General features: G+C 49.0%; 12 protein-coding genes and 1 long non-coding RNA gene across 35 annotated transcripts; 7 read left to right on the forward strand and 6 right to left on the reverse strand.

Annotated features, from left to right (window-relative positions):
- The first annotated feature begins 6860 nt into the window (after positions 1-6860).
- HSBP1 (heat shock factor binding protein 1) lies at positions 6861-11860 on the forward strand. Its single transcript, XM_055299717.2, has 4 exons — positions 6861-7015; positions 7574-7640; positions 8205-8325; positions 10292-11860. Exons 1-3 carry the CDS (start codon positions 6971-6973, stop codon positions 8321-8323), a joined length of 231 nt encoding a protein of 76 aa, XP_055155692.1. The 5' UTR covers positions 6861-6970; the 3' UTR covers positions 8324-8325; positions 10292-11860.
- An 83675-nt stretch (positions 11861-95535) lies between these two features.
- Positions 95536-97460, reverse strand: LOC129493066 (uncharacterized). Its single transcript, XR_008661022.2, has 2 exons — positions 97150-97460; positions 95536-96149 (listed from the first exon to the last, which is right to left on the reverse strand). It is a non-coding gene; the product is annotated as an uncharacterized lncRNA (long non-coding RNA).
- A 104-nt stretch (positions 97461-97564) lies between these two features.
- MLYCD (malonyl-CoA decarboxylase) lies at positions 97565-121043 on the forward strand. The gene is made up of 5 exons (XM_055299718.2): positions 97565-98166; positions 105758-105870; positions 106902-107058; positions 117108-117257; positions 119841-121043. The coding sequence occupies exons 1-5, from the start codon at positions 97639-97641 to the stop codon at positions 120372-120374; spliced, it is 1482 nt and encodes a 493-aa protein (XP_055155693.1). The 5' UTR covers positions 97565-97638; the 3' UTR covers positions 120375-121043.
- A 17348-nt stretch (positions 121044-138391) lies between these two features.
- Positions 138392-169823, forward strand: OSGIN1 (oxidative stress induced growth inhibitor 1). 3 transcript variants are annotated; one of them, XM_063613012.1, is made up of 6 exons: positions 138392-138832; positions 161166-161264; positions 162779-162915; positions 164095-164286; positions 164507-164598; positions 168552-169823. In XM_063613012.1, exons 2-6 carry the CDS (start codon positions 161198-161200, stop codon positions 169495-169497), a joined length of 1434 nt encoding a protein of 477 aa, XP_063469082.1. In that variant the 5' UTR covers positions 138392-138832; positions 161166-161197; the 3' UTR covers positions 169498-169823. The 3 variants fall into 3 exon arrangements, with proteins under 3 accessions (XP_063469082.1, XP_063469084.1, XP_055155694.1); XM_063613014.1 differs by lacking the exon at positions 138392-138832 and adding an exon at positions 152963-152986; XM_055299719.2 differs by lacking the exon at positions 138392-138832 and adding an exon at positions 156764-156894.
- A 1926-nt stretch (positions 169824-171749) lies between these two features.
- NECAB2 (N-terminal EF-hand calcium binding protein 2) lies at positions 171750-206085 on the forward strand. Of its 4 annotated transcripts, none has more exons than XM_055299732.2 (13): positions 171750-172354; positions 175648-175672; positions 181470-181578; positions 183850-183875; positions 184041-184138; positions 193771-193907; positions 197572-197690; positions 197880-197959; positions 200534-200587; positions 201539-201651; positions 204037-204114; positions 205133-205224; positions 205642-206085. In XM_055299732.2, the coding sequence occupies exons 1-13, from the start codon at positions 172154-172156 to the stop codon at positions 205668-205670; spliced, it is 1161 nt and encodes a 386-aa protein (XP_055155707.1). In that variant the 5' UTR covers positions 171750-172153; the 3' UTR covers positions 205671-206085. The 4 variants fall into 4 exon arrangements, with proteins under 4 accessions (XP_055155707.1, XP_055155708.1, XP_055155710.1 ...); XM_055299734.2 differs by lacking the exon at positions 171750-172354 and adding an exon at positions 175352-175384; XM_055299733.2 differs by lacking the exon at positions 200534-200587 and having other exon boundaries at positions 172059-172354.
- Positions 206086-212967: 6882 nt separating this feature from the next.
- Positions 212968-245689, reverse strand: SLC38A8 (solute carrier family 38 member 8). Its single transcript, XM_055299731.2, has 11 exons — positions 245445-245689; positions 244923-245113; positions 240145-240343; positions 236762-236903; positions 235411-235512; positions 232998-233055; positions 225983-226097; positions 220260-220407; positions 219639-219847; positions 216316-216367; positions 212968-213178 (listed from the first exon to the last, which is right to left on the reverse strand). The coding sequence occupies exons 2-11, from the start codon at positions 245109-245111 to the stop codon at positions 213085-213087; spliced, it is 1308 nt and encodes a 435-aa protein (XP_055155706.1). The 5' UTR covers positions 245112-245113; positions 245445-245689; the 3' UTR covers positions 212968-213084.
- A 9464-nt stretch (positions 245690-255153) lies between these two features.
- Positions 255154-321166, reverse strand: MBTPS1 (membrane bound transcription factor peptidase, site 1). The gene is made up of 23 exons (XM_055299720.2): positions 318735-321166; positions 303755-304241; positions 301215-301472; positions 297741-297944; positions 295888-295998; positions 295365-295474; positions 293910-294026; positions 293062-293129; positions 289551-289653; positions 287154-287305; positions 283910-284071; positions 276402-276546; positions 272986-273174; positions 272262-272434; positions 270699-270814; positions 270027-270183; positions 268526-268650; positions 267725-267802; positions 265333-265473; positions 262702-262833; positions 261334-261460; positions 257425-257555; positions 255154-256039 (listed from the first exon to the last, which is right to left on the reverse strand). The coding sequence occupies exons 2-23, from the start codon at positions 303915-303917 to the stop codon at positions 255843-255845; spliced, it is 3159 nt and encodes a 1052-aa protein (XP_055155695.1). The 5' UTR covers positions 303918-304241; positions 318735-321166; the 3' UTR covers positions 255154-255842.
- Positions 321167-324282: 3116 nt separating this feature from the next.
- On the reverse strand, positions 324283-346647 carry HSDL1 (hydroxysteroid dehydrogenase like 1). The gene is made up of 6 exons (XM_055299736.2): positions 346507-346647; positions 337140-337201; positions 332812-333037; positions 331698-332143; positions 331260-331487; positions 324283-326760 (listed from the first exon to the last, which is right to left on the reverse strand). Exons 3-6 carry the CDS (start codon positions 333029-333031, stop codon positions 326662-326664), a joined length of 993 nt encoding a protein of 330 aa, XP_055155711.1. The 5' UTR covers positions 333032-333037; positions 337140-337201; positions 346507-346647; the 3' UTR covers positions 324283-326661.
- An 81-nt stretch (positions 346648-346728) lies between these two features.
- Positions 346729-385308, forward strand: DNAAF1 (dynein axonemal assembly factor 1). 5 transcript variants are annotated; one of them, XR_010114351.1, is made up of 13 exons: positions 346729-346953; positions 356376-356511; positions 357629-357720; positions 361934-362155; positions 362918-363084; positions 367178-367299; positions 372965-373131; positions 377018-377749; positions 379643-379758; positions 382049-382108; positions 383311-383677; positions 383789-383940; positions 385107-385308. XR_010114351.1 is itself a non-coding variant. In XM_055299726.2 (13 exons), the coding sequence occupies exons 1-13, from the start codon at positions 346869-346871 to the stop codon at positions 385133-385135; spliced, it is 2094 nt and encodes a 697-aa protein (XP_055155701.1). In that variant the 5' UTR covers positions 346729-346868; the 3' UTR covers positions 385136-385308. The 5 variants fall into 5 exon arrangements, 3 of the variants coding, with proteins under 3 accessions (XP_055155701.1, XP_063468574.1, XP_055155699.1); XM_055299726.2 differs by lacking the exon at positions 383789-383940 and having other exon boundaries at positions 346729-346992; positions 377018-377244; positions 377479-377749; positions 382049-382102; XM_063612504.1 differs by having other exon boundaries at positions 383789-383879.
- A 448-nt stretch (positions 385309-385756) lies between these two features.
- TAF1C (TATA-box binding protein associated factor, RNA polymerase I subunit C) lies at positions 385757-394467 on the reverse strand. Of its 10 annotated transcripts, XM_063612497.1 has the most exons (16): positions 394302-394445; positions 392707-392986; positions 392253-392391; positions 391103-391184; positions 390816-390913; positions 390652-390741; positions 390484-390557; positions 389614-389852; positions 389349-389465; positions 389148-389265; positions 388994-389065; positions 388708-388843; positions 388423-388566; positions 387550-387724; positions 387326-387463; positions 385757-387229 (listed from the first exon to the last, which is right to left on the reverse strand). In XM_063612497.1, exons 3-16 carry the CDS (start codon positions 392388-392390, stop codon positions 386319-386321), a joined length of 2532 nt encoding a protein of 843 aa, XP_063468567.1. In that variant the 5' UTR covers position 392391; positions 392707-392986; positions 394302-394445; the 3' UTR covers positions 385757-386318. The 10 variants fall into 10 exon arrangements, with proteins under 10 accessions (XP_063468567.1, XP_063468568.1, XP_055155696.1 ...); XM_063612498.1 differs by lacking the exon at positions 392707-392986 and having other exon boundaries at positions 394302-394467; XM_055299721.1 differs by lacking the exon at positions 392707-392986 and having other exon boundaries at positions 392253-392462; positions 394302-394458.
- Positions 394468-398372: 3905 nt separating this feature from the next.
- ADAD2 (adenosine deaminase domain containing 2) lies at positions 398373-404333 on the forward strand. Of its 3 annotated transcripts, XM_055299727.2 has the most exons (11): positions 398383-398855; positions 401213-401455; positions 401650-401790; positions 402116-402163; positions 402252-402377; positions 402443-402623; positions 402706-402873; positions 402991-403220; positions 403301-403544; positions 403821-403941; positions 404036-404333. In XM_055299727.2, the coding sequence occupies exons 1-11, from the start codon at positions 398447-398449 to the stop codon at positions 404138-404140; spliced, it is 2016 nt and encodes a 671-aa protein (XP_055155702.1). In that variant the 5' UTR covers positions 398383-398446; the 3' UTR covers positions 404141-404333. The 3 variants fall into 3 exon arrangements, with proteins under 3 accessions (XP_055155704.1, XP_055155702.1, XP_055155703.1); XM_055299729.2 differs by lacking the exon at positions 401213-401455 and having other exon boundaries at positions 398373-398855; positions 402473-402623; XM_055299728.2 differs by lacking the exon at positions 401213-401455 and having other exon boundaries at positions 398386-398855; positions 402473-402623; positions 403800-403941.
- Positions 404334-425818: 21485 nt separating this feature from the next.
- On the reverse strand, positions 425819-445344 carry KCNG4 (potassium voltage-gated channel modifier subfamily G member 4). Its single transcript, XM_063612505.1, has 4 exons — positions 445010-445344; positions 442072-442867; positions 427295-428122; positions 425819-425850 (listed from the first exon to the last, which is right to left on the reverse strand). The coding sequence occupies exons 1-3, from the start codon at positions 445198-445200 to the stop codon at positions 427319-427321; spliced, it is 1791 nt and encodes a 596-aa protein (XP_063468575.1). The 5' UTR covers positions 445201-445344; the 3' UTR covers positions 425819-425850; positions 427295-427318.
- A 55477-nt stretch (positions 445345-500821) lies between these two features.
- On the forward strand, positions 500822-536327 carry WFDC1 (WAP four-disulfide core domain 1). Of its 3 annotated transcripts, none has more exons than XM_055232665.2 (7): positions 500836-501397; positions 519391-519583; positions 524764-524847; positions 525883-526020; positions 530883-530924; positions 533365-533438; positions 535804-536327. In XM_055232665.2, exons 1-6 carry the CDS (start codon positions 501254-501256, stop codon positions 533421-533423), a joined length of 660 nt encoding a protein of 219 aa, XP_055088640.1. In that variant the 5' UTR covers positions 500836-501253; the 3' UTR covers positions 533424-533438; positions 535804-536327. The 3 variants fall into 3 exon arrangements, with proteins under 3 accessions (XP_063468587.1, XP_055088640.1, XP_055088639.1); XM_055232664.2 differs by having other exon boundaries at positions 500841-501397; positions 525880-526020; XM_063612517.1 differs by lacking the exons at positions 533365-533438; positions 535804-536327 and adding an exon at positions 532940-533336 and having other exon boundaries at positions 500822-501397; positions 525880-526020.
- The last annotated feature ends 32301 nt before the right edge of the window (positions 536328-568628 follow it).

Consider the following 568628-nt stretch of genomic DNA (forward strand, 5'->3'; position numbering starts at 1 on the left):
AGAAGGAGAAGAATTTACCAATTTACCAAGACGGTTGTAGGTAAAGAAAGGCCTATTATTCAAGGGAAAGTACGTTGCAAGGAAGCAACAGGCAGCACAGCAGAGAAGGGGCTGCCTGGAAAGAAGCAGGGACTGGAAGGAAGTTTTATGGGGTCATGCTGGAGGATGTTACACTTGGAGTGAGGTAGTTGTGCCAGCGGCTTGTTTGTGATTAGCTGTCTCTTGGAACAGTTGTTCCCTACCTGGAACTCCCTTCCTCACTGTTGCTTACTTATCAGGACTCCACACCAGGTTAGTCTATGATGTTTAAAAACCAACACTAAAACCAAGTGCTTCCTGCTTCATAATTGGCTCTCTTCTGCTTCTTTCAGAAAAGTCAATCATTCTGATTTGGAAAAACATATATATAGATCATAGATGCAGAGATGGATAGATGATAGAGAGAGAGAGAGAGAGAGAGAGAAGATAGACAGCAAGAAGGTTAGTGAGATCATTTTGTAAAAAAAAGGAGGGGGCCAGATGCAGTGGCTCACGACTGTAATTACAGCAATTTGGGAGGCAGAGGTGGGCCGATCACCTGAGGTCAGGAGTTCAAGACCAGCCTGGCCAACATGGTGAAACCTCGTCTCTACCAAAAATATAAAACTAAGTCAAGTGTAGTGGTGGGCACCTGTAATCCCAGCTACTTAGGAGGCTGAGGCAGGAGAACCTCTTGAACCTGGGAGCGGGAGGTTGCAGTGAGCCAAGATAGTGCCACTGCACTCTAGCCTGGGCAACAGAGCAGGGCAAGACTCCATCTCAGAAAAAATTAAAAAAAAAAGAAAAAGGGAAGGGGGTGTTCGTAAGTGCTTCCTACGGGCCGGATACTTTACGTATCTATATAGATGTGTAATATACGTATTACCTTGTAGTTGTATGTGTAATTTATGTATAATACATAATTATATATCATATACATAATTTAGGTAATTCATGGGATATTGAAATAGACGTTAGCTCCATTCTATAGATGAAGAAACTGAGGTTCACAGAGTTAAAACTATCTCACAGTAGGTCTCACGACTACTAAGTGGTAGGCATGGCCCCACCCTGGCACTTTTCCTGCTATACGCTAAGGCAGCACCACCCCGTTTATCACCAGGAACAAACTGTGTCATCACAAACAATGCATGAAAGTGCTGAGGACTAAGCAAGTTGACAATGATGGGGGAGTGGAGCCGAGGAAACCCAAACTTGCAAATCTGGTCTGTAAGAAAACTTTCCTTCCCCCTAGGCAGTCTGTCTCCAGGAAACGGCTAGTTTGGGTAAATAAATAGCAAACGGATGCCTTGGCAGCCAGTCATAGAGACGCTAATTTGGAAATTTGCCTCAAAAGAACCTAAGAAACAGAAACTAATGCTTCAATCCAAAAGCAAGAGAATTTGAGATGTGTCAGAACAACCACCGATCACACCATTCTCCCCCAGGAAAGCAATTTTCTGGGTTTTTGTTTGTTTTTTGATTTTTTTGCAAACAAGGCCTCAAAGAGATCTCCTTGTGCTTTGGTAATGCAAGGCAAAATATCCACTCATTCTAGCCAGGGCACACCCTTGAGAGGGTAGCAACGCTGGATTTTTACATGGGAATCCAAGCCAAGAGGACTGGTACCAGGATGGTGGTATTTCTAGATTAAATCTGCCATTCTGTGTCTGCAACTAAGCCCTACCTTTGCTTGGATGATGACTGTCCTGCCCCAGCCCCTCCTCGTGCCAGCAGGACAGCATCGTCCTCCTGAGGCTTACTAGCACCTGAAGGATTGTTCTGTGAAAAACAGGGACCCAGCACCTGCCGACATTCCTCAGCATCCTCTCTGACTTTAACCCCAGGGAGAAGCAAGTCGATGTTATCCTGATGCAGTCATAGTTCCTGTGCTTCCCCTTATCAAATTATATAACCATGTTGTTTCACATCACACCCAATCTCTTCACCCTTTGGCTCCCTGCCTTCTTTCAAGGCAGGAGTTTCCAAACTTTAATCCCAAGAGAATATCGTCACTATTTAGCCATCTCCCTGTCTCATCTCTCAGCACCTTCACTAACTCTGCCACAGTGAAATGCCACCTGTACCATCAGCTACAACTCTAGTTTTAAACTATGTAATTTTACATTTATAATTTTGGCTTGAATTTATTTTAAAAGAAGCCGGTACATTGGCCGGGCATGGTAGCTCATACCTATCATCCCAGCATTTGGAGAGGCCAAGGCAGGTAGGTAGATGGTTTGAGCCCAAGAGTTCAAGACCAGCCTAGACAACATGGTGAAACTCCATGTCTACAAAAAATACAAAGATTAGACAAGCGTAATGGTGCGTGCCTGTCGCAGGAGGATTGCTGGAGTCTACGAGGTTGAGGTTACGGGGAGCCATGACTGTGCCACTGCACTCCAGCCCGGGTGACAGAGAGAGATCCTGTCTCAAAAAACAAAGAAAAAAGAAAAAGAAAACTCTATAACATGAATGAAAAACCAGTGTCACTTAGAATACACTAAAGCAGCAATAAAAATAAATACAATGAAAACAAACAAGCATAATTACCTTTTAGCTAGATACTATGTCTACTTAAGGTCTGCGTATGAAATTCTCTGTATTAAAACAAGAGATAAACAAGGATTAGAGAGGTCTCAAAGACACAGTAACATCCACCTGAGACCCTCTGCTTGTCAGGATCACTCAAGAGAAATGAAAATGGAATGAATGAATGTCCACCGTGTGAGTCACGCTTTTGTAGCACCTCTCCACACAGCACCTAGAATCATTTTAGTGGAAGCAAAACAAGCAAAGTTGCATGAACAGGAGGTAAGGAAGTGGATTCAGTAACTAAGACAATAAGTCTTTCCTTTCTAGAATCTCCCCTTACTAGCAGCAGCTAAACAAGGGCACACAGTCAGTGGAGGTTCACCCTGGTTGGACTGGTTTCCATTTTCTGTTTGTTTTTTGTGCAGCGGGGGTGGGGCAGGGTGTTGGTCACTTTTATGTGCTAAGAAGGAGGAATCATTGGAAAAAAGAAAATGAATGCAGGAAGCAACTTCCTGGAGTTGAGGAAGGAGAATGGGATCAGGGCCCAAGTCTCTCTGCCTTAGACAAACCCAGAGCCCTGTGCGTGAGGAAGGACACTTCTTCCTGAGACGGAAAGGATCATTAGCCAGTGACACCGGGGTTAATGTAGGAACTTATGAATGCAAGCAGGACGGGAGTTAAGGGGTTTTGATGGACAGTCTCTATTTTCTCCACAAAATAGGATATAAGGTCATCCTCTGAGGGTGAAGGGGATAAAGCCCTGGGTTTGGGGATACCGGAAAGGTTTGGAATGGCCACTGAAGGGCCGGGGCTAGGGCAGCCCAGGTCACTAGAAGGAAGGGGCGCCCTTCGCTGACCCTGCTGTGGCACCACCCATCAGGTGAGGGGAGCTCAGCCGCAGCATGAGGTAACCTGGGAAGAAAGCAAACCAGGGAAGCAGCTGCTGGGCCCCAGGGCTGGGCCTATAGAGCTGACACAGGTGCAACTAGGCAAAGAACATGTTCCAGTTCCTCCAAGTCCCCCCTAGGATCATTCCATCGCTGCTCACACAAGGCAAACGCACAAAGCACCTCATTGCATGTGGTCACATGGACAGACCAACACCTTCCATAGTATATTTTATTATTACTATTTTTTGAGACAGAGTCTCAATCTGTTGCCCAGGCTGGAGTGCAGTGGATCGATCTCGGCTCACTGTAACCTCTGCCTCCCCAGGTCAAGCGATTCTCCTGCATCAGCCTCTTGAATAGCTGGGATTACAGGTGTACGCCACCTAGCCCAGCTAATTTTTGTATTTTTAGTACAGACGGGGTTTTGCCATGTTGGCGAGGCTGGTCTTGAACTCCCGGTCTCAAGTGATCTGCCTGCCTCAGCCTCCCAAAGTGCTGGGATTACAGGCATACGCCACCATGCCCAGCCACCTATCACAGTATAGATCCAAGAAAGGAGGCATGTCAAAAGAATGGCCCAGAGAATCAAAAAGCAATTATACGAGTACCATAATAAGGGCACGAAAAACAAAACTGTCTTGAATGGAAAAAGGGAGTTACAACATGCAATTAACCTAGGAAGAGCTTTAAAAAATGCTAAGAGGAGGTAAGACAAATATGACACTTAAATAAAGGTTAAAAATTACAGTTGTTCAAAACCGAATTTTAAAGGTTAATTACTGGTGCCTTACACATAATACATTAGTTTTGTTAATGGGACAATATTCAGTTAGGTTCGGTGTGTCAGCCCCACAAGGTGAGTATGTCAGCCATGAGTATAAATTAGTGAAGCTTCCGTGAAAAGCAGCCCTTTAACAGACCTTGGTCTCCAAGCAGAGAAAGCATACTGCCTATCTGTTTAAGTGCAAAAAATAAAGGAACAAATAATGCCTCCACTAAAAGAGTATCAGGTTTGTTTGTTGTTTACATAAAGCAAATTTCCAATTGGGATTTGAAAAAAAAAAACCACAAGTGTCTTACGAGAAAACAAAAGGAAAAACTCCAGATTCTAGTGCTAATTCACGTTCTTGAGTTGCCCACAGCCATAAGACAGATCTGCTCAGAAATCCAGGATGCAGGCACCCAGCTTTCTTTGCTGAGTGTGGGAGCCCCAGGGATTGGGGTCTAAAGTCAGAAGCCTGAGGCCTTTCTTCACCTTGGCTATTCACTAGTTTTTAAGGAGTTCTGAAGTTTTATGAAAAGTCTTTTACGATTAGCTGGGCATGGTGGTGCGCACCTGTAATCCCAGCTACTCAGGAGGCTGAGACAGAATTGCTTGAACCGGGGAGGCGGAGGTTGCAGTGAGTTGACATCGTGCTACTGCACTCCAGCCTAGGCAACAGAGCAAGACTCTATCTCAAAAAAAAAAAAAAGTCTTTTAAGAAAACCGAGACACTGGCATCTATTAGGTAGAAGTCAGAGATGCTGCTCAACGTCCTACAATATACAGGGTGCCCCCTCCACCACCAACAATAAAGAATGACTTGACTCAAATGCCAGTGTTGCAGCTCTTCAGAAACTGCTCTAAGCTCAAAAAACTCACAGAATTCTAGAATGGTGAGAAAAAAGGAGAAGATGTAGAGTCAGGAAGTCCTGCATGTCTTACTTCCTTAATTTGATGACCTTGTTCCAGTTTCTTAACGCCTCTGCATCTGCTTTCTCAAAAATGTAAAATTATGATAATTATATCACAGGGTCTTCTGAGGATTAAGTTAAAACACTGAGATATGTTTATTTCAAGTAGTCGGGTAAAGCACTAGCCAAATACCAGCTGACAAGAGCCAATTGCAAAAAAGTTGTGCATCCTTACACAGAAAGGAAGATCTCTCTATAGGGAAGGATGAGGTGTGTAGGGTGAGGGGCAAAGGCGTGAGTGAGGGGGAAGGGGTGGTGAAGGGAGTTGAAGTCTCATGCCTCAAGGCCAACTGGATTCCAGGTTTGTTAGAGACACTGGTGGGTCTGGCAGAGGCGTTTGAACAAGAGCACCTCCATCTCGAATAGGAGCTGGGTAAACTGAGGCTGCGACCTACTGGGCTGCATTCCTAGACAGTTAAAGGATTCTAAGTCACAGGATGGGACAGGAGGTCAGCACAAGGTACAGGTCATAAAGACCTTGCTGATAAAACAGCTTGCAGTAAAGAAGCCGGCCAAAACCCACCAAAACCAAGACGGCAGTGAGGGTGAACCCTGCTTGTCCTCATTGCTACACTCCCATTGGCGCCATGACAGTTTACAAATGCCATAGCAACGTCAAGAAGTTACCCTGTACGGTCTAAAAAGGGGAGGCATGAATCGCCCACCCCTTGTTTAGCATATAATCAAGAAATAACTATAAAAATAAGCAACCAGCAGCCCTCAGGGCTCTGCCTATGGAGTAACCATTCTTTTATTCCTTCACTTTCTTAAACTTGCTTTCACTTTACAGACTCGCCCTGAATTCTTTCTTGCATGAGATCCAAGAACTCCCTCTCTTGGGGTCTGGATCAGGACTCTTTCCTGTAACAGGTCTAACCCCTTACAGCCTCTCCCCAGCTAAACTCAAAGTGGAGCTGACCCTCACATACCGCAGCCCTTAAATGAGATGTGTGAAAGTTTCCAGAACATGTCAGGCCCGCAGTCAAGGACTCTCATATCCCCTTGTCATGAGACCCAATCCTAAAGACCATCTGTGGGGTTGCAACTTAAGGTTCCAAATCAGCAGTGCCCACCTCCTTCAACATCCAAACCCACAGTCTAACCCTGACGCCGGAAGCCTTCCCCAGACCAACAGCAGGCATCGCGTGGAGTGAAAGAAGCCAGGCATGATGGACAGCTTCCTGTTTGAATCCCCTCATATGAACCTAACAGGCACAGTGAACCTACTGGGCTAAACTCCGGACGCTGGCCACCCTCATAGGGTGGAGATGACAGGACAGGACAGGGGCCATGGAGCTTCCGGCGGGGGGGGGGGCGGAGAGGGGGGTCATGTTCCGTGGCGTGGAGGCAGTTACAAGGGTACAGTGGGTCTTGTCGAAGGGTAAAAGTTCAGTAAGTTCGTCCTGATAGGCCAAAGAAACCCAGAGCCGTCTTTCGACTGACTACAGCCTGGAAGGGAGGCCGAGACCACCGCCTGCCTCTATCGCTCCATTTCTGAGTTGGTCTCACTTCCCACCCCACCGACGGCTCGCTGCGCGAGGGGCGGGGCATAGAAGGAGGGGAGGGGCTATGCAAAAGAGTGCGGGGAGAGTGGGATGGGGCCGCTCCTTGGAACGGAAGCCCGCGGCTTCCAGGCCCTTCCGGCGCTGGAGAAACTACTACTCCCATAATGCCCCGCGGTCCCGCGAGCAGCCAGTCTCGTCGCGAGAAACAGCCACCGGGGGCGTCTGAGCGGACAAACGGAAGTCTAGGTTACGGTCTGAGACATCACCGCCAAGCTGGGCATCGGGGAGATGGCCGAGACTGACCCCAAGACCGTGCAGGACCTCACCTCGGTGGTAAGGGACGGCTGTGAGGGCCCGAGGCTGCGGCATTCCCGGGCGGTGCCGGGTCAAGCTCTGCTGGACAGAGGCGCGCCCACCGCGGCTGCGCTTGGCGTCTGCCGAGGCCCCGTTTCTGGAAGCGTCTCTGGCCAAGGCTCCCGGCCACCTTGACCCCCTGGGCTCTCGGTGCGGGCCCGTCTCCCCGCAGGCGCCCCCAGGCCCGACCCCCTCCGGTAGCCCCATTCACCTGTCGCGAACGCCCCCCGGGTCCCTCCCGCCTACCTCTGACACCCTCCCCGCCCTTCAACTCCTCACACACCCCCGGGTGCCCCAACCCGGCAGAAACAACCCAAAGACCCTGAGCTTTGAGTCGCAGCGGCCTCCCCAGCCAACCAGTCTAATTGGACAGGTTGGAAAACGAAAGCCCATAGAAGGAAGATCCTTGTTGAAGGCCGCACAGCTGTCCAGAGGCAGAAATGGGGCTGGAACCCGGGACCAGGGCTCACGTCCTGATCCCAGGAAGGTGTCTCAGGATCAGTGTGGACCGTGTTTGTTTATTTCGGTTTTTCTTAGGTGCAGACACTCCTGCAGCAGATGCAAGATAAATTTCAGACCATGTCTGACCAGATCATTGGGAGAAATATCCTTTTTATCTGCAGTTGGCTTCCTGTGGGCCTTTGGAGCGTATTTGCCGGGCAGCGGTGGGGATAAATGAGTAGTTTTCTGGCCAGCTTCAGCCATTCGCTTGTAGAATTTGAGCGTGAATTGTACTGTGTTTCTGGGAAGGACTGCGCCGAGAGCTAGGGGTACCGCTGAGTTACACACATCCCTGGCTCAAGGAGCATACCTCTAGCAATCCTAAGAGCTGGTGTGGTGGACCATAGACTGTGAAGTCTGTGCTTTTGTGTGTGTCTTTCTTTTGATGCTCAGCATGACCTTATGAGTGGGTTGTAGTATTATCTTAGGGAATGAATAAATTGAGGTTTAGGGGTTCCATCACTATTAAGGGTCAGGGCTGGAATCCGATGCCGGGTAGCCATGCCCCAGAGTCCTATACTCTTGCCCACCAGCCTTTAACCGTGTCTAACGGAAATTGGAAGACCAGTTTCCCTAAAATCGTTGTGTTTAAGGCCGTAGTCTGCAGGGACGGGAGGAAAGGGCTCAGTGAGGAGATGTTGGCACTCGTTGTCTTTAACTTCACCACTTGATGATATGAGTAGTCGCATTGATGATCTGGAGAAGAACATCGCAGACCTCATGACACAGGCTGGGGTGGAAGAACTGGAAGGTGAAAACAAGATACCTGCCACGCAAAAGAGTTGAAGGTGAGGAAGGGGGCAATTTTTTTTCTTTTCTTTTCTTTTTTTTTTTTTTTTTTTTTTGGCGCAGAGTTTTGCTCTTGTTGCGCAGGCTGGAGTGCAATGGCACGATCTCGGCTCCCTGCAACCTTTGCCTCCTGGGTTCAAGCGATTCTCCTGCCTCAGCGGCGATTACAGGCTTGCGCCACCACACCCAGCTAATTTTGTATGTTTAGTAGAAATGGGGTTTCTCCATGCTGGTCATGCTGGTCTCAAATTCTGACCTCGAGTGATCTGCCCACTTCAGCCTCTCAAAGTGCTGGGATTACAGGTGTGAGCCACCGTGCCTGGTCTTTTTTTTTTTTTCTTAACAGAATAGAGAGAACCTGTAAGTATAATTTTTATGCAGTCAAACATTCTGTAGATCAGTTCCCAGCCATGATCCCAGCAAGCATCACTGTTGTTTACCCGCTGTGGACTTGATGTTTTGAAATTTTTCATGCCAAACTCATTCTTTACACCGAATTTATTTTCCCAGTTTTTATTAATTAGACTTCTGTCACTGTTAGTTAGGACCACGGCTAACAGATAACCACTGAGTTTTTATCCAGCTAATAAAGGTGTTTTTGTTGGCCTATAAAGCCTGTCACTGGAAGATTTTCCATTGCTTTTTTTTTTTTTTTTTTTAATGGAAATAACTGATAAGTCACCCATGTTACCACCTTCTTAAATGGCTTAAATTCTGGAGACTTTCTTGGTAACTTGACATAGGTGAACTAGATTGTGGCCACATTAAGCTTTTACTCTGGAGTTCATTTAAATTTCCACTGAATAGTTTCAGATGTCAGAGGAAAGCCTAATGATTAAAAATACCCACACAGTAAGATAGGTAAATGTACAGTATCACTCAGCACAGTGCATGGTAATCCTTTTCCTCTGTATGTGTGAAAAATACGTTTTAAACTCACTTTTCTCATGTTTCATTTATAACATTTTAATTCTCTATAAAAATGAATGTTGCTGAGGGAGGCGGAGGTTGCAGTCGTGGTGGCGCCACTGCACTCCAGCCTGGGCAACAGAGTGAGACTCTGTCTCAAAAGAAAAAAAAAGTTACTGGCACGTGGTGACTCATGCCTGTAATCCCAGCACTTTGGGAGGCAAAGGCGGGCAGATCAGTTGATGTGAGGAGCTCGAGACCAACCTGGCCAACATGATGAAGCCCCATCTGTACAAAAATTAGCTGGGCGTGGTGGTGCACGCCTGTAATCCCAGCTACTTGGCAGGCTGAGACAGAAGAATCATTTGAACCCGGGAGGCAGAGTTTGCAGTGAGCCGTGATGATGCCACTGCACTCCAGCCTGGGCGACAGAGCAAGACTCTGTCTCAAAAAAATAAAATGGTTCCTGAGTATTTTTAGATTCATAAGGTACTAAGCAGAATATACAGTAGAAGATGCCTAGTTTCCTATTTTCTGGTCTTGCTGTGGACCACATTTTAAGTTACTGTGAAATACAGATTTGGGACGTTGAAGACAGACTCTAAAACTTGCTTTTATCTTCACAATAGGTGGGGTTCATTCACTGTGAGTAAATCACATAATTGCTTTCTATGGGTTATGTCATCGTTATTCTTACCCGGAGATAATTCGGAAAAATGTCCTACCAGTCTCAGATGCTTCTGTGGATGTCTTTTTATATTATGTGGTAGTCAAAACTCCCATCAACCGACTGAGAATCTTACCACAAGAATTTCAGGGTTGTAGACTGGCTAGTGATGGGGGTCATTCAAAGAAAAGAATGGGAGTAGGAAACTGACTCCGAAATTTTTAAAAATATTTCCAGTTAAATCTATTTTTGCTAAAATATTGTCCAAAGAAAATAAGTTTAACTCAGTAGGAGAGTGGAAAGGGATTTTTAGTTGATAGGTGTATATGTCATTTTTACTTGTGCTCATGTAATGAAAAACATGTTGATGATTTTTCCTTCTTCAACAGGTTGCTAATAATTTATACTGGAATCTGGCATTTTTCCAAGCCAAGAGAAGATCCAATGGCTTTTTGCAGCTAACTTCTATGTGTAGACAGGTTTTATATTATAAAGTATGCATTCTTATCACATACTATATAGTTAGTTTGTAGAGTGATTTACCCCCCAATTTCTTGAACATGGTATCTTCACATCTTGGACCTTGGTCAGTTGTGCTATTCATTATTAAACACTAAAACTTTGGCGGTTCCTGCATAACATTGTCAGATTTTTTAGTGTATTTCTGTGAAGTCATATTCTTTTTCTTGTCATTCCTTTTGTAGTAGTTGCTGTTTGGATAAAATTTGCTGTGTGATTTTTTTATTAAACAAATAGTAAACCCTTCGATTATAGTAAGTCTTGGTGAAGTAAGATGTTTGTAAGACTTCAGAGTTCTTTAATTCTCAGCACAAAGTAACTGTTGAGCTAACACCAAATAGTGTGTTGGCAATACTTTTCGAATGGCTGAAAACACCTAAAAATTGTTTATTCGGAAATATCTGTCACTGCTGTGTTGCCAAAACTCAGAATAGAACTTAGACGTATGTCTAAGTCCCTGAGATCACATGCTAAAGTCGATGAAAAGTAACCACTGCCACTTTCTTGTGTTAGAACTTTTACAGTAGAGAAAATAACAGAATAGCCTTCTGTAGTGAGGCATTTGTTAGAGTTTTGCATGAGATTGTAATACTTCAGTAGGACCCTACGTGGTTCATCTACAATGGTTACCATAAAAAATCTGGCAGGATTTTAAAACTCAATTAATCTTTCCTTTGAGCTACTGACTGGAAAACAGAGAAGGAAAAGAGACCATATTAAGTCCATGCCAGTTGCTTGGCTAGAATATGATCAATGACTTGTAGTAGACTCAAGTTTTTAAGAAATACTATATTACTTAAACTGTTTCTTACCCAAATTCTTGCAGAGTAACAGTGTTATCGTTGATTATGGAAGACAGGGATAATACCTTTTAACTCTTGCCACTCAGGAATGCAGTGCCAGGAGTGCTAAACCTAGAGGCCAATACTGATGACCTGGAAGGTGATCCATATGATTGTCACCACAAAGTGCTTTTACACAAAAACTTGAAAATTTGAAAAACATAATTTTTTTAAGTTTCACCAGTCTTGGTGTTTATATTGCAAATCTATCATAGTAAGAAATAATTTGTCCTGTGTACAAATTACATGTCGAACATAAAGGAGTGAGATCCTTCTGTAATAAAATGAATTCACCACTTTGGTTACCCAACTACAGAACCTCCTTTGATCAGGTCAGTAGGTTGTGATGCAGGCTGGAGCCCCCGAATGCCCCACACACACTGCAGGCATTGACCAGTCCAGCCGAAACCTGCGTCCCTGCTCATGTTCTCAAGCCTCGTAAGTGGCAAATGGAAATGATATGGCCGGTTGCGGTTGTAGGAGAGTTGTGACTTAGGCAGGAGTCGACTTCCTCAAGTAATGGAACCATTTCAAAGGCAGGCTGCCCTGACCAAAAATATCTGCCATGAATAAAGGTGCCTGAAATCCTGCTATGAAGCTTCCTTTGTGTCAAAAATCTGTTTGGTTTTCATATTGGAATGCAGAAATCACATTAGAATATCAACTGAAACCTCTATAGACGGATTAAGTACAAGTAGCCCAAGGGAAAGCAGGAGAGGGGGTGTTGGGGGAGGCTGCCTGCTGGAAGGGGAAGCTGAGGAGGGGGAGGAGGGCTTGCCAGGACTGCCATTGCAGGAGGCTTGTCTCAGGTGTGTTCCCAGAACAGTTGCCCCTGGAGATGCTGCAGGAAAGAAGGGGTTATGGTCACTTGGGTTTAGACATGCTGTGAACCTCATGAAGAAATTAGCATATCAGAGGCTCTGAAAGTAGTGCAGAGAACTGAGCTTTAACCTGCTCACCTGCTGGTTTTCGAGGTCTCGCTCTATTACCCAGGCTGGAGTGCAGTGGCACAGTCATAGCTCTCTTGGAGCCTCAAGCTCCTGGGCTCAGGCAATCCTCCTGCCTCAGCCTCCCAAGTAGCCAGTATTTCAGGTTTGTGCCACCACACCTGGGTCTTGCTGTGTTGCCCAGGCTGGTCTAGAACTCCTAGGCTCAAGCAGTCCTGCCTCAGCCTCCCAAAGTGCTGGGATTACAGGCTCAAGCCACCATGCCTGTCCAAGGGTCTTTTTTATACTATATGAAGTATTCTTTCTCCAGCTATTCTTGTTCATTCACCAGCCAGTGAAGATTCTCTTGAGGGCTGACCAATACAGATGAGTATGGGGGCCCTTGCACCAAGGAAAACAGCCTTACATTTAATTAAGTGCCCTGTCTCAAACCCCAAGGCCCCACAGCTTCCTCATTTGGCCCCTAGTTCATCCTGCTTTCCTTTGAGCCACAGGATTTTAAAATATTTTAATCTTATTTTCATATCAATTTTTTTGTTTCATTACCAGTAAAGTACAGTCATTGTTTGACCCTATCAGGACTAACATACAATATTTCAGGTAACTGAGAGTTAATTTGCCCTTGTGAGTCCTTGGAATTGTAACCCCCCCCCCTTAGAGCACTGTTTCTATGGGAACATAGAGTCCTCCAAACAAAAGTGAACTTTTTCAACATGCTGTTTGTAAATGGAAGCCTTCCCAAGCAGACACTGTGTTCCTTTTTTATTTTGTATTTTGCAGATTTTATATTTTGATTAGATTAAAATAGAGGAATTTGCAGGATGTGTTGTCATATCTAGCCCTGAAAGTTAACTGGTTACAGTTAAACCAATTGTTCACAGCTAGCGCCATTGAAAGCATTGACTGTAAACCGCTGTACTGTGCTAAGCATTTTGTTTGCACTGTTTGGCTTAATCCTCACGACAACACTGAGAGGTTTTCATTTGATGAGTCCCTTTTAAAGAAAAGGACCCAAGACTGGGAGTCAGGGGCCCAAGGTCACAGCTGGTAATGATGACCCTGGAATGTCCTCACAGCTGCACACCTGCACCGCTCACGAACACAGCTGATCATCTGCCTCTTCGTGTGAGCCGAGCTCCAAATCTCAGCTGTCCAGGCTGTCTGGAAATCATCAGCCCCACTCGCTGGATCTCGAAATTTACGTTCAAAAGGCTGATGGAGTGTTTTCAATTAAACACGACCTAAAATTAAGTAATAAACACGCTGGATGTGAGTTTGTATTTGGAATTTAAACTATTCAGAGCTGGGAGAAAATGTGTGCTCCTGGATCAGTGCCGCTTTTCTCTTAAATCATTTGAGAACAACAGAAACAAATGACTTTCCTCAAACATTTGCCCAGAGCACAACCGCAGGGAATATGAACCACAGGTTTTCACATTGGTTTTCCATGCCTATACCCGTCCTGTCTCCCACGGAAATTACTGCTTGAGGCCCAACCCAGGGGATAAAAACACACCCCCCACCACCACCACTCCGTGACCTATTAGCTTACCATCCTACTGGATTTCACTGTATTTTTGTTTTTTTTTTTAAGGCAACGAAGACTTTTAAATGGACTCATGAAGCCATCACCTGGAATCTTAATCTTGTATTAATTTTAACTGTCTGATTTTAGCTGCAGCCACTTGAGAACTTTTCAATGAATGAAAATGAGGGAGGGGAGACGCGAGTCACTGCCCAAAAACAAAACCAGAGGAATTGTGATTGAACATTGCACTTATCAACCCTACAAATTAATACGGAAATAGGAAAAGGGTTTGTTTCAACAAGTCAGGATGACAGTATTTTAAAAAAGAAAAAAAGGCCAGCCTGGGCAATATAGTGAGACTCCATCTCTACAAAAAAATAGAAAAATTAGCCCGGAGTGTGGTGGCACACATCTGTGCTCCCAGCTACTCAGGAGGCTGAGGTGGGAGGATCATTTGAGCCCAGGAAGTCGAGGCTGCAGTGAGCTGTGATCAGACCACTCCACTCCAGCCGGGGTGACAGAGCAAGACTCTGTCTCAAAAAAAAAAAAGGGCGGATCCTAAGGCTTGGTCCTCACACCTGAGGCTCTCAGTAAGAGGTGCCTGGAAGCTCCTCAGACTGCTGCCTAGGGTTCGAGTGATCCTAAAAGCTGTACAACATCAGCCTCTGTGGGATCCCTGACAATGATGAAATGTAATGTGTGGCTGTCTCCTCAACAGAGCTTCATTTTACCAAAGCTTATGTAGACACCACATACATGAACTACATACCTATCATGTAGATGCTGCCCTGCCTCATAAGAACACTCTTGACTGTCCTGCTTCACAATAATAATCTTCGCAATAATTATCTAATAATGGTCAAATTCTGTGTCCCTACTGTAGAAAACAGAATTTGACCATTTAGTCACGTTGGTCTTGCAAAATGTCCACCTTCCAAAAGAGAACAGTATTGCTTCCCAATAATTAAGAATAGTCTGAATTCAGGATCCAGCAGCTTAGAAGCATTTAGCTACCAATAGCAGAAATCAGCCCTTTTAATAATGGTGGGATGTATTATTTCACATGGCAAGAAGTCCCAAGGGAGGGCAACTCTGGGGCCAGTAAATTCTGCACCTCAGTAAAACTAAGAGCAAGACCCGGCCGGGCACAGTGGCTCACGCCTGTAATCCCAGCACTTTGGGAGGCCAAGGTGGGTGGATCACCTGAGGTCAGGAGTTCTAGACCAGCCTGGCCAACATGGCAACGCCCCCGTCTCTACTAAAAATGCAAAAATTAGCCAGGCATGGTGGTGGGCGCTTGTAATCCCAGTTACTCGGGAGGCTGACGGAGGAGAGTCACTTAAACTCAGGAGGTGGAAGTTGCAGTGAGCTGAGATCGTGCCATTGCACTCCAGCCTGGGTAACAGAGCGAGACTCCATCTCAAAAAATAAAAAACAAAAAAAAAAATAAAAAATAAAAAGACCCAACCCCAGATTTATTCCACCTGGGTGCATCCAGCCAGAGAATGCCTTTCTCCTTTCCTTTTGTCTCCAAAGAGTGAAGAAAATGTTTCTTTGAAGGTGTTTCCACCCCACTGCCTGTGCCTAAAATGATCCTGGCACACAGGACCTGCATGATAGGTTGAGCCGTGTGGTTCTTATTTTTTTGTTGTCACAACTCAGCTTGGGGGTGTTACTGGCATCAAGCGGGTAGAAACCAGGGATGCTACTTCAACACCCTACCATGCACAGGACAACCCTCACCCCAAAGAATGGCACAGCCCCAAGTGTCAACAGTGCTAAGGTTGAGGAATCCCAGCTAACCCATTCATGAGACCACCTGGTGTGACGGTTCTGCTGATAGTTTCCGGACCGTCAGAAGTGGAGACATACAAGAACAATACCAGGGTTCCATCAGAAAGGAAATCATAACGGCTATTGGGTGGACAATCTACAATGTTTGCTGCAGACCTTCTAGATGCAGCTTCTAGATTATAAACACTGGTAACACTGGAGATGGTTAAATCAGAATTAGCTGGCTGTCAACCTTGGTGGCACATTAGAATCACCTGGGGAGCAGTTCAAAGGCCCAAGACTGGGCAGCACCACGGAACCCTCACATCAGAATCCCCACGGGTGGGCCCAGACAGCAGTGTTCATTTTAGACCAGTGTGCAGTCACGGTCGAAAACTGCTTTCAAGCAGGCCTGTCTACTGCCCACCGTCCGATGATGTAATTCACCAAGTTCCATGGGATTCCGCCACGCCTGTGTCAACCCAGCCGACACCTCCAACTTGGACAATCAGGGCTTTGGCCCCTGTTACCTGGCATTCAATTAATCCATGTGTCACACATGCCTCAATAATTTGATTGTGTCTCAACTGTTTGAATCAAAGGATTTCTGATTCCCTGACGGGTGATGACTCAGTAAGTGGATTCAGCTTCAGATCTGCCTGACATTTTCCCTACCCGTCCTGTGCCAGGTACGGCACTAGGTGCTTTCACCTGTATCATCTCAGTCACTTCTCAGGGGCTCTCGAAAGTTGTTGACATTATCAAAAATTTTTCCAGCTGGAATTCATCTCCCTCTAATCAGCCTTCAAAACCTCCATTTGTAAACCATTGCTGTAGTTTTATTACCTCTTACCTTGCTCTTTACAAGTTGCTGTCAAAACCCAGTAAGTGTTTCCAGAAAGAAACTTTAAATATTAAATATTTTAAAGGTCTTTTATGCAGAATATGCAGTTAATTTTGATGGGCTACGGATAATCATCAGAAGAGCCATTTCTGGAAATGTAAATAAAACGGCTGTTTCTTTTAACAGTGCATTCTCCTGAAAACATAAGACCATTTGACTGATTCTGCTGCAGAATCTTATTGAGGCAAAGGACTGGACCGAATTATTCATGGAACAGAAGCCTAGGACTGGTAAGTCCAGGAAATGCTGCAAAACAATGTCCTCAAAAGAAATCAGGCCCTCCCTTTGTTAGGTATCTCTCCTGTAAGCCAGGCTCACGTGCGCCTCAATTACAACCTGTGTTCACTGGGGCCATAATTAAGAATCTTAAAGGGAAAGAATCTTTTGAAAGCCATCTGTCAAAAGTATGCAGTCTTGCTTGTAGAATTTTAAAGAGGTTCATTGTTACTGTGGGTTGGCACTGGGTCTGTGAGCCCTTATCCCCGGGGCTCGGCTTCGTATCAGAATCCTTGTCTGGAAGGTTGATTGTATCAGATGTGCATTTTGCCAGCATCCTCAGAAGGAGAGACGAGGAAGATTCTTTTCCTGGGCCACTCTCATTTTCTCAAGCTTGCACAAGTCTTAACAATGATCTGTCACCCAACTTTGTCTTCCCCATAATGAAAAGCAGACCCCGTAGAAACTGTCTGGCACAAAATCTCTGGAATCACTGACCCAGAAATTGTTCCCTATCATCCACTCTGCCAGACATGTCTTGGATTTATTCAAACTGACTTGTATTCCAGAACAATTGTGGACAAGATTTGCTAGTAATGCTTCCAACAAGTTACTGTTTAGCAAGTTCAGAACTTAAAGAATCCCTTTTATCCTAACGCTGACTAATAAACTGGTGAGAATTGTTTGAAATACCCGTAACTGAAATGAATGTCCTAATTTGCTTTTATGCTGTATTAAACACCATTGAGATGTTAAGCTCTTTCTTGGGAACCACCGTGATGTTCTCTTCTGGACTCTTCATAACCCCTTGAGCAGACGACCCTATATCTGGTCTTGGTTCTGAAAGGGTTGCAGCAGCACCTAAATCACTGAAGCTCTGGCAGAATTCGTTCTTCTGCTCTCTACTGATACTTGTTTTCCATAACTGGTCTAAGAACAACGGATTTTTTCTTTTCTTGCCTGGGATTTCAACAAAACATACATGGAAAGAATATTTTCTTCCTTGCAGACATTTCCCAAAGGGCAGTGGTTCTTAAAATGCGTTCCTGAACCGGCAGCATCAGAATCCCCTGGGAACTTGCTGGAAATGTAGATCCCCAGGCCCTACCTAGCCCTACTGAATCAGAGACCCTGGGAGGGAGGTCCAGCAGCCTGTGTTTTAACACATTCTCCAGGTGATTCTAAGAGTGAGAGAGCCAGGGCCTTAGGGCATCAACCAGGGCCTTGGGGCAAGGGTGTTGGGTTTCCCAACACCCTTCAGTCTAATGGCTTTAGGGTCAAATATGTCTAAACCAAGAAGCCCCGTGGGGCACTGATTAACATGCAGGTCCCCAGGCCCCCTTTTTGTAGATCCTGATTCAGAATATCTGGCACAGGGGCAGGAGATTCATATTTTTAATAAATTCCATCATTTATTATTTTTGTATATTATTTCCCATTCACAAAAACACTGCGTAGAGAAATGGGAGTGTGGGCGATGCTCCCATGCCGGGAGTCTCAGGCCTGGGCTAGTCCTAAAATAATTGAAAAGGAATTGATTCTTAATTACCCAGAACTTCCACACTCTAGGACCAAGTGTGACCTCTTCCGCCTTCTGAACCAAGGAGTCCACCCCTAAGCCCGAGGAACTGAGCATGAAGAGCCCTCACGCCATGAAGACTTGAATCACTTTAAATCAATTTGCTTCTTATTAAAATGTACTTCAGTGAAAAATCATTTCAACTCTTCAGCCGCAAAAGGATATCCAATCATTTAAAGCTTCCTGAGTGTTTCAGTTGATTAAAAAGGTTTTAAATAGCATAGTAAATATTTTACCAGAAGGATAAGTTATTCAATACGGAGATTATTTATTAAAAACTAGTAATTTATTAGTTCATTTATCTTTATTTTCGTGTAAGTGCATTCTTTTAATCTGGGCACACTTTTTTTCTATTCCCTCAGCACGTTAAGCTGCCACTTGACAATTCTGTAACACATAAATGTATTTAAATAGAATTTAACTTGTGAAAATAACAAGATTTCACTAATCATGGGAAAGATAGCTATAAAACTACAGTTTAATTTGAACTTTCGGAGAGTTTTAAGCACAGTTTCATGCCCTTAAAAACGAATCACATTTGCTGTTTTGAAAAAAGAAGAAGATTCTCATTTATCACTTGGGTGATTGATCCTGAAGGAAATAACTAATGCATAACTTCTTTTTCTTATAGCTGGAAAGGAAAACATGTAATACATTAGCCCAAAATCGAAGTACTGGGCTCAAGTGCTTACGGTTACATATTTTATTTCTATGTTTTCAGCTGCAAGCAATGACTAAAAATGGTTTAAATCACAAGGATATTGAGGGATCTCACATATGAGATGTCCAGAGGCTGTGCCGTGGATAGGAGACTTGTCACCCCTTCTGTCCACCCACCCTGCTGGCTGCTCTGTGGGGCTTGTGGCTTTCTTCTCGGGGTGACACAGTATCTCCAAGCCCCACCTCTGTGGGCCACCCCAAAGCCCTTGCCCCAAACCTTTCCTCCCTGCCCACCTCAGCTGTGGGTGGAATGGTGTCCCACTAAAAGACTGGCGGAAGTCCTAACCCCTATACCTGTGAATGTGGCCTTATTTGGAAATAGGGAAAACCAGCCTGGGCAACATAGTGAGACTCCGTCTTGAAAACAAAAGTTGAAGGACACCTGCTCACCGACCGCTGCCCCTGTGGAAGGAAGGGAGGCCCTGCAATATGGGCTTGCTGCTTCCCTTGTTTAAATCATCCCAACTCGGATACACGTTTCACAGGCCCCATCCAAGGCAGGGAGGCAGAGCAGGGGCTTTGCATCATCTGTTCTCTCTCTTTCTCTCTCTTTTCTTTCCCTCTACCCTCCGTTCTTCTTTTCTTTCTTTCTCTCTCTTTCTCTGTGTGTATGTGTCTGTCTCTGTCTGTCTCTCCCCCAGGGGCACACTTTCCCGCAATCTTCCGACAGACCTGCCTGTCTATCTCTTTGGCCAGGTGCTGGTCACATGCCCACCTCACAGCCATCCCTGGCAAGGGGGTCCCGAATAACCTTGAGTGGCTAAGGGCCAGCTGGGGGACAGCCTCATCTTCTCTGAGCCCAGGACATAATTTCAAGAAGGGGAGGGAAGGCACCTGAGAAGCACCAGCTGCCCACCCACCCAAACAGGTCACCCAGGCTGGCCCGGCCCTGGTGACGTCACTGAGTTCCATGGCATGGCTCCTCCACTCCCTGGGCTGCAAAAGTCATTTTCAGTGAGAAATCAAAGTATGAAGGAGTGCTCTATGCTGGCCAGTCTACCCAGGTGGCTGAACTCCACTGAGAAAGCAGCTTGGTGCACGTGCTCCCAAAGCAAGCAGGACACACCTACCTCCCCAGCAGAGACCAGCCACTGCATGGACCCAACACCCCGAAGGCAGGAGGCAGAGTGCCCGTGGTTGCTCTCCAGCTGTCTTTGCATGAGGTCCCATGGCTGACCCACCTCCTCCTGGGTGCTTTTTGTTCTTTACTGATAATGTTGATACAGTCAGATTCCAGACTAAGCTGGGCTCCAGACCCCCCCTGTGTCTCTGGGCTGCCTGCAGAAGAGAAGACTAGAGGGCGAATGGACGGACCCAGTGCTCTGCTCTAAGATAAGGCATTGGTTGTTTAGGGTCAAGACACAGAAGCAACAAGCAAGGACTGTGGGTGTTGACACCAGTGGCAGACCAAGTTCATGCTGGGCCCTGCAGCAACAACTCTGCAGACCTCTCTGGGGCTCCACCATTACCCTGTGTGTGACTGTCCTGGGGCTGCCCTAACAAAGCTCCACACACCGGGGGCCTTAAAATGGCAGATACGTGTCCTCTCATGGTCTGGAGGCCAGGCATCCAACACCAAGGGGTGGGCAGGTCTGTGCTCCTTCTGGGGCTCCAGGGAGGGCTTCCCTTGCCTTTTCCAGGTCCTGGTGGCTCCTAATGGTTCCTGGTGACTCCTGATGGTTCCCGGCATCCCGTGGCTGGCAGCTGCATCACTCCCATCTCTGCTTCCATCATCACATGGCCTTCCTCCCTCCGCATGTCTGTGTGTTCTCACATTCTGTTCTCCTCTCCACGTGTCTGTGTCCAGGTAAACTTCTTCTTATAAGGACCCCAGTTGTTGGATTAAACCCCGCACAAATCCAGGATGACCGCATCTCATCTAGTTATATCTGCAAAGACCCTAGTTCCAAATAAGGTCACATTCACAGATCCCATGGGTGAGGATGTCAACATATCTTCTGGGGGGGGACGCAAGTCAAAGGACATCTCTGTGCCTGTTTTCCCAACCCCCATGCCTAGAACCACCAAGACACGTGTTAGATACAGAGAGAGGCTCCCACTGGCCTCATTCCCCCTTGCTCATCGGAGCAGCTTGCTCCCGTCTGTACCTCATCACAGGCACCATCCATGCTCTCCCTTTATTCTGGCGTGCCTGTCCCCTCCCGGGCTACCTTTGTGCATGAGTTTTGTCATTGTCCTGCAAACTCTGAACACCCCTTTTTTCCACAGTTTTCATGAACTCATTTGGACTATCTCATGCTGCCTGGCTTGGCATCTTATAGCCAGCTTTTTAAAAGCAATCATAGCTGGTACACCAAGGGTTGATTTGGTGTGATGAAATTAATCCTTTTTTTTTTTCATAAGCAAGTAAATTAAGAATTAAATTAGGTCCAAAATTCATCTGAGACTTCTGAGAACTTGTTTGCAGAAAGTAATTGCTCTGGGACTGGCAACTTTAGTAATCAAAGAGAAGCTAAAGAAAAACAAAATTGAAAAAACAAAAAGAAGGGGGAAATAAATTTGAACCAAGTTCATTTTTTCCAACATTTTATTTTGAAAAGTTTTAAACATTCAACAAAGCTAAAAGAATTTCTACAGTGAACACCTGCATACCACCTACAGTCAAATACTAACATGTGACTCTGCTTGATGTATGATGTCTTTGACTCTGCCATGGAACAGGTCACAAGAGACTGCCAGGAGAGGAAGGTTCCAGGCTCCCCCTGAGATGGGCCAATGTCTCAAAAGCAAACCGTCCTCACAGAACCTGTATTATCAACATTCAAAGCCCTTCAAGAGGCCAGCATTGCCATCAGATTCCTTGTGGAAATATCCATTTTTCCCTGGCAGTAACACCAGCAGCCAAAATTTGTTTTAAAAATTATTGCACCTGCTGGGTGCAGTGACTCATGCCTGTAATCCCAGCATTTTAGGAGGCAGGTGGATCACTTGAGGTCAGGATTCAAGACCAGCCTGGCCAACATGGGGAAATCCCATCTCTACCAAAAAATACAAAAATTAGCCAGGTGTGGTGGCACGTGCCTGCATAATCCCAGCTACTTGGGAGGCTGAGGTCGGAGAATCACTTGAAACCAGGAGGCGGAGGTTGCAGTGAGCCAAGATGGTGCCACTGCAACATAGTGAGACCTTACCTCAAAAAAAAAAAAAAATATTGCACATTCCTTTTTGTCAGTTTTGTCTGATGACTAGTGTGATAAAATTTGGCTACCTACTACGTATCTGTTTATTAAAGTGTGCGATAGGTTTAAATATTCTTACAACTGCTTACATAAAATAATAATTGAATAAATAGAATGCCTCCATACTCTGCAGCCCATGATTCTGAAAATCATCTAATGGGCTGCACTCGCTTCTCTGGGCTGACCCGGAAACATTGTCATCTTCACAAGTTCTGTACCATCACAGTGCCTGGCACAAAGTAGATGCTCAGTAAACATTTGATCATTGGATAGATGCATATCCTGGAAAGCTGTGGTTGGACAAAAATAAATAAATGAAAATTATTAAAAAAAAAAAAGGATCCTATAGAGTCAGGATCAAAGGTCTGCAGTTGCACTGATGGGGGTGAAGATCTCAGGGTCTCAGGATGCCATCTTGACTGAAGACAAGACTTTCACTCGGGTACCAGTGCCATTTGCTCCTTGAATGCATCTTCACTCCGGACTGAATATTCAGCTCCCTGCAAATCCCTGTAAGGTGATTCAGGAACCAAGGGACAGGAAATTCTGTTCAGGGTGTTCACATTCCTTATCGCTTGCTTTCAGCTGCAAGTGGCCAGTAATCTACCTCAAGGCACTGAAGCAAGAAAGGGCGTTTGTTGACACTTGGAAGCGGGGGTTTTGGGGTAAATTCAGACATTGCTGAATCCAGCCGCTCAAATTCATCGGGAATGGCTGCTGCCAGTCAACTCTACCATCCTGTATGATGCCTTGGCCACAATGTAAGATGGCCACAAGCAGTTCCAGCTGCATTCAAACCCCTCAGGCACCAACCCCTGGACAACAACAGTTTCTCTGGGCCAAAGTTCCCGCAAATGTCCCAAGGTTGCATCTCATTGGTCTGGTTTGGAGTATATGCGTATCTCTGAGCCAATCACAGAAGCCAGCCGAGAGGAATGGAATAATCTGATTGGCCAGGCCTGGGTCAGCATCCTACACTGAGACCAGGCATGTGATTAACCCACTCATCAAAGAACTGGAATTGAGGATGGGGGAGAAGAGCTACCTAAGTGGGATCAGGTGCTATTTCCAGGCTATATAAATTTAATGCTCACCAAGCTCCAAATATTCAGGAAGGTGCACCTAATTTCCAAGTCTTTCTCACTCTCCCTCTCCAGCCAGCCCCAGGTAGCTTCCCCCATTGCCTGGCAAACTCCGAGCTCCTAGTCTGACGCAAACATGAAACCCAAAGTTGAGTCTCTTCTTGTTCACGACTCAGTTTGATTGTCAGCATGAGCCCTCCAGTCAATTCATTGCTCTACAAGGTTGGAAAACATTTATTAAACACCCATTGAATGCCAGGAACTGTGCCAGGCCCTACACCAATGGTGCTGTAGTCTACCTACTCATTAGAATCACCTGGAAAACATTACACACAGCAATGCTAGGGCTCCACCTGCAGCATTCAACATGCCCAGATCATTAGTATTTTTCCAAAGTCCTCCCTCCCCTAGGTGTCCAGTCAAGGTGAGAATCCCTGCGTTAGGAAGTAAGACGCATTATCCCCTAGGTAATGGAGCGCCTTCTTGGGAGTTAAGCGTTGAGCTGCCAGGTGTGGCTTCTAGAAAGAGCCCTGGAGGAGACAGGAAAGCACTGCGGATGGAGTGAAGCAGGCCTGGTTGGAACCCACAGCTCTGACAGTGGAGCAGACACAAACTTGCCGGGCCCAGTGCAAAACGGAAATGCAGGGTCTTTTTATTTTTCTTTTTATTTTTTATATATTTTTTGAGACCGAGTCTCACTCTGTGGCCCAGGCTGGAGTGCAGTGGCGTGATCTTGGCCCACTGCAACCTCTGCCTCCCGGGTTCAAGCGATTCTCCTGGCTCAGCCTCCCGAGAAGCTGGGAATTACAGGCACCCACCACCATGCCCGGCTAATTTTTATAGTTTTAGTAGAGACGAGGGTTTCACCATGTTGGCCAGGCTGGTCTCGAACTCCTGACCTCAGGCGATCTGCCTGCCTCGGCCTCCCAAAGTGCTGGGATTACAGGCGTGAGCCACCGCGCCTGTCCAAGAAATGCAGCGTCTTGTGTTCAGAAACTGTTAGGAATCTCAAGACAACAACGGCAGAGCATTAAACCGAGCACAGGGCCCTGTGCGTAGGTCACAGACCCCTGAGGCCAGCCCTGTTTTCCAGCTTTATTGCTCACAATCTTGGGAAAGTCACCTGACCACCGCAAGCCTCCTGACTGTCATTTTGTGAAGGGGATAGCAATAACTAATTACCTCCAGGTTTTTGTGCGGATTGCAATAAGATTTTGAACGTGCCATGCTTAGGGCGGGGCTTAAGCATCCGTTCAGCGGGTGAAAGGAAGACGGGAGAAGAGAGGAAGGGAAGCAGATTGACTGTTCAGTGTGAGTGGAAGCCCCATCTCCACGCGAAAACAGAGCAAAACCCGGATGAAGTCTACCTACGTGGTACCGTGTTCTGCCCTGCTCAATAGCCGCGCCCAGACTTCCATCTGCGGCCAGCAGAGGGCAGCGTTGTGCAACTAAAGCCCCAGGATTCGGGAAGGCCCCAAACCCAGAGGAGAGCTTTGCTAGAAGGTCTGGCAGGGAGCCTGCATAATTTACTCCTAAGTCTCAAAACTAAAGCAAACAACGCCCCAGTAAATGATACCCAAGAGGCACATGACCTGCATGCAAATAAAGAGGCAGCATGAAGTAATCGCTTTCAGGGACGGCCTAATTTCCCACTCGCCCCCACCCTGCTCCCGGGATGAGAAGCTTCAGACTCCTGCGTGCTTTTCCCCAGGCTGGAAGGAAGCATGTTTGATAGGGACTTTTCTGTGTCGTGTTTCATTCGATTTTCCCGATAATCTGAAAGTTGGGCATTTTTATATATTCTTTTGTTTCTAAACAGAAGAGTAAATCATGCTCTGTAAGCTGTTTCTGGGACGTGCTGGCCTCCCTTCCACCCCAGGACCTTTGCTTGTGCTGTTGTTTTTGGCAGAAATCCCATCCTGCCACCGCACAGCTCCTTCACTTGGCGAACACCTCTATATACGTACGTCTCAGCTCAGACATCACATCCTCAGGGAGCTCTGCTCAAATCTTGCCCACCTGGCCTGGTGCTATGGTTTCTGCTTTCATACCAGCTTGTTCTTTTCAGAGCTTCTATCATGGTGGTATGTGTATCTGTGTGACTCTTTGTCTTTCTGCCTCGCTAGCCTGTAAGCACCAAGAAGGCAAGACCTGTTTTTGCCATCATTGACTCCCTAGTATCCTGGACATTGCCTGGTACACCCTACCAATATTTATTTGTTCAATGAATGAATGAACTTGCCCAAGGTAGCACAGCCGGTAAGAGGCGAGCTGGCATTCGACCTGGATCCTCTGACCCGGTAATCAGTCCACATCCCACTTTATCTTATTGCCAAATATGAGCAAACATTGAAAATTGGTTTGTTTTTTTTTTTTAGTCTTCCTGCCCAAGGGGGCCTGGGGGATTTATATACCAACACCTGTCAGTCATGGTTGGGGGCTGCTGGGGTGAAGAGGTGGGCACGCAGTGGTGCTAATTCCCTGGAACAGGTGGTAGTGTGAAATCCAGTGGCAACAGAAAGCTCTCAAGCAAAGAAGCACAGCCGCTGGTGGTCAGATGTCAGGCCAGAGTTTACAGAAGTGACAAAGGCAGGGGACATGGGAAGGTCACCATATAGATTGTGTCACCCCAAAAATGTGTGGAAGTCCTAACTCCCGCTGCCTGTCAATGTGATCTTATTTGGAAACAGGTTCTTTGCAGATGTAATCAAGTTGAGATTAGGTCATACTGAATTAGGGTGGGCCCTAAATCCAATGACTAGGGTCCTTCTAAGAAGGTAATTTTCACAGATAGGAAACACCCAGGGAGAAGGCCACGTGATGATGGAGGCAGAAACTGGAGTGACGCAGCTGGGAGCCAGGGAACATCAAGGATCACCAAGCATTGCCAGGAACCATCCGGAGCTGGAGGAGCGGGAAGGATCTTCCCGGGAGCATGGATTCGTAGACACCTTGACTTTGGACTTCTGCCCTCCAGAACCATGAAAGGGTAAGTGTCTTCTGTTGTAAGCCCCTCAGTTTGAGGTTGTAAGCCCCTCAGTTTGGGGCATTTTGTTGCAGTGGCCCTGGGAAATGAATACGGGCCCCTACAGTGCTGCGACGGTCAACGGGTAGTTTGTGCTAGTGACTGGGAGTATCACACAGTGCTTGCAGCTTCGAAAACTCCTAGTACAGGGTCACACAATTTGTAGTTGGTAGAGCCCAGATTTCTGCACTATGTTATCTGCTCCTCGAGGCTATGGAGTGAGTTTCTCTCCTCTTCTTCAATCAGCGATTCCCCCACCCCCAGCTTTGCAGTGCATCCCTTCTCATCTCCCAGGGCACTCCTATCGCATCCACACTATTAACAGAGGGTGTGCAGGCTGGGACCCATGTGAGGCAGACCCGGGATGGCGTTGCTGTCTCAGAAGCTGCGCAAATGTTTATTTCAGTTTTCCGCTGCTGTGAAGAGGCCACACGGGCCCAACAACAGGGTTCCAGTCTCTCCATGAGTGTCCCTGGACCCCTCACTCCCCCAGGTGTGTCTGTGCCCAGGAACACCTCACCATCTTGGCCCAGGAAGCTGCAGCCCTTCTCACCCTCCAACTCATGTCCAGATTCTACTTCTTGAAAGCACCCCTTAAAATGGTCAGTCCAAGCTAGATCCTCCTTGGAAGATAGGACAGCAGAGAAGCCAATGGCAGTGCCCTCCTCTTGCAGGGCAGAGGGTGAGTCGGAACAGGTCAAGGGCTCATCGTTTTCATGGCCCAGTCTCATTGATGCAGAGACCCTCAGAATACTTAGTCCTGGCTAAGACTAGAGAAGCGGGCTGAGACCTCCATCTTGAAGATAAGGGAGAGGTCAGAGGATCAGCTGGGTGTCAGAGCCACACTTTGAACAGCCTGTCCTCTGGGACTGGAGTGAAGGCGTCTGAGAACTGAACCATCCTACCTAGACCACCACCCTCCCTGCTCCTCAGTCCATGTGACTGTGTGAGGGCACAAGCCTAGGAAGGCACTTTGCACCTGCCTGTTATGAAATGATAGAGATGCACCAGCCCCTGGACAAGCACTGGGTCCCTTGACACCAGCAAGAATAAATAGGGGCTCATTCCTCACTAAATTGAGGCCCCACATAGCAAGCACAACCATCCCCTCTGACATGCAGCATCAAATTGCACGTCAGCATAAGGAATCCTGGTAGATTTTTATTTTTATTTATTTTATCTATCTATTTAGTTGAGACAGGGTTTTACTCTTGTCGCCCAGACTGGAGTGCAATAATGTGATATCACTGTAACCTCCACCTCCCAGGTTCAAGCGATTCTCTTGCCTCAGCCTCCCGAGTAGCTAGGATGACAGGCTTGCACCACCACACCCTACTGATTTTGTATTTTTAGTAGAGATGGGGTTTCACCACGTTGGCCACACTGCTCTTGAACTCATGACCGCAAGTGATCTGCCTCTTCATCCTCCCTAAGTGATGGGATTACAGGCCTGAGCCACTGCTCCTGACCCTCAGTAGATTTTTACAAACTTTCATGTCTGTGTGATTCCAGAAGCTCCAGGAGGCCAACAGCAGCCTGGGAAGCTGGAAAGCCGCCTCCTCCTAACTAGCCCACAGACAGAGGCTTTGGGACTCACTGGGGTGGCTGGGCCTGTATCCTAGAGGAATGCGCACAAGTGCACAGGGAGGCCGAGACACCGGCCAGGCCTGAGTGACCTGCTCCCTGGCCCCCTCCTGCCTCCTCCCTGCGTGCCCCTTCCTCTTTTGCTTGCAGTCCCATTTTTCAAGTAGAACGAAGGCGTGCAAGTAAATCAGCACTGAAGGATGACAACACAGCGTCTACCTACAGGGAGGCGGGGGAAAGGGTGATTTCATTTTATTCTGTACATTGCTTTACTGTTTGCATTTTTTAACAGGCACATACATTCATGCATAACCTCTATAATCAATTTTGTCTTCTGTTTTCTTAATTCCCCAACAGGCAGGACAGCCGTGTCCTCCGTTTCCCGCCATTTCCCCATGGTGATGGAGCTGCAGGGGTCCTGGGAGAGGGATGCTCACAAGGTCCCCGCACCACTTCCCAGGGGTTCCATAATGACACATTCGTATTCTAAAGGTGAGTCTGTCGATTGCATTTTGCCCTATGGCAGTCCGGCCAAGCGGATGGCACCGCAGAGCCAGGAGGGCAATGCCAGTTCACGATCACCAGGCTCAACCGCAGGCAACGGGCTGGTTGCATTCGTCGCATTCGTGTGCCAGGTCCTGGCTCCCCTGTTGTGTGGACAGAAGCGCGATGGGCGGAGCGTCGGCCACAAACTCTTGCCGGGGGCATGGCCACATGACTTGGTTGATCCAATGGGATAAGAGCGGGGATGACAGAGCCCGCCCCATCCTAGGTCCGTGCCTGAGGCGCTGGAGCTGAGCGTCCCAGCCACGTGCGCATGCTGGAGCGGAGGGGCTGTGCCTGGCCAGTGTTGCGTAGGGCGGGTGCCTTCGTTTCATGTCTGGTCAGTTTAGGGACACTGCATCATTGCAGCAAAAGCCTGACTCCATACCGCTGAGAAATCGCTGTGGCTAATGGAGAAGCTGAAGTAGGGCTGTCTTCCATGTGACTCTGGCAAAAAGTCATGTGAGTTATTCGGGTCACATGACAGCCCCCCCAACCCTGATCTGAAGGTGGCTACGTGGCTGAGGCAGGCCAAGCAGACTGCTTTTCCCAGCGTCGGTACCAAGGTGTGTTTCTTTCTCGAAATCACAACTGTAGGAGGCGGCAGCCTGGGCTCCCTGTTGCAGGGTGGAGTCTGTGGTGGGACATCCGAGACGGAGCCACTTTACTCATTAGGTGTAAATGGTCCAGCGCTGGGGCCTACGAACTTTTCAGGACCTGTACATTTATTAGAGACTTTTGTGGGGAAGGGGATGGTATTGATACCAAAGTGAAATTCCAAAGTCCGACACGGTTGAATCATTATTTACAAAAGATACCATTATACGAACCTCATTAACAGGTATATTTAGCATTCATAGAATTGTGTGTTGGTGAGTAAGTTGTAGGTGCCACAAAAATTCCCAAGTATGCAGGATAACTTCTGAGAAATCATAGCCAACAGTAGAGGCAGTAACTTGCTGTGGAATGCCTCGGGGAGGAAGGCTTCAGTAGCGGGTAGCACAGACCCGCTTGATGCTGGGTCAAACTAATAGGGAGGTGTTTTTCTCACAAAGCCAGAAGTCTGAAGGGGAGAGATCACTCACATATATTTAGCTGGAGATAGCCACTCATTCATTTCTGAACCAAATGCTGGTACAGACAATAAGACTGAGATTTTATTTAACAAAACGCTCTGTGGCCGGTATCATCCTAAGCACTTTACAGTATGAACTCAGTCCTCTTACAGCCCTATGAAATGTCTGTAATTATTATCCACACACTTTATAGCGGAGGAAACTATGGCCCAGAGAGGTGAGGTTACTTGCTCAAGATTGCACAGCATGTAAATAGAAAGGCTGAGATTTTAACCTAAGCTGTCTGACTCCAGAGTTGACAGCAGTACACACCACGCTCTTGTCTCTCGATGCCAGTGGAGGAGGCAGACGCATCCAGGAGCCAGGGGTTGGAGCAGCTTCTCCTGAGGGGTGGACTGCTTTGAGCACGGGGGAGATTCCAGAGTGAAACTGGAATTCCTTTAGGAAGAACAGGAATGGATGCTGAGCGGGTCCCAATGCTGCCCCTCCTCTCTCTACTCTTCCCTCCTCCCCTTCTGCTCTTATTCCTCTCCCTTTGCGGCCTCCCTGGGGAGGTGCTTGCATAAACTGGGAAACTTAAAATCCAATAACTGCTCCTCTCCCACCAGCGACCCTCATCGTCCGGTCTGCCCTTGACCTTCGCTTTCCACTTCTCAGACTTTGAGTGGCATAATAAAATGACTTTTGCAATGTCAGCCATAAATAGATTATGAGAAGAAAATCTTTTGTTTAAACAGAAATTCTAATTTTCTGAAAGGTGGTGAATAAACACTCTGGAATACATTAGAGATCAGCAAATCTCGTTTGCTTAAAATCATGCTTCAATTTCTTTAAATAAGCAGAAAATACTTGCTCTAACGTCCTTGCCAGAAGCTTCTTTGTATCAGAGTATTGGTCTCACTATTTCTATTTGAGTAGCTCAGAAGGTACTAAAAATCCCTGGCTAAGTGAGAGGATGCCTCTATAACAGAACCAGGTGAAACAAAGGCTTGCTCAGGGGTCCTGTGGCTCTTCTTTCTACTGCATTGCCCCAATCCCTTCCCAGAAAAGCATTTTTGAAGGTGAGAATGTATTATAAATTGCCTTTACCAAAGAGAAGAAATGCCCGTGGCCTGGATCCAGAAGGACTGAGCCCCGGGATTGGAAGAGCCCCCAGTGATTGCTTACTTTTTGCTGCCATCAAGGCAGAAGGTTCTTTTCAGCATTTCTCACCAGTGGCTCCAGTGTCTGCCTAATCCACAGGCCAAGGACGGTCTTCAGGAGGCTTGAGTAGGCATCACAGAAGCCACCACACCCAATCTAAGCAAAACAGGGGCATTTCCATGAAGGGACAGGCAGGTGTCATGGAAGCAAAGCGGTGTCCCAGTTGCCGGTGCTTTGTAACACAGCACCCAAAACTAGGCAGCATAAACGACCCTTTATCCCTCCAATGGGAGTGAGGACTCAACTCTTCAGGTAAGGCTGGGACACCAGACCAGCTAGACAGGGACTGGGTGGAAGCACCTTTTTATAAGACACACCTACCAGTGTTCCATGTCAGTTTACCGTAGCCATGGCAACACCCAGAAGTTACTGCCCCTTTCCATGGCAACAACCTGATGACATGGAAGTTACTACCGTTTTCCTTAAGATGTCTGCATAATCCTCCCTTTAATTTGCACATAATTAAAAGTGGGTGTATGAGTCCATTTTCATGCTGCTGATAAAGACATATGTGAGATTGGGCAATTTATAAGAGAAAGAGGTTTAATTGGACTTGTGTGGCTAGGGAAGCCTCACAATCATGGTGGAAGGCAAGGAGGAGCAAGTCACATCTTACATGGATGGCAGCAGGCAAAGAGAGCTTGTGCAGGGAAACTCCCTCTTATAATAACCATGACATCTAGTGAGTCTTACTAACATGAGAACAACATGGGAAAAACCTTCCCTCACGATTCAGTTACCTCCCAGTGAGTCCCTCCCACAACATATGGGAATTCAAGATGAGATTTGGGTGAGGACACAGCCAAACCATATCAGTGGGTATCAATATGACTGCAGACCTGTCCCTGAGCTGCTACTCTCAGCATACTGCCTATAGGGTAGCCCTGCTCTGGAGGACCAGCCGCAGAGCTGTAATACTGCTGCCTCAGTAAAGCTGTTTTCTTCCACCACCAGCTCGCTCTTAAATTATTTCCTGAGTGGAGCCAAGGAACCCTCACAGGCTAAGCCCCAATTTAGGACTGCCTGCCCTGCATCAGGAGACTTGTGTAGGGCAAAGCAGGAAGTGCATGCCCCTACTCCAAGGGACAAAGTGCATGTCCCTGCTCCAGGGCTGAAAGACTGCAGGCCCTGCCTCTCACTTGGCTGGTAGGTGATGCTAGTGGTTGGCTGGGACCTCAGCTGGGACTATCAATAGGATTGCTACATGCAGCTGCTGCCCACTGCCCAGGCCTCCATGAAAAAATGTCTTGCAGGCCTCTGACTGCAGGGAGGGTGACAGCCCCACAGCCCCAGCTGCTGAGTCCTGAAATCCATTGCCATGTTTGCAGCAAGGCCATGCTTGCCATAAGCTGCTCCCAGCCAGGGACTGAGCATGACAGAAACGTTGAGCCAGGCCCCTTCCTGGGGGATGCAGGACTCATCTGCTGGGGGACCCTGACTCAGACTCCCTGACAGCTCTGCCCAAGCTTCCTGACAACCGCACTGCGAGAGGAGCATAACTCCCTCCTGCTTAGATGTGGGCTGCATGCAGTGACTTCCTTCCAAAGAGGGGACAAAAAGTCACTTTATTTATTTATTTTTGAGACAGGGTCTTGCCCCATCACCCAGACTGGAGTGCACTGGCATGATCATGCCTCACTGTAGCCTCACCTCCCAGGCCCAAGTGGTCCTCCTGCCTCACCCTCCTGAGTAGCTAGGACTATAGATGCACACCACCAAGGCTGGTGTGCATCATTTTTATATTCGTAGAGTCAAGGTCTCACTATGTTGCCCAGGCTAGTCTCCAACTACTGGCCTCAAGCAGTCCTCCTGCTTTAGCCTCCAAATGTGCTGAGATTACAGGTGTGAGTCACCACTCAGGGCCTAAAAGGGTAACTTTAAAGTGGAATAACATGACAAACATGACCCTGGCCAGGTGACCAAGGTCAACATCAGCAATGACATTCCATTCATTGGAGGCACCCTTGATATAATGTGATGAGAAGGACACTTTACCTCTGCAAAGTCTTTGTCTCCAAATCTCACAACCCCAGTCTCATGAGGAAAATCATAAAACAAAGCCCAATAAAGAACATTCTACAAAATACCCAACCAATATGCCTCAAAACTACCAAGGTCATCAAAAACAAGGAAAGTCTGAGAAACTGTGGTAAGGTGGTATTGTTTGGGTCTGTGACCCCAAATGTCATCTAAAAATGTGATGACACGTGTTGAGGGGGGAACCTGGTGTCGAGGGGGGAACCTGGTAGGAGGTGATTGGATCATGGGGCCAGTTTCCCCCGTGCTGTTCTCCTTATAGTGAGGGAGTTCTCAGGAGATCTGATGGTTTAAAGGTGGCAGTTTCCCCCGGGCTCTCTGTCTGTCCTGCCACCATGTGAAGAAGGTACTTGTTTCCCCTTTGGCCATGGTTGTAAGTTTCCTGAGGCCTCCCCAGCCAAGAGGAACTGTCAATTAAATCTCTTACCTTTATAAATTACCCAGTCTCAGGCATTTCTTTATAGCAATGGGAAAACGGACTAATACATAAGAGGTATGAGAAAATATAGGGTGTTTTGAAAACCTATAAAAGGGAAGCTTCCCATGTCTCGAGGAAGGGAGCATAGGAAGATTTTACCAAGGAGCTGAAAAAGTTGTCTGAACAAAGAAAGTGGAAATAAGATTGAAGCAAAGTGACTGTTATTATTATCATTATTTTAACACTTGCTATAGTCTGGGGAACAAAGTGATCACTTTGTGTGCAGTCTCTTAGAACAAACACTTTCAGAGCTTCCAGCAACTCAGAGAAGACCTCTGTGCTGGAGGCCAGACAAGGGGAGGAGGCCTTAAGGAAAAGCTAGAGCACTTTGACAGATGACAAAGGACCTTATTAAGACTTTTATTCTAAAAGACTCAGGAAGCCATTGAGGGGTTTTTAAGCGGAGACGTAACGTAGTAAGATTTGTGGGTTTATAATCCACTCTGTAGTTCATTTGCTTGCTCCAAACCAGCCACTGTAAGGAAAATGGGGCTGCCCTAACTGGCTTAGAGTAATCAAAATCTGTCCCTGGGTTGGAAAAGGGGTCACTTTCCCTTGAGTCTTTGGGTGTTCTTATCTAGTAGGACTTGGGTGTTGGTTGCCGGACAGGTACCAAACCATGTCCACCCCAGAGCTAGAGGGGATTCCCAAAGACCCATGGGAAGCCTCTGCCGGTCTCCAGCCATGACATCGCTGACGTGCCTTGGACAGGCAGTAGACTTTGGGAGGACTGGATTAAGTGATGTGCATTCAAGAGGTAGAATCAATAGTTTTTGTTTGGTTGTTTGTTGTTTTGTTTTTGTTTTTTGTTTTTTGGTTTTTTTTTTTTTTTTTTATGGATTGGCTAGCTTGGTGCAAGAACTCAAGTTTTTATATGATAATACTACCCGATTGTTTTCCTAAATTCAGTTTCCTAGTAATCACATCCCAAAACCACCACAGGAAATACCGTTCTACTATAAATGTGAGTCTTCAAAGAGGGATGTCAGCATTCCCTGTTAGTAACATAATATGAAATTCCATAAGAAGAAGGACCTAATAATTTACCGAGGATATTTTCTATCCCCACCCGTGGCTTCACCAAATGTTCCAGTCCTGAGCACTTAGAAACATTTCTGCCCAATTTGGGTAATTTTTAATGGGAGAAAAACAAAAAGACATGTATTCATCAATTTTATGTGCAATAAAATTATGCCGCTTAAGACTTCAATGTGATTAAATTTAAAATACAAATGTCTAGATATAAAGTAAAACATAATGGCTTTTATTTAACCAGCTCCAGTCAAAAGCCCAGTTCAGATTTCCTGTGGCTTCTCGTCTGCGTTTCCTGCTGAGTCATTGTTTCCAAAAACAACTTCTGAAATGATAAAGCATACATTTGTCAACATGGATTTTGCCATCTTTTCTTGTAGAGAACATTATCACGTTTATTCCACCCAGAAGGAAAGGTGGCATGCCTATTTGTATTATTACCCCCAAAATAACTCTGTAATGAATAAGCCCTCGGCAAATCATGGATCCGCTGTTCATCTATGACAGGAGCCTTTTACGTTCTTTGAAATTGCTCTGAGCTGCTACTTTGATATCCTTTGGAGGCATACATTTTGCTATATACCTTAAACTTCATTTGCAGGCAATTTAACCCTCAATTTATCCACAAACTTAAACTGGGCAATTTCCTGAAGCAAAATATTCCTGAAATATGCATGGTGTGTCATAAATGTGGCCACTTGAAAACTGGTAAGGACTGCTCTGGAAATTAGGACAGTTCAAATTCAAACTAACTCAATAGTGACAAAATAGGTCTTTTGTTGTTGCCTTTGTTGTTGTGTTGTTGGTTTGTGGGGATTTTTTTTTTTTTTTGCCCTTTGGATTGTTAAAAATTTAATGATTGGCAAAGGGATGGGTACTCTCATAATATGCTGATAAGATGCAAATTAGTTCAGCCTTATTGGAAGGTGTCATAGCAATAGCTACTAAAATGTTTGGAATGCACATACCATTTGTTGCAATAATTTTGCTTCTAGATTATAGAAATACTTTATGTGCCAAGAAGCAATAACTGAGGTGCCCCTGGTTGCAGTGGTTGCAATGGGATAAAATTATAAACAACCTAAAATCCATTGAGATTTAAATGAGCAGTAGTGTATATCCATTCAAAAAGAATGAGCTAGACCTATGTGATGATTATTAAGATGTGTTATTGAGAGAAAAATGTGGTAAAAAGAGAATCAGCTTCAAACCCATGTTACAGAATACTCTCCTAGGTAATTTTCTATTGGGGAATATATTTAGGTAGGTGCTTGGAAAAGGATCCGGAACTGCAGAAACTCGTAGGTGCTCAGTAGTTGAACGAATACATGGTTGAACCAATATATGTTGTTAATAATTTTTCCCATTTGGTATCTGCCTATCTAATTTCATTCATGGAGTTTTAAGCAATAAACTTTATTTTCAAAATCTCTGAGTAATTGTCTTAGGATGGGGTAAATGCCCTTTTTCATTGTCCAGCTTGGCAACTTTCTTTACTTGCTCTTTATTTCACTCGACTGTAGACAGCGGCAGTTTTCAAACGAAATCTTACCTTTCAGTGACTTTTCCCATGGCACCCTTTTTCTTTTCCCCACCCTTCCCCTTTTCCCTTGATAGCTTTTTTATCCCTCAAGGGAGAGTTTGGACATTGCTTCCATGGAGAAGAGCCGCTAACAATCCTGGAATAAGGCAGGCCACTCGTGGCTCATACTGTGCTGTTATAAGGTTGTTGTGAGGATGAAATATCTTAATGCTTATAAATCATTTAGAACAGTGCCTGGCACACTGTATTATGGGTACTTTGCAAGTGTGAACTGTCATTACTAATTGTTGTTACTAGACTGCAAGCTACATGAGGGTAGGAACCCCATCCATCTCATTTGCTATGGTGAAATGCAAAACATGGCCACATTGCCCCAGATTCCTCTCATCCTGGTATACATGTCCCTCTGCGTTGTGACTTTGCCACTCCTCCCATCCAAAGGTGGAGTCCTAGTTCCTGCCATCTAAGGGAGCTAGTCTAACCTAACTCCCACCTGGTGGATAACTGAGGCACGCCACCAATAGCCAGCACCAACAGACTCATATACTAGTGAGCTACATTAAGACTTCCAGCCCAGTTGACCCTCTGGCCGGATACATCCACATGAGCAAGGTAGATGAGGCCAGCAGAAGAATTATCCAGCCAACCCACAGAATCATGAGTAAAGTAATATCATTGCCATTTCAAACTACGTTTAAATACTAAGTATTGGGGTTGCTTGTTAACCAGCACAGAATAACCAATACATTTACCGTTGTATCCTCTAGGATAGAGGATACAGGGATGGTGCTAGTAGATGCTCAATAAATACTTGTTGAATAAATGAATGAGTGCCTGATGCAGTGGGGGAGAGGGAGAAAGAAAAGAAAAAAATGAAGGAAGGAAAAGGAAAGAAAAAGAGGGAAAAGAGAGAGGGAGGGAAGAGAAAGAGGAGGGGAAGAAAAGAGAAAGGGAAAAAAGGAAGGAGGGAGGAAGGGGAGGGAGGGAGGAAGGACGGAAAGAAGAAAGGAAGGAGGGAGGGAGAAATAAAGGAAGAAAAGAGAAGGAGGAAGAAAGAGCTGCAACCCTCTTATTCCATTGGAAAGACTAATGCCACAGAGTAGGAGGATCGAATTACAACAACCATGATCTCTTTTTAATTACTGATTTCATAGACGATGTACTTAGAAAGGGAAATATGATCAGCCATTATCGTCTAATCACATTGGAACTACTTGGGGTGTCTTTTCTATGGAGAGTGAAAGAATGTCCAGATTTCAGATCCAGGTCCCCTGACTGCTTTAAAAATTAAAATGTCCATTAATACATTTCAGGAAACTACACTCATATTGGTTGTCTTTGTTATTAGTAAGGCTGATATTTCTCCTTCCCTCAAACGCAGATGAAAAATGCCATTTGGGAACACTGACAATAATTTGAACTCTATGGAATTCTTTAGTTTATCTTTATCATGTATAACCAAAATCTTGGCCAGGCATGGTAGCTCACGCCTGTAATTCCAGCACTTTGAGAGGCCGAGGTGGGCGGATCACCTGAGGTCGGGAGTTGGAGACCAGCCTGACCAACATGGAGAAACCCCATCTCTACAAAAAATACAAAATTAGCTGGGTGTGGTGGCACATGCATGTAATCCCAGCTACTCGGGAGGCTGAGGCAGGAGAATCACTTGAACTAGGGAGGAGGAGGTTGCGTTGAGCTGAGATCACGCCATTGCACTCCAGCCTGGGCAACAAGAGCAAAACTCCATCTCGAAAAAAATAAATAAAATAACAGAAATCTTAATTTTCCACTTGGATTAAGCTCTTCTTATTCCTGGACAGAACTAGAAGGCACAGAATCTTCAAAGCCACTGGACTGTGTTTGTGTCTTCTTAGATTTCAGCTTTAAAACAGAGTTGAGAAGGCAAAACAGAATAATTAATTCAAGTGTCACAACTGTAGTTATCTAATTTGCTTTATTCCCAGATTTTCAATATTTTAAATTCAGCCAATAGTTCTGAGGATTTATATGGCATAACATTTGTTAATCAACTGCCATAAAACCAAGTTTTTAAAAAAATAATTTCCTGGGGCTGATAGGGAGTGGAATATGAAGAAAAAATAAATGGGACACTTTTTTTTCATTGTTCATGCCAGAGAGTCAACAAATACCGTCCAAAGTTAAAACATGGAGTTTAAGAAAAAGCTAATGACTTCAGCCTCTATGATTTTTCTGAACATTTTTCTTAACTTTAAAGGAACAGAGAACTCATTTCTCTTGAGTGTGTGTGTATGCTGCTGTGTCCTTTGTGTATTTCTGTGTGTGTGTCTGTGTGGGTGTCTGTGTTTATCCAAAGGTCAGCAATTTCTTTAGTTTAACTTCAGATTCCTTTACTGTCAAATCTAAGTAAAATCAAATGTTTTCTCTTTAAAAGTAGCATCTACAGTAAAATTCCCCATTTGCAACTAATGTCTTTTTGTTTGTCTTTATATCCATGTAGCAGAGACCAAAGACTGATAATAATGGCTATTTCTGGGAACAGAAGATTGCGAGTATCTTTCCATTAGTATCATTATTCTTTGCTCTTTTATACGTTGTTCAATTTTTACAAATATCATATATAGTTTTATGAATACTATAAAGTTGTCAACAAAAAGTCAAACTGTGTAAAATATTTAAAGAGGTTTATTCTGAGCCCAACATGAGTGACCAGGGCCTGAGACACATTCTCAAGAGGTCGTAAGAACATACGCCCAAGGTAGTTGGGTGACAACTTGATTTTATACATTTTTAGGGGGACGGGAATTACAGGCAGACATCAATCAATACATGTATACATTGGTTCCATCCAGAAAGGTGGGACAGCTCAAAGAGCTGGAGGTCGGGGAGTGGGTTCCAGGTCATAGGGCGATTCAGAGATTTTCTGATTGGCAATTGGTTGAAAGAGTTATTAGCTAAAGACCTGAAATCAGTAGAAAAGAGTGTCTGGGTTAAGATAAGGGGTTGTGGAGACCAAGGTTCTTATTATGTAGAGGAAGGCTCCAGGTAGCAGCAGGCTTCAGAGAGAATCGATGTTAAATGGCTCTTATCAGAACTAAGAAAGTGCTAGCCTCTTAGTTAATCTCTTCTGAATCAGGAAAAGACCTGGAAAGGGAGGGGAATTCTCTAGAGAATGTAAAGACAACTTTACAGGGCCATTTCAGAATATCTCAAAAAATATATTTTGAGGTAAAATACTTCCGTTTCTTTCGGAGCCTGCCATCTGTCATGTGATGCTATACTAGAATCAGGTTGGAATTTGGTATCTTCTGGCTACAAAGAGTCTGTTTTATCAGTCTTACAATCTGTTTTAATGTTGATGCTGGTCTGTTGTACCTGAATTCCAAAGGAAGGAGAGCATAAAAAGGCATGTCCAACCCCCGCTTCCCATCATGGCCTGAACTATTTTTTCAGGTTTACTTTGGAATCCCCTTGGCTGAGAGGAGGGATCCATTCAGTCAGTCAGAGGGCTTAGAATTTTATTTTGGGGGCTGGGCACAGTGGTTCATGCCTGTAATCCTAGCACTTTGGGAGGCCAAGGCACGCAGATCACTTGAGGTCAGGACTTCGAGACCTGCCTGGCCAACATGGAGAAACCCTGTCTCTACTAAAAATACAAAATTAGCCAGGCATAGTGGCAGAAGCCTGCAATCCCAGCTACTTGGGAGGCTGAAGCAGGAGAATCGCTTGAACCTAGGAAAGAGACGGAGTTTGCAGTGAGCTGAGATCGCGCCATTGTACTCCAGCTTGGGCAACAAGAGTGAAAAAAAGAAAAAGATAAGGTTGTGGAGACCAAGCTTCTTATTATGCAGATGAAGCCCTCTGGTAGTAGGTTTCAGAGTCTCACTCTGTCATCCAGGCTTGAGTGCATGGTACAAATATAGCTCACTGCAGCCTCGACCTCCTGGGCTCAAGTGATCCTCCCACCTCGGCCTCCCGAGTAGCTGAGAACACAGACGTGCACCACTATCCCGGCTAATTTTATTTTATTTTATTTTAATTTTTTTGTAGAGACCAGATCTCACTATGCTGCCCAGGATGGTCCTAAACTCCCTGATTGAAGTGATCCTCCCACCTCAGCCTCCCAAAGTGCTGGGATTACAGGCAAGAGCCTCAGCTCCAGATGTAAATATTTCTCATCAGACTGAAAGCATCTGTTCTGTCTGTCTTAAGGTCTCTGTTGTAATGTTAGTGCTGGTCAGCTGTACCTGAATTCCAAGGGGACGAAGGTATCATGACGCATGTCCAACAACCCATTCCCATCATGCCCTGGACCAGTGTTTCAAGTTTACTTTGGAATGCCCTTGACCTGCAGGAAGGGTCCGTCCAGTTGATCGGGAGGCTTACAATTTTATTTTTGTTTGACAGAAGCCATAAAAGACAAGATTGATGTAAAAAAAAAGCTGTTTGGCCAGGCGCGGTGGCTCACACCTGTAATCCCAACACTTTGAGAGGCCCAGGTGGGTGGATTACTTGAGATCAGGAGTTTGAGACCAGCCTGACCAATATGGTGAAACCCTGTCTCTACCAAAAAAAAACAAAAATTAGCCAAGTGTGGTGGCGTGCACCTGTAGTCCCAGCTACTCAGTAGGCTGAGGCAGGAGAATCGCTTGAACCCAGGTGGGGGCAGAGGTTGCAGTGAGCTGAAATTGCACCACTGCACTCCAGCCTGGGCAACAGAGCAAGACTCTGTCTCAAAAAAAAAAAAAAAAAAGAAGCTGTTGTGCCCAGAAATATATCCCATAAACACAGTAACGTGACATACTGTGAAAAAGGCCTGATTTCTTTGATATGAAGAGTGCTCCCATGTATGAATTGATAAGGCTCAGGACACACCACCCCAAAATATGAATCAAGGAGACCGGCATAGGCCACCCAAATATGCCCCTTTGTCATAAGGATTATTTTGACCTGGTTATTTTGAGAAACTGCAGACATAGAAGATCTGAAAAATTATCCTTTGTAAGAGAAATTGGTATCTGTAAAGGAAATCTCCGTTTGAAAGGATGTCTCCCTCTAAGACTCTTAATCAACAGAGAAGGCTTCAGCTTAAATCTGTACACGCTTACTTTTGTTTTCCAGGGCTTTTCCTGGCCTTCTCACCTTAAAGGGGCCTTTCCCCACCCTCCTTGCTTTGTTTCAGCAAACAATGATATTTAAGCCTGAAGCTTATACTCTTTTTTTTAAGATCGACTCGTTTCTTTGAGTCATCTCCCATGTATACAGGAGGGATAAATGTTTTTAAATTTCTGTTTGTTTTTCTCCTGTGCATCTGTCTTTTGTTATAGGGAGTCCCAGCTAAGAATTATGAAGGACAGAGAGAAAATTATTTTTCCTCCCCTGCAGAATCAATAAGAAAGACTGACAACTGCGCAGAAAAATGAGCAGGGCGATCAACAGACAGTACCCACTAAACAAAAACAAACACTCACTACTCCTAAATAGATGAGAAGCTCAATCTCACTTGTGAAAAAATGAAACTTAAAATTATGCAAGAGCTTCCCTTTTCCATGTATCAGACTGTGGCAAGGGGAAGAGGCTTTAAGTGCCTGGATGAGGGGGCGTTTAGTGTTTATATTTACTGTGTACACTTAAGTCTTAGGGCCTTTTTGAATTTTATACCATGGACATATTTTGCCTTTTCAAAAATAAAGGTGTTTTAGTTGCAAGTATGCAGAAATCCTAAGCAAAAAGGTTTGAAATGGAGAAGTTGCAGATGTTACCTCTTCTCCCATGGGGCAGCTACTCATTCACTCCTGTCACTGACACTCTCTGAGCAACTGCAGTGCCTGGTGTTGTTCTGGGCCCTGGGAAACGGCAGTGAAAAAGGCAAAGTCCCCAGCCTGGTGGCCCTTGTGTTCTGGCAGCGTGAGACAGACAATAAAGAATCGAGTCCCTATATGGTCTGCAGGTGATGACAGGTGACATCGAGGACTGGTAGGGAGGGGAGGTGAGGAGCGCTGGGAGGGAGCTGGGTAGACTTTGCATGCTTTTTTTTAGCATAGGGTGCTCAAGAAAGTCCTGAGCAAGACAGTGACATTTCAGCCGAGTCCTCAAAGAGATGGGGGAGCCAGGCTGGGCGCGGTGGCTCACGCCTGTACTCCCAGCACTGTGGGAGGCTGAAGCAGGCGGATCACCTGAGGTCGGGAATTTGAGACCAGCCTAACCAACATGGAGAAACACCATCTCTACTAAAAATACAAAATTAGCTGGGCCTGGTGGTGCGTGCCTGTAATCCCAGCTAGTTGGAAGTCTGAGGCAGGAGAATCGCTTGAACCTGGGAGGCGGAGGTTGCAGTGAGCCAAGATCGCACCACTGCACTCCAGCCTGGGCAACGAGAGCGAAACTCCACCAAAAGAAGGAAAGGAAAGGAAGAAAGGAAAGGAAAGGAGGAAGGAGGGAGGAAGAAGAAGGGAGGAGGGAGGGGTAAGTCATGGAGGTATCTGACCAAGGGGAAGCTGTTCTAAAGAGAGGATCTTCACATGCACAGATGCAGCCCCAGAGGTGAAGCTGGTATGCACCAGGAGCAGCAGGAAGGCCTGCCATGCCGTGATGCATGAGTAGGAGGGAAAAGGGGAGGAGGAGACACCAAAGAGACAGTGCTGGGCCAAACAGAGTGGGATTTTGTACATCACTCCAGGGTCAGGGGGAAGCAGGGTGATGCCGTGGTGCGGTGCCCAGCACAGAACCATGCACCTCTCTGTACATGACTATTGGATTTGAATTTCAAATGCAACACATCATCGTGTTAAGGGAAAACTCCCTTTACTATTTTTCCACTATTTTATGAAAACAGAGTGTTGAATCATGTTTTAAAATTGTCTGTTTCAATTATTAAAGCCTTTAAATATTTTCTCTTATTCCATGATAAATTACCTGAAGAACAAAGCTTATTTGGCCTTGGTGACTTTCCTTTAATGAATTGTTTTATGCTGGTTGGTAAAATTTTATGAAGGACTTCTGCATCTATCATTACAAGTGCTACTGATCTGTAATATTTTTGAGAAATAGGATTTTTCATGGTTCTAGAATACTTCATTATAATAGGGTACTATAATCATCTAAGTTTCTGGGATTGAATATTAGAGAAGGGTTTGCCTTAATTGTCTGTCTGTCTGTCTCTCCCTTTCACTGTTTCACTGTCGCGTGTGCGTGCACACACATACACACACACACACACAAATGGGCTCAAAAAATACATATATTTAAGGCATAGATATATAGTGGGATTCAGATTTCTGTACCTGACCACTCACTCCCTCATATTCTGTAGAATTCATCTGGTCTCTCCCAAAGCCGCATCTCAGGGGTCATGGAACGAGCTGCTTTTTGCCAAGCTGCTGAATCAGGTCACAGTTGGCCGCTGGCCGTGCTCAGCCTCTCTCAGTTCCGTCTCTGCTTGCCCACCCCTCCCTGAGATGGAGTCTGGGTGTTTGGGAGACCAGGGGCCCCCATGGTATCCCTGACAGCAGGGGGAAGCACTTCTCAGGTCCAGGCAGTGACCATGATGCGGTGCCAGGAGCCCCGTGGGCCTTCAACATATGAACTGGCGGCTGGGGTAAGCTCCTGAGATGGGTTTGTTTGGGACCCAAGAGACCCCATGACTGCCTCAGTCTCACCTCAGCCCTCTCCAAACTGAAGTCTCTTGTGAGTCTCCACCACGTCCTGCATTTGCTTCCCTGTCCCAGACCAGCCTATACCCAGTCTCTGCCTAAGGGTCACCTTGCCCCTTTCTACCTGGGAACCAAGAGGAGCCCAGTGAAGCCAGGATCAGGTGCGCTGAGTCATCGGTGCCGCCTTCAGAGATGTGTCCTCCCCTGTCCCCGAGCCTGGTGCGCAGACACTTCTGCCTGTGGCTTCCAGTTGAGTTTGGCCAACGGTCAGCACCAGCTGAAGGCAAAAAGGAGGGAGAACAGGGCCTTGGGTTTTATCCTCATTTTCTGATTCTCCCACTGTTGGCTCCTCTCCCCAAGGCCCAGCACCTAGCGGGAGCCTGTCTGCCCAGCACCACCCGCCACTGTCAGGCCTGGGAGCAGCAGTGGCTCTTGCCTTTGCTGGCGCCAGGCCCTGTGGCCCCCTGCAGCCTTCTCTGTGCTCTGCCCACACATGGTCAAGTTCCCAGTTGATATGGGCTATGTGTTTCCTGCCAGAGGCCTGCTGGATATGCAAGGCCTCGCCTCCTATTCTCACTCCATTACTGACTTCTCCCTGATGCTGAAGCAGTGTCCTTGTCTGGGGTAATCCCTGAGGTTCCTTGCCTCATGCCAACAAAATTAAGGACATGGACACACACAAGGAGGTTTAGGCCGGGCACGGTAGCTCACAGCTGTAATCCCAGCACTTTGGGAGGCTGAGGTGGGCAGATCACTTGAGGTCAGGAGTTCGAGACCAGTCTGGCCAACATAGTGAAATCCCGTCTCTACTAAAAATACAAAAATTTGCCAGGTGTGGTGGTGCAGACCTGTAATCCCAGCTACTTGAGAGGCTGAGGCACAAGAATCGCTTGAACCCAGGAGGCAGAGGTTGCGGTGAAACCAGATGGCACCGCTGCACTCCAGCCTGGACGACAGAGCGAGACTCTGTCTCAACAACAACAGTAAGAAAAAAGAGTGGGGGTTTAATAGGCAAAAGAAAGAGAAAGGAGAACAGCTGTATCCCTTGCTAAAGAGAAGGGCGCCAGAATGGGACTTCCAGCCTGCAGCAGAATGCAGCAGATTTTATATACAGGCTTGAGGAGGGGGTGTCTGATTCACAGAGGGCCCACAGATTGGTTGGACCAGGTGTGATGTTTACACAGCATTCGCGGATGCTGACCATCCCACCCTAATCTTATTAAGCAAATTGCCTTCCACTTGGTGGGTGCCATGTTGTCTGCTCCTTACTGTACACGTGGCTGGCAAAGGGATGGGAAAATGGAGCCGCCATGTTGGACATGCATAGACCCAGGTAGCCCCTTTCCTACTGGCACAGCTGCCGGCATTCACCATGCCAGGTTCTAGCCTGCCTTTCTATGTGTGCAGCTCGATTTTATAGGTTGCTCTTGGTTAGAAAAGAAATGATTTGGGGGCTGCTGCTTTTAATTGAAAGGAAAACCTTACTAAGGACATCCTTACCCTTCCTTAGTATCTGCCTAAATAAATTTTTTTTTTCTTTTTTTTTTTGGTGGAATCTCACTCTGTCGCCCAGGCGTGATCTTAACTCACTGCAACTTCCACCTCCCCAGTTCAAGCAATTCTCCTGCCTCTGCCTCCCGAATAGCTGGGATTACGGGTGCCCAGCACCACATCCAGCTAAGTTCTGTATTTTTAGTAGAGACAGGGTTTCATTATGTTGACTGGGCTGGTCTCGAACTCCTGACCTCAAGTGATCCGCCCACCCCAGCCTCCCAAAATGCTGGGATTACGGGTATGAGCCACGGTGCCCAGCCAACAATTTCTTCATAAATTCTGTATCAATGCAGTTAGGATAGCAGAGAACTAAACAGGAACTGGAAGAGAAGCCCTCCCCTCAGGCTCCCTCCCAACTCCCTGCCAGGCATCTCCTCCAAGAGACCTAGCAGGACCCACACATCCAATCTTCCCCTCTGCTCCCTCCAGGTCTGTTCACCCCACAAGCTTTGGGAGCCATCAGCCATGAGCAGAGGGCTTCCCCAGGTTGCAGTTAGTCTATGTAGCATCTTGGTGCAATTTTGAAAGAGGCCCCTCCTTCCTCAGGACACTTTACTTCTATCTAGAAGAAAAATTGCTGTATTTATTTTGTATCTAGAAAACTGTCAGGACAAATCTATAAATCTACAGTGTGTCTGCCATGAATGAAAGTTGCCCCTTACATGAGATCTTTGCACAGTGCACAACCTGTACTCCCGGGCCCTGCCTTCCTGGCTTTTCTCTGTCTAATATGTTTGTGTTCCTCCCAGCCCTCCTCTCATGACTGAGAACTAAGCATTTCTGCATCTTGGGAGGATCTCTAAGGTCAAGTGGTGAAAAACAACATCTTCCTAGAGAGATCAAGTACCCACTCTGTCCCAAGGGTGATACCTTCCTGATTCAGCCTGAGAAGGTAGACTGCTTCATGGAGGACCTGTTAAAAAGGGGAAGTTAAAATGTGGCAACTTAAATATTGGCAAATATATTTTGTCTTTTACATATGCTAGAGACTTTACTCATCTCAATCCTCACATGCTTCATTCCGTTTTACAGATGTAGAAATTGAGCTACCCCATGGCTCAGCAGCTCCTCCTAATGTACCTTGTGAAATGCTATAGGATGAGGCTCTTCCCACCTCCAAATCCACTAACTGCTCAGTAAATGGGAAAACAAGAATTCGAAGAGCACAGGAGATCTATTAGGACACATTGTCCTCCACCCTGGTTTTTTTTTTTTTTTTTTTTTAATGTGGCTCTGAGGCATTTTTGGCCATCTGCATGTCTGGGCTTGCGAGCTTGGATGCCAGTTTTCACTTAAGGAAAATTTTTACACTGTAGTCAAAAGCCATTTAAGAAATAAACGCTGGGAAGATGATAATGGAAGGGCTGGTAACCTTTAATGACGGTGGTGCTTGCAAAACGTATAGTTCAGGAAGGGCTGATGCTTGATCCAAAAAGCTCTTGTTAAAATCCAATCTTCTTCAGCAATGAGCATTAGCAGGAAATGCTTGCGATGAACAAAAACGCAGGAAAGGTTAATGGCCTTCTTTGCTATAACAATTCAGGGTTTTATCTCACGTTCCAGCTCATCCTCGGATCATGCACAGGTTGAAGCATTTTTTTTTTCTTTTTGGTAATCAGGAGAGAAATTGATTACCAAAATTATAATTAAGAGCTGGGAAAATATGCAACAATTTGGCTGCTTCATTTAGCACATATTTCAGGTTAATTGCATGAATTTACTAATGAAGATATTTGCATGAATATTTTCAGTGGCTACATTCAACTTATTGTGTAACGAATACTCTGCTGAGCAGATGAGTTTACTTTTTGTCGGACTTAGAACAAAGGCCACAACCCTCAGTGAGATGTGCAAGGAGACTGTTCTAGGCTTATGTGTCAGCCTGTCAGTAATCTGGTATACCTCCCTGGTAGAATTTACCCTGTCCACTGTACAACCAGATCTTTTTCTAATTTTGAAAAAGACTGGAAGATTCCAAAGAAAGTGGAAAAACAACCTTTATCATCCCTTTTTTTTTAAAAAAAAAAAAAAAGTATGTTAAAGGCCAAGCACAGTGGCTCATGCCAGTAATCTCAGCATTTTGGGAGGCTGAGACAGAAGGCTCACTTGAGCCCAGGAGTTCAAAACCAGCCAGAAATGGGTAATGTAGACCCTATTTCAAAGAAAAGATAACCACTGTTAAGGTTTAGGGACATTCTATTCTAAATACTTCTTCTTTGGTAAGAAACTTCTTGTTTCTTACCAAAATGAATTATACTATACATACGGTTTTGTATTTAATCTACCTTTTTACTGAACAATATAAATTGTGAACACTCTCAATTAGTAAACATTTTTCTATCACTGTATAAAGGTACAAAGTTTTTCATTGTGTGGAGGGGTCACAATTTATTTAAGTGATCCCCTTTTATTGGACCTTTACGTTGAACTCTGCTACGATTATAAGTAGCAGACAGTGAACATTCGTGAAGCTCTTTGAACACATCTGGAATTATTTCCTAAAGATACATTTGTAGAGACTAGACGATTGGAAAGCCCTGATAGATACTGCCGAATCTGACCCCCTAGGAAGATGCACATTTGAAATCCCACCAGCAGGATGGGATAAGGCTTGTTTCCCTGCAGTCTCACCAACATTGGGAACCAATGCCATCCTTTCAAATGAGACCTGAAAAACTGATCTCTTTGTTGATTTCGTTTGCATTTCTTTAGTTCCTAGTGGAACGAGTGACTATTTATGGGCCATTTATGGTTCTTTGTAAACTGCTAGCTCAAGTGTTTTGCCCATTTTTTAAAATTGGGGTTAATTTTGTTTTTACTGCTTTGTAATTTTTGGGGGGCGTCTTAAGAATATGGCCATTAAACTGCTATATATGGTACAAATATTTTTCCATTAATTGTAATATTTTTGTATTTGTGCAACAGCCAGCTTAGCTGCAACCCCCTGCTGAGGCCAGAGCTCTTACCAACAGAGAGTTTGCACTTTGAGCAGCTGCATGTGGAGAAAGCCGGGCCTGAGAATCAGAAGGCCACGTGCCACCTCCCCCCAAATCACCATTAGTGTCCTGAGTGAGGCAGAGGCTCCCTGGGGTGCAGATGGAGAAGGGTGACTGGAGACTGGGGAGGACTCTGGGCTTGGGCGCCCCCAGCGTTGGTCCAAGCTAAGGTTGGGCTGGGAAAAGCTTTTGTTTCCAAGCAGAGACTTCACATGAGTTTAATCTGGAAAACATAAAGAAATCTCAAAAAAAAACACGAACTACTTTCCTTTAAAAAGATATTTAGACCAGGCACACTGGCTCAAGCCTGTAATCCCAGCACTTTGGGAAAATGGTTTGAGGCCAGGAGTTCAAGACGAGCCCGAACAGCATACATAGCAAGACCCCATCTCAGCAAAAAAGAAAAGATATTTAGTATGATTCTGAAATACAGTGAAGGATCCTAGATTGGAGCCTGAATTATAGAAAATGTTGTTAGATGGCCTAGTATTGAACAGTGGAGTGTAGATTATTTAGATAATAGTGTTGAATCAATATTGAGCTCCCTGAACTCAATCATCTGGTTGTGATTATAGAAGAAGATGCCTCGGTTCATAGGGGACACGTGCTGAAATAGTTAAGGATAAATATCACGCTCCCTGCAACTTACCGTGGGTGAGAGGCTTCCTGACAGGACCTTGGAAGACACTCGGTGAATGTGTGTGTTAACAAGGAAGGGACCTAGCAGAAGGGTCTGTGTGTGGCTGTTCGCTGTTCTGTTCCTGTGACTTTTCCATAGGTTTGCACGTGTTTTCAAGTTAAACATTTTTAAATGCTACTGAAATTCTAGGCGTGGCCAGGCATGGTGGCTCACACCTGTAATCCCAACACTTTGGGAGGCTGAGGCAGGAGGACCACTTGAGCCCAGGAGTTCCAGACCAGCCTGAGCAACATAGGGGGACCCCACCTCTATAAAAAAAAAAAAAAAAAAGCCAGGCACGGTGGCGCATGCCTGTAGTCCCAGCTACTTTCGAGGCTGAGATGGGAGGATCACCTGAGACTGAGAGGTTGAGGCTGCAGTGAGCCATGATGGCACCACTGTGCTCCAGCCTGGGTGACAGAGTGAGACCCTGTCTCAAAAACAGAACAAAACAAAAAAATCGAGGTGTAACAGCCAGGCTTGTTAAAGATGAACAGTTGTTGGCAGAACAAAGTCAGGATTCCTGAGTCCTCCATCTCAGAGGCAGCTTCCCAGGGGCCCAATCTCTGCCCCTGTGACCTGCCCCAGCTCTGCCCCTGTGACTTGCCCCACACACCCCTCAAGTCCTCTACCTCACCCCTATTGTTCCCCACACACATCACACAGGAAGGACATGTCTTTCTTGGAAACAGTGTTATTCACACTCTTTCAGACACACACAAAAAGAACAACGCAATGAACGCCCATGTTCCCCAGACAGCATTATCACATCTTAGCTGAATGTTGCATTTCCTCAAATCTCTCTGTTGTTTTTCTTTTTTTAAGGAATAAAGCATCATGGAATTGCTGGGGCCCGCATGTAGCCGCCTCTAAGCCCTGTGGTCCCCCTGTCCTGTGGTTCCTCTCTCTCGTCCACTGGGTGTTTCTCCTTCAACTGTTTGTTTTCAAACTTCCAATATATCCACAAGCAATATGTGGGTTTTTCCAGGTTTTAAAACTTTACATAAATATTATGCAGAGCACATCATTCCGCGACCTGCTTTTCTGGCTCTGTGTTGTTTGTGAAATGCATCCAAATGAATATACATGTGGTTCTAACCCCTGGAATTTAACCTGTGTTTCGTATTCCACCGAATTTGAATATCCCCTCATAGATTTTATGCTTTCCCCCATAGATGGATATGCATGTGGTATCCCCTTTTACAGGCAGTGCTACAATTCACCTCCTTAGCCACAGGTCCTTCAGCACCTGTGACAATGTCAAAGGTGTATTTACCTGTTAGGGAAATAAAGGGGAGAGGAACTGGTGGCGTTCAGCAGGAAGCCGCCATCTGAATCTCAGAGCACATGCTCAGAGTTTGGACTTTGCAACTCACTTCCCTGTTGTCCTTCCCTCCTCTGCTTCTTGCACCTTGTCCCCCAGAACCTGACACAGCTACAGTATCGGTCAGGGTTTTGCTGCACTAATGCCGTGTCATAAACAATCCCAGATTCCAGGGGCTTTCAAGTATGTATTGCTCGCTCGAGCATCAGGCTCAGCTCTGTGCCAGTTGTGGATTAGATTTGCTCTGTGGGTGTTTGATTCCTGAAGGGTCAGTGGTTTCCTGGGACATGCTCTTTTCCTGGTGAAAGTCCAAGGCAAACCATGAAAGCACAAAAGCACACGTAAAGCCTCTGTCCAATGCGGCGGATATGATATCTGCTCATATTCATTGGCCAACAAAAGTCACACGGCTAAGCCCGAAGTCAGCAAGAGGGGAATAGACTCCAACCACTGTGGTGCCTTGGGCAGGAGGGGAGGAAGAAGTATGTGGTAAATGAAGCCATCTACCCCAGGTACAGACCTTCTCTTCGTCTGTTCCTCCCACCACACACACACACACACACACACACACACACACACACACACACACATCAAAGGCGTTCAAACCAAAGCGACTCCATCTTGTATTGGGGTTGGTTAAAATAAGGCTGGGACCTGCTGAGCTGCATTCCCAGGAGGTTAAGGCATTCTTAGTCACAGGATGAGCTAGGAGGTCAGCAGAAGATACAAGTCACAAAGACCTTGCTGATAAAACAGCCTGAGGTAAAGAAGGTGGCCAAACTCACCAAAACCAAGATGGCGATGACAGTGACCTCTGGTCGTCCTCATTGCTCTTTATACACTAATTGTAATGCATTAGCATGCCAAAAGACACTCCCACCAGCACCATGACATTTACAAATGGCAACATCAGGAAGTCACCCTACGTGGGCTCAAAAGGGGAGAAACCCTGAGTTCTGGGGATTGCCCACCCCTTTCCCAGGAAACTCATGAATAATCCACCCTTTGTTTAACATATAATCAAGAAGTAATAATAAGTCTAAGCTGCTGGGCAGCCATGGTGCTGCTCTGCCCACAGGGTGGTCATTCTTTATTCCTTTACTTACCTAGTAAACTGGCCTTCACTTTATGGATTTGCCTCGAATTCTTTCTTGCTGGAGACCCAAGAACCCTCCCTTGCGATCTGGATTGGGACCCCTTTCCAGTAACGTGCACACACACACATGCATGCATGCACACACACAGACGCACAGATGCACACACCCACACACACGCGCACACATGCGCGCATGCACACGCACACAAATACTCACACTTGCAGACTCCTTCCCACCTCTCCTCCCCAGTTATCTACCGCCCACTCCTTGGTTCCTGCCAGTTGTTTCCGGGGCTGGATTGGGTTGGAGAGTGACAGCTAGGCAGGTGCCGGGTGCGCTGATCATAAGGGCAGCAAACGTGTCATGAGAAGGGTAACAAGATGAAGAAAAGAGAATCTGCCCACAAACCTCCCCAGGAGGCTAAAATCATCCACTGGAAATGATCATAGGATGAGCCTCCGGAGTGAAGAGAGGGCCCCATGGGGCAAGGTTAGCTCGCAAGCCAGGCTAGCAGCTGCCCTCCCAGAGGCAGGATGTGGCTCACTGCAAAGCCTTTACCCCTCATGCCCAGGCAGGTTTGGACCGCCAGGCAGAGCTGAGTTGCCAGGGACAAGAATGCTCAGCAGTACCAATGCAGTGACTCCTCGCAGCCCTCTCCACTCAGCGCTCAGTCTCTCCTTAAGTAAAAGTTGGCAAAATAGTTAAAGAACATGAGTTTGAGGGATTCCATGGAGAATTCTGCTAGGATCCGTATATATCCTTGTTGACCTTAATGGTAGATTTCGGATTTCGCGACCCTGATGCAACCAAATAACATATTTTTGTCATGAGAATTCTATTTTTCCAGGCTTAATCTTTTATTTTATTTTATTTTATTTATTTATTTTTTTCAGACACAGTTTCTCTGTTGTTGCCCAGGTTGGAGTGCAATAGGGCAATCTCAGATCACCACAACCTCTGCCTCCCCAGTTCAAAAGATTCTCGTTCCTCATTATGTAGCTGGGATTACAGGGATGCACCACCACGCCCAGCTAATTTTTATATTATTAGTAAAGACAGGGTTTCTTCATTCTCTGTATTCGTCAGGCTGGTCTCAAACTCCCGACCTCAGGTGATGGGCTAGCATCAGCCTCCCAAAGCTGGGATTACAGGTGTGAGCCCAAGACTGGTGCCCAGTCAATCTTTTAATTCTGTGAAGGAAAATCTCTTGAGGAAACCAGCAAGGGCTCTTAATCAAATGTTTGTTGTGGGTGTTTTTTGACTGCTTAACCAACACGCATGCGCTCCCTGCCCGTCTCCTCCAGGGCCCTGTGGGGAATTCACCCTTCCCCATCCTCAGCCATGTGGCTTGGTGAGACCGACCCTGCCCTCAGCAGGGGGTGCACCCCACGGACTTGAACCCAAGTCTTGTGGGTCTAGCGGTAGAACACAGGCTCAGGACGGAGGTTGCTGTGTGGCTGTCAGGAGTGGGCAGCCCCAGGGTAAAGCTGGTATCAGAAGAGGCAGAGCCCAACTTGAAGGTGTCTTTTGAACCCTGAAACGAGGCCCTGGGAAAGCAAGGCCCACGCGTGCTTCAGACGGACATGCTCACAGGTTAGCCAAGGAGCCGTCATTCAACACACCCTGGCCTCTTCATTCGGTTCTGCCTTGGAAAAACGGAGCCATCAGTGAGGCAGCATCATTCTTCTGGGGTAATACCCAAGGTTTATTGCCTCCTGCCAAGGAAATCAAAGACAGGGACACACGTGGAGTGAGGTTAAGAGTGGAGGTTTAATAGGCGAAAGAATGGAAAAGAGAATAGCTCTCTCTCCTGCAGAGACAGAAGGGTGCCTGAGTGGGTCTTCCGGTTTTGTGGTGAAATGTATGGGGTTTTATAGACGAGCTGGAGGAGGCGGTGTCTGATTTACATAACACCCCAGAGATTGGTCAGACCAGGTGTGACATTTGCATAGCGCCAGGAGAAGATGGTCACCCCACCCTAATCTTTTATTATGCAGATAGGGTCTCTGCCTGGCCAGAGCCATGCTGGCCAGCGCCGTATTGTCTGTTCCTTACTGTACATGTGGTCAAGAAAGAAAAGGGAAGATGGAGCCGCCATGTTGAACATGCCTGGCCCCCGGTAGCCTTCTCCTATTGTCACAGCGGCTGGCATTCACCTATGCAACCTTCCATCCTGTTGATGTTTGTAGCTCGATTTTACTGGCTGCTCTTTGTTAGAAAAGAAATGATTTGGGGGCTGCTTTTTGTTAAAAGGGAAGCCTTACCGAGGACTTCCTTACCCTCACTATCTGCCTAAATAATTTCTTTTTAACTGCTGTATCAATTAGCTGCATTACTCAGGGTGAGGAAATCGATAATGAGCCAATTATTGATAGGCATACACCGTGAAGCCGACGGAAAATATCACCTGAAGGCCTTAGGAGAATGATCGCTGTGTTTCTTAGAGCAATGACCACACAATTCCAGCTTTCAATTCCTGGTGCCACGCAGGCACTTTGCAGCAATGTAAGCTGATGTGTGCCCTTTGGCTCAAGCCGGCTGAAGGCCTCTCTATCGCTCCTGACATGCAGAGGCCAAAGCAACCCAACCCGGTGTCAAACCCAGGCTGACACTAGAGGAAAATCTCCAGGCCTGGAGGATCCACAGAGCCTCAGACCTCAAATGCTTGTCCCCACAGACCCACCACCCAGGCCAATATTCACTTTCCCCACTACACATGGGTTGGAGGACACTGCTCTCCATCCCAAGCTCCAAACCAGGGGAGGACACACACAATCTTCCCATAATTCCACCCAGCATCGTGGAAGAGTCCCACAAAGACCCCGAAGCGTGAAAGGGAACGTAGCAGAACCATGAAGTCCCATGGAGGAATTATGCTCTGCGGCCACCATCAGAAGGTCTGGATCAGGTTCCATCAAGGTTGCTGATGGATCTGAGGGCACTGCCAGGCATGGTGGCTCACGCCTGTAATCCCAGCATTTGGGGAGGCCAAGGTGGGAGAATCACTCAAATCGAAGAGCTTCATACCAGCCTGAGCAACATTTTGTAGAGATCCCATCTCTACAAAAAAAATGAAAAATTTAATTAGCGAGATGTGGTGGTGCATGCCTGTAGCCCCAACTACTCAGGAGGCTGAGATGGGAGGATTGTTTGAGTCCAGGAGGTGGAGGCTGCAGTAAGCCATGATCGTGCCACTGCACTGCAGCCAGGATGACAGAGCAAGGCCCCATCTCAAAAAATATATATACATTTTTGGGGGCAGCCTGAAGACTAGAAGGGGGCTAAGTTGGGGCAGAACGCTGAGAGGACTGAGCAACTGCAAAGACAGCACCCCAGTGTTTGCAGAGGATCACAGAGGCCAGGCTGCTGCCCCAGGAACAATCGCTTTGACTGCAAGGATCACAGTGGACAAGGCAGGGTCCATAGCCCAGTGCTGAATAACGGAAAACAGCACAGATGGCGAAGAACCCCATTCATCCTGAGCAGTGAAGACCTCCAAAAAATAAACCCACTTTGAGAAGTCCAGCCATCTCTTACACTGTTGGGAGAGAGACGCCAATGTCAGTTTTAAAGAGCAAGCTATCTTCTCTTCTGGTGGCAACAGAATAAAAATACCAGAGAGCATGTTCCCTTCAAGTATTTAGCATCACATAACAAATATTTATTGAACACCCAATATTTGCAGATACTCCTCTGGCCTGATAATATGGAAGAAGGGTTCTTTGCTAAGAATTTGAATGGGGTTCATCTTATACAAGAGGTGGATGCAAGCCGTAGATCCACCCTAAGTTGTCACGAAGCCACTGGCCCCCACACTCACAGAGCTGTGACAGGTGTGCGTGCACGACAGCTCCTAAGTCTTACGTTTAGCTTGTTAATAAGGATGAAGCTGGATGGCCGGAGCACACCCAGGGAGGGACTGTGGTTTGTTTAATTAAACAACAAGAGAATGGTACAAAAATCAATACTCAATTCCGTTCTCAAAGCCAAAGACACCCAAATTTTGCATAGGTCATGGGTGCTTCAGATGAACATGCTCCCAGATAACAAGCCAAGTGGCCATCCCTCAGTCTATCCTGGCCTCTTCATTTGGTTCTGGCTTGGAAAACTGGAGTCAATAGCTGCATTACTCAGGGTGAGGAAATCAATAACGAGCCAATTATTGATAGGCATATGCCGTTAAGCAGACTGAAAAAATTACCCAAGGGCTTTAGGAGAATGATTGCTGCGTTCCTTAGAGCAATGGCCACACAATTCCAGCTTTCAATTCCTGTTGCCATATTCACCAAGATTTTTGGGGCTTTTGTAATACCTAATTGGGATTGGTAACAATATCCAAGCCTCCACCCCATGCAATGTTTTAGGCATTTATCAAAGCCAGATGAACAGGAGGGAGGAAATAAAATCACACTCAATCCTAGAAATATAGGGAAGGGCGCTGGGGGCAATTGAAGGCCTGCCCTGCACTATATAGAAATTGTCTCCTTTAATCCTCACAATCCATGTATTGTTTCCCTCTGGAAGGTGGTGGAAATGAGGCTCAGAGAGGTGAACTTGACCAGTGTCACTCAGCTGAAGAGTGGTAGGATGGAGATTCGAAAGAACATCTCGTTTGAAAGGCCACACCCCTCCTACTGAACCTCATTCCAGATTTTCTAAAAGCCCCAATATTTTCTTTATGTCAATAAAATGCACATAGATTGGGCAGGGCAACAAGATAAGGAAGAAGGGGAAGGGGCTCAATAAGAGTATGATTTGCAGCTGGATGTGGTGGCTCACATGCCTGTAATCCCAGCACTTTGGGAGGCCGAGGCAGGCAGATCACAGGCCAGGAGTTCGAGACCAGCCTGGCCAACGTGGTGAAACCCTGTCTCTACTAAAAATACAAAAATTAGCTGGATGTGGTGGCACATGCCTATAATCCTAGCTACTCATGAGGCTGAGGCAGGAGAATTGCTTGAACCTGGGAGGCAGAGGTTGCAGTGAGCTGAGATCGCACCACTGCACTCTAGCCTGGGTGACAGAGCAAGACTCCCTCTCAGAAAAAAAAAAAAAAGTATGATTTGCAAGTCAGGTATGACACGTCAAGAGCAACTGCCTCTCCAACAGGACTATTCCCTCCCTTTATCTGGACCTAATACCTTACTTAATGTAACCATTCGTCACATTTACTTTATCGCCACCACATCCCATTGCTGGTCTGAAAGTGCCTAAACCTCCCACAGATATTCCGTAGGAATTTCTCTTAAGCTAGGTCTCCCCCATCCTATTTTTGTGGGGGTTGGGAGGTATTATGAGACTACTTCTTAGCATTCACACTCTTTTGATTTACTCCAGCAGGTCTCCAACTTGCCTTTCAACCTGCTAAGATTTTTTGAATCTTAATTCTGCCATCCAGAGTAAGGGCCCACTCTTTTTGTTCTATGTAATCTCCAGAACTGATAAATATGCTTCTGTTTCAACCAAGACAGGCAGATGGATGAGTGTGCACATGAAAATGAACCATCAAGAATATCTTCTGTGCAACATGCCAGCACTTAGCCAAGACAGGCAAATCCCTGCCAAAGTTACCTAACTCCTTCTTCCAGTGCATTCTAACCAGTAATCGTGCAAAGCTCCTGTCTGTCTAAGTATCCAAGACACTTTCTTTAGCCTGTTATAATCCTTGACTGCAAGCCCCCTGAAGGCAGGGGTTGTGTCAGGTTTTGCTCACCCCTGGGTCCCCAAAACCCAGCCTACACAAGTGTGCACACAGATAGGTGACGAATGAATGAAGGGATGAAGACATGATGCTGCACTGTCACCCCTCACTCTCCACCCACACTGTACATCCATCAGGGTGGTATGTTTGCATGTAGCCACTCCTGTTGGGTTTTTAGAGTGGTGGTTCTCGAATGGGAAAGTTGTCACCTACCCTGGGGGGACTTTGGAAGTTTGTGGGGAGTTTTCTGGTTGTCACAATGGCTGGCATGAACAGTGGCCTTCAGGGGGATGCTAGATATTCTGCAATGCACTGAACAGTCACAAAGAAGACAAAGTCAGCCCTGTCCTGCAAAAACCCTCTGTTATTTCAACAGGCATCCGTGAAAGTGGACAATTCTGTTTGCATGCAAACACATGGCGTCTTTTACACAGTTTTAATGTACATAGAATACACTAGTTTATACTTTAATGTGAATGAGTTCACAGGTGAGCAGGAAAGGTGTAGCAGAGACCTACAAAGGAACCTCCTTCTGGGTAAAAAAAAAAAAAATGGAATATGCAATGGGAATGGATAAGAGGAACTCAGAGCCCTCCAAGTGGACAGGGGAAGGGTGCCTTGAGGAAGTGATGCTGCAGCAGGGAAGGTTTAATGCAGAGTAGGTATTCATGAGGGGAGGGGGAAAGCAGAGTGAGTCAGGCAGAGGCAACAGCATGTGTACAGGCCTTACAGCAAGTGGGACAAGACATTTCAGACAGATTATTATTTTTTTCATTCTGCATTCTGTTGTTGCTAATTTATGTTCAGGTCTGATCCCAACATTGGATTGAAAGCTTCTTAAAGCCAAGACCGTATCTTACCCATCACTCTATCCTTCCCGGACCTTGCACAGTAACCAGAACCCAATACACACTCAAAGTATGTTAGTTGACATTGATGCGCAGTCGGGAGATACTCTAAAGACCAGTCCATACTGGGGGAGGGGTAGCAATCAAGGCTCCCAGGTCTCCTACTGCTTCCTTCTTTTGATAAATTGCAAGTGGGAGATCAGCTGATCAGGAAGACCTGCCTGTAGTGATCAATAGGACTTCGTTCCTTAGCATTACCTGAAACATGTGACATGTGACCCACGCGTGATCAAGGGTAAGCACAGGTCTGAATGACACTGATTTCAGTACAAATAAGGTAACTCGACCTCAGACACAGCATTGTATTTTGTTTTTGTTGCTCTGTTTGTTTGTTTTGAGACAAGGTCTTTCTGTGTCACCCACGCTGGAGTGCAGTGGCACAATCACGGCTCACTGCAGCCTCAATCTCCCGGGCTCAAGCGATCCTCTTGCCTCAGCCTCTTGAGTAGCTGGTACTATAAAAGCTCATATAATTTCATATATGCCCAGCTAATTTCTTATTTTTTTGTAGAGACGAGGTCTCACTGTGTTGCCCAGGCTGGCACCAAACTCCCGAGCTCAAGCAATCCTCCCACCTCGGCCTCCAAACATGCTGGGATGACTGGCACGAGGCACCATATCCAGCGCAGCCCTGTGTTTTGCAATGGAACTATTGAAGATGGAGAGAGGAGTGGAGAGAAGGGGTTACAACCAGGTGTCGAGGCCACTCTGCTCATGGTTGGCTTTGGGGCTTCAGAGGAGGAGGGGCTGGTCTTCATCGTCTGTTTCTTATTCCCTCTAAGGAAACTAACAGGCTTCTTCAGACAGAAAGAACTGCTGAGGGACCATGAAAATGTTCCAGGGCCTCTTGATGCCACCCCACAGGCTTTGAAATGCTCGCTGTTACCCAGTCATAAAGAAAATGCCATTTTGGAGATCTCTGTGTTAATTACCATCGTTGGAGAGATTTTATCTATATTTATATAATGGCTTCCCAGGTTTTCCTTGTTTTGAGTCAAGCTAACAAATTTATAGCTGTTACGGAACACAGATTGCTCTGGTATGTTTTAAATTCTGCAAACGGAAAACCTTGCCTGTTGAGAGAGGTGGCTAGACCCCAGAACAATTAGTGTCTAATAATTTGTTAATGTCGGAGATGCTCAAAGATACAGTTTTAAATGCCTACCTTAATGTCTTATGTGCAAAAAGAAAGGCATTTGAAGAAGCCATCATCGGGTTAGGCACATTAATATGATTATATACTTTTGTGAAATGTAAAAAGCTCCTGTTACATCTCTAAAAAGGGACAAATGAAGCCAGCATCCTTATTTTTATCACTTAATTTCCCTGCTTGAATACAAATGATTGGCTGATAATTGCTAATTGTGGAGGGAGGCAGGTGGAGGACCGCTGGATTGAGGGGAGAGGTCAAGGGTTGAAAGACCCCTAACTGGGAGTGCACGTGGCGAAGGCTGGTCACCAGGCCTGCCCAGGGCACCTGTGCTGGAGAAGTCACCATACTGCATGGTCTGAGCTCCTGCAAGCTCCAAGGTGTGAGCTTATCAAAACTTGGTGAGGACTCACTTCACTAGGGTCAGAGAAGCTAGCGCAATCATAGGGAATGATGTTTTCTGCCCAGTACCCTTCTCTTCCGATAGAGCAGCTCCCCTTCATCTAACGCAGTGGTTCTCTCACCCGATGGTGCATCAGGATCACCTGGAGGGCTTGTTAACCAGATGCTAATTCAGCGCCTCTGTGGTAACCCCCAAATGCCCCATCAAGTTCCCAGGTGATGCTGATGTTGCTGTCATGGGACCACACTGTGAGGATCATTGCGTTGGGGGAACTGATCCTTACGGAATCAATGTTAACCTTCAGAGAAGGTCATGTGACCTACGACGGGCTTTCCCGTTGATTTCTCTCAAATCTGAATAAAAGTTGCCTCTTCCTTACTCGTGGAAAAATGTGAATCTGGAAACTGGATCCAGCTCATGGACAAAGCCGACAGAGAGAATAAAGACAGTGTGCAAAGCAGGAAAGACAAGGGGAAGAGGAAGGATTTCTGGTTCCAGCCCTGATGCCTGCTCTTTCCAAGGTTTGACCTCAGCTAATGAGCTGCCCTTTTTGGGTAAGGTAGTTTAAAATGTATTTCTGTCAACTGTAACCAAGAGAATTCTGACTACTACAGAAAGACAAACAAGAATGCCAATTTATGAAGATACAATGAGGCTGTAACTGACAGCGGCCTCAGTGTCTGTAGAGTTTTTCTCTGAAAGAGGCCAGACACAGTGGCTGACGCCTGTAATCCCAGCACTTTGGGAGGCCAAGGCAGGAGGATCACTTGAGCCCAGGAGTTCGAGACCAGCCTGGGCAACAGGGAGATCCCTTCTCTACAAAAAAAAAAAAATTAGATGTGGTGGTGGGCACCTGTGGTCTCAGTTACTCAGAAGGCTGAGGTGGGAGGATCACTTGAGCCCAGGAGGTGGAGCCTGCAGTAAGCCATGCTTGTGCCACTGTACTCCAGCCTGGGCAACAGAGTGAGACCCTGTTTCAAAAATAATAATAATTTAAAAAATAAAAACAAAGTCTTTTGCTGAAGGAGTTTAATGGGATTACCAGATAAAATTCAGATAACAAATAATTTTTTAGGGTAAACTGTGTCCCAAATATTGCAAAAGACATACCCTAAAAAAAATATCATTTGTTGTTTTTCTGAAATTCAAATAACTGTACATCCTCTGTCTTTATTTGTTAAATCTGGCAACGTTAGCTTAGGAGCAAGGCAGACCTAGGTTTTCCTCTCAGCTTGATCACTGACCATGTGACTCCAGCCTGCATCTCCCAGGCTCCCGGGGCAAGCTGGTCCGGTCAGTGGAGAGGTCAGCAATGATTGAAGGGCAGGAGGAAGAGAAAAGCCACAGTGTTTCTGGGCCCATCTCTGATGGTGGCTGCTTTCCCTCTGGGACCCCAGCTTCAGCCGAACAGCCCACCATGGATCCTATTGGTACACGTATTGCTACATGTATCATACTGGTACATGTATCATAAAGGTACATATTTTTACATTTTTCACCCAAGATCAGTTCTGTTTGTCTGAGACTCCATTCCAATGAAATCATACACTATGCACTGTTGGGATCTGGCCTCTATCACTTGGCATAATGTTTCTGAGATTCATCCATGTCGATGCATTTATCAGCACTTCGTTTCTTTTCATTGCTGTGTGTATTCCGTTGTCTGAATACACCACCTTAAAAAAAATTCTTCTCCTGTTGGTGGAGACTTGATTAGTTTCCAACTTGAAACTATTATGAATAAAGCTATGAAGAACATTTGGATACATGTCTGTATAGACAACGTTTTCATTTCTCTTGGGTAAATACTAGGAATGGAATTGTTTGATTGTAGGGTAGGTGAATGTTTTGTTTTAAAAAGAAAACTTTCTCACCTTTTTCCAAAAAGTTTACCATGCAGCTACACATGAACATTGAATGTCTGTTATGACACGAATCTTAGGATGAGACAAATCAGAATGGCTGAGAGCCTTTCAAGTCTGGGGTTCTGTGCTTCTCTTGTAATGCTTGCGTTAGTGTTTTCTAACACAAAATTCCCCAGGTCATTAGGTATGCAGAAGGTGCCGAGTCAGCAAATCCTCCCCATTCCCAGAACTTCTGCAAAGACGAGGAATAAGAGGCAAATACACTCACTGCAATGTTATATTAATACATTTAATTGACACAGTTTGGGAAGTGGGTGTGAAGCTGCTAAGTTCCTGGTTGATGCCTGCTATGGTTTGGCTGTGTCCCCACCAAAATCTCATCTTGAATTGTAGCTCCCATAATTCCCACATGTGGGAGGGACCCTGTGGGAGGTAACTGAGTCATGGGGGCAGGTCTTTCCCATGTTTTTTCTCCTGATGGTGAATAAGTCTCATGAGATCTTTCTGTTTTATAAAGGGGAATCCCCCTACGCAAGCTCTCTGTTGCCTGCCGCCACGTAAGACATCCCTTGCTCTTCCACCATGATTGTAAGGCCTCCCCAGCGATGCAGAACTGAGTCTATTCTACCTCTTTCCTTTATAAATTACCCAGTCTTGAGTATGTCTTTATTAGCAGCGTGAGAACAGACTAATGTAATGCCCATCAGCTCTACCTAAGCTGTTAGACTATGGGAGGGGCCACGACGAAGCACACCAGTAATATATAATCCACAGGAAAGCCTTCGTGGTACAACCACCCCACCTGTGCCTTTGCTGAAGACCTTTAGAGAGAGGAAGCCAGCCTTGAGTCCAGGACAACGATCAGGATGCAGTGGCCCCCAGTTCCTTAAAAGATAAAGAGCAGGATGCAGTGGCCCCCAGATTCCTTGTAGTTTGGAAATAACCAAAAACAACCCTAACAGCCATCAATAAAAATAGGGGACATGGTTCCCATCATGGAGGACAGGCAAGGCTGAAGGAGGAACTCAGACGACACCGTCAGGCCTCCTGCCAGCTTGCTTTCCTCCTGTTGGCTATGTTTCTAAGCAGACTTCCTCTGGTGGTCCAAGTTTACATCCTCAGGTTTGGCAAGCTCCAGGCAAAGGGAGCATCTCTATAGTAATATTCCAACTAGTAGTATTCCAGTAGGGTCTCATTGGCCTGGCCTGGGTCACATGCCCATCCTTGAGCCAATCGGGGCCAGGAAGATGGAGTAGGCTGATTGGCTGGGCCTGTGTCATGTGACCCCCTTTTGTACTAGTGGCACAAAAATTCCATGTGCTGAGAGTGGGAGGATCCCCTGAGACCAGGAGTTCAAGACCAGCCTGGGCAATGTAGCAAGACCCCTTCTCTACCAAAAAAATGTTTTTGGAATTAGCTGGGCATGGTGGTAGCACCCTGTAGTCTCAGCTACTCAGGAGGCTGAGACCAGAGGATTGCTTGAGCCTAGGAGGTCAAAACTGCAGTGAGCCATGATGGTGTCACTGCACTCTAGCTTGGGCAACAGAGTCAGACCGTGTCTCAAAAAAAGAAAAAGAAAATTCCGGCCCAGCGCGGTGGCTCAAGCCTGTAATCCCAGCACTTTGGGAGGCCGAGGCGGGCGGATCACGAGGTCAGGAGATCGAGACCATCCTGGCTAACACGGTGAAACCCCGTCTCTACTAAAAATACAAAAAATTAGCCGGGCGTGGTGGTGGGCGCCTGTAGTCCCAGCTACTCGGAGAGGCTGAGGCAGGAGAATGGCGTCAACCTGGGAAGCGGAGCTTGCAATGAGCCGAGATCGCGCCACTGCACTCCAGCCTGGGCGACAGAGCAAGACTCCGTCTCAAAAAAAAAAAAAAAAAAAAAAAAAAAAAAGAAAATTCCATATGCTGAGAGTAAAAGGGAGGATGATTACACCAAATCAATGTGCTGGTAGTGGGATGAAGGAGTGAGCTGGGCCAGCAGAGCTTCCTACATCTGCCACATCCTTTGGTCAGCCTACCTAATCCTATGCCAGGAGATATTAGATAATGAGGGTTAAAGCTGTTGTGATTAGCAAGATCTTAGAGAGGTAAACACTCAGGACGTGAAGACAAAGCTGCCTCCATATTTTTCAGTAGTGTGTAAAATCAGTCAATACTCTGTCTGGTACTTTATAAAAGTCTACTGAATAGGATTATAAATATATGGAAGTCTCTTCTGAGATTACTTAGTAGAAGACAAAAGAGACATATGTCATTGGGGAAATGCTGCTTCTTTCCACTGCAGTAAAAAGTGGGTAAAATAATATAGAGTGAAATGCAAATACCAAAATGCATTTCTTTGTCAGCCTTGTCATTAGAAAAGGCATAGAAAACATGCAACATTTGAAGAAAGTAGGATTAAAAGAAATTATGCTGTGTGGAAGGTTTTTTATACAACTGGGTGAGAATACATATTTTTTTTTCTTTCAAAAAAACCAAGTCACACCTAATGGTATTTGCAAGATTTTGTTTCAATAAAGAAATACGCAAAAGGCCACTTTTTCGTGAGCCACTAAATAAAAGATGTACCAGGGAATACATATTCTTCAAAGTGTATTGCTTTTTAAATAGGAATACTGTCTTATGGAAAAGCCATAAAGTATAGGTTGTAATGGAATAAAATAGAGCTCAGGCTGTGTGTGTGTGTGTGTGTGTGTCTGTGTGTGTGTGTGTGTGTGTAAAAATTTAAAATATAGGCCGGGCGCACAATGGCTCAAACCTGTAATCCCAGTACTTTGGGAGGCCGAGGCAGGTAGATCACCTGAGTTCGGGAGTTCGAGACCAGCCTGAGCAACATGGAGAAACCCCATCTCTACTAAAAATACAAAATTAGCCAGGCGTGGTGGCACATGCCTGTAATCCCAGCTACTCAGGAGGCTGCGGCAGGAGAATCGCTGGAACCCAGGAGATGGAGGTTGCAGTGAGCCGAGATTGCACCACAGCACTCCAGCCTGGGTAACGAGTGAAACTCCGTCTCAAAAAAAAAAAAACAAAAACAAAAACAAAAAACAAAAGAAAATTTAAAGTATAATAAAGATAGCAGCGCAATAAACAGTAGATTGCTTAATAGATGGTATTAGGAAAACTGAGACAAGATTCCTGTGTAACATTTTACAGAAAACTGGCCTCCAGTGAATTAAGAGTTAAACATGAAAGATGAAAATATAAAGCCAATAGAAGAAACTTCGGAAAATGTCTTTCTGAGCAAAAACAGAAGAAGAAATTATCAAAAAAATTTTGAAGCATAAACCATAAGGCAAAAACAATCAATGAATTTGACTACATCAGAATTAAGGCTTATCAGCTTAATGTTATGGGGCTGAGACAATGGGATTTTCTAAATATAGAATCATGTCATCTGCAAACAGTGACAATTTTACTTCCTCTCTTCCTATTTAAATACCCATTATTTCTTTCTCTTGCCTGATTGCCCTAGCCAGAACTTCTAATACTGTGTTGAATAGGAGTGGTGAGAGAGGGCATCTTTGTCTTGTGCCAGTTTTCAAAGGGAATGCTTCCAGCTTTTGCCCATTCAGTATGATATTGGCTATGGGTTTTTCAAAAATAGCTCTTACTATTTTGAGATATGTTCCATCAATACCTAGTTTATTGAGAGTTTTTAACAAGAAGGGATGTTGAATTTTATTGAAGGACTGTCCTGCATCTATTGGATAATCGTGTGGTTTTTGTCGTTGGTTCTGTTTATGTGATGGATTATATTTATTGATTTGCATATGTTGAACCAGCCTTGCATCCCAGGGATGAAGTCTACTTGATTGCAGTGGATAAGCTTTCTGATGTGCTGCTGGATTCGGATTGCCAGTATTTTACTGAGGATTTTCACATCGATATTCATCAGGGATATTGGCCTGAAGTTTTCTTTTTTTGTTGTGTCTCTGCCAGGTTTTGGTGTGATGCTGGCCTCATGAAATGAGTTAGAGAGGTGTCCCTCTGTTTCAATTGTTTGGAATACTTTCAGAAGGAATGACACCAGCTCCTCTTTTACCTCTGGTAGAATTCGGCTCTGAATCCATCTGGTCCTGGGCTTTTTTTGGTTGCTAGGCTATTGTTGCCTCAATTTCAGAACTTGTTATTTGTCTATTCGGGGCTTTGACTTCTTCCTGGTTTATTCTTGGGAAGGTGTCCAGGAATTTATTCATTTCTTCCAAATTTTCTAGTTTATTTACATAGAGGTGTTTTATAGTATTCTGTGTTGGTAGTTGTATTTCTGTGGAGTCAGTGGTGATATCCCCTTTATCATGTTTTATTGTGTCTATTTGATTCTTCTTTCTTTTCTTCTTTATTAGTCTATCTAGTGGTCTATCTATTTTGTTAGTTTTTTCAAAAAACCAGTTCTTGGATACCTATTTTTTGGGGGGTTTTTTGTGTCTCTGTCTCCTCCAGTTGTGCTCTGATCTTAGTTATTTCTTGTTCTCTGCTAGCTTTTGGATTTGTTTGCTCTTGCTTCTCTGGCTCTTTTAAATGTGACGTTAGGGTGTCGATTTGAGACCTTTCTAGCTTTCTGATGTGGGCATTTAGTGCTATAAATTTCCCTCTTAACACTGCTTTAGCTGTGCATGCCAGAGATTCTGGTACATTGTCTCTTTTTTCTCATTAGTTTCAAGGAGCTTCTTGATTTCTGTCTTAATTTCGTTATTTACCCAGGAGTCATTCAGGAGCAGGTTGTTCAATTTCCATGTAGTTATATGGTTTTGAGTGAGTTTCTTTATCCTGAGTTCTGATTTAACTGCACTGTGGTCTGATAGACTGTTATGATTTCAGTTCTTTTGCATTTGCTGAGGAATGTTTTACTTCCAATTATGTGGCTGATTTTAGAATAAATGCCATGTGGCGTATATTCTGTTGATTTGGGGTCAAGAGTTCTGTAGACATCTATTATGTCCACTTGATCCGGAGCTGAGTTCAAGTCCGGAATATTCTTGTTAATTTTTCATCTCGTTGATCTAATATTGACAGTGGGGTGTTAAAATCTCCCACTATTATTGTGTGGGAGTCTAAGTCTCTTCATAGGTCTCTAAGAACTTGTTTTATGAATATGGGTGCTCCTGTATTGGGTGCATATATATTTAGGACAGTTAGCTCTTCTTGTTGCATTGATCCCCTTACCATTATGTACTGCCCTTTTTTGTCTTTTTTGATCTTTGTTGGTTTAAAGTCTTTTTTTGCTATTTTTGCTTTCCATTTGCTTGGTAAATTTTCCTCCATCCCTTTATTTTGAGCCGATGTGTGTCTTTGCACATGAGATGGGTCTCCTGGATCTAGCACACCAATGGGTGTTGTCTCTTTATCCAATTTGCCAGCCTGTGTCTTTTAATTGGATCACTTAGCCCATTTACATTTAAGGTTAATATTTTTACGTGTGAATTTGATCCTGTCATCATAACGCTAGCTAATTATTTTGCATACTAGATGATGCAGTTTCTTCATAGTGTCATTAGTCTTTATATTTTCGTGTGTTTTTTGCTAAGTCTCAGGATACAAAATCCATGTGCAAAACTCAGAAGCATTCCTATACACCAACAATAGACAAGCAGAGAGCCAAATCATGAATGGACCCCCATTCACAATTGCTACAAAAAGAATAAAATACCTAGGCATACAGCTTACAAGGGATGTTAACGACCTCTTCAAGGAGAACTACAAACCACTGCTCAAGGAAATAAGAGAGGACACAAACAAATGGAAAAACATTCCATCCTAATGGATAGGAAGATTCAATATTGTGAAAATGGCCATACTGCCCAAAATAATTTATAGATTCAATACTATTCCCATCAAACTACCATTGACATTCTTCACAGAATTAGAAAAAACTACTTTGAATTTCATATGGATCCAAAAAAGAGCTCGTATAGCCAAAACAGTCCTAAGCAAAAAGAACAAAGCTGGAGGCATCACACTACCTGACTTCAAACTATGCTACAAGGCTACAGTGACCAAAACAGCATGGTACTGATACCAAAACAGATATATAGACCAATGGAACAGAACAGAGTCCTCAGAAATAACACCACACATCTACAACCATCTAATGTTTGACAAACCTGACAAAAACAAGCAATGGGGAAAGGATTCTGTATTTAATAAATATTGCTGGGAAAACTGGCTAGCCATATGCAGAAAACCGAAACTGGACTCCTTCCTTACACCTTATACAAAAATTAACTCAAGATGAATTAAAGACTGAAATGTAAAACCCAAAACCATAAAAACCCTAGAAGAAAACCCAGGCAATACCATTTAGGACATAGGCATGGGCAAAGACTTCATGACAAAACACCAAAACCAAGTGGAACAAAGCCAAAATTGGCAAGTCGAATCTAGTTAAACTAAAGAGCTTCTGCACAGCAAAAGTAAGTAGCATCAGAGTGAACAGACAACATACAGAATGGGAGAAAATTTTTGCAATCTACCCATCCGACAAAGGTTTAATATCCAGAATCTACAAGGAACTTAAACAAATTTATAAGAAAAAAACAACCCCATCAAAAAGTGAGTAAAGGATATGAACAGACACTTCTCAAAAGAAGGCATTTATTTATTTTTTTATTTTATTTTATTTTATTTTATTTTTTCTTGAGATAAAGTTTTGTTCTTGTCGCCCAGGCTGCAGTGCAATGGCGTGATCTGGGCTCACTGCAAACTCTGCCTCCCAGGTTCAAGCAATTCTCCTGCCTCAGCCTCTTGAGTAGCTGGTATTACAGGTGCCCGCCACCATACCAAGCTAATTTTTGTATTTTTAGTAGAGATGGGTTGGCCAGGCTGGTCTTGAACTCCTGGCCTCACGTGATCTGCCTGCCTCAGTCCCCAAAAGTGCTGGGATTACAGGTGTGAGCCACTGTGCCCGGCCAAAAGAAGGCATTTACTATGCAAGCAACAAGCATATGAAAAAAAAGCTCATCATCACTGATCATTACAGAAATGCAAATGGAAACCACGATGAGATACCATCCCATGCCAGTCAGAATGGCGATTATTAAAAAGTCAAGAAACAATAGATGCTGGCAAGGATGTGGAGAAATAGGAATGCTTTTGCACTATTGTTGAGAATGTAGATTGGTCCATTACTGGGTATATACCCAAAGGAATATAAATCATTCGATATAAAGAGACATGCACACATATGTTTATTGCAGCACTATTTACAATAGCAAAGACATGGAACCAGCCCAAATGCCCATCAGTGATGGACTGGATAAAGAAAATGTGGTACAGATACACCGTGGAATACTATGCAGCCATAAAAAATGAGATCATGTCCTTTTCAGGGACATGGATGAAGCTGGAATCCATCATCCTCAGCAAACTAACACAGGAACAGAAAACCAAACACTAAATGTTCCCACTCATAAGTGGGAGTTGAACAATGAGAACACATGGACATGGGGAGGGGAACAAGACACACTGGGGCCTGTCGGGGGGTGGGGGGAGGGGGAGGGAGAGCATTAGGACAAAGAATTAATGCATGCAGGGCTTAAAACATAAATGACGGGTTGATAGGTACAGCAAACCCGTAAAGCACATGTATACTTATGTAACCTGCAAGTTCTGCACGTGTATCCCAGAACTTAAGTAAAGTAAAATAATAAAGTAAAATAGGTGACACTTGCCTAATAAAATAATTAAAGCTTCTGTGAAAATACAGGACACCATGAATAAAGTTAATAAAAGGGGACAGAAATTGGGAGAAGACATTGTAAAATGTCCAAAATGGACAAGACTTTAGTACCTAGCCCAGCACTTTTCATGAAAAGTGATATGTGAGCCACTTACATAATTTTAAATTTTCCAGTAGCCATATTTTAAAATGTGGTTAGTAGCCACCATACTGAACGGCACAATTGTAGAATGATTCACAGAGTTCCTGAAAGTCAATAAGTAAAAGAGGACAATCCCAATAGGAAAATGGACAAGGACATCAATCAGGCAACTTATTAAAAGAGGAAACCCAGAGGGCTCACGAGCATCTGAAAAGATGCTCAAACGCATTAGTCATCATGAAAATTAACATTGAAACAATGAGATAAGCACTTGACACCTATTAGACTGACAAAAATTAGAAATCGGCACAGTGTTGGCAAGGATGTGGATGCTTGGGGGTCCTCATGCATTCTGTATGGGGGTACAGAATGGCATAAATATGATATTTGGGTGGAGGGAGAAGACTAGCATTTACTCAAATAAAAGAAGCCACACGTACTCCAGGACCCTGCAATGCTGCTCTTGGGTCTATATTTCAAAAAGGTACCCAGATTGTTGTTTCAGCTTTATTGAGGTATCATTGAGAAATAAAAATTATATATACTTAAGGTTTACAACTTGATGTTTTCATATACATATACATTGTGAAATGATCACCACAACCAAGCTAGTTAACATTTCTTTCACCTCACATAGTGTGTGTGTGTGTGTGTGTGTGTGTGTGTGTGTGTGTGTGTGTGTGTGTTTAGAACACTTAAGGTCTACCCTCTTAGTAAATTTTAAGTATACAACAGAATATTGTTAACTATCATTACCATGCTGTGTGTTAGAGCTCCAGAACTTATTCATCTTGCACAACTGAAACTTTGTACCGTTCGACCGACACCTCCCCATTTCCCCCACCCATCCCTTAGCAACCACCATTGTACTCTCTGCTTCTGTAAGTTCAACTGTTTTAGATTCCACATGTAAGTGAGATCATGCAGTACTTATCTTTCTGTGTCTGGCTTATTTCACTTAGCACAATGTCTTCCTTCATCTATGTTGTTGAGAATGACAGGATTTCCTTCTTTTTATGGCTGAATAATATTCCATTGTATATGTACCACAACTTCTTTATCCATTCATCCACTAGTGAACATAGGTTATTTCCATATCCTGGCTATAGTGAATAGTACTGCAATGGACTTAGGAGCACTGACCTCTCTTTAACATACTGATTTTATTTGCATTTAAAAATATACCCAGAAGTGGGTTTGCGGAATCATATGGTAGTTCTATTTTTAATTTTTTAAAGAACCTCCATACTTTTTTCCATAATGGTTGTACTATTTTACATTTCCACCAACAATGTTCAAGAGTTCCCTTCCCTCTATGTCCTTGCTAACACTTAATTTTTTTGTCTTTTTGATAATAGCCTTTCTATTAGTTGTGTGAGGTGATACCTCATTGTGATTTTGATTGCTTTTCCCTTATGATTAGTGATGTGGAGCACTTTTTAATTTACCTGATAGCCATTTATGTCTTTTTTTAAGAAATGTCTTTTTTAGTCCTTTGCCCATTTTCTAATCAGACTATTTGTCTTTTTTGCTATTTAGTTGTATTAGTTCCTTATATGTTTTCAGTATTAACCCCTTATGAGATACTGGCTGAAAGATACTTTCTCGCATTTTGTAGATTGGCTTTTTACTTTGTTGATTCTTTCCTTTGCTGTTCAGAAGCTTTTTAGTTTGTTGCAGTCCTACTTCTTTATTTTTGCTTTTGCTGCCTATTTTTCAGTGTCATATCCAAGAAATCACTGCCAAGACCAGTGTCAAGGAGATGTTTCCCTATGTTTTCTTCTAATAGTTTTACAATTTCAAGTCTTATATTTACGTCTTTAATCCATTTTGAGTTGTTTTTTTCTTCTTTTTTTTTTCTTTTTTTTTTGAGATGGGGTCTCGCTCTGTTGCCCAGACTGGAGTGCAGTGGCGCCATCTCGGCTCACTGCAAGCTCTGCCTCCCGAGTTCACGCCATTCTCCTGTCTCGGCATCCCAAGTAGCTAGGACTATAGGCGCCCACCACCATGCCCAGCTAACTTTTTGTATTTTTAGTAGAGGCAGGGTTTTACCATGTTAGCCAAGATGGTCTTGATCTCCTCACCTCGTGATCCACCCGCCTCGGCCTCCCAAAGTGCTGGGATTACAAGCATGAGCCACTGCGCCCAGGCTTGAGTTGATTTTTTATGTGATGTGAGATAAGGATCCAATTTTATTCTTCTGTATGTGGATATACTGTTTTCCCAGCACCATTTGTTGAAGAGACTATCTTTTTCCCATTGTATGTTCTTGGTACCCTTGTCTAAGGTCAGTTGACCATACATGCATGGATTTATTTGTCTCCTCTAGTCTGTTCCACTGTTTCTGTCTGTTTTTACACTAATACCATACTGTTTTGATTACTGTAGCTTTGAAAATGAAAAAGTAGGATTCCTCCTGCTTTGCTTGTCTTGCTCAAAATTGCTTTGGCTATTCATGATCTTCTGTTGTTCCATTTGTATTTTAGGATTTTTCTGTTTTTGTGAAGAATGCCATTGGGATTTTGACAGGGATTACACTGAATCTGTAGATCTCTTTGGGTCATATGGACGTTTTAACAATATTAAGTCTTCCACTCCATGACATAGGATGTCTTTCCACTTACCTGTGTCTTTAAATTTCCTTCCTCAATGTTATATAATTTTCACTGTAGAAGACTTTCACCTCTTTGGTTAAGTTTATTCATAGATACTTAATTTTTTTATTGTTGGTATTATAAATGAGATTGTTTTCTAAACTGGTTTTTTTGGATAGTTTGTTGTTTGTGTATAGAAACATCACTGATTGTTATACATTGATTTCGTATGCTGTGACTTTACTGAGTTGTTCATTAGTCTTGACAGTTTTTTGTTAGGTCATCTTCAAATAGAGATAATTTTACTTATTTCTTTCCAATTTGGGTGACTTTTCTTTTTCTTATCTAATTGCTCTAGCTAGGACTTTAGTACCTTATTGAATAGAGTGGCAAGAGTGGGCATCCTTGCCTTGTACCAGATCTTAGAGGAGAAGCTTTCAGTTTTTCTCCATTGATTATGATGTTAGCTGTGGACTTTTCGTATATGGCCTTCATTGTGGAAAGGTAAGTTTCTCCTATACCTAGTTTGTTGAGAGTTTTCATCACGAATGGATACTGAATTTTGTCAAATATGTTTTCTGTATCTGTTACAAAGATTATGTGTGTTTTGTCTTTCATTCTGTTGATGTGGTATATCACATTATTGATTTGTGTATGTTGAATCATCATTGTTTCCCAGAGATAAATTCTACCCAGTACCCAGTCATGGTGTATAATCCTTTTAATGTGCTGTTGAATTCAGTTTGCTAGTATTTTATTGAAGATTTTTACATCTATATTCATTAGGGATATTGGCCTGTAATTTTCTTCTCTTGTGATGTATTTGTCTGGCTTTAGTAACAGGCTGATGCTGGCCTTATAAAATGACTTTGGAAGTGTTCCCCATTCTTCTGTTTCTATGGAAGAGTTTGAAAAGGATTGGTATTAATTCTCCATTGAATGTTTGCTAGAATTTATCCATGAAGCCATCTGGTCATGGGCTTTTGTCTGTTGAGAGTTTTCTTGTTAGTGAATTTATTTGCTACTTGCTATTGGTCTGTTCAGATTTTCTGTTTCTTCTTAATTCAATTTTCATAAGTTTGGTATGTTTTGTATGTTTCCGGAAATGTATATATTTCTTCTAGGTTACCCAATTTGTTGGCATATAATTGTTCATAATAGTCCCTTATGATCGTTTTAATTTCTGAGGTATCCATTGTAATGTTTCCTCTTCGGTTTATGATTTTATTTATTAGAATTTTCTCTCTTTTTTCCTTAGTCTCGCTACGGATTTGTCAATTTTATCCTTTAAAAAACCAACTCTTAGTGTTGTTCATTTCTTCCTATTGTTTTTCTATTCTCTATTTGATTTATTGCTGCTCTAATCTTTATTTCCTTCTTTATGTTAACTTTGGGCTTAATTTGTTCTTTTTCCTTAGAGTATAAAGTTAGGTTGTTTATTTGAGGTCTTTCTTCTTTTTTAATATAGGCACTTATCCCTGTAATTGTCTCTGTTAGTACTTCCTTTGCTGCATCTCATAAGTTTTGGCATGTTGTGTTTTCATTTTCATTCGTCTCAAAATGCTTTTGAAATTCCTTTGGATCCCTCTTTGACCCAATGACTGTTCAAAAGTGTGTTGTCTGGTTTCCATGTATATGTGATTCTCATTTTCCTACTGTTACTGACTTCTAGTTTCATTTCATTGTAGTTGGAAAAGATAGTTGGAATAATTTCAATCTTCCTCAGTCTCTTAAGACTTGTTTTGTGACCTAACGTGTGATCCATCCTGGAAAACATTCTGTGTGCACCTGAAAAGAATCTGTATTCCTCTGTCATTGGGTGGAACATGCTGTATATGTCTGTTGGCCCATTTGGTCCGTAGTGTTGCTCAAGTCAGCTATTTCTTTATAGATTTTCCCTCTGAATATTCTGTCTATCTGTGCAGGTGTACAAAAGGACAGATACAAGGATGTCCAGTATACTATGTTTTGTGTGGTGGCAAGTTGTCAGAAGCAAGCTGTAGGTCTAGCCTTAGGAGAAAAAGAAGTAAAACATGGGGTTGTACATCATGGCAGGGAGTTAGAAGGACCAGGCTAAATGAACACACAGCAATATGAATAGATTTTAAAACAGGGCTGGGCACTGTGGCTCATGCCTGTAATCCCAGCACTTTGGGAGGCCAAGACGGGCAGGTCACATGAGGTCAGGGGTTCGAGACTAGCCTGGCCAACTTGGTGAAACCCCATCTCTACTAAAAATACAAAAATTAGCTGGGCATGGTGGTAGGAATCTGTAATCCCAGCTACTCGGGAGGCTGAGGCAGGAGAATCACTTAAACCTGGGAGGCAGAGGTTGCAGTGAGCCGAGATCACACCATTGTACTCCAGCCTGGGGGACAAGAAAGAGACTTCATCTCAAAAAAAAAACAACAAACCAGAAGCGCAGTGAAAAATGTAGTGAGATATAATACCGTATATAAACTATACATCACACAAAACAACAATATTTATTTTGCAAGAACACATATTTTTAAAACACACGTTACACACATTAAAAGAGTTACCTGCTGCGCTAGAGAAATAACAATGATCTATGAGGAAAAAAGGGAGTCATTCTTTTTGAATGACAGACCTTGGGTAGACCAATGATGATGGTGTGTTATGAAGTGAGGAATATGTTTAACCCAACCATCTCTACACAAGGTCAAAGAAGGAGGAGGAGGAGGAAGAAGAGGGGGGAGAGGAAGAGGAAAGAAAAGAAGCTGGTAAAGTGAAAAGTACACCACTCGTGAGTGCTACTGGATGTCATTGATGCCGTCACCTTGTGAAATCCAGAGCTCATCGTTAGATGGGAAGACACCTCACAGGCACGTTGAATACCCACCTTCTGGCAAAGACCATAGAAGAGTTTGTGAACCTAAAAAAGTTACGCTTTTTAAAAAGCAAATGACAGTCATTCCAATTTCTGACCTGTTCTGTAATGACAAGGAGCTCTGAGGAATATATAACCCAGCAGATACTGTAATTTCAAAAGAATAAACGTAGCAATCCATCCCATAAAGATTCCATTTTTAATACAAACGAGAAAGTAATTGCTTTTCTAAAGAAACTCTTGCTATGGAGAGAGCATTTTTGAAAAGGTTTTTATTATTTTATCACCTGTTTACCCCCCCAAAAAAACATTTAAATGTATCATTTATAAAAGTGCTCAAAGCTGCATGCCTAAAATCTTGGAAATGAACTATTCTAACCATTTACAGTATCTTTCAAGTAAACGGTTTTAGTGGGTTTTGAACCCACTTGTTAAAAATATCAAAAGGAGCACCTTCTAATTAGTTTGTAAGAACAACATCAAGATTAGGAAACGTGGAAATTTAGCAACCAGATGTCGACAAAAATCTGTGCATAATTGGCAGTTGGGATTGAAAAATGAATATCATCAGCTGCTTCTGCACAGAGCCGCAAGTATTTGTGTGGAATATTTTCCAGTTATGATAGCCTTTCAAACCATGTATTCAGCTCTATGGAACCTGGCTGGGCACAGTGGCTCACGCCTGTAATCCCAGCACTTTGGGAGGCCAAGGACAGATCACTGGAGGTCAGGAGTTCGAGACTAGCCTGGCCATCATGACAAAACCTCATCTCTATTAAAAATATGAAAGCATTAGCCAGGTGTGGTGGTGCATGCCTGTAATCCCAGCTACCTCAGGCGGCTGAGGCACGAGAGTTGCTTAAACCCAGGAGGCAGAGGTTGCAATGAGCCAAGATGGTGCCACTGCACTCTAGCCTGGGCAACAGAGCAAGACTCCTTCTCAAAAAACAAACTATAGAACTTTAGAATCAGTTCCTTAAATTATAGTATCAAAAACTGTTAAAGAGTTTAAAATATAATGAAACAAGTTCAATTCTTCACTCTGATTAAATATTTATTGGCACTATTTATGCAAATAATTTTAGTGACAACCAGAAGGATTTTATACTGTTAGTACATTAATACATACAAAAATGCATTTCAAAACATTTGTTGTATCCTCTTTATCCTTTTCAATTTCTGTTTGTGTTTGCTCTCTAATATACATGATGAATCTGTGCCGTAGAAAATTTTTTGCTAATGAGTGAAAATGTTTTGCTGAGGGGTACAATCAAAAGTGTTTGGAGACTGTATCAGTTTCCCCTTTCTACTGTAACAAATTATTATGACCTTTGTATCTTTTTTTTTGTTTTTGAGAGGGAGTCTCACTCTATTGCCCAGGTTGGAGTGCTGTGGCGTGATCTCGGCTCCCTGCGACCGCTGACTCCCAGGTTCAAGCAGTTCTCCTGTCTCAGCCTCCTGAGTAGCTGAAATTACAGGCACGCGCCACCACACGCAGCTAATTTTTGTATTTTTAGTAGAGGTGGGGTTTCACCAAGTTGACCAAGATGGTCTCAATATCCTGGCCTCGTGATCTGCCCACCTCGGCCTCCCAAAGTGCTGGGATTACAGGCGTGAGCCACCATGCCCAGCCCCGATCTTTATATCTTAAAACAACAGAGTGATTATTTCACAGTTCTAGAGGTAGGAAGTCCAACATGGCTCCCAGTGGACTGAAATCGAAGGGTCAGCAGGGTTACACTCCTGGAGGCTGCAGGAGAGAATCACTTCCTTGCCTTTCCACCCACAGAAGCCACAGCATTCCTTGGCTCATGACGCCGCATCACTCTAATTTCTACTTACATCATCTCATCTCCTTCTCTAACTCCTGCCTTCCCCTTACAAGGGCTGCTGTGGTGGCCCACCCAGAGAATCCAGGGTCATCTCCCCATCTCAGGTCCTTAAGTCAGTCACATCTGCAAAGTCCCTTTTTCCACATCAGGTGTCATATTCACAGATTCTGGGGATTCAGATGTAGACATTGTTAGGAGGGGCATTGTACTGCCTGCTACAAAGACCTTGGGCAGGAAGAGCAAAACGGAGCCAAGGAAGAAAGTCATTGTGATCTTCAGGGTCACATTCAGTGTGTCAGCTCACCAGCAGGGCAGCCCCCACAGGCTCAGTCTCTGAGCTGTGCTTCGAGGGGCAACTGGGTCTTATCTTCAGCTAACGCACATGGTATTTCTTTGGTCACATTTCCGTCCTTTTGGCTAAAAGCGGTAGACCTTCTCTTGTTTAGGTGATAGGGTATCGAGATGGTTCTTTCTTTTTCTTTCTACTGAGTCAGCTGGACCAAGGTCCAGATCTTGATTTAGGCTCTTGCTACCCTGTATGATCTGGGCAAATTTCCTAAGTCCTCTGATCCTAAGTTACCCTCTGTCTAAAATAGAGGCATTAATCCAGGCTTTGCAGGGTGGCTGAGGATTAGAGGAGACAACATACAAGCTGCTCACACAAGGAGGCTGCTGAATAAATGTCCATTTCTTTCCGTCTTCAAGTTAAAATTTCCACCTCTTCAAGTCTGCATCCAGGGAACAAGCCTCGTCTGTAAAGATGCAGAAACATGAGCGTAAATTGAGTCTAAGAGTGAAGGCTCCTTGCAATAATTTCTCATTTCATCTGGGGATTAAGAAACATACAGCTTCATTCACGGCTTCTTCAAGAGTGCCAAGCCCAACAATGAAAGTGAACCAAGGTAGAACAAGAAGCATACTTGGGCCGGGCGCGGTGGCTCACGCCTGTAATCCCAGCACTTTGGGGGGCTGAGGCGGGCGGATCACGAGGTCAGGAGATCGAGACCATCCTGGCTAACACGGTGAAACCCCATCTCTACTAAAAATACAAAAAATTAGCCGGGTGTGGTGGTGGGCGCCTGTAGTCCCAGCTACTCGGGAGGCTGAGGCAGAAGAATGGCGTGAACCCGGGAGGCAGACCTTGCAGTGGGCCGGGATCGCGCCACTGGACTCCAGCCTGGGCAACAGAGCGAGACTCCGTCTCAAAAAAAAAAAAAAAGAAGTATACTTGGCCCACAATAGTTGTCAAAATAATTTCCCCCAAACCCCTTAAAGACAAAGATCATATTAATTTAACAATGTCGTGCTTTGACAGTTTCCCAAATTCTTGGAACATAAACACAGTCATCAGCCAGCGTTTGTTCTACAGACTGACTTGATCCTCATCTGAGGTCTCTAAGAGGGATGGGTGGTGGCAAAACCCTTTTACGGGTGGACATCTTTGTCTCAAAAGGAAGCGTCTTCATTTTCCAGTGTTGGAATTTGGGGCTTATCAAATTTGTTTCCTTCTAAAGATTTTTCCTCTCATGCAGTAACATCCCCCTCTGCTGGAACTTGTGGATTTTGCTACAGATATTTATTAAGAACTAGTAAAAATTAAATATGAGATGCATGTTGCATCTAAACTGGTGGTTCTTAAACTCTCTTATGTGTAAGAATCTTCCAGGATGCTGTGAAGGGGTCCAGCCCCTCCACACCTGTGGTATTTCTCGTCGGGTGGGACGGGAGACTGAGAAAAGAATGAAGACACAGGGACAAAGTATAGAGAAAGAACAGTGGGCCCAGGGGACTGGCGCTCAGCATCCGGAGGACCTGCACCGGCATCAGTCTCTGAGTTCCCTTAGTATTTATTGATTACTATTTTCACTATCTCAGCAAGGGGAATGCAGCAGGAGAACAGGGTGATAGTGGGGAGAAGGTCAGCAAGAAAACTTTTGAGCAAAGGAATCTGTGTCACAAATAAGTTCAAGGGAAGATACTTTGCCGGGATGCGCACGTAGACCAGATTTGTGCTTCTCTCCACCCAAACATCTCAGTGGAGTAAAGAGTAAAACAGCAGCATTGCTGCCAACATGTCTCGCCTCCCGCCATAGGACGGTTTTTCTCCTGTCTCAGAATTGAACAAATGTACAATCGGGTTTTATACCGAGACATTCACTTCCCAGGGACAGGCCTTCCTCTTATCTCAACTGCAGAGGCCTTCCTCTTTTACTAATCCTCCTCAGCACAGACCCTTCATGGGTGTCGGGCTGGGGGACGGTCAGGTCTTTCCCATCCCACGAGGCCATATCTCAGGCTATCACGTGGGGAGAAACCTTGACAATACCAGGCATTCCAGGGCAGAGGTCCCTGTGGCTTTCCACAGTGCATTGTGCCCCTGGTTTATCGAGAGTGGAGGATGGCAATGACTTTTACCAAGCATACTGCCTGTAAACATTTTATGAACAAGGCACACCCTGCACAGCCCTAGATCCCTTAAACCTTGATTCCATACAACACATGTTTCTGTGAGCTCAAGGTTGGGGCAAAGTTACAGATTAACAGCATCTCAGGGCAAAACAATTGCTCAGGGTACAGGTCAAAATGGAGTTTCTTATGTCTTCCTTTCCTACAATAGACACAGTAACAGTCTGATGGCTCTTTTTTTTCCCTACAAAGCTGTTTGTAAAAATATATATAAAAGGAGACTTTTGTACCCATGACCATCTTCTAAGGGGAGTTCACATCTACTTTTTTGTTGTTTTTGAGACAAAGTCTCGCCCCCATCACCCAGGCTGGAGAGCAGTGGTGCCGTTTCAGCTCACTGCAACCTTGAACCCTCCCAGGTTCAAGCGACTCTCCTCCCTCAGCCTCCCGAGTAAATGGAATTACAGGCTCCTGCCACCACGCATGCCTAATTTTTGTACTTCTAGTAGGGACGGGGTTTCACCATGTTGGCCAGGCTGGTCTCGAGCTCTTGAGTTCAGGTGATCTGCCTGCCTCAGCCTCCCAAAGTGCTGGGATTACAGGAGTGAGCTAATGTGCCCAGCTCTCACTTGCATTTTGAAAAACTTTAGGAGGATGAGAAGAAGACAGAGTGAAGCTAGAATTAGGGTACTCGGCATTGCATCCGAGTGGAGTGCCCGCTGGGTGGTACTAAGCATGGAGGACTGTCCATTCCTCTCTTAAACAGTTGAAACCATTGACCTGGAGAAAACGCCTTGTTCCTTACAAAGTTCATCATGCCAGGCCCCTCCCCCCGCAGCCCTCCGACTATAGTTCCTGGCAATATGGCAAAACCGCATCTCTACAAAAAAAAATACAAAAAATTTACTGCATGTGGTGGCACACACCTGTAGTCTCATCTGCTCAAGAGGCTGAGGCAGGAGGATTGCTTGAGCCTGGGAGTTCAAGGCTGCAGTGAGCTATGATCATTCCGCTGCACTCCAGCCTGGATGATAGAGCCAGACCCTGTCTCAAAAACAAAAAAAAAAAAGCAAGTGAGAGCGACATGGTTTGTTTCGGTTTGTTTATTTGAGATGGAGTCTTGCTCTGTTTCCCAAGCTGGAATGTAGTGGTGTGATCCCGGCTCACTGCAACCTCTGTCCCCGGGGTTCCAGCGATTCTCCTGCCTCAGCCTCCCAAGTAGCTGGGATTACAGCACCACGCCCAGCTAATTTTTGTATTTTTAGTAGAGACGGGGTTTCACCGTGTTGGCCAGGTTGGTCTCTAACTCCTGGCCTCAAGTGATCCACCTGCCTCGGTTTCTCAAAGCGCTGGGATTATAGATGTGAGCAATTGCAGCTGGCCAAGAATGATGTGGGGTTGTTTTGTTTTGTTTTGTTTTTGAGATGGAATCTTGCTCTGTTGCCCAGGTTGGAGTGCGGTGGCGTGATCTTGGCTCACTGCAAGCTCCACCTCCCGGGTTCACGCCATTCTCCTGCCTCAGCCTCCCGAGTAGCTGGTACTACAGGCACCCACCACCACGCCCAGCTAATTTTTTGTATTTTTAGTAGAGATGGGGTTTTGCCATGTTGGGCAGGTTGATCTCGAACTCCTGGCATCAAGTGATCCACCTGCCTTGGCTTCTCAAACCGCTGGGATTACAGGTGTGAGCCACTGCACCTGGCCGAGAGTGATGTGGTTATTAACGTGGATAACTTCAAACCTACTCTTTATGGAGCTATGGTGTCCAAATCTTAAGCGTATAATTCTATGGTTTTTACATAGATACACATCTGTGTAACCCACTCAGATAAAAATATGGAATTTTCCCAGCACCTCAGAAGGCTCCCTTCCCTGTAAATACACACACCTCCTACAGATGCAGTCACTGTTCTGATGTCGATCATCATAGATTAGTTTTCCCTCATCTTTCCTTTCATGTCAGTGGAACACACGGTGCACAGTCTGTCTGTCTGTTTTCCTTTACTCATCATCATGTTTATGAGATCCGTCCATGTCTTGTGTACTGGTCGCTTGTTCTTTTTTATTGCTGTGTAGTAGTCCATTCAATGAACATACCACAGTTTATCATTCTCCTGTTGATGGACATTGGCTGTTCACCATTTGTGCTAGTACCTAGAAATATTCTAACATTTGCCTTTCAGAAGTTCGCTCCAATTTAAAAAAAGTTTAAATCCCCTACAAACAGCCATGTGTTAACTTTTAACAGTAGCCAGTTATTTGGGATAAAACTCATAACTGGTTGAAACCCAAAATGCTGGAGCCACCAGCCACTGCTGACAGCCGAGAGCGAGAGAGTGTTGACAAGCTTTGAGCAGGAGAGTGATGCAGTGGTGCTGGATTTCACAAAGAGCATTCAGGCGGCGGCTGAACACCACCATTTCTGTGACTGAACTGATGCCCTTTTTGGGGGCAGCCATGTGCTTTGGCCATTGAAAACACAGAGGGTGTGATGGAGAAAAGAGAATGCCCACTGTTGTTAGTTTTGCTTTTCACTCCCGCCCTTTCTCATTCCAATGGGGAAAGCCTACAGCTGAAAGGAAACGTTCATCTCAAGGGGCAGATCTGTTTCTCCTTGTCCTGTCAGAAATGGTATCCATTCCGCAGTCTTATGTCCCTGTACCATGGTGAAAGCTCTTCCCTGCCAGCTTCAAAGCTGGGCACCAGGGAGAGCATAGGGCACTGAGTTCTTGCTGTGCACACCCTGTGCAGATGACCAGGGATCAGCCACCTGCTGCTGTCTCTGAAGAAGAGAAAACAGAGCAGTGTTGGTTTCATCAAACCCCCTGAAAGGGTGGGCAAAGCTGGCATTGGCTTGGCAGCTAACAAATGTGAAATGGGAAGTTTTGGGGGTTGTCACTGGAGCCTTTTTTTTCTTCTTTTTTTTTTCTGAGAAGGAGTCTCACTGTGTCGCCCAGGCCGGAGTACAGTGGTATGATCTCAGCTCGCTGCAAACTCCGCCTCCTGGGTTCAAGTGATTCTCCTGCCTAAGCCTCCTGAGTAGCTGGGATTACAGGCGCCTGCCACTATACCTGGCTAATTTTTGTATTTTTAGTAGAGACGGGATTTCACCATGTTGGCCAGGCTGACCTTGAACTCCTGACCTCAGGTGATCTCCCTGCTTCGGCCTCCCAAAATGCTTGGATTACAGGTGTGAGTCACCACGCACGGCCCATTGGAGCCATTTATATAGTGTATCAGCTCCCACTGCCTTTGGAAGGAACTGCCTCAGGCCACAGCCGATTGGATCAGAGCTACACACTTGGGTCTGAAGCCGGAAACAAGGTTCATAGCTGCTTCTCAGCCCCTGCTGGTTCTTCTCTCACGCACGAGGTGGGAGAGGGAGAGGGCCTTGAGCTGCCTCTCATCCAACAAGCAAGGTGTGCATGGTCCCAGTCACTAACTGCATCCCAAGTAACTACCGTCCTGACCCCTGACAGCAGAGGTTTTGACAATTATTGAACTTTATACCATGAGATCACACAGAATAGTCTCTCTTGTGTCTGGCCACCTTCACACCATCATCTGTTTGGAGATGCATCCCTATGGCTGCATGAGGTTGAGACTTCATTCTCACTGCCTTGGACTGCTCCACCGTGTGAACGTCCCATGCTTTATTTATGCATTTTGCCATTGATGGATGTGATAGGCAAACTTAAGGTAGTCCCCATGATACCCACCTCCTGGGGTTCATGAGCCTGTGTGAGCTCCTCTCCTGGAGAGCAGGCAGAGTGTGTGATGTGATTCTAACCAATAGAATACAGTAAGCATGATGGAATCCACTCGCAGTTACATTACACAGGACTGTGACCTCCGCCTTTCAAGAGCACTTTCCCCCTTGCAGGCCTTGTTAGAGCAAGTGGCATTTTGGGGAGGCCCCATGGCAAGGAACTGAGGGTGGCCTCCAGTTCACATCCAGAAAGAAACTGAGGCCGTCAGTTTTACAGCCACAAGGAACTGAATTCTGCCAACAACATGTGAACTTGGAAGTGGACCCTACACCTGTTGAACCTTGAAATGAGACCACCGCCTAGCAGACACCTTGCAATTGTTATTACAATAGGTTTCCAACATATGAAATCCTAACCTCCAAGGGGATGGTATTAGGAAATGGGATCTTTGGGAGGTGATGAGGTCATGAGGGTGGAGCCTTCATAAATGGATCAGTGTCCTTATAAAAGAGGCCCAAAAGAGACCCCTTATCTCTTTCACTATGTGAGGACACAGCTAGAAGTTGTCATCTATGAACCAGAAAGTGGGCCCTCATTAGACACCGAGTCTGCAGGTGCCTTGATATTGGATTCCCCAGCCTCCAGAACTGTGAGCAATAAATTTCTATTGTTTATAAGCCACGCAGTCTGTGGTATTGTGGTATTTCTATTGTTTATAAGCCACGCAGCCTGCATGGACTGCAGCTTTGTGAGATTCGGAAGCAGAGTCCACGACCTAACTCCTGATTCGCAGAAACCGTGAGGTCAAAAATATGTGTTGTTTTAATCTGTTAATTTTGTGGCAATTTGTTATGTAGCAATATAAAACTAACACAATGGTCATTTGGATAGTATCCAGATCTGGGCTTTTGAAACCTTGGGCTACCATGAACATTCTAGTACGTGTCTGTAGAAGCCAAAGTGACTCCATCTTGGATGCTAATCTACCATGTTGGCTTGTGATTAACCCCTGTTCTGGGAAGGCCTTTAGGATTTCCAGTTTATCTATGGTTCCTTGTGTGAGACCAGGTACTCGCCATGAATCCTGCCCTTAGGTCTGATGTTGTGGTACTTCAATTTTCCCACACAACCCTTCTGAACTACCCCTCCCCTATGGTATATAAGCCCTGGATCTCAGCAGCAGTAGCACAGGGATCCACCATCTTATCTCACTGCCACCCATGACACAGACATGTCTTCTGTTCCTAAGTGGCTATTAAATGTTTCTTACTAAGAAACTGGATTTGTCAGCCTTTTTCTTAGGCTTCTTGGCTTCCTTGCACTTTGGGGTAGGTTTGCACAGGCCTGCGCACCGCAAAACAGGTATTTTGGTGAATATACATATTTACTCATGTTTGGTATATACCTTGGAGGGAGGTGCTGGGTCATAGGAATGCATGTGTTCAGCTTCAGTGGATTCTGCCAGCAGTTTTACAAACCAAGTTACATTTACGTGGTTAACGATGGGATTCAAACCCACGTCTGCCCAGCTCGGAATCAATGTCATAGCCTGTGAAAAGATTTGGGATGGGCTAAGGAGATACAAGGATGACTTCTCTTTCCTTGGCACTGATTGCATATGTCTTTATACCTATGTTGAGACTGGCCAGGAGCCAGTATCTCATAGACACTCATTTCTGCTTATTTAATATGAGGGGTCTCATAATTTTGAGTTTCGTAGTCTCATAATTTTAATTCTAAACCTCAGAAGCACCCTCTGTTTGTCTTATCAACAAATATTGGGAGGGTGTCTTAGAATGGATTCTCATCACAATTTGATTAGAAAGGAAATGTTTAAATTGCTACACATGTATTTCCAGGCAGCTCAGAACTGGCCCATATCTGTAATCTCACTGAGCATACAAAACAGTAACAAATGTGCATGGAACACCTACTATGCTGAGCTCCCACAGAGTAGTAAAGTTGCAGAAGGATTATGAAAAATGACAGGCCCCATGCTGACATACCATGGCCCACATGGTACTTGTGCCAGCTATTTATTGTTCAGTAACAAATCAGCCCAAAACTTCGTGACTTAAAACAACAATATTTCGTATCTCAGGGTCTCAGTGGATCAGGAATTCAGGAAGAGTTAGGCTTAGGGTCTCTCGTGTGGTCTTAGTCCTGTGATGGCTGGAGGCAGAACCCCAAGGAATTGGAGTTGATGAGGGCTGATCAGTCTCTCTCAGGGCCTCTCCACATGGTCTCCTCATGTGGGCTACTTTGGGCTTCTTCACAGTGTGGCATCCTCAGGGGAGTTGAGCTTACTACTTATTAAGTGGTAGCTGAAAGCTTCAAGAGTGAGGATTCTAGCAAACAATGTGCAAGCTGCATTGCCTTTTATAGCTTTATCCTGGAAGTCACGCAGCATCACTCCTGCAACACTCTGTTGGTCACAAGCAAGCAAAAGGCTGTGTCAGATGGGTCCCCTGGGAAGCAGACATTGAGATGGGAGTTAGGAGTCAAGAAGTTGATTGGGGGTCATACCTGAGACAGAGAACGGGAGGAGGAAGCAGAAGGAGGCTGGAAAGGCCTTCAGGACACAGTGTGGCTCTGAGAGCTGTAAAGGGAAAGGAGGGGACACAGGATGGTGCAGGAGAGTCTCAGATGGCAGCATAGATCAGACAGGGTCTTGGCCAACCCACTTCATGCTCTGGTACAAAAAGCCTCATGGTGCACAGAAACAGCCAGGTCCTAGACCCCTGCCCCGCTCAGTCATTGATTGAGACTGTCCAGAAAGAGAGTGACCTTGGCTTGAAGGCGAAGACACACCCTGGTGGTGCTAACAGGTGCAGATCGCAGCTGAGCACTTTCCTTACAGCTGAAAAGTAACTTTTTTCTTGAAGGGAGATCTGAGCGGTGAAATCCTCAGCTACCAAACAAGCCCACCCAGATTCAGGGGAAGAGAATTAGGTTCCACCCCCTGATGGGGAATTGGCAAGATTGTAGAAGAAGACATGGGACAAGAAATGATTCTAGGAAAATTCCAAATTCTTTGGAACCTAAAATGTGCTCTAACACGCAAACATAGCTTGAGCATGGAACAGTGCATAGGTTGGAGATGAACGTCTTAGGCCTTGGAATCGGCCTGAAGTGGGTTCAAGTCTTCACATGTCCACTGACTAGCTGTGTGACCTTAGGCAAGTTACTTAACCTATCTGAGCCTTAGTTTTCTCATCTGTAAAACTGAGAAAACAGTAAAGCCCATCCTTCATAGGTTATTCTGAGAACAAAAAGTGATCATACATGTAAAAGTTTAGCACCTTGCCTAACATGTAGTCAGTGTTCAGGAGGGAGAGTACATCATTATTATTTACTGAGTAGCAAGAAAATCATAACAGTCCAAGACCACTTAGTCTAAGCAATAAGTGACCCACTGTGTCAACGCAGGAGCCCGCAGGAGCATGACAAAGTGCATCCCGTACAATACGGATTTATTCCCAACAGACAGTTTCACACTAACTCAGGTTTGGTGAGGACACTGAGTTATCAAGAAGATATTGACTTGTATTTATTATAGATATTAAATCAGAAACTGTGAGCTTTTATAAACACAGAACAGAAGTCATTGCTCGGCACTCTGAGCTCTCTAAAAGCAGGAATTGTGCTTTATTTGTTCTTGTAACACCAGGGCCAACAGCTGGCACGGAGTCAATGCTCCCCAAATGTTCATGGCATTGAATTGCATCTAATAAAGATAAAACTTGGCTTGCTGGAAGATGCATAGATTCATAACATCTTATGATGCTAGATAAATATAGATTCTTTTTCCTATCCAAAATGGAAATGGGAAAAAAATATGACTCGGTCTTATTATTAAAAGTCACGCATGCTCGTTGTAATTTAAAAAACCCAGGCAACTCAAAAATATATTTAAAAGACAGTTTTAAAAAACCCATCGCCCAGAAAAAACTTCTGTTCACACTTTGGTGAACCTTTTTTCAGAGTGCTTTTCAAAAAAAATAAAAATAGCATCATGGTATAATGTCTTGTAACTGGATATTTTTCACGTGGCAAAATACGGCCACCAGATGAGTGAAAGCTGACACAGACATCAGCCGGGAATTCACAAGGGGGCAGGAAGACAAAGACTGCGCTGCTGTTCTCTCGCCCTTTGCATGACCCCCATTGTGTGGGCTGCTGGCTGTCCTTGCAGGCTTAGCTGAGGCTGCAGCCGCCCACCCTCCATGCCTGGAGATGCCTGGATCTCTGACCCGGAAGCCCGTCCCTGTCCAGCTCAGCTCTCCCCTCTCTGTCCTATGAGCCATTGTCACCCGCAAGGTCTCTTATTGGTCATCCCTGACCACAGCATCACATACTCTTCTCCCCACCTCAGCTGAAGGGTGTTCGACTCCCTTCCCTTCCTCTCATCTCTGATAAGCAGGAGGACTAACACCACTGCGTCCCTGAGTCCCCAGCACTGTTTCAAGCAGTTTACAAAAAATATCCCAATTAATTTTCCACAACTGCTCTAAGGAAGTTAGAGGGAGATGCTGTCACCAGCATGCCCATTTTACAGATTAAGAAGTTGAGACTAGAGAGGTTAAGTACCTTGCCTGCTGTTACAGCAAGCAAGTGATGGATCTAGGAATGGACACAGAATGAACACAGGAAGGAAAGGAGACTCAGTGTCTCTCCCCTGACCACTTAACCACTGTCCTAAATTACAGAACCAGACAAGAGGTGGAAATACATTTAGTGAGTGCTTTCTTATGAAGCAGCCTCGTTGTCTGGGATAAGTATCAACGTTCTTGGTCTCACAGCCAAGGAGATCCAGGTTGCAGACACACACACAGAGAGAGTGAGTTCGGAGCAGTTTAACAGGCAAAAGGAAAGAACAGCTCTCCATCATGGAGAGGGGTCCCGAGCGGGTTGCCAGGTGGTAGTAAAAATGTCAGGGTTTTTATAAATGGGCTAGTGAGGAGGGGGCTAGTGAGAAGGGGATGTCTTGTACTCCTAGAGCCCGACGGTATAGTTGGTGTGCTATCTGTATAGACCAGAAATTTTTTATCAGCTCTCACCCCATTCGCTGACCACCTAGGCCAACTCTTAGTCTGTGTTTCTTATCTGGGAGGGAGAGTTTCTGTGTCTGTTCCCAGACAGCTTCTTGCAGCGGTAGACATCCCCCCCCAACCCCAATCCACTTTTAGCTCCATATCTTACTTAGTGTGCCTAAAGGAAAGGAATGTGCTATTAAGGCCCACTGTTTCAATGAGGCCCATTGTATGGGTGTGAAGTTTGGTGATTACCCAGGAGACTCCACCCCCTTCTATGCTTGAGCTGTCTTATCTGTGTTTTACAGCTTGATCATTCAGGCTGCCTGTTAGAAGAGAAGTGATTTATTTGAACTGCATGAGGTTAGAAACTGAGCTAATTTTTTTTTTTTTTTTGAGACTGAGTCTCACTCTATCACCCAGGCTGGAGTACAGTGGCACGATCTCGTCTCACTGCAACCTCTGCCCCCCTAGGTTCAAGCAATTCTTGTGCCTTAGCCTCCTGAGTAGCTGGAATTACAGGCACCCACCACCATGGCTAGCTAATTTTTGTATTTTTTGTAGAGATAGGGTTTCACCATGTTGACCAGGCTGGTCTCGAACTCCTGACCTCAAGTGATCCACCTGCCTCGGCCTCACAGAGTGCTGAGATTACAGGCGTGAGCCACTGCACCCAGCCCTTTTGTTCTTGTTGTTTTCTGAGACAGAGTCTTGCTTTGTCACCCAGGCTGGAGTGCCGTGGTGTGATTTTGGCTCACTGCAACCTCCACCTCCCGGGTTCAAGTGATCCACCTCCCTCAGCCTCCCAAGTAGCTGGGACTACAGGCACCTGCCATCACGCCCAGCTAATTTTTATGGGGTTTTTTTGTAGAGACAGGGTTTCATCATGTCGGCCAGGCTGGTCTTGAACTCCTGACCTCAGGTGATCCACTCACATCGGCTTCCCAAAGTGCTGGGATTACAGGCATGAGCCACTGCACCTGGCCTGAAAGGGAGCTATTTCTGAGTTGCTTTTTGTTAGAAGGAAAGTTTTCTGCCGGGGACTCTCTTTACGCTGTCTACCTAAATAATTTCTTTCTGTCTCCTATCACACTCATACTTTTCCTCACTGAAGTGCCAACCCTTGGAGGAAAAGTGTTTTGTTTTGTTTTGTTTTGTTTTGTTTTGTTTTGTTTTGTTTTGCTGAAGAGGAAACTTAAGCTCAGAGAGGTAAAGTAGATTGCTTGGAGTTTCACAGCTACTAAACCAACAAGCCAGGATTTTAACCCACACTGCCCGATGCAGAAGCTGACTTGCTCCACGGTAACAAGTGAGCTTCTGTGTCAATGCAAGAGTCCCCAGGAGCATGACAAAGTGCATCCCATACAACGTGGATTTATCTCCAATAATTTCACGCCACCTTGGATTTGGTGAGGACACTGAGTTATCAAGAAGAGACTGACTTGTATTTATTATAGTTATTTAGTCAGAAAATGTGACCTTGCTCTCCCAACGGATTTGCCCCCACAGTTTTGCTCTACCATGTCTAGAAGGACTGCATGTCTTACTTGAAAGAAACCAATATTTCAAGTCACCAAACACAAGCATGGCAGTGTGTTGCAGGGACGCTGCAGCCAGACTGCCTGGGCAGCCTCGAACAAGTTACACAACCTCTTTGTGCCTCAGTTACCCTATCAGTGAAAAATGTAGATAAAAATAGTCCCTACCTTACAGAGTTGCAAAAGTTCAGTGAATGGGTTCTGTGAAGCACTTAGGATGATGCGTAGTAGTTAGTAAGAGCAATACCAAGCATTAGTTATGATTACTATTCATAGAGTCCAGAGTTTGATACAAAGTATTACTTTCCTATTTTGCATTTCCTTTTGGAGCAAAGCCAGCCAGCCTTGAAAGATGTATGAGTTTCCTGTGGCTGCTGTAACAAATGACCGCAAGTTCAGTGGCTTCAAACAACACAGATTTATTTTGTTACAGTTCTGGAGGTCAGAAGTCTAACACAGATCTCACTGGGCTGAAATTTAGGTGTTAGCAGGGCTTCGTTCCTTCCGGAGGCTCTGAGGGAGCCTCTGTTTCCTTGCCTTTCCCAGCTTCTAGAGACAACCTGCAGTGGCTTCCAGCACCTACCCCACCCCCCACATCTTAGCAGCATATAATCCTCACATTTTTCCCTGAATCTGACTTTTCCACCTCCTTCTTACACCCAGTTCATCCAAGACAATCTCCCCATCTCCACATCAGCTGATTAGCAACCTTAATTCCATCTGCTGCCTTAATTCCCCTTTGCCATCTAACCTAACATATTCATAGATTGCAGGGATGGGGACATGGACATATCTGGGGGTATGTCTTTCTGCCAACCACAGACCAGTAACTAGGAGGCTTGTCAGTCTGATCCCCATTCCACCTCTCTTTACTCTGGCCTCCCCACCTCAACCCTGACTCCCTGTGGTCAAGGTTGGAGCCTCTGCCTCCTGGCACCCTCTTCAGACAGCGTAGAAGTCCCTCATGGCTGCTTACCATTCTCTAAGGCCTGGACTTCTGTCTTTCAGAGTTTAGAAAATGAAGCATCTACAAGTTCTCAAACTTGTTGATAGGTACCACCTTTCTCAGCTTGAGTCTGAGGTGTTATGTTAAAAGACTCCATCTTGGCTGGGCGTGATGGCTCACGCCTGTAATTCCAGTACTTTGGGAGGCCAAGGTGGGCAGATCACCTGACGTCATGAGTTTGAAACCAGCCTGGGCAACATGGAGAAACCCCTTCTCTACTAAAAATACAAAAATTAGCCAGGCGTGGTGGTGCATGCCTGTAATCCCAGCAGCTACTTGGGAGGCTGAGACAGGAGAATTGCTTGAACCTGGGAGGTAGAGGTTGCAGTGAGCCGAGATTGTACCATTGCACTCCAGCCCGGGAACAGAGCAAGAGTCTGTCTCAAAAAAAAAAAAAAAAAAAAAAAAAAGATTCCATCTCCATCACTGTTTATAATCCTGCTTCTCTCTTATTGGTTCCAACAACAAAAAAATATTATATGATGGCAGCAAAATGATAAGCTACTTCTAATCATTCAACAACAAATAGACATTAAGCAGCTACTATATACCAGCTACTTGGTTAGGCAGCAGGTATCTAAAGATAAGTGAGACACAGATCTTGTCTTTGGGGAGTTCAGTTTTGGGACATAAAGGGTGGAAGGCAGATGTGTGTTTTAAAAAAAAAAGTCCCTGGAAAGCAGCTTGTCATTACTTAGTAAGGCACAGGCCTGCAATTCAGCAATTCCGCTCATAGGCATTTGCCCCTGTGGTGTTAAACGTGACTCCACATTAGACTCACCTAAGGCTTCAATTTTTAAAATCTGAATGCGCCCCTCCAGACCAATTGAATGAGAACCTCTGGGTACCGGGCTCAAGCATCAGTTTTTTTAAAGCTGTCAGGTTATTCCATAGCACTGTGCTTCTAGGGATTTTGATTTAATTGGTCTGGGATACAGTCTTAGCATTAACATTTTTATTTTTTCAATTAATTTTTTTTTTGAGACGGAGTCTCACTCTGTTCCCAGGCTGGAGTGCAGGGGTGCCACCTCAACTCACTGCAACCTCTGCCTCCCAGATTCAAGCATTTCTTGTGCCTCAGCTTCCCAAGTAGCTAAGATTACGGGTGCCAGCCACCATACCTGGCTAATTTTTATATTTTTAGCAGAGACAGGGTTTCACCATGCTGGCCAGGTTGGCCTCAAATGATCCTGGTTTCAAGTGATCCACCCACCTCGGCCTCCCAAAGTGCTGGGATTACAAGTGTATGAGCCACCGTGCTGGGCCTAATTTTTTTTAATTTTCTTGAGACAGGGTCTAACTCTGTCACTCAGGCTGGAGTGCAGTGGCATAATCTCAGCTCGCTGCAGCCTCAACCTCCCTGGACTCAAGTGATTATTCCACCTCAGCCTCCCTAGGCATGCACCATCACACCTGGCTAATGTTTGTATTTTTTGTAGCTATGGGGTTTTGCTGTGTTGCCCAGGCTAGTGAATTTTTTTTTTAACTCCTCATGTGATTCTAAAGTGTAGCAAGGTTTGAAAAACCATTAGTCCAGAGCAGTGATTCTCAATAGCAGAAGAGGCATTAGTCCAGAGCAGCCATTCTCAATAGCAGGAAGACATGTTCGGTACATGTCTTCTTTCCAGGAACTCCTCCTGGGTTCTAGAGGGTCAAGATCAGAGGTGTTGCTGAACATCCACAATGCACAGACAGCCCCCATAACAAAGAAGGATCCAACCCCAAATATCTGTCACGTCAAGGTTGAGAAACTGGTCTAGAAAGACCCTTACACATGTGCCTCAGGACCGGGAGTCATGTCTATGGACGTTCATAGTAGCATTGTAACAGCACAGGCAAACCAAGCCAGATACCATGCCAATGAAAATATAAATCTACAGCAGCACATTCATAGTGCAGACAATGTCAGTGCACTGTCAGTGAGGGAAAGAGGCAGAAACAGCAGGGGTGAAAGAACAAGGGCTTCCCTGGTGGGAAGGGATCTCCTGGAATTGCAGCTGCATTCCCAACGATCCCCGGTGAATTTATGAGTCTCTCTTCTTTGTAGGCTACTTGGTTAGTTTGACATTTCATGGGAAATTTTATCCTATTTGGTCTTTTTAAGTAATGTGGGCAATTCAAGTAAAGAAAAAAATATCAGTATGCATGAAAGTATTTCCTACAGTGTGAGATGTATATATATATATATATATATATATATATATATATATATATATATAAAATAGCAAAAAATAATTATAAATTATGTAAATATCCAGAAATGGCAAAGTGATTACAACAATTACGTTACATACCTTCAATTGAATGTTATGCAGCCATTAAAAAGGATAATTATGAAGGTGGTTTAGAAACGTGGGAAGTGTTTGTGATATGATGGCAAGTGAAAAAAACCAAGATCAACAGCACAAACACAGTGATTACAACTCTAAAAAATATGTTGGCCTGTGGACAAATACTGAAAGTATTTGCAGAAATAAAAGCTGTAGTGATTAAGATGCTAGGATTATGGGTGATTATTTTTTTTTTTTTCCCAGATTTTCTTTAATTTTTTTTTTTTTTTTTTTTTTAGGCAGAGTTTCACTCTTGTTGTCCAGGCTGGAGTACAATGGTGCAATCTGGGCTTATTGCAGCCTCTGCCTCCCAGATTCAAGTGATTCTCCTGCCTCAGCCTCCCAAGTAGCTGGGATTACAGGCGCCCACCACCACGCCCGGCTAATTTTTTATATTTTTAGTAGAGATGGAGTTTCACCATGTTGGCCAGGCTGGTCTCGAACTCCTGACGTCAGGTGATCCACCCGTCTCAGTCTCCCAAAGTGCTGGGATTACAGACGTGAGCCACCACACCCAGCCTAATTTTTTTTTATACTTAAAGTAGACATCTTTTGGGACAACTGCCTAGCCCACACCCCTCTTGTCTGAACACTGTGTCCGCACCCAAAAGGCTAAATCCCTAACATCTCTGAGGGCTCCGTGTTACCCTGTATCCCAGTCTAGCTCTGATCCAAAGTGAAACAGATTCTCTCTACTGAGTCTTTGAAACGGGTAGAGAAATGCTAATGCCTCCGAGGTAGTTTCTTTGTTTGTTTTTTGTTTTCTTTTGAGATGGAGTCTCGCTCTGTAGCCCAGGCTGGAGTGCAGTGGCGCGATCTCAGCTCACTGCAACCTCCACCTCCCGGGTTCAAGTAATTCTCTGCCTCAGCCTCCTGAGTACCTGGGATTGCAGGCACCTGCCACTACGCCCGGCTAATTTTTGTATTTTTAGTAGAGATGGGGTTTCACCATCTTGGCCAGGCTGGTCTTCAACTCCTGACCTCGTGATCTACCCGCCTCGGCCTCCCAAAGTGCTGGGATCATAGGCGTGAGCCACCACGCCCAGCCAGTTTTGTTTTTTTTTTAAGACAAAACACCCATAACATAAAATTCACCATTTTAGCCGTTTTAAAGTGTGCAAAGCAGTGGTTTTTAGTATATTCAAAATGTTATGCAATCACCACCACTACCTAACTCCATGACATTTTCATCACCCCAGCAAGAAGCTTTGTGCTGATAAGCAGGCTTTTCCCCTCTCCCATCCCCGACCCCACACAGCCCCTGGCAACTGCAAATGGACTTTTTTTCTGTCTCTATGGATTTGCCTTTTCTGTACATGTCATATAAATGGAATCATAGAGCACATGGCCGTTTGTGACTGCCTTCTTTTTCCTCAGCACAGTGTTTTCAAGGTTCATCCATGCTGTAGCAGGGGCCAGGGCTTCATTTGTGTTTATGGCTAAATAATACTCTGTGGTATGGAGAGACCACCCTCGGTTTACCCCATTCATCCACTGATGAACACGTGGGTTCTTTCTACTTGTTGCTATTATAAGTTACGTACTAGGAAAATGTGTGCACAAGTTTTTGTGAGAATGTATGTTCACAATTCTCTTGGGAACCTAGGAGTGGAATTACTGGGCTCTGGCAACTCTCTTTTGACTTTTTGAGGCACTGCCAAACTGATTTCCACAGTGGCTGTATCGTTTAGCATTCACATCAGCAGAGTATGAGGGTTCTAATTTCTGTATATTCTCACCGGTTATTCTATTGTTATTATTATTGCCCTCCTAGTGGATGTGAAGTGGTAACTCGTTGCTTTGATTACATTTCCCTAACGACTAATGATGTTGAACACCTTTTTATGTATTTACTGGCCATACATATTTACATATACATATATATATATATATACACACATATATATATATACACATACACACATACATATAAATATATTCTTTGGAGAAATGTCTATTCTAATCCTTTGTCCATTTTTAATGGGGTTGTTTGTCTTTTTATTGTTGAGTGGTAGGAATTCTTTCTTTTTTTTTTTTTTTTTGAGACAGAGTCTCGCTCTGTTGCCCATGCTGGAGTGCAGTGGCATGATCTCGGCTTACTGCAAGCTCAGCCTCCCAGGTTCACGCCATTCTCATGCCTCAGCCTCCCGAGTAGCTAGGACTAAAGGCGCCCACCACCACATCCAGCTAATTTTTTGTATTTTTAGTGGAGACGGGGTTTCACCGTATTAGCCAGGATGGTCTTGATCTCCTGACCTCGTGATCCGCCTGCCTCGGCCTCCCAAAGTGCTGGGATTACAAGCGTGAGCCACCATGCCCGGTTGGAATTCTTTATATAATGCAGATACAGACCCTTATCAGATATATGATTTTCAAATATTTCTCCCACTCTGTGGCTCGTCTTTTTACTTGATTGATGGTGTCCTTCAACGCATGAAAGTTTCTCATTTTGATGAGGTCCAAGTTATTTATTTTTCTTTTGTTGTTTGCACTTGTGATGTCATATTTAAGAAATAACTGCTATTCCAAAGTCATGAAGATTTACACCTATTTTCCCTTCTAAGGATTTTATAGCCTTAGCTCTTACATTTGGGTCTTAGATCCATTTTGAGTTAATTCTTATATATGCTGTGAGGTAGGTAGGGGTCCACGTATGTTATTTTGCTTGTAGATGTCTAGTTGTCCCCCTCCCATTTGTTGAAAAGACCCTCTTTTATCCACTGAATGGTCTTAGAACCCTTGTCAAAAATGAATTGACCAGGCCGGGCACGGTGGTTCATGCCTGTAATCCCAGCACTTTGGGAGGCCAAGGGGGGCAGATCATGAGGTCAGGAGTTGGAGACCAGCCTGGCCAACATAGTGAAACCGTGTCTCTACGAAAAATACAAAAATTAGCTGGGTGTGGTGGCATGCACCTGTAGTCCCAGCTACTCAGGAGGCCGACGCAGGAGAATTACTTGAACCTGGGAGGTAGAGGTTGCAGTGAGTTGAGACCACGGCAGAGTGAGACTCAGTCTCAAAAAAAAAAAAAAAAAAAAAATCAATTGAGCACAGATGTATGGGTTTATTTCTGAATGTTCAATTTTATTCTGTTGATTTTTGTGTTTTATCTTTCTGCCAATACCACATTATTTTGATTACTGTGGCTTTGTAGTAAGTTTGTTCTTCTTTTCAAAGATTGTTTTGGCCACTCAGGGCCCCTAGCATTTCTATATAAATATAAAAATATGTTTTTCTATTTCTTCCAAAAAAAAAGGCAGTTGGAATTTTAATAGGGATTGTATTAGATCTGTAGGTTAATTTGGGGAGTATTGCCATTGTATTAGTCTGTTCTCACACTGCTATAAAGAAATACATGAGACCTGGTAATTCATAAAGAAAAGAGGTTTAATTGGATCATGGTTCCACAAGCTGTACAGAACACATAGTGGCTTCTGCTTCTGGGGAGGCCTCAGGAGGCTTCCATTCATGGCAGAAGGCAAAGGGGGAGTGAGGAGCATCACATAGCCAGAGCAGGAGAAAGAGAGGGGGTGGTGATGCACACTTTTAAACAACCGGATCTCCTGAGAACTCACTGTACGGTACCAAGGGGGGGGATGGTGCTAACCCATTTATGAGAACTCTGCCCCTATGATCCAGTCATTTCTTACCAGGCCCCACCTCCAACACTGGGGATTACAATTAGACATGAGATTTAGTTGGACACAGATCCAAACCATATTAGCTATATTAACAATATTACGTCTTCCAATCCATGAACCATGCACGGACCATTCCATTTGTTTAGGTCTTCTTTAACTTCCTTCAATACTGTTCTGTGGTTTTCCATCTACCAGTCTCACACCTCCTTGGTTAAACATGTTTCTTTTATCCTTTCAGATGTTGTTGTAAATAGAATTGTTTCCTTAATTTCATTTTTGGATTGGGGCAGTCTTTTGAAATAAGGACATGAGTGGGAAAAAGCAGAGGATGGCTGTTGACACCTGGAGAAAAACAAGAATAAACACAGAGAAAAAAAACCAAAAGCCAGAAATTATGTAAAAAGGAAGGCACTGGGAAAGTTGAGAAAGAAGAGGGTTGTGTGAGTACCACACTTAGCAAATGCTTAAGCAAAGTCAAGCTTTCAAGACAAGATTCCTAAAGCAAGGCAGGAGTATCCTAGGACAGACAAGAGCTCACTCGACAAGGAAAACAGACAAACACCAGAGTTTGGACCAGACCAACTCCCTCAGCCCGCTGGCAATATGGTTTCACCACTTCTTCGAAAACAGGAACGGAGATGTGTGCTCAAAAGCCACCACTAGGCCTTCAGAATGTTTTGTGTGTCTGTGTCTTGGCAGAATGAGCCAAACGTAGCTTCTTCGTGCCCCATGAGACACACCCAGCAAAGGCTGTCCTCATACAGAACTACCTCCAGGTGTCTTTTATACTGCAAGACCTGCACCAAAGGGTTCTACCTACAGAAATCCTAGCACCTAGACATAGTCAACCAAGTACATGGCTCCCTCAGCCTTCAACCAAAGATGCCCTATTTCCAAGTGGAACAAAATCCCACCGTGTTCCTAATGCCTCCTGCAATTTTGCATGTGGAGACATGGCTGGTATGTGACATTCTCTTCTACAAATTGTAATGGATTGGGGAAGGAAGGGGAACTAGAGTTCAGGCCTATCTTTCTAGAGGACAAAATAAATCTCTCTTGATAACTGCAATTATCTGAAAACTATTTCAAAGAAAACTGTCTCATTCTGGCATTTGCTCAAGGGTATGGCTTTCCATCAGTCTCTCTGTCTCTGTGTCTCTCTTACATACATATGCATGTGTATATGTGTGCGTGTGTGTACATACATGCATACATATAGACATATTCTCTCTCTCCAGACACACTCACACACCCCTCCAACCGCTGTGGCTCTGACGCAAATGGTGAGTGCCTAGGCAGGGGTCAAAGGCTAGCTACCATGCCAGAAGATTGCCACAAACACCTCTTAAGCAAGCAGACTCCTTGGCTCCTCCCAGACACACTGAATCTGAATCTCTAGGATTCTGATTTCGGAGCCCAGTAATCCTCGGGTGCAGGAGTTCCCAGGTGACTGATGCACCGGGAGGCTGGAGGCGCTCAGATCTAGAGAGGAGGCGGCACTCGTGCAGTGCAGTGCAGTCGGGAAAGAGAGGAGGGGCTGGGCCGGTGCCTTTAGGCGGCCAGGTGTTACGACCGGAGTACAAGCCGCCAGCCGAGCGGGAGCAGGCCCCGAGGTAGCCCAGCCGTGAGACGGTAACCTTTGACCACACTTGGCCTCCGGCCGCCGCCAGAGCCGCTCCGCCCCCGCCGCCTCGCCCCCACCGCCCCGCCCCCCGATTGGCCGCCTCCCCAGCCGGGCCCCAGGCCTCGGCCAATGGGGCCGGCGCGCGCCGGAAGCCGGAAGCGCGGCAGCGGCGGCGGAGCTCCCCCTCGGCAGCTGTTGTCCGGCACCATGCGAGGCCTCGGTCCAGGCTTGACGGCCAGGCGTCTCCTCCCGCTGCGGTTTACCCCGCGGCCGCCCGGGCCGCGGCTGGCGAGCGGGCAGTTGGCCGGCGCCCTGGAGCGGGCCATGGACGAGCTGCTGCGCCGCGCGGTACCGCCGACGCCGGCCTACGAGCTGCGCGAGAAGACACCGGCGCCCGCCGAGGGTCAGTGCGCGGACTTCGTGAGCTTCTACGGTGGGCTGGCCAAGACGGCCGAGCGGGCCGAGCTGCTGGGCCGCCTAGCGCGGGGCTTCGGCGTAGACCACGGCCAGGTGGCGGAGCAGAGCGCCAGTGTGCTCCATTTGCGCCAGCAGCAGCGGGAGGCGGCGGTGCTGCTGCAGGCCGAGGACCGGCTGCGCTACGCGCTGGTGCCGCGCTATCGCGGCCTCTTCCACCACATCAGCAAGCTGGACGGCGGCGTGCGCTTCCTGGTGCAGCTGCGGGCCGACCTGCTGGAGGCGCAGGCCCTCAAGCTGGTGGAGGGGCCGGACGTCCGGGTAAGGGGCCGCCCTCGACTCCCCGGCAGCGCGGGCTGGCCGCCTTCCTCGAGTAGTCCTCATTTGCCCCCTCCAAGTCCCACACACCCCGCCTTCGCTGCCTGATACGACGCTCACTCCGCCCGCAGTTACCGCCCGCCAACTGTGTCCCCTTCCCACGCTGTCTGAGTCCTGGCCTCGTCAGGGCACACCTCCGCCTCCCTCCAGTCTGTCCTTGAAGTCCTCACTTGTATAGTGTTTACTACTCAGCACTTGGTGGCCTTTAAGGTAGCTGTCACTTCTCGTACCTGATTTCTGTGTGCTCTACAGTCTCTTTTTAAATTACTGTAGCTGAGAAGCGTTTCATCTATATGGTATACCTGAACTAGAGTATCAGACTGAGCGTCAGGCAGCCTTCTGAGACCCTTGATGGTGTTTCAGAAATTCACTGGGCAACCGCTATGTGTGAGACATTGTCCTGAGAAGTCCTGTGAAATGCACAAAGGTAAATAGGACTCAAGGTCAGCACCACCACCCAGGAGTCTCCATGGCTTCTGGCCTTCTCTGTGCTCCGTGACTTTTGGGAGGGCGTTTAACTCCCTGAGTTCAGTGCTTAATGTGATGATTCTGAGTTGACTTGAGGTAATCAGGCATTGGCACAGTTCATTCATGTTAGATGCAGATACATACTTTGAGGTTTAAATGATTATGACCCGAAAGAAGGCCTAGAGCAACATATACTCTTCTTTTATACTGTTAGTATTAAATACGGCAAAAAAACTAACCTGCCGTTTTTTTATTTTTATTTTTGTTGCCCAGACTGGAGTACAGTGGTGTTATCACGGCTCACTGCAGCCTCGACTTCCCCAGGCTCAAGCATTCTTCCCACCTCAGCCTCCTGAGTAGCTGGGACTACAGGCGCAGACCACCATGCCCGGCTAATTTTTTTTTTTTTTTTGTAGAGAGGGCGTTTCACCATGTGGCCCAGGCTTAACCTGCCCTTTTAATGAACGAAAAATGATGTAAATGTTTCAGGAAGTTTTGGACATTCAGAAGTTTGTTATGTACAATTGGTGTTAAAAAAAAAAATCGAACACTTGAATGATTATGACTTGGCCCATTTAAGAACTCTAATACTGGTTTAATAGTTTTCATTTTCACTTCTTCAGTCTTACGTGGGTGATAACACGTATCCCTTTTACAGTAAAGGAGAACTTGCTGAGGTTGTGTGACTTGTCCTTAAATTCAGAGCAAAAAGCTCTTGCTGATCACCCACCCAAATCCAGGGTTATTTGCACTACGCTTTATATCACTGTCTTACTGTTAATCAGATGTTTATTAGAAACTTCCTTTTTTGGCTACTTAGATGCATAAAATTGGGCCTAATCAAGTATGGGATTAATGTCAAGAGTGACAACACTGGCCATGATTTGATTCCCCATGATAGCTGGTTAATTTACATTGCTAAGTGTTACTAAGGGCCAGGCATCTTTGGCCATAAGATTCTCAGACAGAAAGCCCACAGTTGCTAATTGCATGACACAAAATCAGTCTTGAATTCTTACTGTGTAGAATTATCATGTTCTGGGCTCAAGCCTAGTCTGAATAGCTGAGCTTTTCTGATCCACACTTGGACATAGTACTTGCAATATATCATCCCGCCAAGTAAATGATCAGCTCCTCGAAAACTGGGAAACTTGTCTTTAAATTTCTTGCATAGCAGAATGATGAATGAATCATTGCAGTAGATTCCTGGGTGCCCTGGCATGAGACACACTTGACACACTAATCATTCAGCATTTATGTGGAGGTGAGACTGCCCCACACACTGTCAGAGATTTTTGAGCCTGAGAGGAAGCCATAGAGGGCTTGAAAGTTTTCTGCCCAGCTCAGAGGGTCCTCGTATCAGACATTTGGACAGCTTTGTCCCTCATTGATTTCTCAAATCCCGTCCAATTCTGAATTCTCTGGTTCTGTGAGATGTTGTGGAATACATCCTTTTGTTCTTCCCCACTCAAGAAAACTCTTGGTTATCACATCATGGGGAAGGAACATGTTGCATGGCAACTGAACACACTCGCATCCAGACTTGACTGTTGAGAGAAAGGAGCTGACCCCTGGGAAATACAGAGGCTGCTTAGTCCTCAGACATTCACAAGTTTCCTTGCTTTTTGACCAAGGCTGTCTATATACATAAGGGAAAACAACATTGCATACTGTAATACTAGGCCAAAAGTCCTGTGGACCAGAGATATTTATCAAACAGAATGAATAACGGCAGCCTGATCTTTGCCTCTGCATATGGTTTGGACAAAATGGCTGCAGGAGCCTTTTTGTGGTTGCTTTATTGTGTCCCTTCCACTTCTTTACATAGAAATCCCAGCCTTATATTCAGTGCATATAACTGTTAGTAGCTGAACCTGTTAATTCCCTTCCCCTTCCCTTGTTCTACATAGTTAAATTTTGTCATGTATACACATATATATGTATGTGTATATATGTGTGTGTGTATATGTATATATGGGTTTTTGTTTTGTTTTTATGTTTATGGGTTTTTATGTTTTTTTTTTTGTTTATGTTTTTTCTTGTTATGTTTCCCAGGCTGGTCTTGAACTCCTGGCCTCAAGCAAGCAATCCACCAATCCCAAGTGCTGGGATTATAGATAGGTGTGAGGCCAGATGTAATTTTTTTTAAATCCCTGTCATTTAAATCAGTCTTAGAATAGAATTAGATTGTTCTGTATGTATAAACTATCAACTGGGATCTGATATTGTAACCTGTCACCAGAATCACTTATTGTGTTATGATCTGATCTATTTTTTTATCTGATCTTTTTTTTTGTTTTTTTGAGACAGAGTCTTGCTCTGTTGCGCAGGCTGGCGTGCAGCAGCACAATTCGCCTCCTGGGTTCAAGCCATTCTCCTACCTCAGCCTCCTGAGTAGCTGGGATTACAGGTGCTTGCCAACACGCCTGGCTAATTTTTGTATTTTTTAGTAGAGACGGGGTTTTGCTATCTTGGCTAGGCTGGTCTGGAACTCCTGACCTCAGATGATCCACCCTGCTTGGCCTTCCAAAGTGCTGGAATTATAGGTGTGAACCCCTGTGCCCGGCTGTGTTCTTACTTTTTAAAATGTTCTTTTCCTCTGGTCTGAGTGAGTTTGGAGGCTTGTTACTACCTGGATTTGTGGCCTCCTGAACGTCGAGGAGTTTGTAGGGAGGTATGTGTGTCCCCATGGTTGCATAGTAGGTGTGGGTATGAGGATGTGATGTGTCTGGGGGATGGTGGTTCATAGGCTTTTTGTTTTTCTCCAGAGGCCCAGTTGGTTGATGACTTCAGTTTCTTAGAGGTGAAATCCCAGTGAAACCGAGTCGAATCCCCAGTAGAGGGGAAGGTATGAGCGAGGTTCGTTGATTTGTGGGCACTCGAGGAAGGTTGGCCTTTAATTCGTGGAAAGGGTTCCTCATGGGCGGTTTGGGCCTCGCAGTTAGAGTGGAGTGAGAGGTGCTCGAACCTTAAAAGAGGCACAGAAACTAGAGAAGGGACCTGGTTCCCGCTGCCACAGCCACCCGGCCATGCTAGACAGCTGTGTACCCTCTGCCGTTTAGTTAATTGAGTACTCCTTGTTGGTTCTAGTAAATTCTGTGCTTACCTATGCTAAATCATACTTATTTTTAGATAGGAAAGTATACTCATAGTATAAAGTGTACACCTGCGGAGTGGCAGCTTATGTGAGTGGGAACTGTCCCCAAATATCTCAGCCTCTGCAGTGCTACCCTCATCCATGACTTTACACTCTCGTCCCCAGTGCAGGACTTCTGGGCAAGGGAAGGTAACTGTTCTTCACATACCAAAATAAGCAGATCTTGATAGAGCTTCAAAAGAGAGGGAACCAATTTCTCTTTTAAAAGGAAAAGTGGGCTGGTCTAAACAGTGTCATACAAGTTAGTGGAATTAACAATACAGAATACACAGAGCTGGGTGCAGTGGCACGTACCTGTAGTCCCTGCTACTTGGGAGGTTCAGCTGAGCCCAGAAGTTCAAGTCCAGCCTGGGCAACAGAGCAAGACCTGCCTCTGAAAAAAAAAATAAGAAGCACTCCAGCAGAATACACTGAAAACTGTCGCTGCCGTTAGCATCACCAGGATATTCCCCGCAGTTGTGTTTCTCAGTCTTGTATTGGTGATAAATGGTGGCTGAATTAATGCACATACAGTCGCAGAGGCCTCTTTCCCTGGTGTTGTTTGTATCCCGGCAACCTTGCCGCGTGCTGTGGCTCATCCCAGCCTCAACAGCTGCTGCCAGTGTTAGAACTGAGCAACGGAGACTTCTAACCTTTAGCCTAGATTCCCAGTTCTCGTGTACCAGTGTCACATTTTGTAGCTGTCAGGAGCCCAAAATAGAATGAAGAGATTTGTAGGGGAGGAGCTTTCATCAGCCAAACCATTTCTTTCATAATTAATATTGAATTGATAGCAAAACTAGGTATTTCCAGCTTTTTTCCTATCATGAATGTAAGAGAGATACCAGTACCTCTTACGCAGAGCTCAGCTCATCCGTTCCTAAACTGGGGTACAGAAGTCCTCCTGGCCCCTGGGATGGTCCATACATAAGTATCAGAGGATTCCATGAACCCCAGGAAAACTTATGAGCAATTTTATTAATGTATTTGCAATGTTCTGGGGGCAGGACCTGTCGTTTTTAGCACATACTCAAGAGTGTGGGAGGATCCCAGGAAGATTAAGAATTGCTGTAGTCAAATGCAGAAAGTACAGTTTTATAAAGGGCCATTCTGTGTCACCTAGCAAACGATCTCTGTCATCCTCCCCTCTTACTACTTCCTAATCACCATTCATTCCATTTTTCCATCTTTTTCATTTGATATCGATCTATCAGTGAATGCTTTGTGAACCATAAAAATGAATCAGAAGTAGACCCTGCCTTTATGGAGTTTACAACCAAGTAAAGGAGATTCAGTGATGGAACGTAGAGTTAAAAGAAATTGCAAAGATCATCTGGTCCAGCTGTCTATCCAATGCTTAAATCCGTTTTCAGACAGCTCCGCTGAGTTCTGTCCACCTGTGCTTGGTGACTTCCAGTGCTGAGGGTCACCGTCTCCCAGGATGACGTCTGTGGACAGCTCCAGCTTTTCAAAAGTTCCTCTTTACACTAAATTGAGTCCACGTGTGACTGCCCATGACTTCCACCAGGCAGTCCTAGATTTCCTTCCCCGGCCCCCATGGGGTCACACAGAACAAATTTGTGGCCCCTTTCGTGCCCTAGTGCTTAAACATGTAAAAGGAGACCTCTTCTTCCGAAAACTTCTCTGAGCCATCACCCCAAAACCTGCAACTCTTCCTCAGGCGACAGAGTTCTGAGTCCTTTCACCCTTTAACAGGGATTAAAATGTAAAATTGTTTTATAAAATTTGGAAGCTGAGACAGGAGGAGAATCGCTTGAACCCGGGGGGGGCAGAGGTTGCAGTGAGCCGAGATTGCACCACTGCACTCCAGCCTGGGTGACAGAGCAAGACTTCGTCTCTCAAAAAAAAAAAAAAAAAAAAAAAAAAAATTCTATCTGTTGTAAAGCCATTCTTTATAGGTGTTGCCCATTGTGTTGTTCATGACCCTTGTAGATAGACTCAGAAGGTCATTCTCGTATCAGATGTCCTGAGATGTTTACTGTTATTTAATAATAATGTTCAGTGGATCTGTTAATATGTAGTTTATGAGTAACAAAGACCCAGAATAACAGTGATTTGAATATGACAGAAGTTTGTCTGTCGTGGCTGGGCGCGGTGGCTCACGCTTGTAATCCCAGCACTTTGGGAGGCCGAGGCGGGCGGATCACGAGGTCAGGAGATCGAGACCATGATGAAACCCCGTCTCTGCTAAAAATACAAAAAAATTAGCCGGGCGCGGTGGTGGGCGCCTGTAGTCCCAGCTGCTCGGAGGGGCTGAGGCAGAAGAATGGCGTGAACCCGGGAGGCGGAGCTTGCAGTGAGCCGAGATGGCGCCACTGCACTCCAGCCTGGGCGACAGAGCGAGACTCTGTCTCAAAAAAAAAAAAAGAAGTTTGTCTGTCATGTGAAAGTCTAGAGGTGGGCGGCCCGGAGCTCATTCTGCTCCTTGTGCTCTTGGTGGATCCAGACTTGAATCATATTGCTCTGCCCAGAAAAACCTTCATCTCCAAAGCCACGTCGTGGCCCAGGATGGCTGCTCCAGTGCCAGCCATCACACCGCCTTCCAGCCTGCAGTGGAAAGGACAAAGAAAAAGATGGGCCAAGGGCCTGCTCCTGCTGTCTTTTCAAGTTCCCCAAAGTGGCTGCAGGAGACCTCTGCTTACCCCTCATTGACCAGAACTCTGTCACATGGCTGCCACCAGCCGCAGTGCAATCTTTCTTCTGGACAGCTGTGTCCCTAGCTGAAAAGTGAGGCTTCTGTTAATTTGAAAGAAAAGGGATACAGCCATTGGGGAACAACAAGCCATGGCTGTGCAGGTAGCACCAAGACGATGCTGCTCCTGCTTAGGGCCTTGTGTTCTGCTCTTGCTGGAAAAGCTTCAGTGCAGATATATCTTGGGTGGTCGCATGAATTCACATCATTTTTGGAAGTAGATACAATATAAATACGTGAAGCAAAATTAGGATAATTTCATCAACTCTGAAGTGCAGTGGTTGCCAGATACACTATTATTTTATGTCCCTCTAAGGTAGGTTAAAAATGCTGCAAGTTACGGCAGAGCACGGTGGCTGACGCCTGTAATCCCAGCACTTTGAGAGGCCAAGGCAGGCAGATTGCCTGAGCTCAGGAGCTCGAGACCAGCCTGGGCAACATGGCAAAACCCCATTTCTACAAAAAATACAAAAAAAAAGTATCCAGGCTTGGTGGCGCTCACCTGCAGTCCCAGCTGCTTCGGGGGCTGAGACAGGAGGACCACTTGAGCCCAGGAGGTCAAGGCTGCAGTGAGCCGTATTCATGCCATTGCACTCCAGCCTGGGTGACAGAGTGAGACCCTATCTCTTCAAAAAAAAATGCTGCCCATTAGACTGTGACTCGCCATCATTCGAAAGATGCATCCTGACTTGAGAGATGTTAAAATATGAAAATGTACATCTCTGAGTTGATGAAACAGGGTTCCTGAACCAAGTACTTGTTTTTCTTAGGAAATGTAGGCATAATGTTTCGACATATCAAAGAAGGTTCCCGAGAGGATGAGGACAGTGCTGTTGACACCGTTGCTGTCTTAGTGTTTCGCTTACAGTGCGTCTTTCATTGTTATGTTGATTTTATATGATTAGTATGCTCACTACGGTGAACGAATTGGAACATATTATTTGATTTGGGCAACTTAGTTCAAATTGAATTGTTTCTGTTCAGAGGTCTTAACAGACTGAAGTAGTTAAGTCTAAATAGAGCGTTGGATGAAAGCCTGACTTGGTTTGAGATGAGAGTCTGACAGAGGAATCTTGGGAAAAGCTGTTTGGAGAATCGTCTTGCACAGTTGTCTTCTGTATCGTGCTTGAGCGTTTTCATTCCGTGCTGACCACACCACAGACATGGGCTTCATCTGTTGCGCACTGATGGCCTGGGCTTTATCTTCTCCTTTTCAGGAAATGAATGGGGTGCTGAAGGGAATGCTCTCAGAATGGTTTTCCTCCGGGTTCCTGAACCTAGAACGGGTTACCTGGCATTCACCGTGTGAAGTGCTTCAGAAAGTCAGTGAGTAAGTATTAAGGTTTTCATTTTCTTTGTACATATATTTTTCATATATATTTATATATGTTTTATATTGGCTAAAAGCTAATCTGTCTCCATTCACATGTACAGTTTATTTCAAGTCTAATAAAATCCAAACACAGTATTTGCAAATGCTGCGGCTGTCACCACACATGATACTAAGATTATGGAGGAAGAGGAAAGGGCACCAAGAGAAACTGATGCGTCCGTCAGTGACTTGTGCATGAGGTCTTATTTGTGTCGTCTTATTTAAAGCAAACACACCCATTTTCTGTCGTCCCATGACCGCATGATCAGAGTTCTGGAAACTCACTGGACCAAGCATTTGCATTTGTAATCAAAACAGCATTTAGCCCACCTGGTGGTTAAGATTTCTCCCTGGGTTAAAATCTATAAACAAGCTATATCATGTGTTACATCCAGGACCTAGTATAACACAGGCTAGCATGTCATGGTGCCCTCACAACCTTTGCACGTAGGCATCTTCACATTACATGTTGTCCCATGGAATCCAAGGTTTGAAAAGTGTCCTGTTTGAAATGTAACCAATTAAATTCAAAGGGCTGACAGTGCCTGCTGCCATTTCACATGCTGAAAACAAAATAGCCATGGGGTGAGGTTGCTGGAAGACACCAGATGAGCCCCCTGATTGCAGCACTGACAGGGCTTCACAGAGATCCCGAGAAAAGAAAAGACACAGGGTTCAGCACCAAGTGTTTGATTAGGTTTCATGTGAAAATCTGCATGAATCCTTTGCCGGAGCCTCACAGACTCCTCTTAAAACTGGGATTAAAATTGGAGCACAATTTTTTGTGTAAAATGGTCATTCATTGTTGTTCCTCTCAATGGGTGCTGTTTCTCATGAAAATGACTTTCTTTGAATTTTCCGGAAGAGTCCATTAAAGCTCTGTTTAAAGAACTTGTTTGACTTAGACGAATAGTATGAATGAATAGGAGTCAGCAGCCGTTACTTGTGAATTATGCATTTGTCTTATCTCTTTATAAATTTCGCCCCAGGGCTGAGGCTGTGCATCCTGTTAAAAATTGGATGGACATGAAGCGCCGCGTTGGGCCCTACAGAAGGTGTTACTTCTTTTCTCACTGTTCGACCCCTGGGGAGCCCCTGGTCGTTATGCACGTGGCACTGACTGGTGACATCTCCAGCAACATCCAGGTACCTGCGATGATCAGTTCGGGACACGATAGGCACCCCACAGAGCGCCTTTTGTTTTTACTTGATTTTATTATCTTTTTTTTTTTTTTCAAATAAATGGTTTTGGGCTTTTAATTAGTTAAATAAAATCTCCAGATTTGTAGGTGTAGAGTGTAGAAGTGTAGCAGGCAGACAGTTATGGAGCAAGGAGAGCATTCATCTGGCTGTGTTGATCTTAGGTTGAGATACAGTTAAAGTCTATCACAGAACATGTTTGTGAGACAGAAAATAATTGTGAAGGACGAAGAGACAGATACCTGGTTCATACATGGTTCACCTTTACAATTTTTGTGAAGTGCCTGTGGGGAGTTTTGAAAGATACTTGATGAGAAAATTGAAAGAGACACTCCATACCTTATACGTGATGTGGGCCCAGGACACTCCTTGGTGAGTGGAGGTTATGGGACTTGTGGTTGATAGCCCCGTCCTGTGGCAAGCTGCTCTACTCCTGGATGAGTTTGGCACGAATGTCTGAAACACTCCTGCAGGCCCATGGGGACAGAAGAACCAGGGAGCACATTGCACGGTCTGGAAATAGGAGTGCTAAAGACAGGTGGCAGGGAGCGTGAGACCCCTGGGGCAGTGCAGGTTTGCTCAGACCAAGAGGACATGTGGGGCTGTTAGGAAGCTAAGTGGATGATGGCCCGTCACAAGGTGAGTGCCCTAAGCAGGTGTCCTGGTGAGAAGTTAGAGAAGCTGAGTAGGGCAAATGAGCAGACATTCCTGATCACCAAGGAGAAACACAATCCCTTACAATGTTTGTGTGTGAAGGAGTCACACTCCGACGCCCTCTTGGTGGGACTAGGGGCCATTCTGACTTTTCTGAGGGCAATTTGGCAACATGGATGAAAATTCAGAATGTGCATTCCTTCTGGCCTAACAATTCCGCTCTTAGGAACTTCTCCTGGGGAGATGCTCAGCCCTGCGAGTCAGATGGCTATTCCTGCAGCATTGCTGACAGTTCAAAAGGCTGCAGATGATAACCTAGGGCCCATCAGGAGAGAATGGGCTCCAGGAGGGCGGTGTAGACACATGGCGCGGCCTCGTGTACATCGGATATCTGTGCATGTATTTAAATATTGATGTAGGTTTATATTTTGACATGGAAAGCCAGCCTTGACTTATTGTTGAGTAGAAGTTCAGGTTTACACAGTACCATGTGTATGGCGTGGTCTTATGAATAATATTAATAATATCTGTTGAGTATGTGCCCTGTGCCTGTCAATCTGTGAAGCACATTTTGTGTGTTACTGCTCTGAGCACCCTAGGATTTAGGTGTTTTTTTGTTTTGTTTTTTTTTTTATTATTATACTTCAGGGTTTTAGGGTACATGTGCACAATGTGCAGGTTTGTTACATATGTATCCATGTGCCATGTTGATTTCCTGCACCCATTAACTCGTCATTTAGCATTAGGTGTATCTCCTAATGCTGTCCCTCCCCCCTCCCCCCACCCCACAACAGTCCCCGGAGTGTGATGTTCCCCTTCCTGTGTCCATGAGTTCTCATTGTTCAATTCCCACCTATGAGTAAGAACATGCGGTGTTTGGTTTTTTGTCCTTGCGATAGTTTACTGAGAATGATGTTTTCCAGTTTCATCCATGTCCCTACAAAGGACACGAACTCATCATTTTTTATGGCTGCATAGTATTCCATGGTGTATATGTGCCACATTTTCTTAATCCAGTCTATCGTTGTTGGACATTTGGGTTGGTTCCAACTCTTTGCTATTGTGAATAGTGCCGCAATAAACATACGTGTGCATGTGTCTTTATAGCAGCATGATTTATAGTCCTTTGGGTATATACCCAGTAATGGGATGGCTGGGTCAAATGGTATTTCTAGATCGAGATCCCCGAGGAATCGCCACACTGACTTCCACAGTGGTTGAACTAGTTTACAGTCCCACCAACAGTGTAAAAGTGTTCCTATTTCTCCACATCCTCTCCAGCACCTGTTGTTTCCTGCTTTTTTAATGATGGCCATTCTAACTGGTGTGAGATGGTATCTCACTGTGGTTTTGATTTGCATTTCTCTGATGGCCAGTGATGATGAGCATTTCTTCATGTGTTTTTTGGCTGCATAAATGTCTTCTTTTGAGAAGTGTCTGTTCATGTCCTTTGCCCACTTTTTGATGGGGTTGTTTGTTTTTTTCTTGTAAATTTGTTTGAGTTCATTGTAGATTCTGGATATTAGCCCTTTGTTAGATGAGTAGGTTGCAAAAATTTTCTCCCATTGTGTAGGTTGCCTGTTCACTCTGATGGTAGTTTCTTTTGCTGTGCAGAAGCTCTTTAGTTTAATGAGATCCCATTTGTCAATTTTGGCTTTTGTTGCCATTGCTTTTGGTGTTTTAGACATGAAGTCCTTGCCCACGCCTATGTCCTGAATGGTATTGCCTAGGTTTTCTTGTAGGATTTTAATGGTTTTAGGTCTAACATATAAGTCTTTAATCCATCTTGAATTAATTTTTGTATAAGGTGTAAGGAAGGGATCCAGTTTCATCTTTCTACATATGGCTAGCCAGTTTTCCCAGCACCATTTATTAAATAGGGAATCCTTTCCCCATTTCTTGTTTTTGTCAGGTTTGTCAAAGATCAGATAGTTGTAGATATGCGGCATCATTTCTGAGGGCTCTGTTCTGTTCCATTGATGTATGTCTCTGTTGTGGTACCAGTACCATGCTGTTTTGGTTACTGTAGCCTTGTAGTATAGTTTAAAGTCAGGTAGCTCGATGCCTCCAGCTTTGTTCTTTTGGCTTAGGATTGACTTGGCGATGTGGGCTCTTTTTTGGTTCCATATGAACTTTAAAGTAGTTTTTTCCAATTCTGTGAAGAAAGTCATTGGTAGCTTGATGGGGATGGCATTGAATCTATAAATTACCTTGGGCAGTATGGCCATTTTCACGATATTGATTCTTCCAACCCATGAGCATGGAATGTTCTTCCATTTGTTTGTATCCTCTTTTATTTCATTGAGCAGTGGTTTGTAGTTCTCCTTGAAGAGGTCCTTCCCATCCCTTGTAAGTTGGATTCCTAGGTATTTTATTCTCTTTGAAGCAATTGTGAATGGGAGTTCACTCATGATTTGGCTGTCTGTTTGTCTGTTATTGGTGTACAAGAATGCTTGTGATTTTTGTACATTAATTTTGTATCCTGAGACTTTGCTGAAGTTGCTAATCAGCTTAAGGAGATTTTGGGCTGAGACAATGGGGTTTTCTAGATATACAATCATGTCATCTGCAAACAGGGACAATTTGACTTCCTCTTTTCCTAATTGAATACCCTTTATTTCCTTCTCCTGCCTGATTGCTCTGGCCAGAACTTCCAGCACTATGTTGAATAGGAGCGGTGAGAGAGGGCATCCCTGTCTTGTGCCAGTTTTCAGAGGGAATGCTTCCAGTTTTTGCCCATTCAGTATGATATTGGCTGTGGGTTTGTCGTAGATAGCTCTTATTATTTTGAGATACGTCCCATCAATACCTAATTTATTGAGAGTTTTTAGCATGAAGGGTTGTTGAATTTTGTCAAAGGCCTTTTCTGCATCTATTGAGATAATCATGTGGTTTTTGTCTTTGGTTCTGTTTATATGCTGGATTACATTTATTGATTTGCGTATGTTGAACTAGCCTTGCATCCCAGGGATGAAGCCCACTTGATCATGGTGGATAAGCTTTTTGATGTGCTGCTGGATTCGGTTTGCCAGTATTTTATTGAGGATTTTTGCATCAATGTTCATCAAGGATATTGGTCTGAAATTCTCTTTTTTGGTTATGTCTCTGCCAGGCTTTGGTATCAGGACGATGCTGGCTTCGTAAAATGTGTTAGGGAGGATTCCCTCTTTTTCTGTTGATTGGAATAGTTTCAGAAGGAATGGTACCAGTTCCTCCTTGTACCTCTGGTAGAATTCAGCTGTGAATCCATCAGGTCCTGGACTCTTTTTGGTTGGTAAGCTATTGATTATTGCCACAATTTCAGAACCTGTTATTGGTCTATTCAGAGATTCAACTTCTTCCTGGTTTAGTCTTGGGAGGGTGTATTTGTCGAGGAATTTATCCATTTCTTCTAGATTTTCTAGTTTATTTGCATAGAGGTGTTTGTAGTATTCTCTGATGGTAGATTGTATTTCTGTGGGATCGGTGGTGATATCCCCTTTTTCGTTTTTTATTGCATCTATTTGATTCTTCTCTCTTTTCTTCTTTATTAGTCTTGCTAGCGGTCTATCAATTTTGTTGATCTTTTCAAAAAACCAGCTCCTGGATTCATTAATTTTTTGAAGGGTTTTTTGTGTCTCTATTTCCTTCAGTTCTGCTCTGATTTTAGTTATTTCTAGCCTTCTGCTAGCTTTTGAATGTGTTTGCTCTTGCTTTTCTAGTTCTTTTAATTGTGATGTTAGGGTGTCAATTTTGGATCTTTCCTGCTTTCTCTTGTGGGCATTTAGTGCTATAAATTTCCCTCTACACACTGCTTTGAACGTGTCCCAGAGATTCTGGTATGTTGTGTCTTTGTTCTCGTTGGTTTCAAAGAACATCTTTATTTCTGCCTTCATTTCGTTATGTACCCAATAGTCATTCAGGAGCAGGTTGTTCAGTTTCCATGTAGTTGAGCGGTTTTGAGTGAGTTTCTTAATCCTGAGTTCTAGTTTGATTGCACTGTGGTCTGAGAGACAGTTTGTTATACTTTCTGTTCTTTTACATTTGCTGAGGAGAGCTTTACTTCCAACTATGTGGTCAATTTTGGAATAGGTGTGGTGTGGTGCTGAAAAAAATGTATATTCTGTTGACTTGGGGTGGAGAGTTCTGTAGATGTCTATTAGGTCCACTTTATGTAGAGCTGAGTTCAATTCCTGGATATCCTTGTTAACTTTCTGTCTCGTTGATCTGTCTAATGTTGACAGTGGGGTGTTAAAATCTCCCATTATTATTGTGTGGGAGTTTAAGTCCCTTTGTAGGTCACTGAGGACTTGCTTTATGAATCTGGGTGCTCCTGTGTTGGGTGCATATATATTTAGGATAGTTAGCTCTTCTTGTTGAATTGATCCCTTTACCATTATGTAATGGCCTTCTTTGTCTCTTTTGATCTTTGTTGGTTTAAAGTCTATTTTATCAGAGACTAGGATTGCAACCCCTGCCTTTTTTTGTTTTCCAGTTGCTTGATAGATCTTCCTCCATCCCTTTATTTTGAGTCTATGTGTGTCTCTGCACGTGAGATGGGTTTCCTGAATACGGCACACTGATGGGTCCTGACTCCTTATCCAGTTTGCCAGTCTGTGTCTTTTGATTGGAGCATTTAGCCCATTTACATTTAACGTTAATATTGTTATGTGTGAATCTGATCCTGTCATTATGATGTTAGTTGCTATAGTTTCTTCCTAGCCTCGACGGTCTTTACAATTTGGCGTGTTTTTGCAGTGGCTGGTACCGGTTGTTCCTTTCCATGTTTAGTGCTTCCTTCAGGAGCTCTTTTAGGGCAGGCCTGGTGGTGACAAAATCACTCAGCGTTTGCTTGTCTGTAAAGTATTTTATTTCTCCTTCACTTATGAAGCTTAGTTTGGCGGGATAGGAAATTCTGGGTTGAAAATTCTTTTCTTTAAGAATGTTGAATATCGGCCCCCACTCTCTTCTGGCTTGTAGAGTTTCTGCTGAGAGATCAGCTGTGAGTCTGATGGGCTTCCCTTTGTGGGTAACCCGAACTTTCTCTCTGGCTGCCCTTAACATTATTTCCTTCATTTCAACTTTGGTGAATCTGACAATTATGTGTCTTGGAGTTGCTCTTCTCGAGGAGTATCTTTGTGGCGTTCTCTGTATTTCCTGAATCTGAATGCTGGCCTGCCTTGCTAGATTGGGGAAGTTCTCCTGGATAATATCTTGCAGAGTGTTTTTCAACTTGGTTCCATTCTCCCCATCATTTTCAGGTACACCAATCAGACGTAGGTTTGGTCTTTTCACATAGTCCCAAATTTCTTGGAGGCTTTGTTCATTTCTTTTTATTCTTTTTTCTGTAAACTTCCCTTCTCTCTTCATTTCATCTTCCATCAGCAATACCCTTTCTTCCAGTTGATCGCATCTGCTACTGAGGCTTCTGCAATCTTCGCGTAGTTCTCGAAACTTGGTTTTCAGCTCCATCAGCTCCTTGAAGCCCTTCTCTCCATTGGTTATTCTAGTTATCCATTCTTCTAATTTTTTTTCAAAGTTTTTAACTTCTTTGCTATTGTTTTGAATTTCCTCTCGTAGCTCAGAGTAGTTTGATCGTCTGAAGCCTTCTTCTCTCAACTCATCAAAGTCATCCTCCATCCAGCTTTGTTCCATTGCTGGTGAGGAACTGCGTTCCTTTGGAGGAGGAGAGGTGCTCTGTTTTTTAGAGTTTCCAGTTTTTTTGCTCTGTTTTTTCCCCATCTTTGTGGTTTTATCTACTTTTTGTCTTTGATGATGGTGATGCACAGATGGGTTTTTGGTGTGGATGTCCTTTCTGTTTGTTAGTTTTCCTTCTACCAGACAGGACCCTCAGCTGCAGGTCTATTGGAGTTTACTAGAGGTCCACTCCAGACCCTGTTTGGCTGGGTGTCAGCAGCAGTGGCTGCAGAACAGCGGATTTTCGTGAGACCACAAATTCAGCTGTCTGATAGTTCCTCTGAAAGTTTTGTCTCAGAGGAGTACCCGGCTGAATGAGGTGTCAGTCTGTCCCTACTGGGGGGGTGCCTCCCAGTTAGGCTGCTCAGGGGTGAGGGACCCACTTTAGGAGGCAGTCTGTCCGTTCTCAGATCTCCAGCTGCGTGCTGGGAGAACCACTACTCTCTTCAAAGCTGTCAGTCAGACAGGGACATTTAAGTCTGTGGAGGTTCTTGCTGAGTTTTTGTTTGTCTGTGCCCTGCCGCCAGAGGTGGAGCCTACAGAGGCAGGCAGGCCTCCTTGAGCTGTGGTGGGCTCCACCCAGTTCGAGCTTCCTGGCTGCTTTGTTGACCTAAGCAAGCCTGGGCAATGGCGGGCGCCCCTCCCCCAGCCTTGCTGCCGCCTTGCAGCGTGATCTCAGACTGCTGTGCTAGCAATCAGCAAGACTCTGGGCATAGGACCCTCCGAGCCAGGTGCGGGACACAATCTCCTAGTGAGCCGTTTTCCAGGCCCGTTGGAAAAGCGCAGTATTAGGATGGGACTGACCCGATATTCCAGGTGCCGTCTGTTTCCCCTTTCTTTGACTAGGAAAGGGAACTCCCTGACCCCTTGCGCTTCCCGAGTGAGGCAATGCCTTGCCCTGCTTCGGCTCGCGCACAGTGCGCTTCACCGACTGTCCTGCACCCACTGTTAGGCACTCCCTAGTGAGATGAAACCGGTACCTCAAGCAGAAATGCAGAAATCACCCGTTTTCTGTGTCGCTGGGGCTGGGAGCTGGAGACTGGAGCTGTTCCTATTCGGCCATCTTGGCTCCTCCCTCTTTTGTTTTTTTTAAATGGAGTTTAGCTCTTTTTGCCCAGGCTAGAGTGCATTGGTGCTGTCTCTGCTCACGCAACCTCTGCCTCCCGAGTACAAGCCATTCTCCTGCCTTAGCCTCCCTAGTAGCTGGGATTACAGGCATGTGCCACCATGCCCAGCTAATTTTTTTGTATTTTTAGCAGAGATGGGGTTTCGCCATGTTGGCCAGGCTGGTCTTGAACTGCTGACCTCAGGTGATCTGCCCGCCGTGGTTTCCCAAAGTGCTGGGACTAAAGGCTTGAGCCACCGCGCCCGGCTGATTTAGGTATTATTATGAGAAAACTGAGGCTTAGGGGAACATCTGCAACTTACCCATGATCGTCGAGCAAGTAGGGGTGGAAGTGGAATTCAGACCCAGCTCACATCCTTACTGTAAGGGCACATGAGAATGTGCGTGGGTACTCAGTCCTGTGTGCATTTGTGTGCATACCGAGAGCCTCTGAGACAGGCCTGGAAAGGTGTTCATCAAAAGGGCAGTAGCAACTGGCATGGAGATTAGATTTTGGAGTAATCGGTTATTTTTTTTTATGCATTTTTTTTTTTGCCTCTTTTTGTTTTATTCACTTTGTTTTATAAATTTTTTGCTTCTTTGACATTATACATACCTCACTTATATAACTGAAGAAAGTTTTGTTTTTATTTTGAAAACTTTAAAAAAAGATTGCTGGGATTTTTGCATAAGCAATCACAAGATAATTTGCAGACTTCTTAAAAAACAAAGGAGAGCGCGGCGCAGTGGCTCACGGCACATGCCTGGAATCCCAACACGCTGGGAGGCCGAGGCGGGTGGATTACCTGAGGTCAGGAGTTTGAGACCAGCCTGGCCGACATGGTGAAACCCCATCTCTACTAAAAATACAAAAATTAGCTGGGTGTGGTGGTGTGCGCCTGTAGCCCCAGCTACTTGGGAGTCTGAGGCACAAATGAGAATGGCTTGCCACTAGGCAGAGGTTGCAGTGAGTCAAGATTGTGCCACTGCAGTCCAGCCTGGGTGACAGAGCAAGTACTCCGTCTCAAAAAAAAAAAAAAAAAAGAAAGAACGGAGGTAAGCCTGGGATGGGAGTGATGTGAAGTGAGCTCTGTTCTGTGAACAACAGAGCTCTTCCATAGAGCACGGTGCAGGACAGTGGGCCCCTCTCAGGCCTCAGAGGAGATGTCCTTCGTGTCATGAGCTCTCCCCCTTTCCTCACAGCAGCATTTCTTCACTTTGTCGGAGTCACAGACCCTGTTAAGAATCTGGAGGGAAAGTGCTGAGGATGTTTTCTTCAGGGCAGATATGCATAGACTCACACATTCCATACACCATTTCTTTCTTTTTTTTTTTTTTTTTGAGACGGAGTCTCGCTGTGTGTCCAGGCTAGAGTGCAGTGGTGTGATCTCGGCTCCCTGCTACCTCCACCTCCCAGGTTCACACCATTCTCCTGCCTCAGCCTCTGTAGTAGCTGGGACTACAGGCGCCCGCCACCACGCCCGGATCATTTTTTTGTGTTTTTAGTAGAGTTGGGGTTTCACCGTGTTAGCCAGGATGATCTCCATCTCCTGACCTCGTGATCCGCCGGCCTCAGCCTCCCAAAGTGCTGGGATTACAGGCGTGAGCCACCACACCCGGCCTCCATACACAATTTCAGAAAGTTCATGGACTGACTACGAGACCTCATCTATGTGGTGTGAGCTAAACACTCCTACTTCCAGAATCGAAGGTAGCTGGTAGAAGTTAAAATAGTTTAAATGGGTTCTTCAAAAGTAAGCTGGTGTACCTGCTTCAAAGCAAATGAAAATGTATCCCCCTGCTATTCCACTGTTATCCAGTGAGCTTTGGAGTATTAAGGATTATGCTTCAGAGTATAAGGGATTAGAAAACGCTGCCGTCAGAATGCGAGGCAATAAACTCAGACTTCAGCTAAGCGACTTCCCAGTCTAGCTCGTTTCTTAGAATGCCTCGCAGGGATGTCTGCAAACGTGTTACCATTTAGGAAAAACAAAAATGGCACAAAACCCGAAAGGTACATGAAAAAGTCAAACAAAGGTATATTTCCTAAAAGAAAATTATGTAGGACTGCTTGTGGCCTCTTGAGAAATTTGAAAAACCTAGGGTTCAGAGAAAAGGAGGAAAAAGAGTTCAGTGGTGGGAAACATCAGTCCTTTAGGAGAAGCTGAAGGAACTGGAGCTGTTTGGTCTCAAGGATCCGCGTGTTATCGCTGAGTGTTGGCCGGAGAGTTTATGGAGGAAGTTTTTGTTTGCACAGAGGCCTAAAAGAGACAGATGGGGGCATACCTTGCTCTTCAACAAAGTTTGCATGAAAATTTCAAAATGGCAGAAATGATGCAGCGCTGAGGACCCCCAGGCACACTGTGGAGTCGCCTCCTCCAGACTGTTTTCAAAACAGAGCAGCTTTTAGGCTCTGTAGCCTGAACCCCAGTTGGGGAGCCAAGGTCTCTTCCCGCTCCTTCAGTGCTCTGAGAATTGTCTTCTGGTGCCAGCAACAGGCTTGCCGCGTGGGCTGCAGAGCAGCCAGGCCATCCTTAGAACCATCGTTGGTGTTTTCCAGGCAATCGTGAAGGAACATCCTCCATCAGAAACAGAAGAGAAGAACAAAATTGCTGCTGCGATCTTTTATTCCATCAGTTTGACCCAGCAGGGACTCCAAGGGGTGGAGTTGGGAACATTCCTCGTAAAGCGAGTCGTCAAGGAGTTGCAGGTAAGTGACACGCAGGGAGCCCCCCGGTCACACTTGGCTTACGTGTGGTCAGGTCAGCGAACCTCGTGGGGTGTCAGGTGCCATGAGGGACACAGATGAAGACAGAAGCTAAAGGGAGGGGCAGCGAGTAGAAAAGGTGCCGGAAGCCCCTTGGCAACTCCTAGGAGCCATGAGTGTCCCAGAGAGATGAGAATGATGCTGAGAGAGGCTTTCATCCCAGCCACCCAGTTGCCTGCAAGACACAGTTGTGTTCTGAGGTCATCAGCTCTCTCTAGGGCGACCTCATTCTGACATGCTCAGGACACTCTTGATTTCATGTGTCATCCTGGCGTAAGTGTCACTCTGAAATGTCCCAGCCAGATGGCACAGCTGGTGGTCATCCTGCCATGCCTGTCCTCCCCCTGCCCCTGCCCACACTCTCAGGGCCTGTGACACCTGACATGCCGTTAGCTTGGGTCTTCTCGTGGCCTGTGAGGAAGTGCTGAGGTGAGACCAGACAGCTCGAAGGTAAATGCATCAACTTAGTTTTGATCTAACTCTCCTCTCTTTGCTGCCCTGTAAAAAACATATTAACCATCCTTCATCAGAAATGTTGATGTTCACTCCAGGCCTAGGCTTTCAAAAACCACTAACTTCATCAGGGACTTGGATAAATTCCAACAAGTAGAATCTAATGATTAGGTGCGGTAGCTAGATGTTTGCTAATGACTGGCTCTGAGCAGGGTGTTCACTGCGTTGGGGGTTACACATGGCTGCAGCAGAGCCCTTCCTTTAAGGATGACATTGTGGAGTGGGGACTTTTACATGCTCCTCGTAAGTTCATAATCAATTTCAAATTGAAGCCCTCAGGATTCAGCTGAGCGTGGGCTTCATTACCACACCGCCACGTTTCCCCCGGGTAACAATAAGCAGTAGCTCATTCCCACAGTTTCCTCATTCCTCTGTCTTCGCTGAGGGTGGCAATGAGCAGGGTGGGGTGGGGAAATGTATCAGGGTAAGGAAGGCAGGAAGAGGAGGAGCAGATCCCGGGATTCGGGGGAGTAGGGCCTTAGCCCAGCAGCTGTCCTGAGGGTGCTGCTTAACTGCCCCTGGGCGGCCGGCCTAGAAGTCCTCAAAGGGAGTCTAGAAGGGAACGAACGGCCCCTCTGCATGGAAGCGCTCGTCAGGGTTTACAAAAGCAAAACACAGCTGGGCACAGTGGCTCACGCCTGTAATCCTGTCCGAGGCAGGCAGATCACCTGGGGTCAGGAGTTCGAGACTAGCCTGGCCAACGTGGTGGAACCCCGTCTCTACTAAAAATACAAAAATTAGGCATGGTGGCGCATGCCTGTAGTCCCAGCTACTGGGGAGGCTGAGGCAGGAGAATCACTTGAACCTAGGAGGCGGAGATTGCAGTGAGCCAAGACTGCACCATTGCAGTCCAGCCTGGGAGCAAGACTGTCTCAAAAAAAAAAAAAAAAAAAAAGACGGGGGGCAAAAAACCCAGGAGCTCCCACGAATGCCCAACGAGAGGAACATGGTGAGGAAAATCATAATGGTCTTCTCTTTTCATATTACTCTGGTTAAAATTCTCTGTTTTTGAATTTTAAATGATAATGAGAAAATGCTCACGATATAAATTCGTAATGCAAAATGTAAAGTAAGTGTCTTACCCATGCAAAAATCGCATCAAGAAACACCAGGAGTTTACTTGAGCAGACTGTCAAGAGTAGTTTTCTCAATGTAGTGGAGTATGATGGTTTTATTTTCTTCTGTCATTAATTTTTTTTTTAAATATCTATAGTGAGCATGTGTTACATTTATAATCAGAAAGTAGTAGATTGTTTGAAATGATCATGAGATCTCTATCTAGTTGGGACAGTCACGATTGAACCATGTCATGTGATATGCAGAGATACCCGCAGCGTCCCCCTCCTCCCCCTCCACCCCGTTCTGCACCCACTGTGGTGTGGCTGGGCAGCTGGTCGCTCACTCACCATTCCCTGGCCACTCGTGTGCCGAGCAGCAGAGCAGCTTCTGGGGCCTCACAGGTGGCCATGGGAAGAGCATGGTGTACGGGAAAGGCAAGGCCTTCAGTGAGTAGCTGCGGTGCACCGAGCCCCACTCCCCCGGCCAGCTGTCCGGTTTCAGGCAAGTTCCCCAACACTGTAGTCTCAGTTTTGCCGACATGAGGAGAGATGATGGGGACGGAGACGCCCTTCTTGGGGTGCCAGGATGCCTCTAGGGTCTGGCACATATCAGGTTCCTGATAAATATTTCCTGCCGGGCGTGGTGGCGCGTGCCTGTGGTCCCACCTACTCAGCAGGCCAAGGCAGGAGGATGGCTTGGAACCAGGAGATTGAGGCTGCAGTGAGCCATGATGACGCCACTGCACTGCAGCCAGGGCAATAGAGCAAGCCCCTGACTCTAAGAGGAAAAAAAAAAAGTTTCTTGAAAGAAGGTAAATAACATGTATCAGATGTCACTCTGACCGCCACACAGCAGCGTATGAGCCGTAGGTTAAGAGGTGCTCCTCTGTTGGTAACGTACCTGCTGAATTTGTGTTTTCTCCGCCTTCCTTTCCACCCCAACCATGCTTTACAGAGAGAGTTTCCTCACCTTGGGGTGTTTTCCAGTCTGTCACCTATACCTGGATTCACCAAATGGCTTCTGGGGCTTCTGAACTCGCAAACGAAGGAGCACGGGAGACATGAACTCTTTACAGATTCGGAATGTAAGGAAATCTCAGAGATCACAGGTGGCCCCATTAACGAGACCCTCAGGCTCCTCCTCAGCAGCAGCGAGTGGGTGCAGTCGGAGAAGCTGGTGCGGGCGCTGCATACTCCTCTGATGAGGCTGTGCGCATGGTACCTGTATGGAGAGAAGCACCGCGGCTACGCGCTGAACCCTGTGGCCAACTTCCACCTGCAGAACGGGGCGGTGCTGTGGCGCATCAACTGGATGGCAGATGTGAGCCTCAAAGGCATCACCGGCTCCTGCGGCCTGATGGCCAACTACCGCTACTTCCTGGAGGAGACGGGCCCCAACAGCACCTCCTACCTCGGCTCCAAGAACATCAAAGCCTCTGAGCAGGTCCTCAGCCTAGTGGCCCAGTTTCAGAAGAACAGCAAGCTCTGACAGTAAACCTCTCCTGAAGCACAGGGCCCCTGCTAAGAAAATGATCATTTTCAGGAGGGGCCGGGAGTTATGTATGTGAAGGAGCTTTCCAAGCAAATTCTTGTCCCGCAGCCGGGCCACGCTGTGAGGCCAGGCCTCAACTTCCCTTGCCCTGGGCGAGACATGCACCCAGTGCAAGACGGTTGTGGATGCGGGTGCACACAGGTGGGTGGGTTGCTGTGCTGTCTCCAGAAGATTCTGTCTTTGCCCTTGGCCTGGCTCCCTGCCTGGGGCTGGTGCTGTGGTACCTACATCTTCAGGAAGCTGTGCAGCCTCTGCCATTGTTGTCCCAGGGGGATCCGGCATCCTCCTAAGGACCAGGGAGAGTGGCCCAGATAAGAATAGGTGTTCCTTTGCGCTCGTAAAACAGAATGCGGCGATGGTTGCTTTAGCCATTTCTCACCATGCAATGCAGAGGGATAAAGGGCTGTGCTACACTTCCCAGTTAAATGCTGAAGCTCATAAATGTATGAAAAGATTTGTGATTTTGCACAAGGTGTGTGTAGTAAGTTAAATCGTTGAACACAAAAATGTTGCTGCTTGAGCCATAAGTTTGATAATAGGCTTTAAATGATCAGGGATTTAGGTTCATAATGAAATTCACAGTAAAGAACACATTTGTTCTGTAAAGCATTGAACGTCTGATTACGTAATGGTGGTTGTCTTTAAGATTAGAGACCTGGGAAGGCTGGAATCAGCCAGCCAGCCTGCGGGGAGTTTGGGATGAAGGAGCCTGGGGTGTGTGGGATGAGAACAAAGATGAGGAAAGGGGCAGTCACTGTGCTTGTGGGAGGAAGGCAGGTGTGTTTGTGTGTGTGTATGTGTGTATCAGTGCACGTCTGTGTGCATGTGCACAAGCGTCTCTGTGTTATCAGTGCACGTCTGTGCATGTGCACATCCGCATGTGCGTGTGCTCACATGTCTTCGGGTGTCTGTGTGTGCGTGTCTGCAGTTGCCCTGTCCTCGCTGTCCTCGCTTTGGCAGACAGGTCCCTCGCCTTCCTTGCCTTTTATCTCCTGTGACCCGTGCCAGGCCCCTTCTCTGTCTTCTGCGTACGTCATGTTGCCTCATGACAGTGTGATGGTGGAAGCTGTCTCATGCCTCTTGTTCTCTGGGCTGATTCCGAAAGAGTGCCTTGCAGGGCAATCACTGCAATCCTGGCAACCTGCCAGCCCTTCCTGCAGGCAGAGTTCTTTACTGTAAGTGTCCCCAGACCCTCAGGCCTGCAGAAACCCTGCTGGGCCTTAGCATCTTTGCTTAGCTTTTGGCCTAGACCTTAAAGACCAGCAGTCTTCTGTGCTTTATCCTGCTGCCTCCAGAATGCCATGGACGGATCACCCATTTTAGATCACTCCGGAAGCCTTTCGGATCTGGTGGCGCCCTTCCTGGCTGTGTCCTTCACCTGTGCTGTCTGGTTCTCTCTTGTGTGGACAGGGGATGATAGGAATTCCCGCCGCATAGGCCGCTGGGAGGACAGGCTCAGGTGACATCCGCAGAGGCTTTGGCTCACCAGAGGAGTTTGTAGATGACAGTCATCCCCAAGTCACTAAGAACGAGCACTCCTGAGGGGGGTCTCAGAATAGTGTTCAAATCCATGTCACTATTGCGGCCAAGGAGCCCTCCCTCCAGCAATGCCGCTCATCACATCACGTTACTCTTCAGGCCAAATGTGACCCCCTGGTTTTATTTATCACTAAGCCAGAGTTTCTTAACCTTTTGTGAGTTACAGATCACTGAAATTCTGATGAAAGCCAGGTGAGCCTTGCTACAGGAGAACACATACACGGTGCACAGGAGAACACACGCACAGTGCACAGGAGAACACACACACAGTGCACAGGAGAACACACAGTACACAGGAGAACACACAGTGCACAGGAGAACACACACACAGTGCACAGGAGAACACACGCACAGTGCACAGGAGAACACACACAGTGCACAGGAGAACACAGTGCACAGGAGAACACACACACAGTGCACAGGAGAACACGCACAGTGCACAGGAGAACACACGCACAGTGCACAGGAGAACACACACTGCACAGGAGAACACACACAGTGCACAGGAGAACACACAGTGCACAGGAGAACACACAATGCACAGAACACGCACACACAGTGCACAGGAGAATTCACGCACACTGCACAGGAGAATACATACAGTGCACAGGAGAACACACACTGCACAGGAGAACACACACAGTGCACAGGAGAACACAGTGCACAGAACACGCACACACAGTGCACAGGAGAATTCACGCACACTGCACAGGAGAATACACACAGTGCACAGGAGAACACACGGTGCACAGGAGAATACACAGTGCACAGGAGAACATGCACACAGTGCACAGGAGAACACGGTGCGCAGGAGAATACACTGCACAGAACACACACAGTGCACAGGAGAACACCCACACACAGTGCACAGAGAACACACAGTGCACAGGAGAACACAGTACACAGGAGAACACACACAGTGCACAGGAGAATACACAGTGCACAGGAGAACACACAGTACACAGAACACACACAGTGCACAGGAGAACACAGTGCACAGAAGAACAGTACACAGGAGAACACAGTGCACAGGAGAACACAATGCACAGGAGAACACACAGTGCACAGGAGAACACACACAGTGCACAACACACTGCACAGGAGAACACACACGGTGCACAAGAGAACACACAGTGCACAGAACGCAGTGTACAGGAGAACACACACAGTACACAGGAGAACACACAGTGCACAGGAGAACACAGTGCACATGAGAACACACAGTGCACCGGAGAACACATGGTGCACAGGACACAGTGCATAGGAGAACACCCACAGTGCACAGGAGAACAGTGCACAAGAGAACATGCAGTGCACGGGAGAACACCTGCAGTGCACAGGAGAACATGCAGTTCACGGGAGAACACAGTGCACAGAACACACACACTGCACAGAATATACATGCATGGTGCACAGGAGAACACAGTACACAACAGAACATACTCCATGCACAGGAGAACACACGGAGTACACTGGAGAACACACACAGTGCACAGAACAGAGTGCACAGGAGAACCCAGAGTGCACAGAACAGAGTCCACAGGAGAGTACACAGTACACAGCAGAACACACGCAGTGCACAGAACACCCGCAGTGCACAGGAGAACCTAGTGCACAGAACACCCACCCCATGCACAGTTTTGTTTTGTTTTGCTTTTGCAATTCCAGCGAGCTCCCTGGCCTCCCACAGCCATTCATAGAGCCCATTCTGTTTGGGATAAACACAGATCTCCTTCAGCTCACGTGGGGCTATGCAACGGTTCCTCAAAACCTTTTTGGGCAGCTAGCAGCTTTGACTAGCAGGTTATCTCACCAGGCTGAGGCCGCTGCCTGTGAACAGTTGACAGACCCAAAGGCAGCCAGAATGTTCTGTGTCAGAGAGCCTTGTCCAATGGGCAGAGCTGGGACACACACAGGAAGACCCCCAGCCCATGCCCATTCTCAGGCCTGAGGTTCATTCTCATTCTCTCCCTCTTCCCTTTCCCCTTCCTCCCTCCTGCTCTTGAATCTGCAAGGCCTCTCCGGGTGGCTGTGTTCTGCCAGGGCCTCCCAGCCTCTAGGATCACTGCCTTCAGGGAGCCCAGGAAGAGCTGCACGTCCGCTGCCTCTGTGTGGCAGGTGTGTCCAAGACTGCAACTCCTAGTTCCCACCTTTCACACGTCATCTCTTTAACCTCTTATGGAAAATTTCAAACATATGTAAAAGCAGGGAGAAATTGTATAACGAACCTACAGAACTATCACCCAGTTTCCACAGTCATCAGTGGTTTTCTGTTTTTATCAAACTTTATCTTTGTACTTCTTACAATGCTTCACATTTAGCAGGATGGATGGAAGGAAGGAAGATGGATGGATGGATGGATGGATGGATGGATGGATGGATGGATGGACAGATGGTGGAGGGTTAATGGAAGGAAGATGGATGGATGAGTGGAAGGAAGGAAGATGGGTGGATGGATGGATGGCGGAGGGTGGATAGAAGGAAGATGGATATATGAATAGATGGCTGGGTGGATGGAAGGAAGGAAGATGGATGGATGGATGGATGGATGGATGGAAGGAAGATGGGTGGATGGATGGATGGAAGGAAGATGGGTGGATGGATGGATGGTGGAGGGTAGAGTTTTAATGGAAGGAAGATGGGTGGATGAATGGATGGAAGGAAGATGAGTGGATGGAAGATGGATTGATGGATGGATGGTAGAAGGTGGATAGAAGGAGGGAAGATGGATGGATGAATAGATGGCTGGGTGCATGGAAGACGGGTGGGTGGATGGATGGATGGATGGTGTTAATGGAAGGAAGATGAATGGATGGATGGATGGAGGGTAGAGGGTAGATGGAAGGAAAGGATGGATGGATGGATGGAGGGTGGATGGAAGGAAGGAAGGAGGATGGATGGATGGATGGATGGATGAATGGTGGTGGGTATATGGAAGGAAGATGGATGGATGATGGAAGATGGATGGATGGGTGGATACATGAATTGATGGCAGAAGATGTTAGGATGGGTGGATGGGTGTATTAACATCCCTTCTCCATGCCTCAGTCCCCATCATAAGGAGAAAGAGCCTGTGTTCCCTCTATGATACTGCACTGACCCAAAATTCCCCTCACTTCATGGGTGTTACAGACCTCTCTCTTCATCTGTCTACTGTAGAACCTCTAGAAAGGCAGGTGGCTTCCAGCTCCTTGTTTTTCCTGAGGGATGATCTGACCACCCATTCTTACTTGTGTCATCTTTCACACAGTGACAGTGCAGAGCAGGAGACAAAAGCAGAACAAAAGCAGACAGCGGTCAGGTGTCAGGGTGATAAGAGGCTACTCACTAGGTCCTAGTGTTGTGAACTACACCCTACGGGAAAGTGCTACTCAGTGCCCAGGTGACATCATCACGAGAGGAACACAGTGGCTAAGAGGGCAGGGGCTCAGTCTCACTGACCTGGTTTCCATCCCACTTGCTCTCAGGAACCCTTGGCAACCACTCTGACCACAGTGTCTTCCTCTGGAAAGTGCTCAGCAGCGTTGGGCTCACAGAAGGTGCACAATAAATTGTCATGAGTACTTTCCACTGTGTCCCAAGTTCAAGGCTGAAGTCACGACCCCACCGCCGCCACAGAGCCTGCTCCCCTGAGCGTTCCCCATGTCAGTCTGAGGCCCCGACCTGTGCTTCTGGAGCCCGCGTCCTGTCCCATCTCAGGAGCCGCTCTGCCCCATTCCCCCCGTATCCCAGACCTAAGTTCCGGCTCTCCTTATCTCTTGAAGCCCTGTCATCTGTGGGTCAGATGCTCCCCAGCTCCCTCCATCCCCCCCACAGGGTTTCACAAGAGGCCCAGCCCTGCACCCTGCTGGGGTTCAGACTTGAGGGGTGCCACTGGAGTTGGGGTGCACCTGCTCTGATCTGTTCATGGGCTCCTTTTTCTTGAAATGCAGCGTGAGGCACCATGGAGGAAGCTGTAGACTTTGGCTCCGGCCAGTGCCCAATTGGAATCCTGGCCCCACCACTTCCAGCTGGGTGGCCCAGGGCAAGCCACCTACCCTTGCTTTGCCTCAGTTTCCTCATCTTTAAGTGACAGTAACCATAGTACCGACCCCACAGTCTGCTGAGAGCCTCAAAGGAGACAATGTATATAAAGCAGTGAGCTGATGCCTGCCCTGGGAAGCAGACCCGTCCCTGTCATGATAGGGGTCTCTACATCTGGACTTGGGCTCCACCCTCCTACTTGCCTCAATGCGGGTTCTGGGATCTTTCAGCCCTTTTTTGGATATTTGAATATTAGTTGGTTTTCTGGCTTCTACTCAATTTCTAAGAGATGACTAAGTGGATCATTCGTTCCCGGGAGAGGTGGGAATGGCTCCTGTGTACACTGCATTGCACAGGGGCTTGAGGGGACCTCCCGACCCCTGATGGCCGAGCACCCCTGTCATACTCCTCAGGGAGAGCCCAGGCCACCCAGCTAGCTCCAGACTGGCTCTGCAGGGCCTCAGAATCTGAACTCACTGTGGTCACTCTGAGGCCTCACTGTCTCTGTGTCTTTCTACCCCTCCATCCCTCCTTCCCTCCGAGGGCTTGACCTTCACTGACCTCCAGGACAAGAACAACCAAGAGTCACTCCCAAGAGGGCTTCCCTCCTCCTCGTTCTGTGTGGCCTCAGAAGTGGGGGAATCTCAGTGCTTTGTGCAGGCATTTGTAAATCTGAGCTCTGTTTGAAATTAAACATGAGGTGTACTGAAGATTTAAATCGAGCAAATACCTCTGTGATTTCCAATTGCATTCTGAGGCGCTTACTGAAATATGAAGTCCATTTTGATCTACTCTTAGAAACAGAAGCTGCCAGTGATTTCACCACAGAAAGTCTGCTTCATTTGCGGTTTGGCAGACTTGACAGAGGTGACCCGAGATCTCTTTCTCGCCTTTGTTTGGTTTATTTCCACATTGCATTTATGTTTCCCGCCTGGCTAGTTCTTGACCATTGCGGAAGGGAGAAAGAAACGAGATTCTCTGCTCTGGGCCAGGCATTCTCTGTACACGTCCCTGGTCCCAGCCTCCCTCCTTCCCTGGAGGATCACCACGTCCAACCCTGAAGCTGGAGCGAGCGTTCCTCACTTAGAGATGAGGCGGCGAGCTGGGAGAGGGTTAGGTGGCGAGCTGGGAGAGGGTTAGGCGGCGAGCTGGGAGAGGGTTAGGTGGCGAGCTGGGAGAGGGTTAGGCGGCGAGCTGGGAGATGGTTGAGCAGCTGCTGAGGGCAGAGCTGGGACTCAAACCCGGGCCCGACCACCACCCAGCTCTCCTTCCACCCCACTGGTCCACCTCCTGCCCATACGTAGGGAGACCCACGTGAAGGCCCAGAGAGGAGAAGGCCAGCAGTGGGTAGAACAGAGTGGGCCGCAGGTTTTGGCAAGCCTGGAGGGGAATAGGTCAGAAAGGTAGCCCGGCTGGGCTGAGAGACTGAGGACAGGGGGTGTTAGGGTGCTGACATTCTGGCAAGGGGGCGGGGGTCTGTGGAAGGCAACCCCAGGCTGGGGTGGCTTCTCTAAAACTCGAGCATGCACAGTGCTGGCCGTATCGGTCCGAGCCCTCGGCTGCCCGGGACAGAAGCTGAGCTCCCGCCAAAGCATAAAATCCAGGCCAGCTTGGGGCAGCCAGACCACGGGAAGACAGGAACCTGGACGTGGCTCTCATGCAGGAAGCAGGCAGCGCATAGCTCCACCGCCACAGAGACAGCCTCCTCTCATGACCCCACACTCAGCCCCGGCCGTGGTGGGAATGGTGGTTGGCCCGGTTTGGAGATGGGGGATCTGGCCCTGTGGTGAGGATGGGGGATCTGGCCCTGTCTCTCCGGAGCAGTTGCGTAGAACAACTGGTGTCCCCTCTTCATGTTGACGAGGGGAGATGAGTGGCCCAGGCAGTTCCTAGAACGGGGGAGGTGGAGTGGGCCGGATCCCACCCAGCAGGAGAGCTTGCTTCTGAGGCTCCCGTGCGTCTGTGACAGAGGCTTGAACCCCCGGCTTGTTCTCTCAAGTCTGTTGCCGTAAATCTGTCTGCATCGCCTGGCACAGAGGAGAGGCTCGGCAAATATTTTTGGTTCACTGAAGAAAGGCAGCCCTCACTCCTGCTGCTCGGACAGCACCCTCTGAATGTGAGTTACTGCCTCCTTGAGAGCTTTCACAGGAGGGAAGGAGACCAGAGAGCTGCCTTCGAAGATGCCAGAAGCTATGTTTATTTAAGCGGCGCTGCTCCAGAGACAACTGGCCATTTGCAGTCTCCACCCCATTGTGACTCACGATGCCACCTCTCCTTGCCAGCTCTCCCAGAGGCCCCCAGTGACCTCCTAGGGGGTACATCCAGCGAGCTTCCCCCTCAGCAATGGCCAGGGGTCGCCGTGGGCCACTCTGCACTTCCCAAATGCTCGCGGTGCTGGCGCAGATGCACAGCCTCTTGGCCGTCCCCACCTGTGCTCCGCCACTCTTGGTCAGCCATTCCTCTTGGCTTCCGGGAGTCCCCTCCTCCTCTAAGGATCTCACCCCCATCCATGTGTCTGCTGTCTCGTAACTACCAATAGCAAGTGCACCAGTGCCCCTGTTTGCCCGGGACAGGCCCTGTCTGGGGCCCTGTTGTGGCATTGTTAACAGAGCTGCTCTTCACTCTGAAGTGTTCAGTTAGGACAGTCACTTGCACAGTCCCCTCACTGGCGACACAGACACCCCATACCTGTGTGTTTCCCCTGGATAGCTCAGCAGCAGCTCAGGCTCAGCACAGCCAAGGCTGAATGCAGATGCCCTCCCTCCAAAACCTGGCCTCCTGCAGCTGTTCCTTCCTGGCAAGGCCACCTCCAGCCATCCAACTGTGTAACACAGAAGCCTGGGTGCCATCCCTGGGGCTCCCCTCACCCCCACCTCCCACCCCTCCCTGGGCCCCTGGATGGACCACTGGCCTTGTTCCCTTCATTCCCTGGCCCAGGTTACAAAGTCTCCTTCCTGATCATGTGTAATAACCTCGCAGGTGCTCTGCCCACCTGCCTATGCCAGACCCTTCCAGACCCTTCTCCACCCCAGCAGGCAGAGTTGTCATTGTGAAATGCAAATCAGGTTCCATCTCTCCTCTCCTTTCCTCCCTCCTGCCATCCCTGTCACCCTCCCTGTCACACACAGCCGCCTCCGTGGCCTCCCAAGCCTGCTGTGGCGTGACCCTCCCCTCTCTGCTTTTCCAGGCCCTCCTGGCACTGTCCTCCCTTAGTCTGGGACTCCCTGTCCTCCCTCCTTCCTGCCGGGCACATGCTCCTCTCTCTTTCTGAAACGCTCTCCCCTCCCTGCCTCCCAGGCAGTGCCCACTCTGCCTCCAAATTTCATCCATCATCCTCTGCTCAGGAAGCTTTCCCTGATGGCCTGACCAGGTCACATTCCCCCATTATTTGCTGTCCTCTCACTGGGGCCTCTCCTTCCTGGTAGCCTCTCAACAAGGCAGTTTCATGTGTGTATCTGCACTAGACTAGAAGCTCTCTGAGGGCAGGGACACTGCTTGGCTTCTGGCCCAAGGTGGCTGCAGGGTCTGCAAGATCATCAGGGCCCCCTCCAATCTGACACTTGCAGAGGGGACTCCTGGCCTTGGGCCACGCTGGTTACTTGGGTACACTCCTTGCCCAGGGTTCCACAGTCCCTTAAAGGCAGGGTCTTTCTGGCCACGCCTGGCCCTGGTTTGGCCTCCCCAAGGAACCCTGTCGCTGGGGGTGCTGTGTGGGAACAGGGCACAGGCCCTCCTTCCCAGAGCCCACGAGATCTCACTTTCTCCAAGCCCAGCTCCCCAAGGACTCAGACCCTAGCTGCCCTGCACTGAACGCTGGCTTGCCCTAGCTCACTTGGACCCCACCCTGCACTGGGAAGGAGCGTCCCTGTCCCCGTTTGACGGGTGAAGACACTGAGGCCCAGAGAGCTGAAGGGGCTGGCCGAGGGGACGGGCTTGGGCGCTTCTGTTCTCACACTGCTGCCGTGACACCTAATCCATCCGAGGAAGTTCCCTTTAAACCCAAAAGGGGACGGTGAAGCCACACGCGGCCGTCCTTCTCAGGAGCCCATTTCCACCTCTTGCGAGCTAGACAGCGTTCCCCAAGTTCCCCCCTCGAGCTGGGTGGGCTGCCCAGCTGTGAACACAAGGACACCTCCGATTCCATCCTGTGAATGTTGATATTAGTGGTCCCTTCCTTCAGGGGCTGTGGGGATCTCAAAAGATGAGGCGGGTCTGGAGTCCTGCGCGGTACCCGCCGCATGGCAAGCTCTTTACGGACAGCGCAGGGACGCGCTTTGATGCTGAAAATGAGTCTCTGGGACAGGCGGATCCCAGTCTGGGTCCTCACAGGCGCTGTGCATCCCGTCGCCGCGAGATGGCGGTGTTGCGCCCCTCCAGCCTCCTCTACTCTCCACTTGGGCGCTGAATGTTAAAATTCCTAACAGGTGAATCGCTTGAATCCGGGAGGCGGAGGTTGCAGTTAGCCGAGATGGCGCCACTCACTCCAGCCTGGCAACAGAGCGAGACTACGTCTCAAAAATAAAAATAAAAATAAAAAAATAAAATCCTAACAAGTAGCAAACCGAGCCAGGCGTTAAACCTGCACTCAGAACCTACACAGCCGCTCCCCACTCCCTCGCAGGGATTAGGTAACGATACTCAGAGCTAGTGCAGGCATTTGGGGCTGCCCAAACCAGCTGCTCTTCCTGCTTTCCGAAGCTTCCCGGGGGGCTCTTCTGGCTCCCAGTCCGAGCCGCCTGTGGTCAGCTCCTCCTTGCCCAGCCCGGTGGTCAGTCCTCCTTGCCCAGTCGTGGTTTGCAGTAGAGCAAGGGCGTGGTCATTTGCAAATGTCCCAGAAGGCCCCCTGCAGCCGCTTCACATCGGTCTCAACTTGGGCTGACTGAGGGCGTGACTTTCTGCCTCAGGCATGGAGCCCAGATCACAAATCCAAAGCCCGCTAAATCTAGAGGCCACAGGTCCCAAACACCAGTCATTTGCTGACCACTGTCGCAATTTTTTTATATCACTCCCATCAATAAAAGCTGGATTTTTTCATTAAGTAGAAGGTAAAAGTAATATAAAAACAAAACAGCATTAGATACAGTTGCTTTCTCTCTTCAAAAAAATCCCGGGGGAGGATTAAGAAATATTAAGGTTTTTTAAACATACATTAAGTACCAAACAGACTTTCTCTCTGAGGACTCAGAAAGTCCTCAAAAGACTTTTGAAGGAGCAAGAATTGGAAAAGGATTAAATGAGATTATTGCTTCGTCCAGGAGCCACCAGATTATCACACATCTCACACCCTGGGCAATCCTTTGAAGAATTTTGTCTCTAGACATACAAAGTGCACTTTGCCCTGGGTTTATCTAAGTCCTGTGCTGTTGCTCAGGCTGGAGTGCAATGGGGCCATCTTGGCTCACTTCAACCTCTGCCTCCCAGGTTCAAGCGATTCTCCTGCCTCAGCCTCCTGAGTAGCTGGGACTACAGGCACACGCCACCATGCCTGGCTAATTTTTTGTGTGTTTTTAATAGAGCCAGGGTTTCATCATGTTGCCCAGGCTGGTCTCGAACTCCTGACCTCAAGTGATCCACCCACCTTGACCTCCCAAAATGCTGGGATTACAGGTGTGAGCCACCACGCCCAACCCTTAGATGTGTTCTCGAAAACCCAGTGATAAGCACTGGGACCAGAAGGAGAAGCTACATGGAGGTAGAAGCCAGACCTTGGCATCCTGGGAGGAGGAGCTTCCCTGTGGGACCCCAGCAGAACCTGGCCTCTGCTTGGCATTAGTGGCGTTGGTGACCAGCCAAATCCTGCAGGCCTTCCAGAGCTCCAAAATACTTTACTTATTAAGCTTTCACTTAAAATCTCATTTGTAACTGCACTGGAAGTGGCCAGTTCACAAATGTGATGCATCAGAGATTGGCACATTGGAACCACCAACCTGTCACCTTGTGGTGTGAGGTCATCTCGACTTCGTAAGCCCTCAGCATACCCAGGCTTCTCCCAAAACCTGTGAGTTGGAGCACACACAGAGAGAACAATCTGAGACTCTTATAATTTGCAGCTTTTTATCTGTATGAATCAGAGTTCCTGCCCATTCCTGTGCAAGCACAGGCACAGGCTGGCTTAGAAACCAGCAGCGGACATAAACCTCTGCTGCCCAAGTGTTGCAATCCTCAAAGCAGCCTTGTGGTTGAAAGTGGAGATTTTTACCCACGACCTCAGGATCATGAAGGCAGCACCCTGCGGTAAAGCAGTCGATTGCCAAAGCTGTTCTGAAAGGAATGTGGGGCTTTCACAACAATAATCGGCACTGGCCTTACACCCAGGCCGGAGGGCACCTGCCACGGACCCCACGCTTGAGAGGCCCTTACGTGTCGCAGACCCACATGCAGAACGGGCTCCTGTGTCCCTGGGATACAGCACTCAGTGCTGGCCCGGACTTAGCGTCCACTCTCGCACAACCACCGCCCAAGCCTCGAAGAAATGCTGTCTGCGTCTCCCATTTGACAACCTCGAAACAAAAGGCCACTTCGTCTAAATGCTGTGAAGGCAGGTAGGTTGTGCATCACCAACAGAGAAAGACGTTGCACTGGAGTAGAGGCAAGGCCTGAGAGGTGGAAGAGCTGAGGTGAGACAAGAGGTGCAGTCACTGAATTGTCTGGTCCTTCCTGTCTGATAGCAGGAGTGCAGGAGCCTCTTGCCTGACAAAGTCCAGCTTGCCATGGAGCAGGTGTAATTTATGAATCTCACTCAACTGCATTCAGTTACTCATCCAGACGGTGCCTAGCCATACAATGCACAGTCATCTCTGGCATCTTGCTGACCCTTAGGCACATAAAAGCGTAGCTGTACCCAGTTTTTTTTCAGCTGTATTGTTAGACAGGACAGAGGCTAGAAAATACTTTATTAGAACCCAAAGATGGGTCCTGAGCCTGGCATCGTCACTTATGAGCTGTGTGGCCATTACTAAATTTACAATATGTAAATGTATCCGTTTTGGCTGGGCGTGCTGGCTCATCCCTTAATCCCAGCACTTTGGGAGGCCAAAGCAGGAGGATCGCTTGAGCCCAGGAGCTGGAGACCAGCCTGGGCAACGTAATGAGACCCCCATCTCTACAAAAATTAAAAATCATATTAGCCAGATGTGGCAGTGAGACCTGTAGTCCCAGCTACTTGGGAGGCTGAGGTGGGAGGTTTGCTTGGGTCCAGGTGGTCGAGGCTGCAATGAGCTATGATCACGCCACTGCACTCCAGCCTGAGTGAGACCCTGTCTCAAAAAAATAAGTAAATGTATCCATTTTAATGTATAAAAACAATTTAAACCAGTAAAATTAATTTTTTATGTAAAATTTTTCATATTGGCCTTCAAGTGAGGTGTTTGTTATTAAAATGCTTCTGTGGTCATTCGGTAAACAGAGTTTGAAACTTGAGCAAGACGATTAGCAGGCCCTGCCGAACTGCACTGCTGACACTGGAGGCTAAGCCGCCTCCTCCCTGGCCCTCAGGTTCATTCTCAGGTCGGCGTTGGTGGCTGCTTGCAGTGGTGACGATGCTGCTGGGTGCTGCTGGCTCCAGGCACCTCTTGGAATGAGCTGTGATTTTCGTGTCTCCTTTTGCAGCTCTGACTGGAAAGCCCACATCAACACAGAAGGACACATGCTCCATCTGATCTGCAAAGGCCACCTGTCAGAGAGGCCCAGGTGTCCACAGGCCTGGCCCCTCGGGCTGTTCCCACAGCTGGCACGGACGACCTTCTGAACATTTCTGATGTCATCTGCCTTATCTTCCTAGCATCTGTGCTGTCCTTAAGCAGCAGCGCTATTCACCCTGGGATCTGGGGCAAAGTGCTGGTGTCCACGTGAGGAGGGCAGGAGGTGTCCCTGGGGGTGGGGAAGCAGTGCTGGGTGGAGATGGCTGCCGAGGGGAAGCGGTGGAGAGATGGGCGTGCATTTCTCCTCCCTCGCAGCGGCTGCCCATGCAAGGGCAGCTCTTAGGAGAATAACTATGGGCAGACAACGAATTGTGGGCAGAAACTTGGTGGTGAGGGGGTCTCACCCCTCAAGAAGGGTCCCACCCAGAGCTCCCCCCAAGGCCAGCAGCCTCCTGAGCCTCATTCTCCTGGTGGAAGGCTCCAAGCTGACCAAGCCCTGGCCCGATTCTAAATGTGTCAACTGGTGGAGGAGTGTCAGTCCAGCAGGCGAGTGCCACGGAGAATTTCCTCCCTTACGGGAAATGGAATGAAGGCAGGACAAGTAGAAACCTCTATCCCCACAGCCAGCAGGGCTGCCTGGGAGAAGGCACAGGCAGGGCACCTAGGTTGGTAGAAACCTCCATCCCCAGGGCTCCCACACCCTCGCAGCCAGCAGGGCTGCCTGGGAGGAGGCACCGGTGGGCACCGAGTTTGGTCTGGGTTTCAGCCCTGTGCCAGCACCTGCGTGCATGTGACCGTGGGAAAGGCACGTCCTTCAGCAGTTGTTTACTGAGCACCTACTGTGTGCAGGGCCCTGTCTACCCATCATCACAGCAACCCATCCTGCCCCTTGCGCACACCTTGGCAAGATGTGCCCCTTTTCCAGGTGCCACCACCGAGGCTGCAGATGCTCTGGAGGAGCTGCAGCAGAGGACAGGAATGGGGCCGGCTGGGCCCTCAGGCAGAGCCACCCTGAGGCTGCCCACCACTGACCGGGCACCCCAGCAAGCCCAGGGCAGGACTTTGTGATGCCACAAATGGCCCAGCCTGGCCTCTTGTCCCCCAGCTCCCCTGTTACCACGTCGGGGGGTGTCCCCTGGGGGAGGGCCAGCCCCACTGTGTCCACTCCTACCCGCCAACTGGTCACCTCTGTCACCTCTGCCGCACCCGGCCCCTTCATTGTCAGGTAAGGAGGGCCTGGAGCAGGGAGGGGCAGGGGCTGCTCCAGGAAGGGGTGAGATGTGCTGCGGGGGCCTGGTAGGGCCATGCAGGAGGAGGGGCTCCCGGGCGGTGGCCCTGGAGTGAGGAAGCTCAGCTTGTGGACTCTGGGGCGCAGGTGGCCTGGGTGGGAACCTGGTGCCGTTGCTTGCCCATCATGTGATCTTGGGACAGTGCCATAACCTGTGAGCTGCCATAACCTGTGAGCTGCCGTCTCCCCAGCAGTAAAATGGTTCCTCGGGTCCCTTCCTCACAGGGGTCCTGGGAGGTGAAGTGAGCCCCTCCATGGGAGGCCTTGGCACTCGCCCCATGTGCAGAACGTGCTCAATACACATCAGCCTTTGTCATCAGGCCCCGGAACCAGCCGCCACTCATGCCTATCTCAGCCAGGCTTGGGCGCTGTCCTCTGGTCACCAGCCTGTCGTTGATTCCCCACCCAGTGCCATGCTGGGGCCTGGCCCCTTCATCCTGGTGGATGGGGGAGAGCGGACGGCAGGAGCAGGTCTCCCCACCGTGCCTCTTTGCGTTTACATCCTGTCATTCTCTCCCGGCTGTGGGTGGCACTCACCTGGAGGAAGGCTTGGGTCCCCGGCACAGGCCTAGCATTAGGTTTTCTGACCCTGAGTCTCATCTGTGAACGAGCTTGCCCAGGGGACTCTGTGTGCGCCACAGTGTGTGACTCAGAGAATAAACTACAGGCCCTCCAAGGACGCCCATAGCCACCCCCAGCCTCTCCCACCACAGAACGGCAGATGCTGCAGCCCCACTGGGCTTTTGGTTCCCAAGTGTTCAAGACCATCCCCTTCTCTGTCCAGCGAGCTCCATTCAGGGCTGAGCAAGAATGGCCTCCCGGATCCAACAAGGAAGGGCTGGGCTGCGGTTTGAACCCAGATCTCTCCAGACTGTTCCGCTACAACCCATGGCTGCCCATGAGAACCACCTGGGAAGCTTTGGACAACACTGAGACACAGTTCCCAACCCCAGACCACAAGTGGAGTCCCTGGTCAGGGGTCCCACCCAGCCCTGTGATCCCAGCTCCACCAGCAGAGGCAGCAGATCGGGGGTCCAGGGCCTCAGTGCACTCCCATCCCCGTCGGGGTGCTCCAGCCCTGCTCCTCAACCCCTCAGCCTTGACTCCCAGCACTCCAGACTCATACTTGGTTTTCGAGTCTTTGCCCAATAGTAACCCCCAAAGCTGTGCTGGTCCTTCCTACGGTGGCAGGCACTGAGGAACCCTCAGCTCTGAGTGTGGGAACCCACGCTGGGACCTTATCGGCATGGTAGGTCCAGCCAGGTTTGAAGTTGGACGGGCCCACTCCCTGGAGAGACACCTGGTCCCTTGCACACACAAAGGCCACGGAGCCTGTTGGGTGGAGGCTTCTGGGGCCTCAGTCGCTCTGACCTCACCTCAGGAGGCTCAGCCCCTCTGACCCCACCCCTTCCACTTCCTGGCAGGATGACCTTGGGAAGGCTGTTTTGCCTCAGTTTCCTCATCTGTAAAATGCCTAGAACAGTAGCTCCCTCATGAGGAGGCTGAGACACCCCATGGTGTAACGCAGGAACGATGCTGAGCTCTGCCGGTGGGCTGGGGGGTGATGAGTGCTCCAGAAATGGTCCCCACGCTCCACTCTATGCCAGAGCATCTGCACTTGGGCCACCGTTTCCTGCGCCTTCTGTAGGAGCAGCATGGGCTTGGCGCACGCTCACCCTGTGTGAGCACAGTGTCACTCTCCTCCTGTGCCGTCTCTTTCCCATTTTAAACATCTCCAAGGTTGACAGCAAAGGCTTCTGGGGCTCCAAGGTCACAGCCAAGGGCAGACGAGGTCAACTACAGCCACACTGCCCCCCTTGTTCCCTTCATTTTGTGAGACTTCGCCTCCGGCAAACACAAGGTCCAGAATGTTCCGCCAGGGCAGCCGCAGGTGCCCAGCTTGGGGAGGGAAGAGGCGCCGAGCGACCCCCCCCCCCAGCCCCTGCCCTGCGCCTGCCCCTTGTCTCCTTGATGCGCCTCCCCCACCCCTGCAGGGCCCACAGCTGTGCTGCAGCCCAGACCTGAAACTTGAAGGAAAGATGATCCTCCATAGACTCATCATCAATCCTTCTGTCAGGGTTTAATCCCCTGTAATTCCTCCTGAATGGGTTTCCTGTACCTGACGTCACCAGTGACCACACACTAAGTGGCTTAAAGCAACAGAAACGTACCCTCTCATCGTTCTGGAGCAGAAGTCAAAATTCAAGGCATCAGCAGGCCCCCTGCCCTCTGGAGCTTCCAGGGAAGGATCTTCATTGGCTCCTCCAGCTTCAGGGGGCTCCAGGCGTCCCTTGGTTCTAACCGCTGCCTCTGTGGTCTCGTGGCCTTCTTCCCTGGGTCCTCAGATCTCCCCCTTTCATATAAGGACACTTGTCGTTGGATATGGGGCCCACCCTAAATCCAGGATGATGTCATTCGAAGATCCCTAACTGAATGACTTCTGCAAAGACCCCTTTTCCAATCAAGGCCGCATTTACAGATTCTGGACAGGTCATTGGGAAGCCACCATTTGGTCCTCAACATCCCGTCTCCTCTCCCTCCAGATGCGACGGCATCTCAGCAGTGAGTTGGAGCCGTGCAGGATTTCTGTTGTGGTTGTTCACTTGGGTAAGCTTCCTGCTCTTAACGACAGTGGATGACACACTCCCCACTCCCACACCACTTCATGTTCCTTCAGGAGCAGAGGGGGTTGGAAGAATAAACACCCAGATCTTCAAGACGTACAGTCCCTTGGAAAGAACCCAGATTGGCCCCCTTATTTATGGATGAGAATCCTGAAGCCCAGCTTGTGGCTTTTGAACTAAGCTCGCAAATCCATCTGATTGTCTGCACCCTTGTCACCGCCCTCGCCTCTGGCCTGACCTTTGCAGCAACAGGCCCTTCTCCCAGCAGCCGATGGTGGCCTTTCTGCGACCCCCACGAGAGCCTGCTCCTGCCCTGCTCTTCCTCCCAGCCCCAGCCCCCTCAGGGCCACAGCAGCCTCCTTCTCTGCCCCGCACTCCTCAAAGCTCAGCCTTGGCGCTGAACCCCACAGAGCCCTGCCCCCTCCTGTCTCGGCCTCGGCTTCTTTCCCCGCTAGGGGGCATCTCTGGGCCCAGCTTTCCTGGCTAAGGTCTTTGGTCCTTAATCTTACTCCTGCAGAAAGTCTCTAAGCCCCCTAGACTGGGTTGGGGGAGCATCTTCTCAGCCCACCCAGCAGTGTGAGCCATGGGTGTGGCATTCGCCTCCCGCTTGCTCCCCTCCTCTGCCTGTGAGCGCCGTTTGACGGGTCCCAACATTTGCACCCCCAGAGTTAGCTCCGTGCCTGATGAACAAGTAACGTGTCCTGCGCCAATTCCCTGGCCAGAAAGAAGCCAGCTGTGGCCTGCTGGCCCTCAGTCCAGGGCTCGTTGTGGCCCCTGCAAAGAGAAAGCCAGCGGCCACTCCTGGTGAGCCAGGGGCTTAAAGGGTCCTGCAAGGGCTGACCCTTCTGGTGTTGTGTCTCCAGGGACAGAAAAGCCAGTCCCAGAGGGAGGAGACCGTGGCCCTGTTCATGTCTTGCTTAAGGAATGCATGTCGGCCCAATTCAGGCAAGGGTATGTAGGGAGCACCTACTATGTGCCAGGCAGTTGAGATACACCAGGGAAGAGAGCCGAGGACACCCTGCCCTCTGGGAACCTGCATCCCAAGGTGGGGACTCAGACAAACAAATGAACAAGGAAGTGTGTAGCCCCTACAGCGCCAGTGAGGCTGTGTAGAAAAATGCAGCTGCGTGAGGGGGAGGGAGTTCCGGTTTCATGCAGGAAGTGCTGGCCTGGCTGGGAACACGCTGGAGCACAGACCTGAACTCACTGAGGTAGTGTCGTGTGGGCGTCTGAGGGAACAGTGCTCCAGGCACAGGGAACAGCAAGTACAAAGGCCCTGGGGTAAGAGTGAATCAGGAGCCGGGAGGAGCCCAGGGGATGGAGACGGGGACAAGGGACCCAGCTCAGCAGTGACTTGTCGATATCCGGGGTGGTCAGCAGAGGGCTTTGTTCTGGTGTGGGTGTCCCTGCCACTGTGTGGAGGGTGCGGTGGGGACACTGTTCAGCTGGGAGGCTTTGCAGCAACCCAGGGTTACAGGGAGGGGCCCAGGGGTCAGAATCCGAATCTATTTGCAGGTGGAGCTGGTGGGTTCGCTAAGGGATTGGGGTGTGAACGAAAGAGGGGGCAAGGTTGACTCAGGGTTCAGCCTGAGCCACTGAAGCAAGACAGCGGGGCTGGGGAGGGAAGGAAGGAGGCATGGGCAGCGCCGGCTTTGGCACCCAGGCAGGGAGCAGTGTGAGTTCCCAGGGAGAGGAGGCAGCTGGGCACATCCTGCGCCGGGTTCACCCTTCACCCAGAAGCCCCTTTCTTCTGCTGAGCCCGCAGGCAGTGCCTCACCCACCCACCCAGGTGGGACCCAGCCCACCCGGCCCACCCAGAGCTGAGTGGCTCACACAGAGGGACACCGTGTCCCTAAGCGCCTGGGACGCAGCCCCACTCCCCTCACAGCCCAGCAAGACTCCCAGCCCCGTCATCGCTCCGCCCACTTCCCTGTTCCTTGCCACCCAAGAGCGGGAGGCAGCAGGCCTGCCAGGGCACCCAGCCTGCAGGGACGGGCAGGGCCCTGGAGCCCTCCTTCCAGGACGTGGAAGTGTCAGAGACACAGCTCCCAATTAAGGGCCTGGGCAGCACCCAGAAACCCTGGACCTCTGCCAGCTGCAGACTCTTCCTAATCAGGGGAAAAGACCCTGAACCCAGGCTGGCTGTCCCAGCATCCAGGCCCAGCTCTGTCTACCCAGCTCCTCCACTGCTAATAACAATAATAATAACAATGGCAGCCACCGCTGCTGCAGAGGTTAGTGTGCCAGGCACCATTCCCAGTGCCACCCGTCATTCTCAGTCCCGAGAGATGGCTGCTGTTTTCCTCTCCATTTTGCCCCGAGGAAACTGAGGCCCAGAGTGGTTAAGTCACTGGCCTGGGCCACACAGCCGGGAAGCAGCCCCTGAGGATGGTTCCTGACTCCACTGCCTCTCGGCCTTGTGCGATCAATCCTCTGTCCCCCTCTCCGCTATTGCCATCTTCGCCCCCAGAGCTCCCCACCCTTGGGTCGTACTGCTGACCTCAGACCCACAGGGCCCTGCCAGCCCCCAGGCCTCTGCCTCTGCTCTTCTTTCTGCCTGGAGTGCTCTTCCCGTGGCCGGCTCCCCACCCACTCCTCGGGCCTCAGTGGAAAAGCCCCCTCTTCACAAAGGTCAGCCCTGGTGGCCCATCTTCCCCTCACATCGGGACCCGGTCTTGCCTTCCTGCTCACTCATTCATTGAATGCAGCTGTACTGAGCATGCCCTGAGTGCCGTCTGGGCTAGGGATGAAACAGAGAATGAGGACAGCACGGTCCCAGCTTTGGCAGACCTGACCTCCAGCACAGGGTGTGCGTTCTTGGGTACAGCTACAAGCATGGCTGGCACTGTCATCTGACCTTCTCCTTTCCATCCTCCTTCTTGAATATTCATGAACTCATCGGATCGTGCCTGAGATTAGCTGGTCTTCCCGCATGACCCTGGAGAATCATTGATCATCATCATCACCCAAGTGAATCCTTGTTGCCCCGCCCCTAGGTCCCCCTCATCTTGGGCTCTCCCCACCCTGCATCTGCCATTTCCACCCTCAGGAAATCCCTCCTGCTCCTCAGTGGGAAGGCAGAAACACCAGAGTGGCTTCAAAGGTGAGCCCTCAACTGACAGAGCTTAGGGCCGGTGTAGCAGATGGCATGCCCTGACCTGGCTCCCATGCTTCCCAGAATAGCCGTTATCTGTGGAGTTCTGCAGAGGACAGGCCTAGTTTGAGTTCCTCGAGACCAAGTTTTGAGTCTCCTCACTGTACTGGTTTCTCTTTTCTGAACATTTTCCAACTTGGTGTTTCCATTAAGCTGTGGGGCTCAGAACATGGTATCATTGATCAATGACAAATCAAGCAGGATCATCACCTCCCACATTCTGTAGACTATGCCCTTGTTAATGTGACCCAAGATTGCAATACAGAAAGATCATCATCCTCTTGCCTCTCCCACTGATCCTAGCTCTAAGGCAGTGGTTCTCCCCAGCCTACACAATGCAATCATTTGAGAATTTAAAAAATCCAGGATTATCATCTCTGCAGATGGTCTCAGGTGATTACAGTGGGTAGCCAGAGCCAAAAGATGGAGGTGCTGGTGTCCCATGACCTCCTAGTCCTCTGAGCCCCAACCGCTATCCCTAACTCCTGAAGTCCCTGGTCTCCAGGCCTTTAAGGGTGACAGTCGGCATTTATGCCAGCTGCTAAGCATGGTTCCCAAAGTGTGTTCCAGGGAGCACTAGTGCTGCTGAGTGCAAAGCCGCACATCTCTTTCCAACTCCACTGTTCAGAAATATTACACTGGTAACGTGAAATTGATCATGGTGGGAGTGTTCACGCTACGGATATTGGCGCACTGCAAAACAGGGCTTTCCACAGTGCCCCCCAAGGCTGATTGTTTGTTGTTGTTGTTGTTGTTTTCTTGACATGGAGTCTCGCTCTGTCACCCAGGCTGGAGTGCAATAGCACAATCTCGGCTCACTGCAACCTCCACCTTTCGAGTTCAAGTGATTCTCCTGCCTCAGCCTCCTGAGTAGCTGGGATTACAGGTGCCTGTCACCACACCCGGCTAATTTTTGTATTTTTAGCAGAGACGGGGTTTCACCATGTTGACCAGGCTGGTCTCGAACTCCTAACCTCGTGATCCGCCCACCTCAGCCTCCCAAGGTTCTGGATTACAGGTGTCAGCCACCACACCCGGCCCCAAGACTGGTTGTTAAACATTTGCCAACACAACCCTGTCCTGGCCACCCGCTCCTCTCGCCCTCTGGACCGTGTCACAGCCATCCATTGATCAAACCCAACCAGAAGCCAGCTGGCCAAAGCACGTAAGGGTGCAGAGCCTGGGGCTTAGCCTCCTGGAGCTCAGAGCAGCACAGAGGAGGTAGAGAATGGATGGGGGAAGCCAGTGGAAAGTGATCAGCCTGCCCACACCTGCTCTCAGGGAGACGTGACGCCTGTGGTCACCATGTTCCTGTGCGTGAGGCAGACCCGCATGCCAGCACTGAGCCAGGCGACCACCTGGTAGCTGGGTGATCCATCAAGGAGGCTCTGTTGCCCTGCTTATGTAATAGACCATGTCAGCCCCATGTACTAGAACCTCTTTTTAATTTTTTGGAATAGCGATAACATCTACTCAAAGAAAGCGATGCTCCGTTTTGATTGATTCATCTCCGACATGTTCCTGAGCCAGGAGTCAGAAGCTCTCACACTTGAGCATATATCAGAACCCCTGGGTCGGGGGGAGGTTAAGAACATGATTGCAGCCGGGTGCGGTGGCTCAGGCCTGTAATCCCAGCACTTTGGGAGGCCGAGGCAGGCGGATCACCTGAGGTCGGGAGTTCGAGACCAGCTTGACCAACAGGGAGAAACCCCATCTCTACTAAAAGTACAAAATTAGCTGAGCGTGGTCATGCATGCCTGTAATCCCAGCTACTTGGGAGGCTGAGGCAGGAGAATCACTTGAACCCAGGAGGCAGAGGTTGCGGTGAGCCGAGATTGTGCCATTGTACTCCAGCCTGGGCAACAAGAGCAAAACTCTGTCTCAAAGAAAAAAAAAATCAAAAAAAAAAAAAACATGATTGCTGGGCCCCAGAGTCAGACCAGTGTTTCTGATTCTGTGAGTCGGGAGGATGAAGGGTGCCCACGAAGTTGGATTTCAAAATCCCCAGGTGCTGCTGGCCTGGCACCCCACTTTCAGAATTCACTGCTGTGTGTAGACTAAACTGTAATACTCCCCGCCTCTGACAAGTACAAAGTGGCTGGCTGTATTATCACACCAGCAGGCACGGAGGAGGGGCCAGGCCTCCTCCTCGTGGATCTAGGTGGCATGCATGGACCAGGGTTTGCAGTGAATGAAAGGCCAGGTGTTTGCAAAGAGGGCACCAGACAAGGGGAGCCCTGGGCAACCTGCCCGGGAATCCTCTGCGAGGTGCCGGGGCAGTACCACGGCCCGTGTATTTCAAGGATATTCAGATTCAAATGTCCTGAATGTCAAGGATAACTTGCCAAGAACAAGAAGAAGAGGACTTGTCTACTCAGAAACCAGGAACTTACAGACCAAGCCCCACCCCGGCAGAGGAAGGAAACAGGAAGTCGGAAGAGAAGTCTAGGGGGAGAAACAGTCACGTCCAGGCTAAGAAAGATGCCACATGTCAAGGCAGAGGAATTTGCCTCTCAAAGCAGGAGTGTGGCTGAATCTCGGAGACACATCAAAACAAGCCAGACGCGAGAGAGGACACTGTGTGATTCTATTTATGTCTAGTTCAGAACAGACAAAATTAATCTGTGGGGACAAAAAGCAGAAAGGGGTAAAAAAACTGAGCGTCCCAGGCCGGGTGTGGTGGTTCACGCCTGTGATCCCAGCACTTTGGGAGGCTGAGGCGGGTGGATCACGAGGTCAGGAGATTGAGACCATCCTGGCTAGCACACTGAAACCCCATCTCTACTAAAAATACAAAAAAAATAGCCGGGCGTGGTGGCGGGTGCCTGTAGTCCCAGCTACTTGGGAGGCTGAAGCAGGAGAATGGCATGAACCTGGGAGGCAGAGCTTGCAGTGAGCTGAGATCGCACCACTGCACTCCAGCCTGGGCAACAGAGCAAGACTCCATCTCAAAAAAAATAAAAAATAAAAAATAAAAAAATAAAAAAACCTGAGGGGCCCCAAGGAAGCCTTCCAGGAGTCTGGGCCTACTCCCCTTTTTGTCCTGGGTGATGTTCACAGGAACAGGCATCTGCAGACATTCACGCTGCTGCCCCCTTCAGCGTGGAACTCATCCCTCAGCTTGTGCCCACCCACACTCAGTTTCACGGATTGACTGCATGTTTACTGAGGCCTCCTTGTCCTGCTGGGCTCTGGGGACACAGCTGGGGAGGAAAAAGTCACCATCCCTGCCCTGACTGTACAGCATCCTCAGCAACAACAGAAACCCAGTGTGCTCAGACAGCCCAAAGCAAGGTGGCTTCCAGGAGGCAGGTGGAGGCCGCCAGAGGATGCCAGTCAGGACCTCGGAGGAGTTAGCAGGGTGAGAAGATGCTTTAGAGATCTTAGAAGAGAGAGAGGCTCTCCCCAGGAGGGTGAGGGAGGGACTTGTGCTCCAGGCAGAAAAGACAGTTTGTGCAGAAGGACAGAAATGGCATGTCCTCAGAGGACAGTGGGCTTTCAGTACGGCTGGAACATGAGGTCCAACGTGGGAACCAGTCAGAGGTCCAGCTGGGGAGACCCACAGGGCTGCGGGATAGGAGGTCTGTGGCTCAGCTGAGTCTAAAGTTTTCCTCTGAAGGCCAGGTAGTCATCAAAGTGCTGTAAGCAAGGGAGGGGCCCGGCCTGCCTTGCAGGTAGAAAGCCCACGTGGTAGCAGGGAGGAGGGGGCTGGATGCTGAAAGGCTGCTGGGGAAACCCTGGTGCAGTGGGGGCAGCCCTCTGGAAAAGTGGGTGCAGTTTCTAATACACATCACCCTCACCTTCCCTGTGGCCCAGTAGTGCCACTTCTCAGTCTTCACCCAAATGCCCAAGTGAAAACACATGGCACACAAAGACTCCCACGGGAACGGCCCCGGCAGCAGGCTGGTGACAGTGAGCCTCCATCCCCGGGAAACAGAGCTGCAGGTGTTCAGACAGGGGACCCGTTCGGCAGTGAGAAGGGGGAACCGCTGGTCTGCACATCAGTGTGGTGACCAACAGAGACGCGATGTCGAGCCACAGAAGCCAGGCACAAGAGAGAACGTCCTGTGCGGTTCCATCTATGCCAACATCAAGAACAGGCACAACTGATGTATGGGACGGAAGTCAGAAAAGGGGTTGACTGCTGAGCCGGGCCCGGTGGCTCACGCTTGTAATGCCAGCACGGGAGGCCGAAGCGGGATGATCACTTGAGCCCAGGAGTTTGAGATCAGCCTGGGCAACATGACATGGGGCACCCCGGCAGGAATGCCTTTTTTTTTTTTTTTCTTTGGGAGCTAGTCTCACTCTGTTGCCCAGGCTGGAGTGCAATGGCACGATGTCGGCTCACTGCAGCCTCCACCTCCGGGGATCAAGCGATTCTCCTACCTCAGCCTCCCGAGTAGCTGGGATTACAGGCACACGCCACTACGCCCAGCTAATTTTGTATGTTTAGTAGAGACGGGGTTTCACCATGTTGGTCAGGCTGGTCTCGAACTCCTGACGTCGTGATCCACCCGCCTCAGCCTCCCAAAGTGCTGGGATTATAGGCATGAGCCACCACACCCAGCTGGAATGCCTTTTTTTTTTTTTTTTTTCCCAAGACTGGGTCTCACCCAGCCTGGAGTGCAGTGGTGTGATCTCCGCCTCCTGAGTTCAAACTCTTCTCCTGCCTTGGCCTCCCAAGCAGCTAGGACCACAGGCACACACCACCATTTTTTGTATTTTTAGTAGAGATGGGGTTTCACCATGTTGGCCAGGCTGGTCTCCCAACTCCTGACCTCAAGTGATCTACCTGCCTTAGCCTCCCAGAGTGCTGGGACTACAGGTGTGACCCACTGCGCCCAGCCTGGAATCACTTTTTGGCTCGTCTGGTCTGGTTTTCAGAGCAGGAGCCTCAGAACCTCCTAGCCAGGAGTGCACTTACAAAGTTCCTGGTACAAGTCCCATCCACAGCAGGGCCACAGAGATGCAAGCTCCATTCCCGCCGCTTCTCTGGACAGTGGAAAACTAGAGACAAATCTAGAGAGGGTTGCCCAGACCAAGGTAAAGCAAAGAAGGGCCTCCAGGCAGAGCCGCGCAGTACAGGTGTAAGGAGGCGGCCACGGGCGGGCCCATGCCCTGGAAGGACAGAGCAGAGAAACCGGGTGGGGAGGTCCTCCCAGGTCAGTCCCTGCAGGGGCTTGTCAGTGCCGGGCCATCAGTCTGGGGTGGGCCTGGGGACAGGAGGAACCGCTGCCGGATGTTCAGTAGAGCAGGGCAGGATCTAATTTGTAGTATATCAGATTCTGGAGGTATCAGGGCCTTGGTAGAAAAGGACAGGACTCTGGAATGCTGCTTTGCCTAGTGACAGGAGCCTAAAGGCCAGGAAACTCCCCAGAATGCCAGGAGGCCTGGCACTATGGCTCCTCTGCAGAGAAAGGTGCAGAGTGGACCGGACATGGCAGCTCATGCCTATAATCCCAGCATTTTGGGAGGCCAAGGTGGGTGGATCACAAGGTCAGGAGTTCAAGACTAGCCTGGCCAACATGGTGAAACCCCGTGTCTACTAAAAATAAAAAAATTAGCCGGGTGTGGCACCTATAATCCCAGCTACTTGGAAGGCTGAGGCAGGAGACTCACTTGAACCCAGAATGCAGAGGTTGCAGTGAGCCAAGATTGTGCCATTGTACTGCAGCCCGGGTGACAGAGCAAGCCTCCATCTCAAAAATAAAAAAGAAAGGTGCAGAGTGCTCGCAGGCTGGGCTGGCCCTGTGTCTGGGGAGGGGCATGGCTCACATGACTGTCAGTTATGTCACTGACCCTACCTATGCCAGAAGTCAAGGCCTAGAATGTTTGTGGAGTCTGATAGGAGCAGCACACAGGGTTTGTTTTGTTTGGTTTGTTTTGTTTTAAAGCAGCTGTGGGAAAAAGAAAAAAAGGAAAGTGACGGTCCTTCCCCCTCCAGAGGGACAACGACCTCTCTGCTGAGGGCAAGGGACTCGTACTGGAGTGGTCACACACTTGTTAGGAAGGAATGGAAGTCTGGGCAAGGGACTGGAGTCTGCAGACCTCCTCATGCTGCAAAGTGACCTCCTGGTGTGCAGGGGACTTGCCATTAGAGCCACTGTCACTGCTGGGTCACAGGAAACCGGCAGGACCCTTAGGGGCAGGGACACGCAGGAGGGGCTCCAGTTTTCTGCAGAATGAGGGAGGCATGTGCAAGAACCCCAGCCGTGGGGACTGACAGCCCTTCCCGGCAGAATTCTAGCACATGCTTATGGGTTAGGATCCTGTAGGAATGGAGAAGCTGTCACCCAGAGGGTCTACCCTGGATTCCCCAGGAGGGACAGGCCACATGCCTGTCATTCTTGCTGTGCCTATGGACGGACTGGTCCCAAGGAGGGTATAGGCAGAGAGGCCCCTGGTGGAGTTTCTCATCCTGTCCTACGGTAGCGGCTGTCAAACTCAAGCAAGCATCAGGACCACCCAGAAGGCGCGTGAAAGCGCAGATGGCCGGGCCCACACCCAGAACTTCTGATCTACTGGGTCTCAGGTGGGCCTGAGAATCTGCGTTTCTGATGCGTTTCCAGGTGCTGCTGGTGCTGCTGATGCTGCTGCTCCAGGGACCCACACTTGGAGAGTGACTGCCCTGGAGGGCAGTTGTTGGGAAATGCAGGCTGCATGACAGGAAAGTCAGTGGCTGCAGAGAGCTGGATGATTAACGCCCACAGGGAAGGCCCAGGGTTTGGTGGACAGAGGTGGGGGGTACCCACCGTTTACGGAGGAGCTAGGACGTGTCAGGCAACAAGCCACCTTGGGGAACAGGTGTTACTATTCCTGTTGTGTAGATGAGGAGACTGAGGCTCAGAGAAGAGAAGCAACTTGCCCAAGAACACCCAGCTAGGAAGTTCCAGAGCTGAGACGCAATCCAGAGTTCCTGACTGCATGGACAGGACCCTTTGCACTCAGCCCTCTTCCAGTAACAGAGCTATTCCCACTGAAGACAGCATCTCTAATGGTGAACCACAGGGCTCTGCCTTCACCTTTGGCCAGTTCGAAATGATCATCAAACATGTAAACGTATTGACAGGCTCACTCCTGTAATCCCAGCGCTTTGGGAGGCCGAGGCAAGCAAATTACTTGAGTCCTGGGGTTTGAGACCACCAGCGTGAGGAACATGGTGAAACCCCATCTCTACTAAAAATACAAAACTGAGCCGGGCATGGTGACACATGCCTGTAATCCCAGCTACTCAAGAGGCTAAGGCACAAGAATAGCTTGAACTGAGGAGGCAGAGGTTTCAGTGAGCCAAGATTGCACCACTGCACTCCAGCCTGGGTGACGCAGTAAGACTGTCTCAAAAAAATAAAAAGTAAATTTGTGAAAGGCGTGTCAATCCATATGCATACAGTATAAAGCCAAGAGGAGCCATGCCTGCTGAAAAATGTTTTAAGAGTTGGCTGGGTGCGGTGGCTCACACCTGTAATCCCAGCACTTTGGGAGGCCGAGGTGGGCAGATCACCTGGGGTCAGGAGTTTGAGACCAGCTGGCCAACATGGTGAAACCCCACCTGTACTAAAAATACAAAAATTAGCCCGGCCTGGTGGGGCATGCCTGTAATCCCAGCTACTTGGGAGGTTGAGGCAGGAGAATCACTTGAACCTGGGAGGCAGCGGTTGCAGTGAGCAGAGACTGCACCACTGCATTCCAGCCTGGGTGACAGAGCGAGACTCCATCTCAAAAAAAAAAAAAAAAAAAAAGGGTCTATCAGCAAAGTCTGAAAGCAACAGGATTCATTCATTCATTCAATTAATATTTATGGAGCTACTGTTATGCCCTGGGCTCTGTGCTAGGCATCTGTGATACACCGAGTGAACTCAGCAAAACACAGAAGGTCCTTGTCCCACCGAATTGCTTTTCCTTAGGATTATTGTTCATTATACAAATATAATGGAAATTAGAATTTTAAAAACTCACATAAAATTCCTTGGCCCCAGCAATCAGTCTGGCTTCTTTCTTTCTTCCTGATCCCTTTCCAGCTCCTGCCCAGCGGCCTACACATCGGACGCGGCATCAGCCCGGTGTCATCACCTGCTTGTCTTATTGCCGCTCTGCCGCCTGGTTCTATAACTCCATTTCTTAAGGCTGCATCATATTCCTCTCTGGGCATTTGCCTGTGTTTGCTGAATGGTTCTCATAGTTGGACACGGAAGTTGCTCCCAGTTTTTCACTATTAATATTAATATTAGTATTAATGCTGCAGTTGATGCCTACTTGTCTGTTGTAACCATTTCTCTCTTGGGGGTTTTTCCCCTGGAACTTTTTCCTTTAAGATTGTAATTTGGGCCCAGCCTGGTGGCTTACACCTGTAATCCCAAAATTTTGGGAGGCTGAGGTGGGTGGAGCACTTGAGGTGAGGAGTTCCAGACCAGCCTGGCCAACATGGTGAAACCTCATATCTACTAAAAAAAAAAAAAAAAAAAAAAAAAAAAAGATTGTAATTTGGGGCTCAGAGTGTGGCCACGCTTAGGATGAATGACATGAAACGCCCAACGGGAAACGCCAAATTCAAAGTCCATTGAGTTCAAAGTCAGTGTTACGGGAACTGAGTTAAGGAAAGGGCTTATCCTGCACGTGGTGAATGAGCAAGGTGCCGACAGGGTTCTCTGTTCCAGGTGGCCGATTCAGTGGCCCTTTGGGCATCCCATGAGCCACACATCCCCCCCACCAGGGTCACCAGCAGGCCCCTGCCATCCTGCTGGCCTGGCTCCTCTGAAGATGAACTTTTCCTTCAGAACCTATGGCTTTTCCTTCAACGGGGCAATGAATGTATTTTACAAAACAGATGGGCTGCCGTGTGGAGGGAGGTGTGGTGTATGTGGCACCTCCACAGGCCGGGCAATTTCTAGGTTGCGTCTCAGCTCATTCTTCAACAGCCACAGGGACAGAGGCCCTCAGCCCAGACCATCACCGGGGACAAAACTCCCCATGTCCAGCCACACCCCAGCCCAGGGATGTCAGACCCCTCTGGGCCGGGGCCTGGGCGTCAGTGTATTTTAAAATCTCCCCAGCCGATCGCAATGTGCAGCGGAGACAGAGGCTCCGCCAGCAGACAGGTGCCACTATCCCCATCTCACACACGGAAATGGAAGTGCTGAGAGGTTCAGCCACAGGCCCGGAGTCACACAGCCGAAAGTGACGGAGCCCAGTCCCAGCTTGTCTGACACCAAAGTGGAGGGCTTTTACACAGCTGGGCCAGACCTCCTGACCCCCCAACTCTGTGGCAGGCACGTTCCCTCTCCTGCCGAGATTCTCCCTTGGGTTTTGGGAAAAAGAGGGAGGAATCAGGGAAGACAGGATGTGGCTGCCTGAAGACACGGGAGCCTCCCCAGCCTCACCCCTGTGCGGCCACCCTTTCCCACCCTCCTCCTATGGCTCCTCACTTCCCTCTACCCCGTTCCCTGGGCCCTGGGTCCCCAGCTGTGACACCATCTTCCCCAGGGTGCAATAGTGACCCTGCACCCCCACCCCCTGAGCTGGGTGATGCTCTCTTCCCTGAGCAGGGCGCTGACAGCTCACACCCATGCCCTCAGTGGCTTTGCCTCCAGGCAGACTGAAGTCTGAATCCCTTTACCCCACTTCATTTTCTATGGCCTTGGGAAGGCTCCTCCAGCTTTCTTCATCTGTAAACTAAAATCGGTATTGTAAATATCTGCCCACCTCTGTGGGTTCTGGGAGAATCGATAACAGAGTGTGGGTGAACAGGCTCTGTAAACCTTGTGGCACCAAACAAATATTAGTTGTTTCATGAGCTGGAATGGCCTAATCTCTTCATGCCACAGCTGGGGGCAGGATGGGCTGACAGCCCCAGCTCTGCCATTGACCATGACTTGGGCCACACCTTACACTCAGGGCCTCCGTTTCCTCAGCTGTAGTGTGAGGAAAATAATAGCACCATGCCCTCCTCGCTGGACTGTTGTGCAGGTCTAAAGCATGGGTCCAAGAAATGCAGCTACAGTGTGGGTGGCCGTGGGCATGGGCAGGCCCTTCAGGACCCGCAGGCCATGACGTGGTGAACCTGGCCATGTCTCTGGACTCGTGCCTTTGTACCTGAGGCAAGAAGGAGGCTTCCTTCTTTGTTTTGCTGTATGTCTTTTCCTGGAGGTGCCCAACTCTGCAGCTGGGTTCGAGCCTCAGCTCTGCCACTCACACTGTGTGGCCTCAAGCTTTAGATCGGCCTCTCTGAGCCTCAGCTGTGCCTAAAGAACCCTCTATTCACAGTGCCCAATGCCTGCAGGTGTCCAGCAATGGCAGAGCTGTGGGAGCCACTGGTTGAGGAAGAGGGAGGCAAGAAACAGAGGCAGGAAGGGATGAGGAGGAGTCAAGAGAGGCCCCTTTGAATAGCTCTGGGATTTCGTAGGCAGAGAGGGATGGTGGTTTTCCAACAGGGGCCCAGGGATCCATTTTGATACCAAGAACACCAGGGATGCAACTTGAGGCCACCCGTACCCGCTTCTCCCCTGACTTCTCAGCTCCTAGGCAGCCTGCAGGGGGGCCGAGGAAGGCCTGCGGAGGGGGCCTGCCATCCAGCACCAGGGCTGCTGTGTGTGAGCTCCCCCCCAGTGCCAGGCCCCTTCCTTCAGCCTGCACGGGTGAGCTGCCACCACCCCAACACTCCACATTGGCAGGAGCAGTACACAGATGGGGAAACTGAGGCTCAGAAGAAAAGCACCTCTACTGGCCACACTGCCCGCCTGGGCACTTGCGGCACTGCAGGGTGACCAACCGTCCTAGTTTACCCAGGCCTGGGGGTTCCTGGGACAGAGTGGGGCTTTCAGTGAGAAACCCTGGAATGTCCCAGCTCCTGTTAGCGACAGTGCCGAAGTCCACGCCAGCTCCAACAAAGACCCAAAGAGAGCCACGTGTGTGTCCTCCAATGTCCCAGTAGCAAAGTTAAAATAAAGAGATGGGTGAAATTAATTTTAATAATATATATATATATATTTTTTTTAAGATGTAGTCTCACCCGGTCACCCAGGCTGAAGTGCAGTGACTCAATCTTAGCTCACTGCAACCTCCACTTCCCAGGTTCAAGCAGTTCTCCTGCGTCAGACTCCTGAGTAGCTGGCATTACAGGTGACTGCCACCATGCCCGGCCAATTTTTATATTTTTAGTAGAGATGCGGTTTCACGACATTAGCCAGGCTGGTCTCAAACTCCTGACCTCAGGTGATCTGCCCACCTCAGCCTTCCAAAGTGCTGGGATTACAGGCGTGAGCTACCACGCTCGGCCTAATTTTAATAATGTATTCTGTCTATCCCAGCATGTCAGATATTTTCCTTATTTTCGTTGCAACATGTAATCCATATTAAAATTATGAATGAGATATTTTACCTTTTTGGTACTAATTCTTTGAATTCTGGTATGTATTTTACATTTACAACTAGAGTTGACAAAATACAGGCTGCCAGGGAAATTTGAATTTCAGATAAACAAGAAATAAACTTTTAGTGTTAAGTATGTCATGTGCAATATTGAAGATACACTAAAAGTTTATTTCTTATTTATCTGAAATTCAAATTTCCCTGGAACCTCTGTTTTCTTTTGCTGCCTCTGGAAACCCTTTTGTGAGCGGGCCTGAATTTCGAGGATCACGTCGCGAGCTCTCAATAGCCACTTGAACTCATGGCCTTAAAGAGCACAAGGCAGGTCCGGGGGAACCAGGGCTCCCACTGGCACCCAAGAGAGCCAGCCCCCTGAAGTCAGCCTACAAAGACCCACTTGGCTCCTCCCCTCTCCACGGCCCCTCTAACCACCGCCCTTTCGCCTGCCTTTAGCAGTGTCGGTCTTTGCCTTAGTCAAGCTTTCTAGGAGCAACTCAGCAATTCTGTTCCCAATAATCACCTGACAGGTAAACAAGATGGCAGGGAGGAAAGTCCACGTCTCGCCCCTAAGTTCTCCATATCAGCAAATCTTCGAATTCTAGAACAAGGTCAGGGTCAGCAGGGGCAGGGCAGGTTTGGAGGAAGGCCAGGCCAAGCCCAGGAGACGAGACAGCGTCCAGGGAAGCCCACCTCCTTCCTGGGTCTCCCCTCCAGACCCCCAGCCTCGGGCCTTCTCAAGCCCCAGCCTTAAGGAGTTGAGCACTCCAGGGTAGGGGGTCTCTGATCCTGGGTGCATGTCTCTCTCTGCCTCAGTTTACACATTCACAACGACTGGGAAGCTGCAGACCAGGCGTGGTGGGATGGGGAAGTGGAGACCAAGAGGCTGCTGCCAGGGAAATATGCAGTGCAGACAAGAGGTACGTCGGCCGCAGCTGCATCCCTCCTCGCCCTCATGTTCAAAACCCCTATCTAGGTCCTGGTGTGTTGGAGCTGCACATTCAGAGTGTCAGAGTGTTGGTCACAAGGCCACAGCTGGAACAGAAGCCCAGAGAGGGAGGCTTCCCACCCCAGGTCACACAACACACCTGTGGTGGGGCTAGACACTGGCCAGGAGCTGGGGCTCAGAGCAAGGGGCTTCCTGCTGCCCCTCCACCATGTGGGGCACTGCTACTGAGGGCCCATTTCCCCTGGGTAAAACTGAGACTGAGGGGACCATGCCTCGTCAAAGCCTACCCAGCCTGCCAGGGTTGAACCCACAGGCAGCTCCCACCTACCCAGCCTCATGCAGGGTGCAGCCCCAGGCTGGACGCATCATGTGATTTTGGGGGCCTAGTACTAAATGGAAATTCAGGACATTCATGTCAAAATTAACAATTTTAAGGCAGTGGCAGCAGAGCATTAAACCAAACTCCGGGCTCTTCTGATCACAGGGCCCTGAGCACAGGTCACCCAGGGAAGCAGAGGAGGGGAAGGAGAGCCCCAGCTCAGTCCTGGCTCCCTCCCCAGCCCTCCAGGCTCTCTGTGCACATGGCCCCAGCTGTGCCTAACCTCTTCCCTAATCCTTTTTCACCCCAGCTTCTCATTCTGCCCCCTAAACACTTACCCCCAGCCATCAGGCCCTCCCTTAGTGCCAGCACGGGCACACACGTACACACACACATGCATACATAAGCACACGTGCACACATGCACACACATACTGGCACACACGTACACACACGCACACATGAGCACATGTGCACACATGCACACACATTCTCATTCTCTCTCTCTCTCTCGCCCTCTGTAGGTTCCTGCTACTCTCACACCTCATCAGAGGTGTTTTCTACCAGGACCCAGCCCCAGCCCCTGCTGGCAGATGCTCTGGGGCCCTGGGCTGTGGCTTCCAGGCTGTGCATGACTCCAGGGCAGGGCTGTGGCCACCAGGGCCAGGATGAGGGTGAGGACGGTGAGGCATCACCTCAGGCACAAAATTTTAGGGGCACCAAAGCACCCCTATCACCAGAACACACACTGTGTCCATGCAGTGTTCTTACAAATCAAAATTCATGAAAAAAAATCCAGAAGGGAAAAAATTTCAAACTTTTATTATAAACACAGACAGCATCGGAAGTCCTGGTTCTCCTCTTTGCATCAGCCCCAACGCACTGCTCTGGAACCTGTCTGAGTTTATCCTAGCTTTTTTGGATTCATTTAGATTTTTTTTTATTGCCTCAAAATATTATTTTGTTTACTGGTTTTGGTTCCCTCTTAAAGTTTGCACTCAAAGATGCACCCCCATCCCCCACCCTTCCAGAGTGGCGACAGCAACATCAACACTGAAAACAACAGCGAATGGACACTGAGGTCACGTGTGCACCACAGCAGCTTCCTCCCTCCCTCCCTCCCTGCCTTCCTCCCTCCCTCCCTCCCTGCCTTCCTCCCTCCTTCCGCCCCTCCTCCCTCCTTCCGTCCCTCCCTGCCTTCCTCCCTCCTTCCGTCTATCCCTCCTCCCTCCCTCCCTCCCTCCTTCCCTCCCTCCCTCCTTCCCTCCCTCCCTCCTTCCCTCCCTGCCTTCCTCCCTCCTTCCCTCCCTGCCTTCCTCCCTCCTTCCCTCCCTCCTTCCCTCCTTCCCTCCCTCCCTCCCTCCTTCCCTCCCTGCCTTCCTCCCTCCTTCTCTCCCTCCTTCCCTCCTTCCCTCCCTCCCTCCTTCCCTCCCTGCCTTCCTCCCTCCTTCTCTCCCTCCCTCCCTCCTTCCCTCCCTCCCTCCTTCCCTCCCTCCCTCCTTCCCTCCCTGCCTTCCTCCCTCCTTCCCTCCCTCCTTCCCTCCTTCCCTCCCTCCCTCCCTCCTTCCCTCCCTGCCTTCCTCCCTCCTTCTCTCCCTGCCTTCCTCCCTCCTTCCCTCCCTGCCTTCCTCCCTCCTTTCCTCCCTCCTTCCCTCCCTGCCTTCCTCCCTCCTTTCCTCCCTCCTCCCTTCCTCCTTCCCTCCCTCCCTACTTCCCTCCCTCCTTGCCTTCCTCCCTCCTTCCTTCCCTCCCTCCCTGCCTCCCTCCCTGCCTCCCTCCTTCCCTCCTTCCCTCCTTCCCTCCTTCCCTCCCTCCCTGCCTCCCTCCCTGCCTCCCTCCTTCCCTCCTTCCCTCCTTCCCTCCCTTCCAGCCTCCCTCTCTGCCTCCCTCCTTCCCTCCCTCCCTGCCTCCCTCCCTCCCTGCCTCCCTCCCTGCCTCCCTCCTTCCCTCCCTCCCTGCCTCCCTCCCTCCCTGCCTCCCTCCTTCCTTACTTCCCTCCCTCCCTGCCTCCCTCCTTCCCTCCCTTCCTCCCTCCCTCCTTCCCTCCCTTCCTGCCTCCTTCCTTCCCATCCTCCTTGCCTTCTTCCCTCCCTCCCTGCCTTCCTCCCTCCTTCCCTCCCTCGCTGCCTTCCTCCCTCCCTCCCTGCCTTCCTCCTTCCTTCCCTTCCTCCTTGCCTTCGTCCCTCCCTCCCTGCCTTCCTCCTTCCTTCGCTCCCTCCCTACTTCCCTCTCCCCTCCCTCCCTCCCTACTTCCCTCCCTCCCTACTTCCCTCCCTCCCTGCCTCCATTCTGTTTAACCAGTATTGAGCGCCTATGTGTGCTAAGCGCTATTCTAGACACTGGGTAGAGCAGTCACAAATACACCTCCCTGCCCACACAGAGCTCACATTCTGGTTTGGGAAGAGAGACAATAAACTAATTCAGAAATAGGCTGGGTGTGGTGTCTCACGCCTGTAATCCCAGCACTTTGGAAGGCTGAGGCGGGCAGATCATCTGAGATCGGGAGTTCGAGACCAACCTTGCCAACGTGGTGAAACCCTATCTCTACTAAAAATACAAAATTAGCTGGGCGTGGTGGCACATGCCTGTAATCTTAGCTACTTAGGAGGCTGAGGCAGGGGAATCGCTTGAGCCTGGGAGGTGTAGATTGCAGTGAACCGAGATCACGCCATTGTACCCCAGCCTGGGAAACGAGCGAAACTCTGTCTCCAAATAATAACAATAATAATGAAGAAACAGCAAGGTGTGTGGTGTGCAGTGCTACCCACACAAAACAGGAGAGAAGAGCCGGGGAGCAGGCTTCAAGTTCTAAGCACGGCAGCCAAGAAGGATGTCATTTAAACCCCCACAGCCACTCTGGCAGAGACAATCTGTGACTTGGCCCCAGTTTTCAGATGAGGACACTGAGGTGCGGGCCCTAAGGCAGCTTGCCAGAGCCCTGCAGCCGGGAAACGGCAAAGCTGGATTCGCAGCCCAGGCAGGCTGGCGCCAGAGGGCTTCTGGGGGTTGGAGGGTGCAGTAGAATCCAGGTGGAATGCGGGAACTGGACGGGGTTTCGCCACTTAAAGGGACTGTTATTTTAACTGTGTGCAGGACAAAGCCATCTCCTCCTCCCTTATGGCAAAGGCCAGGCTGGCTCATTCAGAGGTCACTGGTTCCTCCTCCAGAGACTGAGCCCCAGGGATGGGGGTCTGGCTAGGGGGAGGTGGCTGGGAGGGAGCGCCACCCTAGGCCCCCTGGCAGGCCGCCCAGCAGGGGCCCTTTAAGGCTGGCCATGAGGCAGGCAGCGTGACACCCGCCCAGTGTGCGAGTTCATTCATCACGGGCCCCTGCTGACTCACGCTTATGAAAGTGATTTTCCTGGCCCCGCCCACTGCCTGCGCCGCCTCCTCCCTCCCCGTGAAATACCCTCGCTTCCTTCTGGCCTCTCAGAGCCTCTCGGATCCCCACCGGGTAATGGGTGTCCCGATCTCGCCGGGGACTCTGTGATCCGTGATCCCCTGGCCCTCTTAGTGCACAGCTTGGCCGGGCTCACCGGGCTCCTGCACCACTGCCTGTCAGGTGAGTGTCCGGGGCCAGGTTCCAGGGCAGGGAATCAGGCACATCCCAGGCACCAGTGGCAAGCCCAGCTGGACCCGAGGGTCTACAGAGCCCTGGCGCCAGGCAGGGATCCCGGGTGGTCCTGAGTGGAGGCCCTCCCCTGGGTTCTCTGGAGCCCAGCAGGATTCTCCCCTACCCCAGGTTCCTCCCAGATCCTCAGCTGTGTCCCTGTCCAGGTGCCTGGTACCCTCAGCCAAGCAGCTGAAGCGGCCACAGTCCCAGCGTACCCTGGCCCATGTGACCGCCGATGCTAGCAGGAAAGAGGGGTGTGGCCAGCCCGGGCTTGCTGCCCAGCTGTTCCAAGGCCACTGGGTCGGCAGCCAGGCTGGGTGCCCTCTGGGTTTCTGCTTCTCCTGCTCAGGAGGGACAGAGCCCGTGGGTGCCCATGAACAGCCCTCACCCCCGGAGGTCCCAGCGACTTAGCTTCTCTCAGGAGGCTCAAGACTGTGGCGGTTGGGAGGGCGGCCCCTGGGAGGCTGGGGAGCTGCGGGAGATCCTGGGCTCCAGGTGTGCGGCACAGGGGTGAGGGCTCATCTGTGATAAATGGCAAGTGCCACTTGCGTGGACAGACCACAACCTCACACTTTAGCCCCTCCAGGGCTTCATGTCACTTTCTTGGTCTCCCTGTAATCAGCTGTTTTACTGGAGAGGACGTGGCAGAACTAAGATTTGTCACATGGCCGTGGTCTTGGACCCTCCTAGGTGACCTGGGGCAAGACGCCCACTCCTCCTAACCAGCGTTTCTTCCTCTGCACAATGGGGATAAGAACACCCACCTCTTGGGGTGTCTTCAAAGGCAAATGAGTAAATGGCCACTAGAGGTGCCAAAGAAATGCAGACATACAGGTGTCCCAGAGTCTCAGAGCAGTTTGCAGCTTTAACAACCTCAGAAGTACAAATGCTGCACCCTTGAAAGAAACGTCAGTCGAAGGTGCAACTGTTTTCATTTCTTTTATCCTGTTTGCCTTTGTGAAATTTGAAACATCAATTTTTAATGTTAACTTCTTTCCATCAATATCTGCCATCTTCAATTAAAGGGACTTAAAAAGATAACATTAAAAATTGATTCTTCCAACTCCATAAAACTAAAAAGCACAAAAGGAATTGAAATGAAACTTTTGAACGCTTTTTGGTAAGTTGGCAGCATATTTGTCCGAGGTTGTGAGTGACAGCGTCAAGCTACTTTGGACTTTGGGACATCCTGTGTCACTCTGCACAGGAAGTGACTTCTCAGGTCCAGCCCCTGGGCGGTGACCTCAGGTATGTGGCATCCAGAAGCTTCTGTTCAAGTGCCTGAGGACAGTCCCAGGAGGGAGCCCTGGACTTGGAGCCCCAAAGCCGTGGTGGTAAATCAGTGTCCTCTGCTGCCTGCAAAGGGTGGGAAGGGGCAGCCAGTTCTGATTCCTCATTGGCCAACAGGGGCTCCTGCAAGTGCCTTTCTTGGGGTGGTGGGAAAATCCAAAAGAACAAAGGAGGGGCAGGGCATGGCCCAGGGCAGGCGCACTGGGGCAGATGGAGCAGGTTGGCTCACTCGTTTGGTGAAGGGGCTGGGGTGCCTGGGGGTGTCAGCCCACGGGGATCAAATATTGGTTCCATCACCCACCGGCTCTATAGCCTCAGGGCATGGCTTCACCTCTCCTAGCCTCAGTCTCCTCATCTGCAAAGTGGGTTGCTAGGAGGATCAAAGGAGGTGATGTGGGGAAGCCCTTTACCAGGAGTTCCCATGCTCCCCAGTGGCTGCTGTTCCCGGGGACCATGATGAAGACTGAGAGGCCCGGAGCCATTCGAGGGTACCAGGAGCGAGCCAGAGAAAGCACTCTGGGACCCGCAGTCCTGTTCTCCAAGGCCTCTGGGTATGCCCAGCACCCAGGGTCAATGAGAAATGACCCCTTCCCAGCCAGAACACCAGGTCATCAGCTGTCCCTCTGCCTCCTCGCCTGCCACTAGCGCTGCGACAGAGCAGTGGGGGACCCTGGAACGGACCCTGAACGTTCCACCCAGCAGAGGGGTCTCAGCAGGAGCTGTCGCAGCACTTGGGGCACAGAGAAGGCTCTGGAGCAGGGCGGCCTAGGCTCTGATCCAGCCCAGCCTGCAAGAGCTGGTTCAACCGCCTTGCAAACTATAAAGGGCGGTGAGAAACTCTCTGGCCCTCAGAGTACTGACAACAAATCGATTAAATAAGGATTCAATTTGTTAATGTGTATTAAGTGTTGAGATCATACCTGGCACCCAGCCCACTCCACAGAAGTATGGAAATGTAAGCCGCATGCTGTCTTTGTTGTTCTTGTCACTACTACTATTATTATAATTGGTGGCGGCGTCACCCTGAAATCCCCTCCCCAGGCAGGCAGCCTGGGGTCTTGAAGGGAGCTGAGCATGAAGAGGCCATGTGGTCCCTGGGGACTGCAGGATGTCACCTTCCTTCTCTCTGGAAAGGGAGGAGGAGGTCTTCGGTGCTGGGCACACGGGCTTGCCTAGGCAGGACATGGTGGCTGTCCCTGGCCCCCACGCCAGCGGAGGCAAGAAAGGCTATGCTCAAGGGAGCAGAGAGCACTGACACAGGGGTCCCTGACAGACCCCTTCCCCGCTGGGCACATCCTCCTCCTCGGAGCCTCCTTCTCCTCACCTGCAAGACAGAGGTGGCAGGGCTCACCTCTCAAGGCTGCTGAGCGGGCTGGATGCTACTGCTTAGATGCAACCTCCTTGCACACTGTAGAGTGCTGTAAGAAGGTCAGTTGTTGTCACTGTGGGGGCGACACATAGGTCCTATCAGTGGCCCATCTGTACGGCAGTGTCTCATCCATCTCCTCGGGACCTGCCTGGAGGTGGACGATGGCTTCTGTCACCCTGCACACATCAGAGGCCACACACTGGTCTCAGCTGTGTTTGTTTGGCCTGTTAAGGATCTTCCAAAACTGTGTATTCATTCATTGCCCACTTCTTCAAATCAGATCATTCACACAGAAATCCAGACTCCCACCTTCTCTGGAAGAATTCTGGAGGCAGGTGACCCTGGGCCCCCACCCCTGGCCACTCTGGGTGGTCCAAGCCCTGTGCCCACTCACTCTTTCCCCTGTGAGTGTGACACCTGGATGGGCCCTGGATCTCCACGGGGGACAGGCCGAGTGGCATGGGTGGTGGCACTGGCAGGGCCTTGGCACCAGTGAACCCTGGGTTTCAAAGCCAGCTGTGTGACACTGAGGAGCTTGTGTGACCTCTCTGAGCCCCGTTTACACATCTGTGAAATGGGACATTAATATGGCCAGGACTGCACAGGGTCATTGTGAGGCGGATATGAGAAAAAGCATGTCAAATACCCAGTACGGAGTAAGTGCCAAATGCTCACCATCCCTGTGCCCACAAGGGTGTTGCCTTGTGGGCCTCAGGATGGCAGCATGTGGCCCTCCGGTGAGGCTGGTGTCCGCTGCTAGCTGGTGTTGGGGAGAAAGTAGGTCTGATGCTCCTCTGGGCACCGGTAGCTTTAGGACCAGCGCTTGGGTCCCTTTGAGCAATTTGGGCCTGGGGCCAGCAGAGGGCGCAGCTGCCCCAGAGATGGCAGGTTCACTAGCACGTCCCCAAACCTGGCCACTGCTTCCATTTCCCCAAGTCCAGCCCAGCCCCTGGGGCAGGCCACAGCACTGGCCCTATCCCTGTGGCAACTTCACTCCAGGCAGGTGCTTCCCGTCTGTGATCCTACTGTGTCCCTCAACCACCCTAGGAGGTAGGGACTCATTGCTTCCATTTTACAGATGAGGAAACTGAGACCCAGAGAGGCCCAGGAATGGGACAGGAAGCAACTTGCCAGGGCTGGATGACGACTCCAAAGTCCACCAGGCCACACTGGGCCCCACAGAAGGGCCTGGCAGGGCTTGTTCCTGGGTTGGGCAGGAATGGCCTCTCGGGAAGACAGATAATGAGTTTCCGGGACTGTTACTGCCCCAGTGAGATGGAATAGTAGAGGGAGGCTCGGAGGGACAGTGGCTGCCTGGGGCGACCAGGCCCGAGCAGGGGAGGGCACATTCTGCATGACTGGGGAGGGGTGGGGCAGACGGCCTGTTTGGAGCAGAGGCTGTGTGAGAGCAAGAAGGGAGTCCCGTCAGATACGCCTCCTGGGGACCCCGGACCAGACCCTGAGGGCCACAGGAGGCCACCCTAGCTGGGAGGTGAAGTGGCTGTGTGGACACCCAGTCCTCACCTGAATGGACTCTTCCTTCCCCTCTCCCCCACTCCAGGTCCGCTGCCAGCCCCAAGCCCCCCACCAGCCATGAGCTCCTCCAGGAAGGACCACCTCGGCGCCAGCAGCTCAGAGCCCCTCCCAGTCATCATTGTGGGTGAGTGTCAGGCCCCAGCTGGGTAGGGGCTCCGCTGAGCCTTCCGGGTACCCCCCAGGTCTGAGGGCAGGAGCTGGGCAAGTCCAGGCCTGGCCTCTTTTTTTGTATTTGGGGTTTATTTTTTATTTGTTTGTTTGTTTGTTTATTTTGAGACAAAGGCTCACTCTGTCACCCAGGCTGGAGTGCAGTAGTGCAATCTTGGTTCACTGCAACCTCTGCCTCCTGGGCTCAAGCGATTCTCCTGCCTCAGCCTCCCAAGTAGCTGGGATTACAGGTGCCCGCCACCATGCCCAGCTAACTTTTGTATTTTTAGTAGAGATGGGGTTTCACCATGTCGACCAGGCTGGTCTCGAACTCCTGACCTCAAGTGATCTGCCTGCCTCAGCCTCCCAAAGTGCTGGGATTATAGGTGTGAACCACCATGCCTGGCCCAGGCCTGGCCTCTTTACAGTGGTCTTTAAATTAAGCCATTGAGCGTTTACTATGTGGCCAGTGCTAGGCTTAGCAGTTTATAAACTGTCATTCCCTTTCACACTTGCGAGAACCCAGGGGTCTAGAACACACTCACGAGCTGGAGGCGACCCGGCGTGGGGCAGGGAGCCCTGGTCCTGAGCCCACACTGGTCCCATGACTGCCCTGCGCCCAGCACTGTGCCAGGTGCCCACACAAGAGGACATACAGCAGCGGCTTATGATTCCTGTCCTCTGTCTGCAAAAATGGAGACAGATGACCCCCCAGTATGCAGGCGTCCAACTGAGCCACGTGAGATGGTCATTTCTGTAAGGCAAAAGCAGATGGGTGCCTGTGATTTCATATGGTTCCTCCTGGTATCCTACATATGAGTAATATTCCGAATCAGACGAGATAAGAAGAGGGGAAAGGACAGATAAAAAGAGAAGCGCTATCACAGGGCTGTGCCTGGTGAATTGCCCAGGAAGTGCCACAGATGGCGGCGCAGTTCTTCAGACGTGCAAGCAGCAGACCCAACAGGTGGCTCAGCACCCCTGAGTGCCCACGAGCACCCACCACTCAAGCTCGCCCCCAGGCCACGTAGCAATCTGTGCTACATTCACTCATCCATCTGACCTAGTTCTTAGCAATCTCAGAATCTCAGTCGTGTCGTCAGACGTTCCCTCTGTCTGGGTTTTAATCCCGGCTCGTCTACCTTCCAGCCGTGTGACCACAGGCGAGTAACTTAACTTCTCTGTGCCCATTTCCTCAAGTATAAACGGAGGAAAAGAGTGGCACTTACCTCGCTAAAGCTGTTGTGAGGCTGTTGTGAAAGCTCTCAGTACAATTCCTGGCACATAGTAAACTCTCAGCAGTTGTTCATTCCTTCTTTTTAAAATTATTATTAGGCACAGTGTCTGGCACAGGCTAAGGGCTTAATAAATATTTATTTTTATGAATGAAGGATAAATGGATGAATGCACCACATCTAGATCAAAGCCCTCCACAGTAGTGTCCCCCGCCTGAAAAGGCCACCCCCTTTAACCTCCACCCTCTCTACCCAGGTAACGGCCCCTCTGGTATCTGCCTGTCCTACCTGCTCTCCGGCTACACACCCTACGTGAAGCCAGATGCCATCCACCCACACCCCCTGCTGCAGAGGAAGCTCACCGAGGCCCCGGGGGTCTCCATCCTGGACCAGGTGGGTCAGTGTGGGGCCAGAGCTCTGAGTAGGACACACCCGCCCTTGGAGAACTACCGCAGCTTTCCCAGGGAAAAACAAAAGTGTGTGTTTGCTGGAAACAAGACTAAACACAGAATTCGAGAGTCCACAAAGTCAGCCACGGAGATCGTGAAAGAGAAATTGGAGACCCACAAATGCCACATGGTCTAGGGCATAGTGAGCTCACTGTGCCCTAAACCCGTGGTTCTCAACGAGGGGATGATTTTTCTCCTCCGGGGGCACCTGGCAGTGTCTGGAGACAAGTTGGGTGTCATGGCAGGGTGGCGGTGCTACCCAATCTGGCAGGGTGGAGGCCAGGGATGCTGGCAAATGTCCAACACTGCACAGGACACCGAGGGTGGTGAGACTGAAATATCTGCGGTGGAGTTTCTCAACCTTGGCCCCACTGACATTTGGATGACTTTGTTCTAGCTACAAAGAATGATCTGGCTCCAATGTCAGTGAGGCCAAGGTTGAGAAATTCCACCACAGATATTTCAGTCCCACTACCTGCTGCCCACAAGGGTTTGCAAATCCTCCCTCTGTACCCCTTGTCTTCCACTGTGCCCCTCCACGACCTCCCCTTGTCGACCTCCCTCGTCAGGCAGCGTACATCCTCCTGTTCCCTTCCCACCCCTGAGGTGGAGATGAGGAAATAGGTCTTGACCATTTGATCTAGATCAGCATTTTTCAAAGTGCTCTCTATAGAATACTAGTTCCTCGGTATAATATACAGAGAAAAATGTCCCCACTCCAGTAAAACGGGGACACACTGGGTTCGGCAAAGTTAAACAGGTAAAAGATGGCTGCAGGACTTGTCAGAGCCTTTAATATGCCTGTCTTTGTTATCTGCTGTTAGGAGGCAGCACCTCCCAAGCTGATCTGACCACGCTGATAATAGGGTAGGGATGTAGGACCAGGCAATCGCTCCAGTCTCATCTAAGCTTGCCCATTTGGTCTGTACTCTGGGGCCCTTGGCCTCCTGGGAAGACCTCAAAATGAGAGCTTCAAACCGCCCTCAGTATGCGCATCTCTCTAAGCCCCTCCAGTGCCAGGGAAATGGCCCGGCCCCAGTCTCCACATTCCTGCCCAGCCTGAGGCTCTGGGAAGACAACCCCGCCCTCCTCCAGCAGCCCCTCTGAACTATGCCCCCTCCAGGACCTGGACTACCTGTCCGAAGGCCTTGAAGGCCGATCCCAAAGCCCCGTCGCCCTGCTCTTTGATGCCCTTCTGCGCCCAGACACAGACTTTGGGGGAAACACGAAGTCGGTCCTCACCTGGAAGCACCAGAAGGAGCACGCCATCCCCCACGTGGTCCTGGGCCGGAACCTCCCCGGGGGAGCCTGGCACGTGAGTGGGGCAGCGAGGGCATGCCTTGTGGGGGGCTCTCTCCCCTGTTCTCCCCACCTGGGGCTGGGACTCTGGCATCTCCCTTTCCTCATTCTCCACCCCTCAACCCTGCCTTTCCCTCCTCCCTCTACCCAGCCCCAGCAAAGGCCTCCCATGCCCTCTAGCCCCAAATGGGTTCAGGCGAGCAGAGGCCTGGACCAAAGCGTTCCTTTCCCTGCAGTCCATCGAAGGCTCCATGGTGACCCTGAGCCAAGGCCAGTGGATGGGGCTCCCGGACCTGGAGGTCAAGGACTGGATGCAGAAGAAGCGAAGGTGAGGCCGCCCCGGGACGCCTTGGGGGACACGGAAGGTTGGGCCTGTGAACCCAGAAAATCTGAGACAGGTCTCAGTTAATGTAGAAAGTTTATTTTTCCAAGGTTGAGGACGCGCCTGTGACAGCCTCAGGAAGTCCTAATGACATGTGCCCAAGGTAATCGGGCACAGCTTGGTTTTACACATTTTAGGGAGACATGAGACATCAATCAATATTTGTCAGAAGTACATTGGTTCAGTCTGGAAAGGTGGGCCAGCTTGAAGCAAAGGCAGGAAGCAGGGAGGGGGCTTCCAGGTCACAGGTAGGTGAGAGATAAACAGTTGCACTCTTTTGAGGTTCTGATGAGCCTCTCCAAATGAGGCGATCAGATAACGCATCTATCTCAGTGAGCAGAGGGGTGACTTTGAATGGAATGGGAGGCAGGTTGGCCCTCAGCAGTTCTCAGCTTGACTTTTCCCTTTAGCTTAGTGATTTGGGGGATCTCACAGGCCCCCACAGTGAGCCCAGGAGCCAGAGGTACAGGGGCTTCAGGATGCATCTGGTCTGTCTTCCTCTTCTTCCAGGGGGGAAACTGAGGCTCGGATAGGGAAAGGACTTGTCCACCCCACATGAGATGGGGTGAGCAGCAAAGCGGGGCTCGCCCGAGGACCCCCTGTCCCATGCAAGTGGCGGACCACCCTGTCACATGACCCCCAACTGGGCCTCCCCCTAGTGCCCCAGCCTCTAAGGAGGGGGTAACAGCTGGCCCCTGACCCCCACGCCCTGCCCCGTTCCTCTGGCCCAGGTCCCCCAGTCCTTGTGGTCTCCCTTCAGCCCCTCCATTCTGAGCCTGGCCTAGAACAATCTTTCTGGGTCAGCTAATAGGGTGACTTTCTTTTTTCTTTTTTTTTTTTTTAATGCTTTTGCTACAGGTGAGTTTCGTCCTTAACCATGAGCCCACACGTTGGGTAAATTAACTCACCTAAGGTCCCGCAGGTTATTGGAAATGGAGAAGGAAAACAGCTCACCCCAAACCCACACTTCTCCCTGCCCTTTCACTCCTGGGGATTTTCTCCCCATCTGGCTTCCTGCCCTATCATGGCCACCCCAGAGAAATGGTTTGTGAACCCTGAATATTTGAGACGGGTCTCAGTTAATTTAGGAAGTTTTGTTTATTTGTTTGTTTGTTTTTAACGAAGTCTCGCTCTGTCGCCCAGGCTGGAGTGCAGTGGCGAGATCTCAGCTCACTGCAAGCCCCGCCTCCCAGGTTCAAGCCACTCTCCTGCCTCAGCTTCCCGAGTAGCTGGGACTACAGGCACCCACCACCATGCCCGGCTAATTTTTTTTTTTATTTTTAGTAGAGAAGAGGTTTCACTGTGTTAGCCAGGATGGTCTCGATCTCCTGACCTCGTGATCCGCCCACCTCGGCCTCCCAAAGTGCTGGGATTACAGGCGTGAGCCACCACGCCCGGCTAATTTAGGAAGTTTAATTGCCGCGGTTGAGGACGCACAACCATGACACAGCCTCGGGAGGTCCTGATAACATGTACCCAAGGTGGTCGGGGCACAGCCTGGCTGTATACGTTAGGGAGACTTGAGACATCAATCACTATATGTAAGATGGACATTGATTCCGTCCAGAGGTGGGACAACTCCAGCAGGGAGGGGGTTTCCAGGTCTCAGACAGGGGAGAGACAAACGGTTGCATTCCTTTGAGTTTCTGATAAGCCTTTCCAAAAGAGGCAATCAGATGTGCACTTATCTCAGTGAGCAGAAAGAAGACTTTGAGTAGGATGGGAGGCAGCTTTGCCCTAGGCAGTTCCCCGCTTGACTTTTCCTTTAACTTAGTGATTTGGGGGCCCCAAGATTGATTTTCCTCTCACAGTTTCAATCACTGAATAAAGGAATTCCAGTCCCTGCTCCTCCTGGGGTGCGTCCACTCAATGAGAAGCTGCCCCGGCGCAGATACCTGGGTGCAGTCTGCCTCTCGGGAAGCCCTGCGTCCTCCGCCCCCAGGGCTGTGACCAGGCCTGTGTCCCCAATGGCAGGCCCTCCAGGTGTCCCCCTCCAGGCCTCACTGTCTCTTTGATGCAAAGAGTCTTCTGCATGTTTGGCAGGAAGACATCCAGGTTTGTGTAGCTATGTGTTAGTAGGCAGCCAGAAACGTACATTTCACTTGTAAGCACAGCCTTTTATAGCCTCCTTTTGCATTTTCACATTCTATCCCAAGCATTTCATGTGGCGAAGTCACAGGGTTCAAAACCATCCTTTTACATGGCCTCACAATATTCCCAAAGGCGAGTGAGCGTCCCCAGTCCAGCAAATCTTCACCGAATGCTTATTATGTGCCAGGCCTTGAGCTTAGATGTCAGAGCACAAAACCACTGCAGACACACCCCCTGCCCTCACGGGGCTGCCAAGGTTACCCAGCCCCTGCCAGCCCTGGAGTGTTCATTCTTTCCATTGTGTCATTATTATAAATAACTCTGCACAGAAGATGCTCTTGGGACCGTTCTGTATCACAATCTTTAAAAAAACTGAGAAAAGGAGAATGACTGCCCACAGAGATAAATTCCAGGGTCGCAGACGGGCTGCGCTGGGTTGATTGGCACGGCCTTGGTGGTGCATTGTCAGCTCCTGCTACAAGTAGCCAGACAGCAGGTGGCACAGGATTCTCCCCTAAGGGAGTTCATCTTGAACCATGAGCCCACAAGCTGGGTAAATTAACTCATCTAAGGTCACACAGTGAGATAAAGGAAGGTGCTAGGATGATGCTAAAGCCTGTCATTCAACCCCCATAAGAATGGGCCTGCAGTCACTGCCCCTGGAAAGAATGACAATCAAAACAACAATAATAATAAAATACCCCCTGCTGCTGTGTGGGCTGGGAACGATGGTGAGTGCGTCACGTGGGAGTCTTTAAATCAACTTTTAAATTGACTACATATAGGCCGGGTGCGGTGGCGCAAGCCTGTAATCCCAGCACTTTGGGAGGCCGAGGCCGGTGGATCACTTGAGGTCAAGAGTTCAAGACCATCCTGGCCAAAACAGCAAAACCCCATCTCTAATAAAAATACAAAAATTAGCCAGACGTGGTGCTGCATGCCTGTAGTCCCAGCTACTCAGGAGGCCGAGGCATGAGAATCACTTGAGCCAAGGAGGCAGGAGCTGCAGTGAGCTGAGATCACACCACGGCACTCCAGCCTGGGCAGCAGAGTGAGACTCCGTCTCAAAAAATAATAAAATAAAATAAAATTAATTGACTACATATAGAAAATTACATAACTCCTGTGAGTACAGGTTGATGAAATTTCTCAAGGTAAGCACAGAGAATCAAGAAGCAGACCCCCTCCCAGAAGCCCCCATACCCCTTCTGATCAGGACCCCCTTCCCCATCCCCGGAGGTAACCCCTCTGTTGACGTCCATCTCCATAGATGAGTTCTGCCTGTTTCTGAACTCTATAAAAATGGAATCATACCATATTTAATCCTTTGAGGTGACAATCATGGTGGCCTATCCCTACATGGCACTTACTTCCAGTCAGGTTCCATCCTAAGCACTTTGTTTTTATCAGCTCACCAAATCCTCTCCACAACCTCACGAAACAGGTCCTGCCACCATCATCTTCCTCATTTTGCACACTGGGGAAACAGACACAGCTCCCTGATGGCAGAGTCAGGATTCGAGGCCAGGCAGTGTGGCTCTGGAGGCTGCACTCTGAACCCCGCCCTGCACCACCCTACACCATCCTACACCACCCTACACCACCTCTCCCGAGGCAGGCACCCTTGTTAGCTCCATTTTACAGGAGAGGAGACTGAGGCTTAGAGAGGTTGAATTACCTGGCCTACTCCTACAGCTACAGCCTAGTCCAGCTCCAGGGCGTGACACCGCCCTGGACATCTCCCGTCCCACCCAGCCCCCCAACCCCTAACAGTGTCTGACTCTGGCCTCCTGCATCCTCCCCCACAGAGGCCTTCGCAACAGCCGGGCCACGGCCGGGGACATCGCCCACTACTACAGGGACTACGTGGTCAAGAAGGGTCTGGGGCATAACTTTGTGTCCGGTGCCGTAGTCACAGCTGTGGAGTGGGGGACCCCCGATCCCAGCAGCTGTGGGGCCCAGGACTGCCGCCCCCTCTTCCAGGTGAGCGGCTTCCTGGCCAGGAACCAGGCCCGGCAGCCCTTCTCGCTGTGGGCCCGCAACGTGGTCCTTGCCACAGGCACGTTCGACAGTCCGGCCCGGCTGGGCATCCCCGGGGAGGCCCTGCCCTTCGTCCACCATGAGCTGTCTGCCCTGGAGGCGGCCACAAGGGTGGGTGCGGTGACCCCGGCCTCGGACCCTGTCCTCATCATTGGCGCGGGGCTGTCAGCGGCCGACGCAGTCCTCTACGCCCGCCACTACAACATCCCGGTGATCCATGCCTTCCGCCGGGCCGTGGACGACCCCGGCCTGGTGTTCAACCAGCTGCCCAAGATGCTGTACCCCGAGTACCACAAGGTGCACCAGATGATGCGGGAGCAGTCCATCCTATCGCCCAGCCCCTACGAGGGTTACCGCAGCCTCCCCAGGCACCGGTTGCTGTGCTTCAAGGAAGACTGCCAGGCCGTGTTCCAGGACCTCGAGGGTGTCGAGAAGGTGTTTGGGGTCTCCCTGGTGCTGGTCCTCATCGGCTCCCATCCCGACCTCTCCTTCCTGCCTGGGGCAGGGGCTGACTTTGCAGTGGATCCTGACCAGCCGCTGAGCGCCAAGAGGAACCCCATTGACGTGGACCCCTTCACCTACCAGAGCACCCGCCAGGAGGGCCTGTACGCCGTGGGGCCGCTGGCTGGGGACAACTTCGTGAGGTTTGTGCAGGGGGGCGCCCTGGCTGTGGCCAGCTCCCTGCTAAGGAAGGAGACCAGGAAGCCACCCTAACACTCGGCCAGACCTGCTGGCTCCCAGGCCCTGAGAGGACAGAGATGACCACATCCCTGCTGGATGCAGGGCCCGTCCAAAGATGCCCCAGGGAGGGGCGTCAGCCCATGTTGCTGGCCTTTGGGGTCAAGAGGAGTAGGGATCCCAAGCTGCCCTGGACTTAGACCAGTGTCTGAGGTGGTAACAGTGGCCGCAGGCCAGGGTCGGCCTAGACCTGGGATTTGTGGGGAAAGCTGCTGGTGTGACCAGCTGAGCAACCAGCCAGGAGACCTGCAGGCCTGCACCTTCCAGAAGCAGGTCCCAAATAAAGCCAGTGCCCACCTGCATTCATGCGTCTGAGGACTCTGTGCTCAGGGAGGGAGCTGCATTCCCGGAACCCAGCACTGGGCTGGGGGGAAGGGAGGAAAGGGGATTGTGGGAGGAGTCCTGGGGCATGTGGTCTTGGATGAGGTCCATGGCTGGGGCCTTGGGGTACAAAGGATGGTGCCCCAAGTGTGGGGGCAGTTGAGCGGGCAGCTGTACTCGAGCCTGGGGGCAGGAGTGGCAGGTGTGTGCAGGCAGTGGTGTCCAGGAGGGTGCTGCAGCCCCGCCCCCTCCGCAGCCTGTCCCAGGCTTCCCTCCTCTCTGTTCTGCCATGCGGCCTCCTTTCAGTCCCTCCTCCTGGCCAGGTCTCTGCCTGCCCCAGGGCCTTTGCACAGAGAGTCCCCAGCCCAGGATGTTTTCCCGCCTTTCTTTAACTCCTCTTGCTTGGGATGTCTCAGCGTAAGAATCATTTCCTCTAGGAAGCCTCTTCCGACACACACCCCTCCACTGCCGTCACAACACACACTCCTTTCATGGTCCAAGGTGCTACCTTTTCATAGCAGTTCAGTTTTTTTTTCTTTCTTTCTTTTTTTTTTTTTTGAGACAGAGTCTCATTTTGTCACCCAGGCTGGAGTGCAGTGGCACTTGGTTCACTACAACCTCTGCTTCTGGGTTCAAATGATTCTCCTGTCTCAGCCTCCCAAATAGCTGGGATTACAGGTGCCTGCCACCTTGCCCAGCTAGTTATTGTACTTTTAATAGAGACGGGGTTTCACCATGTTGGCCAGGCTGGTCTTGAACTCCTGACCTCAAGTGATCCCCCCTTTTTGTCTCCCCAAAGTGTTGGTATTACAGGCATGAGCCACCACACCCTGCCAGCAGTTCAGTTTTAATTGTTCATTTGTTTGTGGAATCATTTCAGTGTTTGGCTCTGCCCACTTGGATGTAAGCTCCAGGAGCTCCAGGAGACCAAGTACACCATCTGTTTTGCCCATTGCTGGAACTCAGTGCTCGGGCACCTGCCTGGCACCTAGTGGGTTCTCCTTAATTCATCTTTTAAATGGATGGGTGGATGGATGGATAGGAGGATGGGTGGGTGGGTGGATGGATGATAGATGGGAGGATGGTTGGATCGACGGGAGGATGGTGGGTGGGTGGATGGATGGATGGGCAGGAGGGAGGGTGGGTGGGTGGGTGGATAGATGGGAGGGAGGATGAATGGATGGATGGATGGATGGGAGGGAGGATAGATGGTTGGATGGGAGGATGGTGGGTGGATGGATGGATGGATGGATGGGAGGGTTCGTGGGTGGATGGATGGATGGGAGGGTGGGTGGGTGGGTGAATGATGGATGGATGGGAGGGTGGGTGGTGGATGGACAGACAGATGGGTGGGCAGGCAGATGGATGGATGGATGGATGGATGGATGGATGGGAGGGTGGATGTATGGATGGATGGATGGATGGATGGATGGGAGGGTGGATGGATGGATGGATGGATTAATGGATGGTGGATGGATGGATGCCAGGGAGGGAGGAAGGGTGGGTGGTTGGATGGATGGATGGATGAATGGATGGGAGTGTGGGTGGGTGGATGGACGGACAGTAGGCCGGCCGGATGGATGGATGGGAGGATGGGTGGGTGGATGGATGGATAGATGGATTGATGGACGGGTAGGCGGGCGGATGGATGGATGGATGGATGGACGGACAGGTGGGTGGGTGGATAGATGGATGGGTGGATGGGGTGTGAAGGAAAGATGTTCTGGGGCGAAGACTGGTTCTCGGCGTTTTGTAACGACGGGGGCGGCCTGAGGCGGCGTGCACGCCAGCGGGAGTTAAGGGTGGGCACCCGCGGGTGTGGCGGGGCCGCGGTGCGTGGGCGCCGCTCCCCGGGTCTGGAGCCGGCAGAGGGCGCTCCGGGCTCGCTGGACACCCGCCCTTCGGCCCCTGCGGCGCGCCGCGAGTGGGAGGGGGGACTTTAGAAGCGGGGACAGCAGGAGACTTTTGGGAAGCAGACCCCAGGGGCGCCGCCCCGCCCCCAGGCCCCACCTACCCCGCGCCTCCGGGTAGCCCCCTCTGTGGCTGCGCCCGCGCCCCTCGCCCCGGCGGGCAGTCCTCAGGCCCCGCGCCCGGCCGGCGGGGGTGGGGGCGGCGGGGAGCGGGCACGTGGCTCGGGGTCCGGCCGGCCCGCCCCCCGGCGCCGGCCAGTCCCCGCGGTGTCCGCGACCGCGGGGGCAGCGGGAGAGAGGGCGGGGCAGCGCGGGCAGCGCTGGGAGGGGGTCGCGCGGGGGCGGGCCGCGGCTGGGCGGGGGTCGGCGGGCTTCCGGGCGGCGGCGGCGGGCGCGGCGCGATGTGCGAGCGGGCGGCGCGCCTGTGCAGGGCCGGCGCGCACAGGCTGCTCCGGGAGCCGCCGCAGCAGGGCCGGGCGCTGGGCGGGCTGCTGCGCTGGGTGGGCGCCAGGATGGGCGAGCCCCGGGAGCCGCTGGCCCCCGCCGCCCCCGCGGACCCCGGCCCAGCCTCGCCGCGCGGGGGCACCGCCGTCATCCTGGACGTGAGTACGCGCCGGCCGGGACCCCCGCCGTGGCCTCCGCTGGGACCCGGAGCCCCCTCCGCCCCTCGGGCGGACCCCGACGCCGCGACCCGCGAGGCCCTCCCTACCCGGGCAGGAGACCCCCGGCTCCTCCGCGTGCGAGAGCGGGAGCCCCCAGCCCCGCCACGTCCAGGCCGGTCTCCAGCCCAGTCCTCTCCCTGGACCGGGAGACTCCCCCTCCTCCGCCCCTCCACCGGCGCTTCTCGGAGTCCCTGCCTGCCCACAGTGAGGACCCGTGAGCCCCCGGACCCGGCCATTGTCCCCCTAGTTTTGTCCAAGCCAACCCCCCACCCTTTACCCCGCGGGGCCGGAGCCCCTCGCCGCGTCCAGCCGTCTCCTTCTGTCCATCCCGGATCCTGTCCGGAGCGATACTTTTCTGAGGCCCCCAACAACCCCTACCTCTAGCCCACCTCTCTTCGCCCTAGACCCTGAGCTCCCGTTCATCTCACGCCCAAAGACCTTTTGCCCCAGCTACTGCCACTTTAAAAGTGAAGCCCCCTCCCCACCTTCTGCCTTCTCGTCTCCTTTCCATAGAGCCAGAGCCATCGCCCATCAGCCCTGAGCCGGTACCCTCTGGTCTTCCCCACCCTGCCCCCTTCCATTCCAAGTCCTCTGTTCCCTTCTCCACACCCGTCAACCCTACCGAGAGCTGGGTCCTCTTCATGGACCAGACTCACCCTTCACCCCTCCTAACTCCCCTGGGACCCAAACCACCCACCCCTGAGAAGCCCACCTCACCCTCCCACCCGCCCCACCCGGAAGGGAGGAATCTTCAGGGGGCGGCTCGGAGGAGGAGGACTTCTCCCGGCAGAGCGCTAGGAGGAGGTGGAGGAGGCTGCTGGGGGTGTTGACTGCGTGTTTCAGCGAGGGTCCTGCTGGGGTGGGGCGGGGGCTGCCTCTGCCTGTGTGGTGGGTTTCTGGGAGAGTGGTGGGTGTGTGTGATGGGTACACGCGTGTATCGCGGCTCCCTGCGAATGGGAGGATTCCTTCCCTTCCTCTCCCCTCTTTCCTGCTGCTGGAACCCTTGGCGGGGTCTGGACTGGGAGGGCCGGACAGAGCAGGGGGAGCTCTAGAGTGCCACACTCACGGGCACACATTCACACACTCACGCACTGGCTTACGCACACACAGCCAGAGACACACTGTGCAGCCACACTATCCCCCCCGTCAGGAGCCCCGCAGAGCTCCCACTGAAAGTCCTGGGCAGAGTCCTGCAGCCCCAGGGTGCCCTGCACGGAAGCCCTGTCCAGTGAGGGTGGGGGCTGTGAGGTTCCATCTCCTCACCTGCCAAAAGGAGTGATAAGCGGGGGTGGGGCGGGAGGTGCTCGTGCAGACTCCTGGAGCTGGCTGACATTAGCAGGTGTCAGCCCTGCCCTGTCACTCATATGTTCAGCATTCCTGCCCAGAGCCGGCACCTGCCTGGTGCCTGGCCTCAAGGGGGATCTGGGACACCCAGATAGGGACCCCAGCTTTGAGGAGCCTTGCCCAGTCAGGAACAGGGCTGCGGGGTGCCGAGGCTGGATCTCTGAGGAGGGCCTGGGGGGCTGAGGTTCAGCCAGGAGGTGGGGTGATGTTTGAGAGGCCCTCCCGTAGCTGTGCTTCAGTCTCACCGCCTAGGTGCCTAGAAATGACCAAGGGTGCCCCTTTCTCGTTGCTTGGAGGGATGGGGGGCGAGGGCATCTGTCCTTTACCCCAATGTGAGGACAGAGGGTGGAAGGGTCAGAGTGAGTATTACCTCCTCCTCCTCCATGGCTGACCTGGCCCCAGCAGCCCTCCCTGGTGTCGGGAAATGTGCACGTGTTGCTGCCTCTCTCTGGGTCTCTGCACCCTCCTTGCTAAAACAAGCCAGTGAGATTGGGGTGGGGGCCACCGCAGACCCTGGGATCCTTCTCAGGCTTTAAAGTGCTGGTTGGCCGGGTGCCGTGGCTCACACCTGTAATCCCAGCACTTTGGGAGGCCAAGGCGGGTGGATCACCTGAGGTCAGGGGTTCGAGACCAGCCTGATCAACAAGGTGAAACTTCGTCTCTACTAAAAAATACAAAAATTAGCCAGGTGTGGTGGCGGGCGCCTGTAGTCCGAGCTACTTGGGAGGCTGAGACAGGAGAATTACTTGAACCTGGGAGGCAGAAGTTGCAGTGAGCCAAGATCGCGCCACTGCACTCCAGACTGGGTGACAGAGTGAGATTCCATCTCAAAAAAAAAAAAAAAAAAAAGTGCTGGTGAATCAGTCCCGGTAGGAACTGGTTACAGTGAAAGGTCTGACTCCACTACAGTGCAGCGTAGGTGGAACATCCTGCATTGCAAACAAGCTCCTGCAGGACCCAAATAGCTCCTGTGAATAGCAAGGTCTTAGCGCACAGGTGTCAACATTGGGCCTGGGAGGCTTTAAAAATGCTGAAATCAGAGTAGGCCTCACAACAGCTGATTCAGTCACCTGGGGCGTGGCCTGGGCTGAGGAGGTTTTGAAAGCTCTCCAGGCGATGGTGTTGGAAGGGGCGGAAAGCTGCCTTCGAGCCTCAGCCTGGCGAGCAGCAACCTGCCAGCCAGACCTTGAGGAAAGGGGAGCGGCTCTGTCACACGGATTCAGATGTCACTGGAAAGGCAGAACGAGGAGGCACCTGGTCTGTAGGTTCAGGCCAGCCTTGGAGCTGCCCTCCACCCATCCCTGCCTAATGCAGCCAGAACCTCGTCTGCGGCTGCTTTTCTGAACTCTTGGCGTCCTGTTTCTCCTCCTGCATCCCAAAATTAACGCAGTCCTGCCCGTGGCTGGCATTGTCACCAGGCCTTGCAAACACCTTCGTCGGACTTAGCCTAACCTCTCTGGAAACACACCAGGGGTTCTGGAAGGACTGCAGTGGTAGAGGTTGTGGCGCTCCCTGGGACACTGATTCGGAGTGTGGTTGTGTGCACCTGAGCGTTTGGCGGTGGGTGAAGCCACGTGGACTGATGACTGTGGACGTACACCTGCAGGGATGGCCGTGGGGCTGCATGTGTGTGTCAACGTGGCAGGGAGCAGGCTGGTGGTACTGGAAGCCGCTTCCACATGGGCGAGGGGAGGGCTTCTCTCTGCAACATCCCTCATCAGTTCCCCCTGGATCCCAGCCCAGGGAGGGGGAGAGGGAAGGGGGGCTCAGCTTCCCAGGACCTTAAGCTGCTCCTGGGAGAAGAGAAGGATCCCAGGATCCGGTCAGAGGCCGCAGGAAGGGTTTGCCTCTCCCTGGCCCAGGGCTGACTCAACCTCTCTTTTCTGCAGATTTTCCGGCGTGCGGACAAAAATGGTGAGTTTCCCTTCCAGGCTGACCGCTGCCCCGCTCCTTCTGTCCTCCTGCTTCATGGGGAAGGGATCAGGGATAGGAACAAGCGCAACCTTGAGCCTAAAGGTTTGGAGTGCAGGGGTCTGAAGTTAGAAGGCCAAATCCTTCTGCTGCTCTTGGTCTCCGCATCTGTAAAATGGGAATCCTAGTAGGGCCTACTTAGTAGGGACACCTCCACTCAGGAGCTCAGTGAGTCATGTCTGTGATGCCAAGAACAATGGCTGGCCATGGCAAGTGCTGGGTGTACTTTAGGCCTTTTCCTAGCTGGGCTGGACCAGAGGAGCCCAGGCTGGGGCCCAGAAACCCCCAGCCCCCACTAGGGAAGCCCCCAGCCTCACGCTAGGCCCTTTACAAGCCTTGATGCAATTCTTCGTCGTAGCAACCTGAGCAGTCAGTGCGCTTGCCTCTGTTGACACCATAGCAGCCCAGAGAGGTTAAGCAATTTGCCCCAGGGTTGCCCAGCTGCATGAAAGAAGTGGAAGCTCTCCTGAAGACCCAGGCCCTTTTCCCTTTCTCTCTCGGCCTCTTCAAAAATGTGAGCAGCGCCTCGTTGTGGCCACGGAATTCATAGCGCTCCACTTTTCCCAACTCCTTGCAGGGGCCCCACTTGCAGAAGGAGCCCAGGCCTTGAGAATAAGCACGTTTAGGAAGGCCCAGCTGAGCCTCGGCTGACAAAAAGCACCTTCTTACAAATGCCATGGTCATTATTACAGTTGCAACGCAACTCGCTGTGGACTTTAACCAAGACAGATTCCCTCCTCTCTGGGCCTTGGTTTTCCCGTGGGTAAAGTGGGGTAGTAACACTTGCCCTGCCTCCTTCTTTGGGTTTTGGGGAAAAGCCAGAGAGGGGGTGCGGGTGACAAATGTTTTTAAAGAGAATCGCGTGCTCCCGGTGTGTTCATTCATTGAGAAAATCCACATCAAGTACCAAGCCTGTGGCAGGGGAAGAGCAGGCAACAGAGACCCTGTGACCTGCCCCAGGGCCCTTGGTCCCCAATGCCTCTGGCCCCGGTTCCTCTCCTGTACAAGCTGGAGTTGAGGATGGCAGCTCTGGCCTTGGCCCCCAGCACCCGCCTCATCCCTGGGAGTTCCTGTTGATGGCTCCCACCCAGGGTGGTGGTTGCAGGGTGGAGTTGGAGGCGTTGGGCGGGGTGGGAGGGCAGGTGCACAGGCCTGGGCCGGAATCAGTTCCGACGAGTCTCCCACCCTGGCCTCCTGCATCCCTGGGGGTGATGGTGACCACTCCCAGGCCTCTGGGGAAGAAGGACCATCAGCAGTGATTCCATACGGAGCAGACGAGGAATAAGAGGGACGTAGGGAGATGAAGTGGCTCTGGAAAAACAGCTGTAGTATCATGGCCTGAAAAGCCTTGGAGATGAGCCAGGGGAAATCGGGGCTGTCCCTGAGATGGGGTCGCTGGAGCCCTCAGCGTCACTGCCTGTGTGCTGGCCTGGTCCTCCAGCAGGTTGAGAGGTAGGGATTTGGGTTTGTCCCTTGTCCTGGGCCTGATACCCAGCACACAGTAGGTCTTCGGTAAATGTCTGTAGACTTGGTGGACGTGTTTGTTGGTGGGAGCGTGGCTGTGCGTATCTCGGTGACTCAGCAGCATGCGGCTGTTGGCAATGCGTGTGTCCAGTGTGGGTCTCTAGTCATGGCTGTACATCCTGAGTGTGTGTGCAGTTTGTGTACGTGTGTAGTTTGTGTGCAGAGCATGTGTGGGCCTCTAGCCATGGCTGTACATCCCGGGTGTGTGTGCAGTTAGTGTGCGTGTGTGGCTTCCTGAGTGTGCAGCTCTGCAGGAGCCATTGCAGTGTACACACATGGTCGGGTGGTGCCTGGCCCCCTCAGGCACAGATGGGGTTCTGTCCTTGCTGCAGGCTCCTGCCATCAGAGGCCATGTGTCCACCCCCTGAGCACAGCTGTGGGACCCTCAGTTTCCTTACTGCCGCCCCCTCAAAGGCTGAGCCGGTTCCTTCTCCTTGGGGCTTGCGTCTTCCCAGCCACCACTGTGTGACCATTGGGGGCTGTCACCAGGGTGAATGTGGTTGTGAGATGCGGGTTCCAGCAAGAGCTTCCCACGTGCCAGGGCCTGACTGCGTGGGCTTAAGTCCTGGCTCAGCTGCGTACCAGCTCTGGCCTCAGGCAAGTCACCACATTCTCCAGCCTCAGTTTTCTTATCTGTAAATGGGAATAATTACAGGAGCCACATCAGAGGGCTGTCTGAGGATAGAGAGTTGCTCTCCTGGCTTGGCTCATTAAAGATATCAATAAGTCCCAGCTGCTCTGCCTCAAATGCCTGGGAAATGGGAGTCCGCAGGCGTGGCTTGTCCAGAGGGGTTTGATTCTTCTGTGCTCAGCAGGGAATTCGGTCTGGTGGAGGCTGCCAGCAGTTACTGAATGTCTATTATGCACCAGGACTTGAATGCGCTTTTTCCTTTAATCTTCACTGTGATGCTACTGAGACAAGAAGTATCAACCCCCACCCTCCTTCCAGATGACAAAAACAAGGCTCGGAGATGGCACGTGATATTCTTCACATGGTCGGGGGGCAGCGGTGCAGGCAGGTTCTGATTCAACACAGCAGCTTAAAAGGTTGTAGGAGTGGGGATGGGACTTGGTGTGGGTATAGATAGGGGAGTGGTGTGTGGGAATAGAATGGCTGGGGAAAGAGGAATGAGTGTAGGGGTGAGAATAGATGTCAAGGAGGTGTGGATGCAGGAATGAGAACAGGTCTGCAGGGAGGTATGGGTGCAGGGATGGGAACAGGTGTGCAGGGAGGCGTGGGTGCAGGGATGAGAACAGGTGTGCTGGGGGTGCAGATGTGGAGGCCGATAGGCACACAGGCACACACAGGACTGCACAACGCTGATGCTAGCCCTGCCTCAGGTGTCCACAAGAAGGATGGATGGGATGCCTCAGGGGAGTGGGAGATGGGGTGCAAACTCAAAGGACCCCCCACCCAAGGCTGCCTTTAGGACTTAGAGATTACAGGAACAAAGGCTCAGGGCTGGCCTGTCAGGGTGGCTCCTGTGACAGAGACTTGTTTGGCTGAGATGGATACCGGATGCCCAGTCCCTATGGGAAGGTTAGCATGAGGGGCCTGACTGGCAGCCTGGGACGTAAACCCAGGGGGTGGCAGAGGGCTGCGTGCCAGACAGCATTTCCCTCCAGGGACATGGATGCTGACAGGCTCTTGGCATTTGAAAGGTCATGGAGACAGAGGCTCAGTTCTTGCTCATTAGCAAAGACACCTGCAAACGGCCCTCTTGGCCTGTCTAATTGAACTGGGGGCCTATGTAGGGCATGTTTTTTCCTCATTAGTGGATTCATTAGACCCGTGGTCAGGCGTTGAGGATAAATGTCAGCCGAAAGCTTTGTGAGGGGCACCTTGCTGGCCTCTGTCTGCCTGCTCTCCCTGTGAGGGGGCCCAAGGTACCTGGACAGGCACGTGGGGAGATGAGGCAGTCAGAGGGAGGCTGGGATTGGGGCTCACAACCCGTGTCATGCCCATGGTGACTGCCCCTCACCCAAAGTGGGGGTGCCTGAGCAAGCACCCACCCCCTGCTGGGTAGGTGGCGATCTCGCCACAAGATCCTACCCCTGGATTAGGTTGAGAGCCTGGACCTGGCAGCCAGATGGCCTGGGTTCAAGCTTTAGCTGTAGGACCTAGGCAAGTACCCTAAGGGCTCTGTGCCTCAGTTTACCCCTCTCTAAAGTGGAAGTGATAGTACTGCCTGTGTTGTGAGTGTTAGGAAGACTAAAGGAGTGAGCACGTGGAAAGAACTCCGCGTGTGGCGTGACTCCACGCCGGGATTCCAGGTTTGATCTTCAGTCTTGCTGAGGACACTCGGAAGGCGTCCTCTGTCACGGAACACAGAAAGCCACAACTTCGATTTCACTTATCCCGTGGCTGACTTTGCGGACTTTTCATTGTTAGGTTTTGGGTCTTTGGTTTGTGCACATGTGGTTGGATTGGGGTTTTTTTGGCCTTTCCTTTGAAAGTCAGAAAATCTTCCCACTGCAACCTTGAAATCTGAGCTGCGATGTTGGGGGCATCTTGGGATATTGGCCCTAGCCCCCCATGCACACGTGTTCATATTCTTTACCAGCCTCGATACTTTATGCTCTATGGGGTTAAAGAGAAAAGTGGTGGCATGAAACCGTGGCAAGATCTGAGGACCCCTCTCTGCTGAGCTTACGCTCTCACCCTGTGTTGAGCTGCAGCAGAGCTGCTGGGAACACAGACAGAAGCACTGGAGCCTTTAAAGTTTAAGGATGACTCATTCTCAACCCAAGTACGTCTGCCGTGTCAGGTTAGGCAGGTCGTGCGCTGCACGAGGGCACCCACCCGAGGAAGTGGAGGGTTTCAAATCCAGGCTGCAATCCATTTTCAACACATGTGCGCTGACACTAGTCTCATCCTCTCCGCAGAGAAAGGAGTGTCTTTTTCTAATCCACAGGAAGGTGCCCTGTGGACTCTCAGGGCCCTTGTCCCAAGCACCCAGCTTTGAATGCAGATCCTCTGGAAGTAATGCCAGGGGTTTATGCAGAGAGGCTGGGGGCCAGGAACTGTCACGGGCTCCCTCTTCTCGCTGACCTCCATGCCCCTCACATAGTTTCTCTTAAGGAGGAACAGATCCTTGAGGAGGGGGAAGTGGCTGCAGGGCAGGTGGGGGATGAGCTTGCTGGCATTTGCCCAGCAGGTCTGTTCAGGTGGAAGGAGCTGAGGGTGGAAGCTTAGGGACCGCCTCCCGGTGTCCCTGATGTTCTTCTCAAGCCACCTCCCCTGGTGGCCCAATCTGATCCAAACCCACAAGACCTTCCTGGTGGGGCCAAAAGTGTCCCCAGAGCAACTGCAAGTGAAGGGAAAAGGTGAGGCGATGGGTGGGACAGGTGACGTGTCAGCTGTGGAGGCCCTTCTGTGGAGATCCACCTCAGAAGCACAGCCTCTGGCCAGAGCGTTGGCACCTCCAGGCCTGGCACCTCCTTCCCACATGGCTTGGCATCTAGATGGCTGCATCTGTGGCCTGGGAGAGGAGGTAACAGTGAGAACCTCATGCCAGCCATTGGCAGGCATCTCATGCTGCTTCAGGGAAGGACCTGAAGTTTGCTACATAGATGGGGCAGAGAAGAAAGGGTTCTTTTGTACTCTAAGAACAGTGCTGAGAGAGTCAGGGCTTAGGGGCTGGGACTAGGGTTGGGAATGTGGGGAGACCACTTGGCATTTGGAAGCTATAGAGTGGTGGCTCATCCAGCTGCTGGGCTTGGGATCCACTTCATACCGATGGTGTGACATGGGACACATTGCCCACACTGGGTTATCTTAAATAGCACCTGCCTCCAGCTGGCCGTGTAAATTGAATGAGAGAAAATTCACTGGCAGGGGGCAGATACTCTATATTTATTGAATGCATGGAAAATGTTGAGCGCACAGTGAGCCCAAGAAAGCTAGCTACTGCATTACTGTTGTTCTGAGGATTATCTGTAAACAGGCATTGGTCTGGGAATTAGCTGGATGAGGCAGTGATCCTCTGTGTACTGGAGTTGACTGGTTAGTGTGGGAATTAGCTGGGTGGGTAGGGATTATCTAAAATGGAATTTGTCTTTTAGTTTGGGGATTAGCTGGGAGGATGGGGATTATCTGAGCTGGAGTTGCTCCGCCAGTCAGGGCATTGCCTGGATTTGGGGGCCATGCATGCACTGGCCCCACCAGCCTTATCTCTGCAGACACCAGCTCCTTTCCCTGCTTCCTTCCTTGCAGATGATGGGAAGCTGTCCTTGGAGGAATTCCAGCTCTTCTTTGCAGACGGCGTCCTCAATGAAAAAGAACTTGAGGATCTCTTTCACACGATTGATTCTGACAACACCAAGTGAGCCACAGTCCTGGTTGGCAGAGCGCGGGCATGTGTGGGCCGTGGTGGAGGGATCTTTTCATCTAGTCTCCAATCCTAGTCCCCTGTAAGGGGCAGGAGAACTGAAAATCCCCACATTTGCTAAGCCAAAAGTCAGCTCTTCACTGCCTGGGGTGATGGGAGCATGTGTAGATTCATATTGCGTTGGCTACTATCGAAAGTGTCTCTTCGGAGTGCATATGGCCAACTAAGGAGAGACTCCCGGTTCTGCACAGTGGACATGGGATTATGAAAATGGGAAGGTGGCAATGGCTTCATCCTTCTCCCATCTTCAGCCAGCAGCCAGTTCTCACCCCAGCCCCAATGCCTGTGCATCCTCCTAGTCCCAACATTAACTGTGAGGTGAACCTCACCCTAACACTGACTCCTGTGTTAAACCAAACACGAATCCTAACTCAACACTACATCTACCATTATACCTTATTAAACCTTTTCTCCAGCCCAGTCATAACACTAACCTGCACCTGAGGATCAGCCAAAAAGTCTGGCTCCACCCATCTCTAAATCAAGTGGAAAATGCAGATTCTACTCAGACTTAACCTTGATCCTTCCCAGCCTCACCTCCAATCTTGTCCTTTTCTTGGAATTCCCCAGACAGGATGAGGTCTGATCCCTCTCCTCAACCCCACCTTCAGGAGGGGTCAGAGCCCCCCCGGTCCCCTTTCTCAGGCCTACTCCCGTGATGAGGACCCAGGTGTCTGGAGGGCTGCTTAGGGTGCATTTGGTAAGTTGAGGTTCTGAGACGGGCTGGAGATGGTCTGGACAAGGAGCCACCACCAAACCAGTGTGCGAGGGGTAGAGTCCAATGGTGGCTTGGACCAGAGGCTGGGGCTGAGAGTGTCCTGGGAGGCGCTGGCTGGGGACGGGATATGGTAAGTGGAGCAGGCACCATCCTGTGGGAAAGGCCACTTTAGAGAAATGGCTTCAGGCTGCAGACTGCGGAATGGAGAACTCTCTCTGGGGCCAGATAGATTTCTGCGCTGTTACTGCAGCTTCCTGGGGTGCTTTGAAGGGGCCAGGCAGGTGCCCATTGATTTAGACCTTCTCTTTCAGGGCCTTTGGTGTTAAGGCCAGCAGGGTAGAGGAGAGGGTGGAGGCGGAGGGAGGAGGAGGCACTGGTTTGAGAGTGGAGCTGTGAGAGTACGTGTGGGTGGGTGGGGGTGCAGGGAGGACTCGAGGTTATGGAAGGTCAAAACTCTATAAAGACCCTTAGGTTTAATCTCCCCAACATTCCCTAAGGTGTGAGCCGCGAACGTTGGCTCCTTGGGATGTTAAATAGACTTTGTGCCCAAAACAGTGTACAAACAATCAAAAAGATCTGTGAACCATGAATTAAAGCAGAATGACAGGGTCGCTTTCTGCAGGACTTGCCAGAACTCTGAATATGAGATTGAGGTTGGAGGCACCTCCTGACAGAGCATGCAAAGCCTCCGAGTGCAGATTCACTGGGCCACAGAAGCCTTCTGTCCAGATGTGCCTTGCTGAGCCTGGGCTCAGCTGGGCACAATGAGGGACCTAGGCCCAGAAAGGGCCACCACCATCCTGGCTCCCTTGCACATTGACTTGGCAGTAGCTCCTTATCCAGACCATCTCTAGCTAGTCCCAGAGGGCCCCAGCTTATTAAATCTGCTCCTAAGCTGCAGAACCACCATAGTTCCCAGCACTGCACCCCGATCTTGGGGCCAGTGTATGTTCCTTCACTGCCCTGGAGGATAGGCTCATGCTCAGCCCGCTCCCCCAAGAAAGGACAGGACCCTTCTCCAGGCTGCAGGAATGGGGATGTGGGACCCAGGGCCTGGGACCAGAACAAGAAGGGCTCTGCCACACCCCCAAGAACTCCTGGACCCCGGCAGGTAGGGTCACCTGGGGGTGGGTCAGTGGGTCAGGTGAGAGGTTTGTTGACAGCCCGTCACAGCAATGGGTCTCCTCCCTCTGTCCTTTTACCCCTTTCCTGGCCCCCGGCTTGACCCTCCCCTTGGTGTCATTTATTCATGATGGCGTCAGCGGACTCAGAGAAAACAGAAGGTGGGTGGTGTGGGGGGTCAGACAGACATGGGCCTTCAGGGGCAGGGGTGTCACCTACCTGCTGCACCCTCTTCTGTATGGCGGGGCTTGTGGGGCCAGCACACAGGCTGCAAAGAGCAGGCAGGATGTGTGTTTCGCAGGCTGTGCACGGTCAGGCCTGCTAACCCCCTCTCTGTCTCTGTCTGTCTCTGTCTGTCTCTGCAGCCATGTGGACACCAAGGAGCTGTGTGGTAGGTGCCTGGCTATGCTGGGACCAAGATGGGGATGCCGGGATGGGGCTGGATGAGAAGGGCCTGAGGCAGGGGTGGCTGGGGTTAGCGCAGGTGGGAGGTGCAGGAGTGCTGAGTGGGAGGGGCAGGACCTGTGACCCCTGACCTTTGCCTTTCCTTCCCCAGATTACTTTGTGGACCACATGGGTGACTATGAGGACGTCCTGGCCTCCCTGGAGACCTTGAATCACTCTGTCCTGAAGGCCATGGGCTATACCAAGAAGGTCAGTGGGTGTAGGTGGCCCCCTGGGGTTCAGGGCTCCAGTGCTGCTTCACTTCCACCGTTGCCTAAGGATGCCTGGATTTTTGAAGACGGGCGCCAGGGAGGCCTATTTCAGGGGTGGGCTTTGCCTGGGCCTCTTTCAAGCAGCTGCGATAAACTGGGAAGGGGATGGAATGGCTTGGTGAATGGCTCTGGTTGGGAGCAGGAGGCATTTTCCCGGAGTCAGGTCTGCTCCTGGGCTGGGGTCTTAGAAAGGGTGACCGCAATCACCCTGTACCCTTAAGGGCTACCCAGACAGGTGTCATACCCTCCAGGGCGGGCTTACAAGACTGGAAGCGGGGGCGGGGTGGGGCGGGGGGTGGTGGTTCATGCATCTGAACCCGGCCCCATATCAGGTTCTCCATGCTCAGCACCTGCTTTAATCCTCACGGCAACCCTATGGGTGGTTGCTATCACCTCCAGTATCTCACAGCTATGGAAACAGAGACTCACAAAGGTGAACTCAACAGAGTCACAGCCAGACAGCCATAGCTGCTGGCTGGGATGAGTGGGGAAACTGAGTCAGGGACCTGGCAAGAGGCATGGGAGTGCAGCATGAGACTCCAGGCACACCCAGGAGGCAACTGGACAGTCAGTCAACCAGGAACGGAGAGCAGCCATCGGGCGCACCGGTCCAGGCCCACGGTGAGGGGACTGGGAGCGTGCAAGGGTGAGGGACACACAGGTGCTTGAGGCAGCAGCCAGCAGCACCCTGAGCTGTGGGAGCCCAGAAAAGCCCAGCCCTGTCTGCCGGTTGAGGCCGGGGAACTTAGCTGATAAAGCCAGCCAAACCTGGCTGAAGGATCTGAGCTGGTCATTTCCCTTTCTGTGCCTGTTTCTCCATCTGTGAAATGGAGACATCCACCTTATGCATTATGAAGTCCTTCAGAGATTGAGCAAAGTAAGGCCTCTGAGCTATTGAGCATGCAGGACCAAGCATGGAGCGAAGACATCTGCTGCTTTGTATCAGTACGCTCCTACTGTATGCTCAGCCAGATGTTAAAACCCATTCTGTGCAATTTTCCTATGCTTCTCAGTTAGTGACCGCCATGTATTAGAGAGTCTCTGTTTTGCCATATATCTAAAAATAGTTGGGCCTCATTCTGAGCCTCCACGATTCCACATTTCCATTTCTGTCCCAGTACCATGCTGTTTTGAGTCTTGCTGTTTTAGAGTATGTTTTAATACCTTGTAAGACCTGCTCCCTTCAAGTATTAATCTTTGTAGAATATCGTTTGATATCGCAAAGTATCAAGGTACAGGCGATGGATTAGAAGGTAGCGTGGAAAGATCCCAGGCTTCTGAGTCACCCAGACAAGGGTGGCAACCCCACCTCTGCTCCAAACAGGTTGTGTGAGGTCACCATATGCTCACAGGTGACCCTGGGAAATGGAAACCACCTCCTTGAGCCTCGGTTTTCTCACCTTAGAAGGGGCCCATGTCCTCGCCATGCTGTGAGGCATTCATAACATCCATGGTTGCGTCTTGGTCTTTAGTCAGACTTTTCAGGAACATAACAGAGTTCTCCATCAGTGTGTACTGATGCCAGTTAGACTGGTTTTAAAGATCTTGCTCTTGGAAGTCATATGCGTATGATGTCAGGGGTGGTCTTTGGTGGTTTTCTTGGCAGTCGTGGTGATGATAGGTTGTTGCATCCGTGATTGGCATTTCTTTTTTTTTTTCTTTTTCCTTTTTTTTTTTTTTTTTTTTTGAGACAGAGTCTCACTCTGTTGTCCAGGCTGGAGTGCGGTGATACTCACTGCAACCTCTGCCTCCTGGGTTTGAGTGATTCTCCTGCCTCCCGAGTAGCTGGGACTACAGGCGCCTGCCACCACTCCTGGGTAATTTTTCTATTTTTAGTAGAGACGAGGTTTCACCATGTTGGCCAGGCTGGTCTCAAACTCCTGACCTCAGGTGATCCGCCTGCCTCGGCCTCCAAAGTGCTGGGATTACAGGTGTGATGTGATTGGCATTTCTTTTGCTTGCCTATTTCCTAACTGGTTTTTGTTTGTAGAAATGCAGCTTGTCAGTGGTTGTTTTGAATGCTTTTCTCGTATGTGCTGTTTGCTTTTGTGAAGCCATAGCATCAGTTATTAAGAGTGCCTTTGTATCCGCATTCTAACACGTGCCCCTCTCGCTTCCCTGCGTATCCTGTGGCATTTCCCTCATGTTCTAAAACATCGTGGCGGGGCACGCCCAGGCATGCTTGTTTGGCTCCTGATTTTCGAGTGCATCTCTAGTACTTCTCTGCTGATTATCATATTAATACCAGCTCTTGTTTTAGAATCCTCGTCAGCAGGTTGGAGAAATATTTTTGCTTTCTCTTTGTTCCATTTTGTCTTAGGAGGGTGGTAGTGAATTTTTTCAAATGCCTTTTGGTATTTTTAAATGATCATATGATTTTTTTTTCCCCTAAGCTATTGATGGGGTGGATGCTATTTTTAGATTGCCTCAAATTGAAGAATCCTTCGCTCCCTGTGATAAACCCTAATTGGTGTATTATTCTTTTATCACATTACTGAGTCCTTGTCATGAGCCAAGAATTTTGTCTCTGTGTCTATTGGGAATGGAGATCGGATGATAGCTTGGGAATGATTTTGTGAGGTGGTTTTGAATGTGTTCTGTGTATGAATCAGCTTCTCTAACATAGAATCATTTTTCTACATAAAAATAGAATTTATCCATAAGTCTTGGGTCTCGGTGTTAAACAGGGGAGGCGATTATTTTCATAGTTATTTTAAGGTCATCCCTACTTTTAGTCAACTTTTTCACTTGTCTATTGTAAAAAAATATATATATATAAAAAATTTTATTTATTCATTTATTTATTTATTTATTTATTTTTGACAGAGTCTCGCTCTGTCGCCCAGGCTGGAGTGCAGTGGCACAATCCCGGCTCACTGCAAGCTCCGCCTCCTGGCTTCAGGCCATTCTGCTGCCTCAGCCTCCTGAGTAGCTGGGACTACAGGTGCCCGTCACCACGCCCGGCTAATTTTTTGTGTTTTTAGTAGAGACAGGGTTTCACTGTGTTGTCAGGATGGTCTCCATCTCCTGACCTCGTGATCCGCCCACCTCGGCCTCCCAAAGTGCTGGGATTACAGGCATGAGCCACCGCGCCCGGCCGAATATTTTTAAACAAAACTGCCCTGGGCATAGTCTTTTTTACAATCAGTCATACATAGAATGTTTTATGATTATTTTTAAAAACCTAAAACATTGTTTGACACAAGCAGGCACTTAATGCAGATTAAGTTCAATAAAAGATCTGCTGCCACTCAGGGTGGCTCACGCCTGTAATTCCAGCACTTTGGGAGGCCAAGGCGGGAGGATCGCTTGAGCCCAGAAGTTCAAGACCACCCTGGGCAACATAGTGGGACCCCGTTTCTACCAAAAACAAAACAAAACAAAATTAGCGGAGCATGGTGGGATGTGCCTGTAGTTCCCACCTCCTTGGAAGGCTGAAGTGGGAGGATCTCTGGAGCCTTGGAGGTCGAGGCTGCAATGAGGCACAGCATGCCACTGCACCCCAGCTTGGGCGACAAGAGAAACCCTGTCTCTCAAAAATAAAAAAATAAAATGTGCTGCTTTAGCTCACATCTTAAGTTTCTCCTATTTTTCTACATTTTAAAACCTTCTATTTGACAGTTTTGCCTGTTTTAATTAGCTGTTTCAAATAACAAGCTCCTGGCACATTTATTTAAATTTCATGACATGTTTTCTCATTTATTTATAGCTCCTATCATTATTATTTCCTCCGTCTTATAACTTTAGGTTTGTTGTTTTTGCTGTTCTTTTTCATATGTGAAATGGAATGCTTACTTTTTTTGATAATGTTGAAATTTTTTAAATTTACTTTTGATAGGGGCTGGGTGCCGTGGGTCATGCCTGTTATCCCAGCACTTTGGGAGGCCAGGGCGGGCAGATCACCTGAGGTCAGGAGTTCAAGACCAGCATGGCCAACAGGGTGAAACCCTGTCTGTACTAAAAATACAAAAATTAGCCGGGCGTGGTGGCAGGTGCCTGTAATCCCAGCTACTTGGGAGGCTGAGGCAGGAGAATCACTTGAACCTGGGAGGTGGAGGTTGCAGTGAGTGGAGACCGTGCCATTGCCCTCCAGCCTGGACAACAGGAGCAAATCTCTGTCTCAAAAAAAAAAAAAAAAAAAAAATTACTGCCAGGTGTGGTGGTTCATGCCTGTAATCCCAGCACTTTGGGAGGCCGAGGCAGGTGGATCACGAAGTCAGGAGTTCAAGACCAGCCTGGCCAACATGGTGAAACCCCATCTCTACTAAAAATACAAAAATTAGCTGGGCATGGTGGCAGGTGCGTGTAATCACAGCTACTTGGGAGACTGAGGCAGGAGAATCACTTGATCCTAGGTGGAGGTTGCAATGAGCCAAGACTGCCCTACTGCACTCCAGCCTGGGCAACAAGAGTGAGTCTCCATCTCAGAAAAAAAAAAAAAATTACTGTTGATGTTCCCATAGCAGTCACAGATGTTAATGTGTATTATTTTCATCCTCTCTGTTCTTTGAGCAGCCTGTTATGTTCTCATTTATTTTTCAGTTCATTGTATTAAGATAAAACTGAATGACCAGAAAGGTTGCTACCCTATTTTTTAATGTACTGAGATTTTTCCATTACATTTGTGTTTGTTTTTATAACTACCTCATGAATGCTTAAGATGATGTGGATTGTGCTTGCAGAATTATCAGATTTGAAAACAGCTATCCTTTCTTTGTTATGAAATATGTGCTGCTAAGAGGCACTTTTTTAAAGGTAAAATTATGTCTCTTCTGCAAGTATTAAAATGCACACATCAAATATTTTTTCTTTTTTTTTTTTTGGGCCGGGGGATACAGAGCTTCTCTCTCGTTGCCCAGGCTGGAGTGCAATGGCATGATCTCAGCTTAGTGCAGCCTCTGCTTCCCGGGTTAAAGCGATTCTTCAGCCTCAGCCTCCCGAGTAGCTGGGATTACAGTCATGCACCACCACGCCCGGCTAATTTTTGTGTTTTTAGTAGAGACGAGTTTTCATCCTGTTGGCCAGGCTGGTCTTGAACTCCTGACCTCAGGTGTTCCACCCGCCTCAGTCTCCCAAAGTGCTGGGATTACAGGCGTAAGCCACTGCACCCAGCCCAAAGATTTTATTTAACTCAATATGAGAATCAGTAAGATGTTGGAACTGGCTCAAAGGAGAATTGAAAGAACTTGTGCATTTTTACATAGGTAAATAGCAATTCCGAAATCAATTGGTGAATAAATGCATGAATGGTCACTATCCCAGGGCAACAACTAATTGCCCTGTGGAGAGTGCCAGACAAAATTCCTGTGCATTTCTGTGGAAGAGATAAAGACAGGGTCTTGTTGTGATGCCAAGGCTGGAGTACAGTGGCACAGTCATTACTCACTGCAGCCTCAACCTCCCAGACCCAAGCGATCTTCCCACCTCAGCCTTCCAAGTAGCTGGGAACACAGGTGGGTGCCACTATCCCCCGGCTAATTTTTTTTTTTTTTTGGTAGAGACACGGTTTCCCTATGTTGCTTAGACTAGTCGCAAACTCCTGGGCTCAAGCAATCGTCTCCCACCTTGGCCTGTTTAAGTGCTGGAATTACAGGCATAAGCCACCATGCCCAGCCAGAAGAGAACTCTTTGAATTATTATAAATGGTCTACATCCACAGAGTTTTAAAAGTTGCTCCAGGGAGGGTAGGAGTGGGGTTAGGGTTGAAACATTACCTCATAGGTACAGTGTTCAATATGTGGGTGATGGGTACACTAGAAACTCAACCCCCACCATGACATACCCGTGTAACAAACAGGCACAAGTACCCTCTGAATCTGAAATAAAAATAATAAAACATAAAACCCAACTTTCTGTCCTCTGCTTCCCTCCTTTAACAAGTTCTCAGATCCATCTTTCAAATAAATCAATGTTGGAAAACAAAACAAAGTAGCTCCTGAATAAGGAAAGACTTAGATAAACTAGAAAAAATAGTAAACTTAGAAAAACAAGAAACCCAGGAGTTGTTTGTGCCCAGTTCAAAGACGTTGACTATTCTTTCTAACAGCGCCCTTTGCGTCCTTATTTATTATTATCTAATGTATCTGTTCTGTGGGACAGTGGTTAGCTAATTTCTCATACTAAATTGTGTTTTGTTATTAAATCTTTGTGTTTCTAATGGTTTTCCTTTCTATATTTTTAGCCATGTTGTTTGATGCATATAGACTTTGGTTACAGTATTTTTGTTATATAATGGTACGTAGTTGATATGCAAAATTTAGGGAGTAAAGTATAAATAAAATTCAAATCACTTCTAATTCCCACTATCCCTGACCACTGGTAACATTTTAGATTATTACCTTTAGCCTTTTTTATGTGTATTTCTTAAATTTATAATCTGTCTACAAAAATCTATTTCCTGCTCTTTTTACCTAATATTTTAACATTTTCCTTATGTTATTAAAACACTTCAAAAGCATCATTTAAAATATTTTAATGTACTTATTTTTCCTCTTTTGTTAGGTATATTAGATTATTTCCAAGTGTTTGCATTATGAGTAATATGTATTTAATACCTTGTGGCGAACATAGTTGTCCCTGTTTTGCACTATTTCTTGAGGATACTTTATCAGAGTTGGGGAATTGCTGAGTTAAAGAATCTGAGCAGTTTATAGCCCTTGATACATAGCAAAATGGCTATATAAGATGGCTGTAAGCATCAAAGTCCCCGTAGCTGTATCACTGTCAGTACATAAAGATTTAATAATGGCACATCTTTGTTATAACTTCATGCCATTTATCATTATATTCCTACCTTTCTTGGGCAGTACTGTCTCATTTAAATTCTAACTTGATAGTGATACTGCACCTTATCCTGTTCATTCAATCACAGTTGGTTACTGAATCTTTACACAGGCTTTTCTTTATAAGTCCTTTGTGCCATTTTGGTTTAGGTGCACTTCTGATGGACCTTGTTTAATCAGATCTAGGACTGTGTCTTTTTTTTTATTTTTTTTTTTTCCAGACAGTGTCTCGCTGTCGCCCAGGCTGGGGTGCAGTGGTGTGATCTCAGCTCACTGCAGGCTCCACCCCCGGGGGTTCACGCCATTCTCCTGCCTCAGCCTCCCGAGTAGCTGGGACTGCAGGCGCCTGCCACCTCACCCGGCTAATTTTTTGTGTTTTTAGTAGAGATGGGATTTCACTGTGTTAGCCAGGATGGTCTCGATCTCCTGACCTCGTGATCCGCCCGCCTTGGCCTCCCAAAGTGCTGGGATTACAGGCGTGAGCCACTGCACCTGGCCGGACTGTGTCTTCATATAAGGGAATTCGGGCTGCCTTTTTTATTATGATTGTTTTATTCGGTCTGAGTGTTGTGTTTTATTCTTCCCTTTTTTTATGCTTTCTTCATCTCTTTTACATTTTACCTTTTGGTGGTCTACCCTGTTTCTATCATGGATTATGATTTGGAATGTAGAATTCCTCGTTTTCACTTTATTAGTTACTTTAAAAAAATACATTATTATTAAGATTCTTAATCCTATTTTTATATTTAGCTAATAAACACTTTCTCTTCCCTTTGGGAATAAAAACAATTTTTAAGATTTTAGGCTTTTTTTTTCCCTATGCTTTATTGACTGAATGCAGTATATTGAAATTAAACCATTAGTGGTTCATGTTTTTATTTCCTAACTTCTGTAACCTGAATGTTTAATTTGAGTGATCGCTGTTAATTCTTTTCACAGCTTCCCCATATGAAGAACTCTCTCTAATTCAAGCCCAGATGACTTAGGACAAATTCTTAAGCATTGTTTGCAGACAAGGTGCTCATTTGGTAAAACTGCAGAAATTCGCAGGTTTCTGGAGATCTCCCCGTTGTTCTGCAGATGAGTAACTTGTCCACTGGATGCAAAATTTCTCCACCTGAGCCTTTCCCTGTGGAGTCTAGGGAGCTGGTGTCCTGTCTGAGGCAAGCTCAGTCCCCCACCATTATGTAATATACTCATGTAACAAATAGGCACGTGTATCCCCGTGTCAAATCTGGGATTGTATCTTTAGGTGTGGGAATTGTCGTGGAAGAGAAATCAGGAAAAGCTTCATTTTTTACTCCCTGGAAAATAACTTGTCTTCTTTGGAATTCAGCTAACCAGTAACACTTACTGATCCCTGACCACATCTTCAGTCAGTGGTCCAGGTGCTTTTAACACACTTCAGCCCATTTTTCTGCTCATCACTTCTAGCAGCCTTTTTATTTGTGTTTAAATATTTTAGCAAGTTATGTCTTCTTGTCCATTTTTGGCCATTTGCGTGTCCGGAGTCTGTTGATCACTGGATCATGTGTGGTTTTGGTCATTGCCATTTATCCGGCTGCAGGAACCTGCCAGGCTATAAGAACCTGACATCCTTTTGGCCGTGTACTCTGTCAGGGTCTGTCCCCAGCAGGCTCTGGTCTGGCCGTCGGCTCGGGGTGGGTCACCCACCTCCACCATGCCTTAGCTGTCTTCTCATGTGCCCCTCCTCCTCCTCTGTTTCTCAGTCTGTCTGTCAGCCGTGTTTCCCATTGTGCAATTATTGCTGATTAATTCCCAGTCAGAGTGATGGATGGTGTAATTTGCTTTCCTTGAGAGCCCTGTTTTTCCTTGCCTTGCCAGGGACTGGGCAGAATTCCAAGGTGCCTGGCGCAGGTGGCTCGGGAAGGCGCAGGGCAGGGTTTGGGAGACCCAGGACCCCCCAACACAGCATCATTTTCATCACCTCGTCCTTGAGCGACGTGGATAAGCCTTCTCCCTTCTGCTGTGAAGTCTTTGCAGCCCAAAGCATCTCCACTGTATCCAAAAGCCTTGAGAAATGTCATTGCAGAATCTCAGGACAGAGGTGGAAATTCTGTTCCACACCACAGAGCAAAACTTGGAGAAAACTCTCTTTTCCGTCTTTTCCCCAGAGCTCCGCTGAGACTCCTCTCTGATTCCCCCCAGGCTCCTCTCTGGCCGCCTCCTTTTCATTACTAAGCCCCGGGCACTTTCTCCCTTGAGCTGCTTTTGATTCCGTTTTGTGGTTTTCCTTAGTAGCAGCCTGGAGATCCAGGAGCCCTAGGAATCCTCCTTGGAGGAAGAAGGAGGGAGGGAAGGTCGTGGATTCTTCTTGCCTGATCATTATCCTTGTCACAGCAAGAACAAAACCACCAGTCACTATCACTGCCACCATCACCGTCATCTATTTTGTAGCACCTACTGTTGATTGAGTCTTTGCTGTGTGGCAGGAGGCCCTGTGCAGAGCATTTTATACACATGTTGCCGTTTAATCTTTACTGTAACCTTGTAAGATAGATACTTTAGTGACCCCATGATACTCGGAGAGGTCACAGAGCTAGTAAGTGGTGAAGCCAGGGTTCAAATTTGGTCTCTAAACCTCTAGCCTCTGCATTGGAAACGCTACAGCCTCTTAAGAGTGGACCCCAGGAGGCCGTGGGGTCCTCCCTTCCCTTTGCAAAGCAAATTCACCAGCACCAGCTTTCCCCCGACTCCTGTGCTAGACCCCACCTCCAATTTCCCTCCCACCCCTTTCCGCTCAGTGCCTCTTCTCTTCCCTCCACAGGTATATGAGGGCGGGAGCAATGTGGACCAGTTTGTGACCCGCTTCCTCCTGAAGGAGACGGCCAATCAGATCCAGTCGCTGCTGAGCTCAGTGGAGAGTGCGGTGGAGGCCATCGAGGAACAGACCAGCCAGCTCCGGTGAGTCTCTGAGACAACTGCAGGGTCCCACGGGGGTATGCCATGCATGCGCACGTGCCCACCTGCTGCTCGGTGGGGGTGTCTGTGTACCTAAGAGCTGGGTGACCTTGGACAGGTTGCCACAGCTCTCTGTGCCTTTGGTGCTCCATTATGTAATATAGGCACAATTATATACCTAAAACCTCAGCCACTGCAAGGATTGAATGAGATAGTAAATGCTCAGGAGAATGTCTGGTGTACATATTTATTAATACAGTGAAGACACCATTTCCCAGACTCTAATTTGTTTTGTCGCATCCACATACTACTTACTGTTTATGCAGAACTATTCTGTTGTTTGGCCGACGTTTTATTTTTATTTTTTTTTATTTTAGACAATAAGTTTCGCTCTGTCGCCCAGGAGTGCAGTGGCGTGATCTTGGCTCACTACAACCTCTCTCTCCCTGGGTTCAAGCAATTCTCATGCCTCAGCCTCCTGAGTAGCTGGGACTGCAGATGTGTAACACCATGCCTGGCTGATTTTTGTATTTTTAGTAGAGACGGGGTTTTGTCATGTTGGCCAGGCTGGTCTTGAACTCCTGGCCTCACGTGATCCACCTGCCTTAGCCTCCCAAAGTGCTGGGATTGGTGTGAGCCACCGCAGCTAGCCAATAGGCTAGAAAGAGAAAATATCTCTTTCTCTCTCTCTCTTTCTCTCTCTCTCATTCATTCTTTTTTCTTTTTCTATTTGCTTTTCTCTTTTCTTTTCTTTTTTTTTGAGACTGAGTCTTGCTCTGTCACCCAGGCTGGAGTGCAGTGGCGAGATCTCAGCTCACTGCAACCTCTGCCTCCCAGGTTCAAGCGATTCTCCTGCCTCAGCCTCCCTAGTAGCTGGGATTACAGGTGCCCGCCACCACACGCCCAGCTAAGTTTTGTATTTTCAGTAGAGATGGTGTTTCACCATGTTGGCCAGGCTGGTCTTGAGGGTGATCCACCCGCCTAGGCCTCCAAGTGCTGGGATAGCAGGCTTGAGCCATGGAGCCCGGCCTTATTTTATTTTTCAACCCAGGATCTCGCTGTGTCCCCCAGGCTGGAGTACAGTGGCACCACTGTGGCTGACTGCAATCTCCAACTCAGGTTCAAGCAACTCTCCCACCTCAGCCTCCCAAGGAGCTGGGACTACAGGCACGTAGTCCCACCATACCCAGCATTTTTTTTTTTTTTTTTTTTTGTAGAGATGGGGTCTCGCCATGTTGGCCAGGCTGTTCTCAAACTCCTGGTCTCAGCAATCCTGCTGTCTCAGTCTCCCAAAGGGCTGGGATTACAGGCAGGAGCCACCGCACCCCAGCCCACTTTTGAAAATTAGAAAGCAGTTTAGGAAATGGCGTATGGTTATAACTGTGCTCTGGGTATCACATGCCGTAAGTGAAGTAACTGTAAAAATAAGCACCTGTCATTGCTGAGGATGCAGCTTGAATCCTGAGGCTTGCCACCTCTCTGTTAAAAAGAGAGACTGGGAAACCAGAGAGGTGTTGAAGACAGTAGTAGCAATTGAGACTTTTCTCAGGAGGACTGAAAGAGACATGAAAGCAGAGTGGCTTTCTCACGATATTTGGTCTTGTTTTGGGCCTTGTTTGTGTGCTTGGAACCATGGGAATGCATCTGAGGTCCCCTCCTAGGCGGTGGATGCTGTTTTAGGGCTGTGACCTGGCATTTAGAGAGGAGCGGCATTCTCCTGGCTCAGCAGTCTCAGCCCCCTGGGGACCACGAGCACCGCCCGCCACCTCCATTTGCTGTTTCAAGTTGAGACAAACCCCTCTTTGCTCAGTTCTTCCCGGAACAGCTGATGTGCTTGACACAGAAGAAAAAGAGAAAATGCAAACAGATGAGGGAAACAGCCAGGTGTTGGCACCCAAGCTCGATTGAGCCCTCAGTTTTCCAGGCAGAGAGGTACCTGAGGACCAGGATGTTGGTTTGCTGGGGGACTGGGGTTTGATTGTGTGTTTCTGGTTGAAGAGCTGGTCCTGATCAGATATGACTGTGAAGGTCCCTCTGAGACACTGTTTCCCGATGAGTTTGATCTGAGCATTTGCTGCTGTGAATCACCTGGGAAAATTAAAATACAGATTCCCCGGCTCCTGGCCATACTCACTGGCTAGAATCCCTGGACTGGAGCCCAGAACTCTGCACATGTGGTCAGTCTTGTGATTCTTGGGTGCCCTAGAATTAGCAGCCATTGCTGTGAAAAAAGCTGACACTGAGATTTCCTTTAGTTTTCCTGTTACTATCTTGATGAAAAACTTGCTGTTTTTCCCCTGCTGCAGAACAGATACTATGGCTGCACGGTTTTCAGGGCTGACTTCCCGCACTGGGCCAGCTCCATCATGCGTCAGCAGTTATGCCCACCCGCCCCCATGGTGGGACCTTACTTGGGGGTGTTGTCAGACGGGACAGCTTGTCATGATACCTGTGTTCCATACATGCCCCTCCCTCGAACTTCCCCAAATCTCAGCTAGTTTGGCTCTAGGCTGTGGGTCCCTGAGGACTATCCTGTTTCCCATCCCCAGGACACTCTCCCAGGATGTCACCTCTAGCAGAGGCTACTGGCTCAGACCCTACCACCCAGCAGCCCTGAGCAACCCATCATGGTCTGAGGGACACATTTAATTTCCTGCTGGTTTATAGAGGAGCCATGATTGACACCATGAAGACTCTGCCAGCCTCTCCCCTCCCAAGGCGGGAGTCGAGTTTGCTCCCTCCACACGGGGGAGAGCCTGGCTGAGTGTTCAAGGTTCACAAGAGAAAATTCCAGAATGCACCAAGACTGTGACGCACAGAGACCAAGGGGGTGTTGGGGCCGTGCACAGGGCACTCTGTGTGTCTTTTGCGGGGAGTATCTGTGTTTATGTGTGTCTGCAGGGAGCTTTTCAGCATCCTTTTGCATGGGAGGGTTTGGTCATTCACTGAGCATTTTTTGAGTCCCTGCTATGTGCTGGGCACAGTGCAAGGTGAGCAGTGTGTATGTGTGTGTGTGTGTGTGTGTGCGCGCGCGCTTGTGTGTGCCTGTGGCTAGCTGTGCCTGTCAGGGCACGCAGGGGTGTGTATGCACATGAGAATGCACAGGAGAGGGGTGTCCAGCCCCAGGAGATGGGGCCAGGCCCAGGTCAGGATCACAGTTTCTGTCCTGTTACATCCCGACCGTCAGTATCTCTTTAGGTCCCGCTTTTATGTGTATGTGTTGGAGGCGGGTCTTGAAACCAGGTTCCCCACCCCAGAGGGCACCAAACATTAAATGGGCTTATCATGAGGGAGGGAGGGGGACTTGGTCACTCCACAGCTTGGGCTCTACAGGTGTCCCAAAGCTTTGAGCTGTTAGGGTAGGGGTGGGTACCTGGCTCAGCCTCACCCGGGAACTGAATCTCTGGGGGAAAAGGCCTGGGCTGTGGGGTCTTAGAATGGAGCTGAATTGAAATCCCAGCTCTGCCCAGCTAGCTGCGTGGCCCTGGCTGAGTCACCTGCTTTAAGAACCTCATTTCTTCCTCTGTCACAACAAAGGCCATGATGCAAGTTCTGTGCATGTGTGTGTCCACTGTCGGTGCTTAAAAATGCCTGTTGAAGCTGCTAGAAGTGGTAAGGGCCCTGAAGCCACCGTCATCGTGTGTGTGTGTTCCCATTCAAACTGCAGACAGAACCACAGCAAACCCACCCACGATGTGGCACAGACCTGGTATGGAAGCCCCACTCCCGCCTCTGCCCCCAACCACAAGCTCATGGCTATGGAACAAGGCAAGAGCCTTCCATCTGGTGAGAAAGCGGGGGCCCTGGTGGGGGTACCGGCCGGGGGACCCGAGGAGTTCTGAGAGTCTTCTCACAGGGACTGGGGAGATGAGGAGCAAGTTGGATGCCCCTAGAGGGGCTGGGTGTTGCCAGCTTCCCCGCAAAGCCCTCACCCTGCCCACCACTGAAGTCTGTGTTCCTCTTTTTCTGCCGCAGCCACTGAGGATGCAAAGGAAGAGGGTCTGGAAGCCCAGATCAGCCGCTTGGCAGAGCTGATTGGGAGGCTGGAGAGCAAAGTAAGCCCTGGCCTGAACCCCGCCTCTGCTCCTTCCAACCCCTGAGGGAGTGCAGAGTTAAGCCTGGAAAGCCTGGGCTGCAGAGGGGACAGGGAACCATGAAAAAGACATCCCCCAGGTGGGGCGTGGTGCTGCCGAGGACGAAGCTAAGGATCAAATCCCCGGGGATGCTCATGTTGTTCCGGCCCAAGCGGGGACACCTGGGGAGAGAGAGTGTTGGGAGGTCGGGCACACCTGTAGGCAGCAGGAGCAGCTCCAGGAATACAGGGTGGTTAGCAGGGTCCCGTGTTGCAAGGCCCTAGCTTCGAGGAGACTTTGCTCTGAAGTGGCTAGAGCAGGTATTGGCCAAAAGGCAGCCCCAGGACGAGAGAGAGACGTGATGACTTGGGAGAGTTTTGAAACAAGGAAGGAAGTGACCAGCAGTAGCAAATGTATTAAGTGTGATGTGGGACGTCCACAGGTCATAGAAAATGGCACAGCCCTTACAGAAAATATTTTCAGAGAATGTTTCATGACTCGGGATAGAGTGCTCACAATGTGACCATCTGGTGGAAAGAAAAGTTTGTCTTAGGCCCTACAGACAGATGGGCTGCGGTATCAGTCAGAATTCTGGTTGTGCCACTTCATAGCTGTGTGAGCCTGGGCCAGGGACTTGTCCTCTCTGAGGCTCAGATTCCTCCTCTGATAAGAAAATGACCTGGGGCATGGGACCCCTTCCTCATAGGGGTGTCGTTAGGATGAACCAAAATGATGTCTGAGTGGTTTAGCACAGGGCCCGGTGCTGTAGGTTGCATTTAATATTAGCAATGTTAGCAATTCTTATGAGGCATTCTGTTACCCAAACCTATCCACATGCACGCACCACACCCGTATACCCACATCAGCCAAGGTAACTGAGCTCTCAGAACCCTGGGATTGAGGTGGTTTTATGTTTCTCCTACTTTTGTGTATTTTTTTATACCCTTTGTGTAAAGGGTATTGCTACTTTTAGTTTGGGGGTTCTGAGGAATTCATGGGGGGCAGGAACAAGGGGCTCCCCGCACCGAGGGAGACAGGCTGACGTGGAACGAAGTCCAAGGGAGGAAGCTCAAACTTCCCTCCTGCAGGGATGAGGCTGAGGTGGAGTTACCCCCTTCCTGAAGCCGGCTGCGGGAGCGGCTCTGAGGGGACCCCGTGGCCCGGTTGTCATAACAACTCAGCGGGCGCCTCAGGAGGGACACTCTTTGAAGCTTATTTTTAGAGCACCGTCGCCCTAACAACCAGGCTGTCTGGTAACCACGGAGTACCTGGGCGTCCTGGAGATGGGGTGGGACCAGGTCCTCCTTCCTAGCCTCTAATTGGCCCGGGCGGTCAGTAGGGGCCAATGCGGGCCTGGCTTCAGGCCCCGCCCTTCATCTGCCAACCTGAGCTGCCTCTGGGCTGGAAGGATGGAGGCCCTAGGGGCAGCTGGCTGGGAGAAGAATGGGGCAGATACGGGGGCCATAGTGCCTCTCCTCATCCTCCTATGGCTCTTCCAGCCCCAGCCCTGCAGGACCCCTCACGTATGCTTGTAAAACCATGGAAGTAGATTTGTTCCTGCCAGGTACACCTTCACCACTTACCAAGGCATGTTCATGCTGTGTGCCCCCAGAAGGCAGTGCCGTTGCCAGGATTAGCTACTACAGAGCCCAGTGCAAAATGAGCGTGCAAGGTCCCTTGCTCATTTAGAACGTCACGGTGGTGACTGCACAGACTCATCCACCTGCCGCTGTTTTCCTTATTAGCCGGTGTGCTGTACTTGTGCCCTGTGTGACTCCCATAGATGGTCTGTCCTCATTGAGGACGGACAGAGATAGCCACAGAGGTGGTGGTTAGTGGGGTGCCCAAGCTAAAGGAAGCAGCAGCATGAGCCTGTGCATCAGGTAGAGACACTGGGTTCAGACCCACGCTTTGACGCTTACATGGCTTTCGTGCCTTCAGAGCCAGGGTTCTCTGCCGTGACACGGTGACTGTTGATCATCTGTGAGGGCTTGGCCCTGTGTAGGCACCAGGCGTGGGTGAACAAGGCAGCTGTGGTTCCTGGAGACTGAAACTTACGGTGGGGCAGCACCTTCCCTGGGGAGTCTGGAAGATTGTGTGTTTGTAAACCATCTAGCTCAGAGCCTGGGGAAGGCCAGAGAGAACAGTTGACCCCATTAGATCCCTGAGGTGCTGGGGGTTATGATTTGGGGTGAATTGTAAGTTACAGGGAATCTAAGGACTGTTGCTCATCATTGTGGCAAACCCCAGCATCTTGGACTCGGGCCTCTGGAGTCCCCATTGCTGCTTCTCCCAAGGCATCCTCACCCCAGCAACATGTTCTAGGTCCCCCTTAGGCCCTCTGCAGTGGATCACCTGGGCCTCTCTGCCTCCCATTCTCCGCAGAGGCCAGGACCAGAGGGAGTCTCTGCCACTTCCTAGGGTTGGTCTCCCAGTCCTGTGCAACAGGGCCGGGTCCCTGGGAGCTCCCAACAGCCCTAGGGCTCCCGGAGCTCGTGGCCCACGGGGCGGAGTGGGGCTCTGGGTCTAGCATCAGTGTGTGCTGGATTGTTTCAGGCACTGTGGTTCGACCTGCAGCAGCGCCTGTCACATGAAGATGGCACCAACATGGTGAGGCCCCTTCCCCCCTCTCTCCTGAGACCACATCCCTGCCCATGCCAGGACTGCCAAGATCCAAGTGGCTCAATGCCCCTGACCCCCCTCTCCCTGCCTGGGACCACCATGAGGGGAGATGTAGCCTCAGCACTTGGCCCCCAGACCCTGCCCTGGCCCAGGAGCCACCGCACTGAACTGACTCAGCGACTATTTCTTGAGGCCCTGCAGGCCTTTTTTTTCTTTTTGAGACGGAGTCTTGCTCTATCACCCAGGCTGGAGTGCAGTGGTGCGATGTCGGCTCACTGCAACCTCTGCCTCCTGGGTTCAAGTGCTTCTCCTGCCTCAGCCTCCTGAGTAGCTGGGATTACAGGTGCGTGTCACCACACCTGGCTAATTTTTTTGGTATTTTTAGTAGAGACCAACAGGGTTTCACCATGTTGGGCAGGCTGGTCTCGAACTCCTGACCTCATGATCCGCCTGCCTTGGCCTCCTAAAGTGCTGAGATTACAGGCGTGAGCCACCGCACCTGGCCCAGAGGCTCCTGGACTTTGATCCGAAAACAGTTTGGCCTAGAGCAAAGTGGTCAGCCAGACAGTGATGTGAAAATGCCGAGTCCATCAACTATGAGCTTTTCTTGTCAGTGGATGTGCTGTGTTTCGGGCCCTGGAGCCTGTGCAGGCAGCTGTGGACATGGATGGGGCCTCTGTAAAGAACCTCGTCTGTTTTCTCCATTTATGGGGGCTACTTCTAGACTGGGCTCTTGAGGTTCTAGTCGTTTCTTAGCCCATTTGTAGTCCATTCTTACACATTCATGGGTAGGAATGAAAAGTCGGGGAGGGTTATTTTATTTTGACCAAGGAAGGGAGGTCATGGGGGCCGGATGGGGTCTTTAGGGAGAAGGCCTGGGGTCTTTAGGGAGAAGGCCTGGCATGGAGCCCCACATTGACTCCTGCTGTGGCCCGGCAGCACCTGCAGCTGGTCCGGCAGGAGATGGCCGTGTGCCCCGAGCAACTGAGCGAGTTTCTGGACTCTCTGCGCCAGTATCTGCGGGGGACCACAGGAGTGAGGAACTGCTTCCAGTGAGTGAGCTGCCGAGGCACGGATGGGATGGTGGCAGGGAGCTCTGCCTGGCAGTGGAGGAACAGGGCAGGGCTAGGCCTACCCCTAAGTACAAATTGCACCCCAGGGACACAAATACGTGGGTGTATAAGAACTGGGTTCAGGTCTCCACCGAGGTTCCTCCCAGCCATGCAAATGTGGCAGGCGCCTTCATCTCCCTGGCATCAGCTTACTCATCTGTAAAGGGGGGCCACCCCCAAGACTCCTTGCTGGGGTGATCATGAGTGCATATACAATCAAGTGTGTGAATCTCAGGTGTGAAGGGCTCCAGCTGGGCCTGGTGTGCCCCGTGTGCTCAGTCCCCCTCAGCTGTTGCTCTCACAGGGGTTGCTGCACACTTAACACCAGGCCCAGAATGTAGCATGTGCTCAGTTAACCACCGAGGAAGAAAAGGGGAGTCGGTGAGGCTGAAGGGAAATGCCCAAGCGAGGTAGTCACCATTCTCCTCCTCCTCCCCACGATGTGCCGAGATGTCCAGGGCGGGGCAACTGGCCTTACCTTCAAATTGCCATTCATACCCCCAGGCTGATGTAGCTCCTTGGTAAAGCTCAGCCATGTGGGCATGGCCAGAGCGGACGGGTCTGCAGAAGACAACAGCCCTTTGTTCTTGCTGGTAGTGGCCCCCTGCCCCCCATTTCTACACCAAGGCTGTGCCCAACTCCCTCCCTTTCCAGGGCTTTCTTCCATCCCCAGAGCACACATTCATTCACCCCGTTGCCTGGGGGCACGGCTGTGAATCAGGCGGGCCAGGTCCTGCACAGGGTCTTTGGGAGGGGTTTTCCTGGGCCCCCCGTGCACTGAGGCATGAGTGACAGCAGCCTGACCTGTAGCATGGGGGAGGAGCAGCCTGGGCAGGAGTGCGGCTGTTGCCGAGACCTGGGGTGGCCACAAGGGGCCATGCTTGAGTAAGTAGCCAGGATGGTGGCAGGACCCACTCCCCTCCAGGACAGCCTGCACAGGAGCAGGTGCCAGACTTCATCTTTTTCAATTAGCTGAATAAGTGGGAGGCCCCAGCGTGAAGTAGGGCCACCCCATCGCACTGTGGAGAGGAGGCAAGGTGGACGTAGGGGCTCTGGTTTGTTGAATTGGAGACGGCAAGCCTGGAGAGCCAGGTGCGATTCCACTTGCCAGGCACGGTGCACCTAAAGCTGCCCGGAGGTGTGTCTGCCCCAAGATGGAATCCAGCCTGGCCCCCTCCTTCCAGGATGAGCACTGTTGCTCCTCACCCCCAGCTCTCCCCCACCCTTTATGGTCACTTGGGGCTTCCTCATAATAGTGCACTTGCAGAGAGGAGCCCAGAGTGGCATAGGCTCTCTGTGCCTTTAAAATGAGGTGAGTGCTGTCCCCTGGGTCCCATAGAACAACTAGGGAGTTGCCTGCATCCCCTTCCTTTGTGGTCCAACACCTCCTTCGGTCAGGTCAGGTACCGTGCAGTGGGGTTGTTGCAAGCATTAAATGAGAGGACAAGTAGGAGGAAGATGCTTTGATTTTTAAAGAAAAGGTTTTATTGTTTTTTGAGACCAAATCTTGCTTTATTGCCCAGGCAGGAGTGTGAGTGGAAGCTCAGCTCCATGCAACCTCTCCCCAGAGGGTTTAAGTGAGTCTCATGCCTCAGCCTCCTGCATCACTGGGATTACAGGCATGGGCCACCAGGCCCAGCAAGTTTTCATATTTATTTTTTTTTAAGAGACAGGGTTTCCCCGTGTTGGCTAGGTTGGTCTTGAACTCCTGGCCTCAAGTAATCCACCTGCCTCGACCCCCCAAGACTTCCCAAAGTTCTGGGATTACAGGTGTGAACCATCACCTTCAGCCAACTGGTTTTGTTTAAATAAATGTTCACATTTTAACCTGACATTTCAACATGACATTTCAGCTGGGCACAGTGGCTAAAGTTTGCAATCCTGGCACTTTTGGAAGCCAAGGTGCAAAGACTGCCTGAGCCCAGGAGTTCAAGACCAGTGTGGGGAGCATAGCAAGACCCCATCTCTACTAGGACATTTTTTGAATTAGGCCAAGTGGTGCACACCTCTAGTCCTGCCTACTTGGAAGGCTGAAGTGATTGTGCCACTGCACTCCAGCCTGGGCAACAGAGTGAGACCCCGTCTCAAAAGAAAAACTACATTGCATTGTTTCTATTTAACAGATAGCTATTGGCCACTATAAGAAGCCAGGCCTTATTCCCTGTGCTAGGGTCACCCTGTCGAGTCCCGAGGGAGGTCAAGACAGGAAGAAACGTTGAAGGCAGCCCTTGTGTATAGTGGTGGGCCTCAGGCCACCCCAGGGGAGCAGCACTGAGGTGGCCTCAGTTGGGCTCCAGCCTCCCCCCTGCCCGTCTCCTGTTGCAGCATCACTGCCCTGAGGCTCTCGGACGGCTTCACTTTTGTCATCTATGAGTTCTGGGAGACAGAGGAGGCGTGGAAGAGGTGAGATGCTGGGTCCCCACAGCAGGTGAGGGGGACAGAGGGAGGGGCCGGGGCTGTCTTCCTAGAGCCAGACCTCCTTGGAGGGGAAGGTAATGCTGAGTCCAGTAAGCAGATTCCTGAGGCATCTACCTCCTGGCATGCTTGCCTCAGTCAACCCCAGTGGAGTAGTGAGACCCCCCACTACACTCAGCGGGGCTCTCCTGCCGTCCCCAGGGTTGCTTCTGTGGCCCTAGAGCACCTTGTCCTCCTGGAACACCCCTGGGGGGCGAGGCACGGCCTTCTTTCCTACCCTGTAGAGTTGAGGGCAGGACGTGGAAGGTAACTGAGTCCCCATGTGATCAATTGTTCCAGCGCCTAACCTCCCCTCCAGCTGAGTGCCTGGTACGAGCAACAGAGATGGGGTTAGGGTGTCATCAACTCTGACGGGCTTTAGGCCGTTGTCATCTGCTCGGAGCACATCTGGGACAGGTTCCTCCACACTCTAGGCGGAGACTATTTCTGATGCGCCAGACCCCACAGACAGGAAGCGGGGCCTAGGGGTAGCCCATGCACCCACATCCTGCTTGGTAAACATGGTTTGCTGACAAACTCAGGACCCCAGTGGGAACAGGGGCTGTCATGAGAAGTGAGGGTGTCTCCTCCCTGTCCGTACTTCAGTGACTCATAAAACAAGGCCTAAAACCCTTCCCAGCTTCTGTGTTATCATGGGTCGCAGGCAGAAGATGGCCCCACTCCTCCTCCTAGGGTAAAGGGGGAGGTAGAGGCTCTGTGCAGTGAGTAGGGGGATCCCACTGCCCATATATAGCTCACAGGGAAAAGAGAAGCTCACTGCCCACCCCTGAGATCCCCAGAGTCAGCCTCCCTGGGTACCCCTCACCTTTCCACAAACGCTCTGAGTCCAAAGACTCCCCCTGTTCTTATTGATAAGCTCCCCGTTTTGGGCAGAACTAGGATTAATAGGGGATCCACACGTGGAGCTGCGCTCCTGCCGCCCCTGACTAACGCCCCTGCGTCACAGGCACCTGCAGAGCCCCGTGTGTAAGGCGTTCCGGCACGTCAAGGTGGACACGCTGAGCCAGCCTGAGGCCCTCTCCAGGATCTCGGTGCCAGGTAGGGGGCAAAGGCCTGGAACTGTATTGGCCACCTGCCTAGACAGAAGGGCAAGAGCCTAGAGGCTGCCCCGTATCTCTCGGGGACTTGGCTGCTTGCTGTGGCCCCACTGTAAGCTCCTGACACCAGTGCCAGGTGTGCAGAGAGGGTCCTAGAGGAGAGGACCAGCCCTGAGGTGGCCCCACATACAGGTATGCCGGCCAGAGCCTGCACCAGAGCACCCCCTCCATGGCCCCCTACTTCCAGCCAGACTGAATTTCCCTTCCCAGGTGTGGGGTTTGCACCTGGGTGACCAGCAAGGACCTGTGTGTCACACAAGGACTCAAAGCCATCCCCCCACCTGCCCTTCAAGACCACCACCAGCTACAAGGCTGCCCACGTTCGTACTCCTTCCCTCTAACGTGTCTCTCCTTCTAGCTGCTTGGTGCATGGTGGGACGGGACTGACAGCCTCCCAGCGGCCCATGGAGGAGCCCACCAGCTTCTTCTGCTCGTGAAGGAAATCCCCTGTTTCCTAGAAACTTTGGTGCAGAAGCTTCTTTTCAATCCATCCTCCACAAGAAGGTGTGTCCCTGCTGTGAAGTGAAGGATGCCTCCCCTGCCCCGACCTGAGAAAGCAGAGCAGTGTCTGTGCTGCCAGGTCCTGGTGAAGCCTAAGGTTGTGCGTGAAGGGGGTGGCTTCCTGCAGCCAGCACCCCCACCTCCTGGTCCCTCCCCCACCCCTCACACGGCCACGCATGACCCACACTCACCACGCCCAGCCCTCTTCAGTGACATTCTTCTACTTGGTAGGAGACATGACCCTGTAGTGCCCAAACTAGTCAGGCAGCTACCCAGGCGCCAAATAAACCCTGGGTGGGAAGGGCTGTGTGCTCTGTGTCTGTTTCCTGGTTGACAACAGCAGGGGGCCAGGGACCCTTCAAGTGCTCCCAGCCTGTTTTCTGAACCATACAATGGAGGTGGGTGCTCCCCGCGGTATTGGGGAACTAGGCTCATGCCTGTGCAGGAGCTCAGCATCACACCCACCCTCAGCTCAGTAATTCAAAGGACTGGACACAACTGTCAGAGTCACAGTCAGGGTGGATGACAGACAAAATCCAGCAAAGAAAGTGGCTCCCGGAGTCGGGGCCAGGCACGGGGCCGCCAGTAAAAGCACACAGCACTGAACCCTCCCAACTTCAATGCGGATAGGGCATCACCAATCAGGGATGCAGTCCCGAGCCTTACTGGGGTTCGGTGACGCATACACGGCTGACACCTCATGGTTCAACACCCCACCATAAATCACATGGTTGGCACAGAGCATGCAGTGTGGCCCAACACAGACAGTCTCACCAGGCAGGACGCTCCAGGGATGGGTGAATCCTTCCCAGCACATCTGTGCATTAGCCATTCAACACGGCAGGAGACCCCGACTATGAAACGGAAATCATGTCTTAAGTCTTATTCTGGAAACTTTGTAACTTCTTCCTATTTCTCAGTCCTGGTTAGCAGGAAAGAAGTCACTCACAGCCCAGTGCAGTGGCTTAACCTGTCAGCCCAGCACTTTTTGGGAGGCCGAGGCTGGTGGAACACCTGAGGTCAAGAGTTTGAAACCATCCTAGCCAACACACAGTTAAACCTCGCCTCTACTAAAAATATAAAAATAAGCCGGGGATGATGGTACACACCTGTAATCCCAGCCACTTGGGAGGCTGAGGCACGAGAATCGCTTGAACCCAGGAGGTGGAGATTGCAGTGAGCCGAGATCACACAACTGTACCCTCGGCAACAGAGTGAGACTGTCTAAAAAAAAAAGCAAATCACGCACAAAAGTTCAAAGGACAAAGAGAATGGTGGGTCTGGCTCCTAAAACAGGGCAGAGCCAAGACCATGTGCCGGGGCACAGGTGGGAGCCCTGGGGGGGAAGGGGCAGGACCCGGAATGGGCACCTTTCTACCTCCTGCACAGAGCCTGCAGGGCTGGCCAGCGCCACATCTAGTTATTCACACTGTCGCCACCCAGCGAGGTCCCTGCCCACACTGTCCAGCCCCCTGTGGTTGCCGGGAGCTTTGAAGCCCCTGCTTCCAGGCAGGTCCCTCCCCCTTGGGTCCTGCCACCTCCTTGCGGGGTGTGATGCCCGCTGCTGCAAAACCAGCAAAACACGACATGAGCTTGTAGGAAAAGAAAAGGGCGTTCAAGAACCATCTGTATGTCTCCAAGCTGAATGTCCCTATACCACCCTGTCAGGGCCTGTTTTCTCACCTGTAAAGTGGGGAAAAGACCCCTCCCTTGAAGGATCAGGGGCTTCACTGCCTGATGCAGGAGAATGTCACTTACAGGCTCCTGCTGCCCCACCCACAAGGCTGGTGTATTCCAACCAGCTAAGCTATTTTAATAACATTCTCAGGGCCTAAGGCTTTCTGGGGTACACCTGAGGAACCTCCTTTAGCCGGGCCTGTTCCCCTCCCACATGTCACATCTGCCCAGCCCTCCACAGGGGGTGGTGTCGCTGCTGATTGCAGCCCATGTGCACTGAAAGGCTTCGGGGGCCCCCTCAGAACCTGACTGGCCAGGGATGGGCTCTGACAAGACCATATTTCAACCCTAAAAGCGCTAAGAAAGAGCTCCCACTTAATTCACACTTCCCAGCATGGCACACTCAAGCACTCGGCCGGCCCATCTCCCTCCATGCTCCCTATGCTGTCCTGCTCTTGGCAGGTGAGGAGATGGAGACAGAGAGGGCAGTAAGTGGCACAGACAGTAAGTGGCTCAAGTCAGATCCAAACCCAGAGTTCTGTGCCTAACCCCTGCGCCACACAGCATCCACCCACGAGGAACAACAGCCTCAGGTTAACCCATTAAGATCAGAATCAGGTTCCTCCAAATGCGAATGGCGAAGTACCGTATCCCATAGAAGTACCGTATCCCAGCAATTCCACTTCTAGGGATATACTTTACCTGAAACAGAAAAAGGCATCCAAACACTCACTTGGCCCACGTACTCCTAACAGCAGTATACACAATAGCCACAAGGTAGAAACTATCCAAATATTCATCAGCCGATGAAGGCATGAACAAATGCGGTCTCTCCAAACAGCTTATCATTCAGTCATCAACAGGAGTGAAGGACTGGGCCGTCGGTGACTCGAAAACCCCACACTGAGTGAAGGCAGGCAGGCAGACACAACAGACAGCGTCTAATATTCCACTTACATGAGACGTCCAGAATAAGCAAATCCATGTAGACAGAAAGCACAGAGTGGCTGCCTCTAGGATGGGGAAGAGGAAGAGGGGAGGGACGGATCATGGGCAGGGGGCTTTCCTCGGGATGGAATGTTCTAGAACTAGAGGGAAGTGATGGTGACGAAGCATTGCAAATATACTAAAGGCCACTGAATCCGATGCTTTAAGATGGCTAGTTTTACGTTATGTGAGTTGCATTTCAATGTTTAAGAATCTCAAATCACTCTCAAAAACAGTTCACCATCTGTACTGAGCCAGTAGAGCTGCATACTCACCAGGCCCGGTTCAAAACCTGCCAGTTGTCCCTGGGAGGCATCTGTGGGTGGGCAACTCCTCCTGAGGCGCTTGGGGCCAGCAGTGCCCTGGGCTGGGCCTCTGAGCCAAGGGAAAGAGGTCTCCCCTGCAGCCTACCATGCTCAGAGCAGGAGCACAAGGCATTTGCACTATGAAGCATCACCGGGCCATGTTCAAAGCGGTTACTTCTGACTCCACTGACACACAGCTGTCACCCTTGGCCAGGTGCTGCAACAGGACACGCTCTGTGTCGAGGGCTTTGCAAGGACCTCAGCTCAGACTCACAGCCATCCTGGGAGGGAGGGGCTGTCCACAGCTTCATTTTGGAAAAGGACAAAAAGGTCTGAACTGGAAGGCTGGAAAACACCAAGAGGAAGGGTGCTGAGGCCGAGGAGAGCACTGGCAGGGATTTCGTGCAGTCACCACCCTAGGAACAGGCTTTGCCGAGGCCACACAGCTGCTAAGTGGCAAGCAGAGTCAAATCATCTGCCAGCCCCAGAGCCCGTGTGCTGGAAGCCCTACACACTGTCACCTGGCCCCTGAGGACATCTGGCTGGAAGGTGACATCCCAGCTTCTACCACTGTGATTGCATGAGCTGTGTCCTTGCATTATAATTTGCAGACAGTCATGGGAGGATCACATCGACCTGTCATAGAATCGAGATGGAAGCCTTTGTCCTGAGTAGTGATATTCAGTCACCCCTCAAAGAGCCCCACCATCACCTCTTAGCATTGAGTGCCAGTGCACTTGCCTCCTGAGGTGCTTTCCTGCCTTGGGGTGAGTCCCCACCTCCTCATACTTCCCTTTTCCCCTTGGCTCCCAGGAAACTCAGGTACCCCTTGCCAATCACGACCTTGGTCTTCTGGGAATAAAGCTGCATTGCTTGGGCCTCCGTTGTGTGTGAGGTATCCCATCAGCTCCTCTGGATCCATCATCGACTTTAATCCTCATAAGAGACCTGCTTTGTACACAGTAAGCCTGCTCCATTTTGCTGGTAGGGAAACTGATTCTGCAAAGAGGTTCACACACTTCCCAAGGCTTTGAGATAGCAAAGGGCAGACCCAGCGTTCAAAACCAACGGTCCAACTCCAAAGCCACTTCACACACAGCCTTCTTTGATGGCATGACCCTCACCCCGCCACTTTGCTATCTCAGGACTCTCCATAAATAGTACTGGCACAGCCCCAGACTTCCTGGCCAGGGTCACAGAGCCCTTTAGGAAGCAGGCAGGCATAAATAAGAAATGAATGACAACTATTCAGCCTCACCTCTCACTCTAGGGTGATAAATTCTCCATTACAGCAATCTGGGCTCAGTGCAGTGGCTCATGCCTGTAATTACAACACTTTGGGAGGCCAAAGTGGGAGGATTGCTTGAGGCCAGGAGTTCGGGACCACGCTGGGCAAACACAGTAAGACCCTGACTCAAAAAAAAAAAAAATACACAAAAATTAGCTGGGCATGGTGGTGCATGCCTGTGGTCCCAGCTACTCAGGAGGCTGAGGCAAGAGGATTACTTGAGCCTGGGAGTTGCAGGCTGCAGTGAGCAGTGATGGTGCCCCCGCAATGTAGCCTCAGTAACACAGTGAGACCCTCTCCCCCACCCCCCAAAAAAAAAAAAAAAAAAAAAAGAGGCCTGACATACTGGCTTACACCTGTAATCCCAGTGCTTTGGGAGGCTGAGGTAGGTGGATCATCTGAGGTCAGGAGCTCAAGACCAGCCTGGCCAACACGGCAAAACCCCATCTCTACTAAAAATACAAAAATTAGCCAGGCATGGTGGCAGGTGTCTGTAATCCCAGGCTGAGTCAGGAGAATTGCCTGAATCCAGGAGGGGGAGGTTGCAGTGAGCTGAGATCGTGCCACTGCACTCCAGCCTGGAGACAGAGTGAGACTCCATCAAAAAATAAAAAATAAAAAAAAAATAGAGCAATCTGCCCACACGTGTCCCAATTCCCAAGGCCTGGGAAGATGCTGTGGCCCTTGAACACAGGCTGTGACAGGTCATGGTACGGTTGGTCAGACATTGAAGAAGAGTCCTGGGTACCTTCCCAATACCCCCACAGGGTCAGAGTCTACACCTGCAGCCACACTTCTCCCATCCCCCAGCAGCCAGGCTACCGGAGCCCCAGGGCCAGGCACCTATTCCCACCTCCGTCCCCCCGACTCTGCTGTCTCCTCAGCATGGCATGTAAAGTGGGAAGGAAAAGAATTTAACCCCAAATGAATTCTGATCTAATCTCTGTACCTTCAGGACACGCAGCCTGGATTTTTCCAAGCCTCAGTTGCCTAACCTGTAAAATGGGCACGTCTAGAAACATTATGCTAAGTCCAACGAGGCAGACACAAAGGCCCACATACATGTTAGGCTGTTCAGAGGGCGTGCCCGTAACGGGCAAACCCAGAGACTGAGAGCAGCTGCACAGCTGCTGGGAGCCAAGGGAGGAAGAAATGGGGGGTGACTGCTAATGGGCACTGAGTTTCTTCTGGGGGTGACGAAAACGGACTACAATTAGTGGGGCAGCTGCACAGCTCTGTGAGTGCACTAAAAACCACTAGATTGTACACTTTAAAGAAGTGAATCTTTATGGCATACACCTTATATCTCAATTTTGAAAATTCATGCATGTGGACAAACTGAAATAAATGTGGACCTGTCACCGCCATCCTTGCACGGTCACGTGCATTACACCACGTGACAGCAGGAAGAGCCTGGCCTACTACCTACCCTGAGGAAGGCATCCTCAAACGTCAGTCCCACCCTCCCCTGACTCTGGCACTGCTGGCTTCTAGGAGGATGTCCCAAGGCAGAGAAGCTTGGCCTGCATTGAATCTAGCAACCGGGGCCTGTGCAGGGTCAATGCCAGGTAGGACGCAAAGGAGCAGCTGGGTCCCTGTCTGCCTCTCCATATCCTGCCTTCCTCTCCCTTTTTTTTTTTTTTTTTTTTTGTTATTGTTGTTGAGATTGAATATTGTTCTGTCACCCAGGCTGGAGGGCAGTGGCACAATGTCGGCTTGCTGCAACCTCCACCTCTCAGGTTCAAATGATACTCCTGCCTCAGCCTCCCGAGTGGCTGAGATTACAGGTGCCCCCCACCATGCCCAGCTAATTTTTTTGTATTTTCAGTAGAGACGGGGTTTCACCATGTTGGCCAGGCTGGTTCTCAAGCTCCTGACCTCAAGTGATCTGCCCATGTCGGCCTCCCAAAGTGCTGGGATTACAGGTGTGAGCCACTGCGCCCAGCTACCTCCTTTTCTTTACCCAGGCCCTGGAAGCAAACCTCGTCTCCTCTCGCTCTCTGCTGCCAGTGTGACCCCTTGCCCCAGAACTGGGGAGGCCACCAGGGAGAACCACAGATCCAACAGTCCACTTGGCTTCCAGGCTCTTTGGCTCCAGCTGGTTGGAGGGAAAGCACAGTTTCCTTGGAGTCATCCACTCTCCGTGGGGCATGGGCCAAGTGCATGGCAGTGTGGCCTGTTCCAGGCATACATCTCCTTGAGCCTCTCCCAGCCAAGGGCAGGATTCAGGCATTTCCTGCGCCCTGGCCAAAGGACGGCTTGAGTCCATCACCATCGCCAGCCATGCCTCCTCCCACTCCCTTCTGGGCTTCCCACCCCTGTGCAGTATCCTTGCCTGACACCCTTGGTCCTGACACTCCAAAGCCAGTCATCTGGGCCTCAGATCTAGCTCCCTTTTATGGATTGAATCTTGTCTCCCAGAAACATCAGTTGAGGTTGAACCCCCAGAACCTGTGAACATAACCTTATTTGGAAACTGCATCTTTGTGGGTCCTAATTAATACAAGATGCAGTCAACTTCAGATGAGATCACACTACGTACGGGGGTGGGGGGAGCTCACTTAATGATGGGTATCTTTTTAAGAGAGAGATTCGGACACAGAGGTTACACAGGGGAGACTCACATGAAGACAAGAGCAGACACGAGTCAGGCAGCCACAAGCCAAGGGGTGTCGGCCACCCCTAGAACTGGGAAGAGACAGGAGGGAGCCTCCCCCAGAGCCCACAGAGGGAGCATGGCCCTAATGACACGTGATTTCAGACTTCTGGCCTCCAGAGATGAGATGCAATAAGCGTCTGTTGTTTTAAGCCACCAGAGTGCAGTTATGGTCATTTATCCCACGGCCATAAGAACTTTCCTCACCTTGGTACCAGAAACCCTTCAAACCAGCAGAGCCCAACGAGCAGCCCAAGGAGGCAGAAGGCATCAGTCTCTCCAGCATCTTTATGATGAAAAGAAATGACATCGGTCTCCTGGCTGCACACGGCAGCCACGTAGGGTCAGTCCCCGGAGGGCCCCTTCCTGCCCGGCGCTGGCTGCCCATCAGAACATCTCCCAGACCGCTGCCACCGTGCTCTGCCCAAAGATGAAGGTGCCAACCACCACAGAGACCACTCCCCAGACCTCCAGGCAGCACCTGCCAAGCCAATAAACCCAAGTCATATCTTTTCTGGAGTTTTGCACAAATAAGACACACACACATAAAAAATTCACTACGTACAGCCCAGTATGGAGTCTTCAATTTGGAAAAAAGAAAAATTCAGAATATTCCCAGTTACCTGTAGGGATAGGCTTCCAAGATAATGGGAAGCAAAGAACCTAGGCAATTTTTTTTTTTTTTGAGGTGGAGTCTCATTCTGTTGCCTAGGCTGGAGTGCAGTGGCACGATCTCGGCTCACTGCAACCTCCACCTCCCGGGTTCAAGCAATTCTCCTGCCTCAGCCTCCCAAGTAAGTGGGACTACAGGTGCGCACGATGACACTAGGCCAATTTTTGTATTTTTAGTAGAGATGGACTTTCACCAAGTTTGCTAGGCTGGTCTTGAACTGCTGACCTCAAGTGATTCGCCCTCCTCAGCTTCCCAAAGTACTGGGATTACAAACGGGAGCCACCATTCCTGGCCCCAGGGAATTTTTAAAAGCCCTCCGATCCCACCTGTTATTTCATAATCTTATTTCTCCCCAGTATTTTATCAAATAAAAAGACACAGGGGCCGGGCATGGTGGTGCATGCCTATAATCCCAGCACTTTGGGAGGCTGAGGTGGGCGGATTCACCTGAGGTCATGAGTTCAAGACCAGCCTGGCCAACATGGTGAAACTCCATCTCTATTAAAAATAAAAATAAAAAATTAGCCAGGCATGATGGCAGGCACCTGTATTCCCAGCTACGTGAGAGGCTGAGGCAGGAGAATTGCTTGAACCCGGGAGGTGGAGGTTGCAATGAGCCAAGATTGCACCACTGCACTCCAGCCTGGAGGACAGAGCAAGACTCCATCTCAAAAAAAGAAAAAGACACGGAGAGAGGGGAGACACTACTTTGAGAAGTCCCCCCACCCTCTCTTTCTGCTCCTCAGCCTCTGATGAAACCCCACGAAAGTGAAGGAGAAGACGCAAGCTCTAACTCACACACCATCTCAGAGGGGTAGGGGAGGAGGACGCAGGAGGCAGAGGTGGCTGCGACTGGCAGCCACCGAGGCCACATGTGTGAGCTTCGTAATGTAACCAGAGATGGGGTAGACGGGGTAGACAAGGAGGTCAGAGCGATAACAAGATTTTCACAAAATGGCAGGGCCACCAGAGATATTTCTGGCCCCATTAACAAAGGCCAGAAGGCTGGGTTGTCATGGAAGGAACATTTCTAACCGAGCAGCATCTCAGCACGGCTGTTCAGCGCCATAAACATCCATTCATCTGTCCGGGCACTGTGAGGCTAATGTGCCTGTGGGCTGCGGCCCTCCTGGAGCAGCGCTAACGTATTAGAAGGACCTAAAGCAGTTTTAGCAATAAAAATATCTTGAAAGCTCATCAGTAAAAACTGTTGTGAGCTCAGATCAAGGGACAAAACAAAAAGCATAAAGACTCCGAAGAGCGCCCCAGGGAATGAGCAGCTTAGTGGGTTACCAGACACTGGGAGGCTGGTTCTAAATCCAAGGCAGGTTTAGAAACATCCAGAAACACGGCTCTCAATCCAGAAGAAACCGGGCCAGGCCTGCTCCTTTGCAAAAACCAAGCTTGGGCTCAATGGGGCTAGAGGGATGGGGGCTATAGGGGAACAGACCTACAGCTGGGACCCAAATTCACAGTTGCTGCCATTTAACATTATCTGTGGTAGGATGAAGGGTGGTCCCCAAAATTCGTGTCTACCTGGAACCTGTGCTTGCTAGCTTATCTAGAAACTGGATTTTGCAAAAGTAATTATGTAAAAGATCTTGAGAGAAGATGCAACCCAGATTTAGGGTGGACCCTAAATCTGATGGTAAGTATCCTTATAAAAGAAAGGCAGCCAGGTGTGATGGTGGGCGTCTGTGGTCCCAGATACTCAGGAGGCTGAAGCAGGAGGATTGCTTGAGCCCAGGAGGTTGAGGCTGTAGTGAGCCACAATTATGCCACTGCACTCCAGCCTGAGCAACAGAGCAAGACTGTCTCAAAAAATAAAATAAATAAAAGCAGAGGAATATTTGAGACACAGAGACACACGGAGAAAGCTAGATAAAGGCAGAGGCAGAGACCGGAGTGATGCAGCCACAGGCCAAGGAGCACCTGGGGCCACCAGAAGCTGAGGAGCCTTCAGAGTCCAGCCTTGCCAGCACCTGGATTTCACACTCCTGGCTCCAGAACTAAGAAAAAAATTCATTACTGTTGCTTTAAGCCTCCCCACCATGCCCCAATTTAGGATAATTTGTTACAATAACCCCATAAAACTAATACATCATCTCTTTACCTGTCTCAGCCTCAGTTTCCACATCTATGGAATGGGAGGGAGTCACCCAGACCCTCAGACTACCCAGGGGCGGCTGAGGAAGAACACATCATTCATGTGTACATCGTCCTCTTCCGTGAGTCAGACTCAGCTGCTCAGTGGCAAAGTACAGAGGCTCAGCTGTGTCTGATCCACAGGTCCGCTCAGGGATAAATATTTGTCAAATAAAGGAAAGATCCAAATTATCTGGTCTCAAAAGCATTGTATGCCAGGCGGGTGGGTTAGCATGGGGCCTGGGAGCCAGGGGCCTGGGTTGCATCCTAGCTCTATCCTCACTGGCCTCCTGGCCCGTCTCCTCATCTGTAGGATGAAGACATCCGGGTATGGTGAGGAGGTGAACATGTAAAAGGACCTAGCACAGTGCCTAGCAGAGGAGCCTCAGAACAGTGACCCACTGTGATGATGGAACATGTTGTCCTGGTGTCCGACCGGCCATGGGGCCTTTCTAACCCAGCCTGCACCCTGATCCTGCCCTGAGTCCGAGCCAGGTAGCAAAGGAGGGTACAGATGCACCACTGGGTGCTTCCAGAGGCTGGAATCTACATGAAATCCCAACCACAGGCCCGCAGAGTGGACGGGAAGGCCCTTGCAGGACCCAGCGTCACTGGCCTGGGCTCCTGTCCTGGCTCAGATGCCCTCATACTGGGTAGACAGAGACTCTCTTCCTGTGGCTTGCAGGTTTCTCATCTGCAAGATGCAGAGGATTGCAAGTAGGATCTCCTGGGTCCCCTGAAGCATTCTTACTCTGATCCGGGGCACACCCAGGTTGCCACCTCATCTTAGAGACACTTACTTGACTCTTGGTCCTATAGGCTCAACCCCCATTGCGCAGACGAGGCACAAACCTGCAAAAAAGACAGGGTCACCCCCAGTTCTTCGTTACCAAGCCCAAAGCAACAAAGAGGTCCCGGGAGAAGCCCTCAGGGACCCAGGAGGCCAGCAAGGCCTCTGCCCACAGGTGCCCCTGGCTCTGGCCCCCTGGAGAGGCAACGCAGTAGAGCTGGAAAGACGGTGCTGGAAGGACGAGGCTGGAGTCCCAGCTCAACATGCCCTAGTGACTTAGCCAAAAGTCTGGCAGCAACCGGCTTTCCAGAGCCCCATCTTTCAGGCAAGCTTGACAACACGCCCTTCCCAGCTGGGTCTGTGAGGAAATGGTGACAATCCATGCCTGACACCCGGGAAGTGCTCGGTAACTGGCAGCTACCATTATTTTGTTTTGTTTTGTTTTGTTTTGAGATGGAGTCTCACTCTGCCGCCAGGCTGGAGTGCAGTGGCATCATCTCGGTTCACTGCAACCTCCACCTCCTGGGTTCAAGTGACTCTCGTGCCTCAGCCTCCCGAGTAGCTGGGACTACAGGTGCGTGCCACCACGCCCAGCTAATTTTTGTGTTTTTAGTAGAGACAGGGTTTCACCATGTTGGCCAGGATGGTCTTGACCTCTTGACCTCGTGATCCGCCCGCCTTGGCCTCCCAAAGTGCTGGGATTACAGGCGTGAGCCACCGCACCCAGCCTCTTTTTTCTTTTTTTTTTTTTTTTTTAATAGGTCTGCTAGGATTCAGGGCCATGTAGCTTGGCCTAAAGTTCCCAAAGGATCCTCTCTCAACTCAAACCTGTCCTGGGCAGTCCTTCCCACCACAGGAAATAGCCAGTGCTACAACTGGCCACCTGGTCACAGAATCAGAATTTAATCCAGCAGCCCAGACCAGGGAGTGGAACGGAGGAGGCACGTGGCCACACCCTCACCTCTGAGAAGCTCCACCCAGAGCCTGAGTGACGAGCCGTGTGGCCACACCCTCAGCACTGAAAGCCCCGCCCAGAGCCTGAGGGAAGGGCTGTGACCACACTCTCATCTCTGAAAGGCCCGCCCAGGGCTGAGGGAGGAGCTGCATGGCCACACCCCTCACCTCTGAACGCCCAGCCCAGAGCCTGAAGGAGGAGCTGTGTGGCCACACCCCTCACCTCCAAAAGCCTCGCCCAGAGCCAAGCGAGGACCTACGTGGCCACACCCTCACCTCTGAAAGCCCTGCCCAGAACTGAGGGAGGAGTCGTGTGGCCACACCCCCATCAATGAAAGCTCTGCCCAGAGCATGCAGGAACAGCTGTGTGGCCACACCCCTCACCTCTGAAAGCCCTGCCCAGTCGAGGGAGGAGCTGTGTAGCCACACCCTCAATTGTGAAAGCTCCACCCTAAGCCCGAGGGAGAAGCCACATGGCCACACCCCTCACCTCTGATTGCTCCTCGCAGAGCCAGGAGCAGAGTGGCTGGCTGTTTTCCTCCCCTCCCTTCACTTCACTTCCCTATTCTTTACCCCTTAATCCCAGTAGACCCCAATTTACAGGAGCTAGGGCAGGTACGGTTAGATTCTCAAGGGACTACATCAAAGACCACCGCCTGCTAAGAACCCACTTTTCGTATTCCACACATCAGCTGGCCTCATTGATAACCAACATTTCTCTGTGGCTCTCAATTCTTCCATACCCCCCACCTCCGCGCTATTGACAAAGTTGTCACCACCCACTTACCTGGGACCCTGAACAATGTTTCATTTCGTTTCATTCCCCCATTCGAGTTTTGGAAGACCTCTAAGAGCCTCTCCCTTGGTTTCTGTAAGTTTCACCAATGGGCATCTACTTCTCGTCTGTTTGACATAAGGGCTGCATCAGGGTGTTGGGGATACCTGGCTAAGGGTCCCCAAGCTCGATGTCTGCTTGACATGGTTCCTCTGAAGGCTGAATCACAGGGTCCAATCACAGAACACGCCCTGAGGGAGTCTCGACTGTGCACTCAGCACTTGCTGTGCGTGGGGCCCTGGAACACACTCCCTACTGCGGATCTGGGGTCTCTGTTCTGGGCTCCAGTGGGCCACTACAGTGTACCCTTTTCCTCTGGAAGAAGCATCCCTCCAGCCCCCACCTTGCTGGCTTCCTCTTCCCAGGTAATGCTTGGGCTGTTTGGGAAGGTTTCCTAAGAAACCATCCTTCGCAGAAACGGTGTTTGCCTCCAGGGCCTGGAGGCAGGAGGGGAGGGAGACATTCATGGGGTGCCTTGAGCCACGTGACTTTCACATAAACGATTTTCTTTTTTAATAAAACAAAATCCTTTAGCAGGAGGCACCAGTGGTAGCATGGACAGAGCTGTATGATTGACCCTCAGCCCTGCTGCACACTAGCTATGGCCCCTGGGGGTGTTCAGGGCCTCGGTCTTCCCATCTACGGAGTGGGATAATAAAGGTTTCTCCATCAAGAATGGCCATCGGGAGCTGTATGAGTCTGCTCTCAGGCTGCTAATAAAGACCTACCAGGGACTAGGTAATGGTTTGTTTTGTTTTGTTTGAGATGGAGTTTCACTCTTGTTGCCCAGGCTGGTGTGCAGTGGCGCGATCTTGGCCCACTGCAACCTCCGCCTCCCGGGTTCAAGTGATTCTCCTGCCTAAGCCTCCTGAGTAGCTGGGATTACAGGCATATGCCACCACGGATGGCTAACTTTGTATTTTTAGTAGGCTGGTCTCGAACTCCCGACCTCAGGTGATCCGCCTGCCTCAGCTTCCCAAAGTGCTGAGATTACAGGCGTGAGACACTGTGCCTGACCAGAGGCAAGGTAATTTATAAAGAAAAGAGGTTTAATGGACTCACAGTTCCACAAGGCTGGGGAGGCCTCACAATCATGGCGAAAGGCGATAAGGAACAAAGTCACGTCTTACGTGGTGGCAGGCAAGAGAGCTTGTGTGGGGGAAGTCCCATTTATAAAACCATCAGATCTCATGAGACTTATTCACTACCAGGAGAACAGCATGCGTGGAACCACCCCCATGATTCGACCATCTCCACCTTGCCCTGCCCTTCACAGACGGGGATAATTACAGTTCACCGTGAGATTTGGGTGTGAACACAGCCAAACTGTATCAGGAGCTAATGAGATGTTTAGTGAGTGAAGGAAGGTATGTAAAGCCCAAGCCCTGTACCCGGCTCAATAAACAGGGCAGCTACATGGGGTCTTAATCCTACCCATATGTGGCTCCCACCTTCCAGAACCTTGACCTCCAAAACTGGTAGTTCCCACAGAGATGAGCAGGGAAGAACAAGTGGGCAGAAAGCCTGGAAAGCAGGGGCCTCACCTGGGAAGATGAAGATGAAGAAGGAACTGATGCCTCCGATGATGCTGACAATCTCACTCAGGTCGGGCATAAACAGCGCCATGGCGAGCGTCACGGTGACCCACAGGACGGTCAGCGGCATCCGGATCCACAGCCCTGAGGGGTCGGCCAGGGCGCTGGGCCCCCATCCCCCCAAGCAGCTCCTCCTCCAGAAGTCCTGCATCACCGACCTGGAGGCCACACCCAACACAGACACATGGGCATCCCAGGGGCGCCAGCCTCCACTTGCCAGCTGCTCCCCAGTCCTCCAGGACTCCCCCCACACCTGCCAGGGCTCCTGTTCCACACTCAGGTGTTTATTCCCCAGGAGACCTTGCCAACTCTCAGGGGTTCTGCCACCATCAGGCAGCCCATGGGGCAGGGGATGAAGCATGTGGTTCGCGTTCCAGTCCTGGCTGTGGACACACACTCACGGGGTGACTTTGGGCAGTCTACCTAAATCCTCTGTACCTGTTTCCTCCTCTCTACAATTGGAGACAATGGTAGTCCCACAGCAGTGTAGCCCACATGTAGCACATGCTCAATCACAGCACATGTCAGCAGACCATGCTTAACGGTACCCCCCACTGAGCCAGGCCTCACCTCCCCAGGAAGAGCACGATAGGGTAGACAGTTACGATGGAGACAGCAAAAAGGACCCGGGCCACAATGATGACCATGTCATTGCCTGGGTAGGACATCAAGACGTCAGCAGAAACTTCTGTCCCAAAGGTCAGGAAGCCATAAACCCCTGAAGGTGGGAAAGGACGAAAGCCAGAGAGTGGATTAGGAAAATGCTGCCCCTTTCCCCACCAACAGATGGATAGCGCCTGGCTTTACCACCTAAGATTTTCCTTAGGAGCTGACAGAAAGTTCTGGAAGGGATAGCCCAAAGCTTTCCTGTCCTAAGCCTACACATGACTCTGCTCCACGGATTCAAAACTCCTGCAGACAATTCCGCCACTTATCCTTCTTTCAAATCGCTCACAGAGCTGGTCCACAGAGCTTACCCATAGCACGTGTGTTGACTAGAAGCACAGAGCACTTTGAAAAATACAAACACACCTCCCATGCCCTGTCCATCTCACTCCTACGACATCTAAAGAAAGGAGCTAGCTGTGCACACATTTCCAAATGGGGAAAACCAAGAGCCAGGCCGTCAACGAACGCCTAGAATCACACAGCTAGTTTTCGTGGACTGAGGACTAGAGCGCCAGTCCCTTTGCCCCAACAGAGTGACACTGCTTCTGTCACCCCGGGTTGCCTGCCCTGTCCTGAGAGATCGATCTCTAAGAGCCTTGTCCCTTTCAGCTTCTCTGCAAGCCCTTTCTGAGAGGTCCCATGGCCCTGGCAGCAGGAACATGTGGAGGTGACACTGAATCACTGAGTCACACCCTCTGACCCAGGGGCTACTGAATGATGGGACCTCCTCTGCTGGGGAAGGAGTCACCCAGCAAGTTTCCTCAGTAATCACAGTATCTTAGTCCATTTTCTTTTGCTTAAAACAGAATACCTGAAACTGGGCCTCTCATAAAGAAAAGAAACTTACTTCCTACAGTTATGAAGGCTGAGAAGTCCGAGATTGAGTGCCCACACTGGTGAGGGCCTTCTTGCCAAAGGGGACTGTCTTCAGAGGTGGCACAGGGCATTGCATAGCAAGGAGGGTGAGCTCTGACTCAGCCCTCATTCCCCCCCCCACCCTTTTTTTTTTTTTTTTTTTTTTTTTGAGACAGAGTCTCTATCACCCAGGCTGGAATGCAGTGGCACGATCTCGGCTCACTGCAAGCTCCGCCTCCTGCGTTCACACCATTCTCCTGCCTCAGCCTCCTGAGTAGCTGGGACCACAGACGCCCGCCACATTTTTGTATTTTTAGTAAAGACAGGGTTTCACCGTGTTAGCCAGGATGGTCTGAATCTCCTGACCTCGTGATCCACCCGCCTTGGCCTCCCAAAGTGCTGGGATTACAGGCATGAGCCACCGTACCTGGCCTGGCCCATTCCCTCTTCTTATAAAGCCACCAGTGCCATGCCCATAACCCATTAATCCATTAAGCCCCTGCCCCATGCCTGCCTCTTACGTGGGCTGTAAGGCTGGACCTAGAAACTAAAATTGACACCAATTACATCAGGAGGAGAAAAGCCTACAGATCTTATAAATTTTCCTTCTCAATGGGATCTTAACACAGTGATGTCTGAAGCAGCAGCCAAAATGAGACGCTTTTATTCTTCTTAGACAAAGAATAAATCTGACAAGGAATGACAAGACAAAGGGGATTTGGTCAGGGCAGTGAATTTCTAGGGGAGTCACTAGGAGATATATGGGGTGGGTATAAAACTAGTGGAAGCTAAGGCTAGTTCAGCAAGTGGATTCATTCAGGTCCGTTGCAGCCAGAAATCCCGCTTCCAGGGATGAGGACTATTTTCTCACCCTGGTATGGGGAGGCGGTCCCTCCCAGAGGAATTTTTATGGCTTGATGCCTGCAGAAAGAGTCAACTCAGCTAGCCCTTTCTGAAACTACAATTTCTCCAATTATTTATTTATTTATTTATTTATTTATTTTTCAGATGGAGTCTGTCACCCAGGCTGGATTGCAGTGGCACAATCTCAACTCACTACAACCTCCACCTCCCAGGTTCAAGTGATTATCTTGCCTCAGCCTCCTGAGTAGCCTGGATTACAGGCAAGTGTCACCACACTCGGCTAAATTTTTGTGTTTTTAGTAGAAACGGGGTTTCACTGTGTTAGCCAGGATGGTCTCGATCTCCTGACCTCATGATCTGCCTGCCTCAGCCTACCACAGTGCTGGGATTACAAGCATGAGCCACCACACCAGGCCTCCAATATTTTTAACCCGAAATAATCAATGTACCAATTTGGCATAACGGCAGATGGTACGTCCTTCAACCCTTCACCACAAATGGATCAATCTGTTCATGAGAGCACTGCTCTCGACAGCTTCTTAAAAGCCCCACCTCTCAATACTGCCATACTGGCAGTTTAATTTCAACATGAGTTTTGGAGGGGACAAAGAACCAAACCACAGCATTCTGCCCCTGGTCCCCAAAACTCATATCCTTCTCACAGATAAATACCCCATGGTTATTCCAACCCCATGGCTCCAAAGTCTTCATCTTCTCCAGCACCAACTCAGAGGTCCGAAGTCCAGAGTGTGGTCCGTGAGCTTGTGAAATCAAAAGCAATCTACTTCCAGGACACAACGGCAGTGCAGGCAAAAGAAACATTCTCATCCCAGAAGAGAGACTAAGGCCAAAGAAAAGCAGTAAAGGCTCTAAGCAAGTCTGAAACCCAGCAGAGCAGACACTCAAGCTTCAAGCTGGAGGATCATCTGTTTTGACACAATGTGCCACCCCCTGGACACACTGAGGCAACCGCACTCCTACAGCTTTGCTGGCTACAGCCCACATGTCTGTTCACAGGAGCTGGCACCTCATGCTTGAAGCTTTTGCAGGCAGGTGTTGCACATTGCTGGTAACTTCGCAGTTTGTAGTCCCCGTGACAGTCCCACTCTCATGACTCCACTAGGCATTGCCCTGGCAGAGATTCTCTGCAGTAGCTCCAACCCTGCATTTCCACTTGGCATTGCACTGATGGGGGCTCTCTAGATTGGCTCCACCGCTGTGACAAGCCTCTGCCTGGACCCCTACGGTTTCCACAACATCCTTTTCTTTTTTTTTTTTTTGAGACAGGGTCTTGCCCTGTCACCCAGGCTGGAGGGCGGTGGCACAATCACAGCTCATTCCAGCCTTGACCTCCAAGGCTCAAGTGATCCTCCCTCCTCAGCCTCCTGAGCAGCTGGAACTACAGGCTCACACCACCATGTTCTGCTAATTTAAAAAATGTTTTTGTAGAGACAGGGTCTCACTACATTGGCCAGGCTGGTCTCAAACTCCTGGCCTCAAGCAGTCCTTTCACCTCACCCTCCCAAAATGCTGGGATTACACGCATGAGCCACCACACCTGGCCTGAACAACATCTTTTGAAATCTGCGTGGAGGCTGCCAAGCTTCTGTAGCTCTATCTGCCACCCTGAAGAATTAGCGCCACACAGATCCTGCCAAGGTTTACCACTTATACCTTCTGGGACTGCAGCATGAGCCAGATCAGGGGCCACTTGAGCCAAGGCTGGTGCAGCGAGGAACTCTGTGCCAGGGTCCAGGGAGCAGAGACATGAAGGCACGTAGGATAGCCTGTGGAGGCACCCTGGGTCTGTCCCCAAAACCATCCTGCCCGTGAGGCCTCTGAGCCTGTGATGGGAGGGACAGCCTCTAAGATCTTTGAAATGCCTTCAGGGTCTTTCTTCCATTCTCTAGATAATCCTTTCTCTCCGTACTAATCTCCTTAGCAAAAGGTCACAGGGCCACAACCTTAGTTTCCTATCCAGAACACGCACTGCACTCTACACGGCCAGGCTGAAAGAGTTCCAGATCTTGCTGCTTTGCTTCTCTTTTGACAATCAGTTCCATCTTCAAGTCATTTTTTGCCTGTTCCACCATAATGTGAGCAGCTAAGAGTAGCCATGCAGCATCCTGAATGCTCTGCTACTTGGGTACGTCTTCTGCCATATACCCTAGTTCATCCTTTTTTCCGGGGAAAGGCAGAGGGCGGGGAGACAGAGTCTCATTCTTGTCGCCCAGGCTGGATGCAACGGCGCGATCTCGGCTCACTGCAACCTCCGCCTCCCAGGTTCAAGTGATTCTCCTGCTTCAACCTCCCGAGTAGCTGGGATGACGTGCCCACCACCACGCCCAGCTAATTTTTGGTATTTTTAATATAAATGGGGTTTTACCATGTTGCACAGGCTGGTCTCAAAATCCTGACATCAAGTGAACCACCCGCCTCAGCCTCCCAAAGAGCTGCGATGACAGGGGTGAGCCATGTCACCTGGCCAGTTCATCCCTTTCAAGTTCAGCTTTCCACAAAGCCCTCAGGCATGGACACGGTTCAGCCAAATTATTTGCCAGTTTCTAACAGTTTTGTCCTTTACTCCAGCTTCCAAAACCTTGTTCCTCAGTTCCGTCTGAAACCTCCTCAGAATAGCCTTTACTATCCATATTTCCATGACTAACTACTGTATGTAAGAAGTTCCAAATGTTCCCTAGTCTTGTCTCTAAGCCCTCACCAGAATCTAGGCTTTTTCTAACCTGCTCCTCTGAATTCTTCCACCCTGCACTCACTGACCAGCTCCAAAGCTGCTTCCATGTTCCAAGTAGTCAATCATCAACACCCCACTCTCGATACCAATTTTCTTAGTCTATTTTTTGTTGGTTACAACAGAATGCCTGAAACTGAGTAATTTATAAAGAAAGAAAATTTATTTTTTTACTGTTATGGAGACTGACAAGTCCAGGATCGAGGCTACATCTGATGAGAGCCTTCTTGCTGGGGGGGGGGACTTTGCAGAGCCCTTAAGTGGCACGCTGGGTGTCACATGGCAAGGCGGCTGAGCGTGTGAGCTCGGCTCTCTCTTCTTCTTCTTATAAAGCCACCAGCCCCACTCCCATGATAACCTACTAATCCATTAATCCATGAATAGATTAATCCGTTCATGAGGGCAGAGGCCTCATGCCCCAATCCCCTCTTGAAGGCCCCACCTCTCAATGCTACCACATCAGGGATTAAATTTCAACATGAGTTTTAAAGAGGATAAATATTCAAACCATAACACACAGGAGTCCAAGGCTACCTCACAGATTCAATGCAGCCCAAGAACTTCCTAGATTGGAGGATACATTGGTGAATGAAAAAAAGACTGGAGTCAAGTGGCCAACCAGAAGCCAGCCGTGCCAGGGACCTGGGTCTGTGCTTCCAATACGCTGTATGATCCTGGGCATCACAGCCCCTCTCTGAGCCAAACTTTCATCACCTTTAAAGACCCTCTGCCTCCCACACACAGTTTGTGAGCACCTGAGCCCACTGCACCCACAAACGTTTTGTAAACCACTACCCAGATGTTACAGTGTAATGACCGACAGCAGTCAATAGCCTTTGAACAGCAGGCAGCAGGGCTGGGGTGTGGTGTGTAAGAGCAGGGGCTTTGGAGAAGGCTAGGCTGGAGTTCAGGTCTCAGCGTTGCACATCTAGCTGTGAAACCCTGAACAAGTTCTGGAGGCCATCTGAGCCTCAGCTTCCTCATCTATGAAATGAGGCCTTTTCCTATGGACACTAAGGATTAAATAAGTCAAGATGCTCAAAACATCGAGTATTGAGCCCAGCACGTGGTAAACTCTCTACAGAGATACTCGCTGTTACTCTTGTTTCTACTGTCAATCCCCACCCTCTGCAGGGGTGCCTGGGAAGGGCCTTACCCGTCAGGGAATAGATGAGGCAGCAGGCCAGCAACGACAGCACAGAGACCAGGGCCCAGTGGGAGAGGCTCCGTTTGCGCATGCTGCAGTAGATGGAGACAGCAGCTTCGTGACACTGCAAGACAGAGGGCGGCTCAGCAGGATGCTGGCTTCCCCTGGAACGGGCGATGCGAAAAAGCACTCATATCCAGAAGGTGGGAAATGTGGGATCTGATGAAGTTTCTCTTCAAATAGCCTGATCAATCCTTTATCCTTTAATTCACAATACACCCCCCAACCCCTTTTTCATGTTTCCTTTCTGCCTGTTACATGCCCAAACACACCACAGTACCAGGCATTATCAATACCAGCTCACATTCCTTTCCTTATTTAAAAAAAAAACTAGCTCTCTAGCTCATTACAAACACCCCCTTCCCCTTTTCCCCTCTCTCCCTTACCTGCCCACCTTATCTAAAAAAAAAAAGTTCAAATATTCAACCGAGACTAGTTTAGATTGTGCGGCCCAACCCCAGCCAATGGGAAAAGGTTAGAGGGGCAGGACTCGCATCAGGAATAAAGGCTCTTGTACCGCTTTCTTCAGGTGTGCTCTGACCAAGAAAAAGCACCCCTCTACACAAAAGTAAAATTCCTTTGCTAAGATTCCTTTGAATGTTCAATTTTCTTAAGATTTTGAGTGTTATTCCCAACAGAACCCACATGCCCACCAATAGCAGAGGGTGTAAGTAAATGGCAGGATGCTAACACACAGAACATGACGTGGCTCTGACAAAGAACCATGCACCTCAACACAGAAGAATCTCAGAACACTGAACACCACAAGAAGCCAGATAGGGGCCAGGCACAGTGGCTCACACCTGTCATCCCAGCACTTTGGGAGGCCGAAGGGGGCAAATCACTTGAGGTCAGGAGTTCGAGACCAGCCTGACCAACATGGCAAAACTCCATCTCTACTTACCATACAAAAATTAGCCAGGCATGGTGACAAGCACCTGTAATCGCAGCTACTCAGGAGGCTGAGGTAGATGAATCACTGGAATCTGGGAGGTGGAGGGTACAGTGAGCCAAGATCGTGCCACTGCACTCCAGCCTGAAAGACAGACTGAGACTCTGTCTCAAAAGAAAAGCCGGACAGCAGAGAACATTTCTGTTAATGGATGCGAAGTCCAAGTTACAAGATGAACGATTCTAGGCCGGGCGTGGTGGCTCACGCTTGTAATCCCAGCACTTTGGGAGGCCGAGGCAGGCGGATCACGAGGTCAGGAGATTGAGACCACGGTGAAACCCCGTCTCTACTAAAAATACAAAAAAATTAGCCGGGCGTGGTGGCGGGCGCCTGTAGTCCCAGCTACTCGGAGAGGCTGAGGCAGGAGAATGGCGTGAACCCAGGAGGCGGAGCTTGCAGTGAGCCGAGATTGTGCCACTGCACTCCAGCCTGGGTGACAGAGCGAGACTCCGTCTCAAAAAAAAAAAAAAAAAAAAAATGAACGATTCTACACCAGGGTTTCTCAGCCTCGGCACGATTGAAGTCTGGTGTGGGTTAACTCCTGGCAGCTGCCTTGTGTGTTTGGGGTGGGGATGTTGTGCAGTGTCCCTGGCCGGGACCTACTAGATGCCAGTAGCACCCCTCTCCCCCAAGTTGTGACAACCCAAAATGTCTCCAGACATGGTCAAATGTTCCCTGGGGGTATAAACAACCCATGTGAACCCCTCTCTGTGGTGCTAGAAGCAGGATGGTGGTTTGGGTAGGGTGGGTGCTACTGACCAAAAGAGGTCATGAAAGGGTTCCCGGGGGCTTGACCGTGTCACGTGGGTGCACGCATACTTAGAGTCTACATACTGTATATGTGCCATGCCATATTGGGGTAAGAATTTTTTTTTGGTAGAGATGGGTTCTTACTACGTTGTCAAGGCTGGTCTCAAACTCCTCAACTCAAGCAACCCTCCTGCCCTGGCCTCCCTAAGTGCTGAGATTACAGGTGCGAACCACCATGCCCAAGTGGGACAAGAATTTTAAATGCAGGAGGACGTGGTGGCTCACACCTGTAATCCCAGCACTTTGGCATGCCGAGGTGGGTGGATCCCCTGAGGTCTGGAGTTCGAGACCAGCCTGGCCAACATGGTGCAACCCCACCTCTACTAAAAGTATAAAAATCAGTCAGGTGTGGTGGCACACGCCCATAATCCCAGCTGCTTGGGAGGCTAAGGCAGGAGAGTCGCTCGAGCCTAGGAGGCAGAGTCTCACTCTGTCACCCAGAATCTTGGCTCACCGCAACCTCCGCCTGCCGGGCTCAAGCGACTCTCTTGCCTCAGCCTCCCAAGCAGCTAGGATTACAGGCAAGACAAGCTAATTTTTTGTATTTTTGATAGAGACAGGGTTTCACCATGTTGTCCAGGCTGGTCTCACACTCCTGACCTCAAGTTGATCCTCCCACCTCGGCCTCCCAAAGTGCTGGGATTACAGGCGTGAGCCCCCAAGACCACAGCAAGAATTTTTTTTAATGCACATCAACGCCAAGAGCCCATGAATCACATGGATTCATTTCCCTGAGTGGGTGGTGGACACTGGTGATTCATGAATAGTCAAGGGAACACTGATGTACAGCCAGGGCTGGGTGGGGAGGCTCCGCTCCGTCCGGACACACCGGGCAGGGAGGCGCTGCTCTGTCTGGACACGCTGGGTGGAGAGGTACTGCTCGGTCCAGACACACTGGTGGGTTCGGGATCCTTCCCAGGCTCCCGGGGCTGGTTCCCACCATCACACCCACTCACTCCTGGTTGAAACCAAACGTGCCAAGGCCTTGCTCCTGCTCACCCTACGCAGGGAGCTCAGATCAGCTGGGTCTCCCCTCCCTGCCTCAGGGCCTTTGCCTGTGCTGGTCCCTCTGGCTGGATTTTCTCCTAGTCCAGCCAGCTCCTCCGCACCCTCCTGGGGAGCCCTCTGGAGTGGGCTGGTTTCCTCTCTCACACGGCCCCTGTCCTTAACATGAGGCTTTTCGGTTCGTCTGCTCAGCATCTCTCAAGCACACAACGACCACATCTGCCTGGCTCAGGGCTCTGAGCCTGGGCCAGGATCGGAGCCTGCACCCAGCTAAATGAACACTCCAGGGGTTACCCACCTACTCATCCCATGAACCCACCCAGCAGCCACCAGGCCTCCCTCTACCCAGCCCCGCTCTGTCACTCACGAGTCCTACTCGGGGCAAGTGAGCCGAGCCAAGGAAACAGGCCCAGCACAGCTGTCCTCCCACCCCCAGGACACAATCTGGAGATGTAGGAGGGCACAGTGGCCTCCTCTCTCCGGCTTCCAGCCCCGGCTGAGCACACCCCTTCTGCTGACGCACTGACCTCAGGCACCACACACCCCTGCTTTCTGCCCCCAGCTTTCCTGACCTACAGGAGGGCTCAGCCAGCAGGGGGTACTGAGCACCTCTGGGATTCTGTGGATCAACCCCTCTGCCTCCTGCACCCCCACAGCACTTGTGGGGCTCACCCCGCACACTCAGGTCAACCCTGTGGTCCTGGAGCCCCAGTGCCCACAATGGGAACCTCCGTGACGCCCCTTTCCTGTTCCTAAAGGAGCACCAGCACCTCAGCCCCATCACAGGCTCTGCCTTCGGGGCACTGCAGGTGTCCCGAGGTGGGGGGGTCCCCGAACCGCAACTCTGCATATAGTGGCACAGCTGAGTCCAATATGAGGGAGAAGACATCAGTAGTGCCAGAAACCCTGGTGGGCAGGAGGGTGCCTCCTTTTCTCCCTGTTCGACTCCCCAGTTGGGTTTCTACTGGTGTTTTTTTTCTTTTTGAGACGGAGTCTTGCTCTGTAGCCCAGGCTACAGTACAGTCACATGATCTTGGCTCACTGCAACCTTTGCATCCCGGGTTCAAAGGATTCTGAGTCAGCCTCCCAAGTAGCTGGGATTACAGGCTTGTGCCACCATGCCTGGCTAATTTTTGTATTTTTAGTAGAGACGGGGTTTTACCCTGTTGGCCAGGCTGGTCTTCAACTCCTCACCTCAAGTGATCTGCCTCAGCCTCTTAAAGTCCTGGGATTACAGGCATGAGCCACTGCGCCCGGCATCTACTGGTTTTGTAAGGGGAAGCAGAGCAGGCCTGCTGAGGGTGGGCAGTACCCAGGAGGTGGTGGCAGCGTGCAGACACTCATTGCTTGGTGACAGAAGGAGACGGGAAGACGACACAGTAGCCAAAACGCGGACCCCACCCAGATGTCCATCAAAGGACACAGGGACAAAGCGCAGCTTATCCACACAATGGAGTATTATTTGACCACAGCTAGCGTGGCTACAACATGGATGAATCTCACCAACACGGCGGGGGAGGGAAGCCTGTCGTAAAAGGCCACAATGGGATTCCCTTCCTAGGAGATGGCCATCATAGGCAAATCCAGAGACAGGAAGTACAAGAGCTGCGGGCAGGGGTAGAGAATGGAGAGTGACTGACGGCGATGGGTTTCTTCTAGGGGCAACAGAAAGGCTCTCAATTGACTGTGGTGATGGTTAGACACCTCTGAATGGACTAAAATCCATTGCATTGTACACTTCAGAAGGCTGAACGGCGTGATATATGCATTCTATCTCAATAAAGATGTTTTTTAAAACCACAAAAACCAGCCAGGCACAGTGGCTCACGCCTGTAATCCCAGCACTTTGGGAGGCTGAGGTGGGCAGATCAAAACGTCAAGAGATTGAGACCAGCCTGGCCAACGTGGTGAAATGCCGTCTCTACTAAAAATGCAAAAATTAGCTGGGCATGGTGGCAGGTGCCTGTAATCCCAGCTACTCGAGAGGCTGAGGCAGGAGAATCGCTTGAACCCAGGAGGCAGAGGTTGCAGTCAGCCAAGATCACACCACTGTACTCCAGCCTGGGCAACAGAGCAAGAGTCTGTCACAAAAGAAAAAAAAAAAAAACATTAGAAGTCCCGGCGTAGCCGCATTGGCTGGAAGTGGACAGCCCCTCTGTTCCTGTGTTCCTGAGGCCCCTCTCACTGACTGGACAGGCCTGGGACGGGGGTGCCCCACGCCAAATGTGTTTCGGCGGGGATGTTGTGTTTGAGTCAGGTCAGAGTTCCTGATGACAGTATGTGACCGTCCCCTTCCCTGCAGCCCTCTCCAGCCTCACCCCCTTTTCCCAGCACCTTCACCTACATTTTTTCTCCCCCGCTTCAGATCCTGACAGCCCCCACCTCTAGCCTGAGGCCCTACTCCCACTCCTTCAATTCCAGTTCTTCCCAGCTCTTCATCTCGGCATCCCGTGTCCCTGGAAACGCAGCCCAGGCCTCGTTGCTAGGAGAATCAGGTGAGGGCTGGAAGCAAAGGTGAGGGGCACCGCTTGCAAGCATCAGCCAGGCGGCCCCGGCGTGGGTCTGCTGCACCATATGGCGCTTGGGCACAGAGAGGGGTTGTTAAACTCAGTCCAGACAAACAGTTGACAGCAAAATCAGCTCTTTAGATCTTTCAAAATATTGGGCGTGCAAGAAGCAATGTGAGAAATCCACGGAAGCGGCTTCCTGAGGCTCTGAAGCAGCATGCCGACTTATTACGAGGAAGAGAAATGGAAATGTTTCAGGATTTTTTTTTTTTTTTTCCTGAAAAGGGTTCTCAAACAAAAAGGCAAGATGAAGAACAGAAGCAGAGCTCACTGATAGTCAAGGGAAGAGACGAGCTCAATGGCTACAAAGCTGAGATCTGGTGGTAAACCCCGGAAGCATCTCCCTGTGGACTTGATTTTTACTTTGGAATGGTTTTGTTGGTGCTGGTGGTAGGCAGTGGATATGTGGTTGTTTTTAGGATATCGAGGCAAATCTTCCCTAAAATAAGCAATGTGGCCACGCACGGCGGCTCACGCCTATAATCCTAGCACTCCGGGAAGCCGAGGCGGGCGGATCACTTGAGGTCAGGAGTTCAAGACCAGCCTGGCCAACATAGTGAAACCGCCTCTGTACTAAAAATACCAAAAAAAATTAGCTGGGCATGGTGGCACATGCCTGTAGTCCCAGCTACTCAGGAGGCTGAGGCAGAAGAATTGCTGGAACCCGGGAGGCGGAGGCTGCAGTGAGCTGAGATCCACTGCACTCCAGCCTGGGCAACAAGAATGAGACTCCAACCCAAAAAGCAATGGAAGAGCAGTGTCTGCTTCCACCTGCTAGGAAGACTGGGAGAACCCATGACAGCCCAGAAGCAGAGGACTGAGCCCAAGCCCGCCACCTCCCCTGCCCCCCATCCCCCGCCACCTTCCCCCCAGCACTGTACCACAGAGCCCTCTGCAGGTCTCTCTCCAGCTGTGCCTGGGGCCCGCTCACATCAGTGGCCCACCTGTGCTGTCCTCTCTACCTGGGGTGCACTCCCACTCACCCGGCTGCTGCTCATACATCCTTCAAGATCCCTTTCAAACCCCACCACCTTAAGCAGACCCCTTTGACTCTGCCCCTCTGCCACGATGCTACACATATAGCCCCGTCCTCCCTCCCATGACATTCCATTAAAAATTCTGTATTTCTGTCCCCTTCTCCTCTCTAATCAGCTACCTGTACACCTTCCAGCTCCTCTACCCTGTACCCCTCAGGAGGCAGGATCTTTCCTGCCCAAGGCCCAGAGTCCACCTGGGTAAAAGTGTCCTGCCAGAGTTAAGTGGGTACCTTAGGACTGCAGGCCTCAGGTCTGACTGGAGTCCTGTGGGGGTTCTGCAGAGGAAGGAACAGGTCTCCGGTCCCCACACTCTACCCGAGACCCAACAAACATGGTGCTGCTTTTGGCCATCCGTGGGGGCTGGATTCCCAAGTTCCAGGCAATTCCTACCTCCCTGAGCCCAGACACCAACCCACCCTCATGGTCTCGAAAGACAGCCTGGGGACCACAGATGGGCGGCAGAGAGCCCACTGTATCCTAGGAGAAGTCCTCAAACACCTCCCTGACAGAGAAACGAAGGTTTCCCAAGGGAGCAGAGAGTCACCCACAGCCTCTGCAAACGCCAAAGTCTTCAACACAGATGCTAAAATTACCTGAAACCCGAAGCAGATGGTGGGGAAGACACTGAACACAGAGGTCCAGGAGGTAGGGCTGTAAACAAACAAGAACAGGAGTTTATTAGAGAAGGGTCACACCCGGAACAACCTGCAGCTGCAAGGGTGAATTTTAAAGGATGCTGGGAAAATGTAACAGTGCATGGCTGCAAGATGTATTTTTAATGACTGTCCGTGACCAGGCTTTTGGAAATGGAAAAGGATGCTGGCTAAATGCTGCACTTTCTAAATACATCTTTGCTGACATTTGGTAACATGACATTTTCCATGTGGGCAGAATTTGGGCAGGGAAACCGCAATAGGAAGTCCCAACTTCCCCATTGGAGGCTGCTGGCTCCCAGTGTGGTTTGGTAATTGGCGGGGGCAGGGGCACCCACAGCATCCACCCACTGATCCCAAATAGCACAAGGATGGTTTGAGCTCTGTCCAAGCCACCTAAGAAGACAGAGGTGTGCATGGGGAGAACCTCCAGGTCCAGCCTCTTGGGATCCCCGCCTGGTTCTCAGCATCGACAGGCTTGGCGGGTGTAATTATTGAAAGTAAGAGGAGGTCATGGTGGATTACGGTGAGCCTGAATCCAATGCCTGCTGCCCTTATTGGAAGGGAAAACAAACAGACAGAACACGGTGTGAGGATGAAAGCCAAGACCCAGTGATGCGTCTATCAGCCATGGAACACAGATCGCCGCGGCCCCCAGAAGTGGGAAGAAGCAGGAAATACCCGCCCCTGGAGCCTTCGGAGGGAGCATGGCATGACCACACTTTGATTCTGGACTTCTAGGCACCAGAAGTGAGAGAAATTTCTGTTAAGCCACCGAGTATGTGGTCACTTGTCACAGCAGCCCTCGGACACTCGTATCCTAACTCATCACCTCCTGTTTTTACCAGGGCCTCCTCATCCCCTCGACCTGCCCGTGCTAGAGTACCACCGGCTCAGTGTACAGATCTCAGCACTCATAGCCTTGAACGCCGTCTCTGGGCCAACGTCAGCCACGTTCCTCCTGCCAGCCCGGACCTCTCCCCCTGAACTTCAGACACACCGACCTGCCCAGCTGCTTGACTTCCGTCTTAGATGTCTCCAGGTCGGCTCCACCTTGACTGTTCCAGCTCCACCTTGACTGTTCCGAGGGACCCGCCCTGCTCAGGCCTCTCTAATCCAGGAAACAGCATCTCCGGCCTTCCCATTGTTCAAGCTGAGAGCTCCAAGTTACCTTGACTTTCTTCTCTTGCTCACCTTCCAACCCACTAGCAGCACTGGCCACAGAATTCACAGGGCCAGGTGCAAGAGGAACATGTGGGCACCCTTGTTGGACAATGATTAAGGATTTTAAGACAGCGACATCAGAAGGTTACACTGAGCATGGGGCCTGGGTGACTGTAGGGGTCCCACACCCACGAGCCAGCCCTGCCACTAGGAAATCTGATCTCAAGCATATCCAGTCTGACTATTCCTCATTGCCTCCCCTGAAGCCACCAGGTCTGGGATGTGGGATCTAGGCAGAAGCCTCCTACTTCATCTCTGTTGCTACCCCTGGCTCCCAAGGACCACAGAACAGCCAGGGTGAGCCTTTTTATTTATTTATTTTTGAGACAGAGTCTTGCTCTGTTGCCCAGGCTGGAGTGCAGTGGTATGATCTCAGCTGACTGAAACCTCTGCCTGCCGGTTCAAGCAATTCTCCTGCCTCAGCCTCCTGAATAGCTGGGATTACAGGTGCCCACCGCCACACCTGGCTAAACTTTGTATTTTTAAGTAGAGACAGGGTTTCACCATGTTGGCAAGGTTGGTTTTGAACTCCTGACCTCAAGTGATCCACCTGCCTTAGCCTCCCAAAGTGCTGGGATTACAAGTATGACCCACCACACCCTACCTAGAGTGACCCTTTTTAAAAACATCGTGTCATGTCCCTGCTGTACTCAAAATGCTGCCAAGTCTCCCAACTCATCCAGAGCAAAACCAAACTCCTCGCCGTGGCTCTGAGTCCCTGTATGACATTCCCGCCCATGCTCTCTGCCCTTACTCCGGCTGGCTTGGCCACGCCGGCCTCCTCACAGTTCCCCTGCCCCGGTACATGCAGCTGGCTGGCTGCCAAGTTCCCTACCTCCACGCTGTGGGGACAAGTCTGCAACAGCCTATGACCCCTAGGCCACCGCAGCCTTTGGTGGCTTTTGGGTCCCTTGGCCTGTCCCGGTCATCACTAGCCACGGCCAGGTCCCTGCAGCAGAAGGAGAGTGGCGCTCCCTTGCCTTCACCGCATCAGAGACGGAAAGAACTGCAAGGAAGGAGCCCAGGCTCTGCAGTGAGCACGACAGACTCCTCCTCCAACACTCCCCTTGCAGACTCCCCTGCGGTGCCTCCTCCCAGAGGCTGCCGGAAGCTGTTCCCTCAGACTTACCTCAGTGAAGGACGGGACTCACGCACGAGACCCTGGGGCCAGAGGTAGTACTGCACGGTGATGACCAGGGCCAGGTAACAGGCAGCCAGAGTGCCTAGGATGCTAACACACAGTGACTGTGTGAGGGGCTGCACAGTGGGTGACACGTGGTTGATGCACAGGGGACAGTAGTGGGATGTGAAACCCAGCTCCGCCCTTGACAATGAGGTGCTGGCCAAGCTGTCCAACTCTGCCTCACCATCCTCATCTATACAGGGGGCATGTGGGGCAAGGCTGCTCTGCGGTCAAGGGGTCAGATGTACAGACCTGTTTTTTGTTGTTGTTGTTGTAGTTTTTTTTTTTTTTTGAGACGGAATCTCGCTCTATCACCCGGGCTGGAGTGCAGTGGCGCAATCTCAGCTCACTGCAAACTTTGCCTCCCGGGTTCAAGCAATTCTCCTGCCTCAGCCTTCCGAGTAGCTGGGATTACAGGTGTCTGCCACCACGCCTGGCTAATTTTTGTACTTTTAGTAGAGACGGGGTTTCACCATGTTGGTCAGGCTGGTTTCGAACTACTGACCTCGTGATCTGCCTGCCTTGGCCTCCCAAAGTGCCAGAATTATAGGTGTGACGCCCAGCCCAAATGTGTAGAATTCTTAATGGCACCCGGTGCCCTTGGGGATGGCAGCTGTAATATTGTTTCCTTCCCACCAGCAAAAGTTAATCAGCCACTCAACCTGACGCCTAAGGCAGGACGCCAGCAGACTCGCTCACGCTTGAGAGGGGACAAGCCCCCTCCTGGCTTGGTCTGAGTGGCACAAGCGCCTTGCAGGGCAGAGGCCTGGGGGAGGCTCTGGTTTGCTGCCCGCTGTTTCTATACAATGTCTATTGCTCATACACACAGGCAAAAGGCAGGCAGCAGAGGGAGATGGATACTGTTGCCAAGCTTTATTTCTTCAAAAGTATACAGACCCTTAGCCACAAAAAAACAACCTCTGTGTGTGTGCACACGTGTGCGTGCACGGGCAGGGGGGCGTGTGGGGGTGGGGGTGCATATATGGGTGGGTGTGCATGTGTGGGTGTGGGTAGGTGTGTGTTGTGGGGAGGCGCCTCTCTCTGCAGCCATGTACAAAAAATCCAACAATGAAATAAACTGAGTAGCACTGACGTTGTTACAGGTCATTTTCTTCTTTAGGCTCGTCTGTGTTTTGTATCATGCATACATTTTACTTGTATAATTTTTTTTTTGTTTTCCCCTTCTCCAAATGTGAAGGCCAATCCCCCAGCTCCTCCAACCCCAGATGTACAGAAACCCTGACACAAACACTCAGCAAGGTTGGGGCCCCCAATGGGCAGCATCCCCAGCCCTTACCTTGTGTATTTCTGGAAGGCGATCTCCCGCGGGGCAGACAGGGGCAGGATGGCCAGCACGGAGAGCAGGGGCAGGGTGAAGCGCTGGTCTGCGTACCACAGCTGCGGGGCGGACGGGGTGCCAGACAGGAGGGTGTCACACACTGCCAGAGACACGGGGAGAGCTGAGCCACAGAGTACAAATACCGTGGGTTCTCGGCTCCCCCCTGGCCCTTCAATCCTGGCTGGGGTTGGACATCCGCCCTCAGTCAGCCCCAGGAGCCCAGAGATCGCATGACAAGTGAGATGGAGACAAGTCACATGCCCCACGCAGGAACAGACTCTGACACACGGATTCATTCAACAGACATTCGCTGGGCTCCATCCCCAAGCCCAGCACTGCTCTAAGGCCCAAGATGCGGTGATGACCAGACAAGCCATCTGCCCTCGTGCCCCTTACATTCTGGTGGAAGACTTTTGGTTTCGCTCAGGAACTCATAGTATCTGGGGTCAAATGGGGGCCTGAAGTCGATTTTTGGCCACTGTGCAGTCAGCAACAGGCTGCTGTGCATCAGCGTTGTGGGTCCTCATGGTTGCAGCAGAACACATGACCCCAAATGCAGTGGCTTAGAATCACTTTGTTACAAGTCATGGATTGTAGGTAGACAGTTAGTCCAGGGCTGGGCCGGCCAATCCTCCTCCATGTAAGATTGGCTGAGGTTGCTTGGGGGTCTCTGGCTGGCAGTGGGGCTGGTCTGGAGTGCACTTGATGGCTCCCCCCAACACCTAGTGCCTGATGGGCACACCTGGGCCTTCCCTGCTGTCTGGGAGTCTCTCCACATGGGCCTTCTAGCAGATGCCTCCAACTTCCTCCATGGCAGCTGGGGGATCCCAGAGACCGAGGCAGAAGCTGCCTGTCCTCTTAAAGGCCAGACCCAGAATGGGCACAGTGTCCCATTTACCACACACTGCTGGACAAAGCCATCCAGGCACAACTAATTCAAAGGCAAGGGACACAAGCCCCACTAACCTCTCCATGGAAAGAACACCAAAGAATGTAGGGCCATTTTTATCGTGCCACACTGGGATGAATGATTTGGAACCCATGTAAGAGGCAAAACATATGGGGGAGGGGAAAGCAGGGAAGAGTGGGAGGGTGGCTGGAGGTAGGAGCCACTGGGAACCACCTGGGTGGGTGAGGTGGCCCCTGCGACCAACGGACGTGGGAGGCTGTGGAGCTTGAGCTATCTTCACTCCTTCAGGGATTCGTTGGCACTGAGGTGTCTTAAATGCTTCTTTGTTCTCACTCAACAAGGGGAGCCGTGTGAAAAAATGAATGTATGTGAGAAAAGCTCAAGTGTACGAAATGATGAAGGGGAAGTTCCACAAGCAGGTGGTCACAGCAGCATCCACGTGGGAGGGCCAGAGATGCCAAGGGACTGCACACGCCCCAGGACTGCACGGAGATCATGGGTGGGTTTTAGACCTCCAGGCGGTGTGGGATGGCGCAGGCCCTTTGTCTGCACCTGGACCTCCCACAGCCAGGATCCCCGGTGCCAACAGCAGGACTGTACCAGCTCCTTCCCAAATCCAGCGTTCCGGGGTGCTTGAGATCTTTGGCACCAAAGACATAGCCACTTGTACCTCGTGCCATGACTCCCCCAAGCACTCCAACCTCTAACCAGCACTCCCTCTCAGAAGCTTGGCCTCCCCTGCAGAGAGGCATCCCCAAATATCTAACCAGATATGCACAAGAACACTCTCTCCACCACAGTCAATCCACCCACACCTGGGGTGGCCCATATCCTCATCCGTCCTCTGACTAATCAGGGGGCTCTGCTCCCAGTGAGGCTCAGAATCCTTCTTAACACAGCAACACTACCAGTTCACTGGAGCTGAAACTGCAGACGAACTCTACTTGCCACTTGTGGGTGGGGGCGGGGAGGGCAGGACGTTTTTGTGCCCGCTTACCCGTTAAGAGGTTCAGGTACGCCAATCTCACTACTTTTTGGTATAAGATAGTGTTTACCAAGACACAGCAGCCTTCAATCTCAATACCCCCCAGTCAGGGGTCTTTTGCTTCATGGGTCAAGAGACACACAGAACACACACATGGCAAAATGGTAGACTAAATTTCACCCTATCAACAATCACATTCCAATTAAAAGTCTAAACATTCCAATAGGAAGTCTGAGGCTGTCAAGTTGGGTAAAAAAGCAAGACCCGACCATATGCTGCCTACAGGAAATGCATTTTAAAATCCCAAGCCATTCTCAGGCTGGTGTTGCAAAAACGACATATAATCACATTAAAAAAAAAAAACAAACCCAAGTCACAGTTAGATTCTACGTAAAAGAATGATAAGAGAACTTCTATACAAACACTAGTCTTAAGGACGCTAGAGTGGCTCTATTAATGGTAGAGAAAACAAATTAATGCCAGAGATAAAGAATATTTCATAATAAAAGGATATACCTAGAGTTTCAAAGACCATGAAGCATGAAGCGTGACAGAATAGGCTAATCTGCAATCGCAGCTGGCGATTTTAACATCCTTTAACATCCTTCTCTTAGGAATAGAATAACTGGACCTAAATATTAATATGGTTGCAATGACGATCTGAACACAGCTGTTGAGCGCCTTGACCTAATGGACATTGCCAGCACACTGTACCCAGCAACTGCAGAGTACACATTCTCTGCAGAGCACACAAAATGTTCTCCAATACAGACCATGTGCTGGACTACAGAGCAAGTCTCAGTGGATCTCAAAAGACAGAAATGATACAGATTCCCTGACCATGATGCAAATTAAGGTCGAAACCATGAAGGAATCTAAAAAACTCCCCAATAATTGGCAATTAAACACAATTCTAAACATCTCACGAGTCAAAGAAACCACAGTGAAAATGGGCGAATATTTTAAATTTTCCATTCATGAGAAAAGAGTCAAATGAAAATGAAAATAGAACATGCGAAAATTGTTAAGATGCAGCTAAAGCAGTGCTTAGAGGGAAAGTCTTAGTCGGGAACTAGAGGCCAAGGTTGCATGAGGGCTCAGAGCCATAGCCATTCCAAAGCTTAAGGTGTTACTGGTTCTCTCTCAGAAGGAGCTGCTTGCTGCTGGGTCCATTTCCTCATCTGTGAAATGAGTTATCTCCACTGGACATCCTAATTGCAGCCACAACCTCTCTCATGCACTTGTGTGCCCATGACTCTCACCCCACTGGTGACTATCCATTCTGAGCCTCCCTTCCCCCCCATGTTAGGAACAAGAGTGTGATTTCAGCCTCTGCTGTCCCTCAGGGCCCAGGCCAAGGCCCCACATCCTGCTCAACTGGAAACTCCAAGAGATCATTACAGGTCCAGCACCCTGGGCCATCCCAAGTCCCACGGAGGTACTTACGCTTCTCCAGCTGGTCCCCGATCACCCTGAGGAAGGCCACAGAGATCATGAGCAGGTTGATGAGGAAGCAGGCCTCACACAGCTTCCCGATGGCAGGGCCACACAGCCCCCTGACCACACCCTGGTAGGTGGCCTGGCCACTGACAGCAGCAGCATATCCCAGGATGACCAGCCCGCTGATCAAGAAGACCAAGGAGACCTGCGGAGCAGGAGCAGGACCTGGAACTGTGTTGTGCCCACAGCCCACCCACCCCCAGCCAGCCACCCCGTGGGCACACTCTCCACATGGCTTCTTGTCCACAGAGGCCAGGGCTGCCACCAGCATGGGGTTGGCAGTCTACCAGCTCTGTCACTGCACACACCCCCACCCCACCCCACCTATCCTGAAATCGGAGCTGCAGTGCAGGCGGACTCTGGCAGCCTCACTGGCTCCAGGCAGTGAACCTGGGAATCTGACACCATCCTGCCCCAGTGGGATAAATGACACATCAGAAACCCAGAGTTTAAGCTACTCTCCTGAAATCTCCTGGGCTGTGGGTGGAGAGGCAGTAGGTGTGGTGGCTTGGAACCCGAGGTGGAGTGGGCACAGCCAGGCTCAGGTTCTAACCATCGCTCACCTGCTGTGTGACATGAGGCAGGATGGCAACCTCTGCTTTTCCATCTGTCAAATGGGGGCAGCACTGCCCCCCTTGCATGGCTGCTATGACACGTAAGGACTGAACAAGGCCTGTGACATACTCGTCTCAGCACGTGAGTGCTCAAGAAATGGTGTTCCGGCTTGGCACAGTGGCTCATGCCTGTAATCCCAGCACTTTCGGAGACCGAGGTGGGCGGATCACCTGAGGTCAGGAGTTTGAGACCATCTTGGCCAACATGGAGAAACCCTGTCCCTACTAAAAATATAAAAATTAGCCAACCATGTGGCTCTTGCCTGTAATCTCAGTACTTTGGGAGGCCAAGGTGGGTGGATCACCTGAGGTGGGGAGTTTGAGACCAGGCTGGCCAACATGGTGAAACCCCGTCTCTACTAAAAATACAAATATTAGCCAGGCGTGGTGGCGGGTGCCTGTAATTCCAGCTACTTGGGAGGCTGAGGCAGGAGAATCACTTGAACCCAAGAGGCAGAAGTTGCAGTAAGCCGAGATCGCGCCACTGCACTGCAGCCTAGGCCCCAGAGGGAGACTCATCTCGAAAAAGAAATTCAGATGTACAGGAAAGTTCTAAGAATGTTACAGTGAACACCCCTATGGGCAGCCACCTGACTCCCCCATGACAGGTTGCTGTACTCGCTTTGACTTCTCTACCCTTCCACCCATGCCTCTGTGCGGCCTTCCATCCATCTTAATGGATTAGCATTTTGAAGCAAGTTGCAGATCCCAGTGTGCTTGATATTTGTTCGTTCACAGGCCTTTTCTCTTGTGGGGCGAAATTTACATATAAAATGCTCAAAGTCTTAAGTGTATTGCTGCAAGATGTAAAATGCACATGTGCCAGCCAAACCGCTACCCACAGGCAGAATATCGCCACACCCTGGACGGTCCCACAGGTCCCACTTCTGTCTCCCTCCCATCCCCAGAAGAAACCACTGGTCTAGTATTTTCCACCTTTGTGTAATTCCCAGCTCCTCCCACTCCACCAAGCATGTGTGATCGATCCGTATCGTGTGCACAGGCAGCTTCTGTTTTTTGCTAACAGGCCATTGTCTGAATAGATCACAATTAGCCGAGCATGGCGGTGGAGCATTCCACATCTAATGCCTAGAGCTTGTGAACGTGACTTATTGGAAACAGTTTTTGCAGATGTCCACAAGCAAAACGTAATTAAGTGAAAAAGGGTTTTGCCTACATCATTAAGGATCCTGAGGTGAGGTCATCTTGGATCCGGTGGGCCCTCAACCCAATGAGGCGTGTCCTTGTAGAGACAGAAGGGAAGGAGGCAGAGATTGGAGTCCTGAGGCCATAAAACCAAGGAGCACCTGGAGCCACCAGGAACTCCAAGAGCCTTTGGTCAGCCCTGCTGACCCCTTCATGTCAGACTCCTGACCTCCAGAACTGTGAGACGATACATTTCCAGTGTTTTAAGCCCTCCATTTTGTGGTAATATGTTATAGCAGCCACAGGAAACAGACATGTGCAATTGTAAAATATTGACAGATTTCTCCAATGCCCTCTCACCCAGGCTCTAAGCTCCGTGAAGACTGGGCGGTATTCTTTTTTTCTATTTTGCCCCAGAGAAGGGCCTGACAAATGCACACACTCAGAAAACATCTGTGATTGAAAGGCAGGGGGGCTGGGTGTGGGGGCACACGCCTGTAATCCCAGCACTTTGGGAGGCCAAGACGGGTGGATCACCTGAGGTCAGGAGATGGAGACCATCCTGGCCAACACAATGAAACCCCATCTCTACTAAAAACACAAAAAACTAGCCGGGTGTGATAGTACATGCCTGTAGTCCCAGCTACTTGGGAGGAAGGCTGGGCAGGAAAATCGCTTGAACCCAGGAGGTGGAGGTTGCAGTGAGCCGAGATCACGCCATTGCACTCCAGCCTGGGTAACAGAGTAAGACCCTCACAAAACAAACAAAGAAACAAACGAAAAGGGCAGGGGAAGGTGTGGGGGCAAGGAAGCCTCAGCAGTGAGCCATCCCTGGAGGACAGGGTCACCACAAGAGGGACTGGGCCTCTGGGCAGCAGAACTGCAAGGACCCCCAGCCGCCATGCCAGACCCAGCCCTTCCACAGCTCCCAAGAGGAGGTTTGCCAGTTTTCATCAAATGTCTCCCATCCAAGTACTAATCACGTCCGACCCTGCTTAGCTCCCGAGATCAGATGACATCAGGTGCGTTCAGGGTGGTAGAGCCCTAGACTGTTTTCAGCAAATGTTACTAAACCGCCAACCCTAACGAGTCAGGCTTCCAACCTCTGCCCACTGACTTCACATTTAAACGCTCCCCATGCAGAAGCCTCCCCAGCTAAGCGGAGGATAGCAGCCTCCCCCAAATCTTCCGTCATTCACAGTGACAACACCCCAGCCCCACCTCCATCTCCCCTGCAGCCCTGGAGGCTAAAGGAACAACTTGGGGTGGCGCGCCAGGAGCTTGTCAAGAGCCAGACTGGCTCCTCTGCTCTGTCATGAGTTTCCTTTTATTCATGTCCGGGTTCCCTTCTCCTCGTCTGTTGAGCGAAGGGATCTGGAACTCATCCTAAGCAAAACAAAATAGCTGTTTCCCCAGAAGCAATTCACAAATGTGGTCTCAGGCCCACCCAGCCCTGCAGGGCCAGCATCTGCATTTCAGCAAGATCTGCATGAAATGCTTGCACGGTGCTCGTGGAACAGGGATTCCCCCCCTCTGGCTCATGGCCATTCCTGCTGCCCCAGGATTGGCCACAACCCTACCCCCAAGCCCCACCTGCGTCTGTGGCTTGAGATGGGGCTCCTCCCTCACTGCTGTAAAGGCAGACTTCCTCACGCACTAGTCTAAACACAAGCACGCCGCCCCCTCACACGCACCTCAGGAAGCTCTTACCATTTCCAGTTGGGCTCAGCGCAAAGGTCACCTCCTCTGAGACGCTTCCAACCATGCCGTGTCATATAAACCCCCCATCCCCAGAGACACATGACCCTCCCGGCATGATCCACCATCTGAAGCTCATACATGCATCTTGTCTGACTTCCCATTAGAACAAAGCTCCATGAGGACAGGGACCGCACTGCCTCGTCCATCCTAGGCCAGGCACGGGGCAGGAGCTCGGCCAGCGCCAGGGGTGGCATGGGTTACACCCGACACTGCAGTTTCCAAACAGACCCAAAGAGCCTCAGGGCACACAAACGGTTGGAATCCAGCCATTACCCACCAGCTGCCATAAAATGTGTGAGATAAAGCCAGCCAAAGAGCTTACCACAAAATGTAGCAATTCACTCCATCAGCCAGGGGAAGAGGATCTTAGAAAATAAAGCTGTGCTCATGAGTGCTTCTCCCGCAGCAAAGAGAAGAGCGCAGCGTCCGCGCTTCCCCAGAAGGGCATCCCGGCTCTGCACTGGGCAGGCAGGAGAGCACAACAACCGACACCAAGCAAGGCCAGCCCGGCTCTGCGTGGGGGGTATGGGGGTGTCACACCAGTTTTAGGCTCCATCTGCACACAGGAGTCCAGCTTTGTTTTGGTGTGTTTGAGACAGAGTCTCACTCCGTCGCCCAGGCTGGAGTGCAGTGGCACAATCTCAACTCTGCAACCTCCGCCTCCCAGGTTCAACTGATTCTCCTGACTCCGCCTCCTGAGTAACTTGGATTACAGGCACCTGCCACCACGCCCGGCTAAGTTTTGTATTTTCAGTAGAGACAGGGTTTCACCATATTGGCCAGTCTGGTCTCGAACTCCTGACCTCAGGTGATCCTTCCACCTTGGCCTCCCAAAGGGCTGCGATCATAGGCGCGAGCCACCGCGCCCGGCCCAGCTTTAGTTTAGAGCAGCTGACCAGGCAGGGCGCCCAGAAAGGCTCCTTCCCAGGTGAAATGCCCCCTTCACAGACGGAGCTGCAATGACTCTAGCTCCATCCCGGGAGCTGTGGATCAGACGTCACCAGTGCCCACAGGGGATATTCTCGTCCCAGGGCTACAGTGGGATTATCTTCTTCCCTCATTAGCTGAGCGGGATAGAAAATAAAACCCCGAAGCTATAGCTTACAGGACATGCGACTCCGCAGAAGCAATACAGAGAACGCCACCCAGAAAAGCCAAAGTCACCTCGTACCCGTCCCCAGGACTCACTTCCCGGGGACTTACCAGCTCCACCAGGAAGGCAGGGACCACTCCGCCCGCTTTGGAGAAGGCCCAGGGGAAGTTGAGCAGGCCAGCTCCCAGCGCGGACTTCATGAGGATGAAGACAGCGCCCATCGAGGACAGAGTGGCAGCAGCTGTGGCAGGGTGAGGCTTTTCTGGAAGGCCTCTGCTTCCTGGTGTCTGTCCCTCCATGGCTAGAGGCGGCAGAGGGGTGGAGAGAAAGCAGAGTCTTCACACTTTCTTCCCTCCCTAAGTTCCTTGGCGTCAGCTCCCCCTTTCCAAAGGGTGCTGCATGCATCTTCCCACAACTTCTAGTCCCCCTTCCTCTCCCATTCCCTACCCACATTATTCTCACTCCTGCTCTCCCACTAGACCCCAAGGCAACCTCACCCCTTCCCCCTCCCTCTCTCTTCCCCCAAACCCCCAACCTTCCTCATTCCCATCAATCCTCTCTCCCCGCATTCCCATCCACCTCCTTTGCTTCCAGCCAAACTTCTGTACAGAACCCCAGTCCCTGAGGCTTACCACCAAATCCAACTTTCAAGGTGCCGGACGGTCTTCGGCTGTTGGCGATGGGGCTCGGGCTCACTCCAGGTGGCTCAGTTGCATTTCTTGGGGCCAGAGGGGTGGGAGAAGGAAGATTCTAGCTTGGCCAGGGGTGGTTGAGTCATTAATTAAAGGATCCCTAGCGATTATCTGTCAGGGTCAGGCCCCTCTACACCTAAGAGGACAGCAACAAGTAGTCAGGGCCATGGGTCCCAAGAATTTGCAGCTTTTGAGACTTCTGACCTGAGCAAGGAAGGCTTAAGACTCCCGCCTCTCCCCAGCCCCCTGCAGGCCCGGCTCTGGGGGTGGAGCTTTCTCAGCTGCGCTGGAGGGTGACAGGGAGCTCGGCTGGGAGCAACATGGGGCAGGGGAGCAGGCACCATGATCTCATGGCAGCTTCTGCAGCACCTCCATCCTCAGATGCCTCTCCAAGGCCCCCAGCCCAAGGGAGGGGGCTTTTTGAAAAGCGCACTGAGCCCAGCCTCCTCATCTGCAGAACAGGCTCCACCGTCTGCAGGTACTCCCCGCAAGGTGGTTTCCTTTACTTCCTTCACCCAACTCCAGCAGGTGCACCTCAGAGCTAATCCCATGCACACGAGTCACCTGCGGGCCTTGTTGAAAGCTTGGGGGAGGCGGCGGCTGCTGGTCCCTAGGCCACGCTTGATCTCTCCAATCTGATACGTGGTCAGCTAAGGGGACAGAATATCGGAGACGGCCCCATTCCGGAAAATGCTGGCACATGCAGGTCAGATCTGCAATTTGACTGTTTATTCCTGGAACCCCAGCTCCCTCTCACCTGCATTCTCAAACTCCACTTTGCCTCAGAATCCACTGGAGGGTTTGTTCAAACACAGACCACCAGACCCCAGCCCATGTTTCTGACTGAGTGTCTCCGGGGCGGGGTCTGGGCACCTGCCTTTCTAACCGGTTCCCAGGTGACTCCAATGCTGCTGGTTCGGCCCCTCGCTGAGAAGCACTGCTTTCACTTAAATATCCTCAATGCCCAGAACCCCTCCCCTCGTTGCATCTAATCAGTCCTTATCTGTCCGACACCAGATCAGCCCCAAAGCCTTCTTTTCGATGTGGTTGCTAACAGTCTCAACCCCTGACTCCTGTTACCTCCTGATGAGCCGGCAGGTTCCAAACTCTGTGGCTCACACAATGGCTGCTCCATAAACGCCCAACCAGCAGAGTCAGTGGCTGGCTTCCCAGCAGGGGCAAGTGAAAGGGAGCCGGGATTGCAGTCCCGGAGCTCCAGGCTGGACAATGATGCGGATGGCATTCACGCCACTGCTGCATAAATGTGCTGCTGAGAACCCAGCCTGGATAAGTTCACGCAAATTCCCGGCCGGGTATCCCCACAGTTTCCCCCAACTCCCACCCTGCATCAAGCAGGAACTGGGCTCAGGCAGGTGGAGCACGTGGCTCAGAGCATCACAGCTGGCAAACAACAAGGCTGCGATTCACTCTGAGTCAGGCTCCTTCCAGAGGCTGCAATGTCACACGGCCTTCTGCCCCACAAGGACTCTGACAGTGCCTGAATGAGTGAGTGTGTGAGAGAATGAATGAACGAATACACAGAGTCCACAAAAGAGAGGAAAGGGAACGTCGTTTGACTGTTCCCCTGTGTTAGGCTCCTGAGGCTGCCAACACAGACTCAGGGGCTTAGAACAACAGAAAGTTATTCTGTCATGGTCTTGGAGGTCAGAAGTTGGTCAAGGTATAAACGGGGACATGCTGCCTCTGGAGGCCATGGAGGGCGGATCCTTCCTGCCTCTTCCAGCTCCTGGGGGCTCAGGCGCTCCCTGGCTTGTGACTGCATTGCTGCCGTCTCTGCCAGCATCATCTTCCCAAGCTTTCTCCTCTGTGTCTTCTCTTTTCAGGAAGGCCCACCCAGATAATCCAAGATGATCCCATCTTGAGATCATTAATTATATTTGCAAAGACCCTTTTTCCAAATAAGGTAACAGTCAGGCTCCAGGGCGTGGCATAATTATGTCTACTAGGGGCCACCATTCAGCCCACTACACCGCTCACATCTGAGATCTGTTTGAGTTCTCATCAGTCATTCAACAAACACTGAGTGCCTACTGTATGCAGGCACTGGAGCTCAAAGGTGAAAGAGAAGGCTCCTCCAGAGAAGGGGACGGTCCCGTGGGGAGCGCAAGAAGAGACACGCCACCCTAGCCCAATGGGAGGACTGGACTACCAGACCCAAGAATGGAGGTGAATCTGGAGGGGCTTCCTGGTGAAGGTATGGGGGCTGAGGGGACATCTGTGCACCATTGGTGAAGGGCTGGGAGGATGTTCTGGGAAGCAGAGACTCCCAGTGGCAGGTGCATGAGCCAGTGCTCCCGGGAAGGGCCCCAGGGGACTGGGGTTCCCTGGGATAGAGACCTAGGTCAGCGCTGAGCTGGGAAAAGGCTTAAACTCTTGTGTCCCACTCACTGGAGGGTCACTAAACCATGTGGAGATGGCACTGGACACAGCAGGGAAGAAGGGGGCTGCGGGTGACACTGCAGGCAGGGCCCGTGCAGTACCCAGGGTGGCAGAGGGCGGGGACCACACGCCGTATTCCCACAGCTCTCCCAGGCCTGCCAAAGAGGCCAAGTCATTCCTGCTTCCCCCCAAATCCAGCCTCCTGAGAAAGGAGATAAAGGGCCCTTCATCAGCGGCTGGGGGCTTTGTAGTCCTTAATCTCCACTCGGGGGCTGGGCGGACACTTCCCTGTCCCCGCCGGTGGGTCCCTCATTAGCGGCCCATTAACGTGCATGACTTCGAAATTGGCCATTGGGCTGTGAAATTCCAGGCAATGGGGAAAACCTCTTAATTCGGAGGGGCTTTCATATCCACTCTCTGCCGGCATCACAGGGCTGCGTGACCTTTCCCGAGCTGTGGAGGGGCGCCCTGCTGGGCTGCATCTGCAGCCGGCGGGCAGGCGGGTGGGCGGCCACCCCTCTGCTTAGTCGGCCCAGCCCACCCAGACCTGACACTGGCTCCAGTGCGGCAGGAGCACGAGGAGGCCACACAGAGGTGCCCGTGTGGATGCTGTCAGCCATGGCCCACACTGCACACTGCACCCTGCACAGGAGCGCCCAGCCCGGGGCGGCCTCTCTCCCCTGTGCTGCAGGGACCCACCTCACCAAGGGAGCGCCTGAGGACCCCTCCCTTCCTTCCCCAGAGTCCGTGTCAGGTCACAGGCTTAGGAACTTTCGCAACAAAGTGGCCTCTGATCGTTTCCGAGATCTTTCTGCTCATGTCTGTTAGAAAATTCTGGAGAGGCCCGGTGGCTCACACAGAGGCGGGCGGATCACCTGAGATCAGGAGTTCGAGGCCAGCCTGGCCAACATGGCAAACCTCCTGTCTCTACTAAAACTACAAATATTAGCTGGGCGTGCTGGCAGGCATCTGTAACCCAGCTACTCGGGAGGCTGAAGCAGGAGAATCACCTGAACCCGGGAGGTGGAGGTTGCAGTGAGCCGAGATCGTGCCATTGCACTCTAGCCTGGGCGACAAGAGCGAAACTCCATCTCAAAAAACAAAAAACCAACAACAACAACAACAAAACCCCAGAAAATTCCAGAGAACAGATGACGGTAGGCCTCAGGAGCTAGCCGGCTGCAGCACACAGTATCGTCACCCTGGCTCTGGGGTCTCAGGCGTGAGCCTCACTCGAGTCACCTGCGAAATGGGAGGACACAAGCGCCTGCTCTCCGGGGCTGTCAGGAGGGGCCCGCAGAAGGTGTGCACAGCGTCGGAGTGGCACGTGGCAGCTGCTGAGGTTGGAACAGAAATGTGTGCCATATTCCATTATCCAAATTTCCGTTTTCACCAGGGCCCAATTCGGAGCTTCTAGAACAGTATCCTGAACCTTAGCTACGCAAGATCCACCTTGGGACTTTTTACACTACCGATGCCAGGCCCACCCGCAAAACTGCACATTAAACTGGCCTGGGGCAGCTCTAGGCGTCAGAATTTTTTTTTTTTTTTTTTTGAGACAAGAGTCTCACTCTGTTGCCCAGGCTGGAATGCAGTGGCACGATCTCGGCTCACCGCAGCCTCTGCCTCCCAGGTTCAAGCCATTCTCCTGCCTCAGCCTCCCAAGTAGCTGGGATTACAGACGTGCACCACCACGCCCAGCTAATTTTTGTATTTTTAGTAGAGATGTGGTTTCACCATGTCGGCCAGGCTGGTCTCGAACCCCGGACCTCAGGTAATCGGTCCGCCTTGGCCTCCCAAAGTGCTGGGATTATGGGCAGTCAGAATTTCTACGAAGCTCCCCTAGGAGGGTCTACCATGCTGTGAGGGTAGAGAACCCAATTCTTAGGGCCTCCCGCTGGCCCTGCTGTCCCCGAGACTGAAGCCCCTCCTTTCTCCGAAGCTGTCAGCCCTAGGCCTGGCCCGCGAAGTCTGCTTAGTAAGTGGCGCAGCAAGCCCCGTATGGCGGAGTAGAGCCGGCCTCCACCTTCTCAGATGGTGGGAGGGGCCCCAGCTGCAGCAATTACCAGGGACCAAAAATCCTCGGATGGGAGACACATGTCATAGGGATAGAGAAACTTCTTGTGGTCGGTGAAATGATGGCCTCAACGATGTCCTCATCCGAACCTCCAGGCCTTGTATGTTACCCCACATGGCAAAAGGGGCTTCACAGATGAGATCGGGGACCTTGTGGGGAGGGGACCCTGAGCTATCCAGGTGTGCTCTACATGTAATTAGTGTCCTTCTAACACGGATGCAGGAGGGGCCCGAGGTCAGAGAGGAGACAGTGGTGTGGAGACAGCAGCAGAGGCTAGATGGGTGTGCCTGGAAGACAGAGGAGGGGCCGCTGGGTGCTGGGAAAGGCAGGGAAATGGGTTCTCACCTAAGGCTTCAGGAAGGAACCAGCCCTGCCAACACCTTGATTTTAGGCCAGTGAGCCCGAATTTGCACTTCCAATTTCTGGAACCATAGGAGCATAAGTATGTTTTAAGCCACTAAATTTGTGGTAGTTTGTACAGGTGGCAATAGGACCCACATACAGCAGCATCCTGAATTCCGATCCTTGGGCAGTTCTGAGAGGACAGGCTGGTGGGCTCCCCCTGGGCCCAGCAGCAGAGGCTGGATCCCTCAGGGGACGCAGCCACAGGCCACAGGCCTTGTCACATCCCGCGGTCCCCACCTGGTGGCTGCTTCTCCAGAGCTGTAGTCAGAAGACCTGCTGTGGGTAAAGCAGTAAACGGGTGAACTGTGGAAGGGAAAGGAAGCATCCTTTAGGCTCACTCTCCTCCTGCCACTGTGTCCAATGGAGGAAACACTGGGGGTGCAGTGGGGGGTGGTCAGCAGCCAACACAGGGCTGGGGGCAGAGGGCAGGGAGGAGGACGTGGTGCCAGGGCTGAGCCCACAGGGTCTTCATCCAGGGAATTCTGACCCCTTGGGTCCCCACTGACACTGGGGGTCGGAAGGGCACAAGAACCTCTCCCAGGTTCTAAGCCAGGGCTCCCGAGGGCATGTTAAGAATTAACATGACATCAGATTCACTTTTTTTAAAATCCATTCTGGGGCTTACCATTTTAAAGTGTGCAGTCCGGTGGCTTTAAGTACTCACAATGTTGTGCCAGTATCACCACTATCTAATTCCAGAACATTTTCAGCAGCCCCAAAGGAAGATCCCTTCCCCCCAGCTCCTGGCAACCACGAATCAACTCCCTGTTTTTGTGAACTGTTTACTGTGCAGACTTCATCACACATGACGTGGCCTTTTGTGTCTGGCTTCTTTTACTCAGCATGTTCCTGGGGTTCCCCCACGTGGGAGCACGTGTGAGAACTTCGTTTCTTTTTATGGCCATGTTCAATGGCATGGAGAGACCACCTTTGTCCATGTGGCCATCACTGCTAGACGTGTGGGCTGGCCCCGTCTTCTGGCTACTGTGAATAGTACAGGTGTGAACTTCTACACAGATGTTTTTCTTTGAACACCTTCTTTTCAGTTCTCTTGTGTATAGGCTTAGGGATTGCTGGGTCACAGTTCCAGTAGTTGTTTGCTCTTGGGAGCTTTTATAAGAGATTCCTAGTCCCTTCCCAAGGAACAGATGATCTAGTCAAGCTGGGATGAGGCCAGGGATCTGTATTTCTAGGACACTCACCTGCAATGCCTTCTTGTTACCAGCAAATGACACCATTATTCCGTGAGTTAATATCCAATTAAGGGGGTGGCGCCAGCCATTTTTTTTTAAATGAAGAATTTCAATATTTCTCTAGAAACGTCTATCTAATCTGTATATAAAAAGGGAGACAAACTTTTTGCATATCCTTGACTCTATATTTTGTGTCCTGTGAAAGCAAAATCTAAGTTAACCCTCCCGTTACTTCCAGTAGGCGGCACCCTGCACCCGCCATGGGAGGGAGGCAGCCTGGCGCTGAGGGCTTCAGAGCTCATGCCCAGGCCAGACCTGGGTTTTCTCCCGAGAAATGGCTCTGAGAGCCCTGGGTGGGATCATGCCCACGAACCGTTGGCCTGAGGCACAGAGACAAGGGCTCAGCAGGTCTCAGGGCCATCGCTGTGGGCCAGGCTCACCCACCCTTTCCTGGAAGGTCTCCTTGGAGCCATCGTACGTGGGACACATTCTGCACGAAACGGACAAGTGTGTGTGCAAAGAAAGATCTAGACTTGAGTGTCCTGTACAGGGGAGGGGGCCAAAGGGGGAGGCACTATTTGCATCTCATCTCAAAGGTTCCTGCAGTCGGGGCCACTGCCTGAGTCTCCAGAGAGAGCCACGGCGAAGGATGACATCTGGCCCCTCTCATGGTCCCCAGGCCCCCTGTGAACCCCAGGTGTATCTGTGGTTGTGGCTGGTTGGTCTTTTGTTTTTTGTTTTTTAGAGACAGAGTCTTGCTTACGTTGGCCAGGCTGGCCTCAAGTGATCCTCCTGCTTCGGCCACCCAGTGTTGGGATAACAGGCAGGGCCACTGCCAGCTGGCCTTTTCTGGCTTGTTAAAAAGATGTAGCTGTTCACTAGGACAATGAGAGCCCATGCCAGGGGCAAAAAGGAATCCTTTTGAAGGGGGGCTTGGCCCAGCCCAGGACCACGAGTGGGCCTAGGTGACAGAACGTGGCCTCAACCTCTAGGCACGTGTGTCCCTGTAATGGCTGACACCGGCACTGGCTGCCAGGCACACGGCTAAGCACATGGCCTGGGTGACACCACGTACCCAACACACAGCAGTCAGTGGAGTGAAGGCCCCTGGCTAGGGCACACAGCAGGAGTGGCCGGGCTGAACTGGACCCAGGCAGCTTGCGTCTAGGGCCAGGGCCATGACATCCTCTCCAGGACCTCCAAGGCAGACCCCAGTATCCCACGGCTGCCACCCAGCAAAGGGGGCGTCCCTCCAGGGCCTCTTCTGTTGGGTGGCACATCTGAATGCCAGACTCAGCCACCTCAGCAGACCACATGGATCCACTTCCTCCCAGAGACCTAATCCCCTTTCGACATAAACTCTCCACCAGGGCATTCTCTCTCCAGGCTCACCGTCACCTGCTCCTTCCCTCAATCCTCCCAGACTCTGTCCCAAGGCCCCGCAGCATCTGGGTATCCTCCTGATGTGTCGCTGTCCCTTTAGAGAGAGACAGACAGACATGGGACATCACACAGACACCAGCAGGAGAGAACACGGGTGAAGTACACAGGTTTTGGAACTGAGGACAACCTGAGTTCAAATTCTGCCTTGGCTTCTAGTTGTATGACTGGGCAAGGCGATGAGCGATCCCCGGGCTTCTCTTTTACCTGTGTGATGGGTCCAGTGATGCCCACCTTACAGTGTGTGGGGAATGAAACAAAAACACATGTTATAACTAGCACAGCATGCCTGGCACACAGCTCCTCATGACACCATTCTGGCAACTGGACAGAAAGGGTCCTCGCCTCCTGGTTCGAGGCAAAACCTTTACCATAACCCTGTCCTTTATGGTCCTGAGCCCCAGAAGGTGAGCAGCCTGCACCTGGAGAGACCTGTGAGACGAGAGGCTCCACAGCCCAACAGCATGCAAGACCCTCATGTGGATAAGGAGAGTGGCTCAGAGCCACAGCCACCTGCTAAGGACAGCAGGGCTCCTGAGTGCCAGATGCTTGCAGCCCTCCGGCTGCCTGTGAGGCCCTATACCCTTGGGATAGGAAGGAATGCCTCACGGGACCTCAGCAACATATTTGGATTCTCGAAGCAACGTGGGCAGAGTACAGTGAGAGCCTCAAGGTGAGCACGTGACCTGCCGGGGACGAAAAGAATCGCAAGGGACAGTCGGCCCGGCGGCTCCTTCCCTGAGTGGGCCATGTTTTCTGCCCGTGACCTCAGCAGCACCCTTATCAGTCCCCGCACAGCCTCTGCCCCCCTTCCCAGTCACCCTCGCCTTTGCTGTGCAGGCTGTTGCTCGGCCAGTCAGCATACAACACCCTGTTCAGGTGGGGATCAACGGTTAACAGGCTACCTGGGATCAGGCAATGCTTTCTCAGATATGACCCCTGATACACAAGCAACCAAAGAAAAAAAACAGCAAAAATGGACTTCAAGATGAAAACCTTTTCTATTTCAAAGGATGGCATCAAGAGAGTGAAAGGACAGCCCAAAGAACAAGAGACAATATCTGCAAGTTCCATCACTGATAAGGGGCTCGCCTAAGAACTCCTACAATTCAATAAAAAGACAACCCAACTAAAATGTGGACAAAGGCTCTGAACAGACATTTCTCCAAAGAAGACAGACAAATGGGCAACAGACACATGAAGAGACACTCAACGTCGTTAGTCTTCAGGGAGGTGCAAGTGAAAGCTGCAGTGAGATAGTGCTGCACACCCACCAGGATGGCTAGCATTTATAAGACGGGGAACTGCAGGTACTGACGAAGATGTGGAGAAAGGGGGGCTCTCGCACGCTGCTGGCAAGAATGCAAGATGGTGCAGTGGCTTTAGAAAAAAAGTCTGGCAACTCCTCAAAAACTTAAACACAAAGTGGTATTTCACACCTAGGTACACTCCCAACAGAAAAAAAAAAAAAACAACTATGTTCGCACAAACCCCATACACAAATACTCAGAGCAGCGCACACAATGCCAAAAAGTGGGAACACCACAAATGTCCACCAGCTGAGGAAGACAGAAACACAACCGCTCTAGCCACACCACAAATGTCCACCAGCTGAGGAAGACAGAAACACAACCGCTCTAGCCACACCACAAATGTCCACCAGCTGAGGAAGACAGAAACACAACCGCTCTAGCCACACCACAGGACACTGCTCAGCCACAAGCAGGAATGAGTCTTGATACCTGCTACAGCGCTGGTCAATGAATCCTGAAAACACGACACGAAGTGAAAAGAGCTGGACGCCAAGGACCCTGTACTGTGCGATCCCATTGAAAGGACATGTCCAGAACAGGCCGATCCACAGAGCAGCCCGGCCGTTGGCAGCCTGGGGGCAGGTGATGAACGCGGGTGACTGCTGGGGGGAGAGGGGTTTTTCTCTGGGGTGATGGAAGTGTTCCGGAACCTGCACAGCCTTGTGAATACACCAAAAACCACTGAGCTCTACACTATAAAGTGGAGAATGTTATGTGAATTACGTCTCAGTAAACACAAATTAGCAGGTTGATTCAGAACCCATTCCAGACCGTCATCAAAGAGAAATGGGACAAGTGAAAAGAGTCCGTTACACAGTATCTTTAAGCTTCAGATGGGTAATACATATTTATTGAAAATTTTCTTCACCGACAATGGTGAAATCAAGACCTCAAATTACAAAACATGGTGGCAGGTGATACTTACAAAAATAAAGCGAAGGTCTATGTTTCACAGATTTGTGCATGTTTCCTTCAAATCTCAGTCTGTACTGTCATTAAAAAGATCATGGAATCTATGTTGTTCCTCATGATGAAATAGTAAAAAAAACTGCATTCCACTGACAAAAAAAATAGCTTTGCTTCCAAATAGCACAAGTCTTTAAAGTGACTTTTCCCAACAATAAATATAGAAAATAGCCTTTAACAAGCGTATTTTAGCTTGGTCAGGGTTGTGTCATTTGTTTGGAAAGTACATCCTTCCCCTGCAGTCAGCAGACCCCAGACAGCCTTTCCAGGTTCCCCCGAGTCTTTGGTGCGCACAGCTGCCCGGTGGGAAGTCTCACTGGCGGCAGAGCCACTAAGTTCCTCCTGACGGGACCCACAGGATTCTTCTCGATGTACCAGGAGCCTCTGCCCATCACAGGAGGGCAGGCCCATGCAGAACAGACTCTAACAAACCTACAGCTGGAAACTGGATCCCTTTTAAACCAGGCACCACCACAGCTCGGCTCACCCACCAGCGCCATCCGTGAAGGCTCGCTCCAGCCCTCACGGTCAGCCAGGCTGCCGGTCACACCGAAGGGGTCTTTGGCGGGTGAACCTGCTGCATGAGCTGCGGGCGCTTCACCCTGGGCTTCCTCCGCTTCGGCCTGCTCTTGGCCTTGTTGATTTGTACCACAAAGAAGGCCAGGACCACCATGGCTCCCAGGAAGGCGAAGACAGGAATGGTCTGGCCCACCTCCTGGTTGTAGCGGCCAGGCATGATCCCTGCAAGAGCACAGCCAGTGAACAGGCAGGAACGCCACAGAGCTACCATGACAGGCTTTTTCTATGACAGCTGGATTCATCAGAAGCTAAATGCGAGCTAATTTCACTAGCTGGGCTTGCAGGGCATACATCATTTTTAAGCCTTAGCTAAAGTAACCCAGGCCATTAATAAAGAATGGATGAGAGCAAAGAGCAGCCACATTCCCAGTCCGCGGAGAAGCCACTTCCTGTGGGGGTGGAGGGCTCGGTGGGGTCTCTGCTGCCCTTCCTCCCTGGGCTCCCCACAGACGGATGATCAGGCCCAGCTATGCTTCTGTCACAACCTACCGAAGGGAGGCCCAGAGGCGCTCTGTGTTTCTCTAAACACAAGGGAAGATGGGCACGTCTCTATCCAGGGGAGAAGGAGGGGCCTGTGGTTCCAGCTGAGTGGGAGGAGGAGAAAGGGGGCGTAGCGGAAGAAGCACCCCTGGCTGTGCCCCACCTTTGGGGAAAGCCCTCCATAGAGGGGACATGTGGCTGAAAACCAGGACAGGCCATCAGAGGACCCCTGGTTCCAAATGTCAATACGAGTGGACAATGCCAAGGGCTCTGGAATTTACCCTCAGCGCACCCCGTGAGCTATGCGCAAGGCCCTCAGGACCCTGGCACCACCACGCGGTGTCCAGGGCTGGACTGCATGGACAGGAGTGCCCCTTCCTGATCCCATTTCTGGATAATTCCTAGAACCCAGAGAAACTCCCCTGGTAGCTGTAAACTCTTTGGAAGAGTACGGGGGACTCTAGAGCAAAAGAACTGCCCGGGTTCGGCTAGAAAGACCTGGTATCAACTGCCTTGGATAGCAGAGAAGAACCCGCCCCAGGCAGTCTATGTAGCCAGTCAGGATCCTTGGAGAGACAGACAGGATGAGAGCACCAACGGACACACCCCAGCTCAGTCAAGTCCCTCCCAGGGGGGCAGGGCAGAAAACTGAAGGGGCCTTCTGGGCTGAGGGCAGGGAGCCAGGGTGGCTGCTGCCATTGGCTGGGACCCAAACCAGCAGACAGGCGATCTGTGAGGGACATAATAGGTGGCTGGCAGAACTTTCCTAAAGAGAATGCAAGTTACTTTGAACATGTTTAAGTAGATCACCCGGCCGTTGTAAAATAAATTCAAGTGTGAAAATCTAGGTAGCATTTTCTAAGGGAAACAACAATCTCTTAATCTCTCAGGCCTGCCCTTGGTCGTGCTGGTTTGTGCCAAAAAAGAAGCCAAGAGCCAAGGCCACTATGGCTCCCAGGAAGGCAGAGACACGGACAGTCTGGCCTGCCTCCTGGGGGAGGGAGGGAGACTCCTTTCAACAAAATACAGGATGACTGAGCACAATCACAAAGCACCCAAGAACGCACCTCCAGGAATGTCCCAGGCGCCGCTCTCTCCAGGGGACAAGGGCCTCACTTGAGGGCGATTCGATCGAAAGTTGGGTAACACCACTTTGTCCAGGTCGATGGAGAGTAGCTTCTGATGTTTCCAAAGGTTACTTCAGGAAAATGGATTAAAACAAACAAACAAAATAAGCCATTGTACTAGTCTAGGAAGCTCAACTGAAACCCAAGAAAGTGATCTATGGGGAGATATGAAAGCTATTTGCGTCCACGGCCACCTAAATGCCACTGACAGCAACTCTGGTGGCCGTTTCCACGTCCCGAGAGAGAAAGATCAAAATCAAGTCCCTGTTCATGAGATTCTTTTTCTTTTTTTTTTTTTTTTTTTTTTTGAGACGGAGTCTTGCTCTGTCGCCCAGGCTGGGGTGCAGTGGCACGATCTCGGCTCACTGTAAGCTCCGCCTCCCGGGTTCACACCATTCTCCTGCCTCAGCCTCCCGAGTAGCTGGGACTACAGGCGCCCGCCACCATGCCCAGCTAATTTTTTGTATTTTTAGCAGAGATGGGGTTTCACCGTGGTCTCGATCTCCTGAGCTCGTGATCCACCCGCCTCAGCCTCCCAAAGTGCTGGGATTATAAGCGTGAGCCACCGCGCCCGGCCTGTTCATGAGATTCTACTGAGTTTACAATATGACCAGCAGGAGCCTGTTTTTGCATAAAGCTGGAAACATGACCAAGCGCCTCGGGAGGACACTCCAAGCGAGGCCCTGGAAGGAGCCTGTGGGCGGGAGGAGCTGAGCCTGCTGAGTGGACACGAGCCTGGGGCTATCGAGGTCCGCTCCCTAAGGCCTGGAGAGTCAGAGGCAATGGTGACTCCACAACCACTGCATATTATGGAGTGGGCAAACTGCTGCTGGGAACCAGACAGCATCTTTGTCTCTGAAGAAACCACTGTCTCCAGAGAGAATACGAAACATACAAGGAACCAACAATGGGGGAGAGTCTGAGCAGCAAAACGTGGGGTCCCCATCTGCCTTGCCTACAGGCGGGGGACGATCAAATGAACGTGTGCGCTTTCTGTACTCTGCGGTGCAGAGTATCATTATTAACTCTGGGATCTTAAAAACTTTTCAGGCCAATGCAGTTTAGACCCAAAGAACAGAGAGAGGCTGATATGCTGGCAACAGCAGCACAGAGCTTGGGAGGACACCGGAGCTAGAGCGAAGAGCGCGATGGGAAAAACACTACTCTGGCTTAAGTAAGGGAGAAGAATACAGTAAGTTTGCAAATTAAAAATTCTCTATTTTTCGGTTATTTACTCATTTGGAAACTGTCGGCCTGTCTCTTTCACTTTGGGCAAGTGAAAGCAAAGACGTCCAGTCCTATCAGCAATTAGACAGAAAGTCAAGGCCAAGCTGGCGGGCAAGGGCTGGTCTGAGTACAGCCTTCTCAGGCAGGCAAGAGAGAGACTCCCACTCGATACTCCCAGCTCGGCAACTGCCTGAATGCCAATGAGCACTCATTATAACCCGTCCTATTTTACAGGATTTAATTTTACACTTCAGGTTTAATCAGTCTGAAAATTAAACTGACAGTGTTAAGTTACGGAATCAATGATATTTAGGCTTTATGACTTTGTAGCTGAATAATATATGGGCTATATTTCCATTCTTTTTTTTTTTTTTTTTTTTTTTTTTTGAGACGGAGTCTCGCTCTGTCTCCCAGGCTGGAGTGCAGTGGCGCAATCTCGGCTCACTGCAAGCTCCGCCTCCCGGGTTCACGCCATTCTCCTGCCTCAGCCTCTCCGAGTAGCTGGGACTACAGGTGCCCGCCACCACACCCGGCTAATTTTTTTGTATTTTTAGTAGAGACGGGGTTTTACCATGGTCTCGATCTCCTGACCTCGGGATCCACCCGCCTCGGCGTCCCAAATTGCTGGGATTACAAGTGTGAGCCACCGCGCCTGGCCACTGTATTTCCATTCTAACGGTGACATCCTGTTCCAGAATCTAATTCTTTGGCGATGGCACTTTCTAGTGGAGCAGTCACGGTAACAGTCCACATCCATTACCATGTGACTGCTTTACAGCATACTGACGGAAGGACTGAGGAGCCACCGGAGCAGGGGTTCCTCTCAGGGAGGACGCTGACACTTCCATAGCTGCCCTAGGTATGGGCACCTAATGCCAACAGAGAAGCCCAAAGCGCCTCTCCACTTCACAGATGGAAACCTGCCCCTGGCACTGGGCTGACAGCATCTGGAGCTATCTCCTGGTCTCAAGTCTCTTTTAGAGACTCAGAATATGCATCGATCTAGGTCTCTGGGGACCGAGAATAATTTTCAACAAGATGTGAAAAGCAAGATAAATGTAAAACCCAGTAGCGTACTGAGAAGAAGGAATTACTGAGTGATTGTGAAAATCAAATTCCAGGAGCTGTCCATTATCAACGTGCTGGATGGGCCGGTTCAGTATGTGATGGATTATTTGATGTGAACAGGTAGATAGCCAAGCATAGAAAGGATATTGTTATCTGCTTCAAGTCCTGAACAACACTGTGGAGAATAATTGGGTTTCTGGAACTTCAGCTAACACTGTTCACTGAGTATGAATTGCTGACCATGGCTGGAATATAAACTCTGGTTTGAATGCTAGGCTAAGAGAAGGTTATAAATAAATAAGATGCAAAAATGGAAACTTATCAGAAATTTTTAAATGATGAGATGTGAACTGGAATGGAAAAGTACCCAGTAATTAAGGTTCAGGAAGAAAGCTACTGATGAAACAATGTGATGATTCTACCATTTTCCTGTGTTCTATTAAGCATATTCGAAATGAAGACATATGGTCAGTGCGTGGTGTGTTTAGCACTTTCGGTTTATGATGAGGAGTAAAGGCGGAAGGCAGCCTCGCCACCTTCACACGGGCACTCTCCTCTTCACCTTACAGGACGGAGGGTGGCCTCTGTCCCTGGCCCCATACCATCACTGGAGGAAAAGAAGGCAGGCAGGGGGCCTGTCTAGAGGGTAGCCTCCTGCCTGAGGGGCTGGGGAGAGGGGCTGGGTACCAGGCGGCCAGGGGGGCTCGGAGGGCAAGACTCCTGCTTGATGGGGTGGGAGGTGTGCCTGCCCGGCCAGGGGCACAGCTCTGACAACTGTCCCTGGCTTCATCCCCTTTCTCAGGAGAAGCTCCCCCTTTCTTCTTATATTGTCCTGTTCAGGCCAGGGACGTTACAGAAAAAGTAAGGGGGTGGGATCTGGAGAAAAAGGGGACCAGCCACACCGAGCTGGTCCTAGCCACAGAGGGAAACAGCAGGGCCACCTCAAACACTGGGTACAGAAAGGAAACGATGCAAATGAAGAAGCCGAGTTAGACAGTGAGCTGGAGAAGGGATCCAGGCGGCACTGCACACAAGAGTGCAGTGACAGCAGCAGAGGTCACAGCCTGTCATCGGAGGCGGGTGCCTTCACCCCCAGTCATAGTCAGCACAGGACGTAATGACACAGAAGCATGCTCTTCTTGGACAGGCTGCAACCGCAGCCCCCGGGGATGACAGAAGAAGGGAACTATCTGTATCTTATCATCAATGTCTCAAACAGGGAACACACTGCAGCCGGCAGCTCTCAACTCCCCAACCACAGGACTCAGAGCTCCAGCTCACATGAAATCACTCTGTTGGATCACAGCTTTTTAGAAAAGAATTAACCAAATGTAACAAAGTGCTAATTATCCAAAGCACTTTTTATGCAGGATACCACCAAAGAGCCTGTTTCCAAACGCCAATACGAGGTTCACCAAATAACTGTCGCAAATGACAAGCTTGAAGATCTGACAATTCCATAGTGATGTCAGTAAAATTCCATTCTCTCCTATAAGAAAAGCAATGACTCACAAGCCCCGTGGAAAGAGTGGAAGGGCACAGGCGGACACTAACCTGGGCGCCGTCTCGTTTAAAGGCTGTGGTTTGGCCCAAGACAAATGTGGACAGGCTGGCAGAGGCCGAGGTTTTGGGTCTCCCAAATGGGCCTCCAGAACCTTGGAGTACCGATGAAGATGGTTTCCTGTGGTTAGCAGCAACATCAACAAAAAAGAAAATCATCTCTATTATTAAAATGCAAAGGAAAAAAGAGGGCTTTATTATGAGTTGTCTGCTTTCCCACAACAGAGCAGAGCCCCTGTGCTCTATTAAGCTATCCTCCATGAGCTGCAGGAGCCACGCCTGAGTGGTTCCTCCCGGACAATGTGTGTTTCCATTACTGAAGGAGGGTGAGAAAATCAGAACCGTTCCCTTGAAGATGGGCAGATGTGTGCACGGCACTGGCTGGTCAACCGTTGCTGACCACCACTGACACACGCAAGGCTACACCTGTGGAATCTTAGCTACAGACTGGTTTCATGGAAAAAATACTTCTCTTCTAAAATATTTAATTCTCTGGCCAAATAAAAAACCACTCTGCATTTTCAAAATTCTTTCTATTTCTTAGATCTGCACCATTGAACACTGTAGCTGCCAACCACATGTAGCTATTGAGCAACTGAAATAAGGTATCATGTGTTTAAATTCTAATATTCTTCATGTCTTGGGCTCAAGTATGTTATTAAAGTAGTTTCATCTGTGTTTCTTTTTACTTTTTAAACGCAGCTCCTGGAAAATTTTAAATAAGGCCTGTGGCCCCCATGAGCCTTCTAGGGGCAGCGCTGTAAGGACCAGCACAGCAGGGACTTACAGGCACTGATACCCACCCCACTAAGTGCCAAGCAGCTGGGGGCCCCACGGCACCAGCACAGGCCCCAGACGGGAGTTGAGGCTCCACGACCACATACTGCCCGGGGGATCTCAGGCAGTTAACTAATTTCTCTCAGCTCTCATTTCCTCATCTGGAAACTGGGAATAATAATATCTCTTTTCACAGGATTACTGAGAGGTGAGCATCCCAGCCTGCTGCCTGGGACCAGGCAAATGCTCTAGAATATTGGTGATTCTTCCTGAAGAGCTGTAGGAGCCACTGTTCTCACCTGCGAGAGCAGGACAGTAAACACACTCAGAGGGGTGTGAGGGTCGGGGTGCGCGTGGGAAAGCAGCTGCACACTGGGTCCTCGATCATGGCCCTCTGGGGACTAAGGATGACCTCTAGGCAGGTTAGATCCGCTGAGTGCTGGTCTACCCGCAGCCATTACGAAAACTGCTCAGCGGCGCACACAAACTGGCCCCACTTGCTGGCAGGCACAGCCACTGGCTGAAGTAGCATCATGTTCAGCTGGATGCAATTCCCTCCCCAAGGCATCCTGCCCATCCACTCACCTTCCATCCTCTCTGGAGTGACAGAGCCTGCTCCACTGGGAGGGCGCTGGCGGTTCCCAGAGTGACTGAGGCTAGGAGGTGTCACCCCATACGATGTGTACTGGAGGAGGGTATCCAGAAGCCAAAAGCAGTCTGCGAAGTCAACAAGCCTGTTTAGGAATTCCTTTTTTGTTTTTTTTTTTCCAGACAGAGTCACGCTCTTGTCACCCAGTGCAGTGGCACAATCATAGCTCACTGCAGCCTTGAGCTCCTGGGCTCAAGTGATCCTCCTGCCTCAGCCTCCCAAGTAGCTGAGACTGCAGGCACATGACACCATGCCTGGCTAATTTTTTCTTTTTTTGCAGAAATGGGTCTGGCTGGTCTCAAACTCCTAGGCTCAAGTGATCTTCTTGCCTCAGCCTCCCAAAGTGCTGGGATTATAGGTATGAGCCACCACACGTGGCCCGGAATTTAGCTTTTAAAAAGAAATCTCTAAAGGAATTTTTTTTTAAGTTAGTCCCCAGAAGAGGGGGAAATGGGAGTTCAGAAGTCACGAGTTTAGGTCAAAGTAAATCCAACACGTTCCAGATTCCCCTATTCTCATAAGACATGCATTCTCAGTGGCCCAGCCCAGCCAGATCAGCACACACAGCCATGACCTGACCAGGGCTCCACTCCCAGTGCCCCAGGGCTCCAGGTGGTCAGCACCACTGTCCACCAGGCTGCACCAACCACCTGAGTGCCACACTCAGCTCCTCATGGATGGGGGCAGAATGGAGCTCATTCAGAGACAGTGAGACCATGTGACACCCACTGAAAAAAGAAGGGCTTGAGAGCGGGGGCTCAGGGGCAACAGGGAGAGAAGAACGGAGGGCCATGGCTCCTGCTGCGTCCCAGAGGCTCTCCTGGGGAGAAGGAACTGTACTGACACCCAGGGGGTGGAGGCAAGGCCCAACACCCATGGAGCATCTGTTCACTTGAGCTGGGCTTCGAGTCGGCAGGGCCCTGACCACTGGAAGTGTGACAGCACAGAAAGGGCAATTTGTTTTCAGGGACACCTCAGAGTCGAGGCACTGGGCTAGCAACAGCTCCCGTTCCCAAAGGATCCTTTCTGAGGGCGAAGGCACAACCCGGTATTGAAACCTGGAGATTCTGTTTCCATCTCGTTTCTCCTGTGTCTGCCCCTTCAAGTCCCATTACCATCAACCTGGACTAGACAAGATCCATGTGAGAAAAATGCCATTAAGTACTTTCCTGTCATTAAAGGGCACTTCTGGTCAAGTGCTTAATGCCCCTGAAAGATTAAAAAAGCTGTCATTTTAAATTGAAGGCCTAGGACCATCCTCTCAGGCATTTACAATTTAATAAAGACTCTTACCGGGAGATCTCAGGTCTTAAAATCTCTGTGGAAATAAAACATTAATCTCCTTTAACTGTGACTTTAACCCTCACTTTTAATTTTTATTTTATTTTATTATTATTATTATTTTTAAACAGTATCTTGCTCTGTCACCCAGGCTGGAGTGCAGTGGCACGATCTTGGCTCACTGCAACCTCCGCCTCCCGGGTTCAAGCAACTCTCCCACCTCAGCCTCCCAAGTAGCTGGGATTACAGGCATACGCCACCACCCCTGGCTAATTTTTGTATTTTTAGCAGAGACGCGGTTTCACTGTGTTGGCCAGGCTGGTCACGAACTCCTGACCTCGTGATCCACTCACCTCGGCCTACAAAGTGCTGGGATCACAGGTGTGAGCCACCGTGCCCGGCCCATTTTTGATTTTTAAAAAGACCCATCCCAGTCTAGGGATTTACATAAATGCCAGGAATGTAGTCAACTTCAGCCTGAAACAGAGGGGCACACACACACCTCTCAGTGCACGCTGTCAGGGCCTCGTTCTTGTCACTCACCACCCGCCCTCTGCCTCGAGTTCCCCAGTGGTCATAGTGCATGAGAAGGTTGCCTTTCAGGCCTGGTGTTGTTATCATCTTACCAGGTAAAACATGGAGCACTTTCACCATTCTTTTTCCCCTTTACAAAATGAGAAAAATAGTCTGTGCCCAACCTCAAGCCCCCAAATCCAAAGGATGCATTGAGAGACTGACAAAGAGGCGGAGGGAAGAGGACTGGTGTGCCCATTTGCCTCCCCTTCATGCCTCAAGATAACAAATGCTCTTCACTGATAAAGGCTCAGAAAAGCCCGAATTCTCGGTCTGGAAGGACAGCCAAGAGCCAGCCCTCCAGGAAAAGAGTGGGTCAGACCAGAGAAGGGCGCCCCCACGTGGCAGTGCCCACAAAGTACAGGCAGCACGGGGTAGGAAGCCTGGGAGGGGCAGGCCCCAAGGAAGTCAGGGAAGGGGCTCTCCACCAGAACGCGGGGGTCCCGCCTCCACTGGCCTCAGGAAGGTGAAGATGGAGAAGAGGCATCATGGCCCGAACAAGTAGCTTTGTTTTGCTTATTAAATGTGTGCAGACTCAGACACCTATCAAAATAATCCAAGCAATCAAAGCGACTGCAACGTCTCCAGCTGACCCTGGCTCAAGTGAACAGACGTCAGCTGATCTGCCAGCATGTCACGGGCGCCTTTCCAGAGACAAAGGGAAGAAAGGATCTGAGTGCTGAACTCACTAAGCCCATTTGCGTTTTTCCTACCCTTCTGTCGGTGACTGTCATCCAAGCAATTGGAGTCCCCATACAGTACAATCCGGCCTCCACCCTCAGCTGGAATCTGATAAAGTCCCAAAATGGGGACGTTTTCAACAACTGCTGTTTCCTGCTTTAAAACCTCCAACCCTGAAACAACACAACAAAAACAACAGCCATGAGAGTTTCCACTGAGCAGTGAGTTATTTCCTGAGACTTCATCCACGTGACAAATAAACCATATTTACAAAATCTAATATTCAATTAAAACACTGCAAATTTTTAGAATAGAAAAGCCTTAAGAATAACCCTTTAAGAATGGAAATGTCTTAAGTGCCATTAATTTGTTTTAGCAAAATTCACTTTGTGTGTATTTCCGTATCTATCCACTTTTCATTTTTACTTGCCATGGCAGTACATAATATTTACAATTGCAAAGGTGCTGGCTCTTTCTCTCTTAAAAAAAACCCTAAATTTTGTCCCCTCTTATTATCCTGAAAGGCCTGTGTTTTCAGACACCTACACAAAGGGCAGCCAGCAGCTCTTGCTAAACACACAGGTTTCTATATGAATACAGTCATATATACTACTACCCAGGTTTCATGTTTTATTATGAAAAGCTAGGACAAATGTAACTAATTTTTAAAAGTATGTCCACATATTTTAAATTTAGGTTTAAGACATCAGTTACATTAATTTCACAAAGACACATGTTCCAACAGCACAGCCTCCTATCTTTGCCCAGAGGACATAATTTAAAATTTGTAATAAATCAAGAAGTCAAAAATGTATAAATGCCACAGGCAGCATCATCAGTGGCACCACCAGATAATCTAGGAGTCTCTGCCCCAATTCAATTGCTTTCCTCTGCACTAGAACATGATGTACGTCTTCATCAGAATCTAGTATTGTCTGTGTTGATAATATCTGAAATGTCTGTAGCTCTCTAAACGTGACATTCCCTGCTCTCTGTGCAGGAATCCTACTAGGAGCTGAGTAAAAGAAAAAATACGCTTTTCTTTGGAAGAGGGAAGCAGTCAGGAAAAACTGGAACACATTCACCACCATTTGCCTTGTGGTATTTGATGGGAGTTTTATTTCTGCCATCAGGGTCTTTTCTGATCAGGCATAACCCAAATTCCTATTTTCAAATTCTTATTTTGTACTCAAAAGATTATTCAACTTAAAGTCTTTATGGGAATAAAATGCCCCTTTAAAAAATTTCACTTTCACACTGTAGTAGAACGCCAAAAGAAAGCACATATCCTTAAATCTACTTCTCATTCTCCCCACCCACCAACCAAAAACAAGGATCTCCCAGAGGGTATAAGCCAATGAGACCACCGCTGTGATCCATTGTTTATAGCTAGGACCTGAAGTGATACTGTCTATGAGAAATGCTTTTAGAAAGAATCACTAACCCATGGCCAAGTAACTGTAAAAACAATCATTATGTGCCTAAAGGTGAAATATAACCCTATTAAACACAGATCCAGTTACTGATCAACCTTGCTTTTGATAAAAGGAAAAAATTCCTTCCAGGTAATATAAAAATAAATTCTATATTCCAGTTGTAAGTAGATAAGGAGAGAAATCCTCTCTTTTCATCGTTTTCAACTAACAAAACTATCCTTAACTTCCACGTACAGAAAATGGCAACTTTACAAGGGAGGGGGCCTCTCATTCTGAAATACACAGTATCAATTTGCATGACAAAAATGAATCTTGAACATTTTCATTTTTCTAAAACCTTGGTAATCTGGCAATCACAGAAGCAGAACAATTTATAAAGGGTAACAAAAAAATTCATCAAGTAACCGTGAAGGTAGTTTTTTTCTTTTTTTTTTTTTGAGATGCTCTCCCTCTGTCGCCCAGGCTGGAGTGCAGTGGCATGATCTTGGATCACTGCAACCTCTGCCTCCCAGGTTCAAGCGATTCTCCTGCCTCAGCCTCCTGAGTAGCTGGGAATACAGGTGCGTGCCATCACGCCTGGCTAAATTTTTATATTTTTGGTAAAGACAGGGTTTCACTGTGTTAGCCAGGATGGTCTCGATCTCCTGACCTCGTGATCTGCCTGTCTCAGCCTCCCAAAGTGGTGGGTACCATTCAAGTAATATTGCAATAAATTTTAAAAGAAGCCAAAACGTCAAATGGGCATGGGATTTCTTACTGGGGTGATAAAATTGTTCTGGAAGTAGACAATGGTGATGGTTCCACAATTTTGAAAATACACTAAAAACCACCGAATTGTACACTTTAAAAGGGCAACTGTTACGGTATGTAAATTATATGCAATAAAGCTTTTATTAAAGAGAGACAGAGATGAGAGAGAGAGAGAGAAGCGGGGGAAAACGGAGAGAGAGAAAGAAGAAGCAAAAGGCCCATGAATGGCATCCTTTACCTTGGTCCTTGAAAGTCTGTGTTATCACGACGCCATCTTCTGGAAACTTCGCGATGCTGCACCCTGACGCATAATACACTAGGAAAGAGTGTTCAAAGTCAAGGGAACACAGGAACCCCGAACGCTTTAATAAATAATAGCTACTCGTTTACCCAAAATACATTCTTCAGATGCTATGTATTTTTTTAAATTGTTTTTAATCTTGAGGGAGGAGCTGCTATTGCCTTGTCACACATAAAGTACAAGTAATCTCCTCAAAATTCCAGTAAAAAACACTACTAACATCAGGTTTCTGAATACATTTTATAATTCAAAGAAAAATACTATTAACATTAGGTTTCTGAATAGATGTTATAATTCGCAGCAGTTAAAGGCTCAAAACAAGCTGTCCAGACCTGCAGAATGGGTAGTAAGAATGTTTAAGACGTTGTTCTCAAAACCAACTACCAAAACCTTATCTGTGGGGAAACTTCCTACACGAGAAACACAAAGTTATTTCATGAATAGCACTTTGTAAATAATTAAGAAGCTGTGAGGTAGTTCCTCTTTGGGACTATTACATAAAGACTCTAATAGGGGGCACTAAAATTAGGAACGGCTACATATTTTCATTTAAAAAAAAATCTGGACAAAACTAGAGCCTCACAAATGCACTTTTGAAAATACTGATGAGTTCTTTCCACAGACTCCAGCTAACTGAGGGATCATCATTCTCTTTCTCAAGAAATCTAGATATACTTCAGAGGTGTAGAGCTTCTGCTCTCACGCCTAAGACCATGCCCTCGGGAAACAGAGCCTTACTGTCATGGTTGGCCAGGGTGAACTCCCCTTCATACAGGCCATCGCTGAACCCCATGTTCCACACAGACAGCAGCTCATTCAGAGCTGGTATGTTAGCTCCTCCGGTATCCGGCATCCACCACTGCCTGGGAAGGTAGTAACAGACACACAGGGAACAGGGAATGAAGACACTCCGTACACAGTTATTTAGTCTCTGTGACAAAACTCAATTTCTCCTGCCACAATCCACTCCTTCCACACTAAGGCTTCAACTGAAACCAACTGTATGGGTTTGGGTAAAACTGCAAATTTAAGTGCTTCGGCTGATGTGCAGAATTAATTAAAGCAAAATTTATTTTATGAAATGAAAATCAGTACTTTACCGAAATGCACCAGACCCAGCAAGGCTCAGTGAAGGAAAAGGAGATTAGAAAGAAGCACAGAAACGTTCAGTCACAGATTGTAAAGAAACCAATTCGAAACATAAAGGTGATTATGTTTATAATACATTGGGAGTCCTTGATCCCAATTAAGGGGAGGACACTATTCCCTTTGAGTAAATTAATTACTACAAAGATAAGTAAATTAATTACTACAAAGATAAGTAAATTAATAATTGTAAATATACAATATCTAAATATACAATAATTTACTCGAAATATTCTTTAAGTAAGAGTTCCTTTGGTGCATTTAAATTTATATATACTCAGTAACAGAGTGCAAGTGAAAAAGAATTAAACAGAAGTTTAAAGCTGAAGTATCTCATATCTAAGATTAACAAGGAAAGACAATGAACCCTCTATATTATTAACAGTACTCACAGTCAATAAACATCTTACTTTATGAGCAATTTTCTTTTTTTTTCTTTTTTTTTTTTTTTGAGATGGAGTCTTGCTCTGTCGCCCAGGCTGGGGTGCAGTGGGGCAATCTCGGCTCACTGCAAGCTCCGCCTCCCAGGTTCATGCCATTCTCCTGCCTCAGCCTCTCCGAGTAGCTGGGACTACAGGCGCCCGCCACCACGCCCGGCTAATTTTTTTGTATTTTTAGTAGAGGCGGGGTTTCACCGTGGTCTCGATCTCCTGACCTCGTGATCTGCCCGCCTCGGCCTCCCAAACTGCTGGGATTACAAGCGTGAGCCACCGCGCCCGGCCGAGCAATTTTCAAGAACCTCTCTACTGTATAAAGGACTATTTTCTTTTTTGTGTTTTATTTTTTCTCTTTGAGATAGGGTCTCTCTGACACCCAGGCTGGAGTACAGTGGTTTCATCTCAGCTCATTGCAGCCTTGGCCTCCCAGGTTCAACTGATCTGCCCAACTCAGCCGTCCAAAGTGCTGGGATTATAGGCGTGAGCCACCACGCTCAGTTGAAAGGGCTTTTTTTCAAATCAAGCTCTCTGAATGTGTCTGTGCTAACTGGAAAGACCACCAACAGGTCAAATCATCACTTAAGTATTTGCTGGGTAGAATTTAATTCCCCAAAAGTCACATTTTTTATCCAAATACCAATGCATGTCAACAGTACCTTGTGTTTTCATCATAAAACTTCACTTTTCTCATAACTGAAGTGTTGTACCAGTCACTGAAGATGACGAGCGAGAGGCCGTTGTCCACGTCCCTCCGGAGCTTGGCGATCTCTTCGGGGAAGTACTCCTCCTCACTGTCCACCATCAGCAAAGTGCCTGATGAACAAAGAACCAAGGCTGCCAACTGTCACCTCTGAATGACAGGACACCACCACTGCAGAAACAGTGTCACCAGGTACATGTCTCAGGTTACTGACACCTAAGAGTCTGGTTTGTGCCACCCTGTACCACTTTAAAAGGGACTAAAAAGTAGAGGACCAGGGCCCAGCAATACACAGCGACTATCTGTGATCTCATTTCACTTGTGTGCTCAGGATAAAGATCTTCATTCACTTGAGAAGGAGCAAAATATACGGCAGAGCTGCTTTCAACTTCAAGAAAAAAGAGTATGAATGTCCCTGTCTCCAATGAGTCTGTCTTGTATTTCAGCTAAGTGTCACACCCACGACCACCTGTTTCAGAGCCTTGCCCTAGGCTCACCCAGCTGTGGGGCCCACGGTGCATACTCCCTTGGTAGCTATCACTGAAAACTGGGATTCACTTCTCGAACATTTAACAAACATCCAAAGTGGGCGGAAAGACCATCTGGCTAGCACAGCATCGCCACTTACCATACTGACTGGCATCAAAACATGTGAAGGGGGCCCCAAGGACCTCTAGAAAGTAGCCCATGCTTCTCAGATGCTGGTACATATCCCTGAAATTGGTGTGGATGTGATCACCATTCCTGAAAAACAATAGGCCACGGCATTAAAATGATCAATCTTTACTGGCAATAAAGGCATATCTGGCCACAGGGCCACCTCTGCAGGAGCACCATGCGATGGCCCACAGAGAAGGCTTGGATGGCTGGCCACTGGCACAGGCATCAGCTTAGGAGACCTGTGTGCTCTGGACACACGGAAACGGCTGATAAGAAGAAACCATGTGCCTAGCAGGTGCATGAAAGAGACAAAATCACCAGAAGAAATGGCCAAAGACATGTTTAAAGTGTACCGGACCATCACTGTAGCAGTGGTGTTCATGTAAATTGCTGGCAACCATGTGTGTCTGACAGAAGAGCTTAGCAAACGGCCGCAGGAGTGCAGGGATGCTGGAACAAGATACGCAGGGCCACGGTGCTAAGACAGCGGCACAGCTAACTGATATCACTGCCACTGGTCAACTTCCCATCCCCGTCCCTCCCAAATGTGCTCACTTTCCTATGGGACACTGTATACACCCTCTAGGGTCACCTCATTTTCACCTCCCAGCCCCGCAGCACCCTACTCCTCAGCAGCACGGACTCCAGGTGCTCTTCTGCAAGCCCACAGGCTCTCCTTGGTCTATGAACTTCCCACCACTTCCTGTCTACCCGTCTCTGGTCTGAGCCCCTCCAATCTGGCTGCCAGGGACATCTTATTTTAAAAGGCAAGTCTGACTCTGTAACTATCCTGGTCACATCTTTCAATGCTTCCCCTTCCCCTACTTTCAGCATGGAGTTCAAACTTAGTCCAAACGTGAAAGCAGAAATCAGCTTGGCTAATGGACCAAGAGAAAGTCAGCCCAGCTGCCCTGCAGGGAATAGGCACAGGGAGAGGGGGTATGGGGACTGGGGGAGAAGCAGTGCCAGATTCTGAAGGACTGCATGGGTCACACCAGGGGGCTTGGCCAGGTGAGGAAGTCAGAATAGGCAGTCAGTGGAGAGCTTGAGGAAAACTGTGTTAGAATTTATGTTTTAAGAAGATTACCAAGGTTGCCACAGGAGGAGTGGAACTTAGGGCAACAACAGCAACAGCAGCGGCACTCGGGAGCTACTGATGCCGTCCAGGCAAGAGATGACAACGGCATGGACTAGGATGGGAGAGGGGAGAAGGCCAGACATGGAAGGATCCAGGAGGTAGTTTGAGGGTAAGACCGATGGCTTTGCTGACCGGCTCAATGGGAGAAGGAAGGAAAAGAGAACAGTTAAAGAGAACTTCAAGCTTTTTACTGCACAATCATACATTTGAAAGTTTCAAAAGAGAAGTCAGGCTGCCCTAAGTGCATGGTAAAAGCCCGAACATCTCAGCATCACCACAGTCCAGACTCCACGAGAAGCTGAGCAACATCTCCTTTCCAAGAGCTGCAGGAAGAGTGGTGCCTCCCCCCACACGGAGGCTGGGGAGGTGAAGTGCATCCTGTGAGGTGCTTACCAGTCTAAAGGGTCATTCTTCATCCTTAAATTATCCCTGGGGAAATAGCCAGGTGGATAGCGGAGGTTGTGGTACTGATCCCAGAGAACTCTCTTGCTTCGCGGGGGAGTAGGAATTATCTTCACCTTAATGGGGAGCTTTACTGTTGAAGTCTGTTCTGCACCATTTTTTGACTAAAAAAAAAAAAAAAAGAAACTTGAAATGCCCTCATTGCCCAGAAAGAAACTTTCAGGTTTAAAAACATCATTTCCATTTATCAATTTAACCTAAATAATTTGAACACAAGAATTTCCAATAACAAATGTGTGATGAAAGATTCATGTATCACAACTAAATCCATTCAAACACTTAAAGAGTTTAAGAGTTAAAATGTAAGGCATATTCTATTAATAAAAACTACTACGGCCTCCTAGAATTAACACTACATTTCCTTTCAGAGAATGTATATTTTTGGTGCACTCCTTTTGAGCTTGAAATCTGGTAGACAACAGTCTTCTCTGCTGTTGTGTGGCCACAGAACAGCAAGCGCTAGCACTCACTGACTGAGCCACTTCTTCAAACTCCAGCTGCTCCGGAGGCCCTGGAAGCATCAGTTGTGGCCATCAAGGCTAAGCCTATCTGTCAACTGTACTTCCAATGGAGACCTCAGGCATTTGGCCTGTCCCTCCCTGAAAGGTGATGTCAAACAGCTAAGAAAACAAGCCACTTTCCCGCATATCCTTACCTCTGTCTCTGCTGGGGAAGCCACAGTGATCATGACATGGCCCTGAGCAATGCCTTCCCAGGAAGCCGCTTTCTTGGTCACAGAAATGGAGATGGCCAGGTAGCCCGACCAAGGCCATAAGACTGAGGAGTAGGAGAAGGCGACTTCAATGTTGTCTCCGTTCTGTGGCAAATAGGGCTGCCAGTCAGGCTGCAGGAAAAAGAAATCAGACAAAGGCTAAAGGGAAAAGCTCCAAGAGAAAACACGTGGAAACCAGAAAAACTCAATTCTTACCAAAACTGGTTCTGAGAAATATTTCATTAAATAGGGAAAAATAAAATTTATACACAGATACTAAGTAACTACAACCAAAGTAGCCTATGTACTGCCTCGAACATACCACTAGAAAAGTCTAGAAACCGCTACTTCTGACAGCCTCCAATTTTATGGAGACATTTTTTTTTCTATTGTAAAACAGGGGAACTTTTTACAAAAGTTCCTTAATGAAGAACTTTATCTGACTGAGAGAACTTACATAGATGAAAACTCTCAGATTTAAGGTTATTTCCCAATTAGTTGTATGCTTTAAAAAATCCCATTAATTGAAAGTAGTAACATGACAGGGACACCAGCTGTCCCGAGTCACATTCTGAAGCTGGGAACAGGTGGCTGGAGGGAGGGCTGGCTCAGCTGCGAGATGACCACCCTTCTACCCTCCAGGTGGGAGAAAAGCAGAAAGGGAAGCATGAGCAGAGGCCATCTGGAAGAGACGTCAATGAGAGCTTGCAACTAACCAGTATTTCAGACGAATCTAATTACTCATTTCCCTCACAATCCACACAGCCAGAGCTTACTTCCCAAGTAGGCCAGTGTGTTAAGAAAAAAGTATGAAAAAGAAAAATATCTGTAGGATACGGTGTCCCAAATAATGAGGAAGAAAAGAGATTTTTAGAAAATGCTCTTAGAGCCACTGGTTCGCAAGTGAAAAACTTTCGCTCATCTCTCCTAACACATATCAAATTAACATAGATGAAACAATTAAATATTTAACAATCATATACATAAAACTTAGAAAAATAAGATGGAAATTTTATTATATCTCTGGAAGGATGTTTCTCATTTGCAAAACAATAAAAGTTATAAAACATAAAAATTCAACTTCATGAAATGTAAAACTTTTAGAGGAAAAAAATCCCCACCACAGTAAGTAATATTAAAGGGAAAAGAGCACCACCTGGAGGAACATTTTGCTGAAAACACAGCAACAGTGAATTTCTCTATGACAGGACTATCTTGTTAGGATTGATAGAGAAAATCCCAATTCCAGCAGAAAAATGGGCCAACAAAATGAATGTGTAACTCATACAAGAGGAAATACAATTCGTAAACACAACCAAAGATATCCACCCCACAAAGAACTGAAGTGCACATTCCACAAGGCACCCGTTTTACCCGCTCTAAGCTGAAAGCTGAAAGATGTACCACCTAGAACAGCCAAACGCCCAGCAACAGACGAACGGAGAAACGCCATGTGGCCGACCCGCCCAGTGGAGCACTACTCCAACGTAGGAAGCAGCACGGCACTGACGGCGCTACGGCATGGACAAACCATGAAAATCTGAGGCTGAGGGAAGGAAGCCGGGCACAAAATGACAGATGCTATAGGATTCCACTGATGTGAGAAGTCCAGAATAGGCAAGCCTACAGAGACAGAAAGCAGGCTGTTTGCCAAAGGCTGGTGGAAGGAAGAAGGAGTGGCTGATAATGCGTATAAGGTTTCTTTTAGGGAATGTTCCTGAAGGAGATGTTGGCACAACCTTGTGAATATACTAAAACCCACCAAACTGTGCGACCTAAAAGGGTGAATTTCATGATACGTGGATTTTATCTCAATTTTTTAAAACACTAATGGAATAAAAACACTTTAAAAGGCAGATCAGGTCAGGCGCAGTGGCTCACACCTGTAATTCCAGCACTTTGGGAGGGCAAGGCGGGAGGAGCACGAGGTCAGGAGATCGAGACCATCCTGGCTAACACGGTGAAACCCCGTCTCTACTAAAAATACAAAAAATTAGCCAGGGGTGGTGGCAGGCGCCTGTAGTCCCAGCTACTCGGGAGGCTGAGGCAGGAGAATGGCGTGAACCCGGGAGACAGAGCTTGCAGTGAGCCGAGATCGTGCCACTGCACTCCAGCCTGGGAGAGAGCAAGACTCCGTCTCAAAAAAGAAAAAGAAAAAAAAAAAAAAAAGGCAAATCACCCAGTGAAGGTCTGGTGGAGCCATGTTCTCCTGAAACCCACTGGCAGCAGTCTAAGCTGACATAACTCTACTGGACAGAATTTGGTAGGACGTCCCAAGAGCCATCCTTGACTGTTCACACCCTCTGATTCAGGGAGCAAATCCAGGGAGTTTATGTTAAGGAAATAATTCAAAATAAAAGAAAACCATATATGCAAAAATATTTAATGAAATGTTGATAATTGAAAACTACCTAACAGTTCAAAATAGTAAACAAATTATAATTTACTATTTCTATATAAACAACCATTAAGAAGTATACTGGTGCCATGCATATGTCCTGTAATCCCAGGACTCTGGGAGGCTGAGGTAGGTGGATCACCTGAGGTCAGGAATTCGAGACCGGCCTGGCCAAAATGGTGAAACCCTGTCTCTACTAAAAATGCAAAAAATTAGCCAGACATGGTGGCAGGCACCTGTAATCCCAGATACCTGGGAGGCTGAGTCAGTAGAATCGCTTGAACCCAGGAGGTGGAGATTGCAAGGAGCCAAGATTGTGCCATTGCCCTCCAGCCTGGGCAACAAGAGTGAAACTCTGTCTCAAAAAAAAAAAAAGAATGAAATACTACAACTGGGCCTTTAATTATAGCTGCAAAATTGTATAGATGAAAAATCAAATGTAATTAGCTGACTCAGGAGCCAAACTCAAGATGCCAAAGCAAAAAAGTAAAATTGGTTTCATTAATTTATACCCTGACTTATTCTGTAACAGACTCAGGATATAACAAATCACTACTTCCAATAGCCCTGGTAGCCTAGACAGGGCTATTTCCTTTTTTTTTTTTTTTTTTTTTCCCCAGACAGGGTCTTGCTCTGTCATCCAGGCTGGAGTACAATGGCATGATCTTGGCTCACTGCAGCCTCAACCTCCTAGACTCAAGTGATCCTCCCACATCAGCCTCCTGTGTATCTGGGACCACAGGCACGCACCACCATCCCTGGCTAATTTCTTTATTATTTGTAGAGACAGGTCTCACTTTGTTGCTTAGGCTGGTCTTAAAGTCCTGGGCTCAAGTGATCCTCTCTCCTCGGCCTAGAAATTTTCCTTTTTTAACCTCAGCAGAAATAACTACGGCCTAAAGGTCTGGGCTGTGTCTAAGTTCAGCATCAAGTCAGAGACCAAGTCAGAGAGAAGTTTCACCTTATCTACAATTCTTCCTGTGACTCCCATGCCGTTGAGGATGGTGACATTAACAACTGTTGGCATTCCTCCATAGTAGATGGGCTGGGAGCAGTAGGGCCACATGTAGGGACACTCAGTCAGATCTATGTAGCTGGGGCTCAAACTGAAATAAAGAATACAGTGTTAGAGTAGATCATATGAGAAAACTACAATGAAGCAACACAACTGTACAAGACAGAGTTAACAAAGCAGACCTAGCTTCAGAAGGGCTTGCTTACAGGGCTGCCCTAGGCTGGCATCTGGGAACTTGGCTCTGGAATGCTCCTGCACAGATAACGCCTCTTTGCCAGCCTGCTGTCTATACAGACAGTGTGATGTGCAGGGACACCTCTGCTTTTGCAAGTCTGCAGCTTTGGGAGTTGTCACTGGCAGAGAATGAGTACGTGACCAGCCCTAATGGAAACTTGGACTTGAGTCTCTAGAGGGCTTCCCTGGGCACAAACACGTACACATGTCAATGCAGCTTGCTGCTGGGAAAGGGGCCAGCTCTGTGAGACCCTGCCTGGCAGGAGAGAGGGGAGAGCTTAGGAAGCCACGCCTGGATTTCTCCAGGCTCTCTCCGTGTGAGGCATCTTTTTCCCTTACAGAGCCACTATGCATCTTTGCTGTGCCACTATAACGAATCTTAGCTGGGCGTATGACCACAAGCTGAGTCCCATGAGCCCTAAAGCACCAAGCCTGGGAGAGGTGCTGGGGACCCTGACATATAGGTGTCAGAAGTGCTGACACAAGTGCTCTGGCAATTATGTTGGTTTCACGGTTTCCCCTTATCTGAACTGAGTTTGTGTGGGGTTCACATCACTCCTAGTGCAGCAGCAGTGTCAGCTACACCCGAACAGGTGAAAAGACAGGCAACAGACAAATGTTTCAGACAAGACACGACCCACGACGGCCTCCCTGAGAGCACCAGGCATACGTGGATCCTGCTCCTCAAGCTGCACCCACGTGCAGTGGGCACGCAGCTCTGCGCAACTGCTTCACCTCATTACAGGGGATGCCAGCCTTTCTCAAACAGCAACTATGGTATAAGGAGTACTTTTTAGTAGTTTGTGATAACAAAGATGTATCTGGGCCAACTGTATTGCTATATAAGAAACCAAATGGAATATCTTTAGGGATCTTGTGACTTTCACAGGCAGTTATAATCAACACATATCACAGTTAAGTTATCTAAACAGATACCACTTTCACAAGTCTAAAGTTCACAAAAAAAAGTAAAAGAAAAGGAAATAGGTACCACCTAGTTTTAAAAATCCTGAATGGACTGGCCATGTGACAACAATTGTATGCATCAGCAAAGGTATCTGTTCTACCTGAAATGTGTTTGTAAACTTTGCTGGTAACTCTGCTCTGTAATCAGTTTAATTCGACTACTAATTCAACAGATTTAACTAGGAAATCATTATTAGCAAACAGAATTCAACATCATATTAAGAAAACAACATAGCACAACCAGTGGGATTTATTTCAGATTGGTTCAATATTGGGAAACTCATTAATATCATAAACCATATATATTAATAGGTCTAAAGTATTCATATGATTACCTTTCTAGATGCTGAAAAAGCATACAAAATTCAATCCACAGTCCTGATGAAAACACCCAAAAAAAAGCACTAGACAGATAATCTACCACAATAAAAAAAATATAGATAGATACACACCTTAGGGATAAATCCAGCATCTTACTTAACAGAGAAACACAAGAGGCATTTCCATTAAGATTAGGAACAACACAAGGATAGCCACTCTCTCCACTGCTGTTCAACACTGTGCTAGAGATACCAGCCCATGCAACTAGACAGAAAATAATCAATGAAGCCTTAAGAATTGGTAAGGAAGATGTAAAACTATCTTTATTTCCATATGGTAGGTTAGTATACCTGGAAAACCCTAGAGAAGCAATAATAAAACTAACTCAAACAATAATTCAGATAGGTAGCAGGATATAAAATTAACATACAGAAATAAAATCAACCAGTTAGAGAATATACAAGAAGAGAAAGCCCCAACTACAGCAGCAACAAAAAGATTAAATACTTAAACTTACCAAGAAATCTGTAAAACCCATATGAAGACAACTGTAAAACCTCCTGGAAGACATACAAGACTTGAGCAAACGGAAACACATCCTTTGCTCTTAGACAAAATAACTGCATTGTAAAAATATTATTTCTAAGTTCATTTAAAATTTGATGCAATTGCAACAAAAATTCCAACAAACTTCTTTCACAGAATTAAGTTGATATGAAAATTCATATGAAGAAAACAAACATGCAAGAATATCTAAGAAGGGCCAGGTGCAGTGACTCACGCGTGTCATCCCAGCACTTCGGAGGCTGAGGCAGGAGGATGGCTTGAGCCCAAGAGTTGAAGACCAGCCTGGGAAACATGGCGAAACCCTGTCTCTACTAAAAATAGAAAAATTAGCTGGGCATGGGGACATGTACCTGCAGTCCACCTACTTGGGAGGCTGAGACGGGAGAATCACCTGAGCCCAGAGGACAGAGGTTACAGTGAGCTGAGATCATGCAACTGCACTCCAGCCTGATCCACAGAGCAAGACCCTGCCACAAAAAAAAAAAAAAAAGAATAGAAAAGAAAGGAAGGAAGAAGGAAAGAAAAGAATACACAAGAAAACACCAAAAAAAAAAAAAAAAAAAAAATTACAAGGGGAACTAGCACTAACAGACATTAAAACATGCTATAAAGTCTTTATAATCAAAACAGTGTGGTACCAGTACATGGACAGACAGACCAGTGGAACAGAATGGAAAGATCAGGGATAGACCTAATACACATGAAAACTTAGTACATAATAAAGACAGTATCTCAAATCACTGGGGCAAAGATGGACTTTTTTTTTTTTTTTCGACATGGAGTCTAGCTCTGTCACCCAGGCTGGAGTGCAGTGGTGCAATCTCGGCTCACTGCAAGCTCCGCCTCCCGGGTTCACACCATTCTCCTGCCTCAGCCTCTCCCAGTAGCTGGGACTACAGGCACCCGCCACCACACCCGGCTAATTTTTTGTATTTTTAGTAGAGACGGGGTTTCACTGTGTTAGCCAGGATGGTCTCGATCTCCTGACCTCGTGATCCGCCTGCCTCGGCCTCCCAAAGTGCTGGGATTACAGGCGTGAGCCACCGCGCCCGGCCAAGGATGGACTTCTTAATCACAAGAGCTTTAACAAATGGGTGGCCATTTGGCAAAAGAAAAAATTAGATCCCTACCTCTAATCAATACACAAAAATAAACTCCAAATGGATCAAGAAATTTCAAGTAAATAAAAGAAAGCAAACAAGTATTAGAAGAAAACACGGGTGAATTTCTCTTTTACCTCCCTCAGTGCAGAAAAAGACTTTCTAAGAACTCAAAATACAGAGGCATCAGCTGAAGAGTAACAAATGTGACTATTAAAAAACAACCGCATGTCAAAAACACTTTACACTAAGTCAAAAGACAACTGACAAAGTGGCAGAAAAATCTGCAACATGCATCCCTGACAGAGGGTTACTAACCCTAATATATCGAGAACTCTAAAAAGGGACCAAAAACCCCATCGAAAAAGAAATGAACAGACAATTCACAAGAAAGGTAAAAAAAAAAAAAAAAAGCTCTTATAGACTTAGGTGTTCAAACTCACTCATAAATAGAGAAACACAAATTAAACAATACTGAAATACCATTTCTTACCAGATTTGTAAAAAGTAGCAAGTACAACAGAACACTCTGTCAGTGAGGCTCTGGGGAAACCGGCACTCACGCACACTGCTCACGCCAACACAAACAGCCACAACCCTTCTGCAAAGAAACAAAGCAATGCCTAACAGAGCTACCTGATGCTCTCAACGCTGACCAGCAATGCTACCTTACCTAACAGAGCTACTGGATGTTCTCGACCTGGACCAGCAGTGCCACCTTACCTAACAGAGTTACCTGATGCTCTCAACCCAGACTAGCAGTGCCACCTTACTTAAGAGAGCTACTTGACGCTCTCAACCCAGACTAGCAGTGCCACCTTACCTAACAGTTACCTGACGCTCTCAACCCAGACCAGCAGTGCCACCTTACCTAACAGAGCTACTGGACACTCTCGACCTGGACCAGCAGTGCCACTTTACCTAACAGAGTTACCTGACGCTCTCAACCCGGACCAGCAGCGCCACCTTACCTAACAGAGCTACCGGATGCTCTCAATGCTGAGCAGGGTAAATTTTTAGGAATTTACCCTGAAGAAACACCTCCAACAAAACTAAGACACACAGGCCTGAGGTTATTCATTGCAAGTTTATAATTACAAAATACTGGAAACAACTTAAAAGCCCATATGCAGAGAAGTAGTGGCTTAAACAATTGTACATTCCCAGGATACAGTTGTGAAAAACGAGGAGAATCTCTATGCACTGACGTGGAGAGATTTCCAGGACGTTAAGTGAAAAAAGCAGAATCCAAAACAATATCCACAGCGATGCTATCCTTCTATGTATGTGCTCATTTGTGGGGTGGTGGGGGCGGGGGAAAGGATAAACCCAAACCTGATGTGATGGTTACCTAAGGCATGTGTGGAAGCCTGGTAGAAAGAATGGGCGAGTGGGAACTGACATGGTTTGGATGCTTTTCCCCTCCAAATCTCATGCTGACTTGTAATCCCCAATGTTGGAGGTGGGCCTAGTGGGAGGTGACTGAATCACGGGGGCAGATCCCTCATGGGTGGTTTAGCACCATCCCTTTGGTGATAACTGAGTTCTCGCTCAGCTCAGGCAAGATCTGGGTGTTTAAAAGTCTGGGATCTCCCCGCTCTCTTGCTCCCTCTCTTGCCATGTGATGTGCTGGCTCCCCTTCACCTTCTGCCATGACTGGAAGCTTCCTGAGGCCTCCCCAGAAGCAGGTGCTGGCACTGTGCTTCCTGTACAGCCTGCAGAACCAGAAGCCAATTGAAGCTCTTTTCTTTGTAAATTACCCAGCCTCGGGTATTTTTTTATAGCAATGCAAGAACAAACTAACACATCCTTAGAACCACAGTAATGTTTCACACACCCAATAACAAGTTATAATCAACCAGGATGTGGGGGAAATCTAAAAAGGAACACAAATATGAATAAATGAGTCCAACTGTATTAAAAAGACACCAAGGAAAAAATTAACCTAAGTAACTGAAAAAAACCACTATAACTATATTCTGTAGGGCCAAAGATAATGACGCACTATCACAAATGCTACATTCAAAACATTCACAAGGACATGGGCTAGCAGTTCCAAAGCTGCTCAGTACATACACACTACGACCAAGCAAATCAGCCAACATATTGTGGATAATGAGAGCCAGGCTTCTCACTGTTGGAGAATGGAGTTAGAAACAGAGGTAACATGACCATCTCTGTAAATAAGAAATAAATAAATAAATAGAAACAAGGATAGGGAAAGGCTGGAATGAACACTGAGATACTGGCTGGAATCTGGAGGTGGCATGAACTTATGCTTCCAGTACATACACAGGCAGATAAAGAAGCAGGTGTGTGTGTCTGTGCACGTGTCCATACATTGCCTAGCTCTGTCCGAAGAGCGCAGTAACCACTGTGAGCGCAGCAGCTTTGAGCACCCCGAGTGCCCAGGTCTTGATTTCTTTAGAAGAGGCCATCAGCAAAGAGCTGCTTGGAGACAGAACTGATACCAAGGCTAGAGCACAGAAGTGCATGACAGGACATCCTGTGCTGCCAAGAAGACAGAAAGTGCTCAGAAAAGGCTGGACACATGCTGAAAACACACATAAGCCAACTACATGGAGTTCCCAACAGCCAACTTGGGGACAATTTGAACGACCAACTAAATGATGATATTAATTATAATCCACAGAGTAAAATAAATATCTGTGTGTCCATATTGATACAAAGAATTGAATAAATAAATGGGACAGAAAGGACAGCTCTTCCTTCCAGGAGAGTTCCAATTAATAAATGCACATGGAATGAAGGAAAAAGAAAATCATCACGTGTCAAAGTCCTCAGCAGTAATCACCAAAGGCAAGAACCATCAAGGCATGCTAACACGAGTGAGTAGAAGTATGTGAAGAAACAAGACCATCTCAAAACACTCCCCCACAAGACACTGAGAAGTCACAAAGGAAACACGGGCTACACAGTGGAGACACCTGGCACGCACCACCCCTGGCCCCACAGGGCCAGGAGCTCAGGTCTCCTCTGCAGGACACTGCTGGCTGACACCTGCAGCTGCTGCCCTCAGGTCCTCACATGTCTGTGCCAAGGCCACGCTTCCCCTGGGGCTGCTCCCAGCCAATGACTAAGCACAGAGGAGGCACTAGGGCAGGCCCATTCCTGGGGGACACAGGACTCCTCCAACAGGCAATCTGGTTCAAGGATTTCCTATCAGCCAAAACTTTTTCAGGCCTGTGCGAGCCTCTTCCTCCCCAGACCTCCTAACTTTTCGGTGTCAGATCAGCAATGCAGTTCTTGCCTATTCCCACACCCTTCCCTTTATCCTTCAGAGGCCCTCACCCCCCACAAATCTTTTGAACATCTAATCTGAGCTTGGCGTCTGCTTCTTGGAGGACCCAGACTGACAGACCACATTAATCAAATGATGAAAATGAACACCACCGATAATAAGATGAAGGAAAATGGAGGAACCGTCTGTGATTAGAGGAAACTAAGAAGACAGGACAACGAAATCCAACATGGGATCCTGGACTGGATCCCAGAGAAGGGACCTGTGGGACAATGGGCGGAATCTGCGTGAAGCCTGCAGGTCAGTCAGCAGTGCTACAGCAAGGTTCATTTCCAGACTCTGAGGCTCATGCTGTGGTCAGCAGTGCTACACCAAGAGTCATTTCCAGGCTCTGACACTCATACTGAGGTTATGGAAGGTATTAAGGTTAGGGAAAGCTGGGTGAAGGACTCAGGGGTTCTCATGAACTATTTGTGACACTTTGCTGTAAATCTAAAATCATTTCAAAATAAGGGTGAAAGCAAAGCAGGGCCCAGGCCAGACGGGAGCACCACGGGAGCTGGCGAGATGTAAGTGGTCTGCTGGTGAATTACAGCACAGTGTCAGGGTTTGTATGTTAGTTTTAACAGCTGTGCTCCAGTCATCTGAAATGGTGGCATTAGGGGAAACTAGGCAACCTTGCATGACAACTCTCTCCTATTTCTGCAAAATTTCTATAAACCTAAGATTATTTCAAGAATCTAAAAAAGTAAACAACAAAAGCAGAAAAAACCACTCAGAAATCATTACTTTTAACCATTTATATTAAAGATAACATCAGTAAGTCGACAGTAGCTGCCAGCAGTACCCTGGTAGAAGCAGCAGCAAAACCTCTCCGAGCACCCCGAGAATTCTGTGCTTAGTCGTCATTTTTTTGTTTTGAGGCTTGTATTTTGTGCAGAGGGAAAATTCACCCAGAGCCCAGTGAAGGAGAGAAGGGCCCATTGGCAGGACGGTGCACTGACCTTGCCTGTGGCTTGTAGCTGTTGAGGATCTGATAGGCTCTGAGCAGATCGAGCTTGCCGTGGCCTTGCTCAAACATGTTGACCCCGGGGAGCCTCCGGGCTGATGCAATCAGGGCCTGCTTCATACTCGCAGGATTCACCAGCTCACGCTTCTGGACTGTGCTGGAGGAAAAATCAAGCATTTGCTTATTCTCTTAGTAAAAGAATGAAAATTGGACCACTAAAACCTAACCTACAAACGTGCACTTAAGAGGCCTGCAGTCGTTTCGTATCTAACGGGTGCTTGTCTGGCACCACCCGCATGAGAGAACGAGTGCGCACTCATTTCTGTACTCACTCCAGGACTGACTGCTCCGCAACCTTCTACGGGACCCATGGGCTAGCACCATTTATGCTAAATGCATCAGTAACATATTTTTCTGATAATTCAACTAATCAACCACATAGGCTGCAGAAGGCACAAATGTGTAGCAGGTACTGACTCCTCAGGGGACGGGAAGCCTGCTGGTTGCAGGAAGAAGACGCCATGGGACACAGCCTGGCTGGGAGGAGGAGGAGCACACTCAGATCCTGGGGAGGGGCCATGACACAGGATTGGCAGGAGGCACAGGTCTGAGTGAGGACCACCGCCTCCAAAGCCAATCCTTGCCTTTTTGTTTCCAGATTGGGAGGCTCGGCTGGGATGAGCCACCCTGACAGATGATGCCTTTCAGAACGACAGACCTAAAGCCACCTTCAGTTTCACCGTGAGAATGCATCTGAACAAGCTTGAACACACAGTGCGACCTGGCTAGGAACTTAGCCTGGTGATATTAGCGTTAAAACATCCATTTTTGTGTATCTATGTATTATAAATACAAGTCAATTTTAATTCCTAAAATTGAGGGGGGAATATCAGTATGCAAAAAAGGAAAACGTACTCTCCTAAGTTCCTGAATGTTTGTATATGATGGTGGTTGGTCTTGGGGTCTAGGCAGGTTTTCTAAATGGGAAATCTGACGTAAGAAGACGAGATAAAGTAGAATCAATTCTTAATGACAGAAGAAAAGAATTGCTCAAAGCTACGGGTCAACAATCTTCCTCCTCTTCCGGCCTATAAAGTGAACTCAAGGGTTTCGTTCCACTGCCTTTCACAGCATCATCAGGCTGGAGCTCGGGAGGCCCACCACTGCTGCTTGGCTTCCATTATAAGCGACTGTCACACACAGAGGTGTTTCTGAATGATGACAATGGCAGTTTTATCTGCTGCAGTGAGATCATGAGATTGAAAGGCTTCCTTGTTGCTGAAAATATCTGTACTTAAAGAAGCTTCTGGGAAAAGGAACAACCCCCCAGCTGCCTGCTTACTCAACAGCAGAGAGCTGACGGGCTCAACGGTGAAGGCAGAGCCCTCACTTCCTGCTAACAATCATGGCGTGTAGGAGAAATGAACCAGTATTTTCTGTTTCCAGAATCAACAAGATTACAAGCAGCAGCCCTAACTGAATTCTTTCCACCTGGCAAATACAAGCGTGCAAGTAGGCCAGGTAGCCCACTATCCACCTTCCCTCCACTCTGTTCCTCACTTAATGTAACACCGGAGAGAGGAAAAGAACTGGAAGAGAAGACAGTGTATCCAGCAAGCACATGGTTATTCTCCAAAGGCCAGTCTGGCCAATGTTAACATTCTCAAGAATTTGGCTCCAAATAGTAAGGGAAGAACAGAGAAAGGGGGAAAGAGATGGATACCTACCCCTTTTTTTGGTAGAGATGGGGTCTCACTATGTTGCCCCAGCTGCTCTCAAACTATTAGCCTCAAACAATCCTCTTGCCTTGGCCTCCCAAAGTGCTGGGATTACAGGTGTGAGCTACCACAACCAGCCCAATATCTAGCTTTATTAAGGATTACTAACAAAATAATATCTGGCATTAGAAGCTAAAATCAATATTCAATTTACTTAAAGATAATTTAAAACATAAAGACATTTAATACTATTTGCCCATATTAATTAATTTTTAAATTAGCATAGAATAACTTCCAAATACGCAGAGTTTTGTGTATCACAATACTCAACTAAAACTTCATCTAGATAGAAGAAGTTTTATTCCCCAATTTATTTTTGGGGAAAATACAGTGACAAGATAAATGCCAGCCCCAAAGACATCTTCTTACAACTGAGAGTAAGGAAACACGGGCCTCCGATGAAAATGAGAGCATGTGAACATCAACTCTGGTCTACGCGCGCAGAGAACTTTACTGATTGATCAGCTCATGGAGACAGAGTGTTGCTCTGTCACCCAGGATGGAGTGCAGTAGTGTGATCTCAGTTCACCGCAACCTCCTACTCCTGCGTTCAAGCAATTTTCCTGCCTCAATCTCCTGAGTAGCTGGGATTACAGCTGCCCACCACCACACCTGGCTAACTTTTGTAATTTATAGTAGAGACAGGGTTTCACCATGTTGATCAGGCTGGTGTTGAACTCCTGACCTCAGGTGACCTGTTGCCTCAGCCTCCCAAAGTGCTGAGATTACAGGTGTGAGCCACCGCACCCGGCCTCCTTGAGAACTTTCTTCCATTTTCATTATCTGCAAGATTAAGGGCCAGTCACTAAGCTCCATTTCAACTGCATGAGATTCAGTGAAACAAAGCACAGGGGTGACTGTCAGTCCCTGGTGGGTTTGACATCCTTAGCTATAGAGAACATTAAAAGGTGAGTTCCCTTCACAAAAACAACAAATGGGTAACACTGTGAGAAGACGGATGTGTTAATTCGTTTCACTACAGTAACCTTTTTACTATCTATATGTATTCCATAACATCATGTTGTATATCTTACATATACGCAGTAGGATTTTTTATTTTTAAGTGAATCCCCAAGGAAACGGAGGATATATGGCAGGGAAATATCTTACTATTTGTTCCTTGCCTGATATATATGCTTGCTTGGATATAAAAATCACAGTTCTAGCACATGAATGGGTATTGGAAAACAGAACACAAACATAAAGAAACAGGTATTTTGCCTATCAGCACTTTGTTTACTTGGGCTTATAAAGTGTGTTCACATTCATGTCATCTATCTAAAAAAGAAGTGACTCCTACCTCTTTGCAGAGGTGAAGAAGGAGAGACAGAGCAAGGCTGTGAAGGGCCTAAGCTCTCAAACCCAAGTCAGGGCAGAAGCAAGACACGACTCCTGCTCTATTGGCACCAAGTGCTCCTGTCCTGACGTGGGAGCTACTGGTCTCTGGGGGGCAGCACTCACCTCACTAACAAGGTGACAGCGCCTGCAACCACTGGAGAAGCAACACTGGTCCCTGAGAGGGCCCGGCACCCCCCTTTCACGCCGGAACCCCGCACGCCAGCACCATAGGTGACAATGTCAGGTTTCACGCGACCGTAGCCTCCTGGTAGCTCCTATGAATAAAAGTAGCTTGGTTTCTACATGTCGCACATTGGCATACAGCCACATGCAATCATAAGTGAATCAAACAAGAACAGAGATATCGGTTAGTTAAAAACAGTATAACCTTAGGAAGGTATTGGTTTTAGTCTGAAATTCACTCCAGGCCAGGCGCAGGGCTCACACCTGTAATCCCAACACTCTGGGAGGCCAAGGCAGCTGGAGTGCTTGAGTCCCGGAGTTCCAGACCAGCCTGGGCTCCACAGCAAGAACCCCATCTCCACAAAAAATACAAAAATTAGCTAGATGTAGCGGCACAAGCCTGCAGTCCTGGCTACTCAGGAGGATCACCTGAGCCCGGGGAGGTCAAGGATGCAGTGAGCTGTGATTGTGCCAATGCACTCCAGCCTGGGCAACAGAGTGAGACCCTGTCCGCCTCAGCCCCGGCCCCCCAAAAAAGAGAAAAAAACAAAGAAATTCACTACAATACAGAAAATAAGCTTAAATGATAATGTAGAAAGTAAAATTTTTAAAATATATTTTATAACAACCAGAAAAATGGCAAAGGCATAAAGCAATTAAAAGATAAGTATTTTAATTTTGCTGACATGCCAGACTAGAAGTGGACACTGGCTTATCAATCAAGCCCAGAAACTGGAAACTGCTTTATCTCTAGATAAGTTAAAATTAGAAATATGTTAGAAATATTAGAAAATTAAAATATAAAAAAACCCAAACATGTTTCTTTACAAGGAAAAAAGTACATGGTATGAGCGGATGTTTCAAATGGCTGTAAAAGAGGAAATAAGAAACCATTGAGAAGGAACAAGATAACCACACGACTAACTTGGGATAAAGTTTTAATAAGTACTCGCTTAAGCTGCTTAAGAATTGGGGCAAAACGAGAATTAGAATAGGATCTCATATTCTGTCAGAAAACAGGAGACCAATTTGAAGGGAAGGCCAGGGACCGTGGATGCATATACTGGGACACCGAGTGAAGGCATCCTCCACTGCAGCTGTGATGATGGAGGGACATTTCTCAAATGCCATTAAAAAGCTGGCTGGTGATGAAGGCCATGGACGTGACATCTCATCAAGGTTCGGTGAAAGCGTTTACACAGGGAGCTGGGGACAATGTGGGTGACATCTCATCACGGTTCGGTGAAGGTGTTTACACGGGGAGCTGGGGATAAAGCGGGTGACATCTCATCACGGTTTGGTGAGAGCGTTTACACGGGGAGCTGGGGACAAAATGGCGGATGCAATTTCCTAGTATCCGGCAGCACAAGGAACATGCTGAGGGAGCATGGACGGGAGGACACGCAGCCTACCCTGGACACACTGTCACATGAGAGAGTGGTCCCCAGCCAATGGGTCAGTTCCAGGAAGAGGCACATGAGTGTGGGAGGCAGGGACCCTGGTGGGGCTGAGTAGCGGGGATGCTGGGGGCTGACGCTGTCACAGTACCAAGGCTCAGGCAGAAGGCAATCCTGTAAAGTGCTGCAGTGTGGACGAGGCCCACAGTGTTCCCAGGCAGTTGGGAATCTTTCTAGGGACTTATCTGAGGCCTCTGAGTGTGGCACGTGAAGTTAAACACCAAGAGATGCTCTGACCCTGAAGAATGAGAAGGGCAGGTGCCCCCCTCAGCCACAGGGAGGGCAAAGGTACCCAACTGCTGTTCTGCAAGAGCATCTAATTCTTCGTCACACTTTGACAGGTAAAGGTGGGTGAATTTGCTGCATAATTAAACCGCAAACAGCTGAATTATTAACTGTAGCAGTTATTTTGAATTTGTCCAGCTAAATACAATTGTTTCTGTGTTAGCAGAGTTGATATTAAGCTGTTCTCAATGGCTTCACCAACTTCTTAAGGCCCCCTCACAAAAAAAATCATCTCACCTACCATTGAGGTGGAGTGCTTACCACTACTAGATAGGGTAAATGAGCAGGAACCCAGTTCACCTAAAGGTGAGTTCCTCAGAAATCAGTTAAAAAGTGAAACTGGGAAACACCACTTAGAATCAGCCCGTGCTCATCACAGCAGTTGTGGACTTGCCAGAGTAAAGTGGCAGATGCTGAAGGGGCCAGATCTGTCGTCCTCATGGCTGCGCAGGCACTCACAGCCCTGGCTATTCACATGTGAATGTGACGGTGTCTGTGCACTTACAAATACACCCCAAGGCTCGTCAACAACCGGTGCCACTAGCCACAGTAGTTTGTCCAGCTAAATACAATTATTTAGCAAAGAAGGGCGTACCCAGGTAGTCATTCCCCTTGAAGAAAAGCGGGCGATGTTATCTTCAAAGTCAATGCCGCCTACTCCAATCACATCCATTTGATCAGCAGGGTTATTCAGAGTGCTATATTGAGACCAAAAAAAAAAAGAAAAGAAAAAGAAAAAAACAAGAGAAATAATTTAAAATGGATGATTCAAACCAGGGTGAATACTCCCAGAACAATCTAAGACTGTATGATCTTCTTCTTTGGGAAGACGTGTGCAGCTCCTCACGGCTGTCCTGTGAAAAGCATGACCCTGCCACATTCATGCTGTGCTCAAATTACGCCATCTCACCTGGAACGCCCCTCCTTTCTTCTCCCCCTGTCAACTTGGCACACTGGGGCTCAAGGCTCACGTTTTCCCTCCAGCAATCCAAGCCTTAAGCATGTGTACTTGCCTTGAACTTCACAACACTTAGCATGATCACAATTTATCATCTAATGACACATTCTCACGTCACTTTCAAATTGTTCCCAGTACATTCATCTTAACTCCCCAGCTAAATCATACACTTCTCTGGGAAGAAACCATAACCACACATTTGCATCTGCCAAGGTCAGGAAGTGGTAAGTTTTCGATTGACCTGTGGTGGTGTTCTACCCTCCTCATAGGGAACCGTGGAAGGACTATCATTACTCTGTAATCTTGAGCTCCTTAGAGTCTCTCCAATACCTTAAGTGCACTAGATCTGCAAAATAATTATAGTGAAATGAATAATGGCAAAAATGTGTAAACAGCAAAGTCAAGATAAAGATGAACTATCTGAAAATATGAGACACTCAGTTATAAAACTGCATTGCTAAGCTTTATTATGGCTCCACTACCAAAAAAATGAACTCTTTGACAATTCAAGAACTACATACAACTGATTCCAAGTGGGTTAAGAGATAATAGCAGCATGAAGTTCTCCTTCTAGAGTGTGTTTTTAACTGCCAATTCCCAACACAACAAGACAAAGTGGTACTGCCTTCTCAGCCCACTGGCCACCAATATCCTACCAGTTGGTCATTCAGAGGAATGAATAATGATTTTCTGATGACTGATGCTAGATGTTTACACATTCCCAGGAACTCAAGGAGCAGAGGCTGGTACAGAAGTCACTGACAGAAACTCCCACTGAAGGTGACCAAAAAAATACCACGTTCCCACCCTCCTGTACCTGCTAATCCCTATAATGCTTAGTGTATTTTAAACCCTTGAAAAATAAGGGAATGCATCAAGAAATCATTACTGGTATTGAAAAGGAGGGAGCTGAGGCTGCAGGCTCGCTGGCACCACCAAGTCTAGGAGCACCAAGGGCACAGGACCAAGAGAAAGAGACCACAGCAAAGGGGACCAGAGGATGTGTGCCTCACTCCCAGAAGAGCTGACGTATGCATGTTACTGTCCTCAGACCAGCCCTGGGAGCAGTCCCACCAGATGCCCAAGCAGAAAAAACCACACCCGCCACAAGCTGGGCTGCCGTGATCACATGCCACGTCCCGTCACTTCAACAGCCAGCAGGTGGCCAGGTCTGTGTGAGGCAGCAAGAGGGTACACACAAGACGGAGATGGGGCCTTCCTGGCAAGGCTCTGCTCCTTCAACACACTATAAACTCACAACTCTAATAAGAAGCTATCGAGTGCAACCACCCACAAAAGCCACAGGGTTTCAGAACAGCAGCCAGTGTGTGACAAAGCAGTCCAAACAGCATGCGAAAGAGCTGGGAATCCAGACAGGTGTGGCCAGGAGGATGGGCAGAGTGATGGGGTGCAGAAGATGTGAAAGAAACAGAAGGACACTCATTCCAGGCAGGTGTATATGCGGAAGTGGAAGATCAAGGTGAACTGAGATTCTGGCTGGAGTTGGCCAACTACGGCCCACGGGCCAAACCAGGCCCACACCTGTTTTTGCAAATACAGCGTTGCTGGAACACAGTTACGTTCATTTACACATATATCACCCACAGCTGCTCTCACACAATAACGCCTAACATATTTATTATCTGACCCTTTACAGAAAAAGTTTGCAATTCAGCCTACAATACTGAAGACCTTGAAAAACAAAAGAAAAATGTGGATTTCATCTATTAGGCAATAATAATCCGCTGCAGATTCTTGATTAGAAAACTGCTATAATATATGTTTGAACAGTAGAAATACACACAAAAAAGAAAATGGGCAGCTGCCATTCACAGAGCATCATCAGCATTCACGGTGCTCTCCCCCTGCTGTCTGATTTCAGCCTCATAGGCACCGTGCAGGCTGCTCTCTGCTCCCATGACAGGTGAGGGAGCTGAGGCTCAGAGAAGTGACGGTGCCTCAGCCGTTAAGTGGCAGGTCGGACCTGTCTGCTTCCACACCTAGTTTCACCCATGTTCATGCTGGAAGAGCTGGGGTGGGAAAAGACTCAAGATAGGAAAACAGGCTAGGAAACACTGACACCTGGTGACTCTGAACTGACGAGTGCCAGCCTTGAGTGGGGACATCAGAAATGGGAGGAACATTTAAAAGGGAGACCAGAAAACCTGACGAGATGACTTAATAACTGGTGTTTGTCATGGCAGAGCTATAGCGAGGGTATGTTCGTGCCACTTACATCTATGGCTCATGATACATATCACTGATGCAACAGCAAAATCCAGAACCCTGGACCTCTAACAAGGTTCAGGATCATTTACTCAACTATTAGGCTAGAATCCTATGAATGCCAACACTCGCGTTTTCTGATAAACAAACATGAACTTCACATAGCTTCACCTTGTCTTATGCCCTGGATTTGCGTAAAGCATCCTACAGAAACTTTGAGCACAAGAAATGACTTATAAACATTATCTAGAGAATAAAACGAAGCTGCTGGTGGAAAGAAAACTGAGACCTCTAAACAGACAGGAGTGTAGTGGCTGGGATTCAGTGGCAAATGTTTCACATCTCATGCTGCTTAAGTTTAGCACAAAGGCCCCCCTGTGACACTGTCCTCCCTGCCTCTCTCCTAAATGATCCCTCTTATCAACTCCCAAAGCACCGGCCATGTTGCCGTTAGGCCCGCCAGCACTTCCCCTGTGAATGAGTGTGACTGTGCTCGCACGTGCTCTTTCAGAGAGGCAGAAACCTCTTCCGTTTGCCTCTTTACCCGGATGCTTTGCACACAGATCTCATCAACACTGCAGAATCCCTAATAGATTCAGTTTTCTGATTGATTTTGGGGAAAAAAAAGTAGTTAGAATAAAAACTTTAGGCCTCTAAATTACTATTTGTAACAAAATTTTAAAAATATATAAATAGAAGGAAGACTGGCCTTGAGGTGACAACTGCTGAGGTGAGTGGTGAGTACCTGGGTGTTCATCATACATCCTATAGTATTTTTTTACATGAGGAAAACTTATCCTTAAGACAAAGTTTTAGACAGACATAAACAGGTAACCATAGGTGGATACACAAACAGGTAACAATTTTTCAGTTATTTAAGGGGGAAAAAATCCCCAAGGTCATCCCTGCTGGGACTACTTACCCATAAAGGGGTCCGTCATTGCCAATAGCAGAAACCATGATTACATTGTTAGCTGTTAATTCCCATACCTACAAAAGGAGCATTTATTTAATGAAAGTATACCACTCTTAACATGTAACGGTCAAAAAAAAAAAAAAAAAAGCCATACACAACGTCTAAAAACAGTTCTAAAAAAAGCAGCACTGGACCATTATAAAGGCAGATGTGCTGGCAACTTGCATTTTTAGAGACTACCACCCGGGATGGAGAAGCACGCAGTGCACAGAGCAGATGCTGACTTTCTAGTCACTTTCAGGAAAACACAAATTGCATGTTTAGGTAAGAAAGAATTGGCAAGGCATGGTGGCTCACGCCTGTAATCCCAGCACTTTGAAAGGCTGAGGTGGGTGGATCACCTGAGGTCAGGAGTTGGAGACCACCCTGGCCAACATGGTGAAACCCCATCTCTACTAAAAATAGAAAAATTAGCCAGGCATGGTGGTGTGCACCCGTAATCCCACTACTTGGGAGGCTGAGGCAGGAGAACTCCTTGAACCTGGGAGGCGGAGGTTGCAGTGAGCCAAGACTGTGCCATTGTACTCCAGCCTGGCCAACAAGAATAAAACTCCATCTCACAAAAAAAAAAAAAAATCAGCAAGGCACCACGTGCTCCTTATAAACACCTACTCTGAGGCCTCTAACCCACTCAGTTTATGACATGCAAATCACTGAAGCTCACTAGCCATCTGTTCTCACAAAGCTGTCACCACCTGGATGAAAAGCCACCAACACACTAGATATGATGCAAAGTTGGGTTGCGAAAGAGCAGGAGCTGTCACCCAAACCCTGTGTGCAGTGACTCCACAAACCTTGTCAACAAAGGGATGATCCATGAAGTCCGGGCCGCCGATGCTGAGGTTTAACACGTCAATCTTCTTTAAGATGGCATAGTTGAAGGCGTCCAAAAACCAAGATGTGTAAGATACCTAGTTAAATAGTAAAACAGTCTGCTTAGTGTTTCAATCAAGTTTTAAAGTGCTAGGACAGTTTTTATTTCTAAGGCTCTTAAAATCACTAAGTATTTCTCCTAATATTTTTTTAACTTAAAACCAGAAATAAATCCTGAGTACGCATAATGCTCTGGAGAGTAAAATACAACACCTAGAAGATCTAAGTCCTTGGAGCTGAACCTAAGGAAGAGGCAGCTGTGTTCTGCAGGTGGCCTATCTCTCTAGGTGAAATGCACAGCTCTCTACACAAAGAATGCCTTCCTAGATAACACCCATGCTCCCAACTGCCCCTCTCCTATAAAAGGACTTATCCCAAGGCACTTCTATTAAGTTAAGCATTTTGGAATAGTTCAACTTATCTATCTAATCTTCTTCATTCCTAAACAGACTGAAGGACAAATGGCAGCAGTAACAGTTATTTCATAGTATCAGTCCTCTGATGTTCAAGTGCTCCTATGCTCCTTACAAAAGCTTCATTACTTTGTGGATCACCTTCAGCTGTTGCTTTTTTTAAAAATATAAAATTAAGTTTACCATAAGAAGAGAAGCAATGTAATGATTAAGATTATGTTTTTAAAGGTTTTTAAAAGACCATGTATTTATATTTTCTTATATACACCGAAGAAATTCTAGGAGGAGGTATAAGAAAGGAACATCATCACACAGGAGACACCGGCAAGTGAGGAAAGAACCTGCTGGACGGGGACGGGGTGGGGGTCTCACTGTGTTACATTCTGACCTTTCTGAGCTATGCATTACCTATTCAAAAATTAACATTAAAAAATAAGTAATGAAAAAAGAAATAAATACTAGGACCCTCTCCCTTTTCTACAGTTTCCAAATGAAGAGTGAAGGAACAAGGCTTGTAAACTCACATTACCCAACACAATGCCAGGTGTTGGGACACAAAGGTAAATAAAACAGCTCAAGGTGGTAGGAACCCAATCAGAGAGGCAAGCACACTTATTCTATGTGTAACTGTTCTATTCTATCATGCAGACAACCGACCCAGGGCACAGAGGCCTGGGGAAGGCTGGAGGTAGAGAAGAAACAAGGGAAATCAAAGAATCGTCGTAAGTAGTAGCCTCGGGAGGGTCTTCAGGGTTCAACTTAGGTTGACACAGTGGTTGGTGGGAGAAGGGCGGAGCCACCCAGGAGGCAGAGGAACAGTAAACTGAGCATGCATGCTGTGGTATGAATGGCTCAGCGTCACTGACGTGCACTCCTTTTACACAAGTGTGTACAGTACAGTGATTCTGCTTTTTACATTTCAGTATGAATTCCTCAAGTTTCAGGAGTCCTCAAAACACCTACCTGATTATTGGTAAAGACCCTGAAAATGTGAAGTTCTGCATCTGGAGCAAATCCTTGGCACTCCCTCATGCTGGCTATCACACCTGCCACGAATGTGCCATGGCCCAACCCTGTAGTCCATAAAGAAAACAATCCCATAAAATACACTGAATAGCAAGTGCCAGGATGCAACATTCCAGGCCATGAGTTCCACAGCTTTCCATTTCCAAGTGCTGGACAGAGGAGCGCCTCTGCTGCTGCTCTACGATCCCCTTGGACGTCACTGGCACAAGCACCCCTTCCAGGTCTAGCCACTCCACGCTCTCCCGGACAAGGAGCTGCCCCCACACCAGGCATCCCCACTCTCTCCTGAAGTGCTACTTCCCGACATCCTATGAGGTATTCAGAGCAGTTTCTGCCACAACAAAAAGCACAATAACAACCTGGGCTGGTCTGAATAATTGCTGGACAGACTGTGGAATCATGCACTAAACACACTCTCAATCGATCACACGACCACATTCTCACTGCCGCTGAGACCCACCATCGTCCAGCGTTCGCTCGTTGGTCCAGTTGGTTCTCTCCTTCACATTTTTGAAGTGGGGATGCTTCTCGCTCAGCCCAGTGTCAAAAACAGCAACTCTTACATTAGCACCTTATTCAGAAAAGAAAGCAAACACAATCATGTTTGAAGAAATCATCTTTTTGGATTTTGCCTATAAAATACATTCCTTCCTGGGACCCACAGAAAATGACATATTGTGGAAGGCCAAAGCTGCTCAGAGCAAACAAGTTAGGTCAGCTGCTCCCACGGTCAGCTGGCTGAGCCAAGGCTAAGAAAAGAGGACAGCAGCAGCAATGCCATCATCTGCCGCCAAATAAGATTTAAGGATAAGCAGAAAATCTTTCTAGACCCTCCTCAACTGCCACAAGCACTCAGGATGGAACCACCCCTTCCACTCCTAGCAGGCTTCTTAAGGCTCCAGGCTGGCACCTACTGATACTCCCCTTCTGGCAATTTATCACAGGTCTCCACCCCCAACCTTCTCAGAGGCCCTGCAAAACACTCACAAACCACACACCCAAGGAGCGGGACACAGAAAATGGGAAAAGGGGGAAGCATTCTTATTCCCAACAGGGACAGCAATTTATTCAATGCTGCTCATTTATAACACAGCAAACTCTGCCGCAAGGAACAATTAACACCACATGCGGCTAATCACACATAAGGAAAATCACTGCAGCATGCACTTTTCTATAATAGTAAGTCTATTCCAGACACTGGCCAAAGCCATCAACACCAATGTGAAATACAACTGGCCTGTCTGACCAAAAATTCTAGAAAGCATCTAGAAAAAAAATATAGAATACCTATATGACTTAACAGCTAACCAACGTAAAGAGGGTGATGTCTTTCTGGCAAAAGGGCTGTGTACATATCAATAATATGTTAAATAATCTATTAAACTGAGATAAATATAAAAATCAATGCTACTTTTAAAAAATGCACACAGAAAATCAGAAACCATTTGGTTTGGGGGGAATAAAAAATTACTTCCGATGACTAGAAAATTTGTTTTGTCAAGGAGTTCTCACTCTAAAAAGGTAAAACCATGGGGAGACACACATTTTAATGAAATGCCAGTCCACCAGGTATTAAAAGGTGAAGTATCTCAGATACTTTGGAGGGCAGGACACCAAGGAGATCAAAGGAGAGGTAAGGCTCCCTAAGTCAAGGAGATACGAAAGACACCTAGGCAAACTGCCATGTCCTGGGAGCAGGTGAAACTGGCTTACATGTAGAAGTCAAGGTAAAAATCTTCACATTAGATAAAACATGAATGTTTTGTCATGATGAATCAGCAAGGGAAAAATCCTTATTGTTCTGAATTTTATTTCACAGGACATGATCATTAACACTGCTTCCTGTTCTAAAACAAATCATCAGCAGGTGTGATAGTCAATTACTTAGCCACTCTGCATTCAGGGCACCAAACTCAAGCGATAAACTAATTTCCATGGAATTGCCCAGATCAGGGACCATCTTTCCCCGAGAAGTGACAGACCTCTGCAGGCCTGTCGGTCAGCGCCAGCAGCCAGCAGTGCTGTGCTCGTTTGTGTATGTGTCAATAGGAGAGAAGCGCTCCACAGCCTTCCCTTCTAACCTCAGAAATGGTAACAAAAAGAAGACACAAATAGTGACAATTAGAAAAGCCACAGAAACAAATGCCTGGCATAACAGGAGTCAAAGACAAGGAATACTTGGCTACCTCCAGCTAAACAAATAGTAAGAAGGCTGGATGTGGAAGGCTGCAGGGCTTTAGCACTAGGCAGTCCCGAACATGGAATTCTTGCATGTCTGGACTTTCCACGCCTTCCCTGGGAAATAGCACACACCTGTATATCCCATCTGCCAGAGCACGTCTGCCTGCAGTGTCTGGGCAACCTGGCGCGGGATGGCTCTCAGCAGCCGTCTGCTCGAATGCCTTCCCGTAGCATGCCAGAAGCCAGAGCCCAGGGAGAGGCTAGCTCTTCGCAGGGGACGCGATGATTGCCACTTCTGGCTCCACCGGGTTTCATTGCAGGGTACTGTGGGGTCAGCTACAGGCAAGGGAGAGAAAGGTCAGAACAGAAGAGCAAAACGAACTACACCATACCCGCCAGGCAAAACTAAACTAAACACAGCGAGGATTACCATTTGCCACTCTGTTTGAGGGAAAGTGGGATTATCTTCTTTTTCTAGAAGGACAGTCTCAATGCAATTATAACTATGGGACGTTATTTAGCTGTCATATTATTCCCAAATAGTTCTCTACTTGAAATTTTCTAACCAAGGTAAGGCAGAGAAAGACTGATTAAATTAAATAACAATAATTTAGAAAGCTAATTGTGATATTAAAACTAAAGAAAAACCTGATTTTTCATCAGCAACTTGTTCTCACTGAAGCAGAAGGGGGAAAAGTTAAAGAAAATGACCCTAAGCATTCACGGAGTTTAATTTTTACTATAAGTTTCACTAGATTTCTTGGGAAGGCAAAAGCCATCAAATATCAACAGGACTTAAAAAAACCATATATTGCTCAATATTCTCAATATTCTTATCTGCTAGAATTTCACCTTTCAAAAAAACAGAAGAACTACAAAGGAGTGAGAGATGGGGAATTTCTGAGGGTGATGGAATTACTCCATATCTTGATTTTGTTGGTGGATATTTGATGGTATACTTTTGCCAAAACTTGCCAAATTGTACTCTAAAAAGGACGAATTTTACTATCTGTAAGTCTCTTTTTTTTTAAAAGCAGAGGAAAAAGGCAGCACCACAGAAATGGCCTAAGGGTTTTCCCCTTACCTTTCCAAGACCATGTTACAATGAGCAAGTCATATTTCAAATCAGTTTTAAGAAGAGAAAATCTGTAATACTAATACAGTTCCTTTCTAAAGCAAATCATTGTCATTTTTATTCTAGCCTTACCAACCTACACCCATGTAACTACAGAGACCTGGAAACACATACACTCACGCCAATTCTGGTAAGTAAATATTTGCACAGTCCAACTGAAATGGTTCTTAAATGAAATTCCTTTGCTGAGTCTGATCTTTAAGTCAACAGCATGGGACAATGCTGCAGGTACTGACTGAAGAGCAACACTGACACCAGGAACGGGCCTGCTCTGCTTGACCCTGCACAGGCCAGACTCTACCTCCAGTATTATACTCAGTTCAGAGCTTCACAGCTTTCGAACAATTTAGAAAAATTAGTACATTCAAAGGAAAACACTTAAAATGATGAGGGGACTTGAAATCAAGTCATCTGAGTAACTATGGCAAGAACTGGGGATTAGCCTGGAGAGAAAAAATTGCCAAAAGGGACACACCATGGATACCTTCAAATATCAAAAAGACAGCTATCTTCATCATATCTTTAACTCCTGTCATGTAGAAAACAGGTAGGCTTTGTCTTATGGCCCATGCGATAGAACCAAATGGGTGGGATCCAGAGTGAGAATGGTGTCAGCCCAAAATAAAGCAAAACCTTCTATGAATAAGACCCATAGAAATCGTTAACATTTGGTTACTCACAACATCCTGAACACTCTACTAAGCTTTCTTCATACGCATTATTTCATGTTATCTTCATGACAGCCCCGTGACAATCTAAGCTTTCTTCATATGCATTATTTCATGTTATCTTCATGACAGCCCCACAAGGTAGGGAATATCATCTCCATTTTATGAATGAGAAAAACTGAAGCTTCAAGATGGAAAAGGTGCTTACTGCTGAAGGTCACAGCTAACTTCAAGGGGCATGGGCACACAGTGGGCGAGTCTCCCCTCACAGGGGTGTCAAGCACCCGGAACACACACAGCGGAGATGGTGTCCAAGGGAATCCCATCTCTAGAGAGCCTAGGATTCTTGTGCTAAAATTAGGCAACTCCGTGTTTCCTAAAGCATTCTAGAGCTCTTTAAGATAACTGAAGTAAAAATAAAGTCAAGTAGAATACCACAATGTATACATTTCGCTAACTGTATCAGGTTTGACTCTCTTTTATCTTCCTGGATTATTTTGAGGTGTTACTGCTTTTTAAGGAGAATAATACATAACATCTGGAGTAGCAGAAAAGGCTCCAAAAAAGTCAAACGCCTAAAGTTTACACCTGGTTTTACTATGAAAATTAAACTTCTCTTCGTGTGTGTGTGTGTTTAATGCAGCAAAACCTCAGAGGCTCTTAGGCCTAAAATATGATGGACAAAGAAGAGTAAAATTTTAATTTCTTCTTCCTTCTGATGAAAGAAATGATTGTAAATAATAACAGAACTAGCAATTTGTTAACCTGATTTCAGATAAACAGGAAAAAAAACGCTTTTCCTTTGGTAATACATATCTTTGGAAAATATCATTTAATAAATTTGCAATTTATTATTTGAGGCTAAATTCTATTTTGACAAGCCCAATTGGAATGAAGTAGGAAAGACTAAGCCCTGGAGAAGAAAAGGAAAAGCCAAATTCCTTCCATCCTCACACCTGCACAGCTGATGCCTTAAACAAACTCAGCTGATGCATGACCATTCCTGGTCAGGAGGCTTGGAGAAAAACAAAACGAAACCCCAGGAAAACATGTTTTGCAAAAGTGCCTTTAAAAATGGGGCTGGGAGCGGTGGCTCACGCCTGTAATCCCAGCACTTTGGGAGGCTGAGGCACATGGGTCACCTGAGATCAGGAGTTCAAGACCAGCCTGACTAACATGGAGAAACCCCGTATCTCCTAAAAATACAAAATTAGCTGGGCATGGTAGTGCATGCCTGTAATCCCAGCTACTCGGGACGCTAAGGCAGGACAATCGCTTGAACCTGGGAGGTGGAGGTTGCGGTGAGCCGAGATCCCGCCGCTGCACTCCAGCCTGGGCAACAAGAGCGAAACTCCATCTCAAAAAAATAAATAAATAAAAAGGAAAAGAAAAAAGAAAACACACACTGAGAGAAGCAAAATGCAAGAAAGAAGCAGACACAAGGACGCGTCTTTCAGCACAAGAAGACGGCCGCAGCCTTGAAGTCTGAAGGCTTTGAAACGAAGCTGGCGAAAATCACTTCAACAGAAACAAAGATCACTACCAGCTACTACTGCAAACCCTCAGATTTTCTTCTACCAGAACAGCACGAAGTCTCTTTTTAAAAAAAATTCCACCCCCAACACCAACCCTGTACACTAAACAAAACTAAACTAAAAAATTCCTACCAGGAAAATGTTCACAATTAGCAAACTAGATGGAAGGATGCGGATACTTACCGTACTATTTTTCAACTACTCTGCAGCTTGAGATTTTCAAAGTAAACAGCAGAGATAGAAATTTGCCTACAATCACAATACTCACATTCAGCATACTTGAGGGAACGAAAGACTTTTCGTTGCGGCGTGACCCGTTTGATGTTTGGATGATCTTCAAGTGTTAGCAGCCCCGCTTTCTGTTTTTCTTTTATCTGAATCACTTCAAAATCACTAGGGTAGTCACTGGATGGATTGTTTCGAGGTATAATTCTCCAATTGTCTACTTCACTGCTCTTCAGCGCACTTGAAATAAATGAATTTCTAGCTTTGGCTGTAAAGTATCCATTGAAAGCCACAATATATTCTGAAACCAATCACCACAAACAAAAATAAGATTTATGCACATATATTATAACATATACTATATTGTATCTAATCTAAAATCTGGCAAAAGAAAAATTATCTTAAAGCCCACAGCAGACGAGAGGAAAACACAAAGACCAGTTTAAGTACCTAAACAGCTGTCTGCAGAGCTTTGAGGAAAAATGATCCATTTGGGGCCGGGCGCGGTGGCTCATGCCTGTAATCCCAACACTTTGGGAGGCTGACGTGGGCAGATTACGAGGTGAGGAGTTGGAGACCAGCTTGGCCAACCTAGTGAAACCCCATCTCTACTAAAAATACAAAAAATTAGCTGGGTGTGGTGGTGGGCACCTATAATCCTGAAAGGCTAAGGCAGGAGAATCACTTGAACCTGGGAGGCAGTGGTTGCAGATCGCGCCACTGCACCCCTGCCTGGTGACAGAGCAAGCTTCCGTCTCAAAAAAAAAAAAAAAAAGGTCTGTATGAATCACCTAGCCACACAGAATACAGCATTCAAAACCAGATACCCGTGATATTTTTTTAAAAAGCAAATACAGAAGTTTGAATACACAACAAAGAAATGTATATAATTTTTTTCAAGTAGGAAAAAGAAATTCAGAGAACTGAATGCTCAGTTAGTGTTTCTTAAAATGAAAACAGTAACAAAATTCCAGAGTGGATTATGTGAGACTATTTGCTCAGTTCTTCACATCTGGTCACTCAAACTTTAGAACGTAAACATTCAGCACCTCCCAGTTCCCCACCTTCACCAACTACAATGGCATCTGTTCCAAAGAATCAAGGTGTAGGCTGGGCACAGTGGCTCATGTGTGTAATCCTAGCACTCTGGGAGGTCGAAGTGGGTGGATTGCTTGAGCTCAGGAGTTTAAGACCAGCCTGGGCAACATGGTGAAACAAAAAATAAAAAAATTAGCTGCGCAGGCTGGGCACAGTGGCTCATGCCTGTAATCCCAACACTTTGGGAGGCCAAGGCAGGAGGATCACCTGAGGTCAGGAGTGCAAGACCAGCCTGACCAACATGGAGAAACGCAGTCTCTACTAAAAATACAAAATTAGCCGGGCGTGGTGGCGCATGCCTGTAATCCCAGCTACTGGGGAGGCTGAGGCAGGAGAATCGCTTGAACCCGGGAGGTGGAGGTGGAGGTTGCGGTGAGCTGAGATGGTGCCATTGCACTCCAGCCTGGGCAACAAGAGTGAATCTCCATCTCAAAAAAAAAAGAAAAACAAAAATAAAAAAATTAGCTGGGCATGGTGGCAGGTGCCTGTAGTCCCAGCTACTCAGGAGGCTGAAGTGGGAGATCACTTGTGCCTGGGAGGCCAAGGCTGCAATGAGCTGAGATGGCGCCACTGCACTCCAGCCTGGGCGACAAAAGCAAAACTCTGTCTCCAAAAGAAAAAAAAAAGAAGAAGGTGTAGGTACATAGTTCATGTCAATTTCGTTTTATCATATAAGCTCACTCTACCGGGAAAACAAACTTAAGCAAAGTTAGCATTCATGTGCTGTGCACTCAACCCACTGGAAATTTACTACAGAAGCCCAGGTGCAGTGGCTCATGCCTGTAATCCCAGCACTTTGGGAGGCCAAGGAAGGTGATCACTTGAGGTCAGGAGTTCAAGACCAGCCTGGCCAACATGCTGAAACCCTGTCTCTACTAAAAATACAAAAAAAAAAAAAAAAAAAGGCTGGGTACAATGGCTCATGCCTACAGTCCCAACACTCTGGGAGGCCAAGGTGGGTGGATCACAAGGTCAGGAGTTCGAGACCAGCCTGGCCAACATGGTGAAACCCCATCTCTACTAAAAATAGAAAAAATTAGCTGGGAGTTGTAGCGGGTGCCTGTAGTCCCAGCTGCTCAGGAGGCTGAGGCAGGAGAACTGCTTGAACCCGGGAGGTGGAAGTTGCAGTGAACCAAGATCGCACCATTCCACTCCAGCCTGGGCAAGAGAGTGAGACTCCATCTCAAAAACAAAACAAAACAAAAAATTAGCCAGGCACAGTGGCAGGCGCTTATAATCCCAGCTACTTGGGAGGCTGAGGCATGAGAATTGCTTGAACCCAGGAGACAGAGGTTACAGTGTGCCGAGATCATGCCACTTTGCTCCAGCCTGGGCGACAGAGTGAGACTCGGTCTCAAAAAAAAAAAAAAAAAAAAAAAAAAAAGAAAGAAATTTACTGCAGAAAAGAGGAACATGTTCTTCAGCAATAGCTAATCTTGAAAAAAATAGGATGGGAGGTCCTAATATTTAAGACAACATTATTACCATATTCCACAACTGTTGATGAGAATTCCACCTTCAAAGTCAGGTGGGAACAGCCCGGGCATGGGGCCTTTTCAGAAGATTTCTTTTCCAGTCTGTCGCCCAGATGTTTCTTCCCACAGAGCAAAACCACTAGCAGAAGCAGCCAGATGTTGACAAGCTTCATGGTCACAAGCGAATATGATCATAAAATTGCATACATTCAAATCACACTTTTTTCTTCTTGATTAGAAATGAATTTTTGTTTCGGCTAAAAGCTGCAACATTACTGATCAGCCATATTACAGTCTTGTCCAACGTAAATAAAAGTTAAATCCCATGGCCTTTTGTGGTTCAGCCTGAAGAGAGGCTTTCATTTCTTTCTCCGCTTCTTCTCCATCTTGGAAATAAGGCTTCTCTCACTCAGGCCGTGATGACTGAGTCCTATATTCCATTTGTACCACAGAACCAACGTCCAACGGGGTTGATCAATCAACCACTGTGAGCCAATCTATGAAACAAAAAACAGTGCACACAGACATTAGTAGCAAACTGACATAGCCACGTATGATTTAGTTGTATTTATAATTTAAACAAGTGGGTCAGCCAGGCAAGGTGGCAGGTGCCCGTAGATCAGCTACTTGGGAGGCTGAGGTGGATCACTTGAGCCCAGGAGTTTGAGTCCAGCCTGAGCAACAAAGTGAGACCCTATGTCTAAAATAATAAAATAAATAAGAGGATGAAAGAGATATCCTGGTTTTAAGACAAATTAATGTGCTATACAACCATGAAACATATTATTTAATTTTTATTTACTTATTACTCACTGCTTTCATGGGAAAAATTTTTTTAGGCATCTTCAAAAATAAAACAATAAAATAAATGAGAAAAATGGAAAAAACTAAGGATAACAAAATAACATAGAAAGTATTAAGCACACTGGACCTGAGCATTCTAGCAGCCAAAGAGAAGATGGAATCAGGATGATCCTTTATTCTGTTTCAGATTCTGTATTTCCTATCATTTGCAACGCAACCCCCAGAGCATTTCCCCAGTTGGCACTTTTACTTCCCACAAATTTCGTCAATTTTTCAGGCAAAAGCTTGGTATACATCCTTACTTTCTGCTGTAACACTAATACCTAACAGCAAAGTAATTTCCATATCAGTGATATTTAACATCTTCTTTAAGAAACACTATGCTTTAATATGACAGATTTTGAAATATTTTCTACCAATTCTATGAAAAGAGCATAAAAGGGTTTACTGTCCTGAAATTTATTTTACCTGAAACCTCACACTTAAAGAAAAGTAACCTGCTAAATGTGTTATAAAACCAGATTATCTCTTTAGTGGAGTGACATGAGAGGACACTTTGTGAGGGAAGCTACTGCTAAAGAGAAACGTCATCTGAATATTAAATTACGCATGGGCACAAATATCTTCCAAAACATCTGAATTGTAAGAAAAACTGCCATTCTTCACAATGAAAACAGAGCAATAGTAAAGAACAATGCTGGCTGTAGCACACCCAGAAAAACAGTTGCACAGACCATACCTGGGGCATAAATAATCCAGCAGGGTGGGGGATGGGTAAACGAAGCAAGAGAGGCCTTCCAGTGCTACTTAGGATTTTACTATTATTATTATTTTTTTTTTTTGAGGAAGGGTCTCACTCTGACACCCAGGCTGGAGTAGGTGGCGCAATCTCTGCACAGTTCACTGCAGCCTCAACTTCCTGGACTCAAGCGATCCTCCCGCCTCAGCCTCCCGAGTAGCTAGGACTACAGGCATGCATCACCACACCCAGCTAATTTTTGGATTTTAATATAGAGAAGGGGTCTCAGCATTTTGTCCAGGCTGGTCTCAAACTCAGGTGATCCAGCCACCTTGGCCTTCCAAAGTGTTGAGATTACAGGCGTGAGCCACCATGTCCGCCCACTACTTGTTTTTAAAAAGAAAACATTAAGGACAAGGAGTTAGTCATCTATTAGGAAAGGTACTTCAAGCTGTGAAACTCATTCTTCGGCAGAAACTGGTGCTTCTGAGTTTTTGGTCTCTGGAACTATCAATATGTGCTTCTACAAGTAGAAAATCATTGATAAAGTACTGTGAGGGGTTAAAATATCCAAAAAACGTTTTTACATTTACTAAAGACGGACTTTCACTGCTGTACTAACAACTGATGCTGAAAAACAAGCCTATCTCTGGAACCGGCACTGGCAACTAAGGGGAATGGAACTCATCGGAGATGAGTGAAAGTTTAAAGCAGTTATGTCCACCTCGACAAGAACAATGAGAATGCCAACTGCAAGAGGAAAAACAAAGAGCCAAACAGAAAGATCAGAAAAGCAGGTATGACAGAAGTTTACTCAGGAGTAAGCCCCTACTTCTTAGTTTCTTTACGCTTGATATATCCAGCAATGGAGTACCAAAGAAAACAATGACATGAAGCATGTATCTAGCTTAATTAAAGACTACTGGCCAAAGAAGATAAAAGCCAGTAATAACAGTTCTCATATCACAGTAAATGAACATATATTTAAAAGATACTTATTAAATGGGTTCCTCACTCAAGGCAGGTTTTTTGTTGTTGTTGTTAAAAAGGAAGGAACAATCATTTGAACCCAGGGGTTTGAGACCAGCCTGGGCAACGTGGGGAAACCCAGTCTCCACAAAACAAATATTAAAAATTAGCTAGGCATGGTGGCACACCTATAGCCCCAGCTACTCAGGAAGATCGCTTGAGCCTGGAGGGTTGCAGTGGGCCAAGAGCACGCCACTACATTCCAGCCTGGGTGACACAGTGAGACTCTGTCTCCACTTAAAAAACAAACAAACAAACAAAAAAGCCTCTTAAAACTTTTCTGCCTCAAGCTAAAGAATCTATGACACATGTGGGCTCCATATAACACAAATATAAGTAAGTAACAGCAGTGAGAAAATCTTAGACCTAACTGGGTTAAATCAACTTTAATTCAACCTGTTTTAAAATAATTCACTCAAAGGTGAAGACTCTTAGGTAGGAAATGTTAACACGGCCCATGCAGAACAGATGGCTGATGTTCTCTTACAGCTTAGGCAGGTACTTGCCTTTAAAAGAAACGGAAAGGAAGGGTTTGGGGGCTTTCAAATGAAAAAAAGTCCAGGTGGGGTGGCTCACACCTGTAATCCCGGGTGTGATTCCACTTTGGGAGGCTGAGGCAGGCGGATCACTTGAGGCTAGGGGTTGGAGACCAGCCTGGCCAACATGGTGAAACCCCATATCTACTAAAAACAAAACAAAACAAAAAACAAAAATTAGCTGGGCATTGTGGCGCATGCCTGTAATCCCAACTACTCAGGAGGCTGAGGCAGGATAATCGTTTGAACCCAGGAGGCAGAGGTTGCAGTGAGCTGAGACTGGGACACTGCAGCAGTCTCGCCTGGGTGACTCTGTCTCAAAAAAAATAAAAAATAAATAAATGAAAAAAAACTCTAAGGTAATCAGTTCTTTCCCAAATTAAAAATAATAATAAATGTGGGGTTTTTGGAAAACAGAGAAGGCAGTTATTATCATAAGACATTTTACCTTAACTCATTCATTAGGTCAGGCAATTTTAGAGTACTTATCAAGTTAAGATACTATCAGGTACTACAGAACAAACATGGATTATTAGCTAGTCAGGGCACAATCTTCCAAGTGTGATCTAGTTAAATTTAAGGACAACTAAACAAAATGCAGGAAATGAAAATGCCAAAGGAGAGGCAGCCATCCAGGGCCACAGATGCTGAACTGACACACAGTTCTCTCCGGGCTGTGAAGAGGTGGCTTCTGCTGGGGAGGGGGCACTGCAGCAGCTCTGGAAGAATCTGAGCTCAGTAGGACTGAAAGATGGGCGTGAGGGAGGGAGGAGCAGAGCATCCCAAGCGTGGCAACGCTGGAAACACAGGAAGACAGGGATGTGCACAAGGATCAGCACCACCCAGCCTGAGGAGGGAGGCAAGGAGGTGTCCATCTGGAGAGGCTGAAAGATGAGGGGGGAGGAGAGGACCTCCAGCAGGTACACCCCAGCCAACAACTGGAAAAACGGACCTCTTCCATCCAATGGCAGTGAACAGCACAGAGATAAAACACAGCCAAAGGATGAGACTGCTGAGCTCCTGTGTTCACCCATCCAACTTATTTAGTGAGAAATACTAAAAGCCAGGCACCGTTTTAGGAGTAGGGATAGAGTAACGAACAAAATACCACAGAAATCTCTGACCTCTTACCTTCCAGTGCAGGGAGACAGACCGTAACCAAGACAAGTAAAACATATAGTATTTAGCTGGTGATAAAAACTACATTTGGGAAGGAGAAAAAACACACATCTGTAGTCATCCCAGCACTTTGGGAGGTCAAGGCAGGTGGATTACCGGAGGCCAGGAGTTCGAGACCATCCTGGCCAACATGGAGAAACCCAATCTCTACTAAAAACAAAAAAATTAGTCCTGCGTAGCGACAGGCGCCTGTAGACCCAGCTACCCAGGAGGCTCAGGCAGGAGAATCACTTGAACCCAGGAGGCAGAGGTTGCAGTGAGTCAGGATCGCGCCACTACACTCCAGCCTGGGCAACAAGAGCAAAATTCCAGCTCAAAATAATAATAATAAATAAATAAATAAATAAGAAAAAACAAAGAAAAGGAATATGACAAGTCAGGAGAGGGCTGGCTTTCTGCTCCAGGGCTGCCTACAGCAGCTGCTGAGAAGGGGCCTTTTCAGTGAAGGCCTGAAGGATGTGGGAAGCTGGCCAAGGGTCTGGGGAAAGAGGATCCAGGCAGTGGGAAAGCAAGTGAAAAGGCCCTGGGGCAAGGACCATTCCTGGTGTGTGTGAGGAAAGAAAGGCAAAGAGGCCAGCGTGAAGCAAGGGAAAGCCGAAGATGAAATCCGAGGAAACCGCGGAGACAGCCCAGGGAAGGCCTGCAGGTCACAGAAAGGACTTCAGCCTTGATTCTGACTGGGAAGAGAAAGCGTGGGGCGGTCCTGAGCACATGTGGCTTGTGTTTTAGCCTGACTGCTCCGGCTTCAGTGGGGAAGGGGGCACAGGCTGAGGCAGGGAGCATCTGGAGGACTTCTGGACAAAAGAACCAAAGGAGAGAAGATGCTGGTTTGGACCAGGGCAGGCAGGGGAGGTGATAAGAGGCGAAGACATCACAGATCCGAAGGTAGAAGTGCCAGATGCGCTGTCCACCAGATGTGGGGGGCACACAAGTGAGGATTCAAGGCAACACCAAGGCTGGTCGCCCGACTGGACCAGTGGAGCCTGCCCCTAACTGAGACTGGGAAGACAGTAGGAAAGCTGGCTTGGGAGACACCAGCAGGAGCTGAGCTCTGAGCATTTTCAATTTAGGATGAGCCTCAGGGTTGAGGGCACGGCTTAGGGCAGAATCCCGGGCAATCCAGTACCTTTTCTTTCAGAGATGGCAAAAGACCGAGGGCACAGGAAGGTCAGAAGGAAACCAAAATCAGTGGGAAATAATTTGCAAAAGGAAGGTGGGCAAGCTGAAGGGACAGAGACCACTGGCTTAGTAACTGGCCCCTTCCAGAAAAGGGCTACACTCGTGGGCAGGTGAGCCTGGCAGCCAGACTGCACTTTACCAAGCCTGTCAACTCCAGCCCACCTGCTGTAGTCACCAAACCACCAGCAGCTGGAAGGAAGGTGCCTTTAAGTGTAAAAATCTCATGGGGATGAATGATGAGGCTGGAAATGACAGGGACAAGGAGATAACCCCTTGCTGTGTTTGGATCTCGTGGACCTGCTTGTGTTCCTAAAAGGTGAGCTAAAATCCAGGCTCTGACAAGTCACTATTTCAAAGGATTTACGGCTCAAAAAATACGGCAACAGATCCTGAGGTTTCTATAGTTTCCCAATCCTAGAATGAGATGGCTTCAAAATGTAAATTTCCTTTAAGGAAAACAAAAACGCCATAATAGGGGCAAGAGACCAGTAAATGATGGCAGACGGACTGGGGTTCCCAAGGCTGAGCTTATTACCAACCCCCGAACTCCTGGGACTATTTTTTTTTTTTTTTTTTGAGACAGGGTCCCACTTGGTCACGCAGGCTGGAGGGCAGTGCGACAATCACGGTTCACTGCAGCCTCAACGTCTAAGGCTCAAGCGATCCTCCCACCTCAGCCTACCAAGTTGCTGGGACTACAATAGCGCCACTATGCCCAGCTAATTTTTTTTTTTTTTTTTGTAGAGATGGGGTCTCATCATGTTGCCCAGGCTGGTCTCAAACTCCCGGGCTCAAGAGATCTTCCTGCCTCAGCCTCTCAGAATGCTGGGATTACAGGCGTGAGCCACTATGTCTGGCCTGGGCCTAAAAAGATCTTGTCCCCACTGACTCACTAGACAAGTCAGTGAGGCTTTGCAGGCACAGACTGCACTTTCCAGGGTCTAATACATCTATTCAGCTGTGACAAATGGTCCCTCCTGATTCTCACTATATAATGCAAACCCAACGGGCACACTTCCCAAGACGGGCTTACCACAGAGAGGTAAGCAGGCAAGCAGCAGCAGGACAGGCAGACAGAGCATGCACACACAGATACAGACACACACACCTAAGGAAAAGCACTTTTTTCTTCTTTTTAGATGGAGACGATCTCTGCTCAATGAAACCTCCACCTCCCGGTTCAAGCGATTCTCCTGCCTCAGCCTCCCAAGTATCTGGGATTACAGGCGCCTGCCACCACACCCAGCTGATTTTTGTACTTTTAGTAGAGACAGGGTTTTGCCATGTTGGCCAGGCTGGTCTCGACCTCCTGACCTCAGGTGATCTACCACCCACCCTCGGCCTCCCAAAGTGTTGGGATTACAGGCGTGAAGCACCGCACCCGGCCCAAGAAACGCACTTTCTAAAAAGAGTGCTAACTCTGCCTTTTCTTCCTCCCCTTCTGAAGAATTCTGCTGAAGACAAGAAGGCAAGTGTTCATGGGAGAACGGCAGAAGCCCACCATGGTGTCTTAGAGTCTGAGCGGAGGGAGGAAGGTATGTGAAGAGAGAGGTACCAGGTGAGGCGGTCAGAGCCTGGCAAGTGAAGAAGGCACCAGGCAGGCAATGGGGTGACAGCAGTGAAGGTAAAACTGTTTGATCAAATAAATATTTTACATATAATGGGATGCAGCTTTCTTACTGTCAGAGAAGGAAGTTAGAAATATGAAAGAGAAAAAAATAAATGAACTATTCAGTATCCGAACAAAATGATAAATGCTGGTCTGAATTTAAGGTTTTCAGTACACAGACTAGCAGATGTAGAAAGAAAGAAATCTAAGTGCACATGTACATGCTACATACGTTTCTTAGCTATCTCCAAAAGGGTGTGGAAGCAGTGAAATCCCAACAGCAAGGAGCCCACCTAGTGTCCACAACTGGTTCTAAATATCACTCTCCACTAAAAGAACTCAGGCTCTTTGGACAAAGAGCTAGTTCCAGGCTGGGTAGGGTAAGAACAAGATGGGTTTGGAACAGTGTTACCCAATGAGGAAAGGCTCACAGAATGATCGGGAAGTGTCCAAGGAACACGGAAGCCAGTTTGCAGGGGCCCCCACTAACAAAATCCGGGACAATCTAAGCATCACAATAAATAATGAACATAACAGATCCCAACCCGTGGAATAAAACAAGAAAAGAGGAGTCCACAATGACATAAAGTTTGAAGAAGAATGAGATATTTACATCATCTCGAAATGCCTAACTACTAACAAAATCTCTCTTTTCAAAGGGGAAAAGTCATTTTACAGTGGAGAAGCTCCACCAAGTTGTCCCAGGGAAGCAGCAATGGGACAAATGGAGCCAGGTCTACGAGAGCAGATGCACTGAGAAGAGCCAGCATCACTTCTGGAGGTTCCTGACAAAGATGCACAACCTGAAATCAATTCAAGAGAAACATCAGACCAACCCAAATTGAGCAACATTCTACAAAATCAACTGGCCTAGAATTTTTCGAAGCACCAAGGTGATGAAAGGCAAGAATGACTGAGCTACTGCCCCAGATTGAAGGAGACTCCAGAGACAATGCAACTCCTGAATCCAAACTGGATCCATCTGCTGTAACGGTCACTCAGGGACAACTGGCAAAACCCAGGTAAGCCTGCCCGTGGATCTGATGGTAGTGATGTATCAAGACTAATTTCCTGATTTTGACAACTGTGCCATGATTATGTACGAAGGTCCTTGCTTGGAAGATACACCCACTGAAATACCGGGGGATAATGGAGTATCAGGTCTGCAATTTACTCTCAAATGCTTTAGAGAAAAAATGGTTTCATACTGTTCGTGCAACCTTCCTGTTAGGATCAGCCTGTTTCCAAAACAGGCAGAAAAAATAAGTTATTTAGCCTCACCTGCCAGGAACGCATGAGGCTGGGGTATTTTAAATATGGTGATGGGGGCATTCTAAGCGTCTTATTCAGACTCAGTCCGTGCTGATCACTGCATACATAACCAGACCACACGGCATGTCAGATAGATTTACACTCATCAATTGTTATGCAGAAGGACATCCAAAGATGGGACTGACCTAGTTAAAGGGAAACTAAAAGCATATCTCATTCTAGGAAATTGATAGAATTCTTGAAAAGATTCATGGTAAATTTCTGCTAACATTAACCTGTGTTTCTATGATTTACATTTAACAAATCAAGTAACATTCTGACAGAAAAAACTCAGGCACCCCCTGTAGAATAAAAATATGTTTATTAAGTTAACAAATCCAATAAAATAAGTACTCCCATATGTTGCTGGTGAATATTAAAAAAAAAACTCAACCTTTTAGAATGGCAATTTTCACATATGTATTAAAATGCTTAAAAATGAACATTAAAAACTTTTCGTCTAACAAATCCAAAATAAGAAAAACTAACACTTACTGAGCATTTACGATGTAGCAGGTGCCATTCTAAGTAGTCTGCAAACATTAACTCATTTAGTCCTCCCAACAACCCGTTACCACCCCCATTTTCAGATGAGAACTGAGGCCCAGAGCAGCTAAGCAACTTGCCTGGGGCCACAACACCAGCAAGTAGGACAGCTGGGCTGGGAGCTCAGGTGGTCAGCCTAGCTCCAGAGGCCACACTCTTCAGAGGCAGGTCACCTGCTTTTCTAAAATCTCCCCTAGGGATTCAATCGAAGAAGTATGAATCTGGACGCACATAAGGCTTTATGTCCAAAGATACACACTGCAAGATTATGAGCGGGAAAAGCTGGAGGCCATCTGAATGTGCATAAACAAAGAGACTGGCTAAATAATTACGGTTCATGCATACCACAGAAGGCCATGCAGCAATTTCAAAAGCTACTCCTGCAGTAGGCTGAACAATGGTCGCCACAAAGATGCCCACATCCTAATTCCTAGAACCTGGGAATGTTACTTTATACACAAAAGCATATAGGCCAAAAGGACTTTGCAGCTGTGACTAAATGAAGGCACTGAGACAGTATCCTCGATGATCTAGGTGGGCCAGGTGTCATTACAAGGGTCTCTATAAGAGAGAGGCAGGCGAGTAATAGACAGTAATAGATGTGACGATGAAAGCAACAGGCTGGCTGGGCACAGTGGCTCACGCCTGTAATCACAGCACTGTGGGAGGCCAAGGTGGGCAGATCACCTGAGGTCAGGTGTTTGAGACCAGCCTGGCCAACATGGTGAAACCCCATCTCTACTAAAAATACAAAAATTAGCTAGGCATGGTGGTGGGTGCCTATAATCCTAGCTACCCGGAAGGCTGAGGCAGAAGAATCACTTGAACCCGGGAGGCAGAGGTTGCGGTGAGCCAAGACTATGCCACTGCACTCCAGCCTGGGCGACAGAGAGAGACTCCATCTCAAAAAAAAAAAAAAAAAAAAAAGAAGAAAAAGAAAAAAGAAAGCAATCAAGAGGTTGAGATAATTTGAGGAAGAAGTCAGGAGCCAAGGAACGCAGGTGGCCTGTAGAAACTGAAAAACAAAAGGAAACTGATTCTCTCCACAGAGCCTCCGGAAGGAGACAGCCCTGCTGAAACTTTGACTTGAGCTCAGTGAGACGGATTCTGGACTTCTGATATCCAGAACTGTGAGACACTAAATTCATGTTGTTCTAGGCCACTGTTTGTGGTCATTTGTTACAACAGAAATATGGGGAAATGCTAATGAAATGTTAAGTAAAACAGTTCATGCACCATATAATCCAAATTTTATTTTACATTTTAATTTTAAAATGTGTCTATGAGCAAAAAAAAAAAAAAAAAAAAAAAAATGCAGCTGGGTGCGGTGGCTCATTCCTATAATCCCAGCACTTTGGGAAGCCGAGGCAGGCGGATCACTTGAGGTCAGGAGTTCAAGACCAGCCTGGCCAACATAACAAAACCCTGTCTCTATTAAAAATACAAAAAATTAGCTGAGCATGGTGACACATGCCTGTAATCCCAGCTACTCAGGAGGCTGAGGCAGGAGAATCGCTTGAACCAAGGAGGTGGAGGTTGCAGTGGGCGGAGATAAAGCCACTACATTCTAGCCTGGGCAACGGAGACTCTGTCTCAAATGGAAACAATGACAACAAAAAAAAACCACTGAAAGACACATACCAAAATGGCTACAGTGGTTCTACCTTTCAATTGTATGATTACGGATAGTTAATTTCTGCTTTAATTTATTTATGTTTATAGGGAGCATATGTTACTTTTATACTTTGATAAAACATATTTAAGTATTTTAATAAAACTTTTCAAATAAATTGGTTCACGCCTGTAATCCCGGCACTTTGGGAGGCTGAGGCAGGCGGATCACTAGGACAGGAGATCGAGACCATCCTGGCTAACACAGTGAAACCCCATCTCCACTAAAAAATACAAAAAAATTAGCCGGGCGTGGTGGCCGGCTCCTGTCGTCCCAGACACTCGGGAGGCTGAGGCAGGAGAATGGCGTGAACCTAGGAGGTGGAGCTTGCAGGGAACTGAGATCAGGCCACTGCACTCCAGCCTGGACAACAGAGAGAGACTCAGTCTCAAAAAAAAAGAATAGGCTGGGCTCGGTGGCTCACAGCTATAACCCCAGCACCGTCAGAGGCCGAGGCGGGCAGACCACCTGAGGTCAGGAGTTCAACATGGTGAAACCCCATCTCTAATAAAAATACAAAAATTAGCTGGGTGTGGTGGCACACACCTGTAATCCCAGCTACTCAGGAGGTTGAGGTGGCAGAATCCCTTGAACCTGGGAGACAGAGGTTGCAGTGAGCTGAGATCGAGCCACTACACTCCAGCCTGGGAGACAGAGTGACATGCCATCACAAAAAAAAAAAAAAAAAAGAATAAATCATACTTTCTGGTAAGACAGTGGCACAAAAATTCAAATATATATGCTAGATTTAATTTTATTTGTATATATACTAGAGCTTAAAGGGATCTATCTCCTACAAATTGTTCTCAAAGATCTGTCTACAGCTACTTTCCAGCCTAAGGAAAAGATAGCCTTTGAAAATATTAAACTTCTGGCTAGTTCATTCTGAAAGGCTTATTATCATTTGTAATATCACTTAACTTAGAGAGCCTACTTAGGGCTGTTACTGGATCCACTAAATGTTAACTGGATTTAATTTTTATAAATTCTTTATGCAGAAGACCTGGTTATCTTTCCATATAAAGGCATAACCTTAAAAGATGGTATTCCTATACCTATGGATTTTTCATGAGAATGATTACACCTCTAACACATGTATAATTAAAAATTTTTGATATCAAGTACTAACTGAAAAAGACACCGTTCAAATTATAGAAATAGAAAATAGTACTTAACGGGATTTGTGTAGAAGGGAGACTCAGTAGAAGAAATGCATTACTTGCGCAAGCAACTGGCCTAGCTGGTGGCTAGCATTCTTTGCAGCTCTTGGAGTCTCCCACTTAGAATTTTCACAACGAAAGAATATCACAAAGATTATAATTCTGGGCATAACTAAAATACATCTGAAATTATCTCTTTAAAAACAATCAGAACATAATTCAGGTGAGTGAAAATGACTTGTATCACCTGATAATCATCTAAATTATGCAGCTATGCCTTGCTTTGTAATAAACTAGTTTACTAAAATAGCTCCAAAGGAGACTGAATTGTGTTTAGACCACGAAAGGTTACTATCCAGTCCAATTAAAAGTCGGCTGAAAAACTACCACCTTCAGAACTAATTCCATACTTGGCTGTATTACCATTGTTTAACAGGCTAACAATTAAGTCATGCCAGACCAAACTATGGTAAAACAAAGGTGTCTTCGCCTTTTTTTTTTCTTTTTTTTTTGAGATGGAGTCTCGCTCTGCCGCCAGGGTGGAGTGCAATGGTGCCATCTCAGCTCACTGCAACCTCTGCCTCCAGGGTTCAAGCGATTCTCCTGCCTCAGCCTCCCAAGTAGCTGGGACTACAGGCGCGTGCCACCACGCCCGGCTAATTTTTTGTATTTTAGAGATGGGGTTTCACTGTGTTAGCCAGGATAGTCTCAATCTCCTGACCTCGTGATCTGCCTGCCTCAGCCTCCCAAAGTGCTGGGATTACAGGCGTGAGCCACCACGCCGTCGACAAACGTATATTCTGCTGTATTCTTACATCCGATGCAACCATTTATTCTGGCACACTCTATCTATCAGGTGGTCTTGTATTAAAAAGAAAAAAAATTCATCCCAATGTATCACTACATTCAAGAGTGAGAAACCTTGGTCTGTGGTGTCTTCACTGCCTACTATTTCACACACGTCACTCTTGTCTCCTTTTAGTCTTACCCCTTAGTCATCGAGTATTAGTTGGCCACAGATAGGGCACCTCCAAACTTCTAACTTCCTTATTTTACTTTAAAATGCGTTTCCTCAGCTGGGCGCGGTAGGTCACGCCTGTAATCCCAGTACTTTGGGAGGCCGATGCGGGCGGATCACGAGGTCAAGGAGTCTGAAACCAGCCTGACCAACATGGTAAAAACCCGTCTCTACTAAAAATACAAAAATTAGCCAGGCATGGTGGCGGGCACCTGTAGTCCCGGCTACTCGGGAGGCTGAGGCAGGAGGATCGCTTGAACCCGGGAGGCAGAAGTTGCAGTGAGCAGAGATCCGCCACTGCACTCCAGCCTGGGTGACAGAGCGAGACTCTGTCTCAAAAAAATAAAAGTAAATAAATAAAGCATTTCCTCAAGCAGATTTCTGCAGCACTGATGGCAACAATGTACAGTTCACCGTGGCCTTTCCAAGTTTTTTGTTTGTTTGTTTGTTTGTTTGAGACGTAGTCTCACTCTGTCGCCTAGGCTGGAGTGCAGTGGCATGATCTTGGCTCACTACAACCTCTGCCGCCTGGGTTCACGCGATTCTCCTGTCTCAGCCTCCCGAGTAGCTGGGATTACAGGGGCCTGCCATTGCGCCCAGCTAATTTTTGTATTTTCAGAGAGACGGGGGTTTCACCACATTGGCCAGGCTGGTCTTGAACACCTGACCTCGTGATCCGCCCGCCTCGGCCTCCCAAAGTGTGGGATTACAGGCGTGAGCCACCGCGCCCGGCCCGGTCTTCCTAGTACTTGTTAACCTCCTGACTAGAAGAGCTCCCACTTCATCCCTAGGTGCTTCAAAGGTTCCGCAACCTCTGCATTGGAATTTTCCCTTTTTATATAGAAAGGACCAACTCTAGATTATACGGGGTACCTGGGGAGTGCAGTCGTTTGACACGTGTCTGGGTCAGTTCCCAGCTCCCATTCCCAATCAACAGTTTTGCTGTCATCTGCATCACACATTAGAGCATAAAATAAACTTTTATTTGCCAAAAGTGTTCTGCATAAATGCTTAAACAAAATGTGGTACAGCCATACAACTGAATATTATTTGGTCACAAAAGGAATGAAATCCTGATTCATGTTACAACATGGATGAACTGTGAAAACATGCTAAGTGAAAGAAGCCTGACACAAAAGGCCGCATATCATATGTTTCCATCTGAATATACGAAATAATCATTAAAGGCAAATCTAGAAAGACAAAGTAGATGAAAGGTTGCCTGTGGCAGGGCTTGGAAATGGGTATTAACTACAACTGGGCATCAGAGCTCTTGGGGTAACGGAAATGTTCTAAAAGTGGATTTGGTGGTGACTGTGCAGCTGTATATTTACTAAAAACCAATGAATAGTACACTTAAAACAGGTGGAGTTTATGGTATGTAAATTCTACTTCAAAGCTCTTACATTAAAAAAAAGTATAAATAATAAAAGCGGATTTTCCAGATTGAAAAAAAAAACGGAGAGGAATTACTTCTCTTCTGCAAACCCTCCTTTTCGTACACATACAATCGGAGACCTTGACGTTAGGAGGGCTTAGCTACACAGTTAAGACTAAAGGACGAGTCTCCAGAATCAACTCAGGTTTTATTCCACTCCAAGTCATTTCGAAGCGTCAATCGGAATCTAATAACTTAATTTGTGTAGACAAATAGGCCAAGATTCTCAGGGGCTCAACCCAATAAGAAAGGTAAACATCTTAATAAAAATACGATCCACAACGGTCTTTGGTAGCGTAACCATGCCAAGGCGAGGCAAGATTTTTAAGAAGCTGTAGGTTTAAAAGGCAATCTGGATCTGAGAGTTCGCCGAACAGAATCCCTGCATTTCCAAAAACCAGCGGCGCAATATGCACAGACCGAGATAAGGCAAAGAATCGAGGTCTTTTAAACCTGACGCCAGCACTGCCCCGGAAGCGCACCTATAATTGAGTCTGTTTGGAGGCTCGGGGCAGAGCAGGGCGTATTGTTTCACTCGGTGAATGCTCATTTCACGTAAAGAAAACCATGCAACGGAACAAGCCGCCGGAGCGCGCAGACACGCTGTGTCCAAACAAGCGCCGGAGGCCCCGCGCCCACCTCCCCCGACCCAGCCCGGCCCTGGCAGCCCTCGCCTCGTGGCCTCGGACGCAACCGGCACACCTGAGCGAGCGGGCCGCCTCTGCTAGGCGAAGCGGGTCGGGGAGGCCGCGCGCGGGCGGCTGACGTACCTGCGCCGCCTGGAGCTCAGGGCCGGCAGGCCCGGGATAACGGCGCCTCCGCGGCGAACACGCTTGGGCACTCCATTCGGGGCTGTTTACTCCCAACTCTCGCGAGACTGGGCAACCGGGCCAGGGAGGCCCACAGCTGGAAGCCTCAGTTCCGCCGACCCAGCGTGCCCTGTGTGACCCGCGCTCCCGGGGCCTGCGTGCGCGCTCTGGACGCCGTGAGCCGCGGAACCACGCCGGGAGGATGGACGAAGGTCTCGCGACATTTGCGGCCAGGGGCCGGTGTCAGGGTGGAAGCGGAGGGGCGTGGCCAGCGACTATCCAGACGGCGAGAACGCGCCGGGGGAACCCCTGGACTGCGCTGCGCATCGCTCTAGGATCCCGGACTCGGAAAAGGAGCCCGGGCGCGAAAGCAGCCGAGTTGGGCCAGGATCTAGAAAGACTGCCTGGCGCAGGCTCCGTGCCCCCGCGGGCCTGCTGTCATGGACCCGTGGAGAGCTCGCTTCCCTCGCGGACCCTCCCTGCAGGGGTTCACGTCCAGGCACCGGCGGCTCGGCTACCTCACCCCCGGCCGGGCACCTGCCCTGGGTGCCCCTTAACCCAGGTGGTAGCTCGTTAAGATGGCGAAGTGTCCGGTCCGGAACACGGGAAACCCCAAATCCCGCCTGCCTGACCTTCTCACCCCTGGCGCCGCGGGAAGACAGACTGGCCTGTCGAAGCGCAGCGCGCTGCCGGGACACCGGTGCGTGCCAAACGGAGGACCTTTGTAACGCCACGTGTTTGCCCTTTTTTAAAAAACAAGAATAAATGTGTTAAACTGTCTGAAAAGCTTGCCGCCTAAAAGATGTCTGGGTAACTTAGGTGCTGGGATCAGTTTTTCTTCAATGTAAATGGACCGGCCCGGACTCCTACGGGCACTAGCAGGGGACTGAAAGCGTCTTCAGGTACTGCTGGTGGGCGGTGATGCGCTACAGGCCGATCAGACAGTTTTGTGTCTTTTGGAACTTGACACTGCACCACAGTAATGCTGAACTGCACCAATATTACACATCACAGCGCATCATCTTCCTTCAACATGATTTAACACAGTTGACTTAATATGGTGGATAAATGTAGAATCATAAATTACCATACCCCATCTCAGGCTTCTACTTGGTAATTTTGAGCAAGTTGTTTAACCTCTTTGTACCTCAGCTTCTTCATTACAAAAATAGGGGTACTAGCCAGGCGGGGTGGCTCTTGCCTGTAATCCCAGCACTTGGGGAGGCCGAGACAGGAGGATCACTTGAGATCAGAAGTTTGAGACCAGCCTGGTCAACATGGTGAAACCCCGTCTCTATCAAAAATATAAAAACTTAACTGAATGTGGTAGTGCGTGACTGTAATCCCAGCAACTCTGGAGGCTGAGGCAGAGAATCCCTTGAACCTGGGAGGCGGAGGCTGCAGTGAGCTGAGATTGTACCACTGCACTCCAGCCAGGGCAACAGAGCCAGACTCTGCCTTAAAAATAAATAAATAATTTTTTTAAAAAAATAGGGGTACTAATAGCTGCCTTAAAGGATGAAGTTTAAATTAAGTACACACATAAGGCCTAGCGCAGTGGCTTACACCTGTAATCTCAACACTTTGGGAGGCTGTGGTGGGAGGATCACTTGAGCCCAGGAGTTTGAGACTATTCTGGGCAACAGAGACATGTCTCTACAGTTGTGTTTGGTTTTGTTTTTACCAGGTGTGGTGGTGTGCACCTGCAGTACCAGCTACTAGGGAGGCTGAGGTGGGAGGATTGCCTGATCCCAGGAGGTCGAGGCTGCAGTGAGCCATGATTGTGCCACTGCACTCCCGCCTGGGCAACAGAGCAAGACCTTGTCTGAAAAACAAAAAGCATACGCATGAAGTGCTCTGCTCCTATATGATTCAATACGTGGTGGTGGATTCTTGAATCCTTTCCTGACTCAGACCTCATACGATTTTCTAAACTTTTGGAGAACCCGTGCCTCTCTTTGCATTTGCAAACGTCAAAGTTAGGCACTCCCTTCTGCCACTACAGAAAGCATTTGATCTTAAACTTGACTGTGTCCTTCTGTTCCAACTTTGGGTAAATTAATCTTGGTCAGGGTTCTCTGAACAGCCTTTTAGTCACTATGCCGTTGAATACCTGGCCCTAGAGTTGGAAACTGGGGTAGAACAGTGATTGCAGACATCCATCATGTGACAGTGAGGCCCCACAGAAGGGGACAGAATACCACCACCACCAGTTCCAGAGAATGCCTATACACTGAGGGGACTGGTCTGTGGGAGAGAAAAGTTACTTGGAGAGCTACCAAGACAGCCTGAGCTACAGGATCCTGGTCTACCACTGGTGGATTCCCACCACTCTGGTTCTAAAATAACTTCCTAAACTTGTGCTTCACATACAGAATAAAGCATCTGTAATTCCATGGGAAGGTAAATCTTTATTCAAATGAAATGTTATTTTAAAGAGTAATAGCTGATGGCACAGGCACTAGCCAACCCTGGGAAAGCCTCCCTGGAGTTGTGGCTCCTGGGGTCCCAGCAGCCACTCTGCAGAGATCTTGGAGGTCCTAGTAAACCTGCCGGCGGCATTACAGGCAGGCTGCTTTTTTGGCAAGGGTGGCTTTGCTGAGAGCATCAAAACCTTGGAGGCAAACACCAAGGAGGTGTTCTCCGGAAAGATCGCACCTGAGTCACTGCTACTCAATCTGCACCCAGAGGAGACGTCCCTGGAGACGTCTCCAGCCTCTCACTGTACTCACTGCAGCCTTGCCCACCAGCCTATCTCAGGTGTCCGTGGCTTTTTCAAGGACAACTCATGCTCCTGGTGCTGGAGCTCTGCCACCTGAGACCTCTCATGGAGTTGCACAAGGGGAGAGCACCGAGCCCGAGGGCGCTACTGCCCGCAGTAGATCATCCTTGGCTGCCAGCACCTGCCTAAAACTGGATTATTCACCGGGACCTCAAGCTGTACCCCCTCCTCCTGAATGATGACCTGGAGGCGAAAACGGGAAGATATGGACTGGCAACCAAAGTCGAACATGATGGAAGGCAGAGGAAGACCCTGGGTGGGACTCCTGATTACATAACTCCCAGGGTGCTGGGAAAGAAAGGGCACCGTTTCAAGGTGGATGTGTGGTCCCTTGGGTACATCACACACACCTTGTTAGTGGGCAAACCACCTTTTGAAACCTCTTGTCTAAGAGACCTACCTCTGGTCAAGAACACACACAGTGTTCCCAAGCACAGCCACCCCGTGGCCACCTTCCTCGTCCAGAAGATAATTAAAACCCGACAGCACCCCCAAACCCCTGAGAAGCTGCTGAACAAAAAATATTCAATGGAAAATTCCATAAATAGTTCATAAGTTTTAAATTGCACACAGTTCTGAGTAGCGTGTGGCTCCAGCGCCGCCCATCTCCCCATCATCTGCCTCCCATCGCACCGAGGTTCTCAATCCCTGCCAGCAGCCTGGAGCCTCGCAACTGCAAGCTTCCTGTGATCCTCAAGGCATGGAGAACCGCTGCCTCAGCAGCCCCAGGAAAAAGAGGAAACAGTGGCTTAGGGAATAGGTCAATGCCACTGTGGTGACATGCTGCAGCAGCTACACAGCACGGGCTGGTGAAGCAAGAGGAGGCTGAGGATGCCACCTGCATCCCCAGCTTCTGGGTCAGTGCGCAGGTAAACTGTTCCAACAAGCACAGCCTAGGGTATCAGCTGTGTGACAACAGTGTCACACGTGCCTTATCCTCGACAACACCGTGACAGCCTGCAGTACCTACGGTAGTGCTCCCTTATCCGAGGGGACGTTCCAAGACCTCCGGTGGATGGTCTTGGACTCACCGTGGCTGGAACTTTGGCAGTTTGAGGAGCGACAGCAAAACTAGCATGAATTTCTTTTTCCTTCTTCCCAATGTCATGAAGATTCGTCTTACTGTAGATCTCAGCAACTTCAGCATACGATGTTTTTCTTTCCTTATTAAGTGGAGAAGTTTTACCTTTTCACTTAAGAGCACTTTACAGCTTCTTGGTATATCCATAGCACCAGCATCACTACTCTTGGGCTTTGGGGACATTATGAAGTAAAATAAGGGTTACCTGAACACAAGCTGTGGACATGGGGAGAATTCCCATCCCAGGCAGGAGGGAGTGGGATGGTGCGAGATTTCATCACGCTACTCAGAACTGTGTGCAATTTAAAACTTATGAACTATTTATGGAATTTTCCACTGAATATTTTCGGACCTTCATTGACCATAGGTAACTGAGGGGAAACAACTGTCCACAAAGCATGATGACACAAGTCCTGCCCCACTGTGAGTTCCCATCCAATTCACTGATGGAGGTCACCCCCCTAAGTATTTCCACAACCACCTGAGCAAACACTGAAGAAGGGCGTCAACGTCACGCCACGTGAAGGCCATGAGCCTGCCCACCCTCTCCCCCTGGAGCACCTGGCTCCATACCTGCAGCACCCTCATCCCGCCCTCAACAGTGGCACTGTGCGGGGCTGGGCAGAGCACATAGCCCTCGCAGGGGGCTTGCTGTGGAAGTGGAAGTTCTATTTGTGCGTGTTCCAGAGCGGGTTCTAGAGCCGCCTCCCTTCCCTCTCAGTCTCACCATAGGAATTACACAGAATATTTCTTTTTTTTTTCTTTTGAGACAAAGTTTTGCTCTGTCTCCCAGGCTGGAGTGTCATGGTGCGATCTCGCTCACTGCAACCTCCACCTCCCGGGTTCAAGTGATTTTCCTGCCTCAGCCTCCTGAGCAGCTGGCATTACAGGGGCGCACCACCACACCTGGCTAATTTTAGTATTTTTAGTAGAGACGAGGTTTCACCACGTTGGTCAGGCTGGTCTCAAACTCCTGACCTCATGATCCGCCCGCCTTGGCTTCACAAAGTGCTGGTATTACAGGCGTGAGCCACTGCACCCGGCCAGGAATTACACAGAATATTTCTACTGAATTCACGACTGTCCTGTGCTTGGCTTTATACTCATTAAACATACATGAATCTTTAAAAAGATAAATAACACACAAGCCAATACTAAGACTGAGACATAGATTGACTGGAATAGGTTTTGAGGACATAACCACCTAACCATCTGGTTCCCAAATGTGATTAGATTTTAAGTAATTGAGGTTAGGAAAACACAGGAAAGTCTCCCAGGAGCTTCTCTATCTGCTCTCCTCCTTTTTTTCTTCTTCCCACTCTTTTTTGAATCCATTACAATCTAGCTTGAAGACTGAAATGGCTCATGGAAAAAAATCACCAATGATCTCCACACACAGCCCAATTCCATGATCAAATCAATCTTCACCTTACTCAACCTACCAAGAGAAAGAGCTCCAGAAGTCAACCCAGTAGCTTCCAAAGACTAGGCACATAGTTATAAACAATTTTGTTACCGATGTGTCAGCTTTTAATCAGTTATGACCACTGTTGTTCATAAGTTAATTTCTTGCAATCACACCTAAGAAAAAAAAAATTCTCTCATTCCAAATTACAACCAAATTACAAACATCTGGTACAAAACTCTTCCAAAGGAAACCGAAACAACTACTTTTATTGTTAAACTTTCAATTCACAGATTAACTTTCAAAGGTCCATATTTCCCATGTTTTTTGTTTTTTGTTTTTGTTTTTTTTTTTGAGACAGGGTCTCGCTCCGTCTCAAGGCTGGAGTGCAGTGGCACGATCTTGGCTCACTTCAACCTCCGCATCCTGGGCTCAAAAAATTCTCCTGCCTCAGCCTCCCAAGTAGCTGAGACTACAGGCATGCACCACCATGCCTGGCTAATTTTTGTATTTTTTGTAGAGACAGGAAGTGTTGCCCAGGCTGGTCTCGAACTCCTGGGATCAAGCAATCCACCTGCTTTGGCCTTCCAAACTGCTGGGATTACAGGCGTGAGCCACCGCGCTCGGACCCTATTTCCCACATTCTTAATGAGACCCTATCCACAGTGGTCCAATCAACTTTCAAATTAGCTCTGGGGAAAAAAATACATTTAATGAAAGCTAGAAAACCTAGAGAAGGTCTTGCTCTTCATCTTTCACTGCAGCTATGGACAGCTCTGCACCACATTTGCACCAATCAGCATGTTTGCCCATGTCCTGCCAAGGAGAGAATTTTACATCATCACTGACAAGGTGTGTTCACCTATTCAAATCACATAACACTGATTCTGATTCCATACCTAATTTATCAGTCTAAGACATTACTGGACCACGTAACCTTACATATAACTACCTGACAATATTCTCACATGAAGTTTCTGCTGCTTATTATACATCAAAGTTCACGTCAATGTGGCATGAAGTCGAGGATTCCAAGCTAACTCCATCAAAACCTTGGGGCTCACAGCATCTCCCAGTGTATAGACTTTCACATCTAAGTTCTGAAGACATGATCTAAGTGTGGAAGAGCTTCTGAAGTTGACCACTAATCTTCTGAGTGCAAGTCACATCTGGAAATCCTATTGGCAATGTCATGGGCAAAATTGTGTCCATAAAACTGTGCTTAGGTCTGCTTATGATAGATTATCACATCACGAAAAAAATGCCACAGAAGTCCAGACTTTTAACCAATCTACTAGCTTCTCCATCAGTATCACAATGCCGAGCTCTGAATTTTAAATGTGCACATATTGTCATATTCATATAGTGACTTACAGTTTTCAAAGCACTAGGTACATGGTCCTCAAAAATGGTTGGATTTACACGACCCAAACTAAGGACATTTCATAAGTTTCAATGTTAACGCATATTGTGAGGGTTTGTGCATGATTATCTTCACACCAATAAAGGTATTCACTACAATACATAAATTCATTACACAAACCAAGAATAAGCTTCTAACTTATTTTGACAGATATGTCACACACACAATTTGTCCATATTTTACTATTCCATAAATACTTATTATTTCTATCAACAATGCTACTGGAATGGAATAATATTACATAGAAAAACGTAGGAAAACCAGATATAACAAGCTCTAAAGGGCTAAATTTCAGTTATAAAATGGGTCAGAGGCTGAGAAATCACTATTCATCCACAAGAATTGCCTTATAAATCAAAAGATGACTACAGGTTTCTCTTACATATCCACATCTAGGAATAAGTTCATTCCACAGCAGATTTGAAAAAACAAAACAAAAATATAATGTAGGAAGTAATATTATTCATGGCAAACCAACACATGAAATTTGGTAAGCTTATTTAGGATGAAAAGGAATAATCTAGATTGTTTTAATACCCTATAAGATTCCACATTAAGTCATCCTGACAAAAAATCGTTTTAAAAGTATGGTAACCATAAATAAAGTTGCTCAAAGACACCACACACACACACACACACGCACACACATGGTTCTCTAATGAAACACCAGCTGAAGCGCAGCATTTTCATTACAGACAGTCAAACAGCTAGAGCTATGCAATACACACAGATTTTTCCTAATAGTACCAGCAATCTTAGTTATAAAATAATACTTTTCAGTAGTCTTTCTTGATGCACATTTAAAAACCAGCACAACTCCTCTAGTGAAATGGTCAATTTCCCTTAAAAAACAATACCTGAAATTAGAAGAGCTGACAAATCACATTATATTTCAGTATTAGACTGCTGTGGCTCTAGAACAACAGAAAAGTGTAACTTTGAACAGTTTAGGGAAAAAGCACTGAAATGTAGATGTCTTCAAACAGCCTCAGGCATTATTGATCCTGTGCCATCCACATACCCTTGAGGTTTTTCACAGCACTCTGACAGTATTATGTCTGCTTTGCAAATGACGAATCAACAGTATGCTGAATAATCAGCAATAAAACACAGGAGATAAATTAAATGTGTTTTTCCAAATGTCAGAATACCGAGGTTCCCAGGAGTTGGCAAAACTTCTCAAGTGGCCATCCAGACTCAGGCTGTGCAGGATAAGGCCTCCTTACGTAGTGAACGGTTGAGAATATTTGCTCCCCACACCCAGAGCCATTCAGGCATATACTGTGCAAAAAGAAACTAAAAATGAAAGAGAAAAAGGTTGTAAGGTTAGAAGCCAAAATCAACACTGAAGGAACAAGTACACAGACCAGCACATGAAACCCACCAATCACAACAAATAACCACCAATCAATCACAACAAATACCCACCAATCACAACAAATACCCACCAATCAATCACAATACCCACCAATCAATCACAACAAATACCCACCAATCAATCACAATACCCACCAATCAATCACAACAAATATCCACCAGTCACAACAAATATCCTTCAATCACAACAAATACCCACCAGTCAATCATAACAAATACCCACCAATCACAACAAATACCCACCAATCACAACAAATACCCACCAGTCACAACAAATACCCACCAATCAATCACAACAAATACCCATCAGTCACAACAAATACCCACAAGTCACAACAAATACCCACCAATCAATCACAACAAATACCCATCAGTCACAACAAATACCCACAAGTCACAACAAATAGCCACCAATCACATTAAATACAACAAAGGAAAAAGCTCCCAGGCACTACTGTATTGAATACCTATTTTTGCCTAAGATCTTACCCTAGATTCTAGATGGAATAGAAACATGACCACTACGCACCTACTCTACTTTCTGTAATGAGGCTGGACTGTCCTGCATGTAAATACAATTCTATCTTTACTTAATGTGATATGAACAGAATGTTCACTGGTTGAGAACCACAAAATCGGCCAGGCGCAGCGGCTCATGCCTGTAATCCCAACACTTTGGGAGGCCGAGGAGGGTGGATCACGAGGTCAGGAGATCGAGACCATCTTGGCTAACAGGGTGAAACCCCATCTCTAATAAAAATACAAAAAATTAGCCAGATATGGTGGCAGGAGCCTGTAGTCCCAGCTACTCGGGAGGCTGAGGCAGGAGAATGGTGTGAACCTGGGAGGCGGAGCTTGCAGTGAGCCGAGATCGCGCCACTGCACTCCAGCCTGGGCAACAGAGCGAGACTCTTTCTCAAAAACAAAACAAAACAAAACAAAAACACACCACAAAATCATTATAGGAATAAATCAGTTGGAACAGACAGACGCACACATGGTTAGTACTCTATGAGAAAACTGGGGCTTGAGGGGTAGTATGGAACAAAGTTCAACAAGAAAACAGGTCAGAAACACCAGGACCTTGGAATGGTATCTTGACCTATGATGAGGGAGGCTCAGGGAACCAGAGGAGGGAGTCCTGCCGATGTTGCTCTGCTTCAGGGTCTCACTCAGGGCCTTTGCGCGAGCAGCAGACATAGGGCAATGTCTGAAAACATATTTGGTTGTCACACCGGGAGTGGATGCTACTGGGATCTAGTGGGTGGAGGCCCAGGACGCTGTTCAACATCCCAGAATACACAGGACGCTCCCCATGACAAGGAATTGTGCACTCTCAATGCCAACAGTGCTGAGGTGGAAAAAGCCCACACTCCTCTAACAGATTTGTTCACAACCGAATGGAAGTTCTAATACTGTGTATATGAAAGAGAAGAGACAGACAGGCCCTTGGCAAATACTGACATTCTAGTCTTGAACTGAACTGATGAATGATAACAGAGGTCATTCAATCCTCTTGTCAATAAATGGACACAGGTTACTCTCCAGGGAAGACACACCCACACCCACACACACATACACACACACTCACGCGCTCTCTGAACAAAATCACGGCAGCAAAAGCTACCAGAGAAATATGCCACGGACAAAACAACAAAGGATGAGTCAAATCTTTGATGTAAAATTGGAAATAAAAAATGATAGTGTTGAAAATAATTTGAGTAACATAAAATGAAAACAGAAAGTTTTAACAAGTTTATACGGAAAACTACTCCAGGAATTAAATCAGCTTAACAGAATTTCTTAGCAGAAAAATACATTCTCAAGGAAAGTTTATCAATGTTAACAAAACTTAATTTTGAGTAAAATGTTCGTGTTTATAAACACAGTCAAAATATCTACTGCATCTAAACCTGATCCTCATCATATCTTTATTTCTAAAAAAATTTTATGGTCAGTGACTTCTAAGACTACTTTTTAGGTTTCTCTGCTTTTCTCAAGTAATTAAAGGACCTGGAAAGAACTACTTAAATAAAACTGCTTCTTTTTTTTTTTTTTTGAGATAGAGTCTAGCTCTGTCACCCAGGCTGGAGTACAGTGGCGTGATCGGCTCACTGCCACCTCCGCCTCCTAGGTTCAAGCGATTCTCCTGCCTCAGACTCCCAGGTAGCTGGGACTACAGGCATGCACCACCATGACCAGTTAATTTTTGTATTTTTAGTAGATATGGGGTTTCACCATGTTGGCAAGGCTGGTCTCGAACTCCTGACCTCAGGTGATTCACCAGCCTCAGCCTCCCAAACTGCTGGGATTAGAGACGTGAGCCACCACCATGCCTGACCAAAACTGCTTCTTATTAATCTCTCACTTTTCATAAAAGTAATAATTAACTGTTGATATACTTATATGTTTATTTGGTAGTGGTAAATCTAATACTCTTTATGCAAATAGTCCCAAAAATATCTGTTTGGTAATTAAGAAAACTCTGAATATTTAAAAAAAAAAAAAATTCGGACCAGGTGCGGTGGCTCACGCTTGTACTTTTTTTTGTGTGCGTGTGAGATGGAGTCTTGCTCTGTTGCCCAGGCTGGAGCGCAGTGGTGCGATCTCGGCTCATTGTAAGCTCTGCCTCCCGGGTTCACGCCATTCTCCTGCCTGAGCCTCCTGAGTAGCTGGGACTACAGGCGCCCACCACCATGCCCAGCTAATTTTTTTGTATTTTTAATAAAGACGGGGTTTCACGGTGTTAGTCAGGATGGTCTCGATCTCCTGACCTCGTGATCCGCACGCCTTGGCCTCCCAAAGTGCTAGGATTACAGGCTTCAGCCACCGTGCCTGGCCAGCTCACGCTTGTAATCCCAGCACTTTGGGAGGCTGAGGCGGGTGGATCACCTGAGGTCAGGAGTTCGAGACCAGCCTGACCAACATGGTGAAACTCCGTCTCTACTAAAAATACAAAAATTAGCCAGGCGTGGTGGCACGCACCTGTAATCCCAGCTACTCCGGAGGCTGAGGCAGGCGAATCGCTTGAACCCAAGAGGTGGAGGTTGCAGTGAGCCAAGATCGCACCATTACACTCCAGCCTAGGCAACAACAACGGAACTCTATCTCAAACAAACAAACAAACAAACAAACAAAAATTCTAAACTAGGGCACGTCTCTTTACTACACCAGATAAAGGAACTCAAATATATTGTAATAAATAATTATGCATTCTCATATTAATACTTACGATCACAATTTCAAATATCTAAGAAAGTTACTTTCTAAAGTAGTAAAAGGTACCAATCCTTTGTCACGCCTAAACAATAAGCTTAAAATAAAAATTCTATGCTTCTTGAAAAAATTAGTCTAAGACTATATGGAGATATTATTTGATAAAATGGTGACATGAAATATAGCCCTATCTTGTGGTTTTGTGGTTTTTTTGGATTATATTTTTCACTGAGAGGTAACCCTCAAGCAGTACTAAAATCTTTTACTTTGAAATTCCCATGTAAATACTTAGTATTTTTATAGTCCTAACATCCACTCACAACAGCATATTTCTTCTTTTTTTTTTTTTTTTTTTTTTTGGCAACAGAGCCTTGCTCTGTCGCCTAGGCTGGAGTGCAGTAGCGTGATCTTGGCTCACTGCAACCTCCGCCTCCCAGGTTCAAGCGATTCTCCTGCCTCAGCCTCCCAAGTAGCTGGGACTACACGCACACACCACTAAGCCTAGCTAATTTTTGTATTTTTAGTAGAGACAGGGTTTCACCATATTGGCCAGGCTGGTCTCGACCTCCTGACCTTAGCTGATCCACCCACCTCAGCCTCCCAAAGTGCTGGGATTACAGATGTGAGTCACCACACACCAGCCAAAGTAGTATACTTCACTTTAAGGTACCACAAAGATTGAACTTTTGAAAATTCTTAATGTAATAATCTCACAAAAGAAAATTTAGCGTCTTTGGTAGGGCACAGTGGCTCACGCCTGTAATCCCAGCACTTTGGGAGGCTGAGGCTGGCGGATCACGAGGTCAGGAGATCGAGACCATCCTGGCTAACATGGTGAAACCCCGTCTCTACCAAAAATAAAAAAAATTAGCTGGGCGTGGTGGTGGGCGCCTGTAGTCCCAGCTACTCGGGACGCTGAGGCAGGAGAATGGCATGAACCTGGGAGGCGGAGCTTGCAGTGAGCGGAGATCGCACCACTGTACTCCAGCCTGGATGACAGAGCCAGACTCTGTGTCAAAAAAAAAAAAACAACAACAAAAAACAAAAAAGAAAATTTAGCGTCTTAACCAAAATTATTAAGTGTCAGGCTTAAGAGTCAGAATTTACAATTCTCATCTTAGGCTTTAATCAGATTTCTCTGTATCACTGAGATAGGTTCATGATGCTTTAGTCTAATTATGAGACCTGAAGCACACTCCTACCTGAATAGAATGGGACCAGTATCCTGTGGTCCTTTTGGAAATCCCAAGAGTAGAAACAGCATGATGTGCATAGACTTTTGGCGAAGGCACCAACCACGAGCACCTGTGCAGAAAGCTGCTGGGTGCTGTCATGCTGGTGGCTACATAGAAAGGGATTAGACTCTGTACAAAGATTCCTTTAGAGGCATATTCATACTGCAAGGCTCTGCTGAAGTGGTCTAAATAAGCCTGTTGAGACAGAGGAGAGGAAAAGACTTTTAATTCTGGGAGAACTTGAAAATTCAGGAGAAAAAAAGACTTGCTTATTATCAATTCAGGAAAAAATACAGGATAAGCAAATGCGAGTTGCCGACAAAGAGTTCAACAAATCACACCAAACAATTGTTAATAAATGTTCTGTGGCATTAGGATTTCATCTTCCAGTAAGTAATATCTGACCTTAGAAGCAGAAAATGCAGCCAGCTGAGGAGTGGGTTTGCAGCAGGAGCCAGAAGAGATCGTGACGATGGCACCTTTCTTTCTCTCCACCATTCCCGGTAACACGACATGGACCATCAAACTAGCAGCGGCAATGTTCACATTTATGATGTCCCAGAGCTTGTCCTCGGAGAGCTGAGTGAAATACTGCGGGTAGGGATAAAACACACCCACGTTATTTACCAAGATGCCAATGTCTTTGTCCTTCAGGGCTTCTCGAATTGGAAGGTAGATCTCACGGCCGCTGCTGAAGTCCGCAACTATAATATCAGTTTCTACTTTGTACGTGTCGGCTATGTCTTTAGCAACAATCTGCAACTTCTCCTCGTTGCGACTAATCAGGATGATATTGAGACCTCGGCTTGCTAACTCTTCAGCGTAGGCTTTTCCAATCCCATCCGTTGCACCTAGGATGCAAGTCAGGAAAAGTGAGCATGCGCATTTCACCGTGTGACCCTTAAAGTGGACCCGAAGTACCCCTGGTCAGGTTTAGTCAGAGAAAAATTCACACTAGAAATCAAGTCGGTGCTAGTATCTACGAGTCAAGGACACTGTTGCTGAATCAGGAATGTGAAGGGCACGTGCTAAACACTCTTCCAGACATCCTGACACACGGACAGGGAGGTATTTTACATTCACCATATTGATTAGGAGACACAGTAGGAATTTGTTTTCAAACTACCATCTGGCTTGAATGAGAGGTAGGAGGTGCTTTTCTGGGAAATCTTCATAAATTAAAATGAAATTCAAAATAGGTGAAGCATTTCTGAAAGTGGTGACAGTTTTAAGACAATTTTAAAACAGAGAACAAAAACGAAAAGCAAGCAGTAGGAAGTGGGTCTGGAGGAGGCCTGGGAACAGGAGAGAGCAGAATAGGAAGGATACCAGTCATGAGGCAAGTTCTTCCTAAGATGAGAGCAGTAAGAAAATGTGAACACAATCATGGCAGGAGCCATAAGTTTTATTTTTTTTTTACCAGTATGTTCCCATAAAAACACGACATTAAATTCAATAGCTCCTTGAATAATGCATCCGACTTCACAGAAAAGATTATTTTGATTATAAAGTAGGTTACCACTGACAACGGCCCATCTTCCATACTGCTTAATCAAGTCTGCTCTGCTCCCCAGGCGGGGGATAAAATGCAGCCTGATCAGGCTGTAAAAGTCACAGATGACAGTGATGCTTTTTCTGGCCGTATACCAGGCTCCAACCAAAGCTAGAGCTTCCATATAGCAATTGCAAGACCTGGCGATTTCCCTGTACAAGAGGTAGAAACTGTCAACAGCAGCCATGGCAACCTGCAGGGAGAGGGAAACAGAGAGAGCCTCTTTGGTTAATAAATTAAAGGAACATACACAGTCTGAGTGAAGACATACAGCTGAGGGCATCAGATCTTGTCAATTGTACGTTCAAATAACAATAACTTTTCAAATGCACGTGGTGCATGGTTTCAGTCTGTCTATCTATCTGTCTATCTATCTATCTATCTATCTGACAGAGTCTCACTCTGTTGCCCAGGCTGGAGTGCAGTGGTCTGATCTTGGCTCACTGCAACCTCCACCTCCCAGGTTCAAGCGATTCTCCTGCCTCAGCCTCCCAAGTAGCTGGGACTACAGGCACGTGCCACTACACCTGGCTAATTTTTTATTTTTAGTAGAGACGGGGGTTTCACCATGTTGGCCAGGATGGTTTCGAACTCCTGACCTCAGGTGTTCCGCCACCCTTGGCCTCCCAAAGTGCTGGGATTACAGGTGTGAGCCACCACACCTGGAGATTCAGTCAATTTATGACCTCACCATTTAACATCTGAAGCTTATAAAGTTACTTTCTTCCAAGGAGACTAATCAACATAACTACCAGAAGTTACCAAATTCCCACTAAAATTCAGGTACTACACTACATGCTGTGGCTACAGAGATAAACACAATATGCTCTGCGCCTGAAACATGCTCCTAGTCTAATAATAATAAACACAAAGCTTCTAATTCATACAGCAGAGGTACATGCATTTCTTTGCTTTATTCATAATCAGCAAGTACGGAGGACCTACTACCTGTGTAGGGACAAAGGAGATGAAACAGAGGTGGCACTAACACATGGCCTTGGCCTCAAAAGCTTACAATCCACTGGAAACAAAACTCAGCTTTCAAAAACCTTTATATCAATTAAAAAAAAAATTTTTTTTTTTAAAGAGATACCCTCCAAGCTTGGAAAAATGTCTTCTCAAATGACAATAGAGTGAGCACTCCTCTATCTTCTAACTTAATTTGTAACCATTATGTTGCCTGGTCTCTTACATTTGAAGAAAGAAAAGTCCAACACAACTCTGGTGAGTGTCCACATAGCAAGTATATACTAAGCACCCACTATGTTCTACGTACTGTGATTCAAAGGATTCACAGATGAACTAAATGACCGTCCCTAGGTGAAGACACACACATTTAACAAAATAATGTAAAATGCCACATAATCTGGTAGGTGTGTGCCTGCAATCAGAGATAACCCTGCAGAAACGGACAAAGACCAGGCACGTGGGGGCCTGGCCACAGACCAAGTGAGTGGACTTCATATCAGGCTAAACCAACTGTGTGCATCCTGAGAAAGAAAAAATATCAAAACAACTGCAATAGACTACACTTAAATTACAGGGAACTCAGATATACACAAACTCAAGGACACAGCTTATATTCTAAAAAGAACATGATTTTAACCCAAAAGAAAAAGAAATATAAAACTTCTGGGGGTGGCCACTTTTGAAGAAATCCCTTTAAAACAGAAAAAAAAAAAAAGTCTGGAAACTAAGAAAATACCCAACAATAGCTGCATAAATTAGCCTAAGTTTGAGAAAGAATGGGTGAATTCCCTCCTACTCCACTGCAGTGTAATCTGAGCTCAACCAAGTTTTGCAGAGTAAAAACGGAACCAAGCAGAAGAAAACAAATGAACCACTGAAATGGAACACATACAAGAATGGCACCATATTGTGATAAAAGGCATATAAAAAAATTTTAAAACTGCTGAATAAATATATATAAATGTGTACTGTGAATTACAAATCAAGAAAACATACACAAAAAATATGACTGAAAACTGAAGAAACGGAGAAGCAGTAGGATTCCTACATGCCCTACAATAAGGAAACAATCTCTCAAAAAAAGAAAGTTTCATACTGGTACCATATTAAGTTGATATTGCTACTATATTAACTTACCAAATTAAGCTAATGTGGCATTAAGTTTAAAAAATGTTTTCCTCGGCCGGGGGCAGTGGCTCATGCCTATAATCCCAGCACTTTGGGAGGCCAAGGCGGATGGTCAGGAGTTCAAGACCAGTCTGGCCAAGACGGTGAAACCCCGTCTCTACTAAAAATACAAACATTAGCTGGGCATGGTGGTGGGCACGTTTAATCCCAGCTACTTGGGAGGCCGAGGCAGAGAACCGCTCGAACCCGGGAGGAGCAGGTTACAGTGAGCTGAGATCACGCCACTGCACTCCAGCCTGGGCGACAGAGTGAGATTCCATCTCAAAACAAACAAACAAACAAACAAACAAAAAAGTTTTCCTCAAATTAAAAGTTGGGCCCCTTTATTCCCTACAGGTAAAATGCTGTCCACCGGGGCTCTGTGCACAGAAACTCACCTCCCACAATGAGAATACCAAAGTTCATCATGAAAAGGAAACATTTTAAATTTGACTAAGTACATAAAACCAAATACTTCAGCTAAAAACAACTAAAATAAATGCTCCTTTGGGTTAATTTTTCTTTATGAACCAGACTGGCTGAGATCACCTAAAATATGAGCTGTCTAGTTCAACAAACTCTTTCTTTTTTCTGAGCAATCTTCCATACAGCAGTCACCAATACCCCTTACTGCTCCCAAATCCTTTGACTGACAATCCTTTGAAATATATTCAAAGTCAGGGCCCCCCTTCGGTGTAGCGAAAGAGCATGCCTGTTTCCAGATCTGCATGAGAGGAAGCCGCACCACCACCCCTCCCACAATGCTCCTGCTGCTGGATATGCTGATGACGGGCACGGTACCAGAGTTTTCACACTGGCTGTAGCCCTTCAACAGTCATAATTATTGGACTCCCAAAGACATGCCCAAAACATTAATATCCTAAAAAACATTAAAAACTGACATTCCAGTCAGGGACGGTGGCTCATGCCTGTAATCCCAGCACTTTGGGAGGCCAAGGTGGGCAGATCACTTGAGGTCAGGAGTTCAAGACCAGCCTGGCCAACATGGTGAAACTCAATCTCTATTAAAAATACAAAAATTAGCCAGGTGTGGTGGTGAATGCCCAGCTTGGGTGGCTGAGGAAGGAGAATCACTTGAATCAAGCAGGCGGAGGTAACGGTGAGCCAAGATTGCACCACTGCACTCCAGCTTGGGCGACAGAGTTAGACTCCATCTCAAAAAAAACCCCAAAAAACGAACAAACAAAAACAACCGAGATTCTATGTTAGACCATCCAAAATTGTGAGTTCCGGAAATAACTCATAAAACGTGTGTGTGCCTTTTGTCTTAACTGATCAAACACAAGGCCATGAGGAAAGTAAATGCAAAAACAATTACCTCTATGTAATTACCTGTATGTAATTACCTTAATTACCTGTATGTAATTACCTTAATTACCTGTATGTACCAGGACCTCTCAAGGAAAACGTAATAAAATTGGGAATAACAAGCTATGACTAAAGACACCTAGACACTTGGAATATTAACTTTATTCTTCTAATAACAGGTAGGCATACATCTAGGCTGTTAAAACAGTGTTTTCAGTGAAAAAATAGACACTACAGGCCAGCCACGGTGGCTTACGCCTGTAATCCCAGCACTTCGGGAGGTCGAGACGGGCGGATCACGAGGTCAGGAGATCAAAACCATCCTGGCTAACACGGTGAAACCCCATCTCTACTAAAAATACAAAAAATTAGCAGGGCGTGGTGGTGGGCGCCTGTAGTCCCAGCTACTTGGGAGGCTGAGGCAGGAGAATGGCGTGAACCAGGGAGGCAGAGCTTGCAGTGAGTGGAGATCATGCCACTACACTCCAGCCTGGATGACAGAGGGATACTCTGTCTCAAAAAAGAAGAAAAAAAAAAAGAGGAAAGAAAGAAATAATAGACACTACATATCAAGATCAATGGGTTGTAGCCAAAGCAGTATTTGTGGGGAAATCAGTTGCTCCAAGCGTATAGAGTAAGGCTCTCACTACAAAAAGGAGGTCAGGCATGCCTTATGGAGGGAACTCACACAGATGGAAGTTTCCTCCTTAAGCCCGATTTTTTTCAAGAATCTGAAACTTTTTGAAGTAAATGTCTAGCAAAAGGCACCTGACCACAAAGGGGACCCCGGTTTTTCTGCTGTGGTCGTTCCCTGCCCTGGGGTCTCTTACCTTCTCTCTGCCAGTTCTGGGCTGTCAGCAGTATGCGGCTCTGTCCTTCTCTTAAGGCCAATCTGTGAATAAAACCAACAAGAAACAAATGCCTTTCCTTTTCCTCATAGTTCAGCTGGGAAAACTTTGTATTAAACTAACATCCAAGTGCTCAAAAATTAAGAAAACACAAAAATTCTTACGCCATGAATCTCTGTACAGGCAGCAAACCACGTACTAAGCAGCAAGTACCCTCCTCTCAGAATAAGCGCCAGGCGTCTGCTGGGGGCACAGTCCACGTGTCCTCAGGCACAGCTGGAGGGTGCCCCCCTTTTCCTATGCCTTTTTTCTTAGGGAACATTTCATCAAATGGGACAAAAGCCCATTCCAATCCCAGAGGTCCTTGGGGAAACACCACCCAGGCACCAGGCCTGCGTCGGGGAAGAGAGCAGCCACAGCTGCCCTCGGTGCCTTTCTCTGCCTGGTGCCTATCTGGGTTTCACCTGGGCCTCCTGCTGCCTCGCTCTGCACACCCCTTCTTCAGCTCCACCTGCAGCGTTCCCTGGAAACATCCACATTGCCACAGGCTGCCCTGGCCTCTCTTTCCAAATTCCTGGCAGGGATTCTGGCTGGCCCACCTTAGTTCAGGTGTCCACCACCTGTCTAATCTCCTGGCAGGGTGGCAGGGAGGAAGTCGTGCTACAGTGTTTGGGGGCAGCCCCCCTAGGCTGTGAGTGGGTCAGGTGCTTTAAGGAGGAAATGAAAGGAAACCCCTGGTCCACATTTTCCCTCTCCTCCACCACACACACCGCGTTGCAACTGCTCTGTCTCTGACCACCCCAGCAGGCTACAGTCCTCCAGGGCAGAGGCCAAATTCTACTCCTCTCTGTTTCTCCAGCACCGTCCACAATTCCTGGCACAAAGAAGCTCAACACCACCATGTCTGTGGCTGCAGCTCACAGGCAGTCTTTTCCTGTCCAGCGCTCAGCCCCCAGCTCAGGAATGGACCACCCACAAATTCCTTTTATCCTTTACAGAAAGAAAAGCTTGTGTGCTAAACCCACCAGGGACCTCCCACTCAGGCCAGCAGAGGAGATGCACCCACTGCAGAGGTGAGTACAGGAACCTGGGGCTGAGGGGCTTCAAGCCCATGACGGCCCAGCTTCTCAACGCCCCCACTAGACACCCCTCACGTCTTGCCAGGGGAGCGCCATCATGCGCAAGTACCTTCAACGTGTGTTAATATGATTGTTGCTATGTAAATTTTAAAAATCACAGAGCATCGGGGGGCTGATGGCATTCAAGGTCTGGTCCTCAGCCTTGGTGGACAGAAACAAAAGTTTTTCATTCCTTAGAGGCAGTCAAGACAAAGAGATCTGACTCACATCCACAAAACCCACAGAAGACTGATACATTCAAATGCCAATTTAGGAATGGATAGTAAACAACACAGCGATGAGGCCTAAACACACACGGTCACTGGTCCTACAGTCTCTCCAGATCTACATGGAAAACCAAACTTCTAGAACAGCAATGAAAAATACAAAGCGTCAGAGACTGAGGACACCATCATGAATAAATCAGGACTCCGTGCCACCCAGTACACACAGAAGTCAGAGAAAGATAAACCGAGCAACTGCAACGTGAGGTGGGAAGGACGCCACCGGGATGAAATGGGTCTTGAAGTGTGAGCAGAATTTCTGGGCAGAGAGGAGTGAAGGGGCCTCCCGGGCCCAGGCCCACGGAGAAAGGCTCGGCACCATCAAGGGTCTGGCCCACTCAGGAAACACTAGGAAGTCCCCCGAGTGGACAGCACAGGCTGTCCTGTCCTGTGTGATGCCCCATGTGTGCAGGTGCACAGGCGTGAAGGAGACTGGGAGAGGCAGACTGCAGATGCCTTCACGCCAGACTAGAGTGCATGGACCTCCTCCTTGAGCACCAAGGGAGGGAGCTGGTGGGGCTTGTTTGGGAATGTGATGCAGCAGGGGAGGAGCGGGGCTCCTGAGCCCTGGTCACCCAGCTGGGGATGAAGGAGGGCCACACGGAGAGCAAAGGCTCTGTGGCCTCTGCTGAGTTTTCCCTCGCCAGACACTTCACACATTCGCTCACACCCTGATGGGCCAAAAATGTTAGAGAATTGCAAATTAAAACTCATTCCGTCCTCTCGATCTGCTTCCCCACTCTTCTGTACATGACAGAAAATAACATTTTTCTCATGACAAAAGAAATCAGTACTTTCCCCAAAGCCACCAAATTTCAAAAGCTCATAGCCTCTCATGAAACTTTCAAAGGAATTTATCACACATTTAAGCCTGGAAGTCCACTAAGGCATATGTAGATATCAAACCTCGTCAAAGTTGCTTGAGGTATTTGAGTAGTTACTGTTTTGTGGCTTGATCAGTGAAAGCTATTAACCTGTGCTATGGTCTGAGAGTTCGGCCCCACTCCCTAATTCTTGTCTTGAATCTTAACCCCCCAGGTGATGGTTTAGAAGGGAGGGCCTTTGGGAGTCGATGAGATAATGAGGGCTCCACCACCTTGATCTTGGACAATTCAGCCTCCCAAACTGCGAAAAGTAAGTGTTTGCTGTTTCCAAGCCACCCAGTTCATGGTATTTTGTTATAGCAGCTCAAAACCAACTAAGGCAGCCTACAACCTAGAGAAACCCTTGGTGTGGAAAGCAATACTAAAACACAGTAAAATTCTGATTCCTGTACAATCTACCTGCAAAAAATTATTCTAAAGTTTATTTTCTTAAACAGAGAGTAGAATGGTGGTTGCTAGAGGTGGGGGCATGGCTGGGAAGTTTCGGTCAAAGGGGTACAAACTTTCAATTATAAAATGCATACGTCTGGAGATCTAATGCACAGTACAGTGACTGCAGTGAGTAATATCAAACTGTAGGCTTAAAATCTGCTTAGAGGGTAGATTTCAGGTGTTCTCACTATAAAGAAATAAAAAAGTAACTGAGGTGATGAATGTGTTAACTAATTTGGTCGTGGTGATCATTTCACAAAGTATACATATATCAAATCATATTGTACACCTTAAATTTATATAATGTTATTTGTCAATTATACTTCGATGAAGGTGGAAAAATATAAAATAATTTAAAAAAAATTTTAAGCTTTCTTTTCTCATCTCTGCAGAAAACTAAAACATCTGTGAACAAAACAAACCAGAACTGTCCCCAAACTAGAAAAAGAAGAGCAATTCCCTATTATCTTTTAAGAATTTTCTACTTCTACAGGGCAAGAGTCATCAAAAGCCTACAGGAAACTTACAATTACAAAAGCGTCATGGCATAATTATGGTCAAAACTGCAAGGAGCAAAGTCACCTCTTCAAAGCACCACCGCTGTGGCCTGTAACATGATCCCACTCCACAGTGAAGGGGACTCCACCTAGCAGTGTAAAAGGCAATCAAATCAAATACAAAAACCTTCACGGACCAAGAGTTCTGGGAGGAAAGTCTTGGGTGAAACATGGACATCACCAAGCTATCCAAATGCGTGTGAAGTGGGGCGGGTGGTAAAAGAACACAAGGCAGGCTGGCCAGGGTTTTAAAGAAGACAAACCAAGGGGGATGGAAAAAAAGACAATCAAAGCATTAGCGAATGACACTGTGGTGGGCACAGTAATGGCCTCCAGGGACATCTACAGCCTAATCCCCCGACCCTGTAAATACGTTACCTTATGTGGCAAAAGGGACTCTGTAGATGTGACTGAGTTAAGGACTCTGAGCTGGGGAGGGTGGGTCCAATGTCATCATGTGTCCTTGTAAGGGGGGCAGGAAGATCAAAGACAGACAGCAATGTGACTACACAGGGAGAGGTCAGAGAGAGCTCGAGCTGAGGGTGCTCTGTGCTGAGGGAGAGGTCAGAGAGAGCTCGAGTTGAGGGTGCTCTGTGCTGCTGGTTTTGATTACGGAGAGAGGGGTGGGTCACCAGTGAAGGACTGGGGGCGGCCTCTAGAAGCTGGCAGAGGCAAGGAAAAGGATTCTCCCCTGGAGCCTCTAGAGGAACACAGCCCTGCTGACACCTTGACTTTAGCCCAGTCAGAATGATTTCAGATTCCCATCTCCAGAAGGAAGAGACATCCGTGTCATTTAAGCCACTACCTTTGTGGCAATTTGTTACATCAGCCACAGGGGATAAGGATAAACAGTGGGAGGAAGGGATGGATGAATAGTCAGTTCAGCTTTCAGGACAGCGAAGACACAAGCTGAAAACTCTGCAACCTCCCTTAAGCCAAAACCACTATGTGTATTCAGGAGCCAGAAAGTCTCAGAGATTCCTGCCATCTTCGACTGACCAGGGTAGACCTGCGATCCTCCTCCTCACCAGCTGGGATTGTCCAGCATTTCAGTAAGGCTCCAAGGCTATGGCTGTTTTCATTGAAAACATTTTTTCAAAGAAACGTTACTTTTTTTCAGACTGTGAATCTGTCTTGTACTCAGTACTCCAAATCCTCTGTTCTTCCTGACCTTTCAAGTCCCATGCCTTCTCCTCGGTTCAATCAATTCCTGACAAGCACCAACAACATGTCAGCCCTGGGGAGAAACTTCCCTTCCTGTCCCTTCCCTTCCCAGACCGTGGCACTGCCCCCACCTCTGAATTCCTCTCCACCTCTCTTACCCATGTGGCACCTAGCACACACTGCTTTGGATTCTATTTAAACACTCAACTTGCTTATATCTTGGTTTCTTGGTTGTCCAAGGAGAGCACAGGCCTCTGGAGGGCAGGAGATGTATAGAAAATGAATTTTTCTGTAACTAAAAGAAATTTTTGTTTTTAGACAGAGTCTTGTTCTGTCTTCCAGGCTGGAGTGCAATGGTGCAATTTCTGCTCACTGCAACCTCCGCCTCCTGGGTTCAAGCGATTCTCCTGCCTCAGCCTCCCAAGTAGCTGGGACTACAGGCGCCGGCCACCTGGCCCAGCTAATTTTTGTATTTTTAGTAGAGATGGGGTTTCATCATGTTGGTCAGGCTGGTCTTGAACTCCTGACCTCAAGTGATCCACCCACCTCGGCCTCCCAAAGTGCTGGGATGACAGGTGTGAGCCACCGCACCTAGCAAAAATGTTTAAATATATACAAAAGTATGTAAAACCTATTATGCACAGTTCAAAGAATAATAAAACAGCCACTTAGCCACCAGCCTACTTAACAAAACCAGTGTCGTGGAAGTCCTGTACGCTGTTCCTCTGATTACAGCCCCTCCTCTATCCTGGAGGCAGCCTCTCTCCTAAATTCTGGGGTAGTCACTCCCTGACTCTTTTAACAAAACAACTGTATACCCCAAGCATATATTCTGAAACAGTAAGAGTACCGCTAAGTTTCGCCTGGTTTTGAAGCTCACATAAAGGAACCACACGGCATGGACCCTTTGGTGACTTATTTCTTTCACTCAACATTATTCCCGAGACTCATCCATGCCCCTGCAGCTGCAGTCCATCCTCCTCTGCAGCTGCACAGTATCTCACGGTTCTGATGCACCGCAGTTCACATATCCCCCTGCTGCTGGTTCAGATACACCGCGATACACAAGTCCCCCTGCTGCTGGTGCTAGGCATGTGCACTGTTTCTGCTGGTTTTGAATTTACAGTTAGGAACAGCACTGCAGGGAGCACTTGTCCCCATCTCATGCACACCTGTGAAAGAGTTCGCAGAGGGATTTGCCCATGGTTTAACTGCTGGGCCACATGCATTCCGCTGCCAAATGCTTTTGCAAAGTGGCAGAACCCACTCACACTCCTGCCAGCAGCAGGTTCGTGCTACTCCTCAGTGTCACTGGCTGGTAGCGTCCAAAGCTTCACCTTCTGCCAACAGGGTGGCTGTGAAATGGTATCTCATTATGGTTTTAATTTACATTTCCCTGGTTACTAATAAGGCTGCAGTCCTTTTTATATGTATGTGCTTTCTGTGTTTTGTAATCTATGAAATGCCCGTTCCTATCTTTTTCCTTTCCTTTTTTTCTCTCAGAATTCTAACAATTCTTTAAATATTCTAGATACTAGCTCTCTGTATGTTTTGTGTCTCATTATAGTGTCTTTGATGAATTAAATGTGTTATTATTATTACTGAGACAAGGTCTGGCTCTATTGCCCAGGCTGATGTGCAGTGGCATGATCACAGCTCACTGCAACCTCTGCCTTCCGGGCTCAAATCATGCTCCCACCTCAGCATCTCAAGTAGCTGGGACATAGGCATGTACCACCAAGCCCGGTTAATTTTTTTTTTTTTTTTTTTTTTGTAGAGATGGGGTTTCTTCATGTTACCCAGGCTGGTCTCCAACTGGTAAGCTCAAACCATTCACCTGCCTTGGCCTCCCAAAGTGCTGGGATTACAGGTGGGAGCCACTGCACCCAGCTGAATGTGTTAATTTTGAAATAGACAAATGTATCAATCTTTCTGCTTTAGGGTTTATTTCAGAAATCCCTCCTTAGCCTCAGGTCACGAAGAAATTTTTTTGAATTATTTTCTAGAAATTTTACACTTTCGCTTTATCAGTTTAAGTCTTTAATCCTCCTGGCGTTTTGTGATGGTGTGAGGCTGGGATCTCACACATCTTTTTTTTTTTTTTTTTTGAGACAGTCTCGCTCTGTCGCCCAGGCTGGAGTGCAATGGCACGATCTTAGCTCACTGCAACCTCCACCTTCCAAGTTCAAGCGATTCTTCTGCCTCAGCCTCCCAAGTAACTGGGAGTACAGGCATGCGCCACCACGCCTGGCTAATTTTTTTAATTTATTTTTTATTTTATTTTTTTAGTAGAGATGGGGTTTCACCATATTGGCCAGGCTGGTCTTGAACTCCTGACCTTGTGATCCGCCCACTTTGGCCTCCCAAAGTACTGGGATGCGACCAGCCGGATCTCACACATTTTTAATATTCCTCCTCAGCACCTAACATGCTGCTGTAGACAATTTTATTTAATAAACAGAATCCAATACTGCTTTGTGTTCAAAGCTCAAATTTCACTCTTGAGAAAAAAACTTAAGAAGCTTTTCATACTCTGCGTCAGCACTCTGACAAAGTTAGCATTGGTGTATCATGACTTTTTGGGATGTCTTTACCTTCACTGCCAATTTTTGGTATAGGGCTAGATGCACAATGAAGCTGAGCCTAAAGAGCAGCAACATGGAATTAGAAACCTGGATTCTCATCCAAGATCCAATACTCTTCACTGTCATGTCTGTATTTATGCAATAAGAATTAAAATATTCAGAGTACCCCACTCCTAGGCAGATACCGAAGATCATTAGAAACTTTTGCTCACATAAAAACTCCTACTTGCATGTTCACAGTGGCCTACTCACAACTGCCAGAAGGCAGAAACAAACAAAATGTCCATCAACAAAAGAATGAATAGGCAAAATGTGGTGTTATCCACACAAAGTAGTATTATTCAGCCATAAAAAAGCATGAAGTACTGATACATACTACAACATGGATAAGCTTTTAAAACATTATGCTAAAGGACAGAAACCAAATACAAAAGGCCGTATGTTGTATGTTTCCACTTGTATGAAATGTTCAGCGTAGGCAAATCCATAGAGATAGAAGATAAATTAGGGCTGCTGAGGGACAGGGGGAGAAAAGAGGTATGACTGTTAATAGGGTTGGGGTTTCTTTTGTAGGTGATTAAATGTTCTGGAATTAGTTACTGGTGATGGTTGCATAGCATTGTGACTATAGCAAGAACTACTGAGTTATACACTGTAAAATGGCTAAAACGATAAATTTTATGTCATGTGTATTTCATTTCGATTTTTAAAAACCTACTTTAAAAACAAGTAGCACCAATTTGTTCAATTCTCTTCCCCTGGAATATTCCTGCAGTGATTAAAAGCCGGGTACAGTGGCTCATGTCTGCAATCCCGGAACTTTGGGAGGCCAAGGCGGGCGGATCACTTGAGGCCAGGAGTTCAAGACTACCCTGACCAACACAGGGAAACCCCGTCCCTACTTAAAAAAAAAAAAAAAAAAACAATTAGCTGGGTGTGGTAGAACGTGCCTGTAATCCCAGCTACTCGGAAGGCTGAGGCACAAGAATCACTTGGGCCCGGGGTGGGGGTTGGGGGGCGGAGGTAGCAGGAGCTGAGATGGCGGGCGATAGAGCCAGACTGTCTCAATCAATCAATCACACACACACACACTCTCAAAGGAGCCTGCCTGGGTTGGAATCCAGCTCTCCATTTAAGAGCTGTGTGTCCCGAATGAAGTTACTTTGCCTCTGCACGTTGCTCACATCACCTCTTACCAAAGCGGTAACAGTTCTTGCCTAAGAACTACAAGAGCAATAAAATGAGGTGGTCCATAGAAAGCAATCAGAACAGCGCCGGTCCATGAGTGTTCAACAAATCTAAGCTATTAGCCACAATTATTGTGTTTGATGTTAGCTACTGGGTATCTGTGGCGGTCAGAGTAAAATTGAGAGTTCACTTTATGCAAAAGGCTCTGCTAAGTGCTTTATTCCTACTGTCTCACTTTATTCTCTCATTAACCTTATAAAGCGCAGTCAAACTCTCCCGTTTATAGATGGGGAAAGTGAAGCTTACAGATGTAAAGTAGCACACCCAAAACCCCACAACTCAGAAAGGGGCTACCTGCAATTCAGATGGAGGTGTAGCAAGGCGCAGAGTCCTGGCCAGGGAGCCCACTGTGAGACCCCCCGACTGCCTCGCAGTCACCTGTACACATCCTGCTGGGATCGCCCAGGGGCGCTGCAGGGATCTGGTTTCTGGGGCTGCGTCTGGGTGGCACGTTCAGAACAGGGACCTGCCTGGTTCGTCTTCCCAGCCCTTCCCCTCCAGCACCTGGCAAGGCCCAGTCAACACGAGCAAACTCGGAAATCCTGGCTGAACCCACGACCGCTGCATATTTCCATTTTTGAAAAACACGGCAACAACAACTCAAACCAAATCGTTTAGAAAGGAGAATAAAGAAGCACCGACAAAGGAGGCGACTGCTGGGGCCGCTCGGGGGAGGAGCCGGGTGAGGGGCTGCAGGGAGGGCAGGGCACGCGCCGGCGACAACGGGGTTCGGGGGGCAAGGCCCGGGGGAAGGGAAACTACAGGGGTGCAGCGCCGCGGCGGGGGGCGTGAGGATGGAGCCGGGGGAAGGGGGGGGCTCTGAGATGTGAAGGGGCGGGGCTGGGGGTGTTTGGTCTGAAGGAAGGAGTCTCACGGGAGGGAGGGACGAAGATTTCCTGGGGTCAGGGGCGCCAAGGGGCTTCGGGGCCGGATGCCGCGGAGGGGGCCCAGGGCCTGGGGGGCGTGGTGAGAGCTCAGAGGGGTCGGGCCGAGCAGCCGCTGGTGCTGAGGGGACCGAGAAGGGGTGTGGGGCGGAAGGGCCGCGAGAGGGCGCCCAGGGCACGGGGGCCGCAGTACCTTCAGGGCGGCAAAGCCCTCCAAACCGGTCCCGCCAGACCCGCGCGGCCGCCGCCCCCGTCTCAGCCGCCGCAGCTGCTGCCGCGCCGCGCCCTCACGTGATCCGCGCACGCGCCGGGGGCGGAGCCGTCTGAGACCCGCCCCCACCCCCTGCGTCCCCAGCGCGCTGGCCAGCCCCGAGTGCGCGTGCGCGGCGGTTGCCTTGGCGACCGGGGAAGCGTTGGGCTGCAAAGACTAGGGCGCCAGCGGCTGGGCGAAGAAGGAAAGGGGGGGAGTCTCTGGCTGGGCTGGGGCCGTAGCGACGTCCGACGCGAACCTGGGCCCCCCAAAGCTGCGGGGCGTTCGGTGTCGCCGAAGTAAACATGCACCCTGAGCCCTCGGAGCCTGCGGCAGGTGGTGCAGCAGAGCTGGATTGCGTGCGGGAGCCCGGCGTGGAGGAGTCTGCGGGTGACCACGGGAGCGCAGGCCGAGGGGGCTGCAAGGAAGGTGCCGACTGCCCCCCAGGGAGGGCGGTGGGCGAGGGGCCGACACGTCTAGGCGCTCCAGCCCCCTTCCCACACCACGTACCCTATCTTCACAGCCAAATAATGGTAGCAACCAACGCGCTCTGCACTAGGGGGCTTCTCTCGCCATTTCGTACTGAGGAGGAAACAGATACTTAAGAGGTTACAAAACTTGCACCAAACAGATAACCCTCGGCTAGTCAGTGACAGAACAGACTCGGCCGGGCCCGGTGGCTCACGCTTGTAATTCCAGCACTTTGGGAGGCCGAGGCGGGCGGATCATCAGGTAGTCAGGAGTTCGAGACCAGCCTGGCCAACATAGTGAAACCCTGTCTCTACTAAAAATACAAAAAATGAGCTGGGCATGGTGGCGGGCGCCTGTAGTCTCAGCTACTTGGGAGGCTGAGGCAGGAGAATCGCTTGAACCCGGGAGGCGGAGGTTGCAGTGAGCCAAGATCTCACCATTGCACTCCAGCCAGGGCAACAGTGGGAGACTCCGTCTCAAACAAACAAACAAAACCTACCAGACTCAGGGCCAGACAGTCTGGGTCTCCAGAGCCCCAGCCCTTACCCACCATGCCATTCTCCCTGCTCCCAACTTTGATGCTTTAAATGTGTCCCTTTATTGCTATCACTATGTAAGATCAAAGGCTTTCTTTTTTTTTTTTTTTTTTTATTATACTTTAGGGTTTTAGGGTACATGTGCACAATGTGCAGGTTTGTTACATATGTATCCATGTGCCATGTTGATTTCCTGCACCCATTAACTCGTCGTTTAGCATTAGGTATATCTCCTAATGCTGTCCCTCCCCCCTCCCCCCACCCCACAACAGTCCCCGGAGTGTGATGTTCCCCTTCCTGCGTCCATGAGTTCTCACTGTTCAATTCCCACCTATGAGTGAGAACATGCGGTGTTTGGTTTTTTGTCCTTGCGATAGTTTACTGAGAATGATGTTTTCCAGTTTCATCCATCTCCCTACAAAGGACACGAACTCATCATTTTTTATGGCTGCATAGTATTCCATGGTGTATATGTGCCACATTTTCTTAATCCAGTCTATCGTTGTTGGACATTTGGGTTGGTTCCAACTCTTTGCTATTGTGAATAGTGCCGCAATAAACATACGTGTGCATGTGTCTTTATAGCAGCATGATTTATAGTCCTTTGGGTATATACCAGTAATGGGATGGCTGGGTCAAATGGTATTTCTAGTTCGAGATCCCTGAGGATTCGCCACACTGACTTCCACAATGGTTGAACTAGTTTACAGTCACACCAACAGTGTAAAAGTGTTCCTATTTCTCCACATCCTCTCCAGCACCTGTTGTTTCCAGATTTTTTAATGATGGCCATTCTAACTGGTGTGAGATGGTATCTCACTGTGGTTTTGATTTGCATTTCTCTGATGGCCAGTGATGATGAGCATTTCTTCATGTGTTTTTTGGCTGCATAAATGTCTTCTTTTGAGAAGTGTCTGTTCATGTCCTCTGCCCACTTTTTGATGGGGTTGTTTGTTTTTTTCTTGTAAATTTGTTTGAGTTCATTGTAGATTCTGGATATTAGCCCTTTGTCAGATGAGTAGATTGCAAAAATTTTCTCCCATTCTGTAGGTTGTCTGTTCACTCTGATGATAGTTTCTTTTGCTGTGCAGAAGCTCTTTAGTTTAATGAGATCCCATTTGTCGATTTTGGCTTTTGTTGCCATTGCTTTTGGTGTTTTAGACATGAAGTCCTTGCCCACGCCTATGTCCTGAATGGTATTGCCTAGGTTTTCTTGTAGGATTTTAATGGTTTTAGGTCTAACATATAAGTCTTTAATCCATCTTGAATTAATTTTTGTATAAGGTGTAAGGAAGGGATCCAGTTTCAGCTTTCTACATATGGCTAGCCAGTTTTCCCAGCACCATTTATTAAATAGGGAATCCTTTCCCCATTTCTTGTTTTTGTCAGGTTTGTCAAAGATCAGATAGTTGTAGCTATGCGGCATCATTTCTGAGGGCTCTGCTCTGTTCCATTGATCTATGTCCCTGTTGTGGTACCAGTACCATGCTGTTTTGGTTACTGTAGCCTTGTAGTATAGTTTAAAGTCAGGTAGCGTGATGCCTCCAGCTTTGTTCTTTTGGCTTAGGATTGACTTGGCGATACGGGCTCTTTTTTGGTTCCATATGAACTTTAAAGTAGTTTTTTCCAATTCTGTGAAGAAAGTCATTGGTCGCTTGATGGGGATGGCATTGAATCTATAAATTACCTTGGGCAGTATGGCCATTTTCACGATATTGATTCTTCCAACCCATGAGCATGGAATGTTCTTCCATTTGTTTGTATCCTCTTTTATTTCATTGAGCAGTGGTTTGTAGTTCTCCTTGAAGAGGTCCTTCACATCCCTTGTAAGTTGGATTCCTAGGTATTTTATTCTCTTTGAAGCAATTGTGAATGGGAGTTCACTCATGATTTGGCTCTCTGTTTGTCTGTGATTGGTGTACAAGAATGCTTGTGATTTTTGTACATTAATTTTGTATCCTGAGACTTTGCTGAAGTTGCTAATCAGCTTAAGGAGATTTTGGGCTGAGACAATGGGGTTTTCTAGATATACAATCATATCATCTGCAAACAGGGACAATTTGACTTCCTCTTTTCCTAATTGAATACCCTTTATTTCCTTCTCCTGCCTGATTGGAGAACTTCCAGCACTACGTTGAATAGGAGCGGTGAGAGAGGGCATCCCTGCCTTGTGCCAGTTTTCAGAGGGAATGCTTCCAGTTTTTGCCCATTCAGTATGATATTGGCTGTGGGTTGGTTGTAGATAGCTCTTATTATTTTGAGATACGTCCCATCAATACCTAATTTATTGAGAGTTTTTAGCATGAAGGGTTGTTGAATTTTGTCAAAGGCCTTTTCTGCATCTATTGAGATAATCATGTGGTTTTTGTCTTTGGTTCTGTTTATATGCTGGATTACATTTATTGATTTGCGTATGTTGAACCAGCCTTGCATCCCAGGGATGAAGCCCACTTGATCATGGTGGATAAGCTTTTTGATGTGCTGCTGGATTCGGTTTGCCAGTATTTTATTGAGGATTTTTGCATCAATGTTCATCAAGGATATTGGTCTGAAATTCTCTTTTTTGGTTATGTCTCTGCCAGGTTTTGGTATCAGGACGATGCTGGCTTCGTAAAATGTGTTAGGGAGGATTCCCTCTTTTTCTATCGATTGGAATAGTTTCAGAAGGAATGGTACCAGTTCCTCCTTGTACCTCTGGTAGAATTCAGCTGTGAATCTATCAGGTCCTGGACTCTTTTTGGTTGGTAAGCTATTGATTATTGCCACAATTTCAGAACCTGTTATTGGTCTATTCAGAGATTCAACTTCTTCCTGGTTTAGTCTAGGGAGGGTGTATTTGTCGAGGAATTTACCCATTTCTTCTAGATTTTCTTGTTTATTTGCATAGAGGTGTTTGTAGTATTCTCTGATGGTAGATTGTATTTCTGTGGGATTGGTGGTGATATCCCCTTTTTCATTTTTTATTGCATCTATTTGATTCTTCTCTCTTTTCTTCTTTATTAGTCTTGCTAGCGGTCCATCAATTTTGTTGATCTTTTCAAAAAACCAGCTCCTGGATTCATTAATTTTTTGAAGGGTTTTTTGTGTCTCTATTTCCTTCAGTTCTGCTCTGATTTTAGTTATTTCTAGCCTTCTGCTAGCTTCTGAATGTGTTTGCTCTCGCTTTTCTAGTTCTTTTAATTGTGATGTTAGGGTGTCAATTTTGGATCTTTCCTGCTTTCTCTTGTGGGCATTTAGTGCTATAAATTTCCCTCTACACACTGCTTTGAACGTGTCCCAGAGATTCTGGTATGTTGTGTCTTTGTTCTCATTGGTTTCAAAGAACATCTTTATTTCTGCCTTCATTTCATTATGTACCCAATAGTCATTCAGGAGCAGGTTGTTCAGTTTCCATGTAGTTGAGCGGTTTTGAGTGAGTTTCTTAATCCTGAGTTCTAGTTTGATTGCACTGTGGTCTGAGAGACAGTTTGTTATAATTTCTGTTCTTTTACATTTGCTGAGGAGAGCTTTACTTCCAACTATGTGGTCAATTTTGGAATAGGTATGGTGTGGTGCTGAAAAAAATGTATATTCTGTTGACTTGGGGTGGAGAGTTCTGTAGATGTCTATTAGGTCCACTTTATGTAGAGCTGAGTTCAATTCCTGGATATCCTTGTTAACTTTCTGTCTCGTTGATCTGTCTAATGCTGACAGTGGGGTGTTAAAATCTCCCATTATTATTGTATGGGAGTTTAAGTCCCTTTGTAGGTCACTGAGGACTTGCTTTATGAATCTGGGTGCTCCTGTGTTGGGTGCATATATATTTAGGATAGTTAGCTCTTCTTGTTGAATTGATCCCTTTACCATTATGTAATGGCCTTCTTTGTCTCTTTTGATCTTTGTTGGTTTAAAGTCTATTTTATCAGAGACTAGGATTGCAACCCCTGCCTTTTTTTGTTTTCCAGTTGCTTGATAGATCTTCCTCCATCCCTTTATTTTGAGTCTATGTGTGTCTCTGCACGTGAGATGGGTTTCCTGAATACAGCACACTGATGGGTCCTGACTCCTTATCCAGTTTGCCAGTCTGTGTCTTTTGATTGGAGCATTTAGCCCATTTACATTTAACGTTAATATTGTTATGTGGGAATCTGATCCTGTCATTATGATGTTAGTTGGTTATTTTGCTCATTAGATGCTATAGTTTCTTCCTAGCCTTGATGGTCTTTACAGTTTGGCATGTTTTTGCAGTGGCTGGTACTGGTTGTTCCTTTCCATGTTTAGTGCTTCCTTCAGGAGCTCTTTTAGGGCAGGCCTGGTGGTGACAAAATCACTCAGCGTTTGCTTGTCTGTAAAGTATTTTATTTCTCCTTCACTTATGAAGCTTAGTTTGGCGGGATAGGAAATTCTGGGTTGAAAATTCTTTTCTTTAAGAATGTTGAATATCGGCCCCCACTCTCTTCTGGCTTGTAGAGTTTCTGCTGAGAGATCAGCTGTTAGTCTGATGGGCTTCCCTTTGTGGGTAACCCGACCTTTCTCTCTGGCTGCCCTTAACATTTTTTCCTTCATTTCCACTTTGGTGAATCTGACAATTATGTGTCTTGGAGTTGCCCTTCTCGAGGAGTATCTTTGTGGCGTTCTCTGTATTTCCTGAATCTGAATGCTGGCCTGCCTTGCTAGATTGGGGAAGTTCTCCTGGATAATATCTTGCAGAGTGTTTTCCAACTTGGTTCCATTCTCCCCATCATTTTCAGGTACACCAATCAGACGTAGGTTTGGTCTTTTCAGATAGTCCCAAATTTCTTGGAGGCTTTGTTCATTTCTTTTTATTCTTTTTTCTCTAAACTTTCCTTCTCTCTTCATTTCATTCATTTCATCTTCCATCAGCGATACCCTTTCTTCCAGTTGATCGCATCTGCTACTGAGGCTTCTGCAATCTTCGCGTAGTTCTCGAAACTTGGCTTTCAGCTCCATCAGCTCCTTGAAGCCCTTCTCTCCATTGGTTATTCTAGTTATCCATTCTTCTAATTTTTTTTTTCAAAGTTTTTAACTTCTTTGCTATTGTTTTGAATTTCCTCTCGTAGCTCAGAGTAGTTTGATCGTCTGAAGCCTTCTTCTCTCAACTCATCAAAGTCATCCTCCATCCAGCTTTGTTCCGTTGCTGGTGAGGAACTGCGTTCCTTTGGAGGAGGAGAGGTGCTCTGTTTTTTAGAGTTTCCAGTTTTTTTGGTCTGTTTTTTCCCCATCTTTGTGGTTTTATCTACTTTTTGTCTTTGATGATGGTGATGTACAGATGGATTTTTGGTGTGGATGTCCTTTCTGTTTGTTAGTTTTCCTTCTACCAGACAGGACCCTCAGCTGCAGGTCTGTTGGAGTTTACTAGAGGTCCACTCCAGACCCTGTTTGGCTGGGTGTCAGCAGCGGTGGCTGCAGAACAGCGGATTTTCATGAGACCACAAATTCAGCTGTCTGATAGTTCCTCTGAAAGTTTTGTCTCAGAGGAGTACCCGGTTGAATGAGGTGTCAGTCTGTCCCTACTTGGGGGGTGCCTCCCAGTTTGGCTGCTCAGGGGTGAGGGACCCACTTTAGGAGGCAGTCTGTCCGTTCTCAGATCTCCAGCTGCGTGCTGGGAGAACCACTACTCTCTTCAAAGCTGTCAGTCAGACAGGGACATTTAAGTTTGTGGAGGTTCTTGCTGGGTTTTTGTTTGTCTGTGTCCTGCCCCCAGAGGTGGAGCCTACAGAGGCAGGCAGGCCTCCTTGAGCTGTGGTGGGCTCCACCCAGTTCGAGCTTCCTGGCTGCTTTGTTTACCTAAGCAAGCCTGGGCAATGGCGGGCGCCCCTCCCCCAGCCTCGCTGCCGCCTTGCAGCGTGATCGCAGACTGCTGTGCTAGCAATCAGCAAGACTCTGTGGGCATAGGACCCTCCGAGCCAGGTGCGGGACACAATCTCCTAGTGTGCCGTTTTCCAGGCCCGTTGGAAAAGTGCAGTATTAGGATGGGACTGACCCTATATTCCAGGTGCCGTCTGTTTCCCCTTTCTTTGACTAGGAAAGGGAACTCCCTGACCCCTTGTGCTTCCCAAGTGAGGCAATGCCTCGCCCTGCTTTGGCTCGCGCACAGTGCGCTTCACCGACTGTCCTGCACCCACTGTTAGGCACTCCCTAGTGAGATGAAACCGGTACCTCAAGCAGAAATGCAGAAATCACCAGTCTTCTGTGTCGCTGGGGCTGGGAGCTGGAGACCGGAGCTGTTCCTATTCCGCCATCTTGGCTCCACCCGATCAAAGGCTTTCTACCCCTCCAGAGTGCATGTTGTGTGAGGGCAAGACATCCTGATTGAATTTGGAGTCTAGTCCAGTGCCTGACCTAGGGTAGAGAGTACAAGTGAAGAGTTGGTAGTTCTGGAGTCAGCGTGTGATCCCCTCACCAAAGTTTGCCAGAATGGACTTGAAAGATAACCTTCATGGCCAGGTGCAGTGGCTCACGCCTGTAATCCCAGCACTTTGGGAGGCAGAGGCAGGTGGGTCACCTGAGGTCAGGAGTTCGAGACCAGTCTGGCCAACATATCGAAACGCTGTCTTTGCTAAAAACACAAAAATTAGCAGGGCATGGTGATGTGCTCCTGTAATTCTAGTTACTTGGGAGGCTAAGGCAGAAGAATTCCCTGAACCCGGGAGGCAGAGGTTGCAGCGAGCCGAGTGGGAGGCTGAGGCTGCAGTGAGCCAAGATCACACCACTGCACCCCAGCCTGGGCAATGGAGCAAGACTCCGTCTCAAAAAAAAAAAAAAAAAAAAGGCAGGCTGGCTTCAGCTTCTGCTCCCACTAGACTTGGTGCCCTAAAGGAAACCTTTTAGTGATTAGATTAAAAAACCACTTGATTTGTGTTCCAGTTTCTGAACCCAGGCAACAAATAAACCAGCTGATTTGTGTTCCAGGCAACAAATATATCTTAAGCATCAACTGTCCAGATGAACCTTGTATGAGGAGCTATAGGGAACTAGCATTGCTCAGTGGAAAGACACTGGTCTTGGGGCCATTGACACTGGGTTCAGGTTGAGGCTCAGCATAAAGCTGGCCAGCTTTATGGCTGTTGGTCCAGAGCTTAACTTCTCGGAGCCTTAGTCTCCTCATCTGTAAGCTGGGATAATTATACAGGAGTATATGGAGAGAATTATAATTAAATGTCCCAGCATATACTGGGCCATTATTAAATGGTAGCTCTTGTTAATTACATATCAATATTTATATATTGAGTGCGTATTCTTTATTTTTTCCACAGACATTTATCTGTTGCTTCCTGTGGCTGGGCATTCTATGCAAAATTGATGAGTTTAAGAACCAGTCCCCACACACACAGCCTTTAGTCTTGTTCAATAGACCACACAAAGAAAGCAGCAGACAACAGCTCTTAAAGTTAAGTGCAGTTGAACTGGCCAATTTTGAATGACCTTTAAAAAAATTATTCATTTGAATGTGCTTATGTTATTTTTATCAAAGACATTCTCACTATTTTTGTTTCTTTTCATGTGATTTTCCTTTTGATGATTTTTTTGTAAGGGATGGAATCTCACTATGTTACCCAGGCTAGATTTTCCTGCCTCAGCCTCCTGAGTAGCTTGGACTACAGGCTTGTTCCACTACACCTGGCTTGAGAAATTTTTTAAAAGACAAAAGAACAAAGAACATTAAAACAAATACTCATGTTTTGTCAGCAAGAACTGAAAATGAGTAACATTTTATCATATTTACTTGAAGTCTTTTTTAATTAAAGAAATAAGCCCCCCCCCAAAAAAATAAATAAAAATAAATAAGGCTGGGCACAGTGGTTCACGCCTGTAATCCCAGCACTTTGGAAGGTCAAGGCGGGCGGGTCACCTGAGGTCAGGAGTTTGAGGCCAGCCTGCCCAACATGGGGAAACCCCGGCTGTACTAAAAATACAAAAAAATTATCTGGGCATGGTGACAGGCACCGGTAATCCTAGCTACTTGGGAGGCTGAGGCATGAGAATCGCTTGCACCCGGGAGGCGGAGGTTGCAGTGAGCTGAGATCCTGCCACTGCACTCCAACCTGGGGGATAGACCAAGACGGTCTCCAAAAAAAAAAAAAAAAGAAATAAAACATTTCACATAAAGTTGGTGTTCCTTTTGTCCCCTGTACCCCACCCCGTTTCTAATCCCATTCCTTTCCTCCCTTGTCCAGAATTGTATATGGATTCTTGCAAGCACTTCTCTATACATGTATGCCCTGAAACAGTATATAGCATTGGTTTGCATATTTTTAATTTATATATGGTATCCTGTGCTTATTGTGAAACTTGCTTTTTTCACTCCATATACGTTTCTGAGAATTATCCCCATGGATAGATGTAGTCCTAGTGCGTTCTTCTCAAAGGCAGAAAAGCAAGTCATTGTTTTATGTAACCAGCCCCTATGGATGGACATTTACGTTGTTAACAGTGACGGAGTCTCACTTTGTTGCCCAGGCTGGAGTGCAGTGGTGTCAACACAGCTCACTGCAGCCTTGACTTCCCAAGCTCGAGTGATCAACCTGCCTCAGCCCCACTAGTAGCTGGGACTACAGGCACGCACCACTACGTCTGGGGTTTTGCCATGTTGCTCAGGCTTGTCTCAAACACCTGGGCTCAAGCAATCTACCTGCCTAAGCCTCCCAAAGAGCTGGGATTACAGGCCTGAGCCACTATACCCAGCCAATACAGAATACTGGTGTTCTATACTAAAAGTGGATGGTCATTAACCAAGATGAAGTTGGGGGATATTTTTTGGTATATATATTGGTCTCTACAGACCTGATTTCTTTTATTTTACAGAAATTAATGATCCTAAGGAAATATGTGTGGGTTCTTCTGACACATCCTACCAAAGCCAGCAGAAACAGAGTGGTGATAATGGGTCAGGTGGTCACTTCGCACACCCAAAAGAAGACAGGGAAGATCAGGGCCCCAGGTATGTGGGCATACTCCTAATTAGTGCACATTTATGGAGTAAGGTACATGGCATAATCACCCCCTTGTATGCATAAGGAAATAGAGGCTGGTAGAGATTGAATTGCCTGCCCGGTATCTGAGAATGGAGTGAGGATGGCACTGCCTCTGCCGCACAGCTGAGCGCACATTCTATTAAACTTTAATGCTAGACCTGCAGAGAGGAACAGCAGTAGTTCCAGATGACACCATTTAAAGTATTTTTATTAGAACATACAATGCAATTTTTAGGCCAGGCGCAGTGGCTCATGCCTGTAATCCCAGCACTTTGGGAAGCTGAGGCGGGCGAATCACAAGGTCAGGAGTTCGAGAGGGGCCTGGACAATATGGTGAAACCCCATCTCTACTAAAAATACAAAAAATTAGCTGGGCATAGTGGCGGGCGCCTGTAATCCCAGCTACTTGGGAGGCTGAGGCAGGAGGATCGCTTGAACCTGGGAGGCGAAGGTTGCAGTGAGCCGAGATCATACCACTGCGCTCCAGCCCGGGTGACAGAGTGAGACTCCATCTCAAAAAAAAAAAAAAAAAAAAAAAAAAAGAACATACATTGCAATTTTTAAGAATGCTGAAAATAGGCCAACCATGTGGCTCTTGCCTGTAATCTCAGTACTTTGGGAGGCCGAGGTGGGTGGATCACCTGAGGTCAGGAGCTCAAGACCAGCCTGACCAACATGGTGAAACCCCCTCTCTACTAAAAATACAAAAATTAGCCAGGCGTGGTGGTGCATGCCTGTAATCCCAGCTACTTGGGAGGCTGAGGCAGGAGAATCGCTTGAACCTCAGAGGCGGAGGTTGCAGTGAGCTGAGATTGTGTCATTACACTCCAGCCTGGGTAATAAAGTGAGACTCCGTCTCAAAAAAAAAATGCTGAAAATAATATTGGATGAGGCCCTAAAATCTATACAAAAAAGAAGAAGAAAAAGAAACGGAGAAAGAGAAAAAGAAGAACTTAAAATACGTATCAGGGATATAGGATGTTATAGAATTTTGGGTAGGAATGGATGTGGTAAAGAACTGTGAGAATATATTTTACAGCTGACAATTTGCAATAAGCTTATTCATATTTTCCATTTTAACAGAATGACTAAAAGTTCACTGCAAAAACTCTGCAAGCAGCACAAGCTTTATATTACCCCAGCATTGAATGATACGCTGTATTTACACTTTAAAGGTAAGGACCTAAGAGAGGAAGTGCTTCACGTCAGGTGGAAAGATTCTGTCTAGCGGTATAAAAAATTACTTGCAGGGATCATGTTTGGTTCTCAGAATGTATCTAAGCAGGAAATTTCAAAGTTTAGTGAAGATTTATAGAAAAGGAATAACATTATTTCAAGAAAAAGTCTTGCCTGACCAGTTTACAAAGGAGCCACTGGCTATGGGAATACCAAGGAAACGCATTATCTTTTATTGTTGTTTCCTAAGGGTTTTTTTTTTTCCTTTCTTTTTTTTTTATTTTTTTTTTTGAGGTGGTGTCTTGCTCTGTTGCCCAAGCTGAAGTGCAGTGGCGCAATCTCTGCTCACTGCAACCTCTGTCTCCAGGTTCAAGCAATTCTCCTACCTCAGCCTCCTGAGTAGCTGGGTTACAGGTGCCCACCACCACGCCTTGCTAATTTGGTATTTTTAGTAAAGGCGGGGTTTCGCCACGTTGCCCATTCTGGTCTCAAACTCCTGAGCTCAGTCGATCCAGCTGCCTCAGCCTCCCAAAGTGCTGGGCTTACAAGTGTGAGCCACTGCACCCAGCCAGGACTTTAATTTTTCATACCAGAAAGTTAGTTTGTAAGTACTGTGGGGTTGGGAGGTATACGTTGGGAAGGATTGCAGCTTGATGTTGGAAACAAATGATGAGAATATTTGGGTGCCTCTTAGAATGGAGAGGCATGAGCAGGAGCCAGGGTTGAAGGCCAGTATCACGTATCAGTGGAAGCTCAGGTTCATAGACAGGGCTTTTCCCAGCCTCAGGGCTTCCAGTCTGTGCTCATGGGGTAACCAGCTTGCCCATCAGTCCTCTCATTGTTCATTTGTTTCTTCAGTAGCTGCTTGCCAAGAGTCTACTGTGTGCCCAGCACTGCTCAGTGCTGAAAATGCACAGAGGGAACCGGCAAAGGTGCCTTTGGTGTGTTGGGGGATGTGAGCGGCTATTATGGGGACAGTGCCATGCTAGGGAGACAGACGCCCAAAGGGATCCAGGAGCACAAATGCCTTAAGGGGTCGAAACGACTCCTATGGGTCTCCTCACCTCCACTTTTGCCCATTCCAAAATTCCCCACCCAGCCTCCAAGTATAGCAGTGAGTCAGATGATGTAGGAGGACAGACTGCCGGGGGAATGATACTTAAGAGGCGAGAAGGAAAAAGGAACCAGTAAGTTTGACTGAGTAGAGACAGAGAGGTAGAAGAGCTAGGAGAGAGAGGTGCCCATATTAATTATCTATTGCTACATAATTAACTGCCCTGAAACTTAGCAACTTCAACTCATGATCTCACCCAGTTTCTGAGGGCCGGGAACTCGGGAGTCATTAGCTGGGCAGTTCTGGCTCAGGGTCTCTCATGAGGCTGTAGGCAGACTGTCAGCACAGCCTCACTCATTTGATGGCTTGACAGGGGCTGGAAAATCCACTTCCAGGCTCTAGGCCTCAGACCCTCATAGCTGTCAGCCAGAGGCCTTAATTTCTCAGCACATGAGCCTCGCTATGGCAGCTGGCTTCCCTCACAGCAAGTTACCCAAGAAAGGAAGCAAGGCCAAGACAAAAGTGGAGGTGACACTTCATCACTCCATTGTATGCTGTTGGTGTCAGGATCCACTCCTGTCTTACTGGGTTGCTAACATGAAGGCATTGACACTAGGAGGGTGATCCAGAAAGCCTGAGGAGGAAGCTGGGAAACGGGCGCAGGGCCCATGGGCCAGATGCCTGGGAATGGTCAAGGGCTAAGAGGACTGACAATAGCATGTAGCAGTTAGGATCTTAGGGAGACTTTAGCCAGGTGGTTACAGTGATGGTGGGATCCAGGGGCGAGCAGCGAGTTGGAAATGGCTTGAACAGGAAAGAGGGAGGAGATGGGTTGAGAGCTAGAGCAAAAACCAGGGAGAAAAACCTGCATGACAGAAACCCAAGAGGACAAGTAATCCAGTTTCTTCAACAAAAAATTGCAATGGAGGAAAGAGAGAGAGACACACACACAAACACTCTAGGTTAAAAGTGACTTAAGGCCCAGCGTGGTGGCTCATGCCTTTGATCTCAGCAATGTGGGAGGCCGAGGCAGGCAGATTAGGAGTTTGAGACCAGTCTGGCCAACACGGTGAAACCCCATCTCTACTAAAAATACAAAAAGAAATTAGCCGGGTGTGGTGGTGCATGCCTGTAATCCTAGTTACTTGGGAGGCTGAGGCAGGAGAATCACTTGAACCCAGGAGGCGGGTTGCAGTGAGCCACGATTGTGCCACTGCGCTCCAGCCTAGGCGACAGAGCACGATTCTGTCTCAAAAAAAAGTTGACCAGGTGCGGTGGCTCACACCTGTGATCCCAGCACTTTGGGAGGCCAAGGCAGGCAGATCACCTGAGGTAAGGAGTTCGAGACCAACCTGGCCAACATGGTGAAACCCCATCTCTACTAAAAATACAAAAATTAGCCAGGTGTGACAGCGGGTGCCTGTAATCCCAGCTACTCAGGAGGCTGAGGCAGGAGAATTGCTTGAACCCAGGAGGTGTAGGTTGCAGTGAGCCGAAATTGTGCGATTGCACTCCAGCCTGGGCGACAGAGCCAGACTCTGTCTCAAAAACAAAAAGTGACTTAAGAGACATCCACTAATTACAAGGTTTGGACCTTATTTGTATGTTGATTCAGACAGTAAACAGTTTGGAAAAAAAGACAACAAAGAAATGTGACCAGTTACTGGCTATTTGATGACTTTGAGGAACAGTTGTTTAGACATCACAATGGTGTTGTGGCTATCTTAAAGACAAAAAAAAAAAAGTTCCTATCTTTTATAGATAGTGACTACAGCATAAAGACCTTGGAGCAACATGACAAATACTTCCTGCTGTAAAAATTTTTGTGGAGAGGGTTTGCGAGAAGGGAGAGCATCAGGAAGAATAGCTAATGGATGCTGGGCTTAGTACCTAGGTGATGGGATGACCTATGCAGCAAACCACATGGCACACATTTACCTATGCCACAAACCAGCACATATGGCACAGGAACCCATCAACTTAAAATAAAACTTGAAGAAATAAAACAATCAAAATTTTTATGGAAAATATAGGATTTTAAAAAGTCTATCTGTACAACGCCTATGTTTAAGTATATTCTATAACTATTTTATATATTACATATGCTTATAGCAAGCTTGGAAGGTGAGAGAGAAAAATGAAAACAGATTATCTGTTGGCAGGAACATGGGTGCACTTCTTTTTATTTTGCTCACCACTGATATTAAAGTTTTTTAATAAAAACTTTTTCAGGCAACAAATTAAAGAAATTTAAAAAGTGTTGGTAATAGTAGGTAAAGGCATGAATTACACATCGATGATGAGTTACTAAAGGAAACTAAAAGATTTGTTTTCCTAACCCTAAATTTGGCTCATAAAAGTGAAAAAGAGAACAAAACAAGGCCCACAGTTTGCACTAGGGTCAGGCCTGGTGGGGACATTTTCAGGGCAGGGTTACCCCCACTGCACCACCACCTCCACCCACTCCCCACCATGAAGGCAGCAGTAGGCTCCACCCTCCCAGGTGGGTGATTCCAGCAGAAAGACTACCAGTCTTTTCAGCAAGACCCCCTAGGATTCATCAAAGTTGGTCTTGCTTGGCTAAGTGTGGCCACCCCCGAATGAGTCACCGTGACTCTGATAGGCTGCCCAGAGAGCCATCAGGTGATATTAGGAAAAGGATAGTTCCTCCAAGAAAAGTTGTTACTGGAGGAAGGAGGTGTGGATGCCAGTTAGGCAGGTGTCTTAGTCCATTTTGAGCTGCTGTAACATAGCCTGGGTGGCTTGTAAACAACAAAAATGTATTTCTCACAGTTCTGGAGGCTGGGAAGTCCAAGGTCAAGGTACTGGCAGATTTGGTGACTGGTGAAAGCCTGCTTTTTTATTCCCAGATGGCACTTTCTTGCTGTATCCTCATGGGGTGAAGATGGCAAAGGAGCTCTCTGGGGCCTCATTTATGAGGCCACTAATCCCATTCCTGAGGGTTCTTCTCTCATGACCTTATCACCTCCCAAAAGTCCCACCTCCTAATACCGTCACATTAGGGGTTAAGATTTCAATGTATAAATTTGGAAGGGACACAGGCATTCAGTCCCTAATAGTAGGCAAAAACAACGGTGACCATGACCCCTCTGCCCTGTGAGTAGGAGCTTAATTCCCACATGCTTCCTTCTTGTTAGGTTTTGATCGCATTGAGAACCTGGAAGAGTACACAGGGCTGCGCTGTCTCTGGCTGCAGAGCAACGGAATACAGAAAATCGAAAACCTGGAGGCCCAAACCGAGTTGCGTTGCCTCTTCTTGCAAATGAACTTGCTCCATAAAATTGAGAACTTGGAACCTTTGCAGAAACTGAATACTCTTAACCTCAGCAACAATTACATCAAGACCATTGAAAACCTCTGTAAGAATACCCAGCAAGCAGTGTGTCTATTTGCCGTATGTCCATCACTTTCCCCTGAGGGAGGCTCTAAGATTTTACATTACAGGCAAGAAGTGTTTTTTTTTTTGAGACGGAGTCTTGCTATGTTGCCCGGGCTGGAGTGCAGTGGTGCGATCTCGGCTCACTGCAAGCTCCACCTCCCAGGTTCATGCCATTCTCCTGCCTCAGCCTCCCGAGTAGCTGGGACTACAGGCGCGCACCACCACACCCAGCTAATTTTTTGTAGTTTTAGTAGAGACAGGGTTTCACCGTGTTAGCCAGGATGGTCTCGATCTCCTGACCTTGTGATCTGCACGCCTCGGTGTCTCAAAGTGCTGGGATTACAGGCGTGAGCCACCGTGCCCAGCCAAGAAGTGTTTTTGGTTTTGTTTTGCTTTGCTTCTTTTTGAGATGGGGTCTTGCTCTGTCACCCAGGCTGAAATGCAGTGGTGCAGTTACAGCTCACTGCAGCCTTGACCTCCTGGTCTGAAGCGATCCTCCCACGTCAGCCTCCCAGGTAGCTGAGACCACAGGCACGTGCCATGAGACCTGGCAAGTTTTTCTACTTTTTGTAGATATGGGGTCTCACTATGTTGCCCAGGCTGGTCTCAAACCTCCTGGGCTCAAAAGATTCTCCTGCCTTAGCCTCCCAAAGTGCTGGGATTAGAGGTATGAACCACTGCGCCTGGCCCTAGAAGCATTTTTATGCCTTTGTTTTTGACTTCTGCTGACCTTACCTTCCAGCCTGCCTCCCAGTCCTGAACACGCTGCAGATGGCCCACAATCACCTGGAGACCGTGGAGGACATTCAGCATCTACAAGAGTGTTTGAGGCTTTCTGTCCTTGACCTTTCGCACAACAGGCTGAACGACCCGGAGATCCTGAGCATTCTGGAAGGCATGCCCAATTTGGTAAAAACAAAAACAAAAACAATGAAAAAGCACCACAGGAAACGGCTTCTATTATTTTCATCAAATATCAAGTCTTTTTTGTCTTTTCTCTCCTTCCTGCCTTCCTTCCTTTTTTCACACTTTTCCTCTTTGTGTTTTTAGCTGGAGTATCTGAAATGCCAGATGTCGTATTATTTTACCCACAAATAGTTCAGTGTGTACCTCTAACAGATAAGGACTTTTTTTTTTTTTTGCGATGGAGTCTCGCTCTTGCTGCTCAGGTTGGAGTGCTGTGGCACGAACTCTGCCCACTGCAACCTCTGCCTCCGGGTTCAAGGAGTTCTCCTGCCTCAGCATCCTGGGTAGCTGGGATTTCAGGTGCCTACCACCACACCCAGCTAATTTTTCTATTCTTAGTAGATTCAGGGTTTCATCGTGTTGTCCAGGCTGGTCTTGAACTCCTGACCTTAAGTGATCCACCCACCTCAACCTCCCAAAGTGCTGAGATTACAGGCATGAGCCATCGCACCCAGCCACCACTCGATTAATTTTTCAAGGAAACCAGGTCCTCTGGTGTTACCCACATTCTGGATTTAGCTGACTGCATCATTGTGGTGCCACTCAACATGTTCTGCTGGCCCTGGTATTTCCTGTAAAATGATATCGGAGCCAGAGGCTGGATGGTATCCAGGCTCAATATTTCACCTTGAGGTGTGCCAGGTCCTTCCACTGCCGGCGCCTCACATCAGGGAGCATGCGATGCCTGCTTGCTTCTCCTTTTGTTGTTTTGAGATCCACTAGTGGGTTCAGATGTTGTCAGCCTGGTCCAGCCATTATGAAGTTCCCCATCAGTCCTTCTCTCAGTTATTTTAGTAGTCACTGATGAACATTGCCTAGATCAATTATTTAATGAGGAGTTACACAATGACAACTTTCCACTTCTCTCACTCTCTCAGCATCTGTTAGCTAGAATGCTTCTACACTTCTACAAAGAGCTTTCATTCACCAACTAGTACTTCATGCAGCTCATGCAGAAAAGGCCAGGATCAATATTTGGCCCTTTTATTTATCATTTTTCTTTTCTTTTCTTTTCTTTTCTTTTCTTTTCTTTTCTTTCCTTTCTCTTTCTTTCTTTCTTTCTTTCTTTCTTTCTTTCTTTCTTTCTTTCTTTCTCTTCTCTCTCTCTCTCTCTCTTCTTTCTTTCTTTCTTTTTTTTTTGAGACAGGGTCTTGCTCTATCACCCAGGGTGGAGTGCAGTGGTATAATCATGGCTCAACCTTCCAGGCTCAAGTGATCCTCCCACCTTAGCCTCCCAAGTAGCTGGGTGCACAGGTGCGCACCACCACATCCTGCTAATTTTTATATTTTTTGTAGAGACGGGGTTTTGCCATATTGCTCGGGCTGGTTAAGTATCAATTTTCGGTAAAATGAATTGAGACCCTAGCAACCTCTCATGGTGACAATGAAACCTGTCTTTTTTTCAGTATCATTATGAACGCATACATTTATATATACAGTATTTGACATGATTTAACTCTTGCTATCACTTTAATTTTTCATGTTCAAATTTTCCCATCCAGGTGAGGTACAATGGCCCACACCTGTAATCCCAGCACTCTGGGAGGCCCAGGTGGGCAGATCACTTGACGCCAGGAGTTTGAGACCAGCCTGGTCAACATGGCAAAACCCCATCCCTACTAACAATACAAAAATTAGCTGGGCATGGTGGTTCACGTCTGCGATCTCAGCTACTTGGGAGGCTGAGGCATGAGAATTCCTTGAACCCAGGAGGCATTGCAGTGAGCCGAGATCTCGCCACTGCACTCCAGACAGAATGTGACGCTGTCTCAAAAAAAAAAAAAAACAAATTCCCATCCTTTGGGCTTGAGAACCCTTCAAGTTGCTTCCCATGTCCTTTTGAGTCCTCTCTAGTAGCCTTTGACAGCTTCCTTGCTTCTTGGTGTCTATGTGTTGTCGTGTGTACTAGGAAAAATAATACTAAAACTAGCACACAAAACCCTTGAGTTTATTGTATACCGCTTAGGGCACTGATAAACAAGGAGAAAAGTGAGTCAACTGGAAGCAAATCAAGTTCAGGAACAATCTGTAGCGTGTGCTGTCAAAAGACTAGTTTAGAACTGCAGCGCATGGTGAGAATAGAAAGCTCTATTGTATTATAATCCCCCCGTTTGTTCGTTTTTGTTTTGGCTGGGGTTGCTGTAAGTACCGGGTGGCTTAACCAATAGAAATTTATTTTCCCATGCCGGGGCGTGGTGACTCACTCCTGTAATCCCAGCACTTTGGGAGGCCAAGGCGGGTAGATCACGAGGTCAGGAGACCGAGACCATCCTGGCTAACACGGTGAAACCCCGTCTCTACTAAAAGTACAAAAAATTAGCTGGGCGTGGTGGCGGGCGCCTGTAGTCCCAGCTACTCAGGAGGCTGAGGCAGGAGAATGGCGTGAACCCGGGAGGCAGAGCTTGCAGTGAGCCGAGATTGCGCCACTGCACTCCAGCCTGGGCAACAGAGCAAGACTTTCCGTCTCAAAAAAAAAAAGAAATGTATTTTCTCATAATTCTGGAGACAGAGAGTCAAGAGCAAGGTGTGGGCAGGGCTGGGTTATCCTGAGGCTTCTCCTTGGCTGGTAGGTCTTCTCCCTGGGTCCTCACACGGTCCCTCCCTCTGTGCTGTGTGTTCTCTGTGTCCTACTCTCTTCTTCTAAGGACACCAGTCAGATTGGATTAGCGTCCACCCTAATGGGCTCCTTTCAACTTCATCACGGCTTTGAAAGTCTTATCTCCAAATACAGTCACATTCTGAGGTGCTGAGGTTTGGACTTTAACATGTGAATTTTGATTAGGACACAATTCAGCCCAGAATGAAAGCAGGTTGCTTTATATTAATAGTTGTTTCATGACTGCTTTTAAATCCTCCCCACACCGTGTACCCCTTTATTGCTGCCTGGGTGTATTGCTCTCACCACCCCACCCTGTGCAAAGTAAGTCACTTGAAAATGGAGCAAGGATGGTAAAGACAGTATAAGAATGAAGTTTGGGAAATGCTAAACTCATTTATGATATCTTCAACAAAGAAACACTTTAGATATGAAAAATATTCCATCAGTTTAGGCAAACAGATTTTGAAATGGTTCACCCTTATGCTGCCTTAAGCGTCCAACATCTTTTTTTTTCTTTTCTTTTCTCTTTTTTTTTTTTGAGATTAGGCAGTGGCATAATCTCGGCTCACTACAGCCCCCGCCTCCTGGGTTCAAGTGATTCTTCTGCCTTAGACCCCTGAGTAGCTGGGATTACAGGTGCTCACCACCACGACCGGCTAATTTTTGTATTTTTAGTAGAGATGGGGTTTCACCATGTTGGCCAGGCTGGTCTCGAACCCCTGACCTCAAGTGAACCACCCACCTCAGCCTCCCAAAGTGCTGGGATTACAGGAGTGAGCCACCGCACCCAGCCCCCCTAAACATTAAACTTCTTTGAGTTTCTTAAGGCAGTAGAGGAGGCGACAGTATTTAAAGATGGGGGAGGATGGCAGGTCGGATTGCTGAACCCCTTCCTCCTCCCTGATGCTAAGTGACAGCAAGGAGAGCTGTGAGCTGAGGGAGAAGGGCCCTCCATCCTGTGGCACTCAGCAGAGGTGAGCGGGCACTCCCCATCCTTTCCCTTAGTCACTGCTGCTTCTCTGTCTAGCGGCTGTCTGCGTTTTCGTGAAATGGATCCTGGCTGGGAAGAAAAGAAAACAGTCAATTAGGCAGAGATTCATTTCAGTAAAAGAGGTTGGGTAGCAAAACTAATATAATCAACTGCACTCGGAAAAAGTCTCAGGAAATGTTTTCCAATATTGTTCTGGAGGGACAATGAGATCTAAGATCTGAAGTTCAAGTGGAAGAAAGGGCTGCTGGATGATCTAGACAGCTCTGATAGCGTGAGAGCGATGGAAACCTTCCGATTTCTCCCATCAAGTCACCAGGACGGGATACTGGCGCTTCTATTTTGCTCAAAAAATAGATTTTGTTCATTTATTCTTAGTGCACAGCACATATAAAATAATTCAGTCGCATCTTTCAGTAAACATTTTGGTTCTGCTTGTCTTCTTGCAGTGTGTACTGAATTTGATGGGAAACCCGGTTATCAGACACATTCCTAATTATAGAAGGACAGTCACTGTACGACTAAAGCACTTAACATACCTGGATGATAGACCAGTGTTTCCAAAGGACAGGTAAGAAGAGAAAAGCCTTCTGATCACATTTTAATATTTAGTAGTTGACCATGCTTAATATTAAACTTTTTAAATTTCTGATTCTTGAGCAATTTCACATATCAAAAATGTTCTTTGGAAATAGGCTTGATGGCTACATAATTGACTATAATGGGAATTTGAGCACTTGTTCATAGATTTTTATATTCCTTTGATAAGTATCTTTGTATCAGTCGTTTACCTCTTTGCTGATGAGTTCCTTGGAATGGAATTTTTGGAGGAGTATCACTGCATTGAAGAAAGTGGTTTCAGACTTTGTGAAAACTCTTACAAATATTTTCTAGTTGTTTTCCAGAGAGTTTGTACCGATTTACAACCTCACGTAACATAACCATGAAAAGAAATCTTTGGCAAGTTAGTTGATGGGTGAAGATGGTACCCCATTGTTTTAAATTGCCATTTTTGGATAATTGATGAAGTTGGGCATTTTTTTCATTGTTATTGGACACTTATATTTCCTCCTTTATGAATATTCTGTTGGTGACTTTTTCCAAGTTTCTTTTTGAAGTGCTTTTCTTACCGGTTTGTAAGAGCTTCTTTCATATTAGGAACATCGTACCCTGGACTGCCATGTTTATCGTCACTGCTTTTATCTGTGTTTTTAACTTACTTTTAAATTTAGGTCAATTTAGTAATTCTAATTAGAATAAAATATCAGTCATATGGGCTACTTGACGAGAAGTACAATCTGAATTTTGCATTATACAACATTTAAAATAAATGTAGCTTGTAATATGTTTTTAGACTCACAAATTTAAATCAAACTAACAAATATTTCAAATAGAGCTTCCACTTTAGCCAGGGAAGCAAACCAGGGCCGGGCGTTGTGGCTCACGTCTGTATTCCCAGCTACTCGCGAGGCTGAGGAGGAGAATGGCATAAACCCGGGAGGCGGAGCTTGCAGTGAGCTGAGATCGCGCAGCTGCACTCCAGGCTGGGAGACAGAGCGAGACTCCGTCTCAAAAAAATAAAAAAAAGGAAAACGAGAAGACCTGCTCCTGGGAGGTTCAACAGAAATTGACCCAGCTCCCCAGGTCCCAGGCCTGGGGGTGGTAAGGACAGGGAGAGCAGCCAGTGTGCAGGGGCCTGACTCCCAAGCCAGCTCTGCAGCCACGAGCTACGTTACAACCTCGGGGAGCTCCCTAACCTCCCTGGGCGCACGTTCCTCATCTGCATCCTGGGGATGAGAATACTGTGGCCACAGGGTCCTTGTGAGTGCCTGTGAGCAACATGCGGGACTCGGAGCAGGTGCTGGGCTTCTAGGAGTGAACCACTGGGAACAGCTGCCACTGAAGATTCTGCTCCCACCCCAGGGGCCATGCTGAGGAAAGTAACATGGATGTTAGCAATAGGAGCCACCGCCCTTTACACCATAGCCCAAGACTCCAGCTCAGGAGTCAGATTAACCTGGCTTGAGTCTTTTTTTAGAGACAGGGTTGCACTCTGTCACCCAGGCAGGAGTGCAGTGGCGCGATCACTGCAGCCTCAAACTCCTGGGTTCACACAAGCCTCCCAAGTAACTGCGATTACAGGCGTGCACCACCAAACCCAGCTAATTTTTAAGTTTTTTGTAGAGATGGGGGTCTCACTATGTTGCCAAGGCCGGTCTCAAATTTCTGGCCTCAAGTGATCCTCCTGACTTGGCCTCCCAAAGCCTCACAGGCATGAGCTACCACACCACTGGCGTTGAGTCTTAATACAACCACTGACTAATTGTTTGACACTGGACACCTGCTGTCGTCTAGGATGCAGCAGGTATCTGCTCACCTGTCATTTTATTAGAGCACTCTCCGTGACCTATCTAAATAGTACCTTCTCCACTTGATGTCTCTTCGGCCTGACTTAATTTCCTCTTAGGACACATCAGCCTCTGACATACACTCATTTCTTTGTTTAGCATCTGTCTTCCCCAACTAAAAGGGCTACTCTAACAGAAATCAGCTCTTACATTCACTGCTGGGTCCCCAGCCTCTAGAACGGTGCCTGGCACGTAGCAGGCAACAGATAGGCCTTTGCTGGCTGTCTGCTCTGAGATAAAAGGGTCTGAAGTTTTCTCACTGTGTGGTAAATGGACTGGAACATGGTTTATTCTCCTTGGCATATTCTGTCTCAGTGACTCGTGGTCTTTCTCTGCTATAGTATGCTTAGCAACACCCTGTCCGACTATTTCCAAACACCTGTACCTTTCATTTTACAGCAGGGATCTGCTTCTTCAGTTAAGCCTCCCGTTTTTAAACCACCAGACTTTGTTTTTCAAATAACAACTTTGTTGAGGCATAATTCACATACCATCCAGTTTACATATTTAAAGTGTACAATGTGGCTGGATGTGGTGGCTCACGCCTGTAATCCCAGCACTTTGGGAGGCCGGGGTGGGCGGATCACGAGGTCAAGAGATGGAGATCATCCTGGCCAACATGGTGAAACCTCATCTCTACTAAAAATACAAAAATTAGCCGGGCGTAGTGGTGGGCGCCTGTAGTCCCAGCTACTTGGGAGGCTGAGGCAAGAGAATCGCTTGAACCTGGGAGGCGGAGGTTGCAGTGAGTAGAGATCACGCCGCTGCACTCCAGCCTGGGTGACAGTGCGAGACTGTCTCAAAACAACAACAACAACAAAAAAGGAAACACCATCCCCATTAGCAGCCAACCCCCTATTTCTCCCTCCCTGAAGGCCTTGGCAGCCACTCCTCTGCTTTCCCTCTCTGTTGATTTGCCCGTTCTGGACATTTCATATAAATGGAGTCACCCACCATGTGGCCTTTTGTTTCTTTCACTCAGCGTCATGTTGTCAGGGTTCATCTGCGATGCAGCGTGTTCCATCCAGTACTTCGTTCCTTTTTATTGCCAAATGATACTGCATTTTGACATACTACATTGTATTTGTCCATCAACTTTCAGAAATTAGGGTTGTTTTCACTTTTTGCCTGTTGTGAACAATGAAGTTTTTGTGTGGACAGCTGTTGTCTTCTCCTGGGTATGTATCTAGGAGTGAAATTTCTGGGTCATACAGGGACTTTATGTTTAATTTTTGAGGAGACACCACATGGTTTTCCAAAGCAGATGCACCATTTTACATCCCCATCAGTAGTGTAGGAGGGTTCCAATTTTCCCATATCCTCACCAACACTTCTGGTTGCCTTTCTCTCTCTCTCTCTCTCTTTTTTTTTTTTAAGACGGAGTCACACCCTGTCGCCCAGGCTGGAGTGCAGTGGTGAGATCTCAGCTCACTGCAACCTCTGCCTCCCAGGTTCAAGCGATTCTCCTGCCTCAGCCTCCCTAGTAGCTGGGATTACATGCAACCGCCACCACGCGCAGCTAATTTTTCTATTTTTAGTAGAGACGGGGTTTCACCATGTTGGCCAGGATGGTCTCAATCTCTTGACCTCGTGATCCACCTGCCTAGGCCTCCCAAAGTGCTCGGATTACAGGCGTGAGCCACCGTTCCCGGCCCTGTCTTCTTATTTCTCATCCCCTGGATGGTATGAAGTGGTGTCTCATTGTGGTTTCCATCTGCTCTTCCCTGGTATATAATGATGTTGAGCATGTTTCATGTACTTACTGTCAGTTTTTATATCCTCTTTGGAGAAATGCCTGTTCGGTTTCTTTGCTGATTTTTAAAAAATTAATAGGCTTCTTTTCTTTTTTTTCTTTTTTTTTTTTTTTGAGACAGCGTTTCACTCTGTCGCCCAGGCTGGAGTGTAGTGGTGCAGTCATGATTCACTGCAGCCTTGGACCTCCTGGGCTCAAGCAACCCTCCCACCTCTCAGCCTCCTGAGTAGCTGGGACTGCAGGTGTGCACCACCATGCCTGGCTAGTTTTTGTGCTTTTTGTAGAGACGGGGTCTCGCCATGTTGCCCAGGCTGGTCTGGAACTCCTGGGCTCAAGCAGTCTGCCCACCTTGGCCTCCCAGAGTGCTGAGATTACAGGCATGAGCCACTGCACCTGGCCTAGACTTTATTTTCAGAGCAGTTTTAGATTTACTGAAAAATTGAGCAGAAAGTAGACAGAGTTTCCATATACCACCTACCCTCACTGTTTCTCCTATTTGTAACGTCTTACATTCGTGTGGTACGTTTGTGACAAGCGATCAACCAATGCTGATACCTTATTATTGACTGAAGTCCATCATTTCTTTAGGGCTCACACTTGGTGTTGCACATTGTATGGGTTTGGACAAAGGTATCATGTCATATATCCCCCATCACAGTATCTCACAGAAGAGTTTTACTGCCCTCAAACCCTCTGTGCTCTGCTTGTTCATCCCTCCTACCTCCTCAGCCCCAACTCCTGGCAACACTGATCTTTTTGCTGTCTCCATGGTTTTGTCTTATCTAGAAAGTCATATAGCTGGCATCATACACCATATAGTCTTTATGGACTGGCTTCTTTCAATTAGCAAGGAAGTTAGGCTTCTCCCATGACTTTGTGTGGCTTGACAGCTTGTTTCTTTTCGTTGCTGAGTGATATTCCTCCGTCTGGGTGTGCCAGAGTTTGTTTATCCATTCACCTACTAAAAGACATCTTGGTCACTTCTAGTTTTTGCCAATTAGAATAAAACTGCTGTAAACATCCATGTGCAGGTTTGCGTGTGGACATAAGTCTTCAACTCATTTGGGTAAATACTTAGGAGCACAATTGCTGGATCATATGGTGAGAGTATTTTTAGTCCTGTAGGAATCCACCACACCATTTTTCAAAGTGGCTGTACCATTTCGCATTCCCACCAGGAACAAGGGAGCATTCCCGGCACTCCACATCCTCATTAGCACAGCGTTGCCAGTGTTTTGGATTTTAGCCATCTTATAGCCATATCATGTTATCTTATTGTTCTAATTGGCATTTCCCCGAGTATACGTGATGTGGAGCTTCTTTTCACAGGCTTATTTGCCATCTGTATATCTTTTTTGGTGAGGTATCCTGATCGTTTGCCCAGTTTTTTATTGGGTTGTTTCCTTATCTTTGAATTTTAAAAGTTCTTTGTATGTTTTGGATCCAAGCCCTTTCCCAGTTATCTTTTTTTGCAAATATTTTCTCCTAGTCTGTAGCCTGCCTTTTCATTTTTTAAAAGTTTGCTCATTTTGAAATTGTGTCATCTTTTTATTAATGAGTTCAGGCTTATTTATATTTTCCAGGTACAAGACCCTTATCAAATGTATGATTTGCAATATCTTCTCACATTCTTTGAGTTGTCTTTTTACTTTTTTTTGGTAGAGACAGGGTTTCACTATGTTGCCCAGGGTGATCTTGAACTCCTGGGCTCAAGTGATCCTCCCACTTTGGCCTCCAAAGTGCTAAGATTACAGGCATGAGCCACTGTGCCCTGCTGGTTTTTTTAAATAATACTTTATTTATGGTATCCTTTGCATGACAAAAATTTTTAATTTTGATGGAGTCCAATTTCTCTATTTTTCCTCTTGTCACTTGTACTTTTGGTGCCATATCTAAGAAGGTTGTGCAGACCATTCCACCTTAAATAATAAAATTTACATGTGGAAATTTTATCCTTGCAGTCACATGTCTGATGCTCACTTTGCTTTGATTTTGAAGAAAATGAGCAAGTTGATCAGACAGTGTATGTTTGCAGTTCACCTCCCCTGTTTATGTTTCTTTGTTTTTTTAAACAGAGCTTGTGCGGAGGCCTGGGCTAGGGGAGGGTACGCAGCTGAAAAGGAGGAGAGACAGCAGTGGGAGAGCAGGGAGCGGAAGAAGATCACGGACAGCATTGAAGCCTTGGCCATGATCAAGCAGCGGGCAGAGGAGAGGAAAAGACAGAGAGAGAGTCAGGAGAGAGGTATGTGCTCAGCCAATGGCAACAGCCGCGGAGTTCCTTTGAGATTAGGCGAGTCTAAGCTGTCAAACCCAGTCTTTAATCTTGAGAATTTTTTTTTTTTTTTTTTTTAGACAGAGTCTCATTCTGTTGCTGAGGTTGCGAGGTTGGAGTGCAGCAGCATGATCTTGGCTCACTGCAACTTCTGTCTCCCGGGTTCAAGCAATTCTCATGCCTCAGCCTCCCCAGAGCTGGGATTACAGGCACGTACCACCATGCCTGGCTAATTTTTGTATTTTTAGTAGAGATGGGGTTTCACCATGTTGTCCAGGCTCGTCTCGAACTCCTGGCTTCAAGTGATCTGCCTGTCTTGGCTTCCTAAAGTGCTGGGATTACAGGCGTGAGCCACTGTGCCCAGCCTTGGATTTTCTTTTTTCTTTTTTTTTTTTTTGGTAGGGACAGGATCTTACTCTGTTGCCCAGGCTAGAGTGCAGTGGCACAGTCTTGGCTCACTGCAGCCTCCAACTTAGGTGATCCTCTCACCTCAGCTTCCTAAGTGGCTGGGACTACAGGTGTGCACCACCATGCTTAGCTAATTTAAAAAAATTTTTTTCTGTAGAGATGGGGTCTTGCTATGTTGCCCAGGCTGGTCTCCAACTCCTGGGCTCAAGTGCTCCACCCACCTTGGCTTCCCAAAGTGCTGGGATTATAGGCGGGAGCTGCTGCACCTGGCCAGGGATTTTTTTAAAACCCTTTCCTCACAACCTGCAGATCCATCTGCACTTGGCCTCACCCACCTGCCAGCACCAGCGAGAACCTCAAACAGTGATGAGCTGTTTCAAATCACTTTTACTGACTGAAACAGCTTTTCAAAATAAATGATGTATTTTCTGCGGCTGCTGAAAGTAGGAAGACTCAAATAGGTTGTTTTCTTCTACCACACTCTCAACACTCAGTACACTGTGGTCACGAAATGTGCAGGGTGTCCCCACACCCACCAACTGTCTGACACCAGCCGGGTGTCCTACAATTCATTTCCATCCTGACACTAACCCCACAAGTGATGGGCAACGGTCTTGCAAGATTGCTCTCCACTTCCAATGCCAACTGCGAGTCTCAGGGTGTTGCCTGGACTTCTAACAGAATGGCTATAAAATTAGGGTTTCCATGACCCTCTCTTTGGGTTTGATAATTTGCTGTGATGGCTCACAGAACTCCAGAGAACACTTATATTTTCTAGGTTATTATATTAATAAAGGATAAAATAAAGGATGCAGATGAATAGCAAGATGAGGTGGAGCTTATGGAAGGGTCTGTGGGAAGGGGCAGAGCTTCATACCCTCTCTGGCCACAGCCCACTCCAGATACCTCCAGTGTTCAGCAACTTGGAAGCTCTCTGAACCCCACAGTTCAGGGGATTTTCTGGAAGCTTCAGCATGTGGGCATGATGGGTGATTAACTCCATTTCCAGCCCCTCAGCCCTCTCTGAAGGACGAGGGTGGGGATGAAAGCTCCAAGCCTCTCATCATGGCTTGGTCTCTCTGCTCCAGAAGCCACCCCACCCCCAAGAGCCGCCCCATTCGAACAGAATATGTGCCTGTCACTCCGGATAAAGGTCTTAGGAGCTCTGTGGCAGGAACTGGGGTTGCAGACCAAATCTTAGAACAGAAGAGCCTCCTAGCACCCCGTCTACAGGGGTTTTAGAAGCTCTGTTTCAGAGATCTATGGATCTTGTAATTTCACAGCTGCCACAACAAATTACCACAAAATTAGTGGCTTAAAAGAATACAAATCTAGCTGGGTGCGGTGGCTCACACCTGTAATCCCAGCACTTTGTGCTGCTGAGGCGGGTGGATCACCTGAGGTAAGGAGTTGGGGACCAGCCTGAACAACATGGAGAAACCCCGTCTCTACTAAAAATAGGAAAAATTAGCTGGGCGTGGTGGCACATGCCTATAATCCCAGCTGCTTGGGAGGCTGAGGCAGGAGAATTGCTTGAACCTAGGAGGCGGAGGTTGCGGCGAGCCGAGATTGCGCCATCGCACTCCAGCCTGGGCGACAAGAGCGAAATTCCATTTCATAAAACAAAAAAACAAAAAAACACAAATCTGTTCCTTATTGCAGTTCTGTGGGTCAGAAGCCCAAAATGGGTTTCACTAAGCTAAAATCGAGGTGTCTCAGGGTTGTGCTCCTTCTGGGGGCCCCAGGGGAGAACCCGCTTCCTTGCCTTTCTCACCTCCTAGAGGCTGCCTATGTTTCCTGGCTTGTGGCCCCTTCTTCCAACTTCCACGCCAGCAGTGTGGCATCTTCCAGCCTAGTTCTGGCTCTGACACTCTTGCCTCCCTATTCTGAGGGCTCTTGTGATTCTTTTGAGCCTGCCTGGATAACCCAGGACAATTTCCTGATCTCAGGGTTCTAGATCCTAATCACATCTGCACAGTCCCTTTGTCTGTGTAAGGTAACATATTCATATTCTAAGATTAAGGCGTGAACATCTTTGACTAATATTTTTATTTTTTTTTGTAGAGACAGGGCCTTGCTATGTTGGCCAAGCTGGTCTCGAACTCCTGGCCTCAAGCAATCCTCCCGCCTCGGCCTCCCAAAGTGCTGGGATTACAGACGTGAGCCACTGCACCTGGCCACACATGCATTTTTATATAAAAATGGCAGAAATACGTTGCTTCCTGTCTAGTCTTTTGAATTAGCATACTATAACTGTTTTCCATACAATAGACATTTTCTTATTACATATATTTTGTCTTTTCCCAACTTTTTGTTTTGAAATGTTAAAAATTTTCAGAAAAGCTGAAAGAATAGTAAAACGGATAGCCGTATGTCTGCATTTATTAATAGATTCTGTGGTTTTTCAAAATTTGCTACACATTTGCCACACACACACACACACACACACTTTGCTTTTCCCCTGAACCATTTGAAGATAAAGGCAAAGGTCACAGCCCTTAAACCCCCAGTGCTTCAGCGTGCATCTCCTAAGAACTTCCTGCGTTCTGTTTTCTTGATGGCTGTGACCTGTTCCATTAAAGGGCTGTGCTCGGCAGTGCCTTCCGTGGGCATTTGGCTCCCATTATTATCCATTATAAATAACACTAATGAACATCCCTCAAGGATAATTCTTTTTATTTTTTTTTAGACAGAGTCTCACTCCGTCACCCAGACTGGAATGCGGTGACTCACTGCAACCTCTGTCTCCTGGGTTCAAGCGCTTCTCCTGCCTCGGTCTCTCTAGTAGCTGGGATTATAGGCATGTGCCACCACCCCGCCCAGCTATATATTTTTTTTTGTATTTTTTTTTTTTTAGTAGAGATGAGGTTTCACCATGTTTGTCAAGCTGGTCTTGAACTCCTGACGTCAAATGATCCACCTGCCTGGGCCTCCCAAAATGCTGGGATTACAAGCATGAGCTACCACGCCCAGCCCCTCAAGAACACTTTTTAATCTATGTTCCTTATTTATTTACTATTTTTTTTGGTGACAGTAGAGTCTCGCTCTATCTCCCAGGCTGGAGTGCAGTGGTGTGATCTTGGCCCACTGCAGCCTCCATCTCCCAGGTTCAAGCGATTCTCCTGCCTCAGTCTCTTGAGTAGCTGGGACTACAGGCACTTGCCACCACATCTGGCTAATTTTTTGTATTTTTAGCGGAGATGGGGTTTTGTCATGTTGGCCAGCCTGGTTTTGAACTGGCCTCAAGTGATCCACCCTCCTTGGCCTCCCAAAGTGCTGGGATTACAGGTGCGAGCCACCGTGCCCAGCCCCTCAAGGACACTTTTTTAACTGTGTTCTTGACCTTTTCCCTGGTCTCAGAAGTTTGCTGTGAGCCCTTGATGTATGCACAAACACCCTTGTCCTCCCAGGACACTCCCACATTCACCTTTGCATTTTCTGCCATTAGGGGAGATGACATCTTCAGATGATGGTGAGAACGTGCCCACCAGTGCGGAAGGCAAGGAGGAGGCTCCCAGGGACAGAGAAACAAGGCAGAAGATGGAGCTATTTGTTAAGGAAAGCTTTGAGGCCAAGGACGAGCTCTACCCGGAAAAGCCAAGTGGAGGGGAGCCGCCTGTGGAGGCTCAAGGAGAGGATGGAGGTGGAGAGCCAGAGGGGACCCTCCCAGCGGAGGTCCCACCAACCCCGCCACCTGTGGAGGTTAAAGGAGAGGGTGGAGATCGAGAGCTGGAGGGGACCCTCCCAGCTGAGACCCTGCTACTGTCACCGCCTGTGGGGGTTAACGGAGAGGACAGAGATCAAGAGCCGGAGGGGACCCTCCCAGCTGAGACCCTGCTACTGTCACTGCCTGTAGAGGTTAAAGGAGAGGATGGAGATCGAGAGCCGGAGGGGACCGTCCCAGCTGAGACCCTGCTACTGTCACTGCCTGTAGAGGTTAAAGGAGAGGATGGAGATCGAGAGCCGGAGGGGACCGTCCCAGCTGAGACCCTGCTACTGTCACTGCCTGTAGAGGTTAAAGGAGAGGATGGAGATCGAGAGCCGGAGGGGACCCTCCCAGCTGAGACCCTGCTACTGTCACTGCCTGTAGAGGTTAAAGGAGAGGATGGAGATCGAGAGCCGGAGGGGACCGTCCCAGCTGAGGCCCCGCCACCGCCGCCGCTGGGAGCTGCCAGGGAAGGTAATGTGAGCGGAGACACACACAGACACACACGCCTCTCAGGGAGCCCCAGCCTTTGACTCGCGTCTCTGGGACCTGGGGCCTGAGTTTCACTTCTTCTGTATTGCTGTTTCTAGAAGATAATGGACACTAGTTATCTTGTTATCTGGAACAGGGCTGCCCAACAGAAATGGAACAGGAGCCACTACTAGATTCTCTAATAGCTCTATTTAGAAAAGTAAAAGGAACTTTGGGAGGCCAAGGCGGAAGGACTGATTGAGGCCAGGAGTTTCAGACCAGCCTCGGAAACGTAGTGAGACCTCATCCCTACCAAAACTACAAAAATTAGCTGGGAATGGTGGTGTGCCTCTGTAGTCCCAGCTACTCAGGAGGCTGAGGCAAGAGGATTGCTTGAGCCCCAGAGGTTGGGGCTGTAGTGAGCCAAGATTGCACCACTGCACTCCAGCGTGGGTGACAGAGTGAGACCCTCCCTCAAAAAAATTAATTAATTAATTAATTAAAAATTAAAAAGTAAAAAGAAACAGTAAAACTATTAATGACATATTTGATTTAATGCAATATATAAAAAATATAATCATGTTAACATGGAATCAATATAAAAGTTATCAACAAGCTATTTTACTTTTTTCAAAAATTGAGTCATCAAAATCCAGTATGTATTGACATGGCGAAACGGTAACTTTTTAGTGGTGAAAGGTAGGCCATTCATCTCTGACGTAAACGAAGCCCCGAGAGCAATGGACGGATCAGAGCACAGGACCCAAGGATACAGCCCGGGGGAAAAGTAGGGGCAGGCCCTGCGAGGTGGCTCACGCATGTAATCCCAGCACTGTGGGAGGCCGAGGCAGGCAGATTGCTTGAGGCCAGGAGTTCGAGACCAGCCTGGCCGACATAGTGAGAAGCCCCCTTCCCCACAACCCCCAAGCCTCTACAAAAAACAATAAATTAGCTGGGCATAGTGGTGACCACTTGTAGTCCCAGCTACTTGGGAGCTGAGGTGGGAGGGGTAGGGTAGGGGAGGTCGAGGCTGCAGTGAGCTGAGATCGCACCACTGTACTCCAGCCGGGGTGACAGAGTGAGACCCTGTATCAACAAAATAAAAATAAGTAAATAAAAAGGAAAAGTGGCCTGGATGAGGAAGGGGCTTCTCGCGATTCCACAGTCCTCAGGCGATCTTGCAGTTATGAAACTGCACAAGCCCTGAACCTGGTGCAGCAGGAGGGGCGTGTGCCTGGCTGAGGGACAGGCAGGCGGTGGGCTGTGAAGCCTGCCCCTCCGTCTCTGAGCGAGTCGCCCTTGCTGGCATCCCTTGTCACCCTGCAGTCGGCTGCCGTTTCCAAGATTCCTGAGGCTGCTGCTTTGACTCCTGGCCGGTGCTCTTCATCTCATGGGATTCGCCTCCAGATTACAGAAAGGGGCAGCCATTCCGTTCTTTTTCCAGCAGACAGAAGCCTGTCTTGAGCTGCGGCGTTTGTCATGGAGGCTGGCCTTTGGGCCCTGAAGAGGGTTTTTGTCTTTTTTTTTTTTTTGAGATGGAGTCTCACTCTGTCACCTAGGCTGGAGTACAGTGATGCAATCTTGGCTCATTGCAACCTCCCTCTCCCGGGTTCAAGCGATTCTCCTGCCTCAGCCTCCCAAGTAGCTGGGACTACAGGTGCCCGCCACCACACCTGGCTAATTTTTGCATTTTTAACAGAGACGGGGGTTTCACTGTGTTGGCCGGGCTGGACTCGAACTTCTGACCTCGTGATCCGCCCACCTTGGCCCCCCACAGTGTTGGGATTATAGGCGTGAGCCACTGAGCCCGGCCCTTGGGAGCCCATCTTCACCGTAGGCTCGTCCATCTGCCCGCTGTGCGTTAAACTAACTCCAAGACTTGTTGTTGCTCTTTAGAGCCGACTCCCCAGGCTGCGGCCACTGAGGGTGTATTCGTTACGGAACTTGATGGAACGAGAACGGAAGATTTAGAAACCATTAGACTGGAGACAAAGGAGACATTCTGCATTGATGTACGTGAAGTATTTAATCTTGGAGATAAGTATCAGTTTTACTCTTAGTAAAATAGGTAATCAGATGCAAACTTTGGAGACCCTCGATACCCCACGTGTGGTCCTTGGGCCGGCAGGCCTGGCATTGCTGGGGCACTGGTTAGAAATGCAGACTCCCAGGCCTCAACCCTGGCCCACTGATCAGAATCCAACTTTATTGCACTTCCCTAGGTGATTCGTGCACATGCATGCTCAAGTTTGGGGAGCCCTGACGCAAATCGCTACCCTTGAACCATGTCTACCAAACTCTTGATTCGTTTTTGCCAAAGAAGCTATCTTGCTAAGCAGTTCTGACTAGTTGCCTTATCCAAATTCGTGGTGAGAGTTACGTTGTATCATCAGTTACATTGTATCATTATACATTGTATCTTTTCCCTCCTCCTTGGACACCGCCCAGCAGGTAGCTCAGGCTCTCACTGGCCTTCTGGCTCATGGAGGTGTGACGGTTCAGTGCCGCATCCCCTTGAGTGAATGTTTGATCGCAGCCTTGCCTGTCACTCTTCCCTGAAGCTCTTCCCATTTTGATGACAGTCTCAAATGCTTAGGCCCACAAGAATGGTACCATGGAAATTCACACATTGTGTCACAACCCCCCAAGAACTGTCCTTTGATGGGGCACGAATAGGAGAGGCATTTCTGGGTACCTCTGACCTCATACCTTGGAGAGGTGGCCCCCTGCCCACTTTCTTGCTAAACTTCTTCTAAACTGGTGTTTCTAATGTCCAAACTTCAGAATTTCACATGGCCCAGTAGGAGTTGAAGTGATCGGCCAGGCACAGTGGCTTCCGCCTGTAATCCCAGCACTTTGGGAGGCCGAGGTGGGTGGATCACGAGGTCAGGAGATCGAGACCAACCTGGCTAATATGGTGAAAACCTGTCTCTACTAAAAATAGAAAAAAATTAGCCAGGCGTGGTGACAGGCGCCTGTAGTCCCAGCTACTGGGGAGGCTGAGGCAGGAGAATGGCAGGAACCCGGGAGGCGGAGCTTGCAGTGAGCTGAGATCATGCCACTGCACTCCAACCGGGGTGACAGAGCGAGACTCCATCTCAAAAAAAAAAAAAAAAAAAAAAGAGTTAAAGTGATCACGGTCAGAATTCATAGTGGGTTTCCAGTTTTCTGGAGCTATGTAAAAAAAGAAACGAAGTACAGGTGTGGTGGTTTACACCTGTAATCCCAGCACTTTGGGAGGCCAAGGTGGGTGGATCACATGAAGTCAGGAGTTTGAGACCAGCCTGGCCAACATGGTGAAACCCCATCCCTACTAAAAATAAAAAAAAAATAAAAAAAATAAAATTAGCTGGGCGTGGTGGCAAGTGCCTATAATCCCAGCTACTCAGGAGGCTGAGGCAGGAGAACTGCTTGAACCTGGGAGGAGGAGGTTGCAGTGAGCCAAGATCTCACCACTGCACTCCAGCCTGGGCAACACAGCAAGACTCTGTCTCAAAAAAAAGAAAGAGAAAGAAACATAATTGGGCAATTTATCTCTCACATTTGAGAACTGACCATATAGATAACTACAACACTAATAGCTAATATTAATTGGTTTCTTATTATATGTGTGACACCATTCTAAGCATGACTTGTATTGATTGATGTAACCCTTCCTACACCTCTAAGCGGTACATACTATTATCATCCCAGTTTCCCAGGTGAGGAAAATGAGAAACAGAGAGGTTAGGCAACTTGCCCAAAGCCACACAGCTAGAAAATGGTGGTGGGGGAGTAACAACCCAGGCACCGTGGCTCCAGTTCATGCATCCAACCGTGCACTATGCTGCCTCCCCAACCACGCACTGGTTGTTTGGACAAAGATACCAAACAAACACCCACAATACAAAACAAAAAAGTCCTACCAGTTTTGGGGAGGTACAAAATATATTACTTTTATGCCACATAGAGTTTTCAGACTAGTTTGTACAGAGGTGCATTTGGTTTGGGTCTCATTATTTCCCCCAAGATGAACTGGCTGTGTCTCCATAAAAAAGCAGAAAAAAGATGTGGAAATTCTTTAAACACGTCACACCTTGCAAGTTCCCTTTCATTTATTAGATCCAGACGCCTGAGGTGGCAATGCTTGCTTTGTGTGTATCTAGAGTTCCTTTTGGTGGGGAACAGGCAGGGGAGTCACCTGAGTGATTTGAGTAACTGTAACTAAGGCTGGGTTGACTCGTGTTTGCCTTTATCATGCCCATCAGAACGTTGACAGCACGCGTGCCTCCCTGGTGATATGCGGCTCACTTGCTCTTTCAGGACCTACCTGACTTGGAAGATGATGATGAAGCAGGCACAGCTCTGGAAGACCAGGTTAAGGTCATTAGTAACCATTTTCCCACAGTCAGCTTAATTCCACCTTCATTCTTGTCATTTACAGTCTCTCTCCTAAACTTGAAAGTAAAATGTTCCCTGTGCATAAAGCATTGAATCCCCCATATTCTCTTTTTCTTTTTTTTCTTTTTTCAGGCAGAGTCTGGCTCTGTCACCTAGGCTGGAGTGCAACAGTGTGTTCTTGGCTCACTGCAACTTCCACCTCCTGGGTTCAAGCAACTCTCCTGTCTCAGCCTCCCAAGTAGCTGGGATTATAGGCATGTGCCACCACGCCCAGCTAATTTTTGTATTTTTAGTAGAGATGGGGTTTCACCACGCTGGCCAGGCTGGTCTCAAAACTCCTGACCTCAAGTGATCCACCCGCCTCAGCCTCCCAAAGTGCTGGGATCACAGGCGTGAGCCACCGCACCCAGCCCACATCTCCCATATTTTCAGCTTGCTGAAGGAAATGCTATTTGTTCTTGTTCATTTCTTTAAGATTTTATGATTAACCACTTGAGAATCTATTGCGGTTTGTAACAGCTGAGTACAGTGCATAGTCACCTGAAAGTACTTTCTGTCGTTAAGATGTATCTCTATGGCCATCCTATGAGTGTCTGTCTGAATGTAGCTACAGGTAGAGGGAAGGAAATGAAAACAGGAGAGAGGAAAGAAAGGGGTGAGTCTGTGAGGCACAATGGGGAATCCTCTCAGAGTGACGTGACCCTCGTCCGCCCAGAGGCCATTAGTGGCATTATCAGGAGCCCACACGTACCAGACCCGTACCCTGAGGGAGAAGGAGGCATCAGCCGTCATCCCTGTGCATGAGCTCAGCAGCAAAGAAAACAGACACAGTTACTGTGGGGGGGCTGCTGTCCAAGGAGCTAAGTCCTAGAGAGTCTGTGAAGGAAGCCGGGTTCAGGGGCATGGCAAGCAGAGCCCAAGGTCCACGGGTGTGCCCTCTCAGGTACCAGGAGTGGCTGGGGGAGCAGAGGCCAGAGAGAAGGGCATAGACATGAGCTGTGCCCAGGGAGTGGCCACCCCCAGGCCTAACTTTCAGAGTCCTGTGTTCCCTTGGGCCTCTCTTGGATGTGGCAACAGAACAGTTTGTGACATTGGGTAAAAAAGCAGAACTGGCGTGGCGCATTGTAGAGCGATTCTGTTGTGAAAACAGAAACTTTCAAACACATCTTTTCTTCTGTAAATAGAGTATGTGCCTTCCGAAGATTGAGGTCATCTCGAGCTTGAGTGATGACAGTGACCCTGAACTGGACCACATGTCACTCCCTGTGCTGGAAATCCTGCCCACAGACACTCCGTCAAATATATTTGCAGTCTCTAAAGACGCATCGAAGAAGGCTCGGGTGCCCTTCACAGACATCTTTAAAAAAGAAGCTAAGAGGGCCTGGGAAATCCAAAAACAAGACATCAAGTCCCCAAGACCCCTGATCCAGGAGCTCAGCGATGAGGATGCCTCTGGCCAGCCACTGATGCCCCCCACCTGCCAAAGAGATGCTGCACCACTCACTTCCAGTGGAGACAGGGACAGCGACTTCCTTGTAGCCTCTTCTCCGGGTAAGAGCGTGGGGCCGAGAGCACAGTGGAGACAGTGTTGGCTCCCCGACCTGGGATGGGTGGAGCAGGGGCAGTCACTCAGCCTTACCCTGAGCTTTCATGTTCCTGGAGGGGTCACCCAGGACAGACCACGCAGATCCTCTGAAGTTCCTGAGTTCCGGAACCATTCCTAAGTTCACGGCTCTGAAGCTGCCACTTGCTGGTAGCCAGCCTGGGCCAGAAATTCGCCGAGCCAGCCTGCTCTTGGGCAGCCGAGTCTGACTGTGTGTGGGGGTCACAAGGCCCCTGTGGTCATGCAGATCTCCTGGGGTGGGGGGCCTAAGGACCCTGCATTTCCACCCCCTCCTCACCATCCCTGGCCTCAGCCTTTCTAGACCAAGGCTTTTGGAGGGGACCACCGACACCACTGCTGGGGAGTGTGGGGCAAGGGAGGCGACAGCTGCACAAGGGCGTGGCTGCTCCACAGAGACCCAGGCCCTGGTTAATCACAGGCCAGTCCTAGTGGCCTTCAAGGCGGGGAAGGCAAAGGGGCACCAGGCAGGGACGGCGGCCAGAGGCCTGGCTGCAGAAGACCCAGAAAAACATGCTGAATGTACCGGGACCACCCCTCATACTGCAGGCTGGCGCCTGGCAGAAGCGGTTTTGGGGAACAGCTGGTTAGTGCTGAGAACAAGCAAGCTGGGGCTGTTTTTCATTCAGCACCTGCCTTCAGGTGCACTCCCAAATTGGCGGCGGTGTGGAGCCCAGACCATGCTACTCTCATCCAGCACGCATCAGTGGCCAGGCTTTTTTCTGTAGACAGCTGCCTGGCTGACTCCAGACTTGCAGGCAGGAAGCAGGGAGGGGCCTGAGTGCATTTCCCGGGCACACTGAGTGACCTTCTCTTTCACGCTAGGAACCAGCACAGAAAAGTGCAGTCTGAGCTGGAGCCCGTGGAGCCTCGGGTGGGGGCAGGCCTGGAGGACACTGAATAATTTGTTTTTGTTTGTTTTGTTTGAGACAGTCTCGCACTGTGGCCTAGGCTGGAACGTAGTGATGTGATCTTGGCTCACTGCAACCTCTGCCTCCTAGGTTCAAGCAATTCTCCTGCCTCAGCCTCTGAAGTAGCTGGGATTACAGGCACCCGTCAAGGGATTTTCCTGCCTCAGCCTCCCCAGTAGCTGGGATTACAGGCGCCTGCCACCACGCCCGGCTGATCTTTGTATTTTTAGTAGACACAGGGTTTCACCATGTTGACCAGGCTGGTCTCCAACTCCTGACCTCAGGTGATCTGTTTGCCTCAGCCTCCCAAAGTGCTGAGATTACAGGTGTGAGCCCCCACGCCCAGTCGAGGACACTGAATTTGGCCTGGACTGAAACCCAAGGCTGCCCCCCTGTCCTTGGAGTCACAGTAACAGGGAGAAAGCACAGGTCACCCTTCCTTCCACAGTGCCGACTGAGAGCGCCGCCACACCCTAAGAGACGTGTGTTGGAGTTGCCCAGCCCAGTCCAGCCCAGCCCAGCTCTGCCCACGTGGGACCTCACTGCATTCCCAGCGCCGAAAGCATCATAGTTTTCCCCAGTTGTATGTAGCATAAATGGTTTAATTATAAATGTCTCCTTTAGGCATGATAAACATTTTAACACCCATGTGAGTCAGTGTATGATTGCGCTAGCTCCTGTTTGTGAGGCACGTGCAATTCCTTTCACTAGCCACCCTGAAAAAAGACCTTTCTCTTATTGTGTCATCAGAAACCAGACAGACCCGGGTCCCTGCAAAATCTCGAGTATTTTCCCCACAGGAAAACAGAATCTTCCATTGCAGCTAGAGAAACTCCGAGGAAGAGGGACTTGATGCTTTAGACATCAAAATAAGAAGGGGAGGAAAGAAAGGGGGGAGTCTGTGAGGCACAACAGAGAATTCTTCCAAACTGACGTGACCATGATCCTCTGCTCAGAGGGCACTACTGAGAGCCCACAGGTGCCAGACCCATGTCCCGAGGGAGAAGGAACATCAGCCATCATCTCTGTGCATGAGCTCAGTGTCAGATAGTAGCTGTGGCGGGACGCTGTCCAGCCTAAAAAGTATGACCATTCCAATTCATCTTCAGCTGACAAGTTTATTTAATCCCTGAACCTGGATCCAAGGCATCTCCCTGTACAAAACATCAGACTGGGGCAGAGATTGACAAAGCAACCCAAAACAGCAGCTGCCGACCGCCGCTGTGCCCACCTCATCAGCAGCTCTGCAGGAGCCTCACTCCACCCTAACGAAACACAAGGAGCCAGCACTACTGGCCCCCATTTCACCAGACAGGAAGGCATGAGAACTGAGGGACCTGCCTGAGGCCCCCACAGCTAAGGCGCAGCGGAGTCCTGCCTCCCGGCACAGACTAGAATCCCAGCAACACAGGCCCGTTGGCACCTCCAACCTGCCTTTCGGGATGATCTTCAGGCAAATATACAAAATACAAAAGAAACTACTATTGTATTTTGTTGCCCTGTCCCTTCAACTTGGCTCCAAACTGCTTGGCTCATCATCACAGTGGCCTCCAGAAGGTGGCGAGCTCTGCTTCTCAAGTTTCAACTGTGGAAGGCACATCTGGTCCCGGAGGAAGGATGAGGGGCTCTCTGGGGCTTCAGGGCAGCCCACCTTGCGTCATCAGAAGCCCATTCGAGGCTTCTTCCGGAGAGGCTGAGAGCCAGAGAGGACGGGTGTGTGCTGCTCGGAGCGAGTGGCCCGGACGCTAGAGGCCTGGGAGGAGGGGGGTGTGGCGGCACAGCCTGGGGTGTCCCTTTGGGGTGGGAGCTTGGCCATGTAGTCACGGAGCATGTGCCGCCGCTCTGATGGGATGCCCTGGACACACACGTTCGGAGTCAACTCCTGGGAGGGCGGGGTCACGGGGGGCAGGGGCACAGCATCAGCAGGTGGCCACTCAGGGCTGTGAGGGGGGCTGGTGTCCTCTGAGGGGTCCACATGGCCACTGAGCGAAAAGGTGCTGGACAGCTGGGTCCGGCGCTTGGGCCGCCTGCTCTGTCTCTCGGGCCCTGAGGTCCTGCCCTGCTGCCTCTCCCACCAGGCAGCCCCTCGGCCTGCCCAGGCTTCCCCCAGGCGCTCACTGAGCTTGTCCTCTGGGCCTGACTCGGGTGCAGGGGGTGGCTCTGCCGAAGGGAGGGAGCCCAGGTCTCTCTGCAGCAGGAGCCGCCCTTGGGCCATGGCCTTGCGGAGCACACCCAGCCGCTGCCCTTCCTCTCCCTCCCTCCGCAGCTCTGTGCTACCCAGCAGCTGGCGGTGGGTGAAGGTGGGTGCCGTCCACACAGGAGGAGCCAGGGGCACTTTGAGCAGGGCCTTCAGCCACTGGCTGCAGCCGGCAGTGTCCTGGGAGGTCCAGGAAGCTGTGGGGGCATGCAAGTCAGGTTGGGTGTCGCCGGGAGGCCCGGCATCTCTGCGGAGGCTGGAGTCCATCTGGGGGCGGAGCTGCTGGTAGAAGACATCTCCCGCCGCCGAGAGCTGGAAGAGCACCAGGCCTGGTGTGGGCGCCGAGGGCACGGGCGGGACGACGGCAGCCAGACCTGCCGACGGGAATGACAATGACCTCCAGGGCCTAGCGCGGGGAGGGGATGTTTTCCACTGCGCCCCCCCAAGCTCACTCCCCTGCCCCAGCAGACCTATGGTCGGTGCTTTCAGGCGCTCCTGCAGCCGCCACTGGATCTTAGGCTCCAGCAGAGGAAATGCAGGGAGGGAGTCGGTCCTGGAAGGAAGAGACTGGGGGGGGCCTGCCAGGCGGGGCACTGACGCCCCTTCTCCTGAGGAAGGACAGACAGCTGAGGCCCTGTACAGGCCCCGACCGCCCCATCTCCCACACGCCACCCACCCTGGCCTGGACCCTCACCTGCCAGGTGCAGCAGCTGCAGCTGCCCACCCTGGCCTCCGAGGAGCAGGGGCTGCACGCAGCTGGGCCGGGGCGGAGGCAGCAGTTGGGCCAGCAGGAGCGGGGAGGGGAGGCCATGGTTCCACTTCAGCATCGGTACCATGGGAAGGCGCTCGTCCACTAGGTAGAGAGAGAACTGGGGCCCGAGAAAGGAGGGAGATGTGGCCGAACTTGGGAGCTGAGCTGAGCAGTGGCTCTCCAGGCCCCATGTGGCTCTCTGGGTGAGTGCAGAGCCCTGAGGGGCAGCAGCATCTCCCATCAGCCTCCACGTGCCTCTTAGACCGCACCTGCCAGCCCTGAACAGGTGCCACTTCCTTCACCAATTCTGACCAACAGCCCAGTGGACAGACAGAACAAGTGGGAAAGGGGTGCTCAGAAGAGGTGTGGGGGAGCCTTGCCAGCAGAAACCTGCCCGGCCTTCCCGAAGCCACCCCCACTCTCCTGACCCCGGAGCCTGTGCTCGAGGCACACCTACGAACGTCCCCAGGAGGGTGGGTGGAGGACAAACCTGCTTCCTCAGAGCCCCCACCTCCTGCACCGCAGAAACTGTCCAGCTCTGCACGGAAGCGCCACCCTGAGGCCCCTCCTCCCCTGCTCCATCCCTGGCTGCACCTCGAAGCCCTACTAAGGGGAGGCCCTGGGAGAGCTTCCCCACCTGCCTGTTAGCACCGGCTGTGGGATCCACTGCGTGTTTGGGCCACAGATTTATCCAGGGTTGAGTTTGGTTTGCTGGGTGGTTGTCTGGGCCCAGCAGAGCCGCTGGTAAGCAGCAGCCTCTAGTGACCATCTGAGACAGAGCAGAGGCAGGGCGGGGCGGTGTTGTGTGCCACTTACCTGGGTACAGACGAGATGGAGAGTAGGGGGGAGGCATTTGGGGCTGGAGTGCCCCAGGTACTGGGTGAGCAGGACACGTTCCCCTTTCTGGCACGAAGCCTCTGCCCCCAATCGAAAAAGCAACAGACCACAGCCCGGCGGGCCCTGGAAGAGAAACACAGCGTCAGCCCTCCCCACAGTCCCAGGCCCATGACGCTGTCTTCGCCCAGGCCGCAGCCAGCCTGGGACTCACCGCTCTGCGGCTGCTCCCGCAGTCGGGGCAGGTCTCCCGCTGCCACCCCATACCTGAGTGTCAAGCATCTTCACTCCAGTGCGGTCACCCACAGTCAGCACCCGAGGGTGGGCAGTGAAGTCTGCCCAACGCCAGGAAGAGGAGTCCCGGAACACAAGGGTCTCAGGGTCCTTGTAGATTTGCTGCAGCCTTGGGGAGACAGGCAAGCCATGGGCAGGGGGACAGGCAAGCCACGGGCGGGGGGACAGGCTGATGTGGAAGGGGCTCAAGGGTCGTGACATGCTGAACAGGGCAGAGTTCAGTTGGTTAGGGTGGGGGTTTCACAGGAAGCGGCAATACCCGTCCTCGGGGCTCCACAGGCAGACAGCTCCCGAGCGGCTGCAGATGGCGAGCTCCCCGGGCAGATGAGGGCTACAGGGCAGGAATGCATTCACATCGGGCTGCTACCCCTGCCCCCAGCCCCTCCTCACTGACCAACCTGACTCCCCCTCACCTGAGGCCGATCCCTGTGGCCCCTTTCTCCACCTGCATTGCCTGCAGAAGGGTTGGCTGCCACTGTTTACCAAACTTCCACACGGCACAGTGGTAGTCAGAGCGGACGGCCAGCAGAGCTGAGCAGGGATGGAAAGGGTCAGGGGTCAGGGGTCAGGTAGCAGGTCAGCCAGTGAGGGAGGAAAGTGTGTAAGGGCCTTACTTTCTCCCTGGACGGTGCATGTCACCACCTGCCGGACAGGTCCCTGGAGCTGGATGCGTCCAGGGTTCCCAAGGAATTGGGGATTGTCACCTGGGGTCAGAACGACCTCTTGGAAATCTGGGCCTCTCACTAAGGATCAGTGCACGAGCTATGGTCACTGCAAACCCCTCCCCCCAAATTCCTGCCCTTCTCTGGACCATGCCAAGAGCACCTCCTCTGCCAGAGGGGAGCCCACTGGAATCTCCTGTCTCGCAAGAAAGGATACGCAGCCTGTCCAGGGCGCCTCCAGCAGGGTAGACCAGCTGCCCGAACTGGGGTGTCCTTCCAGGCACCCAAGCCAGCGCGCCCCCAGTGCAGGCCTCATCCAGAAGCAGCTGCTCCCACCGCAGCACCAGCTCCTCATGCAGCAGCTCTGCCAAGTGGCTCGCCACTGATGTGCCCAGGATGGGGCCCCCGAGGATAGAGAAGCGGCGCTGTCGGTTGCTGAGGTAAGCCCAGGGACACCTGGGGACCAGAGAACAGCAGGAGGATCACTCAGTGGCACTCAGGGGAGGACAGGTCCCATCCCAAGGAGACCAAGTGCAGTGGACACATTTCTTATTTCCCTAGAATTTCTTCCTTTGGGAAACCACCCCATCCTGTTCCCATGCCCCGGAAGCAATCGTGTGACCCAGAGCTGGCCACCAACAATATTCCATTGCCCTCGCCATAGTGACTGGTTCACAGATGGGTGTGAGACCCAAGCCAAGCCAACCAAAGTCCTTTCTGGGACTTCTGGTGCCTCAGGAAGGATACTGGCTCTTTCCTTAGATCATAAGCCATCTTGCTGCTACCTAGAGACAGCCTGTCTAGGAACTGTGCAGGGAGAGGCAAGTGGACGAGAGAGTAAAGAGAGACACAGCTCTATGAACATTATTTGAACATCTGGATGCAGCCGTACCTGAAGTCCACAAATGTAAATCTGCTTTCCCCTGAGATGATTTGGAGTTGGAAGTCTGGTACAAGAAAGTACAGCTCAGACCGCATGGAGCAGGGGGGAAGTGGGTATGACGGAAAGCTGGATGTGCATCCTAGCACCTCCTACATCCCCACCACCAGCTATGCCTATCCATCTCCTTTCTCATTAGCCACTTGCCCCCAGGGCTGGTGTCCACCGAGGTCCTGAAGCAGCTTCTTCACACTGACCACTGTCTTCTTCTTAGTGCGGCTCTGCATGGAAAGGCCTTGTCAAGCTCACACACCCTCGAGTTCACCCCTGAAGGATAGCAGGGAGTCCCTACCCCTGGCGTCACGGGCCACTCACCCCTGCTCCCTCCAGCTTGAAATTCTCCAGCATCAGCTTCCCCAGGGGTGCAAAGGCTACGTCTCCATGATCCCAGAGGAACCGGCTGATCTGGGAAGAGGAGGAGGCCAGGTCGCTAAGCAGTCTCCAGGCTACGCAGCACTGTCCCCCGTGGGCCCACTCACCTGCTCAGTAACATCCAGCACGACTCGGGGCCGCTTCCGATACCGGTACCCTCCACGGAAAAGCAGGTCCCGGGCAGTCAGGCCAGGGTCCCAGGGATCTGAGAAGGAGGTTACGGAAAGGGCTGGGGAGGGTACAGGAGTGCGGCCAGATGCCCTGTGTGACTGGAGGTATCCAAGGGCCCTGAGCGGGCACAGGCTTAGCAGGGAGAGGAAGGTCTCAGGAGCGAGAGAAGCGGGAAGAATAGGGGGAGCAGTGTGGAGTGAGCCCGGGGGAATGAGACCCTTACCGACGAGGGGAGGCAGCATGGGGAGAGGCCCAGGGGTTGCCGGCTCCCACAGCAGGTCCTTGGTCACATGCAGTGCCCGATTCTGAAAGGAGGACAATCACAAGGACAGTATCATGATGGGTGCCTTCCCTGGGCCAGGCTGTGCGCAGGCATTCATCTTTTATCAACTCATCCAATCCTCACGACAATCCTGCAAAGCTGGGATTACTGGCATCGTCATTTTACTGATGAAGAAACTGAGGCACACTGCCACCTGCCCCAGATGACACAGCCAGTCAAGAGAAGAGCTGGGATGTGAACCCAGGCAGCCTGACCCCAGAACTCATGTTTCCGACCTCCATCCGTGCTGGCTCTCAAAGAAGGAAGCCCCTCATGCCACCAGTGGCTGGTCCGCATCCCACTTAACCTCACTTCCATTCAGGAGACCTTGCAGTCACTCTGGGAGCCCAGCAGGCGGCTCCACCTCCCTTTGCTGGGCTGGCCTGAGATGTTTCAGCTCAAACATTCAGGGGACAAAAGAGCTAGCAAACCAGACTCCCAGAGAAGCCCCAATTTGACGCCAGACCTTCCCTTGTAAGGAGGCCATCCCTGACCCCCGTTCCCCAAGCCTCCGCTCCACTGTCTCTTTATTTGCTCGCTCACTTGCCTCTGCCAGGCTTCATTCCTAGACAGGGTGTTTCCAAGGGGAACTAGGTGGCTGAGGATTCCAAGTAAAGGGCCAGTGTCCCTCCAGAGGCACCAGAAACCCTGGCAGGTCTATCCTCCCCTCTCCCAATCCTACTGTGCTGTTTCAGCATCCTTCTTGTTTCATTCCAAGCTCTGATCACATTTTGTAAACACCTTATCCATTGGATAAAGTGCACTTGTTTATTCTCGCTCAACTCAGCTCTCCCTTCCAGGAAGGGAGGGGTCAACTGACTGATTCAGGCAGCATTCTCAGGGTCTCATAAGGGACCCGGCATAGTGGGGGCATCCGTCTAGGGATGGCAGGGTAGCCCATGTACCCCAGAAAAGGTGGCACAGCCTGTGTCTCAGCAGACTCGTGTGAATACCACCACTCTGTGGCCTTGTCAACTGGTGTGAATGTGAGACGGGGGACCCAGGGAAGGGTTGCCCCTGGAGCTGCCAGGGCCCCTGCCTCCATCCTCACCTCTGAGTTCTGGGGCTGGGCCTCTGGCAGAGTCAGCGCGTCTTGCCAGCTGCACATGAAAGAGAGGTCAGGGACGTCGCTCAGACCAAGGGGGCCAGTCATAAACAACGCAGGGCGGAGGGTGCCGGGGAAGTCCATCCTGGAAGCAAGGACCAAGCACCACACTGGTCACCTCGAGAGACTGGAAGCTGGTAAGGGGCACCAGAGTTCCTGAGGAGTGAAAAGCGCACTATGGGAAGCATATGTTCTTTGAGGAAGCAGTTAACAAAAAACAAATATGTAGCCCAAGGCCAAGCAGTAATGAGAACTGTATTAAAGCCAAGCACCCGTCCAGGAGAAGAGGATCTAGTAATGGGCTGAGGGCGTGGTTTCAGCAAAGCCAGCCAGGAAAAGCCTCGTTGAGAAGGTGGCCTTTGAGCACAGCCTGAACCTACTGAAGGAGAGAACCACGTACACAACTGGGAAGAGGGTTCCAGGCCAAACGGTCAACAACTGTGAAAATCCTAGAGCAGTGAAGTGTGTGAGAAAACGAGGCAGCCAGAGTGAGCGAGGTGGAGAGCGGTGGAGATGGAGTCAGACAGACGGCAAGGGGCAGCCTCTCTCACAGCTCATAAGTGCCGTCATCATACATTTACAGACTACACCCCCAAGACGCTCGAGTTACTCCACAGCCAGGGACTGCATCTCAGCATCATCTTCCTACTGTCCAGAACAGTGCCTCCCAGAAAAATGCACTACGGGTTGAATAAAAATAAATTTCTATCACAAGGGTCCGGGCGCGGTGGCTCATGCCGGTAATCCCAGCACTTTGGGAGGCCGAGGGGGGCAGATCACCTGAGGTCGGGAGTTCGAGACTTGCCTGACCAATGTGGAGAAACCCGGTGTCTACTAAAAATACAAAATTAGCCGGGCGTGGTGACGCATGCCTGTAATCCTAGCTACTCGGGAGGCTGAGGCAGAATTCCTTGAAGCCGGGAGGCGGAGGCTGCGGTGAGCTGAGATCGCGCCATTGCACTGCAGCCTGGGCAACAAGAGCGAAACTCCATCTCAAGAAAAAAAAAATTATATCACAAGGCTTTCGTAAATGCAGTCCTCTAGAGGTATGAGCAGCCATAGCATCCCTCCTTTTTAATTAACAAAAATAACAGGGGCAAAAGTAACAGCAGCGCTCACTGACTAAGCGCCAGCATCTATCTGCCAGGCGCATGCTAAACGCTGCACTCTTCTATCGCTGTCCCTATTACGGAGTTCAGGAAACAAAGGCTCAGCAAGAACTTTAGTCCAACAGCTCTTAGCTGCCACAGCCAAGACTTGATTCCCATCCGATTCAGAGGCAGAGCTCTGAACCACTTGGCTCTCGAATGCACCGAAATGCAAACGTTAGCATTAGAGTCTCGCTAAACAAAAATCTTTTCCCTTTGGCCGGGTGCGGTGGCTCCTGCCTGTAATCCCACCACTTTGGGAGGCCAAGGCGGGCGGATCACTTGAGGCCAGAAGTTTGAGACCAGCCCGGCCAATACAGTGAAACCCTGTCTCTACTAAAAATACAAAAATTAGCCGGGCGTGGTGGTGTACACCTGTAATCGCAGCTACGGAGGAGGCTGGGCACGAGAATCGCTTGAATCTGGGAGGCAGAGGTTGCAGTGAGCCAAGATCATGCCACAGCACTCCAGCCTGGGTGACAGAGCAAGGTTCTATTTCAAAAATAAAATAGAAACAAAAATATTTTCTCTTGGAACCCCATAGCCTGAAACGATCCTAGGCAGGCGGAGGGCGCTGGTGGAGAGCACGACCCTACAAAAGCCCTCAGACAAGGCAGCCTCGACTTCCCCGGCCGGCTTCCCGCCCTCGCTGCTGGCTCTCCAGGACCCTTTAGACCCCCAAGGCTACAGAACTCAGTCGGGTCCGCACTAACGACAGGCCGGGGACTGCGAAACCTGAGCCTGCCGCGGGAACTGGGGATTGGGGGAGTCCCTCCCGTCCTACATCTGCGGGTCCACTCCTCTCGAACACGCCCAGTCCGGGGAGGGGGCGCATGCATGCACTTACGTGACCCTGGCCTCGTCGTGGTCGTCTGGAAAATGGGTCTCGGCGTGATGCTCGCCGGACCGTGGCACCACGAGGGAAATCTCAAGTAGAACCCCAGCTTTGGCACTCAGGATGGGTCAGCCCCGCCGCCGCTACTCACGCTCTTCCGGTTTGGACCGGAAGTGTCTCCTGGGGAGGCAGGAAGTCCCACCTCCCAGCCAGGTCTGTTAGGGTCCTGGCGCGCCCCCTCCCGGGAGGAGAGGGAACGGGCGTGCAGGCGGCGCGTGCGCAGCGGAAATAAAGCTCCCTTGAGTCTCAATAGTGGAGATCGTCTGGAGTTAGGTTCGAATCCCACATCTACTCCACCAATTTCCTCAGAGTTGTATTAAATTAATCATCTAACGAACTCCCAGAGAACACCTACTATAAGCCAGACCTGTATTTGTCAGTAGGTATTCTACTGATTGTCCTTAAATCCCAAGAAGCGGGCTTCACAAATAAGGGTACAAATACCTCCTGAGAGTGAAGCTTTTCCAGGGGTGGTCAGGCAGGGAGAGCTTTAGGCAGTGGTCCTCTTACTCTAGCTAGTGTGCGTCAGCAGTAGCACCTGGGGGGCTTGTTAAAACACAGTCTCCAATTCGGTGGGTCTGGGGTGGGGCCTGATAATTTGCCTAAGTTCCCAGGTGATGCTGATACTGCTTATCTGGGGGCCGTGCTTCAAGAACCACTGTCCAGTCATAAACCTTACCTTACCGTTATCCTAACATAGTACTTCTCAAACTTGAGTGAGCCTTAGAACCACAAGGGGGGCTTGTTACAAGTTTGCTAGGCTCCACCCTACCGCTGCCCCCCGAGTTGCTGATTCAGTAGATCTGGGATGTGGCCCAAGAGTCTGCGTTTCTAGCAAGTTCCCGGATGATGCTGGTCCAGGGGCCATACTTTGAGAACCATTGCTTTAAAGAATCAATTTCCAAATTCTCAGCTGTCATCTATATCTTTATTTTTTTGAGATGGAGGCTAGAGTGCAATGGCGCGATCTCGGCTCACTGCAACCTCCGCGTCTTGGATTCAAGCAATTCTTCTGCCTCAGCCTCCTGAGTAGCTGGGATTACAGGCCTGCGCCCCCATGCCCGGCTAATTTTTGTATTTTTAGTAGAGACGGGGTTTCACCATGTTGGTCAGGCTGAGTCTTGAACTCCTGACCTCAAGTGATCCGCCTGCCTAGGCCTCCCAAAGTGCTGGGATTACAGGATGAGCCACTGCACCTGGCCTATATTGTTTTTATCTGGAAGTCTTTACCTGGACTAAAAGTGTCAGCAGGGCTGTGTTCCTTTTGGGAGGCTCTAAGGAAGAGTCCCCTGTCTTACCTTTTCTGGCTTCTGGAAACTGCCTGCGTTTCTTGGCTCATGACCTCTTTTCATCTTCAAAGCCAGCAATGCCAGTCGGATTCTTCTTATGAGGCCATCTCTCTGGTTTTGACTCTTCTGTCTCCCTCTTTCCCATGGATGGACCCATGTAATTATAGTGGGCCCGCCCAGGTAATCCAGATAATCTCCCTATTTTATTTATTTTATTTTTTTGAGACAGGGTCTCACCCTGTCGCCCAGGCTAGGGTGCAGTGGTACCATCATGGCTCACTGCAGCCTCAACTTCCCAGGCTGAGATGATTCTCCCACCTCATTCTCTCAAGTAGCTGGGATTACAGGCAAGCACCACCATGCCTGGCTAATTTTCTTTCTTTTTTTTTTTTTTTTTTGAGACAGAGTTTCACTCTTGTCACCCAGGCTGGAGTGCAGTGGTGTGATCTTGGCTCACTACAACCTCCACCTTCCAGGTTCAAACGATTCTCCTGCCTCAGCCTCCCAAGTAGCTGAGACTACAGGCATCTGCCACCACATCCAGCTAATTTTTGTATTTGTAGTAGGGACGGGGTTTCACCATATTGGCCAGGCTGGTCTTGAACTCCTGACCATGTGATCCACCCGCCTTGGCCTCCCAAAGTGCTGGGATTACAGGCGTGAGCCACCACGCCTGGCCTAATTTTTGTAGTTTTTGTAGAGATGGGATATCATCATGTTGCCCAGATTGGTCTCAAACTCCTGGACTCAAACTACCCTCCCACCTCAGCCTCCCAAAGTGCTGGGGTTACATGTGTGAGCCCTATTTTAAAGCCAGCTGATTAGCAACCTTCCTTCCACCTGCAACCTTAATGCCCCTTTGCCAAATAATATACTCATAGTTTCTGGGGATTAGGCTGTAGACATCTTTGGGGGAACCATTATTTTGCCTACCACACTAATATTCTACATTACCCTTATAAAACACCTATCCAGCTTTGGCACTGGGAGGCCAATTCCATTTCTTCCTTCCCTCCTTTCTCTGAATAAGCCATTATCAATTTGCTTTTGTAACTGACATATACTTAACATGCAGTAAAGCACTTTGGGAGGCCAAGGTTGGAGGGTTGCTTGAGTTCAGGAGTTCAAGACCAGACTGGTCAACAGAGCAAAACCCCCATCTCTACAAAATTTTTTTCTAAAAAGAAAATTCCCTGGTGCCACTTTCCAGTCAATACTTTCTTCAAGAGGGAACCACTATTTGGACTCTTATCACCATAGATTAGTTTTGCCAATTCAAGAACTTTACATAAGTGGAATCATGGAGAGGATGTGTCTGGCTTCTTCCACGCCATGTGCCTAATAGATTCACCTGTGTTGTGCACGCAGCTGTTGGTTCCTTTTTAAATTACTGAGTCATGCTCCATTGTATGAAGATACCATTGATTTGTTCATACAACGTCCTGTTGGTGAGCGTTTGGGTCGTTACTGGGTTTGATGGCTTTGTGGAAGCCTCTCTGTGGATATGTGCAGCCCTCAGTTCATTTCTGGACATCTGCTGTGCTGTCCCTTCACTCTCCTGGGCCTCATCCCACTCTCTGGGCTGCACACACATGCAAAATGGAATTGTTCTTCCTGATGTCAATCCTTGACATGTTGGGGAGGCTGACTACCCAGCCCACCACACCTGCTTCTTCCAAGTCAAAGGTTCTGGGAGGACTCCACCACCCGGTCCTCAGATGCCCCAGCATCCTCACTGTCACAATCCTGGAGAGCGCTGCCACGCGCAGCTTCAGCAGCAGCAGCAGCAAGCACTGTGACGAATCTTACACTGGTCATGCTTTCCCAAGTTAGTGGCTACTGTAAGACTCCGTTAAACTTCCAGCCTCCTTCAAGCAAATACGCGTTGCATCACAGTAAGCCTCGTGTAAATTGTCTTTATCCCTGTCTTCATCTTATTTTTCCTATGTCTCTTGATCTGTAGCTCCTCACTTTAAACAATTGTTATCTTGTCATATTTGTATGAATCGACTTAAAATCCCTTCTTGGGGGGAAAAAGGCAGAGTATCACATGGCTATTTTTAAAAAAAATTTTATTTATGTATTTTTTGAGACGGAGTCTTGCTCTCTTGCCCAGGCTGGAGTGCAGTGGCGCAATCTCAGCTCACTGCAGCCTCCTCCTCCCAGGTTCAAGCGTTTCTCCTGCCTCAGTCTCCTGAGTAGCTGGGACTACAGGTGTGCACCACCACGCCTGGCTACATTTTGCATCAAATGGCTAATTCTTGGCCTCAGAACACTTATGTTTGGCTTCAGAAAGGCCTGCAGTGAAATTTTATATCCAACGATCCTGCTGACAGTGTGAACCCCTAATTCCTGTGTTGAAGTCTCCAGGCTCAGCCAGTGAAGCAGCTGAGCAGCCTGCGATGTGGAGGTGCCTAGGGGCCTAGGACAGGAGCTAGAGTGTGAAACTGGACCTGAGGGCTCCAGATACTCCTCCCCCGCCTTCCAGGCTCCGGGACCACCCACGGTTAAAGAAGCAGCTGCTACAGCAACCCCTCACCCCCCCGCCGGAACTTTCATCCAGGCCATGGGACGTTGGTCTCAGCCATAAGCATCCAAGCTGCCGCAGTTGGGAGACTGGCCTTCCCATTGGCAGGGTGTACTGTCCATCACAGATCTAAGGGCTCTCATTGGCCAGCGGTATGGCAGCGGTGGAGCTCACCACGCTTTATCCGCGTGCTCCCCACGTGAAGGCACCCGCCCTGCGCGTGTGAAAGGGCGAGAGCAGCGCTAGATAGGGCCCAGCGCCTCAGATCTTCGTTGGTGGCCATGGCTTCGGCTTCTAAGGGCGCTGCCGACGGCAGTGGCAGGAAGCCCCGCCTGGCTGCATCGTTGCCGATCAGTCCGGAGCCCCGCCCCTGGCGACCGCTACCCGCCCAGGCCCAAGGTGCCTGGGAGCCCGCGCCCGCGATGGACTACGCGGAGGGCGGGTGGCCCCAGGTCTCGGTGCTGAGGGACATTGGGCCTGAGGCAGGGGCCGGAGGCGGGGAACCGGGGGCAGCCCGGGCATGGGAAAACTTGGGAGAACAGATGGGGAGGGCCCCGAGGGTCCCTGTGCCCCCCGCAAGGCTGAGCCTGCTGCTCAAAGACCCACCTGCCAGCCAGGCCGTGTCCTTGCTCACGGAGTACGCGGCCAGCCTGGGCATCTTCCTGCTCTTCCGGGAGGACCAGCCACCAGGTGAGGCCGGGCCGGGGCGTGGGTGTGCCAGAGGGCAGAGCCACAGAGAGTGGGTCCTAGGACGTGGGGAGGGGGTCTGGGGAAGGTGGACTTTGGTCCCTATGCCCAGAGACACCGCCAGAGCAGGACCTGGCCTGAGCTTGGGACCTTGGGGTGGACCCTGCTGTGAGCAGCGATCTCCAAGGATCATCAGCCACACCAGATGCTCAACTGTGAAAGGGTCATGGCAGGTGAACGTTCTTCCCACCCGACTTCCAGGGAGGTTAAGGCCCCCTGGTATTTCTGCATACGTTTTTAGAGCCACTTAACATGCAATTTAAGTTGCCATGCTAGCACTGGAGATACGGGAATGGAAGCCACTCTCCTGACTTAAAGACGTTATTAAGCACAGTTTGGTAAGGGTAATGAATACCGTGTACATGATACAGAGGTAAACCGTTATTTCCTCTTCTTCAGTACATACCCCTCAAATCCCTTAACTCAGAGTGGTTGTTTTGTTTTGCGTTTTGGATTTTTTTTGAGACAGGGTCTTACTCTGTTGCCCAGACTGGAGTGCGGTGGAACAAGCTTCCCTCACTGCAGCCTCCGCCTCCTAGGCTCAAGTGATACTCCCGCCTCAGCCTCCCAAGGAGCTGGGACTACAAGTGGACTCCACTACACCTGGCTAATGTTTGTATTTTTTTTATAGAGATCATGTGGTTTTACCATGTTGCCAAGATTGTTCTTGAAGTCCTGGGCTCAAGCTATCCGCCCTCCTGGGCCTCCAAAGTGCTGAGATTACAGGCGTGAGCCACCACAGTTGGCCCAGAGTTTTAATTTAAAAGTTAATTGCAGACATTATGCTCCTTACCTGTAAATACGTTCACGTTTTTTTGTTTGTTTGTTTTTCTTTTTTCTTTCTTTTTGAGATGGAGTTTCACTCTTGTAGCCCAGGCTGGAGTGCAATGGCACGATCTCAGCCCACTGCAACCTCTGCCTCCCGAGTTCAAGCGATTCTCCTACCTCAGCCTCCCGAGTAGCTGGGATTACAGGTGTCCACACCAAGCCCGGCTAATTCATTTTTGTATTTTTAGTAGAGATGGCGTTTCACCATGTTGGCCAGGCTAGTCACAAACTCCTGACCTCAGGTGATCCGCCCACCTTGGCCTCCCAAAGTGCTGGGATTATAGGCATGAGCCACCTTGCCCAGCCCTCTTTTTTTTTTTTCTTTGAGACAGAATCTTGCTCTGTCACCCAGTTGGAGTGCAGTGGTGAGATCTCAACTCACTGCAACCTCTGCCTTTCAAATTTCAACGATTCTTGTGCCTCAGCCTCCTGAGTAGCTGGAATTACAGACTTGTGCCACCATGCCCAGCTAATTTTTTTGTGTTTTAGTAGAGATGGGGTTTCACCATGTTGGACATCCTGGTCTTGAATTCCTGTCCTCAGCCCCAAAAAGTGCTGGGATTACAGGAGTGAGCCACTGTGCCCGGCCTCATGTATATTTCTTAAAAACAAGGGCATCTCTTATGTAACTACAATACAGTTATCAAATCCTGGAAATTTAACATTGATATAATACCATCTTCTAATTTCTATTCACATTCAAATTTTGCCAGTTGTCCCAGTAATGACCTCATGGCCATTGTTTCCCACCCCAGTGTGGCGTTACAGTTAGCTGCCACGCCTCTTTAATCTCTTAGCTGAAACAGTTGCTGTCTTTGTCTTTCACAACTTTGATGTCTTTGAAGAGTAAGGGCCGGTAGTTTTGCAAATCTCCTTCAGCTTGGGTTTGTCTGTTTCCTCAGAACCGAGTTCAGGTGATGTGTTATTGAAGTGATGTCGAGTCTTTGGCCACGCATCTCACCAGGAGGTGTGCGATCTTGGTTTGTCCCGTGGCGATGGGAGCTGTGGGGATTTGACTAGGGTGGCATCTACCAGGTGTCTTCACTTTCTCCTTTGTGCTGAATAGTCATCCAGGGGAGGCATTTGGAGATCATGTAGATATCCTGTCCCCATAACATTGTCACTTGTGGTGTTAGAAAATCATGCTTTGATGGTTCTCCCCAGAATCAGTCGCTGTTAGGATGGCAGCCATGTGCTGGTTTTCTAAGGCCAGCATCCCTTCCGCATCTGTCTGTGGTTGCTGGTTTTGATGCCCGTTGAGAGCAGACAGATCTCAGTGCTCGTGAGGAATGCTGAAACGGGTTCCCTTCCAAAAGGGAAATCCCCAGAGGGGCAGTCCTTGGGAGAAACAATTTAGCAGCAAGTACTGTGAAATTAAATAACCCTGCACCTTTGACCATGTGATCCCAGTTCCAGATTTTTCATCTCTCTTTTGTGTTATAAATAACATCAAAAATGATACTGTTTCATAGAAAAAGTGTTCAAATATAGAGCCCCTGGAGGAGAGGAATTGAAACCAATGTGTCTGTGGCAGGTGGGAGTGCTCAGAGCCTTCCTCCTGAGAACAGGGTGGCATGGGCTCTGGAGAGGGGACCTGGATTTGGGTCCTGACACAACTTGGGCAAACCGCCTGCCGTTTCTGCTCATCTGTGAAATGGAGTCATGCATCCCTGTTGTGGAGGAGTTGGCTGAGGACTTGGTTGAGTCAGCGATGGGTCACAGCCTGCAGAGGCACCCAAGGATGTGCGCTGCATGGGGTGGCGATGGAGCCCGGTGGAGGAAGGGAAGGGCGGTCAGGGTCTCATTTATTCTGGCCGTCCTCGATGTCAGGTGTCAGGAGGAGGCAGAGGTGGTACCTGTCACAGGGCGAAGGCCAGCGGGCTCCTTCCTCACCTGGCTCCTTCCCCAGGTCCCTGCTTCCCCTTCTCTGTGAGCGTGGAACTGGATGGGGTGGTCTGCCCTGCAGGCACTGCCAACAGCAAAACAGAGGCCAAACAGCAGGCCGCGCTCTCTGCCCTCTGCTACATCCGGAGTCAGCTGGAGAACCCAGGTAATGGAGGGAGGGCCAGGCCGCTGAGCCGCAGCTGGGGACAAGAGGCCTGAGGCCGGCAGTCTTGTGGGGAGTCTGAAGTGACTGTGCGTGTGAGCAGGAGGTGGGTTGCTGCACGAACCATCTGAGCATCAGGACATCACCTGCAGGGAGCTGGGGCGGGGGACATGTGCGGGTCCCTGCTTTCATGTCCTCTGGGGACACTGGGGGTGGAATGTCCTGTGTCTGGAAGATGAAAACTTCCTCTCCCCGCCTCCTTGGCTTCCTGAGGGATGGAGGGTGGGCCTTGGCACCCACACCAGCCTGCCGTCCTTGCCTCTTCCAGAGTCCGCCCAGACCTCCAGCCGGCCTCCACTGGCCCCGCTAAGCGTAGGTAGGTGAGCTCTCGCGGACCCAGGCTGTAGTGTCGAGGGGAGAGGCGTGGGCCCCCCTTCTACCTGCATTCTCTCGCCCTGGCGCAGAGAACATCCTGACCCATGAGCAGCGCTGCGCAGCGTTGGTGAGCGCCGGCTTTGACCTCCTGTTGGACGAGCACTCGCCATACTGGGCCTGTAAGGGGACCGTGGCTGGAGTCATCCTGGAAAGGGGTAGGGATTGCCCCAGCCCCGGCCCTGGCCCCCTGGGAAGGGCCCCCTGAAGCTCCTTGCCTTAGGCTGGGCTGTCTCTGCCCCTTCCTGCACAGAGATCCTGAGTGCCAGAGGCCACGTGAAGGAGATCTATAAGCTGGTGGCCCTGGGCACCGGCAGCAGCTGCTGTGCTGGCTGGCTGGAGTTCTCAGGCCAGCAGCTCCACGACTGCCATGGCCTGGTCATCGCCCGCAGGGCCCTGCTGAGGTGAGGGCAGTGGGGTGGGCGCCTGACAGCAGCCTTTGCCAGGACAAGATCTTCCCAACCGCCCTCTGCCTGTCCCTCCTAGGTTCTTGTTCCGGCAGCTCCTGCTGGCCACACAAGGGGGCCCCAAGGGCAAGGAGCAGTCCGTGCTGGTCCCCCAGCCGGGGCCTGGACCCCCATTCACCCTAAAGCCCCGTGTCTTCCTGCACCTCTACATCAGCAACACCCCCAAGGGCGCAGCCCGTGACATCTAGTATGCAGGGCACCTGGGGCAGGCGGGGGATGGGGCTCCCTCGGTTGGGCTGCTGGGTGGGGGCCAGGGTCAGAAGAGCGGCCGTGACGCTGGTGTCTGTCCCCTCCCGGCCCACAGTCTGCCCCCCACCTCGGAAGGTGGCCTCCCGCACAGCCCGCCCATGCGCCTGCAGGCCCACATGCTTGGGCAGCTGAAGCCTGTGTGCTACGTGGCGCCCTCGCTCTGTGACACCCACGTGGGCTGCCTCTCAGCCAGCGACAAGCTGGCACGCTGGGCCGTGCTGGGGCTGGGTGGTGCTCTGCTGGCCCACCTGGTGTCCCCATTCTACAGCACCAGCCTCATCCTGGGTGAGCACGTGGCAAGGGCTGGGGGGTGAGAAGGGAGGGCACGGAGGTCACTTACCTTATCCTGTCCCTTCTCCCTGCAGCTGACTCATGCCACGACCCTCCGACTCTGAGCAGGGCCATCCACACCCGGCCCTGCCTGGACAGTGTCCTGGGGCCATGCCTGCCACCTCCCTACGTCCGGACTGCCCTGCATCTGTTTGCAGGGCCCCCGGTGGCCCCTTCTGAACCCATCCCTGACACCTGCCATGGCCTGAGCCTCAACTGGAGCCTGGGGGACCCTGGCATCGAGGTTGTGGATGTGTCCACCGGGCGTGTGAAGGCCAAGTGAGACGGGCCCCTGGGGCCGGGCTGAGGAGGGGTCCTGGTGATGGAGGGCTCCATGCATGAGCTTCCTCACCTCAGTCTAATCCCAGCGCAAGCCTGTAGCTCAACCCCTTGGCTCAACCCCTTACTAGCTCTGCAGTGGTGGCCACACCTCTGCCTGCCCTGTGACTCCTGTGACATTGTCACAGTGTGAGAGGAGGTAGTGTGAGGTGTGTAGCAGGCCTGCTGGTCCAGCTTGTATCTCTCTGATCTCAGTGGCATCCTCTCTTTACCCAGTGCCACTCTGGGGCCTCCCTCCCGTCTCTGCAAGGCCTCCTTTCTCCGGGCCTTTCACCAGGCGGCCAGGGCTGTGGGGAAGCCCTACCTCCTGGCCTTGAAGACCTACGAGGCTGCCAAGGTCGGTTCCTCCCAAGTCCCGGTCCCTCTCCAGCCGTGCAGTCCCTGCCCCCTGCAGGTACACCTCTCACCCCACCTCTCATCTCCCGCCCTAGGCTGGGCCCTACCAGGAGGCTCGCCAGCAGCTGTCTCTCCTCCTGGACCAGGAGGGCCTGGGGGCTTGGCCCTCGAAGCCACTGGTGGGCAAATTCAGAAACTGAAGCCAGCCTCGGCGGGACCAAGGTCCCGGAGCCAAGCTGTACCCCTGCTGGGGGAGTGCCCTATCTGAGGAGGGTTGTGGGGAGAACATGGGTTGTGCAGGGTGAAACTGGGGCTGGAGGGGAAGGAGGGGCCTCCTGTGGTTGGGAAGCTGCTGCTGCACGTTTGGGCTTGAATAAAGAAGTATTTCTGGTCCCTGTGTGTGTAGTTGGCTCTGTGTGTGTGTGTGTGTCTGTGTGTGTGTGTGTGTGTGTGTGTGTGTTGGGGTGGCCAGGGGCCCTTTGTTTGTGGGGAGAGCCCCTCACTCCTCCTTTTGGAAGCCCTGTGTTCACTGGGTTCCCACCTGGATCCTCTCACTGAGCCACTGAATTGTCACCAGAGCCCCTGTTCACAGGGCTGGAGGCAGGTTTAGGAGGGGAGATGACCTCCCCTGGTTCCTCTTGTTTTCCAGCCTGTGTGCTGGAGGAGACCACTGAGGCCACAGGTGGTGGGTGTTGGAAAGGGCGGGAGGGCAGGCTGCTTGTGGGTGTGAGCATTTTATTTGGTTCTCTGGCCACTATTGGGCCTCCAAATCCTTACCTTTCTGGGCGCCCAGGATGTGTGGGAGCGGCAGAGAACACCCTTCCCTGGTCAGAGCTTCAGCTGCCCTGGCCGTCGAGGGTGCTGTGGGGGTCTGGGCAGCCCCATGTTGAAGGGCGCAGGGAGGGCATGAGCAGCATCAGTCCTTTCCCTGGGCTGCCCGGCTGTTTGACCTGGGCGAGGCATTGGACCGCTACAGCCTGCGTCTTCCACTGTGGAGAGGGACAGTGCTCCTGCCCGGTGTGGGCTCGGCAGTTCTCTCTCCTTTCCCCCCAGGGTAGCATAGTAAGCCCACATGGCAATCAGGCACTCGGTTGACTCTGGACGGGGAGAGAAGATGGTAACACTAAAAGCATGTGCGCGCACGCGCACACCCACACATGCACACACACCTGGAGCCTCTCCAGCATGGGCACTATATCCGTTGAGCCAGGAGCACAACAGCTTTGAAGTCCAGGGACCTGGGGCCAGGGATGGTAAAGGACCATGGCCAGCCCTGTGACCCCCACCCTGTGACTCCCTCCCTGCATCCCCAGCAGTTGCAGTTTCAGAACCATAGGCTGCTCTCCCATGTGGGCCTTGGGACACTGGTCAAAGATGGTGTGATGGTTAACTTTGTGTCAACCTGACTGGGCCAGGGGATGCCCAGATGGCTGGTAATGCATTATTTCTAGGTGTCTGTGGGGTGTCTCTGGGAGGGATTAACATCTGATCATTGGGCTGAGTAAGAAGATTGCGCTCCCCAATGCGGGCAGGCACCATCCAATCCACTGAGGGCCTGCAAAGAACAAGCAAGCAGAGGAAGGTGAGTTCACTCTCTCCCCTTGAGCTGGGACATCACAACTCCTGGGTCTCTGGCCTTCAGACTTGGACCAGGACTCACGCCATTGGTTCTCCCAGTTCTCAGGCCTTCGAGTTTGGACTAGAACACCACCACCTGGGCCCCTAGCACTCACACAGCAAATGGTGGGACTGCTTAGACTCCGTATCATGTGAATCAATGCCTTGCAATACATCTCTATATATCCTGTTGGTTCTGTTTCTCTGGAGAACCCTGACCAATGCAGACAGCTCCCTCCAGAGCTGTCACTCAGGGCCAGGCCTGATGTTGAAGTCGTGAGATTGGGTCCTCTCCCTCCAACCCCCTTTTGTCTCTGCCACTGGGTGTGTGTGTGTGGCCGTGGCCATGGCCAGCCACTCAACCTCCGTGCATGTGGGTTGACTCATCTTGAGAAATAATCAGAGGGCTGGTCTCAGGGGTGTGTTCCTGGCCAGCCTGCCCATCCGCGGGCCTGGGCTTTCCCTCTGCTTTCACTGGGCTCATGCTGTCTCCTTTCCCCACAGTGACGATGACATGGGAGAATCTGAGGGAGGTGGGGTAGAGGAAACAGCACCAGTGGACAGATCAGATAGCTCCAGCAGGCCCCGGCCTGATGCGTGGCGTATCTGTTCTGTTTTCACCTCCCACAGCTCACCATGATAGATGCAATCATTGCCTCAGTGTAGAGGTGAGGAAACTGGCAAGGTGCAGTTAGGTAACTTCTACAAGAGCCTCCAGCACCTGAGGTGGGCTGGAGCTGTGGTAATGTGCAGGCTGCCAGGCTTCCAAGCCCTTCAATTGCAGTCACCACCCAGGGCTGCAGCTGGATTTCCTTACATGACCTTAGATGAAACTCTGAACCTCTCTGAGCCCCAGTTTGCTCATTTATAAAACAAGGACTGGGTGATATCCTTCCTAAGGTTCCCTCGCGTTCTGTGCTCTGCTGTTTCCCGACTGCTGCAGGAGGTCAGGAGGATGCCCAGTGCTATTACAGGAAAGAGCTGCAGGCTGGCAGGCTGCGGGGAGGCGAGGCTGGAGCTGGGGGCATCAGGCTGGGAAAATGGCAGGCGGGAGGGCTGGAGAGGGGAGCTGAGGCAGGAGGAGCTGCAATTTACATGTGCAAAGGACAGGACGTGAGCCCTTGCTGAGGGAGGAGGACTACAGAGAGAGGCATTTGCACCAGCCGGAAGGGTCCACGGGGCCTGGAAAGCCAGGAAAGCACCGATTTCTTGTTTGAGAAGAAAGGATTTTTACCTTTAGTTTTTGCTTTTTTAAAAAAACAAAAAACAAACAAAAAACACTTCTCAGGCCAACCTTGAAATAATGATTTCTCATGGCTCTTTTTTTTTCAGGGATGGAGCGGGGGGTTTAAAAACACCCAAGCCTATTAGCCTGTGTGTTACACATTGTTTTCCCCAGGACATAACTTAAATTGATTTACTTTTTGTACTGCAGTAGTAACTACAACCAAATCTGGAAATATACCAGCCATTTCAAACTTCAGTTTGAGGCAATGAGCGTTTTGGTGTTCATTAATCACATAATCACTGCGTAAACAAGTTATTCAAATCGACATTAACTCTGTTGTGTTCCACCAAATAAGTAATATTTGTCCTCACATTGCATAAATCTGCTTGTCCAATGCTTTCCTCCCAAGACAGTCTTTTCATGACATCAGAGTCGCTCAGTTCTTCTGACTCAGCTTGTTCATTACTGCGGGGTGATGATGAAAGCTACTTTTGAAATGCGGATCTGTTAATGTCCAGTTGGCTGTATCTCCTCTGGGTGTAAGTTTTGCCAACAGTAGCATATTTGAATTGGGAAGTGATGTAATTTCACTTGGCACAAGTGCTGTCTCCTCTGAGTGCCATCCCGTCACTCCATCCTTCCTCCTGCAGCTCAGGGCACTCTCTGTTCCGTGCTGACCTGTGTCTTGTCTTCACTCCGGGACAGAGTGTGCCGAGTGGAAGCGTGGACCTGGGAAGTCTCTGGGAGGCCAAGGTGCCGCTCCGTCTCCCCAGTCCTCAGCCTCCCCAGTTGCCAACTGAGACAGGATCACAGACATGCAGCCGGCAGGGCCATGGTGAGATGAGGTGGGAAGCGCGCCTGGCACTGTTCGTGGCTCTCTCGGCAGCCCTCAGCACTCACTGTCTTCAGGCCTGTCTGCCAGCAGCTCCCAGCATGGGGCCTTGTGCATTTCTCTCCATCTCCTCCTGTGGGGTCTCCCACATAGAAGGTGCCCAACAAACAAGCACTGAATGGAAAATTAGTTAATGAGAGGATCACTGGCAGGAGTGTAACCCACCCCTATATAGAGAGACCAGAAACCCTGTCCTCAAAACCCTGTAGAAGACACTTCGAAAATTTCCACTGTGCTCTGAGCCCTTTTCCTATGCCCTGGAGCAGTCAGTGAGGACCTAGAGAAAAGTTAGTGAGAGTCTAGAGGAAAGCACATTGTTCCCCTGCCTCATCGTTTAGTGGTGAAATTACCTTTTTGTTTTAAAAGATACATATATTTGAGATTTATCTATCTATCTGTTGCCCAGGCTGGAGTGCAATGGAACGATCTTGTCTCACTGCAATCTCAGCCTCCCGGGTTCAAGTGATTCTCCTACCTCAGCCTACTGAGTAGCTGGGACTACAGGTGCCTGCCACCGTATCTGGCTAATTTTTGTATTTTTAGTAGAGATGGGTTTTCACCATGTAGGCCAGGCTGGTCTCAAACTCCTGGCCTCAAGTGGTCCATCCGCCTCAGCCTCCCAAAATGCTGGGAATATAGGCATAAGCCACCGCGCCCGGCCTAAAAGATGTTTTATATGTCCATTTTCCTGGGTATCCAGAGGCAGCAGGATGAAGTACCCTTCCCTCTGTGCCATGCACAAACATTAACTCAAATTGGAACACACACCTAACGCAAGAGCCAAAACTGCAAAACTCTCAGAAGAAAACATAATAGTAAAATTTTATGACCTTGAGTTAGGCAAAACTTTCTTAGATATGTCATCAAAAGCATCATGACAAATGAAAAAACAGAAAAATTGGGACTCCATCGAAATAAAAACCTTAGTGTTTCAAAGGGTATCGTCAACAAAGTGAAAAGAAAATTCACAGAATGGGAGGATATACTTGCAAATCATGTATCTGATAAGGGGCATATACCTACAATATATAAGGAACTCTTACAGCTCAGTAATAAATTCAACCCAATGAACAGGCAAAGGATGTGAATGGACATTTCTCCAAAGAAGATACTGAGGCCAGGCATGGTGGCTCGGGTGTGTAACCCCAGCACTTTGGGAGGACAAGGCAGGTGGATCACCTGAGGCCAGGAGTTTGACACCAGCCTGGCCAACTTGGTGAAACCCCATCTGTACTAAAGATACAGGAAAAAAATAGCCCGGCATGGTGGCAGGTGCCTGTAATCCCAGCTACTCGGGAGGCTGAGGCAGGATAATCGCTTGAACCTGGGAGGCAGAGGTTGCAGTGAGCCGAGACTGTGCCACTGCACTCCAGCCTGGGTAACAAGAGCAGAATTCCATCTCAAAAACAAATAATATTAACTAAGAAGATGCTCAAAAGGCAAAAAACACATGCAAAGACGCTCAGCACCACTAGCCATCAGGGAAATACACATCACCACGCTAATGACAGCCGGGGCTGTTGGTGCGCACATGTGGTCCCAGCTACACGAGAGGCTGAGGCAGGAGGATCGCTTGAGCCCAGGGGGTCGAGGCTGCGGTGAGCTATGATTCTGTTACCCTGTACTCCAGCCTGGATGACAAAGTGACATCCTCTCTTAAATAAAATGCGGTATCACTTTACCCCCACTAGGATGGCTATAATAAAAAAGGCAGATAATAGCAAGTGTTGGTAAAGATATGGAGAAATTAGAATCTTCATGCACTGCTAGTGGGAATGGAAAATGCTGCACCCTCTGCGGAACACTTAGGCAGTTTTTCAAATGATCAAACATAGTTAATATGTGACCCAGCCATTCCGCTCTTAGGTGTAAACTCAAGAGAACAAAATATATGTCCACTCACAGATCTATACACCAGAGTTCACAGAAGCACTATTTATAATAGCCCTCAAATGGAAACAATTCAAGTGCCATCGACTGATGAACGGATAAAGGAGATGAGGTTCATCCATATCATGGGAACTATTCAGTCATAAAAGGAGTGAAATAGTGACACATGCTACAACATGGGTCAACCTTGGAAACTTCATGCTGAGTGAAGAAAGCCAGACACAAAGGGTGATGTATTAGATGATTTCATTTACCTACAATATTCAGAGTAGACAGATTTGTGGTGGCCTAGGTCTGGGGGGAATGGAGGAATGGTGTGTGTGTGTCTGCTAATGGATGTGGGATTTCTTTTTAGAGTAATGAAAAATGTTCTAAAATTGAACATGGTGATGGCTGCACAACTCTCTGAATATGCAAAAACCATTGACCTGGATGGAGTTCCAGACTAGCCAGACCAACATGGAGAAACCCCGTCTCTACTAAAAAATACAAAAATTGGCCTGGCGTGGTGGCTCACACCTGTAATCCCAGAGGCCAAGGCAGGCGGACCACAAGGTCAGGAGTTCGAGACCAGCCTGGCCAATATGGGGAAACCCCATCTCTACTAAAAATACAAAAAAACTAGCCAGGTGTGGTGGCACACACCTGTAGTCCCAGCTACTCAGGAGGCTGAGGCAGAAGAATAGCTTGAACCCGAGAGGCAGAGGTTGCAGTGAGCCAAGATTGCACCACTGCACTCCAGCCTGGGTGACAGAGCAAGACTCTGTCTCAAAAAACAAACAAACAGTCTGAGTGTGGTGGCTCACACCTGTAATCCCAGCACTTTGGGAGGCCAAGGCGGGTGGACCATGAGGTCAAGAGATCGAGACCATGTTGGCCAACATGGTAAAACCCCATCTCTACTAAAATTACAAAAATTGGCTGGGTGTGGTGGCGTGCACCTGTAATGCCAGCTACTTGGGAGGCTGAGGCAGGAGAATCGCTTGAACCCAGGAGGTGGAGGTTGCAGTGAACTGAGATTGCACCACTGCACTCCAAACTGGTGACAGAGCGAGACTCCATCTCAAAACAAAACAAACAAAAACAAAAATTAGCTGGGCGTGGTGGCAGGTGTCTATAATCCCAGTTACTCAGGAGGCTAAGGCAGGAGAATCACTTGAACCCAGGATGTGGAGGTTGCAGTGAACTGAGATGGTGCCACCGCACTCCAGCCTGGGCAACAGAGTGAGACTCCATCTCGAACAACAACAAACCATTGATTTGTACACTTGGGTGAATGGTATGTTAATTATATCTCAGTAAAGTGGTTATGTAAAACAACTTAAAATTCCATTTTCTTGAAAGCCAGGGTTTCTACTACCACGCATTGCTATCTTGAAAGACCTGATCTTGGCCAGGCGTGGTGGCTCATGCGTGTAATCCTAGCACTTCTGGGAGGCTGAGGTGGGCAGACCACGTGAGACCAGCCTGGCCAACGTGGCGAAACCCCATCTCTACTAAAAGTATAAAAATTAGCCGAGTGTGGTGGCATGTCCCTTTAGTCCCAGCTACTTGGGGGCTGAGGAAGGAGAATCACCTGAACTTGAGAGACGGAGGTTGCAGTGAGCCAGGATCACACCACTGCACTCCAGCCTGGGCAAAAGAGTGAGTGAGACTGTCTCAAATTGAAAAAAGACCTGATCTTCCTGATGTCCTTGTGCCTGCCTTGGGTGCATGCTCGGACGCTATGGCAACAAAAGCCGGGTGCTGCGGCTCTCATAGGAGTTTATTCCCCACAAGGCAGTTTGAAGTAGACGGTCCGGGACTGGACGGGTGTCTGCTGCCCTCATCTTGAGAAGTGGCCTCCTCTTATAGCTGACCCACAGGTTCCTCATCCCCCTGCTCACTTTCCTGGTGGTCCAGACTCAGTCACAGGCCATACCTCACCACAGAGGTGGCTGAGAAATGAGTCTAACTGCAGCTCCGTAGGTTTCATTACTAACAGGACAGTGCGGGCTGCTGGGGAATGGTGTTGGCAGGGTCAGTGGTCTTTCTCACAGGGTGCTGGGAAGGACTGCCAGGCCCTACCCTGCTGGACCCCAGAGAAAGGCCTGGCCATGGCAAGGGAGCCTTCTGGCTGCATGGACCGAGGTTGCATGCCCAGCGTCACCCTGGGGGGTGCCACCCTCTATCCCCTCCTGCCCTGACCTCATCTCGTTACTCTGCTCTGTCAGTTTCTCTACTCCAGACACAATGGCTCCCATGATCAAGTATGTTCCTGCCTCTGAACCTTTGCATGTGCTGTTCCTCCTTCCCCAAAGTGTGTCCTCCAGAGGCCCCCACACCTCACTACCCTCCCTCCTCCAGGAATTCTCGAATGTCATGGCACAGTGAGGCTTTCCAGGGTCACCCTCTGCAAAATTGCAACCCCTGCTTAGCAATCCCCATGTGTCCCTGCTTTCTTCCTCATGGTCACTTGTCTCTTCTGTTCCTGGCTGGACCACCCAGGCCTGGAAGTGTGTCTGGCACAGTGAAGACTCTGGGGGAATGAATGCAGAATACATTTGGGAGCAACAGCAGCCGACAGTGCCGGGAATGCCACAGCCCAGCGGCCACAGCTTGGCACCCCAGCCACTTTCTGCAGCCTCACCCATGCCCAGTATCCTCTTCCCAGTCTGGAGTCCTCGTGCCAGCTAGTCCTGACACTCTCCCAGGGACCCTGGAGCTGGCTCATTTATTTTCCAAAGACCCCAGGGTCTCCAACTCAAACACAAGTATCCAGCACGCAAGAGCGGGTGTGAGGCTTCCTAGGCAGGTAGGTAGGAAGGCAGGGGCCAAACACTCCTTGTGAGCGAGACCGTGTCTGTTCCTCTGTTCACTGCCTTGTCCCTGGTGCTGACCACGGGGCTGGTGCACAGTGGCACTTGGCAAGATGAGGGAAGCGGGTACCGCTCCAGGGAAGGGATGGGCACTCACATTCACAGCACACCTCCTGCGCGTCGGGCCCTGAAGGGAGAAGGTTTTAGGACACACGCATACAGCTGAACAATGATTCCCAAGGTCACCAGGAAAAGGAGATGTTTCACTGCATAACAGAGGAGGTGTTGGCTGAGAAGACGTGAAATGTGGATGTCAGGGTGAGGTGGCGACTGGGTCTGAGTGCGTGTTTCTCCCTGTGAGTATTTGCTAATGCGATTTGGGAGCAGATTCTCCCTCCCAGAACGGCAGAGCAGCAGGGCCGGCCAAGGCAGCCGGAAAGCCCAAGCTCCTCACCCCCACCAGGGTCAGAAGCCAGTGCGGGTCTGGATGCTTCTGTGTGGCCGGCCAGGTCTCTCTCACGCAGGCCTCCATAACAACGGTTTCAGCACTGACCTAGCGGTTCAGTGAAATATTAAAAGCTGAGAGAGCCAGTGCCCTTCTGCAAAGGCTGGAATGTCACAAAAGCCCACCAAGAGCTTTGCCTGGGCCTTTCCTGGGCCTTTAAGCATGACAGGATCATGAAGGACTTCTTAACGGGACCCATTTAGATTCAAACAAGTCTTACTGTGGGTCTGAAGAAGCTTCCCAGGCCTCCACAAACAAGGCTTCCTGGGGACTAAATGACCTACCCAAACCTCCATGATTTAGTAGGAAAGATAAGGGTCATCACCCCAGCACCTGGACCCATTTAGGTTAAGTAAATTTACTGAGGCTCCAGAGGAAGAGGTTCAGGACTCAGATCTTAGTCATAAATTAAAAGAAGTTAATCACTTATGTCTTTAGATGAATGCATACTTCCATGAAAACATATAGCTTAGAAGGTATATAAGCTCTGGAAACTGTAATTGTGAGTTGGTAGGGTGATAATTTCCAGGCCTTCTGCCTGTGACCGGTGACACAAATAAAAATTCCCTTCTCTCCCAGTTCATCTGCATCTTGTTATTGGGCCACGAAAAATAATCAGCCCAACCCTTGGTTTGGGAGCACCTGGAGCGTCTGTGGGACGTGAGCTCTTTATCCATGACATGCAGGGTCACGCTAGTCAGGGTGGACCAGCTGCTGGAACAGACAGCCCACAGTTTCAGGGACTTCCTACAGGAGTCGTCTTGCTCAGGCAACCTCCCAGCGCAGGGGATCAGCAGCGGGGCTGCCGCCTTCCTCTGGCAGCCCTCCTCCCTTAGGGCAGGCCCACAGATGTTTCGGTAAAGGACCAGAGAGTAAAGATTTTCAGCTTGCAGTGCAGGCCATAGATTAAGTTGTGACTGCTCAGCTCTGCCAATGGAGCACAAACACAGCCAGAGACAATACCCAAATGAAGAGCCTGGCTGTGTTTCAAGAAAGATGTATTTATAAAAACAGGTTGCAGATGGGAGGTAGTTTGCTGACCTCTGCCTTACGGCTTTGGAACATTTGGAGGGATCTTCTACATTGAGCTGAGGCGTGTGGAGGGGAGGAAGAGGGCAGAGGGTCATGAAAAAGATGTTTGCTGCCAGACCTGGCAGTGCCCTGTGCCCTTTCCGCACACCCCACTGACCAGAACCCCAACCTGCAGGGAGGCTGGAACTGTGGCCCAGTGGATGGCACAGAGGAAGAAGAATCAGGTATTGGCAAACCCACTGCAGTCTCTGCCACCAGGAAGGGAAGAGAACAGCCTCACAGTGTATAACAGTTGATACAGTTTGGCTGTGTCCCCACCCAAATCTCATCTTGAATTATAGCTCCCATAATCCCCACGGGTTGTGGGAGGGACCTGGTGGGAGATAATTGAATCACGGGGGTGGTTTCCCCTATACTGTTCTCGTGGTAGTGAATAAGTCTCATCAGAGCTGATGGTTTTATAAGGGGTTTCCCCTTTTGCTTGGTTCTCATTCTCTCTCCTGCCTGCTGCCACGTAAGATGTGCCTTTTGCTTTCCGCCATGATAGTGAGGCCTCTCCAGCCACGTGGAACTGTGAGTCCATGAAGCCTGTTTTTCTTTATAAATTACCTAGTCTCGGGTATGTCTTTATCAGCAATGTGAAAACAGACTAATACAGCAGTGCAGTTTCATAACAAGAGGACAGGCCCTGGAACCAGTAAACATGAGTTCGAATCCTGACTTTTCTCTACTATCAATGGAACATTTTGTGCCTTGATTTTCTCATTTGTAAAATGAGGGTCTCCCTTGAAGAGTTGCTTTGTGGATGAAATGAAATAAGGTGTGAAAGGTCTTGTGTTGGGGCTTTATGCATGGCAGACTCTCAGAGATTGGTCATTTTTTAAAAAGACTTTATAGGAGCAGTGTTAGGTCTACAGCAAAATTGACAGGCAAGTATAGAGATTTCCCATATACGCCCATACCATGGTGGTACATCTGTCACAATCCATGAACCTACACTGACATATCATTGTTACCCAGAGACTGGGTTCACTCCTGGTGTTGTACCTTCTAGGGGTTTGGATAAATGCATACAGACATAGACCCACCATTATAGTGGCCTGCAGAGTGGTTCCGCTGCCTAAAACCCTCTGTGCTCTGCCTATGCATCCTCCCTCCTACCAACCCCTGGCAATACTGACCTTTTGTTTTTTTGAGACAGAGTCTCGCTCACTGCATCCTCCACCTCCCAGGTTCAAGTGATCCTCCTGCTTCAGCCTCCTGAGTAGCTGGGATTACAGGCACACACCACACCCGGCTAATTTTTGTATTTTTAGTAGAGATGGGTTTTCACCATGTTGGCCAGGCTGGTCTTAAACTCCTGACCTCAGGTGATCCGGCTGCCTTGGCCTCCCAAAGTGCTGGGATTATAGGTGCGAGCCACTGTGCCCGGCCCAACACTGACCTTTTTTCTGTTGCTATAGTTTTGCCTTTTCCAGAATGCCCTGTAGTTGGAATCGTACAGTAGGTGGCCTTTTCAGAGTGGCTTCTTTCACTTGGTAAAACACATTTGTCAAAATAATTAATTGTGAGGCCATTAGGCAGAGTCAGCTCCAGCGCTTGGGGTTCCTATATAAGCAAACCAAACCCTGACTCAATGGAAACAGTAAAATGAAACGTTGGCGTAACTAATCAGAAACCACCAATTAACCTCTAACTGGAGATTTCACCAATCAGATGCCTCCAAGTAACCTCTAAGTAAGGACTTTCCACTTTAGCCAATCAAATATTTTCTTTGTTTTACTTCTGTGTACATCTCTAAAAAAGTTTCCTATCCGCAACATCCCCTGGGCAGAGCCCTGAGCCACCTGGGGTCTGGAAATGCCCGATTCCTGAATCATTGTCTCCTCAAACACAGACATGAAAATTTTAACACGCCCAAGTTTATCTTTTAACACATTTATGTTTCCTCCATGTCTTCTCAGGCTTGATAGCTTATTTCTTTTTATTGCTGAGTAATATTCCACTGTCTGGATGTGCCACAGTTTTTAAATCATCACCGACTGAAGGACATCCTGGTTGTTCCCAAGTTTGGCAATTATGTAGAAAGTTGCTATAAACATCTGTGTGCAACCTTTAGAGTGGATAGAAGTTTTCAATGCCTTTGGGCTGGTGGCTTTTTTTTTTTTTTTTTTTTGAGACAGTCTGAATCACTCACCCAGGCTGGGGTGCGGTGGCGGAATCTCGGCTCACTGCAACCTCTGTCTCCCAGATTCAAGCAATTCTCCTGCCTCAGCCTTCTGAGCTGGGATTACAGGTGTGCGCTACCATGCCTGGCTAATTTTTCTATTTGTAGTGGAGATGGGGTTTCACCATGTTAGCCAGGCTGGTCTTGAACTCCTGACCTCAGGTGATTTGCCTGCCTGCTGGGGTTAGGCATGAGCCACCGTGCCCGGCCAATCTGAACATCATTTTTGTAGCGAGAGACAGAACCCCAAAGAACCCACTGGGGAGTATAGGTGGATGAGGTGGGGGGTACCGAGAGGGAGTAGGAAGTAGAGGTTAAGAGCAGGGAGTGTGGGGCCAGACAGGCTGGGTTTGAATCTTGAACCCACCACTGACAGCCACGTGACCTTGGGATAGTTACCTAAACTGCCTGTGTCTCTTTTTTCATCTGTAAAGTGGGGATAATAGTACCTTCCTCAGACGGTTGCTGGTGGGAAGCCCAGTGATGCTTGTGAAGCCATGAGACAGGACCCAATATGCCACCAACGCTCCACAGATTCCGTGATCATCGCCCCGGGTTGCTGCCCTGCACGTTTCATTCTCTTTTGGGATAATGTCCCGATTTTCCACTGGGAAACTTCACCCTCTGCATTTCTCTCTCCCTTTTTTTTTTTTTTTTTTTTTTTTTAGACAGAGTCTCTCTCTGTCACCTGGGCTGGAGTGCAGTGGTGCAATCTCGGCTCACTGCAACCTCTGCCTCCCAGGTTCAAGCGATTCTCCCACCTCAGCCTCCCAAGTAGCTGGGATTACAGGCGTGAACCACCACGCCCGGCTAATTTTTGTATTTTTAGTACAATTGGGGTTTTACCATGTTGGCCAGGCTGGTCTTGAACTCCTGACGTCAGGGGATCCGCCCACTGCAGCCTCCCAAAGTGCTGGGATTACAGGCATGAGCCACCATGCCCAGCCTCACCCTCTCCACTCTTAACCACAGGGTTTAGGTGGGATTGAACCTGTTTCCTACTCCAGGGTGAACCCTGTCTCCCAGAAATCAATCAGTGTAGCAACAGTGGTTGGTTCAAGGATGTATTTGTAACCCACTGCAGAACCAATAAGGCCAAAATCACATGCTTGGAATTCTTGGAAAAAGAGACTTTCTCTTCCCAGAAGTCTTTGTGGAGTGAGAGTGTGAGAGTTGGGGCTTGTGCAGTGATCTTCTGGCCATGAAGACAAACTAGGGGTGAAGCTGACACACCCAGGGAAGCAGGGGAAAGATGCAAATCTAAGCTCGCTTGTTTGACATTGATGACGTTGGCTGAACTCCTGGATTCAACCACACCTGAACTCCCATGTGGATGTTCAGTTACAAGAGCCAATAATTCCTTTGTTTGTTTGTTCATTTGTTTGTTTAACGAAGTCTGAATAGAGTTCCTTCAACTTGGAAAGAAATCATTCCTAAGTGATATTTACAGGTGCATTTTAGAAAGAAAGTTCTCAGAACTATTACCCTTGGACATGGGAATGGGAATCTTGTATGAGAGTGAAATTTACTTTTGTGCGACAAGCCCTTGGCATTTCTCCTATGTATTCTGTCTCCCAGAGTCCCCACAGGAGCTTGAACTGTAGTTGCCCATGTGGTCTACAGGGTTGATCACACCCCTTGTGTCCTGACTGCCTTCCTTGCCCTGTTGACAGAGTTTGGCTATGTTCCCACCCAAATCGTATCTTGAATTATAGTCCCCACAATCCCTATGTGTTGTGGGAGGGACCTGGTGGGAGGTAATTGAATCATGGGGGCAGTTACCTTCATGCTATTCTCATGGTAGTGAGTGAGTTCTCACGAGATCTGATGGGTTTATAAGAGGCTTTTCCCCCTTTTGCTTGGCACTTCTCCTTGCTGCCTCCATGGGAAGAACGATGTGTTTGCTTCCCCTTCTGCTATGATTGTAAGTTTCCTGAGGCTTCCCCAGCCATGCTGAACTGTGAGTCAATTAAACCTCTTTCCTTTATAAATTACCCAGTCTCAGGTATGTCTTCATTAGCAGGTATGTCTCATGTGAGAACAGACTAATACACCTGGCTAAGTTCCCTCTCCCCTACTAGAGTTTCCTGGGATCGTATTCAGGTGAAATGCCTGCACTCAAATCCTTGCCCCAGGGTCTGCCTCTCGGGGAATCCCAAGATCTGGGAGAAACAAGAAGCACCTCCTCAGGAGCCTGTGCGAATGTGGCAACCCCGTGCCCCCACATATGTTGACTCTGCGTAATCACTTGGCCTCCTTTCTTCCTAGGACTTGTCACAAGTCATGCTTGTCTTTTTTTTTTTTTTTTTTTTTGAGACAGAGTCTCACCCTGTCACCCAGGCTAGAGTGCAATGGTGTGATCTCAGCTCACTGCAACCTCCACCTCCTGGGCTCAAGAAGCGATTCTCCTGCCTCGGCCTCCTAAGTAGCTGGGATTACAGGTGCACACCACTATGCCCAGCTAATTTTTGCATCTTTAGTAGAGACGGGGTTTCACCATGTTGGCCACGCTGGTCTCAAACTCCTGACCTCGTGATCTGTCCTCGACCTTCCAAAGTGCTGGGATTACAGGCGTGAACCACTGTGCCTGGCCGCTTTTCTTGTTGATTGACTTTTTTAAAATAAAAAAAAAGATATTTAAAAATAGAGATGAGTCTTGCTATGTTGCCCAGGTGGGTCTCCAACTCCTGAGCTAACTTGATCCTCCTGCCTCGGCCTCCTAAAGTGCTTACAGGTGTGAGTCACTGCATCCAGCCATTGTATTTGTACCCTGCTTTCCTACCTCCCCTCCATCTGCCCCCCGAGGTCCACACAGGCATCTGTCTTTCTCACTATGGTCTCCAAAGTGTGAGAATATCTGGCACATGGTGGGTACTTAAGAGATACTATCCCAGAAACCAACCATTGCCCCACCAACCTTTTTTTTTGTTGTTTGAGACAAGGTCTCTTTCTGTCATCCAGATTGGAGTGCAGTGGCATGATCACAGCTCACTACAGCTTCAAACTCCTGGGCTCAAGTGATCCTCCCACCTCAGTCTCTCAAGTAGCTAGGACTATGACAAGGAGGCCACAGGGCCTGCAGGTACAGCTGGGCACCACTGTGCCCAGCTAATTAGAAATAACTTTTTTTTTTTTTGGAGAGAGGGTGTCTTGCTGTGTTGCCCAGGCTGGTCTCGAACTCCTGGGCCCAGGCAATCCTCCTGCCTTGGCCTCCTGAAGTGCTAGGATTATAGGCCCAACTTTTTTGTTTGTTTGTTTTTGTTTTTTTTCTGAGACAGGGTCTTGCTCTGTCACCAGGCTGGAGTGCAGTGGCGTGATCTCGGCTCACTGCAACCTCCGCCTCCCGCATTCAAGTAATTCTCCTGCCTCCACCTCCTGAGTAGCTGGGACTACAGGTGCCCACCACCACACTCAGTTAATTTTTTTTGTATTTTTAGTAGAGACAGAGTTTCACCATCTTTGCCAGGATGGTCTTGATCTCCTGACCTCGTGATCTGCCCGCCTCGGCCGCCCAAAGTGCTGGGATTACAGGCGTGAGCCACTATGCTCGGCCTATAGGCCCAACTTTTGACTCAAGTCTTCGTGGTGGGCTGAGGTGAATGATACCTGGCCCCTGCTACCCCCTTTCCAGGGAGAATCTCTCACATCCTCAAGGTCAACCCCAGCAGGCCTCATGAGTGGCCCCACCCCAGTACACCAGAGATGCCACAGCATCACTTCTTAATATCGTTTAATGTTTCTCTGAGATTTGGAGGGAGGTGGGGGCCCTGAATGCTTAAGAAGGTGCAAAGTGAAGCTCTGAACTTCCCAAACGGGATCTTATTTCAGGCTGGTCATTGGCCAAGTAAAATGGAAGCCTTTGGAAGCTGCAAGATTGGCTAATTTTAGCTCAGGGCACCTGAATTCATTCCAAGTCACATCACATGGACCCCAGTGTTCCCCTCGGCTTTGTTCCCCTTACGGCAAAGGTGAGTTATGAAAGCCGCGCAGCAGCTGAGCCACTGACTCTGCGGCTCTCCACGTGTCATTTGGAAGTAGGCTGCCCTGGAGGCAGGGCTGCGCTCTCTCCAACTCAGCAAAGTCTGCCTCAGAACGGACAGCTGCGGATGACAAGGAGGCCATAGGGCCTGCGGGGACAGCGGCTTCCCTTTGTTTTATTTTTAACCGACATTAGATTCCTGTAGGTGCCCCTTGGTTAGACGTCAAGTACAGACCTCAGCACTGGATAGAGGCCGGCACTGGGCGGGGGTTGGGTGGCACATTGCTGAGAACACCAGGCTAGGTGTTCAGAGCCTGGGTTTTGAGTCTTGGCATGGCCACCCCTGGCTGTGTAGCTTGCCAAATTATGCCTCCTCCCTGGGCCTCCACACCCACACCTGTAAAATAGGCAGGATGGAGCCAGTGAGCATTAAGGTCCTTTTAGCTCTTAGAATGTGTGAGGCAGGTCATGCCTAAGCTGGCCAGGGTCCGGAGGGACAACGGAGGGTCCCCTCCTTGTCACAGCTGGAGAGAGGTGATGTGCTCTGAGCCTTGGGGACTTGTTCGTCTGCAAGGGGAACATGCTGTCCTCCTCAGAGGTGGTCTGGGTGGCTGGCACATACCTAGCCTGCTGTCACATTCTATCTGCCTGCTGGAGTGGGGCAGGCACAACATTAATTTCATTTTTTATTTGAATGTCGTTAGGCCAGGCTGGCACTCCCCCAGACCCCCTTTCCTCCCCTCAATCTCCACTCCCCTGCGAGCATGTCCTGGGGTCACTTCCCCAATACTCTTGGGCTCATCTCTTAAATAAACGACTAGGACATGGCACTCCCAGACACAGTGCCCTGAGAGGGACACAGCCTCACTTATGTAATGTCCTGGCCAGGAATGCGTGGCCTCAAAGCACCAGGAGACAGCGGACAAACACAAAATGAGCGTCCTTGTGTGCATGCTATATTCGAGTCATCATTTCAATGCCATCTAAGTCAAAAGCTGGGGAAATGGTCCAGATTACAGGAGACTAAAGAGATAGGATCCGTACATATATCTGGTATATCCCATCCTAGGCTGGACCCTGTACTGGAGGAAAAAAGTGCATAAAGGATATTGGTAGGTCAGCCGACAAAATTGGAACTGACAGTAGATTAGATTAAAGTAGTGCGTGGAAGTTAATTGTGCTGCAGTTGAGAACTGAACTGTGGTTCTGTAAGAATCTCCTTCTAAGGATCTATACACTGATGTATTTAGGGTCTCCTTGGGCTTTCCATCCTAAAATGAGGCAACTGGTTTACTTTAGAGCTTCCTACCCTTTTGCAGGGGCAGGGAGAGGAGTCAAGGATTCCTTTGAGAATCTGATGAAATTGTTAGACACTTAACACTTCAAAGTGCAGCTAACCCCCAGAGGTTCATAGACCTCTGGAACCTCATGGAAACTCCCAGCTAAGACTCCTTGGGCTGAGAGTCTTCTGCTAAGCCTTCTGGTCACCACATTCTAAAGTGCCATCTAGGCTGGTCATGGTGGGCTCACACCTGTAATCTCAACACTTTGGGAGGTTGAGGCAGGAGGATTGTTTGAGCCCAGGAGTTTGAGGTCAGCCTGGGCAACATAGTGAGACCCCGTTTCTACAAAAAATAAAAAAATTAGCCAGGCATGGTGGTGCATACCTGTGGTCCCAGCTACTCGGGAGACTAAGGTGGGAGGATTACTTGAACCCAGGAGGTCAAGTCTGCAGTGAGTTAAGATTGTGCCACTGCACTCCAGCCTGGGCAACAGAGCAAGATCCTTTCTCAAAAAAAATCAATCAATCAATTAATCAAAAATAAAGGTGCACCTAGAAAGCAGAGGGCCACGATGTGGGGAACTTACTTTCAAATTGTTCAGTAAACATATTGTTAACAATACCATGTAGATATGACAAAAATATAAATGAAGCAAAGGGGAAAGCAGATGGACAAAATGCCAAAAAAAAAAAATGGTGTTCAGGTGTTTTATGCGCTATTTTTGTTCTTGCAACTTTTTTGTGGGTTTGACATATTATGCAAGTAAAATGTTAAAAAATCAATTGCTTGGTGACTACTAATCTTTCATTAGGTGATCCTCAGGATTAGCATGTCACTGTGAGGAAGAGGAGGCAGGGAGTTTAATACGCTGCTGGAGGAAGGCAGGCCGCTGAGTGTGTGCAGCCAGGTAGCCAGGCGCTTCCAGAATGAGGCCTCATGGTGGGTGAGGTGCCCTGATGCGGTGGGCGGGTGGTGGAAAGAGATCTTAGTGAACTTACATTCAAACTTGGACTACTTGCCAATTTTGGCCAAGGGAGCAATTTTGTGGATAGTCAAGGGACAGAGTCTGTTTTTCTTTCTCACCTCTCTCCGTGTTCTTATCTGCCCCTCTCCATAGTATCAACTGTGGCAATGAGCCCTACTTCCCAGAGTCATAGACTGTCCAAACTGGGAAGGACTTTAATCCTCTCATCTAAACTTTCCCTGGGATAAATGAGAAAACGAAAGTCTGGTGAAATTGATTTGCCTAACTTTGTGTTACACAAAGTACCTGGGACACACCAAGACATCTGCTCAGGACAACATGGCAAAGTGTTGTTACAATCTCATCTTGAATCTTTTCTTTGAGGGCTTGGACGCTGTTTTAGATGAGCCTAAAAGCAGCAGCATGACAGAGTGTTCTGCTGGAAATTGGGATACTTGGATCTAACTAGATGAACTGGCTGCGTGGCCTTGGGTTGGTGGCCCTCCCTCTCTGAGCCTTAATCTCTCCATCTTTTTTTTTTTTTTTTTTTTGAGACAGGGTCTCACTCCATCGCCCAGGCTGGAGTGCAGTGGTGTCATCATAACTCACTGCAGCCTCGACCTCCCAGGCTCAGGTAATCCTCCCACCTCAGCCTCCTGAGTAGCTGGGACTACAGGCATGCGCCACCACACCCTGCTAATGTTTGTATTTTTTTTTGTGGAGATTTGGTTTTGCCATGTTGCCCAGGCTGGTCTCGTGCTCCTTGGCTCAAGTGATCTGTCCCCCTTGGCCTCCCACAGTGTTGCGATTACAGGCATGAGCCACTGCGCCAGGCTTAATATCTCCATTTTAAATTGATTTACTTAAGAATTTGTCATCCTCCTGGAGCGGTCATTGATTCCCTTGAGAATCCGATGGAATCACTGGACACTTTGCACTGTGAAATGCATGTCATCTGCAGAGGTGCACAGGTCCCTCGTGGAAACTCCCTGCTCGGATTGACTGTCTTCCAACGGGACTTCCAGTTACCATATTCTAAAGTCCTAAAGCCATCAAAATAGAGTCAATGGGTCCCCAGTATAGTCTTGCATCCCTTTCATGCCATTGAAGAATTAACTCATCCTTCACCAGCTCACTTCTTGGGCTCAACTCTGTCCGGCTAGGACACGCTGAGTCAAAGTTTCCCAGTTACCTCTGGCAACCACATCAACAACACAACACGAAAATGGCTTGCTGTAAGGGCTGTTTTCTCTTTGCCTTCAGCTGGAAGATGTCCAGCTTTGGCCACAGTCATGCCCACTGGCCTCAGAGAAAACAAGCGCTTCTGGGTAACATAAGGGACCTTTCAGCCAACAGGTGTGATGAAACTGCCTGGTAACTTGCTTGTCACTTCCACCCCATTCAATCAGCATGAAGGAAAGGCGGTTTGTCAAGGCTAGACTAAAACAATTTAGACCCATCTCCTGGGACATTACCAGGGAGAAAAAATAGAAGGTTTAATTAAGCCCCACATGCGAGCAATCAATTCCAATTTTCCATGTCTAATTTAGCAGAGAATCTCAACTGGGTGAACATTAAGACCCTACAGAATCTCATAATGGTGGTGGTGGTTCACCTAATTTTGATTTTAAATGTTTCTTTTAGTGCTGGCACACTTTGGTGAAGAGGCCTGGTAGGTGAAGCAGAGAAGGGACATGCCTGGGTAGAAGCCAGTTACAGGGATGGGCAGAGCTGTCATTAAGAAGTTTTGCACCAGGCATGCAGCACAAAAAATGTCTTCAATGAGAAGGCAGGGCAGATATGGGGGCTGATGTGGGTCCCGGACCTTCCAGTGGCTGTTAGGCTTTGTCTCTGGTTCCAGAATGAGCTTACCACCCAGTTCATAGGGCTGGGCTGGACACTGACTGGAAGGAGAGGAGACTGGGGATTCGCACATTCTTTTCAGCATCATTAATTGCAAATGTTTTGCCCCAGGAGGCAGAGCTCTGCCTGCTTTGCTGCTGGTCTTCATCCACAGAACAGTCCCTGAGCTTGCTTTGTGGAACCCAGGTCAGAAAACCACAGATCTAGTCCAATACCTGCCTGCAGCTGACTGAGGGGCAAGGGGCCTGCCCCAGGTCACACAGGAAGTGAAGACACTGGGTTTCAGCCAGCGCCCAAGCCAGCTAGCCCCCAGAAAGAGAGTAAGTGGGAGACTTTGTCCTTTTACTGTTTTGCCTAAGAGTAGTTATTAAAATGTTAATCGGGGTTGGGCGAGGTGTCTCATGCCTGTAATCCCAGCACTTTGGGAGGCTGAGGCTGCGGATCACGAGGTCAGGAGATGGAGACCATTCTGGCTAACACGGTGAAACTCCGTCTTTACTAAAAATACAAAAAATTAGCTGGGCGTGATGGTGGCGCCTGTAGTCCCAGCTAATGAGGAGGCAGGAGAATGGCGTGAACCCGGGAGGCGGAGCTTGCAGTGAGCTGAGATTGAGCCACTGTACTCCAGCCTGGGCGACAGAGCGAGACTCTGTCTCAAAAAAAAAAAAAAAGGTTAGTCTGGGCTGGGGCGCGGTGGCTCGTGCCTGTAATTCCAGCACTTTGGGAGGCCAAGGCAGGCGGATCACCTGACATCAGGAGTTCAAGACCAGCCCGGCCACATGGTGAAACCTTGTCTCTACTAAAAATATCAAATTAGCTGGGAGTGGTGGTGGGTGCCTGTAATCCCAGCTATTTGGGAGGCTGAGGCAGGAGAATTGCTTGAACCTGGGAGGCAGAGGTTGCAGTGAGCTGAGATCAAGCCACTGCACTCCAGCCTGGTGGACAGAGTGAGACTCTGTCAGTAAATAAACAAAAAAAATAATAAATAAAATGTTAGTCTGGAACAGAAACACTTCTATGGCTACTGTCCAAGGTGCCTGTGACATGGAATTTCTACCCAACACTTAGGGGAATCTGCCTGTCACTTTGTGGTGTGGAGTGGCCATCCAGGCTGGGGATTTTATAGGGTGCAGGGGATTTCCTTGTGTCATGGCCACTGGACCACTGTGTCACCTGGTGACATGTCAGCTTGGGAAAGATTGGGGTCTAAAAGAATGGGGACATGTGCCCGTATCAGCTGGGGGGACACTTGGAGGACTCCAAGGAAAGGCGGGCTCCACAGGAGGCCAAGGCTCCTTGGACACTAGATGCTAGTGCAGGGTGCTTCCTGGGTCAGAGCCCTCTGCCACGCTGCTGTCTGGCATTGCCATCAGCGGAGGACTATGCCTGGCACACAGCAGGAAATCGCAGAAAACTAGCAGAATGAATGAACAGCAAGGAAATTGTTACCAGTGGTAAAATGCTGACCACTCTCATACGTACACGACATCAGAGTGGCAGGGGCCAAACCACTTCGCTGTCACCCGTTTGGATCTTGTGCACTTTCTTCAGGAGTCCTGCAGCCGACAGCAAACTCCTGTGCAGGCCATGCCACTCTGGGGAAGTGCCATCAGGATGTCTCCAAGGTGTGTCCTGCTGGGAGAAGCCAGGATTTGACAGAATCTTGTAGGATTAATCTTGTAGGAAGGAGGGAGGGCTGTGTTGCCTGAATGGGTCAGTGGCTCCTCATCCCAAACTGGGCTTCTCACGCCCAATCCAGCCTCATCATCTCCCTAACCCACAGTCTGTGCACATCACTCTACCCTCCGTAAAGCATTCAAGGCCCCCGCCTTCTCATCCCAACCCACCTGTTCAGCTTCATCTCCCAAAATACACCTCTACTCTCCAGCCCTGCCCACGTCTCTGTGAGGCCTTTGGGAGCCCACTGCTTGGAAGTCATTGCTCCTTCCTGCCTGCTCTCAGAATATGCTGCTTTATCTCCAGTGACTCAGACCTCCATCTGCCTCCTCCCCTGGATGCAAAGGACAGACTGTTCGCAGATGAATGGACAAATAAATACATTGAAATGTGAGCTAGGAATGTCTATCCTCCCCTGGAGAAGAGTAGTCTGGGAAGCCAGCAAGTGGCAGTGACTACAATTCCCCTTGTTTCTGTGCCAAAGCTACACTGAGTCCATGGGGGCTCAGCTGTGGATGAAAAGCCAAGGTCCCCTGCAGTGTGGGAGGAACGAGCAGCGGGAACAATCCTCTCAAGGGACAACGTGGACCCCAAAATAGTTTGTCAAGGCTAAGGACTGGATAACTGGAGAACACCACACCAAGAGTCCAGGTGGCCAAGGAGGGCCTGGCTGTGCTGGCAAGTGGAGTTTCTGCCCAGGTCCCAGGTCCCACATCCCAGATCCCAGGCATGCCTGGGGATGCCTGCTCTTTCTTGAGCTCCAGGTAAGGGATGGCAGGCTTGCGGGCGTCAGCCTCAACATGTGATTTACTGCAAAAAGGCTGGTTCTGCCTTCTTAGCTACAAGTGTTCAGAACTGGCAGGAGGCAGCAGCATTGGGGAAATACCACTGGTGGTGGTGAGTGGAAGGAGAACATATTGCTCCCTCCGCAACCTGTGGAAAGGTTGGGTGGGGAGATCTGATTAGAGGGGTTTGCACTGACTGGACCTTTGATTTCCAGTGGTGGCATGGCCCAGGAAAGAGGGTCTTAGGGAAATCATGAAATTCCGTAGGCTCACTATGCAAATACCAATGGTTACCAGTTCTATGGGCATCCAGAACCCAGCCTGGGATGTTAGAGCCTCTGCTGGGAAGGAAAAGATAATGAAAGGAGACTGAGCTACTCCAGCAAGATTGGACGTGCTCAGTAGATGGGCAGAGAGAGGAAAAGGCAAGCAGCCTGGACACAGTTAGCCTGGGACATCGGGGCCCCGAGGGACAAGGATCACAGACACACAGCCTCTGTGGCCTTATGTCCCTTCAGCTTTGGGAGTCCTCCCCGGGCTCTAGAAACACCACTAGGTGGTCTATGTGGGGTACCCTTGAGTGTGTTTCAGGCAGGGTGATGGGTTGAGGTTACCATGTAGTCACGGGGGCTGCTGAGTTACATGTGCATGATAGGCAAGGCCGAGCCCTCCAGGATTAGGTCGTTGACGTCATTCATGAGCTCGTGTTCACTGGCCACTTGGGGGTCCAGGAGTTCAGATTCACTGGCCAGACCAGTGTTTTGGAGGTGGCGGAGGCGGGCCTGAAGCTGCTCCTGCTCCTTCTTGAGCTCCAGGTAGGAGTGGGAGAAGGTGTGGAAGATTGACGTGGCCGGGAAGGCCATGATGAGGATCCCGCTCAGGATGCTGCTGAGGGCCACCATCTGGCCTGGCACGCTGCGGGGCACCATGTCCCCGTAGCCCACCGTTGTCATGGAGATGATGGCCCACCAATAAGAGGCGGGGATGCTGGTGAACTCCAGCACCCGCCCAGACTCCTTCTCGGCCACGTAGACCAAAGGGGAGAAGAGGGTGACGGCCACAGCCAGGAAGAGAAGGAGCAGGCCGAACTCACGTGTGCAGCGGCGCACGGTGAGCCCCAGCGTCCGCAGCCCCAGCGAGTGGCGAGCCAGGCGCATCACGTAGAGGATGCGCAGAGCCCGCAGCACACGCAGGACCAGCCCCACCTTCTCCAGGTAGGAGCTCCCGCTCGGCCTGTCGCCGTCCTCCGGGGGCTCCTCAGACACCGCCAGCGACACGTAGTATGGGGAGATGGCCAGGATGTCGATGATGTTCAGGGGCCCCTGGAAGAACTGACACTTGTCTTGGGCCTGGACGAACCGCAGGCAGAACTCCAGGGAGAACCAGGCCACGCAGACGGTCTCCACGATGAAAATATAGTAGCACTTCCGAGAGCATTCACCCTGCGGGGAGAAGAGGCAGCAATGTGGGGTAGAGAGAGGACCTGCAATAGCGCTGGAAATCGGGGGACAACTTCGAGCCTTGTGCTGTAAACTTATGCCCATGAGCTTTGGGCTGTAAACTTAGTCGTCCACCAGAACCTCCTTTTACACAGTTTTCCAGCTGTGGCTGGGTACACAGCAGATCGGCCAGGTCAGAGACCGTTCTTTGTGGCTTCCTTTGCCGCTAGGTGTGGCCAAATATGACTAAGTCCTCACCTCCGGACTGGAAACAGAAGTGATGCAAACCACCTCTGGATCTCACTCTTTTTTTTTTTTTGAGATGGAGTCTCGCTCTGTCACCGAGGCTGGAGTGCAGTGGCGCAATCTCGGCTCACTGCAAGCTCCGCCTCCCGGGTTCATGCCATTCTCCTGCCTCAGCCTCTCCGAGTAGCTGGGACTACAGGCGCCCGCCATCACGCCCAGCTAATTTTTTGTATTTTTAGTACAGACGGGGTTTCACCGTGGTCTCGATCTCCTGACCTCGTGATCCGCCCGCCTCGGCCTCCCAAAGTGCTGGGATTACAAGCGTGAGCCACCGCGCCTGGCCAGATCTGACTTTTCCACACTCTTTCCATCCTACCTGTGAGCCGGGACAGCACAGATGGGTCTGCAACCCAGCTTAGAAGAGAGGACTGGACCAGCGCCCCAGGGGAGGAGGGAACATCAAGGCGAGAGAATCTGGAATAAGAGTTGTCTATACCCGCCTACCTCCCTCACCTTGGGACTATTGCACAAGAGAGAAATTTGGTTTAAAACTATTCTAGTTTGAGGTCTCTTTGTTATAGCCGCCAGCCTCTACCTTAATAACGTTAAGGGGGGATCATGCACTGCTCTCCTGCTGTTACTCAAGCCACATAGCAATGTTGTGAGCAGGCAGCGTGACCCCATTTGACAGCCCAGGAAGTTGGTCACAGCAGTGAAGTGACTTGCCTGAGCTCACATACATAGGAGGTGGTACCAGGGTCTCTTAGCCACTATTGGCTATTCTGTAACTTTGTTGTTTACCACCCCTCATTCACTTAGCCAACAGAAATGTATGGAGGGCCCACTTTGTGCCAGGCATGGTGCTAACCCCTGAGCATTCTGTGACTAGACAAACAGATATCGTTTCTGATAGCTTGAAGGTTAGTGGGGCAGAGAGTGTTCCCGAATCCCCAGGACAGCCCTTGGGATGTGTGATTGCTGCCTTTGACATGTGGGATTCCAGCTCAGCGGTTTCGCTGGGTCGGTGCCATTCTGCGTTCTGTATTTTGTTCTTCCTCCCCCGTAGTTCAGGGTAGTTCCACCAGCCCTTCTGCCACTCAAAGTGTGGACCTTGAGCCAAAAGCATCAGCCTCCCTGAGGAGCTTGTTAGAAACACAGCATCTCAGGCCCCACCCCATCCCACGGAATCGTATTCTGCAGTTAAGATCTCCAGGTGACTCATGCAAATTGAAGTTTGACAGGCACTGTTCTACTGTGTGGTTCTCAACCTTCGCTGCATGTTGGAATCACCTAGGGGTTCCTTGAAACATTCTGCTGCTTGGGCAGGGTCCTCCCAAGATTCTAATTTAATTAATCTAGGTTTGAACTGAGCAGTAGAATTTTCCAGAACCCCCATGGATAATTCAAATGTGGAGCCAGGGTAGAAAGCTTTCCTATAAATATTTTACACACACACACACACAAACACACACACACAGACACACAGATATGTATACTTGATGGATGAATGGGTGAATGGCCGAAGCAACTTCTCTGTGTAAAAGGCAAGATGTTGACAACCACAGTTTTCTTTGGATTAAAATGCTCTGAAGTGGAAAAAGAAATTATTTCCAGTGCCCACAGAAATCATAAATTGAAATGTTCTTTATGCCTGGCTGCTGGAGAAAGAGAAACAGACCGAACAATGCCAGTTTCTATTTGCCTGTCCAGGGCAGGGCACCTTTCTGGCTGGACTTCTGTGTGGACTATTGCAGGGGTGGGAGGCAGAGGCAGCACTGCCAAGGGGTGGAGTCCAGAGTGTTCCATCCTCTTCTTTGGAAACTGAAGCACAGAGAGGGGCAGTGGCCACTGCAAAGCCACACAGCAAGGTTTTAGCAAGATTGGAGAATCAGGAACTTTCTGTGCCCTACCTGCCTTCAAGCCCCCCAGAAACCATGTCTGCTTGTCTAGTTACAATACTCTCAGAGCCTAGCACAGTTTCAAATCCCATCTTTTCTGCTTACTTGGGCAAATCACTTGTCTCCTCTGGACTTACAGTTGGCTAACCTCTGAAGGGCTGTCATGATTAATGGAAATTATGCATATAAAGCCATTAACAGGACCGTGTACCTAGCAGGCACAGGATGCACTGTAGCCATTTGAACACAGTCATACATTGGTCATGGACCACAGACTGCCTGGTCAGCGTAAGGGTAGCAATGCCTTCTTCCTATTGCTGGGTATTACAGGAAGATGAGGGGATTCTCCAACCCACCGAGAGGTCTTTGCCATGACTCCCCAAGGTTTGCTTCAGGATCCTGAAGGGCTCAGAAGTTTTGGGTTCTGATTCCCCAGCCCTGCTACGAACTTGCTGTGTGACTTTGCAGCGGCCACTGGCCCTGTCTGTGCTTCAGTTTCCAATGCAGAGTTTGGAACAGAATTGGTATTTCTGAAAGCTGATTTGGAAACCCGGGCACCAGAAGCCCGCAGGGTGGTTGTTGTAAATGCAGATTCTTGGGCCCCCATCGTAAAATCCAAACCTTAGGGTGGGCCTGGGAATCTACATTTTGGCAACTCCCCCATTCATTCTGAGGCACCTGGAAGGTTTTCAGACTCTGAGCTAGATTCTGCCTACAAGGTTTCTTTCTTTGCAGACATCCTGGGAGTTTCTCCCTAGGCTTAAAATACTTATAGCCTGGGAATAACTTTTCCACACCGATGACCTGATAGCTCAGGAAGGTGACTCCTGAGAGGCCGAGAAGGCTCTGCTGGGTCCTCCTCCTGCCTGTGGGGCTGGCGTTTGGACATTCAAGCCATGCACACCGGCTCCTCCCCTCCCCTGGCCTGGCCCTCTGGCCACCTCTCTGGACTGCAGCAAGGGCTCTGCTCTGCCACGTCACTGCACCTGCATCAGGCTCTGCTGTGCATCCTAAATCCAGCCTCCCAGCACTGGTCCCTCAGAAATGGCAGCATTGGGGCAGGGGGTGTTTATGGAGTGTGGGCAGAGGAAATAATTCCCAGCTTAGCAAACACTGGAAGAAAAGAAAAAAGGGGAAAGAAGGAAAGAAAAAAGTTCTCCTTTCTCCATTTGTGGAAGTTCTGTGCTTAAACCCAGAAAGTTCCAGGTCCTAGGAACCCCCTGGGCCCTGGGCACACCCGGATGGTTGGTCACCCTATTCCTAGCCCTTGTCACAGGCAGAGCGAGGTGTGTTCTGGCTCCTTCCTGCAATGAAGAGGAGCAAGTGTTGGCCCGGAGAAGGCCCAGGGTGTGAATGATGAAATAACACGGATGAATCCCACAGGCATGAGGTAGAGCAAAGCAAGCCGGGTATGTGTTTCCATTTGCAGGACGCTCGAGAACAGGCAGCCTCATCTAGGGTGCACAAAGCGATCAGAACAGTGGCTGCCTCTGGGTAGTGTAGGGATGGCCTGTGAAGGGCCACGAGGGAGCATTCTGCGATCGCGGAAATATTCTGTACTCACAGGGGAGAGGCTGACACGGGTGTATCCGTTTATTAAATTCTACACCTAAGATTTGTGCATTTCAGTGCATGTACATTTTACCTGTACAACTGTAAAAGAAAAATAGTAACAAATGATGATAAGTGATTTGAGGTGGAGAGGGGATGGAAAGAGAGGAAACAAGAATGGCAGAATATTGGCTGGGCACAATGGCTCACGCCTGTAATCCCAGCACTTCGGGAGGGCAAGGCAGGTGGATCACCTGAGGTCAGGAGTTCGAGACCAGCCTGACCAATATGCTAAAACCTTGTCTCTACTAAAAATACAAAAATTAGCCAGGCATGGTGACACATGCCTGTAATCCCAGCTACTTGGGAGGCTGAGGCAGGAGAATCGCCTGAACCTGGGAGGCGGAGGTTGCAGTGAGCCGAGATTGCACCACTGCACCGCAGCCTGGGCGATAGAGCGAGACTCCATCTCAAAAAAAAAAAAAAAAAAAGGCGGCAGAATATTGACCATTGTGTGTAGCTGAGTCAGGATGGAGTCACGGTTTCCCAGAGGTTCCTTATATTATTCTATGTACTTTGTAAATGTCTGAAGTTCTCCATGATGAAAAGTTAAAAAACAAAAATAAAGGATAATCAAAACCACAATAAGAGACAATTTGACATCCACTAGGATGGCTAGAATCATAAAGACAGACAACAGCCAAGTGTCGGTGAGATTGTGGAGAAACTGGAACCCATCACTGCTGGTGGGATGGAGGTAAAATGGGGCAGCAGCAGTGGAAACAGTTTGGCGGGGCCTCAAAGGTTAAACAGAGTTACCATGCAACCCAGCTGTTCCACTCCTAGGTGTATAGCTCAGACAAATGAAAGCACATGTCCACACACAAACTTGTACACAGGCCGGGTGTGGTGGCTCACAACTGTAATCCTGGCACTTTGGGAGGCTGAGGCATGTGGATCACCTGGGGTCAGGAGTTTAAAACCAGCCTGGCCAACATGGTAAAACTCCATCTCTACTAAAAATACAAAAATTAGCCAGGCATGGTGTCAGGTGCCTGTAATCCTAGCTACTCGGGAGGCTGAGGCAGGAGAATCACTTGAACTCAGGAGGTGGAGGTTGCAGGGAGCCAAGATTGTGCCACTGCACTGCAGCCTGGGCGACAGAGCTAGACTCTGTCTCAGAAAAAAACAAAACAAAACCCAAAAAAACTTGTACACAAAAGCCTATAATAGCTCCAAAGTAGAGACAACTTAAATATCCATAAACTGATGAGTGAATACATAAAATGCGGCCTATTCATACAATGGAATAGTAGTCAGCTGTGAAAAGGAATGAAGGGCTAAATCATGCTACAACATGGATGCACCTTGAAAACACGATGCTGAGTGAAAGAAGCCAGACACAGACACCACGTGTTGGATGATTCTATTTATGTGAGATGTCCAGAGCAGGCGAATCCACAGAGACAGAAAGCAGAGGGGTGGGTGTCCGGGGCTGGATGGAGGAGGAAGGTAGCAGTGATGGCTGGACATCTCCCTGATGATACTAAACATCACCGAATGGTGCACTTTAAAAGGGCCAGTACTGTGGTAAGGGAGTTATAGTCTGAGTCTGAGCTGGCTGAACACTCCTGGGGGAGGCAGGAAGTGGGAGTAGTGGGGATCCCACTGCCTGGCCCGCACCTGTTTCACGCAGCAGCAGAGCGGGGCTTCCTGAGGGCAAAGCCGCTGCCTGGGGCTCTGCAGGTGCAATGAGGGCCAGTTCTGGAAGCTCCATCTGGGAGGGGCTCAGGGCCCACAGTCTTGACCTTGGAGACTTCCTCATCCCGCTCTGTCCCTTCCAGCAAAATCCTGCCAGTCCCACTTTGGAACGTGGCCACCTGTCACTTCTGCAGCTCCTTAGTCAGGGCTGGTCCATTCCGCAGCTCGGCATCCCTCCCTCCCTTCCCTCCTGCTGTGAGTTCACCATTTGTGCCTCTGGCCCTGGCCTGAGGCCCTGAGCTGTTTCCTCCGAGGCTCTCCTGGGGCCTGGATGTGCTGACTCACTTGTCTGCCCACTCCTTTAGCCACTTTTCTCTCAGCCAGCCATGCCCTCCGCTACCCTCCCCTCCTTTATTCCACTCCCATGGGCCTCCCCCCAGGCACTAGTCACCCTGAGCCACAATCCCTCCTCCCCAGGATCTCCCCTCCACTCCCTGCCCACTCCTTCTAGCAGCTGTCCCCCCTTCCCAACCCTGGGACACAAGGGCTCTGAGAGTGCTGGAACCAACCAGACGGGGTCAGCCCCACCGTGGGAACTGGCCCATGAGTCATCTCTCTGAAGGTGTCTTCCCTTCTGTGAAATGGGGAAGGTCACTCTCATCCCACAGGGCAATTGTGGGCACGGAGGAGACCTGCTGAGGGATGCTGCGGTGTAGGAGCTTCCCCAATCTACGCTGCTTCTCTTCCTGCTCAGTCCTTTCCCGCCGTTGCCCTCCGGTTCAGGCCCTGCAGCTGATCCATCATGGGCTCTCCATGGCCTTCACCTTGGGTGGGTTGGATGGCTGACTTCTCTTCTAGAGGTTCCAGCAAATTCTTACTAGAAAGCAGCTGCCACTGGGCTGGGCATGGTGGCTCACGCCTGTAATCCCAGCACTTCGGGAGGCTAAAGTGGGCAGATCACTTGAGACAAGGGAGTTTGAGACCAGCCTGGCCAATGTGGGGAAACCCTGTCTCTGCTAAAAACACAAAAATTAGACAGGTGTGGTGGTGCCCGCCTATAATCCCAGTTACTCGGGAGGCTGAGGCACGAGAATCACTTGAACCCAGGAGGTTGGAGGAGAGCTGAGATTGTACTACTGTACTCCAGCCTGGGCAACAGAGCAAGACCCTGTCTCAAAAAAAAGAAAAAAAAAAAAAAGCAGCTGCCACTGAGGGAGCATTACTAGCTTAGCTGCTGTCAGGCAAGTTACATAACTTCTTGAGGCCCAGTTTTCTGATCTGTAGAATGGGATAGCGGTGAGGATTAAATTGGGAAACAGGGAAATGACTAGCACAGGGCCAGGAGCCCAGCAGAGGTCTAAGAAGTATCCACTGACTCTGAATCTCACAGTGGTTCTCCTGGTGTGGGGAGGGCGGGCCGCCATCCCATCGCCTCTGTGCTGGTGTCCCCTCAGCAGTCACCGAAGGAGAGACCTGGGGACTCTCCCAGTGTCCAGCATAGGCCTGGCCTGTGGGGGCCCTTCCTGAACGACTTGTGAATGAGTGTGGGTGGCGGCGTCTGCACGGGGCATTTGCGGGGGACTGGGAGTTGGACCTGCAGAGGTGGGGGGAGTGTGAGGAGGCAGAGGAAACAGTGTCACCTGCAGAGCACCATGGAGGCCCCAGGCCAGGAAACAGGGAATATTGCTTCTTGGCTGGGACATAGGGAGAGACACAGATGTAGGAAAAAAAACCAAAAGCAACAAAACTAGGATAAGTTAGCTAGAGCAATTACCAAATGCCACCGAGCACAGAGAAGCTCCAGAGAGCAGGCCAGTTCTTTAGGAAGCTGATTCATGGTCCGAGAAAGCAACAGAGGAGGAGGCAGGAGCTGGCTCTCGTACGGGGCCTCTTACTAAAGGGTGAGGAGGCAAGGAGGTGGAAATGGCAGCCCGAAAGGTGAGCTGCATCCCGGGGAGGGGGCCCCAAGAGTCCCGCCTGGTCTTTGAAAAATCTCTGTGGGCCAGGCACAGTGGCTCATGTCTATAATCCCAGCACTTTGGGAGGCGAGGGCTAGTGGATCACCTGAGGTCAGGAGTTCGAAACCAGCCTGGCCAACATGGTGAAACCCCGTCTCTACTACAAATACAGATATTAGCTGGCATGGTGGCGGGTGCCTGTAGTTCCAGCTACTCAGGAGGCTGAGGCAGGAGAATCGCTTGAACTCAGGAGGCGGAGGTTGCAGTAAGTTGATATTGTGCCACTGCACTCCAGCCTGGGTGACAGAGCGAGACTTCATCTCAAAAAAAAAAAAAAAGAAAAAGCCAGGTGTGGTGGTGGGCGTCTGTAGTCCCAGCTACTCGGGAGGCTGAGGCAGGAGAATGGCGTGAACCCGGGAGGCGGAGCTTGCAGTGAGCCGAGATCGCGCCACTGCACTCCAGCCTGGGTGACAGAGCAAGACTCTGTCTCAAAACAAACAAACAAACCTCTCTCTGTGCCTTGCTTCCCCAGCCCTCCACCTTAGTAAGACACTGAAATGTCTACAGTCCAGGATGAGACGGAAGGCGAGGACCAAAGAGCCTGCGCGGTTCTGCTCCCTCACCCCACCATGGTTCTGCAGAGACATCACCAAGGGCACTTTACTCGGTGGCCATAGGGTGTGCATGTCCCTTTGACAATATCCCTGAAAGCCCCAGGCAATGCTATGGGGCAGGAGTAGCACCCAAGGTGGGAGGAGAACTGTGGGAAGGCTGGCAGGGCTGGTCCTAAGCGTGGCGAGTTCCCCTACTTCTCCCACCGGGTCTCCAGCCAGAACAGGCCCTCAGAAAAGACGCACTGAAAGCCAGAACAGAGGAGGAATGGGGACAGACACTGGAAGGGGAGGGAGAGGACATTTGAGCCACCGGCCCCTGACTTGGCCATTGCTATTCAGGTTGAAGGGAGCCAGGGAGGGGGACTGGTGAGCAGAGCAGCAGAGCAGGTGCAGGGGTGTGAGCCCAGCCCCAAGGGGGAGCAAAACAACAAGCGTCCACTGTGTGCTGGCCCCTGATATACAGGCTCTCATTCAGTCCTCAGCACCACCCTTTGAATAGTATTATGATTGTTCTCTTTGCTGGGTGAGGAAATAGAGGCACAGAGAAAGGAAAGGACTTGTCCAAGGGCAGAGCCAGGAGTGGGAGAGCTGGGACTCAACCCAGGATGAGCAGATTAAAGATGCTGGCCCTTTCCATGACCTGATACTATCTGCTGTGGTTGGGATGTCTTAGTAGCAGGAAAGAGGAAGAAAGACGGTCCACTGCAGGTGGCCAGTGGTGTTCAGGCTGCCAGGAGGGAGGGAAAGGCAGAGCTGCCAGGCCAGGGCTGAGGCCACATGGAGAGGGTGGGAGGGATGAATGGCAGGGAGGACAATGAAGGCAGAGGGGAAGAAAGAACCTGGGAAACTGCAGCAAATAGACCAGGACAGGAGGCTGCAGGTGCCCAGGGCTGGAAGGACATTAGGGACCAGTCAGCCTGTAAAATGACAAGTCCAGACCATCATTTTACCAGCAGGAGGTTGAGGTCCAGGGGCAGATGTGACCTGCCCTGGATCTCCCAGTGCATTCAAGCGAGAGTCAGGGTTCAGTGTGGTGGCTCAAGCTTATAATCTCAGCACTTTGGGAGGCAGAGGCGGGCGGATCACCTGAGGTCAGGAGTTCGAGACCAGCCTGGGCAACATGGTGAAACCTCATCTCTACTAAAAATACAAAAATTAGCTAGGGATGGTGTTGGGTGCCTATAATCCCAGCTACTTGGGAAGCTGAGGCAGGAAAATTGCTTGAATCCGGGAGGTGGAGGTTGCAGTGAGCTGAGATCACACCACTGCGCTCTAGCCTGGGTGACAAAAGCAAAACTCCACCTCAAAAAAAAATAAGCGTCAGGACTAGATCTCAAATCCTGCCTATTCAAAGGAGTCTGTGTGGCAGCTGTGGGAACAGAATCCTGGCTTCATGTCTCAAACCCATCTTGTTCCTTGGAGGTGGGGGTCGGTCTTTGGAGTGTGTCTTTCTATCTTTAGCTGTCAACATGAAGCAGGTCATCAGCGCTGGATGGATAAACCAATAGTGGCATATACATACAGTGGAATAGTATTCGGCCATGAAGAGGAACGAAGGTCTGACACATGGCACAGTGCATGGACCTTGAAGACATGATGCTGGAGGAGGAAGCCAGTCACAGAAGGCCACACCTGGCATGATTCCATTTCTACGAAATGTCCACAATAAGCTAATTCATGGAGATAGAAAGCAGATGGGTGGTTGCCAGGGGCTGGCGGGAGAGGAAGGAGAAGAGACTGCCTAGTTGGGACAGGGTTTTCTTTTGGAATGCTGAGAAAAAGCTTTGGAACTAGATAGAGGTGATGGTGGCTGCAGAAGATTGTGATTGTACTAAATGCCACTAAATTGTTCCCTTTAAGGTGCTCAATTTCATGTTATGTAAATGTCAACTCAAAAATGAAGCAGGGGGCTGGGGTGCAGTGGCTCATGCCTGTAATCCCAACGCTTTGGGAGGCCGAGGTGGGAGAATCACTTGAGCTCAGGAGTTTGAGACCAGCCTGGCCAACATGGTGAAATCCATCTCTACAAAATGTGCAAAAATTAGCCAGGCGTGATGATGCCTGCCTGTGGTCCCAGCTACTCAGGAGGCTGAGGTGGGAGGATCGCTTGAACCCGCGAGGCAGAGGCTGCAGTGAGCTGAGATTGTGCCACTGTACTCCAGCCTGGGTGGAGACAGAGTGAAACCCTGTCAAAAAAAAAAAAAAAAAAAAACAGGGCTGCTCAGAATCTAAGCTCCAAGGAAATAAGAAATTTGTCTTCTCTCCAGCACCCAGAAGAATGGACTTTAGTAGGCAGTCAGTGACTGTTGTTGAAGGATGGTAAAGGATGAATGTTTGGTTTCCTGTTAACTACTACCAAATGAATGAATGAATGATGATCAGTATGACAGACTTTCGCTGAGCACCTCTGTGTGTCAGCACTGTCCCAGCTGCTTTATGCACCACATGACCCCTTGAGGGAGGTGCTTAGAGCACCCCCATTTCATAGAGGAGGAAACTGAGGCTCAAGGAGGTTAAGTGACTTTCCTAAGATCACTGGGTTAGTCATGGCTGAGGCCAAAATTGAAACCCAGGGCGTCTGGCCTTCGCACCATCATGCTGGCCTGAGAGCTGTTTGACAAATTCTGGCTGCCTCAGAAGCACAAAGTGCCCCCGATGCTGAGGTTCTAGACTAGAGGCGAAGTGGCCCAGAATTGAAAGTTAGGGCCGGGCATGGTGGTTCACGCTTGTAATCCTGGCACTTTGAGAGGCCAAGGCAGGCAGATTGCTTGAACTCAGGAGTTTGAGACCAGCCTGGGCAACATGGGGAAACCTTGTCTTTACAAAAAATTAGCTGGGTGTGGTGACACACACCTGTAGTCCCAGCTACTTGGGGGGCTGAGGTGGGAGGATCACTTGAGCCCAGGAGACGCAGGCTGCAGTGAGCTGCCAAGATCATGCCACTGCACACTAGCCTGGTGATAAAGTGAGACACTGTCTCAAATTTAGAAAAAGAGAGAAAGAAAGAAAGAGAAGGAAAGAAAGGAGGAAAAAGAAAAGGAAGGTAGGAAGAAAGAAAACGAAAGGAAAGAAAGATAGTATCAGTGTTGTGCAGTCATAGGGGGTTGGATTTTAAAGCCAATCAGAGGTGAGTTCAAATCTTAGCTCTGCCACTTACTGTGAGCTTAAGAAAGTGATAAAACCTCTCTGAGCCTCAGTTTCCTCATCTGTAAAATGGGGGTAGAAGTGGTATTCACTTCCCCTTGCTGCCACAGGGATGAAATCAGTCCATGGTGTGAAATGCCAGCTTCATGAGCGGCAGTTAGGAGGCAATGGTTCTTTCATACTTTTGGGGAAGAGTCTCCCTGGGAAATCCAGAACTTTAAAATCCGGTGCCCCTTAGAAGAGCTCAGGTAATGGCTTGGTCCTTCCTGTCTACACTGCCTCTTCCCTTCTCCATTGTAATTTTATTTTGAGATGGAGTTTTGCTCTTGTTGCCCAGGCTGGAGTGCGGTGGGACAATCTTGGCTCACTGCAACCTCTGCCTGAGGGTTCAAGTGATTTTCCTGCCTCAGCCTCCCAAGTAGCTGGGATTACAGGCACATGCCACCACACCTGGCTAATTTTTTTGTGTTTTTTAGTAGAGATGGAGTTTTACCATGTTGGCCAGGCTGGTCTCGAACTCCTGACCTCAGGAGATCCACCAGCCTTGGCCTCCCAGAGTGCTGAGCTTACAGGCATGAGCCACTGCACCCAGCCTCCACTGTAACTTGCAATCTCTGGCACAGATCTTTTACCCCACTATCGGGTTTATGCCAAGAGACATTGCTATGAGAAGGCAGAAAAACAGAAAACTGCTTACAGCAAAGGTCCATCCATTGTTTCTGTTTCTGATGGAAGAGTTCTGTGGGTGAAAGCCCTGGGGTCTGCTCCCCAACCCATCGTGACATTAATTCTTCAGCGTGGATGCTATCAGGATCAATTTACAGGACACAGGCCCCACACTAAACGGCCACTGCCTGTCCCCAGAAGCAGCTGGTCCCTCTTAGACTGACATTCCCTGAGGGCAAATAAGGAATACAAAGCACGCGTGTCCAGGAAGAGGCCATCATCCTTTCACGTAAATGTAAGGTCACCGTCTTGGGAGAACAAAGACTGCACCGTCCTCAGCCTCCCTGCTCTCTGAATTATTATCTAAACAGGAACACAGACACTCTCCAGGCAGCACCTCAGCCTGTCTCTGGGCACGCACACAAAGGCGCTTTCACTAAGGAGAAAGCATAAAGCTATTGTGGCTGGGCCCGGGCATAAATCTCTCTTGTCCCAGGAGGAGACTTGGCTCCCTGATCCTGGGCTGAAACTTCGGCTGCACAGGTCTGCAGGCCCACCTCTCCCCTCTAATTTGATTTCCCGAGTCACTGTCAAGCCGGGCCTGGGTTCATACCCTGCGTAATTTTCAAAGCATTAGGTTTTGAAAAGATCTTGGCCCTCTGCACAACCGAAATCCTGGCTCCTACACAGTTTCTCCCCTCTCTGGAAATGTCTAAGAGGAACAGGCTTGTGGGCATCCAGGGGCCTTTCTTTCTTAACTGGGATCAGGGCACCCTTAAGAAATGGGGTAGGAAGGTCACTTGTTTTGTCTCAATCTTTGTACTGCAGAGTCCACACATAAATATTTCTGTGAACAAGCAGGCTCTTAAATCACATGCTTTTATGCTGTAGAATGAAAAAATGCCTATGATTGCCATTATCGTCTTCTCCATGGGAAAACAAGCTGTTTAAAGGTCCAAATATTTTGTGGGGTTTTTTAGGGCCAAACTTTTGTAGGTTGGACAAGACACATTTTATTCAACCCATATGTACTGGGATCCTACTGTGTGTGAGGCATGGGCTGTTCTCCATTTAAGTCCTTTCTATCTGGCAAGTTCTCTGATCCTGTTGTCTTGCCCTGGGACATATCTTTAAGTGAAAAGAACTTAGGTAGGCTGGCAACTGTTATGAGCCAAATAGAGCAAGCACGATCTTATGTATGTGTTTACTTTCTCTCTCGGTTGATTACAAGTTAAGCTCCAAACCTTAAGATGACAGGCAGCCCTGGGGGAGCTCGGTGCTGGAGGGGAGTGATTTTTTAAATCAGGAAACAATCTAGTTTTCTGTTTGAAGCTTTCCAATAACCCTCTCAACCAAATGCTAGGTTCTTATTTCACTTCTCAGACCATCTGGCCCCTGGGAGGGGGGAGGGTGTCTCGGGGTCTCCTGTAACTCCCTGCAAAGGGGATGAAGGTGTGGGCAAGCAACACTTTTTGCTCTGGCCTCCTGGGGCAGAGTGACTTACAAATCAGCTCATCTGTGAGTTTCCCAACCAGTGAGACTGGCCCAGACACTGAGCACTGCAGGGAAACTGAGGCCGGGGACCTTTGCATCATTGGTGTTCTTACCGTGGAGCTCCGAGGAAAATAAATGGCCTGTGCCTCAGTTTCCTCATCTGAAAATAGAGTGGGGATGACCAGGAGAATGTCAGCTCAAGAAGGCAGGGATTTTATGTTTTTGACCTGGTCTAAGGCTTAGCACAGAGTGCTATTCAGTAAACACATGTTGAGTTCACTGGGTGAGTAAACCTTCGAGGTGATGTTACCCATTTCACAGAGGGGGAGACAGCCTCAGAGAGGAGGTGGAGTGATTTGCCTGTAGTCACAGAATCGGGAGAGCCGGGAGAGGTGACACTGGGTCTGTCTGGCCCACTGTGTCCATACATGGCTGAGGGCCACATAATGACTTTCATGATGAGCCTTGGGCACTTTTGCGTTTGTAGGACTCCAAAAAAAAAAGATGAAAAATTATCTTTTATGACTGATGGCCTAATAATGAATATAACCCACGTTGGATAATATTCATTTTTTTCTTCTTATTTTAAGACCTGAAGGCATTTTCGTGGGCCCCTAAAAGACATCTCCGCCCAGGCACCCTGCGGGATGGAGCCGTGGGTCCCATCAGAGGCCACTCACCTGGTCCTCCTCTGCCCTGAGGTCGGGCATGGTGCTGACACACAGGCTGACGGCCGTGGTGGCCACGAAGAGGATGGAGAGGCAAGCGAAGACCTTCCCGGGCAGCCCGGACTGCGGGTTTTCCACCATCTCGCGCAGCCGGTTCATGCAGAGGCCCCAGCGGGAGGAGTGCGAGGCGGGGCGGCGGGTCTCCCTCTGCTGCCTCAGTACCTCCTCCCTGTGCAGCTTGGCCAGCTCCTCCAGCTCCTCTAGCTTCCTCAGCAGCTTCCGCAGGCAGCACCTCTCCAGGTGGGCCTCCTCGATGCCCCAGTAGGCCAGCTCCTCCTGGAAGGACAGCGCGCACATCTCCCGCAGGAGCACCAGCTTCCCGGCCGCCAGGAAGCTCACGATCACCCCGAAGGCGCTGGGGCTCCTGTCGAAGAAGAACTCCTGGCTGTCCTCGTCGTAATCATCGCAGAGCTGCGTGATCTCCTCGTAGCTCCGACAGAGCCTGAGTTTGCTCAGGCGGCTCAGAGGGAACTGGTCCAGTGTGCTCCAGGGGAGGAGATACCTCCTGCCCCCAACGTTGATCAGGATCTCCTTCTTCAGGTCCACCGGGGAGGCGCCCAGGGCACCCACCTTCCGCACTCTCTGGTAGTAAAGGCCCTTGATGGACGGCGTCTCCATGGGGCTGCACAGGAGCTGACTCCAAGGGCTGTGGGAACCATAGTGGTGGTGTCTGGGATGCAGGCTCCGTTCTCTGGCAGGCATGGGCATTGCTGAAGACCGCCAGGTGGGAAGCGCTGGGTTTACCAGTCTGACACCCAAACGACAAAGAGCAAGAAAAAGGAAGGGAAGTGAGTTTTGGGGCAAAGAGTCCTGGATGTCACAACTGCAGATATTCTTGCATGTGTTTTCCTGTGACTGCATCTGCATGGCTTGTTCCTTTAACCTTTAGTTCAAGACATATTTATTGGGCACCTACTACGTGCTTGAGATACATCAGTGTACAAAACCCTTCCCTGGTGGAACATCTACTGACATCTCAGAAGGATGTCTCCAGAACAGACGTTGCACGGATGGGGACTTGAGTAATTCAGTCCTGAGCTGGACAAGTCAGAGTGGTGCCACTTCTGGGCTCTGTGGTCTCAGGTATGTGGCTTAACCTCTCTGATCTCAGCATCATTCATTCAAATGACAAGACTCATACTAATCTAGCAAGATACAGGTGCTTAAAAATAGAGCTTAAGAATGTAGGCTCTCAAGTTCACTGGCAGGGACCGACCCCTCATGGACTGCCAGCACAGGTGGGTAACTCAGTGTCTCTGAGTCCTTTGCTTTATCCATATGACTGGGGCAGTTTGAGTGCCCACATCGTAGGGCATGGCAAGGGTTATATGCAGTAATATACAAGAAAGTGTGTATTAATAACACTTTTAGATGCTTCTGACATGCCTGGCTTCACCTAACTCACCTCAACAACCTCATGAGGTAGACATAAGAGCTCCACTTTATAGATAAGGAGGTTGATGCGTGGAATGCTTGCGTGTCTTGCCTACTGTTTAGCAAGCACCTGACACCAGGGAGGTTCGGCAAGGGTCTGTTAAAGGTTCGAGCAGACCAGGAATGTGACTGTCCTTAGCAAGCATCTAAGCATCTATGTCTCAGGAGGAGCTCCACCAGTCTCGCTTAATCCCTCTTGGTTGCTTCCTCATTTGGGGAGGCCTTTGCTAAGGGGATGGAGGAGCATTGCATACTTGCAATCACAGTAATCCTCCATGTTCGTTGCGTGCTTGCCTCAGCCATCCTTGCTGTGTGACCTCCAGCCAGTTACTCCCCGTCTCTGGGCCCGCAGGCTTTTATCTGCAGAATGAAGGGGCCTCCAGCTGCAGTGGTTCATGCCTGTAATCCCAGCACTTTGCGAGGCAGAGGCAGGCAGATCATCTGAGGTCAGGAGTTTGAGACCAGCCTGGCCAATGAAACCCTGTATCTACTAAAAATACAAAAATTAGCTAGGCATGGTGGCATGTGCCTGTAGTCCCAGCTACTCGGGAGGCTGAGGCAGGAGAATCGCTTGAACCCGGGAGGCAGAGGCTGCAGTAAGCCGAGATTGCGCCATTGCACTCCAGCCTGGGCAACAGAGCAAGACTCCGTCTCAAAAAGAAAAAAACAAAAAAAATGATGGGGCCTCTAATGCTGTCTCCATTTCAGACCTATATGAGGTGCTTGACTTAGTGTGAGTGTTTTAGATTTAGCCAATTCACATATTTAAAAAGTCCTTTCCATAATATTTCTCACCTTCAGATCCTGCAACTATTTCTTATGCTATTCATTCTAGCCAAAGCCATTTCCAAAGCATCTATAAGCTTACATTTTCAGATGCACTCCACTCCAATCAAGAGAAAAACTCGGCAGCGGAATGGAAATCAAAGTTCCTCTCAATTTCAGCGCCGGCTGGATTCCGGTGGGTAGTGGAGAGTGAATCGTAGCCTATTTCACACTCTTGCTCCCTACACAACATTCTGTTGTTCTGAATGCATTACTTTGCTCACAGGGAATGGCCAGAGGAGGATGAGGAGCCTGCAGAGAGAAGAGTATTTTGAAATCCGGGGAGCCCTTTGCAAGCTTCCACATTTTCCCAGTGCAAAAGCCAAGACCCAGCGAGCGGAAGTAACTTGTCCAAGGTCACACAGCAAATCCGAATCCAACCCAGCACTCTGTCCCCCAGCCTGGGGCTCCTTCCAGAACCTGAAAACTGCCCTTTCTGCATTCACGGAATAAACCCAATTTTGCAATCTACGGCTCTCCAAACAGCTGGCAAACAGCTCCTTCCAGAGCATGGGAAAGGAATTCACTCAAAACAGCACTTTTGCCAAGGATGTTTGACAGCATCAACTTCCCCCCTGGCCCCCGCCCGCCCTGCAGCAAGCACTAACTCTTCCCCTCAAGTTTCACTCACCTTCTTGTCTCAGGGAGCCAGTTTCCAGCTGTTTCTCTGCCAGGCAAGGGGAGCCCACGTCTTGGTGCCCAGGGAAGGGACAGGTTTGTGGTGGAGATGAAGGGTAAGAAAAAATCTCCAAAACAGCAGTTTCTAGCAGAGTTAGTTTCCAATCTTTCTTCCTGTGCCTCCTCCAGAAACCAGAAGTTCATTCATTCTGCATCTCTCTCTCCAGCAGCTGCAGGAGAGCCCTGGGGGATTGAGGTGGGATTTTTTTTAAAGGACCCAGAAGTCCCTTTCCTTATGAGAGATGAGGGTCCGGGGGTTCTTGCTGGGAGGGAGCCAGGGCAGCTGTCCTGGTTGAGCAGCAGACTCTGCACTTCAAGTCCCACGGGGACAGCCACTGTGGTCCTGCAAGAGAAGCCAGTGTGGGGGGGTGGAATGGGAAGGGCTTAGAAATAATCTCTCCATCAGCCAGCAGCAGGAAGGAGCAGCAGCCGCTGCCACTCTGCCAACCGCCTAGGAGGCAAGGGGAGCTGTCCTACCTCCCCTGGCATGGAGGAGCACAACTCGGGAGGGGCAGAGGGCAACTTGGTGTCGGAGGCATCTGCAGCTACCTGTCCCCAGGCACCCCAGAGTCTGTCGGAGTATGCTGATGATGGTGACAGCCTCAAGTTGAAGCTGCAGGAGGAACTTTTTGCTGCTTTTAACCAGCCCAGGCCTGGGACAGGTTCAGATAGAAGCCCAGGCTCTGAGCGCCGGGTGGGAGTCCGGGGGGCTGCGTTACAGAACAGGAATAGGAAGAGCTGTGAGCTTGGAATTCACACACATGCCTGGATCCTGGCTCCTATGTGAAAGGCTGGGTGACCTTAGGCAGGTGAGTTAGTGCTTCTGAACCTCAGTTGTCTTGTCTCTAAAACATGGGAATGAGAGAGGGTTCAGGGAAGGTCAGAACCATAAGTGCAAGCTCCTGTGCTGGTTGGATGGTTGGCTGGGTGAAAAGGAAGAGGCATCAGTACAGGGCCTGGGTGTGAACTTGGACTCTGCACTGTCTGGCTGTGTGTCCTTGGTCAGTCACTTCACCTCTCTGGGCCTTGGGTTTCTCAGTCAAATGAGGACATTGAAACCAACGATGGCTGCAATTGCAAAACCAGCGTCTTGTAGGTGCTCACTACACCTACATGTTCTGCATTTCTTGACTGTTCTTCATTTTCTTAAGCGGTTTTGAAGCCCAGGCTCTTGGCTTCTGAAAGTAAGTTATCTTCGCTGCATTTGATAGTTGAGGCCCTGGAGGTCTGAGAAGAGGCTTGCTCAAGGTTATTTTGCTGGTTAGAACCATCACTTAGGCCAGGTGTGGTGGCTCACAGCTGTAATCCCAGCACTTTGGAGGCGGAGGCGGGCAGATCACAAAGTCAGGAGTTTGAGACCAGCCTGGCCAACGTAGTGAAACCCTGTCTCTACTAAAAATACAAAAATTAGCTGGGCATGGCGGCAGGTGCCTGTAATCCCAGCTACTTGGGAGGGTGAGGCAGGAGAATTGCTTGAACCTGGGAGGCGGAGGTTGCAGTGAGCTGAGGTTGTGCCACTGCACTCCAGCCTGGGGGACAAAGTGAGACTCTGTCTCAAAAAAAAAAGAACCATCACTCAACAGAAGCTTGAGTTTTGATGGGAGGAGCCAGGAGTGAGGGAGATTAGAGGGTGAGCCTCCCACAGCTGCCTGCAAGGGGATGACAGGTGCTGCTGGCCTAGGTGGGCTGTGGCCTTGGCAATGGGAACGAATCCAGGCAGAGCAGAGAACTGACTGAAGGGAGGTCCATCTGGTGTTGCAGTTTTCAAAAGGTATTGCTTGAAGCCTTAGGGCTCTGCAGAAATGACTGAGGGGCCTGGCCTGGGGCAGTGACAACGGGGAGGAAGAACCGCTGGACCTGCTACCTCAGCCATGACAGCTGTACTCTGATCTGTTTCCATAAGACTGTAAGTGTAACCCCAATAAAGGCTGTGGCCCAGAGTGGTTCAGTGTCCCCACAGAGCCACTCAGAGAGATCCCAGCGCACCTGCCAGTAACGGAGAAGCTTCCTTCCCTCCTTCTTCTGACTCCTCTGTTCCTCAGACCCCACAGCTGCTCCAATGGTGCTCTTAGAAGAGACTTCAGAATTGTCTTTCCAGCTCATGTTCCTCCCCCTACCCCAGCTGGCTCCCCACCTCTCTCAGCTGTTTCTTATTTGTCTGGATTTAGCCTCTCTGGTTAAATCTCCCCTAACTTATCCCCCTTCCTCTCAGTTCTCTCTGGATCCTGAGTATACAGGTTCAAATCAATAATTTACCAATTCCCTGCTGGGTGACCTTGAGCAAATTTCTTAACCTCTCTGTGTCTTAAATTTTTTTGTCTGTGACCTGAAGATGATAGCATCATCGATTTGTTGTCAGTTTTGAACAAATCAGTTTACATTGATAAGGCTCTTAGAAGACTGCCTGTCACAAAAGTGAGTCCTATTCAAATGCTTGCTATTATTATGATTATCTTTTTTTTTTTTTCTTTTGAGACAGAGTCTCGCTCTGTTGCCCAGGCTGGAGCGAAGTGGCAAAATCTTGGTGCACTGGAGACTCTATCTCCAGGTTCGAGCAATTCTTGATCCTCAGCCTCCTGAGTAGCTGGGATTGCAGGCGCCCGCCACCATACCCAGCTAATTTTTGGTTTTTTAGTAAAGACAGGGTTTCCCCATGTTGGCCAGGCTGGTCTTGATCTCCTGGCCTCAAGTGATCCACCTGTCTCTGCCTCCCAAAGTGCTGGGATTACAGGTGTCAGCCACCGTGCCCGGCCATGATTACCATCTTAGCAATTTTTTTCCAAATTACCGGAGAAAGATTTAGTGTAAATACAGGAGTCTGCTGTTCAAAAGCTTTTCTAAAAGAAGGCTTGATTTACTGACCTAGTGCAGGTCCCTCATTTTACCTATAGAGGAACTGAGAGACAGCGGCGGGGAGAGCCCTGCCTGAGCCCTACCAGCCAGTGGATGGCACTGCCAGGCTCAGTGTGGACTCGCAGTCCAGTGCTCTTTCCACAGCTCAGTGCCTTCTGTCAATATGGTCACTTTGCCCAGGTTGTGGGACCTTTCCCTCAGCCTAGTGTTCAGCCCCGTCAGCCCCTTCCCCAGGGCATCCACTCAGCCCTTCTTCAGGTCTTCATGAAGTCCCAGCCACCTTTTGGCTTAGTGCTACTGTCTTCTTATCCCCAGTGTCCCTCCCTGGTATGGACACTTGACCTCAGCTAATCAGGGCCAGTAACCCATCTCCTATCATCTTGGCATCCTTGAAGTCTGGAACTCGAGGCATACGTAGAAATGACCCACTCAGATGTCTTCTGCCACATTTTTCTGATCAAGGGATGAGCCACAGTGACCACATGTGAGTTTCTTATGGCTGTGGTAACAACCCCAATGTAGAAGCTTTAAATAATGCAAATTTGGCTGGGTGTGGTGGTTTCTGCCTGTAATCCCAGCCCTTTGGGAGGCCGAAGTGGGTGGATCACGAGGTCAGGAGATTGAGACTATCCTGGCCGACATGGTGAAACCTCATCTCTACTAAAAATACAAAAATTAGCTGGGTGTGGCAGTGCGTGCCTGTAATCCCAGCTATTTGGGAGGCTGAGGCAGGAGAATCGCTTGAACCCAGGAGGTGGAGGTTGCAGTGAGCCGAGATGATGCCACTGCACTGGAGCCTGGTGACAGAGCTAGACTCCCTCTCAAAAAATAAATAAATAAAAATAATTTTAAAAAAAGCAAATGTATTCTCTTACAGTTCTGGAGGCCAGAAGTCTAAAAGGGGTCTCACAGGGATAAAGTCAAGGTGTTGGCAGGACTGGGATTTTTCCGGAGGCTGTAGGGGAGAATGTGTTTCCGTACCGTCTCCAGCTCCTAGAGACCTCCTGCATCCCTTGACTTGTGGCCCCTTCTCCATCTTCAAAGCCTGCAGCTACATCACTCCGACCTCTGCTTCTGTGCTCTCATGTCCATCTCTGGCTCGCCTCCTCCTCTTTCCCTTGTAAGGACACTTGTGATTACGTTGAGCCCCCTGGATAATTTGGGATTGTCTTCCCGTCTTAAGATTCTTAATCACAACTGCAAAATCTCTTTTGCCATGCAAAGGAACTTATTTCCATATTTACAGGTTGCTTGAGCATCTTTGCAGGGTTGGGGGGGCATTATTCTGCCTGTCAGAGATGTATTTATTTCCAGTACACCTCCTCCTGGCCCCAGCCAATCAGATAGGACCAAGATTTTTTTGTCCAATCAGACAAAGGAAGGACACCTACCCTGAGAGGACTTCACCCATAGGCTGAGATGAACCAATCAAATTTGCTCTCTCTCTTTCCTGAGAATTTGGACCCAAAGACATGGAGACTTTGGCGTGGTAGTGGGTGCTGGCCCTGTAAGGTCATGTAGAAGTGGGGCTGGTGGCTGCATTGGGCTGTGGGTGAGGAGGAGTAGCAGAGGAAGCCACAGGAAGAAGAAGAGTTCCCATTGACCCAGAGTTAACTTCTGTAAAGCCCATAGAACTCAGCCCTGCTCTACCTAATACATCAAGCAGCAGCATCATCATCATCAAAATTAGACTGAACATGTCCCTCTGTACTGTTTTGGTAGGAGGACCCCAAGTCCCCAAATTGGTGGATGTGATCACATCTAGTTCTTACCTTCTTAGATGTCACCAAGGCCTGGCTCTTTCCTGAAGTGTCCATCAGAAGAGGGAGTTGTCTTTGTCCCACAAAATGGAGCAAGAAAAGGGGGAGCCCTGTGAGAGGCAGAATATCGGCCTCCAAAAGATATCTATGTCCCAGTTGCTGAAGTTGCATGTGTGTTACTTGACATGGCAAAGGGGAATTAAGGTTGCAGATGGAATTAAGGGTGCTCATCAGCTGATTTTAAGTAGTGAGAGTATCCTGAATTCACCAGGTGGGCCCAGTGTCCTCCTGGGTCCTTAAATGTGGAAAAGGGAGGCAGAAAAGAGAGAGTGTGAGAGAGTGGTGTGAGGAAGCACTCAATCAGACACTGCCGGCTTTGAAGATGGAGGAAGGGGCCATGAGCCAGGGAATGCAGGTGACCTCTAAAAGCTGGAAAAGACAGTGAATAAATTCTCCCCTGGAGCCTCCAGGAAAGAACATGGCCCTGCAGATACCTGGATTTTAGTGCCGTAAGACTCATTTTAGACTTCTGGCCTCCAGAACTGTAAGATATTAAATTTGCATTATTTTAAGCCACTAAGTTTATGGCTTTTGTTATAGCAGCCATAGCTAATTAATACAGCCCTGCCTGAAGGAGGGGATAGGCCAGTCACAAACCATCAGGGATATTTGCAATTTGCTGAGGATAAGGCCCTGCCTTGTCTATCTAGCCAGGCCACCCAGCACCTGCTTGGAGAAGTTAGGATCCCTCCCTCCACAGGACATACATTGATTGACCATCTACTGTCATGGCTGTGTTGCTCACTGGCTGTGTGACCTCAGGCAAGTCACCTTTCCTCTCTGTGCCTCAGGACAGCGGAGGTCACGATAGTCCTCGCCTCTCAGGGTTACTGTAAGGAGCAAATGAACGCATGCATGTAAGGACTTCATTTCAGTCTCTGGCACACACATGCTCAGTAAGTGTTAGCTGTTATTATTTTCATCATCTTCACTGCTATCTATTATTACAGGGGCTGAAAGTCTCCTGGTAACAGCACGAGAGGAGCTGGAGTCAATGAAATCCCAGGCTGCCATGAGCATGCAGAGGAGCTTTGTAACACCTGCGTGATATTAATTGATAATAGCTGGCTTTCTAGGGGAAAAAAACTCCTGATATGTGGTGGTTGCCAGGTGCCGTGGCGTAAGTACCTCTATCATGGCCAGTGTCGAGCCAGCAACAGCATCGTTGAACAGGGAGTTGGGAAGAGATGCCAAGGATGGGCTGTTGCAAGCCTGCGCCTGTGGTCCCCAGTACATCACTGTGACTGTTGCTCCCCAGGAAGGTCAGAGGAGGCTCCTAAAGGTAGAATCCCTGGTTAATCAAACCTTGTGGGGTGAGCAGCAGCTAGCAAGATGGATAAGCGGGTGTTGGCAGCAGGGGCAGGTTGAGTCAAGGCAGATGCGCTGGAGAACACGGTGCTTCTGGGAAGCTGAAACGGATTCAGCAGGACCAGAGAGTTGGACATGAAGTGGCAAGTACCAAGAAGAAGGGCAGAGAGGTAGGTGGACTTCAGAAAATGAAGGGCCTTCTCTATTTTGCTGAGGACCGTGGACTTTATGTGGTGGGAAAAGCATGGGGAACCCCTAGTGAATTTATAGCTGTGGTTCTCTACCCTGGAACATTCTAGAATCACCTGGGGAGCTTAAAAAAATCTCCAATGACTGGGGCACATCTTAACTCAGTCAGAACCTCAGGGGTTGGGGCCTCACTTATAGGGTTGCTTTGATGTCTCTTTGCTATTCTGCTGTGCAGTCAGAATTGGGGACGGGTGGCTTTCAGTTAGGAGGACCGTGATCAGATAGGTGTTTTCAAGAGCTCATTTGAGCTGCTCAGATATTGCTGGAGGCAGTGTAAATGCGTGCAGTCCTTTTAAAGGGCAATTTGGTGCGATTGATCAAAACAAGAGATGCAGACCTCCTCTGACCTGCAGTCACAGGTCTAGGCATTTATTCTGCAGCTCTACTTGCTCATGTGTACAAAGCCGTGTAGAACATTACAGTGTTGCTTGTGATAGTGGTGGGTTGGAAATGACCAAAATATTCCTCATTAAGGGACTGGCTAAGTAAATGATGGTCGTAAAGGCAAGAGAAAACTGCAGCTCTTCAAAAGAATCAGGAGAATCCATACACACCGCCGTCAAGGCCCAGCAAAACACACAGAGCAAGCTGCAGAACAGACCTCACTGTATGCACCAGCCTGCATTAAAATAGACAAGGGTAGTGTGTGAGTTCATTTGATTTCTGAAAAATGATTAAGAAATTAGAAATGGTGGTTGCCTCTGGGAAGGGAAACTGAGGGACTTGGGAGAGGCGGTGAGAGGGAAATTTCCTTTTCTCTCTCTGTATCATTTTATGTTGCTTAAGTGAAATTAAAAGGCATGCTGAGAAGGAGACAGCCTGGAAGAAACAGATCATGTATCAGGCCAGGCTGGAGGTGATGAGAGCATAAATAAGGGCCCATCTGTGCAGCTAGAGGTTGAGAGAGGAACTGGAATAAACAGGAGGAAGGTGGAGAAGGTACTGAATAGATAGTAGCAGCCAGGTGGTGGGGGGCGGGGGGGTGGCGGGTGGCCCTGACCTGAACTCAGCTGTTTCAGCTTCGGTTACGCCACAACAGGGGAAATTAAGCTGGAGTACAGTGGCGAAATCTCGGCTCCCTGCAACCTCTGCCCCCCAGGTTCAAGTGATTCTCCTGTCTCAGCCTCCCGAGTAGCTGGGATTACAAGCGTGTGCCACCATGCCTAGCTTATTTTTGTATTTTTAGTAGAGATGGGGTTTTGCCATGTTGGCGAGGCTGGTCTCAAACTCCTGACCTCAGGTGATCCACCCACCGCAGCCTCCCAAAGTGCTGGGATTACAGGCGTGAGCCACTGTTCCTGGCATACATCGGGGCAATTGATTCCCGCTCAAGGCCTCAGACTCCACTGGAGTAACATGAGCACAGTCCTCGGGCCCCCAGGATCATTCAGAATGGACTCACTGGGGAAACTAAGCTCAGTAATTTTCATTATGGACTTGAAGTAAAAGCACACTCAGATCTTTACCACGGAGAGTCCCAAAGTCACAATGCCTCCAGGAGCTGGGGAAGTGACACAAGGCAGGCTGGGTTGGGGCTTGGCAAAACGGGGAGCCCAAACCCCCAACTCATGAAGGTGGAATGTGGGTCTAGTGTTGCAGTGTTTTTCCGTTTGGAAAGAAGAGATATTATTTTGATCTTAATGCTAAATCTTTCAAATTCTTTTTTTTTTTTTTTTTTTTAGACAGGGGCTCACTCTGTCACCCAGGCGGGAGTGCAGTGGTATGATCTTGGCTCACTGCAAACTCCGGCCCCCAGGCTCAAGCAATCCTCCCAACTCAGCCACCCAAGTAGCTGGGACTAAAGGTTCGTGCCACCATGCCAGGCTAATTTTTTTTTGTATTTTTAGTAGAGATGGGGTTTCACCGTGTTGGCCAGGCTGGTCTCAAATTCCTGGGCTCAAGTGATCAGCCTGCCTGGACCTCCCAAATTGCTGGGATTACAGGCATGATCTACTACGTCCTGCCTAAATCTCTCAAATTCTAAATGTTACCAACCAACTCCAAAATTTACAAGGCACCATGGAGCTGAACATGTGTGTTTCTGATGACCTAACAATTCTGCTCCTAGGTGGATACCCATGAGAGATGTGCACATATGCTCACCAGGTAGGAGATTTGTCACAGTGCTGTTTCATGACAGCTGCAGATCGGAATGCCCACTAACAGGAGAATGGACAAACCAATCATAGCAGAGCCACACCATGGACTATCACAGGGTAGTGAGAATGTGTGCACCACAGCCATTTGCAGCAATGCAGAAGCACCTCCCAGTCAGCATGCTGATGGAAGACACCAGACCCAAAAAGAGCACAGCCAGCCTGATTCCATGTATGGGAAGTTCAGAACCAGGCAACACTACTCTCCAGTGGTACAAGTCAGGAAGATGATTCCCTTTGGGAAGGCATAATGACTGGGAGGGACACAGGAGTGGGGGTCGGGGGCTGGGCATGTTGTTTTTGGGGGCTGATGACACAGTGTTCACTTTGTATAACTGATCTGTGCACTTCACTGTGTATGTTATATTTCAACTCAAAGGTTTTTTTGTTTTTTTTTTTAAAAAAACAAAAAAGCATAGTTGTGGAGGGTCGAATAAGACATATCGATGGGCTGATTCAGCCTTGGCTGCACGTCACGATCAGGTATCACAGTGAATGGCTTCCAAGTGGCTGGGCCTTCAAAGCTGCTTGAGCCCCAGAAGCCCCATTTTTTTAATCAGTCACCACTGAAGCCTGCACCTATACCGAGCTCTGTGTTCAACTCTTCACCTGTGACCGCCCTTCCTCCTCCTCTGCCTCCCTTCCTGGTGGAATGCTGAGGTCCTGAGGATGGAGGAATGGCAGAGATTAAGGTTGGCCCTGATACCTTCTGACCATGTTCTGTCTTCCTTTTCTGGGAAGGAAGAGGGATCTGGTTGGACCATTTATAGCCGCTTAAGCTTCCTGTTTAAAAATATTGCTCGGGATGTAATTATCACCATTGAAAGGTGCAAGCTCTTTCTGAGAGCGAGTCTGTCCTCAGGCATTTGTGGGTTGTCAGGGACAGCCCCTGCTACAAAGGGACTTGTAGTTGAGTTAAAACTGTAAATGCCAGGCAGCTGAAGCTCTGGCAGTGGCAGAGTCCTTTTAGAGCAAGGTGACTCTCCAAGGAGACCTGACATTCTTAGTTTCTGATTGGAGAGTTAGCAAGCAGACCAAGGGCTGGGGTCTCGGCCCCCAAGATCCTATTATCTATTTATTATGAAATGTTCTCAAGCAAGTGGAAAAATTACAAGATGGGTACAATGAATATCTTTATTCAGTACCTAGACTCATCGTTACTAGCAGTTTGCCATATTGACTTTATACATGCATATAGATATATACATAATTTTTTTTCTCCTCAAGGCGCTTCAAAGTAAGTTGCAGACACGGATATTTTGCCCTTGAATTCTTCCCCATGGACATTCACAAAAATAAGGATAACTTTCTACATAACCACAAAATCCTCCTCAAGTTGAACACAATTAACAATAATTCCCTAATACCATCTCATATCTACCCTGTATTCAAATTTCCTCATCTCCAAAAGGTCTCTTATGGTTGTTTTTATTTAAAAGAAAAACTAAGATCCAATTAAGGATTAATTGAGGGTTATGTTTCTTTGCTCATTTAATCTCAAACCCTCCTCTGTTCTTTCCAGCACCTTCCTTTGTCTCCTGTATGACACTGACTTTTTAAAGAGGTCAGGCCAGTTGGCTGGTAGACTGTTCCTCCTTTTGGATTTATCCAATTACTGCCAGCTGTCCCGCTCTCCCCTCTGTGTCTGGAAATGAGATCTAAAGTGTTGCCTGCACTTGATTTCAGCAGTTTTGGCAAGAACGCTTCCTAGGTGGAGACGCTGGGAGCTCAGTGTGCCTGGCTGTCCGCCCTGGGTGAGGCTGGGCGCCTGGCTGGGTTAAGGTGGTCACAGCAGATGCCACCACTGCAAAGGAATGCTTTCCCTTTGCCCTGAGCAAGTATGCTGGGGGAGATATTTGGCCCTAGATCTCATAATTCTTTGGTCCTCTGGAGGAGAAGGTATAGGAGCTCAGGGATTTTGCACGTGGATTAGGAGTGCTCATGTGCCCTCCACAGGAGGCTGGTTCCCAGCGCTCACAGTCAAGAGACAACACATGTCTTTGTTTCTCCTTTGCTAGGTTGGGGTGTCAAGAATGGCCAGTGCAGCATCGCTATCACTTCTTATGGCCCCATTCTTTCTGTGTACTCATTTTTTTTTTTTTTTTTTTTTTTTTTAGATGGGGTCTCACTCTGTCGCCCAGGCTGAAGTGCAGTGGCGCGATCTCGGCTCATTGCAAGCTCCACCTCCCAGGTTCAAGTGATTCTCCTGCCTCAGCCTCCCGACAGATGGAATTACAGGTGTGTACCGTGACGTTGGGTTAGTTTTTGTATCTTTAGTAGAGATGGGGTTTCGCCATGTTGGCCAGGCTGGTCTCAAACTCCTGACCTCAAGCCGTCTGCCCACCTCGGCCTCCCAAAGTGCTGGGGTTACAGGTGTGAGCCACCATGCCTGGCTTCTTCGTACTCGTCTTAATTAGCCCTTCCAGCAGCCTTTCAGGTCAATCCGATTATTATCCCGGTTTAGAGATGGAGACACTGAGGCTTGGAGAAGTTAAGGAACTTGCCCACGACACCCAGGATTCAAAACCTGGTGGTCTGCTCCCAACCATTCTTCTGTATGTCGCCAATATTTTCACTTCCACTAAGACTACATTTCTAGGGCTGTGTCCCTGCCTCAGGAGGCAGCAGAGGCCAGGAAAAGGGTTCATGGTTGAGTAAGAAGCATGAGACAAGATGGGGTATAGACTGAGCTGTGACTGGTAACGTTAAGGTTACTAAGATCCTGAATTTTACTTTTAATTTAACCTGTTTTTAATCTTTGTATGTCATTTTGAAACCTGCTTATGATCATAATGATTTAATAGGACATATTGGCAACTATAATAGTTATAGCCTTTTAAATATTTTTTGAAGGCTGGGACAGTTGGCTAGTTGATTGGGCCTGTACAGTCATGTTGGAGGTACTGTGTCCTGTGGGATGTCGACTTTCTGCTGAATTGTGCCATGGACAGAGCATGATTGTGGAGTCCAAGGGGCATTCGGGGTGAAAAAGACAGAGCCCTGTTGGATGCAGTGGCTCATGCCTGTAATCCCAACACTTTGGGAGGCTAAGGTGGGCGGATCGCTTGAGGCCAGGAGTTCAATATTAGCCTGGGCAACATAGCGAAACCCTGTCTCTACAAAAAATACAAAAATTAACCAACCTTGGTGGTGCACAGCTGTGATCCCAGCTACTCAGGAGGCTGAGGTGGGAGGATCACTTAAGCCCGGATGGTCAAGGCTGCAGTGAGCCATGATTGCACCACTGCACTCCGGCCTGGGTGACAGAGTGAGACCCTATCTCAAAAAAGAAAAAAGGAAGAAGACACAGCCCTGGCCTTAGGCCTTCCCATGGGGAGACAGATTCATAACCGACTCCCTCATAGCAAAGATGAGTTTAGAGTAAGGAGGATGGAGTGTAACCACTGAGTCTGGGGAGGACAGGGAAAAACTGAGATTGGTTCTCATTGGGAGAATCCAAGGAAGAGTTTTGGGGGAAAGGGCATTGAGCTGGGCATGGACATATGGGCAGAAGGTTGGGCAGTAGCACTGATGAAGGCATTTGGGCTGAGGGGAGTGCAGGAGTGAGGGTTGAGGTGTATAGGGTGGGGCATGTCTGTGTGGCTGGAACAGGACAGCCGGGGATCAGGTTAGAAAGGAAAATGGGGTTAGAGCAAAGATGGCACTGAATCCTGGGTTCGGTACTTGGATCTTATTCCAAAGGCATCACAGAATCACGGAAAGAATTCAAGAAGTACTTGACCAGGTCTGACGTACCTTAGGGAGGATACATCTAGGGCGGGATTTGAAGACCCGATGAAGGCAGAGACAAGACAGCAACCTCAGTTAAGAGACCACAAAAAGAGTGTGTGAGGCCGGGCGTGGTGGCTCACGCCTGTAATCCCAGCACTTTGGGAGGCCGAGGCGGGCAGATCACAAGGTCAGGAGATCGAGACCGTCCTGGCTAACACAGTGAAACCCTGTCTCTACTAAAAAATACAAAGAAAATACCAAAAAAAAAAGAGTGTGTGAGTGAGATAAGAACCTGAACATAGGAGGCGGTGGAAGGAATGCAGGGGGGTTTCAGGGAGAATACATGTTGACGGCTTGGGACTGGGTGGCTGCAATGAATGAAGGGCCAGAGAAGCCTTCTGTGGCCCCAAGATTTCCAGTCTGTGTGGTAGAGTGGATGAAGGGGGCAGCCACTCACACAGAAAGCAGTGGGGGAGGAGAGGCTGGGGCAGAGGATGTTGGCCTTGGCATGCTGGGTTCAGGGCATCACTGGAGATGTGGGGATTTGGAATCCGGAGCACATAGAATTGCACAGCGCTGGAGTTCAAAGGCGCGTCTCCCTAGCACCTTTGTCCCCAGATCAGAACTCACCTTCAGAGGGGTGCAGTGAGAAGGAGAGAGGTGGAGGTGTGCGCAGAATGGGGATCATCTAAGAATGAACAGAGAGGCACAGCCGGCACAGGACTCTGGGCAACTGGAAGGTCAGTGGTCACCTTTCAGGGCAGTTTCTATGGCAACAGAGGGAAGTTGCAGTGCAGAGGGGAGGGGAGCCCAGGAAGCTGGAAGTTTGGGAGTGAATGAATGTAAAGGAAGGTGGAGTGAGAGGTGGGGTGGGGGACAGGGTGGAGGCCAGGAGGTGAGGGGAGTCAGGATCTAGTGGAGAGGGAGCGAGGGAAGAGGTAGACACAGGCAAATGAGGGGCAATCCAGAAGGCAAAACTATGGGGAAAGCGATGAATTTCCCCTCGGCCCTGTGAGATGGGAGTCCTGGTGGGAACCCTGCGAAGAGGATTTCCCACAGAAGGCCAGGTCCTGGCGGACAGGCAGGGAAGGAACCAGGATCTGGGGCTTGTTGGATGTGGAAATGGGCTGGTCCCAGGCGTGTCCTGGACTGTGATGGGTAGGGACCCTTTTAAAGTTTCCCAGGGTTTCCAAAGAACAGCCTGGGTGAGTCTGTGTAGCCCAGCACACGAAGACCCCTCTGGGGCAGCGTTGAGAGCGGTAGACTGCCTCCAACTGTTCCTTGACAGTTGCTAACTATTTCCTGCAGAAGAGTGTGTCTGCGTGTGTGTGAGTGTGTGTGTGTGTGTGTGTGTGTGTGTGGCGGGGGGTGTCAGTTTCTTCCTCCACACCCCCTTCCTCTTTCTCCTCTCCTCCACTCCCTGGTGCCCTCCTGGGAAACATTTGTGCTGTGCGTCTGTCCTCATTGGCCTGCCGTCTGCTGAGCCATTCCTGAGTATGAGTGATACCAGCTGTCCAAGGAAAAGAGTGTTGTTCAAGTAAGTTTGGGGGAAGGAGGGCCAAGTAGGTTCCCTTCTTGCGGAACTGCTCAGCTCCTTCGAGAAGTTGATGGAAAAGGCACTTTGTCCATCATGTGCAACACTGGGGTTGCAGTGGAGTCTTTGGCATGGTGCAGGGCGTTTTGCACCAGCCTCGTTCAGAGGAGTGGAGTCTACTCAGGGGTGACAATGATGGGACAAGAAGGCCAAATGGCAGGAGATGAGAATAGGAGACTTGGGGGTAGGGCACAGTGATGGGGAGCAGCGGGCCCATTTCAGGGGGTGTTACTCCTAGAGGCCTCACCTCACAGCCTATCAGCCTTCTTATGTGCACCCGCTTTTCACATCCAGAAACTGGTTTACTCTGCAAAGATATGGGTACATATTTATTGTTTTGCTTTGCAAATCTTTTGGCTATGAGGACCTTGTTTAATGGATGATTGGCACTGACTCCTCAGCAGACGTGTACCTGCTTTAGAGAGGTCAGTTCCAATGTGACAAGGAAGAGGACATGTGGCTCTTCAATGTAATGAAATATTTTGGGTGCAAAATTGACTCATGAACAAATGGATATATTAAATATCAAAATCTATATTAATAACAGGTTATTTTTCCTCATGATTTGGAAACTTTGTATGTTTTCAGAACCATGCATCTTTTGGTAGGTCTTTGGGAAGCTTGACGGTCCTGGATCTTGGGGACTAGGGGTGCCTAATGGGGTCAAGGGAGGTCTGGGGGTCTTGGAAAGCCAGGAGGGGTGGGAGCCTGAGGTCTCCAGGAAGACAGGGGCGAGGTGGAGAGGCAGGAGATCGTAGACAGAGACTGGCATCTACGTTCAGGATGTTGGAATTGGAGCAGTGTTGGCGGAGGGGTGTTGGGGTCCCTCTTGTGTCTAATGTGCCTGGGCAAGGGAGAGTTTCTGCTACTAGGACTCTCCTGAGGAAAAAAGATCTAAAACTTGGGAGCAAGGCAGACGGCTGCATGTGCGTCCTTTCAATGTCACGCTGTAGCTTCTGTGAACAGGCCAGCTCGGGAGTTATTTATATTTAATTCTCTGGGGGAATTGTGGCTTTCTTTGACTCTCTTTGTACTGTTGAGTGGGGCCCCTGGAGTCTGACGTTAACATGTTAACTTGCAAATTTTTGTCTGGTAGAAATGAGTCTGATTGCTGTCTGTTAGGGAAGAAACCTCCAAGGTCATGGTTTTATTGCCCTGAAGAATGTTCTCCAGTTTTGTGTCTCACCCAGAATCCCTGTCCCAGCATTCTTCTCCCATGCCTGTGAATACTCAGATGGTCACCATCTTTAGTGTTCTTGGTCCTTTCACTTATGAGAATGAGGGATTTTTGACACATATTCATTCATTCTATATTCATGGGACAAGTTTTTTTGTTTTTTTTTTTAGTAGAGACTGAGTTTCACCATGTTGCCCAGGCCAGTCTCAAACTCCTGGACTCAGGCAATTCACTTGCCTCGGCCTCCGAAAGTGCTGAGATTACAGGTGTGAGTGATCGTGCTGGGCCCCATTTTTAAAAACTTTTTGAAAATTATATTATGATGCCCTTTCCTAGCCGAACACATCTCCTGGAGGCCCAGGAAGGGAAGGTGGAGACTAGGATTATTGGGATCTTTGAGAGATTTTTGATCTCATGGCACGTGGTGGAGGCTTAGATCCAAGTGCTGCAACCTCTGAGACCTGCTCCAAGTTTGTATAGGTCAGTCCCCAATTCCAAGTGCCAAATTCTGTCCCACTGATCTTTTGCTGTGCAGTAAGCCATCTTGAACATATTGGCATAAAATAATGATTATTTATTACAAATTTTTTAAAAAGAGAGAATCTTAACTTCTGTGGGTCAGGACTTTGGGCAAGGCACAACAAGAAAGGCTTTTCTACTTCATGATGTCTAGAGTCTCAGCCAGAAGCCCCAGAGCTGAGGGTGACTCTAGTATCTGAGGCGGGGGCTGGAGGATCCCCTTCTAAGGTGTTCTTTTTAGTCCTGTGTCTGACAGGTTGGCAGGGATGCCTGGAAGGCTGGGCTCAGCTGGGACGGTTGCTCAGAGCACCTCTCTGTGGCCACTTCAGCATGGCAGCCTCCATGGGTAGTGAGACTTCTAAAATGGCGGGTCAGTGCCTTGTGAGTAAGGTAGGAGCTGCATGGCCTTTTGTGACCCAGCCTGAAAAGTCACATAGTGTCATGTCTGCTGTGTCTAAGCAGTCAGAAGCCTGCCCACTCTCAAAGGGAGGGGACCTAGGCTCCACCTCTCAGTGGGAGGAATGTCAAAGAACCTGTGGTCATGTTAAAGTTGCTGCTGCTGCTTCTACAGTTTCCATCCTCTTTGGTCCTTTCTGATGGCTCCTAATAACCCACATCTCATAAACCACAAGACTTTGCCAGAAGCCAAGGAAAGAGCAGCCCTCCAAATTCTGCCTTCGTTCCCAGTTCCCACCGGAGTCCGTGGAGATTTTATCCACTCGTGATATCTTCTTTCTCTTGGTTCTTCCAGTCTTAGGGGTGGAGCTTCCAGTAATGTATTTGTGCTTCCACAGAGCTCAAAACACAGATGAAAATATGCTCGTTGGCATAGGGAATGTTCATGCTACATTTGGTAAGTGAAGAAAGCAAAGGAAAGATCAAGTGGAAGAATATAGATCAAGGTGCTAAGTGGTTATCTCTGAATGGAAGATTTAGAGGTAATTTCTGTTTTGCTTTTGCGTATATGTATTTTTCTTTTTTATACGAAGCCAAACTATCACATGGAAATTAAGCGTGTAGGCTCTGAAGTCAGACCCCTTGGGTTTAAATCTCCATTCCTTCAATTTCCAGCTTTCTAACCTTGGGCAAGGTACTTAGATTTTCTAAAACTCAGTTTCCTCATCTCTAAAATGGGGATAATGATAGATCAATAGTTTCTACCTCAAAGGGCTGTTTTAAGGATTAAATAAGATTATGTGTGTAAACACTTTGCATAATTTTTGGCATAAAATAAGCAGTCAAGGTTAGGGATTATTTTTAGTGGTTTTATTAGTAAGTTTTAAAAGAGATAAATGAGTCTTGTTTCTAATATCTTGACAATGGCACTTTGTGTGAATGAATCTGTGTGTTTTACCAGAAACACAAACTCGGTTTTATTGCTGGAAATATCTCGTAATTTGCTTTCACACCTTTTAAGAGCTATTTGCTCCAGACATACACTGCTTTTATGAAGATTTTGAAAATCTAGGGCAGTGATTTTCCTTAGAGGGGAGCAAGAAGGTCACCAGAAAAGTCTGCTGTCCTCCCGTGGATCCTCAATTTTCTAGAGTAAGTATTTAATCAGGCAAGATTGAGAAGCTAAAAGCAATAGAATACTTGACCTGATTTTTTTTAAGTGCAGAAGTTTTGTTCTTTGCCTGAACACAAACGTATTTCTTATCCTAAAAGGATTTTTAAAAATTTGTTTTGCTGTCAGCAAAAATTTAGGCTTTTGCACGTAACACTTTTGCTAGCTAAGTAAATAGGAAGGACAGACAGGACGATCCACTGTATATTTAGTCTGAATGAGCAAAAAGTGGTGGAGAAGTGGGGGTTACGGTCTCCTTGTCCCAGTAAAACTCGGAGACTGAGACCCTCCAGCAGTGTTATGCTGTGGGAACAGGACTGGCCTGGATCTAAGGAGTCAGGGTTGAGCCAGAGCTGGAAGTATGTCAGTTATGCACCTGGTGTAAGAGCTAGAATGGAAGGAACATACAATAAGTGATGAAGGGATGGATGGATGATGAACAGATAGATGGATGGATGGTGAATGGATTGATGGATGAATAGACAGATGATGAACGGATGGATGGATGGACGGATGGATGGATGAATGAACAGACATTCGAATGTGTAGATCTCTTTCCACTGTCCTAGGCTGCCTGAAGGTCTTGAGTCTTGGATCTTCTTGTGAGCTATCAACTGCTTGCTCAATAATTAAAAACAAGTTGAGACAAATTGGCCATGAGAGACATTTTTGGATAAATTGAGATCATTTGAATTTGGTCTGGGTATTAGATGAGGTGAAATCTTACTGGAATGAGAAGGTGAAATTTATTGACCAAAAAAAGCATGCACAGAATGTTGTGTAATCTTGTTTGGGTTAAAAAACTACGTATATGTATAAATCCAAATGCTGGCTCTCCCAAAACACTATGCAAATGAGCTCCGGAGAAGACAAAGCAGAGTGTTCCGCTAGACTGCATCACCCTTTTCCCGCCTGTGGATCTCTGCTCATGCTGCCCACTGCTTGGAACGTCCTTTCCTTCCCACTCTCCACCTTCCCCAGTTCCTACCCATCCTACTCATCCTTCCGTGTGCAGCTTCACCGTCTCTCCCTCAGGGAGCCTCCCCCGCGCTCCAGGTTAGAAAGCCATATGCACGCTCTTGGCTCTCATTATATCGTAATTTTTTAAATTTTTGAAAATGTTTGTAGCTAGCGCAACACAACACATTCCCTGAATGTGTATAGTAGGCATTCAAAAATGTATTGCTAGGTTAATTATGTAAAGAGAAATGTTATGGAATGTGTTATTTTTCCTCCTCCCTTCCACAGGATCCTGGCATGCTCCAAAAAGAGAATATTTGCTAATTTGACAAAATGCTGGAAGATAGAGAAATTTTTTTTTTTTTTTTTTTTTGAGACAGCATCTCACTCTGTCACCCAGGCTGGAGTGCAGTGATGTGATCTTGGCTCACTGTACCTTCTGCCTCCCGAGTTCAAGAGATTCTTGTGCCTCAGCCTCCTGAGTAGCTGGGACTACAGGTGCCCACCACCATGCCTGGCTAATTTTTGTATTTTTTGATAGACATGGGGTTTCAGCATGTTGGCCAGGCTGGGGTCAGACTCCCGGCCTCAAGTGATCCACCCACCTCAGCCTTCCAAAGTTCTGGGATTATAGTCATGAGCCACTGTGCTTGGCCTGGGAGAGATAGAAATTCTTTTAGCAAGGTAATACCAAGAGCTGGGTTAAGAGGAGCCCCATTTAGCAGTAATGCAGTTGGAAGGTGGTGTTGGTGAACTCCCTATGAGAGGGGAAGCCAGCTAGACTTCCTGGGTCCAGTGGGGACTTGGAGAACTTTTCTGTCTTACAAGAGTTTGTAAAATGCATCCATCAGTGCTGTGTAAAAACGCACCAATCCGTGCTCTGTAAAAACGCACCAATCCGTGCTCTGTAGCTAGCTAGAGGTTTGTAAAGTGGACCAATCAGCACCCTGTAAAATGGACCAATCAGCACTCTGTAAAATGAACCAATCAGCAGGACATGGGTGGGAACAAATAAGGGAATAAACGCTGGCCACCCCCAGCCAGCAGCGGCAACCCGCTCGGGTCTTCTTCCACGCTGTGGAAGCTTTGTTCTTTCCCTCTTCACGATAAATCCTGCTGCTGTTCACTCTGTGTGTCCATGCCACCTTTAACAGCTATAATACCGCGAAGGTCCGTGGCTTCATTCTTGATGTCAGTGAGACCGTGAACCCACCAGAAGGAACCAACTCGGACACACCTACAGATGGGAAGCCCCTCCCTTTGGTCCACGCAGACCCAGAAAGACTGAGAAATGGAGAACCCTTGGGGTAGGGAAGGAGGTCAAGGGTCCTTGAAGAGGAGAAGAGAGAGGGGGTCTGAAAGGGAGAAGTCATTGGTGCCCTGTGACACAGCACTGAGAGCGTTCAGGGGAAAGACCTTGACAGTTTCAGAGGAGTTGAATGACGGAACTTTCTAGACCTCCACCCCCTCCAAATCCCTGGGCACTAGATTGGAGACTATGACTTAAATCCAAAAGAAAGGACTCTTCTTGTTTATTTTTTTACGTTCCAAGTAGGGCTTGCCTAGCCAAAAATGAAAGCATTTATTACCCACTGTCTCTTTCTTGGGAATAGGGTGGTAGGTTATAGAAAACAAGGTTTATTTTTCTTCCAGATAACTTTCCATATTTTCTCAATGTTCTTACATGCCTATGTGTAAATCCAAATGCCGGCTCTCCAAAAATACTACGACAATGAAAACGGAGCTGAGTGTTTTGCTCTACTGCCCCATCTTCCCTCCTCCGGTCTGTGCACCCACTGCAGGAGCATGTGGTGTTGTCTTAGATAATTTGACCTGCTGTAACAGAGTACCACAGACTGGGTGGCTTGTAAACAACAGAAACGTATTTCTCGTGGTTTTAGAGAGGCTGGAAGTCTGAGATCAGGGAGCCCGCCACCATGGTTGGGTTCTGGTGAAGGCCAGCTTTCAGGCAACAGACTGCCAACTTCGTGTTTCATCCTCACCTGAGGGAAGAGGGTGAGAGGGGTCTCTGGGGTCCCTTTTATAAGGGCGCTAATCCCTTTCATGAGGGCTCCATCCCTCTGACCTCATTACCTCCTCAGAACCCTTCATCCTACTACCACCCAACTGGGGATTAGGATTAGAACATATAAATGAAGGTGGGGAGAAATACAAGCATTCAGTCCATAACCATTGGTTTGCATATTTGTACAAAATTTATGTCTACAGAAGATATTCGAATACACACGCTTATCTCAATCACTGTTTCCATCTTGTCATGCATCTTTCCAGACCCATAGAGTAGTAAATGGTTGAGAGCTGATAGCATCCTTTTCATCATGACCTCAATGAGCCCTCCCAGCAACTTTGAGATAGAGATGCTTTATATTACCTTTTTTACAGATGAGAAAACAGAAGCTCAGAGAGGTCAAGCAACTTGTCCAAGGTCACACAGCAGTGAGGAGAATGCAAGTGAGATTTGAGCACAGGCATTCTAAGTCCACTCTCTTAAATACTCTACTGGACTGCTACATCTTTATAAACCTAGCAAAATTAATTTGCAAGTACATTTTTGTGATTTAAAGGTGAATTTATTATTTTTTTCATTTTTTTATACGTGAGTTTTTCTCTTTTTTTTTTTTTGAAACACAGTCTCGCTCTGTCACACAGGCTGGAGTGTGCAGTGGTGTGATCTCAGCTCACTGCAACCTCTGCTTCACCAGTTCAAGCGATTCTCCTGCCTCATCCTCTTGAGTAGCTGGGACTACAGGAACCGGCCACCCCACCCAGCTAATTTTTGTATCTTTAGTAGAGGCACTGTTTCACCATGTTGCCCAGGATGGTCTTGAACTCCTGACCTCAAGTGATCCACCTGCCTCGGCCTTCCAAATTGCTGGGGTTACGGGCATGAGCCACTGCACCTGGCCCAATTTATTTTATTTTTTTTTAAGGAAAGGAGAGGATGATGGCCTGCTGACAGGTGCAGAGGTGCCTGATGATTTGTGTTTCCTAACTGGCTTATACCATATGACTAAGAATGTGGCAGAAGTGATACCACCTGTCCAGGGGAGTTTTCTGGTACATCCTGGGAACTAATCTTTTATAATCATGGCAGAAAACACAGCTCTGGTGGATTCAAAAGACCCCTGTGTCCAAGGTATGCTCAAAGTATGGAAATAAACATACCTGTGGGCCTGCGAAGTCCAGATGGCCATCTCTTCCAGGAATCCTGCTCTCTCTGGCATACCAGGCTGTCTTTTATTACCTTTGTGTCCGTGGTGAGAAGTGAGTACTTCTCACCAGGCCCTCCTTTGCTCCTGGTTGCCATCTCAGCCCCGGTGCATCTTGTGGCCCTTGCAACGATGAAGCATGATGATGTTGCAGGGCGCCCTTGGGCAGGACCCTCTCTGGGGGCCAGGAATGCGAGTGGTGAAGATGGGAGCTTTGGTGGTAAGGTGTGCATCCGCTGTGGCTCTGCTGCATGGGAGGAAGAGAAGCCATTCAGCCCCACGCCCAGCCCCTTGCAGACCTCGTCCAAGCAAGTTCTGAGCTCTGGCTCCAGCAGCTCATAATGCAAAGGGGCCACACTCGCATCCCTCGACTCCGGGATGCCCAGCGTCTAGCCTGTCCTCTCTCTGTCACGTGGAACTCCTTTTCAGAGAGGCAGCAGCCCATTTGACACCTTCCAATTCTATTTTCCAAGCTGTATGCGCATAACCACCAGCCACTGTTTGGCTCTCATAGGAATTAATTGCTTTTGGTTGCACCGCCTCACTAAGATTATAGTCACTGAGGCTTTCAAGATTAGAATATGAAGAGAAATTAATTATTTAAGGACGTGCATTTGAACTTGAGATAGACTAAACCTAGACGAAACACCTGGAGGTCTGAATTGTCAAATCTTGGCAGTGGACTCTTCATGCTTGACGAAAGATGAATAGCAGGTGACATCTGCATAATGCATTATGATCGACAAACTTGCGACTTGTGATTGAGTCTTACTTGATTTGGTAGCTCTCTGACATGAATGCATCGCTGCAGTATCACACACGAGGATGCCAAGCTGCAGAGAGGTTGAGTGCCTGGCCCAAGGTCACACGATTTCAAAGGACTAGAGCAGAAATTTGAACCCAAGTCTCTATGCGTTTTTTAAAAAAAGTTTTAATTTTTTTTTTTTTTTGAAGGTTTACATGTGTGTTTTATTCTGAGAAGTTTACAGTGTTAGCTCTTACATTTAGATTTTTTTTTTTTTTTTTTATACTTTAGGGTTTTAGGGTACATGCGCACAATGTGCAGGTTTGTTACATATGTATCCATGTGCCATGTTGATTTCCTGCACCCATTAACTTGTCATTTAGCATTAGGTGTATCTCTTAATGCTGTCCCTCCCCCCTCCCCCCACCCCACAACAGTCCCCGGAGTGTGATGTTCCCCTTCCTGTGTCCATGAGTTCTCATTGTTCAATTCCCACCTATGAGTGAGAACATGCGGTGTTTGGTTTTTTGTCCTTGCGATAGTTTACTGAGAATGATGTTTTCCAGTTTCATCCATGTCCCTACAAAGGACACGAACTCATCATTTTTTATGGCTGCATAGTATTCCATGGTGTATATGTGCCACATTTTAAGACGGAGTTTCGCTTTTGTTGCCCAGGCTAGAGTGCAATGCTGTAATCTCTGCTCACTGCAACCTCCGCCTTCCAGATTCAGGTGATTCTCCTGCCTCAGCCTCCCGAGTAGCTGGGATTACAGGCATGCACCACCACACCTAGCTAATTTTTGTATTTTTAGTAGAGGTGGGGTTTCACCATGTTGACCAGGATGGTCTCAATCTCCTGACCTCATGATCCGCCCACCTTGGCCTCCCAAAGTGCTTGGATTATAGGTGTGAGCCACTGTGCCTGGACTTTTTTTTTTTTTTTTTTTAAATAGAGATGAGTTTCACCATGTTGGCCAGGCTGGTCTCAAACTCCTCACCTCAAGTGATCTGCCTGCCTCGGCCTCCCAAAGTGCTGGGATTCCGGGCATGAGCCACCATGCCTGGCCTCTCTGTAACTTTTAAGTCCAGGGTTCCTCTGGGCCTGTTCAATAGAATGATGTTTGTTCCTGTGGAAAATGCTCAGTGAGGCGCTCTGTGACTCTGGTTTATTCTATTAATGATGTATTGATTTGAGGCTGAGAAACAACCATTTGCAAATGTATTTAGAAAGAAAAATAAGTCCCATGATGTCAATGGGGACATTTAAGCTATCAGAAATTACATGGAAGACTCACTATTGCTTCAGGTAGGACATGGGCTATTAGGGAATGAAATGATGACAATAGCAGTCTAATGAGGAATTGTAATGGGCTCCCACAGTCTCATTCTCATGCTTATGTACGTGGAGAATCCACATTTCCATTTCAGCGCAATATCAGCAAATCCAATAATTTTCCTGGCTTGATGTTATTGTATGCCTGGGGTTGAGGTAATTTTTAGAGGGTGAGATGGTAACTGTCACTTAATGGGGTAGGATTTGCAACGTGGTTAAGCCCTGGGTGATTGCACAGACTGTTGCAGAAGCCCAAGTCTGCATCCTCCTAGCAGCCAGACCTCAGTGGGAAGCTTCATTCTCTAGCTAAGTCTGCATCTTCTCATCATCCAAATGGGCAACAGTAGCGCCTCCTCCATTGCACTGTTGTGAGAGGGTCTACAGGGAGCCTACTGGGTTTGTAGCAAGCAGGTCAGTAAACGTTGACCTCCATTATTGTTGCCAAGAGTAGAGCGTCAAAGGGTGACCCTCAAAAGATGTGTCCACCTGGAATGCCAGAATGTGAGATTTTCCATCCAAGTGCCAATCAGGCCTGACCCTGCTTTGCTTCCGAGATCAGATGAGATTGGGCACGTTCAGGGTGGTATGGCCATAGGGCAGAATGTGAGGTTTCTCTTGGGGAGCCAGGAAAGCTGATATAGTTTGAATCCAAAGGTAGGGAAAAAAAACCCAGTGTTCCAACTTGAACAGTCAGACAGAAGGGATTCCCTCTTTCTCAGCCTTTTTGTTCTAGTTGGGCCTTCAACTGATGGGTCAAGGCCCACCCACATGAGGAAGGATGATCAGCTTTGCTCAGTGTACTGAGGGAATGTTCATCTCACCCAGAAGCACTCTCACAGACATGCCTGGAATCATGTTTGGCCAAATGTCTGGGTACCTTGTGGCCCAGTCAAGTTAACACATAAAATTAACCATCACACTGTGGAATACTGCACAGCTATTAAAAATAACACGATAGCCTTCTATATAACAGACATGGAGGGATGTCAAGCATGTTGTTAAGGGGAGGAAGCAGGATGCAGATCAATGTCTCTGGTGCAGTCCCATTTATATTAAAATCTAAAGCAAAATAGGCCAGGTGCTGTGGCTCACGCCTGGAATCCCACCACTTTGGGAGGCTGAGGTAGGAGGATTCCCTGAGCTCAGGAGTTGGAGACCTGCCTGGGCAACACGGTGAAACCCCATCTCTACAAAAAACACAAAAATTAGCCAGGCGTGGTGGCGCTTGCCTGTAGTCCCAGCTGCTCAGCAGGCTGAGGTGGGAGGATTGCTTGAGTGTAGGGAGGTTGAGGCTGCAGTGAGCCATGATCATGCCACTGCACAGGCGACAGAGTGAGATTCTGTCTCAAAAAGACTAAACCAAACTAGCTATGTGTAGACGGTGAGTGCCCAGTGGTCGCAGATGCTGCAGAAGGGGTTTGGGGGTGAGTGTGTATCTGGTTGCTAAGGGCCGTCTGAGGGTCCTCATCCCTGAGACATACCTGAGGAGCCCTTTGTGTTCCTGCTTTTACACTCGAGGCTTTTGCCGTGGTCTGGGCTTGCAATGGCACAAGACACACAGAGAGAAGCTGGACCTCCAGGCCCCTGAATGAGCCATGCTGGAGCAGAGCGCTGAGTATTGGCTCCCTGTAATGTCACCATAACATGACCACAATGCAGGAGACTGACAGTGACAGGGAGACCCCAGAAGAAGTTGAGCTTCCGTCTGGGAAATCAGACAGAAGAGAGCGTCAAGATGAGGCCGGGGTCCTGGAGGTCAGTGGGTTTGATTCTAAGCTCTGTTTGCACACAAGTTGCTGTGTGGCCTTGTGTGTCTTTTTAACCTCTTGAGCCTCAGCTTTCCTCTCTGTGGAATGGGCTTGTGAGGATTTCATGCGCTGGTGAGCCCTGAGTGTGGTGCCTGTGAGTCGTGGGAGCCTGTGAGGAGGCTTGTTCCATGAAAAGGCCGTGTACGCAATGTGGCCTCCAAAAACCAAAGGAGGCCAGGCGTGGTGGCTCATGCCTGTAATCCCAGCACTTTGGGAGGCTGAGGTGGGCAGATCACCTGAGGTTAGGAGTTCGAGACCAGCCTGGTCAACATGGTGAAACCCTGTCTTTACTAAAAATATAAAATTTAGCTAGGCGTAGTGGTGGGCACCTGTAATCCCAGTTACTTGGGAGGCTGTGGCAGGAGAATCGCTTGAACCCAAGAGGTGTAGGTTGCAGTGAATGGAGATCCCGCCACTGCACTCCAGCCTGGGCAACAGAATGAGACTCCATCTTAAAAAAAAAAAAAAAAGAGCCAAAGGAGCCGAGAAGCCAAAGAGCAAGGCAGACCAATTGGGTTTGTGGGTAAAACATGTTTTACAGGAGGAGCTTGCAGACAGAAGCATGGTCTTGGAGGCAGTGGGACAGGTAGATCTCTGTACCTGTTACCCCCAGACCCAAGGCTTATTTACTGTGTTAGTCTGTTCTCATGCTGCTATTAAAGACATACCCAAGACTGGATAATTTATAAAGGAAAGACGTTTCATGGACTCACTATTCCACATGGCTGGGGAGGCGTCACAATGATGGCGGAAAGCAAATGAGAAGCAAAGTACGTCCTACATGGCAGCAGGCAAGAGAGCCTGTGCAGAGGAACTCCCATTTATAAAACCAGATCTTGTGAGGCTTACTCACTACCATGAGCACAGTATGGGGGAAACTGCCCCATGATTCAATTATCTCCATCTGGCCCCGCCCTTGACATGTGGGGATCATTACAGTTCAAGGTGGGATTTGGATGGGGACACAGAGCAAAACCATATCATCTACCACAGGGGAAGGGGGTACGTGCTCCAGTAAGACAAAGGCAACCCTCCTAACAGGCAAGATTGTCATGTGTGCCATAGCTTAGAATTTGTCCGATAATATCAAGGTTGTCATGTTATTACACTAGGGATAGTAAATAAAGTAAGCAGCCAGAGGCATTCCTAGGACTGGAGACAATCAGAAATCAACATGGCAGATTAGCATCCAAGATGGAGTCACCACTGTCTCTGCAAGCTCAAGGGTCCTCCCCTCTGCTTCCTCCTCAAAGGCAGAGGCCAATTTGGGGGTCACGTCCCCAAACATAATCAGCCCTGTTTCTACACCATGGCCTGTTAACGGAAGGGCACGTGGGATGTAGTGGGAAGCTAAACTCAACTTGCCAAGAGCTCTGCCCCTTGTTTTCTTGGCAGGCTTTTTCTCAGGCTGTCTTTAGAGAAGTAAGGTTGGGGTGCAGTGAGGCAATCTTGGCTTACTGCAACCCTTGCCTCCCATGTCCAAGTGATTCTCCTGCCTCAGCCTCCCCAGTAGCTGAGACTACAGGCGCCAGTCTCTGCACCTGGCTAATTTTTGTATTTTTAGTAGAAACAGGGTTTCACCATGTTGGCCAGGCTGGAGTGCACTGGCATGATGATGGCTCACTGCAGCCTTGAACTCCTGGGCTCAAGCCATCTTCCCACATCAACCTCCTGAGTAGCTGGGACTACGGGCATGTAGACGTGGCTAGGTTTTTTTATTTTTTATTTTTTGTAGAGACAAGGTCTCCCTATGTTGCCCAAGCTGATCTCAGACCCCTGGCCTCAGGTGATCCTCCTACCTTGACCTCCCAAAGTGCTGTGATTACGGGTGTGAGCCACTGTGGCCAGCCTCGTTTGGCCGTTTGAGACTCCAATACTGGCCCTATGTACAGCTGAGAAAGCTGAGGCCTGAAGGGCATGGGGACTTCACCTCAGTCATGCAGCTTCCGGGTGGTAGAATTGAGAGGAAAGCAGAGTCCCCTGGATTCCTGGTCCAGTTCCAATGTTTCCGTCCTCCTGCTGCAAATTCACACAGAACATGGAGGGCACATGGTCCTGGCATGGAGGAGGGAGTTGATTATAATGAGCGTCAGTTCTGCAGGATTTCTGTTTAGAGGCAAGTTTCCTATGTGTTTATTTCCTATGTGCTCTGCTAATATTTCTTGTCCACTGGTTTATTAAGCAAAATGCACCAGATGCTCCCAGGATTATCTCGCCCTCTGTCCTCATGGCTCTGACAGCCTCTGGCTTTAATCAGCTTCCTGACTGCAGCAGGCCCAAGAAATTCCATGACCCCATTGAGCCAATTCGCTCTTCTTCCACAGTAATATAACATTAGCTGTCCGCCGCCCACCCACAGAATAAAGACTACATTTCGCGGCCTCCGTTGCAGCTAGGTGTGACCATGTGACCACATTCTGGCCAATGGGATGTTAGTGGAAGGTCATGGTGGTGGCATCTGGGGATCTTACTGGCTGGCTGGCAGGCAGGTGCCCTCTGCCCCACCTCTCTCCACAGTGTCTGTAGCTGTCCCCTTGGACCCAGAGGACGAGTTCAAACGTTAGAGAAGTGGAGCCGAACCGCCATCTAGCCCCAAACTGCTAATGTTTGTCCATTTGTGTCCAAGTAAACCAAACTACTGTCCAGTTTAGGTCACTTATTTTAGGGTCACCATTCCTTGCAGGCAACCCCAATCCTAACTGAGGAACCAAGTAGTGACTAACTATACGTCAGGTTCTCTCTCTAAACTTGTTAACCCTCAGAACAACCCTGTAAAGCAGGGCTCTCCTGCTCAGATGGATTTGCCTCCCAGGGCACAGCAGGCAATGCCTGGAGACATTTGGCTCATCCTGACTGGGGAGGAGGTTCTACCGATAGCCAGAGGGTAGAAGCTGGGATGATGCTAAACATTCTGTGATGTTCAAACAGCACCCACAACAAAGAAGAATCTCTTTCCTCGGGTCCACAGTAGTGAGGTTGGAAAGCTCTGTTGTATTGTTTTGTTTAAAACTAAGGAAATCAGTTTGATCTTACAAAAGGCTGAAGTCACTTGCCTGTGGTGACAAGATTTGTAGGTGGCAGATTGGGATTTAGACCCAGGCAGTCTTTGTCCAGAGGTGAGGGTTGGTGTGCACCAGGAGGCAAGGCATGGGTTGCCTTCAGTATGTCCCCAGCATTCTGCATGCTCCCACCTCATCCAGAGGAGTCTGACAGCTTCTGGAGGTCCTCACTCTGCCACTCCCTGGATGATAGACCTTGAGCTGGTCACATTCCCTGTTGGAGCCAGAGTTTATTCTGCTCTACAAATGGGGAGGGGGTGAGGAAGCCACATCCCTGTTGACAGTATTGGTGGGCCCAGTGCAGCGCCTCTACAGTATGACACTCACTGGGCTGTAGGTCTCAGAGTCCCCTGCTGTCCAGGGTTAACCCTTTGGTTGTCAGACCATGGGCAGTCGGGGGCGAGGGCACAGGGAAGCTGGGCACTTGAGATGCAGTGGGAGAGGCTGTTTGCTAATTGGTATGGAAGGGTTCTTTCACCTGTTTGGGCTACATGGCCATTCTGGTACACATCAGCTACATGTCAGCATGGGCAGAGAGAAGTAGAAATTGCTGAGGTCAGGGAGGGAACCTGGCCTCATTTGGAAGAAGGAGTCTGAAGAGCCAGTCTCTCCTTCAATGTTCAACATGTCCAGCTCACTTTGGGTTTAAATAAATTAAAACACATCCACAATTAAGATGAGCTGTCTACAGAGATGAAAGATGAGAGGTGACGCCTGCTGGGCATGACGCACCTTAGACCTGGAGACTTGCTAGAAGACTCTGCTCCCACAGCTCTGTGGAAAGTGCATTGTTATTTGCCCGCATTCTCCAGATGAGAAAACTGAGGCCTGGAGAGGCTCAATATCGCTGTCAGGATTTTACAGCTGGTAGGTGAACTCAGGAGTTAATTTACAATCACCCATTAGAAGGCAGGTGGGTGGGATTTAGGGGCCTGAGGCCATCCCAGATTTGTGCCGTTAGGCAACCCCTAACACCCAGAAAACAACAACAACAAAACGTGGACAAGGACCTGGCCTCAGAGTGCATTTGGCTCGCCAAGGTCACTCATCTGTCCTCGGCACACAGATTGCTCCAGGACAGAGGCAGACACCTGACATTTCTATTTCCTGCCACCTTCTTCACCTTGACCCCAGGGCACCCGCATGCCTTATCTGTACTCCGTGGCTGGCGCCCTGTGTCAGCACCATCCTTGGGGTCTTTGTGCCCCTACCCCCATTCCTCGCCACTTCAATGTGTCAGGCAGGGTTAAGCCACCCCCGGATTATGGAGGTGCTAATGATTTGATATCTCAGCCAGGGATTTAGCTGATCTCCTAGCTCAGCTGGAAAAATTCCCTCCCCCAAATAGCTGTTTTATCTTTTAGCTGCTGCCACCACTTTAATCACACTAAGTCCTCATCAGATGCCTCAAATGAGAGATTTTTAAAAAAAAAAAAAAAAAGCTAAGAAATTGGGACCAGGTTGGGTTTTCTCTCTGGACTCTTTAGAACACGGTTGCATATTATCACCCTCAGAATCATCAGCTTTCACCTGGAGATTAAAGGGAGTCCCCCAAGACCACTTGAAATGAACAGTGTGGCACACAGCAGCTTAATCTCCTCAGTGTCATGAAATCTGGGTTTTATGGGACATTTCGCCCCCAGCCTCCCATTTTCCTTCTCGGACCATTGGTCCCCTTTGCTAAAACGGTGTCCTGGGAAAATTCATGCGTCCACAAAGTGGCTAAGGGACCATGAAGCCATTTCAAAATGTAACTAGAACGCCACGTTTTCAAACATTAACCTTCTGCAGAAGGACACCACTGACTCGATTCTGGGCTTTACAGGTTCCGGGAGCTTGTAAAGTGAATGCTTTTGTTTTTACTTCTAATATAAGCTTCACTTTAATAAAACTGGAACCTTTTTAACTTTCAATAAAAATTGTAAATATATATGTATTTTTACCTTTATCATAAACTTGACCTTACTAAAATTGGAAAACCAGAAGATAACACAATATAACTAATATGTCATTCAAAGAGTTTCTAGAGGCTGGGTGCGATGGCTCATGCCTGTAATCCCAGCACTTTGAGAGGCCAAGGCGGGCGGATCTCCCGAGGTCAGGAGTTTGAGACTAGCCTGGCCAACATGGCTACTACTAAAGATATAAAAATTAGCCAGGCGTGGTGGCACATGCCTGTAATCTCAGCTACTCAGGAGGCTGAGGCACGAGAATCACTTGAACCTGGGAGTCGGAGGTTGCAGTGAGCCAAGATCACACCACTGCACTCCAGCCTGGGTGACAGAGTGAGACTATGTCTCAAAAAAAAAAAAAAAAGTTTCTAAAGGCCTGGAGTAGTGGCTCATGCTTGTAATCCCAGCACTTTGAGAGGCCGAGATGAGTGGATCCCTTGAGGTCAAGAGTTTGAGACCAGCCCTGTCAATAATGTGAAACCCTGTCCCTACTAAACACGCAAAAATTAGCCGATGTGCTATCCTGCCTGGCTAATTTTTGTATTTTTTGTACAGATGAGGGTTTCACCATGTTGCCCAGGCTGGTCTCGAACTCCTGACTCAAGCAATCCACCAGCCTTGAAGTTATACTCCCTCTACGTGTATATGTAGGTTTCTTTCATTTAAAAAAATTCTTGAAGTCACCACAGTGCACCTGGTCAGTGTTACGCTGTGCCCTGTTGTGTTGCACTCACCTGTCCTGTACATTTCTGTCTGGCCTCGCCCCACAGGCAGGCACATCTGTGACTTCTGGAGTAGATGATCTTGAGAGCATTCCCTAACTGGAATATCCTTTGTTTCTTGTTTCTGCTGCCTGAGAACAGGTCCGGGTCAAATCATTCATGACTTTAGCCTGCACAGTGGAGATGTATTTTACACCCATTTGTTGAAGTGGGTCAGGTCCCTTCTGTGCCCAAGCCATAGCCCACCCAGGATGGTGTACATACATTTGGATGGAGTCACTTCTCTGGACTCCTTCATCTGCCCCCAGGATTCCAGGGCCAGCTGCTCAGGGCAAGTGGAAGACATTGGCACGCCCCACCCCCATGTTCCCCAGCCAGCAGGACCAGGGAGCAACACCAGATGGGCGGCAGACACAGAAGGATGAGACTGGGAGGTACAGAGAGTTGTGTCTCTGGACAGTGTGGAGATGCAAGCGTGATCTGGACTTGGGGCACAGTTGGTGGAGGGGGGAAGTCAAAAGGAATGATTGTCCTCTTGGCTGGTCCAGAGTTAAAAAACTGGCAGCCAACGATTGACCATCTTCCTTTGTGAGGTACTTTTATTTAATCCTCACGACAAATCTGGTACCTAGGAATCACCTTCCCTACTTTTCAGATGGGGAAACTAAGGCTGAAAGATGAACCAAGCACAATAATGGTTTGTGATGGTCTCATGATCCTGTGGGTTGGCTGGGGCTCAGCTGGGTTGTCTGTTGATGTCACCTGGGCCCAGCCACACAGCTGGGAGTTTGTCAGCAACTCCACTGGGTCTGGAACGTCCAGGGTGGCCTCACCCGTGAGGCGTCTCTGCAGAGCGTCTCATGGTTTAGTAGTCCTGGACTTGCTCACAACATGGCGGCCGGGGTCTGAGAGAGGAGATGAGAGCTGCTGTCTTCTAAGGCCTGGGGTCCCTGAATTCTATTGCTCAAGGCAAGTCACAAGGCCAGCCCAAGGGGAGGAGAGAAGAGCACCGATTCTTGGTGTCCGGACTGGCAGGTGCATACAGGATTAGGAGGAATTTTCGGTGGCCGTATTTGGAGACAATCTTCGAGGCAGGGGATTATGATGCAGATGTTAGATGCTATGATCAGAGCACAGGCCGTGTGGGAGCTCAGAGGGGGAGGCAGCAAACCTCGCCTGGGAGTGGAGAGCTTTCTTGAGGAAGCGTGGCCCTACCTGGGGTGTCTCTAGAGTGTAGTGGTAAGAGGAAGACTGTGCATTCAGACTGCCTGGGTTCAAATCTCTATTTCAGTTGCCAAGCACTTGGGCCAGTTACTGGAGCTCTCTGCCTCAGTTTCCTCATCTGTAAAATGGGCATAACAGTAAATCCTACTTCATAGATCATAAGGATCCAATGGCATTTGCCTGTGAAACATTTAGCACTGTGTCTAGCACATGGTAAGTTCTCAAATGTTCACTGTTGTTGCCATTATTACTGTTAATGATGGTGATGATGATGTTGATGAGGAAGCGGAGGATTGTCCAGGCTGAGAGGGATAGGGAAGAGTGTTGTGAGCACAGGGAACAGTCTCTGCTCAAGCCGGGAGCTGAGAGAACCTGTTGCTTGGAAGGAATGGAAAGGAAGCCCATCTAGTAGAAGGGCAGATTTTGGAGAATGGTGGTCACAGTCTCTAAAGGTAGGTTAGGGACCGGGTTAATGCCCTATTGCTAGCCACAGTGGAAGGGCTTGGAGGGAGCAAGGGTGGGGATGGGGCAGCCAGCATGGGAGTGAGAGAGAAGAGGGCTGGGACTTGTGGGTGGCAGAGAGAGTGGGGTAGCTTGGGAGAGCATGAGAGCTACAGGAGAACTCAGCATTCGATGGGGTGCGGGTGAAGGCAGGATGCTGGATTCCTCCTAGGTTTCAGGTCTGGGGGATGGGGTGGATCCTTCAAGCACATGGACAATACAGAAGGACCAGCTTTGGGCTGGAGATTGGGAAGATGTTGTGTTTGAGGGACCAGCGGGTCTTCCATGAGGGGACAATTGAGACAAGAATGAGGGCCATTCCCTAGATGGAGCAAAGGAGAGCAGTGTTCTGGATCAACAGAACAGCATAGGTGCATGCCTGGAGGCTGGGGGGAGGGTAGGATCTGTTCTCACAATAGAGACGGATTTCATGTGGTGGCAGCACCTGGGGTTTGTGTGAGGAGCTGGAGAGGGATGAAGGATGAAGCTGGTGAGTTAGGCTGGTGCCAGGGTGTAGAGGACCTTGAGCGCCCTGGAATCTGTACCAGTCCTGTGAGCCAGAGATTGCCCCCTGAGACTTTTAAGAGTTTTAAAAAGGGAAGTGATGTGAGCGAGTCTTTTTTTTTTTTTTTTGGAAGGGGACCAGAGCAGAGAGGGGCCCCGCTGGTGGTGGGAGAATTTAGTGCTAATGCTTTGAACTGGGATTACCAAGCCCTCGTGATCAAGCAGCTAAGTCAATAGCTGTGTGTGGGGCCCAGGCATCAGGTGGGGAGTTTATTAAATATAGATATTTGCTGATAAGATAAGATGATTACAGAATCTGGTTCAGAGGATTAGAGGTGCAAACAGCCTGTTGACTTCTGTCACTTGGTAACAAAAGTCTATCAGGAAGGCATAGAGCAACCTCTTTAAAAAGAGATGGAAAATATTGATCCAGCTCAGTCTGGTAGCCACATTTTGAGGAATTTTACATCTGTCCTTCCTTCCATCCATTTACTTCCATTTCTTTCCATATATCCTCCATTCTGTCACCTTCTATTCTATCCCCTCATCTTCTGTCTTTCCTTCCATCCATGTATTTCCACCCACCTATCCTTTCATCTACCCATTTTCTCTTTCATTCATTCAACCTTCTATCCTTCCATCTAACCATCCTCCCATCATTCATCCGTCCACTCATTCTTCCATTTGTCCATCACTCTATTGATTCATCTTCCATCTTTTTTAATCCACCTATACATTCATTCACCATCCATTTATTCTTCCATTATTCTATCCTTCTGTCATTCCATCAGTCCAACTTTCTTTTTTTTTTTTTTTTTTTGAGATGGAGTCTCGCTCTGTCACCCAGGCTGGAGTGCAGTGGCGCGATCTCGGCTCACTGCAAGCTCCGCCTCCCGAGTTCACGCCATTCCCCTGCCTCAGCCTCTCCGAGTAGCTGGGACTACAGGCGCCCGCCACCACACTCGGCTAATTTTTTTGTATTTTTAGTAGAGACGGGGTTTCACCGTGGTCTCGATCTCCTGACCTCGTGATCCGCCCACCTCGGCCTCCCAAAGTGCTGGGATTACAAGCGTGAGCCACCGCGCCCGGCCCCATCAGTCCAACTTTCTATCCTTCACCACCCATCCTTTAATCCATCCAAACATCCTTCCATCTGCCTATTCTTTATCTACCCACCAATCCATCCATCCATCCATCCATCCATCCATCCATCCATCCATCCATCCATCTTCTCATTTTACTCATCCTGCTGACAACCTGTTTTGCCATCCATTAACCCTTTAATCCATTAATCAATTTTCCTTCCATCCACCAGTTTTCCATCTATCCATCCTTCCATCCAGCCATCTACCCATGGTTCCATATTTCTTTCCATGTCTCCATCCTTCCATCCATTTTTCTATCCACACATCCTTTTATCTTCCCATCCATTCACCAGTCTTCCTTCCATCCATCCATCATCCATCTGATATTTTAATACCTACTGTATTGCATGTTCAGCTCTAGGCACTGAGGAATCACTAGTGTACAAGGTAGGTGAGGTCTCTACTGTCTTGAAGCTGACCTTGAGCAGGAGACAGGCAATAAACAAATCAGACAGGAAGATACAAGAGTGATAAGTGGCTGCAGACAGAATCATAATAGGGCAATAAGAGTGACAGGGTCACCCTACCATTAACTGGGACAATGGGGAAGGCCTCTCTCTCTCTCCAAAGAGGTGACATATAAGCTAAAACTTCAATGATAGGAGGATAGGTATGCAAACATTTTTTTTAAATAGGGGAAGACAGCGTTCTAGATGGAGCATTTACTTCATATAGCAAGTGAAAGGACTTGGTCCAGGCATGAGTTTGGTGTGTTTGAGGGACAGAAAGAAGGTGATTGGGGTTGGGAAGGGGGATTGTGGGGAAGGGTGGCGAGGAGTGAGTTAGAGGACGGAGTCAGATTTTGAGCCTTGTACATCAAGGTGAAACAAGCAAACTCAGACCCTCTTGCCCTCCTCCTTTTTTTTTATTTGAGATGGAGTCTTGCTCTGTCACCCAGGCTGGAGTGCGGTGGCGCAATCTTGGCTCACCGCAAGCTCCGCCTCCCGGGTTCATGCCATTCTCCTGCCTCAGCCTCCCGAGTAGCTGGGACCACAGGCGCCCGCCAGCACGCCCGGCTAATTTTTGTATTTTTAGTAGAGACAGGGTTTTGCCATGTTGCCCAGGCTGCTCTTGAACTCCTGACCTCAGGTGATCCACCCGCCTCAGCCTCCCAAAGTGCTGGGATTATAGGCGTGAGCCGCCATGCCTGGCCATTGCTCTCTGTCTTATAAAGACCTTGGTCATGACATTGGGCCCACCTGGATCATGCGGGATCATCTTCTCGCCTCAAGATCTTTGACTTAATCACATCTGCAAAGTTCACACTTGCACATCTGCCATGTAAGGTAACCACAGTAGCCAGATGGACCCAGGCTCTGGAAATAAGGATGGGGACATCTTTGGGGGTCATTCTTCTGCCCATCGCAGCCTGGGTCCCATCCCAGGAGACTGGATTCCTGCAGCAGCCCCCGACCCCTGCCAGCCCTCCTGGCTTCCACTGCCGAGACCACATTCCCATTCTTCAGCCAGTTTTCAGAGTTGCCTTTCTGGAAAATAAATGTGATCATTTTCTGGCTTAAATTCCTTCGACAGCTTCCCCTTGGCCACAGGATCAAGTTCCAGCTCTTTAGCACGTGCCTGAGCACAGGGTTCAAGCCCTTGCCTGATTTTTTGCTACGTCTGTGACCTTGAAGAAGTGATTTAAACTCCTCGAGTCTGAGTTTCTCTAGTAGGTGCTCTGGGACCAGAGGCCCCTTCAGGACTGAAGGCCTCAGCCCCTCAGCTACTGGGAGTGCTGCTGGCAGCCCCGGGCGCTCGGCCACCAGCCTGCTTCGGAAAATCCCTTGGCTGGCATTGTGGATTGACATGTGTCCCCCAAGAAAAATATGCTGATTTCTGACTGCCAGAACCAAAGAATGTGACCCTGTTGGGAAATAGCTTTGTTGCAGATGTAATTTGTTAAATTAAGATGTGGTGGTACTGGAGTGGGGTGGTGTCCTCATAAGAAAACAGTGTGTGAAGCCAGACACTTGGGGGAAATGCCGCGTGTAGGTGGATGTGGAGATCTGAGGGATGTGTCCACTAGCCCAGGAACACCAAGGGTGGCTGGCTGTCCCCAGAGCCAGGAGAAAGTCCTTCCTCAGAGCCCACAGCGGGAACCAACTCTGCCGATGCCTTGATTTCTTATGTCTGGACTCCAGAGTGATGAAAGAATACATTTCTGTTGTTAAACCCGCTCGTTCTGTGATACTTGGTTATGACAGTCCCAGGAAGGAAACGTGGGAAGAGGCTCATAAATTTCATGCTGCCCTCCACGAAAGTGGCCTGTATCCCATGACTGGCCAGTGTGGGGAGGTATGTGGCTGGGTGTAAGGCCCAGCGCCCTCGCCCAACCCCAGGGCACCTCGGAAGGCTCTTCCAGCTTCAGAACCCACCATGAGGTTGGCTGAGGCTCTCCTTGAGACTGTGTCCTAGCCAACTTCTTCCCTGGCCTCGTACTCCCTTTGCATGGACGTGGCCCCAAGAGCATAACCTGATAAACCTCCTGTCTGCAGATCTGGAACCCAAACTGGAAATACTCTTTCCAGAGAATAGACGAAAGCTGCCCCTGTCTCTGTTTCTTCATGTGCAAAAAGGAACTAATGAAGGAAGCTGCATTACCGAGATGTCCGTCCACTGTGAGGGTCAACAGGACCAGGTATAAGACACCACGAGATCAACTGCTCTGTGTTCCACAGCTTGCCTGTTAGCACGGGGCGTGGGGCAAAGCTCCTGTAATTCTTGGCTTACTGGTCTCCTTCCCCCTACAGCATGAACCCCTTGAGGTCAGCAACTATGTCTTCTTCTATTCATCCAATTCAGTCATTCATTCTATTTTACCTCCTCCCATTCATTCATCCCGTTCATTCACTATATCTCGTGATTCATGCAATTCTATGGTATTTATTCACTCTAGGCCATGCGTCTGATTTTGTCATTCTATTCATTGATGACAGTCCATATCATTCCATTTTATCCACCTCATTCCTTTTCATTTCCTTCATTCTCTGTATTCCACTTATTCAGGTATTTATTCCACTCTACTTTGTTACTGAATGAAAGCCACATATTCCATTCTATGTGCCCATGGTGTGCCAGGCACCGGGGTTAGTTCTAGACTGTTGTGAGGTTGCATCCACTGGCTTTTAGGGCAGAAGGTAGCACCTAGTTTACCTGCTCGTGTGTGTGTGTGTGTGTGTGTGTGTGTGTGTGTGTGTGTTGGGCACATGCGTGTTGCTTTCCCAGGACAGGGAGGGGCCGTGCGGGCCCATGCTCACTGTTTCTTGGTTTCTTCTGCTTTAGGGAAAGCTGTGTGTTGCTGAGGCAGGAAGTTGGGCATGAATCGAGGTCAAGATGCCTAGTACCCACGGGGGTCAGATTCTAGTCCTTGGCCTCTCTGAAGCTAAATAAATGTGATTAATCGAACTGACCCAAAACAAATGATTTTACAAAATCTTGGAAAACAGTTCCATTTCTTTTGGTAGGTCAAATACTTCTCCTGTAATCCCATTTCAATGCTAGAGAGTTACTTTATCATGTTATATATGTGAGCTGTCATTTATAGAAAAATGGGAGAGCAGAGGCAAGTAAAAAAGGGAGGATTCCTGATGCCACCCCCTAGAAACAACCAAATGCTAATGTATTAGTGTGTATTTCTTCACATTTTCCAATGCATGTATGTACATAAAAATATGTGTTTTTTGCCGGTGGCTCATGCCTGTAATCCCAACATTTTGGGAGGCTGAGGCGGGGGGATCACCTGAGGTCAGGAGTTAGAGACCAGCCTGGCTAACATGGTGAAATCCGGTCTCTACTACAAATACAAAAAATTAGCCGGGCGTGGTGGCATGCATCTGTAATCCCAGCTACTCGGGAGGCTGAGGCAGGAGGATCGCTTGAACCCGGGAGGTGGAGGTTGCCATGAGCCGAGATTGCGCCATTGCACTCCAGCTTGTGCAACAAGAGCGAAACTCTGTCCCTCCCCCAAAACAAAACAAACAAACAGAAAAATATTTTTTGCAAAAACTGAAATATATAATACATTGTTGTATAATTCATTTTTATCACTTAGCAATACATTATGAGCATTTTTCCAGTCAATAATTATGTACCATTTCAATAGGGGCATAGAATTCCATTGCCTAAATCTATGTAATTCCATAACCAATTCCTTAAGCTTGAACATTTGCCCCCCCCACCCCCACTCCCACGTTTTATGATCATAAGCTACGTCCCCGATGGGCATCTGTGAACGTCATCTTCTTCTATAGTTGTCTTTATTGTTATTTCACTTAGCCAATCAGGTGGAGATGACAGATAAAACTCAAAACAGCTCTGTTCAAATCATGACAAATTTCATTTTATAAAGGGAGGGGATTAACGAGGCCAGTTAGGTTGGAACTAGGCAGTGTTATGTACTCTGTAGTTTAAATGCCTCACTTCTTCCCTTAGCAGCATCTCGCTGCTTCCAGCAGGGGGCGTTGTGAGCCAGAGCCTCGTCAGGCGTGGACGCTCTGCAGGTGCCTAATTCCATGGTGGGTTCCAGTCCCCTACCTGGGGCCCTAGCTGTCTCACTGTCTGTTGGCAACTCCAGTTCTTTCTTTATTTCCTTATAATAATTATTATTATTTTTGAGACAGAGTGTGGCTCTGTCACCCAGGCTAAAGTGCGATGGTGTAATCTCAGCTCACTGCAGCCTCAGGCTCCTGGGCTCAAGCAGTCCTCCCACCTCAGCCTCCTGAGTAGCCGCGATTACAGGCATGTGCCACCATGCCCCGCTGATTTTTTAATTTATAGTAGAGATGGGGTTTCCCTATATTGCCAGGCTGGTCTTGAACTCCTGGGCTCAAGCTATCTGCCTGCCTTGGCCTCCCAAAGTGCTGGGATTACAGGCATGAACCACCGCGCCTGGCCTCTTTCTTTCTTTTCGCTTTCTCTCTCTTCTCTTTTTCTTTCTGTTAATTCAATTATGCTCACTTACATCTACCCTGGACCAGCTCTCTGAGATTCTGCTAAATACACTTATCAAGGTAGCAAAAGCTAGAGTACTATTGTGGCAATTATCCTAATACCTTTTAAAAGTTTCACCATTTTAAAGTTTTTGGCATTTAAGATTTTCCTTTGAAACCTCCTTTCATTTAGGGAGTACAATGTTAGCCAAACTAATGATATACAGGCGGCTGTCCTGTGGCCATGAGAGGTGTGGAAATACCAAACAGAAACGTGTCCACTGTTCGCGAAAGATGTTGGTTCTGCTAATGCCTGTCAGTACTGGGCTCTGTTAATTTTATAGATTTTAATTCTTTTTTGCTCTCCTGATTTAGAGACATGGTTTGCTTAAAATGCTGGTAACAAACATCAGAGTCAATAGGAGCTTGCCTTGTGGGAAGGACTGATGTGATTTGTGGATGGATATGATAGTGATGAATTTCCTAGTTTTCACTGGGCTGTTTTTCTTTTCACAGGTAGGCATTTTTAATTTGCACAGCGCTCTTGTGCAGCAGGCATGGTTGTTATCCCATTTGATGGGGAGGGAACTGAGGCTCAGAGAACTCACACACTTGCCTCAAGGTTCATTTCCGGGAAGCAGCAGGGCTGGGGCTTGAACACAGGGCCATGCACCTCTGGGTCTTTGCACCTGCCATGTCCCCTGCCTGGATATGCCTTTACCTCTCTCTGCAAGAGAATTCCTTTCCATCCCCAGTCTTGACTAGGGCGTCAGCTGCTCTGGGAGGGCCTCCCTGCCCCCCACCCTATGCAAGCCATTCTCATCACTCGCCACTCTGTTTTATTTTCTTCATAGCACTCACCACTGTGTGGGATTAACTTGTTCGTTCATTTCTTCCTTGTTTACCGTGTGACATCCCCACCCCCCACTAGAATGCAAACTAGTGCATCCCTAGTGCAAGGGAGCAGCGACCTTGTCTTTGACCTCTCTGAGTGTCTGTACTCAGAACATGGCAGATGCTCAGTAACTATTTACTTAATAAGTGACTGGAAAATTTCTGCCATCACTTTTGAATCTATCAGCTTTTGATCCAGTGGGGGGAAAAGGAAGAAGAAAGGGAGAGAGAAAATAAAGATGGTAACCTTGTTGAGGGGGGAGGGCATGTATTTTGCAGTGAACACATGTGCTGGTCCTGAGTCTGCTGTCCCTTCCCTCCCCTCCCCTCCCCTCCCCCCTCCCCTCCCCTCCCCCTCCCCTCCCCCCTCCCCTCCCCTCCCCTTCCCCTCCCCCCTCCCCTCCCCTCCCCCTCCCCTCCCCTCCCCCCTCCGTCCCTCCTCCCCTCCCCCCCTCCCCTCCCCTTCCCCCCTCCCCTCCCCTTCCCTTCCCTTCTTCCCTTCCCCCACTCCTGCTCTGCAGGACATCACAAAGGGACTGCCGCTTGCAAGCAGCGTGTCCCTGGCTCTCCTTCTGTCACTAGGCTCAGCCAATAGGCAGCATTGTGGGGAGGCTGAAGGGGAGGAAGACGGAAGCCAGGGCATTTCTCCCCACCTCTCTGGACAGGTCTCTCCTTGGACGGGGTTTCTACCAGTGGCCATGCAGCCTCCATGGCCCCAGCTTTACTGGGCAGGCTACTGTGACTCCAGCTTCCTCCTGCAGCCCTAGATCCTGGGTGGTAGAAACGCCCCCTCCTCTGTTTGTTGCTCGTCCTGCAGATGGGGCAGCGCTTCTTGCCTTTCATCTCTGGGTTGCCTTGTCATCTCTTAGGTGGTTTCTCAGCCCTTCTGTTCCTTGTATAGCCAATTCTCTGCATTAATCTTCTCTGTTTTCAATATCCAAGATTGTTTCCATTTTCCCACTGATTAATAAAAAACCTGTGCCTTCATTATTAGAACAATGAAAATATAGGCCAGATGCAGTGGCTCACGCCCACAATCCCAGCACTTTGGGAGGCCAAGTGGGGCTGATCACCTGAGGTCAGGAGTTCAAGGCCAGCCCGGCCAACACAGTGAAACCCTGTCTCTCCTAAAAATACAAAAATTAGCCAGGCATGGTGGCGGGAGCCTGTAATCCCAGCTACTCAGAAGGCTGAGGCAGGAGAATCACTTGAACCCCGGAGGCGGAGGTTGCAGTGGGCTGAGATCATGCCACTGCACTCCAAGCTGGGAGACAGAGCAAGACTCCATCTCAAAAATAAATAAGTAAAATAAAAAATAAATGTTGGAGAAGACATGGGAGGCCAGTTCTTGAGGAAAGGGAGAGGCTGACCAGGCGCATAGGCCTGAGCGGCGGCTGTTGCCTTTCCCACAGGCCCACCGTGTGTGAGCCCCGCATGCCCGGCCAGGCAGCGGCTGGAAGCTTGAGCTCTGCATTTAGGCGCCCATCACGCTGTGATTTATTATGGGACAGCTTGTTTTTGCAAGCGATAGATTGATTTGCACCAGGCGCTGCATAATAAGGATCAAGGACTCTTTCTTTCTCTTTTCTTAAACTCCTGCCATGCTAACGTGTTCCCCAAGGTCCCTGCCAGGAAGGGTATCGGAGAGCTCAGTGTGCTCTACTGTCCCATGGATCACTGCAAGCTGTCCCTGACCTCCAGGAAGGAAGAAGGAAGGGTTCCATGTGGCGTCTCCATGCAGGTTGTGACAGTGGGGCCCATGGTTGAATGGCATCCAGTTGAGTTCCTGATCTCTCTTGGTTGGGCTCCTGGTTCTGGATGGCTGCGGATCATCAGGCAGGTCTGTGTCCTCAGCTCTTAGGTAACAAGGGATATTCCCAGGAAAAGATGGCTCAGCTCAAGCTGAGGCCTCCCTTCCCTGCCAGGGCAGCTCTGTCACTGTTCTCCGGAAAGCAGGTTGGCCAGGTGAGTAAGTGGAACTGGGTTCACATCCGAGTCCCACTAGGTGGAATCAGGCAGTGTCTTCACCTCTCAGCCTCAGTTTCCTCTTCTTTTAAGTGGGGACACAATAGTAATAGCACCTCAAAGGGCGGGTAAGATTAAGGAGAGACCTACAGGGTAGGGCACACGGTAGTTGCTCATGAAAGATGAGTCACTCCACTCCGTTTTCCCTTTTCCCTTCTGCTTTCACAGCTGCTCATCAGTCTGGCTGAATGAGAACGTGGTGTGTATCAGTCAGGATGTATTTGGTGGTCAGCAACAAAAAGCTCAACTCAACTAGCTTAACCCTAAAGAAGATTAGTTTGTCCCATGTAACAAGAAGTCCAGAGGTAGGCTGGCTCCGAGACTGACTAAATTCAACAGCTCAGCGATGTCACCAAAGACTCAGGGTCGTCCCCCACCCTGTCCGTCCCCCCCCCCCGCCAAACGCCGTCATTTCAGTGTTGGCCTCACCCTCTGATTGGCTTTCCTCACAGTCACAGAGTGGCTGCTGCAGATCTGGGCATCATATCCCTGCTGGGTAAAGTTCAGACGTGCACCTGAACCATCACTTTCCTGCATCTCTGGGGTATGAGGACCACTTTCTCAGAAGCCTCTAACCTGACTTCCCTCCACCTCATTGGTCCTAATCGGATGACAGACTGATGCCTGAACCAATCACCAATAAAAGGGGGAAGGAATACCTGGTTGACTCTTGGGGAATCGACCACCATCACCGCTAAGCAGGGTCTTGCTTTGAAACCGTGCTGCCACTGCCCTTCAATTTCTCCTCTCATCTCTGGATCCAGCAAGAGCCGTCCTGGCCCTCAAGACCCTCTTGAGTTTACAGTCCAGCAGGGATTAGGGCCAGGGGCAGGTGTCAGGGAAATTCCTTCCCCCACGGCCTCCACTTACTTGGCTGGCCGGCTTCCTCTCCTCTGTGGGTTTAGAAGTCACCCCCTGGACACCGCTCCTTCGCCTCCTGTCTTAAGGGGGTTATCCAGTTACCTAACGTGCCTAAAGTCCCTTTCCCGGGCTTTCTTAGGCTTTTGTGTCCTTACAGCATCGGTCTTCATGAGCTTTGCCTTTCGACTGATGGCATCCTTCGTGATGGAGGAATCCCGCTCGCCTACCAGGACCCCTACCCCTCATGACCAGGGCCCGCCGTGGGGCATCCCCAGAAACACAGGCGGAGCTGGTGTGTAGGAACGTGGGAAGCCGTTACTTTCCTGGAAAGTTGGTGTACTCTGGGAAGAGCTTGTGAAATTGCAAGCCCACCTCCTGGGAGACACATCAGCAGAGGGGGATGGTCTGATGTCCAGCTTTTCTGGACTTAGAGTTGGTTATTTGTTAATGACATTCCTGGCAAGTGACAGCTTTGAATGGTTCTGCCTGGATCAGCTTTTATGAAGCCAACACCAACATCTTCCTGGATTGTCTGACTTTGGCCCGCCGCAAAGGACCTTGAGCCCCCACCCAGCCCACCACAGCGGGGTGGGGGGATGAGCGATGGACTGACAGAAGCAATGACATTGGGGGGCTGGCACTCAGTGTTCCTGTCCCGACCTGGAGTGTGGGGCGTGGAGTCCTCAAATCAGTTTCTCCTAGCCAGGTCCTTTTTTTTTTTTTCTATGTTATTTTTCACTGAAGTAAAACTCAAAAAGTTAATCAGTGTAGGCTGGGCGCCGTGGCTCTCACCTGTAATGCCAGCACTTTGGTAGGCGAAGGTGGGCGGATCACTTAAGGCCAGGGGTTTGAGACCAGCCTGGCCAACATGGCAAAACCCCATCTCTACTAAAAATACAAAAATCATCCAGGTGTGGTGCACATGCCTGTAATCCCAGCTACTTTACTCAGGAGGCTGAGGCAGGAGAATCGCTTGCAACTGGGAGGCGGAGGCTGCAGTAAGCCGAGATCACAGGTCTGCATTCCAGCCTTGGCAAGACAGAGCGAGACTCCATCTCCAAAAAAAAAATATTCACAGTTGGAAAGTGTAAACTTCAGTGTTCAATGGCATTTAGTACATTTGCAACGTTGTGCTGCTGCAGATGTGGGGGCCAGGCCAGCCAGGTCTGGGAAGTGTGACGTCAGGAAGTGGATGACCCTCAGTTTGCTGACTGTCTGAGGAAGACCCTGCAAAGTCAGGGCAGAAGCACTGGGTAGGGAGGGCAGGAGCACCCCATGGATGCATTCGGTGAGTGTTCTCTGAACTCCTACTGTGTGTGCTAGGGGCACGGTAGATGAGAAAGAAAACAAAAAAGACTCAGTCCCTGTCCTTAGAGTGCCCACCATCCAGTGGGAGAGTCAGGCATTGACAGAAAGAAATGTCACTTCCAACTTCAGGGTTGCACAGGTGCCATCAAGCAGAGGGACGAGGGCTGTGAAAGTCTTCTCTGGGGGAACTGAGCTGGCCTGCTGATGAGGGAACATTTCCTGGAGAAAGGAACTGGCTGTCTTGCTAAGGGCTGAGATATGAGGAAGTTTGAACAATTTTTTCAGCAAAGAAAACAGGGAAGAATGTCCTGGGGAGCAAGAACAGCGTGTGCAGAGGCTCTGTGGCGAAGAGTGTGTGGTGAACAGGCACATGGAGAGGGTCAGTGTGCTGGGCTGGGAGGAGCGAGAGGGAGCACTGAGCGGGTGGGGGCAGGTGGGGGAGAGGCCAGATTTGTTGGGCCTTCTGGCCCTGGCTGCTTAGCAGAATCATGGGGGAGCTTTGGAACTAACTGGTTAGGATGTGATTGAGTCAGGTTCTGATTTACTTGGTCTGGGGTGAACCCGGATGTGGGTGTTGTTGAACAGCACCTGCGCAGGTGATGTCAGCGTGTAGCCAGGCTGAGAAAGGCTGGGTCTTTCAAGGCCTTTGTCCTAAAAGGGCAGGGGCAAGGTTTTCAGCTTGGGAGGTGGGAGAGCGGGAGTGCGTCTCACGATCATATTTGCTTTTGGAGGAAAAATGAAAACAAATGAGCCACAAGCCCTATCTTGGGGGTCATCCCGGTCCTGAGCTTACAATCAAGAGAAGGGCAGCAGAGGCCCAGCCCCTGCAGCTGGAGCGGGACTGCGTCTGCTGAGGGTCTGGGCCTCGGTTTGGCGGGGGGAAGGGCGGCAAGGCCAGCCTGGCTTTTGGACTCACTCACTCCTGGTTTCCCGGCTTCCTACTGCTTGAAAGACGACCATTTTTTCCTGCAGCAATCCCACATGGCAGAATGAAGCATGGGAGGCCACGCTGACCAGAGCCCAGGGGTCAGTTTCTGGGTGGTCTGGCCCTGGATGCGTTGCCCTGTGGGGGCGGGAGAAGGAGAAGAGCAGGCTTTTTGGAGTGCGAGAAAGCGGCCCGGAGTCCCCTGACTGGGAGGACGGTCCAGGGTGTGGGAAGGGGGAGAGGACCATAAGTGAAGGTCGGTAACAGGGCAGCAGGGATGAAGTGGGGTCAAGGTGTGGCTCTCTAAGAAGGCAGCCCCAGAGAACATCTGTTTCCATTCACAGCCTGAACAGGGCTGGGCGGGGCCAGCCTAAAGGCCGATTGTGCAATGGGAGGGGCCTTTCCCATATCCCTGCTCCCTGCTCTTTGCGAAGGCCACAATGAGGAGGGAACCACTGTGAACTAGGCACCTCCCAAGTGCTGACGGCCTTTGGGCTGATCTATACCGTCTCATTTAATTGTCCTGACTTCCTGGCTCAGAGAGTGGGAAGGCTGGCCTCAGGTCACACAGCGCAGCGTTTGGACCCAGGGCTGATTCCTCCCATAGACACAGCAAGCACAGTGTCCAGGGTCTGTGAGACTTGGAGGGGCCCAGGAAGGTGTTTTAATTTTTCTTAAAATAGGGGGAAAAATAATATAATCCAGCTTGTATTATTCATCTTTTAAGTCAATGCACCTGTAAAAGATGATGGTGAATGTACTTTTTTCCATAGAGAAAGGGGCCTGCAAAGGCAGAAGTGCTAGGGCTGGTCACGTCATGTGGCTCTGTTTGGATGGTGCCCCCCTGCCACTCAGGGCCCACACCTAGGGTCTGCCTGCCTCCTCCTTTCTCTCCTCCCCATGGGCAGCGGGCTCCAGCCCTTCTCTCAACTTTGGCTTCATGATCCCCCCAGCTAGGTCAAATCCCTCACTCTGTGCCCGTGCTGCGCCTGACCTTCCTATAAACACATCGTGTAAGGGTTTCGAGCACAGGTTCTGAACGCCAGCATCTGGGTTCGAATCCAGCTCTGCCACTGATCAGTTGTGCGCAGTTGACAAATTCTTAATCTCTCCCACTCTCATCCCTTGTCTGTGAAGTGGGATAGCAGGAGAACCTACTTATCACAGTTTTGATGGATGAATGGTGACTGTTTTAAAACCACTCAGTTGTTAATCTAAGACTCAGTTTCCTTATCTGTAAAATGGGGGTGATGATAGTGCTTACCTAGAAGAGTTGTAATAGGTTAAATGAGTGAATATTCTTATTTTTATTTATTTATTTGTTGAGACAGAGTCTCGCTCTGTTGCCCAGGCTGGAGTGCCGTGGCGCAATCTCGGCTCGCTGCAACCCCTGCCTCCTGGGTTCAAGCGATTGTCTTGCCTCAGCCTCCTGAGTAGCTGGGACTACAGGCACACGCCACCACACCTGGCTAATTTTTGTATTTTTAGTAGAGAGGGGGTTTCACCATGCTGGTCAGGCTGGTCTCGAACTCCTGGCCACATGTGATCTGCTCCCCTCAGCCTCCTAAAATGCTGGGATTACAGGCTTGAGCCACCATGCCCGGCTACAGTGATTATTTTTAAAGCCCTCAAAACCATGTACGGCACCAAATGGTGCCATCTGAGTGATTATTAAAAGTACTGATTAATATCTGGCCCGTCTGTGTGTCAGTAAGCCTTAGAGGGGCTGTGGGTGGGCCTGGTTTTACTCTCCTTGGTGTCCTCAGGCGTGACACATAGTAGGTACTCACATATTTGAATGAATGAATGAGTGTTCTCTGCTCCTCCTCCTCGTGCCAATATGTTTCTCTCTACTGGAAGTCATTCACACTTTAGTATGAAGTATGAATTAATGCTACCTGTCCCCTTTGCCTGATCGGATCACTATGGAAAAAAGTTCTATCTCCCTGGGAAAGGAATGTGAGGCCTCAGTGCCCAGGTCGCGGCATTTTATTGGCGTTAGAGAAGAAGGATGTTTTCCTGGGCCCTACACCTATGAGTGTGTCCTCTGCCTCCTTAGAGCAAGGCATCGAAGTGCTTGTGCCCTTTATATTTTAAAAGATAACGACCGGGCACGGTGGCTCACACCTGTAATCCCAGCACTTTGAGAGGCCAAGGTGGGCCGATCACCTGAGGTCGGGAGTTCGAGACCAGCCTGACCAACATGGAGAAATCCTATCTCTACTAAAAATACAAAATTAGCCAGGCTTGGTGGCACAAGCCTGTAATCCTTGCTACTTGGGAGGCTGAGGCAGGAGAATCGCTTGAACCCAATAGGTGGAGGTTGTGGTGAGCCGAGATCACGCCATTGTACTCCAGCGTGGGCAACAGAGCGAGACTCTGTCTCAAAAAAATAAGAAAAATGAAATACAATAAATCAAGAAATAAAGAGAACATTTTCCTCTTTTTTTTGAGGGGCAGAAGCCTTTGGTGGGCAGCAGAAGTCAAACCCCAGCACAGAGGAGATGAGAGGCCCGGCCAGTTCCGAGGCCTTCCCAGAGGAAACCTCGCCCACAGATCTGCAGGAAGTTGAACTAATGAGTTGGTGAGTCCCCAAGAGGACTGCCCGCCAAGTTGGGATCAAGTTCAGGCTGCCAGAGCTCAGATAAACTAGAAGGGCCTCTGCCACTTGGGACATAAAGTTCTGAGCCTGGCAGGAAGCTGGGAAGGGGTGGTGGCCCTGAAATCATGATGGCATGCAAGCCCTGGGTAGCAACATCAGGCCCCAGCTGGGAGCATCCAGCCCGGCTGTCAGGCTGGGATCCTGCCTTGTCACTGATCAAAGGAAGGCAGCTGGTTTCCCAGGCAGATTTGTTCTGTGTTTATTTCTCCTCTTGGAGCTTTTCTCCTTGCACACAAGACCTGCTGTACTGCTGTGTTCTCCGAGTAGTTACCTTTCTTGTCTCAAAAACTTCAGAAGGTGGTTTTATAAGTTAATGTTTGTGAGAAATTAACTGAAGGGTCACTGCTCAGCATCCTGGGTCCCTGTAGTCTGAATACCGCTGCGGAGTGGATGGCTCAGTTGAAGAACATTTATTGAGTGCCTCATGTGCCAAGCCCTGTATATACTGAGGAAAGCACTTTGGAGTTCGGTCACTAGCTGAGACTTTGGAAAGAGCCCGTAAAATCTGCGGCCTTCCATCTCTTGATAGAACAGGGACCATTCCTGATGGGGCCATGATGATGACATTGATTCTGTCCATCGGTCCAGGACTTACTGAGGGCTGATGGTGCCCCGTCCCTGTGCGAGCTGCTGGGTTGCAGGCAGTAAGAGACATGGATACTTGACCTTGCAGAGCCTATATCCCACTTGTGGGTATAGGACCTTCCTCTTTTTTAAAAAAATTTTAATTTTTTTTTTAACAGAGTCTGGCTCTGTCGCCGAGCTGGAGTGCAGTGGTGAGATCTCAGCTCACCGCAACCTCCGCCTCCCAGGTTCAAGCAATTCTCCCGCCTCAGCCTCCTGAGTAACTGGGTCTACGGGCTCCCTCCACCATGCCCAGCTAATTTTTGTATTTTTCATAGAGATGGGGTTTCCCCATGTTGGCCAGGCTGGTCTCGAACTGCTGACTTCAAATGATCTGCCAGCCTCAGCCTCCCAAAGTACGACCTTCCTCTTGATGCTGTAACAAATGACCATAAACTTAGCGACATGGATGGAGCTGGAGGCTATTATCTTAAGTGACCTAACGCAGGAACGGAAAACCAAAGACCACATATTCTCACTTCTAAGTGGGAGCTAAACATTGACTATGAGTGATCGTAAAGACGGGAATGATAGACACTGGGGACCACTAGATGGGGAAGGGAGGAAAGGGGGCGTGGGCTGAAGAACCACCCATTGGGTGCTATGCTTAGGGCCTAGGTGATGGGATCATTGGGATCTGAAACCTCAGCATCATGCAATTTACCAATTGCAAACTCAGCAAGTTCACAAGTGTATGATTTTACAGTTCTGAGTCCCACTGGGGAGAACTCTAGGGGTTTGCAGGACTGTACTCCCTCTGAGGCTCTAGGGGAGAACTTCCTTTGACTTTTCCAGCTTCCAGAGGCCGGCTGCATTCCTTGGCTCATGGTCCCTTCCTCCATCTCTAAAACCACAGCATAGCATGGCAAATCAACTTTCCCTTGACTTCCACACCCACCCGACTTCCACCATTCATCTCCTCTGACTCTCACTCTCTACCTCCCTCTTACAAGGACCCTTGTGATTGCATTGGTCCCACCCACATAATCCAGGATACTCTCCCCTCCCCATCTCAAGATCTTTGCTTTAATCCCCTCTGCAAAGTCCCTTTTGTCAGGTAAGGCCACATGCTCGCAGGTCCTGGGGATTAGGATGTGGACATCTTTTAAGGGCTCATGATTCTGTCTACCACAGGGAAAGAGACAATCAGTAATAAACCTAATAAGTACATTTCATAATTTATTAGAAGGTGATGAAACTATGGAAAAAGAAAGCAGGACAAAGGGGATTGGGAATTTAGGGTGGTGTAAAAGAAGCAGATGGTGATTTTAAAAGCTTGGTTGGGGTAAGCCTCATTGAGAAAGCAAAATTGGAGCACAGACTGGAAGGAATTGAGGAACCAGCTAAGCAGGTATCTGGGGAGAGAGCAACTGGGGGGCTGTGCAAAGGTCCTGGGGTGGGAGCTGTCAAGGAAGAAGCTATAGCAGAGTGACCACAACGAAGAGTAGTGGGGATGGTGATCTCAAGAGCCCAGCACTATGCCAGGCATATAGTAAATGCTCATTAAAAGAGGTTCCTGTCTATGTCCCAGAGAAAGGTTCGGAGCTGGACAACACTCAGCCCTGTCCTCAAAAATTTATGGTCAAGTGAGGACAGAGGAACATGTACAACTGTCTTCTGCGTACTACTAATTCAACCCTCATGACAAGCCTATGAGACAGGTATGTTACTCCCATTTTACAGATGAGTCAACCAAAGAACAGAGAAGGCAGGTGACTTGCCCAAGGTCACACAGCTGGGAGGTCTCAGAGCAGGTGTCTGTGCCTGAGCAAGCTGGCTGCAGAGTCCGTGTTCTTCTTTTTTTAAATTTCAACTTTTATTATAGATTAAAGGGTATATGTGCAGAATTGTGACGTGGGTAAATTACATGCTGCTGAGCCTTGGGGTCCCAGTGATCCCATCACCCATGCGATAAGCATAGCACCCAACCAACGAGTGGTTCGTCAGCCCACATCCGCTTCCCCCTCTCCCATCTCCTGGTCTCCAGTGTGCGTTGTTTCCATCTTTATGTTCATATGTATTCAGTGTTTAGCTCCCGCTTATAAGTGAAAACATGTGGTGTTTGGTTTTCTGTTCCTGCATTGGACCACTTAGGATACTGGCCTCCAGCTCCACCCACTGGAGCCCTTGCTGCAAAGGGCATGATTTTGCTCTTTTTTATGGCTGCACAGTATTCCCTGGTGTACAAGTACCACGTTTTCTTTATCCAGTCCACTGTTGACGAGCACTTAGGTTGATTCCATGTCCTTGTCATCGTGAATAGCACTGTGTAGCAAACATTTGAGTGCGTGTGTCTTTATGATAGAATGAATTACTGTCCTTTGGGTATATTCCCAGTCGTAGGATTGCTGGGTTGACTGGTAATTCTACTTTAAGTTTTTTTGAGAAATCTCCAAGCTGCATTCCACAGTGACTGAACTAGTTTCCTTCTCACTGAGTGTATAAGTGTTCCCTTTTCCCCACAGCCTCGCCAGCGTCTACTGTTTTATGATTTTTTGTTTTTTGAGACAGAATCTTGCTCTTGTTGCCCAGGCTGGAGTGTAATGGTATGGTTTTGGCTCACTGCAACCTCCACCTCCCAGGTTCAAGCGATTCTACTGCCTCCCAAGTAGCTGGGATTGCAGACGCCTGCCACCACGCTCAGCTAATTTTTGTATTTTTAGTAGAGACGGGGTTTCATCATGTTGGCCAGGCTAGTCTTGAACTCCTGACGCCATGTGATCTGCCCATCTTGTCCTCTCAAAGTGCTGGGATTTACAGGCGTGAGCCACCACGCCTGGCCTGTTTTATGACTTTTTAATAGCTATTCTGACTGGTGTGAGATGGTATCTCAGTGTGGTTTTGATCTGCATCTCTGATGCAGAGTCTGTGTTCTTAATGTTACTTAACGTTGCCATGCTGACCTCACCCACAGCCATGACTTTGGCCTTGGCCTTGACTTCTATCATGCCTAATGTATATACATAGAAAAAAAGAAAGGCTACGTTGGTTATCTCTGGATACTGATACTAGATGTATGTATTTTAAAGATTTTCTTTATTCTTTCCTCTGTTTTCCCAGTTCTCCGCTAATAAACATGAATTATGCTACTATTAGGGGAAAAAAAACATAATATCATAACTTTTAAAAATTCTGAATTAGGCTGGGAGCGGTGGCTCACACCTGTAATCCCAGCACTTTGGGAGGCTGAGGCAGCTGGATCACCTGAGGTCAGGAGTTTGAGACCAGCCTGGCCAACATGGTGAAATGCCATCTCTACTAAAAAAAAAAAAAAAAAAAAAAAATTAGCTGGGCATGGTGGCAGGTGCCTGTAGTCCCAGCTACTCAGGAGTGTGAGGCGGGAGAATCTCTGGGACCCAGGACGAGGAGGTTGCAGTGAGCCAAGAACACGCCATTGCACTCCAGCCGGGGCAACAAGAGCGAAACTCCAAGTCAAAAAAAAAAAAAAAAAAAAAAATTCGGAATTAGAGACCAGATAAGGAGAGGAGCAAGGCAGTTATTAGCAGTGAAGTGAAGGTTTGAGTTGGGTGTCTGGTTGGACAGTGATGGCCTTGGCTGAGAGGAGTTGAATCTTAGAGAGGGAGTTTGATATCTCAGACCAGCACCACTTAACAGAAACATAAGGCAAGCCACATGTGTAATTGTAAATTTTCTAGTAGCCATGTGAAACAGGTATGAAGCCGGGTGCAGTGGCTCATACCTGTAATCCCAGCACTTTGGGAGGCTGAGGCGGGTGTATGGCTTTAGCCCAGGAGTTCAAGATCAGCCTGGGCAACATAGTGGGACCTCGTCTCAAAAAAGAAACAGGTACAGTTAATTTAATACCATCTTATATTTAACCCAATATAGCATAAACATTAGCAGTTGAGTTAGTGGTTGAATGCACAACCAACGTAAAAACTCCTAATGAAATGTTGACATTTTTTTTTTCCTGTCTCCAGCCAACAACAGATGCTGGCGAGGCTGTGGAGAAAAGGGAACACTTATACACTGTCAGTGGGAAGGAAACTAGTTCAGCCACTGTGGAATGCAGATTAGAGATTTCTGAAAGAACTTAAAGTAGAATTACCATTCAACCCAGCAATCCCACAACTGGGAATATATCCAAAGGACAGTAATTCATTACTGTCATAAAGACACATGCACTCACAGGTTTTCCAAATCTGGTCTGCATTTTATCCTTAAGACAGATCTCAATTCGGACCAGCCATGTTTCACAGGGAATCATAGGTAGAAAGCGACTGCCACGTCGAGCCGTCAAGCAGGCAGGTGAAATGTGTTATGCGCGCCTCATTCATTACACCGTCTTTACTGAGTGCCTGCTTTGCACCAGGCACTGCTTAGGGATCGGCAATTCCAAAGTGAACAAACAGATCCGCGGAAGCTGCCCCCATGGAGCTCACATCCTAGTGTGGAAATATAGACGATAAACAAAGAAAGCAAAGTCAGTAAAATACAGAATATGTCAGGTGGAGATGAGTACGAAGAAGCATAAAACTAAGAGGGGCACCGTGAGTCCCAGTGGTATGCAAATGGTGGTTTTCAGTCCTGGGGTCAGAGAGGACCACAGCAAGAAAATGACACGTGAACAAAAGTCTAGAGGAGGCGATGGGTGAGAAGTGCCGCAGCTGCGTGGAAAAGCATTCCAGGTGGAGGGCGCTGCAGGGTCACAGGGCTGGCGCCTTGCCCAGCCAGGAGGCTGAGAGAGGGCATTTGGAACCTCATCTAACCAGAGGGAGGGGAGTCATACTGTTGGCAGAAGTGAGGCCACCCAGGGAGAGAGAGAGAGGCAGGAAATGGGCCAAGACTGTAACATCAATGGGAAACGCCTACATTTTAAGGGGAAGGTGGAGATGGTGGATGAGCAAGAACCACGTGGGAGGCGTTAGCTGCCTTAGGAGAGCGCAGGACCCCAGGTTCCAAGCAGCAGGAAGTTTCTGAAACGGAACCTGGGCCAAGGTTCCGCTCTGCCTGGAGAACAGGGTGAGGGTGGAAGAGGCCCAGGAGGCAGTGGCTCAGAATGCTCATCTCCTAACAGCAAGCATGTGCTGAGCCTAGATCCTCGCGTAAGTGCAGCTGGACCTCATGGCAAACCTGCGGGTAGATTCTGGCTCCATACCCCTGTTCTACAGATGAGAAAACAGAGGCACAGAGATGCGGCGGGACCTGTTGCAGGTCGTCCTAGTAAGTAGGGGTAGCAGCTCCATCACGTCCGTGGGTGGCTCCTGGCTTCTAAATAAGCAGCCTTGCCCTGCAGGGAGGGGCATTGAGACTGCGTCCCAAAAAGCTGAAAGAAGAGGGAGTGGAGCACCCTGGACCAGGCCCCCATAAGGGCTCAGCCGGTAGTTTCTGGATGAAGAAATGAAGGAATATTCTAGAATCTAGGGTAAGGTAATGACCAGGGCTGGGCCTAGCGGGAGGCAAAGGAGGCATCTAGGGTGTAAAATGTGAAAAGCCTCTCACTCTTGGGCTCCTGCGTTTACAGGACTCTGATGGTGAACTTAAATTTTGCGTTGCTCACTGGGCAGGTGTCTTAACCTCTCTGTGCGTGGGATCCCAGACAGCACCTGCTTATAAGGCTAATATGAGACCTAAATGCATTAAAGTGCAGGAAGTTCTTCAAACATTGCCTAACACACAGACTATATGGTTTTTAAGGTTTTTTTGGTTTTTTTTTTTTTTTTTTTTGGTCATACAGGGTCTTGCTCTGTGACCCAGGCTGGAGTACAGTGGTATGGCCTACTGCAACGTCTGCCTCCTGGGTTCAAGCGATTCTCCTGCCTCAGCCTTCCAAGTATCTGCGGTTACAGGCATGTGCCACCATGCCTGGCTAATTTTTGTATTAGTGGAGACAGGATTTCACCATGCTGGCCAGGCTGGTCTCAAATTCCTGACCTTAAGTGATCTGCCCGCCTTGGCCTCCCAAAGTAATCATGGCTCACTGCCGCCTCAACCTCCCAGGCTCAGGTGATCCTCCCATCTCAGTCTCCCAAGTAGCTGGGACTACAGGTGTGCATCAGCACGCCTGGCTACTTTTTTTTATTTTGTATTTTTTGTAGAGATGGGGTCTCACTATGTTGCCCAGACTGGTCTTGAACTCCTGGGCTCAAGGGATCCTCTGCCTCCCTAAGTGCTAGGATTACAAGTGTGAGCCACCACACCCGACCTACACAGACTATTTGTGTTTGCTACTGTTGTCATTCACCAAAAGGCCAAGAGGGGTTGATGGTACCTGCCTGGGGCGTTCTGAAGTCTGTGCTGGCCAGGAGGTGGGGGGTGAGGGTCCCCAGGGAGGGAGGAACCAATCTTTCTGGAGCACTCACTCTGTGCAAGTGCTGGGCACAGCTGGCACCCTCTCCTGTAGCGCTACATGGACCTCAACAGGCAGAGGCTTTCACCTGCCCATTTCACAGATGAGAGAACTGAGGACCGTGAGCAAGAGGCTTTCCAGCATCTCACAGAGGCTGAGCTGGGATCGGGCAGATGCGTGAAGCCTAATGCGTGGGTCCCTTCTGCTTCACCTGGGGGGTGCCACAGGGTCTGACCTACCTGAGTTCCAGCCTCCTCTCTGCTGCTGTTGCATGACTCAGGCAGCCCGCTCTGTTTCCCCATCTATAAAGTGGGCATGATAACAGTGTCTATTTTGGAGACAGGCACGGTGGCTCACACGCCTGTAATCCCAGCACTTTGGGAGGCCGAGGCGGGCAGATCACTTAAGGTCAGGAGTTTGAGACCAGCGTGGCCAGCATGGTGAAACCGAGTCTCTACTAAAAATACAAAAATTAGCCAGGTGTGGTGGCAGGCACCTGTAATCCCAGCTACTTGGGAGGCCGAGGCAGGAGAATCGCTTGAACCCAGGAGGCAGAGGTTGTAGTGAGCTGTGATGATACCACTGCACTCCAGCCTGGGTGACAGAGCAAGATCCATCTGAAAAAACAAAACAAAACAAACAACCAGTATCTGTCTTGGAAGTGCTGAGAACAGACAAGGGAATATAAAGTTTGTGAAATGTTGAGCCTGCTGTGCTACATTCCTGTAAAACACACACGTGCACACACGTGCACACACGCATACACATACATGCACACGTGCAGATACACAGACTGACAGTGACAGCACACTTCCGTGTGTGAAATGCTTCATGTGCTCAATTTCATTTATATCTCGCAAGAAACACACGCTATGAGGAACTACCCACATGCCCACATCAGACAGGAGGACCCCGGCAGGTGCAAGGGTAGAAGTCGTCTCTTCATGGCTGCACCCTTGGCCAGCCCCCGTCCAGCAGCCTCTTCCAAAGAAGCTTTTATAGGCAGATAGTTTGTCAGCCCAGCTTGAAATTTGAACAAGATAGCAGCCAAGCCCCCACCTATCCTGCTGCACTCCCCTGCATGTCCAGCCTGGAGCCGTGTGTCAAGCACACCTCCTCGGGAGGAGACCGCCCCAGCCTGCAAGGAAGTCCTCATTATGGAGAGTGGAGAGTGACAGGCCACTCCCGGCCACGTCTCCAAGCAAGCCGGTGCCCCCTCCTCCTGCTGCCACCGCCCACTGAGCTGCCTGGGCTGCAGACGCCCTGGTCGGAGCCTCTGGGGCCAGATGTTATAGGGCAAGCTAAAAATAACCAGGCAGGCCAGCCACCATCGAGGAAGGGGCATGTGCTGGACGCGGACACATGATCCGAGGGACCCTGCTGGGTGGAACTAAGAAAGTCCAGCAGACTGTGCACGCTCCTGTCCCCACTCGCAGGCCCACGTAGCGAGAGGGGCCCCTCTTCTGTGTGAGTCTGGAAGGTCGCTGCCCAGGGAGGAAATGCCTGTAACCAGCGTGGGGCCGGGCAGCCGCAGGAGGCAGATCATCCAGGCTGTGTGCCTCTTGCTACTTCTCCTCCACGCCGGCTCTGCCAAGAATATCTGGAAACGGGCATTGCCTGCGAGGCTGGCCGAGAAATCCCATGTAAGTGCCTGGGATGGGGAGGTTGGGGCAGCCTCTGTGGGTGGGAGGCAGCCTTGAGGAGAGGCGATCCCCAGACACTACCTTCTCCTGTAAGTGCTCCCCCAAAACGTGTCAGGGCAGGCGTCTTCCTATCCGTGTGTGTCTGAGTTGTGTTGTGGGCAGATGGGGCTCAGCCCCCAAAAAGGACCCTTGCCTGTGAGTCAAGAGGCAAAAGACACATCACAAATGTGCAAAAGAATCGTGCCTCGCTTTTGCCTTTTTACAAAAGTGTGCTTGCTCCTGAAAGACAGCATCTAATTTCAGAGCCCTAGGACTTAAAGGGAGCATTCCGTCTCCATGATCAGTACCAAATGTTTGTGAAATATACTTACGCATTCATGTGGTTGTTTATTCATTCGGCAAACAGAATGAATACATTCTGCTAAACAGAATTGAGCAGAAAACGCTGTGGGGAAGGCACTCTGTGGGGTCCTGTGTGTACAAGATGAAGGAGGTACCAGCCCCCATCCTCAAGGGTGACGTGGCCGAGGTGCAGAGGCAGTTGGGTGACAAACGACGGCAGTACCAAGAGAAGGCGCGAGGCAGTGAGTGGCAAGAAACACACGCCGTGGGGCCAGGTGTCTGGGTGTGAATCGGGCTCTGCTGCTCATTGTTGTGTCACTTCTCTCAGGCAAGCTGCTTGACGTCTCTGAACCCCAGCAGTCTCATCTGCAAAAGAGAGAGAGATGCATTCCTTCACACAACTGTGTCTGGGTCGCCACTGTTTACTAGGCACTGTCCTAGGCTGTGGGGATACACCTCAGATCTCTGCCTGGGGAACTCACTGCGGGGCTGGGGGCAGCAGAGAATAAATGAGAGAGATCTCATTTGTTAGTGTGTGTAGTTTGCGAGCGCTGAGGAAGCAATAAAGCAGGAAGGGAAGTAGGAGAGAGAATGGGGTGGAGGAGGCTGTCATGTTGGGTTCCTCCCACCCCCTAGAGATCATAGATCCACAGGGACAGGGGAAGCCAGGACGACATCAGCACACAGAGGGCTCAAGAAGGTAATGCTGGCACCGACAGCACCTGCGTGAGGATTAAATGACTCAGTATGCAGAACGTCTTTGCAACATAGCAAGCTGGCAGTGCATCTTGGCAGCTTTCAGTCAAATAATTGTGACTTTGGTTGGTGTTTTCTAACAGGGTAGCATGTAGGTTCCTTGGGGTAGGGCGGGGTTCTGTTTCAGTAGTATGTGCCCCTGCTGCCTGCCATTAAGTCAACCCCTGGTACATTCTTGTGGGTGAATTATGAGCGGATGCAGTGGTAGCACGGGATGTGTGTGCAGCTCTTTCTCGGGAGAGTCAGATAGGGTTTTTACGGTTGGGGACAGTGGACCCGGGGCTTTAAAGGATAAATAGGAGTTTGCGAGCTGGAGAAGAGGGAAGGGAGAATGATTAATGACCCCAGGCATGGTGGGGTGCCCGAAACTGTATTGAGGCAAAGCTGGGCCTCCAGGGCTCATATTCTCCATGTTGGGCACATGCTCGTGGCAGGAGACAGGAGGCCTCCGAGAAGTGGAAAGAGTAGTAGAGTGACATGATGAGGCGCTTGGAGAACGGAAAGCTCATGTGAGATGGTGTAGTCACCTAAGGCTTCCTGGAGGAGGTGGAGACCCTGACTGGAGCTTGGGGAAGGATTAGGAATTAGGACAAGGAAAGACATTCCTGGAAGAAGGCTTGGCATGAGCTGAGGCTCACAGGCAGAAGTGGTGCATCTGAGAGCTGCTTGGGAGACAAGACCCGGCCAGAGTGGAGGCATTGAGGAGGGATGAGAGACTCTTCTCAGATTTTATTGACTCCTCCGTGCTCTTCTGTGGTGCAACAGGATGATGTAACCCTCACCAGTAGCACTTTGGTTCTACAACCATAGAGAGATTCCCAATATGTCATCTGATTTTATCTCCACCATGTCCCAGGATGTCATAGGAGCCAGTACTGTGACATCCACATAGGAGGGTCAGGGTTGATGTGCACGGGGGATTCGGGGGAGTCTCTAAAACACAGGCCTGGGTGGGCTGCAGGAGCTGATTCACTTGTAGCCACCACTGGTCAGGATGCAAGTGGTTTGAATTGGCTCCTCGCTGAATTGAAACTTTCCCTGGTTTTCAACAGATACTGGCCTCCTTCCTGTGCGCCTAGACATAGGCGAGGTTTATGCAGAACAACTGTGCTGGCCGGGCATGGTGGCTCACGCCTGTAATCCCAGCACTTTGGGAGGCCGAGGAGGGTAGATCACCTGAGGTCAGAAGTTCAAGACCAGCCTGACTAACATGGTGAAACCTTGTCTCTACTAAAAATACAAAATTAGCTGGATGTGGTGGCACATGCCTGTAATCTCAGCTACTCAGAAGACTGAGGCGGAAGAATTGCTTGAACCCGGGAGGCGGAGGTTGCAGTGAGCCAAGATCACGCTATTGCACTCCAGCCTGGGCAACAAGAGTAAAACTGTGTCTCAAAAACAAACAAACAAACAAACAACAACAACAAAAAAAAACAACTGTGCCTCAGAGAAAGCCCTGGGCAAAGACAGGCTGTTGACTTGTGGCTCAGAGGACAGGGAAGGCTGGGAAGAGCGCCTGGCCTAGAACTCATCACAGCGACATCTCTAATGTGCTGTGCAATCTTGGACCACTCGCTGCCTTTCGCTGGTCCTCAGTCCTCACCTGGGAAATGAAGATGGAGAACCTATGACTTTCATGGCCCTTTTGTTTGACAGGGACTTAGGGGTGATAGGAAGCAGCCCCCACATGCACAAAGTCGAGACTTCCCCGTGAGGCACCACTCCCTGACCCTACGCTGAGCCAGACCTTCAGCCTTGGCCCTGACCCTCAAGGGCTATGGGCTGGTCAGAGTGAGGAGATGCTGGGCGTGTGCTGAGGCTGGTTTGCACCCCCTCTGGAGAGCCAGTTTCACAGCCAAGATCACAAATTAAGTTATATAAACTTACAATTAACTCATTTATATTAAAAAGAAAGGAAAGATTTTTTTTTTTTTTTTTTTAAGACAGAGTCTCGTGGTGTGATCTTGGTTCACTACAACCTCCACCTCCCCGAATCAAGTGACTCTTGTGCCTAGGCCTCCTGAGTAGCTGGGATTACAGGCATGTGCCACCACGCCCGGCTGATTTTTTATATTTTTAGTAGAGATGGGGTTTTGCTGGTCTCAAACTCCTGAGCTCAGGTGATCCGCCCGCCTCGGCCTCCCAAAGTGCTGGGATTATAGGTGTGAGCCACCGCACCCAGCCAGGAAATACTTCTTATTAGAAATGTGTCACTTTCCAATTGTATTGCTCCATTTTGCTATTCTCTCGGCTCCTGGGGTTTTATGTCTCTTGCATCCATGTGGTATGACGAGGAGAGAAGGTACTCCACATCTCTTCCCACTCCCATTCAGCGGCCTCACGTGGGTTGCCTGAAATCAACCATGCTGGGAGTATTTACACCTTGGAAATTGGCCACGGCTACATGCGGAGAGCTGCTGGTTCAGTCCTGACCAAGCGCAGGGCTGCCTGTAGCCTGCTCTACTCTCTCAAAGCCTCGTCCCCCGGCAGAGTGAGTTTTGTGTAGGGGACTGGTCTCTTAGAGTGGGGCCAGTCAATGTCCTGCGCGCTGTTTATGCTTCTTGGTCTAAGCATGCAGAGACAGTGCCAGAGACGAGCACGCTTGCCTTCCGTTCCCGTGGGAGGCCCTTAGGAGAGGCTTCTAATGAGAAGTGCCGGGTCTCCCGCCTTCTATCTCTAAGACCTTCGGGAGTTTCCTTCTCCTATCTGAGCCTCAGTTTCCTCATCTGCAGCATGGGTCACAGTAGTGCTTGGTTTGCAGTGTTCAGTAAAAAGACCATAGAGTCCACAGTTCCCTGACTGGCACAGAACTGCATTCCCTACATGTGCGCTATGGACAGATTTAAAAACCCATTCCAGGCTGGGTGCAGTGGCTCATGCCTGTAATCCCAGCAGTTTGGGAGGCCAAGGCAGGCGGAGCTCCTGAGGTTGGGAGTTCAAAACCAGCCTGACCAACATGGAGAAACCCTGTCTGTACTAAAAATACAAAAAAATTAGCCGGATGTGGTGGTGCATGCCTGTAATCACAGCTACTGGGAAGGCTGAGGTAGGAGAATCGCTTGAACCTGGGAGGCGGAGGTTGCGGTGAGCCGAGATCGTGCCATTGGACTCCAGCCTGGGCAAGAAGAGCGGAACTCCATCTCAAAAAACAAAACAAAAAAAAAAAACAAAAAAACAAAAACCCCATTCCAGAACCAAATATTTATGAGACTGAATAAAACAGAAGTAGAACGTTTATAAATAGTCCAATAACCTTTCCATGGAGCTCAGTTGGTTCTGTGGAGTTGGCGTTTTTGGCTTTTCTTTCCTGGCATCAGATAAAACTCCTGAGAACAATGATTTACTGAGCGCTTACGCTGTGTCAGGACAAGCGTTTGCCATGTAGGCGCTCTTGAGAGCCTCTTGACAAATCCACCGGGTGGGGCCCATGGCAGCCACCATGCGGGCCTGGGTGCTGCGCTGCCCCTGGCCTGGGCAGGCCGGTCCCTGCTGTCAGTGCGACTGTGGGTCTGTTTTCCCCTCTAAGCACCCCTCCAGGGCAGCTGGAAATGGTGGTTCGGTTTGCACCCTGCCCAGAGATGCCTGTCCTGCTGAGGGGGTCTGGGAGGGGCTACAGCAGCCCAGAGTTGATGCCACTTTCTCTTTCAAATGCATCCTGCCAGACGTGGATAGGGGGCACATTGCAGCTTGTCTGTCTGGAGGCACCCCCTGTGCTAATAGCAGTAGGGGTCTGTAGGAGCCAGCAGTGGCCCACAACTCACATTCCTCAGTTCCCCAACCTAGTTCTCCTTTCCCCCATTATTTCTGTGAGCTCTTGAGAGCCTTCCAAACATCCTTTTATTTTTTGCTCAGATAGCAAGAGTGGGAGAGGCAGATGGCCTGGAGCTGTGCTTTCACCGTTCCATGAGTTCTGACCTTCGCCTTCAGCTTTGTACCGTAAGCATCTGTGTCTGCTGGCCTGAAGGCTTTCTCTGGCTGCAGGAGCACGCTCAGCCCACACACAGGCAGGCCAAGGTGCCGGGGAGGTAACGCCTGTAGGAGCAAATGGAGCTGGAGCCCGATGGCCCGGCTGGCTTCTCACCTTTGGTGGGACACGAGTGAGAAGTGTTCCACACGGTTTCTCCAAGGTCCACTGGGTTTGAGCTCCAGCGCCCAGGCAGCCACCTGCTCATTAGCACTCCCTGAAGGGGCGCCTTCCCTTTCGTGCCCAGCTTCCCCACTGGCCAACTGGGGCTTCCTGGGATCCCCTCCCAAATGTACTCCGTGCACTCAAATCCTGTCAGATCCATGCTGTGGGATGAACTGTGTCCCCCCAAAGATACATCCAACCCGTAACTCCTGATCCTTGTGAATGTGACCTTATTTGGAAACAGGTGCATTGCAGGTGTAATTAGTCAAAATAAGACCAAGTCATGCTGGAGGTGGGTGGTTCCTTAATATGACCCCCGTTCCTTATAAGAAAAGGAGAAGGGGCCGGGCATGGTGTCTCACGCCTGTAATTCCAGCACTTTGGGAGGCCGAGGTGGGAGGATCACCCGAGGTCAGGAGTTCGAGACCAGCCTGGCCAACATGGTGAAACCTGGTCTCTACTAAAAATACAAACATTAGTCGGGCATGGCGGTGCATGCCTGTAATCACAGCTATTCGGGAGGCTGAAGCAGTAGAATCACTTGAACCCAGGAGGCGAGGTGGAGGTTGCAGTGAGCCAAGGTCATGCCATTGCACTCCAGCCTGGGCGACAGAGTCAGACTTCATCTCAAAAAAAAAAAAAAAAAAAAAAGTAAAAAAGAGACATAGAATCAGAAACACACGGAGAGAAGGCCACGCAGAGACAGAGAGTTGCAGAGATCAGAGTGATGTGTCTACAAGCCGGAGAACATGAGGGTGTGTCAGCCATCGCTGGCAGCTGGGAGAGGCATGGAAGGTTTTCTCCTTAGAACCTCCACAAAGGAACCAACCCTGCCAAACACCTGGGTCTCGGCCTTCTGGCTTCCAGAACTGTGGAAGAATCCATTTCTGTTGTTTTAAGCCCCCAGTGTGTGGCATTTTGTTGCAGCACCCTGGGACACGAATACAGTCTGCTCTGGGCATCAAGGGAGTCAGCTTCTGTTGGTTGCAACCGGCAATGCTGACTGAGAGACATTTCACAGATAAGGAAACTGAGGCCATTGCAGAGAATGACTTATCCGTGCTGTTTTGGCTGGGGACAGGTAGGGCTATCACTGTATCCCCAGAGTCTGGGAGCTTTCTCTGCTCCTTGAACCATGTGAGCTCACACCCTGCAGGACTTCATCATCAAGACTACGAAGATGCCTCAGTCTTGGGGGTCAGCGGGTGCTCATTGGGCTCCGGAGAGCCCCAGCAGCACCCAGGAGGGGGTCTCCAGGGCTCATGGTTGAGAACCCCAGAAAAGCCCTGGAGCTGCCTGGGTGCTGGAGAGAGGGGATATGTCGTACTGATGTGAAGCAAACTCACTGTAGGCTTGGCCACACCCTGGTGTCTAGCCCAGAAACTGGCATGGATGGGTGAGTGGAAGGAATGAAAATCCATGAATAGCTGACTTTTGAGGGAGACCTTGGGCAAATCACTTTCTCCTCGCTGGACCTGAGATTCCTCATCTGAGGTCCCAGCCCTGAAATTCCAGGTGAAAATCAACGAGTAAAGAAGCATCCGAGGTCCCTGTGTGGTTATCACTTCGGAGAGGGAGACAGGAAAGCAGGACACCTCTGTGCCAGGACTCACCGCAGCCACAGGGCGTAGGCAGAAGGATGCCCATGGGCTGAGCACATCTCACCTGTCCACTCAGGGGACTTGAACTCAGCCATAGAAAGGTCCGGAGCCTGGCCACACGGCACTACATAGATGAACCTCGAAGACATGATGCTGAGTGCACAAAGGCCAGAGGCGTGTGACACTGTTTGGATGCAATGTCCAGAAGAGGCAAATCCAGCGGGACGGGAAGGAGATTCTTGGTTGCCCGGGGCTGGGGGAGGGAGGAATAGGGGGCAGCTGTCTGATGAGAACAGAGGTTCTGCCTGGGGTGACGGAAAAGCCGCAGAAATAGATGATGGAGGTGGTTGCACACATCGTAAATCTAATTAATGCCACCAGCTCGCAACTTAAGATGGCTCAAATGGAAAATTGCATTATATATATATATATACACACATAAAACCACAATAATTTTTCTAAAAAGCAGCAAGAGCCCGAGGCACCTCTCGGGAATTCTGTGATGGCATATAGAGACCCTGTGAGTCCTCTGTGTCCCCAGCACCGAGAGGCAGCCTCTCAGCAAGTGTCCACTCACGGTGCCCTCTCTGGCTCATGGGTCATCGTAGCTTCAGGCCCACCTCCTCCGAAGCCTCTCCCTGAATTCCCTGAATGCCTCGTTATGATTTCCCTTAAATGTTTTCATAACAGCCCAGCTCTTCCTTCTTAGCATTAAGCTCTGTCGTTGTTTTTGGCATGATTTGTTGAGGTTTCTCTCTAACTACTTTTGCAGATGACCACAAAAAGCAATTCGTTCGCCTTCTCTCTGTGCTGTTTTGTGTGGTGTCTGTGACTTGTCCTGAAACTGAGCCATGTAAAGTCAGGGCCAAATGTCTTCTGGTTCAACTTGGAACTCCCCATTTCCAGCCCAGTGCCTGAAATGCAGTGGGTCTGGGAATTATGAATTTACTATTGAATGAATGAATAAATTATGTTAAAACCTTCCGGAACAGAACAGAAGGGATGGAAAGTTCTAGAGGACTCTCGGGTGCACTGATTGACAACGACATTGTTGGGAAGAGTGGGTCGAGTTTGCAGTCTTGTGAATTTCTTTTTTTTTTTTTGGTCTCCCTCTGAGGAAGTCCCGTTAACCTTGTGCCAGATTCTGTCCCCAGGGCCCAGTGTTAAGGGCCCCGGGCACCAGGAAATGGCATTCATCTACACACGCTGAACTCTAAGCCCACTATTTCAGGGAGCGACGTATTTTTAGATGTTTGACGTCCGAATTCCAGAGGAAGAGCAAGTAATGCTTAGAGGAAAATTGGCTTTCTTCCTCCACCACGCAAACCAGTGCTGGGGTGCATTTTTATTGGTCTGGCTTCTAAGCTGCTGGAACTTTCCAAAGAAGGGTAAAAGCTCCTGCATGTGGAAGGAAGGGATTGGCGAGCACTGAGGCAGGCATGTGGGTAGATTTGGTGACAGGTCTGGAGATTGGATTCTTTTTCCCTAAATGGAAATAGTTTATAAATTCTTCTACTGATTACTAAAAGAATGATGTTTACTGTAAAAAAAAAAAATCAGGCAACACAGAAAGTTATAAATTAGTAAAAAGGATCTGAATTCTTCCTCCAAGATGTAAACTCTGGTGACATTCTGGGGTGTCTGTCTAGATTGTTTCATGAAGCAGTTACACACAGCACACATGTTTTTTCTTAGTGATATTTTATTCATACTGATTCAAATTTCTTTTATTGAAATGAAATTCACATGACAGACAATTCACCCTTTCAAAGGTACGATTCAGTGGTGTTTAGTATATTCACAGAGTCATGCAACCGTCCTAAGTACCTAGTTTTGGAACGTTCCCATCAACCCTACAGGAAACCCCGCTGCCATTAGCCGTCAGTCCTCCTTCCCTGTTCCCGCAGCCTCTGGCAACCACCAATCCACTTTCTGTCTTATGGATCTGCCTGTCCTAGACGTTTCATGGAAATGGAATCATCCAGTGTGTGCTATTTGGTGTGTGGCTTATTCACACTGTTTTACATGTTGCATTTTCACTTGATAATCTGTGGGAAGTATGTTAACATGGTGGATCGGCATCTTCCCTTCTAAGGCCTGCCTGGTGTTCCCTGTGCCTTCACTTATGTATCCAGCCTCCTTTGGTTGCACATCCAGCTTGTTTGCTTTAATCGAATCTGGACTTGGACTTGCTGAATTGGGGTTCCCACTGCTGGAGCCCAAAATGGGCATTTCCCCATCTGCTTCCTAGGGGTATCAGTGGCAGAATGGCTTTGCAAATCTATTTTTTTCATCTATATGAACAAAAGGTCATATAGTTTCACTCTTGGCACCCAGGCTGGAGTGCAGTGGTGCCATCTGGCTCACTGCAACCTCTGCCTCCCTGGTTCAAGTGATTCTCTTGCCTCAGCCTCCCACATAGCTGGGATTATTGGCACCCACCACCACACCTGGCTAATTTTTGTATTTTTAGTAGAGACAGGGTTTTACCATATTGGCCAGGCTGGTCTCGAACTCCTGACCTCAGGTGATCCACCTGCCTTGGCCTCCCAAAGTGCTGGGATTGTAGGTGTGAGCCACCGCCCCCAGCTGGGAATCATTTTTATCCAGGTAAGGCATACAGAACCGGAGAGTCCTTGTCTGAGTTGTACCATGAATATGTGCTCAGTGGATACTTTGAAACAGACTTACTCTACAATCCCTGAGCAGGAATGAAAATAAAAGCTGGAAAGCACGGGTTGCTCTGCGGTTTTCACAAAGGTGTCGTCTGTCTGGAGTGAGTGTCCTCCTTTCTCAGAGGGATTTCATGTGGCATTATTTTGTTTTCATCTGAGAGGCAACATAAGCTGGGAGGGAAGGGCTGCAAAGAGGGGGCCAGGAGAAATGTGTACCTGGGGCCCCCCGTTTTGACTCCACCCTGAGCTGGGGCTAGGCCACAGGAGGGCAGAGGGAGAACTTTGGGAGGGGGAGGGAGCTCCTGGACTGAAGGAATGGGAAGAAATTGACAGGCACCACTGGGAAGCAACTCCCAGTTCCAGGCTCCTGGGTCAGGAACGCCCCCGGAGGAGTAGGACAGACCCAGGTTCGAATCCTGCCTCTGACACTTCGCAGCTGCTTGCTCTTGGGCAAATGCTTTTAGTTTTTTTGTGCCTCAGTTTCCCCATCAGTAAAGTGGGTTTAGAATAGCAGCAGCCCCAGAGGGTGATACTGAAGATTCAGTATGTGAGGACCCAGCACAGCATTGACACCCAGTAAGAGCTTACTAAATGCTGCCTCCCTTGCCATGAGCATGAATCACACAGCCCAGGCTCTAAGCCTGGTGTCTGTGTATGGTGACTGCGTGCCTCCGTTTCCTCACCTGTGCAATGGGGACAGCAGTGGTACCTACCAGGGAGGTCTGGAGGCGGCTTCAGGTGGTCCTCCGCGGGCAGTGCTCTCGCCCATGCTGGGTGGCTGTTTCCGCGTGGCCCCTCTCTTAAGAATTCTGCAAGTTGTTTGCGCTGGTCTTATCCAGAAATGATGAGGTTACCCAATCCCACATTTCACTGTTGCTGGTGGGTTTCTCGTACGTGGATCTGCAGCCTCAGCTGGACTGGAGCTCCTTAGGTTTCTTCTGCATCTGCTGGGCATCTAACCTAACGCTATGGAGATGGTGGGCATTCACTAATTCATCAGTGAGTGAACTGAGGGAGGATACAGGGGAAATGGAGAAAGACTGGAAGAGATGAATGAAGTTACTATGGGAGGAGAGGCTTCTGAGTCCATTGATTAAAAATAATAAAAGGGGCCGGGCGTGGTGGCTCACGCTTGTAATCCCAGCACTTTGGGAGGCCGAGGCGGGCGGATCACGAGGTCAGGAGATCGAGACCACGGTGAAACCCCATCTCTACTAAAAATACAAAAAATTAGCCGGGCGTGGTGGCGGGCGCCTGTAGTCCCAGCTACTCGGAGAGGCTGAGGCAGGAGAATGGCGTGAACCTGGGAGGCGGAGCTTGCAGTGAGCCAAGATTGCACCACTGCACTCCAGCCTGGGCGACAGAGCGAGACTCCGTCTCAAAAAAAAAAAATAATAATAATAATAAAAGGAGCCAGGCGTGGTGGCTCATGCTTGTAATCCCAGCATTTTGGGAGGCTGAAGCAGGCAGATCACCTGACCTCAGGAGTTCAAGACCAGCCTGGGCAACAAGGCAAAACACCCATCTCTACTAAAAATACAAAAAATTAGCCAGGCGTGGTGGCAGGCACCTGTAGTCCCAGCTACTTGGGAGGCTGAAGCATGAACTGGTTGAGCCTGGGAGACAGAGGTTGCAGTAAGCTGAGATCGTGCCCTTGCACTCCAGCCTGGGTGACAGAGTGAGACCTTTTCTCAAAATAATAATAATAATATAATAATAATAATAAAAGGAATAAAAATCAGGTGAACTATGGATTAGCATTGTCCATGCTGAGCCGAGTACACGCAGGTGTGGTCTCTTTTGATCTTCACCACAAACAGTGGCAGCAAGTATTCCTTTTGTGTCCATTTTGCTGATGAGGCTCAGATACGTTAGTGATTTTCCTGTATGATCGCACAGCCATGGGGTTCAAACCCAGACACGTCAGATTCCTACACCTGAACCCTTAATCCCTGTGCAAAGCAGCCTTTGCTGTATAAGAGGTCATGAGCTTCAGTCCCTTCCATCTTGGGATATGGCTCCTAAGTTCTTGCCCCCAAAGGATGCGGAGGCTCAGCTGTTAAAAAGAGTTAGGAAGCGTTCCGAGTGGAAGGAACAGTGTGCGGAAGGCTCCAAGGTCAGGAGGAGCAGTGAATCTTCAGAAACTGAGGACGGCCGAGTCCAGCTTTACATTTTGAAAGCATCCTTCCTCATCTCTGGAGTGTGGGATATTAAGACCTACTCCCCTAGTTCACATCCACATGAAGTGAGCATAGGAGTGTGACGATGCTTGCCTACAGCACAGCCTTACACAAACACGAAGGGCTGCCCCCACGCCTGTGCAGGACCCCCGCTCTGCAGAACCCACTGCACAGGGCCCATGTGCAGGTCAGCCAGTTGATGCATATTAAGCACTTAGAAGGGTGCCCAGCAAACTGCCAGGGTGTGTTGACCACCATCATCCTCATCTTCATCCTCATCATCATCCTCATCATCATCACAGCTTTTATTCCACCCAAAGAATATTCACTGAGTGCTTGCTATGTGCCAGGCACTGTTCTAGGTGCCGGGGGCACAGGTAAGAACAAAACCAAGTTCCTGTCCCTAGGAGGGAGGAAAACAGCAAACCAATGAGTTCATGAATACACAGTCCACCCAAGGGTGATGAGGTGTGTGAAGCTCCACAAAGCAGGGAGGGGGGGAAGGGAGGGTGTGTGAGCAGACCCCGAGGAGGTGAGAGCCGGGCGGATATGGTGGGTGGGTGGGGAAAGAGCCAGTGCAAAGGCCCAGAGGTGGGACTGGGTGGCTGGAGAGAATGAGTAAGGAGGGGAGTGCTGGAAGAGAGGTCAGAGACATGGAAGGGGTCAGGGAAGCCAATTCCAGTCCAACCTCTAGGCCAAGAACCTTGGCTGTTAACTCCTTTAACCCATGGGGTCCAGGGATAAATTGGAGGACAAGCTGTTTATTTCTCTGAGTAAAAGTTCTTTCCCAGAACTCCAGAAAACGCCCTTTGTTTAGAACCCTCTTTGAGTGTCACCTTGCGTGACATGAAATATTTTTCAAAACATGTAATCCTTTAATCTGGGCCTCTCAGTGAAATCAGTGCTTTATCACTCACGACCATCTGTTGTTTCAGCCACGCAGTAAATAACTCAGGAGATGTGGCTTCTAAGGCGCTTATCTCTTTGTTCTCTCCAAATTCTGAGAAATGACATTTGAATTTTCCTCTGAGACAGCGGCACATCTAAAATTGATCTCTGCGTACCCTCCCGTCTGGGGCTGCCATTGAGGAAGTCACAGGACTGGGAGGCATTTGAGGTGGGTGAAAAGTGTTTTGCTTCTGATCACCCCGTTCCATTAAATTTAATAAATGGGTCTTGATGGAAAAATAAGCCGGGCGGAAAAATAAGGCACCCCCTGCCAACAACGTATGGTGTATTCTTAACCACCCTCCGAAGGAGGCTGGGGCGGCTGTCATATTAGATTAGGATTAAAAATTGCGGACCCCAACATGGGTCCAATTTAGTTAATTCTGCAGCAAGTGAACTAAGAGCTAATGGCATGGGATTATACACCTGCTGCGGCTGGAAAGTTATTGGTGATGGTTACAGGGGTGAGGGAGATTGGGCGGAGAAAGGGGTGATAAAAGGTCTGATCCACACTCTGGTCTCCCCTTTGTCTTTGGGGAAAACCATTCACCTCCTTAAGGCCTCATCTCCATATCCACCAAATGCCAGCTTAGTGGTCATTTTCACTTTTCGTGAATTTAACAGCCAATGTCTACAAGAGTGAAAAGAAGGGTTCTCTGGGTGAAGCAGGGATACGGGCCAGGGGCCCCCCTCCCAGGCTTTCCTGCCACACCACCCCCCCTCCTGCTTCGCCATTCCTGCTCTCTGCCCCTCATGCCATCAGTCTCAGGCCCTGAGGCTCCCTGGGGGCAGCCGAAAACCTCTGGCCTTGGTGATCCCACCGGTTCCCAGGGGCACCCGGCCAGGACCTGTTCCCTGGGACCTGGTGCCCCCTGCAGGGCACTGGTGGCACCGCGTGCAGTTTGCAGGTACCCAGATAGGGACGCAGGAAGGACTGCGCTCAGCCCCAGCCAGGCAGGGACAGACACAGCCTCTGCTCTCAGCGTGGGGTGGCGAGGGCCTAAAAATGAAGAAGAATCATACTAGAAACATCCCGACGAGTCTGGGGAAAGCCGCCCTCGGAAGGCTGTTTAAGCTGAGGACTGAAGGGTGATTTGGCCAATAGAAGCTGATGGGAGGCCTTCCAGGCAGAGGACCAGCACGTGCCAATGATGATCGGTGGCACTGTGCTAGATGCCAGCCTGGGTGTAGATGCCAGCCTGGGTGTAGACACCATCCTGAGTGTAGACGCCAGCCTGGGTGTAGACGTCAGCCTGGGTGTAGACGCCAGCCTGGGTGTAGACGCCATCCTGAGTGTAGACGCCAGCCTGGGTGTAGACACCATCCTGAGTGTAGATGCCATCCTGGCTGTAGACACCATCCTGGGTGTAGACTCAGGATACCCCAGGAGGGAAGTTCTATAGGGAGAAACTGATGCTTGCCCAAGGTCACACAGCAAGTGAGTGGCAGAGAGGATTTAAGCCCTAGAGCCAGGATTTGAACCAAGCCCATTAGCTGCAGAGCCCACTCTGGTGGCCCGTCTGCTCTGCTGGATGAGACAAGCTCAGCTGGTGGAAACGGTTTGAAGAGAGGAATGTGCTTGGAGGGCGTGGGGAGGAGGAAGGGCAGTTTACTGGCATGTAAGGACAAGGAGGGTCGGGGTGATGAGATGAGGCCAATGTATCCTATATCTAAGTTATTAAATTGAAAAAGTAACTTGTACCTGGTTGGCACAGGGCTCAGAGGTCGAGTGGGGAGCTGGGACTTTGTCCCGAGGGTGATGGGAGCCTCTGGGGTCTTGGAGCACAGAGGTGACCGAATCCACACGTGCCTTTCATAAAGCCTCTTTGGGCTGCAGTTTGGAGAATGGATGGATTTGGAGGCAGCGAGGCCAGGGATGAGGCCACTGTGGAAGCACTGATGGGGACTTGGGCCTGGGGTGGGGTTCATTTACAGAATGTGCCTGGCAGAGGGACAGATATCCAGTTTCCAGGGCCGTCGTAACAAATGACCACAAACTGGGGTGGGAGGGGTGGTTAAACCAACAGAAATGAATTGTCTCATGGTTCCAGGGGCCAGAAGTTCAGCATCAGTTTCACTGGACTGAGATCAAGGGGTCAGCAGAGCCACGCCCCCCACTCCAGAGGTTCCTTCCTTGCCAATCCCTCTTCCGGTGGCTGCTGGCAATCATGGTCATTCCTTGGTCTGTAGACGCTATCTCTGCCTCCCTCTTCACGTGACTTTCTTGAGTGCTTGTGTGTGTGTGCATGCGCTTGTGTGTGTGTGTGTGTGTGTGTGTAATCTCCCTCTGCTCCTCTCTTCTCAGACACTTGTGACTGGATTTAGGGCCCAACCGGAAAATGCAGGATCATCTCCCCATGTCAAGATCCTTAACCTAATCGCATCTGCAAAGACCTTTTTTCCTTTGCATTTAGGATTCCAGGGAGTAGGGCCTGGTGTCTTTGGGGACCTTTATTGAGCCAACTGTACGTGCAGGAGGAGACACAGGAGGCTTGAGGCCCTCTGTTGAACGGGTCGCTCACTGGTTAAATGTGATGGCGGATTTCTATTAAGACACCGAGAAAGAGTGACAAGGGAGGGTGGGTGTGGGACATAGAAGTAGGGGGTGGCGTGGCCCTAACCCTGGCCTGGGAGGGCTAGTGTTAAGGAAGCACATCCCAGCCGTGAGCGCTGAATTGAGTCTTGGGGAATGGTCCTTCTGGAAGACCTGAAGGAACGGGCATTCGGCAGAGGACACAGCCTGGGCAAAGGCCTGGAGGTCACGGTGCCCACACTGTCATCAAAGCAGCTTCAGTAGCTTTGTGAGGTTCTGTGAGTCAAGTCTAGACTAAGCCAGGGCTTGGACGATGTGCCCTCGCTCTCCACAGAGACCGTCTTTAAATTGAAAAAGTAATGTGTACATGGTATAAAGATATTGAACCAGTTCAGAAGAGTATACAATAGGAAGAAATTTCTATTAGCTTTACACCCTATTCTTCTCTCCAAAGGCACCTTTCATAATGGTTTCTTGTGTATCTTTCCAAAAGCGTTCTCAGCCTATGTAAATATATACGTATTACATCTGTGTGCATTTTTAAAAACACAGATGGGGCAGAGTCTACGCGCTGTTCCGAACCATGGTTTTCTTCACGAGCCACCACATCCTGGCAATCTTTCATATGCGGCACATTGAATCTTATTTCATTTTTTGCCAACACCGTAAGGGCAGGTTTCCATGGCTGTCTACTATTGCAATTTGCAGATATGCCCTATGTACTTGGCCAGCACAAAGGGGCCAGATTTTGAATATGTCAGGGGAGGACTTGTGGGGAGGTAAGTAGGTGAAGCATTTTAGATTAAAGGAACAGTTTAGGCAGAGGCCAGGAGGCAGGGCAAGCCAAGGTGGTTTTTTTCCAGTTAATCTATCCTGTATCTAACTGTGTGTGTGTGTGCGAATGCGCATAAACTGCCCACCACACACCCCATTTTCATAGAAGCAGAACAGTGTTACTGGGCATGGATGGGGTCTGGTGTCAGGGGACCCAGGGCAGTTTGCCCACTGGCTTAAATTTTCTCAGTCTTACCTTTAAAATATTGATCTTATTGGTCACTCATCCATATTCCTATATGTTAAGTACAGTACTATATCTGTTTTTGTTTTTTTTTTGGGGGGTGGAGACAGAGTCTCACTCTGTCGCCCAGGCTGGAGTGCAGTGGCGCGATCTCGCCTCACTGCAAGCTCGGCCTTCCAGGTCCACACCATTCTCCTTCCTCAGCCTCCTGAGTAGCTGGGACTACAGGTGCCCGCCACCACGCCCGGCTAATTTTTTTTTTTTGTATTTTTAGTAGAGATGGGGTTTCATCATGTTAGCCAGGATGGTCTCGATCTCCTGACCTCATGATCTGCCCACCTTGGCCTCCCAAAGTGCTGGGATTACAGGCGTGAGCTACTGCGCCTGGACTTTTTTTTTTTTTTTTTTAAACAGGGTCTTACTCTATTGCCCAGGCTCGAGTGCAGTGGTTTGATCACGGCTCACTGCAGCCTTGACCTCCTGGGATCAAGCCATCCTCCCGCATCAGCCTCCCAAGTACCTGGGACTACAGGAGTGAATGAGCATGCCTGACTAATTTGTTTTATTTTATTTTTATTTTTTTTTAGTAGAGAAGCAGTTTCGCTGTGTTAGCCAGGCTGGTCTCAAACTTCTGAGCTCAAGTGATTCACCCACCTTGACCTCTGAGAGTGCTGGGATTATAAGCATGTGTGCCACAGCACCTGGCCCCTATATCTTATTTTTGAGCTTTTTATTAAAACATAATACTTCAGGCCAGGCACGGTGGCTCACACCTGTAATCCCAGCACTTTGGGAGGCAGGCGGATCACCTGAGGTCAGGAGATCCAGACCAGCCTGGCCAACATGTAGAAACCCTGTCTCTACTAAAAATACAAAATTAGCCGGGTGTGGTGGCACATGCTTGTAATCTCAGCTACTCGGGAGGCTGAGGCAGGAGAATCGCTTGAACCCAGGAGGTGGAGGTTGTGGTGAGCTGAGATCGTGCCACTGCACTCCAGCCTGGGCAACAAGAGTGAAACTCTGTCTCAAAAACAAAACAAACACAAAAGTAATACTTCAAAGTACATAAATCCTATGAATTCCCACAAAATAAACACACCATGTAACCAGCCCCCAGACCAAGAAACAGAACACAGCCAGTCCTGAGACCACGTGTTCCCAGCCAGTCACTGCCCACCAGATTCCTGACTTCTCATGCCAGACACCAGCTTGGCCTGTTTTTGAGCTATAAATAGAAGTGGAATTCCACTGTGGTGTTCTCTTTTGATCTGGCTTTTTTCCTTTCATTATTTTCTGAGATGGATCGATGTTGTTGCATGGATTTAATCATTCTGTGTATAATTTGTAAATTCTCAAAGCTCTATATAAACATATGGATTAAAGAAATCCACACATATGTACATAGACATATGTATATATAGACATATATGTGTGTACGTATATGCATACATGCAGACATATATGTATATACACATATATACCGCATATATTATGTATTATATATACTCTCTCTCTCACACAGGGTAGATACTTAAGTAATTGTCCTTCAGCAAACATACCGAGATTTGCTTATCCTTTTGCTCTGGGCTTTCAGTTATTTCGTGCTGTGCCGACTGTTATAAAAAGAAACATGGTATCTTTTGACCTTCTGAGCCGCCCTCCGAGGCTGGCTCTGCCTGCTTGCTGTTTCTTACAAGAGGAAACGCAGGCTCAGAGAGGTCCGGCGCATGGCCCACCCCCTTGCAAGCTCTGGGCGGCGCCGGGACTCGAACGCGCGGCCCAGAGCTGCTGACACCGCCCTCTCCCCGCAGGCCGAGGAGGCGGGCGCGCCCGGCGGCCCCCGGCAGCCCCGAGCCGACCGCTGCCCGCCGCCTCCGCGGACGCTGCCCCCCGGCGCCTGCCAGGCCGCGCGCTGTCAGGCGGACTCCGAGTGCCCGCGGCACCGGCGCTGCTGCTACAACGGATGCGCCTACGCCTGCCTAGAGGCCGTGCCGCCCCCGCCAGGTAGGTCCTGGGCCCGAGGGAGGGGGCTGAGGGAGAAGGACAGGTAAACAGGGCTGTCCCGGGTAGGAGAGAGCTCGACTCGGGGGAGGGGAAAAAAGGAGCTGGGCTTGGAGCTGGGCTTAAAGCTGGGCCACCTGGGCGGGTCTCTGGCGCCTCCACTGCGCACCTGTGAACTGGGACGGGCGCTCCTTGAGCAGGCGTGGTGCTGCTGTCCACCTGCTGTGTGTCCCACTGCCCTTGGGGACCTGCGTTGTGGGAGACGCCCTTCCAGAGAAAATGCCACTTCTTTTGAAAATGGGGTGGGGGCAGGGACCCCAGATGCCTCCAGGGAGCCACAGTCCAGCACACACCCAGGAGGATCGGGGTGCAGTGAGATTTCTCATTTAAAAGATCAAGATTCGAGGCTTTTCTTTACAATATCGACCATGTTCCCTGGGCTGCCACCAGCTGGAACCTCAGGTGCCCCTGGATGAGGAGGTGTCCTCTAGCTTCCCACTCACCCCATCACCCCACCAGGCCCGCCACACTTCTCATGCCTGGCCCTGGGGTATTTGAAGTGGAGACTGGGAACTTAGCAATCCAGATGGGGTGTGCCCCAGAGAGGAGCGGGTGCGTGGCTTCAGATCCACTGGCCAACTGTCACTTTCTTCAGTCTCCCCTCCTGTGAAATGGGTGGATCACCTGAGGTCAGGAGTTCAAGACCAGCCTGGGCAACATGCTGAAACCCCGTCTCTACTAAAAATACAAAAATTAGCCAGGCATGGTGGCAGGAGCCTAAAATCCCAGCTACTTGGGAGACTGAGGCAGGAGAATCACTTGAACCCAGGAGGCGCTGGTTGCAGTGAGCCGAGGTTGTGCCATTGCACTCCAGCCTGGGCGACAGAGTGAGACTCTGTCTCAAAAAAAAGAAAGAAAAGAAAAGACAACGTGCAGCTCACGGTGGACCTGCTACTCCGAAGTGCTCAGCACTGCGCGGGGCTGGGAGCAGATCATGAGACGTGTGTGGAATCAGGACGCCAGCCTCTTGGGGAGAGACAATGTTGAGGGGTTCGTCACTGGCAGGACAGAGTTTCAGATCCCTTTTGGAGAGAAGGTTTGGGAAGGGAAGGAGGTGACCCTGTTGGGAACAGTAAGTGGGGAGTAGGGTGGACAAGTAGCTGTTTCCTGGAAAAAATGTGCCCTCGGGTGGGGAAAATGTGCCCCTAAGTGGGCAGGATTTGGGGCAAGGAAGTTTTCTCCACCCTCAGCTCTGCTCAGGTTGATAACAACAGCTGTTTGGACTGTCCCTTCCGTGAGAGGCTGTGTGTTCCCATGGGCCTTAATTAGGGAAGGTGGCTCGAGCAGGTGGCCCAGCCCCTCCTCCCAGGGCAGAGAGGAGAGTCGGAGATGGCAAGAATGACCTCACTTTGTTTTCTTTGGGGTGAGGTCACAGTGATGACAGGGGACTCAGCACACTTAATCATGCTCATAATTACAGTCTTATATGCTCATCAAGACACACAGGGACTATTTCAGTACTGCCTCTGGGCAGGAACTGGCCGCTGCTCCAGGCCAGGCAGCCTCCTACTCAGCCTTCATAAGAAAAACTAAATGTTGCCCCTCATGGTGGACAAGCACATAAAGGCGCTCCCCTCTGGGTGGGCTTACCAAAAATGGTGCCCCTTCCTCTGGAATGTGACCTAGCATAGGGATTCTAGCCTTGCTTCCTGCCTAGAGCAGGTGCTTTTGAGCAGTGCACAGATGATACAACTGTACATGGCATTCCCAATAGCCTTTTCATACATCATCTCATTTCATGCTCACACAGCTTGATGAGATGACTGTTATCAGCCCTGTGCCACAGGTGAAGCTCAGAGAAGCTGAATCATTTGCCCAAGGTCACATAGCAGGCAGAGCTGCAGTTTCCATCCAGTTGTCTGACTGTAGAGAAGGGTTCATTGCCTTAGGCTGTGAGTGTGGGAATGTGGGGCCCCTGCCCTGGCACCTGTACCCACGCGTGGGGTCCTTCATTGCCAGGAATATCCTCCCCCAGACATCCCGTGGCTCACTTCCTTACCTCCTTTAGACCAATTTCCAAAGGCCACTTCTCAGGAAAGATTTCCCTCTCTAAATGACAGCCCCTCCTTGGCCATTTTTTAACCCTCCATCCCTGTTTAGTTTTTCTCTGTAGCATAATCTGGAAGACTGTTTTACTTGTTTGTTCATTGACTGTTCTCTCCCCACTTGAAGGTCAGCCCCACAGGGCAGGGAGTTTGTCTTTCATTCACTGCTGTAACCCCAGCGTCTAAAATGGTCTCTGGGCATGTAATACTCAATAAATATTGACTCATTCATTCATTCACTGGCCAGCAGGAAGAGCAATCATACTACTAGTTAGTAATAGCAACAGTGCTGTCTAACACCAGATTTCACAATCTTGGCATATGGATATTTGGGGTTGGATGATTCTACTTGCTGGGCAGGAGGGCGCTGTCCCATGCACTGTAGGATGGTCAGCAGCTTCCTCGGCCCCTCCCCACCAGATGCCAGTAGCAACCTCTATCCCAAGTTGTGACAACCAAAAATGTCTCTAATCTTTCCTAAATGCTGTCTGGAGAACAAAATTGCTCTGCATTGAGAACCACTGGTCTAACATAAGATGACGTGGAATACATCAGGCCCCGTTCCAGGCACCTTACTTCTTCATTGCCATCTGGATTTGGGTCCGTCCAAAGCAGACCCAGAGACAAGGACTTGGGCCCAGGTTGCTTATTTGGGAGGTGATCCCAGGTAGTTCCAGTGAGGGCATGAAGAGCTGACACCCCAGGGCCACCAGGCCTTTAAGGGTCTTCAACTAGAGTGATGGGGAGCCCAGACCAAGTTTCACTACTCCAAACATTTGCTTATTTCCTTGCTGCTCAGAAGCCTTTGATGAAGGCAAAAGAGAATACAAACAGCACGTATTACTACGTTTCCTACCTGAAAATGTTTCCTAACACGTGGTCCGATGTGGTGGGGGAAAGGAGGGAAGAACTGAAAGGTTGGGCATAGAGGCTGCAGAACCATCACATCGTTGCTGTGTCGGAGGTCACAGACTGCTGGCTCCTTTCTCTGCTGTTCCAACTTCCACTGTCATTATAATCAGCAAGTGCTTCTTTATAGAAAAAGCTAACCAGCATTTTTACCAGTACCCATCAATGTACTTTAAAAGATGCTAATTATTTTTCTATTCTCTTTGTAAAGATAAATATTAGTAATTTTTATTTTTGTCTTATTTTGGAGTCAAACGAATGCAGAGGTCACAAGCAAATGTGATCCCAGAACCATTTTGATCTCCAACATGCTTAAAGTTTTCTGCCCAGGCATGGTGGCTCACACCTGTAATCCCAGCACTTTGGGAGGCCAAAGCAGGAGGATTGCGCGAGGCCAGGAGTTTGGGACCAGCCTGGGTAACATAGGGAGACCCCCTGTCTCAACAGAATAATAATAATAATAATAATACTCATTAATAAAAAAGTTTTAAAATTACTTGTCAACACTTAAAAACCAGAAGATTTCTATTTTTAAAAATACAGACTTGGCTGGGTGCGGTGGCTCATGCCTGTAAATACCAGCACTTTGGGAGGGCAAGGCGGGTGGATCACCTGAGGTCAGGAGTTCTAGACCACCCTGGCCAACATGGCAAAAACCTGTCTCTACTAAAAATACAAAAATTAGCCGGGCATGGTGGTGCACCCCTGTAATCCCAGCTACTTGGGAGACTGAGGTGGGAGACTGAGGCAGGAGACTCGCTTGAACCCGGAAGGTGGAGGTTGCAATGAGCCGAGATTGCGCCATTGCACTCCAGCCTGGGCAACAAGAGTGAAACTTTGTCTCCAAAAAAAAAAAAAAAAAAAAAAATACAAACTTACAGTCTGGGTGCAGTGGCTCACTCCTGTAATCCCAGCACTTTGGGAGGCTGAAGGGGGTGGATCACTTGAGGCCAGGAGTTCAAGACTAGCCTGGGCAACATGGCAAAACGCCATCTCTACTAAAAATACAAAAATTAGCCAGGCGTGGTGGTGGGCGCCTGTAATCCCAGCTACTCGGGAGGCTGAGACAGGAGAACTGCTTGAACCTGGGAGGCAGAGGTTGCAGTGAGCTGAGATGGTGGCACTACCCTCCAGCCTGGGTGACAGAACAGGACTCTGTCTCTAAATAAATAAATAAATAAATAAATAGAATAAGAACTTACAGTAGGGAAAAAAAAACAGTCTGGGCGCACTGGAAATGACTGGTCAGGGCTAACCAGCAGCTGATTCATCCAGGTAGGAGGCACTGTCTGCTTTGCTGTGGCCCTGCCTGGTCTGCTTTCCTGTTTAATGTCATCTACCTGTCCCCTAGAGGCATCTGAGTTTTCGACCCCTGCCTTTTGAAGGCCTTCCCATAAACTGTGTGGGTGACTCTTTCTGTTAAAACCAGGTATATTGGTTATACCTGGGTGATGGGATCACCTGTACAGCAAACTTCACCCATACACCAAACTTCACCCATACACCAAACTTCAGTGACATGCAACTTACCTGTGCAACAAACCTGCACGTGTACCCCCGAACCCAAAAGTTAAAAAAATAAAGTATTAGTTAGAGAACAGGCTATGCTGCTGCAACAAAAAGACCCATAAATACAGGGACCCAACCCGTGAGGCATTTTCTTCTCTCTCAGCTATTGGTGCAGAGACAGACATTTGTGGTAGGCAGGTAGCTCTGCTCGCAAAGCCGTCTAGGGACCCGGCTTCCTTCCTTCTTTCCACTCTGCAGTCTGATTGATGTCCTTGTCCACATGGTCAGAATGGCTCCCAGCCTGCAGGAAGGAAAATAGGGAGGGAGGGAGGGGAGCAGAGAGCCCCCGATCAGAGGGCAAGACAGGAAGTTGCATGGTCACTGCTGCTCACATCTTTGTGAGCAGAACCCTGTCACGTGGCCACATGTAGCTGCAAGGGAGGCAGGGAAGGCTAGTCCCCAGCTTGGTGGCCCAGTGCCCAGCCCACAGCGAAAGGTTCTATCACTAAAAGCAAGGGGTGAAGGTGTGCCAGGAACCATAGTTCTTTCTCCCATGGGGAGCCTCTGCGCTGTCATGAAATGGGGGTGCCCCCAGCCCCCAAGCCTGGGCATTTCTCAGCTGCTTGAGGAGGGCCTTGATCTGACCTTGTATTGTGTTAGTCTTAGACTGGCTGGTGCAGCCGAAACCTCGATGGCTTGGTGGCAATGGCTGGCTCCTGGATGGCCCTGAGGAGGTGTTACAAGGTACCTGCCGGGTAAAGCCCAGACCCTACATCCAAGTCTCGATCCCTCCTTCTCAGCTGCTTCCAGAAAGCTGGCAGCACCAGGCTGGCTGTCCCCCATGCACGGGCCCTTCAGCCAAACACTCAGCCCTGTTTGATCCTCCTCACCCCAGCGCAGAAGGGTTGATGGCTGGGGTTTCGTCAGAATCAAAGCCCAGTACAGAATAACGGCCTCGACTCTCCCCAAGAATGGGGCCTTATCCTGGATGGAGAATTGAAGGCGAGGGGGCTTAGGGTTGGTTTTCAAATTCCTGGAATTATAGGGGGTTCACTCCTCTCTAATGATGAAGCCTCCCTGGGGGTGGGGGAGGTACCAGGAGGCAGAGGGCGGTTTCTGGAAGGAACAGCTTGCAGGCCGGGGACCTGGAGGCCTAGGAGGTGAGAGCGGGCACCCTTGCACACCTGCGGCTGTGCTTCTGACTCCACATCCATCTGTGTGTTGTGTGACTGTGTCCGCTAGAGTGTGCAGCCGTGTATGCAACTGTGTGGCTGTCCTTGTGCCTGTGGCTGAATATTTGTGTGTGTGTGTGTGTGTGTGTGTGCATGCGAAAGTGTGTGACTGTATTGTGAGTGTGTACATGTGTGGGTGAACGTGTGTGTATGTGGGTGTGGATATGTGTGTGCAGGATTTGTGTGTGGGGATTAACGTGTGTATGTGTCTGTGTGTATTTGTGTGCCCGACTTGCTTGTGTAAGTGTCTGTGTACCCATGCGACTGTAGGAGTGAGTATGTGTTTCAGGGTGTATCCGTGAACATGTCTATATGGATGTTGTTGAGCCTGTGAGAGTATGTTTGGGATCAGGTGAGCTTGGACTGCCTGTGTTTGTGTGCATGTTTGTGGGTATGCACGTGTGCCACATGCCGCTGAGTGAGACCCAGGGCCTAGCCTGGAACCTGGGGTACAGAGGCGAGGCCTCCTCTCTGGGTGAGGTGCGTTCCCTGCACCCGCCCCGGGGGTCTGCCTTCTAGACCCCAGCGTGTGTCCCCCCTGCAGCAGAGGCATGCAGCACCACGGAGGATGGGGCCGAACCCCTGCTCTGTCCCTCGGGCTATGAGTGCCACATCCTGAGCCCAGGTGACGTGGCCGAAGGTATCCCCAACCGTGGGCAGTGCGTCAAGCAGCGCCAGCAAGCAGGTGAGTGTGGCACCCCCTCCCCCCGATCCTGGCCCCTGCCCCAGTCCCCTTCTCCCTGTAAGCGCCCTCACCCCCACGGACGACCTGACCCAGGAAGCAACCCCAGCACCTGGGCCTCACTGAGAGCTCCCCACATCTTCCCCCTGCCCGGCTCCTTCTTTCATGGCCCCTACCCTTTCCCTGCCACACCAGCATGTGACCGAAACTCTTCAGCCAGCAGACTGGCTGCAAACCCCAGCTCTGCACCTCCCAGCTGGGCGACACTGGGGTTAATTTCTTCCTATCTCTGAGCCTCAGTTTCCTCATCTGTAAAATGGGGCTACTTCATGCTGTTGTGGAGCGTGACTGAAATCGTAAGTGCAGAGCTGTCGGAGCAGCCCTGAGGAATAGTAGGTGGTCAGTAAACACTGGATATTTTATATACACGAATGTGTAGATGGACCCCAACTTATGATGGTCAACTTATGATTGTTAGACTTTACGCTAGTGCAGAAGCAACATGCACTCTGTAGAAACTGTACTTCAAGTTCCCATCCAACCATTCTGTTTTTCACTTTCAGTATGGTAATCAATAAATTACATGATACATTCAATATTTTATTATAAAATAGGCTTCGTGTTAGATGACTTTGCCCAACTCTAGGCTAATGTAAGTGTTCTGAACACATTTAAGGTAGGCTTGGTTAAGGTATAGTGTTCAGTAGGTTAACTGTGTTCAATGCATTTTTACTTAAGATATTTTCAGCTTGTAGGGGGCTTATCAGTACATCACTCCATTGTAAGTCAAGAAGCATCTGTGTCTGTTTTAAAGGAGCATCTGTATCTGTTTTCAAAGTGCACAGAATTAGAATTGTCTGAGAATCCTTAACTTCCCAGAACTTCTGCCAGGACTGTTCAGTTTGACTTAATTTGTGTTTGTCTTTGGACACAAAGGCAATAAATAGATGAGTGAGCGGTGTTGCTTTCATTGGCATAATTTTCCCAAGAAAAGAAAGAACATGGGGCAGCGATTCCTGGTGGTATCTAAAACCATCTCGAACTCCACGCAAGGCAATCAAGTTGAAAGACTTCAATGTGCTTTTTGGCATGGAGTTTGGATGAACTGTGTGGTAAGCCAGGAGTCTGGGACTTCAGGGTGACCAGGTCCACCTTGTCCAAGTCAATGTCAATCAGGCTGAGACCACACCCAGGGGCCCCTGTCCCCACTTCGGCATCTCATAGCCCTAATAGCTAAGGACAGGACCCTCAGACAAGATTGGTGATTACAGTGACCCTATTTGCCAAAAGTATACTGGGGGGTGCATGTTCTGCCAAAACCTCTTTTTTTTTTTTTCTCATTTGAGAATGTGTTTCTCTGAAGTGTTTCAAGAAAGGCATAGACATAAAATCAGTCATGCATTTAATGTCATTATCATTGCAGATAAAGTGATGAAAATCCTGGAATCCTGAACTTTGAAGAAATTATCTGCAAAAGGCTTTGAAACAAAGAGATGCGTTTTTGCTTTCCTCTACATTCCACTTGCTATTTGCAGGGCTTTGTTTGGGGTTATAGGGTGGCTTCTCTAGCCAGATAGCCTGAGCTGCCACAGCTACTCAGCCCCTTACTGCTGTGGGCAGCAAATAACATAACCTTTTCAGGCCTCATTTGCCTTTTCTGTAAAATGGGTTCATAATACTTGAGGTACTTCATAGGGCTCTTTGAGGAGTGAGTTAATCCGTGTAGAGTGTCCATCACTTCACAAGCAGAGAACACAACCTTCATGGTTTTATCCCTGTTTTATCTAGACACTCAATCCTGCTGTGGATGGGTGGGGTGTGTGGTCCTTTGGATGTAAAACCGCAAGGGTCTGCCAGCCAGTCTGAGGCTGCTGGAGTGTGGAAGGGATAGCCTTTTCCAAAAGAGAGCTGTGGGGCGAGTTTCCAGTTCGTTGTACTATGCCACCATTTATAATAATGGCGGCATAACAGGAATGCCTTTGGCACTTGTCTTTTTCATCCCCTGATCTTTTCATTCAGCCCTATGATGTCTAAGACCAAGGTCAAACCAAGTCAAACTAGTTCTTAAGGGTTCAAACCAGTTGAAAAAATTCCCATTTCAAGACAGAGCTAAGCAAAGAGAGTCAGTCATTCAATGATGACCACACCAGTGATGCCTACTGTTAACACCCATCTTTGGAGTGCTCTCTTTAAATTAAGCTTTGCTGCAAGCCTGCAAAAGGACAAGTAGAACCAGGAGGCAGTGCTGCATAGGTTTCAGAGTGCAGGCTCAGAACCACAGAAAGAAGTCCAAAGCCTGTAAGTTTCTTCCTCCGTGGCCTTGAGCAGGTCACCCAACCTTTCTTAGCCTCAGTTCCTTCATCCGTAAAATAGAGATGGCGATGGTAACCATAGTGGCTACTTCATGGGGCTGTTGTGGGGCTTGAGTGAGAGAAAACACCTGAGAAGTGCTTAGACTAGCACCTGGCGCACTGTAGGTCCTCCGTGAACGTGTACCGCCATCATCCCTGTCTTACTAAAGGGAGGATATGAGTTCAGGAATTTACCCAAAAGATGCACAGCTGGAATTCCAAGCCGGTCCACCAGCCTCAGCCTCTGTGTGTGTGTGTGTGTGTGTGTTTGTGTGTGTGTGTGTGAGCTTCCCCTCATAAATGAATGATTTGAGGCTTCCAAATGGAAATGTAAGTGGAATTCCCCCTAGCCTTGTTCTCAGGGGGCTGACACTTAGCAATAATTACTGGTAATTTATTGGTAATTATATATATGTTTGAAAACATTTTGAATTCCAGCAACTTCCCTTGGAGCAAAAATCTCAGGTGAAGAGTGGCCCCCTTGTCCCAGCCTTACCAAGGAAGAAGCTTTTTATTTAAGTTTTTAAAAACTGCATATTTGAAATAATTTCAGACTTATAAAAATGTTGCAAAAGTAGTTCATTGAACCCCCCATCCAGATTCCCCGGTTGTTAAAAAACTACCATTGCATTTTCTTTTATGCTTTCTCCCCACTTATAAATCTATGTGTGTATTTTTCTGGACCATTTGAGAGTAAGCGACAGACCCTGTGCCCACACCTAAGATGCCATCCTCCCCTAAGAAAGGCTTCTAGCGGGTACCAATAGTCCTTCAAGTTTGACCATCCAGCACCTGGAACCAGGCATTTGAGGGGTTCACATTTTATGCAAGAGGAAAATGAACATTGATATGTATAGTAAATCTGATTTTTCAGAGAGTGGGGTCAGGGAAAATTGGTGCATTTTTCTGAGTAGGTTTGAAGTCACGCAGAAGCTGATCTGCGGGGGCGGGCCCTTCCTTGTCCTGCCCAAGACGCTGCTTGAGAAGAATGAAGTGGGGCTTGTCTAGCCTTGAGTAGGAGGAAATCTGAGAAAAGTGATGAGTAATCACTTTTGGTAATAAATTATGAGTGATTATATTTGGCCTGAGGAGGGGGTCCAGGGTCCACATTTACCTCTGTCTCCTTGTGGTGTTATGGGCCAGAATTCATCCCCAGGTAAAGGGGGAGCAGGAAAGTTTCAGGGAGCTGCCCCAGCCTACAAAAACCCCAGCCATTTGCCTTGGAAAATAGTTATTGCTGCAGTTGCTGATCAGCAGGTGCTGACCCATTGGAGGGCCTGCAGCGGTTCCATGGAGCGTTAGCACTTTGACCAATAAATGTCCGTGCTGGTCCCAAACAGCCTGATGATTTTTAGTATGGCCACAAAACAAAAGAAAAAGAAAATGTCTGGCTACTGCGCATATGTGCTTGATTGACCTTGTAGCAGAGAAGGCAGCGCTGATCACCAGGATGGAGAAGTGAGCTAAATTTGAAATAGATTGCCACATTCAAGCATCCACATATCCTGGTCACATTCCTGTCGGCAAATGCTTTCCTGCTACTATGGGGTGGGTAGCACGGCTAGTCATGGGACATGCATGAAATTGCCAGCAGTTGACCACTTTTTACACACAAAGATAGCATTTTCATGTGGCTCCTCCTAATACTGCATGGATATGTTTTAAATGAAATTGTTTCTTTTAATCCTCACAATAACTTTAAGAGGTACTAATTTTATGCCTATTTTTAGGTGAGGAAACTGAGGCTCAAAGAGGATGAATGAGGATTCATACTCAAGTTACTTTGTCATTTGCAGTAATGACATCAGAGTGTCTCTTGGGCAGGCTCAGAAGAGTGCCATCTCTTCCCCCTGTGAACATATTTTGTGATGACATTTACTCAACAGTATGTTAAAATTTGGCTTCCAGTTCATCTGTTAAGACAGTGGTTTTGGCTGGGCACGGCGGCTCACACCTGTAATCCCAGCACTTGGGCGGCTGAGGCGGGTGCATCACCTGAGGTCAGGAGTTCGAAGCCAGCCTGACCAACATGGCAAAACCCCATCTCTACTAAAGCTACAAAATTGGCCGGGCGTGGTGGCTCATGCCTGTAATCCCAGCTACTCGGGAGGCTGAGGCAGGAGAATCACTTGAACCCAGGAGGCAGAGGTTAGAGTGAGCTGAGATCATGCCACTGCACTCCTGCCTGGGCAACAGAGTGAGACTTCGTCTAAAAGAAAAAAAAAAAAAAAGACAGTGGTTCTGAAACTTTTTGGTCTCAAGACCGCTGTACCCTCAAAGATGTTAAGGAGATCTCACAGGGCTTTCCTTTATGGGTTGATGGCTCTGGATATTATCATATTAGAAACTAGAGCTGAGACATTAAAAATGCTCGTGTAGCCTCTGAACAATTCCACTGTACACTAGTGAGATGGTGAGAGTGAAAAACACAAGTAATTCCTCAGTATTATTATGAAAACAGTTTTGGCCTTCTAAACTCCTAAAAGAAGTTTTTCCCTCTCACTTGTTTTCCAGATGGGCGAATCCTACGACACAAACTTTACAAAGAATATCCAGGTAAAAGAAGAAACTGTTCTTTCTTTCCAGAGGGCACAAAAAAAAAGGCAGTGAACGTTTCTTATGTGAAGAAAAAAATAAAAGCCCAGGGCTGAGATATAGGGAACAAAATGAGACCTGGGATTAGGAAACAAAATAGAAGACCTGTGGTCTGATGGTGGGCAGGGAGGTGTGAGTCACAGAGGAGCTCATGGCAAACATGACCGCATGCCGAAGAGCAGAGCCTGGAACTGCTCATATTTAAGCCTCTGCTACTTTCATTCAGAGAACTGGAAAACATGGCTGATACCACTCTTCCATTCATCCGTCTAATCATCCATTGATCCATCTATCTCTCCATCTATTATTTCATCCATCCACTCATCCCTCCATCCATCTACCCACCCACCCATCTACCCACCATCCATCCATCCATCCACCGATTCATCCATCCATCCACTCATTCATCCATTCATATATCCGTCTATTCTTTCATCCATCTTCCTGTTCTTTCATCCATTCATTCCTCTATCAATCTATTCATCCATCTATTCATTCTTCTATCCATCCACCCATTCATCCATCCACATATTCGTCTATCTTTTCACCCACCCATCGATCCTTTTATCCACCACTTTATTCCTTCATCCCTCCATCCATCCATCCTTTCATTCACTCACCTAGTCACCAATCATCCATTCATATATCCATCCGTCCATTCATACATACATCCTTTCATCTATCCATCTATCCACCCATCTATCTTTTTTTTTTTTTTTGAGATGGAGTCTCACTCTTTTGCCTAGGCTGGAGTGCAGTGGAGTAATCTTGGCTCACTGCAAACTCTGCCTCCCGGGTTCAAGGAATTCTCCTGTCTCAGCCTCCCAAATAGCTGGGATTACAGGTGCCCGCCACCATACCTGGATAATTTTTGTATTTTTAGTAGAGACAAGGTTTCACCATGTTGGCCAGGCTGGTCTCACACTCCTGACCTCAGGTGATCCGCCTGCCTTGGCCTCCCACAATGCTAGGATTACAGGCATGAGCCACTGCTCCTGGCCCCATCCACCCATCTGTCTATCCATTTATCCATCCGTCCACTCATCCATCCACCCACCCATCTATGCATCAGCCCACCATCCATCCATCCACCCACCCATTCATCTGTCCGTTCACTCATTCATGCATTCATATATTCATCTAATCTTTCATCCATCCATTTTTTCAAGCAGGCATCCATCCATTCATTCCTCCATCAGTCTATTCATCCATCTATTCATTCTTCCATCTATCCATCTATATATTCATCTATCTTTTCATCTACCCATCTATCTATTATTTTATCCACCCCTCTATTCCTTTATCTCTCCATCAAACCATCCTTATATCCACTCATCTATTTGCCCATACATCTATTCACCCAACCATCCATCCATCTGCCCATTTATCCATTCATGCACATATCCTTGCATTCATTCATCTATCTCTTCTTTCATCCATTCATACGTCCATCCATCCACCCATCCACCCATCCATCCATCCATCCATTCACCTATGTATCCATTCATCCATCCACCCATATATCCATCTATCCAGCCATCCAGCCAGCCATCTATCCGTCCATCTATCCATCCATACATCCATCCATCCGTCCATCCACCCACTCATCTATCCATCCATCCATCTATCCATTCATCTACCCATCTATCCATCTATCCACCCACCCATATATCCATGCATCCATCCATCCATCCATCCATCATTTATCCATTCACCCATCCATCCATCCATCCATCCATCCATCCATCCATCATTTATCCATTCATCCATTCACCCATCCATCCATTCTCCCATCCATCCAATATGTCTGTATCAATAATTTACTGCACATATTTTCTAAGCATTACTCATCAGTCTGCTGGGGGTTGGAGCTACATTTGTGAACATGACAGACCCAGTCCCTGCTGTCATGCAGCTATTATCAAGCAGAAAATTCAGACATGAATAAAGCCCAAGTGGTTATTTTATGATAATAGTGACAAGCCTTCCTGACATCACATGCTGGATACTATGAGGACACCTTAGTCCAGGTTGTGAGGAAAGGCTTCCTAAGGAGAGGACATGAAAGCTCAGCCTAAAGAATAAGAAATAGTGGGCAGCAGAATGGCATGTGTGAAGCTCTTGAGGTCAGAAGCAATTTGGCCATCCCCAAAGCTGGAGTGTGTGGTGAGCTGTGGAGGTGGTGGGAGGTAAGATCAGAAACAGACAGAGCTGGTGACACCAGCTGGGGGGCCTGGGGAGGAAGAAGAGGCACTGCAGGTGGGGACTGAGTGACCTCAGTTGGGGGAGGGAGGAGAGGGCCAGGTCACCAGGCTTCATTTGGCAGTAGCTGGTGAGCCACGGGGGGCATTAGAGCAGGAATAGATACATCTACCCCAACAGAGCTGTGTTCTTTTCACAGAAGGTGACTCAAAGAATGTGGCAGAACCTGGAAGGGGACAACAGAGGCACTTTCAGTAAAGCAATGGCAAGCAGGTGAGTGGGCAGAGAGCAAGAGTCAGTGGCCAGGGTAAATGTGGGCAGCCAGTGTCCTGGCAGCTTTCACCACCAGGTTGAGGAGCAGGAGGGTGAGAGGAGCGCTTTCCCTACTGGCAGAATTTGAAATTCCCTCCTGCAGTAAGTCCTCACCTAACGTCATCAATAGGTTCTTGGAAACTGACTTTAAATGCAACGACGTACTATATGCACTGTATGCCATAGAAGCTTAACTCATTTGTTTGTTTTTTTAAAAGACGGGGTCTCACTCTGTCACCCAGGCTGGAGTGCACTGGCACAATCATTGTTCACTGCAGCCTCAGACTCCTAGGCTCAAGCCATCCTCCTGCCTCAGCCTTAGTCCCAGTAGCTGGGACTACAGACATACACCACCGCACCTGGCTAATTTTTTTTTGTATTTTTTGTAGAGGTGAGTTCTCACTATGTTACTCAGGCTGGTCTTGAACTCCTGGCCTCAAGCAGTCCTCCCACTTTGTCCTCCCAAAGTGCTGGGATTGTAGGCATGAGTCGCTGTGCCTGGCCTTAACTCTTGTTTATATCCATTAGCCTATGGTAAAATTGTTTTTGTTATATAGTAGGTCATTTTGCTTAAAGTTGCAGTTTCCAGTAAGCTATCCATGATGTTAAATGAGGACCTACTGCAATTTCAAGGCAGGAACATAGGAGAACTTTGTGTGTGATCAGAAGTGGAAGAAATTCTGTATCCCTCTGAATCAAAATCCAAGACCAGACTAGGTCGCAACTTTCCTTTCCATTCCTTTGCTTTACTGTCTCCAGGAAGTCTTGTCTATCTCTTCTCACTTCTGTCAAACAATTCTGTTGGGTGCCAACTATCTGATAGTCATGGTTCCAGCCTCTTGGTTGCTCAGCGGTAGTTCATGGCAGAGCGGCATGGTGAACAAATCACACAGAGCCCCTGCTCTCGGGGAGGCCACATCCTGGTAGAGGAAGGCTTCACAAGCCAACAGATCAATCCATACAAAGACAGGTGTGCTGAAGAAGTGAACAGGCAATGTGGGGCAGAGTCCCTGGGCAGGGGCAGAGCCTGGGGCAGGGGCTGCTTCATTTGGGGTCAGGGAAGGCCCTGTGGGGGTTGAAGTCTGAGCCAAGATCCGAGGTGAGAAGGTGCTGCTTGGGGAGGGTCTGGAGGACAGGCGCCGAGGTGGAGGGAGTTGGAAGAGTGAAAGTACTGAGGCGGGAGGGACGCTGGCTTTGGGGAGCCAAAAGAAGGCCCCTGGGGTGGACGCGGGAAGGTGGCAGGGAGTCTGACTCCAGAGGAGGCCGCAGGTGAGGCACAGGCTTGCTCTCAGGTGCCGGCAAAGGTGAGACGCAGGTGCACGCAAAGGGCTGTGGAGTTGCAGCCCTAAACCTGAAAATCTACCCAGCCCCTGTGAATGCTGGATAGCCACAGAGGGCAGAAAGGAGCCCCTAAAAGCAGGTGACAGCCTCCCAGGATGTCACTGAAAAGCAAATGTCAGATTTCAGGTTCCAGAGTCCTCCCGGAAAATCTGGAGCCCGCAGGGACTGATGCCAGCTTGTCTATTACCTGCTGATGACAGGAGCCGTCCCTGGAGTAGGTCAGATGCAGCTGAGGACTGAGTGTCTAACAGGGAAGGAGGAGGCCAGTGGATGAGGAAGAGACCTTGAGAGGCAGTTTAGGATGGTTTAGAAGTTGAGGCTTTTGGCCAGGCGCAGCAGCTCCCGCCTGTAATCCCAACATTTTGGGAGGCCGAGGCAGGCAGATGGTATGATCCCAGGAGTTCAAGCCCAGCCTGGCCTGGCCAACATGGCAAACCGCTATCTCTACAGAAAAATAGGAAACTCCCCAGGCATGGTGGTGCGCACCTGTGGTCCCAGCTACTTGGGAGGTTGTGGTGGGAGGATCACCTGAGCCAGGGAGGTTAAGGCTGCAGTGAGGCATGTTTGCACCATTGCACTCCAGCCTGGGTGACAGAGTGAGACCCTGTTTCAAGAAAAAAAAAAAAAAAGTACGGCATTTGGAGCAAGCTAGGCCTGGGTTTAAATTTTTGCTCCATCACTGTGTGACCTTTAGTAAATAATTTCAGCTCTCAAGCCTCAGCTTCCTCATCTATAAAATGGGACTGATGGTAAGGGAAGAGTTAGGAACTAAATAAGATGATGCCGTGAAGATGTCACAGTGAGTTCAGAATTGGGTCTTCTCAGAAACGGCCATCTTCCTGGTGTTTCTGATGGTGGCAGTGGTGGCAGGGAGAGGAAAGATTGGTGACTCTGTGGTCTGCCCTGCGGCGGTTCACCCTGATGCTTCTTTGTCTCTGGTCTGCCCTGCAGCGGTTCACCCTGATCCTTCTTTCTTCTTTTCCAGTTGGGTTGCAGGAAAATTCCTCCACTTTCTGCTAAGCCTTGGAAACATTTGGGAAAAGTAGTTTGACCCTCAAAGTTCACATTCAGCTCAGCAGAGCAAGACCCCAGAGATGCTTAGAGACGGGACACCTGGTCGTCAATCCCAGTTTGGCCCAGCCTGGTTGGGTGACTTTGTGGGAGCCACTTAACAGCTCTGGGTCCCTGTTTTACCATCCTGGGAGGAAGGCCCTGCAGCTCCATGAGACCTTTACCCTGGGAAGAAGCCACCGCCCATGCAAGCATTTCTGAAGCCGCTTTCTAAGAGCAGGCTCAGCAGCTTGATATTTTTGAAAGATTTCTCCCAAGCATGGCTCTGGGAGGTATGTCCCCATCTCAAATGTTCCCAAGATAAATTCATCCGTCAGGAAATGGAAATGAACTTGCCTACTAATGTGTGATTCCTAGTTCTAGCCACCTGATGTGCTGAGGCCTAAATGTTAGCAGGTGGGAGGAGGCCACAGAACAATAAAAACAACCAAATAAGATGCTGAGTCTGGTGTTTTGTGATACTTTGTCACTGTTTAATTGAGGGGCGGGAAGCAGCGTGAGTATCGCTGGGATGAGGTGTCAGCTCGGCTCTGCTCCTGGAACCCTGTGTTAGCATAGAGCCCCTGAAGCAGACCCTGGGAGGGGGATTTGTTGAAAGTGATTCATTAGGGAGTTGCCTGGGAAAAACTGGCGCCTCCAAGCTTCTCTGAGACCAGCTTGGCCCAACATGGTGAAACCTTATTTCTGTTAAAAATACAACAATTCGCCAGCTGTGCTGGCACATGCCTATAATCCTAGCTCCTGGGGAGGCTGAGATTCCACTGGCTGAGCTGGACTCCAAGATGCAACGTAAAGTCCTCTTGATCTGCCCATCAGGGAAGTGGAACAGGAGGAGACAGTCAGACGAGGGAGAGGTGACGAGGGCCCATGGAGGGCACCTTTGCTGCAATCCTTCTGGGGGTCTTGGAGGAAGCCTCAGTCCCGCCAGGGCTGGCTCAGGGCTGTGCATCCTGTGCTGTCATCCAGAAGGACCCTATGCTTGGTTGAATGATCTGCTGTCACCATTTAAAAACTCTTAGTCATTGTTGAACAAGGGGCCTCTTGTTCATTTTGCAAATGATGTCGGTAGCCCTGAGCCACGCTGTGGAGTCGGTCCCACTGGGGCTGGGCAGCGGAACCCGAGTATGCGTAACGCTTCCAGCACCCATCAGTGCGTGGCGAGGCTGCCCCTCCCCCTAAGAGAGGAGGCAGCCCACCTGCCGCCAGGGAAGGAGAGGCACAAAGACACCCAAGGGGACATGGGCAGAGCCCCTGGGGCACTCTGAGGCTGTCCCATTAAATCATGGATGCCCCACCTGTGCTAGATGGCTTGCTCGCAGTGGCCTGGGATTGGCTGAAGTCCCCAGGGCTTGCCAGAGCTAAGGACAGAGGCCCTAAGGGACTGTCCACCCCCAGCTAGCCACATACGGTGGAAGCAAATAATTACAACCAGCAGCGACTCCAGGGGGCCTGGCTATGTCTGTGCATCTCTCAGATGAGGAAACTGTGGCTCTTGGAGATCTGAAAGGACCCACCCAAAGCTGTGAAGTCAGTAAGAGCCAAAGCCAAGATTCCGAGCAGGCAGTCCCACCTTACACTCAGGCTCCAGACACCCTGCTCTTCTGCTAGCCTGGCCTGTCGAAGCTGACTCCCTCCTGCCACTGAGGTATAGAAGGGACCCCTGACAGTGTGCCATCCTGCAGAGGACTCTGGATTGGAAGGGACTGGGCTGAGCTCATCCCTCCTCCCTGGAGGGCTGCTCACTAGATGGGGTGGAGACACTGGAGCCTGGTCAGCCTGAGTTCCAATCGGAGCCTCAGTCTCCTCTTCTCTGAACTGGGTATAATAAAAGCAGCTGCCTTTCAGAGTTCCTGTAGGTATTGTGTGAGATGCTACATAGTAAGTGCTCAGCACACAGGGATGGTTATAATTATTATCAATAGCCTGGCCCAATACACACTAATTCTCTTAATACTCACAAAACCTCATGAAAAGGGTATGAACACCCGCATTTTCCAGCTGTAGAAATTCAGCTTCAGAGAAGTTAAGCAAGTTGCCTAGGATCAAAAAGAAAGCAAATGACAGAGCTGGGCTTTGAGCCCAGAGCTTCTGATGCCCAAGACTAGACAGGCTGGTCCTACCTTGTGTTGAGTCCCAACCACCAGCTGGGCGGCCCTCACAGGTTACTGAACATGCCCCAGCCTCGGGGTCCACATTTCTAAAGTGTTAATTAGAACTCCAGCCTCATGATTATTACTGTGAACTCAATCAAGATCATATGAATGGGACTGGACGATCAAGATGCAAATACCAAGGCAGGAAGGTGGTCGTATACTGCCAAGTGGTGAAAAATAAGACCTGCTGTCTGCTCTCAAGGAGCCCAAAGTCCTTGAGGGAGTCAGAGAAATGAGAGAGTTATGATCCAGGATGGGAAAGGCACAGACGGGAGCAGGGGCCGGAGGTGCCAAGGGAGCCCAGTGAGGGATGCTAAGCGCAGGCAGGAGGCAGGGAAGGGAGCAATCAGGGAAGACATCCTGGAGGTGGTGATGTGCTGCTTGGTCATATCTGAACACTTCTGGGAACACGTGCATTTCAAGGGGAACTGCTGTCCCTGTTCGGCTTAAGGCAGAGGTTCTCAACCTTGACACTAGTGATGTTTTGTGCAGGATCATTCTTTGTGGTGGGAGCTGTCCTGTGGAGCGTAGGATGTTGAGCTGCACACCAGTGTCTCTACCTACTAGATGCCAGAAGCACCCTCCCCAAGCTGGGACCACAAAAATGTGACTTTGCCAAAGTCCCGTGGGGTACAGTTACCCGGCAAGAACTTCTGGTTTAAGCCCAAAATAAGGAAGCTCGACTTTGTATCATTTCATCCGTCAGCAAGTTCTCTCGGGGCACTTTCCCTCAGGCTCAGGGTAATTCACTTTTCTGCTCACTCATCACTTGTTCATGCACTGACTCATGCACTCATTCTGTCAAGTAATATTCCCAGGCACTAACCACCTTTTCTTTAATCAAATCTGAGGCACCATTTTTTTTTTCACCTTTTGACATTCCTGAAGTTAGGATTTGTCTTATGGCCACTGTCCTCCAGGCCCAGACACGATGGAGCCATCATTGCCTGTAAATGTGAATATCAAAACATGTAGGTTGGGTGTCAGCAGCTTGGTGGAAACTTCCAGAAACAACAGAGGAACCAAAAATTCTGCATCACCAATGCTCTCAGAAAGATGTCCTATGAAATACCTTATCTCATTTATTGCACTTATATTTTTTATTTGATAAACACATAAGAATGATGCATGATGAGGCCGGGTGCGGTGGTGCACACCTGTAATCCCAGCACTGTGGAAGGCCGAGACGGGCAAATCATTTGAGGCCAGGAGTTCGAGACCAGCTTGGCCAACATGGTGAAACCTTATCTCTGTTAAATATACAAGAATTAGCCAGCTGTGCTGGCGCAAGCCTATAATCCCAGCTACTGCGGAGGCTGAGGCACAACCAGGGAGACAGGGGTTGCAGTGAGCTGAGATTGTGCCACTGCACTCCAGCCTGGAGGACAGAGCAAGACTCTGCCTCAAAAAAAAAAAAAAAAAAAATGCATGATGAAAACTTATGTCTATACAAGTCTAAGAAAGGCCTTTAATGACCTTGAAATCAAAAGGGAAAGAGCAAGATGGCCAAATAAAAGCCCACTCCATTCATCTCCCCTGTAGGAACACCAAACTTTAGCAACTAACTACACACAGAAAGCACCATCACAAGAACAAAAAATCAGGTGAGCAATCACAGTACCTGGTTTTCACTTCATGTTGCAGACAGGGGCATGGAAGAGGCTAGGAAAGACAGTCTTAAATCGCCAGTGCCACCCCTGCTTCATCCCTCAGCAGCAGCCACGAGGCATGGGGAAATCTATGCACTTGGGAAAGGAAGACTGCAGTGACTGGGGGCTTCACATTGAACTCAGTGTTGCCCTGTCACAGCAGACAGCAAAGCCCGGGTGGCTTCAGCCGGTGCCCATGCACAGAGGGAGTATTCGGACCAACCCCACCCAGAGGGGAATCGCCCATCCCAGTGGTCGGACCTTGCGTTTCTCAGCAAGCCCTGCCGCCATGGACTAAAGTGCTCTGAGGTACGAGGTAAACTTGAAAAGCTGTCTAGGACACAAGGACTCTAATTCCTAGGCAACTCCTGGTACTGGGCTGGGCTTAGAGCCAGAGGACCTGTGGGGCACATGACCTAGAGTGACACCAGGCTTTGAGGCTAAGGAAGTGCTTGAACCACCCCTCCTCCAACTCCAGGCAGCACAGTTGGCAGCAATGAAAGTGACTCCTTCCTTCTGCTCAGGGAGAGGAGAGTTAAGACTAAAGAGGACTTTCCATTGCATCTTGGAGTCCAGCTCAGCCACACTTGGAGAGGGCACTGGGCAGAGTCATGAGGCCCCCATTTCAGGCCCTAGCTCATGGGTGACATTTCTGGGTACACCCTGGGCTAGAAGGGAACCCACTGCCTTGAAGAGAAGGACCTAGTCCTGGCAGGGTTCATCACCTGCTAACTAAAGAGCTCTCAGATCCTGAATAACCAACGGTGATACCCAGGTAATATGCTGTGGGCCTTGGGCCCTGAGAGGTGCTGGTGTCAGGTGTGACCTAGTACATTCCCAGCTGTGGTGGCTATACGGAGAGACCCCTTCTGTTTGAGAAAAGTGGAAGGAAAAGTAACGGGGACTTTGTCGTGCACATTAGGTACCAGGTTGGCGACAGTGGGATAGAGCACCAAGCAGGCACTTAGGGTCTCTGAGTCCAGGCCTAGGCTCTTGGACAGCATTTCTGGACCTGCCCTGGGCCAGAGGGGAGCCCAGTGCCCTGAAGGGTGAGTCCCCGGCATGGCAGCATTCATTGCAAGCTGATGGAAGGGCATTTGGGCTTTACGTGAGCACCAGCAATGGCCTGGCAGAACCCCCGACATGGGCCAGTGGTGACAGTGGCCACAGGGGGAGGCTCCTTTGCCTATGGAAAGGGGAGGAAAGAGCAGGAAGGACTTTGTCCTGTGGTTTGAGTGCCAGCTTAGCCACAGCAGAATAGAACATCAGGTAAATGTGTAAGACTATGATTTCTGGCTCTGAGGCAGCATCTCTGGGCCTATCCAGGGCCTGAGGGAACTCATTGCCCTGAAGGGAGAGACACAAACCTTGCTGGCTTCACCACGTGCTGATCATAGAGCCCTAGGGCCTTGAGTGAATATAGGTGGTAGCCAGGTAGTGGTTACAGTGGGCCTTGGGCAAGACCCAGTGCTGTACTGGCTTCAGGTCTGAACCAGTGCAGTTCCAGTGGTGGTGGCTGCAGGGATGCTTATGTCCCCCAATGCCAGTTACAGGTGGCTCAGCACAGACACAGAGACTCCATTTGTTTGGGAGAAAGAAAGATAAAAGAATAAGAATTGCTGCTGGTAATCCAGATAATTCTTCCAGTTCTTATCTAAGACCACCAAGGTGGTACTTCTATGAGTCTGCAAGAACCACAGTGTTATTGAGTTCGTGGCCCTAAGTCCCTTCAAATACCTGGAAAGTCTTCCCGAGAAGGACAGGCAGCCCAGGCCCAGTGGCTCACACATGTAATCCTAACACTTTGGGAGGCCAAGGCAGGCAGATTGCTTGAGCCCAGGAGTTCGAGCCTTGGCAACATGGCAAAACCCTGCCTCTACAAAACATACAAAAAGTAGTGGGGTGTGGTGGCATGCACCTGTAGTCCCAGCTACTTGGGAGGCTGAGGCGGGAGGATGGCTTGATCCCCGAGGTCAAGGCTGCAGTGAGCTGTGATCACACCACTGTACCCCAGCCTGGGCAACAGAGTGAGACCCTGTCTCAAAAAACAAAAAACAAAGAGGAAGAAGGACAGGTACAAACAAGCCGAGACTGTGAAGACTGTAATAAATACCTAATTCTCCAATGCCCAGACACCAACAAACGTCTACAAGGATCAACACCGTCAAGGAAAATATGATCTCACCAAATGAAACATAATAAGGCATGAGGGACTAATTCTGGCACCTCACAATATATAAGGCACGAGGGATCAATTCTGGATAAATAGAGGTATGTGATCTCTTTCAGACAGAGAATTCAAAATAGCTGTGTTGAGGAAGCTCAGAGAAATTCAAGATAACGCAGATAAGGAATTCGGAATTCTATCAGATAAGTTTAACAAAGGGATTGAAATTATTAAAAAGAATCAAGCAAAAATTCTAGAGTTGAAAAATGCAATTGACATACTGAAGAACGCATCAGAGTCTCTTAATAACAGAATTGATCAAGCAGAAGAAAGAATTAGTGAGCTTAAAGACAGACTATTTGAAAATACACAGTCAGAGGATAGAAGAAGAAATAACAAAAAAGAATGAAGCATGGCCTACAGGATCTAGACAATAGTCGCAAAAGGGCAAATCTAAGAGTTATTGGCCTTAAAGAGGGGGTAAGTGCCTACATCAAAAAAGAATAAAAACTTCAAATAAATAGCATAACAATGCATCTTAAAGAACTAGAAAAGCAAGAGCAAACCAAACCCAAAGTTAGTAGAAGAAAAGAAATCATAAAAGCCAGAGCAGAAATAAATGAATTTGAAATGAAGAAAATAATACAAAAGAACAACAAAGCAAAAAGTTCGTTTTTTGAAAAGACAGATAAAACTGACAAGCCTTTGCCCAGACCAAGAAAAAAAAAATAGAAGACTCAAATAAACAAAACGAGAGATTTAAAAGGAGGCATTCAACTGATACTGCAGAAATTCAAAGAATCATCAGTGGCTACTATGAGCAACTGTATGCCAAAAAATTAGAAAAATCTACAGGAAATGGATAAATTCCTACACACATAGACCCTACCAAGATTGAACTGTGAGTTGGGTGCAGTGACTCACACCTGTAATCCCAGCACTTTGGGAGGCCAAGACGGGTGGATCACCTGAGGTCAGGAGTTCAAGACCAGCCTGGGCAACATCATGAAGCCCCATCTCTACTAAAAATACCAAAATTAGCCAGTCATGGTAGCGTGTGCCTGTAATCCCAGCTACTCGGGAGGCTGAGGCACAAGAATCGCTTGAACCAGGAGGTGGAGGTTGCAGTGAGCCGAGATCCCGCCACTGCCCTCCAGCCTGGGCAACAGAGCAAGACTCTGTTTAAAAAAAAAAAAAAACAGAGATTGAACCATGAAAAAATCCAAAACCTGGCTGGGTGCAGTGGCTAATGCATGTAATCCCAGCACTTTGGGAGGCCAAGGCTCACAGATCACTTGAGGTCAGGAGTTTGAGACCAGCCTGGCCAACATGGTAAAACCCTGTCTTTACTAAAAATACAAAAATTAGGCTGGGCACGGTGGCTCACACCTATAATTCCAGCACTCTGGGAGGCCGAGGTGGGCAGATCATCTGAGGTCAGGAGTTCAAAACCAGCCTGGCCAATATGGTGAAACCCTGTCTCTACAAAAATACAAAAATTAGCTGGGCATGTTGGCAGGTGCCTATAATCCCAGCTACTCTGGAGGCTGAGACATGAGAATTGCTTGAACTTCGGAGGTGGAGGTTGCAATGAGCTAAGATCAAGCCATTGCACTCCAGCCTGGGCTACAGAGTGAGACTCTGTCTCAAATAATAATAATAATACAAAAATTAGCTGGGCACAGTGGTGCACATCTGTAATTCCAGCTACTCAGTAGACTGAGTCATAAGAATTGCTTGAACCTGGGAGGTAGAGGTTGCAGTGAGCCAAGACTGTACCACTTTACTCCAGCCTGGGTGATGGAGTGAGACTCTGTCTCAAAGGAAAAAAAAGAAAGAAAGAAATCCAAAACCTGAAAGACCAATAACAAGTAACAGGATTGAAGTCATAACAAAAAGTCTCCCAGTTAGGAAAAGCGCAGGACCTGATGGCTTCACTGCTGAATTCTACCAAACTTTTAAAGAAGAACTAATTCCAATGCTACTCAAACCAGTGTGAAAAATAGAGAAGGGAATACTTCCAAACTCATTCTACAAGGCTAGTATTACCTTGATATCAAAACCAGACAAAGATACATCAAAAAAAACACAAACTATAGGCCAATATCTCTGATAAATACTGATGCAAAAATCCTCAACAAAATACTAGGAAATTGAACAGCATATTAAAAAGATCATTCATCATGACCAAGTGGGATTTATCCCAGGGATGCAAGGATGGTTCAACATACTCAAATCAATGAATGTGATATATCTTATCAACAGAATGAAGGACAAAAACCATATGATCATTTCCATTGATGCTGAAAAAACGTTTGATAAAATGCAAAATCTTTTCATAATAAAAACCCTCAAAAAGTTGGATATAGAAGAAACATATCTCAACATAATGAAAGCCATGCATGACAGACCCATAGCTAGTATCACTAAATGGGGAAAAACTGAAAGCCTTTCCTCAAAGATCTGGAACATGATGAAGATGCCCACTTTCACCACTGCCATTCAACATAGTTCTGAAAATTCCAGCCAGAGCAATCAGATGAGGGAGAAAAAGGGCATCCAAACTGGAAAGAAAGAAGTCAAATTATACTTTTTTGCAAACGATATAATCTTATATTTGGTAAAACCTAAAGACTCCACCAAAAAACTATTAAAACTGATAAATAAATTCAGTAAAGTTTCAGGATACAAAATCAACATTCCTAAATCAGTAGTTTTTTTTCTTTTTTTTTTTGAGACGGAGTCTCGCTCTGTCTCCAGGCTGGAGTGCAGTGGCACGATCTTGGCTCACTGCAACCTCCGCCTCCAGGTTCAAGCAATTCTCCTGCCTCAGCCTCCAGAGTAGCCAGGACTACAAGCACACGCTGTCACACCTGGCTAATATTTTTTTTGTGTATTTTAGTACAGACACCGTTTCACCATGTTGCCCAGACTGGTCGCGAACTCCTGAACTCAGGCAATCTGCCTGCCTCGGCCTCCCAAAGTGCTAGGATCACAGGCGTGAGCCACAGTGCCTGGCCTAAAATCAGTTGTATTTCTATACACCAAAATGAACAATATGAAAAAGAAACCAGGAAAGTAATCCCGCTTACAATAGCTGAAATTAAATACCTAGGAATAGGCCAGTTGCAGTGGCTCACGCCTATAATCTCAGCACTTTGGGAGGCCAAGGTGGGTGGATCACGAGGTCAGGAGTTCAAGACCAGCCTAGCCAACATAGTGAAATGCTGTCTCTACTAAAAATACAAAAATTAGCCTGGCGTGGTGGTGCATGCCTGTAATCCTAGCTACTCAGGAAGCTGAGGCAGAAGAATTGATTGAACCTGAAAGGCAGAAGTTGCAGTGAGCTGAGATCGCGCCACTGCACTCCAGCCTGGGGGACAGAGCGAGACTCCATCTCAAAAACAAACAAACAAAACCTAGGAATTAACCAAAGAAGTGAAAGAACTCAGCAATGAAAACTGTAAATCACTGATATGAGAAATGGAAAAGGACACACCAAAAAGAGAAAGATATTCCATGTTTGTGGATTGGAAGAGTCAATGATAAAATGTCCATAGTATCCAAAGCAATCTACAGATTTATGCAATCTCTGTCAAAATACCAATGACATTCTTCATAGAAATAAAAAAAATCCTAAAATTATATGGCATCACAAAAGACCCAGAATAGCCAAAGCTATCCTGAGCAAAAAGAAAAAAAACTGGAAGAATCACTTTACCTGACTTCGTATCATACTATAGAGCTATAGTAACCAAAACAACATGGTACTGGCATAAAAATAGACACATAGACCAGTGCAACAGAATAGAGAACCCAGAAACAAATCCATACCCCTACAGTGAACTCATTTTGTTTCCACATGTACCCACAAAAATTTTAAATTAAAAAAAAAAAACTCTAATTTTTTTTCAGGTGAAAGCATTATAATATTAGCCTGGTTAGTGGTGCTTTTTCTTTAAATTGTTTGTGAGTTGTGGTATCTGCTGCCTGTCGCCGTTCCAGCCTGGAACAGCCTAGAAACAGTCCCTGCTGCCTATAGTCTAGAGGGACACAGTACATGGAGAAGCAGGGATTTGAACCATGGCCTGCTGATTCCCAGGGGCTCTCCCCTTCATCATGCTGCCCCTGGGATGGCTAAAGAGCCTCCCTTCCCTCCTCCCTGGCCTTTCGTGCTTCCTCCCTGCCCGGGAGGAGAGACACAGACGGATCAGCGATCGCAGGCAGGTGGTGTGTGCCCGGCCCGTCTGGGAAGCAGCTTTATTTTTTTAGCTTTGAACCCAGTACAGCTTCCCCTTGAGAGCCTCCCTTGGACCTCACTGTTTTGGAGACAGGTGACAGTGTCTCCCTCCTGAGCTGAAATCTGAGCAGACACCTGGCTGCCTCAGGATGTTGGAGTGCTCTGGACTGGAGCTGAGCTCCATGGTGGCCCTGCTGGTCCTTAGCTGCGTATCCCTGGACAAAGAGCTTAGCCACCCTGAGCCTCAGTTTCCACTGCTTTAAAACAGGGGTAACATCTGCCATTACTTCCATAGGACCAGATGAGATAAGGGTGTGAAAACGGTCAGGAAACTTACAAGGCTGGGAGGCAAAGAAATGCAGAAGGCTCACTGAAGACCCCAGCTAGGGATTCAAGGGCCCTGAGGGGCTGGATGACCACTGCTCTTTGGTGATGATGACAGAAACCCAGCCAGAACCAGTCGGGGCAGATAGGGCCACAGGATGGGCCGTGTGCAGGAGTGGCGAGGGGCTGTGGCCCTGGGCTAATAGGGTTCAAGACCTGGCTCTGAAAGAAGAACAAATTTGTTTCCTTTTATTGCCATTAATTATCAAAGTCAAATTATATTTTATACTAAGGTCATTTGGCTGGATTTTTTTCTTTGCACAATTTTTTAAAACAAACTTCTTGCTTTGAAATTCTGATAAATTTACAAGACATGCAAAGAAATATACAGGGAGGTCCTGGCCCCTCCACCCCTCCTCCCCCATGGTAACATCTCACACGGCTATGACATGACATCAAAACCGGGAAGGTGACGCCGGCAGTCTCCATGCAGCATACTCATCTGTGTCCCACTCTGCATGGGTGTGTGTGTGCGTGTGTGTGTGTTTGCACATGTGTGTAGCTCTGTGATCTTGCTGCACGAGCAACCATCACCATCAAAAGATCCTGACTGCACCGTCGCCTCCTCCTCACTAGGTGGTTTTATTACCCACGTGTGGATGGAGTATGAGGAAGACGGGAGTATGTGGCAATCTCCCCACGGCCTCACAGCTGGAAACTGGCGGGGCAGGTTGCTGGGACATCAGAGCCCCACCTCCCGTTCTCCCACTCTTCCAGGAACAGAAGGAGGCGGGCTCCATTTCTCTGAATCTCTGTCTGGAGTTTTCTCTCTTGGGGCACAAGTTCTCCTGTATTGAGGAATCAACTTCTCAGTTGCAGCCACCTCTCTAACCACCTGGGGACGGTTCCACAGCCACAGGGAGCAGGGGTGGCCAGGGGCGGGGAGGACTTTGTCCCTCATGACAGCAAACAGGGTCTCAAAGCACGGCTGCAGGATGGGCCCCTGGGTGCTTTGGGTCCCCACTGCAAGACAGGGTACCAGGACGTTGGAAACTACTGGGCAAGCCCGTGGGCCACCCCAGGCCTGCTGGAGACAAACCACTGCGTGCCATCCAAGGCCCCTGAAAGCAGCTTTTTCCATAAGGGCAAACTTAACTAAATCATCCCTTTGGGCAAGTCATGATGGCTCATGCCTACAATCCCAGCACTTTGGGAGACTGAGGTGGGAGGATTGCTTGAGCCCAGGAGTTCAAGGCCAGCCTGGGAAACAAAGTGAGACTCCGTCTCTTAAAAAAAAAAAATTAGGCATGGTGATGCACAGCTTCAGGTCCCAGCACAGGAGGCTGAGGCGAGAGGATCGCTTGAGCCCAGGAGGTCGAGGCTACAGTGAGCCATGATTGTGCCACTGCACTCCAGCCTGGACGCCAAAGCAAGACCCTGTCTCAGAAAAATAATAATAATAATAATAATAATAATAATAATAATAATAATAATCCCTTTAGACTTTGGTTATTCGGATGTGGCCACATTCCTTCCCAGATTGCTTTCCATCTGAGTAGCCAGTATAAGCTCGCACCCTGAGCCTTTTTTCTAGAACATTCTCATAGAGATCAGTAAGTTGGTCCAAAGAGAAGGCAGGTGGGTCCATTTCAGGTGACTGTCTTTCAGGACAAACCTGATCTTACAGCCCCCACAGAGGTTCTTCCCGTGCTGATGCCTGGAGTAGGAGCCTGGGTGAGAAGGAGCCCAGACCCTCAATCATCCTTCCTGCAGGCCCCAGTGAGCTGCCTGAAGTTCCACCATTACAGAACCATCTTTTATCGACAGCTGCGAGGCCTGTTAGCCTGTGGACTTCTCTGGGAGAGGCTGCTGTAATCTAAGCCATTAGGGAATCCTGCCCTTCAGTTTACGTTCTGGAGTGAAGCCACACAGGTGTGTCGCTGATCGTGGCCACCGAGGTAAGAGGTAGGAGAGGGACATACTGGGCTCTGGGCATCCAGTCAAGGTGAGGAGTCAGGGAGGTCTTCCCAGAGGAGGAAATGTTTGAGCGAAGTTTCTGAGTATGAGTTTCTGTAGCTGCTGCAACAAATGACCACACATGAAGTGATGTGAAACACCAGTCATGCATTCACACAGTTCCGGAGGCCAGAAAGCCAAAACTAAGGTGTTGACACGGCTGGGTCCTTCCAGAAGCTCAGAGGGAGAATCCACCCTGCGCCTCTCTCCGGGCTTCGAGGGAGAATCTGCCCAGTGCCTCTCTCCGGGCTTCGAGGGAGAATCTGCCCAGTGCCTCTCTCCCGGCTTCCGATGGCAGCCGGCCATCTCAGTGCTCCCAGCCTTGAGGATGTGCCCCTCCCATCTCTGCAGCATCTTCCTGTGGCCTTTGCCTCTGTCTCTGTGTCCCAGATTTCCCTCTGATTTATCTTTCAAGGACACCCGTCATTGGATTTAGGGCCATCCTAAGTCCAGGATGATCTCCTCTTGAGACCTTTAACTTCATCCCATCTGCAAAGACCCTACGTCCAAATAAGGTCACATCCACAGGTTCAGAGGGTTAGGACATGGGCATTCTGGGGAGACATCATTGAACCCACAGCAGGGAGCAAGCGGCTAGGTCAGGAGAGGGAAGAGGGGCAAAAGCATTCCAGGCAGAGGGAAGAACATTGACAAAGGCATGGAGCGGAGAAGTTCAAGAACCTCCAAGCAGGTGGGCGTGGCCAGGGAAAGGGGGCACCCGAGAGTGAGAGGATGTGGGGCTAGAAAGCTAAGCAGGTGCCAGCCAGTTCACACACTGACTTTGAACTTGACCCTGTTGACCTAAAGGAAAAAAAAAAAAAAAAAAACGGAGGAAAAAATGACTTAATTACTTAGTTAAACTAAGCAAAGAGTTTATTTGGGCCAAGCTTGAGGATTTCAACCTGAGAGCATGGATTCAAGCTGCTCTAAATATACAGTCCGCTCAGCAGCAGTTACAAGTAGGTTTTTAAAGGAAAAAAGGAGAGGCAGTTCCCAAGCTGTTTACCAAGAATTTATGTGAAAATAACAGAAGCTGTTGCTTGGCTAGGCATTGTTCTTTGTGTCACAAATTCTCGGAACATGAAGATAGCGGGTGAGGCAGCAAGTCAGGAACAAAATGCCCTTAACTGTCCCTAGGCCTGGGGGTGATGGCATGACTGAGGTCCCACACTCTCGTCTTTCCGGGCCTCATGAATTCTGCACACCCCACGAAGCTGAGACTACACCAAGCCATTTTTCTTTTCTCACCCCTGAAAATGATGTGGAGATGCTGAAAGTTTTACCTGGGTCATTATGTCACTTGACTCTCCCCACATCCTTGAGAGGTGGGAATTGTGGCCCCATTCACAAATGGTGACTCTGAGGCCCAGGGAGGTGAAGTCACTTGCCCAAGAGCGGATCCTTGGAGAAATGGCAGGGGTGGGATTGGAGCTCAGGCCTCATCTCACTGCATGAGTGGGAAGATGGAGGCAGCAGGGTTCTGGGTGTCTGTGGCAGGCAGAGGTGGGTTGTCCAGGAGAAAGGAAGGGAGCAAGGCTTTTGGAACTGGGTGCCAGACCCACCATCACATCATGCTGGGCCCAGGGTCCTCATGGTCTTCATATGAGACCCACCTCCTTGGCTAGAGCTGATTGGTCCAGAAACAGGTCACCTGACTCAAGCTGAGCCAATTCTATTTCCCTTCCAAGAATGTGCTCTTGAGTCTTTTTCCTTTTTTTTTTTTTTTTGTTTGTTTTTTATGAGATGGGGTCTTGCTCTGTTACCCAGGCTGGAGTGCAGTGGTGCAATCTCGGCTCACTGCAACCTCTGCCTCCTGGGTTCATGCTATTCTCCTGCCTCAGCCTCCCGAGTAGCTGGGATTACAGGCGCCCACCACCACCCCCAGCTAATTTTTTATATTTTTAGTAGAGATGGGGTTTCACTGTGTTAGCCAGGATGGTCTCGATCTCCTGACCTCGTGATCCACCCGCCTCGGCCTCCCAAAGTGCTGGGATTACAGGTGTGAGCCACCGCGCCCGGCCCTTTTTTCCTTTTTTTTTTGAGGCAGGGTCTCACTCTATTGCCCAGGCTAGAGTGCTGTGGCATAATAATGGCTCACTGCAGCCTCGACCTCCTGGGTTCAAGTGATCCTCCTACTTCAGCCTCCTGAGTAGATGGGACCACAGGTGCACACCACCACACCTGGCTGATTTTTGTATTTTTTGTAGAGACGGGGTGTGAAGACCTACACCACTTCTCTGTGAACCTCTCTGTGTTGCTTCCATTTCCTTCTCTGGAAGTGAGAAAGATGAAACGAGCCTTTCCTCCCGGCCTATGGTGGAACAAAGTGACATTCCTGCCGTAGGCCTGGCACTTGGAAAACGCTGGGCAAACCTTAGTCCTCACCTGGTGGCTGTCTGAACAGAGAGGATGGAACTTGGAGCTCCTGCCTTTAATCTTTGATATGAGGAGGAGGGGGAGAGAGAAAGAGACAAAGAAACCAAGACAGGACGAGGAAGAGGAGAGAGACAGAGACCCACAGACAGGGAGGGGGGAGAGGAGAGACACAGAGACCCAGAGACAGGGAGTGGTGAGAGGAGAGAGACAGAGAAAGAAAAGCCCCCTTGTCCGTTTTCTTTGGTTTCACAGCCGCCATGACAGTTTTCTAGGACTTGCTTCCAGTTGTTAGGAGACAGGGCTGCCCTCTTTGAACTTGGGTTCCAGGCAATGAGTCCATGGTCCCCGGTAGCCTGCACCCCTGATTCTGGCTTAGGCTAGCACACGTGGATTTCTGTTATTTGCAACCAAAACCAAACCAACCCAACACTCAAAAAACGCCTCGACTGAGACAGATTGGCAGGCCAAGAGCCCTATGAACTCTGTTGGAAACCCCCTTGATCTGGATGCCAGGGAAATCTTGCCCCAGACCCCATCACTACGTAAAGAAAAACCCAGGAGGCCTGAGCCTCGGTGTGGGGCAGCCGCGGGAGCTTCTAGGCAGCCCTCGTGGCTGTGCTGGCCGACAGGCCTTCTGTCGTGCGTCCCATACCTGTGCCTCCTGCTCCCAGATGGGCAGGTTTCTGGCAAGTTCCACACTCAACCCAGGAACCCTTTGAGCAGGTGCCTTGAAATGGGCAGTACCCCTACACATTGGGCACAGGAGGTCCTGCCCTGGCCAGGTGGGGACTGCAGAACGTGTGAGCAAGGAGCAAATCCAGGTAATTACAGCTTCATTAATTACCTACCAGGCTGAGTGCCACTCAGCATCCGTGATCTCCTCAACAACCAGCCCAGCTGGGAAGATGCCAGCATCCCCATTGGATGGGAGAAAGAACCAAGACTTCGATATCCTAATAAGTCAGCCTCTTACTCTAGGTCAAACAGTTGCTAAGCGAGGGAGCCAGAACATTTTGTGTCTACATGAAGTAAGGCTTATTATTAACATTTTAAAATATAAACAATGCATCAAAAACAGTGTACTAGGTGGCTCTGCACTTCTCACCAGCTGCCACTGTTTTACCTTCAACTTTTTGCAGGAACAGGAGCTGGAATATTTTAAAGCAAATCTCAGATATTACCTATGTCACCTGTAAAAGCATCAGAACATGCATCTTGAACACATGAGGATGATGTATTCATTTCTCTTTCTTAACATAACCATGACGTCATTATCACAAGACCACTTGGTTTGGGAAGTTCCAGCTGAGACCACCACAGCTTTATCCTAGGAGGGACCAGGGCAGTACCAGCCTAGTCCTAGTCTCCCTCAGTGGTCGAAAGTTCACAAGAGGCCAGGCACGGTGGCTCACACCTTCTCTCCCAGGACTTTAGGAGACCAAAGTGGAATGATTGCTCAAGCTCAAGACCAGCTTGGGCAACAGACGGAGACCACATATCTAAAGTAAATTTAAAATTAAATTTAAAAATTAGCCTGGTGTGGTGGCAATCATCTGTGGTCCCAGCTATTTGGGAGGCTGAAGTGGGAGGATTGCTTGAGCCTGGGCGGTAGAGGCTGCAGTGGGCTGTGAGGGCACCACTGCACTCCAGCCTGGGCAACACAACAAGACCCTGTTTCCAAAAAAAATTACAAGAGCAGCAGTTCCCAAAGTGAGGTTCCTAGACCCAGCAGAATCCATGTCACTGGGGACAGCATTAGAAAGGCAGATTCTCACGCCCACTCCAGACCTGCTAAGCCAGATACTCCAGCCTTGGGCCTGGCAATCCTCATTTGTTTCTGTTTTTTTTCCTAATCTCATGACAGGATATGGCAATCTGTGTTTTAACTCAGCCTCCAGGTGATCCTGATGGCAACCCCAGTTCAAGAACTGCTGCTCTAGAGAGAAACAGGTGACACAAAGAGATGGCTCCACTCTTCATTCAGAGTTTTTTTTTTTTTTTTTTGAAACAAAATCTCACTCTGTCACCCAGGCTGGAGCGCAGTCGCACGATCTCGGCTCACTGCAGCCTCTGCCTCCAGGGTTCAAGCTATTCTCATGTCTCAGCCTCCTGAGTAGCTGCGCAAACACGCCCGGCTAGTTTTTGTGTTTTTAGTAGACACAGGGTTTCGCCAATTTGGCCAGGCTGGTCTTGAACTCCCGACCCCAAGTGATCTGCTCACCTCAGCCTCCTAAAGTGCTGAGATTATAGGCATGAGCCACTATGACCGGCCTCAGTCAGTTCATTCTTTGTGCATGTTCTGGCTTCTTCTCCTAAGGACGCTGAGGCCTAGTCCTGAGCAGTCTTGTCCTCCAGTTAGATGCATTGACCCTGGAGCCACCGTCAGCAAGTAAGACCCGACTCTTCCTCTCATTCCCCAGGTGACCTCTGTGCCTTGGTCTCCTCTTTCATCAAATATGTGCGAATAATAGCACTTGCTTCACACGCTGCTCGTGAGGAACAAACCAGCTAAGGTATAAAAACTGCTTAGAATGGTTCCCAGGGCACAGAAAGTGTTCATTAAGGCAAAGATGTGCTGTTCTTACCAAAACGGGGATGTCTGTTACCAAAACGGAGATGCCCGGATCTCTAGGCTGCCATAGGACCCCGGGAGTGAGATCACAGCAAGTCACTAGGAGTCCATTGTGCAAGGGAGGGGCTGGGAGAGAACAGAAGGAGACTGGGAGCTTCTTTTACAGCTTTGGGGAGTGCAGCATTAAAGAGGGGCTCAAAGGGTGCCGTTGACCTGAGGGCTCCAGGCAGCGCAGGCCTCTCCGCAGTGGGGAGGCTGCAGGTGGTGAGTTGGCAGGGGGTGGCGAGGACTGAGCTTGGGTCGCCCGGAGCGAAGCTCCTGAGATGCCCCACGAGCAAACCCTGGGGACCTGCTTCCCAAAACCCCAGAGAGGACGAGAGGGGGCCCACTAGCTGGAAGAGCCGAGATGCCTCCAGGAGTCTCTAGAAGTTTCTGTCCTCCCCGGGCCCAGTGGGGAGACGAGAGACTCAAGCAATTGAGGAGTGTGGGGTGCCCCGGACACCCGGGAAGGCAGAGGGTCAGGAGGTCAGGGCTGGGTTCTGAGCAAACCCCAGTGCCACCATTGTCCCAAGTTTGATTGTCCCCAAGCCTCAGGAAACCAGTTGTGTACTGTGACTTAAATAGGACATGAGGCTGGGCACAGTGGCTCATGCCTGTAATCCCCGCACTTTGGGAGGCCAAGACAGGTGGATCACCTGCAGTCAGGCATTTGAGACCAGCCTAGTCAATATGGTGAAACCCTGTTTCTAATTAAAAAAAAAAAAAAAAAATTAGCCAGGCATGGTGGCACACACCTGTAATCCCAGCTACCTGGGAGGCTGAGGCAGGAGAATCGCTTGACTCCAGGAGGCAGAGGTTGCAGTGAGCCGAGATCGCACCACTGCACTCCAGCCTGGGGAACAGAGCAAGACTCTGTCTCAAAATAAAAAATAAATAAATAAAAAGGACATGGACTCTCAAACTCTGTCTAGCAGAGGGATAGACACCTTGTCTCCTTTATACCCATGCACGAGGGAGACACTGAAACCTCCCCAGTTGTCCGTCTTAGCAAAGAAAACTCATAGGCTTTACACCTTGGGAAGGACAGAAATTCCAACTGAATAAGGCAACGAGTTATGAAATGAGACGGCTGATCCAAATGCAGACATTTCAGAGGTTCATGATATGAACTCAGGAGGTTGGTTTGTTTGAGACAAGGTCTCACTCTGTCGCTCAGGCCGGAGTACAGTGGCATGAGGAAAGCTCACCGCAGCCTCAACCCCCGGGCTCAGGCGATCCTCCTGCCTCAACCTGCCAAGTAGCTGGGACTACAGGTGCCTATCACCACAGCATGGCTAATTTTCTTATGTTTTGTAGAGACAGGGGTCTCGCTACTTTGCCCAGGCTGGTCTTGAATTCCTGGGCTCCAGTGATCCTCCCGCCCTGGCTTCCTGGGATTACAGGTGTAAGCCACCGTACTCGGCCAAGATATTTTATTTAAAAAAATTTTTATTTTATATTTGTATCAGCTAGCCCTGACGACTGACAAGGCCTAGAAAAAGTAGTCACCTCAGTAGCCTAACACACAAATTATGGTCTTGAAATGCCATTTCTCATTTGAAACACTAAAATTAAAAAGCACGGTGTTTTGGAGAAATAGCTGACACCAGGACTGGAAAGGTGCCAGCCAGTGTACAAGACAAGGCTGGATTATCTTATTACACCAAATAGCAAAGAATTATGCCAAAGAACTCAGGGCCAATCCAAACACATTCCCACCAGCCAAAGCTGCATTACCATGTGAGCTTTAATATGAATAATATTTGCAATGGATAGAAATGCACCTATGTTTAAACTCACGCGTTCACAAATGTATTTTTAAAACTTGCATATGTACATGTGATTAAAAAAGAAAAATAAATGAAAAATATAAAGACTATCTGATCACTTTCAGAGGATGATGAGAAACCAGCATGTTATCTTGAAAAGTGGCTAATAAAGGGAAGGAATCCAGCAATTCTTCTGCCTTTCCTGTACCAATCAGTAACAAAATTGCAGATGAAGAAATGCCTCTCTTTACAGAAGTATTCCCATCAATAAATTTAAAAGCAATGGTGGAGTAGTACAGTTTTGCAATCCCCAATGAATTAGTGAATCTAGGCTTTGAGCAAGAACAAGTACATTACAAAAAGAGATGCTCCCCAGGCATCCTGAGCCTCCTGATGCAGGAACACAGAACCAAAGTCATCCATCCAGAGGCTGGGCAACCTTCTGGATCCCAATTTGCAGGGACTAGTGAGGACAGAGGGATAGGCAGAACGGCACTGGGAATGTGCAACCAGCAAAATCCAGACTGTGGCCAGGCGTGGTGGCTCACACCCGTAATCCCAGTACTTTGGGAGGCCAAGGCAGGCGGATCACCTGAGGCTGGGAGTTCGAGACCAGCCTGACCAACATGGAGAAACCCTGTCTCTACTAAAAATACAAAATCAGCCGGGCTTGGTGGCGCACGCCTGGAATCCCAGCTACTTGGGAGGCTGAGGCAGGAGAATCACTTGAACCCAGGAGGCAGAGGTTGTGGTGATCAGTGATCGCACCACTGCACTCCAGCTGGGCAACAGAGCGAAACTCCCTCTCGAAAAAAATCCAGACTGTAGGAGTGCACAGGTCAAACGTCCAGGATTCTGCAACAGGTAAACTGTAAGCAAGAAAGATGGATGGTGCGTTAGACAGAATAATGGCTCCCAAAAGATGTCCATGTCTTAATCCCCAGCACCTGGGAATGTGTCTTCTGCAGGGTAGAAGGGGCTTCACAGGTGCAATTGTGTTGAGGATCCTGAGACGGAGAGAGGAGCCTGGATTAGCCAGGTGGGTCCAATGTCATCACAAGGATCCTTATAAGGGTTGTGGGGTGTGGGGGTGGGCGGTTAGAGTCGGAGAGGACAGGGGGTGACAGCAACTGAGTTCAGAAAGATTGGGGGAGAGAGAGAGGGAGGAAAAGAGGTCTGATTATGGAGGAAGGTTGCATGAGCTAAGTATCACAGGCAGCTTCTAGAAGCAGAAAAAGACAAGAAAATAGATCCCACCCCCTTCAAGTTTCCAGAAGGAACACAGCCCTGCTGACACACCTTGCACGTCGACTTTGGCCCAGTAAGACGGTTTTGGATATCTGACCTCTGAAACTGTAAGACAACTAACGTGTGTTGTTTTAAGCCAGTAAATTTGTAATAATCTGTTACAGCAGCAACAGAAACTAAGACAGATGGGAAACCTACAGGCTAAAGACAGGTAACAGACATGGCAAATTCACAAAACGGGCACAACCAAACTAGAGTGTGTAGGCAGGCGAGGAAGGGAGAGCATGTGAATGTCACAGTCAGGAGAATGGCCACATTCGGAGGAGGGTGCAGGCTGCGGGACGGGGAGAGGGCCTGAGGGGAGCTCGCAGGGATGGGGGCAAAGTTCCTCTTTGTCCTGGCTGCTGGCTTCCAGGGTTCATTAAGCTGCACCTTTGTTTGGGGCGTTCCCAATGACTGTTTGATTTTACATTTAACAAGGTAAAAATCGTAACCGTGGCAAGGACAGTTTTAGGATGTAGAATAGGACCTCTCTGTCTCTCTCTGCAGCCGTACAAGCAGCAGCAACATTTTCTTCTGATCTGAGATTTCTTTCAGCAGCAGCAGCACAGGAATCCGTGCAGAGAGAAATGAAAGGCCAGTCTTCAGAGCTCATGACTTACATTCTGCAAAGAAGTGGGCAGAGCAGGCTCACCCCCAAATGGAATATGGGGTGCAATGTTTTGTAAAAGTCCAGAGTAAAAATGTAAAGCCCAGTGCGGCAGATGAGCCAGGCACCCCCTCCACCCAGCACCCATTCATCTCTCCTTGCAGAAAGCTGCCTCCGGGCTGGTAGTGCAGGGGCTCATGCCTGTAATCCCTGCACTTTGCGAGGCTGAGGCGGGTGGATCACTTGAGGTCGGGAGTTTGAGACCACCCTGGCCAACATGGTAAAACCCCATCTTTACTAAAAATACAGAAAATTACCCAGGCATGGTGGCAGGCGCCTGTAATCCCACCTACTCGGGAGGCTGATCCAGGAGAACCACTTGAACCCAGGAGGCAGAGGTTGCAGGGAGCCAAGATCACATCACTGCACTCCAGCCTGGGCAACAGAGTGAGACTCCATCTCAATAAAAAAAAAAAAAAAAAGGCTGCCTCCTGAGGTGATATGTGACCGGGACTCCCTGCCTTTCTGGCTGCAGAAGCAGGCCCAGCCCGTGTACCTCATGGCAGATCAGAGGTGGTGCCTGAGGAGCAGCCCTCAACGTGGGAGGGATGGAAGTTGGGGATCAATACTGCAGGCTTCCCATCCCTTGGTAGGGATAACTCTGTGTTCTGTAGCATCTCACAGACTTCCCCCACCAGACTGAGCTCCTATTGGCCATAGTGGTGATGGGCTGAGTGATGATCCCTCTGTGGGGAGCATAATTCATGCCGGGGTTACCTCCCAAATATACCCGTTTGCATTCAAATCTTCCTCTCAGGATTTGCCTCCGGGGAACCCAAAACAAGGCACTTAAAGATGGGGGGAGATGGTTAATATATATATGTATATAAATGTATGTGTGTGTGTATATACATACATATATACACATATACATATATATACATGTAGAGACAGGATCTTACTAATCCTCAAAGGTAATCCCCTCGCCTTGGCCTTTCAAAGTGCCGGGATGACAGACATGAGCCACCGCATTCAGCCAGATGATTAATATAGAACACCTAGTCACAGAGAACCTTTGTGGCCTTTATCTGGCTGCTTCTACCGCCACCACCGCCCCATCCCTAGCTCCTCCCACAGTACCTGGCACCTGATGGGCGCTTAGTAACTATTTTGCTGGATGGGCAGGTGGATGGATGAAAGACAGTGGCCCACCCCCCATTAGAGAAGTTGAGAAAGGCCTGGTGCGGTGGCTCACGTCTGTAATCCCACCACTTTGGGAGGCCAAGCCGGGTGAATCACTGAAGGTTAGGAGTTCCAGACCAGCCTGAACAATATGGTGAAACCCCATTTCTACTAAAAAAGCAAAAATTAGCCAGGTGTGGTGGCATGCACCTGTAGTCCCAAGCTACTCAGGAGGCTGGGACAGGAGAATCACTTGAACCTGGAAGGCGGAGGTTGCAGTGAGCTGAGATTGAGCCACAGCACTCCAGCCTGGGTGACAGTGTGAGACTCCATCTCAAAAAAAAAAAAAAAAAAGAAGTTGAGAAAGACAGGTCTTTGCTCTCCCTGCCCCTATGTCCTGACAAGGCTGCTGGCCAGGTGAGGGCGGTGGAGCTTCTGGCTTTCTGGCCACCCTCACCTCAAGTTCCCTTGTTTCCTTCCCAATTTCCAAACCTGAACCTCTGCCCTTCTCCTCTTCATTATGTGAGGTACTGATCCTTCCACTAAATTCCCTTTTTTGCTCTGCTTAATAGAGCCAGAGTCAGTTCTGTTGCTTGTAGCCAAGCGATTTCTAACTGATACTGCCAGGTGAAGCTCAGCAGGTTCTGAATGTTAAATAGAGCATCAAGTGTCCTGAGAGCTAAGACACAAGTCCAATGTGGAGAAACTCTGTCTATCGAGGGCTTCTTCGGGGCCAGGTAATACTCACGTAGCCTTCATCACCATCTGTAAGCTGTGTGTGACCCTTTTAGAAATAAGAGAGGCCAAGGCTCCAGTACATGGCCCAAAGTCCCAAAGCCTGGAGGAAGATCAGGTGGGGTATAGTTCATCACGAGAGAAGAAACACTTTTTATGTTTTTTTTTGTTTGTTTGTTTTTTTAAGTTCTATCCAGCCGGATGTGGTGGCTCACGCCTGTAATCCCAGCACTTTGGGAGGCCAAGGCGGGCAGATCACCTGAGGTCAGGAGTTCGAGACCTGCCTGGCCAACATAGTGAAACCCCGTCTCTACTAAAAATACAAAAAGTAGCTGGGCATGGTGGTGGGTGCCTGTAATCCCAGCTACTCAGGAAGCTGAGGCAGGAGAATTGCTTGTGCCCAGGAGGCGGAGGTTGCAGTGAGCCGAGATTGCGCCACTGCACTCCAGCCTTGGTGACAAGAGTGAAACTGTCTCGAAAGAAAAGAAATGAGGCTCAGGGAGTGAGGCAATTTGTCAAGAACTCCCGGAAGTCACAGGTAAAGGAAGCATTGACCCAGAGTGAATTTAGTTTTCTAAATATCCACGCCTACCCTCTGTTGAAAGGGTTCCCACCCTGTGTTCTCCCCGGCCTGACTTGGCCCCAAGGACCCATGGAGGGGCCTGAAGCTCCTGGGCTCTGGTGAACAGCTCTCAGTGGCGGACTCCCACATGGGCACCAAGGACCCCTTCCCTAGGCAGGCCCCAGCAATGCACCCATGGGCACTCACAACCCCCTTCAGTTTCTTTGTGGGGTTGGAGAAGGGGGCCCATCTTCTGCCATCAGCATATGCAAATCACAACCGTGTCAGTGGCGCTCCCTAAAGATCCACCAACCTGCCCAAGCACACTTGGGCCCTGCCGGATCTATCCAGCACTTCCTTGGAGCCAGGCAATACTTGTGTAGCCTTCATGACCGCCTGTTAGGTACGTGTAACTGACCCATTTTAGAGATGAAAGAGGCCAAGGCTCTGAGGGTAAGATACACGGCTCAAGGTCCCAAAGCATAGAAGGGATCAAACTAGGCCCCTGGAGCTCAGCCCCACACTAAAGCTTTCCCATGGGAGGGTGTGACTCGAGGCCCTTGTCTGAGGACAGGCAGGGGGCCACCTCCAACGACGTTGCCTGCAGAGCTGGGCCAGGTGCACGCTTGCTGCAATTCCCAGCCCTCATTTCAGCATCAGTCAGGAACCCCGAATGTTGTGCAACCACTGCTGCTCTCCTAGGCAGCACGTCTCCACCTTCTTCTCCTGCCAGGACTCTGCCGAATCTGTAGCGCCAGCTCTGAATCATCTCTTTGGAAGCCTTCCTTGAGCCTCACCTACAGGTTCCCTTCATGTCCCCACTGCACCTGCACATGGTGTCATTATAACACGTGCCATGTGGTTTTGCTCCTCCTCTGGATTGACAGCTCTTAGAGGGCAGAGACCCTAGATGTCTTTCTGCTTGACATCTAGTGTGGCGCAGGCAAACAGTAGGTACTCAGTCCATGACTTTTGAGTCAGTGATTGATTAGAGGGATGAGGTTGAGTCTCCTTCCTGAGCAGGCTGAGAGCTTCCAGGGAGGGACCTGAGAGTCATAATCGCCCTCATCTGTCCTGATCCCCAGCCTTCCTCCATGCCTAGCAGTAGGGGCTGGTCAAAATAAGTTTGTGGTTGGGTGGGTGGATGAATGGATGGATGGGTGGATGCGTGGGTAGGTGGATGGATGGGTGGATGGATGGGTGGATGGGTGGGTGGATGGGTGGGTGCATGGGTGGGTGGGTAGGTAGATGGATGAATGGATGGGTGGTTGGGTGGATGGGTGGATGAATGGATGGATGGGTGGATGGATGCATGGATGAATGGATGGGTGGGTGGGTAGGTGGACGGAAGAATGGATGGATGAGTGGGTGGATGGATGGATGGGTGGGTGGATAGGTGGGTGGACGGATATGTGGACGGGTGGATGGATGGGTGGATGGATGGGTGGATGAATGGGTGGGTGGGTGGATGAATGGGTGGATGAATAGGTGGCTGGATGGGTGGATGGGTGGGTGAGTAGGTGGATGGATGAATGGATGGGTGGGTGGGTGGATGGATGGATGGATGGATGGGTGGTTGGATGGGTCGGTGGGTGGGTGGGTGGATGGATGGGTGGGTAGGTAGTTGGATGAATGGATGGGTGGGTGGGTGAATGGATGAATGGGTTCATGGATGGGTGGATGGGTGGGTGGGTAGGTGGATGGATGAATGGATGGATGGGTGGGTGCACAGGTGGGTGGGCGGGTGGTCTAGCTGGAGGCAGTGCAGCATGATAGGAGTGCAGGTTCTGGCATCTGACTCCTGGGCATCTGACTCTAGGAACACAGAACCTGGCTTTTCCTCTCCTCTGAGCTGTGTGGCTGTGATCAACAGACTCAACCACCATGTGTCTCGGATCCTGTCACAGGTCAGGTTCTGCAGAAGCAGGTCCTGAGACAAAGACTCACATGCTGATGATTCCCCCCCTCAACCCGCCGAGAGAGTTTTACTCTGTCACCCAGGCTGGAGAACAGTGGCACAGTCACAGCTCACTGTAGCCTGGAATTCCCGGGCTCAGGCAATCCTCCTGCCTTAGCCCCCTGAGTAGCTGGGACCGCAGGAGCACACCACCACACCTGGCTTGTTTTAAAAATATTTGTAGAGATGCGCTCTCCCTAGGCTGGTCTCGAACTCCTGGGCTCAAGTGATTCTCCCGCCTCTGCTTCCCAAAGTGCTGGGATTACAGGTGTGAGCCACCATCCCAGGCCACATGCCAGTGATTTATGAAGGAAGTGCCACAACAGAAACTGGCAAGGGAGTGTAGGAACACTGTGGATGGGTGCAGTTTTAGGTCAAGTCCCAGGCCTGGCCTCACCCCACTGGGAGCTGTGAAGGGCGAGTTATGCCTCTGCCTTGTCCCACCAAAGGCTAGAACCTCTTGCCGCGCACTTGCTGGTTGCCTGGGGGTGAGAACATTTCCAGGCACTTCCGGTCTTCCACATCCAGGCAAAGCAGCCCAGGAGCCCAGACTTGGACTTCAAAAATCTGTAGGTGCTGGGGGTTATTGAGGAAGCCCCAACACTGAGGGAGGGGGGCACCACACGGGGAAAAGGGGTCTGAGGGGATCTGGGTGGGCACCACATTGTTGGCTACAATTTCCCCTTCTGCAAAATGGGGTTGCTGAGCACCAGCAAATTGTTGTAAGGATGAAGTGAGGGCAAAATCTGAGCACAGGGTCTGGGGGCAGGTCAGCGGTATCGCTGGCTCACACTGGGCTGTTCTTATCCTCCCACAGGCTCCTCTGGCTCTCATTAAATATTTGTTGAATGAATTAACCAGCTTTCCTACTGGTTTAACTGGGTTCATGGGGCCCGCCCCTATGCTGCCCAAACTGTTGATCAAAAGTCCCTTTGTGTCCAGGCTGGCTGGTAAAAATGACAGCCAGACCCAATGCAAAGAGCCAGCTGCGGCATCCAGTCCCATCGCCCTGGGGGCTCCCCAGGCTTCCCGGGGTGGGTGCCTGAATGTAGTCATTGTCCCTGGGTTTTGGCTCCCTTCAGGTTCACTGGGGCCAAGGCAATCGGCGGCCTCGGGCCAGGGCTGTCTTGTTCATTCAACACAACAAACATTCCATTCAAGCCCCTGCTATGTACTAGACACACTTCCCGCTGCTGGGGATAAAGCAGGAAAGATAACAGACCTCAGGGAGCTGGTAGTCCAGGGGGGCACGGGCAAAAAGCAAACAGACCAAGTCAGTGGTAGAAGGGCTTTGGGGGAAAATAAAGCTGAGTAAGGCATGGAGAGGGACAGAGGTGTGTTTACCTTTGTATTTTCAAATAATTACAGATTCCCAAGATGTGGTCCAGGGTACCCTTCACTCAGCTTTTTCCCATGGTTACATCTTGCATAACCACAGTGCCAAATCTAAGCCAGGAAACGGGCGCAGCTACAATGTGAGCACAGCTGTCCCTTGGTATCCACGGCGATTGATTCCAGGACCCTGTCTCCCAGGACAGCAAAATCCCAGGGTGCTCACGTCCCCCAGTCAGCCCTCCCAGTATCTGCAGGCTTCTCAGAAACCTCAGACACAGGGAGGGCCACTGTGTGTGGTTTCTGAGTCATTTTATCACTGCATAGATTCATGCGACCACCAGTACAGCTAGGGAAGAGAAGGATTCCATCACGCCTAGGTCTGCCTTGCGCAACCTTTGTGGTCACATCCATACCACCCCTAACCCCAGCATCCACTCCTCTGTTCTCCTTGTCTATAATCTTGTCATTTTAAGCATGGTATGTAAGTAGAATCACATGGTATGTGACCTTTTGAGATCTGAATATATTCTTCACCAGATTCTCCAGGTCTGTGCATTCTCTCTCCCCCTCCCTTTTCCTCTCCCCTTCCCTCTCCTTTACCCTGAAAACCTTCAGGGTGCATTTTCAAAAAAAAAACAGGGACATTCTCTTACATAACTAGAGTCTAATGATCAAAATCAGGAAGTTCGCACCAGACAATACAATTCTCTACAGACCTTATCCAAATCCACCAAATGTCCCGCTGATGTCCTTTACAGCAAAAGAGAAAGACCTTTTTTCCCCGATCCAGGATCTGACCCAAAATTGCAAGTTGCATTTGATTGTCATCAGGGAGCCCTTTAGTCTCCTTTTTTATTTATTTGTATTTTTATTTATTTTTTGAGATGGCATGTCGCTCTTGTTGCCCAGGCTGGAGTGCAATGGTGTGATCTTGGCTCACCACAACTGCCGCCTCCCAACTTCAAGCGATTCTTCTGCGTCAGCCTCCTGAGTAGCTGGGATTACAGGCATGCACCATCACACCCGGCTAATTTTGTATTTTTAGTAGAGATGGGGTTTCTCCATGTTGGTCAGGCTGGTCTCAAACTCCCAACCTCAGGTGATCCACCCGCCTCAAAGGGTTCCCAAAGTGCTGGGATTACAGGCGTGAGCCACCGCACCTGGCCTTATTTTATGAGACGGAGTCTCACTCTGTCACCCAGGCTGGAGTGCAGTGGCGTGATCTTGGCTCACTACAATCTCCGCCTCCCAGGTTTAAGCAATTCTCCTGCCTCAGCCTCCCGAGTAGCTGGGATTACAGGCAGCTGCCACCATGCCTGGATAAATTTTTGTACTTTTAGTAGAGATGGGGTTTCCTCATGTTGTCCAGGCTGGTCTCAAACTCCTGACCTCAAGTGATTCACCTGCCTCGGCCTCCCAAAGTACTGGGATTACAGGCGTGAGCCACCACACCTGGCATTTAGTCTCCTTTAATCTGGAACATTCCACAGCCTTCCCTTGACTTTCCTGGCATGGTTATTTTTGAAGAATCCAAGCCAGTCTAACTCCAGGACGTCCTGCACCTGGGTGTGATGCACGTCTTGATGAGATTCAGGTTTAGCCTCTGCAGGAATGCCCCAGATGCGGCACCGCGTCCTCCTTTGCGAATCATATTGGGGGCACGTGATGTGTCTCATCCCATTCCTGGTGATGATCATGTTGATCCCCTGGCAAGGTTGGTGTCTGCCAGGTTTCTCCACTGTAAAGTGACTGTTTTCCCTTTCCAATGAATAAGCCTCTGGTAGGGACATATTTGAGAGCTTCAAATATCCTGTTTCTCATTAAACTTTGACCTGCTTTGTTTTCCGAGCTTTTAATTGAAGCGAAACTTACCTAGCGAAAAGTACACACACTGCCAGTTCCACTCACTGGGTTATTACAAAGGGAACACGGCGGCAGGGCAGTAGGAGGGTGCACTTTATGTGGGGTGCTCAGGGAAGGCCTCCCTGAATGGAGGGCAGCAGGGAAGAGCTGGGGACAGAGCATGCCTGGCAGAGGGGCATGGGAAGCATCAAGGCCTGGAGGCGGCATTGAGCCCAGCTCATTTGACAAACAGCCAGGAGACCAGGGTTGGGGCAGGAGGAGGGGAGTTGACAGATGGGGCCTCTTGGGGCCAGAATAAGAAATCTAATTGTATTACAAGGGTGATGGCAAGGTCTTCGCTGAGGTTCTCGGCGTTCCTGGGGTTCCCCAAGGTAACCCCAGGAGACAGTTGTGGAGGAGTGGGGAAGGGAGACATCTCACTTCACGGCGGGGGTGCGGAAGCTGGGGCGTCTACCCATCCCCTGGGGTCAGTCAAGGGGAATGCCGGGAAGTGAAGGGGGGAGTTAACACGGCCTTATTTCTGGCCCAGGTACCAAAATAAAATCCCTGAAGCAGAGAGCCTCAGGTGTTTGCAGTAAGCAGACCTTGTTGAGGGTGAGTGGAGAGGGGCTATGAGCAGCAGCTTCTGCTACAGCAAGCTATGGGGGGCTTGAAATGGGGATGGATGTGCTCTGACGTTCATTTTTACCACCTCTCTGTGTTACTGAGAATCGACCGTGGGAGGGGAGGCTACCACCACCCTGTGCCCTTGCTTGGAGGGGATCCCAAGCCCGTCTGAATCCCTCAACAGGCAACTGAATCTGGGGAACAGGCTGCACCAGATGAGGAGAAAGGAAGATCCGGCCCCAGACCCCCAGTCCACCCCCTCCCACTGCATTTCTAAGAGCTGCCTTCCTGAGAACTGACCTCACCCCTTCAGGCACAACCTAACTTGGGAAACCCAGGGTTCTAGGAACTTGCAAAGAGAGAAAGTAGGAACTTTGAACTCTATTGTATCGAAAAGCCAACAAAAATCATAGATTTAACTTCTGATCAGGCTTCCCAGTTAAAAATATTCATTCATTTTCCATTCAACAAGTATGTCTTCAGAGCTTATTTTAAAATATATTTGTATCGAGACACAACCCAAACAAAATTCACCATTAAAAGCGTGATTCAGTGGTTTTAGTATATTCACAAGGTCATGCAAACCCTCCAATTCCAGAATATTGCCATCACCCAAAGAAGAAACACCAATAGCTCCTAATGTCCCCTCCACACAGCCACTGACGGTCACTCATCGGCTTCCTGTCTGTGCAGTTGCCTGTTCTGGGCAGGTCACCTGAGTGGCGTCACACAGGATATGGTTTTTGTGACTGCTTTCTTTGACGTGGATCATGTTTTCCAAGCCCATCCATCCTGTCGTGTGGATGAGTGTCTCATTCCTTTCTATGGCTGAACAATGTCGCATCCTCTGGGCATGCCACGTGCTGTTCACCTGCTCTCTGTTAGTGGACGTTAGCTCTGTTTGCATTCAGCGCCCTCTTTTAAACCCATAACTGTGATAAAGTTGCCATCACTATGGGGAAACCATGGGTGTAGTGGGGCTCCCCGCTGCGGGAGATCTCATTTGGTCCAGGGATCAGGAGGGGCCTCTCTGGAGAAGCAACAACTCAGTTACAACCAGAAGGATGCGCAGCAGTCCGCAGGGTGAGATTTAGGGGTGCTGGGGCCTCTGGGGTGTGTTCCAGACAGAGGGAAGAGGTCAGACAGAGGCTGGTGGGGAGAGAGCACATACCTGGGGCCTAGACAAGGAAGGAGGTTTAGAATGGCAGAAGTGGAGAGATGGAGAGAGAGTCAGGCGTCAGGGCTACAGGGCCCTGGTGTGGCCTATGAAGGAGTCGGATTTTAAACCAAGGGGATGACTTCATCTCTTGTGAGTTTCAAGATGCCAGGACAGCCACAGTAAAACTGGGATCATCTCGGCAAAATCAGGGTGGTTACCTCCGTGAGTGACCATGGCAGGCACAAACTGGTGAGTTTAAACATGGAAGGCCCTGGGCCGCTTTGCTTCGGATCGCCGTTCTCTTGACTCTGAGTGACAGGCCTGGATGCTTTTGAATTTTTGAAAGGAGAGTAAGTTTGAAAAGGAGGTCACATTTCCAACTGTGTGACATTCTGAAAAAGGCAAAACTTACAGAGGCAGTAAAAAGATCAGCGGTTGTCAGGGGTCCAGGGATGTGGGGGATGAATTAATGGCGCCCAGAGGGTTTTCAGGCCAGTGAAACTAATCTCCATGACACTGCCATGGTGGACCCGTGTCATTATGTCATTTATACTTTTGTCATAACCCACAGAATGTACGACTCCAGGAGTGAGCTCCATTGTAAACAATCGACCGGCCACATGCGGTACCTCATGCCTGTAATCCCAGCACCTTGGGAGGCCGAGGTGGCTGGATCACGTGAGGCCAGGAGTTCAAGACCAGCCTGGCCAACATGGCGAAACCCTGTCTCTGTTAAAAATACAATAATACAATAAAATTAGCCAGATATGGTGATGCACATCTGTAATCCCAGCTACTGAGGAGGCTGAGGCAGGAGGATCACTTTAACCCAGGAGGCAAGGTTACAGTGAGCCGGGATCGCATCACTGCCCTGCAGCCTGGGCAACAGAGCAAGACTCTGTCTCAAAAAAAAAAAAAAAAAAGAGACTTAGTTAATAATAAATCAATGTTTGCTCATCAGTGGCATCAATGTGCCACACCAATGCACGATGTTATTCATAAGAGACATGGGGTGGGGGTGGGGCTGGGAGAAGGGACACATGGACACTCTTTATTTTCTGTGCAATTTTTTCTGCTCTCAAAACTAAAGTTTTTTTTAAAAGGAGTCGGTTTTATACTTAATAACTGCCACGGTGTTTGGTAGACAAAATCCAAGTTGACGACCATCCATTGGCCTGGGAAAGAATTGTGAAAAGAGACCTTGGAGAAGTTAAAAGAGCCGGGTGTGGGGTGCTCTCAGGGGGCTGAGCCTGGGGATCCCTTGAGCCCAGGAGTCGGAATTCAGCCTGGGCAACACAGTCAGAAGTTGTCTGTTAAAAAACTTTTTCTTCTTTTTTAAAGCAGGAAGGCTTAAAAAGAGAGAGAAAAGATCTTGAAGTTTGGGAATTCTCTGTCTGGGTCTTCTTTCTGCCTCCCCACCTGACTTTTCTCTCCACATGGACAGAGCCTCTCCTTCAGCCATCCCACTATCTTCTAGAAGGTTCCATAACTCCTCCCTGTCCCCATCATTCCTTGTTCTGAAAATCCTTTAGTAAATGGGTTCATTCATTTGCCAGCTGCAAGCAATGGTCAGTGGGTGCTTGAAGTTTGATAAGGAGGATTCGGAGGCCTGTCCCAGCTAAGGGGGAAATGCTGCCTGGTGATCAAATACCGATGCCTGCTGCAGGTGTCAGAAGAGGGAGGAGGAGCAGAGGCATCTGTGTTGTGGGTTTACCTCCTGGAATTTAGCAAGTCCCAAGCCCTGTTCATTTGGCACCTGGTGTCATGTTCCAAGGGGCAGTGCCTTGTTGCTTCTGCTGGAATTAAGCCCTTTAGAAGCCCAGCAGTGCCCACAGCTGCAGGAAGTGCTCAGCCAACATTTGCCTGTCATTCAGCAAATAATGGCTATGAAACAGTGAAAGTAAGATGTGAATAGTGCGTGGAAACAGGCTGTGTGTGGGGAGCGTGTGAGCATGACCCTCATTTTGGTGCAAATGCATAGACCGGTTCACATAAGGGGGTCTGACTCTTGTGGTGGCAGCAGAGCTGTTTCCCCCTCCGGGCCTTAGCTCCTGCCCTTCTCTCTGCTTGGAATACTCCCTCCACCCCGCCCCCCCCGCCCCCATACTCACAGAGGTTCCTTCTTGCCTCTCCTGACT

This window comes from Symphalangus syndactylus, chromosome 11 (assembly GCF_028878055.3).
Source record: "Symphalangus syndactylus isolate Jambi chromosome 11, NHGRI_mSymSyn1-v2.1_pri, whole genome shotgun sequence".
Classification (NCBI taxonomy): Eukaryota; Metazoa; Chordata; class Mammalia; order Primates; family Hylobatidae; genus Symphalangus; species Symphalangus syndactylus.

Coding starts and splice junctions, on each gene's coding strand:
- NECAB2 (XM_055299732.2), top strand. CDS start 172,154: ATGTGCGAGCGGGCGGCGCGCCTGTGCAGGGCCGGCGCGCACAGGCTG. Junction 181,579..183,849: donor ATTGATTCTGACAACACCAA/GTGAGCCACAGT, acceptor CTGTCTCTGCAG/CCATGTGGACACCAAGGAGC. Junction 183,876..184,040: donor GGACACCAAGGAGCTGTGTG/GTAGGTGCCTGG, acceptor TTCCTTCCCCAG/ATTACTTTGTGGACCACATG.
- HSDL1 (XM_055299736.2), bottom strand. CDS start 333,031: ATGGCTGCTGTTGACAGTTTCTACCTCTTGTACAGGGAAATCGCCAGG. Junction 332,144..332,811: donor AAGATGGGCCGTTGTCAGTG/GTAACCTACTTT, acceptor CTTGCATCCTAG/GTGCAACGGATGGGATTGGA. Junction 331,488..331,697: donor CTGCATTTTCTGCTTCTAAG/GTCAGATATTAC, acceptor CTGTCTCAACAG/GCTTATTTAGACCACTTCAG.
- MBTPS1 (XM_055299720.2), bottom strand. CDS start 303,917: ATGAAGCTTGTCAACATCTGGCTGCTTCTGCTAGTGGTTTTGCTCTGT. Junction 265,474..267,724: donor ACAGACTTTCAAGGACCAAG/GTAAAGGATGCC, acceptor GTGTTGTTTCAG/GGTTGGAGGTTTTAAAGCAG. Junction 262,834..265,332: donor TGACAGTCACCGACAGAAGG/GTAGGAAAAACG, acceptor TTGACTTCGCAG/ACTGCTTTTGGCTTCTGGAT.
- SLC38A8 (XM_055299731.2), bottom strand. CDS start 245,111: ATGGAGGGACAGACACCAGGAAGCAGAGGCCTTCCAGAAAAGCCTCAC. Junction 235,513..236,761: donor GCCTTCCAGAAATACACAAG/GTAAGGGCTGGG, acceptor ACTGTGTGTTAG/CATCCTAGGCACTCTGGCTG. Junction 219,848..220,259: donor ATCGTGCTCTTCCTGGGGAG/GTGAGGCCTGGC, acceptor TGTGGCCTCCAG/GTCGGTGATGCAGGACTTCT.
- MLYCD (XM_055299718.2), top strand. CDS start 97,639: ATGCGAGGCCTCGGTCCAGGCTTGACGGCCAGGCGTCTCCTCCCGCTG. Junction 105,871..106,901: donor GTGCTTCAGAAAGTCAGTGA/GTAAGTATTAAG, acceptor ATTTCGCCCCAG/GGCTGAGGCTGTGCATCCTG. Junction 117,258..119,840: donor GAGTCGTCAAGGAGTTGCAG/GTAAGTGACACG, acceptor CATGCTTTACAG/AGAGAGTTTCCTCACCTTGG.
- TAF1C (XM_063612498.1), bottom strand. CDS start 392,390: ATGGACTTCCCCGGCACCCTCCGCCCTGCGTTGTTTATGACTGGCCCC. Junction 391,185..392,252: donor CCCAGCCCCAGAACTCAGAG/GTGAGGATGGAG, acceptor TCCTCCTTTCAG/AATCGGGCACTGCATGTGAC. Junction 387,464..387,549: donor GCAGCTGCTGCACCTGGCAG/GTGAGGGTCCAG, acceptor GTCCTTCCTCAG/GAGAAGGGGCGTCAGTGCCC.
- DNAAF1 (XM_063612504.1), top strand. CDS start 346,869: ATGCACCCTGAGCCCTCGGAGCCTGCGGCAGGTGGTGCAGCAGAGCTG. Junction 363,085..367,177: donor TGGAAGGCATGCCCAATTTG/GTAAAAACAAAA, acceptor GTCTTCTTGCAG/TGTGTACTGAATTTGATGGG. Junction 379,759..382,048: donor AGGAGACATTCTGCATTGAT/GTACGTGAAGTA, acceptor TTGCTCTTTCAG/GACCTACCTGACTTGGAAGA.
- WFDC1 (XM_055232664.2), top strand. CDS start 501,254: ATGCCTGTAACCAGCGTGGGGCCGGGCAGCCGCAGGAGGCAGATCATC. Junction 501,398..519,390: donor GGCTGGCCGAGAAATCCCAT/GTAAGTGCCTGG, acceptor CTCTCCCCGCAG/GCCGAGGAGGCGGGCGCGCC. Junction 530,925..533,364: donor ACTTTACAAAGAATATCCAG/GTAAAAGAAGAA, acceptor TTCTTTTCACAG/AAGGTGACTCAAAGAATGTG.
- KCNG4 (XM_063612505.1), bottom strand. CDS start 445,200: ATGAACTTCTGGTTTCTGGAGGAGGCACAGGAAGAAAGATTGGAAACT. Junction 442,868..445,009: donor TGGCTCCCTGAGACAAGAAG/GTGAGTGAAACT, acceptor TTTGGGTGTCAG/ACTGGTAAACCCAGCGCTTC. Junction 428,123..442,071: donor TCAGGGCAGAGGAGGACCAG/GTGAGTGGCCTC, acceptor TTCTCCCCGCAG/GGTGAATGCTCTCGGAAGTG.
- ADAD2 (XM_055299727.2), top strand. CDS start 398,447: ATGGCTTCGGCTTCTAAGGGCGCTGCCGACGGCAGTGGCAGGAAGCCC. Junction 402,164..402,251: donor ACTGGCCCCGCTAAGCGTAG/GTAGGTGAGCTC, acceptor GCCCTGGCGCAG/AGAACATCCTGACCCATGAG. Junction 403,221..403,300: donor CAGCACCAGCCTCATCCTGG/GTGAGCACGTGG, acceptor TTCTCCCTGCAG/CTGACTCATGCCACGACCCT.
- OSGIN1 (XM_063613012.1), top strand. CDS start 161,198: ATGAGCTCCTCCAGGAAGGACCACCTCGGCGCCAGCAGCTCAGAGCCC. Junction 161,265..162,778: donor CCTCCCAGTCATCATTGTGG/GTGAGTGTCAGG, acceptor CTCTCTACCCAG/GTAACGGCCCCTCTGGTATC. Junction 164,599..168,551: donor TGGATGCAGAAGAAGCGAAG/GTGAGGCCGCCC, acceptor CCTCCCCCACAG/AGGCCTTCGCAACAGCCGGG.
- HSBP1 (XM_055299717.2), top strand. CDS start 6,971: ATGGCCGAGACTGACCCCAAGACCGTGCAGGACCTCACCTCGGTG. Junction 7,016..7,573: donor TGCAGGACCTCACCTCGGTG/GTAAGGGACGGC, acceptor GGTTTTTCTTAG/GTGCAGACACTCCTGCAGCA. Junction 7,641..8,204: donor TGACCAGATCATTGGGAGAA/ATATCCTTTTTA, acceptor TAACTTCACCAC/TTGATGATATGAGTAGTCGC.